The sequence below is a fragment of the Tachyglossus aculeatus genome, chromosome 5 (genome assembly GCF_015852505.1).
Source record: "Tachyglossus aculeatus isolate mTacAcu1 chromosome 5, mTacAcu1.pri, whole genome shotgun sequence".
Lineage (NCBI taxonomy): Eukaryota > Metazoa > Chordata > Mammalia > Monotremata > Tachyglossidae > Tachyglossus > Tachyglossus aculeatus.
Genome location: NC_052070.1, coordinates 48,773,783 through 49,350,498, shown reverse-complemented (window position 1 = coordinate 49,350,498; position 576,716 = coordinate 48,773,783). Strand labels below are relative to the sequence as shown.

Genomic DNA, 576,716 nt, shown 5'->3' with positions numbered 1-576,716 from the left:
TTTATTTTACTTGTACATATCTATTCAATTTATTTTATTTTGTTAGTATGTTTGGTTTTGTTCTCTGTCTCCCCCTTTTAGACTGTGAGCCCACTGTTGGGTAGGGACTGTCTCTATATGTTGCCAACTTGTACTTCCCAAGCGCTTAGTACAGTGCTCTGCACACAGTAAGCACTCAATAAATACGATTTATTGATTGATTGATTGATTGAGTGGGGGAGCGCAGAAAGTGGCCGGCTCCGGCCCAGACCTCTTCGGGTCATCGCCTTTAGGTTGAAGACCCCCGACCTCCGATCCACTAGCTGCAATGGGGTGGCAGGACCCTGGCGACCGGGCTCTGAGCCGGGGCTCGCCAGCTGTGCCAAAGCAGCAGCGTGGCTTAGTGGAAAGAGCTCGGGCTTGGGAGTCAGAGGACGTGGGTTCTAATCCCGCTCCACCACTTGCCTGCTGTGTGACCTTAGGCAAGCCACTTCACTTCTCTGGGCCTCAGTTACCTCATCTGTAAAATGGGGATTCATTCATTCAATCGTATTTATTGAGCGCTCACTGTGTGCAGAGCACTGTACCAAGCGCTTGGGAAGTCCAAGTTGGCAACATACAGAGATGGCCCCTACCCAACAGCAGGCTCACAATCTAGTAGGGGGAGACAGACAACAAAACAAAACATAGTAACAAAATAAAATAAATAGTAAATATGTACAAGTAAAATAGAGTAATAAATCTATACAAACATATATACAGGTGCTGTGGGGAGGGGAAGGGGGTAGGGCGGGGGGATGGGGAGGAGGAGAGGAAGGAGGGGGCTCAGTTTGGGAAGGCCTCCTGGAGGAGGTGAGCTCTCAGTAGGGATTTGAAGGGAGGAAGAGAAAAGCTTGGCGGATGTGCAGAGGGGATGAAGACTGTGAACTCCACGTGGGACAACCCGATTACCTTGTATCTACCCCAATGTTTAGAACAGTGCCTGGCACATAGTAAGCACTTAACAAGTACCATTATTATTATTATTGTTATTATCGGGGTGCGCTCAAACCAAACCCCCCACCCCCAACGCCCCTTTTCAGGTCGTTTCCGAACCAGGTAAACACGGCGCCGGTTGACTTTAAGGAGAACGAGCCTTATGTGCGTGTTTACTAGACACGCCCTTGCCCAACCGCCCGGAGATTCTTTTCTTCTAACTAAAAAGGAAAACGGGGGGAGAAAAAAAATGAGGAAATTCAGCGCAAGGGAAAAAAAAATGCCACAACAAAACAAAACTCCCTTTATGCCCAAATAACCGCTGGGAGGGTTGGGCGAGGGGCGAAGGCAGGGATGCCGGCCGGTGTTCGGGGCCTGCAGACCCGGGCACCCGCAAACACGCTAAATTCTCACGCTCCCACCTTGCATAAAATAATAATAATAACAATGGTATTTATTAAGCGTTTACAATGTGTAAAGCACTGTTCTAAGCGCTGGGGAGGTTACAAGGTGATGAGGTTGTCCCACCGGGGGTTTACAGTCCTAATCCCCATTTTCCAGATGAGGTAACCGAGGCCCAGTGAAGTGACTTGCCCAAAGTCACGCAGCGGACAAGTGGCGGAGTCGGGATTTGAACCCATGACCTCTGCCTCCAAAGTCCGGGCTCTTTCCACTGAGCCACGCTGCGTCTCCTAAACACACACGTGTCATGGGTTCTAATCCCGGCTCCGCCACTTGTCAGCTGCGTGACTTTGGGCAAGTCACTTCACTTCTCTGGGCCTCGGTGACCTCATCTGGAAAAAGAGGATGAAGACTGTTGGGTAGGGACCGTCTCTCTATGTTGCCAACTTGTACTTCCCAGGCGCTTAGTACAGTGCTCTGCACACAGTAAGCGCTCAATAAATATGATTGATTGATTGATTGTCTGTGAGCCCCACGTGGGACTACCTGATCATCTTGTATCCCCCCAGCGCTTAGAACAGTGCTTCGCACATAGTAAGCGCTTAACAAATATTATTATTATTATTTGTGTGTGTGTGTGTGTATGTGTTGTCATTCGCTCCCGGAGCGCACACTCGCCTCGGTTGGGATCTTTCTTCCTCTCTGTGTGTCTGGTGGACACACGCCCTCCGTCCCCTCGCCCCTCATTCATTCAGTCGTATTTATTGAGCGCTTACTGTGTGCAGAGCACTGTACTAAGCGCTTGGGAAGTACAAGTCGGCAACATCTAGAGACGGCCCCTACCCAACAGCGGGCTCACAGTCTAGAAGGGGGAGACAGACAACAAAACAAAACATATTAAGAAAATAAAATAAATAGAATAGTAAATATGTACAAGTAAAATGAATAAATATGTAAAAATATATATACAGGTGCTGTGGGGAGGGGAAGGAGGTAAGGCGGGGGGGTTGGGGAAGGGGAGGAGAGGAAGGGGCTCAGTGTGGGAAGGCCTCCTGGAGGAGGTGAGCTCTCAGTAGGGCTTTGAAGGGAGGAAGAGGGCTAGCTTGGCGGATTTGTGGAGGGAGGGCATTCCAGCCCACTGTTGGGTAGGGACTGTCTCTATATGTTGCCAATTTGTACTTCCCAAGCGCTTAGTACAGTGCTCTGCACATAGTAAGCGCTCAATAAATACGATTGATGATGATGATTCCAGGCCAGGGGGAGGACGAGGGCCGGGGGTCGACGACGGGACGGGAGAGAACGAGGCGCCCCTCCGGCCGACTCCTGTTGGGTAGGGACCGTCTCTATATGTTGCCAACTTGTACTTCCCAAGCGCTTAGCACAGTGCTCTGCACACAGTAAGCGCTCAATAAATACGATTGATTGATTGATTGACTCCTCCCGCCCCGGGCTGCGGGGGAAAAGTTTGCGGCCGCGCTCGGGGGCGGGACGGACGCGGGCCCGGGCCATGGCGACGACCCCCGCACTCGCCCGACAGCAGCCTGGCACGTCTCCCCCTTCTAGGCTGTGAGCTCGCTGTCGGGTAGGGACCGTCTCTAGATGTTGCCAACTTGGACTTCCCAAGCGCTTAGTACAGTGCTCTGCACACAGTAAGCGCTCAATAAATACGATTGAATGAATGACCCGCGCCCCGCGAGAGGGCCGGCCTCTGCCCCGTGCCCCCCGAGAGGACCTGCCCCTGCCACGTGCCCCCCAAGAGGGCCGGCCTCTGCTCCGTGCCCCCCGAGAAGCAGGCCTCTGTCCCGTGCCCCCCGAGAGGCCGGCCTCTGTCCCGTGCCCCCTGAGAGGACCTGCCCCTGCCCCGTGCTCCCCAAGAGGGCAGGCCTCTGTCCCGTGCCCCCCGAAAGGACCTGCCCATGCCCCGTGCCCTCCGACAGGGCCGATCCCTGTCCCTTGCCCCCCGAGAGGGCCGGCCCCTGCTCCGTGCCCCCCGAGAGGACCAGCCTCTGCCCCGTGCCCCCCGAGAGGCCGGCCTCTGTCCCGTGCCCCCCGAGAGGACCAGCCCCTGCCCCGTGCCCCCCGAGAGGGCCGGCCTCTGTCCCGTGCCCCCCGAGAGGACCTGCCCCCTGCCCCCCGACAGGGCGGGGCCCTGCTCCGTGCCCCCCGAGAGGACCAGCCTCTGCTCCGTGCCACCCGAGAGGGCCAGCCTCTGCCCCGTGCCCCCGAGAGGACCGGCCCCTGTCCCGTGCCACCCGAGAGGACCAGCCCCTGCCCCGTGCCCCCCGACAGGGCCAGCCTCTGCTCCGTGCCCCCCGAGAGGACCTGCCCCTGTCCCGTGCCCCCCGAGAGGACCAGCTTCTGCCCAGTGCCCCCCGAGAGGGCCAGCCCCTGCCCCGTGCCCCCCGAGAGGACCGGCCCCTGTCCCGTGCCCCCCGAGAGGGCCAGCCTCTGCCCCGTGCCCCCCGACAGGGCCGGCCTCTGCTCCGTGCCCCGGCGGACCCCCGCAGCCCGGGGCAGGGGAGGGGGCTCGTCCACACCGCGTCCACACCGCGTCCACACCCCACATACACACCCCTCCCGGCCCCCGGCCCTGGGGCGCAGCGCCAGCTGCGCGGGAGGCACGGACCAACTCCTCCGGTGCCACTGGGACCGCGTGGCACCGGAGCGGGATGGGGTGTGTGTGTGTTTGTGTGTGTTTGTGTGAGTGTGTGTCTAGATGGGTCCCGGAGAGGGGGGTTGGGGGGGCGATCGGCAGGCTGGGTTGGCACAGTGTCCGCGGAGAGTCACCGGGGAGCCCCCCTAAGGAACCGGGGGTCGGCGGTACAGTTGTGTCAGCGTGCGCTGGGCGGGTTTTCCTCCGCGCCCGCCCCTCCGCCCCCCGGCTCCTTTCTCCGCCCCTGCCCGCCCCCTCCGCGGCTAAGGGGCAACCAGTCTCCTCCCCCCTCCTCCCGGAGTCAAAGGTTTGGGGAATCACTGGGCCAATGGGGCCTGCCGCCGAGTGTGTGTGTGTGACTGTGTCTATGAGTGTGTGTGTGTGTACACACGCGGAGGAGGGGGCACGCAGGACCGGAGACCCCCCCTTTAGCTCCAGCATCGCGGTCGGAGGCGTCCAGCAGGCCTCTCCCCCGCCCCCCCTTACCTCATTCCCCTCCCCACAGCACCTGTATATACGTTTGTACGTATTTATTTATTTCATTTGTACATATTTATTCTATTTATTTTGTTTTGTTAATAGGTTTTGTCTTGCTGTCTGTCCCTTCTAGACTGTGAGCCCGCTGTTGGGTAATAATCAATCAATCAATCAATCGTATTTATTGAGCGCTTACTGTGTGCAGAGCGCTGTACTAAGCACTTGGGAAGTACAAGTTGGCAACATAATAGGTTTTGTCTTGTTGTCTGTCTCCCCCTTCTAGACTGTGAGCCCGCTGTTGGGCAGGGGCCGTCTCTAGATGTTGCCCACTTGGACTTCCCAAGCGCTTAGTCCAGTGCCCTGCACACGGTAAACACTCAATAAATACGATTGATTGAAATATGATTGAATGAATGAATGTCTCCCCCTTCTAGACTGTGAGCCCGCTGTTGGGCAGGGGCCGTCTCTAGATATTGCCCACTTGGACTTCCCAAGCGCTTAGTCCAGTGCCCTGCACACAGTAAACACTCAATAAATACGATTGATTGAAATATGATTGAATGAATGAATGTCTCCCCCTTCTAGACTGTGAGCCCGCTGTTGGGCAGGGACCGTCCCTAGATGTTGCCCACTTGGACTTCCCAAGCGCTTAGTCCAGTGCTCTGCACACAGTAAGCGCTCAATAAATACGACTGATTGAAATACGATTGAATGAATGAACGTCTCCCGCTTCTAGACTGTGAGCCCGCTGTTGGAGATGCTGCCCACTTGGACTTCCCAAGCGCTTAGGCCAGGGCCCTGCACCCAGTAAGCGCTCGATAAATACGATTGATTGATTGATCGATTGAAATACGATCGAGTGAATGAATGTCTCCCCCTTCTAGACTGCGGGGACCGTCCCTAGCTGTTGCCCACTTGGACTTCCCAAGCGCTTAGTCCAGGGCCCTGCACGCAGTAAGCGCTCAATAAATACGATTGATTGAATGAATGGATAAAGGAGAGAGGGGCGAAGCGCAGAAGGCCGCCGCACCCCATCTCCTCCTGATCTTTCTTCACCTGCCCCTCCGCCGGAGCCGGGCAAGGCCGGGACGAGGCGGTGCTAACGCCAACCCTGCCAATCACCTTTCCTCTTGGCAGCCCTCCCCCACCCCCCCAGGCCCGCCCCCTCCTCCTCCTCCTCCTCCTCCCCCTCCTCCTCCCCGGCTCCACTGCCTCCTGCCAAACTGTTACCCTGAGTGTTACCGTCAGGAGCAATGACATCAGGGTTTTAAAACAACTTGTTATTCGGGGAGTAATCAGTTGCAATTAGGCATTAATTAAGTATTATGAAAGTTGATTATTTAAGTGAATTCGGCTTTCGACTCTCCGACTATGGTGAGTAGAGGCAGTGGGGTCGTGGGGCGGTGGGGGGGGAGAGGGCGGACCGGAGCTATGCTTTGGGTTTGGTCCTTGGAGGTGATGCAGGCCGGGGGTGCGAGGGCCCCCGGTTTCCCGGTCCTGTCTGGGGGGCCCACTCGGCCCCCGAAAGAGCAAGATCCGTCTCTAAATAGTTTCCCTTTTAGTTTAATAAACTCGCAAGCACAGCTGAGCGGCTTCACGGTTTGCAGTGAGCCGGCCGGGAGAGTCGGGGAGGGAGCCAAGAAACTTTTCCCTTTCTTTGAGTCTCTCCTCCCGCACTCCCACTCCCCACGGTCCCCTCCCTCATCCCGGGGGGATTCGTGGAAAGGCGCGGTTAGGGGGTGGGGGATGCCGTGGGTCAGTGGGGGTTTGGAGGAGGAGACTGAATGTCATTTCTTTTTTCTTGTCTCTCCCGGGGTGTTCCTTGAAGAGTTTGGGGCCAAAGAGAGGAACATGGAACTTGGTACAGGTATTGTCCCTGATGGGGAAAGGGCGGTGGGGGGAGAAAGCGGAGGGGACGGGGGGGAGCAGGGAGGGGAAGGGGCTCTCTTTCACTTTTCTTTCGGTTCTTTTACGGAAGTTATTATTTTTAGCCCAATGAGGTGGCAGCTGAGAATGAGGAGGGGAGGGGGGGGGAAGGGTGGCGGGGACAGGGTCAGGTCGCTCTCTGTTTTCACACACTCGGCTTCTCTGGGTTACGAGGTCGAGGGGGGAAGCTTTTTTTTATTATTTCTTACCTGTTGGGTAAAGATGACTGATTCGACGCTCGTCACCGTGAAAGAACTGAGAGGAGAGGGAGCTGGGACAGTCAGCGATGGGAGCTCGGGGGTTTTCGTGGGGGTTTTTATTCTGTTGTGTGTGCACGTTGGGGTTTTTTTGGTTTTTTTTGTTGTTGTTGTTTTTTTTTTTTTGTCAAGACCCGTGGGTATGTCCGGTTGTGGAGTGTTCCTGTGTTTTGTTTTGTTTTTCCTTCAGAGGGGGTGGTTTGGTTTTTGAAAGCAGCGTCCTATTGGGAAAGGTGGTTAGTCTGGTTTCGGGGCGACTGTCTCAAGGAAAAGGAATTTAATTTATTTGGGACAAGGTTGTGTCGGATGATCAAGCTGCTTATTATGGCTAATGAGTATTCTTCACCTGCGAGTCTGTGGGACGAAGCTGTTGTTATCAGTTCAAAGTGAGGTGCCCGAGATTTGTTCCCCCCCCCCCCGCCAAAACACACACCCTCTGCTGCCTCGCGGCCCACCGGGAGCTGGGTCAGTGACCGTGTTTCAGGTTTCGCGGCCTTGGGATGGTGACAGGCTGCGACTTTGGGTCTTAGAGCCTGACGATGCTGGCTTGGGGCAGTTTGCTTTTGGATTTTGGGGGGGACTATTTTACATATTTAGTATTTCCTTATGGCTCCCATCCAGGGTCCCTAAGTTGTTCCGTTTTCCCTGTCCCTCTCCCCTGCTCTTGTTTTTGGCCAACCTTGGCCTCTTCTCCCAGTTCCTTGCCAACCCACCCCTTTCCCCACCTCCCCCTGCCTAGCTGTGTGTGTGTCTATCTATCTATCTATCTATCTATCTATCTATCTATCTATCTATCTGTAATATGCAGTAATAAACGGGTTGATTGTCAGTGGTGCCTGATCTTTGAACCTTGCCCTTTCATTTTCTAAGGGGCGAGGGTTTTTTCAAGGCCAGAAATGAGAGGAATGGCCGGGCCCAGGGTCTCTTGTCTGGAGAGGTGGACTCTCCAGAGGAGTTAAGGAGCGAAGTAGGTTGGGAGGCAGGGACTTGAAGTAGGAAAAGCGAAACGGCCATGGTGGTTGATTTGGGGAGAGGGTGCGGGAAGATGGGGGCTATTAGAGTCCACCCCCACCCTCCGCCTGTGGTCCTTTGGTCTTCCGGTATCGAGGTGCCCCAGGGCCCATGCTGTCACCCTGGATTTCCCAGGAAGGGGGGAGCACCCCCTGCTGGGCAGAGGGAGTGAGAGGGCGTCAAAAGCCCTGCCTATGGGGGAGACAGCCCACCCCCAGACTCTACAATCCGGTGCCCAATCTGTTGCCTCCTGTCCCCCCACCCCCTTTCTGCGGAACTAGGCCTCCTCCCAACCAAACTCCCTCCCCCTGCAACGGGCTGGGCTGGGCCGATCAGCCCCACCTCCTGCCTCTCACAGGCTCTCACACGCAGGCGGGCACGTGGGGACCTGGCCATTACTCACCGGCAAGGTAGGGCCTCCCTCCTCCTCCTCTTCCTCCTCCTCCGCATCGAGCTGGCGCTCCAGCCACCCGGTAGGCTAGTCCCTCGAAGTCAGTGTGTGTGTATGTGAGACTTTGGGGGGCGGGGCCGGGGGCAGGGGCATCTAGCAGGTGTGGAGGGGAGGGGCTCTGGAGCCAGATGATTCAGGCCTTCTGCTGCTCCCAGGCCGGGCTCCGGAAACTTTTCCTCGAAGTTAGAAGGGCCCCTGAGGTCAGCTGGCCCCTCCCTCAGTTGGAGCAGGGCCCTTCCGGCAGGGCCTGTCTCTTGGCCTTGGGCCACTCAGTTGGAGAAGACCACAGTGTCAAAGCTCTGAACGACTTCCACCCCATGCCCCTTCTACCCGATCTTCCTTGGGCTTGGAAGTCTCACTCCTCGGGAACTTTCAAAAGAGGAAGCAAACTTTCTTTCACACCAAGAGACGAAGGGAAGTTTGCGTCGTCAGAGTTCCGCCTGGGCCGGTCCCAGGTTCCCTCCGCTCTCCATCTCTGATCTTGGAGGAGCCTCCTCTCTCCCATCTCCGGCCATCGGAGACCCAGCCTCATCAGCTGCCAGGGATGATTGGGCCCTGGTTTTTGGCTTTTGCTCTGCACTAACCTGGAACTCCAGCTGCAGCTTCACTCACGTTCCCCGCCATCACAACCATCTTCCTTGAAAGTGTCACTGACGATGGGAGACCACCAGGCTGACATGGCGTTTGGGTGACCTCCAGGCCCACCCTGGACGTGCCTGCTGGGCGTGGCCAACCCAGACATCGGACCACCCTAGGGCAGGGAGCAGGGGCTGCCTAGGGGAGCAGGACAGGGACACCCACTCCCCCGGAACCCAGTGGACCCTCTCCCTCCATCATGGTTCAGCCAAGGGCTGGATCAATCTGGACGTCTTGAGCAATAAAAAATGCCGATGTCGTCCTAATTCACCAGGCCCCGAGATGACAGCAAATTTACATTTTTTAATTAAACTAGCAGCCAGTTTTTATGAGAGGGGGTTGGGTTATGCAAATCAAATGGTTGTGTACGGAAGATTAGGAGAGTTTGGGAATAAATTCCACAAATGCTAATAAAAAAAGGAGAGAGAGAAGAGAGAGAGAGAGAGAGGAAGAGAGGAGGACATGGTTCCATTAGGCCCTTTTAGAGTGATTTCCCTGGGGGAGGGAGCTGGGATGTTGGAGGAGGAAGCTTTCAGACACAGGTAGATCCATTGTGTAGACAGAGGGCTCCTTTGGATGTGCCCCCCCTCCCCTTTCCCTCCTCAGGCCCGTTTCCAGGCCCCAGGCCCCAGAACAGGAGGTCCACTGAGGCTAACAGAAGGAACTTAGTCATGTTACCGGTCAAAGCCTCAGTCGTCGTATTCCCCTGCTTTGGGAGTGGGGAGGCGGAAAGGCAAGAATTACCTGTGAGTTTGCCAGTGCAGGGATGGAGGAGAAATCCCAGAGTTATCTGGAGCTACTCGCTGGCCTGCATGGGCAAGGACTGGAGAGTGAGGGGGCGGGGAAGCGTAGGCCCAGGCGGGGGCAGGTTTGGGTGGCCCAGGGAAGGATGAGGAGAGAATGCAGTGCTAACGGGAAGTGTTGGGGGAAGAGGATGCAGGCTCGGGAAGGGAGGCTGACCCTGGAGGGTTGAAATAGGAATGACTAATCTCATGTCCCAGCTTCAGGGCCGTACACCGGGTCTCATGGGATACTGTGCTGGGGTCTCCTACTCCTGGTCCCCTTACTGGCCTGCCCTCCTAGGGGAGAGCTGTCTGAATATCAGGCATCCCTCGAGCCTGGAGTGATAGGAACAGAATTTGCTGAGCACCCACCGCCTTGCACTTAGAAGTTCCAAACAAGAAAGTGACCCTTTCCTTGCCCCTCCTCTTCCCGGCTCCAATGTACATGCAAGGGCCCACACACCCATGCTCCACAGATGTGCGCACACATCTAGATTCTAATCCCGGCTCTGCCACATGCCTTCTGTGTGACCTTGGGCAAGTCACTTAACTTCTCTGGCCTTCAGGTCCTTCATCTGCAAACTGGGGACTCAATGCCAGTTCTCCATCCTCCTTAGACTGAGAGTCCCTTGTGGCACCTGATTATCTTGTATCTACTGCAGCATTTAGTACAGTGCCTGACACACAGTAAGCACTTAACAAATATCATGTACACACACACACACACACACACACACACACACACACACACACACACACAGAGGCATGGGTAATCTCCCAACATGCATCTGGACATTGCCTCTGAGGATCAGGCCTGGTCCCTAAACTCAGAATTCCAAGGATCAGCCTGGTCCCTAAACTCAAAATTCCAATCAATCAAATTTATTGAGCGCTTACTGTGTGCAGAGCACTGTACTAAGCGCTTGGGAAGTACAATTCCACCCCCACCAAGCTTGCGGGCTGGGGCTCGGCTGGGTCCTGACCCTTCTCTCTCTCTAGTTTAGGCCAGGTGGGCCAGGAGAACCCCAGCTCCCCCAGTGCCTGGCTCATCTGCTGTCCCCCAATTCTCCTAGCAGCAGGATACATATCCAGGAGCCTGCACAGAGGCCGAGCTGGCAAGAGAAGCAGCATGGCTCAGTGGAAAGAGCCCGGGCTTTGGAGTCAGAGGTCATGGGTTCAAATCCCAGCTCCACCAATTGTCAGCTGTGTGACTTTGGGCAAGTGACTTAACGTCTCTGGGCCTCAGTTACCTCATCTGGAAAATAGGGATTAAGACTGTGAGCCCCACGTGGGACAACCTGATCACCTTGTAACCTCCCCAGCGCTTAGAACAGTGCTTTGTGCATAGTAAGTGCTTAATAAATGCCATTTTAAAAAAAAGCTTGGAAGGGGACCTGGGAGAGGCCCTGGAGGGCTTGGGGTGGATCTGGGGAGCAGGTAGGAGTCTTTTTCTTTTTTCCCCAAATGTCTCAGCTGGGGCTCTGCAGATTCATGTCCTCACTTGCCCCATGCCCATCCTCACCCACGCAGGCTCAGCTGGTGCCAGCCAGTGCCATAGCAGTCAGCCAGGCACCAGGGAGCCAGTCTGGGCCAGGGACTGGCACCCAGGGGTGCCTGGTGGTCTAGTGCCAAGAAGGTCCGAGGGTGAGCGTGGTGTCCTCGGGACACCTCTCCATTCTGTGTGTTTGGGCAACGCAGGGTGTTCCAGTAAAACCAGAATTCTTCTGCCCAGGCAAGGCAGGTGGGAGAGGCAGGGAGTGCCAAGGCCTAGGTTTGTGCCACTTCCTGGGACCACCCTGGGGGTCTGATGACAAACTGTGTCAACAGGTTGGTGGGGGGACAGGGAGTGGATGGGGAGGAGTCACTGCCCTCGTCCCCGACCTCTGGCCCAAGCCTGGGCTGGGTCAGGAACGAGGGCGAGTGAGGTGGTGGCTGTCATCCCTCCAACCCCTGCCTAGGTTCCAGCCTGCCCCTGGACTTACCCTCTCTCTCCACCTCCCAACCTGCTCCCTACCACTTCGAACCTTGAGTGCTAAGTCATGTCCGGCTATTCTCTGCTGCCCCAGGGTGATGTCTGGAGAGTCAGTTATTCCCCAGGTGACAATCTGTGATACGTTCAGGCCTGGGGAACAGAATCAGAAGCGCTGGGCAGGACGGGACCCTGGAAGGGCAGGAAGGCGTTGAGGGGGATGGAGAAAGCTGGTTCAGCAATTCTGAAGAAGGGGGTTTAGGTGCCTCTGGCTTTCTGGCAGAGAAGATCAGCATGGACTGGTGGAAAGAGCACAGGCCTGGGTTCAGAGGACCCAAGTGCTAATCCCAGCCCAGCCACTTCTCTGCTGAGTGACTTTGGGCACTTCTCTGTGCCTCTGTAAAATGGGGATTAAGACGGTGAGCCTCATGTGGGACATGGATTTTGTCTAACCTGATTAGCTTGTATCTACCCCAGCAGTTAGTACAGTACCTGGCACACAGTAAGCGCTTAACCAATAGCATTAAAAAATAAAAGCATGTTGGCGGGTGGCTCAGGGACGGGCCTTGAAGGGTCAAGGTAAGGAAGACCAGAGAATTCTTCCTCGGGGAGCGGCCTGAGCCCCCGAGAGAGCTCTGGGGGTGGGCAAGCCCACAGAGGGATTCAGAATTGAGTCCCTTCCCTCCAGCCAGCTCAGGTGAGATTGGCTTCAGGGCCGACAAGGGGAAATCTTTGAGTTGGCACTGCCCGAGAATCTGGCAGAGATCTGGGGCAGGACTTTTACGATGGAAAAATGAAATAAACTAAAGCACCTTTGGAGGGCTGAGTCATGGCCACAACATCGCCTAATTAGAGCGGCTGCCCCTGACTGAGGCGTCCTACCTGCTGGGAAGGTGGGGGCTTCCCCCCTCCCACTTTCCCTCCTCTCCCTTCTGCCCCTTTGGCCCCCGGCACAGCTGGTCATTCCGCCACCCTCCGACCATGGTTTCCCACACTCCCAAGAACGCCTGCCCACCAACTTCCCTGCTTGCCACTATCTGCAAAGGAGGGACCATTCCTCTGTGCTCCATTTTCTGCCCTCTCCCACCAGTTCAGGGTAATTGGGAGAGGGGGGGCGGTGGTGAGGCTGCTTGTTTGAAGCTCTCTGCCTGGAACTTGTTTCAAAGTGACGATGGACTCAGGAGGAAGAAAACATCTTGGGAATAATTAGCATTTGTGGGTCCTCGAGGTGAGCAGCAGCTGTCTGGGGTGGCGGGCTGGGGAGGAGAATCCAGGAGTCCTGGTCGACCCGGGGAGGGGTGGAGTGGGTGACAGTCCCTCGTTGGATTGATTTTTCAAAGGTGGCTTGTTTCCACCCACAGCTTGGCCAGGGTTCATCGTCTGCTTAGTGGAAAATGGGGACTGAGGGGTACCCCTTCCTGCTGTGAATGCTCCCCCCAACTCTTCCACCCTTCAGAGTCTCCACACTTTAATAATCTTCTCTTGTCCATTCAGCCCTCAACCACGAGGCTTCTCAAATTGTAGCCTTTTTTTGCCAAATTTGACTACCCCTTCCCTGGCCATTCCCCAGAACCAAGGGGGCAGGGAACAAGCACCCTGCTTCCCCTCACCCACCCACCCACCAGCTCCCACACCCCCAGAACCAAGGGGAGAAGGGACCCAGAAACCTCCCAGCCCTCACATCCCCTAGAACCAAGGAGGGCAGAGATTCAGCTCCCCCTTTCCCAGCTCTACAACCCTCAGAACTAATGGGGGCAAGAACAACCATCCCCAGCCCCCACAACCCCCAGAACCAAGTGATCCAGGGAATCCACCTTCCCCAAATCTCCACACACTCTAGAACCAAGGGGGGCAAGAACCAAACCCCCACCCCCAGCCCCCACAACCCCCAAAACTAAGGGATCAGGAAACCAACACTCCCTCAACCCCCTCACCACACAGAACCCAGGGGTCCAGTATACCAACCAACCCCCCGAACCAAGGTGGTGCAAGGATCCAGAACCTCTCCAGTCCCACACCTCCTTAAACCGAGGGGGCAGGGAACAAGGCCTCTGAGCCCCCACACTCCCTTCAGTAACCAAGGGGGCAGGGAGAGCTCAGCCAAAGCTTGGGGTAGGTCTCTGCTGCCCCAGAAATTATGTGTGTTTAGCTGAGGGTTTATTAAGATTTTGCACAAGTTTGAAGCCAAATACCAGAAAGAGAGGCAGACACACTTGTGCACACAACACACAAACACACACACACGCGCACACACACACACCCCTATTCAAAGGAGGAGAGCACTCTGTCTCCCCTGCTGTTCCTACTGTGAGCCACCCCCAGCTCGGGAGAAATCGAGGGTCTGGCTGGGCTGCCCCAAGATGGATCTCATCCAGGTGAGAAAGCGGTTGGAGCAGAGAGCAGGGACTCCAGGCTGGGGCTAGGAGTGGCCTTGTGGAAGGAGGGTGGGGAAAAGTGGGTAAGAGGAGGAGTTGCGGTCGAGGAGACGGGGCTGGGCCGGGTTCCCGGGTAAGGCTGCGGTTTGGGGCTGGTTGGTTCTGGGGTGCGCCGCAGGGCACAGGCAGTGATCAAGGCCATGGTGGGGTGTACGGCTCGTCCCCTCCCCTGACTGGGCTTCAGCCAGTTGTTGCTGGCCCCTTCTTGACCACCAGTCCCCATGATCCTGCCCTCTGTGTAAATGTGGGCCTATGCCCCTCCCGCCTCCCTCCCCCGGGTTGCCCGAATCGGGATAGGCAGGGCACTGAGCCATCTCCAGCCTGGAGGGTGGCCAGAGGCTGAGGTTAACACCCCTGCTCACAGGAACGGCCTCGACCACAAATCGTCCAAGTTTCCGCGTCCTGGCACCAATAGGGCCAGGTTCGAGCTTGGGATGGCTAGCCGGCCCAGGACCGCCACCACTGCACCGGCCTCTGGGGTTGGACCCAGTTTCATTCATTCATTCCATCGTATTTATTGAGCGCTTACTGTGTGCAGAGCATTGTACTAAGCACTTGGAAAGTACAAGTTGACATATTTCGAGCACCAATGCCCGCGGGCCTGAGGCCAGGGCTGCCCACTGCTTGCGAGACAAGATTAAGGCATTTGTGCTCTGACCCCTTCTGGGAAGGCAGGCTGTAGCTAACCTTAACCCTAGCCCGGAAAGTGGAGTGGGGGGATGGCAGTCACTTCAGTTCAAGAAGCAGCATGGCTTAGTGCATAGAGCAAGGCTCTGAGAGTCAGAAAGACCTAGGTTCTAGTCCCGGTTCCGCCACATGTCTGCTGTGTAACCTTGGGCAAGTCACTTCACTTCTCTGGGCCTCAGTTACCTCATCTGTAATATGGGGATTAAGACTGTGAGTCCCATGTGGGACAGGGACTGTGTCCAACCTGATTGGTTTGCCTTTACCCCCGCATTTAGAAGAGTGCTTGGCACATAGTAAGTGCTTAACAAATACCATAATTATTATAATTATTATTCACCCTGCTTTGGTGAACTGAGGGTGCTGGTAGTTCCCGGAGGGACGGCTCTCCATGTGTGTGATGGGACGGCGCAGGCGGAGGAGAATTAGGGCACGGGCACAGAGAGGAGCTAGTTTGGAATGTTCCCCAGTTCCCGCAGCAGCAGGAACGGGATCCGGCGGGGGGCCCTGCGGAGGGAGCAGCTCTCAGGCTTTGAGTGGCAGGTGCCTGTGAGGCTCTGGCTGGGCAACTGGGATTAATTGCAGTGCGATGCCAGTGACCCTGTGCACGCCGAGTTGCAGCGTCAGCCTTGGCCCCGGACCACTGCAGCCTCTTTCATCCCGCCTTGGTTGGTCACCCCTGACTCCGTCCCAGTTGAGTCCCTCCTGCCCATTCCCCTGTTCAGGCCTGCCTATCCCTTCTTGGTCCTAGCGGGTCGGGTGGGGCCGAGAAGTGGGGAGCGCCTCCCCAGAATTTTGAAGCTCCAGAAACCCCAGCGAGAGGAGTTACCCTGCCTCTGTCCTCTCCATCCACCCAGGCGGCTGCCCCCCTCGGGCTCTGGGTGGTGAGTTTGTTTGCCAGGGTGACCTGTTTAATCATCTCATTTTCTGGTGGCCGTTTATTCCTCGTTTCCACGGTTACGGCCCCATTAAGGGGAGAAGCAATAAGGCAGTGAGTCAAACAGGTAATAAAAACATTAAAGCCCATGTGCACAGAGGGAGGATGGGGCGGGAGGTGGGAGGGGGCGTTCGGTGAGGTGAGACGGGCCGGGGAGAGGAAGCTGAGACACGGGACAAGAGCCGGCCCGGGCTTCCCTTCGGCCTCCTGGAGGCCTCGGCCGGCCGGCGGCCACCAAAAGGGTAAGTGTAGGTGAGAGGAGGGAAGACCCTCTGGCCAAGATGCGCTGAGGGAGCAGTAACGGGCCGCAAGGTCGAGGTACGATGGAAAATCAGGTGAAAGCGGGAAAGAACCAAGGGAGTCCCATAGAACTCCCGTCCTCGCCTTCAACAAGAAATAAGGCACTAGAGAGTCAGGTAGAATCACCAGCAGCGCTCCCTCAGTTCTGACCTTTGACTCAAGACAAGGCAGTGGGGAGCTTCTGTCAACCACCCTGCACTGAGGGGCAGTGTCCATTAGCACGGGGAAAGACCCTCAGGGTCAGATCTCCTGAGGCAGCTAGGCAGGAGACTTGAACGGTGCAACTCCTGCGGTGGGCCAACCCCAGCCTAAGACCATCCCAGGCTGTCTTAGCTAGCTAGGTAGCTTGGCTGGCTATCCCCTGCACTTGGATTTCAATAATAATAATAATAATAATAATAATAATAATAATAATAATAATAGCATTTATTAAGCGCTTACTATGTGCAAAGCACTGTCTTAAGTGCTGGGGAAGTTACAAAGTGATCAGGTTGTCCCACGGGGGGCTCACAGTCTTAATCCCCATTTTACAGATGAGGTAACTGAGGCCCAGAGAAGTTAAGTGACTTGCCCAAAGTCACACAGCTGGCAATTGGCGGAGCCGGGATTTGAACCCATGACCTCCGACTCCAAAGCCCGGGCTCTTTCCACTGAGCCACACTGCTTCTCTACCCTTTAATCATTCCACCCTCAGTCCCACGGCACTTGAGTACATATCCGTGATTTATTTTAATGTCTGTCTGGAAGTTCCTTGTGGGCTGGGAACCTGTACACCAACTTTATTATAATTGTGGTATTTAAGTGCTTACTATATGCCAAGCACTGTATTAAACGCTGGGTTAGATACAAGATCATTAGGTCCCACATGGGGCTCACAGTCTAAGTAGGAAGGAGAACTAGTATCGAATCCCTAATTTGTAGATGAGGGAACTGAGGCACAGGGAAGTTTTTTGTTGTTGTTATTGGGGTTTTTTTTAATGGTTAAACACTTACTATGTGCCAGGCACTCTACTAAGTGCTGGGGTAGATACAAGCTAATCAGATTGGACACAGTCCATGTCCCATATGGGGCTCACAGTCTTAATCCCCATTTTACAGATGAGGTGACTGAGGAACAGAGAAGTTAAGTGACTTGTCCAAGGTCACACAGCAGATACATGGCAGAGATGGGATTGGAACTCGGGTGCTTTGACTCTCAGGCTCAGGTTCTTTCCACTAGGCCATGCTGCTTCTCCTAAGTACGTGTACTCTCCCAAGCAGTTAGTACAGTGCTCTGTACACACAGTAAGCACTCAATAAATGCCATTATTTGTTTGTCCACACTGCATTGGCAGAGACAGGAGCCTGAGGTCTCTTGAGGGAAAAGGCATGTCTGACACCCCCGACCTTTTTATATGCACAAACACACCTGGGTGAGGGAAATAGTAATAATAACAGTGGTATTTGTTAAGCACTTACTATGCACCAGGCATCAGCGTGGCTCAGTGGAAAGAGCCCGGGCTTTGGAGTCAGAGGTCATGGCTTCAAATCTCGGCTCTGCCAATTGCCAGCTGTGTGACTTTGAGCAAGTCACTTCACTTCTCTGTGCCTCAATTACCTCATCCGTAAAATGGGAATGAAGACTGTGAGCCCCCTGTGGGACAACCTGATCACCGTGTAACCTCCCCAGTGCTTAGAACAGTGCTTTGCACATAGTAAGCGCTTAATAAATGCTATTACTGTTATTATTATTATATTCTAAGTGCTGGGGTAGGTATAAGATAGGTTGGAAGCAATCCCAGTCCTACAGTCTTAAGAGGGAGGTAGAACTGGAAGCTCAGAGGCTCAGAGAGGTTAAGGACTTGCCCAAGGTCACACAGCAGGCATATGGAGACTCTGAGGCTAGGACTCGGGTCCCCTGAGTCCCAGGCTGTGCCTGGCTCTTTCCTTTAGGCCACATTTGCTATTTAGAGACTGGAAGGGGAGGCACTGGGCGCCAACCGGCTCAGTCCCCACAGTGGCAGCACAGGCAAGACACCATCCCACCTCGACCAGAGGACATACAGTATTGGAAAGGGGGACCACAGGAGGCTGGGGGCCAAGTGAGGAAGGGAATGAGAAACCTTCCTCTTTCAGAGTCAGTTCGTTGGCTCTTTTCTATTTTCCTACTATGTTACCCTCCCTCTCCACCTGGGTGACGGGGGGAAGGCAGGAGAGGTGGATTTCTGACATTGTTTTGGGCCCTGGAGTTTCTTTTCCACCAACTTTATCAGAAAGCATATTTGTGGTGAGTGCTGTGAAAAGGCCTGGCCTCGTGAGCAAATACTCACAGTGCGGACAGGCTCTGTGACCTTGAGGGAGCAGCAAAGCAGAGGGAGAGAAAGAGAGAGGGAGAGAAGAGATTGGAAGAGGAGGGTGACTGGATGTGGACGGGCAGGGGCCTCTTGGAGAGGGCTGGCTAGAGAGGGGGGTGAGGAGTGAGGGAAAACAGATTTAGGAGGGAGGATAACCAACCAGGAAGGAGTGTTGTTGGTTCCCAGAAGTTTTTCATGTCCCTCATGTGGTTCTTGTTGGGGTGAGAGAATGTGGCTAGGATGCTTATTGGTTAAGGGGTGAGGGTGGGATCAGGGCGGGATGGAGCAGGAGTGGGTGGGGAGAGCCAGTGAAGAGTGGTTCCCAAAAAGATCAGCTGGTTCAGGTGGCTGGTGGCACATCAGTGGCTTTTCTGGGCCCAGCATTGGTGTGTGAGGTGCTGAGTGCCTGGCCCCCTGCCCCTTTCTAGCCCACCCCAGAGAAGAGTCACAGGTGTCTTTCCCAGGCCTGTGGATAAGCAGGTGCAGAGGGGAGGTGCAAAGGGGAGCTGCAGGATCCCTACAGATCCAAATGGGGAATATTCCCGGGGAATAATCTGGCACACACTGGGGGTGCCTACCCCCTCGCAACTGCTGCCCATCCCCCTCGAGGTTGGTTTGAGCCCCCGGTGAAGTTGGTGGGCCAGCTGGAAGCTGGGCCGGAACTCCCTTCCAGCAGGGAGAGGGAGGAGTGTTTGACCTCTGAGGACTCAAGACCCAACTTCATGCCCATTTGGGATCCCAGGTTTGGCCCTGAAACCTCGAGGGCCTATCGGGCCGGGCAACCTGCAGGAGCCAGTGTGTGGGGCGGGGGACTCAGTTGGGCTCTAGTTTGCCTTCGGTTTCCCCGATCCCGCCAACCCTTCCATCTCCGAGGGTGGGTTTGACTCGCCGAGCCGATTTCCGATGCTGCCGAGAGAGGAAGAGCCGGGAAGTGGGGGGAACCCTCGGGCTGAAGCTTGCACCTTGGGAACAGGCCTAGATGAGTTAATATTCCGATCAAACAATTAAAAATAGACAAGGCTCCCGCAGCACAGCTGCCGCGGCTCCTCAGCAACTGTCACCGGCAGGCCTGCGGGGCAGGTGGCTCGGGAAAGGAGTTTTTCGACAAATGTCAAAGATCAAAAATCTCGACTCCCCCTCCCCTCCTCCTTCTCCTCTGCTGGGGGCACAGTGGGGGAGCCCAGTCCTCACCTGCGGTTTGGGGGGAGGGGGAAGCCCGCACAGAGCAGGAGCCTGGGGTGTCCCCCCTCCCCTCCCCGAGGCTGGGTCTTGGCGGGTGAAGTCACTGCCAGATGCCTCTGTAATTGCTTTAAGAATCTAACTTAGAATAAGATGAAAACGCATATTCCTGGGTGAGGAGTAATTTCCCATCTAATAGTAAATTAATGAAAGGATTATACTGAGGGGCCCGGCTGGCAGGCCGCACTCATCTGATAAATCGCGATGTCTCGGGAAAAGGGTTCTGAGCCAGGTCTGCCGGAGTCGCCCGACTGGTGGTCTCTCTCTATGTCCCCAGGCCACCCAACTGGGGGTTTCTCTCTCTCTCTCTCTCTCTCTCTCTCTCCCTCTCCCCCCCCCCCACCCCCACTGGTGTAGGGGGGTGGGTCTCTATCCCCGAGTGCCCACACCCCAACCCTCTTGAGTCCCAACACCAGGTCAGCCAATACCAGAGACCGTGCACAAGAACTAAGGAGGGGATGGAGGGATGGCGGAAACCCTGATTGCCGTACACCCAAACTGGGCCTCGCTCAGATTGATGGGATAAGGAGACATTGGCTAACTCTAACTTCCCTGGACAAAATACCAGCTTTGTTTGACCGTTTTTCCCTGAACTTCCCATGATTTGAACACACCCCAGTCAGATAGCCAGCTTTCTCCTGCAAATAGATGTAGATGAGGAGGAAAAGGTTAGGGGAAGGCAGGTGGATTTCTAGCCCTGCCGGGGAAATGACACCACTGAGGGCCATTTTCGAGGAATGAGGGAGGGTGGGAGTGAGTGACAGCAGGAAGGATATAGGACGGATCTGAGGAAAAACTTGCTACCCACTGGGGTGGTTCTATCAAGTGTGGAGGAAGGTGCTAGTCAACTCTGGGTCTAAGTGTTGCCTAGTGGGTGGAACACGGGCCTGGGAATTAGAAGGACCTGGGTTGTAATCCCAGCTCCGCCACTTTTCTGCTACGTGACCTTGGGCAAGGCAGTTAACTTCTTTGTGCCTCAATTACCTCATCTGTAAAATGGGGATGAAGACTAGGAGCCCTATGTGGGACAGGAACTATGTCCAACCTGATTAGCTTGCATCTACCCCAGTGCTTAGTACAGTGCCTGCCACATAGGAAGGGCTAAAAAAATACTTTAAAAAAATATCTAGGTGCTGTCCTGCTTGGAGGCAGGGGTGGTGACTAAATGACTTGCCAGGGCCCTTCCCGGCCCTGGGATTCCCAATTTGTGTATAAGGGGTAGCTCATTCTGAACAGGTATAACAGGTCATCCTTAAAGGGCTGCTCAGGACATAGGTACACAGCACATACATGAGCCTGACATCACTATGTAGATGGGAGTAAATGCTGCATCCATCGGGTTGTGGGGTTTGTAGATCTTCCAAATTGTACTGGTGCAGTGGTCCTGGAAGATTCAGGCTCAGCTCATTTAGTGCTTGAAAAAGTGAAACTTTTGAGTAATTGGGGAATGAATGTAGGGGACAATAATAAAGATGCCTTGAATTTATAGAATTTTTAGAATGTTGGTCCAACCAAGGGCTCAGAGAGAGCTCTTCCCCGGCAAGTCCATTCATTTTCATCACTTCCTTGGGAAGGAGGTAAGAGACAGGAACTGCCCTGGGGGTCATGTTCAGCGGAGATGTCTTGTGTAGAGAGCATGAGTGGACCTGGGAGACCAAAGTCTTGAGTTCTAATCCCAGTGCCGTCTTTAATTTGCTGAATGACCCTGGCTAAGTCACCGAACTGCTCTGGACTTTTGGGTCTTCCTCCGGGGCCGGCTGTGAGGATGAGATCTCTGAAGCAAAAGCACCTGTGGGCTTTCCAGGGGGATGGAGAAGAAATCCACTGTGACCTTAGTCCAGAAGGAAGAGGATAGTGAGAGATGGTCATCTAAGCACCTGGATTTGGTGTGCTTCTGCGGCTTGGAGACAAATGGAGTGAGGCTTTCGCAGGGAGGAGGCCTCAACAAATTGGTGTCCACAGAGACAGGGGATTGCTCTTCTGGAGCAGTGAGCAAGGAGTATTTGAAAGGAAGCTTAAAACACTCCTCCCGGTTGGCCCAGCTCTAGGAATGGGTCCTGCCATCCCCCAGATGACTGAGGGAGCTGGGGTTGTTTTGGAAGCAGTACGGGACAACTTGCTGCTTTGGGGACCACTGTCCATCGTGGCCTCTCCTAGCCAAGTCGCTTGGGAAGAGTACAGGACTGGAAGCCAAAAGAACTGGGTTCTGATGTTCTCACCCTGGCTCCACCACTTGCCTGCTGTGTGACCTTGGCCAAGTCACTTGGACTTCTCTATGCCTTCATTTCCTCATCTGTAAAATGGGGATTAAACACCTGTTCGTTCTCTCTCATAGACAGGTGGCCCTTTGAGGGACAGGGATTGTGTGTGATCTGATCATATCTATCCTTATCAAGTGCTTGGTAGAGTGCTGTGCACACAGTAAGGGCTCAGTAAATACCATTGATTACCCCAGCACTTAGCACAGTGCTTGGCACATAGGGCCTGAGGAATACCACAGTTACTATAATTATTACCTGGTCCAGTACTCTCCTTCTGGCAGTGGCCTCGGAGGACTGTTTCCTTAACTTAGAGAAGCAGCGTGGCTCAATGGAAAGAGCGCAGGCTTTGGAGTCAGAGGTCACGGGTTCAAATCCCGACCCTGCCATTTGTCAGCTGTGTGACTTTGGGCAAGTCACTTCACTTCTCTGGGCCTCAGTTACCTCATCTGTAAAATGGGGATTAAAAACTGTGAGCCCCACATGGGACAACCTGATCACCTTGTAACCTCCCCAGCGCTTAGAACAGTGCTTTGCACATAGTAAGCACTTAATAAATGCCATTATTATTACTATTATTATTATTAACACCAGGGCGTATTCTGAGGGTGGGTGGTAAGGGGAGGGACACAGCTCTCCCAGAGCTCCCGGTGGGGGATGGGGCAGAGTCGGAGCTGCTGGGGTAGGAGTGGGAAGTGGGATTTGGAAGGGTTTGGATGCCAGTTGGTAGCTGACAGTTGACGTTTGAGCAAATAGATGGGTGAATGCCAGGCCTGCGGGGGCCTTTTCTTTATCTTCTCTGGCCCCTGGGGGGAAACGGAGGGGGACAGGCTCCTGACAGGAGAGAGGCATGAATGTTTCCTAGGTCTTCCGCATCCCACTGCTCCTCCTCTTCCTCCTCCTCCTCCTGGGTTAGCACCAGCTCAGCTGCCCGAGAGGGCGTGTTCTGGGGCTGGGGACCTCAGTTCAGATGGTAGGAGAAGGGCCTGCCCCCATGCCCCCTCCCCTTCCACTCCCTTAGAAGCATGGCTCTCCCCTCTCCTGGGCATCCCAAGGTCTTTCCGGCCACCAGGCCCCCGACCGGGCACAGCGGGTAGCCAGGGGTAGCGGGTCTTTGGGAGAAGGTGGGCTGCTGTGCCCGGCTTCCTGGTCCCAGGGGCTGGCGAGGGGCAGGTTGAGACAAGCTCCTTGCAGGGAAGGTGTTAACAAACAGCAGATGATTAAACATGACAAGCGGTGACATTTCTGTGCGGGGTTCTCGGTCTCGGCAATGCCAAGAATGAAGCTATAAACCCTGACATTTTGTGTTATGCACTGAAAGGTTTTTAATAGACCTCTGTCTCTCCCTCTCCCCTCTGTTTCTCTTTCTCTCCTTCACCCAATTCCCTTCTTCTACCTCCCCCAACTGCTGCCTTTGCCTTCTCCTGTTTCCTGCCCATCTGGGTTCCTTCCTGTCTGCTACCAGCCCTCAGGCCTTCCCCGCTCTGCTCTCCTCCTCCTCTTCCTCCTCCTCTTTCTCCTATAACAACAATAATAATTGTGGTATTTAAGTGCTTACTATGTGCCAGGCACTTTTCTAAACACTGGGGTGGATACAAGCAAGTCGGGTTGGACACAGTCCCTGTCCCACATCGGGCTCACAGTCTTAACCCCCATTTTATAGATGAGGTAACTGAGGCACAGAGAACTGAAGTGACTTGCCCAAGGTCACAAAGGAGGCAAGTCCTTTGCTTCTTCTTTCTAGAGAAGCAGCGTGGCTCAGTGGAAAGAGCCCGGGCTTTGGAGTCAGAGGTCATGGGTTCAAATCCCAGCTCTGCCAATTGTCAGCTGTGTGACTTTGGGCAAGTCACTTAACTTCTCTGTGCCTCAGTTACCTCAGCTGTAAAATGGGAATTAAGACTGTGAGCCCCACGTGGGACAACCTGATCGCCCTGCATCCCCCCCAGCGCTTAGAACAGTGCTTTGCACATAGTAAGCGCTTAACAAATACCATCATCATCATCAAGTGGTGGAGACGGGATTAGAACCCAGGACCTTCTGACTCCCAGGGCCTTGTTCTATCCTCTAAAGCTACACTGCTTTTCCCTCCTCCCCCTCCTTTTCCTCCCCCTCCTCCCCAGTAGTCCATTGCAGCCTGTTCCCACTAGAATGTAAGACCCTGGAGGGCAGGGATTCATTCATTCAATCGTATTTATTGAGCGCTTACTGTGTGCAGAGCACTGTACTAAGCACTTGGGAAGTACAAGTTGGCAACATGTAGAGACGGTCCCTACCCAACAGCGGGCTCACAGTCTAGAAGGGATCACATCAACCCATTCTACCGTTCTCCCCCAAGCACTTAGTCCAGTGCTCTTGCATACAGAAGAAACTCAGTAAATATCCTTGATTAATTGATTATTCCCTTCAGCCTCCTCTGCTCCCCTCCTGCCCCCTGCCACTCTCCCGCCCTGTGGCTGGGCTGCCTCGCTTCCCCACTCCCTTTTCCGGACCCTGATGTCACACCCCGGCCCTCGGCCGACCGCAGCTGTGCCAGTTGTCTCTGGGGGAGCAGGTGCCGGCCCAGCGCCCTTTCTGCGGAATAACATCTTGGGGCGGCCCGAGAGCCGGGGGGCTGATGGAGTGGGAGGGCAGGGGACCAGGAGAGGGGGAAATATGGGTTTGGTGGGTTCGGGTTTTTTAAGGTTTTCTCTTTGCCTTTTCTCCTTTGGGGGTCAGAGCCGAGAGGCCAGTGGGGAAGCGATCCAGAGAGCCGCGCTTCATGGGGAACAGTTGCCGGGTTTATTCCGAAAGGGGCCGGTCGACAACAGTTGCTCCTCTCAACCAGAAATGTTGGAACAACTGGGGATTCTGGCCACCTCTAGACAGAGCCCCGGCAAGGGAGGGCATTTGGAGGTGACTCTGAGGAGAGGAGCTGCCCCACTCCTAAACCCAAGGGTGGGGAGGAGGCGGCGGGCCCCAGAGATGAAAGAGTTCCCTCGTGCACCCTCCCTCTGCAATCTGGGGGACTCCATATGGAGGGATGGGAGAGCTAATGGAGGGCTGGGTTGGGGGTGGCCCAACCTCCAAGCATGCTCACTTCAGATTTTAAGGCAGCAAAGCCCCAGCCCTGTGGGGTTGGAGAGTTACTTTTCCTCCTCTGAAGTGACTGTGAGCCCTCTGTTGGGTAGGGACCGCCTCTATATGTTGCCAACTTGTACTTCCCAAGCACTTAGTACAGTGCTCTGCACACAGTAAGTGCTCAATAAATACGATTGATTGAATGAATGAATGAATGGTGGTGTCGGCAGTGATTGAGGGGCCGCTGGGGCCACTGCACCTTCCTCGGCCCATGGGGAAGCCTATTGGACCCACCGGCATGATGGAGCTGGCGTTGTGACATCTCCAGCCTCCTTCCCTTCTCTTCTGGCCTCCCTCCGTGAGCTGCCTGGAGAGCCCCTGGGGAGCCCCGGGTGCCCGTTCTGCAGTAGTGGGGTGAAGGTGAGGGTCTGCACACCCCCATACTTATTGTTGGTGACACAACCAGGCTGGAGCCCCCACAGACTTTTGCTGGGCCAGTACTTGCCCAAGCAAGCCTTGGCCTGGGCCCCCTGATAAGCCCCTTTGCTGCAAAAGGAGAGGGAAGTGATCAAGAGGGTTGTTGCGGTGCAGAGTTGGTAGAAGGCTCAGGTAAGGTTCCCCAGGGTTGCAGAGGGTAGCGCTGGGGTGAGTGAAAGTTAACCCTTACGACATTATAGCTGGCCTTTCCAGCTGCACTGTCTGAGAGCCAAGCACCATTAGTGGGCAGTCAGTGGCCCGGAGGCCCTGAGGAGTCAGGGAGAAGTGAGGGCAGAGCCCACCCTGTTCCCCAGGGCTGAGTCCTGGTGGTGCCAGTTGCAGTCCAAGGCAGCAGGAGAGCTGACCGGAACAGCAAGCAGCTGGACACACAGGGGGTTTCTCTCTCCCCTGCTTCCAGGTCTCCCTACCCTAGTTTTAGCAGGTGCTGATGAGTGATTAGCCCAGAGAAGGGTGGCCAGCAACATTTAGAGGCTCTGCCCTGCCTTGCTCCTCCCTGCCCTCCTCCATCTTGCTCCCCATTGTGTCCCCTGCTCCTCCTACCCTCCCACCCATTCCATGGTTGGCCCGAAATGACCTCCTACCTGTCCCCCTTCCTCTACAGGGTTTCCTCCACCACCAATAGGCCTTCTTTATAGCCCAGCAGAACTCCTCCAAGAAAGGGAAGCCCCAGATACATCAAGGGTCTGACCCAAACCAAAGGCAGGAGACAGCGGCCCCAGCTGAGCTGGGCGGAGGGAGTTGGCCAGGGGGTCCCTGACCTCTCCCAGCCATGAAATAGATATGAATCGGGTCCACCTGAGATTCCCTGAAGAACTACAGGGTCTTGTTTCCCTCTTGTCCTCTCAGTCTGGAAGCCAGCGCCCAAAGACCCTTACCTACCTTTTTTCTGCACCTCAGTCACTTCCTGTCCGGGAGTGACTGCTGCCCACTCTTGCCAGACTGAGCCCTCCGCCAACCTCCACCCCAAGGTCCTGGCTGAGCCCCAACTGCCTCCGCACCGCCCCTTCACACCCACGCCTGGGGTGCCAGGCTGGACCCCCGAAGGGCCAAGGCCTGCCGCCCTCCGTTGGCAGACTGAGCTGAGGTTGGGGATGGGGGAGTGGGGGGGACAGCCCCAGAGCTCAGGCTTGGCCTGCTGCCCGGGCAGATTCGGAGCCAGGTTTTCCAGTAATCCCTACATCCTGTTGCAGATCCTTAATCAGCTGGAACCCAGGCTGAGCAGGACCTGGGCTTCAAACGTTGAGGCTGAGGACTGCAGGCAGAACCACCAGTGGAGCCCACCCTGCCCCACCCCACCAAACCCCCTGAGTGGTGGCCGGAGGAAGCCAGGGAAGGGTTGAGGGGTGGGGTCTGGCCCGACACCTAGGGAGCGGGTTGCCGAGGAGAAGCTACTCTGCTCCCTGGTGCCTGACTGAGGATAAGAAGTGGATTTAATAATAATAGTAATAATGATAATAAAAATAATGGTATTTGTTAAGCACTTACCATATGCCAGGCACTGTATTAAGTGCTGAGGCAGATACAGGCAAATCGGGTTGGACACAATCCCTGTCCCACACAGGGCTCACATTCCCGACCCCCATTTTGGAGATGAGGTAACCAAGACAGAGAGCAAGTGGCTTGGCCAAGGCCATGCAGCCGATGACTGGCGGGTCTGGGATTAGAACCCATGACCTGACTCCCATGTTGCTCCCCTGGGGCTGAGGCTTCTGGAGGTTGCCTGGAGCCAGGCCATCATACTTCAAGACCCACCTGAAGGGCTCCCCTCCTCTCGGGCCACAGGTCCCAGCCCAATATGGGGCCTGTGCCTTAGTGGTGTGTGTGTTTTTTGTTGGGGGGGGGACAAATCCAGCACAGCTGGGCAGTCTGGGGCTTCAGCCTCTGTTGTCTGGTTCCTTTAGACGAAGGGGAGGGGTCAGCATGCTGTGGCAAACCCCCTACATATGCACACACGCACACCCCAACCCCCACCCACCCACCCCACTCAGGGAGTGCTCAGCCTGCAGACTCCAGCCTCCTGTCTGTCAAGGAAGCCCTCTGGGGAAGGCCAGGGGCGAGGGAGGAGGAGGATACCAATAGCCGGGAGTGATGGAAGCTAAGCAGAATTGGGACATCCGGGAGCCGGGGATGCCTGGGATCAGCCTCGTTAAATCAGCCAGTCAGTCAGTCGATCATATTTAATAATAGTAATAATGATGATGGTGGCATTTGTTAAGCGCTTACTATGTTCTAAGCACTGGGGAGGATACAAGGTGATCAGGTTGTCCCATGTGGGGCTCACAGTCATAATCCCCATTTTGCAGATGAGGGAACTGAGGCTCAGAGAAGTTAAGTGACATGCCCAAGGTCACACAGCAGACGTGACGGAGCTGGGATTAGAACCCCTGACCTCCGACTCCCCAGCCTGTGCTCTTTCCACTGAGCCATGCTGCTCCTCAATATTTATTGAGCACTTACTGTATGCAGGGCACTGTAACCCTGTATCTACCCCAGTGCTTAGAACAGTGCTTGGCACATAGTAAGCACTTAACAAATACCATCATCATTATTATTACTGAGTGCTTGGGAGAGAACACTATCACAATATAACAGACACATTCCCTGCCCGCAACGAGTTTACAGTCTAGAGGAAGAGCTTACAGTCTAGAGAGAGAACGTCGCAGCCATGCGCTCTGTTTGTGGGCTGGGGACGGGGCAGGGGTGGACAGTTACTTTAATAATGAGGAGGGCGAGTCAGAGCCTCTCTGTGGACCTCAAACCTGGGCCAGTGCTCTCCCCTGGCCAACGAGGCCCACCTTGGTCCTGAGGGATCCCACCCCTCGGGCAGCACCCCCCTGTCTCCCAAAGTGGCCTCCCCTGAACCCCTGGTTCCAGGGGCTGGACACTGAGGGGACAGACCACCCCGGGGCTGGGGAAGCTGGCAGGGAATAAGGTGGCGGGGGTGGGCAGCGGGCGTCCGCCAGCCCTGGGCTGAGTGGGGCCAGGCCGGTCAGGCACACGGCCTCTTTTCTGTATGGAAATGAAAAATTTAGGCTAATGGAGCTCAACCATCTCTAATTTTGCGATGGCAGGAGGATTTTGATTGAAAGTAATTAAGCAAGCTAGCTGTAAAATTAATTAAAGCAAAAGGGGGGGATTTTTTATTGGATTGGATAGCGATATAGCGTCTGTCAGGCGGGGGACGGATGGGGGTGACCTGAATCCTCTGCCCTCCTCCCTCCTCCCTCCTCCCACCCGGGACGTTTATGTCACTTTAATCTCCTTACAGCGGCTGGTGTGCATTTGTTTGAAATAATCAAGGAAATATGGTCAGAAATTGTCAGCTTTCAGATCTAATTTACCTGACGGCCCCTGCGTGAGCCGGCGCAGCCCAGGCGAGCGGGGGCGAGCGGACGTGGAGATCTGGAGGGGACACGGCACTGCTGCCCACCAGGCTTCTGGTCACCGTGCTCCCCGACCCCTCGCCCCACCACCCCACCTCCCTATTACCCCATCCCACTGACCCCCACGGCCCTGCTTCCCCTGTCCCCCACCCAGGGCTGGCAGAGGCTCAACTCGAGAGTTTGGTGACCATCCCTTGTCGCCCCACACCCCTGCCCACCCCCCTTTCCCTCTCCCCCACCTGCTGCCTCATCCCTGCCCCATAACCAGCTTTAGGGTTTAGGGAATATAGGATTAGGTAGGTGACTGTAATTCCTCATTCCAGATGGCTGACAACTGCTTAGCCCTGCCACTGGCCCGAAGTTTTAAAAATACTTTAAAATTAGTCCCTTTGTTTCGCCGCTGCTGTCCCCCGGCTTGGGGCTTGATGATGATGGGTAGGGTGGTAGCGGCGGAGAAGAAAGGTGGGTAAGTGGGTGGGTGTGTCTCTGGTTCCTGCCCCTTTCTTCCATTGCACCTTTCCCAGCTTCAGGGTTCTTTTCCCAAGACACTGCTGCCACCTCCTCTTCCTCCTCCTCCAGACCCAGAGTCAGGAGGCCCCTTCCTCCCTTCAACTAATCGATGGGGAAGCCGAGGCAGAAGAGGAGAGGGAAGCTCTGAGTCCTAGTTCCCCTAAGGCAGCCTGGGCCTGTCCCCCTCTTGCTGCCAGGGCCCTGGGGCGGGAGGGTGGGTGAGTGGAGGGCAGATCATCATCATCAATCGTATTTATTGAGCACTTACTATGTGCAGAGCACTGTACTAAGCGCTTGGGAAGTACAAATTGACAACATATAGAGACAGTCCCTACCCAATAGTGGGCTCACAGTCTAAAAGGGGGAGACAGAGAACTAAACCAAACATACTAACAAAATAAAATAGACTAGATATGTGCAAGTAAAATAAATAAATATATATATAGAGTAATAAATATGTACAAATATGTGGGGAAGCCTCACAGTTTCTGAGCCCCTGAGATGGTTGAAGTTAGCAGTTAGTAACTCTAGCAACTGCTGGAAAGAGTTAAATGCAAAGGGATTCATAGCCTGGATTCCCTCTTCCTCTGGCCTAGTGGATAGAGCACGGGCCTAGGAGGAAGAAGGACCTGGCTTCTAATCCCAGCTCCGCCACACATCTGCTTTGTGACCTTGGGCCTTCTCTGGTCCTCAGTTACCTCATCTGTAAAATGGGGATTAAGTCTGTGAACCCCATGTGGGAGAGGGACTGTGTCCAACCTGATTAACTTGAATCTACCCCACTGTTTAGAGCAGTGCTTGGCACATAGTAAGTGCTTAAGTACCATTAATTATTAATTATTATTACCCACCCCTAATGCCCTTTCCACTCGCTTCTGAAACTGCCCCTTGCCCAGTGCTGGAAGGAAGGACTCTTGGGTTCTTGACAAGGGCCATTCCCCTGTCTGTTGGTAAATGAGACCGGCTCTGATCACCCTAAAGGGAGGGCCCCAAGGAAGTGGACAAACACTAGGAAAGAGGCCAGACCTCCTCGGCTGGAAGCGAAGGCCAACAGAGAAAAGAGCTCTTCCCATCCCCCATGCATCAACCTAGTCCCTCTCCTGCCTGGCCCGCTGCTAGAACTCAGCAGGCCTCGGGGGCAACCACCAGGGAATAAAACGGTGCTTACACTCAGCAGTACCCAGCAGATTCTGTGGGACCCCCCTGTCCAAAATGGGGGATTTAAGAGTGCTCGGAGGAGACCTGTCTCTGACCCATGAGCAAATTGAACTGAGCCCTGGCAGAATGTGGAATTTGGGTCCGGCTCGCCACTGCCTCGGTCCCTGGTGGCTAGGCCCAACCTGGCTAGGCCTACTTGACTTCCAGGGCAGGGGTGGGGCCACAGGGCAGGGAACGTGTCTACCAACTGTGTTACAGTATTCTCTCCCAAGTGCTTAGTTCAGTGCTCGGCACAAAGTAGGTGTTCAATAAATACCATTTTTCGATTGATTTGTGGGGGTTGGTGTGTGGGCAAGCGTGACTGACCCTGGGAGCTGCCTGGACTAGTGGACCCCAGTTTCCTCATGGGCATGACCCATTGAGTAACTCAGCCACTGAGCCATCTGGGGGCCGGGGAGCCCCCAGGCCTGGGCCTTTCTGTCAGGGTACTGAAACGGAGTGGCAGTTCGGATCACCCAGTCTCCCTTGCCTGACTTGCCACCGTGACTGCCAGGTCCTACGACTCTAGTAGTAGCCCGTGTCCTCCAAGGGCCTCCCAGCCGGGCCCCGGCCCACCTGGGCACCTTTCTCCTGACCCAAACTGATGCCCTTCCCAGGAGTAAAGGCTTTCCTTCATTCGATCAGTAGTATTTATTGAGCATTTACTCTGTGCAGACCACTATATTAGGATAGTAAGATAGAATAGGTGGACATGATCCCTGCCCTCAAGGAGCTGACAATCTAGCAGCATAAATAAATGACAGGTCAGGGAAGCAGCAACGTATAAGGATCTGTACATCAGTCATCTTGAGGGGAGTGGAAAGGGTGAGCACCTCTAAGTGTTCAAGGGCTAAGGTCGGACACTGCAGGTGGGACATTTGGAGAGTGCACTTCCTCTAGTACCTGCCTGTCCTCTCCCCTTTCATTCTCTTCCTCTAGAAAGTAGTCTTCTTGTGGGCAGGGAATGTGTTTACTAACTCTGTTCAAATTTACTCTCCCAAGTACTTCATACGTTCTCAACACACAGTAATCATTCAATAAATACCACTGACTGACTGATTTCTCTTCTCCCCTCCCTTCCCCTTCTGTCCCTTCCCGTTCCTTGCCTTCCCTTAACCTTTTCTGTCCTCCTCTTCCCCTCTAACTTTCCTTTTCTCCCTACCCATTATCTCCTTTCTTTTCCTTTTTTTTCTTTCCCTTTTCCTTTCCTTCCCCCTCTCTGCCCCCTCCTATCTTCCCCAGGCCTCAGAGAGAACCTAGCTTGGGGGCATCCTCCTTCCCAGCCCAGTTTCCTTGTCATCTGTTGTGTTTTCTCAAATGCTTTGTACGATGTTTTGCACCCAGTGGGCCCTCATTAAATACTGCTGCTACTAGGAACTACTACTATCCACCACTTCTCACCACATCATCATCACCTTCATCATAAGTGGTATTTATTGAGCGCTCACCATGTGCAGAGCACCATAATAAGTGCTTGGGAGAGTACAGTGCAACAGATTTGGTAGACACATTCCTGGCCCACAATGATCTTACAGTCTAGAGGGAGAGACAGACAGTGATATAATTAAATAATTTATAATATCCCAGGATTTGAATTTTTTCCTTATTTTTGAAACGGTACTAAGCGCTTACTAGGTGCCAGATACTGTACCAAGCACTGAGGTAGATAGAAGATAATCAGCCTGGGCACAGGCCCACTGGGTATAGTTTGCCTGTAGGAAAAGCCTACTTCTTTCTTAAAAGTCCCATCCACCTCTCTCCCTGCCTGCTTCCCAGGCCCGAACCTGGACACTTTGCCAGGAAGGTCCCAGCTGAACATCTTCCTTTGGACTCTGAAGTTCTCTCTTCCCTGCTCTCCCACCCAGGAGTGCCCCAGGAAGAGGCAGGGGACAGACCAGCTGCCCCAGGAGTCCCAGCTCTCAAGGCTCATGGCCCAATGCCAGAGCCAGCCGCCGGCCTCTGTTCCAGCACCCTCCCCACCCTCTTGAGTTTTTTTTTTGAATGGTATGTAAGTGCTTTCTCTGTTCCAGGCACTGTTCTAAGCTCTGTGGTAGATATATATGAATCAGGTTCGACACAGTCCGTGTCCCACAATGGCCTCCCGGTCTTAATCCCCATTTTACAGATGAGGCAACTGAGGCGCAGAGAAGTGAAGTGACTTGTTCATAGTCACACAGTAGATGTGGTGGTGCCGGGATTAGAACCCAGGTCCATCTGATTCCCAGGCCTGTGTTCTATCCACTCAGACATCGGGGTTGCCGAGGAGCAGGGCAAGCTAAAGGAGGGACAGGGGTTGCTATAGAAATAGGCCCCGGGGCAGGCCTGGGCAGAACAGCAGCTCTCTGGGCTTCACCAGGGACGGAGACTCCTCCTAGGGAAAAGATGTTTCCAACCCCACAGCAAATAGGGCAGACTGGGAGAAGTAGGTCCTCAGCTAGGGAATGCTTTGAGGCAGCCCCCAGCCCAGCCCACTCCTCCCTCCCCTTCTTCTCAGGAGGGCTGAGAGACTGGAGTGCGAGAAGCAGCGTTGGCTTGTGGTCAGAAGGACCTGAGTTCTAATCCCGGCTCTACCACTTGTCTCCTGTGTGACCTGGGGCAAGTCACTTCACGTCTCCGGGCCCACGATACGTCATCCGTAAAATGGGGATTAAGACCGAGGGCCCCGCGTGGGACATGGACTGTATCCAACCTGATTATCTTATAACTACCCTAGTGCTTAGCTCTGTGCCTGGCAGAAAGTAAGTGCTTAAGAAATATAAGTTTAAAAAACTGGAGTGTCCCCTAGAGTGGAGGCAAGGATCTGACTTCAGTGGGAGAAGATAATTATTTATTATTAGTATTATTAGTATTAGTATTGATAATTATTTCATTATTGTTGTTGATAATAATAACAGAAACAATGATAATGGTATTTGTTAAGGGGTTTCTCCGTGCCAAGCACTGGCACAGATACAGGTAATCAGGCCAGACACAATCACCGTTCCACATGAGGCTCACAGTCTAAGAAGGTTGGAGACGAGATATTTCATCCCTATTTTGCAGATGAGGAAACTGACTCACAGAAAAGTGAAGTGACTTGTCCAAGGTCACAGAGCCCCTCCTTGCCCATGCCAGCCTGCCCACCCATGCTTGCCATAACAACTCATCTGCTAATGCCAGCCTGACTAGCCCTGCCTTCCACCTTTGGGCAACAGACACTTCCTTCCCGGGGGCTCAGTCAGCCACTCAGCCCTTCCCTCCCTTAGCCCTAGTGTCCACCACACAGGGGCCACTCAGTCTTTCCCTCCCTGAGCCCCAGTGCCCACCATGTGGGGGCCGCTTGGCCACTCAGCCCCTGTACCCTCTGCGTGGGGGCCATTTGGCCACTCGGTCCTTCCCTCTCTAAACCCCAGTGCTCACCATGAGCCAGGATTTCCTGGCCTGGGAAGTGTCTGGACCTTGGGCAGGAGAATGAAGACAGGGTGGAGGTTAACCATTTCAACCCCAGGGGTTGGCGCTCAGGAATCTCCAGGTCATTTCGATCAGGCCCAGCTGGGCGTCCTTTGGGGACTTTACCTCTGCCTGAAATGCAGCTCTCTCTGGGAAGTAGTGGAAGGTCTACAGTGTTTCTCCATGGGATGCCAAAACACAAGCTGGGGATGCTGAGGGCTGGGTAGGTGTGCCAGACGGGGAGCCCTGCTGGCAGTTGTTTTGATTCCCCTGGCTACAGTCCCTCTGGGCTTTAGGAGTCATGAGGCACTTAGGTCTCAGCACTTCCTTCCTGGGCCCGGCCTGGGTAGGGGTGGCCCCAGATCTAGGCCAGGGAGAGATCGGCCAGTACCCTGGAGGTCCCTCCTCCCTTGCAGGAGGCCAGGAGGAGGCTGAGGCTACCCGGGGTTCCCCCTTCTCCCTCCAGTATCGCCTTCCAACCCCAGCCCCCACCTGCTAGGACTGCCCATTTGTCCCGCTGTGCCCAGTCCCCAGCAAAGGCCTCGAGGCAGAGGGCTAGCAGAGCTCGGTGTCCAGGAGGAGGTGGGGCCAGCGGCGGCATTTCGGTTGCCTGTCTTGGAGTTGGAAGTCCTGCACGGCCCGCTAATCATTAATGTGGGGTGGGTGCTCTCTATGGGTGCCTGGGTAGTTTGCCATCCCCTCCCCAAGCCAGGCTGGGCTGCCTAAAGAGGGGGGCACCAGGTTCCCCCAACTCTCCTGTCCTCTCTCCCCATCTGCCCCCCGCACCCCTCCCCAGCCTCTCCCCTCCCAGTCTTCTCCTCTCCCACCACTGCTCCTCTTGCCCCGGTCCGGTTTTCTCCATGTCCTGGCTGCCGGGCCTTGGCTCCCCGGTGATGGACCCTGGAGTCCTGGCCCCAGCATCCCTTTCCCCCACTCCTGCTCTGGCCAAACCGCCCCCACCCCGTCCCCCAAGTTCTCACAGCCTCATTTTGCTGCCAGCGCAGGGCACTGAAAAACTGCTGGCACTGCCAAAAACCCTGTGTGTGCTATGACTCCCCAAACATCCCTTTATTTTTATTGTTCTGTTAATTACTGTTTAAACTTTAATAAGTCACTTCGTCAGGAGGGGGGACCTGCCGTGAGCTTTTCTGTGCAAACACGGGTCCGGGAGTGACTGGGGTGTAATATAACCCTTTATGCAATGTGGGAATGTTTAGATTGTAACAGAAACTTGTTATTTTAATGACAGTTAGAGCGAAAAAAAATGCCGGGAGGAGGGAGAGCTGGGGGCATCTAGGATGGGGGAAAATGACTCGTCCCTCCCCAACCTCACTCTGGGCAGGCTGGGGTGCCCCCTCTTTCGAGGGCTCCGTCTGGCTGCAGGACTGTGGGCTGGGGCCTCCCTCCCTGGCCTCGTCTTCACCCTCCCCATCTGAGGTGGGGCCTGGGACAGCAGGAATCAGCTTTTCTTCAGAAGAGGGGGTGTTTGGGGGGGTCTCAAGTCAGGGAGCAGGATGGCTCCCTGGGAAAGTCAAACAGGTAGGAGTGGGGGCGGGCGATGGAGGAGAGGAGAGGTGGAGCAGAACGGGGTGGTCACCGGTTCCCTTACTAAGGAAAACTTAGTGGAAAGCTAGATTGTACACTCCCACTAGGCTCTAAACTCCTTGAGGACAGGGACAGTGCCTCCCAACTCTTATATTGTACTTTCACAAGCCTCGGATGGTGTACTGTGCATCTTAAGCATTCAGTAAATACCATCGATAGTTTGATCGAAAGCTGGAAAGGTAGCTACCCTCCCAACCCATTTCCCCCAGGACTAGCCCCAGCACCCACTGAAACCTGGAAGGCAGCAAGGCTTCAGTGCCCTTGTCTCTTGGCATCAGGCACAATGCCTACATGCACTTCATGCCCCAGAATCCCGCTTCCAGCATCCTGGGCTTCCCCAGGCCGGTTCAGCAGAGAGGAGCTGGCAAAGTAGAGTCTGCCTTGGAGCAGAGTGAGGGCAGGGGCCAGTGGCATCAGAGGATTGATGGGGTGGAGTATTCATTCATTCATTCACTCAGTTGCATTTATTGAGCACTTACTGTGTGCAGAGCACTGTACTAAGCGCTTGAGAGAGAACCATACAACAATCAACAGACACATTCTCTGCCCACAGTACACTTACAGTCTAGAGTAGGGGACACAGACATCAATACATTACAGACATGTACATAAGTGCTGTGGTGCTGGGAGCGGGGAAGAAGTATGGAATTGGCACTGGTACTCTGCCTCCCTGAGTTACTCCGGGCGTCTGTGTTCCCTTTCCTTCTGGCCCTCTCTGGTCCAGGGATCAGATCCCTCCCCAAAGATTGGGTGACAGAGGGGAGAGAGCAGCGGGGGAAGAGGCGGGGTCCCTGGGTATGTCTTCACTCCCGAGGGAAAGCAAGAAAAGGAGGCTGGATAATAATAATAATAATAATGGTATTTGTTAAGCACTTACTATGTGCAAAGCACTGTTCTAAGTGCTGGATAATTCCTCCCAGAAGGGAGGGATTGAGCCAAGGCTTCAATCAGTCTACCATGTGGGCAGAAAGGAGTGGACTGCTTGGCCGCCCGTGGGCCCACCTGCTTCAGGTAGATCCTGGAATCCCTGGATCCACCTGATGGAGGGAGGCTGAGAGGGAGCCAAGAACTACTCAGCCCTCCCAGGGCGGGTTGGCAGGATTAATGCTTGCAGTCTGCTTGAGTCTCAGTGCCCTGACCCCGGCCCCCAAAACTGGAGAGAAGAGGGCAGTTCCAGGCACATCCCTCTTTGATTCAAGAGCACCAGCAGAGGTGGAAGAGGAGGAGGGTCCCTTGGGACCTGGAGGGGGAAGGTTCTCAGCACTCACTGTTGGAGTCCCTGCCCTGATGCTCAATTGGCCTCATCCAAGAAAGGAAAGTCTTGCCCCCACGCTGGCCGGCCCCTGGCCACCCCCTCATTCTGCAGGGTCCATGGGCAAGTGAAAGAGAGGGTCAGGCCTCAATCAATCAGTGGTATTTATTGAGCACTTACTATGTGCAGAGCACTATGCTGAGCACTTGGAAGAGTACAGAGAACCCCCCAGATGGCAGCAAGCAGGGAATCGCTGAGGTTTTCCTTTTCCGAGCTGCGCGTTTCCCTAAATTGTCTTCGACTGCGTGCATGGGTAATGAAAGTTTATGCCCTTGTTAGAAGGACAGGCGGCCTGTTCCAGTCAGAACTGGGCTGATTCCCTGCCAGTTCCCCGCTCCCGCGCCAACAAACACACTCACTTACACACTCACATGCACACTTACTTCCCCACACTCACTCCTTCGTGCACACCCATTCCCTCGTGCACACTCACTCCCTTGTGCGCACTCACTCTCTGGTGGATAAGGGAAGATTCCGTTAAGGGAAGGGAAAGGAGAAGAGGGGAAGGAAAAAAAAAAAAAAGGGAAAAAAAATTTCCATATTTGTGTGAGTTGCTTTAAAAGCATTTTATCATGTCATAAAAAAAAAGGGAAAGTACTCTCAGAAATTGATCCTCTCCGCCAGCCCATTGGACAGAAGGACGTTGGGATGTTAATGGCCATTCTGCTCCAGGGTGGCTTATTAAAAAATTTATACATAAATGCTTAAAATTGCATAAATTATTAAAAAAAAACCAACAAAGTAAGCAATTTGAATTCCCTCTTTTCCTTCCCTTCCTTCATTCCCCTCTTCAGCATGCCCCCCTTTTCTAGCCACCTCTTTTTCATACCTTTCCCCTTCCTCCGTCTCTCTCCTCTCCTCTCTTCTTCTTTCTTTCCCTTTCTCTCCCTCGATCTCCTTATCTCTCTCCTGTCTCTTCCTCTGTCCTTCGTTCTTTCTCTCCCACTCTCTCCATCCCCCCCTTTTCCCCACCTCCGGGTTTTCCCTGCTGACCCCGAAATTAAAAAACAAAACACCCACATACAACTCCCTGGCTCCCCTCCCGTCACCCCTTTACCCAATACCCAAACTGATAAAAACACCACTAATAACACCACAAATGGAAAAATTAAATATTAAGGGGGAAACGAAGCAGGCGTGGAGAAGAGCCGCTGTCCAAGTTGGAATCTGATGAGTGTGTCTCTCACAGGCGTGGAATGTCACCCCCACATCCTGGAGATTGTAGTGGGGAGTTTTATGATGGTTTTTCATTGATTTGTTTCCCCAGCGCAGCTGCCGACCTCTATTGAGGGACAAACATAATCAGCACTGACGCAAATTAGATGGTTATTCGTTTTGAAAATTGACAGAAAAACAATAAAAAAGATGAAATGCTCCCAAATCAATAGATATAATGAAATTCAAATAATCCGAGAGATGAGGTCTCCATGGCAACTGATAATGTGGAAAAGAAAACAATTTAATAAAGGACAGACACACTTTGAAAACAGATTGGGCCCGGGGAGGGGGGTGGGCGGGCGGGCTCAGGGCTCGCTGGCTGGCTGGGCTGGCGAGAGCCTCGGCAGAGTGAAGGATCACTGTCCGTCCCAAGGACACCCTCCATAATTAAGCGAGGCTTTCGGCCCCAGAAAGTGCAGATTCAGGTTTTAATACACAAAATTATTTCAGGAGCAGTGAATCGGAAAGTCGTTTGTAATGACCTTCCTAAGAGGCCCGGGCATGGGGCATGCTGGAGGCTGAGGCAGCTGAGCCAGCTGAGTTATGGCATATTTGTGTTTTTATAGTGTGGAGGGAGGGGGGGGGCGCTGAGGATGGGAGGGGGGGAGAAGGTTAAACAGTATTTACAGCTCAGTTGTTTTCAGAGAGGAAAGAGAAATAGAGTTCACGGGGAGATTCAAGCCGGAGAGCACGGGAGAGACACTGGAGGAGAAAGGAGGGAGAGGAGAGAGAGAGAGAGACAACCATGCACAGAGAGGTGTTGGGGGGCTGGGCTGGGAACCCCCTGGGACCACAGGCCGGTACCAGTCCCCTGCCCCCCAAAACTGCTCGGTACCAGTTCAGTGCAGGTGGGCATGGGGCCAGGCGTGGGGTTCTGGTTGGACGATGGCTTCTGAAGCCCAGACAGGCTCAGGCTGCCCTTGGGCCAGTGGTGATCCTGGGGGAGGCCCCGGCTGCAGTAGCCCTGGGCACGAGCGGCCAGTCGTGCCCCGGCTTTGTCCGCAGCTGCCCGGGAGGGTACCTGTCTGACAGAATTGATTTCCCTCCCCTCCAATCTACCTTGAGAGCAGGCTGCCAGCCAGTCAGGCACCTTTGGGTGCCAGTCATTCTCCAGGCAGCCCTCGGTCAAGCTCCAATTTTAATAATTTTGGAATTTGTTAAGCACCTATTACCTGCCGGGCACTGTACTAAGTGCTAGGATGGATACAGGCACATCGGGTTGAACACAGTCTCTGTCCCATTTGGAGCTCACTATTTTGCCTGAGGCCTTAATAATAATAAAAATAATGATGATGATGATGATAATAATAATAATAGCAATTTTTCAAGTACTTAGTATGTGCCAGGCACTGATACAAGATAAGCAGGTCCGAAACAGTCCCTGTCCCACATGGGACTCACATTCCAAGGGGGAGGGAGAACAGGCATTGAATCCCCATTTTACAGTTGAGGAAACTGCGGCCCAGAGAAGTAACTCTCCCAAGGTCACTCAGCAGGTAAATGGTGGAGCTGAGATTAGAACCCAGTTCCTCTTACTCCCAGGCCCGAGCTGCCCCTCCCTCCTTGTCCTGCTTCTGGGGCGGGGCGGGCAGACCCTCCAGCCCCCTCACTCCCCAGCTCTCTCCACCCTGGGCAAGGAGCCTAACTGATTGTGGATGGACAACTGTGATTTGTGAAATCGTCCCTTGGCACCAAGAGGATCATAACCCCACGTGTGCAGTGTGCCCTGATGCTCCAGCTTCACCCCTGCCACCTCAGGAATCCCTTGGCGCCATGGTCTCCCGCTGCCTTCCCTGCTGGGAATTGGGGGTCTCTGGGCCCTTTCCTCCTTATCATCACCAACAGTGATTGAAGGGCCGTTGGGGCTCCTGACACCAAACAAGGCCCGAGTGGATAAAGCGTGGGCTTGGGGTCAGAAGGTGTTCTAGTCCCGGCTCTGCCACTTGTCAGCTGTGTGACCTTGGGCAAGTTGCTTAACTTCTCTGTGCCCCGGTTACCTCATTTGTAAAATGAGGATTACAGCTGTGAGCCCCATATGGGACACGGGCAGTGTCCAACCTGATTACCTCGTATCAACCCCAGCACTTAGAACAGTGCCTGGCACATAGTTTGTGCTTAACAAATACCATTTAGTGGGGGAAAAAAAACCCAGGCCCAGAAGCAGTGAAATAGAACCTAAACCTTCTTGTCCTTATACGTGATTTTGATTTTTTTAACTCGAAAGAGAAATACTCATGGCAAAAAATTGATGAAAACTAGACTGTAAACTCATTGTGGTTAGGGAACATGCCTACTAACTCTGTTTTATTGTACTCTCCCAGGCTCTTGTACTGTGCTCTGTGTGCAGTAAGAGCTCAATAAATACCACTGATTGAAGCAAGCCCTTCTGAGGCCCTGCCAATGGGGATGTTGGGGTCGGGGGAGCGGGGATCTCGGGGGCCTGTGGGATTGGCGTGGGGATCAGGCAGAGGAGATTGAGAATTGGGTGGGGGGGGTGTGTGTGTGTGCCCCTCCCTGAGTGGCTGGTGGGGGTCAGGGTTGCCCCCGGTGATTACAGCCCAGGATGGGGCTGACCTGGGCAGGTGGGTGGGAGAGCAGGAGACCTGAGTACCCCCTGTTCTAGCTGGTTTCCTCGTTCTCTCCCCCCACGCTGCACCCCAGCCCTACCCCCAGCCTGGTTCCAACAGTCCATCCCTGAGTAAGCTCCTAGTCGACAGGGAATGTGTTTGTTATATTGTTATATTGTATTCTCCCAAGCGCTTAGTACAGTGCTCTGCACACAGTAAGCACTCAATAAATACGATTGACTGACTGGCCGACTATTCCTGCCTGGGGGAGGGGAAGGAAAAGGAGATAGCCCTTCCATCAATCAATCAAACATATTTATTGAGCGCTTACTGTGTGCGGAGCACTATGCTATGTGCTTAGTATGTGCTTAGAGAAGCAGCGTGGCTCAGTGGAAAGAGCCCGGGCTTTGGAGTCAGAGGTCATGGGTTCGAATCCCGGATCCTCCACATGTCTGCTGTGTGACCCTGGACAAGTCACTTCACTTCTCTTAGCCTCAGTTACCTCATCTGTAAAATGGGGATGAAGACTGTGAGCCCTACGTGGGACAACCTGATCACTTTGTATCTCCCCCCGGTGCTTAGAACAGTGCTCTGCACATAGTAAGCGCTTAACAAATGCTATCATTATTATTATTATTATTATAGTATATATGTGCTTTGTGTGAGTTGTTTTAAAAGCATTTTATCACGTCATAAAAAAAGGGAAAGTACTCTGAGAAACTGATCCTCTCCACCGGCCCATTGGACAGAAGGACGTTGGGATGACACAACAATGTAACAGACATATTTCCTGCCCGCCACCTTGGACTGGTAGGGTGGGAAACTTAGTGGTCTTCTATTACTAAAGCCCCGGGATGCCCTAGACATACACAGATATCTGTGTGCACAGATTCATTCATTCATTCAATCATATTTACTGAGCGCTTACTGTGTGCAGAGCACCGTGGAATTATCAGGGCACACTGCACGTGCGGGGTTATGATCCTCTTGGTGCCAAGGGACAATTTCACAAATCACAGATGTCCATCCACAATCAGGCTCCTTGACCAGGGTGGAGAGAGCTGGGGAGTGAGGGGGCTGGAGGGTCTGCCCGCGCCGCCCCAAGGGCTACCTTGGAGTCAACCTAGGTAGTTGCTACCAGAGACAGCCCCTTCCTCCACTGCGTGCTGTGGCCGATCTCCTCCGCAGGTCGGGAACCCCTGCTCTTACACTGCTTCCAGAGCTTCACCCCAGAGAGACAGGGGAAAGAAGAAATGAGTGACTGAACGTGTATTTGTTCCTAGGACAATGCTGAATTTCCTTGTGACATTTCCACACTTTGGGTGCAAGAAGTCCTAACCCTTGTGGTTTTGTACCTGCGTGTATGCAGCCTGTGAGGAGTATATGTATGCATGTGCAGGGCACATACAGGTGTGCGTGGGTACAGTGTAACTATGCACAGGTGGTGTTAGCAGACCAGTGCAGACTGTGCCTGTGTGTGTCCATGGAAGCAGGTCTATGCATACAGGTGCCTGTTTGCCTTCTAGACTGTGAGCCCGTTGTTGTGTAGGGACCGTCTCTATGTGTTGTACTTCCCAGTGCTTAGTACAGTGCTCTGCACGCAGTAAGCGCTCAGTAAATATGATTGAATGAATGCGTGAATCTGTGCACACAGATATCTGTGTATACCTAGGCCATCCCAGGGCTGTAGTAATAGAAGACCAGTCAGTTCCCCACCCTACCAAAGGACACCCCCAGCCCCTTCTCGACTCCCCGTAAGAATGAATCTAATGGAACCGCAGAGAAAAGGCTCTGAGATATTAGCAGGTGGCTAGCTGAATGGGGGCAGATTGTCCTTGGTTGGGGTGTGGGGTGTAAGGGTGCGTAAGATATGACATTTGTGCTCAGCAAAATACACTTGTAGTGCTATGTACAATTGCAAGAAAGTGGGACTACCCATATGTTTTCATCGTCCTCTGGGAGGGCACAGTGCTATGGGTGTGCAGGGCTGCGTGTGTAAGCACTCACGGTGTTGAGTGTGTGTGTGTGTGTGTGTGTGTGTGTGTGTGTGTGTGTGTGTGTGTGTATGTGTGTGTGCATGCAATGTTTTAAATCTCCCCTGGGTGGTAACTCTTTTCCCCGCCTTCCTGTTCAGCTGTGACCTGGGGGGAGATTGATGGCTGGGCTGTGTGGTGGATGCTAACAGTTCCCCTGATTTATAGAGTTACTTACGCTAAGTGAGGCCACTTAGACTCGTCTGGATAGTAAACCTTTTAACTGGACAAAAAATCATAATAAATAAATAAACAAAAGGGGAAAGCATGTGGGGCCCCGCCCGCCCCCTTCCCTCCCTCTCCAGAAGGGTACCGGGGAGGGGGTCTGGGCCCAGGGCAGGGCTGCGGGTCCTGCGGCCCTCCCTTCCCCAGGGATGAAGTTGAGATCCGGGCAGGTGCAGGATACCCCCTGAATGATTTGCCCGGGACCCGAACAGGGCTTCCCCCATTCGAGGGGGGTTAATGGGGGGAGAGCAGAATTGGGGGGCCCAGGTTAAGCATGGTGGGACTCGGGGTCCCTGGTGGCCACAGTGGCAGGCAGGGCCCAGGAGAGATACAAGGGTTCCAGGAGGAGGCTATGGGGAGGCCAGGCCAGATGCAACAGAACTAAGCAGCCATTCCCCTGCCTCCGGGACCCAAACCTGGAGAGACCTTTCCCGGCCCCAAAGTGGCTTTGATTCCTGCCAGGGCATAAACCCGTCAGCACTGTGCAAACGAAACCCTCTCACCCCCGCCCCCCCCCACCCCCGGGCAGTAGCCCCCACCCTCCCAGCCTCCCTTCCTGCTGATATACGGCGGGAATTAGGCGGCGGAAGGGGGATACTGCATCCTTAAGAAGAAATATGTCCTCATTTTTCTTAAACACCGTTTCCACTGAGTGAAATGTTTAGAAGGGACGCACGGGGAGAACTTTATTTCCTACCAGGGAGTTCAGAGCCGGCGAGCAGAGCCCATAAAGCACAACCGCCCAGCCGGCTGACAGGCAGCCTGATCCCAAAAAGTCACATCACTCATTGTGGGGGGGCCTGACCAGGCTCGCCCGTCCCCCGCCCCACCTCCCAGGCCTCCCTATGCCCCCTGGCCCCTGCCACTCACCAGGCCCAGCACAGGGGAGAGCTGAGGCGAGGGATAGGGGAATCTCTAGGATCCAATGGAGGGGGGACGGGTGGCAGTGGCCTGGACCCTCCCACTGCCAACCCTGGGGAGAGGGCAGGGCTAGGGCAGCCTGGGCAGAGGTAGCTGGGGCTCCTAGAAGGCCGGAGGAGGGGAGGGCCTTGGCCTCCGGGAGCCTGCTCTCTGTCTTCCTGGGGTGGCAGTGAGGGCGAACGCGAGGGCGAGGGCCCCAGCTGCGAGGCTGCGGGAGTTGCTTGTGCCAGCAACCCGCCCAGGTGCTTGGCAGGGGGAGTGGCCCTCGGCTGAATTTGGAGAGAGTCACGGACGGAATTAATGCCTCCTTCCCTCCCCCAGCAGCCACCCCCCGACACCCCCCCCCCTTAATTCCTGAAGCCGACTGATTTGAATATTTATAAATATTAGTAAATTATTTAGTGTAGCAATCTGCTGTGCCATTTTACCCATCTTGGTTAACACTTTAGGGGATTCTGTGGCGTGGGTGCCCGGGAAGGGGGCTGGGTTCTGGAGGAGAGAGAAGGGGTGGAGGGGCAGAGACAGGCCTGGGGAGAAGCTGTGACTGGGGCTGTGTGCGAGTGCAGGGAGCATGCGGGCGGGCACAGGTGTATGCATGTGTGGTGTGTGCGTGCATGTGTGTGTGCACATGCTGGGAACACCTGCCCGCCCGGTGTCTGTTTCAGAGGGAGCGATGCAGGTGTGATGGGCCCGGTGCCACGCTGTGCTTCCTGGGCACTGTCCAACCCCATGCCAGCCCCCTGGCACCTGACCAGCGCTTCCTTTGTGATGATGATCTCCTTTTGCTGATTTCCCCTCCCCGTCTCGCCTGGGCCAGGACTAGGGATGGGCAGCCCCAGTTGGGACCAGAGGGTGGGGTGTCAGGGGCTGGGCAGCTAGCCTTCTTCCATACCCCCAACTCCTTCCTTCTCTGTTCCTCTGGGATCCCTGCCCACCTCCTCTCCTGTTCCTCATCCTCACACACTCTCTCTCTCTCACACACACACAGCCACACTCATACTCATGAACACATACATACAAATATGCCCACGCACGGCTGTGACTGCCAAGGAGACGGGGGAAGGCCATTCTACCCCTTGGAACAAAACTTCCGTCCAGGATTCAATTGTCCGTTTGCTCCTGCTCCCCTCACCTGCCCCGGGGTCAGGGGTGCAGAAGCCTGGCCCTGGAGTGATATGGGGACCAGAGCGCTGGGGGCCCGTGGGATCCAGAGAAGCAGCATGGCTCAGTGGAAAGAGCCTGGGCTTTGGAGTCAGAGGTCATGGGTTCAAATCCCAGCTCCGCCAACTGTCAGCTGTGTGACTTTGGGCAAGTCACTTAACTTCTAGATGCCTCAGTTCCCTCATCTGTAAAATGAGGATTAGCCCCATGTGGGACAACCTGATCACCTTGTAACCTCCCCAGCGCTTGGAACAGTGCTTTGCACATAGTAAGTGCTTAACAAATACCATTATTATTATTATTATTATCCACGCGGGCACTTGAAAGAGGAGACACAGGTGGGATCTAGGCCCCAGAGGCAGGTGCCATCCCTGCCCTTTCCCTGGTCAGCCAGTGGCCCCTCTATGCCATCTTCCTTTATCCTCCACCCCCCACACACATTGCTGCTCTGTCCAAGAATGGAAAGGAGGGAGGGACCCATCTGGCCCCCGCCCTCATGGGGCTGCCCCCTCAGCAGTATTGTTCCCAGAGGAAACCACCAGTGTAAACAGAGCGGCGGGCGAGCTGGCGGTGGGAAAGAGATGAAAGGGGCGGTGACAGGCTCCAGGGACGGATGGCTTCCGCCCATTGAGGCCAGGCTTCATCGTTTACCTTCGGGGAGGAAAGTCGGGGGGATGTTTACACGGGCCGGAGCCATGGGGCAGGGTAGGATCCGCTGGGGAGTGGTGGCCCACCCTCTGTTGAGGATGGGAATCTGGTTTGGATCCCAGAGCAGGCAGGCCTCGCTCTGTCCTTGGGCCCCCCGATGCCACCCCAGCAGCCGGGCCCCCCTTGGCCTGTGCCGGGAGTAGTTTGGAGGAGTGAGCCCACAATGGCTCCCACCTGTCTACCTGCCTTCCCTCCTTCCATCCTCCCAACGTGGTCCCTGGGTGGGGCAGAGGAAGGAGACAGGAGTGGAAGGAGCAGGGCAAGAGGGGCTGGGCCATGCCAGGCCAGGCGGTGGGGAAAAGCCGAGCAACATCTGGGCAGCAGGTGTTTGGGGAACGGATCAGCAGCTGAAGGACAGGTGTACCGGGGAAACAACCCCGAGAGGAACGGGGCAGAGAACTGGGACCCCATGCACTGGGAGCAAGTGGGGAGAGGAGAGCGGGGAGAGGAGAGGAGAGGGAGACCTTTGCCAGAGGGGCCCTGGGGCAACGACTGGATGGCAGCTGGAGGGGAAGAGCAGCGGGCTCCCAGATCAGTGCCTGATGGAACAACTTGGCTGGGAAGCAGGACTGGGAGACAGGGGAAGGGAGGTGAAGCCCCAGGATGGGTGGAGGCCGAAGGAGATGGGGTCCCACGAAGCAAGTGCAGGCCACCCCCACCCCACCCCTGGCAAGGGGCAGCTCTGTCCCACTTCCTACAGATAAATATTTATAGATTCATTTGCCGTCCATCTGCTGGGCTCACTTGGCCGCTCACCTCCTGATAAAAATAGTGCTGCTGCCACCTCCTTCTCCTCCTCCTCTTCTTCCTCTGTGCCCCCTCCTTCCCCTCTCAGAGAGGACCAGTTGGGGTGGGGAGGCCTGGGGTGTGGCTGGCCACCAGAGGAAGTGGGTCCCGGGGATGTGACTGCTTCAGGGAGGGAGGGGAGTCAGGGTCAGATGGGGCCAGACATTCCCTCTGCATCCCATCTGTCTCCTGGGATTCCCCGGACAGCCCTCGCAGGGCCTGGCTGGATGCCATCAATCTCCTGGGATTTCCTGGGCCGCCCTTGCAGGGCCTGGCCACCCCCAACTTCCAACCCACTTGACACCCAGTCTATGAGGCCCCGGGGTCCCCACCCAAGGGCAGGTGCACAGACACTGGAGGGAAGGAGGGATGGAAGTGGGGGTAACACTGCAAGGAGGCGAGCTGGTAGACGCATGGCTGGGAGAGTCAGGGGAGGTCTGAGATGAGGTCAGACTCAGACAAAGGATCATGGCCCAGAGGCAGGGGTGGGCGGGACAGAGGGCACAGGGTCAGTGTGGACAGGGCCATTGGAGACCCTTGTAAATGCCAGGAGAGACCATCAGAGGGGTGGGTGGATGGACTTCAAGGGTATGTGCCAGGTGGGAGCATGTGGCTACAATGCCCACAGCTGTGACCTGTAGTTGGGAGCCATACGTGTGTTCTGAGGGGAAAGGACAAGGGTTTGTGTGTGTGTGTGTGTGTGTGTGTGTCTATCTGTCTGTCTGTATGTATGTCTATGGTCATGAAAGTTCATTCTTGATCACATTGGGAAGACAAGGTGTAAGGCTGCCTGACTGTGCTGCCCAGAGTACTCTGGGAAGGAGATAACTATGGGTATGCATGAGGATATGTTTACAGGCATTTGCAGGTGTGTCTGTGGCCCTGGGGTGTGTGCCAGTGGATATGTGTGTGTGTGTGTGTGTGTGTGTGTGTGTGTGTGTGTGTGTGTGTGTGTGTGTGTACGTGCTTGTGCTTGTGTGTGTGTACAGCTGGGTGCCTGTTTGTGGGCATAGGCCCTTAGGTGTGTGCACTGAAGAATGTGAGAATGGGCGTAACTGCCCTCCCAGCTTGAAGGAGTGGCAGGGGCGGTCCTCGGGCAGGGGCAAGCTGCTCTCCTGGCTGCCAACCGGAGGCGGGAGGAAGCAGAGGGAGGCGGGAGCTGTGGGGGATTGGAGCGTGGGGCAGCAGGGTTGGCGCTTGGACAGTGCGGCTAGAGTTTCAGGCTGTTTGTGTCGGGCTGTCATGTTAGGGGATTAAGGGCTGTCACAGCAGCTCCTGGGTTGGTGGAGGGGTGTGCCGGGGGAGCTCAGTCTCCTGGTGGGGGCGGGGGCCGGGGAGGGGGCAGGACAGGCGGAGGAGGGGCCCTGGGGCCTGCTCCTTGTGGTGGTGGCTCCGTCCTCTCCCTTTTCCTTTTCCCCCTCCGGCTCCTCTTCGAGTGGAAAAGGGAAAGAGTGGATCTGAAGCGAGGAGGGGCAGGGCAGAGGAGGGCTACCCTACTCCACCCAGCAGGGCTGCATCTGAGCCTGGGGAACAGATGAGAGGGCAGGCGTGGAGAGGATGGGTGTGGAAAGATAGGTGGGGCCATAGGAAAGCGAATAATAAAAATAATATTTATTAAGCACTTGCTATGTACCCAGAACTGTATACTAAGCACTGGGGTAGATATAAGATAATTGGGCCAGATATAGTCCCTGCCCAGGATAGATTTTGCAGCCTAAGTGGGGAAGAGAACAAGTAGTTCACCCCCACTTTATGGATGAGGAAATCGAGGCATGTCACACAGCGGGCAGGTGGAGGAGCTGGGTCCTCTGATGCCCAGGCCTGGTCTCTTTCCCAAAGTTATCCTAGAGGGCAGAAGGTAACAGCAGAAAATGGGGGGCTAGGCTCCAAGAGTAAGCTCCTTAATCATTAATAATAATAACTAAGATATTTGTTAAGTCCTTACTGTGTGCCAGGCACCGAACTAAGCACTAGGGTGATACACCCAAATCGGGTTGGACACAGACCCTGTCCCATGTGGGGCTCACATTCTCCATCCCCATTTTACAGATGAGGTAACTGAGACACCGAGAAGTAAAGTGACTTGCCCAAGGTCACACAGCAGACAAGTGGCAGAGCCCGGATTAGAACCTTGTGTCGTTGTGTCTACCCATTCTGTTGTACTGGCCCCTCCCAAGCTCTCAGTGCAGCCTTCTGTACACATAGAAAATGTTCAGTGAATAGCAGTGACTGATTAATCGATCAAGAGGAGGGGTTTTGGGTGGCGGTGGTGGGCATTGCCGACTTGTGGGGCTGGAGTCTTAGACTGTGAGCCCACTGTTGGGTAGGGACTGTCTCTATATGTTGCCAATTTGTGCTTCCCAAGTGCTTAGTACAGTGCTCTGCACATAGTAAGCGCTCAATAAATACGATTGATTGATTGATTGATTGGAGCCAGACAGAGCCCGCGTGGGGAGGTGTGGCCCAAGAGGAGAGGTGCCCAGGGGCCTGGGAACCACGATCCAAGGTGAATCAGTGAATGAGGTGCGACGCTGGCACGGACCTGGCTCTTCCCGGGTAGCTGAGCTGCTTCTTGAGTGGCAGCCCCGAGAGAGGGCATGCTCAAGGCCGACGAGGCTGGGACCGCCACCAGAGCTTCAGGGACTGTCCCTTGCCCACCCTGGCTCTGGAGAATGGACTAGACTCTCCCCTGGTGCCTGACGTGGTCCGGCTGGTGGCCGCCTTGCGGAGCCCAACTGGGACCAGGCAGGACCCAGCAAGGAGGGAGAGAGCAAGGTGGGAAGACAGGGGGCAGGTGGAGAACGTCTGCGGGCTGGGCTCAATCCACCCTTTAGACTGTCCACTTGACCGCCGCCCATCTCCCCTCTTGCCCCGCAGCTGAAGGAGCTCTGTGCGCTGACCCGCCCTCAGGAAAACCCGCAATGGCTGCCAAGCGCAAAGGCGGCCTGAAGCTCAACGCCATCTGCGCCAAGCTGAGCCGTCAGGTGGTGGTGGAGCAGGGGGCAGAGCCGGGATCCCGGCCGGAGGCGGGACCCCGCAGCCCCGCGGCCCCCAGGGACAAGGATCGCAGTGGACCCGAGGCCGGGCCTGCGGGGGCGGCCCGGGCCCCCCGCACCGAGGAGGACAAACGGCGGGCGGTGATCGAGAAGTGGGTCAACGGGGAGTACGGCGAGGAGCCAGCAGCCCCCGTGGCCAGAGGTGTCCCCTTGGCCAGGGGCGCCCGGGAGGGCCCAGAATTGCCCCCGGAGGGCGTCTACATGGTGCAGCCTAAGGGCTGCAGTGACGAGGAGGACAACCCTGGGGAGGAGCCCCGGGGCCCCGCCACCTCTTCTCAGGCCAGCAGTTTCCTGGACGAACGGGACTCGGATGGGGCAGCCACCAAGGAAACCAGCGGACACGGCACCAAGCAGGCCTCAGGTAAGCCACCTGCCAGCCTGCCTGTCCCTCCTGTCCTCTGCCCTCCCTCCCTCCTGTCCTCTGTCCTCCCCCATCCCTTGAGCTCCCTCCGCTCTGTCCCCTGCCCTCCCCGGAACTGCCTGACTCGGCTCAGCTCGGCACACAGGACATTGGCCTCAGACTTGGAGGGCTCTGGGTCTCCTCCCTCAGCACGTGCTCATCTCCCAAGCTCCTGGCTGGGTTCACGCTTGCCAGCTCGGGCCTGCCAGGTTGCTTAGGAGAGGGCTGGAGGGGGTTGGGGGAGCCAGGGACTGGCTGGCATCCCTGGGAGGGGAGACTGTTACTCTCGGGCCCTGGCTCAGTTCCGATTGGTCAGGAGACCAATTGAGACTGGTGAAACGGGAAGAGCCTGGGGCGTGCAGGAGGGAGGATGGTGGAAGGGCACAACCTCTCTGAAGCCTGGGACCTGTTCCCAGCCAAGCCCCCTGCTGAGCACCTTGAGGCTAAGGGAGGCAAGGGTGGCCCAGAGGGCTAAGAAGGAGGGGAGGGTGGGGCTAAAGCCCAATCTGGCAGTGGCTGGAATGAAGGTGGAGCCTGGGGGAGGTAGGAGGCTTGGCTGTTCGGGAAGAAGAGGGTGGAATGAGGAACAGTTTGGAGGAGTGGAGAGGAGCCAGGGCCGGCGGGAGGGGAGGGTGCCTGCCTGGGACTACCCGTGGGGCGGAGGAGGGCATGCATGTGGGCGTGAGGGAGAGGGAGCGGCCGGGCCCCACTCGATCTGTTTGTCTGGGGTGGAGGGTCAGAGCTCGGGTGCCAACCCTGAACTCGGGCCAGGCCCGAGCGGGGCCCAGTAGCCGCACGCAGTCAGTCTGAGGAGCGCTGTGGCCTGCCGGGAGGTGAGGGGAGGGGAAGGATAGAAGACAGACTTGACTGGCATTAGGGCCTACCCACCGAACTGCTGCCCGCCGGACTGCTGCCTGCTCCTACGCAAGTGAGGCAGGGGGATGGTGCTTTCGAGGGTCACGCACACTCGGTAGGCCCAAGTCCAAAGAATGGCCCGATAACCCCTCAGTTTCTCTTTTAGTCTCCCTTCTAATTCCAGAGGCTCCAGCCCAGTTCAGAGAAATGGTAACCTTAGGGGCCCCAACTAAGCCTTTTGAACACGTAGTGGGAGGGGAAGGGGCGGGGGTGGGGGGCTTTGGGGAGGGAAGTGAGGCGGTCAGTGGCTGGCAGCCTTGGAAGACCTCAATTTAGGGGTTGTTTCAATCCCGCTCGGAAGTGCTCTGCACTTTCCAGCCCAGTTCGGAAACCGTCAGATCTTATTGGACCTCCAGGATGGACGAGGCTGGGAGTCGTTGAGGCTCAAAAAGCTGGAACAGCTGGAAACCTCTGGGAAGCCATAATCAACATTCTAATAATGGTGGCATCGGTTAAGCACTTCCTATGTGCCACGCTCTGTACTGAGTGCTGGGGTAGATACGAGTTCATAGGGACATAACAGTGATCTTGTTGGCCCAAGGGGTTAACAGGGAGAGGGTGTTGTGGGAGTGGGGGTGGGCTAGGGGAGTTTTCAGGGTGTGTGTTCAGTGTGTGTATGCTGTGAGGACCGTTCAGGGTCTGTGCCTGGGGTCTGTGTGTGTGCTGTGTGTGCATGTGTGTGCTGGAGGTATGTGCGTTCCGGTGAGGATGTATTCAGTGTGTGCATGCTGGGGATATGGCATGTGTGTGCCCAGGGAACACTAGTTTCGGTCCAAATCTGGGGTTGCATTTTTTTCTCCGTTGACTCTTGAAAGGACTCTAGCCAGGTTGGGCTGATCTCACCCCATGAGGAGAAGGTGAGGAGAGGCTGCTGGCCTTCCCTCCTTTCACCCCACTTCCCGTTGCTGGGGTCTCGACTGCCTTCTCCCTTGCCCGACAAATTCTCACCCGAGGCTCTTCCTCACACAGCCATCCTTCCTCCTCTTCCTCCTCCTCTCTTTAATGCTTCTCTCCCCTTTGCCCCTCCTTCCCCTCTGTGTGGAACTGGCAATCTCGGGGTTTCAGAACCTCTCCCAAACCCAAACCCCTCCAAGTCTCTGGCTTCATGTCGGCCTCGCTTCCCCCGACCCTAGGCGGAGAGGCCGCTAACTCTCTCCCCTCTCCCTCCTTCCCATCCCAGCGGGGGTGGAGGGGAGAGGCGGTGCAGCCAGTCCACCTGGTGAAGGCTCGGGCTTGAGGTCAGAAGTGCTAGAAACTGGGATCATCACCCTTAGGGTTTCAATTCCCCAGTCCTAGGCTCCTTCTTGGCAGCCCCTGGCATCCTCCTCCTCCTCCCGACCCCTGGGTGGCCTAGGCGGAGTGGGTCCAGGATGCCCACCCATCCCCCTCGGCCCCTCCTTCTTCCCCCCCTGCTGTGAGGGGAGCATCTCCTCCCCACCCGCCGGGGAGCCTAGCGCAGCCACATAATTATGCATATAAGATATAAACAGAGCTGTTTAATTATCCTTCGCCACATCAGTGACAGAGTAATTAACAAACATTGCAAGATCAATGAGGAAAAGTGTGACCTTCAGTTTCCTCTGATAGGGAAGCCCTTGCCGCTTCCAGACACAAGGTGATAGCTCCAGCATTTGGGACTTGGGGAGAGTCGGTGGGGAAGGGAGGGGAGGGGCACCTGCCCTCTCCCTCTAAGACACAGCTGGTACCCCAGTTCTGTGCCCGCTCTGCTCTTCTCTGGGGGACGGGGTTTGGGAACAGGGGGCAGAGCAGGAAGCCACAGTTGGGGCTCCAGGAGCAGGAGTTGGGAATGGTAGGGGGTGAAGCTCACTTTCTTGCCAAGCAGAACTGCCACACTGCCCAACTCCTCAGCCTAGCTAGCCGGGGTAAGGCAGGGGTCAGAGATGAGGTTCCCAGGGGCGCCCCCACCCCCCCCCCCAGTCACCCTGGTTCACCTTTAGTCCTGGGTAATGGTGCTCGTTGGTGGAGTCACTTCAAACTGTAGCCAGATCTAGCTACTAGCTGTGGCTCCTAGCCACTAGCTGAGAAGCAGCGTGGCTCAGTGGAAAGAGCACGGGCTTTGTAGTCAGAGCTCATGGGTTCGAATCCCGCCTCTGCCACATGTCTGCTGTGTGACCTTGGGCAAGTCACTTAACTTCTCGGAGCCTCAGTTACCTCATCTGTAAAATGGGGATGATGACTGTGAGCCCCACGTGGGACAACCTGATCACCTTGTATCCCCCCAGCGCTTAAAACGGTGCTTTGCACATAGTAAGCGCTTAACAAATGCCATCACCATTACATTACAAGCAGGAAGTGGCCAATTTGATCTTTGGAGAGACCCTTTCAGCTCTCTTCAGTTCAACTCCCAGGACCCCCTAGTACTACTGTCCAGATGACCCGCGCATCACCTCCCTTCCTCAGTCCAGCCTCGCACCCCAACCGCATCTCGTGGGGATCACCCCAGGCTGAAAGGGCTCCTGGGGGTCCCCAGCCCCCTCTCCCCCATCCCCCAATCTCTCCAAGTGCTGTGGGCAGCCTTAGTGTTGTCCTGCCATATATAGTCCTGCTTGGGTCTATTTATAGCCCTTCCCCCAGGCCCCGAGTGGTAGCTGGGCCAGGGGCTGGCAGGGAGAGCCCGCTCCTCCCCCTAGATGTGCCATCTCCTCCTGGCCTGCCTCCCTGCCTCTTACCGCGGCTCTGCTCGGCCTCCCAGGAGGACTGCCCAAAGCAAATCCACCCTCCATTTCTTCCCTGCCTGCCTCCTCCACTCTGGTCTCCTTAGGGCAGAGCCCTGCCCCTTGCTACTCTCCTTCCCTCCTTTCCTACCCCTCTCCCCTCCTCCATGCTGGGCCAAGCCCTCAGTGGGGGTCATGTGGGGAGCGGGAATTGGCTGCCGAGAGGTGGCAGGCAGCTAAAGGCTGGGCTCTGTGGGTGATGCTCAAGGGGGCTGATGAGCAGTGTTGGGAAACAGAGAGCAGCCAGAGAAACGTTCTGGACAGTGAGGGTTGGAGGAAACCGTTCCTCTAGAGAACTTGGGGAAAATCAACTCAATTTCCACCCACAAAACACACAGACACACTCTCTCTCTCTCTCTCTCTCTCTCTCTCTCTCTCTCTCTCTCTCTCTCTCTCCCTCCCTCCCTCCCTCCCCACCCTCTCTCTCTCTTTCCCCCTCCCTCTTCCTCTCCCTGACCCAGAGCCAAAGGCCTTCCAAGAAGCCTGGACAGCTGTCTTTCTCCTTCCCCAGCTCCTCCTCCTCCCCTCCCCACACTTTCCTGAGCTCTCCATGGTTCTTGATCTGAGTGGGTGCTCTGCTGGGCTCCTATCCCCTTTGAGGATCCCCTCTCCTGTGGCAGGGAATGAAGAGGCCTGGCCCTCTCCTCTGTGCCCCCTCCTCTTTTCTCCTTTACTCTGTACCCTCTCTCCTCTCCTCTGCACCCTTTTCTGTTCCCCACACTCTCTCTCCTCCATGCCCTCTCCTCTCCCGTGCACCCTCTCCTCTCCTCTGTGCTCTCTTCTCTTCTGTGTGCTCTCTCCTTTCCTCTGTGCCCTCTCCTCCACGCCTTCTCTTCACTTTTGTGCCCTCTCTTCTGTGCCCTCACCTCTCCTCCACACCTTCTCCTCCCCATCTTCTGTGCTCTCTCCCCTCCTCTGCACTGTGCTGCCCTGCACATGCTGGGGACAGGAGGTGACCCCAAGCTGCAGTCCTGCCCTTCTTGGGGACTCCCTATGCCTTCCTCTCGCCTTTCTCATTCCTCAGCCCCCAACACATCTGGCCAGAACCATTGGCCAGGGCCCAAGGGAGGCTTGGGGTGAGGACACATGTCTTGGAATTTCAGTATGTGAGGGCCTGAATGAGGAGGGTGAGGGTACAGCAGCAAGTGTAGCACCCAGCAGGCTTCTGGGTGGATGGAGGGTAGGACCTGGTGTGTTAATTTGAGACTGGTGACGGCTTTAGGTCTAAGTGCATGTTTGTGTAGTTTGGGATGGGAGGTGGGAGGGGAAAAGCTTTTGGGTCTGGGAGTACATCGTGTGGTCGTGCATGCTATGGATTGTGGTATGCCTGTGCGTGTGAATGTATGTGCATGCATGTCCTTTTTTATGGTATTTGTTTAGCACTTACTATGTGCCAGGCATTGTTCTAAGAGCTGGGGTAGATACAAGCTAGATTGGACACAACCCAGTCCCACATGGGGCTCACAGTCTTAATCCCCATTTTACAGATGAGGTGGAAACTGGGACACAGTGAAGTGAAGTGACTTTCCCAAGGTCACACAGCAGACAAGTGGCCGAGCTGGGATTAGAACCCAGGTCCTTCTGACTTCCAGGGCCGTGCTCTATCCACTAGACCATGCTGCGTTCCCAAGGCAGCCCAATGTCCACACCCACCAGATGCTACTTGCCTCTGTGGGGCATCCCCTTGAGGTCCCTCCCTCCTTCTCGGCTATCCCTCAAGCCAGCACCAACTATCCAGGATCGGGAAAGCCATCGGCTCCCGGAGCCCCTTCCCTGGCCCGGCTCTGCCTGCCCGCCCAGGAGCCCGGAAGCCCGGGAGCCCTGGAGTGAGTGTCTGGAAGAGATGATGAGGGCGGTTTGAAGGACTCCTGCAAGCAGTCAATCTTGGCTCGGTGGCGGAGGAGGCGAGGCCAGGCGCGAGAAGGGAGGGAGGAGGGACACCGTGTCAGATTGAAGCCTAAACGAATCTGAGCTGGCACGTCAGACCAATCTGTATTTCCTCCTCTGCTCCGTTATTGGGTGACCTCCAGCTCCCTTTGAAGGCACTGCTTCTCTCCCCGCCCTCCTCCTCTCTCCGCTGACCAGCAAATCGGCTTCTGGGAGGGCACTGGAGTGTGAGCCAGCTCTCCCCCACCCCTACCACACCACCCCCGACATGCCCTCCTGCCCCTCCACCTCCATGGGCTATGCCTTGGCAGAATGGTCTCAGGTGGGGGTCGTAGGAAAGCCCTCTTGGGGGGGGGGGAGAGAGAGAGAGAGAGAGAAAGAAAGAGAGAGAGAGAGACAGAGAGAGAGAGAGAGAGAGAGGAAAGAAGAGAGAAAGAAAGAAAGAAAGAGAAAGAAAGAAAGAAAGAAAGAAAGAAAGAAAGAAAGGAGAGAAAGAAAGAAAGGAGAGAGGAAAGAGAGAGAAGGAAAGAAAGGAAAGAAAAGAGAAAGGAAGAAAAGGTAGGTAGAAGGAAGAAAAGGTAGGAAGAAGGAAAGAAAGGAAAGAAGAGAGAAAGGAAGAAAGAAAGAAAGAAAGAAAGAAAGAAAGAAAGAAAGAAAGAAAGAAAGAAAAAGAAAGAAAGAAGAGAAAGAAAGGAGAAAAAGAAGGAAAGAAAGGAAGGAAGGAAAGAAGAAACGAAGGAAGGAAGGAAGAAAAAAGAGAAAGAAAGAAAAAGAAAGACAAAAAGAAAGAAAAAGGAAGGGAAAGGAAAAGAAATAAGAGAGGATGAGCCTGAAGAGGTCTGGGTTAGGCTGGCCAATTCTCCAGTCCCTGACCTCAGAGCCTTCTCGCTTGTCCCCATCCACCCCCCCCACCCCTTCTGCCCTCTCCCATGGTCCTTCCTGCACCCTCTCTCCCACCTTGTCCCCCTCACTCCTCCTGCTCCCTTCCCCGTCCCCACTCCCCACCCCACCCCTCCCCGGGAGGGGAGGGAGAAGGCCGGGGCAGCAGATTGGTGTCAGCCTCCTTTCCAGTAAAATGACTTTTCCCTCATATTAGGCCAAGGCGAGAGCGCGGAGACATTTATGAAACTTTGTTTAATGTACTGAAAAGCCATCGGCCAGAACATTTAGGAAATTGATTTTCCTGGCATTGATGAACTCGTTTTATTTTACCCCAGTATTAATTACTTTTTTTTTAAACAAATTAATTTAAGAGTCGTAAAACCTAACAAGTGAGCCAAATGTCCGTAGATCATGTCTCCCCCGCACCCCCGGCCCCGTGGGGGGAACGGGGGGGCATGAACGGGGAGAGGGAGGGGAGGAGGAAGGGGAGAGGCCCTTGACCGGCCCACCCTCCCTCTCCTCTCCCCTTTGCGTGACCACTTCCTCCTCCTCTTCCTCCTCTCCCACCACAGGGGAGGCCTCCTCGCTGCGTGACTATGCAGCCACCACCATGAACGAGTTCCTGGGCATGTTTGGCTACGATGACCAGAATATGCGGGACGAGCTGGCCCGCAAGATCAGCTTTGAGAAGCTCCGCGCCAGCCCGGCCCCTGAGACGGCCCCGGCCCCGGCTCCCACGGCGGCTGAGGATGCCCTGGGCAAGCGGGCCCGTTTCTCCAAGTACGAGGAGTACATCCGCAAGCTGAAGGCCGGAGAACACCTGTCCTGGCCCGCCCACGCCGCCAAAGCCGAGGACGTGGCGGCCAGGCTGGGCGCCGGCAAGGAGGCGGGTGCCCTGGCCGGGCTGAGGCTGCCCACCCCCAGCACTGCCCACCTGGAGACCAAGGCCACCATCCTACCCCTGCCTTCCGCCGGCACCTCCCATATGCAGGGCTTCATGGCCCGGGCCTCTAAGTATGACTTCTTCATCCAGAAGCTGAAGACTGGCGAGAGCCTGCGGCCCCAGAATGGCAATACCTACAAGAAGCCGTCCAAATACGACTTGGAGAATGTCAAATACCTGCACCTGTTCAAGCCCGGAGAGGGCAGCCCGGACATGGGGGGTGCCATCGCCTTCAAGACAGGAAAAGTGGGGCGGCCCTCCAAGTACGACGTCCGCAACATCCAGAAGCTGGCCCCGGTGAAGGTGCCCCCAGCCCCCAGCCTGGCCCCCGCCCCTCTGGCCAGTGCCCCCGGTGCCCCGGGACCCGGGCCTGACCCACCTGTCTCCCTACCCTTCAATACCCCCGAGTATCTCAAGTCCACCTTCTCCAAGACGGACTCCATCACCACGGGGACGGTCTCCACCGTCAAGTAAGTCCCCCTGCGGCCCCCTACCCAAATGCTGAAGTACGGCGGGGCGGGGGTTGGGTGCAGCCTGCCTGGGGTCCCATAGCGGGACGAGTTGGGGATGGGAAGACTGGGGTTGTGGGGGAGCTTGCCAGAGTTGGGGGAGAGGGGAAACTGAGCCAGGCCTCTCTGGGGCACCTGGGCCTATTCTCGGAGCCTTCCAGAGCTGAACCGGGCCGGATGGAGGGGACTCTGGAGCACTGGGGTGTCTGAGCCCAGTTTTGCCCCCCAACCAAGGTGCCCGGCCCGTGCCTGCCCTCCCTGCAGGGTGCTCAGCAGCTGGGCCTGGAGTTGTCAGAGCCCAGGAGTCCGAGCTGAGGGTCAGGGGTCAGAGACTACTTCTAAAGCCAAGGTGCCAGCATCCTCCATAGGAGCTGGCTGAAATAGGACCCTTGGGTCCTCCCCTCCCTGCTTCATCCTCCACGATTGGGTTGAATCTGGAGCGCCTGGAAATTCCCTCTCCTGTCCAGTCTCTGGCCCAAGCTGCTGCTTCAGTGTAGGCCTCAGGAACCAGCTCTAACAGGACTCCCATTGACTGGGAGTGACTGCGTCCTGGAGGCCGATTGGCCGAGGGCAGTAGAGGTGGCAGTGAGACCTGCACACTGTGTGGGCCTGGTTCCACACTGTGGCAGGGCAGGGCTAGTGGGGAGCAGCAGGTTTGCTCCCTTGTCCCCCCGACCCCACAGTGTGAGACCTTACATGGGTGCCAGAACTGAGCATAAACAGAAAGTTCCTCCATTCTCCTACCAGGCCTGGGGCTCCAAAGACGGCCAGTTGGGATGCCTAGATTCTCTCCCTGCCACTGTGTCCATCCTACTCGCTACTTCTGTCTGCCTCTGTGTCTCTCTGTTTCTGTGTCTCTCTCTTTCTCTCCCCCCACCCCCCTGGATCAGCAGAGGCCTGAGCCCTTGTCTGCTGTTGCAGCCGACTGGTGCCCCCTCAGGGCCAGGGCTCTGAGCTTCTGAGGGAGGTATTGGATTGTCACAAGGGGTCTGATCCCAGCTTCAGGGGGCCTCTCTACACATTTCTTCCTTCCCCTGTGTAATAGCCAAGGTGGTTGCAGCCTCTGCCCAGAGCCTCGCTACTGGCTCCTCTCACATGGGGCTCTCCTACCCCTCCTGCCCCCAGCTCTCACTGGATCAGCACAGCTCTCCCTCCTTCCTCTCTTGCTCGCTCACCCGCTCAGCTCCTTCCCTCACAGTCCCTGGGACCTGTCACCTGGCCCAGCTCCCCACACGCTTCCTGTACACACCGGTCCAAGTGAGCTGGGGCAGAGAGAGAGCCTGCAGGGTCATCCGTCCAGGCTCTAGATCTCATCAGGGATTCTGTGTTGGGCTGGACGAGGCCTGGGCTTCTCCACCCCCCTGGGCCGGCCCTCGGCCCTGGACCTAGACTCCGTGCTCTTCCCACTGGGCCACCTTCCTGCCACTTGCCAGAGTCCCCACTTCCAGGGCCCTCAGGAACAAGGGTACCAGCCCCATACCTGCCAGAAGCTCTCTCCCGGGTCCTACCTGAGCAGGTGTCATTAGCCTGCCTAATGGCCTCGGCCACCCCCGTGTCCCACAAGCCCAGCCTGGAGGCTACCTCATCCCCACTGGCCTCTGGGCCCTGGTGAGCCTTCAGCACTCCCCTCCCCAACTAGAGAGCAAGGGGAGGACAGAGATGGGGGCAGGAGGGGCGGGCGACTCAGAGCCAGAATCCCCCCCCAACACCGAACCTCCAGGGCGGGGAGCCGGGCCGTCCCCTTGCCCGCTAACCCGCTATGCCCTGTGTGTCTCTCACCAGGAACGGATTGCCCACAGACAAACCAGCTGTCACCGAAGATGTAAATATTTACCAGAAATATATTGCCAGGTAGGCTGCTCGGGGAGGGAAGGGGGTGGTGGGGAGAGGGTGCGGTCAGGGGGTCTCTCCATCTGTCTATCTGGGCAAAATGCACCCACCGGTCATTTGCACTGAGGCCTTCATTTCCCTCTGCCATCCACCCTGACTCCCGCTTCGGGAGGGGAAACATTGAGGACCCCCCTGCCCAGGACAACCCCGATCCCTGGTGCCCTGCCCAGCTTCAGAAGCCCCTCACGCAGGAGAGTCAGAGAAGACAGAGAACAACCTGGGCCCTGAACCCCTGACCCCCAAGGCAAGCCCAGCTGGGAGACCCTCCATGTGGCCGCTGCCCCAGGTTGAGGATTAGGGAGGTGGGAAGAGGCTGTCTGCGTTATCCAAAGGTCTTAGCAGGCTCCTGGTACAAGCAGGAGCCTGGGGCTCAACTCAATCAACCAATGCAATCTATTAATAATAATAATAATTGTAGTATTTGCCAGGCTCTGTACTAAGCACTGGAGTGGATACAAGCAAATTGGGTTGGACCCAGTTCCTGTCCCATTTGGGGCGCACAGTCTCAATCCCCGTTTTACAGATGAGGTAACTGAGGCCTAGAGAAGTGAAGTGACTTGCCCAAGGTCACAGCAGACAAGTGACGAAGCTGGGATTAGAACCTCTGACCTCTTGAGTTCCAGAACCACGATCTATCCGCTATGCCATGCGGTAATGCTTACTGTGGGCAACACTCTGAACTGACCGCTCAGTAGAGGACAGTACGATAGAGCTGGCAGATATGATCCCCACCATCAAGGACCTTGCAGTCTAGTGGACTCCTCGTCCTGCAGCCAGCCCCGGGAGAAGCTCCAGATGGGAGATCCTGCCTGAGTTGAGATTCCCAAATCCCTCGGGAGCCGGAAGGCGGCACCCAGGCCTGGGCGGGGGCCCTCAGTGGTCAGGGTAGCTTCTGTATCGGCTCAACTCCTGAAAGATGGGGATCCCCCCCAGTCCCCAGGGGCCAGACTGGAGGTGGTGCACCGTAAGGGACTCCATCCACTCCCTGCCCCCTGAGAACACTGCCCGCAGCCAGCCCTGCCCAGCGGGCTCCGGGGAGGCTTGAGCAGGAGCCCACCGGCCCTCCCTCTGCTCTGGCCCCAGCCCTGCCAGCCACTTCCCTCTTACTTGCCCGCGGTTTGCAGAACTTAAAGCGGAGCCCGAGGGGAGTGGGGGAAGCAGGGGGCGGGTGTCTGCCACACAATTAGCTTAATGAATTCACCAAAGCCACTGCCAAGGAGCCACAGGGGAGTCACTCTCACTGGCCAGCCCCTGGGCCGATGGGGAGGGGGCGGGGGCAGCGGGAGAGGAGGGTTCCTGTGGTCTCTGTCTCCAACTGCCTGCCTCTCTCATCTCTGCCTGCCTCTCTTTGTCCTTCTCAGTGTCTCTTTCTATCTTTGACCTCTCCCGCTCACCTTCTCAGGTCCTCCTTAGGTCTCCTTCTTTCTTTTCTTCTTCTTGTCTCTTTAACACTCTGTCTTGAATGTGGGTATGTATGTGTGTGTCTCTGTATCTCCTCAGTTTTCATCTCACCCCTTCTGACTTGCTCTTTTATTATTATTATTATTATTATCATCATTATTATTAGTGCTCCAGCAGATGGTACTTTTGGCAGCTCCAGCTTAAATATTTATTTGCGTGTGGGTTTCCCCCATATAATTGGGGCTTTCTCTCTCCCTCTCTCCTCTTCTCACACATCATCGTTAGAGGGAAACAAGTCTGTAAACACTGGCTGGGCTCACACTCTTAGTGATGTGTATGTGTGTATGTTTTAATCGTCACATGTATTAATTTATCGCTCTGTATTTATTTATTTACTGTCTGTGGGTTCATTGGAATTCCTGGGTAGTCTCCCATCGGGACTGTGGTGTTGAGGCAGGGTCCCTTGGGGAGCGGGACCTGGGGGGAGCTCAGGATGAGGAGGCCTGGGTGGGCTGGGGTGGGTGGGGCTGTGGGCTTGTGAGCCGGGTGACTGAGCTCCCCACGGCAGGAAGCCAAACAGATGCTGTGCTTTAAAAATTCATAACTCTGGACTGTTTCAAGTGTCAGAAAAAGCTCGGGATGCATCTAACCCTTTCGATTCCTGTCAGTAAAAGCTTTGCAGGATGGCTCTGTCCCTGGCCCCTCAGTCCCTGGCCCTCAGCCCCTCCCTAACACACATGCAGCTCCCCACCAGGGCAACAGGGAGGAAGGGCCTGGGCTGGGGCCTATAAGTTTGAAGGACCCTTCCAGGGGGCAGCTGGCCCTCAGGAGATGATCTTGGACCCATTTCTTCCTGAGACTCCGCCACACCCCGGCTCACATTTTCTCCCAAGAAACTAGCTGCCCATTCTTCGATCCCTGACCTGCTCCCCAGTTTGCTCCACCCAACCCCTCTCTGTCTAAGTGGCAGAGGCTCCATTCCACACCCTCCGGACTCTCATTTTCCCCAGGAGACCTTCTTCTCAGGTTCTCAGGTTTCTCGCCATTTCATTCCACCCCCGGGTCCCCCCAGGACTCTCCATCCCCTACCCAGGCTTGCTCCACCCCAAGTCCTCAGCATCCCTGACAGGGCCTCCGTCAGCCCTGTTCAGCTCCAGCTCTACGTCCAACCATCCATCTCCGATTCATTTTCTCCTCAATGCTGCCTATCGTTCCCTCCTTCCCTTCCTTCCTTTCTTCCTTCCTCCCCTCCCTTCCCTCTCCCCTTTTCTTTCTCTTCCCTCTTCCCCTCGCCCCACTCCCCTTCTCTCCCTCCCTCACCACCATCTTTCGCACTCTCTCCCCCTACCTCCTCTTTAATAATAACAATAATGATGGCATCTATTAAGCGCTCACTGTGTGCAAAGCACTGTTCTAAGCGCTGGGGAGGTTACAAGGTGATCAGGTTGTCCCACGGGGGGCTCACAGTCTTAATCCCCATTTTACAGATGAGGTAACTGAGGCACAGAGAAGTGAAGTGACTTGCCCAGAGTCACGCAGCTGGCAAGTGGCGGAGCCGGGATTTGAACCCACGACCTCTGACTCCAAAGCATGTGCTCTTTCCACTGAGCCACGCTGCTTCTCTTTCTGGATTGCCATTGCCTTCTGCCCCCTTACTTTACTCCTCCCAATCCTCTGCCAGTCTGTCTGAGCAGAGCAGCCAACACAGCTTCCAGAACCTTTGGTTGTGGCAGGGCAGGGCAGGGAAGAGAAGCAGCGTGGCTCAATGGAAAAGAGCAAGGGCTTTGGAGTCAGAGGTCATGGGTTCAAATCCTGGCTCCACCAATTGTCAGCTGTGTGACTTTGGGCAAGTCACTTAACTTCTCTGTGCCTCAGTTCCCTCATCTGTAAAATGGGGATTAAGACTGTGAGCCCCCCATGGGGAAACCTGATCACCTTGTAACCTTCCCAGTGCTTAGAACAGTGCTTTGCACATAGTAAGCGCTTAACAAATATCAACATTATTATTATTATTATTAGGGGTGTGGTGGTGAGGGAGGGCAGAGGGAGGTGATAAGGAGTAGCACCAGATGAATGGTAGTGAAAGGTTAAGTTGCCCACCCTGACGCCCTAGCCACGCCTGGGGAGAAGTGTGTGGGCCATTGGCCCACTGAAGCAGGTTGGCAGCCTTAGTGGCTGAGGGCAGACTGGAGACCCTACCCCTCTCCATCCCCAGCTGATGGGGGTTGCTGGAGCCACCATGGAGGGCAGTTGGGAGGGCAGAAAAGAGGAGGAAGAAGGTGGCCCTGCCTGGGAAGAAAAGGAACTTGGGGGTCGGATCACCCGGTCTCACCTGGCTCTCCCCTTTGGCCCCCGGCAGGTTCTCTGGCAGTCAGCACTGTGGCCACATCCACTGCGCGTATCAGTACCGCGAGCATTACCACTGCCTCGACCCGGAATGCAACTATCAGGTGAGCGGGGAGGGGGATCCCTGGGGAGAGGCTTGGCCCTCCCTGAGGTTCCCAGGCCGAAATCTCCAGGAGCTGGGGAGAAACCTTCCCTGCCGGTCCTCTCAGAGCGGTTCACGTCCCCCGTCCGTGTTTCTGCACAGAGATTCACCAGTAAACAGGATGTGATCCGGCACTACAACATGCACAAGAAGCGGGACAACTCCCTGCAGCACGGCTTCATGCGCTTCAGCCCTCTGGATGACTGCAGCGTCTACTACCATGGCTGCCACCTCAATGGGAAGAGCACACACTATCACTGCATGCAGGTGATTGGGAACATCTGAGCCTTCATCCCTCCCCTGACCCTGCCCACCGCTCCCCGCCTCCTCCTCCTCTCCTCCCCAGCTAGGCCTCCCGGACTCGGAGTGGACAGGAAAACGGAGCCATCCTGGACGAGGCAGGCCAGGCGAGGGCCGGTCCCTCTCTGGCTTCCTCTGCCCCCCTGCCCGGCCCTTGTTTGTTAGACAGGCGGCCGCCAGCTTTGTCCAAAGCCACTGACCTGCCTCCTACTCCCCCCTCAGCAGAAGTTCTCCCAGCGGGAAGCTTGCCCTTTACCATGGGCCTGAAGCCCTTTGTAGCCCAAAGCCGGGCCCATCTAATATTAATGAGCCTCGATTTAAGCCACGGGGTGCCTCCTAGCCTCACCATGGAGCTGGAGGGGGCCAAGGAGGGCTGGCCCAAGATTTCATGCTTGGTCTCTCCTGCCTGGAGTTGCCAGACCCCAAAGTGGGAAAGGCCTTGCCTTTCCCCTGGCTAGAGTGTGGCCCACCCCAGCCTGATAGGACTTCAGATGCCTCCCAGCCGCTCCCTCACAGATCTTCCCAGCAACTCCCAGACGTGTCCAGGGGATTCCAGGACACAGCCCCGGGCAGGCTCCCCGGCTGAAGGGAGCTCTTGGAGAGGGGGGACGTAGGTAAGGGAGGAACTTGTCAGTTGGGTCTGGGGTGGTGCATTGAGCCCTGGACCCCAGGAGCTGGCTGGAGACCAGAGCCCCTTAGATGCTTCCACCGGTTCAGAAAAGGAGTGCCCACAATGAATGGGAGGGGTGCCCCGCTGGGAGACCTGTAAACCCAAGGGGCCCAGGTTGAGCCCACTCACCCTAACTGGGGCCACGGAGAGAGCTGTGGGCTAGCTCACCCCCACCTCCCCTGGGGCCTGTAGCCCGTCTGGCTCATCTGCATGCCAATAATAATAATAATAATAATGATGATGTTGGTATTTGTTAAGCACTTACTATGTGCCAAACACTGTTCTAAACGCTGGGGTACATACAGGGTAATCAGGTTGTCCCACATGGGAATCTCAGTCTTAATCCCCATATTATAGATGAGGGAACTGAGGTACAGAGAAGTTAAAATGGGGATTAAGACTGTGAGCCCCACATGAGACAATCTGATAATCTTATATCCCCAGCGCTTAGAGCAGTGCTTTGCACATAGTAAGTGCTTAATAAATGCCATCATTATTATTATTACTATTATTAAGTTAAGTGACTTCCCCGAGGTCATAGAGCAGACAAGTGGCAGAGGTGGGATTAGAACCCATGACCTCTGACTCCCAAGCCAGGGCTCTTTCCACTAAGCCTCTACAATAGGGGAGTCTTTGACCTGGATGGATTGGACTGCATGTAGGGTAGAAATCCACCAGATAAATTGCTCCGTCATTTGGATCACCTGGGCTTGGCAATCAGCCCTGGTTGGCTTCAGCAGAGAACCTGCCACTTCTGAGGCCATCCCACCGGACCCTGGAGAGTCCTTTACCTGGTCTGGAAAGCTCAGAAATCTCCTAGCCCTTCCCTGCACAGACCTGGGGGGCTTTCCAGAACCCCAAGGTCGGGTTCCCCCCAAACACCTACCCCGTCTACAGAACTCTTGACCCTCAGCCTGAGCGAGAAATGAACTTTGTTTCTCAGTAAAAGGAGCAGATCTATCTCAGGTGAGGAGGAGCCCGGTTCTGCTGAGGGAGATTTATTTTGTTAATAAGGTGCATCTAGCTTTATTTTTATTTATTCTGATGACCTGACACCTGTCCACCTGTTTTGTTTTGTTGTCTCTCTCCCCCTTCTAGACTGTGAGCCCATTGTCGGGTAGGGACCGTCTCTATATGTTGCCAACTTGTACTTCCCAAGCGCTTAGTACAGTGCTCTGCACACAGTAAGCGCTCAATAAATACGATTGAATGAATGAATGAATGAATAGGAGGTGGAAGCAGGGGAAGAAGGCAGAGCCCTGGGGGTGATGGCAGTTGGGGTGGGGTCTCCTTGCTCTCTGACTTCAGAGAGCTGGGGTAGAGCAGCAGGTGGGGGCCCAGCCGGGCTCCGTTGTTCCCGTCGGGATCTGACCCATCCCGGTCTCGGTGGGGTTGTTCCCATGTCCATACTTGGTGCGGATGAAATCCAGTTAGCTGTTTATACAGATGGACATTTTTCAGGCTTTAGCACCAAGAGCCACATTGCGCATGATTCCTGAGGAGGTTTTTGTTTAATTCTTTGTTTTAATGCTGGGCAGAGTCTGGGCTTTTTCAAGGTGTCAGGTTTGGGGAGAGCTCGTTTCGGTTGTGAAGAGCAGCAGATTCTTTGTCCTTTTTTTTTTTTTTTCTTCTTCCAGTTTCTGGGTATTTGTCAGGGGGGTTGGTATGGCCTGTTTGAATCAACCTGGGCCATGGGGAGAGGGGGGCTTTGCCCTCTCAAACTCTGAGATGGTGCAGGCCCTGTCCCTCCTCCACCACCCCCCCAGCCACGATGATGATTTCAGATTCCACTAGTTTTTTACTCAATATGGCAACGTTGCCCACTTTGCCCAAGCCCTGGGTGGTGGTGTGGTATGGTGTGGGGGGGAGGGCGGTAGCACTGGGGAACGGACCCATCTGCCAACACGATTTCCCGCCCTGCAGCATGAGGGGAAAAGGTGAACAGCTGGTCCTGGGTGGTCTCATGGGGCCAGTGAACACACAGGAGACCACGGACCTAACCTACTGTATTCTCCCTCTGCCATGTTCCTTCAAGGACCTAGGGTGGGCGGGGGTACCTTGGGGGGGAGTAGTGGTGAGGGTGGGGATGGTGGGGGGAGTGGCACTTTCAGGGGTGATGGCAGCGTTGCTGGGTAATATTCATTCCTTGAGCTCCCACAGTATGTCAGGTGCTGCTCATAACAGGCCCACAGCCCAGCCCTGCCCTCTGGAAGCTTCCTTTTTATAAATAACTGACCTCCCGGTGGGGTGGTTTGCCTGCCCCACACAGACACTCCCTCCACCAGCACGAATGTGCCACACAGGTAGGGAAAGACCAGTCTTTAAGGGTAGTTTGAGGTCTTTGTGGGTTCTGTTTGGTGGTGTGCTCCGGGTCCCTTGGGGCAGGGCATTTGCTGGGTAGAGTTTGGAGGAGAAGAGACTGTCACCAGAGAGCCCAGCACATGCTGAAAATGGGCAGCCAGCCCCATCCTGCCCAGCCCCACCTGTGGCTTTGGCCTCTGGCCCGAAACAAATTTCCGGGGACTGCTGCCGGGCCTGCGTGGTGATCCTGTGCCTGTGCAGGAGTGGCCGGTGGGCTGCTGGGAAAGAATTAAATTCCCAAAAGAACCCAAAGTGGGGCCCAGGGAACATAGTGGTGGTGGACCAAACCCAGACTTCAGGAGCCCTCGGTGGGCTCCGAGTCACCTCCAGAAGGCCAAGAACAGAGCATCTGTTCACCACAGACCCCACCCTCTCAGCCTGTCACCGGCTGAACTCCCCCTGCCACTCGTGCGATTCAGTAGGGCCTCTGGGTGGATGGAAGCTGAGGGAGGTGGCTCCACACACTTTCAACCTGGCTCTGGGCTCAGTCTGGGTCAGGGAGGAGGGAAGCTGGTGGGACGACTGATTTCCACCCCAAACTGACAGCTGCCCCTTCTCCCCCGGGGCAGGTGGGCTGCAACAAGGTCTACACCAGCACGTCTGACGTGATGACCCACGAGAACTTCCACAAGAAGAACACCCAGCTTATCAACGATGGCTTCCAGCGCTTCCGGGCCACTGAGGACTGTGGCACGGTGGACTGCCAGTTCTATGGGCAGAAAACCACCCACTTCCATTGCAGGTGAGAAGACAGGAAAGAGGCTGGCAGGGCCCTGGGCACCAGCAGGAAAGCGAAGAGACATCGAGTGATGGTATTTATTGAGCACTGGACTAAGTGCTGGGGAGAACAATACAATAGAGTTGGTAAACTATGTTCCCCGCTCATAGGGAGCGTCCAATCTAGGGCATCAGAAAGCAGCGTGGCTCAGTGGCAAGAGCCCGGGCTTTGGAGTCAGAGGTCATGGGTTCAAATCCCAGCTCCGCCAATTGTCAGCTGTGTGACTTTGGGCAAGTCACTTAACTTTTCTGTGCCTCAGTTACCTCATCTGTAAAATGGGGTTTAAGACTGTGAGCCCCCTGTGGGACAACCTGATCATCTGGTAACCTCCCCAGTGCTTAGAACAGTGTTTTGCACATAGTAAGTGCTTAATAAATGCCATCATTATTATTATAAAATATTGTTATATTATAATTATAATAATTGCGGTATTTGTTAGACACTTACTCTGTGTCAAGCACTGTTCTAAGCACTTGGAAAGATAGAGATAATCAGTTCAGACAGTCCCTGTCCCACACAGTGTTCATTATCTAAATAGGAAGGGGAACCAGAATTGAATCCCCATTTTACAGATGTGAAAACTGAGGTGCAGAGAAGTTAGGTGACTTTCCCAATGTCACACAGCAGGCACGTAGTAGTCCAGGGTATAGAATCCAGGTCCTCTAACTCCCAGGCCCTTGCTCTTTCCACCTGGCCACACTGCTCCTCTAGGTCTTTCCAAGCCTCCAAGGACGCCTGGGTTGGGGGAAGGAGGAGGAGACAGCCCTTGGACCCCCCCAGAGCCTTGCTACTAAAAGGTTGAGGGAGGGAAGGGTGAGGAAGAGGAGTTTTTGACTCAGTTTCCTCCCCGCAGAGGGAGAAGGATCGTCCCCATCCAACCCCTGTTGGTAATTCTCCGTATGCCTCCCATGGCCCCAGTGGGTAGTAATAATAGTAATGATGGCATTTGTTAAGTGCTTACTACGTGCAAATCACCATTCTAAGCACTGGGGAGGATACAAGGTGATCGGGTTGTCCCACGTGGGGCTCACAATCTTAATCCTCGTTTTCCAGATGAGGTAACTGAGGCCCAGAGAAGTTAAGTGACTTGCCCAGAGTCACACAGCTGACAAGTGGCAGAGTCGGAATTTGAACCCATGACCTCTGAGTCCCAAACCCGTGCTCTTTCCACTGAGCCACGCTGCTTCTCAGTGGTGGGGGGGAGGAAGGAGAAGGAGGAGGAGGTGGGGGACCATCCTTGGGCCACCCCCTGATGCCTACCCCTCCGTGTCTGTCCCTCCCCCAGGCGCCCCGGGTGCACCTTCACCTTCAAGAACAAGTGTGATATCGAGAAGCACAAGAGCTACCACATTAAGGATGATGCCTACGCCAAGGACGGCTTCAAGAAGTTCTACAAGTATGAGGAATGCAAGTATGAGGGCTGCGTGTACAGCAAAGCCACCAACCACTTCCACTGCATCCGGGCCGGCTGCGGCTTCACCTTCACGTCCACCAGCCAGATGACCTCGCACAAGCGCAAGCACGAGCGGCGGCACATCCGCTCCTCGGGCCACGTGCTCGGCCTGCCCGCCTCCCTGCTGGGCGCCAAGGACCACGAGCAGGAAGAGTCGAGCAACGACGACCTCGTCGACTTCTCGGCCATGAGCAGCAAGAACTCCAGCCTCAGCGCGTCGCCCACCAGCCAGCAGTCTTCCGCCTCCCTCCTCGCGCCCGAGGCCGCCGCCGCCGCCTCCGCCCCGCCGGCCGCCGCCGCTGCCACCAAGCCAGCCAGCAGCAAGACCCCGGGCCTCCTGGCCCAGGCCCTGCCCAGCAACCTCCCGCTGGCTTTGGCCCTCTCCAACTCGGGCATCCCCACCTCGGGGCCCTTCTTCCCCATCCTCCCCGGCCGAGTCGGCGCAGCGCTGCCCGTGGGGGCCGCCCACCTCATGAGCGCCATGACGGCCGGTGCCGCCTCGGCCGGGGCTGCCGACGTGCCCCCCTCGGCGGGCCCCGGGACCGGTGAGGCGGCCCCCGTTCCCACCGCCGCTTCCGCCTTGGCCTCCCCGGTGCCCGCGGCCTCCATCATGGAGCGGATCTCTGCCAGCAAGGGCCTCATCTCCCCCATGATGGCTCGGTTGGCTGCCGCCGCGCTCAAACCCACGGCCGCCTTCGAAGCAGGTGAGCGCCCGCGGCCGGGCCAGAAATTGGGGCCTGGGGGTGGAATCAGGCAGGCCACCAGCTGGGGCCCAAATGGACTTGCCTCTGTGAGAAGGGTCAAGGAGAGGGGTCTTGGGAGCTCTTTGGCCTGAGGCCGACTGAGGGGATGAGAGTGCCGGGCAGGGAGGAGGACCCAGGAACCCCACTCCTGGCACTGATCTGTGAGGGGCAGGGATGGGACAGGGCTGGTGCCCCTTCCCCTGGGGCCCCTGGAGAAGGGTAGTGAGGCACATGGCTGCCTCCCTTCCTCTCCCCCTCTTTCCCTCCTTCCACTTTGTCAGCTTCTCTTCTCTCGGGTGGTTTTTGTTTTCCTGTTCTGCATCCCCCTCGAACATCAGAAGCACTTAGTGCTCTGCACACAGTAAGAGCTCAATAAATACGATTGAATGAGTGAATTTCCTCTCAAAATGCTCTCGAGATGCAGTGTTTGTCTCTTTTGCCCTTCCCAGCTCCTCTGCTGCCCCCCGGGAGATCAGACCGCTTCTCCCCGGGCCTCTGGACTCCCCACAGGGCTGGGATGCATTCATTGTGGAGTATTTATGAAGCACTTACTATGGGCCAAGTAGTGTACTGAGTACCAGAGTAGATTCAAGCTAATCAGGCTGGGATCCTGGCCCCCATAGAGCACCCAATCAGAAGGAGAGCCATTCTTTCAGCCAGATCAGAACAGGGTCCTCTGAGGCTTTGGAAGGGCTTGAATCTCCTTTGACTCCCTTAGGCTATAAGCCTCATTCTGGCCAAGAACTGGATCTGATCTGATTGCAGTACATCTACCCCCGTGCTTAGTACAGTGTTTGGCACAGAATAAGCCCCTGACAAATGCCACCCTCTGTATTCATTGTTATTATTGAACTGACAGAGCAACCCTAGGGAGAGTGGATGCGGGAGGTTGCTCAGAGCAAAACTGATGAAATCCTGAAATGGAGCAAAGTAGGAGACAGTGTGGGGAATGAAGCTGGTTCTTCAAGCCTGATTCCTCCCTCAGAAAAGTCGGGCTCTCCCTTCCTCCCGCTCCCCCCCGCCCCCAATCTCCTGCTGGGCTCTTCTCCTGAGTTCCTACAGCCCAGGGAACCCTGCCCTGGCTCCCCTGACCCCCAGAAACCCCAACTCTACTGCTGGATTCTGTTCCTCTCTGCTTGCTTCCCCTCACCCCTTCCTCCTCTCTCCCAATCAGTTAATCAATCAATTGTATTTATTGAGTGCTTGCTGTGTGCAGAACCCTGTACTAAGTGCTTGGGAGAGTTCACTATAACAGCATTGGTAGGCAACGCTGTCTTGCCTACCAAGCTTACTGTCTTTAGTCTTTACCTGCTTTCTTTACCCCTTGGGCAATCTTCACTTGCCCCTTTCCTTTCACTCTCTCTGACTCTCTTCAGGCCTGGGTTTCCTTCCATTCACATTCTGAAGCTTTCTTTGTCTGTCCTCTCAAGTCTTCTTCCTCTACATCTCCTTCATCGTCATCATCACCATTCTCCCCACCAGTGTTTATAGAACAACTAGAGAAGCAGTGTGGCCTAGTGGAAAGAGCACGGGCTCGAGAGTCAGAGGACCTGGGTTCTCATCCCGGTTTGACCAGTTGCTGCTGTGTGACCTAGGGAAAGTCAACTAACTTCTCTGGGCCTCAGTTTTCTCATCTGTAAAATGGGGATTCAATTCCTGTTCTCCTTCCTCCTTAGATTGGGAGCCCCATGTGGGACAGGAACAGTCCCCTGTCCCACATGGGAACTTTGTCTGACCCGATGAACTTGTGTCTTCCCCAGCATTTAGAACAGTGCTTGAAACATAGTAAGCTCCTAACAAATGCCACAATCAATCAATCGTGTTTATTGAGTGATTACTGTGTGCGGAGCACTGTATTAAGTGCTTGGGAGAGTACACTATAGCAGAGTTGACACACACATTTCCTGCCCGCAATGAATAGTGAACTACTTGGCTCTAGCATTGTACTTCGCCACCTCTGGAATTGGCCTCTCCTCTGTTCTTCCCTCCCTTCAGAGGTGAGCAAACCTTCCTACTGGCCATTTCACCCAGAAACCTCCAGTCCCTCACCTCTGGGGAGGGGGCCCGAGGTGCTCATGGGACCGTCTGAGCACACGTCCTAACATCCTTGGTCTGTTGAGGGGCTGAGCTGGGTCATGAAGCCGCAGTTGTCCTTGGAGGGTGTTGGTCTCTGGCTGCCATTCCCCCACTTCCTCCAGAAACTGCTCCCCACTCCCCTTCTCAGGACTTAAAGAAGTCCAGAATTGAGTCCTGGCTAAGGTCCAGAGATCTATGGACCATTGGGTGGTGGAGGTAGAAGGGGGAGGCGTAAGTCTTTGGGGGAGTGAAAGTCCTTGATGGTGCCTTTTCTAATTCAGTGTGTCATTTGCTTGGCGCAACTAAGTCTCTTGGCCATTCTGAGCCTCCCCTGGGCACCCACCCTTCTGGGACCTCTTTCTGACAGTTTCCCCTGCTCCCCAAATCAATCAGTAGTATTTATCGAGCACTTATTGTGTGCAGAACACTGTACTCCTTTCCCCTTGCCCCTCCTCAGAGTCAGTAGGGTCTAAGGAGACGGGAAGGCACAAAACATCTAACTCTGTACTCCAGGCCCCACCTGGCTACCATTCCCTAAGAACCTATAGCCCCATAGCCAGGGAGGGCCAGGCTCCCTTGCCAGTTGACAAGAAGAGCCCAAGAAGTAACCAAGATTGCCCGGAGGGCAACCGAGACTGGAACCAAATCCTTCCCTCCCTCACTGCCCTCCCCCTTCCCTGCCCACAGGTGGATGGGGGATGTGAGAGGAGACGGAGGTGGACAAAAACAACCATAAAGCCAAAACTTTCACTTACTTTTTTTTCTTTAAAAAAAAAAAAACTTTCCCCAAACAGAAAGGTCACAGAGGGAACCATTTTCCTTTATTTTTTAATAAAATGCCACTTGCTGTCTGTGAAACAGTTCGCCGTCAGCTGTAGTGCCTCGGGGTAAATTAATATTTTAGTCACTTGGGGATTGTGGAAAAAGGCTCAGTGGACATGTTCCTGTCAGCAACTTCTCTTTCCCGCTTTCCTCTTTATTCCCCCCTCTCCTCTTCTCCGCTCCATCCTTCCCACCCCACTCACACTCACACGCCGGCTCCCATCCATCCCCCCGGACCAAACCTGACTCCCGCCACGACCTGTCCCTCAAACCCCCTGTTCCCTGGGATGGTTTGATGGGAGAGGTCACGCAGTTTGAACCGATCTGATTGGCTGTCAGTTTCGATAGCCCTGACACAGCAGATGTTCCTCCCGGGCATGCTCAGTGGAACGCCGACCCGTCACCACAGCAACGGCGGGAACGGGGAAGGGGGCTTGACTACCAGTCTAGATCTGCCACTTTTCCTCAGCATTAACAGAGTCTTTAATAAACGCTTAAGCGGCAGCCCCGCAAATTAGTTATGACAGTTGGTGGAGAAAATGAAGTGGGGCCCCCCCACCCAGCCCCCGTCCCCCCTCCCTAGCCTCCCGCCCTTCTCCTCTATGAGGCCCAGAGCCCGGACAACTTTGACATAATTTTGCAATAATTATCACTTGAAGAATTGCCATGCAGGGGGGAGAGTCACAAGCAATCATGTCAATGGGGGAGAATCGCTGACCAGCAGCCAGGCCCGCTCTCTGCTGTCTCTCCCAACCCTCTTCCCTCCTTCTCCCCCTCAACCTCCACGGGGGGCTGGGGAACAGAAGGAGCCCGAAAGGCCTTCCCTCACTCTGTCATCCTCCTCTCTCCCCAGCCCTCGCCCACCCTTGGCATCCTCTCTCGTCTCCAGGTATTTGAGGCCTTGTTGAGACCATTCACAGCTCCCGCCTGCCATGCCCCCTTGTCCCTCGTCTTAACCGTGTCGTCCCACTCTCCACAGGCAATGGGCATCAGACCACCCCGGGGCGGTTCCCTCCGCCACAGGTAAAGCAGGAGTCGGGCGAGGGTGCTGTGGCAGCCGGCTCACAGGAGACCTTGCAGGAGCGCAGTCTGAACCTAAGTGTCAAGGAGCACAGGTGAGAAGTGCCGTTCCCGCTTGACGGGCCAGGGTCTGTCTGCTCGGGCCGGCCCAGCCCGACGCCGAGGCGGCCTTCCGAAGAGCACTCCAGGGCGCCAGATTCTTAGCTGAAGCCTTGCGAGGAGTCCAGAAAGGGGACAAGTTGGATTTGTCCTTTCAGGAAACGAGGCCCTTGAAATGGCTGAGTAGCAGACCTGGGCCAGGATGCAGCAGGAGAGCTCAGCACTTCTGGCTGGATTTCCCTGGCAATTTGCAGGGGCAGGGCGGCGGAGAAGAGGTGGAGGTGGGAGATTTACCAGTGGGTCAAGGGATCTGAGTGAGCCCAGCTTGAGAAGCAGCATGGCCTGCCAGTCAGAAGGACCGGGGTTCTAATCCCGGCTCCGCCACTTGTCTGCTGGGTGAATTTGCGCAAGTCACTTCACTTCTCTGTGTCTCAGTGACCTCATCTGTAAAATAGGGGTGAAGACTGTGAGTCCCTTGTGGAACAGTGACTGTGTCCAACCTGATTAGCTTGTATCTAAGTACAGTGCCTGGCACATAGGAAGCACTAAACAAAAACCATTAAGAAAACAAGGTCCCCGGGCTCGGACCCAGCAGGAAGCACTGGCCTGTTTGGAATCAATGTGGCTGGAGTGGGACTGTGATGGGTTTGAGTGTACTTTGGAGTGGAATGAGAGGGGTGAGGAAGCGAAAGGAGAGAGGAAAAGAGCAGGCTTGGGAGAGGCAGGGCCGGCCGGCCCTTGCATACCACCCCCCCGCCCCCGGGTTCAGGCAGAGAGCAGCGGGCCTCAGCCCGGAATCCCAGCCAGTGGAGTTGGGAATGAGGGTGGAGGATACAGAGGGGTCCCACCGCCTGCTAGAGAAAGCTGCCAGGGGGGCCCTGGGCCTGCACCCTGACTCCCAGGATCCCCTCCTCCTCCCGCTCTGTAGGGGATGGACAAGGGAGGGAGAGGATCCCAGGAGGGAATTCATCTCTGGGCTCCAACCTCCTGTACGCATCCTAACGAAAGCCCGTTGGTTTGTGTGTTCCAGTAATGAATCAAATGGCCACACAGTCGCGGCAAATTCATCTCTTTTATCCTCGCTTATGAATAAGGTAAGAGCCATCCATCACACGCCTTCCATTCCCCCCACCAAGAGAAATTAAAGCGACACTGGGAGGGTGGGGGGGGATGTGTTTGTTTTTTAATGTTTTGCCTCTAATAAGATGAGTTTGTACCATTTAAATTTTGAGGCCATTTTTCATCGGGTATAATTTCAGAGCCACTGCTTACAAATTAATTTAATGAACTGGCTGAAGAAATATATCCCAGCCTCTGACACCTTTTTTTTCCCTTCAGATGGAGGGTTCCGAAAGCTTTTTCTGAGTCCTCCAACTTCTTTCTCTCTTAGTTATTAATTTTATTTATTTATTTATTTACTATTTTTTGTTTGTTTGTTTAAAAAAAATAAAAAATGAAGGAGGAGGAGGGACAGAAGTGGGAGCAAAGCATCAATTTTCACTTTTCGGGGTGTGAGTAATGGTCTCGGACGCCTTTCGGATAGGGCGCTCCGGAATATTTATTTTAAATAATGCAGGGTCTTTTTAAATTATACATCATCTCAAATATATTTTTCCCCTTCACATGATAAATTTTACTCTAGCAGATTAATTTGGTTACTGTACACAACTGCATTAGTGAGCAGCCCAGCTCCTGGGCCTCATTTGATTCCCGAGTTTTGTTGATGGGCGGAGGGGCAGGTGGGTCTGCCCTCCGGGGCCCAGCGCAGCCCGGCTAGTCAGCCAGGCCCAAGCTTTCTGAGAGAGAGTCACATGCCTCCGAGTTTTCCTCCCCTCATCTCCCTTTGTGCTAAGGGGCTTTAGCGACTTGCCCTTTTACTCCCTTCCCTTTTCACCCTCTTTTGTTGCTTTTTCCTCTCTCTCTCTCTCTCTCTCTCTTTCTCTCTCTCTCTCTCTCTCTCTCTCTCTCTCTCTCTCTCTCTCTTTTCCTCTGCCAACAGTTTTCCTCTCTTCCCTGGGCAGTTGATCCTTCCACCCGATTTCTTTCTCACCCGCCTGGTTATGTGTGTACATCCTCATCCTCCCCATGGGACTCTCCCTCTTTGCTTTTATGTGCTTTCTCTTGTTTTTGAGGAGCCATAGGGGTCCCCCTCCCTGACCCTCCCACCGCCCTCCCGCCTCTCGAATGTCATTAGAAGGAAAATCTCTGACAGGAAAATAACTGGGGAGCCTCGGGTCTGGAGGAAAGACAGGCGGGATGGAAAGGCATTCCCCCTCTCCCGAAGCCCAACCTCAGGGTGGGATCTCCCGTTGGCTCAGCAGCATTGGCGGGATTTTGTTGAGGGAGCAGTCATAGAGCTTAGGCATAGCTATCCACCACGTGCTGCTACAGCGATGGAACATCACAATCCCTCCCTTGCCTGTGTGCGGGTGACGAAGGATCAGAGGAGGAACACTCTGAGCCTAACATCAAGCCTTGTTGAACAGGGCTCATCTTTGCTGGCCGTCCTCCTTTATGTGGGGATTAACTAGAAACTGAAGTCAGGGCCCTCTCCACCACCGTTTCCCCCCTGATGGCCTCCCACCCCTTCCCTAGGGAGAACTTGCCCCTCCAATCACACCTCTGCCCCTGTCCCCACCGCAGATGTCCCAGGCCAACCCCAACCTCGGCAGTCTGCTCAGCATCAAGGCGGAAGCGGATGGCAGTCAGCCCGCAGAGGCCGCGCCGTACCTGGGCAAGGCGGTGAAGGCCTTGGTGCAGGAGAAGCTGTCAGAGCCTTGGAAGGCCTACCTCCGCAAGTAAGGAGGGACGGATCGGGGATGTGCCGGTGGGAGGGAACAGGGGAGGAGCTTGGGGAGGTCAGGAAGGAGTCAGGATGGGACAGCAGGAGGCTGGGGAGGAGCAGGGGAGCCGTTCTGGCCAAAAGAGCGCTCCTCCCCCAGATGCAACTGTAACAGTGGTTTCCAAAGTAGCAGCGCGTGGGTTCAAGCCCACTTAGTTCCACTTGAACTTGGCCGCCCCGGCTGGTGGCTGAGGAGCCGTAACGAACAACAGGCTGGCTGGCGGTCAGTCAGAGAAGGACTGCTTTACCCGCAACAGCCCCAGCTCTGACAGGAGCCGTTGTTAGGGGCCAGTCAGTGGAGGGACTGGGAGGGGATGTGCCCACCACCCCTCATATACACATACACTGTCCCACATACACATACCGGACAGAATTTCCTTATAGAGGGAGACAAATGTGTTCACCCACCCTGAAGGGCAGGTTGGGCACCCAGCTCCTTCCTGCAAGGGAAATTCTCTCTGGTTTCTTCTCCCTGGGCTCCTGGATAGGAGTTGGGGGCCCTATTAAGCCACAGGGCTTTCTTGCCACCCCAGCCTCCTCGGGCTCTGAGCACCGTCACCATCTCGGGGATTTCACTGTTCCGCTAGGTTCGGCACCAAGGATTTCTGCGATGCCCACTGTGACTTCCTGCACAAGGCCCATTTCCACTGTGTGGTGGAGGAATGTGGGGCCCTCTTCAGCACTGTGGATGGGGCCATCAAACACGCCAAGTGAGTTGGGGACGCTGCGGGTCTGGGGGAGAGCTCAGGCCCCCGGGCAGGGGGAGAATGGGCTTCCGTGCCACCAACAAGTTCAGAGAGCATCACCAGGCTCCATGTGGTCTCCAGACCCGAGGCCAAGCCACCCCTTTGCCTTTGTCCCAGGGTTGTGGTCAGCAGCCCACCTTGGTGGTGCCTATGGAAGGGCTGGGGGAGTTAGCGGGGGCAAAGTGGTCCACACCAGGCCGATTGGGAAGTCGGGGACCTAAGGGACCGAACTGGGTACCTCTCCCAGTAGAACTCTGGCCACCTAGCTGCTGAAGCCTGAGGCCCTCTCTGCCTGGCCAGGGCTGGATGGAGTTCAAGAGCATATCAAGCTGCTCTCCCCGGGTCCTCGGCCAGGGCCCTCACACTCCCTGTCAGGTCCCTAGACCCTGCGCTGCTGGCCGGAGTCCAGGTCACGGGATCCCGGGGAGTAGAGGGAAGCCAGTGAGCCCCGGGCTGGCCACCGTCAACCTCTCAATCGGTCGGGGTGGACAGAGTTAAAAACTCACGTCAGGCTCTGACCTTTTATTTTTTTAAGGGTGTTTGTTAAACGCTTACCATGTGTCAGGCACTGAAATAAGCAGTGGGGTAGATACATGGAATCAGGGTGGACACAATCTCTGTCCCACAGGGGACTCACAGTCTTAATTCCCATTTTTTAGATGAGGTAACTGAGGCCCTGAGAAATGAGGTGACTTGCCCAAGGTCACACAGTAGACACGTGGCAGAGTTGGGATTAGAATCCAGGTCTTCTAACTCTCAGGCCCAAGTTCTCACCTCTAGGACACGCTGGGGAAGGTTTGTGGACAGATTGGGGTTCGGCCTCCCTTCCCAGCCGGGACCCTGAGGGAAGGAGCCGGCCAAGCCCATGGAGGGGGACCGCCCAAGCTGGCCCCAGATCCCACCACTGTGTTCAAATAGACCCTCCTGTGGGGATGGGGATGAATTGGTGCCTTCCCTGAGAGCTGCCCCCGATTCCAGCGTCTCTTCTGAGAAGGGGCTCAGAATGCCCACAGAGGCACCCGCAGGGCACGTGCATGGACACAGGGACCAAAGTAGGTACCTGGGCACTTACATGCAGTATGGGTACTTGTAGGCATACGTGGGCACATGAAGGCACACATGGGAGGGACACATAGGTACACGCAAGCACACGTGTGTGGGGCGGTTGAGCATTGCCCTACCTTCTGGTATCATTCCCGAGAGAGAGGCGACAGAGCTAGGTCAAGAGATGGCCATTCAGGCCCTGGACCCCCAGGGAGAGCCCAGAACAAGGACAACTGCTTCCATGGAAGCAGCTTCAACCCGGGACCCACCCACCTCCTCAGGGCTGGGCCCCGTGCTGTCACCTGGCTCAGCGGGAGCCAGGGAGCCCAGGGAGCCCAGGCCAAGCATACCTAGACTACCTTCTGAGCAAGACTAGGGCCCTCTCAGTCAGTTAGTCTGTCTATTGTATTTGTTGAGTGCTTACTTTGTGCAGAGCACTTTACTAAGCACTCGGGAGAGACAGTATAAAATATAACAGACACATATAACCGACACATCCCTCATCTTCCCAAGTCAGCGGAGGCGTCTGAGCCAAAGAGAGGAGCCAGGCCACCCTCACTTTCTCACCTGAGATCTTCCCACCTCCCACAGCTTCCACTTCCGCACAGAGGGAGGAGCCGTGAAAGGAAATGCCGCCGATTCTTCCTTCCCTCTCTCGGCCGCCACTGACACCAAGGCTTCCCTAGCCCCATCGTCGCCTCCTGCACCTTCAGCAGCTGTGACTTCCACCCTGGAGGGGCCCGCTCCCAGTCCGGCTCCGCTGCCCTCCGCCCCCACACTCCTCGCCTGGAAGCAGCTGGCTTCCACCATACCCCAGATGCCTCCACTTCCAGCATCAGTGCCTAGCCTGGCGGCTTCGCCTTTGGCAACGACGTCCCTAGAGAACGCCAAGCCCCAAGTCAAACCAGGATTCCTGCAGTTCCAGGAGAAGTGAGTTCCTCAGGCGAGCAGGACGGTAGCATGGTGCCGGTCCCTCTCCCCCCACCCCAAATCCTCTCATCCCCCTCCTGACCCGGGAGTACGGGCTTGAGGAGACGGCTTAGTGCAGCCTCTCCCCGCCTTCTCCCTTCTGAGTCAGCTCAGCCGAACCCGTCAGCTGTCCCAGCCACCTGATCAATCGTTATATTTATTGAGCATGTACTTTGTGCAAAGCACTGCACTTAGCGCTTGGGAAAATATGTCGATAGACACATTCCCTGCCCACAGTGAGTTTACAGTCTAGAGGGGAAGACAGACATTAACATGCATAAATAAATTACAGATCTGTACATAGGTGCTGATGGAAGGGTGAATAAAGGGTGGAAAATCCAAGTGCAAAGGTGAATGGCTAGTTCTCCTCCATTCTTCCTAGCTAGAGACATTGCTGCCATCATTCTCGCTTCCTAGATCGGGCATCAGAACTTGAGGATGAAATTCGTTAGTGAGAAAGTGGATTGCCATACACCATCCCCACTCTCTGCCCCCCCCCCCCGCCACTGGCTGGAGCCCCTGCCCAGAGGGGGTGTTGATGGGATCAGTGATGCAGGGGCGACCGAGCTCAAACAGAGACTGGGCTAAGAGATCCATTGCTGGGGCTGTGCATTCAGGAAGCTGCCCTAGTTCAGGTGTTTGTCATCTGCTGCCCTCCCATAGACAGGGAGAGGGAAGGTGCCCGCCTTGCGCCATCCTTCCATCCCTACCACCTCAGTAGTTCCCCCTGACCTGCAGGACGCCCATCCTCCCGGGGCAGCCGGAGGTCTGAGGACAGGCTGGGGTCTCTGAATCCTTGAGAGAGAGCATGAATAGGAGGGGCTGGTTCAGGATGGACTGAGACCTTCCCTTCTCAGCAGATGTCTGGGGGTTTGCTCTGGGTTCCAGGGTGTCGAGCAGTCCCCTCCCCATCTCCCCCTCCCCTGCCCTCCGGCTTCCCCTGGTAGGGGATGGTGACTTCTTGCGGCGGGAATGGTGACTCCGTACCTACTACAACTGTGCACCCTGACTTCCTGTTCTCAATAAAAGTAATACATTGGAAGAAAATATGCAGCAAATGAGTTAAAGGCGACCTCCCTCTGTGAGCAAGCCAAGGGAGTGGGGGGTGCTGCGGGTGGAGGGGGAATCAGTGATCAGAGTCACACCCTAGAAACAGTGAGCCTGCCTGCTCAATCATTCCACCCTGGGCCAAATGCCCAACAAGGGGAGCACCCCTTTCCCCTGGGGCTAGGCTAGGGCCTTGGTTTTTCATGGATTATCTGTGCCCTTCCTCTCTGTCTGTTGGTGAGGTCCCAAAGGGAGCATATCCCCACCCTCTCTCCCCTCCCCGCCGCCCCCAGTCTCAGGGGAGGACTGGGCTAGTCATGGGTGGGAACCTCCATCTGGGAAGACCAGGAAGGGTCTAAAACTGGGTGGAGATGATGGAGCATTTTGGGAAAAGGGCCCATCAGGGAAATGCCCGGCCTGTGCCAACCAGAGTCTCCTTGACGCCCTGCCAAGTTCTGGTGGTGCTCACCCTCATTTTCATATCCAAGAACTGATTGCAGCCGCTCTTATCTATCATGGCGGAGGTGCGGCCTAAATGACTACACGTCCCGGCATGCAGTGCTCTCGGCAACCCACGCAATGTGCGATATCCAAGCTGCGATAATGGCCCGATCAGATGTAATATGGCTTGCTGGGATTTGTAGTCTCTGCCAGCGGCACCTCCCTATCAAAGCCAAAGGTGGCTCAAGGCCTGCCCCAGTGGGTCATGCTAACTCTGGCTGTGGCGAAGGGTGGCCTGGAGGGAACTGACCCCTCTCTGAGGGGCGCGGAATGGGGGCGGGGCACGCCAGTTGACCCGTCGGGTTTGTGACTCTTCCAGCGACCCCTGCCTCGCGACCGACTGCAAGTACGCCAACAAGTTCCACTTCCACTGTCTCTTTGGGAACTGCAAGTACGTCTGCAAGACTTCGGGCAAGGCCGAGTCCCACTGTCTGGACCACATCAACCCCAACAACAACCTGGTGAACGTGCGAGACCAGTTTGCCTACTACTCCCTGCAGTGTCTCTGTCCCAACCAGGTGAGCCAGCCCGCTGCGGAGGGCGGGGGTGGTGGTGGGGCCTGAAACTTAGCAGACCTGCTGCCAGGACTCAGGGGAGGGGGCGGTGCCAAGGGGGTGCCAAGGGGGTGGGTGGGCAGGGGCGGTGCCGGGAGGCCAATCGGGCAGCAGAGGCTCAGGAGGATAAGACAGAGCTGGGAACGGTGGAGACGGAAGAGTCATCCACCCAGAGGCAGAGGGGAAGCTCCATTTCTTGCATCATCCCTTCAGTTGGACCATGCCAAGCCCGGAGTTGGTGCCAAAGGTCCCAGAGCCATCCACCCATACACTCTCGGGCTGGGCATAGGCCAGCTGGGCCTTTGGGGCTAGTCAGTGATGACTAGTGATTGGCAAGGTACTCAGGACCTGGGAAAGCCGCACTGAGCTTAACCAGTTCCTCCGGTCCGGGCTAAGATGGCCCCACTGAAGCACTGAGTGAAATAAGAACAGTAAAAGGGCGGTAAGAGGATGGATATTAGCCAGGCGACGACCGTAGGAAGCTGAGACTTGGTTTTTCGTCGGTTTAACCCAGCTGTTTTCCCCCTCTCTGCCCACCCCTTCACCCTCACCCGGCTTCGCCATATCCATCAGCACTGTGAGTTCCGGATGCGAGGGCATTACCACTGTCTCCGGCCTGGGTGTTATTTTGTGACCAACATCACCACCAAGTTGCCCTGGCACGTGAAGAAGCATGAGAAAGCTGAGCGGCGGGCAGCCAACGGATTCAAATACTTCACCAAGCGGGAGGAGTGCGGCAGGCTAGGTAAGTCACCCAATCCCGGGGTTGCTCTCTGCAGAGATCTTCAAGCCAGTCGGGTGGGATCTCTTCCAAGTGCTGAGTACAGTGCTGGGCACCTAGTAGGTGCTCATTAGATACTAATGAGTGATTGATTGGTCACGTGAGCATGGTTGAGCCGATGGGAGAGGTGGCAATAGTGACCGGTGCTGCCATCTTCATATGTAGCAGTAGAACTTCTTCCCATAGGGCCAGTGTCTGCCCTGGGCATCTTCTTCAAAGTGGAGGCGTTACTCCAGGTGCCACCTCTCACGTCAGGCACCCCCGGGAGCAAAACCTGATGAGCCCCTCTTCCTGCTAAGGTTTGAGCTCCTTCAGGCAGGCCAGAGAATCTGTTCAGCCTCTGGGGTCTATCACCTGGGTCTCCGTGCTGATGCTCGGGACAATTTAAGCAGCTCAGGCTCCAGGGCCTGGGGACCCTTAGTGGCCTATTCAAGTTCACGCTGCTGGGGCCGTGGCTTCAATCAGTCATTTTTATTGAGCACTCACTGTGTGCAGAGCACTGTAGCTAAGCACTTGGGAGAGCACACTATTACAGACTTGGTAGACGTGTCCTGTCCACAAGGAGTTTACAGTCTAGCCTTCAGCGGGATGTCCAAACAGCACTAACCTAGGAAGAAAGGGGTCTGAGTAAAACTCAGCAAGGGGCTCTGGGAGGACGCGACCTCAGAGAGCACCCGCGTGGCAAAGCCAGATTCCTCCATCCCAGGATTGGCTCAGAGGGTGGAAGGAATCTATCCAGAAGTCCAGGGGTGGGAGGCAGGCTTGGGAGGGCTTTTGTCTTCCACTGTCAATGTGGCAAAGGTTGCCCCGAAAGCTGGCACTTCCTCTCTGCCACTCCTAAGGTGACAATCCTCTAGCAGGGCCCCACAGTATAATCACCCCGTTTTGTCCCCAGAGCGTCTTTACTCCTGGTCTCAGGCCTCTCACCTCCCAGGAAGGGGAGAGCCACTGAAAAGTCAGCGCTGAAAGGTGGAAAAAGAAAAAGGAAGGGGATAAAAAAAAACTCCTTCAACGATTAATTCATAAAGAATTCATGCTGAGGATGAGGCCGCTTTAGTAACCATGGCAACTGATGTCAACACTCCGTGGCTGGGCCTGTACCTGGGCTCAGTTTACAAATGTCAGGATATTCAGCAGTTGCTGTTATTTACTCAACTTTCGGAGTTTCAGGTGATAGCAGGGGCAAGACAAAGCCGGGGGGATGAGACACGACCCCAGCTAGGCCCGCTGCCCCGGCAACGGGCAAGTCTTCACCTGCCCTCTGCCAATACAGTTTCAACGCCACCCGCTTTGTTTGCTCTGCAACCCAGAGACTGGCACAAGTGGATGGGGCGGGAGGGGCCGGAGCGTGGAGAGGGGTAGGCCGTGCCACCATCTAAACAAACTGCATCTCTGGGAACAGAGGCCAGATCTCCGCGCTTTCTCTGAGGGAAGTCTGGGAGCAGGTGGCCGGGAGAAGCAGCTTCGGCAGCAAGACGTGGTCCTGAGCGTGGACCCCCGGGCCCTCTGCGAGAGCTCTGGCTGGAATGGTGGCACAAAGGCCACCGGTGGAGACGTCTGGGGTGGCTGGGCACCTCGAGGGCACCTGGGCAACTGTCAGTGTTCTCTCATTGGCCTGGCGACCATTACTCTTCAAAGCCTTCAAAGCCTTATTGAAAACACATCTCCTCCAAAAGGCCTTTCCTAAGCCCTCATTTCTTCTCCCACTCCCTTCTACATCGCCCTTTCACTGGGATTTGCTCTCTTTATTCACCTCTCCCTTAGCCCCACAGCACCTATGTACATATCCGTAATGTATTTCTTTATATTAAAGTCTGTCTCCCCCTCTAGAATGAAAGATCGTCGTGGGCAGGGAGCATTTCTATTATATTGTATATTATATTCTCCTAAGCACTTAGTGCAGTGCTTGGCGTTCAGTAAACGTTCAATAAACACGGCCGACTGACTGACAAGTGTCAGGTAAAGTGACAAGGGAAAGAATCCTGCCAGCTCCATTATGGTGATGACGGGCTCTGAGCTCATAGTTACGACTGCTCCCTAGAAGTACTGGCCCAGTGCATGCTAAGGTCGCCCTAAGGGCCAGGGAGATCCTAGGCATCTACAGGACAGCTGCTGAAAACCAAACAAAAAAGCAAAGGTTTTCAAACTCCGTGGGCTCTGAGTGATTTCTGCCTGCACTTCTGGCCACTTTGTTTCCAAAAGTCAGAGTAAAGATAGTAAGATAATCAAAGCCCCTTGGTTTTTGTAAAGTGCACTTTGATCCCCAGAGTCCACTTTGATCTCCAGAGTGTGCTCATATTACTTATCTCATTTTTGCCCTCCCAACAACTCTGTGAAGTAGGTAGAAAGGCAGGTATCCTTGTCCCCATTTTTCAGATGAGGAGACTGAGGTACAGAGAGGTTAAATGACGGTCACAGTCACGCAGCAGACTGATGGCGGAGCTCATACTTGAGCCCCGGTCCTCTGGCCGGCATCCAGGCTGGCTCTCTTCCACTCAACCAATGAGTCAACTCTCTTGAGTACTTACCTTGTGCAGAGCACTGTACTAAGCACTTGGGAGACTACAGTACAATAGAGTTGGTGGACATGATCCCTGCGGTCAGTCCTTATTTCCCCTACTCCCTCTCCCTTCTGTGTCACCCTTGCACTTGAATCTGTTCCTTTTACTCACCCCACCCTCAGTTCCACAGCACTTATGTACAGATATATTAATCTATTTGTATTAATGTCTATCTCCCCCTTTAGACTATAAGCTCCTTTTGGGCAGGGAACATGTCTACCAACTCTGTTCTCTTGTACTCTCCCAAGTGCTTAGTACAGTGCTCTGCACACAGTAAGTGCTCGATAAATACGATTGATTTTTATGGGTTTGTTTAAGCACTTACTAAATGCTAGGCACTGAACTATGTGCTAGGGTAGGTATAAGCTAATCAGGTTGGACACAGTCCATGTCCCACATGGGGCTCACAGTCTTAATTTTCATCTCACAGATGAGGTAACTGAGGCACAGAGAAGTTAAAGCGACTTGCTCAAGGTAACAACAGCAGAAAAGTGACAGAGCTGGGATTAGAACCCAGATCCTTGACAGACATTAAAATAAATTACCAATAGGGCAAATGACAGGATAAAAGCATATGTACATAATTGCTAAGGGCTGAGGGTGGGTGAATATCAAGTGATTAAAGAGTGGAGATCTGAGTGCATAGTCGACACCGAAGGGAGAGGGAGTAGGAGAAGTGAGGGTTTAGACGGGGAAGGCCTCTTGGAGGTGATGTGCTTTTAATAAGGCTTTGAAAGCCGGGAGAGTGTTGGTCTGTCAGCAGTGAAGCGGGGGGAGGGAGGTCGTAGGGTCAGTGGCAAGACAGACAAGATCAAGTTGGGGTCGGAATGAGTTGAAGTGTGTGGGTTGGGTAGAAGAGATGATCAAGATAAGGTGGGGTGGGGGGGAGCTGACCAAATACCTTAAAACAGCCTTCTCACTGTACCTCCATCTAAGCTATCTCGCCTCTGACCTCTTGTTCACATCCTGCCTCTGGCCTGGTATGCCCTCCCTATTCCTATCCGACAGACAATTATTCTCCCCACTCTCATTCAAAGCCATATACGAAGGCACATCTCCTCCAAGAGGCCTTCCCTGACTAAACCTTCCTTTTCTTTCACACCCTTCTGCGTCACCCTGTCTTGCATCTGTTATTCATTCCCCCTCCCAGCCCCACAGCACTTACGTACATATGTGTAATTGTATTTATTTATATTCTTCTAGACTGTGGGGCCATTGTTGGGTAGGGACCGTCTTGACATGTTGCCGATTTGTACTTCCCAAGCGCTTAATACAGTGCTCTGCACACAGTAAGCGCTCAATAGATGCGATTGAATGAATGAATGAACCGAGGGTAAGGAATTTGTTTGATGTGGAGGTAGATGGGCAACCACTGGAGGTTCTTGAGCAGAGGGGAGATGTGAACCAAACCTTTTTTTAGGAAAACGAGCCAGGCAGCAGAGTGAAATATCCCTTGCCAAAGTAGACAGAGGAGCAACTGGCAATGAGTGGGGCAGTGGAGCAGCTTCTGTAGAAGTGTAGTCTGAAATGCTTCAGCCTCTTGATGAAAGCTGAGCGGGGAGCTGGGCAAGACTACAAAACCTAGAATAACCTGGAAAAGATGAATCCAGGATTGCTGTTCACCAAATCCCGTGACACGGAGACTTCTGGATGCTCATTCAGGGTCAGTGTCAAGATTGATCAGTGGTATTTATTGAGCTCTTACTGTGTGCAGAGTACTCTACTAAGCGCTATAACAGAGTTGTTAGACCCATTCCCTCCCCACAAGGAGGTGGGGTTGATTAGAAGGTGAAGATCAACAGTATTGACTGTGCACCTCCTACTCAACTCTTAGAACAGTGCTTCACACATAGTAAGCGCTTAACAAATACTATTATTATTATTATTGATAATCAATCAGTTAATCAATCAATTATTCTTGGACATAAAAAACTGTACTAAACACTTAGAAAACCAACCAAAGTAAAACCTGCACTTTCTGCCCTTGGGAAATTTTGAATCTAATAGGGGAGGGTGTAGGCTTGAATTCATTGGTGGCTGTTTCATGTTTGAGAGAAAGTGAGAGACGAATAATGGACACAATAAATAAAAAAAAAAAAACAAATAAGCAAATAAAGTCTTGAGTACCCAGTTGGATGATGGGATTGTAGAGCCAGTAAGATGGGAGGACCAACCTGACTTGAACCTTGAAGGTGCTGAGTTCCGAACAAATGAAGGAAGGATTTTTCCACCCAGCCGGTGGCTCACATGTGGAATTTGAGAGCACAAGAAATTGAGCACCCTGAAAATCTCAGTACAGTTTATTGTTGAGAGATCCAAGTAGGTTGTTAGAGCCGTTTGCTAGCACATTGGATGGCACATTAAACGGCACATCCCAAACCATAAGGACCGTATGCTCCTAATGCCCTTGGTCCTTTACCACCATGGTCAGAGACCCCATATTGGATGGACTGGACCGTTGGTCTCACCCTGTGGGATAGTTTTGATGTCCAAACAATTTTGATGTCCAAACTGGTCTAGGTGTTCAAAATGGGCATCAAACGCAAACACACATAGGGAATTTCCCTAAGTCTAGTGTATTTTTCAGGGGTTTGCCAAGGGAGGGAGGAAGAAAGAGAGAGAGAATGTGAGTGTGTGTGTGTCTGTGTCTATGGCGTTCTCCATCCCAGGAGTACCCAGGTACACCATCTGGGATTTCTTAACTTCACACCGGCGGGGATGAGAGGAGTGGGGAAAGAGACTCATGGCCCTGCCCCCAGGACATCCCTCCCTGGGGAAGCAGCCCCTCCTCACCCCCGAGTCTGGCCACCCCTGACGGTCCCCGGGCCTGCTGTGTCCACAGGCTGCAAGTACAACCAGGTCAACAGCCACTTTCACTGCATCCGCGAGGGCTGCCAGTTCTCCTTCCTCCTCAAGCACCAAATGACATCACATGCCCGGAAGCACATGCGGAGGATGCTGGGGAAGAACTTTGACCGTGTCCCCACTCAGGTGAGCCCCGGACCCAGGGCCCTTCCCCCCCACCCTCCCTCCCGACGGCAGTCCCGCTCGGACTGAGAGTCGGGTCCCACCTGGGACCCGGTGCGGGCAGGGTGGGTGGTGCCTTCTGAACCGGTCCCCTGCCCGTGGTCAGGGACAGGGGCGCAGGGCCCTGGCATGACCCCCATCCTGCTCTTGCTTCCAGGTGATCGGCCACGCTGCCAGGAATGAAAACCTCCCCCAGGCCGGTAGCCTGGCCCCCAGCCCCGCCTCATCCGGGACCCCCGCTTCCTTTCAGGGACCCCAGAGCCTCCTGGACCCGGAGACGGACGAGTACCTGGATTACACCGGCTGCAGCCCCGGGGCCGTCTCCTCCGAGTCCTCCACCATGGACCGCAGCTGCTCCAGCACCCCGGTGGGCAACGAGAGCACTTCGGCAGGTAGGTGCGGGTGGAGGAAGAGGCACGGAGCCAACCATCACCCTCAGCTGCCCTGAGACGCCCGAACCCCCTCCCTCCCCTCCAGCCCCTCCAGCCCCAGGCCACTTCTGAGCTTTCAACTCAGGCCCTCTGCCCTGCCCAGGGCTGGGGGAGGTGAGAGGGGGGATTGGCTGTGGGCCCAAGCCCCAGTTGTCCCATCTTCTGCAGAAGTTGGCTCTCAGCTGGGAGCTGAGCAGGCCGGATGGGACGGTAGAACCGGGACCGGGCAGGAGCCGCCGTCCTCCGACTCTTTGGTCCGTCTCCAGGCATGCGAACGGCTTCCCGGCCCCTCTCAGACATTCTCCCCCAGAGCTCCCGGCTCCCCCGCACACTCTGGCTTTGGCCCAGATGCCATCTGCCAGCGTTTTCTCTGGACACGGATCGAGGCATCAGTCTGTCAGCGTCCAAGACGCACATGGGGCTGCCCCCTTCCTCCCTCAGGCCCAGGCTGAAAGGCCAACTTTCTGGGTGCCGGAGGGAGGGCAGGGCTGGCTGGACCCTCAGCCGAGGGTGCCATCAGAGGTGTGCCAGAGACAGGGCCCAGACCGTTTCTCTCTCCTTTTTCCCACCCGAGGGAAGCCTAAGGCATCTCCTGCCCTCTCCATCCAGGCAGGGTGAGGGTTCAGGCTGCGGAGTCCGGGCTCCCAACAGTCCTTCTGTCCCTTCAAATGGGCACAGCGAATGGGCCTGGCTCACCTCCAGCCCCGCAGGAGATACACTGGCCAGGAAGTTGGGGGCTGGGAGACTCTGGGCCATTTCTGGACCCGCCTGCAGTGCCAGGGCTGGAGGCCAGCCCCCAGCCCCTAGTCCCCAGGCCCACCACAGGCAGGATCGGGAGGAGTCACAGCCAGTCAGGCACTGTTTCCTTTCTCAGTCATGGGCACTGACTCCAGCCACACCCAGTTTTTCCACCGTGACTCCCCCCTCTCCTGCTCTGCTCCTCCTCCCCCCTTCCGCCCCCCCCACCCCGTGTCACCGCCTTCCATCTCTTCTCTGTTCCAGTTTTGTTCCGTATCTCTGAATGTATTTCCATTTTCATCGTATTTGCTTCCGCTGTTGGGTTTCTCATTTCGGTTCTTTTTTTGTTTGTTTGTTCTTTGTTTTCTTTTTTTTTTTTTTTTTCTGCTTTTCTCCACCTTCTCCAGGCTGCCTGGCTGCTCCTCCTCCTCCTCCTCCTCCTCCTTCTGCTGCTGCGGCCGCTGCGGACGAGGCTGCCCCCGCCGCTGTGCAGCCTCCACTGCCTCCATCCTTCTCACCAGCCCTGCTCAGGCCGCCCCTCCCCTCCCTCCCATACCTCTTCTCTCCGTCTTGTCTCTCATACTCTCTGCTCAGTGCCACTCTGGGATCCAGCCGGGGCATTGTCATGCCCGCCACCAGCACACCTGGCTTCCCGCCCGTCATTGCCACTCCAACTCCAGTCCAAAGCGACGTCCCCCTAGTTCAGGACGCTGCAGGTAACTCCTCCGAACTGCCCAGCCAAGGCCCCTGCCAGGCTTCCGACCCCTCGCCGGCCCTCCAGCTCCCTCCTGAGAGGGAGGCCCACCTGTGGCCCTGAGCCTGGCACCCTTACTTGCCGCCTGGTGTACCTATGAGGCCTCTCCTCTGGCCCAAGCCTGGCATCAGTGACCTTCCTTCCTGTCCTCTGTCTCTGCCCAGAGAGCTTCCACCCCTCCCAATCCAGCCCTTTCCCCCACCGGCAAAGCCGAACCCCAAGGGCTTAAACGAAGGGAGGTCTGCTGCCCTTGCTGCAGAAGGAGGGCCCAGGGCAGGGAGGGAGCTGGGCTGTGGGCATCTGCAGGTGGCCACCCAGGGGTAGCACCAGGTGTAGGGACTGGCCCTCCTGGCCCACTGACTAAGCCCCACCGTAGGCCTGGGCCTGAGTACCACCACTAGCCCAGGGAGCGCGGGGCGTCCAGAGCCCTCTGCCCAGGTTTGGCATCAGCAGCACTGTAGCAGCGGGCTGGGGGCAGAGGTGAACCAAAGGGACAGCGTTGGCATGGGGGATTGGAGCCAGACAGTAGCCTCTGGCAGAGAGAAAGCAATCTGAAATAAATCCCCGATGGCCACACATTTCTGGTGGTGGACCAGATCAGAAGTCTGAGCTGTAGAGCCTCCCCAAGCAGGGGTTCCCAAGGGGGTCAGGGGGAAACGGGGGAACCCCTCTGCATCTTTCCAGGAAGGAAACTCCCTGAGATCTGAACCAGGCCCCAAGATTAGCTGCCAGGGCTCTCCTGGAACTGTGCTCAGGCTCTTTGTGCTGCCCTCCTTCCCCCCAGCCCTCCTGATCAGTGTGAAGATCCCTGTTGGAGGACAGTCTGGTGGCCTTCCAGCCTGTCAACCTCCAGGGCAGGTGGCCACACCTGGGTCCAACCTGCCAGGTTTCCTCGCTGCAGCACCCCCATCTCAGGATGCCCTCTTCCTTTGCTAGGGCCCGCCCAGCAGCGGCGACACTCTACCGGTTGCGCCTGAAGCTTTCCCAGGCCCAGCTGGCCCCGACTTGCTGTGGCACCAGCCCTTGCCGGGGCTCCTGACCTGGAAGCAATAGAGCAGAGGAAACCTGGATAGAGCAGGAAGCTCCTTGGACTGCATGGAGACAAAGGGCTATTGTAACCCTGGCCGTGGGGCCACAGGGTCTGGGGAGTTCTAGAAACGCCCGTTTGCGCATGGTTTCACCTGTATCTAAGGACAAGACGGATATTTTCATAGCCGTCACGGGGCTCATTGAATGCTCTGGATTTCCATAGGGCCCTTCCTCCTCTTGAGCCAGTTTTCCTTGGCCAGCAGAGCTGTCTTCCTGCTGTTCTGGGCTGAGCTGAGCATTTCTAGCCATGTCCTGGGGGGGCCATGACCCAGCCAATCCCTCCCCCACAACTAGCTCCCTGCCCTCATCCCCACCAGGACCCTGGGAGAAGCTTCTCCCATCAGGCTCTTCAAGGGATTCTGATAGCAGTTTCTGCCCAGCCCCAGGCCTCAGTCTCCCTCGCCTCCCCCTTCCCTGCCACCTGGTAGCTGAGTTCCCGGACTTCTGCCCAACATCCTGACCTCCTCCTTCTCCTCTTCCATCTCCCCCTCCTCCTACTCTTCCTCCTCCCCTTCTTCAGTAGCAACTCTGACGCCCTCCCTCTTGGGTTGCCTCTGTCCAGGACTGCCTCCCCCACTGCCCCAGCTCACCTTTCCTCTTCTCAGTCTCACCTGCAGCCCATTCCAAGGCTACATACTCCCCCCACCGGGGATGGTGTGCCGACCCCTAAGCTGCCCTCCCAGGAGGGTTGGGGCTCAGTGCCCATGAAAGCCCCCTCAGCGCTCTCCAGGCCCTGGCCTTCCCCGTCCCCTAGCTAGTCAACCCGCCTCGGACGCTTCAGGGTTAAACAGCCAGGCCTGGGTTTGAGGGAGAGACCTGGCCCGACTGGGAAAGTGGAGCGGAGCTGAGCCCGGGACATTGTGGGTGCTGCAGGGAAGATACGCCAATATAAAACGTTAAAAATTGGTCTGGAGAGCGGCGGTCTCTCCCGGCAGGCTGCACCTCCCGACCCGGGGAACCCAGGGGTTAATCGGGAGAGGGATCCGGTCCGTCCCTCATTAGCGGGAGCACATCATGGGGCCCTCCTGGCCGCAGTCCAACTTGGGTAATTACATTCCGTCGACCTAGATTCCCCCTTCAGCTCCAATTAGGTCCCCGAGGCTTCTTCACTCCCCCGTTCAAAGAGAGGGCCGCACCGACGGTCAGGAGCCAGCGTCCATCCAGTTGGGGGGCCATCTGCCGGGGGGTGGGCCCGGAGGGAGGCCGGACTCCCAGGTGTGGGGAGGTGGCCCCGGGCCGAGAGGGCGCCGGCCGGGGTGGGGAACGAGAGTATGCCACCGACGGCGACTCCCTGACTCCTCCTGGGGCCTCGTCGTCGTCACCCCCTACCCCGATGCTTGCGCCCGCTTCACTCCTCCAACCCCGTTTCTCTCTGTGCCCGCAGGGAACACCATCACCATGCCCACCGCCTCGGGAGCCAAAAAGCGCTTCTGGATCATCGAGGACATGTCGCCCTTCGGGAAGCGCCGCAAGACGGCCTCCTCGCGCAAGATGCTGGACGAAGGCATGATGCTAGAGGGCTTCCGGCGCTACGACCTCTACGAGGACTGCAAGGACGCCGGCTGCCAGTTCTCCCTCAAGGTGACCCATTACCACTGCACGCGGGAGAACTGCGGCTACAAGTTCTGCGGGCGGACCCACATGTACAAACACGCCCAGCACCACGACCGCGTCGACAACCTGGTCCTGGACGACTTCAAGCGCTTCAAGTCGTCGCTCAGCTGCCACTTCCCCGACTGCCAGTTCTCAGGCAACAGCACGCACTTCCACTGCCTGCGCTGCGGCTTCCGCTGCACCGACAGCACCAAGGTGACGGCCCACCGCAAGCACCACGGCAAGCAGGACGTCATCAGCGCCGCCGGCTTCTGCCAGTTCAGCTCCAGCGTGGACTGCGAGGTGCCGGACTGCAAGTACAAGCTCAAGTGCTCTCATTTCCACTGCACCTACCCCGGCTGCAAGCACACGGTGGTGGGCATGTCGCAGATGGATTCGCACAAGCGCAAGCACGAGAAGCAGGAACGCGGGGAGCTCCCGGCCATCTCCCCCGGCCCCGAGGGGCTCCCCGCCTCCGCCCTGGAGTTCGAACCCCAGGATTCGGCCGTCAACCTGGACGGCTCCCTCAACCTCAGCACTGACCACAGCGGCTCCCTCTTCTTCCTCCAGAACGCGGCCGGCCTTGGCCTCAATGACTCTCTGGACCTCAGCAAGAAGCCGCCGGAGACCCCCGGGCCGACCCCAGGCCCGGGGGATGCCCCCCAGGAGGGTCCCGCCCCCCCCAACCCCCTGAGTGCTCCCGCCGCCCTGGCTTCTAGCTCCAGAGGGGTGGGCGACTCCTCCCAGGAGGAGGAGGAGGAGGAGGAAGAGGAGGAGGAGGAGGAGGAGGACATGAATGAGGAGGCGGAGGATGAGGACGATGAGGAGGATGACGATGAAGAGGAGGACGAGGACGAGGACGAAGGGGAGGAGGACGAAGAGGAGGACGAGGAGGAGGACGAGGAGGAGGATCTGAACACGGATTCTGAAGAGTCCCTCCCAGACCCCTCAGGAGCCCAGGGCGCCGGGGAGAGAGAGGAGGCGTCTTCCGTAAACCACAGTGAAGCTTCCAGGCCGGCTGGAGAGCCGGCACCCCCCACTGCTGTCTCTCCGTAGCGTTCGGGACAAGATTTGTTTCCGGTTTTTAAATTTTGAAACAAAACTCCTAAAGGAAGGAAGACAGAGAGATACAGTAGAGGCCCCCGAGCCTCCGGCCAGGCCGGAATCCCCCGCTCCACCCCACCGCGGCGAGGGACTTGAATCCCCACCCGGGCGGGCGGCCACTCGGGGTGGTGGCCGGCCGGCTGGGGAGTGGGAGGGAGGGGGGAGGTGTGCGGGCCTTCGGGTGGGGAAGGGATGCGGGGGTGGGGGGAAGACACGTGCGGCCAGGCGATGTTTACAGAGTGACTGGAGTCTTGTCGTTTATTATGCAGGTGACATCGAACCAGGGAAACGGGGAGGGGCTGAGCTTCCCCACGTGGAGCAGCCCGCAGACCACTTTGGGGGGCCCAGAGGGGGAGGCCGAGGGAGGGATAAGGCCCGGGAGAGGCCGGGGTCGTACTGGCCGCCCTGGGTTTTCCCGATCACTGACTTCCGTGTGCTATTGCGTACCGACTTCGCCGCCGCCGCCGCCACCACTGCTCTGGGGAGCGGAGTGGGTGGCCAGAGAGAGGGAGGGGGAAACCGGGCGTCTGAAGCTCCTCTCTTTCCCACCCCAAAGTGCTCAGGCAGGATCCGATCCCTGGGGCAGACGGCTCTGGCCTGGGCCACTGGGCTGCGATCCTTGTCGCTCTCGGCCTCCCCGTCGGGCGCTTAGCGAGGGCCGGGGCGAGGCGGGGCTTCGGACAGCCATGGTGGGAAGAGGGGTATTTATTGTCAAACAGAAATAGCATTAATGAAAGAGTGTCAGTGGGGCTGGAGCACTCACTCCGTTCTTCCAGACCCTTGATCCAGGATCTTTCCTCTTTAATATTATTATTATATTATTATTATTATTATTCATTTTTAAAGAATATTTATATGTCCAGCTCCCTCTGCGCAGAGACGTTCGTTCGGCTTCCTGGTTTTGGCCGGGCCCCAGGGGCGGGAGGAGGACACGGTTGTGGGGGAGGGCGGGGGGGAGACCGGGCCCTGCTCTCCTTCTAGAGCGTGGGTTCCAGCCTTCCCCTCCACCGGTGCTGCTGGGGTTCTGGCCCCTCTCTGCTCTCCCCAGGCCAAGGGAGAGGCCCTCCGAGCCAGGGAGAGAGAGAGAGAGAGCCCCAAGCCCCCTCTCAGGATGGCTCTAAATTGCGATGTGAAAGGAAGGGGCCCCACCCCCCTCCCTCTGGGACTCCTGGTTCCTTCAACCTCCCCGGGGGCTTCCTCTTGCCCCTCCAGCACTCTGGTACTGGCCCCCGGGGACGGACTTGGCCGTTTTGGTTTGGTCGTCCAAGTGGAGGCGAAGGAGCAGGGAGAGCCGGCCCGGTCTGGCCCGGCCCCGTCCTGGAAGAACCAGGCTAGAGGAAACAGTTCTGTAGTTTATCGGAAGGTGGAAAGGCAGAAAGCTGTGGAGTGAACCTGTTCTAGCTGAGTTTCTGGGATCTTCTTCAGGGAAATAGACGGTGCTTTGGCCCCCGGCGCTGCCGTGGCTCCCGGGAGGCCCGGGGGTAGGGTTTCTGGGGACAGGACCATCCCCCCCCCGCCCCCCGGGGCAGCAGGGGCCTGACTCCGGGCCCTCCTGCTGTTCCGTGGAGCCACCCGTGCCAACGCGGGGCTATTTATTGCTCAGGACTTTGGCAGGCGGGTTCTGGCGGGCAACTGGGAACCCTTCGGCTGCATCTGCCGGCCCCGGGCAGGGCCATCCTCGACACCAGGTTGGGACGTTGCCCCGGAGGCCCGGGTTCTGAGTGGCAGCAGTGAGGTGGGATGGAGGGCGGGGGTTGGGGCTGGGGAGGGATTCAGGTGGGGAGGACAGTGGGTTGGGTATGGTTTCACGGGGACGGGCAGGCCCAGGCCACCACCATCATCACCACCACCAAACGATGCAACTATGACATCGGGCGGGCGGGCCGCCCGGCTCCGGGGGTCGCTCTCAATCTCCCCTCCCCACCGGCAGCCGCTGCCCACCCCCAGGATGGGAGGCGGGGAGCATCCTCAACACGTAACACTAAGGGAGTTGGCCTGGCTCTCCGGGAAATGTCCCAGGACGGACCGAAACGTGAAAACGGAGCCTCGTGCTCCGGCTCTGCAGCCCCAGAAAGACTTGGGCACTTAGTACGGGGCTCTCGACGTTCTATGCGGGGGTTTGAAATCTCTCTTTGGGTCTCCGGGATGCATCTGGAACGGTTTCCATCAGATTGGGGAAGGGGGCTGATGCATCTTGAGGCTGGGGCGGGCCCGGAGCCGGGGCTGGGAGCTCGGGGAGGGGGACGGATCAAAACTGCTCAGGTTGGCCCTGAGGGTGGCCGATGGTTGTTTGGGCTGAAAGAGGATAATTTGGACAAAAACAAGTAACCCAGCATTTTCTGGAAAGGCAACTCTTCCCCGTAGGACCGGAGCAGGCGCAGATGCCGAGACGGGAGGGCCGTGGTCGGCTCCCAGCCTCTGGTCCTCAACCAGCCCTCCCAGCCCGACCCACCCGTCCCAGCCCCTGCCCCTTTGTTTGAGAGCTCGTGTGCAATTTCTCTTGGGGTTTTTAGCATTTGTTTCCGGGGCCCGGCCGGGTTGAGCCTGTCCGCCTGTCTTCACTCTCGCACTGAGGGGAGCTGCGGGATTCCGACTTCGAACTTGAATTTTGTAGGGGCGAAACAAAAACACAGTTGTTAATACAGGTTTGTAGTTTAATTTAATATTGGGGATTTTCTCTCTGTTAATGGTGTGGCTTTCAGGGGGTTTTGGTGTGATTATTTTGGTTTGGCTGCTTCTGGCTAGCGTGGCCGGGGGCCAGTGTGCAGGTGGAGGAGCCCGCTGGGGTGTCTTTGAGGGGTGTCCAAGGGGCTCCAGAGCCCGTCTCCTCTCTGGCCTTGAGGAGGGGGAAGAGCCGGAGGGCATAAACCCCTGGGCTGCAGAAGTCTGGGAGCCAGGAGGGGTTGGGAAAAGGGGTGGGGGCCTCCCTGCAGCCCCCTCAGCCCAGCTGCTCCCAGATCCTTGGCCCCCATGGCTTCCAACCTGGGCCCGAGGGAGCAGACAGACCCAGGCGTGGACCGGGCACAGGAAGGGCCGGGCAGGAGCCGGGTTCTCTCCCGAGGCCTGTGCCCAACCTACATCTGGGCCGGGTGATTACCATTTAAAATGGAAAAACCAAGATGGGTCCAGTCCCTCCACCGGCCGGGAGGCTGTTGGACCGATCCTTTGCCGTCTTCTTTACCCCCACCCTACCAGCCCTCTCCAGCCCAGAGAGATGCGACGTTGGATAGAGGGACCGGGGTGGGGAAGAGATCAGACAGGAATAAATGACTCCAAACCAAAATAAGAACAGACCCCCCAAGACGAACCCTCCTGGTTTCTTCTACCACTACGACCACATCACCCACTGCTGCCCTCCAGCTCATCATCCCCCCCCACCCCCCATCCCCCAGGGCTCTTCCCCAGCTCCCCCCCCGACCCCCGCCGTGACCAGCCACACTAACTGGAGCGAGTCTGTGGAAGGAATTTTGTAAAGAAAAAAAAAATAAACATTTTTCAATGTAGCAAAAACAAACAAAAAAAAAAAACAGAAAAAAAGAAAGAAGACAACAAAGCGCAAAGTTTAGCCTTTTGTAATATTCATATTGCACACTAGGACTATAAGCCATTGCTAGCTCATTTTGAATTTTAATGTGTAATTTTTGTTTTATTTTCTTTCTGTGGGGAAAAATGCTTGATCCACCAATGCTCTTTTTAATGTTTTATAAATATGTATGTGTATATATATAAATATAAAAATAATATGTATGCACATATATATGTGTGTGTGTATATATCTATATGTATATACATATATATAGATATATAGATATATATATAGGTTTTGAGACAAAAAAATGCAGAAAGTGAAAACTGAACAGAACAGCACGTGCGCCGATTACTTGAATCTGGTCTCCTCGGCACCTGCGTTATTAAGAACTGAATATTTTTCCACTTGAATTTAGTGCTATTAGAAATTTAATATATGTGTTTTATTTATTTGATTTTTTTTTTTTTTGCATGACTGATGCAAGGTTTGACATTTTCACTCAATAAAAACTGGAAAAAAAAAGATGACCCCCCCTATTGTCCCTCCTCCTGTTTTGAATCGCCCCTCCTGTCCATCCCCACCCTGGGGTGGGGGATTCTGTGCCACCCTGCCCCTCACCTTGGGGTTAAGTGTCTGAGGGCAGAGGGAAGCCGGGGTGGAGGGGAAGGAGCCTTAGAGCAGCTTTAGAGGCCGCACACTAACCAAAGGGAGGCTCTGCCCAGGTTGGGAGGGAACCCAGTGGGGTGGGGCAAGCCTGGGTGATAGGAGGACGAGGGCAGGGGGGCAGTGAGCCCTTCACCTTAGCTTTGCCAACACCCCCATGGCACCCAGGCTCTAGCTCCTCCCAGCTGAGGCTCCCGGGGAGGGCACGGGAGGCTTCTGCGGGCAGGCAGGCCCTGCCTTGAAGGTGCCTTGTCCCCAGATGACCCGGGCCTGGCAGGGCCTCGGTCTTGCGTCCGCAATTCCCGTGGCTGCGGCCTGTTGCGCCCGTCTTTCCCGGCCCTGGCCACTGAGGCCCATGGAGACCCCCCCTGCCAGGGGCAGCGCCGATATGTCTTGCCTGGCAGGTTTCCCTCGCGGGCCATCATCTCCCCTGGCAGGTTTCCCTCGCGGCCCATCTCCCTGGCAGCACCTTCCCCTTCCTGCAGCAACCTGCCCGAGCGCGGGAACAGCGCGTACCCGGATCCGGATGTTGGCTCGGCTCCCGTCTGGGAACACGCGGTTGTATAACCGGGAGCCGGGCCCCTCCCAGGCGCCCCCGACCCTGCCACCCCTTCCCCCTGCCCTGCTGCTGAATCCAGCCGGGAGAGGCCCCAGCTAGCAGAGCACAGAAGTCGGGGGCCCGGAGGCCCGGGATCCCGGGGCAGGGTCTGCAGGGCCTCCACCGACAGACTGAGAGACTGAGCTGCCACACTGGAGGCCAGTGGGCCAAAGAGCCTCAAAACGCCCCGGCGGTGACCGGACCAGGGATTGAGGGTTGGGAGGTGGGCACTGGCTGCCCTGGGCTCTGGTCCCAGAACCCCCTTCCGCCTCTTTATCTCTTTCCTGTGGACATTCCCAGGGGGCTGACCTTGCCCCTGGGGGAGCCAGCAGGTGCTATCCCGAGCTGGGTGGGCGGCGATGTGTGCCATGGACGGAAGTCCGGGACCCCCTCGCTGCCCACTCACTGTCCTCTCGCCACCCCTTGTCCCCAGGGAGCCTCGGCAGAGCAGACAGTAATAGGCCACCCCTTCCCTTGCCCCCACCTTCGGGGCCGAGGCCCCTCCCCGATATCCCTCTAGGTCCCTACACACCTCCTCTCTGGGAACCCGGGAGCCAGGGAGTCCGGTGCCTGCCAACAGCTCCTGCCTTGGCAGCCGCTGGGGCCCTGTTGGCTCGGGGATTCCGGCTTCTTCCTTCCGAGAGCCCCCAACCTCTCCGCCGCCGCTCTGCCCGTCATCCCTGTTTCCATGTCGTTACCGGCCGTCAACTCCACCACCCCCTCCTGCTGCCCGCTGCTCCCCCTGGCCTCAGCACGGGGGGCTCGGCCCTCGCCTCCCCTCCAATCCGGCCCACTTTCTGTGTCCCAGGGCCGCAGGCTATTTACAGAACGATGTTTTTAAGACACACACCAAAGTACCCACTTTTTTCTGACCCATTAAAACGTTCAAGTTGGAACTTGCCTGTTGTTTGTGGATATCTTGATTCTGTTAAATAAAACAGTGACTAATTTATGGGATAAAACACAAGTTCAACAAATTAAACCCATTATTGCTCTTTCCCAGGCAGCTTCCCAGAGGCTCTCCTGAGAGGGCTGAAGGGCCCCTGCTGAGCCAGGGGCTCATGCCAAGAGGCACTGACAGGGGCGGTGGGCCTGGGGAGAGGGGTCTGCTGGGCTGGCAGTCTCTTGTGGGAAAAAGAGGGGTTTCCCCCAGGAGTTCCAGAGGGTCCTGTAGCCTCGGGTGGGTCATCGCGGTCTAAATCGGTTTGGGGAAATTAGCAGAGGCTGGTCAAACACCCTCGGCGGCGGCAGCCCTTTACTACTCAGAAGCCCCTTTGGCTAAGTAATGTCCCCAGGGTCCGCTGCTGACTCTCATTGCCCTCAGAGGATCATTCCAAGGGCAGTGACCTTGTGGGGACCCCAGGCTGCTGCCAAGGAACCCAGATCCCGATGACCAATCGGGAGGGCAGCTGCAAGACAAGCCCCCAGGCTCCGGGTGTCTCAGGCCCGGCCCAGGGCGGAACGGGGCAGAGGGGGTTTGCCTGGCATCCTTAGCTTGCTTTGGGAAGTAAGTCTGGGGTTCACTGACCCTCCACGTCAACAATCAATCGGTCGATGGCAATCATCAGGAGCTGAGGCAAGACCGTGGTCCTCGGGCCTGAGAGGTGGCATTTTCTGGGCAGCCCAGTTGCTCTTTTCCAGGAGAGAGGCAGCAGGAAAGGCTAAACCCAGGTGCCCACCCCAGCCGGCAGCACCTAGGGCCCTTGGCAGAGCCAGGCTCCACGGTACCCTGAGCATCAGCCTGGTGGCCTGCAGGGTCTTACCTCTGCCCCCTCCATGCTCCTGCCCTGGCCTGGTGCCAGTCTTATCTCCCAAACCCTCACAGCCTCCTGCCCCTGAGAGCCCCCTAGGCCCTCCCTCTCCAGCCCCTGCAGCCATGCTTCAAGCGGGCAGGGGAGGAGGGGCCGGTGAGGGGCGAGGAGCCGGAGCACGGGCCCAGGGACGCGCCCTGTGGCTTGTCGGGCTCAGTAGGAAACGCAGTAAAACATGTTTTCCTTCTGGGATTTAATTAGCTGTGGTGGCGTGGAGCCTCCTACACCCCGGCAAGTGGGGCAAATTTGAGCGTTTTGTAACTTCTTGGAAAGAGCCCGAACCAGCTTCACAGGCTGTGGGCTGAGCTCAGCGGCCCGCTCCCTCCCACGAGCCAGCCTGCAGCCAAGCCAGGGGGCTCTGAGCCGCGGCGAAGGGGGCCATTCCGCTCTTGGGCCTCGTTGCCCACCTTTCGAGATCCTCAGAAACCAGGCCCGGGTGCCTGAGAGGAAGAGGTTGGGGGAGAGTGGAGAAGAGGGGGTGAAGGGCAAGGTCCCTCCGCTGCTGCTTCCCAGTCCACCAGCGCGTCACTCGGCCACCGGCCAGGGGTTGGCACCGGGCTCTGGCAGAGGGTGTGGTTAGACCCCCGCCGGGGTTGGAACTGGAAAATGTCACCCACTGGCTCTGACCTCTGGCCTCTTCCTACTCCGGCAGACCCCGTGGCAGCCCCTCTGAGCGCCCACCAGTCCGGTGCTCTGGCCACAGAGGCTTCCACTCCCAATATTCGGCGGCAGCAGTAGCTCATGAAGCAGCTCAAGGTCCCCGATAGCTGCCCACCTCCCGGCCTCCACTGGGCTCACGGTAGCCAGGTAGCGCCCAAAGAGTCATCTCTCCTCCTCATGCCCAAGGAGCCAAGGCCACACCGAGAGCCCTCCTCCTCCTGTCCAGGAAGCAAACCCCCAGAGGTCCTCACCCAGAATCTCTCCATCATGGGGCCCCACCTCAAGGCTCCACCCTGGAATCTGGCTGCCACACCAGGGATTTTCAGGACACCTGAAAAAAACCCTCCTATCCCACACTGAGCGCGCCGGCAGCGGTGGGGTGAAGAGGGGGGATATGGGACAGGCCCTGCTGGGGTGGGGTGGGTAGTGAGCTCCAAAAGTAAAGTAGAAGCAGCGTGGCTTAGTGGTTAGAGTGTGGGCCTGGAGGTCGGGAGGTCATCATCATCATCATCAATCATATTTATTGAGCGCTTACTGTGTGCAGAGCACTGCACTAAGCGCTTGGGAAGTACAAGTTGGCAACATATAGAGACAGTCCCTACCCAACAGTGGGCTCACAGTCTAAAAGGGGGAGACAGAGAACAAAACCAAACATACTAACAAAATAAAATAAATAGAATAGATATGTACAAGTAAGATAAATAAATAAATAAATAGAGTAATAAATATGTACAAACATATATTCATATATACAGGTGCTGTGGGGAAGGGAAGGAGGTAAGATGGGGGGAGATGGAGAGAGGGACGAGGGGAAGAGGAAGGAAGGGGTTCAGGTCATGGGTTCTAATCCTGGCTCTGCCACTTGTTGCTGTGTGACCTCGGGCAAGTCACTTCACTTCTCTGGTCTTCAGTTACCTCATCTATAAAATGGGGATTGAGACTGCCCCATTTGGAAAAGGGACTATGTCCAAACCCATTTGCTTGTATCCACCCCAGTGCTTAGTATAGCACCTGGCACATAGTAAGCGCTTAACAAATACCATAATTATTATTATTAGAAAATGTGACCCTGGATCTTTAAGAAGGTGCTTGGAGGGCTTCTGGTAGAGCAAGGGCCCCTGGCATTCCCCTCAGGAGCAGCCAATAAAATCTCATCTCCTCTTCTAAGAGAACGGACTTTAAAGTGCTCCATGAAAGTAAGCTAATAGGGGTTGTCTGCCTTCCAAGCGAAAGTCACCCCACACTGGAGGTGATTTTAAATAGTTTCACATTAAATAGGAAGAAGGGAAGGGAGAAAGGAATGGAGGAGGGAAGGGTTGCAAGAAGGGAGGAGGGAGGAAGGAGGGAGGGAGGAAAAGAGGAAATGTGGGAGGGAGGAAGGAAGGAAATAAGAGGAGGAAATATGGGAGGGAGGAAGGAAATAGGAGGAAAGAAGGGAGGGTCTTTTCCAGCTATGGTTTGGATGGACATCCTCCCTCCTCCCTAGAGGTGCTGGTAGGACTGGAATTGGGATGTGGGGGTTAGGGTTTGTGTGTGTGTGGGGGTCCCATGATAAGGCCAAGGTGGGCTTTATGGGGCTGGGGGAGCCTGCAGCTGGGCCATTTGGGGAGGGAGGAGTAGATAGGCCAAAGGGGAGGTCAGATGGACATGATCCAAGAGCAAGGGTCTGCATCTGGGCATGTACCTGCCAGGCTGCCTATGTGCAAGCATGAGAAACTCTGTGTGTTTGTGTGTGTGTGTGCACAAGCGTGCATGTGAGCATGTGCTGGCATGTGTGTGGAGAGAGGTTGTGATGACACGTAAACAGCCCCTGGAAAGCCGCCACCGTGATTGCTCGCTCAGTATGGCGGGCCCTCGTTGCCAGGGAATGGCTGATGCCTAGGTGAGAACCTGCTTCTTCAGGGTTACGAGTTAGGACAGGGTGGGCAAAGGAGCTCCAGCTCCCTCAGGTATGAATAATGGCCTCCCCAACCCCCCTGCAGCTTTCCCCACATCCCTGGCCTCTCCCAAGCACACCAGCCTCCTCCACCTCTCTGATACCATCTGGTCTCCTCCTCCTCCTCCATACCCCCTTCCATTCTCCTCCTCCTCCTCCATACCCCCTTCCACTCTCCTCCTCCTCCTCCTCCATACCCCCTTCCAGCCTCCTCCTCTTCCTCCATACCCCCTTCCAGCCTCCCCTCCCTCCAAGGCCTCCCTCTCCTCCTCCCAGCCTTCCCCAATCCCCCAGGACTCAGCTGGTGTTGACCGGGCAGCTGGCACGGAAGATGGTAAAGCATCACCTGAGTGCATGCCCACTGGGGTCTCGCTCACTGAACCGGCTTCCTCTGGCCAGCCTGGGAGGACTGAAGCTGCTTTCCTCTTTCCCGCTTCTCTTGGCACGGAAAAGTTTAAACAAACAGATGGAGAAACACTGAGGATTTAAGTAAACTCCTGAAGATGAAGCTGACAAGCCAGTCAAAGACCATGTCCCCTCCCGCAGCCAACAGCCCTGGGCGTCCCGGCCGGTGTGGGGGCTGGGGGAAACCGGGGCGTCTTAGCCCAGGACCCAAGCCAGAAGGGCGAGCCCCCACTTCTCAGGGCTCAGGCCCAGACTCAAGTCCCCCTGCCGGGGTCGCTGGGACCATAGGGGTAGTAAGACCCTCGGGCCAGGGAAGAGCAGTGCTTACCCGGTTCTCCGGCAGTCCCATTTTGAAACGGGAAATGCCTCCCCTTTCTCCCCCCACAGTGCCCCCCATGAAGGTCCCACCCTCCATGAAATGAGGGGGCTGGGGGGCCCCAGGGGCGTCTGAGCCCCTCCACAGCCCCATGGCCTCCTGCACCCAGAGTCTGGACCAGTTATGGTCAAAAGAATTTGGGAAACAGAGTCTGAGGAGCCCAACCCTGGCTTCCAGCATCGTTTGTCATGAGACTGCCAGCGCTGGGGCTTAAGAGCTGCATTTCTGTGTGTCTGTGAGACTGACAGAGTGAGTGAGACAGACAGACAGGCAGACAGCCCAAGCAGAACCCTGTCCAGCAGGCAGAAGAGTCCGCCAATGATCCGCAGGGGAAAGACCCTCCCTCACCCACAAACGCGGGCGCATCAATAATACCTTGGGTTTGTAGAGCAATTTTACTTTCCAAATTGCTCTCGCGTCAATTATCTCATTTTCTTCTCACAGCATCTCTGTGATTTAGAGGAAGGCAGGTATTATTATGCCCACTTTGTAGATGAGGAAACTGAGGGACAGAATGGATCTTGAGTGATTTGCCCAAAGTCCCACAACAGGCTGAAAAGATGGGATTAATACCCGGGTCTCATGAGGCCCCGGACCTCCTTCCAATCCTCATCCACCAAGCCAACTCCCTTTCCACCACAAACCACCACATCCCAAACTGCAGTTACCCCCAGGTGCCCCCACCTCCCTAGTTGAATGGGTGGGGAACCTTGTTCTCCAAGGAGAGTTGCTTCTCTGGATAGTGAATATAAACAGCCCCGAGGCTGGCAGAGCATTTGGGGCTATTCTTCCCTGAAAGACACTTTACAAAAATAAATTGAAATAGAGTTTAATAATCTTCCCCTTTCCAGAAAGGGCCGAAAGCCACTGCCTGCCGCTCAGTTCTGCCCCATCCCAAATATTTTTACCTTATTTGGATGAAATGTATTATTTTTCTAATGAAAGGCTTTTTTTCCAAAGGACTGTTTTCCCCCTCCGTCCAGCTGCTGCCTTTATTAGGTAGTGCTCGATCCATTTTGGGGATGGGTTTGCTCTCCCTGAACAAGTGCCAGGAGCTCGCTCTCCTCCATAGCAGAATTCAGAGCTCCCAGCACTGGGGGCAGACCCCCCCCCCGCAACTCTCCACACACCCCCACCCCACTGCCCGCCCATTCCTGCTTTCCAGGTTCCATTCCCTCCTGGGAGGCCCGGGCCGACGGCCCCCGGGAAGGCCCTGGCACTGACTGGCGGACAGCGAGCAGCTCCTCGGAGCGGTTTCCTGCGGGGCGGGGAGGGAGAACGGGCATGGAGACCTCCGAGAGCTCCCGGCCGACGGGCTCGCGGTCCCCGGCCCCGGTCTCGAGCCGCCCCACACAAAGGGGCTTGGCAGGTGGAGGGGCCAGGCGGTCCCAGGGCCGCCCCGAACCAAATCACCGGTGGCCAGGGAGCTGAACCCAGCTAGCCAGCGGCCCAGAGGGCAAAGGAGCCCTGCTCAGCCCACCCAACAGGAGATGATGGCAGAACATGGGGAAAGACCATGCCAGAGGGGCTATGGTCTCTCTCTTTCTCATCCCCGGGCCCAGGCTCCCCAGGCGCACGCAGCCGGTGGGGAATGGGAAGGAGGCTTGGCTGGACCCTGGAAAGATTCCTTCTTTGGGAAAGCACAGCGCTCGCTGACAATTCATAGTGCTCAACGGTGGGCTCAGTAGGTCAGTCCCAGGGCACCTGACGTGGGAGCTCCTTGAGGTCAGAGGTCGAGCCTGTGTTCCCACTAAGAGCCCTGCGACTCTTTCAGCAATGTGCACCCCACATCCACGGGAAGGCTCGGAGCATGGGCCCGTCACGTCTCCCTCCACAAGGTCTTCCTCCCTACCCCAGCCGTCTCGTCTCCCCACAGCTGGCCAGGCTGGGGTCTGGGGAGGGGGAAGCAGGAGGCAAAGTGAAGACATCTCAGAGAGAGGGAAGGCCCTGTTTCTCCAGACCAAGGGCTGGATTTGAGGGGTGAGAACACCACTTTCAGAAGCAGGGGACGGGAGGTACCTTCCCCTCCTAGGATTCGGAGGAAAGGTTCTAAGAGACAAGTTTCCTTTGAAGGAGTCTACCCTCCCCCTGCATTTCCCCACCTCCCTACAGTCAGGACTCTGGCCTCTTGGTGTTCAGTGGGGTTTGTAAATTTATTTTTTAAATGGTACTTGTTGAGCACTTCCTGGGTGCCAAGCACTGTACTAAGCACTGGGGTAGATAAAAGATGAACAGTTTGGACACATTTCCTGTCACACATGGAGTTCACAGTCTATGCAGGAGGAGGTAGGATTTAATCCCCATTTTACAGCTGAGGTATCTGAGGCCCAGAGAAGTGAAGTGACTTGCCCACAGCCATACAGCAGACGAATGACAGAACCAGAATTAGAACTCAGGTCCTCTGGACTCCCGGCCCTTGCTCCTTCCACAAGTCCACACCGCTTCTGGCAAATGGTTTGGCTCCATCCTGCACATTCCTCTGCGGAGAAAACTCAACTTGTCTGCTGCGTGACCTAGGGCAAGTCACTTAACTTCTTTGGGCCTCAGTTCCCTCATCTGCAAAAGGGGATTAAGACTGTGAGCCCAAGATTAAGTCCAACCTGATTATCTTGTATCTACCCCAGTGCTTAGTACAGTGCCTGGTACGTAGAAAGCACTTAACATATACCATTAAAAAAAAAAACCCAAAAAACACTCATGTACATCAGCTTTCCCACTATTTTCATTCATTCAGTTGTATTTATTGAGCGCTTACAGTGTGCAGAGCAGCAGTGTGGCTCAGTGGAAAATGCACGGGCTTGGGAGTCAGAGGACATGGGTTCTAATTCCAGCTCCGCCACTTCGCTGTGTGACCTTGGGCGAGCCACTTCACTTCTCTGTGCCTCAGTTACCTCATCTGTAAAATGGGGAATAAGACTGTGAGCCCCACGTGGGACAATCTGACTACTTTGTATCTACCCCAGCGCTTAGAACAGTGCTTGGAACATAGTAAGCACTTAACAAATGCCATAATAATAACAATTATTATTCCCCATCTAACCAGCTACTATGAAGACCAAAACCCCTCCAAGACCCTAGCAGCATGTCACCACAGTCCCCATCCCGGGGTCCAGGAAAACGATCCAAGATGGTGGAGATCCCACGAAAGCAGATGCCACCACCTGGAGAGTGACCTGGGCAGTATTCAGGTCTCCAAGGCTTGGGTGACTGCAGAGACGGAGCCCTCTGAAGAAGGAAAAAGGCTGAGGAGTTTGCCTTCTCTTTGGCTCTGGGGAGAGGGAGGGAGGGGAGAGGAGTAGGGAGGAAGGAGGGGAGGAGAGGGGGAAAAGTGAGCGGGGAAGGAAAGAAGGGGGAAAGCAGGAGGTGAGAGTAAGGGGAGGAGAGAACAGAAAAAAGGTGGAGATGGGGAGATGGAGGTGGTGGTTAAGCAGTGGTTTTGGGCAAGCTTGCTCTGCTTGCCTTCACCACAGGCCCACTGGGCACCAGTCACTGTGGAAAGCATGCCTACTCTCAGGAGGGAAGCGGGTCTGGAAAACAGGGCATGACCCAGGATCTCCCACCAACAAGCCCCCTTGCATCCAATGTGCTAGATGATCTCCGGGGGCAGGAATTCATCCATCATTCCAGGAACACCAGTAGGTTTCCCCAATTCCCCTCGGGTAATGGGGAGGGGAAAGGCTTCCTGCAGGATCCGGCCTGTCTCCTGGCCTGTTGGGGGGGGGGAGAGGGGGAGAGAGAGAGAGAGAGAGAGAGAGTTTGAGTGTGTGTGTCTGTGTGTGTAGGAGTGTGGGTGAAGGGCTGCAAACGAAAGCCCCTGTTGAGGGAAGTTAGGAAGGGAATATTTGGGGGGAAGAAATAGTGGGGCCTCTCCCTCTCCTTTCCCCAAGGCCCAGGGATTTAAGGAGCAAAATAACCTCCCAGCCTTCCAGGAGGCCAGAGAGAAAGGGGGTTCCAAAAACGTCCCAGGTCCTGCTGGGGTGCAGGACCAACTCGCCGAAGAGAAGAAAAGGGCAGGGGAGGAAACCAGTCCGGGCCAAGGCTCATAAGTCACGCCAGGAGGGGTACATACCTCAGAAACATATTTTCCACATTTCCTGACGGCTGTTGTCCGAGTACTTTCTATTTTCAAAACCTACTATGTATATAAAACGTAAGCAGACGTTACAATACATTTCATCTCTGCGTTCAATCCCCTTTCCATTTCACAACCCTTTTCTGCTTGCTGGGGACGATAACGCCGTCCTGGCTTGGTGGGGGGGTGTCTCTCTGCTTCTAACACTCTCTTAATTTTTCTTTAGTTAAATGCTCCGTTAACGTTGTTGGGGGGGGGGGGGGTAGGGTAAGACACACACATACACAACACACACACATACACACACTCACTCACTCTTGGGGAGAATATTCATCCATTTAAGGAGTGAGAAATCATCACCCTCAACATCAGGTCTATATACAGTAACATCAAGTCCCTCTCCCTTTCTCTGATCAGGAAAATGTCACTATTCACCAGACACCAAACACCCGGAAATCAAGCAAATCCTCGCTTTAATGTCTGAGATCAACCCAGAGCATCCGCTGGAAAAGAAGCGGAGCCCAGGGCAGGTTGGGAATACCCATCACGGACCCCTGGAAGCTGGGCCGCCCTGACAGTGCCTCCAGCTGCCCCGTGCCACCCAAGTGTGCCAACAGTGCCCTCAAATCCCTCACCCGAGGCTCACCGGCCCTCGGACCGGGCACCTCCTCATCAATTTCCTGCCCGGTCCGAGGAGGTCACGGCAACGAGATGGAGCCACAGCTGGGTGTTAAATAGTGGTAACTCATATTTATTACAATTATATACAATCGTCTTTTATATTCTGAAATCTATACATGATCACACCGATGAGCACAGCACAGGTTCTTTGTGAGAGAGACAGACTCGCGTGTTACGGGGATTGCTCTAGCAGCAGGCTCCTCTGCACAGAGTGAGACTCCCCGTCCGGCTGGCCGAGAGATGACGGGAGCCCCAGGCTCCGGTCTCCTGGGAGGTCTCAGGAGGGGCGAGGAGGAGGAGGAGGAGGAGGAGGGGGGAGCAGGAGGGCCACTGGTGTTTGGGAAACGTCCTGGCTCCACGGGCTGCAGTCGAGCTGCCCTCTAACAGAGTATTTGGGGGACACCGTTTCCTGCTCGAATCTCCCGAGCCAAGTGGTGGCCTCGGAGCCTCCTCTTTTGGAAACTGACCCCGGCGAGGTGACCAGAGGCTCCCGAGGCTATCCAATTTGGGAGGGAGGGGGGTGGGACAAGGGGCAGGGGGCAGCGCAGCTCAGAGAAGGGGACTGGGCAGCCCTTCCCTGCAAGGGGGTCGGGGGGTGAAGCGTGTTTCAACAGCAGTTCACTCCCACCTGAGGAGCTAGCTGTTGTCATGCACATTACTACCCGGGCCATGCCTAACCCTGGTCCAAAGCAAGTTGCCACCAGGGGTGAGAGCTGGGGAGATGGTGCTCTTTGGATACCCACGGCCACTTTACGGCCTCCAGAGATCTCAGAGGCCAAGCTGGTTTGGGGATGAGATCGGTGTGGGGCCACTTGTGGGATGGGACACCCGCCGGGGCATCCGAGGGGGTCCAGAGAGGGAGGAGAGGAGCGGGATCCAGGCCGACACCGGGTGAGGGGAGGGCGCGTGACTCTGTGGCTGGGGCCGACGATGGGTCCGAGGGCCATTTTACAGACCTAGGGGAACAGCCGGCCGGGCCACGTCGGGGAGACGGGCCGGAAGCCACCGCGGGACCGGCGTCTTCCCGGCAACCCGCAGCGAGCCCTCCTCGGAGAAGGCGCTGGATTGAGAAGGGGTTTCCCCGCGCCGCGGCCAGGGAGACCCAGCGCGGGGGAGCGGACGGGCAGGGAGGGCTGCGGGGGCCGGGGGCCAGGAGAGGTGGTCGTCCCTAGTCTATCTCGTTCTCATTGCTGGCCCCCTCGGGTCTCCGGAGTTTCTCCACTTGCTCGTTGATCTGTCCGTCGCCCCCTCGCCGGTCTTCAGTCTGGACGTCCAGGCAGTCTTCCTCGTCCACGTGGCTCACGTCATCGTCCTCATCCTCTTCGTCCTCCTTGTCCTCCCTCTTCTCCTCCTCCCCCTGCACCTCCATCCGGACCTGGCCCTTCACGTCGATCACCACCTCCGCCTCCTCCTCCGGGCCCAGGAGGTGGCAGCTGACCTTTGACCCCTCGGGGCTGTGGTTCTCCTTCACCGGTGAGGAGGAGGCCGACTCGTTGCTGACGGGGGAGATGTCGCTGCTGCTGTTGTGGTTGGCCGTGGTGGGGTTGGAGGGGGAGGGCGCCTTCACGGGGATCTGCCACGAGGGGATCTTGGGGGCGGACGGCGAAGGGGGGAACTGCCTCCTGGAGGGTGGGGAAGGGAGTGGGGAAAAAGAGGAAGAGGATGTGGAGCAGCCGGTTAGGAAGGGACCGCAGGGAACCTCATCGAAACCTGCTGGGAAGAGGGTGAGGCTGGGTCCTTCATGGGCCATGCTCACACCATCTCTGCCGACTGTTCGTGGCCCTGCCTTGGCCTTTCGGTCAGGATTGGCGGGGGTGGCGGGGGCACCGGCTTGGGAGTCAGAGGTTGTGGGTTCTAATCCCAACTCCGCCACTTGTCAGCTGCGTGACTTCGAGAAAGTCACTTCACTTCTCGGTGCCTCCGTTACCTCATCTGTAAAATGGGGATGAAGACTGTCCCATATGGGACAACCTGATTACCCTGTGTCTATCCCAGCGCTTAGAACAGTGCTTGGCACATAGTAAGCGCTTAACAAATACCATAATTATCATTATTATTATTAAACCAAGAGCCCTGCTCTAACCTTCCTGCTTGTTGAACGGCCTGTGACGCGACTGCTTCCTCACTGTCGTGTGCGTACACACGTGTGCACACACACACAAGCACAGGTTTCCCATCCGGCTAAAATATCCACCAGGGAGATTAATAAGCTGTTTAATAATTACGGTATTTGTTAAGCACTCACTATGGGCCTGGAACCGTACTAAACACTGGGGTGTACACAAGCAAATCCCCATCCCACCGTGGGGCTCACAGTCTCAATCCCCATTTTACAGATGAGGTCACTGACGCACAGAGAAGTGAGGTGACTTGCCCAAGCTCACACAGCGGACAAGTGCCAGAGGCAGGATTGGAATCCATGACCTTCTGCCTCCCAAACCCGTGCTCTATCCACTAGGCCATGCTGCTTCTCATGACGTTTATTGAGCGCGCTGCCCCCCGGCCTGCCCCCACCACCTCTCCCCACAGTGTTCCCCCTCCCTTCCAGCACTAACACTCTCCTTGGCAGGATGAGAACGGCCTGGCCCAGAGCCGCTGATCTCAACATGGCCCTTAGCTGCCTGCGGATGCCCGTCTTTCAGGGAGAGGAGAGGAAAAAGGGAAAAGGAAGTTTGAGGGGGAACATTCCCTACGTGGGCACTTTCACCTGGTTGTTGGGAAGCGGGGAGGCTACGCGGCCAAACCCTGTGTGGTTTCCTTGTGAGCCGAAGGCAGTACAGGAGCTCCAGCTGGGCAAAATGAGGACAGTGACCGGGGCTGGCTGGGAGCGGGTACTACCCGGCAGGAGGGGGCTATACAAGTGAAAAGTGCTATTTGCTCTGGAGCGCTTTGGTAGCCAGAAAAATGATGAGCCAGAGGAGCTTCCAAGAGGAAAAAGAGTGCTCTGCCCCTCTCCAGAGAGAGCCAGACACACACTCACTCACACTGGCTGCCTCTTTCACTCTCTCCCACCCAAATGCCCTCCACCTCCCAAGTTTGTCCTCTGCTCCGGCAGGCAACCCAGCCTGAAGGGCACTCCCGGAAGAGACCTGAGGACCCCGGACTCCTGCTTGGCAACCAGTGTACTAGGCCCGGTCTGCTGCCTGAGCTAAATCAAACAACTCCAGCCTCTCCCGGCCTTCCTTCTCCTCCTCCTCCTCCGCCTCTTCCTCCTTTTCCTCCTCCCCTCGGCTGCCCTGGCCTCAGAAGAGCCTCTTCTGCCTCAGCCCCCGTCTCCGCGGAGTGCAAACAAGCTTGTGCCTGCATTATTCACCAGAATCATAAATGCTCTCAAGAAATTCAATTTGTAGAGTTTTCTTGGCTCCAATGTTACCCAACTGCCTGTGCTCTGCTGTTTTTTTAATTTTTATTTTCCAAAAGCACTTATCCCTCGGCTGCATAAAAACAATGAATTTCTCCTAATGACAGCCGCTCCCCGCGCCCGCCCTGGAGTTGCTCTCGCTCTCTGGTCCATGCTCTGCCATCGCGCAGGCAGCTGTCCTCGGAGCCCGATTTGGGGGTGCCGAATCCCAGAGACCGGGGCACTTGGGGGCTGGGGGGGGACTGTTCCGGGTTGGTAGTGGCCCTCCCTGAGACTACTCACACACCCAGACCCCAGGGGAACTGCCTGGGGCAGACTAGCTTCCTGGGACCATGAATGGTCCTTCCAACCTTAGGGGCCCCAGGACCGTTGGCTCCTGCCAGGCTCGGAGTCCGCCAGCCCCTGAAGCTCCGGCAAAAGACGGGCCTGGGGAAAAGATGGAATGAAGGGAACCCCCCACCTGGCTGGCCAGCCCCTCACACTCAGGGGAGGCACCTGCCTGGCTGCCTCATTCCCAGAGCAGACGAAGTTTGGACGACTAATCAGACTTGGGAGTTTGAGCATAGAGTTTTAGGAGGAAGAGCTTTGGGCAAAAGAGGACAGAAGTCAGTGAGTGCTTAGTACACTGCTCTGCAGACAGTAGGCGCTCAATAAGTATGACTGAATGAAAATACTATTGAATGAATTATCTGCCTTATCACAGGGTGGGCTCAGATTCCCCACGTCACCCACATGGGCAACTGCAGGAGTGAGACCTCTGCCCTAGATGTTCAAAGCCTCGGAATTCTCTCTTCTCCCCAGAGGCTCCAGAAGCCTTGGGATTTCCATCTCCTGAAAGTTCCCTCTCCATTACAGAATGAGCAGAGTCAGACGGGCTCAGACGAAAGGGGAGAAGCCAGAGGTTACTGCGTCCTCTCATCAGCACAGCAACTTTGTAGCATCCTCTCTCCTTAATGCCTTGTGCTCTTTTGCCCAGGCTGCCCTTGGCAAATTCAGGAGAGCAGCCTGTAACTCAGAACAGGCAAGCTTGGGAATTGAAACCACTATTAGAAATTCTTGGGGCTCAGTTTTTTTCGGAGGAAATGTATGGGACGGTATCCAACTGGGTTCTGATCCCGGCTCTGCCATTTTCCTGCTCTGTGATCTTGAGCAAGTGACTTAACTTCTCTGTGCTGCAGTTTCCTCATCTGTAAAATGAGGATTTGGTACCCATTCTCCCTGATTAGACTGTGAGTCCCAGTGTGACTGTGAGACACAACCTAATCTAATTATCTTGTATCTACCCCAGTGCTTAGAACAGTACTTAACACACAGTAAGCGCTTAACGAATGCCATCATCATCATCAATATCATCGCCATCACCATTATCATTATTAGGAAGGGAAAAGGAAAAAGCAGAGATGCTTTGGGTCAACGAGGAGGAAGCCAGTGACCAAGGCAGCCTACTCAGGGAGGGGACAGGAGGGGGATGCTCATCCAAGGTCATCAAGGAATCCATTCCACAGCAGTTAAGTGGTACCCAGATCACCAGGGATGCCCCTCCCCGCCCCCTCCCTCCTTCCCTTCTTCTCTCCCTCCCTTCCTCTCTCCCTCCGTCCCACTTTTACCGGTTTAGGAAAAGTCCTTTCAAGGAATAGATCTCAGACTTCAGCTCATTGATGTTCTGGGATTCCAGGATCCAGTTGGTGGAAGTGGTGGCCTGAAACACAGAACGGAGGAGGCCAGTGAAGAAAAGATCTCAATCCCCTCTCCGGCCAGCTGTTCCTCTCTCGCCAAGTCTCCCGGTCTCTCCCCTGAGCCTAGCAAAGGGGCTTCGCCTCACGGTGAGCTGGAGGGGCACAGGGACGGTCATGGCCAGCAAGCTCTTTCACCTGAATCTCTCTCTTTCTCTGAGGAATCACTGGGGATTCCTCTCCGGGTCAGGGGCATATTTCATGCCACCCAATTCAGGGACCACCCAACTTCTGCCACTTCAAATTCCCTGTGACCTGTTTTAATTCAGCACTCTGGCTCAGTAACTCTTCCATTCCCTCATCAACTCTCACACCCACAACCCCCTACTACGGAAGGCTAAAGGTTCGAAGTTGTTGAAGTCTCCATCCTCTCCCTACTTTCCTCCCTCCCTCCTTCCTGCTCACTTAGCCAACTACTGGGTTGGTCATTCAGTGAGTATTTACTGGATGTTTACTGTGTGCAGAACACTCAACCAAGTATTTGGAAAAGCACGATAGTTCACAGACACGATCCACGCCCTCCAAGAGCTTGCAACCTAGCGGGGAGACAGACACTAATATAATTTACAGATAGGAGGAAGAAGGAGAAATGGATATAAAGATGAGTGAGTGTTTAAGTGAGAGGGTTTGAAAGTTGATACGCACAGAAATGCTACAGCTGATTGTGAGGGCATAAATGCATGCTTGATGCAGAAGTGCTGAGGTGGTAGTTGGCTCTTGTGGAGAGAGGAAAAATTGATTGGGGAAGACCTCTTGGAGGAGATTAGATTTCAGATGGGTTTTGAATATGGGGGGAACTGGGGGTCTGGCAGATATGAAGGGGGAAGGAGTTCTAGATAGGAGGAAGGGCTTGAACCAGGGGTCTGGCTTGGGAAATGTGAGAGCAAGGGCCAGTGAGAGGATTAATCAGTGAGGAATGAAGAGTGTGAGCTGTGATGCAGTAGGAAAAGGCAGTGGCTAAGTAGGGGGGACAGAGCTGATTGTGTGCCTTACAGCAAATGGTCAGGAGTTTGCACTTGGCGTGGAGACCGATGGATGACCACTGAAGATTTCTGAGAATTGAGGAGACGTGTTGCAGAATGGCATTTGACGAAAATGATCAGGGGCAGCAGAGTGAAGTTTACACTGGAGAGGGGAGAGACTGGAGGTAAGGAGACCAGTGAGGAAGCTACTGCAATTGTCAAGCCGGGGTATGACAAGCGCCTGGGCCAGTGTGGTGGCCATTTGTATGGCGAGGGAGGGGACGATCCCAGGAATGTTGGGGAGAGGATTTGGCGACAGCCTGAATGTGGGAGTTGAAAGGGAGGGAGTGGTAAAGTAAGGCATAATGACCCAGTTGTGGGCTTCAGAGATGGGGAAGGTGGTGAGGCTATCAACTGTGATGGGAAGAGTAAATGGAGAAGAAGATTCCTGGAGGGAAGATGTGGAGTCGTTTTAGACAGAATGAGCTTAAGGTGTTGGTGGGACATCCACCTAGAGATGTGTTGGAGGCAAGAGAAAAATGAGAAATTGAAGTGGAGATGAGAGGCAGGACTAGCAAGGTAGATTGGAGAGCCATCCTCTTTGGAGAGGTCTATGTGGTCTGTTTTGGTGATAACAGTGCTTACCGTATGCAAATCACTGTACTAAGCGCTTGGGAGAATACAATAGAACAGAGTTGGTAAGTCTGCCAGTCTGTGAGGGAGATAGGAGTGGCTGATGGCCCCAAGAGCTCTTTGAGCTGGTCTCCCACCTCATTTGTCCAAAGTTTCTGACGAGACTCAAGAGTTTCCACATGGGGTTGAAAAGGCCTCAGATGGTGGAGTTCTGGTTTATAGGTTTTTTATAGTCTCTCCCCTTCCAGTTCTCATGCCCCTCTAACATCCCCACCCTCCTTTTACCCCCATGTCCAAAGGGAAAAGTTGACACCTCTGCCTAGGACTGGATGAACTCACCAAGGGAGTGAGAAGAAAAGAGGATGAAGCACAGAGCCCCGGGGACACCCCCAGTTAGGGGCTGAGAAATGGAGGAAGAGACAGTGAAAGGGATTGAGGAGCAGCCAGAGGGATGAGAAGAGAATCAAGAGCTTCAACAATCATCTCTATGCTGATGACACCCAAATCTACATCTCTGCCCCTGCTCTCTCTCCCTCCTTCCAGGCTCCTATCTCCTACCTTCAGGACATCTCCATCTGTATGTCTGCCCGCTATCTAGAACTCAATATGTCCAAGACTGAACGCCTTGTCTTCCCTCCCAAACCCTGCCCTCTCCCTGACTTTCCCGTCACTGTAGATGGCACTACCATCCTTCCCGTCTCACAAGCCCGCAACCTTGGTGTCATCCTCGACTCTGCTCTCTTGTTCACCCCACACATCCAATCTGTCACCAAAACCTGCCGGTCTCACCTCCACAACATCGCCAAGATCCGCCCTTTCCTCTTCATCCAAACCGCCACTCTGCTCGTTCAAGCTCTCATCCTATTCTGACTGGATTACTGCATCAGCCTCCTCTCTGATCTCCCATCCTCCTCTCTCTCCCCACTTCAGTCGATACTTCACTCTGCTGTCCGGATTATCTTTGTGCAGAAACACTGTGGGCATGTTGCTCCCCTCTTCAAAAATCTCCAGTGGCTACCTGTCAACCTACAAATCAAGCAAAAACTCCTCGCCCTCGGCTTCAAGGCTGTCCATCACCTTGCCCCCTCCAACCTCACCTCCCTTCTCTCCTTCTCCAGCCCAGCCCGCACCCTCCGCTCCTCTGCCGCTAACCTCCTCACCGTACCTCATTCTCGCCTGTCCCACCGTCAACCCCCAGCCCACATCCTTCCCTTGGAATGCCCTCCCTCCGCACATCCGCCAAACTAGCTCTCTTCCTCCCTTCAAAGCCCTACATAGAGCTCACCTCCTCTGGGAGGCCTTCCCAGATCGAGCCCCTTTCTTCCTCTTCTTCTCCCCATCCCTCCGGCCCTACCTCCTTCCCCTCCCCACAGCACTTGTATATATTTGTACAGATTTATTACTCTATTTATTTTACTTGTACATATTTACTATTCTATTTATTTTGTTAATGATGTGCTTATAGCTTTAATTCTGTTTATTCTGACGATTTTGACACCTGTCTACATGTTTTGTTTTGTTGTCTGCCTCCCCCTTCTAGACTGTGAGCCCGTTGCTGGGTAGGGACTGTCTCTATATGTTGCCGACCTGTACTTCCCAAGCACTTAGTACAGTGCTCTGCACACAGTAAGCTCTCAATAAATACAATTGAATGAACAAATGAATGAAAGAGAAAACCGTATTGGTAAAAACAGATGTGAAATTGTGTTTCCAGGAGAAGGGAGAGGTCCACAGTGTCTAAGGTAGGTGACAGGGTGAGCAGGATTATGTTGGAGTAGAAAGGGGGACATTGAGAAGCAGTGTGGCTTAGTGGAAAGAGCAGGGGCTTGGGAGTCAGAGGACATGAGTTCTAATTCTGACTCGGCCACTTGTCTGCTGTGTGACCTTGGGCAAGTCACTTAACTTCTCTGTGCCTCAGTGACCTCATCTGTAAAATGAGAATTATGACCGTGAGCCCCATGTGGGACAATCTGATTACCTTGTATCTACCTCAGCGCTTAGAACCATGCTTGGCATATAGTAAATGCTTAACAAATACCACAATTAATTAGGAGAGAGTGGTCTCAGTGGAGTCAAGTCGGCAGAAATAAGAATTTAGAGGGTCGGGAAGGGAGTTGGAGGAGAGGAAGTTGAGGCAGTATACAACTAATTTGAGGCAATTCAAAAGGAACAGGAGCAGGGAGATGGAAGATGGAAGGTACCAAAGTGTTTTGGGCTTTTTTTGGATGGGGAAATGTGAGCAGGTATGAAGGCCGATGGGTAAGAGCCAGAGCCAAAGATTGGTAAAATAGAAACTATTCATCTCCATCTCCTCCTCCGCCATCTACTACATCCTTCTCTTTCTCCACCTTCCCAGCTGTTACTTGTTAGGTCACTCACCTGTTCTCTAAATCTACACCCCAACCCTCCCGCCCTCTCATCTATTAAAATAACTTGCTCCTGTCTCCCCTCCCATCTTCAACACAGGCCTGGGAATCAGAGGGCCTGGGTTCCAAATCCAGTTCGTGGCTCAATGGAAAGAGCCCAGGCTTTGGAGTCAGAGGTCATGGGTTCAAATCCCGGCTTCACCAATTGTCAGCTGTGTGACTTTGGGCACGTCACTTCACTTCTCTGGGCCTCAGTTACCTCATCTGTAAAATGGGGGTTAAGACCGTGAGCCCCCCATCCAACAACCTGATCACTTTGTAACCTCCCCAGTGCTTAGAACAGTGCTTTGCACCTAGTAAGCGCTTAATAAATGCCATCTTTACTATTATTATTATTTGCCTGCTGTATCTGTGACCCTGCATCAGTCACTTAGCTTCTCTGTCTCAGTTTCCTCATCTGTAAAATGGGGATCCATTACCAGTCCTCCCTCCTATTTAAACTGTGAATCCTGTGTACGGAAGGAACTGGACCTGACTCAATTATCTTGTAGTTACCTCAGTGCTCAGTACACTGCTTGGCATATAAGCATTTAACGAATATCATAATTATTCAACCTCTCCTTCTCAGATGGTTCCTTCCCCTCTGCTGTCAAACATGCTCAAATCTCCCCCGTACTAAAAGAGTCTTCTCTGTTTCCCAAAGCCCTTTCCAGCTATTACCCCACCTCCCTCCTCCCTTTCCTTCAAACTCCTGGAGTGGGCTGAAAACCCCATCTTCATTTCTCCCCACCATCTATCTTCTTGACCCACTTCTACAATCAGACTTCACTGAACCCGCACTCAAGTCACAAGTGACTGTTCATAGCCAGTCCACTGGACTCTATTCGGTCCTATTCCCCCTTCAATCAGTCAATGGCATTTACTGACCCCCTTGACCTCTGGATGGCCTTTGACCCCTCCCGCCTCCTTGAAACACTTTCAGACCTTAGTTTTGCCCACCCAGTGCTTGGCCGGTTTTCTTCCTCTCACTGACCTCTCCTCCTTGGACTTCCTTCCCTGGCTCTTCCCTCACTTCCCACTCCCTAACTGAGCTGGGCTCTTTTGGGGTCTCCTACTCATTCATTCATTCATTCAATCGCATTTTTTGAGTGCTTACTGTGTGCAGAGCACTGTACTAAGCGCTTGGGAGAGTACAATACAACAATAAACAGACACATTCCTGCCCGCAGTCTCCTCTGGCTCTTCGGTTACTCCCTCGGGAATCCATTTGCTTAATGTGGCGTCAATGGGGATGAATTCCAAATCTATCTCTCCAACCCCAACTTCTCACCTGAATCTACCATCCAGGATCTCCTCTGGCCTCCAGGACATCCCCACTTGGACATCCCAATGACTGCAATTAATCAATCAAACAATGGTATTTATTGAGCGCTTAACAGGGCAGAGCACTGTACTAAGTACTTGGGAGAGTACAATACAGCAGAATTAGCGGACATGTTCCCTGCCCATAATGAGCATCCAGTCTAGAAGGGAACAGCAAAAACTCAACATGTCACCCCCACAGCCCAACCCACCTACTTTTCCTACTTTTCCCATCTCCATCGACCACACCCCCACCTTCCCTATCCCAGAAGCCTACCACAGGGTTGGGGGCATAATTTCTTTATATCAATGCCTGTCTTCCCCCTCTAGACTGTAAGCTCATTGAGGGCAGGGAACTGTTTGTCAACTTTGTTGTACTGCACTCTCCCAAGAGCTTAGTACAGTGCTCTGCATGTAGTAAGCCCTCAATAAATACCAATGATCGATTAATTGATTGATCCTCAACTCACTGCTGCTTTTCACCACTCAAGTTCATTTAACTGCTAACGCTTGCTGGGTCTTCCTCTACAACATGCTCTGCGGAAAGTAAGCGCTCAATAAATACGACTGAATGAATGAACATTTCACCGCTCCACCCCTTCCTCTCCCCACCACAAATGGCAGCCAACTTGATCCAAGCTCTTATCGTCTGAGCGTTCATACTACGGAATCAGCCTCCTCACTAGTCTCTTAGCCTCCAGCCTCTCCCCGCTCCAATCTAGACAACATTTTGCTGCGTGGTTCACTTTCTTGAAGCATCACTTGGCCCACATCTCTCCAGTCTGCTGAAATCTATCTCCTCTACACCAAAAATGAAGGCAGTGAGTAATCTCCTAGTGCTCTGTAAACACCCACTGTATATGAAGCTTGTGCACGTGCGTGCATTATTGAACATGGTGAATTCACTTTAATGTGGGGTTTCGCCACAACGTACCCCACCGTGCCCCCGATGTAATTTCATCTGTATCCTTTAATCAGTTAATCAATCAGTAGTATCTATTAAGCACTTACTGTGAGGAGAGCACTGTACTAAGTGCTTGGGAGAGTCCAATATAACAATAAACAGACACATTCCCTGCCCTGCAATGAGCTTACAGTCTGGAGGGGGAGAAGGACATTAAATAAATGAATTACAGATATGTACATAAGTGCTGTGGGGCTGGGAGGGGGAATGAATAAAAGGAGCCAGTCAGAGCAGTTCAGAATGGAGTGGAAGAGGAGGAAAGGGAAGCTTAGTTAGGGAAGGCCTCTTGCAGGAGATGTGCCTTCAATAAGGCTTTGAAGGGGGAGGAGAGTAATTATCCAACAGATTTGAGGAGGAAGGGTGTTCCAAGCCACAGGGAGGACGTGGACGAGGGGATCAGCGGCGAGATAGATGAGGTTGAGGTACAGTGAGAAGGTTAGCATTAGAGGAGTGAAGTGTGTGGCCTGGGTTGTAGTAGATGTTAGGTGAGATATGAGGGGGCAAGGTGATTGAAGGCTCTGAAGCCAAAGGTGAGGAGTTTTTGTTAAATGCCGAAGTGGATGGGCAACGACTTGAGTTTCTTGAGGACTGGGGAAACATGTCCTGAAAGTTTCTGTAGAAAAATGAACTGGATACGGACTGGGGTGGAGAAAGACAGGAGGCTGGGAGGTCAGCAAGGACAGGGATGGGAGAAGGTGGGAGAGGATAAGTGATTGTAATAACGTGGTAGCAGTTTGAATGGAGAGGAAAGGGCAGGTTTTAGCGATGTTGTGAAGGTGGAACCGACAGGATTTTGTGATGGCTTGAATGAGACATACTTCATGCTGCTGCCCGGATTATCTTTGTCCAGAAACGCTCTGGGCATATCACTCCCCTCCTCAAAAATCTCCAGTGGCTACCAATCAATCTGCGCATCAGGCAGAAACTCCTCACCCTGCGCTTCAAGGCTCTCCATCACCTCGCCCCCTCCTACCTCACCTCCCTTCTCTCCTTCTACAGCCCAGTCCGCACCCTCCGCTCCTCCACCGCTGATCTCCTCACCGTACCTCGCTCTCGCCTGTCCCGCCATCGACCCCTGGCCCACGTCATCCCCCGGGCCTGGAATGCCCTCCCTCTGCCCATCCGCCAAGCTAGCTCTCTTCCTCCCTTCAAGGCCCTGCTGAGAGCTCACCTCCTCCAGGAGGCCTTCCCAGACTGAGCCCCTTCCTTCCTCTCCCCCTCGTCCCCCTCTCCATCCCCCCCATCTTACCTCCTTCCCTTCCCCACAGCACCTGTATATATGTATATATGTTGTACATATTTTTTTACTCTATTTATTTATTTATTTATTTATTTATTTTGTGCATATCTATTCTATTTATTTTATTTTGTTAGTATGTTTGGTTTTGTTCTCTGTCTCCCCCTTTTAGACTGTGAGCCCACTGTTGGGTAGGGACTGTCTCTATATGTTGCCAATTTGTACTTCCCAAGTGCTTAGTACAGTGCTCTGCACATAGTAAGCGCTCAATAAATACGATTGATGATGATGATGATGATGATGAGAGAGGAATCAATGGTAACGCCGAGGTTATGGGCTTGTGAGACAGGAAGGCTGGTGGTGCTGTCTATAGTGGTGGGAAAGTGATGGGAAAGACAGTTCCCTGCCCACAATGAGCTTACAGTTAAGCACTTGATATTCAGCCCACCCTGAGCCCCACAGCACTTATGTACCTATCTGTAATTTATTTTAATGTCTGTCTCTCACTCTAGACTGTAAGCTCCTTGTGGACAGGAAATGTGCCTTCCGACTCTGTTGTATCCATTATGCTTTCTCAAGAGTTTGGTACAATGCCCTGCCCACAGTAAGCTTTATTGCTGAACTGTACTCTCCAAGCGCTTAGTACGGTGCTCTGCACACAGTAAGCACTCAAGAAATGTGATTGAATGAATGAATGAAGTAAGCACTCAATAACTACTGTTGATCGATTGATTGCTCCACATTACGGGAGAACTGGGTGCATGTTATTTATACTGACCATTGTCATTAGTGGTATTTATTGAGCACCAGCTGAGTGTTTTGGGGAGTAGGACAGAGACATGATACCTGATTACTGCCCTATAGTAGTTTACAATCTAATGGATGTTTCTGTTGAATTTACCCTGTTCTTCCTTCACTATATGTCTTGTTCTCTCTCCCGTCCCCCCTTTGATGGACTGTGAGCTCCCTGTCGGCCACGGTCTATGTCTGGGTCGACATAGAGTCTGAGTCTGAGTCGTACCTCTCTCCAGCACCGAGAACCGTGTTGGGCTTAGTAAATGCCATCACTATTATTATTATTACAGGCCTTCATTACCAACACTTCTCTCACTAAACAGTCATCTGGCAGGGGTGGCTTCAAATGTCCTCTGGACTGGAAGAGGCAAGTCTCGCTTTCTATTGCCCAGAGCCCTCTGCGCTCAACCCCACAGCTAGAGGCACAGAGAAAGCTTGGGTAGAAAGGGGGAAACAATCATCTCCTTCACCATCACATCCCTCCTGCACTCCTTTTGGGTGCTGCCTGCTGACGCGGATGGGGAGGCCAGGTTTGGGAGCTGGTGAATGAGACAGTGCGGCAGGCCTTGGGTCCATCTGCATAGCATTTGTACGTTCCTCCAGAGGCAGCTTTCTGTTTCCAAGTTAAAATGGTATTACTGACGTCCCGAGGGCTGGCCTCTCTTCATTTCCCCCCCGCCCCCCCGCTTCCTTCTCGCCCCCGTCTCCCTCTCTTTGACCCACATCCTTCCATCAGCGGGTGCAGCCGTCAGGGGAAGGCTTGTTTCGCCCACCAATGGCCTCTCAACCAGGTTGGGAGAAGGCCAACCCTGAAGCGTCCACTCCCCTGACAACAATGGGTTTGTAATGGGGAACTCGTGACCCCCACACCACTGAAGCTCAGCGGCTGGCTCACTGGCACCTTCCAGTAACTCTGACGGAAAGAGCTGGGCCTCCAAGCGCTGCCAGACACACTCACACACACCATCACACACAAACACACACGCGCAAACGCAAGCACGCTCTCCCTTGAGATTCACACTCCCGACCATCAGACAGCGAGAATCCAGGAGCCACTGTTCTGGCTCTCCAGGACCTTGAGAGCTCCAGCAGCACATTAACAAGGGAACAATTTCCACTCACTGGCCTGCAAAGGACTCAAATTTCCAAACGCATATGGTGCCAGATGCCTCGAATTTAGAAATAAAATCTGACATCTGGGGCTTTTTAGCCAGTCTCTTTAAAACACAGTTGTAGAAAACTCACAGCCTTGAGCTTTATGTAGGTTTTTTTAATTACTTAAAGCTCCTCTTTTTAATTTTTTACAGTGCAGCAGTAGGAGCTTGGAAAGCAGATATAAAAACTTACATTACAGCTGAGAAAACCCAGCTTTTACTCTTTGGTTTATGGGGTTACCAAAGTTTTCATACACATGGGGGCTTCAATACCCAAACAGAGCGCTGTACATTTCAGCACCAGAGAAAATGAAAGGAGGGGGGATAAAGGAAAATAAAGGGACAGAGAGAAACCCTTAAAGGCTGTTCTAAACCACCAGGCAGGATTCCCGTGCCCTTTCCCTCCTTAAAACACAACATGTGGTCTTAATCTTAACGCTTAAGACCTGAAAACAGTTTTCCAATTTCCGGAATGGCTTCGGGCCATGGGCAGGCCACGGCTCCAAAGGGTAACAGACGACAGCGGAGCTGTGACCAGAAATCGGCTTTCACGGTTACTTTACGGTTCGGCCGCGGTGTGATTCCTGCTGCGCGGGGGCGGTGCGGGGGGGGGGGGGGGGGGGGGGGGGGGGGTCCGTGGCTAAAGGTGGCCACTGGCTACAAGCCAATGAAGGAAGGAATCAGTGAAGCCCTCTGTGGGTGGGATGGGGCAAGGATGGGATGGAGGGTGGAAATCCTGCCCCTACTCCTTCTGGAACAGATTGGAGAGGCGGGTGGGGTTAGGGAGAGCTCCCCAGACGCCGCCGGGAGCCCCCTCGGATTTCATCAGCCGCCTCAATCCCGGGAGGGAACTGCCAGGTGCAGCGCATGCACGCACAATCCTTTGCGCGGATGAAGAAGCCTGCCTGCATATTCTGGGGCTCCGACTCCCCTGGCTCGGGTGAGCGAGGCATCGGGAAGAAACGCTCTCGCTCCCTCTCCTGCAGTCCGCTTGAGCCCAACCGATGGGAACCTCCGGCGTCAGCTGGCCTACGGGCTCCCATCGTGTTTGACTCGGGCCGGACCGGGCCCGGAACTCTGGCTTCCCAAACAACTCCAAGCTGTCGGGCATGCTGATCCAAGGACCAGGCCCAGGAACCACTGGGTCACCGCTGGGTGATCCACCCTGCCTGGCTGGCGGGGGTCGGACTCCTCTCTGCGGCCAGGCCCGTCTCCAGAACTTCCTTCACTCCCTCTCCCATTTACCACCATATAGGGACTGCCCGATATATTCCAACCCTATGGCGCTCCAGCCCGCCTGGGGAGACCTTACGACCCCCGTCCCCTCAGGCTGGGGCTTACTGTCTTCCTTCCCTTCCCCACAGCACCTGTATATATGTATATATGTCTGTACATATTTATTACTCTATTATTTATTTATTTATTTATTTTACTTGTACATATCTATTCTATTTATTTTATTTTGTTAGTATGTTTGGTTTTGTTCTCTGTCTCCCCCTTTTAGACTGTGAGCCCACTGTTGGGTAGGGACTGTCTCTATATGTTGCCAGTTTGTACTTCCCAAGCGCTTAGTACAGTGCTCTGCACACAGTAAGCGCTCAATAAATACGATTGATTGATTGATTGATTGATTGAGTTGTGGAGGGCACGTGAGGCCCCGGGTGAGGCCTTCTGATTTTGGTTCTGCCTTATCATCCTGCATCGGCCGAAGGGGTTCCCCAGACAGACAGTTTCCCTCCGGTTCCAGGGTTGGGGACGGGGATAGACTAAACCGCTCGTAATCCCGAATCCACTTGGGTTATTTTGCTGTTCCTCCATCTCTCCCTCGGAGAGAGGATAACCCCCTGGCGCCTGGCTGCACGCAGGAAGGTCGCCTGCCCTGGAGCGTCTGGGTGGACCTCGGCCTAGGGCAAGCCCACTCTCCCCAGGCAGAGCAGGAAGCTGGGCTCAGATGGTAAGCAGATGTACCGGGGAGGGCCCCTCGGAGGCGGGGGTGCCGGGCACGGACCGCGGTCGTGCAGTGAGGAGGCCTCGGAAAGGAGCTGGAGGGCCCAGGGAAGGGGACGGAGGAGTTACCTTACAGGTCGTCAGCTCCTGGGTGAGCTCCTGGATTTTCTGCTGCTGCTGAATCAGCAGTTCCTGGACGGAGGCTAAAGTCGTCTGTAATTGAGTCACTGTAGGGGGAAAAGCATTTGAACTGTTCAACTGATCCACATTCAGATTTCTCAACCTCCCTCTCTCTCCCGCGCGCGCGGACGCGCTCTCCGTCCACAGACCTGCGAGACGCCTCTCGTCCTGCTCGCTCTAATTTATTTACAGACGCTCCCTCTCCCTCTCTAATCCACATAATTTATCTGCACTATGGGTAATCTACCTGCACTGCATCTAACCTCCAGTATTTCTAGTTTATCTTTCCATTGTATAGTTGTCTATAGTCAACAGTATATCCGTCTAAAACCTCTCCCTTCTAATTATATCTATTTATGATTTGCTCTGCTCTCCCAACTCCTATAACGTTTGCATCATTCATCTAGCCAGGCCTCCCACGTGCCCTTGTGGAGCTTGGAGAGCATTTCTGATTCGGAGAGCGAAAGAGCTCGGGCTTCCTTCTGGCCCCCCGACAAGCTGGTGGCCCAGGAAAGATCAAAGTCAGGGCTACCTGCTTTAGGCTTCGCTCTCCCTCTCTCCTCTCCCGCTCCCCCATGCCCAGACGGGACCCACGGATGGCCATGGGTGCTCCTTCCCCTGGCTGGGGGCTGGCCTCGAGACCCTCCCGTGGAAATAAATACGTCCCAAATAACTTGGGAGAAACTCCGCCAAGGACCTCTCTGCACGGAACTAACTCCGGGCTTCGGTCTTTGTTAATCCGGCACTTCCAGCCAGTAAACAAGTTCATAAAGGAAAATAACACCCATTGGCGTGACAGGTACCGGCTAATCTGGGCCATCATCGGGGCACTGGGTAATGAACGCGAACCCCATGGAGTCAATAACGGAGAGGGTGACTGGGGTCACAGGAGCCTCAGTAATTACAGACTCTCTTGACCCCTCTTTGGATTCTTAGCGGGAAGGGGGGAAAAAATCACTGAAAAACCCCCCTCAAAACCTCATAGAAGCAGAAATTAAAAATGAACTTTACAGCCCTTAGAAAGGCTGTCATTTTATTCCCCTTATTAATATTCTGAGGTTGGGAGCCTTTCCGTAAAAACATAATTAATTGAGGCCGCGCCGACAGTAAACAAGCAATTTCAAATTAAACCGAAATGACGGCGGCTTCATTTGCAAATGTGAACAGATTCTCAGAGCAGATAAATGAAGTCACCACATAAAGTGGAGATGGGGTATGGGGGGGGTGGGGGGGATGCATGGATAAGGGCTTGGAGGGGTGAATTGATGGAGTCATTAATCTTTACCTGTCTGTGTCACGCTGCCACTCATCTGGGAAATATTCGACTCGATCCTCTGAAGTTGTTTCCTATCCTCTTTGCCGCCCATGATGAGCGGGAGCAGGTACTTCTGCAAGAAGCAGGATGGGGATCAGGAATGAGGTTGTGCCTCCGACGGCTTCTACCCGAAGCCTCAAGGGTCTCGCAAACTATCTCTCCCTCTGTCTCCTTCAACTCCATCCCTTGAAACTGAGTTTTAGGAGCTTTGAGCAAGTGAGCTATCAACACGGTTATATTGGTAGAAGCGGAATGGCGCACTGGATGGGGCATGGGACTGGGACTCAGGAGGTCATAATAATAATGATGGCATTTTTATTAAGCGCTTACTACGTGCAAAGCACTGTTCTAAGCGCTGGGGAGGTTACAAGGTGATCAGGGTGTCCCACGAGGGGCTCACCGTCTTAATCCCCATTTTACAGATGAGGCAACTGAGGCCCAGAGAAGTGACTTGCCCAAAGTCACACAGCTGACAATTGGCGGAGCCGGGATTTGAACCCATGACCTCTGACTCCAAAGCCCGGGCTCTTTCTACTGAGCCACGCTGCTTCTCATGGGTTCTAATCCCAGCTCCGCCGCTTGTCTGCCGCTTGTGTGACCTTGGGCAAGTCATTTCGCTTCCCTGGGCCTCAGTTACCTCATCTGTAAAATGGGGTTCGAGGCTGTGAGCCCCACATGGGACAGGGATTGTGTTCAACCCGATTTGCTTGTATCCAGCGCTTAGAACAGTGCTTTGCACATAGTAAGCGCTTAACAAATACCATCATCATTATCATCCACCCCAGTGCTTAGTACAGTGCCTGGCACATAGTAAGCGCTTAACAAATACCATAGCTATTATTATTACTCCCCAAGCGCTTAATACAGTGCTCTGCACACAATAAGCACTCAGTAAATATCACTGATTGATTGACTGACTGAATGTCTGTAGTTGGGCATTGGAAGATGGAAGAGAGCACCCAGATTGTGAGGACAGTCACTCTCTTTTCTTCCAGTGGGTGTGTAGGAGACACCCAAAAGAAGACTGTCATAGAGGCTCTCTGCCCCTCCAGCCAGGCCCTTGGGCTCTACAAATGATCTGCTCGCCTGCAATGAAACTCAAGAGCTTCCAGATCGATTGATTAATCAATCGATGGTATTTATTATGGGCTTATTGTGTGCAAATCAGGGACCCTCTCTACAAACTCCGCATTCAGGAAGCGCTCAGTAAATAGCATGGATCGACTGACTGATTTCAGAACACTGCACTAAATTCTTGGGAGAGTACAATACAATAGAGGTAGCAGACACATCCCTGGGCACAAGGAGCTTACAGTCTAGATGTGGAGATAGAAACTGAGGCACAAGAATTCCAGCAGCATGAAGTAGCGGCTGCCAGGGGGAAGATTAAGAGGAAAGGGAGATGGGGAAGCTGCAATCAATGTAAAAAATCTCACACTCGCACGCCTAGCAAAGGAACAGTGGACGAGGGATATTGGCCAAGAGGGTGAATTAGCAGAAATGCCAGCAGCAGGCCGAGAAGGTATTTGGAGAGCACAGACCTTCATGGAGGTACGGTCAGAAGTAAGAGCAAGGAGATGAAGCAGCGAACGAGAGGAACGGGAAACGTCACCCAGAAATACCCTGCCAATCCATTTGGGCCCTTAGGATCCAGGTCTTCAAAGACTGAACGAAGCTTCTGATTTGAACAGTGCTACTCCAGAGTGAGAACTTTCCACCTCCATCCAGTTTTCTAAACCCACTTCCACACTCATGGCATTTGGGTTCCAGACAGGGAAGAGAAGAAACCCTTCCACTGATGACCCTTCCACTGATGTTCTTGACATTGGGTGGGTGTGGATGAGGGGGTTGGTACAAGCAGTCCCGTTCATGGGAGAGCATACCGCAGGTCCAACTCTCAAGTGAAGATAATCACTTCGCATTTCTCGCAGCACTTTGCAAAATCTAAAGTGCTTCTCGATGGCTTCTATTAGTTATTATCCGCAAGACTGCCAAAACTAATCGAGGGCGACATTTACTTCCCGGCTGAGAACCCAAAAGCTCTGAAGGAGGGCAATTCCAAGATGAGGACCCAAGTATCCTGCCACCAGCTGGTTCAGGTGACATGCCTCTGGGGGCTGAGAGGGTGTACGGTTCTCGCAAAAGGAAAAAAAAAACTAGGGGACCATTACCTCCTTCCCTTGCCAGCCAAATTCTTGAATACATATTTGCAGTCCCTCCCACATCACTGATTATATTGAAAATGGGAACTTCCAGAAACAGATTTGGAAATTCTCCTGGTTTGGATCCCTTCTCCAATTTGTCTTTTCATTTTTTTCTTTCTCTTTTCCTTTTCTTTTTTAATCAATCAATCAATCGTATTTATTGAGCGCTTACTGTGTGCAGAGCACTGTACTAAGCTCTTGGGAAGTACAAGTTGGCAACATACAGAGACAGTCCCTACCCAACAGTGGGCTCACAGTCTAGAAGTTTTTAAGGGAAAGGGGAAACAGAATGGTGAGTTCCTGCCTTTCCCACCCATTTCAGTGGGAGTCTTGCTTTCTCTAATTCAGCGTGGTCCCTAGAATGCCAAGTGGGCAGTTGTTTGACTATTAGTTATTATTTATTATATGCGGGGCCTTTATTTGAGAACAATGTTTTAGTAGTTTACTCTTCCCTGTAATTTGATGCAGCTAGTGATTGGCTTGTAGTATCCCCCAGAGAGATTACAGTGTGAACATCTTTTAGAAGTGGGAGGGTTCTCAGATTTGGAGGACTTTTCTTTTAAAAATTCCAGGGTTTTAGACATTTATAATTCCAACAATCAATCAATCAATCAGTCGTACTTATTGAGCGCTTACTGTGTGCAGAGCACTGTACTAAGTGCTTGGGAAGTACAAGTTGGCAACATATAGGGACAGTCCCTACCCAACAGTGGGCTCACAGTCTAAAAGGGGGAGACAGAGAACAAAACCAAACATACTAACAAAATAAAATAAATAGAATAGATATCATCATCATCATCAATCATATTTATTGAGCGCTTACTATGTGCAGAGCACTGTACTAAGCGCTTGGGAAGTACAAATTGGCAACATAATATGTATATGTATAAGTAAAATAAATAAATAAATAAATAAATAAATAAATAAATAAATAAATAAATAGGGCACGGCACCTGCTTCTGTACACAAACAGGTATATCCTGCCAGATGTTCAACCAAGGGCCTTTGAAAGGAGCCTGAACCCAGTGTTTCCAATTTTAAATAAAAGTTTGAAGAAACTTTCCGGGGAGGCGGAAGGGGTAGGAACTTGCATCTGCCCGGCATGGCTAGCATCTGCAGCCCCCAGTAGCGATTGAATGGCCCACTGGGTATGTGTAACACCAATCAATCAACTGTATTTATTGAGCGCTTACTGTGTGCAGAGCACTGTACTAAGCGCTTGGGAAGTACAAGGTGGCAACACATAGAGACAGTCCCTACCCAACAGTGGGCTCACAGTCTAGAAGAGCTGCCTCCTTGCCAGAGGCTTGACAGGAGGCCCTCGGAGGTCCTAACTTGCCAGTTAGGGGCTCACGAGCCACTCAGCCCACCTCCCCTCCTTGTCCCCGAAACCAGAAGGGGGTCCACAAGACCGGCATAACTGGTGCACTCCATAGATCCAAAAGAGTTTGCCACTCACAGAACCGCGGCCCTGACTGCTCCAGGATTTCTGTAAATGCGAGGCTGCATTTAGAAGCAGTGTGGCCTACTGGAAGGAGCAAAGGCCCGGAAGACCGAAGACCCAGGTTCCAATCCTGCCTGCGCTGTGACCTTGGGCAAGTCCCTTCACTGCTCTGTGCCTCAGTTTCCTTATCTATAAAACGGAAATTAAATACCTGCTCTCCCTCCCCGCTAGACTGAGAGCCCCACGTGGGACAAGGGCTGTGTCTGACCGTGGCTCAATGGAAAGAACACGGGCTTTGGAGACAGAGGTCATGGGTTCAAATCTCGGCTCCGCCAAATGTCAGCTGTGTGACTTTGGGCAAGTCACTTAACTTCTCTGGGCCTCAGTTACCTCATCTGTAAAATGGGGATTAAGACTGTGAGCTCCATGTGGGACAACCTGATCACCTTGTAACCTCCCCAACGCTTAGAACAGTGCTTTGCACATAGTAAGTGCTTAATAAATGCCATTATTATTATTATCTTGTATCTAATCCAGGGTTTAGCACAGTGTTTGGCACATAGTAAGCACTTAACAATACCATAGTTATTCTTCTCAGGGATTTTCCCTGCAAAACCACTGCGCTGGGGGAAAATCTTAGGAGGGAACCTTTGACAAATGACTTTCCATTTCCCAGTCCGTTCCTCAGGTTCGCCACCTCTCCTGGCGTGGGTGAAGATCTGGCACAGCTCCCACCCTGGCCCGGGGGCGGGTAGAAGGACGGGTCAAAAGCGGACAATGAAGAGGACAATGAGTCACACAGCTGACACTTGGTGGAGCTGGGATTTAAACCCATGACCTCTGGCTCCAAAGCCCGTGCTCTTTCCACTGAGCCACGCTGCTTCCGTGTCAGAAGTCACAAAATCTGACATCGCCTGTCTACTTGCATTGCTGTCTGTCTTCCCCCCCGCCACACCTAGATTGTGGCTTCGTGGTGGGCAGGGATTGTCTCAATTGCTGTATTGTACTTTCCCCAGTGCTTAGTACAGTGCTCTGACTAGGCCTTCCCATTCATTCATTCATTCAATTGTATTTATTGAGTGTTTACTATGTGCAGAGCACTGTACTAAGCACAGACTAAGCCCCCTTTTTCCTCTGCTCCCCCTCCCCATGGCCCCAACTCCCTCCCTCTGCTCTATTCCCCCCAGCACTTGTGTATATATGTACATATTTATAATTCTATTTAATGATGTGTAGCTATAATTCTATGTATCTTCTAGACTGTGAGCCCGCTGTTGGGTAGGGACCGTCTCTATATGTTGCCAACTTGTACTTCCCAAGCGCTTAGTACAGTGCTCTGCACCTAGTAAGTGCTCAATAAATACGATTGAATGAATGAAGCTTCTGGAGGCTGTGTGCTCTACTGATCTTCTCACCAGGCCACTAGCAGCCAGGAGACCTAGGTCTTACTCGCAGCTCTGCGTCTGGCCTGCTGTAATCAATCAATCAATCAATCGTATTTATTGAGCGCTTACTATGTGCACAGCACTGTACTAAGCGCTTGGGAAGTACAAATTGGCAACATATAGAGACAGTCCCTACCCAACAGTGGGCTCACAGTCTAAAATGTAATGTCCTAATGACTTTGGTTGGGCAGCCATTTACCCTTTCCAGGCCTCGGCTTCCTCGCTTGTAAGCTGGGGAAAAGATCTCTGCTTTTTCTACCTCACAGATTGCAAACCCCCAGTTAATCCGTCCCTGGGTCCGATCTGGTTATCCTGTATACACTCCAGCCCTCGGCTTGGCACATAGCAAGCACTTAATACACACCGTAGCCAATAACCTCAGGAAAGCAGAGTAGCCTAGTAGCTAGAGCACGGGCATGGGAGTCAGAAGAGTTTGTACATATCTATTTATTTTATTTTGTTAGTATGTTTGGTTTTGTTCTCTGTCTCCCCCTTTTAGACTGTGAGCCCACTGGTGGGTAGGGACTGTATATGTTGCCAACTTGTACTTCCCAAGCACTTAGTACAGTGCTCTGCACACAGTAAACGCTCAATAAATACCATTGATGATGATGAGAAGGATCTGGCTTCTAATCTCGGCTCCGCCGCTTGTCCGCTGAGTGGCTTCACGCAAGTCACTTCACTTCTCTGTGCCTCAATTACCTCCTCTGTAATTTAGGGGATTAAGCCTGTGTGCCCTTCTGGGACAGGGACTGTGTCCAACCCGATTTGCTTGTATCCACCCCAGTGCTTAGTACAGTGCCTGATACACAGTCAGCGATTAACAAATACCACAATCATTACTAATCTAGCAAGGCAGAGAGGTGTTGTTTTCCGAGGGTCGACCACCTAAGGCTCGCTCTCCTGGCTTTCTTTCCTGCCTCTCTGGGTGATTCATCCTCTCCTCCCAACCTGTCTGGCCACCAAAGTGCCACAAGATTGGGAGCCCTTTCCCAGGAAGAACCCAGTTGGAACTACACACTGGCCACCTGTATGCCCCTTGTCGGGGTGGGAGCGGCTGGGGAGAGATTGAGAGTCAAGGTGGGTACAAGACTGTGCATCCCTAGGCTAGTTTTATGATTAACTGAAGGCTGATTGGGAGTGGGGAGGTTACGCAAAGGATTTTTCCAAAACCCAAGGCACTCATTCGGACTCCACCGTTTCAGCCGGAACCACCGTAACGTGCTGTACTCTATCTCCCCTTCCACCGCGGAAGTCCCTGCCCCTGAAGTTGGCTAACTTCACTGTGCAGAACCTCCAAATGGCAGTCACGAAAGAGGTCAGGGAAGGATTCTGGGGCCTCACTTACCTTGTACAGTTGGTGGAAGCCAAAGGCAATCCCCGCCATGATGACGGCCAGAGCCCCATAATCTCGCCATCTGGAGCCCGCAGGACCTGATGGGCAGAAAATAAGGAGAGAGGAGTGAGCAGGACTGGCCCAAAGTTTACTTGGTGACTTCAAGGGATCCTCGCAGAAGTCAATTGGGGGGTACAGGGACAGAGGGACGGGTGCAACTGTCGCAGTGTCCTGTGAAATGCAGAAGTCTAATAAATTAGTATGTGACGACAAAGCCCCATCATGCCTACCTCGGCAGCCTTAGCCAAACCCTGCAGACTGTAGACTCCTTAGACTGTAAGCTCCTGTTATACTGTCCCCTCCCAAGCACTTGGTACAGTGCTCTGCACACAGTAAGTGCTCGATAAATACCACTGATTGATTGATTGAAAGGTGTCAAGTGGGAACAGGGAAGATTAGGAGAGCTTTCTTTCCCATCCTGGGCTTCCTGGGTAATTGGTCTTGTCAAGAATAGGAGGAGTGTGAGGGAGAAGTAATCTCAGTGACAGAGGGGGGTCTCCTCAGCATCAAGGGAAATGATAACTGGTCCATTATAATAATAATAATAATAATATTGGTTTTTGTTAAGCACTTACTATGTGCCAAGCACCGTTCTAAGGGGTCAGGGAACAGTTGCTACTGTTCCGTTCGGTCCTCCGAGATGAGCGTTTTATTAGCAAGAGGCCAAGTGTGCTCAATGGCTTCCAGGCCAAAGTCCAGTCCAAAGCAGTCCAGTTTGACACCTTTCGGGTGGTCTGAAGTCCCCTTATTATCCTTCCTCCTCTCCCCCTCTGCACACAGCCACTCCTCCTCCCCACCCCCAGCTGCTCCGGCCCATCCCCGCAGGCTGAATTCAGCTGCTCCAGGGAGCTTGTGGACAAGTTCCTTACATAACTGCTGCAGGATCTCCCGGAGGCCCAAGGGCCAGACCTGACCACAAAGTCCCATGGCCAGGAATGAGAACTGACCCGGGGGGGGGAACAAATCGAACTCCATTCTCATCACCCTCTAGAGCCCCGAGGAAGTGGGGACAGGAAAGAGATTTGGGAGAGAGAAAGGGAGGTGAAGGAGAGGGAAAGAGCAATGGGATTCCTGACACACATTAAAGGAGCATCAGAACTCAATGGAGCAGAGCAGAGGTGCTAATCTCTCCTCTCCACCAAGGGGGATCGGGAGACACCTGTAGTTTGTCAGCTGTCCCCTTTCACCTCGCACACACTGCCGTAAAGCTCTTGGCGAGCCACTTGCAGGGCCCTGGGTTTTCATTAATAATGAACAGGCAGCAAAATGATCTTTACTAAAGTTCAGCAGCAGGATGTGGGCAGATACTGACGAGGGGGCTGCTGGCACACTGCCCTGATGCAGGCAAAGCTGAATCTCTCTCTCTCTCACATACACACAAACTCTCACACACAACATATTCACCACCCTCCGCCCCGACACACACCCACGAAGGAATGCTCATAGGAGGCATCCCCCTCCTGCTTGCCTGAAGGGGCTACCAAAGAGGAGATGGTTTCATCCATCGAGGTGACTGGAAATGTCTCTCCCTACCCACTGTTATCACTTGTTGCCTGTGGCCTTCTGACGGGCCCTGCCTTGTGAAATCTCAGTTTTGAAAGCCACAGGCAACAAGTGAGCACAGTGGGTAGGGAGAGACATTTCCAGTCACCTCGATGGATGAAACCATCTCCTCTTTGGTAAGCGCTTAACAAATACCACCATCATTATTATTATTATTATTATTATTATTATTATTATTATATATCCAAGAGGGGCATCAGGGGCAGCGGGCTGCTCCTATTTGTCAGGTTCTTGGGTTGGTGGGTAGACAGCCCCACTTGCACTAGGTCCTTGATGGCAGCAGGATGCTGACTTCCACATTAATTCAAACCAATGCTCGACGGTTGGTTCGGATCATCAAAAATTTGCTTAATGAGGTTGGATGGTCTTGGAGGGGGACGGACACAGATTTGCTTGGAAATCCAAGCTAAGTTTGATTTGGACAACCCCAAAGAGGAAATGGTCAATACATAATCCATTGGGTCTACTGAAGGCAGTACCTGGGCCTATGAGAAGCAGTGTGCCCTAATGGATAGAGCGCGGGCCTCGAAGTTAAAAGAAAAAGAAAAAAATAAATAAAATAAATAAAAAGAAAAAAATAAATAAAATAAATAAAAAGAAAATAAATGATGGCACTTTGTTAAGCACTTACTATGTGCAAGGCACTGTTCTATGTGCTGGTCATAAGGACCTGGGTTTTAATCCCGGCCCTACCACATGTCTAGACTGTAGACACTAGACTGTAAATTTATTGCGGGCAGGGAATGTGTCTGTTTATTGTTATACTGTACAGTCCCAAGTGCTTAGTACAGTGCTCTGCCAATAATAAGCACTCAATACGACTGAATGTATGAAGTGTCTGCTGGGTGACCTTGGGCAAGTTGCTTTACTTCTCTGAGCCTCAGTTCCCTCGTCGGTAAAATGGGGACGAAGACTCTGAGCCATCTTGGGATGGACTGTGTCCAACCTAATTAGCCTAGATCTATTCCAGCGCTTAGTACAGTGCCTGGCACATAGTAAGCGCTTGACAAGGTACAGTGCCAGGTTGAGAATTAGTCTTGAAGTTAGCTGAGTTTAGCTTCCTGACACCGGTCTAAGGATCCAGAACTGAGTCCTAGTAAACTTTCCTGGGGTTGCGGGGGAAAAGATGTTCCGGACTACGTAGGAATAAGTCCCTCCGAGCTGGGCAATGAGCTTTAAGCTGGCCAGGCCGGGAACCAGACTGGCCTGCGGTTGTTTCCGCCTTCTGAGCGCCCCGGTGTCTCCGCAGAACCGAGAGACACCTGTAGTTCCTTGTCGGATTCACCCTTCACCTCGCTCATCGCTCCCTCCGTTCCTGGAATGCTCGCGCTAAGAACATTTTATTGCCCCCTGGTTTTCATTATTAATGAAAAGGGACCAGAATGATCTTTCCTAAAGTTCAGAGAGTCTATAAAGACAAGAAGCTGAAATGCCATTTTACTCGTTTTGGAGATGTGTGATACAATTCTGTCTTGTGGCAAAAAATAAAAAAAAAGAAACAAAAAAAAAAAAGAAAAGAAAAAAAGAACAGGCCAAATGAAGGCAAGGAAACCTGGGAAGGACTCTTTGCCTCCTGAGCTGCTTTCAAGGGGATGCGGGGGGCCTCAGCCAGCCCACAGAGAGGGATTTCTGAAGGTGTTTTCACCTTCCTTCTCCCCCAACCCAAACCGCTTGGGACCCCCATGGCCAGGAATGCCTGCTCGGCTGGACTATTTTCTTTTTCTCTGCTCGCTGAGATGCAGCACTGGATCCATCCGGGGCCTAAGAAACCCAGGCTGAGGCCCAGTGGGAGCGTACGCTGCCCTGTCCCCTCGACTCCGGGCCGTTGGAGAAACACGCCAGGTCACAGTGGAGTCTCCTGGTCCGGACTCAAACAGTAGGAACGGAAAAGGAGCCGCCGAAAGCATTTAAGAGAATTCCCCGAACACCTAGTGAGGTTGTCACCCAAGTCCGCGGCGGCTGCCAACACACAACACACAAATGGGTGGAAGCTGAGAGGGGGAAATGACTTGCCAGGGGGCCTGGAACTGGAGAACCTCTTTCGCTCTGGAAGGGGAAGGAGGAGAGCAGCAGCCAAGATTCTCATGTCTTCTGGGCAGACTCTCTAAGCTGAACACCCAAACGACCCCACAGGCAGTTTTGCTTTTTCATTTCCCTGCCGAGACCACCCTCGCTGATCGCTGCAACCCGAGTGAAGAGCAGCAGTGGTGTTTCGAATGTCTATCGCAACTGATGCCCAGACTTTCCCAAGTCCCCCCCTCCCTTCCCCACAACTCTAATGAGCGTGAGCAGCCGCTAACCAAAGACTGCCTTCGGGCCTTAAAAAGCGTGTGGGGGGCCTGCCCCCTTATCCATAGCAGTAATGGAGAGTGTGAGAGAGAGACACAGAGAGACAGAGAGAGAAAGGGGGCGGGAGAAAGGGGAGGCAGAGAGGGAGGGAATCCTAGGAAGAGCCGGCAAGGATTTCCCCACTTTACAGATGAGCACTTTACAGCGCTTAGAACAGTGCTTTGCACATAGTGAGCGCTTAATTAATGCCATTATTATTATTATTATTATTATTGTGGGTTCTACTCCCGCCTCCGCCACTTGTCAGCTGTGTGACCTTGGGGAAGTCACTTAACTTCTCTAGGCCTAAATTACATCATCTTTAAAATGGGGCTGAAGACTGGGAGCCCCCCGTGGGACAACCTGATTACCTCAGAAGCAGCGTGGCTCAGTGGAAAGAGCCCGGGCTTGGGAGCCAGAGGTCGTGGGTTCAAATCCCGGCTCCGCCAGTTGTCAGCTGTGTGACTTTGGGCAAGTCACTTCACATCTCTGGGCCTCAGTTCCCTCATCTGGAAAATGGGGATTAAGACTGTGAGCCCCCCAGGGGACAATCTGATCGCCTTGTAATCTCCCCAGCGCTTAGAACAGTGCTCTGCACATAGTAAGCGCTTAATAAATGCCATTATTATTATTATTATTATTGTTATTATGAGGCTCTATGGAACTCCAGGGATCTGACGAGGTGCGACTGGATGAATAATAATGATGGCATTTGTTAAGTGCTTACTATGTGCAAAGCACTGTTCTAAGTGATGGAGCACTGTTCTAAGCGCTGGGATACATCACACAGATTCCTGGGGAGGCCAGGGCTGGTCGGAACGTGCCCAGCCCTTCCCAGGCGATCTACTGGCCCAGGACTTTGAGCAAGGAGGGAAGATGGCCCTCTTTGGATGGCTGCGAGGACTTTTCCTGCAAATGGCAGGGAAGCAGCACGGGCTAGTTGAAGGGAGTCCGAGGACCTGGGTGCTAATCCCAGCTCGGCCATTTGCCTGCTGGATGACCCTGGGCATGTCACTCGACTTCTCTGTGCCTTCATTTCCCCATCTGTAAAATGAGGATTCAACACCTGAACTTCCTCCTACTTAAACTGAGCCCCACAATGGACAGGGACTTTGTCCAGTGTAATTATCTTGTACCTATCTCAGTGCTTAGTACGGTGCTTGGCACATAATAAGCTCTTAAATGCCACAATTATCAGGGCAACCGAGGAAAGACACTTCCATCATTACTATCCTTAAGAAGGCAGCTGAGGATGACCATTGAATCATACGCTCCCAACTTCCCACTTCAGTGCTCTGCATCATCATCATCATCAATCGTATTTATTGAGCGCTTACTATGTGCAGAGCACTGTACTAAGCGCTTGGGAAGTACAAACTGGCAACATCTAGAGACAGTCCCTACCCAACAGTGGGCTCACAGTCTAAAAGAGTGGGCTAAGCGCTCAGGAATCAATCAATGGTATTTACTGAGCAGTTACTGTGTGCAGGGCACTAAACACTTGAGAGACTACAACAGAGTTGGCAAATACGCCCCCCCTACCCACAACGAGCTTACGGTCTAAATACCGTTGATTGAGCCATCAATCGAAGCATCTCTCCATTCCCTATTGCTGATCAGGTCCTGTCAGTTTGTTCAAAATATTATCACCTGGGAGCCTCTGGAATTGCGGTTTCTGGCCACAATATGGCACAGAAGCAGCGTGGCTCAGTGGAAAAGAGCCTGGGCTTTGGAGTCAGAGGTCATGGGTTCAAATCCCGGCTCTGCCAACTGTCAGCTGTGTGACTTTAGGGAAGTCACTTCGCCTCTCTGTGCCTCAGTTCCCTCATCTGTAAAATGGGGATTGACTGTGAGCCCCCCGTGGGACAACCTGATCACCTTGTATCCCCCCAGCACTTAGAACAGTGCTTTGCACATAGTAAGCGCTTAATAAATGCCATTATTGTTATTATTATTATTACAGAGACCGAGATCTTGGTCATTTCAATAAGGGTGGGGGAAACAGAAAACCTCATCCATCAATTAGTCAATGGTATTTATAGAGAGCTTCTTGAGTACAGAACGTTGTACTAAGCACTTGGGAGAGCACAATACAACAGACAGAGTTGATAGAGATGTTCCCCACCCATAAGGAGCTTATAGTCTAATGGGGCTGAGGGTGGGTAATGATCATGAGCTTTATAAAAGCACCCAGGACCATTAGTTGCCATGGATTGAGGCCCGAGCAGCTTCTCAAGAGAGAAGCAGTGTGGCTCAGTGGAAAGAACCCGAGAGTCAGAGGTCATGGGTTCTAATCCCGGCTCTGCCACTTGTCAGCTGTGTGACTTTGGGCAAGTCACTTCTCTGTGCCTCACTTACCTCATCTGTAAAATAGGGATTAAGACTGTGAGCCCCACGTGGGACAACCTAATTACCTTGTATCTACCCCAGCGCTTAGAACAGTGCTTAGCACACAGTAAGCACTTAACAAATACCAGCATTATTATTATTATTCTCACAAGCTCAGGGGCTCAGAAGAATTTCAGGATGGACAGTCACATCAAAGTTGTTCGAAACCTGTCCAATCCCGAACACCACTAGATTGTTGGAAACCTGTCCAATCCCGAACACCACTAGACGGTGGAGATGGGTTGCTTGGTTGATCAATAGATCAGTCCATCGTATTTACTGAGTGCTTTCTTTGTGCGGAGCACTGAACTAAGCGTTTGGCAAAGTACAGTCCAACAGAGTTGGTAGACATGCTCCCTGCCCACAAGGAGCTTACAGTCCAGGGTCTACATGCTCTGGCTTTACCTTACCTGGCGGATGCCACCAGGAGAGGAGATATTAATTATAACAATGATGGTATTTGTTAAGCACTTACTATGTGCCAAGCACTTTTCTAAGCACTGGGGTAGATACAAGGTAATCAGGGTGTCCCACGTGGGGCTCACAGCCTTAATTCCCATTTTAAAGATGAGGTAACTGAGGCACAGAGGAGTTGAGTGGCTTATTCATTCAATCGTATTTATTGAGTGCTTACTGTGTGCAGAGCACTGTACTAAGCACTTGGGAAGTACAAGTTGGCAACATATAGAGACGGTCCCTACCTAACAGCAGGCTCACAGTCTAGAAGGGGGAGACAAACAACAAAACAAAACATATTAACAAAATAAAATAAATAGAATAAATATGCACAAATAAAATAAATAGAGTAATAATACGTATAAACATATATACATATATACAGGTTTACCCAAGGTCACACGGCAGACAAGCGGCGGAGCCGGGATTAGAACCCACATCCTCTGATTCCCAAGCCTGTGCTCTTTCCACAATGCAACAGAGGACTTGGAAATCGATCAATCAATCGTATTTATTGAGCGCTTACTGTGTGCAGAGCACTGTACTAAGCACTTGGGAAGTACAAGTTGGCAACATATCAGTGTTAGACTAGAGTTCTGCTCCCCTGAGAGACTCTTTCCAACTTTACAGGCTATCGACATCATCTAAAACTCTTGCAATAATCACCCAGGAGTTGCCGAGGGCGGAGGACTGATTGTGCTCTGGGAGCGCATCCTCGAGAAGACTGTTAAGAGATTACGGACTGCTCTGCACAGTCAGCATGGGGCTGTGGACTGACGATAAGCCTAATGACCAAGATCACGTACCAGCCTGTCCCGGGGAAACCCTACACTCAGCCGAAGATGTTCATCACAAATCCCAGGCTGAGAGCTATGTCAGAATTCAGCTACCTGAGCCCACTGTTGGGTAAGGAAAGTCTCTATATGTTGCCAACTTGTACTTCCCAAGCGCTTAGTACAGTGCTCTGCACACAGTAATGACTCAATAAATACGATTGCTGATGATGACGATGATGATGAAGAGTACACCGAGCCAACAACCTGCTAAATGGCAGAGGGGCAAGAAATTACAACCAGGAAGCCGAAGGATCATCAACTCCCTGACCAGACGGGGAAAAGTGGGAATGCCCACCCTCCTGCCAGAAAGGGGACGTTCGGCTTTTTGAATAGGATAAAACATAAGTCATATTTAATGTCAAATTGCCGGTCACGATCGCCAGCATCGAGCTCCTGGAGCGCGGCTGATCTCCTCGTGCGGAATTGGTGCCCGCTGGGACGCGGCTCTGCTTGGCCAGTGATGGGCTACGGCAGAAGGATAGCGGGAATGCCACACAGTTACTATATCATCATCATCAATCGTATTTATTGAGCGCTTACTATGTGCAGAGCACTGTACTAAGCGCTTGGGAAGGACAAATTGGCAACATATAGAGACAGTCCCTACCCAACGGTGGGCTCACAGTCTAAAAGGGGGAGACAGAGAACAAAACCAAACATACTAACAAAATAAGATAAATAGAATAGATATGTACAAGTAAAATAAATAAATAAGGTAATAAATATGTACAAACATATATACATATATACAGGTGCTGTGGGGAAGGGAAGGAGGTAAGATGGGGGGATGGAGAGGGGGACGAGGGGGAGAGGAAGGAAGGGGCTCAGTCTGGGAAGGCCTTCTGGAGGAGGTGAGCTCTCAGCAGGGCCTTGAAGGGAGGAAGAGAGCTAGCTGGGCGGATGGGCAGAGGGAGGGCATTCCAGGCCCGGGGGATGACGTGGGCCGGGGGTCGATGGTGGGACAGGCAGGAACGAGGCCCGGTGAGGAGATTAGCGGCAGAGGAGCGGAGGGTGCGGGCTGGGCTGGAGAAGGAGAGAAGGGAGGTGAGGTAGGAGGGGGCGAGGTGATGGACAGCCTTGAAGCCCAGGGTGAGGAGTTTCTGCCTGATGCGCAGATTGATTGGTAGCCACTGGAGATTTTTAAGGAGGGGAATAATATGCCCAGAGTGTTTCTGGACAAAGATAATCCGGGCAGCAGCATGAAGTATGGATTGAAGTGGAGAGAGACACGAGGATGGAAGATCAGAGAGAAGGCTGATGCAGTAGTCCAGACGGGATAGGATGAGAGCTTGAATGAGCAGGGTAGCGGTATGGATGGAGATGTCAAGGGGAGTCACTGTAAACGGTGGACACCTTCCCACCAAGCCGCAGGACTACGGGCTGCTGGGAAACAACTGCACCAGACAGACCAGCCAGGCAGGCAGCTATCGGGGATGCCGCCCTTTGAAAAAGGCATTGGAAAGCCCACGTGGCAAGTCAATCCACCATATTGATTGAGCGCTTACTGTGCGCAGCGCACTGTACTAAGTGCTTGGAAGAGTACCATATAACAAGTAGCAGCATGGTGTAGTGGATAGAACATGGGCCTGGGATCAAGGGGTTATGGGTTCTAATCCCGGCTCCGCCACTTAGCCGCTGTGTGACCTTGGGCAGGTCACTTCACTTCTCTGGGCCTCAGTTACCACATCTGTAAAATCGGGATTGAGACTGCGAGCCCCTCATGGGACTGGGACTGCGTCCAACTCGATTTGCTTGTACCCACCCCAGCACTTGCTGTCATATAATAAGCGCTTAACAAATATCATTATTATTATTTACAAAGTTTGTAGACGCATTCCCTGCCCACAACAAGCTTACAGTCTAAAGAAAGAGTGGAAAGAGTATGGGCTTGGGAGTCAGAGGATGCGTGTTCTAATCCCAGCTCCGCCATTTACCTGCTCTGTGACCTTGGGAAAACCACTTCACTTTTCTGGGCCTCAGTTACCTCATCTATAAAATGGGGATTAAGACTGTGAGCCCCACGTGGGACAACACGATTACCCTGTATCTACTTCTGCGCTTACAACAGTGCTTGGCATATAGTAAGCGCTTAACAAATACCGTAATTATTATGAATGTACAGCCACGTACCAAAGGGCAATCTGAAACCTTTCTTAGTGTGGAAAGGGCTGCTGGTAGTACATTGCACAGACTGTTCAGATGCACAGACACAAATAATAATAATAATGGCATTTATTAAGCGCTTACTATGTGCAAAGCATTGTTCTAAGCGCTGGGGAGGTTACAAGGTGATCAGGTTGTCCCACGGGGGGCTCACAGTCTTCATCCCCATTTGACAGATGAGGGAACTGAGGCCCAGAGAAGCGAAGTGACTTACCCAAAGTCACGCAGCTGACAATTGGCGGAGCCGGGATTTGAGCCCATGACCTGTGACTCCAAAGCCCATGCTCTTTCCACTGAGCCATGCTGCTTCTCTGCTTCTCTAATACAAACACATGGGCTTCTGTTATACATATATAATGGGCATAAATGTACCTCTCACTTAAGAACATAAAAACCTAAGAAGGGCTATCTTGAGTCAGACCAATGGTCCATCCAACCCAATCACTGCTCCCTGAGAGTGACCCCAAAGGATGCTTGTGGAAAGGCTGACGACTGCACTCAACTCCCTCCTGCCTAATATCCCCAACTTGTCACTCTTTGTAACCCCTTCGGTCTCCCTCTCTTTCAGGAACTTATCCACACCCTCCTTGAATCTACCGACACGTGTTGCCAACACCAAAACCTCTTGTGGTAGCCAACTCCACAGACTGACGCCCCCCCGAATGAAAAACGGTTTTCCTTTTGTTTGCCTTGCATTTTCTGGCCTTCCAGCTTCCAGTTTGGCATTTACCGCCCACTCGTCCCAGGCGGGGGTTTCGACGAGCAACAATTCCACGTTCATCCCGTCCACCCGCTTCGCGCTTTTGTAAAATTCAATCACATCTCCCGGCCTTCGTCTTTCCAGGCAGATTCCTGTTTCGATCCTCAGACTGGAAGCCAAAGGGAAGAAGAGTTAAAGGCCTTCCCCATGGTGCTGAAGGAAACCGGCAGATAGGCTCTCTCGCCGTCCTACCTTTCTTTGAAGCCCTTTCTAAGGAACCAACCACCCTGCAATGCCTGGAGGACATCCTTCCTCCTGACCCTTTCAATAACTGGAAGGAACTACTGACCACGGACAGCTGAACTTTTCCATGGGACCCAGGAAAGAGGCTCAGAATCCTATTAGCAGCATGCACGCTACCAAAACCATCACCCCTAATGGTTCTAGTAATAATAACAATAATTACGGTATTTGTTAAGCGCTTATGATGTGTCAAGCACTGTTATACTGTACTCTCCCAAGAGCTTAGTACAGTGCTCTGCAAACAGTAAGTGCTGAATAAATACCACTGATTAATTGATTGAGTCTCCTGGGACTACTCTGGCTTTCCGCCTTTTACGCTGCCCAATATTCTTATCCACTCCACTTTTTAAGAGCATGAACCGGGAACCAGGAAGACCAGGATACCCTTGAGCTGTGTTTTTTTCCTTCCCCATATGCTTTCCTGGGACTTCTTGCCCTTATCCTCAAACAGGTTCGACTCTACCATTTCAGCCGACTGCTTCGGGCGCTATTTAGCTAGGCCGCCACTTTCCTCTTTCCCATTTCCACTTCTCACCTCATAATTCAACTGCTTGTTATGATTAGTAGAAGTGCTTGTTGTAATGAATAGTATGGTAATTGCAAAACACTTACTATGTGCCAAGCACTGTACCAAGCAGTGGGGTAGAAACCCGATAGATGATCCGGTTGGACACAAACCTTGACCCACAAGGGGCTCACAGTCTGCGTTGCGCCGCTATTTTTGTCCAATGCAACAAAATGCATTGAGCTGGCCCTATCCCCAAGGATGCATGCACTGAGCCAAGCATTATTCAGACAGGCATAGTCACTGCCCACTAGGAACTTACGATATAAAACGAACAGAAACAGAGACAGATGCTTTCAGGGACACACTCTCAGTGTGAACACCAATGATTAAAATACAGATTTTCATTCCGTAGACAACCAACACTGTTGCAGATCAATTTTTGCACAATACAAAAAGCAAACTGCATTTTGGATTGAGTATTCATTGGTAGAGAGTGCTAATTATTAAGCATTTACTCATTCACCTATTCTCTTTTTTGATGGTATTTGTTAAGCGCTTACTGTGAGTTATATACTATTCTGAGCACTGGGGAAGATTCGAGTTGATCAGGCCAGATACAAGCCATGTCCTACATGGAGCTCACAGGCTGAGTAGGAGTACTCTTCTATCAATCAATCAATTGCATTTATTGAGCACTTACTGTGTGCAGAGCACTGTACTAAGCACTTAGGAGAGTACAACATAACAATATAACCGAGTTGCTAGACACATTCCCTGCCCACAGTGAGTTTCCAGTCTGGAGGGGCAAACATACAGTAATACAAATAAATTTTAGATATGTACATATGTACAAAGAGGTAACATGGCTTAGTGGATAGAGCATGGGGCTGAGAGTCAGAAGGACCTGGGTTCTAATTCCATTCTGCCACATGTCTGCTATGTGACACTGGGCAAGTCACTCAATTTCTGGGCCTCAGTTTCCTCATCTGTAAAATGGGGCATTAAGAGTATGAGCCCCTGTGGGACAAGGACTGCATCCAATCGATTTGCTTGTATCTCCCCCAGCGCTTAGTACAGTGCTTGGCACACAGCAGTAGGAGAGCAGCGACTCTCTTCTTCCTCCTATTTGTAATTAATTTTATGTCTGTCTCCCTCATTAGATTGCAAGCTCCTTGAGAGTGGGGAGAGTGGACAGTGGCGCTTAGTACAGTGCTCTGTACACAGTAAACACTCAATAAATACCATTAAATGATTGATTGTCTGTTCCAACTTTATTTTAATAACAATCATTGTGGCATTTGTTAAGTGCTTCCTATGTACTAAGCACTTAACTGAGTGCTCGCCTTCCCACCCAGATCATGTCCTCCCCCTGCCTTTTCCCATCACTGTGAAGAGCCCCTCCATCCTCCCCGTCTCACAAGCCCATAATCTTGGCATTATCCTCAACTCATCTCTCTCGTTCAACCCACACATTCAATCCGTCACCAAATCCTGCGGGTTCAACCTTCACAAGATCGTTAAAATCCACCCTCCCGTCTCCGCTTGGATCACGCTAATCCAAGCACTTATCCTATCCGGCCCTGATCACTGCATCAGCCTCCTTGCTGACCTCCCTGCCTCTCCCTGCTCCACTCTGCTGCCCGGATCCTTTCTCTACAAAACCATTAAGGCCTTGCTTTCCCATTCCTCAAGAAGCTCCGGTGGTTGCCCATCCACCTCTGCATCCAACAGAAACCCCTTACCATTGGCTTTAAAGCACTAAATCACCTTGCCCCCTTCCTATCTTACCTCGCCTATTTCCTACTCCAACCCAACAAGCTCGCTTCATTCCTCTAATGCAAACGTACCTCGGTCTCCTCTATTTTGCCGCTCACTCCTCACCCACATCCTGCCACTGGCTTGGAACTCCCTCCCCCTTCATATCCGACAGACCATCACTCTCCCCACCTTCAAAGCCTCATTAAAATTACATCTCCAAGAGGCCTTCCCCGCTTAAACTCTCATTTCCTCTACTCCCTTCTCCCTTCTGCATCACCCTTGCACTTAGATTCGTACCCTGAGATTTCTAGACTGTGAGCCCGTTGTTGGGTAGGGACCGTCTCTATATGTTGCCGACTGGTACTTCCCAAGCGCTTAGTACAGTAAGCGCTCAATAAATACGATTGAATAAATGAAGTACCCTTTATTCACCCAACCCCACAACACTTACGTACATATCCATAATTGATTTATTTATATTAATTCTGTCTCCCCTTCTAGACTGCAAGCTCCTTGTGGGCAGGGAACACGTCTACCAACTCTGCTGTACTGTATTCTCCCAAGTGCTTAGAACAATGCTCTGCACACAGTAAGCACTCAATAAATACGAATGATTGATTGGGATAGATACAAGGAGTAGATAATTGGGTGAGAAACACTCCTTGCTCCACATGGAGCTCACAGTCTAAGTAGGAGGGAGAATAGGTATTACATCCCAACTTGATCTATGAGGAAACTAAGGCTCAGAGAAGTGAAATGACTTGCCCAAGGTCTCACAGCAGGCCTGTGGTAGAACTGGAATAGAAACCTGACTCCCAAGTCCATGCTCTTTCCACTAGGCCAAGCTGCTTCCAGGCCACGATACCTTGTGCTAAACACTTAGCACAGGACTTTACACACAGTAGGAGCCGAATAAATGCTACTGATAGACGGAGGAGTAATATTTATTGAACGACCGAAGCAGCTTGGTCTAGTGGACAGAGCACGGGCTTGAGAGTCAGAAGGGCCTGGGCTCTGGTCCGAGCTCCGCCACTGTGTGCTGTGTGACGTTGGGCAAGACACTTCACTTCTCTGTGCCTCAGTTATCTCATCTGAAAAATGACGATTAAGACTGTAAGCCCCATGTGGGATAGGGACTGTGTCTAACCTGATTAGCTTGTATCTACCCCGGCGCTTAGAACAGTGCCTGCCATACAGTAAGCGCTTAATAAGTACCATCATCATCATCATCCCTGTACTAGGTGCCTAGAAAGTACAGAACATAGAAGTGACTCGCTCCCTGCTCACTACCCTGCTGAACGCTCACCTCCTCCAGGAAGCCTTCCTGGACTAAGCCCCCTTTTCCTCTGTTCCCCCCCCATCACCCCAACTCGCTCCCTCTGCTCCATCCCCGTCCCCGCCCCACTTGTGTGCATATATGTACGTGTTTATAATTCCATTTATTTTTTATTAATGAGGTGCATATATCTATAATTCTATTTATTTATATTGATGCGATTGATGCACGTTTACTTGTTTTGATGTCTGTCTGTCCCACTGCTAAACTGAGCCCGCTGTGGGCAACGACTGTCCCTCTTTGTTGCTGAATTGTACTTTCCGAGCGGATAGTACAGTGCTCTGCACCCAGTAAGCGCCCGATAAATACGACTGAATAAATGAATGAACAGCAGGTTGAAAACGGTAGTGGGGGAGGAGAGGAGAGGAGCGAGTGTCTTTAGGAAGCGAGAGGGGATAGAGTCAGAGGCACTGGTAGAGAACCAGTGGAAAAACAGCAGAGAAACTGAAGGAGGAGGAAGCAGCAGTAGAGGGGATGATGGAGAGACTTTAAGCAGCACATGCCCGTGGGCTTCATCTGTCACTTGGCTTTCAGGGAAGGCTTCGTGAAGGGCGTGGGTCCTCCAGGAAGCTGCGATGGAAAGGGGGTGTTGACTTCTCCTTTGTAAGGATCACTGATCGCACAACTCAGAATGTCTTGCCAATGTCACTAACTCGTCTCCCTAACTCCCTTGAGTGAGTTATTAGATTCCCACTTCACAGACTGTCTCCTAGAAGACACGTAACGGCCCCAAGACCAGACTGCAAGAGGGCCCAAGTTAATCTGGCAAACGGGCTAAAAAAAAAAAATACTCACCGAGCTCCCCAAGTTCTCAAATCCTTCAAATCCACATTTCCCACTGTGACCCTCATGGGTCAGGATTCCTACCTCCTGTAACCAAGGAATCCCCTCCTTGTGACTCAGACAGTGTTTGGCCCATTACGGAAGCAGCACGGCGCAGCGGATAAAGCATGGGCTCGGGAGTCCGCAAGTCACGGGTTCTAATACCGGCTCCGCTACCTGTCTGCTACGTGACCTTGGGCAAGTCACTTCACTTCTCCGTGCCTCCGTTACCTCGTCTGGAAAATGGGGATTAAGACCGTGAGCCCCACCTGGGACCGGGACTGTTTCCAATCCGATTTGCTTGTATCTACCCCAGCACTTAGTACAGTGTCCGGCACGTCGTAAGCGATTAACCAATACCAAAATTACTATCATTATTACTACACCCTGATGATGCAGTCTCTCACTTGTCTGTTGCTCTTCCACTTCTCATCCGTTTCCTGTCCTCAAAAAGGCCAGAGGAGGGAAGACAAGGACCTCAGGGCATCTAGGTGGCAGGAACTGGGACCTGTCTTTCCCTAGATGGAAAACTGGCATGAACACACATGAATGAAGGCCGTAAATACCTCCTAGGGGACACAGACAATGCCTCAGTGATAAGCATGCAGATTGCACACCTAGTTCAGAAACTCCCCTGAGTTTGCTCGTAATTACGGGGGTTCGAAAGGTAAGAAAAAATATATAAACCCAATTAATCATTTAAATATTTAAAGTCAGATTTTTCCCTCACTCCAGGATTAGTATATTTCATAACGCCAGCAGCAGACAGCCCTGGTTTTTACTGGGGTTCATTTTAGAGCATGTTTAAACTAGTCAGATTGAGTGATGCTTCCAGCAACTAATCGCATGTCAAATAAAAGATATTTTATGTAATAAATTACCGCTACAAGTAATTCAAATGTCATTTATCAGTTTTATTATCAGTCAGGCAAAGTCTTGTTTCTCTATATTAATCAAAATCAAGCGGGTTTTTTTTTTTGGAGCAGTTTTGACACTCTTGGCAAAAGTACAGAAGTGGAGAGACAGAATCACCCCCATGAAGCTGAGAGGAGGAACGTAACGGTACAAGAGAAGCGAAACTAAACGGTGACGATGGAAATTTTAAGGCACTTAAAATTAATAGTACTATCATTTCTGCTCCAAAGCCAATCAGAGAAGGATTGTGACTTGGTGGAGATGCATTCTATTTTTAGGGCTGAGACGGTTAAAAAAAACGAAATAAAATTAAAAAAACAAACCCAAACAAACCATTATGTGAAAGTGCTCAGGCTTTTGCTCAAAGACATCTGGGCACGGGGAGATATTTAAGTGATTGGATTGAGTCTCCCCTCCCTCTTCTTTAGAGCGACTGCTGAGGAAAATTCTTCCAGTCTTTCGCACCTAAAAAGCTTTTACAGTTTGGGCCCAACTCTGGCAAAACAAGACAATGTGTTCTGAGCGGGGTGTGCCCACGGAGTTTTGGAGACCTGTTCTGTAGTAAGTCACGTAAGGAAACAGCTGGAAGCGAACAGATGTGCGGTGCTGAAGAATCCTACAACACAGCTGCCACTGTCTGTCCAGAACAAGTCCCGTTAAAGGGCCGGTGGGCTCCGCTGAGGGAGCAGAGGTCTTAGCCTTTGGGGAAAACACAACAACGAGAAGTAGGGCAGGCGGCCCCAAACCGACGCTGGGATTTGAACGGATGCCAGCTGAGAAAGAGGGAGAAACAGAGGGAGGGAGAGAGGCCCCGGGAAATGAATCACTACCGAACTACAGTTCTTGACCCTCCAACAGCCTTCATGAAGAGCTAGCCCAGTCTTAGCCCACTTCTTTTTGGCTGAGAGCTAGCACGTGTGGCTCTGTGGGATGGCGGTAGGGATGCTTTGCAAGGTAGACGAGCCCGGGATTCTCACCTCACCCTCGGAGAGGATCAATGAAAGCTTGGCAAGCAGAAAGGGAGTAAAATGGGGTCTGGCCCACACCCAGTGAGAGTCAGGGGCTGAGGGAGGCGGGTGGACCAGTTCCCTTCACGTGGTCCCTCCTGGGGGTGGAATCGGGAGCCGCTCAGTTTCTTCTCTGGGGCAGCTGAGAATAGAACGAGCACATCCGAAAACAGAGTTTCTCAAATGTTGCCATCCTCCGATCAACTGTGTTTCCCACAATCGACCCCACCAGATCCATGCCTTACACCAGTCCTTCTGCCAAGAGAAAAGTTTCTCTCCTCTTGGCATACCCACAGAAATCAATGGTGTCGGGGAAGGAGGAGAGAGGGCAGGAGATGTGCACAGGGTGTCGGGAGACAGGAATAGGAGGAGGAAGAAGGCACCTTGCCCCATTCATATAGTCCCAGCTTGCTGCCACCATGAGGCTCACATCTCTGTGATTCCTTCAGAATACCCCTTCGGTGCCCTCAGATGCTCTTGCTCCTCTGGTATCAGGGACAGAATGGGCATCCCACGCTCAGAACCAGGGAAGTCCGGGATGGGAGAGAGTTTCTCATCATTTCCGCCTGGCGATGTCCATACGGGCCACTGCTGTTTGGAAATGTTTCCTTCACAATCTGAGCTCTTAAGACTCTTCCAAATTTTTTTGTTTTCCAACAAAAACAGTCTAAATCCACAAAGCGGATGAAGACAATGCAGGACAGACATTCTAAAAGGAGTCAGTCGGCAGAGCTAAATTCTTGGAAAAACGTGTGCACTCTATCCCATATTCCCTAGGGACAGCCTCCTGCCCATATGAGAGTGGGCTATGAGCCCAAATTGGGAGGAGTACATAGATACACCTCCACCTGAGATAATCCAATAATCTAATTTCTAGAGCACCATCAATCACATCGCGTGATTACCTTCTCCACATAATTAAAAGCAGCGCTCAATGAAGAATGCCGCCCACTTCTGAAATCTCAAAACAAACTCCCCTGTACGAAGACCTGTGGCACGGTCGGCTCGAGAAGTATAAAGTCAAAATAAAGACCCCTAGATGATTCTACTGCTCTTTTAAGAGGGCTAAATGGATCTTTATAAAGATAGCACAGTGAGGGTTTTGGAAGAGAAGGAAAAACCCGCCAGGTCTACTAAGACCCTTGTTTCTCAAAAACATCAGTGAGGATCGGGGGAGACTCAGTCAAGGGATCATCTGGAAACGGGAGCAACAGGATGGGCAAGTGAAGGGGTCACTTCCTTCAACGGTTATTCAGTGTTAATGGAAAGCCCAGAATGAAGCCTGGTTTAACCCCAATCCGCCGCAACCTAGTTCCGCGTGCGTATGGAAGGAGGACGGCTGTGGCGTCTGCTGCTCAGGGTCGGCCATGGAGGGCTCCCACCTTCTCCCAAGTCCGCTCCGATCAGCCCATACCACGCGGGGTGAGGAGTTCTCGGAAGGGAGAAAGGAGGAGGGAAGAGGAGGAGAAAACCGCTCCTGGGCCACGGAGGCCAGGCGGGCCCAGGCCAGGGGCTGGGCCCGCGGGACTTACTGTACGACTGAGGCAGGAGGAGAGGGCCCGGCCCGGGCCCCATCTGAGAGGACGGGGCCGGGGACTCATCGGTGGCAGTGCCCGACTGCTGGAACGCCAGGTCAATCTCTTCATCTGTCAGTCCTGCGAGAACAGAGAAGAGAGTGGGTTAGCCCCTTTCCCCACACTGCTGGGCTCTAAGGAGATCTTTGGCGAGGCCAGATCCCTTCAGCCACCAAAGGCCTTCCGCGCCGACTCCGGGGACTTCGCCTCCCCGATTTCAGATTCTCTGGAACCTCTCGCGGCTGCAATTTAACCTTAAGCGACAGAATATTAGCCTCGACGCTGCTTCCAAATGTGGCTCATTCAATTTCCTTAATTTATCCTTGAGTTTATTGCTGCTTCTGAAGTCGCTCCGTACTGCAATTCTCCATTCTTCCCCCGAAAACAGATACCATCAACTGCAAATGTGGCTCATTTTAATCTGTAATGGTGTTAAAAAAAGAGGGGAAAAAACCAACAATAATGCATGAAAACAGACAGGGAAACAAAAAACTAATTATTGGGTGAGACGACTAATTAGTCTAGATCGTTTCCGAAGACGGGAATAATTTGCTTTATTTTATGACAAATGCAGAAATAAAAAGAAAAATCAGGACTGACTGTGATTAGTATGAATGGGATATAGAGTGTGAAGAAGAAAATAAAACAACAAAACAGATCAAAACAAGGCCAGGCCCAAACTTTGGGATGATTATTGCTCCAGCCTATCACAGACTGACTATATCGCCTTTGGCTAGACTCTATCTTCTTCTTCTTTTTCTTCTTCTTCTTCTTCTTTTTTTTTTTGATAACACCCCAGCCACCCTGCATATTGGGCGCTGGGAAATATCAGGGTGCCATCTGCAGTGGCTACAGCAAGTGGAGGGGATTTGCCGCCCATGAAAAATAAAAAGCAGCTGAACAACTTACGAAGACCAACATCTGGGATGGGCTGCAACGCAGCTGGAATCCGTTCCGCATGGGCCGAATGGCATGATTTAAGGAGGGGACCCGGAATAAGGCGAGGACGGGATGGACACGGCCGGCCCTTGAAAGCGGGGCTAGCACGGAGTTTTTTGCAGGAGGCAAGACAGAGCCGGAGAGTACTTTTGGGGGCACGAAAGTGCTTGGCCAGATCTCGGGGCAGTCACCGGCTGGAAATGCGGGCTGCGGGCCGGCCTGCGAGAGAGCCGGCCCCGGTCAGCCCACACCGTTCCCGGAATCCCCATATCCAGTCCGGCCGCGGCGTAGAGCTTTTAGACTGGAGCGGAGAGCTTTTCCACATCTGGTCTGCAGCTCTGCATTCTGGCTCCATTAGAGGCCCACAGCATGGTATATTTGCCCCTAGGGGTAGATGAAGTACACGGAGGTTCTGAGGATCAGCATCTTCAAAAGCATGGTGCCTCATACTCCGAGCCCAGGGGCTAATAGATGGAGCATATTAGTGCTTTAAAGCACTCCCCTGCCCGGCACCATATTGGCGGGGGCGGGGGCCGTGGACCAGGCCTCCAAACTTTCCGTGCCCGGCTGCCGTTGGTCAAGGGGGATTGCTTAGGCTAGGCGGAACGGCCCTGGGCCCCTTTCAGAGACCCTCCCCCTCTCCCCGTTCTCTCCAGAGAGATCCGGTTGCCCATCTGCGCTTAGTCCATGAGGGGTGCTGACCCTCATAATAATAATGACGATGGTATTTGCTAAGCGCTTACAATGTGCCAAGCACTGTTCTAAGCGCTGGGGTAGATACAAGGTAATCAGGTTGTCCCACGTGGGGTTCACGGTCTTCATCCCCGTTTTCCAGATGAGGGAACTGAGGCACCTGAAGTGTCCTCAGAACCCGATGGCTGTATCGGGGCATTTGAGGGCTTGACAGGCAAGGATTCTCAACCCCTTCCCTCCCTCCCACCCCAATCCTGCCACAGTGTGACCCCATTTCTCCCAGACAGGACCAAACCATCTCCGGCTGGGAACAGAAATAGGCAGATTGACATCCCAGTAAAGATGGGTGGACGGATCACCCTCCCCCGCTGTCACCAAAGCTGACCACATCTCTCGGGATCCGTTCTCCCAAAGGCAGGCTGGACCTTCAAAGGCCCGGCGAGAAAGAAACCGTTCTAACCGGGTCCCGATCGGTCATTAGAGGAACAGGCGACACTTGCAGACCTCAGCACAGGCTGCTGGTCACTGGCACACTGAGGAATTTTATAAACCTGGCGGTTCGTGTGCCTTGTCAGCCGCTGGCTGCAAATGAGGATAATTTTCCCAAAAGGAGCATTCAGTTGCATTCTCATTTTCCCTTTTGGCTCTTTCAAATATAAACAAGTATGATAATGTTAACGCTGGGGAAATATACAGTAAGTTACAGACGTGTGCGGGCCAGGAGAGCCAGAGCCCGTTAAAGGGACAGGACACGCTCTTCGTCGCTTTGCCCTCTGGCCTTGGCCTTCGCCTGAAAGATCGTTTAACTACTAAAGCGCATTCCTTGCATTGTTCCGGCGATCCTTGCGAGCGAGGTTGAGGCATAAAGGGCATCCGTCAGCAGTTCCTTACCCACTCCTGTATCTTAGGGACCTTACGGCTTGGTTTTCACTCATTCAATCGCATTTATTGAGTGCTTACTGTATGCAGCGCACTGTACTAAGCGCTTGGGAAGTACAAGTTGGCAACATATAGAGACGGTCCCTACCCAACAGCGGGCTCACAGTCTAGAAGGGGGAGACAGACAACAAAACAGAACATATTAACAAAATAAAATAAATAGAATAAATATGTACAAGTAAAATAGAGTAATAAATATGTACAAACATATATACATGTATACACTTTCATCTAATCTAAAGCTGCAAGAAATTTAGTCAGTTATCAGGAATCACAGTGCATGCTTCCAAAATTTCTGCCCAATAACTCTTTTGCTATCCTGAAATATGGGAGAAGGTGTAAACCCCATGAGTGACAGGGATAAATTGAGAGATAGTTGTGGAAAACAAGGAAGAAGATTCTAGACTGTAAGCTTCTTATGCACAGGGAACATGTCAACCAACTCTGTTGTACAGTACCCTCCCAAGCATTTAGTATCCCAATCTGTTCAGCTCCAAACACCCATCTCCCCTGGCTTGCCCACGGAGCCAGGAGTTCAATTTCGTTTGGGCTAAAATGAACACCAAGTTTTTCTCTTGAAAGCAAAATTTGCCCTTCTTGGACCTTTCTGTTACCAGAGAACAGGCAGCAAGGACACAGATTAACCCGTGAACGTTAAATCTTAACCGGACAGAGTGGAATCGCACAGGCCCATGTCAGGAGTGATTCGGCTTCCCTTTCTTCTGGAAATGCTTGGAGACCCCATCCAGGGCAAAGCTCAGGTGGGCTAGTTTGGGGCTCCCTAGAACCCACTCAGAGCCAGTGGTCTTGGCGGCCACAGAAACTGCTCAGAGGGAGACCGGGCAAGTAAAGAAAGGATGGCGTTGTCCAGACTCCGGGCTCTCTCCAGACCCGAAATCCAACTGGCCACTCCTTTCGGCTTGGTCTCCCCATTCCCTTTAATTTATTTTTTTTTAAATGGTATTGGTTAAGTGTTTACTATATTGCATGGACTGTTCTAAGCGCTGGGGTAGATACCAGTTAATCAGGTCGGACACGGTGCCTTGTCCCACATGGGGCTCAGGGTCTAAATAGTAGGGAGGCTGGGTATTGAATCTCCGCTTTACAGTTGAGGAAACTGAGGCCCAGAGAAGTGAAGTGACTTGCCCGAGGTCATACAGCAGGCAAGTGGTGGTGCTGGGATTAGAACCCAGGTCCTCTGAGTCCCAGGCCCGGGCACTTTCGGCACGTCCCTTCACTTCTCTATGTCTCAGTTCCCTCACCTGTAAAATGGGGACTGAGACTGTGGGCCCCACGTGGGACAGGGACCGTGTCCAAACCCAATTTGCTTATATCCACCCCAGCGCTCAGTACAGTGCCTGCCACGCAGTAAATGTTTAACAAATACCACACTTATCATTATTATTATTTTTATTAGTAGTAGTTCCACTGGGCCATGCTGCTTTCCTTGGCTTTCCTCTCTCCCTGAGCCCACTGGAAAACACACCAAGGCCTCCGAAATGTATCTCAACTGGATTGGTATCTCCTTCTGCTGATGGCAATGTCATAATGTGGGCGCTCGGTGCCTTGGATTTCCTGCCTTTGGGAACAGAACTGAGGAAGGGATGCAGCAACCGCTATCCAACACCAAAGTCCCCACTCCCCAAACCGCCTTCTGCCCTGACTGAAAGACCAACAGTGGAGATCTTCCGGAGACAGAGCGAGGTTAGGACCACGCTGAATCCAAAAGGTTAAAAGGAACAATAAAGGAAACTGCCAATTGTAAGTGAATTATATTTGGCTTTGAAAGCTGAGGCACGGCTATATTATAAAAGGCATCTCTGCGTTGTTTACCATCACCCTGACTAATGCAGACCTTTTTTTTTGTTTTAAATAATCTCATGCAAATTAGACACACACACTTCCTTCCAGTTGATTGCTATCTGCAAGGAATAATCTAACCGCAGAGGGGACTGAGCAAGGACTGAGCTGAATAGAGAGACGGGGGCAAACCAGCTTCATAATCCTAAAGCATGCTAACCTCCTCCTCCTCCTCCTCCACCACCCTTCCCTCCCCCAACTCCAATTCTTCTTGCTTTGGAAGAATTAGTCATAATTTTCATAAAGCCTAAAATGTTCTTTTAGGTTAGGGTGTCAATTTGCATTATATTACACCAACGGTGTTTTGCATTCAGATGCTCTTTCGGGAACTTCACTGCCGCCACTTGACAATTTCCAGGAGCCACCAGCCTCCAAAGGCTGTAACACTGATGATTAACACACAGAATCAATAGAAGTGAAAGCTGGAAAAGACCCACTGGCTTATCTTGCCCACTTTCCTCAAGGAGGGATGGAGGGAAGGAGCGGGGTGGAGAGAGTTAGGGCCGGGTTGAGAGTCAGGACCCCGGCGAACGGTTCCCGGCTCTGCTCCCCGACATGCGGTGACTTGGGGCAGGGCATTCCGCCGGCCCTGAACCTCAGTTTCCTCCCCTGTAAAATCAGAAGACTCCTGTTGGTTTGCAGAGGGCTCAGAAAGTGGAGCATGGACATCTCCATATGGGAAAAGTTGCCTTGGCCAAATCCCCTGGGATTCACTTTCCGCAAGTTTGCTTCGGGCCTCTGTCCCCTTCCCGCCCCCTCCAGGAGTGTCCTAAGGTTTAGACAATTTTATCCCGCCCACGCCTCCCCACCGACCCCGAGGAATAATAAAACAGGGAAAAGTTGAGCTGAATCGGTTTTCGGTTTCCAGCGCTGGCTTTATTGCTGCAGTGTCTGAAAGAATGGCCCCAGGGCTGTCACCACACCTGCGTTTTTTTGTGTTGTTTTTTTTACCCAAGATAAATAGTCTTGTTTTGTTTTTTCTACAGGTTTCTGTTAAAAAGCAAACAAAACTAAACTGGTTGACTTTGTGAGTTTCAACGGCCGGGCTGCCAGTGTGATGCCTTCAGGCTCTTTTCCCACGGGCGTGGGCAGAGCTGGGTCGGCTGCCCCGGACGGACCGCCTGCTCCCCGTGGCCCCGCTGGCCCGGAACATGGTCAGTTCCCTGCGACCCTGACCCCTGATGGGGAATCCCCGGGACCCCCGCCCCCGGCTCAAGCACCGCCAGCTGCCCCAGGGAAAGCGGTACCCCTAGGTCCCCGGGACCGATAGGCGAGGTGAAAAGCCCACAGTAGAAACTGGTCCATCTCCTTGGGCCAAGAAGCTACGGAGGAAAGGGTTAAGAATAAATGACTTGAAAAGCAGCCGAGTGGCGGGTTCCCTGCCCAGCCTGAGTTTATTATAAAAATGAAGAGTCTAAATGTGGGGGGAGGGCCGGGGCGCAAGGCCAATGTCAGAGAGTAACAGTTGGGAATTGAGGATGGAGAGTGGGAATGTTTCTCCTTCTCACCCTAGGTTCCTCAAGACCCAGGTGATCGACCCGGGCCTCGGGGAGACCCCGTTGGGGTCACCACTCCCAAGACCATTCCAACTTCACATACATACAAACACACACATACACCCCTACCTACCTACCTGTCTAGGAGAAAAAGCAACAATCTCCAGGACAAAAATACTCAAAAATATCAAAAGACAAATACACCCCACCAGGAGAGTTTGGTGGGGGGGAAGTTCAGGAGAGAAGAGGGGGGTGAAAGTAAATTTGATTTTATTTTATTATTAACATTTTGTTGGAACAGTGGAGTGCAATAAGGACTCTCAGAGCCTTTAAAAGTCGTCGGATGACCTGTAGACCCCTATTTCCCAGTGCCTTGTATAAAATTGAATTTTTTAAACATAAATTACACGTAATGACGACACTGTAAAAACTAACAGTAATGGAAAGCTGTGCTGTATTTCATTAGCCTGTATTATTCCGTGCCACCTGATCCAGCCGGGCCTTGTTTATGAGTTAGTGTGTTAGCAGATGCCGATGGAAGCATTTGCTTCGACCTTGCTCTTCTCATTGGGGCATGAAATTACGACGGCAGCACCTTGATATTACAGCCATAAATACAGTAAACTGCAAATTTAAGCCAACGGCTCCTATTGTCTCTGAACATAAAGCTGATCGGTATTTATTTAAAAGGAGAACCAAAAAAAATATTATATATCACCTTGTTTATGGGGCCTTCTCCCCCAACCCAGTCTCCCACCCCTTAACCTGCCTTACTCTCTTGGTGAAGATGCTAAACAAACAGGCCAAATTCTTCCTCTCTTCTGCTGATTAAATATTCTCAGGCTAAGTTTTTTTTGGTTTTGTTTTTTTGGGGGTGGAGGGGTCTATCCCAATGGAAATGGTATATTTGGTAGGGAAGAGGGTGTTTGGTGGGGGGTTTTTCTCAGGCTGAGAGAATCAAAGACAAAAGTCCCACATCGAGTCCATCGCCTTTCCCCTTCTCAAGAGAGGAGAGTCAGGGCCTCGGAAGAAAAAGTTGGCGACCTGGGAACAGGCTATGAAACCGGATGTCCTCCCGGTACCCTTCTCAAAAGACAATCAGGGAAACGTAATTTCAAACCCAACCACATACCACTGAGAGGTTAAAAAAAAAAAGGAAAAGAAAAATAGTTAACTCAGGGTATAATTCTCATCTCAAAACACAGAGTGCCGGGGGACTTCCCATTAAAACTTGTCCCGATCCCCTCCCGATCCCAGTGAACCAGAAAGACAATATATCCCTTAAATACATTGAATGTGGGAGAAAAATCAACACAAAGACAAAAGGACATTGGGACACTGCCCAGCCTAGTCTCCCGGCATAAATCACGGCGTTATAAGCCAGGGCAAAATGTATTTCACTTCCAGTTCCAAGACCGAGGCGCCTGAAAGGATTGTTACACCGGACGGCTAGTCAGAGGAGAGGTCACACCTAACTGCAGGGAGGGAGTTCTCCATTTGCAAGAAATTCTTTCTCTCCCGGAGAGGCAGAGCGAGGGGTGGATTGAGGGGCACAAAGAGGACACAAAGAATAAAACCCCAGCAAGCCCCATCACGGGTCCCGAGAAGATCTCCGCAGAGAGTTACAAGCTGGCTGGGGGCAGCTTCTGCTTCAAATCCGATCGGGCTGGGGTCAGAAGCCGCACTGCCCGGCAGTGCCCGAGTGACGGCCGAGTCGGCCAAGATCAAAAAAGCTCCTGTACGTTAGCTTGCGGCCCGGGGAACTAAACTTCATCCGAAAAAGCAGACCTATTCCCATGGAGCCCTAAATTATTTGGGCACACACACCAGTCACTGAGCTCAGCTCCTTCCGCACAAAGAGGAAACTTCCCTATAAAATTTATTGGGCCTCTCTGGGGAGTAGTATAACTGGTGAACAAGACAGAAGTGAGCTGCCCCCTCTGTGTAACACAAATTGAGACCTCTCATACGAGAGATTGGGAGGGTTTCCAATCAGCAGCTCCGACATCTATTTTTAGGTCTAGAGCTAAAGTCTTCTTTTTTCCCTTTACTAAATCAGAAACAAAGAGTCCTGTCTGGGATATTTGATCATTGACTCAATGGGGTGAATGACAGGACAAATAGTCTTATTGCCCCCTTCCCCCTGCCTCCAGCCCCCAAGAGCAGGCTTTGCCTGACCCAGGAAGGCCACAGCAACAGCCTGAGTGGGCAGCCTAGGGGCTCTGAAGAGGACTGGGAGATTCTGAGGTGGAAAACCAGGGGTTGGGTTAATCGGTGGAATCGGAGAGAGCCCAAGGAGAACGAGCCAACTGGAATAAACTATTCTGGAGAACATCGTCCTGGGCCTGTCTCCCTACTCCTTAAAAAACCTCTCCACGTCAAGCAAGCACTGCCGACCACGGACTTTGAGGCACTCGATGAGCTCTCTCCCTCCTACTTACCCTCTCCCGTCTCCCACTACACCCCGGTTTGCCCGCTTCCTTTTCCTACCGACTGAGCTTTGCTCTCATCTCTCTCGCCACCGACCACTCGCTCTCACCCGCATCCTGCCTGGAGCTCCGTCCCCGTTCACATCCGACACATTGCTCCCCTCCCATCTTCGAAGTGCTTCTGAAATCCACTGCCTCCAGGAGGCCTTCCATGATTCATCTCTCATTTCCCCACCTGCCATTTGAGCACTTCCGTGCCACCTAAACACTCTGGAACACACATCCCCAGCAGCACTTATGTACTTAACTTTATACTATATTTCTTCTTGCTACTCTGCACATTGCTTATGGATAAGGATCGCATCTCCTGATTCTGTTGTAGTCTCCCAAGTGCTTAGTACAGGGTGCTACACACAGTAGGGACTCGATGATTAGATGGAATGACTGTGACAAAAAGCAAATTTTTGAGACCCAAGAGCTGGGCTACTGTTGAAGGACCCTAATACCAATGTGCCACATTTCTACAGTACTTGATAGCCATAAAAGGACTTTACCCCTTTGGTAACCAAATCGTCTCAAGTATCAGAAACAGAAGGCCCGAAGATTTGCTGTGACTCAAATACGGCAACACAGTGAGTTGCTGAGCTCGATTAAGAATGCCACATACTATAGTTGAGTCCAAGCTACTCCACAGCTGCACCTAGGGCAGCAAAACACAAATACGCCTAAAAAAAAATTTTAAAACAAGCTCATTTATATCCTGTGCCATTTTAATACGTATATATGTGTGTGTGTGTGTATGTGTACTGAGAGATTCTTTCTACTCCAAGATACGTATGTGTATATAAGTTCTAAACATACACAAGCGTGCACACACACATTAATCAAACATGTATTGAGCTCTTACTGTATGCAGAGCACTGCACTAAGCGTTTGGGATAGTATAATGTAACAGAGACATTTCCTACCCATTCATTTATTCAATCGTATTTATTGAGCGATTACTGTGTGCAGAGCACTGTAGTAATCAATCAATCAATCAATTGTATTTATTGAGCACTTACTGTGTGCAGAGCACTGTACTAAGTGCTTGGGAAGTGGGAAGTACGAGTCGGCAACATAGAGAGACAGTCCCTACCCAACAACGGGCTCAGTCTAGAAGGGGGAGACAGACAACAAAACAAAACATGCAGACAGGTGTCAAAATCATTAGAACAAATAGAATTAAAGCTATAAGCACATAATTAACAAAATAAATAATAAATATGTCCAAGTAAAATAGAGTAATAAAGCTGTACAAACATATACACAGGTGCTGGCGGGGGGGGGTGGGGAGGAGGAGAGGAAAAAGGGGGCTCAGTCTGGGAAGGCCTCCTGGAGGAGGTGAGCTCTCAGTAGGGCTTTGAAGGGAGGAAGAGAGCTAGCTTGGCGGATGTGCGGAGGGAGGGCATTCCTGGCCAGGGGGAGGACGTGGGCCGGGGGTCGACAGCGGGAGAGGTGAGAATGAGGTACAGTGAGGAGGTGAGAGGAAGAGGAGCGGAGGGCGCGGGCTGGGCTGTAGGAGAGAAGGGAGGTGAGGTAGGAGGAGGCGAGGGGATGGACAGCCTTGAAGCCCAGAGTGAGGAGTTTTTGCTTGATACCCACAACGAGCTTAACGTCTAAAGGGGGAAGCAGACATTAATATAAATAAATGAAATTACAGCTATGTGCATAAGTGCAGTGGGGCTGGGAGGGGGGATAAATAAAGGGAGCAAGTCAGGGTGACTCAGGAGTGAGTGGGAGAAGAGGAAAGGAGGGCTTAGTCAGGGAAGGCCTCTTGGCAGAGATGTGCCTTTTATACGGCTTTGAACGTGGGGAGAGTTATTGTCTGTCGGATATGAAGAGGGAGGGCGTTCCAGGCCAGAGGCAGGACAAGGGTGAGAGGTTGGCGGCGAGATAGATGAGACTGAGGTACACTGAACTGAACAGGTTGGCATTTAGAAGGGCAAAGTGTGCAGGCTGGGTTGTTGTAGGAGAGTAGTGAGGTGAGGTAGGAGTGGACAAGGTGATTGAGAGCTTTAAAGTCGCTGGTGAGGAGTTTCTGTTTGATGCAGAGGTGGAGGAGGGGACTAAGGCTCCGCCAAAAGATATGTACCCTGATGTACCCCAAGGATTCTTTCTGTCCCACACATTAGCTCTGGGAAGGGAAACCCAACACTACAGCAAATCCAACATTTGCTTGAGGACCGCAAGGACGGCAAGGATTGTTTTACTAATCTTTCCCAAAGCCCACTTGGTCTTACAAATGAGTCCTTAGGATGGGAGCCGTGAATAAGCCCCAGAGTTGAGTGGTGTTCTTTCCCTGGGCCTTCTGTCTGGGGAGCCCACTGATTCATTCATTCTTTCATTCAATCGTATTTATTGAGCGCTTACTTGTACATACTGTTCTATTTATTTTAATGATGTGCATCCAGCTTTACTTCTTTTTATTCTGATGACATGACACCTGTCCACATGCATTCAATCGTATTTACTGAGCGCTTACTGTGTGCACAGCACGGTACTAAGCACTTGGGGAGTGCAAGGTGGCAACATATAGAGACGGTCCCTACCCAACAACGGGCTCACAGTCTAGAAGGGGAAGACAGACAACAAAACAAAACATGTGGCAAAACATTATGTTGCCAACTTGTACTTCCCAAGCACTTAGTACAGTGCTCTGCACCCAGTAAGCGCTCAATAAATACGATTGAATGCATGTGGACAGGTGTCGTGTCATCAGAATAAAAAGAAGTAAAGCTAGATGCACATCATTAACAAAATAAATAGAACAGTAAGTATGTACAAGTAAAATAGAGTAATAAATCTGTACAAACATATTCTAGACTGTGAGCCCACTTCTAGACTGTGAGCCCACTGTTGGGTAAGGACTGTCTCTATATGTTCAAGCGTGGCTCAGTGGAAAGAGCCCAGGCTTTGGAGTCAGAGGTCATGGGTTCGAATCCCAGCTCCTCCACATGTCTGCTGTGTGACCTTGGGTAAGTCACTTAACTTCTCTGAGCCTCAGTTACCTCATTTGCAAAATGGGGATTGACTGTGAGCCCCACGTGGGGCAACCTGATCGTCTGATATCCAGTGCTTAGAACAGTGCTTTGCACTTAGTAAGCGCTTAATAAATGCCATTATTATTATTATTATATGTTGCCAACTTGTACTTCCCAGGCGCTTAGTACAGTGCTATGCACACAGTAAGCGCTCAATAAATACGATTGAATGAATACACAAGTGCTGTGGGGAGGGGAAGGAGGTAGGGCGGGGGGGATGGGGAGGAGGAGAGGAAAAAGGGGATTCAGTCTAATATTAGTCCATCTGGACTCAACACTTGGTATAATTCACCCAAGATTTTAAACACTGCATCAGGGTTGGCTGACCAAATCTCAAGCAGCTTTTTTGTCTTAAGGCCCACGTTGTCATTAGTTAGCACCATCACCTATCCCTCCTAAATGGGGCTGGATGAACACTAGCCAGTTAGGCAGGGCGAATTTGGGGGCTGCCAGGTCTGCGCATCAGGCAGAAACTCCTCACCCTGGGCTTCCAGGCTGTCCATCCCCTCGCCCCCTCCTACCTCACCTCCCTTCTCTCCTTCTCCAGCCCAGCCCGCACCCTCCGCTCCTCCACCGCTGATCTCCTCACCGTACCTCGCTCTCGCCTGTCCCGCCATCGACCCCCGGCCCACGTCCTCCCCCGGGCCTGGAATGCCCTCCCTCTGCCCATCCGCCAAGCTCGCTCTCTTCCTCCCTTCAAGGCCCTACTGAGAGCTCACCTCCTCCAGGAGGCCTTCCCAGACTGAGCCCCTTCCTTCCTCTCCCCCTCGTCCCTCTCCATCCCCCCCATCTTACCTCCTTCCCTTCCCCACAGCACCTGTATATATGTTTGTACATATTTATTACTCTATTTATTTATTTATTTTATTTGTACATATCTATTCTATTTATTTTATTTTGTTAATATGCTTGGTTTTGTTCTCTGTCTCCCCCTTTTAGACTGTGAGCCCACTGGTGGGTAGGGACTGTCTCTATATGTTGCCAATTTGTACTTCCCAAGCGCTTAGTACAGTGCTCTGCACATAGTAAGTGCTCAATAAATACGATTGATTATGATGATGATGATGATGAGGCTGGGTGAGGCTTTGGGGGACTGGTGATGTCCTAAATGGAGTCAGGAGACGGCATTAAGGCCAGGTCAGAGGCGCTGGTGGTCTCCGGCTCCGGCACTGGCCAGGGGGCAAACGCTCTAATATCTTCGCAGGTGGTGCAACTTCAACGACAACATGAAACAGCACTGCCATGGCTTTACTGACGGTGGGCGGAGAATCGGGGCCCTAGTCCCAGGCTGCCATTACTTGTGGGCAAGTGGCTTAACCTCTTGGTGATCCCGTTTCTCCACCTGTGAAATGATGATGATGATGATGATGGCATTTATTAAGCGCTTACTATGTGCAAAGCACTGTTCTAAGCGCTGGGGATAATGGTGATCGGGTTGTCCCACGTGGGGCTCACAGTCTTCACCCCCATTTTAACAGACGAGGTAACTGAGGCTCGGAGAAGTTAAGTGACTTGCCCAAGGTCACGCAGCAGACATGTGGCGGAGCTGGGACTCGAACCCATGACCTTAGACTCCAAAGCCCGTGCTCTTTCCACTAGGCCACACTGCTTCTGTAAAATGGGAGAAGCAGCGTAGCCTAGTGGAAAGAGCACAGGCCTGGGAATCAGAGGGCCTGGATTCCAATCCTGGCTCTGCCGACTGCTTGTTGTGTGACCTTGGGCCAATCACTTCTCTGTGCCTCAGTTTCCTCAACTGTAAAATGGGGATTAGACTGTGAGCCCACTGCTGGGTAGGGACTGTCTCTATATGTTGCCAATTTGTACTTCCCAAGCGCTTAGTACAGTGCTCTGCACATAGTAAGCGCTCAATAAATACGATTGATGATGATGATGATGATTCAATTCCTGTTTTCCTTCTACTTAGAATGTGAACCCCAGGCGAGACAGGGACTGTGTCCGACCTAATTAACCTGTACCTACCCCAGCACTTAGAACAGTGTTTGACAAATAATAAGCGCTTAACAAACACCAAAAAACAAACAAAAACCCCCTGCCCCTCCCTGCCTCACTGGACTGTGTGGACAATCAATCAATCACATTTATTGAGCGCTTACTCTGTGCAGAGCCCTGTGCTACGTGTTTGGGACAGTACAATCTGATAATAATAATAATAATGATGGCATTTGTTAAGCACTTACTATGTGCAAAGCACTGTTCTAAGCGCAGGGGACGATACAAGGTGATCAGGTTGTCCCACTGGGGCTCACAGTCTTAATCGCCATTTTACAGATGAGTTAACGGAGGCACAGAGGAGTTAAGTGACTTGCCCCAAGTCACACAGCTGACAAGCGGCGGAGCCGGGATCTGAACCCATGACCTCTGACTCCCAAGCCCGGGATCTTTCCACTGAGCCACGCTGCATGTTGGTAGACACGTTCCCTGCCCACAGTGAGCTTCTCAGCCATCACACTTCCAGTTCCTTGGATGCAGAGTGCTCTGGAGGATTCCTATTACAGGGGAAACCTCAACCTCGTAATAGTGACCAAAAACAAGGGTGCCATCAACTGACTGCGCCAAGGAGAAGCGGCATGGCCTAGTGAAAAGAGCACAGTCCTGGAGTCGGGGGTCATGGGTTCTAATTCCAGCTCTGCCACAAGTCTGCTGTGTGACCTTAGGCAAGTCGCTTCACTCCTCGGTGCTCGTTGCCTCATTTGTACAATGGGGATCAAGACTGTGAGCCCCATGAGGGACATGGACTGTGTCCAACCTGATGACCTCCAATATACTCCAGCACTTAGAACGGTGCTTGGCACATAGTAAGCGCATAACAGACACCACAATTATTATCAGTATTATTATTACTGTTATTACTGCTTTACCAAGAATTGCCTCCAAACTGTCACCAGGTTTTTTTTGCAGTTTAGTGCTGGTCTTGAAAAACGGGGTTTACCATAAGCAATCCGGCTCTGATTAAACTAGACACACCCCAATCATCCCCCATCTCCCCCAGGATCCCAAAGGGTTCCTTTCTGCCAAGGTCTTTTAGACTGTGAGCCCACTGTTGGGTAGGGACTGTCTCTATATGTTGCCAACTTAGACTTCCCAAGCGCTTAGTACAGTGCTCTGCACACAGTAAGCGCTCAATAAATACGATTGATGATGAAGGTCGGGGGGTGATGGATTCCCTCAGTGGCCACCGCTCGCAAGCTGCCCCATTCCCCGCTGCTCCCAAGGACTTTGGAACATTCCACTGAATTCCCTGGGGGAAAAGGTGGGAAAACAGAGCTAAAGGGTAAATTCTCCCAAGTGATTCAGGTGGGGGACTTGGAATTCATTCATTCAATCGTATTCATTGGTGCACGGCACTGTACTAAGCGCTTGGATGTATTTGCCCAGTGAGTGTGTAGGCCCATTTTACTGGGGGAGGGTGGGGACTCTCACGCACGCCCTAATACAGGCGATGTTGAACGTGGCAAGTACTCACTATAAGAATAATATTTTAGACCTTTAAGAGTAAATTTGAAAATCACGGTCAAAGGGACTTCTTTCTTTATCTTTTAGAACAAACCCTTCTTCCCAGCAGCCGAGATATAAAGGGTAGAGTCGTTCAGGTGATGGAGTGAGACCTAAAGAAAAAGACACTTTCCCAACATTGCTAAGTATCAGGTCCAAGTTTCCGGATCTGTGGGCCAATGAGCCCAGTGCTGAATCCCGCAGACTGCATCACCTGAGAAGCAGTGTGGCCAAGTGGTTAGAGCATGGGGCTAAGAGTCAGAGGGCCTGGCTTCTAAAGCCAGCTCCACTACCTGTCTGCTGTGAGACCTTGGGCAAGTCATTTCACTTCTCTGTGCCTCTGTTCCCTCATTTGCCAAATGAGGGTATCTGCTCTCCCTTCAAATTGGACCAGTTATATTGTATCTACCCCAGAGCTTACTATAGTGCTTGAAACATAGTAAGCACTTAGATACCATTATTATTATTATTGTTGCTGTTAATAATAATAATTTTCATTATTTTTCATTACATCATAATGAAATGATTCATTTCATGATTCATTCATCATCATTACATCATAATAATTTTCATTATTATTATGATTATTTCCTCCCAAGGCTGGCTTTAAGGTTTACAACAACCCAGTGAGATATGTCAAACTCCAGAACACTGGAGAGATAAGCCAGTCTCACTTAGAACTTTTTTTAACCACAGAGTATCAATGCTGCCAGTTAACTGTGAAACCTGCTCTACAACACCTCTGCCACGGGTGCCATCCCTCTTGGGAATGACAACCCTCATTTTTGGAGAAGCCTACGGTGCCTAACTGCAGGAGAGGAATCCACGGGGCGTGAAGAAGAAGTTCTTGACTCTCCAGATGATAAGACCCTGAAGTAAACTTCCGAGGAAGGTGATGGGGGAGGTCTCCGTCGGTGATGAGCTTTAGGACAGGAATGGATGGCCGTCTATCCCGGATGACTGAGTGGATCGCTTGCCCGGGACACGGGACTGGGCTGGTGACTTCTTGGGCTCCCTTTCCATTTTGGAATTCTTTAATCCAGGCAGGGGCTGATGATTTCAATGGAGCGGATGATTTCCATGGACAAGCAGCACGGCCCAGTAGAGAAGCAGCAGGACCTAGTGGAGAAAGCATGGGCCTGGGAGACGGAAGGCCTGGCTCTGCCAATTGATTGCTGTGTGACCTTAGGCCAGTCACTTCACTTCTCTGTGCCTCACTTCTGTTCCCCCTCCTACTTTGACTGTGAGCCCCACGCGGGACAGGGACTGTGTCCAACCTAATTAACCTGTATCTAACCCAGAGCTTAGAACAGTATTTGAGACATAACAAGCGCATAACAAATGCCATTAAAAAAACCAATAAGAACCGCTAAATCTCCCAGGGATAAAAGCAACCTCTCCAGGCCTTTGCCCTCAGCAACGCAGGAACAGATCTCCAAATGACCTAAGGGTCCCAACGTCAGGCTGGGGTTGGGGGGCAGGACTCTGGAGTCGATTATAGCTCTGTCGCACATTCTCCCATGGGGATAAAAATCCTGCCCGATCCCTCCCAGGGAGCTAAGGAGAGTCATCGGCTAATGCCTGTGAGGCCCCCGGCTGTGTTAACCGATGAGATTCAAAATGGCCCATCCGCCGTCAACTGCTCCTGAAAGTTCTTAAACAAAACTAAAGACGTCTTGTGGAAATGCCCAAAAGACAGCAGAGCCTAATAATAATGAACAGGCAGCAGAAACACCCCAGCAACCTTCTCTCCCACGCCCCTATCCATGAGCAAACTCAGCCAGTCAGGCGGATCCGGGGTTTCATCACCGCTCCCCCGGGGTTGAAGTCAGAACACACTAACTTGCCACGGGTCCTCCAAGGGGACGATTATCTCGCTGTAACCTGCTTCCCCTGGGGTTCCTTATTAGTGTAATAGAAACCCTTTAGGCAGTCCGAGGGATGGATGGGGACTCCGAGAGCCTATATGGGGGGGGGGAGGGGGCACGTCCACCCGCAAATATGCCACGAGCCACGCGGGCTTGTCACTCGACACATGACGAGGGGACGAGGACCGCGGGGGAGCTCGGGCCCCCTCATCTGACGCGTCAGCTGGTCCCCCTCCCCACCTGTGGCTCTCGGGATCGGAAGACCCCCCCCCCCCGGCCCACCCCATTGAGAAATGGAGCATTTTACAGAGAGGCAGGAGGGGGCAAGGCGGGTACCAAGGAGGATCGGGAACTCCATCCAGCCGGGAAAACACGGAGATCGCCTATTTATTAATGGGACGGGCAAACTGAATGGCAGCACAACGGCTAAAGGAGCAGAGAGGACACGCTGCCTAACCCCCATCAGTCCACATAAATCCAGACACAGGCAAGGAGCCACCCCAACCCCAGTAAACCCTGTTGTGAGAAGAGTTTTGTGCTTTCTCCGGTGCCGGGCTCTTTAGACTCCCTTTAGCTCGGCTCCCTCGGGGACGACGTGGACTAGGCCATTCTCGAGTGCCGGTCCGACAACCAGAAAGGACGGCTACTCTTCACCGTCACTGCGGTGCACGGGGTTGTTCAGAATGGCTCCATTTACTTCTTGCCCCGAGTTTCTCTCTCCTCTCTCTCTCTCTCCCTCACTTTTTAAAAAAACAACAAAAAACCCCCGGCAAAACAAAAAACAAAATCCTATTCTCGGCCTTCCCGCGAGGCCAGCATGAAGCAAGTCAGCTCTGTCTTCATGATGCAATACCTGGCCACAGGTGAGGTTTCTGACTCTTCTGAAAACCTAATGAACGGGCAGCTTATATTCTTCTTGACAGCACACGGGTGCTGATAAATATCGACCTCCGGGGTATTCCTGGTAAACACATCCACCCCAGCCCCTCACTCTAAGAGTGCGCGTGCCCCCAAACGCACACACACTCACACCTTACCCGCCACGGCTCTCCCACCTCAAAAACAAATTATTTAACTGTTCTCTTCCCCAAGGAATAGAGCTATAATTTCAAACACACAGCTCCCTGCTTGTCTCTCACATATGCAGAACATTCTGATAGGTTAAATGCTGCCATTTAATTACAGTAATGAGAGCTGCTTTTTTTGGTTTCCCTAAACACTAATTTTTTTTCCTCTCTTGTTTTACACTTTAAGTCATCTATAACTTTCCTTTCCTGGGCATATTACTTCTCACTCCAGGGGAAGAACAGGGGGTAAGGGTTGTTCTGCTCCACAACTTGAGGCATTCCTGAAAGAGGCTGGACTCTGGGGCTCTGTTCAAGGGACCACAACAAAATGCAAAATCTGGGATAGGGCGTGGGAAGAGCGGCACAGCTAAAAGGGTTAAAGTGGGAAACTTCAATCGCTCCCATTGAGCCTGACTCTTAGACAACCAAGGAATAAGGCCGAGATTGGTGTAGGGTCTGAGCTTTGGGGCGGTCTCGATGTGCAGGCGGGGACTGGTCTAAATAGATGGGTGAGTTTGAAAGCTGTTCACTCATTCATTCATTCAATCAATCGCATTTATTGAGCGCTTACTGTGTGCAGAGCACTGTACTAAGCGCTTGGGAAGTACAAGTTGGCGACATATAGAGACGGTCCCTACCCAACAACGGGCTCACAGTCTAGAGGGACTGTGCTAGCTGTTGCTAGCAATGACCTAGAGCGGGCCTAGGTGGCTGGCAAGAAGCACCATGGCCTTGTGGAAAGGGCACGGGGCTGGGTGTCAATCAATCAAATCAGTTGATCATATTTATTGAGTGCATGCGGAGCACTGTACTAAGTGTTTGAAAATCATTATTCCGTTACTATTCTAGACTGTGAGCCCACTGTTGGGTGGGGACTGTCTCTATATGTTGCCAGCTTGTACTTCCCAAGCGCTTAGTACAGTGCTCTGCACACAGTAAGTGCTCAATAAATACGATTGATTGATTGATTACTATTACTATTCTATTTATTTATTTTGTTAATGGTGTGCGTTTAGCTTTAATTCTATTTGTTCTGACGACTTGACACCTGTCCACATGCTCTGTTTTGTTGCCTGTCTCCCCCTTCTAGCCTGTGAGCCCGTTGTTGGGCAGGGACCGTCTCTATATGTTGCCGACTTGCACTTCCCAAGTGCTTAGTACAGTGCTCTGCACACAGTAAGCGCTCAATAAATGATAGAATGAATGAATGAAAAGTACAATATAACAGAGTCGGTAGGCGTGTTCCCCGACAAACTGAGTTTTAATGCCCACTCCGCCACCTGCCTGCTGTGTGACCGTGGGCAAGTCACTTAACTTCTCTGGGCCTTCGTTGACTCATCTGTGAACTGCGGATTCAATTCCTGTTCTCCTTCCCACGGACACAGTGATCCCCACAGGGACTGTATCTGACCTGACCTGATTATCTTGTATCTACCTCAGTACTCACTTAGTATGATACTTAGCACGTAGTAATAATAATAATAATAATGATGGCATTTATTAAGCGCTTACTATGTGCAAAGCACTGTTCTAAGCGCTGGGGAAGTTACAAGGTGCTCAGGTTGTCCCACAGGGGGCTCGCAGTCTTCATCCCCATTCTACAGATGAGGGAACTGAGGCACAGAGAAGTGAAGTGACTTGCCCAAAGTCACACAGCTGACAATTAGCGGAGCTGGGATTTGAACCCATGACCTCTGACTCCAAAGGCCGGGCTCTTTTCCACTGAGCCAGTAAGCGCTTAACCACCACCCACTATTATCATTATTATTACTATACGGTGGAGAGCTTCTTAAGTCTTCCAAAAAAATACTTGAACATTTTCACATCTAAGACACCTGCTGTTTTCGTCAGCAGGATATAACCGGGTGTCCGGTTAGCACGGGTAAAGCAAGCCCACCTGTGAGGGCAGGTCCTGAATCATTTTTTTTGTTCAGTTTTTTGTTTTTATAGCAATAATAATAATGATGGCATTTGTTAAGCGCTTACTATGTGCAAAGCACTGTCCTAAGTGCTGCGGGGATACAAGGTGATCAGGTTGTCCCATGTGGGGTTCACAGTCTTCATCCCCATTTCACAGATGAGGGAACTGAGGCCCGGAGAAGTGAAGTGACTTGCCCAAAGCCACCCAGCTGACAATTGGCAGAGCTGGGATTTGAACCCATGACCTCTGACTCCAAAGCCCGGGCTCTTTCCACCGAGCCACGCTGCTTCTCTAAGCAGTAGGTTAAGTGCTTACTATGCGCCAGGCGCTCCACTCCACGCTGGGGTAGATGCGAGCTAATCAGGGTGGATACAGTCCCTGTCCCACAAGGGGCTCACAGTCTTAAACCCCATTTAACGGATGAGGGAACTGAGGCCCAGAGAAGTGAAGTCACTTGCCCAAGGTCACACAGCAAAGCGGCAGAACCGGGATTAGGAGCCAGGTCCTTCTGACTCCCAAGCGCTTGCTCTTTCCACTAGGCCACACTGCTTCTCATTTGTACACTGCGGACATGTAAACGGAAAGCCTGGATGTAGCTGAAGCGTGCCATCAAGTAATCTTTACGACAGAACAGGCTTAGCAAGGGAAGAGTGAAAAGTGCTCTTATCACGCTGCTCTCAAATAATAACTCTAATGATCATCACCAATCGCATTTATTGAGCGCTTACTGTGTGCAGAGCACTGTACTAAGCGCTTGGGAAGTACAAGTTGGCAACGTAGAGAGACGGTCCCTACCCAACAGTGGGCTCACAGTCTAAAAGAGATGGTATTTGTTCAGCACTTACTACGTGCCAAGCACTGTTCTAAGCGCTGGGCTAGAGACGAGGTAATCAGGTTTCCCCACGTGGGGCTCACAGTCTTAATCCCCATTTTACAGATGAGGGAACTGAGGCACAGAGAAGTTAAGTGACTGGCCCAAAGTCATACAGCTGATAGCTGATACAGGAGAGCTCACCTCCTCCAGGAGGCCTTCCCAGACTGAGCCCATTCCTTCCTCTCCCCCTCGTCCCCCCTCCATCCCCCCCATCTTACCTCCTTCCCTTCCCCACAGCACCTGTATATATGTATATATGTTTGTACATATTTATTACTCTATTTATTTATTTATTTATTTTACTTGTGCATATCTATTCTATTTATTTTATTTTGTTAGTATGTTTGGTTTTGTCTCCCCCTTTTAGACTGTGAGCCCACTGTTGGGTAGGGACTGTCTCTATATGTTGCCAATTTGTACTTCCCAAGCGCTTAGTACAGTGCTCTGCACACAGTAAGCACTCAATAAATACGATTGATGATGATGATGATAAGTGGAGAATCTGGGATTAGAACCCATGACCTCTGACTCCGAAGCCCGTGTTCTTAATAATAATAATAATAATGGCACTTATTAAGCGCTTACTATGTGCAAAGCACTGTTCTAAGTGTTGGGGATGTTACAAGGTGATCAGTTTGTCCCACGTGGGGCTCACAGTCTTAATCCCCATTTTACAGATGAGGTAACTGAGGCACAGAGAAGTTAAGTGACTCGCCCAAAGTCACACAGCTGACAACTGGTGGAGCCAGGGTTTGAACCCATGACCTCTGACTCCAAAGCCCGGGCTCTTTTCCACTGAGCCACGCAGCATCCCGATTGACTTTGGCCTTGCCCTGGTTGGTCCCATGACCCAAGCTGAGGGATGGTTAACGCACTGACTAATAGTAATGATTACGGTACTTGTTAAGCGCTTACTATGTGCCAAGCCCTGTTCTAAGCACTGGGGTAGATACAATCAATCAATCAATTGTATTTATTGAGTGCCTACTGTGTGCAGAGCATTGTACTAAGTGCTTGGGAAGTACAAGCCGGCAACATAGAGAGACGGCCCCTACCCAACAACAGGCTCACAGTCTAGATGGGGGAGACAGACAAAAAAAACAAACCATGGAGACAGGTGTCAAAATTTTCAGAACAAATAGAACTATAGCTATATGCACATCACTAACAAAATAAATGGAATAGTAAATATGTACAAGTAAAATAAATAGAGTAATAAATCTGTACAAATATATATACAAGTGCTGTGGGGAGGGGAAGGAGGTAGGGCGGAGGGGCGATGGGGAGGAGGAGAGGAAAAAGGGGGCTTAGTCTGGGAAGGCTTCTTGTAGGAGGTGAGCTCTCAGTAGGGCTTTGAAGGGAGGAAGAGAGCTAGCTTGGCGGATGTGTGGAGGGAGGGCATTCCAGGCCAGGGGAAGGACGTGGGCCGGGGGTCGACGGCGGGACAGGCGAGAGCGAGGGGCTCATGAGGCTCATGCTCTTAATCCCCATTTTACAGATGAGGCAACTGAGGCCCAGAGAAGCGAAGTGACTTGCACAAGGTCACACAGCAGACACGTGGTGGGGCCGGGATTAGAAACCAGGTCCTTCTGCCTCCCAAGTCCTTCTGAATCCCAGATCCATGCTCTATCACTAGGCTATGCTGCTTTTCTAAATCCCCGGTAGGTAGGGAGAGGCTAGGGTAGTCTTTGACAGCTAGAGTTGGGTGGCATTATAAAATACTTATTTATTCTTACAAATACCTGTCTCCCCCTCGGGACTGTAAGCTCGTTTTGGGCAGGGAACGTGTCGGCTAATTCGGTTGTATTGTCTTTCAAGCACTTAGTCTCTACATGTTGCCAACTTGTACTTCCCAAGCGGTTAGTACACTGCTCTGCACACAATAAGCGCTTAATAAATACAATTGAATGAATGAATGCTCTGCACATAATAAGCGCTCAGTAAATACGACTGATTGGTTGATTCTCTTAAGGAATCGATCCCCTTTACGCACAAAGTGAAATCCGGGCCGGAGCGCGGCAGATGTGCCAGCACGGATGTCAAACTGACACCCAAAGGCGGCTACTGTTTGGGAGGGGGAGGGAGCAGGAGTGTGAGGAACAAGCTGCCATCCTCTTGTGAGCCTCCTGAGAGGAAGGAGCTGGGGAACGGCAGAAAAAAAACAGTAATGACATTTATTGAAAGCTCAGCAGGGCGCAGGGCGGTACGATGCAATGTTTGGGAACGAGCAACAAATGTACAAGACATGTTTTCTATCAATCAATCAATCAATCGTATTTATTGAGCGCCTACTGTGTGCAGAGCACTGTACTAAGCGCTTGGGAAGTCCAAGTTGGCAACACGTAGAGACAGTCCCTACCCAACAGTGGGCTCACAGTCTAAAACGGGGAGACAGAGAACCAAACCAAACATGCTAACAAAATAAAATAAATAGAATAGATATGTACAAGTAAAATAAATAGAGTAATCAATCAATCAATCAATCGTATTTATTGAGCGCTTAGTGCGTGCAGAGCACTGGACTAAGCACCCAGGAAGTACAAGTTGGCAACACGTAGAGACAGTCCCTACCCAACAGTGGGCTCACAGTCAAAAAGGGGGAGACAGAGAACAAAACCAAACATACTAACAAAATAAAACAAATAGGATATGGACAAGTAAAATAAATAAAGTCATAAATATGTACAAACATACATACATATATACAGGTGCTGTGGGGAAGGGAAGGAGGTAAGATGGGGGGATGGAGGGGGAACGAGAGGGAGAGGAAGCAAGGGAAAGGGGCAGAGCTGGGGGGACGGATTTGGGGGGGTCTCACTTAGGGGAGGGGGGCTATCCACAAGGAGAGTACCCTCTAAGCTCTCTTCTACCTATACAGAGCTGTCCTTTGCATTCAAAGGAGACCCTGCCGATGGTGAGGTTCAAAGCAGCATGGCCTAGCGGACAGGGCACGGGCTTGCCAGTCAGAGGAGCTGGGTTCTAATCCCGGCTCCGACACGTGTCTGCTGTGTGACCTTGTACAAGTCACTTCTCTGGGCCTCAGTTCCCTCATCTGTAAAATGGGGATTCAGATTGTGAGCCTTACCTCTCAACTAGCTCTCTTCTTCCCTTCAAAGCCCTACTGAGAGCTCACCTCCTCCAGGAGGCCTTCCCAGACTGAGCTCCCTTTTTCCTCTCCTCCTCCCCATTCCCCCCCAGCCCTACCCACTTCCCCTCCCCACAGCACTTGTATATATCCGTACAGATTTATTACTCTATTTATTTTACTTATACATATTTACTACTCTATTTTGTTAATGACGTGCTTATAGCTGTAATTCTATTTATTCTGACGGTTTTGACACTTGTCTACATGTTTTGTTTTGTTGTCTGTCTCCTTCTAGACTGTGAGCCCGTTGCTGGGTAGGGACCATCTCCATATGTTGCCGACTTGTACTTCCCAAGTGCTTAGTCCAGTGCTCCGCACACAGTAAGCGCTCAATAAATATGAATGAATGACAGGGGCTGTATCTGACCCGATTATCTTCAATCTATCCCAGCGCCTAGTACAGTGCCTGGTACGTAGAAAATACATAACAAATACCACCACCTATAAATGCGTGGTGCGGCTGAATAGGCCAACATGGAATCTACACGTTAGCCACAAAAAAAGATTGTCCCTTGTGTTGCGGTACTTAAAGCTGTGGCACCTGGCGTTTCTTTCTCCTTTGCCTTCTTGTCCCTCCATATGAAGATTTTGCTCAGAGAGAGCTACTCCCTTCCTGACGGGACCGCGCCACGCGGGTCCGTCCTCCACAACTGACTCCCAGTTTTCTGCTGGGCATCCAGAGCTCCGTCTTACCGTGTCCTCAAAACGTTTCCTCTGCCCTCTTCGCTTTTGGTTTGGCCATTTGGGCTCCCCACAAAGCAGTCGTTTGGGTATCTCGCCGCCGCTCACTCTCCTCCCGTGTCCTGCCCGGAGCAGCTGTGCTAAGGTGGGAAAAGCCTCGCGGCAAGGAGCCCGACTGTATTCCAGAACTTCGCCGAGTGTGATAGTTTCTTGTCATATGAGGTTTTGAGTACGGCCCGTAAGTGACATCGGTGGTCCTGCTAGAGGGGCCGGACATGGTGGTCTGTGGAGTCCTGGTATCCCAGCCATAAATAAAGCTGGGCAGCGCCACATCTTTGAGGGCCAATCCCACGCTGCTTGCCTGAAAGGCTGACAGTCTCCCAAAGGACGTGCTGGCCTTCTTGATTCAGTTTACCATCCTTTTTATGTTACCTGTAAAGCGCTCACTATGTGCCAGGCATTGTACTAAGCACTGGGGCACTTAGAACAGTGCTTTGCACATAGTAAGCGCTTAATAAATGCCATCATTATCATTATTATCATGCAAACTAATCAGGTTGGACACACGGGGCTCACAGTCTTAATCCCCATTTTACAGAGGAGGGAACTGAGGCCCGGTGAAGTGAGGTGACTCGCCCAAGGCCACACAGAAGACGAACGGCGGAGCCGGGATTAGAAGCCGGGTCAGCCTGATTCCCAGGCCCATGCTCTCCAACACAACAACACAACAAGAGATGGACTTTTTTGTCTGGACGACGTGTCTGATACTGTATTTACGGCAGAAGCCGTTTTAGTCACACGTAGCACTCATCTGGCAATTTCGTCAGTGGTGTCATCTTCAAATATGAAGGACAGCTATACCTAGATCTACCCCGGTGCTTCGCACTGGTAAACGCTTAATACCATAATTGCTATTACCATTATCACCATTATTACTATTATCCTTGTTACACAAGGAAGTACATCTAATCCCAGCAAAGGGAGCCCCAAGAAAATTGGGGCTGGTGGAGAGCGTGCGTTGAAATATTCATTTTTTTAATGGCGTTTGCAGCGCTTAATACGTGTCAAACACTGTTCTGAGCGATGGGTTTCACATCAGTCAGTCAATTGTATTTATTAAGCATTTACTGTTTGCAGACTACTGTACTAAGTGCTTGGGAGAGTACACTATAACAATATAAAAGATAGATTCCCTGCGCACAGCGAGCTTACAGAACACTTGCATGAGAAAGCTCCTCGCCTCATAAATTTCTGAGGTTATTCCACTTTTCATTGCTCCTCTTCTCACCATACTCTGTACCCACCCCAGAAACACTACTTTGGCCTCTTTTTCATTGCTTTGCTCCCTGACGGTGCCTACCATTCCCCTGCCAAACGAATTTATTAACAGGTGGAAAGCTGATACTCATAGTTACCGCTCATGTATTTTGGAATTGACCCTCCTATCTGTTATTTCACACCCACATCCACACACACTGATTATGCTGAAGCTCTAGGTAAGTACTATACGTAAATACTACAGAATTACAAACAATAACAATAATAATAACCATAGTAATAATTGTGGTAATTGTTTAGTGCTTACTATAATTGTGGTAATTGTTTAGTGCTAACCATAATAATAATAATAACGTTGGTATTTGTAAAGCGCTTACTATGTGCCAAGCACTGTTCTGAGCGCTGGGGTAGATACAAGGCAATCAGGTTGTCCCATGTGGAGCTCACAGTCTTCATCCCCATTTTACAGATGAGGAAACTGAGGGCCGGAGAAGTTAAGTGGCTTGGCCAAGGTCACACGGCTGACAAGTGGCAGAGCCGGGATTAGAACCCGCGACCTCTGGCTCCCCAGCCCGTGTTCTTTCCACTGAGCCACGCTGCTTCTCCTTAGGGGTAGATACAAGATCATCAGGTTGGACACAGTCCACGTCGTTTGTGGGGTTCCCAATCTTAATCCCCATTTTGCAGATAAGGTAACTGAGGCCCAGAGAAGTGACTTGTCCGAGGTCACACACAGCAGAAGAGCGGTAGAGCCGGGATTAAACCCATGAACTTCTCACTCCGAGGCCCAGGCTCTATCACCTACACCATGCTGCTTTTCAGACTAACTCCCCCAAAACTTGAGCTTTCCCACCACTCCAGTCCTCCAAGCAATGACAAGCTCCCCGGGATTTAACCTTTAAGAAGGGATCTTAAAGGTGTGGCACGGCTGCACAGGAGAAGGCAGATTTAATTTGTTTTATCTCCATAAAAAGGGGGCATTTCCACCCCGGACGGCAAGGACATGTATATCGTGTGCGTTTGCGGGAGAAGTACAAACGCATTTTGGGCAAAATTCAATAAAGCTGATTCCATTGCATAAGGTCAGCAATTTACTTGAAAAAATGATATGATTGCAATTTTTAATATAACCCATGTATTTGCCGCAAGATGCTCCAGAAGACTGTGTAATGCAACCATCCGACCTCTCCGCAGGAGCAGAGATCACCCTGTTTACCCTTTATTGTCTCGCTAAAAGCATTACGCATTTGTACAGTACAAAAAAGTCATCGGCTCTGACTTAACAGGGCCTTTAAGATTCAGTCAAGTCCAGACACGGGCCCCCACGTTACTTCCCCGCCAAATGGGTGGACACTGAGTCTCTGCAGACGGCAGCAAGCAGTAGCTCAGGACTACGTGAACCCATGGCTAAACTTCTCTTCTGCTCCTGAGCACAATCCATGGAACTGGGTGAAAATTCTTGGATGAAATCAACGCACCCTGATGTCCGTCCAACCTTCCGGGCTTAAAAGGCTCTTCAAGGCCAGAACCACGGTTCTCTGTGAGGGAACGGGCTTTAGAGGCCTAGGAACCAGGTGTCCAGACAGATCATCATCATCATCATCATCAATCGTATTTATTGAGCGCTTACTATGTGCAGAGCACTGTACTAAGCGCTTGGGAAGGACAAATTGGCAACATATAGAGACAGTCCCTACCCAACAGTGGGCTCACAGTCTAAAAGGGGGAGACAGAGAACAAAACCAAACATACTAACAAAATAAAATAAATAGAATAGATATGTACAAATAAAATAAATAAATAAATAGAGTAATAAATATGTACAAACATATATACATATATACAGGTATATAGATCATTCCCTGTGGGTCCTTGCTAGCCAGAGACTGAGGTCACTGACCGAATGGGAGGTTCTGGGGTGAAAATCCAATTGAATGCCTATTCCCGGGGGCTTCCTTCCTCGGGAAAAGAAGGGCACCGAACTGGCAGCTAGTAAGGAGCTGAGCTCTTCCAGGAATAGGTGAGGCCTTTCCATGTTTCCCTTATTTGCGTCGCCTATACACTTGGATCTCTATCCCTTAGGCACTTGATATTTGCCCCGAGGTGTGTAAGCACATATCCCTATTTCCCATTTAATAATAATAATAATAATGATGATGGCATTTATTAAGCGCTTACTATGTGCAAAGCACTGTTCTACGTGCTGGGGAGGTTACAAGGTGATCAGGTTGTCCCACGGGGGGCTCACAGTCTTAATCCCCATTTTACAGATGAGGGAACTGAGGCCCAGAGAAGTGAAGTGACTTGCCATTTCTCTTATGTTATCTTATGTTATCTTACGTTGCCAACTTGTACTTCCCAAGAGCTTAGTACAGTGCTCTGCACACAGTAAGCACTCAATAAATACAATTGATTGATTGACTGATTAGCTGAATTTTTTTTTCACTGTCTGTCCCCCTCTCTAGACTGTAATCTCCATTTTCATTCATTCATTCACTTGTATTTATTGAGTGCTTACTGTGTGCACAGCACTGCACTAAGCGCTTGGGGGAATGCAATATAACCATAAACAGACACTTCCCTGCCCAAAACAGGCTCGCATGTGGGTGGGGATCGGATCAATCAATCAATCATATTTATTGAGCGCTTACTGTGTGCAGAGCACTGGACTAAGCGCTTGGGATGTACAAGCTGGCAACATATAGAGCCAGTCCCTACCCAACAGTGGGCTCACAGTCTAGAAGGGGGAGACAGAGAACAAAACCAAACATACTAACAAAATAAAATAAATAGAATAGATAGGTACAAGTAAAATAAATAGAGTAATAAATACGTACAAACATATATACATATATACATCTACCAACTCCATTGTACTGAACTCTCCCAAACTCAGCACAGTGTAATTTTCTAGATAAATACCACTGACTGACTCATAGAGCTTCATCTCTATCCTCACTTAGTCCCACTAGATTGTAAGCTGCTTGAGGGCAGGGATCTTGTCGACCCATTTTATTGTATTGAACGCTCTCTGCCGCTTAGTCCAGTGCTCTGCACACAGTGGGTGCTCAATAAATACCACTGATTGCTTGCTAAGATGGGCAGGATGAGAGCGTGGCCTAGGGAAAAGAGCCCCGGCCTGAGAGCCAGAGGACCCGGGTTCTAATCCTGGCTCCACCAAGTGTCTGCTGTGCGACCCTGGGAAAGTTATTTAACTTTTCTGTGCCTCAGTTACCTCATCTGTAAAATGGGGAGTCAATTCTACTCTCTCTGGCTTAGACTGTGAGTCTCACGTGGGACAGAGACTGTGCCCAACCTGATTACCCTGTATCTACCCCGCGCTTAGAACGGTGCATGGGACATAGTAAATGCTTTACTAGCATCATTATTATCATTGCCATTATTATTACATTTATTGAGCACTTACTAAGTGCAGAGCACTGTACTAGCTGCTCAAAAGAGTACAACACAACAGAGTGGGTGAGACATGCTCCCTGCCCACAAAGAGCTTGCGGTCTAGAGGGAGAGGCGGACGTTGAAATAAATTACCGATGGGGGGGACGGCAAGGAACATGGATAAATACGGAAGTGCTGGGAGGCTGAGGGTGGAATGACTATCAAGTGCTTAAAGAGAAGCAGCGTGGCTCAATAGAAAGAGCACAGGCTTGGCAGTCAGAGGTCGTGAGTTCAAATTCTGGCTCCACCCATTGCCAGCTGTGTGACCCTGGGCAAGTCACCTAACTTCTCTGTGCCTCAGTTACCTCATCTGTAAAATGGGGATTAAGACTGTGAGCCCCACGTGGGACAGCCTGATCACTTGGTATCCCCCTCCAGCGCTCAGAACAGTGCTTTGCACATAGTAAGCGCTTAACAAATGCCATCATTATCATTATTATTATTATAATAAAGGGCGCAGGGGCAAGGATCAGCAACTACCACGGAGCCCGAACCCCAGTCCCTAATCCCCCTCCTCTTCGGAGGGCTGCTTAAAAAAAAGTCCCGTCACTGAAAACGCGGTCACACATCATCATCATCATCAATCGTATTTATTGAGCGCTTACTGTGTGCAGAGCACTGTACTAAACTGACTCTAAAAGGGAACACTGCGGAGCTCCATATTTATTCCCTCTCGATTACATTCGGATGAAATTATCTCAGTTTGCGAGTCAAAAGGTGATTTTTTTCTAACTGCCTGCTCTTCAAGCTCACCCTGTGTTCCTTCTGCCAATACTAAAGATTCTGCAATCAGGGCGGTTTAATTGACAATTCTGTTTGTGGTTCACAGAGCCGAAGGAAATCCAACCCTGGGCTTCTCTAGCTACATCGGGTCGGCGGGGCTATCAGCTGTAAAATATTTCTCGTGTCAGTAAAAGGGAGCAGATTCAGCTTGAAGCCACACAGAAAACGAGAGGGAGCCCTATGCCTATGCACTTTGGTTTTCACTGAAAAGCTGACATTTACAGGGTTGTGATATTTAATTTATCACGGTGGGTCAGTATATTCATTTTTTTTTTCGATTTCTTCCCTGAGATACGATGCAAGGCAAACTTCAACTTTTTGAATAAAAGCCACCACAGTCGTTTACCCAGACTGACAGAATGAACATCTGTGTGTAAAGCGCAAGTCCAGCCCGCTGCTGAAGACATTCTAATCAGTACATCTAATTACAGAAAGATTAAGTTAAGGGTCTTAAACAAAAAAGAATAATTAAGAGCAAAAGAGGAGCAGCTCCTGTGGTGCTTGTCTGAGGCTACGGTATTAGGCAGTCTCCTACTTTCGGAAACGAAACAGTCTTAAAAGTCCCTGGGAGGGAGGTACTGCCAGGATAACTCAATGTGAAAGCCAATTTAAATACAATTCAGAGAAAGCCGCTGTGTCTGCCCAGCACCTACTTATGCTGTGTGGCCCTAGGAAAGCTGCTCAACCTCTCTGAGCCTTAAGCTTCCTCCCCTACAAAACGTCGGAAACAAATCTAATGACAGTGTCAAAAGGTTACAAAGAATACACTAATGCAAGATGTTGTGATACACTTCCGAAACAGAGTAAAATAACGAAGTACCTTAGTGAAAATGACCTGTCAAACTAGTCAACCTCCCTTCTTGGGGTGATAGGAGAGGGTTACAGGTCATTTAACCCCAATTTTTGAAAGCAGAGCACTTACTCTGGATGTTCCTATTTCCATGGTTTTCTAATCATCCTCATCAAAGGTATTTATTGAGTGCTTACTGTGTGCGGTATTAAGTAGTTGGACGAGTACAACACAACAGAAATAGCAGACATGTTCCCTGCCCGCAACGAGTTTATAGTCAAGAGGAGGCGGACATTAAGAGAAACGATTTGTAATATACTAATGGAGGAGGAAGACCTTGCACTCGATCAGAAACCCACTGTCCAAAAAGCAGGGGTGCTATATTCCTCAGCTACCAGGCTCCACCTAGCCAAGACCCCAAATTTAGGCACAAAAACAATAAAAGATGGTCCTAAAAGCCCTCTACCATCTCTGAGAGTTAGGTACACCTCTGTCTGTATATATATACATATATAAGGTCCTTTGCTGCCACCCATATGATAATTTATGCCACTCAGTCAAGAGTACCTGTTGGGTACTACTATGTGGATGGGGCACTATACTAGGCACTTGGGAGAGTACAACAGAACTTGAATCCCTGTCCTCAATCAGTTGACAATCTAATGGGGTAGACAGACATAACATCATTCCTCCAGGTAGGGGAAAAAGAAGGGCTTTTTGAAATCGACATGGTCAAAAGTGTTGAGGGTCTCCTAAGCAGCCAAAAATAAAGAATGGAGTCTAGATGATAAAGTGTCACACACACACACACACACTATTAAAATTTTCTCCGCTTTCAGGAGACCCTTCCAATCAATCAATGATATTCACAGAGTGCTTACTGTACTAAGCGCCTGGGGGAGTGCGAAGCAACCGAGGTGGTAGACGTATTCCCTGCCTAGTAGAGCCACTTCCTAAACCGAACAAGGCACTGTCAATCTTAGTCTGAGGAAATCTATAAGGAGCCGTCAGCTGACATGGGGACTGAAAGAACAGAAGCACTCCGGCAGCTGACGAATTTTCCGTTTACTGTTGATCACAACGATGGAGCCCCTTATCCTTGGGGCAGCCCCTCTAAATGGTTCAGAGACTCGCAGACCGGGCCTGGAGTACCAACAAGGCTCATGTGGTCTGTACCCTCTGTTATGGAACAAATAAATGCGCATTTAGAGAATGCCAGATGTGCGGACACCTCTCCCTCAATGGGTTCTTTCTCAGCAACATCATTAAAACATCAAACTGGGGCTTCCTTTGGACCCAGCGTCTCCGATACTCAAGGCAAAAAAGTCACAACAGTTTTCATCTTTTTGACAGGAAACTCCAGAGCACTTATCAAGTCCCGGAGGAAACAAGACTTGAAAAGGGCCCTTTTCTGTCGAGGTTGGAAGGTTCTAAAACCTGACCTATTATTCTGCCCCCGCCCCCTCTTATGGATTCATTCATTCATTCATTCAATTATATTTGTTAAGCGCTTACTGTGTGCAAAGCACTGCTCTAAACGCTGGGGGATACAAGGTGATCAAGTTGTCCCATGTGGGGCTCACAATCTTAATCCCCATTTTACAGATGAGGTAACTGAGGCACCGAGAAGTGAAGTGACTTGCCCCAAGTCACACAGCCAATAAGTGGCGGAGTCGGGATTAGAACCCATGACTTCTGACTCCCAAGTCCGTGCTCTTTCCACTGAGCCACGCTGCTTCTTATGAATGTATCCCGAGTCATGTTATTATTCTCTTCTAGACAAATGGACCAGGGCAGACTTTCCAATGAGAATATAATTCATTCATTCAATTCATTCAATCATATTTATTCAGCGTGCACTGTGTGCAGAGCACTGTACTAAGTGCTCGGGAGAGTACACTATCATCATCATCATCATCAATCGTATTTATTGAGCGCTTACTGTGTGCAGAGCACTGTACTAAGCACTTGGGAAGTACAAGTTGGCAACATACAGAAGCAGCGTGGCTCAGTGGAAACAGCACGGGCTTTGGAGTCAGAGGTCATGGGTTCAAATCCCGGCTCCGCCACATGTCTGCTGTGTGACCTTGGGCAAGTCACTTCACTTCTCTGAGCCTCAGTTACCTCATCTGTAAAATGGGGATTGACTGTGAGCCCCACGTGGGACAACCTGAGCATCTTGTATCCCCTCCAGCGCTTAGAACAGTGCTTTGCACATACTAAGTGCTTAACAAATGCCAACATTATATAGAGACAGTCCCTACCCAACAGTGGGCTCACAGTCTAAAAGGGGAACACTACAACAATAAACAGTGACATTCCCTGACCACAACAAGCTTACAATCTAGGGGTGGCGGGGGGGAGGGCGGAAACAAACATCAATCCAAATAAATAAAATTACATATATGTACGTAAGTGCTGGGTTCTGGGAGAGGGTTAGAGCAAAGGGAGCAAGTTAGGGAAATGGAGAAGGGAGGGGAAGATGAGGAAAAGTGGGGCTTAGTCTGGGAAGGCCTCTTGGAGGAGATGTGCCTTCAGTAAGGCTTCGAAGGGCGGCAGAGTCATTGTCTGTCAGGTTTGAGGAAGGCAGGTGTTTCGGGCCAGAGGCAGGACGTGGGTGAGGGATTGGGTGCGAGACAGGCAAGATAGAGGCAAAGGGAGAAGGTTAGCACTAGAGGAGTGAAGTGTGAGGGCTGGGTTGTAGAAGGAGAGGAGCGAAGTGAAGTAGGAGGGGGCAATGTGATGGAGTGCTTTAAAGCCAATGGTGAGAAGTTTTTGTTTGATACTGAGGTGGACAGCCAACCACTGGAGTTTTTTGAGGAGGGGCGGTGACATGTCCTGAACTTTTTTGTAGAAAAATGACCATGGCAGTGGAGTGAAGTATAGACTGGAGTGGGGAGAGACAGGAGGCTGGGAGGTCAACAAGGAGGCTGATGCAGAAACCCAGGTGGGATGAGTGATTGTATTACCATAATAATAATAATGATGGCATTTATTAAGCGCTTACTATGTGCAAAGCACTGTTCTAAGCGCTGGGGAGGTTACAAGGCGAACAGGTTGCCCCACAGGGGGCTCGCAGTCTCAATCCCCATTTTACAGATGAGGGAACTGAGGCACAGAGAAGTTAAGTGATTTGCCCAAAGTCACACAGCTGAATGTGGCAGCAGTTTGGAAGGAGAGGAAAGGGTGGATTTCAGCAATGCTGTGAAGGTGGGACTGACAGAATTTAGGGACAGATTTAATATGCGGGTTGAATTAGAGAGAGGATTTATGGATAACGCCAAATAATGGGCTTGTGAGACAGGAAGGATGGTGCTGCCGTCTACAGTGATGGGAAGGTCAGGGAGAGGCCAGGGTTTGAGTGGGAAGGTAAGGAGCTCTGTTTGGGACAAATTAAGTTTGAGGTGAAGGGAGGACATCCAGGTAGAGGTGTCTTGAAGGCAGACAACTTCTGTGCTAGTGGCCCAGGGCTCGTGGGCAACCCTACAATAATAAAAGGGCAACCAAGCAGAATACACTGGGGTTGGAGCCAGGATGGCGGCACTCGACTCCCGCATTCGAAAACGGGTTAAACACAGTATGAATTTGCACAGGTTCTGGATTGTTTTCGAGCTTTACCCCTGACTTAACTACGATGTTTTGTGAGCAATGCTTTGGCAGTGTCCCTCTGAGAGAAAAAGACTTGACAATGGTCAAGTCTCCATTCTCCCCCCAGTCGGAGGGGAGAGGTGCTCACGCGTATTTTGCGGAAGAGCCCCCCAACAAAGAAACTTAAGACGGCTTGGCCCTGGCCTGCAGAGAGAAGACGGCCCCCAGGCCCCAGTGGGGAGATGAGGGGAGGTGGCCACCTCTCTGGGGCAATCGGGCCCAGAGAACGTCTCTGCTGTGAACGAGCTGCTTCAGCGGGGGAAATGGTCAGAGGTAACACCCCTGCCTTTAGACTGTGAGCCCTAGTTGGGTCTGGAGCTGTGTCAATCAATCAATCAATCATATTTATTGAGCGCTTACTGTGTGCAGAGCACTGTACTAAGCACTTGGGAAGTACAAGTCGGCAACACACAGAGACAGTCCCTACCCAACAGTGCTAGAAGGGGGAGACAACTGTCCAACCTGATTATCTTGCATCTACCCCAGTGCTTAGTACAGTGCTTGACAAATGATAAGCACTTAACAATTACCATAAGAAAATAATTAAAAGGGGTAGTGGAGAACGGATGGGAACAGACTTATAGCTAGTAAGCTTCAAAACCTGCCAGAGATACTCGCAGATAATTGAGAGTCAACTGCATTAGAGAAGGGAGATTCCCACAGACTCAGGAGCTAAGAATGTCATAGAATCCAAACATGTTCATTGTGCAGCCTGATCATATACCCGACCACTCTTCCTGTAGCCAAACCCCTCCCTGCCAGTGGCTTTTGTGACCAAAGAGCCCCCATCGCTTTATTTCCTACCATAATAATGTTAAAGGGGAGGGCGGAATCAAATCCCTCTTATCGCTTTATTTCCTACCATCATAATGTTAAGGGGGAGGGTGGAATCAAATCCTCCCCCATCTCTTTATTTCCTATCATCATAATGCTAAGGGGGTAGGCGGAATCAAATCCCTCCATTCCAGCAAACTTAATCTGATGCGGGGTGTGGAGGAAAATAAAAAAAATTCTACCTCTCCTTACTGTTCAAAGTTCATCTCAGTGGGAGGGTTTGAGTCGAAAGCAGCAGCGGGACCATAACCCCTGGGCGGACAGACACGCCACGCTTCTATTCCCATAAAGGAGGCCCCGAAGTAACCCTTGGCCTTGCCTGGCTGAAAATTTTTCATGGAGAGGGACTTTTCTGGCCTGAAATATTGAGACGGTATGTTGCCGCCATTGCATTTCGGATGATATATCTGATTCCAGTTATGGACCCGGGGGCAAGTTCTAGCCTCGATTTTCCGGACAATGTGCCCGTGTACACTTTAGCCTGGAGCGACCACCACGCCTGAATTCCTTCTGTTTGCCAGGGAACCCTGGATCACTCCTTCAACTCTCAGGGGCAGGTGCTGGGACCTCACTGGATTCCCCATCGGTCTCTCAGCTGTCTTCCTTGGAAGTGCTGCGGTCGGAGAAACAGTTTAGACCCGACGGGGTGGGGGTGGGAGGGGGCAAGGAAATCTGGCCGGCACCTTCCTGTCGATTTCTGTTGCCTGACTGTAGAGCCGGTCACTCTGCAGAAGCTGAGAAAAATCTGGGGAGTTCAAGTTGAGTTCGGAAAACAAGGGGAACGGGAAAATTGATGGGGCAAAGAAAATCAGTCAGCGTGATGAATAGGCTGCTGCAGAACAGCAGGTGACAGATATGCAGATGCAAGACTGGCAGGAAAAGGAGACAGTCCACTTACAACAGATGGATGGAGATGTTCAATCATCCTCGTGAACAAACACGCTGCTAGGACACAAAGGCCCGGGCCCGCTCCCGTGGATGTCGGCATTACTATCACCGGGACCCCATCCACTTGCGGGGGGTAGGGCGGGCATGTCTGCGCTCCACCAAATGTTATCGGCCCTGGACAAACAGGGGTGCTGCCCCAAGGGTAACAACAGGAAAGAGGAGGAGGAGGAGGAGGTGAAAGTGTAGAATGACAAACTGATGTGCACCTCCGTTCACAGAAACCTCCATCCTCCCTTTTCTTCAAACCCCTTGCTGGATTGGAAAGCAGCACATCACAGTGGGAAGGCCAAAGGGGAAAGGATTTAAGTTCCTCCGACCCCCTCCCTTCTTCCTTCCCTTTCAACGTGACTCTTCGGCTCGAAGCTCTCACTTTCTCACTTCCTCATCTCCCACTCCCTTATGCATCGCCCTGACTTGCTCCTTTTATTCACCACCCTCTGCCCCTCAATTCCACAGCACTTATGTACACATCCAAAATTTATTTATATTAATACCTGTCTCCCCCTCCGGGCGGTAAGCTCACTACCACGTCTGCTGTGTGACCTTGGGCAAGTCACTTAACTTCTCTGAGCCTCAGTTCCCTCATCTGTAAAATGGGGATTAAGACTGTGAGCCCCACGTGGGACAACCTGATCACCATGTATCCCCCCCCAGCGCTTAGAACAGTGCTTTGCACATAGTAAGCACGTAACAAATGCCAACATTATTATTAGTATTGTGGCCAGGGAATGTGTCTACCAACTGTTACACTGTCTCCCAATCGCTTAGTGCAGTACTCTGCACACAGAAAGCGCTCAATAAATACCACTGATTGATTGATTCGGCTCCAGCGGCTGAGAATGCCTCTTCTCTCTGGTCACCCAGGACTTCCCAAGAGGGGTAGGGAGAGAGGGGAAATCACCTAGTTCGTCCCCTCTTTTCAAAAAGGAAGGCTCAGCACAATCACTCTTGTTTCCAACAAGAAGGGGGGCCTGATTTAAAACGGCCCCAACCACTGGAATGGGGTTCACTGGGGGGCATTTTTTCTCAGACCACCGAGTACGTGGATGAAAACCCTCCCATCTGCACCTCTCGATCCCAAGCTGACAACCCATCCTCTCTTCTCCGGCACTGCGACTCGGGGGTCTGCAGCCGACTTCCAGAAAAGGGGCCGCTCAGACCCCTGTAGAACCAACCCTTCTGTCCCAGCCTGAGTGTTGACCGGGGGATGAGGGAAGAGAAGCCCAGATGCGTAAGGTGGGGACCCGGCGGGTTACGGCATTGCCCACCTCTCCTCCCCTCAAAGATGGGACGCTGGAAGCCACCGGAAGCCCCTCTGCTCGCGGGAAAGGCTTCGTAAAGACTTCTGGCTTCACCAAGACACATTAAAGAATTAATTATAAAGTAAAGCTGAAGGAGAAAATTAATTTTAGAAACACAAGAGGTTACCGTTTTTTCCCCCCTTTCCTGAAGGCGGGGGAGGAACTGCAGTTATTTTCGTTTTCATCCTGGGGGCACAAGCTGGGAGCTGTCCAGTCGATAACCTGACCATCAGAACAAGGTTTGTAATTAAAAGGTCAGTGACCTGGAAAGCTAGGGCCTCACTCCCAGGGCTTCTCAGTAATGACGGAGCTATTAAATTAAGACTGTTATGAAATCAATGCTAAAAAAGCTTTCATGGTAACGAGATTCCATTCAAGGACATGCAAACTGCCTCGTGAAATGGACTTAAATTATAAAAAAGAAAAGTAATAAAAGAGAGTTAAATTGAAATCTGTGCAAGAACCTCCTCCCTTGGAAGTAGCCCTGGGAGAGGGCCCCCCGAGGGCAGCCACCACCAAGATGGAACCCAGTGGGTTTTCCACGAGAGCGTCGTTCCCAGCAAGGAGGCAGCTTTGCTGCGGGGGGTCTGCCTTCCAGGAACGGAGGAAACCCAAGATCTGGTTTCAGCTCCCAGGTTCAGGAAGTGGAGGTTTGCGAGCTCAGAGGAAGGAGGAGGAGAAATTCAATCACTTGCTCAAACCTTGGGTGGACAACTCAGAAGCCGGAGAGGGGCCGGGGGGAAGGCTGGGAGGGGGCCGCTGTCGGCATCTGGTCCGGTGGCGACATCTCCTCGCTGACTGTACTTCCTTCCGATGGCGCATTTCTGGTTTGCCATTTGACAACCTGCTTTCTGACCTTTCTCATGTCCTGCCCTGGTCAATCAATCAATCAATCAATCGTATTTACTGAGCGCTTACTATGTGCAGAGCACTGTACTAAGCGCTTGGGAAGTACAAATTGGCAACACATAGAGACAGTCCCTACCCAACAGTGGGCTCACAGTCTAGAAGGGGGAGACAGAGAACAGAACCAAACATACCAACAAAATAAAATAAATAGGATAGAAATGTACAAGTAAAATAAATAAATGAATAAATAGAGTAATAAATATGTACAACCATATATACATATATACAGGTGCTGTGGGGAAGGGAAGGAGGTAAGATGGGGGGGTGGAGAGGGGGACAAGGGGTCCCAGCAAGACCCAGAAGAGCTGCTTCTGCCCACAGCCTTACCAAAGGCCAGAGGGTCAACGCAGCTTAATCGTGTCCCCCCCGTCTCTTCAAAAGGCAGAGCCTCCACTACCTCCTCTTCCTCAGTTGACAGCACTTACGGAGGATTCTCTGAGGCACAGAACTGGATTAGATGCCCTGGGGAGTTTCAAAGGAAGGAGAAGCCCCAGACCCTGTTCTGAAGGAACTTATATTTGAATCGGGGAGACAACACACATGTACAAACCCAAATGTCAGAAATAAACCTAAGGCACCCGAGAGGAGACCAGATAGACGCACAAATGCGGAGTGATCTGAAGAGGGTGAATGCTGAATGACTGGCAGGCGGATGGACTCTTCCATCCTCCGGTTAGACAGAGCCCCAGCTCCGTCAAAGAAATCCACTCAGGACAATCACTAACCCTGTGGAGTTTCTGGGTCGACTTTTGACTCCTGCTTTTAAATTCATCTGGGTTCTTGGACTCCTGCCAGCTTACCGGCCCCACGTGTTCATTCATTCATTCACTCGTATTTATTGAGCGCTTACTGTGTGCAGAGCACTGTACTGAGCGCTTGGGAAGTACAAGTTGGCAACATATAGAGACGGTCCCTACCCAACAACGGGCTCAGTCTAGAAGGAGGAGACAGACAACAAAACAAGACATATTAACAAAATAAAACAGAATAGTAAATATGTACAAGTAAAATAGAGTAATAAATCTGTACAAACATATATACAGGTGCTGTGGGGAGGGGAAGGAGGTAGGGCGGGGGGGGAGGGGGAGGGGGAGAGAAAAAAGGGGGCTCAGCCTGGGAAGGCCTCCTAGAGGAGGTGAGCTCTCGGTAGGGCTTTGAAGGGAGGAAGAGGGCTAGCTTGGCGGATGTGCGGAGGGAGGGCAAAGTGAAAACGACCGCTAAACATGGGGAATTTCCAAATAATAATAATGATGGTATTTGTTAAGCGCTTACTATGTGCAAAGCACCGTTCTAAGCGCTGGGGTTGATACAAGGTAATCAGGTTGTCCCACGTGAGGCTCACAGTTTGAATCCCCATTTTTTGCAGATGAGGTAACTGAGGTACAGAGAAGTTGCCCAAAGTCACACAGCTGATAAGTGGCAGAGGCGGGATTAGAACCCACGACCGCTGACTCCCAAGCCCGGGCTCTTTCCACTAAGCCACGCTGGCTGTAAGCTCAAACAGAGCCCGACTGTCCTGATGTTGCGGTCGACGCTCTACCTTAGTGTGTCATCTGCGGAATCAACTGGTAGGAATGAAAACAAAAACATTTATCCTAATCCTCTGAAGGTGAACAGCTGTTTTTCCCTTCCATCCCAAGAAGTTCACCGTAAAACGGAGGAAATGTCGTAAATTACGCAAAATGGCAGTACAGGCTTCAAAGAAAGTGATAAATGATTCTAATAACTTCATGTTTCTCGTTAACGACTCAGTATTCGGATTCTAGAGCGTTTGGAGAAAAGGGGAGAATTCTCCACCAAATTTGGAAGAGCCGCCACGAGACCGCGAGCCCCCCGTCGCTCCCTCGGAAATCCGAGACCCTCGGCCCCTTAACCCGTCGGTAATAGGGGCAGCCTTCACCCCCTGCTCCCGCCTGCGGTTTCACAATAAAACAGACTCAGCTGATGCTCCTAAAGTAACCTTCGTTTCCCACTGAACTGACGTGCACTACAGGGACCTCAATTTCTATATTAAATATTAAATAATATTAAAAGAAAAACAAAATTGGATTTGCCTTTTCAGGAAAGAGATGTTTATTAAAAAAAAAAGGGAGAAGTCAAGATTATAATTCAAGTCAGCGCTCCACTGCAATTCCCCGAAGTGACATTTGCAAGGAAAAGCCAAGACTCCGGGAGCTGAGAGGTCTTCCAGAGCTGGTGTTCCAGCCCACTCGCTGCAACGACTCTGGCAGGGAGAGGCAAAGAGCCGAGATGCCAGCGGCAGCGGCAGCAGTAGCGGCAGCAGAGGCTCCTCTGCCTTCAATAAGACGCCTCTCTCCCCCTCGATAACCATTTTTTGGGGACAGAGGAGCCGAGAACTCCCTCGTGAAAGCCCTCTCCCCCTCCCGAAGAAGACGGCAACCCACTTCAAAACCTGGAATTTTCTCCCTCCCTCCCATTCTGTGAGCCGCAGTTGGCCAGTCAATCGTATTTATGAAGCGCTTGCTCTGTGCAGGGCACTGTACTGAACTCTTGGGAGAGTACACTAGAACAGTAAACAGACACACTTCCCGCCCACAGTGAGCTTACAGTCTAGAGGGGGAGAGAGACATTGACATAAATGAATGAATTACAGAGGATGGGTATGTGTCCAATTTGGCTCCGTTGTACCTACCCCACAGCTTAGCACAGTGCTCCTCTAGACTGTCAACTTGCTGTGGGCAGGGAATGTGTCTGTTTATTGTTACACTGTACTCTCCCAACCGCTTAGTACAGTGCTCTGCACACAGCGAGTGCTCAATAAATACAACTGCCCGACTGAGGCACATAGTATGCGCTTAAAAATAAATAACCCGTCACTGTTATTGCTGAACCAGGGAAACATGTGGAAACTAAATATCCAGAATGGCTATTGCTTCCCCGCTTGGGAGTTCTTTCCCCAGCCATCCTGCCAGAATCTCCCATGTTGGGCTCCGATGTGGAAATGGGCCAGGCCTGGCTGCCCCGCCATCTCCCAGCAAATGGATGTGGGAGCTGAACTCCAGGGGTCCCTAGCTCCGGGATCATGGGATCCTGCTTGGAGAACAGGAGGATGGATGACTCTCCAAATCCCTTCCAAGACTTGGAAGTCCGTCCTAAGAGTTAAGTTCAGAAAGGAACGTCCCCCTGGAAGGATTTTGGGGGAAACTGATGTACCCCGGGGGGTGCTTCTGGGTTTCCCGAGAGAAAAGCGGCGTGGCCCAAACCTTCTTGGGCAAGCCCTCTCGAATCGGACGCCGGCAACTGCTCATCAAGGAAGCGGGAGAGGCAACGGGAGGGAAGGAGGAGAGGGAACGGGAGGACCATCATAAAGAGGGAAGGAACAACAAATAACAATTTCACCACACAATTTCTCCTCTTCGGTAATTATTAGCCAAGTAACTCATAAGAAATATTATTTGGGCCACGGTTCTCTCTCTCTTTCTGTCTCTCTCTCCCCCCAACAAACCCCTCCCAGCCAGGGATTTATTAAAATTAAACAGATTAGATGGAGCTCCTGATACTAAAAACTGCTCAGCAAAGCCTGCGGTGGGGAAGTGCCGAGCAAACACCAGAGACATTTGTCTCTAAATTGCTCTAAATACCTTCTGCAAATGAAATTCTAACCCAGCTGCGTTTGAGAGAAAATGAGGAATAACTGGTCATTGTCGGTGGAGGAGAAGATCAGGCAGTTATAATATTGCACACAATATACTGGGGCTAAGGATCTCTCAGCAACAATAGATTTTGTATCAGGTTACCCCGGGTAATCAGCACAGCTTTTAGGCTCAGCTTTCCCCTGCTTCATTGCTTTGATGATAGAGCTGAAATCCCCAAGCTTTTATGATTAATTACTCCCCACAGGTCCACGTATTTCAAGGAAAAAACTCTTTTATGGCATGACGCTCGCAGAGCGGAGCGCCCGGCCAACGAGATTCCAAATTTCAATCCCGTCAACTCCCAGAGCCGCCGACTCCCGTTCCCGCATCGCCCTCGCCGGCCCCCGCCCGTCGGGACGGTCGCTGAAGGGAGGCCCGGCAAGGCGGAGGGGACGCTCACGGCCGGGGCCGCCGCTCGGACGGGCCCCAGGCGTCCCGAAACGGCCCGTCCCGCTCTCCGCCGGGAAGCCCGCGGACGGCACGGAAGCCGGGGGTCGGGAAGGGGGAAGGAGCGCCGGGCCACTTGAGTTACATGAAATGCGGTTTCGGGCCTGCCTAAAAACTATCCCCGTGTTATATCATTTGTTCCAACCCAAACAGAGAACTTGTCAACCGCAGATTTCAAAATTCCTTGTGGGTACCCGAAAAGGAAATGAATTGAGCCGTTCCCCCGGACCATTTTGGTTACATCTGCATTAGGGCCCGCCAATCATTTCCTAGCTCACTGGCTTCCGACTTCAAAGCGGCAAGGAAAAACCCAGTTTGCCCTGGGTCTGAAACGGAAGGAAAAAACACTGGTCATCGGGAGGGCCGCGGCAGATTCCACCTGCTTTGGGCAATATTGAATTTGTCAAGATCCATTCTGCCCCTGCTTAGGGAAATGCTATAGAGCCAGTAATTTACCATTTCAGCCTGTAAATCAGACTGACCCCAAGCTTGACCTTAACCTGACCTGGTTTAGCTGGGTTGTATCCCTCGCCCTCCAGTCCATTCTTTCTTCCTCTTTTCTGAGGCAACTGACCTTCTAACCCACAGCCGGTGAAACTGGTGTCATTCTGAGGAAGTAGAAGGGCCCCGAAAGCAGTCTCCCCTCAGCTGTCCTCCCACGGGAAGACCTCCTTCGTGACTGTACATATTTACTATTCTATTTATTTTATTTTGTTAATATGTTTTGTTTTGTTGTCTGTCTCCCCCTTTTAGACTGTGAGCCCGCTGTTGGGTAGGGACCGTCTCTATATGTTGCCACCTTGTACTTCCCAAGCACTCGGTACAGTGCTCTGCACACAGTAAGCGCTCAATAAATACGATTGAATGAATGAATGAATGATTAACCCCGAAGTTCCCAGAATACTTTTTGCACAGTATCCTCCTTGGCCACGTCTGGAGCCTGGGAGGCCTCGTCTAGAGGGAAGCAGCACGGTCTAATAATAATAATGACGGCATTTATTAAGTGCTTACTATGTGCAAAGCACTGTTCTAAGCACTGGGGAGGCTACAAGGTGATCAGGTTGTCCCACAGGGGGCTCACAGTCTTCATCCCCATTTTACAGATGAGGTAACTGAGGCATAGAGAAGTTAAGTGACTTGCCCAAAGTCACACAGCTGACACTTGGCAGAGCCAGGATTTGAACCCACGACCTCTGACTCCAAAGCCCCTGCTCTTTTCCACTGAACAACGCTGCTTCTCTAATGGAAAGGGCACGCGCCCGGGAGTCAGAGGATGTGAGTTCTAATCCCAGCTCTGCCACGTGCCTGCTGTGTGACCTTGGGCAAGTCACGTCACTTCTCTGGGCCTCGTTACTTCATCTGTAAATGAGAGCCCCGTGTGGGACAGGGACTGATTACCTTGTATCTACCCCAGCACTTAGAACAGGGATAACAGTAGTATTACCTAGTAAGTGTTTAACAGATACCACAATCTCTTATTTGTTTTTAATTGTTATTATTATTTTATAGCAAAAGAGCAAGTGGCGGGGGGGAGAGAGAGAGAGAGGGGTCTGCAGGGGCCAAAAGTCTCTGATCCAGCCCACCCACGGAGCAGGTTTGGATCAAGTCACAGTCTATTAAAGGGCTGGGAGCGGGTGGGGGTATCACCTTGAGCAGGTAGTTCCGTGCAGGGACTGGGCATTTGTGCCACGTACTGTGACCCCTTGGCTCTAAAGTCCCTGAAAGGGGTCGGATAGGAGGGAAAGAGCCAGATCAGAGTCACACCCCGGCCCCAGCCCCGCATGACATTTATTTAGTTTGGTCCAACTGGGATCCTGAGTGGACCATCCCTGCACCGGTGGGTCCACCCAATCAAACAATCAATGATAGTTACCGAGTGCCAACTGCGTGCAGAACCCTGTTCTGAGCCCTCTGGAAGCAAAGCACACATTCCCGCCCTCGAGGCACTTGCAGGCTAACATCCCCGGGCTCTGGCAGGGCTCCGGAGCGCACGGCTCCTCCTTTCAGCAGGGTAACGTCCACAGTCCTCCCCCCAGCTCAGAAGGCCGGAGATGAGCGCTTACCTTTTTTCTTAAGGAAGGCTCTTCTGGTTGCGATGGGGCTCTGACGTACCCGGGAGTTCTGCAGAAACTTCACAGCTGTGGCAATCTGTGTGGGGAGAAAAAAGAAACCCAGAAAAGTTCAAAAGAGGGGACAGGGGGCCTACCTGATAAAAAAGGAAGCATCTGAATTTTCAGGTTGACACACAGTGTCGTGAATTCTGGAACCTGGGAAGCAAAGGCCTCCATTCCAGTACCATTTTGGAGGATGAAATCTTACAAGACTTAACACTCCTTGTGGATCTTTAGCTGAGCTAAAAGTTTCCCCGGTCTCTCCTGACAGGCTCAAGGGCCCTAGAGCAATTCACGCTCAGTCATCCTTCTCACTCCCGACTGCCCCTGTTGAACGACTTCAATTCTGAGGCAGAATGTTTGCTCTGTGGCGGTTTGGATTTAAAATGGGTCCAGGAGGGAAAGGCTTGGGGTTTCACGCCTGATAGCTTAGAAATTATACCCCCCCCACCGCTGCTGGAATGAGCGATGTTTTAATGGGATCTTCATGCCTTCTTTCAATCTAAATTGAGCCGGGGATGGGGAAGAACCCTGCCTCCTCCCACTGACCCACGTCTGGTCGCTGGACATCCGTCTCAAAGTGGGGGGAAACCCCAGCTTGTCCAGGGAAGGAAAAGGGTTATTTGCTTGGTGTAATGATATTTCCGCAAAAATGCCAAAGAACAGAGTCTCAGATTTCCACTCGGTGGAGAAAAGGGGACTTGAGGAGACGAGTAGCTCCGTGGAAGGCCCGCTGACTGGATGGCAATTTAGGCCCCTTTGAGGGCCTTAAAACCTCGGGTGGTCTGTGTACTTAATAATAATAATAATGTTGGTACTTGTTAAGCATTTACTATGTGCAAAGCACTGTTCTAAGTACTAGGGTAGATACAAGGTAATCAGGTTGTCCCACGAGGGGCTCACAGTCTTCATCCCCATTTTACAGATGAAGGAACTGAGGCCCAGAGAAATGAAGTGACTTGCCCCAAGTCACACAGCTGACCAGTGGCGGAGCTAGGATTTGAACCCACGGCCTCTGACTCCAAAGCCCGGGCTCTTTCCACTGAGCCACGCTGCTTCCCACGCTACTTCTCCTCCGGGGGAAGACCTGGGAACTGAAGTATTGGCAGGTGAGAAGCAGCACGGCCTAGTGGCTACAGCACGGACCTCGGAGTCAGGAGGACCTGGGTTCGAATCCCACTCCGCCGCTGGTCTGCCATGTGACCTTGGGCAAGTCACTTTACTTCTCAGTGCCTCAGTTACCTCAACTGGAAAAGGGGGATAAAGACCGTGAGCCCCATGAGGGCTCACCTGTATATATGCTTGTACATACTTATCGCTCTATTTATTTATTTATTTTACTTGTACATATTTATTCTGTTTATTTTATTTGGTTTATACGTTTTGTTTTGTTGTCTGTCCCCCCCTTCGAGACTGTGAGCCTGCTGTTGGGGTAGGGACCGTCTCTATATGTTGCCAACTTGGACTTTCCAAGCACTTAGTACAGTGCTCTGCACACAGTAAGCGCTCAATAAATACGACTGAATGAATGACTGAATGACTGAATGAATGAGGGACATGGACTGTGTCCAACCTAATTAGCTTGTATCTATCCCAGGGCTTAGGACAGTGCCTGACACAGAGTAAGCGCTTACCGTTAAAAAAAAAATTCCTCCCTACAGGCTCCCAACTTCTCCCAACTTCTCTCTTGCAGGAATATGGGGTTGGAGCCAGGTCTCAGAATAATCCAGAAATGAGACAAGACAGGGGTAAAGGCCCTGCCCTCTCCCCTCCAGCTCCCAGCTGGGAAACCTCCAGCCCGACTCCCCTCCACGAGTGACTCAACCTCCCCGCGGGTCTGTGTCCCTTGAGACAGAACTTCCAGTGAGGCAGGCCCAAGCCTGGGATGGGGCTGTGGACCACCAACTCACGTCACAAAAGTGCCCCAAATTCATTCATTCATTTATTAGTATTTATTGAGCGCTTACTGCGTGCAGAGCACTGCACTGAGCGCTTGGGATGTACAAGTCGGCAACATCTAGAGACGGTCCCTACCCAATAACGGGCTCACAGTCTAGAAGGGGGGGACAGACAACAAAACACGTAGACAGGTGTCAAAATCGTCAGAACAAATAGAATTAAAGCTATATGCACATCATTAACGCAGAGAAGTAGCGTGGCTCAGTGGAAAGAGCACGGGCTTTGGAGTCAGAGGTCATGAGTTCGAATCTCGACTCCGCCACATGTCTGCTGTGTGATCTTGGGCAAGTCACTTAACTTCTCTGGGCCTCAGTTCCCTCATCTGTAAAATGGGGATTAAGGCTGTGAGCCCCACGTGGGACAACCTGATCACCCTGTATCCTCCCCAGTGCTTAGAACAGTGCTTTGCACATAGTAAGCGCTTAACAAATGCCAATTATTAGAGAAGCAGCGTGGCTCAGTGGAAAAGAGCACGGGCTTTGGAGTCAGAGGTCATGGGTTCAAATCCCGGCTTCCGCACTTGTCAGCTGTGTGACTTTGGGCAAGTCACTTCACTTCTCTGGGCCTCAGTTCCCTCATCTGTAAAATGGGGATGAAGACTGTGAGCCCCATGTGGGACAACCTCATGACCTTGTATCCCCCCAGCACTTAGAACAGTGCTTTACACCTAGTAAGCGCTTAATAAATGCCATCATAAATAAATGCCATCATAATTAACAAAATAAATAGAATAGTAAATATGTACAAGGGAAATAGAGTAATAAATCTGTACAAATATATATACAAGTGCTATGGGGAGGTGAAGGAGGTAGGGCCGGGGGGGATGGGGAGGGGGCTCAGTCTGGGAAGGCCTCCTGGAGGAGGTGAGCTCTCAGTAGGGCTTTGAAGGGAGGAAGAGAGTAGATGTGCGGAGGGAGGGCATTCCGGGCGGGAACGGGGTACAAATGCCACCCCTTGTTGATAAGCTTCAGGAACTAGCAAGCTGGGATAGACTCAAGTCCACAACAATCAATCAATCAATCGTATTTATTGAGCGCTTACTGTGTGCAGAGCACTGTACTAAGCGCTTGGGAAGTACAAGTTGGCAACATATAGAGACAGTCCCTACCCAACAGCGGGCTCACAGTTTAGAAGGGGGAGACAGAGAACAAAACCAAACATATTAACAAAATAAAATAAATAGAATAGATATGTACAAGTAAAATAAATAAATAAATAGAGTAATAAATATGTACAAACATATATACATATATACAGGTGCTGTGGGGAAGGGAAGGAGGTAAGATGGGGGGATGGAGAGGGGGACGAGGGGGAGAGGAAGGAAGGGGCTCAGTCTGGGATAAATAAATAAATTTATAAACAATAAAGAGGAGCCTAATGACGCCCTGGCTAGCCCTCCCCTGAACCAATAATAATAATAACTTTGGTATTTGTTAAGTGCTTACTTTGTGACAAACACTGTTCTAAGCGCTGGGGTTGATACAAGCAGAATTGAGTGATGGATAGAGCAAGGGTTTAGGAGTCAGAAGGTCATGGGTTCTAATCCCCACTCCACCACTTGTCTGCTGTGTGACCCTGGGCAAGTCGCTTCACTTCTCTGTGTCTCAATTACCTCATCTGTAAAATAAGCCTGAGACTGTGAGCCCCACGTGGGACAGAGACTGTGTCCAACCAAATTTGCTTTTATCCACCCCACACTTAGTACCGTGCCTGGCACATAGTAAGCGCTTAACAAATACCACAATAATAATAATTATTATTATTAATAATAATAATAATAATAATGGCATTTATTAAGTGCTTACTATGTGCAAAGCACTGTTCTAAGCGCTGGGGAGGTTACAAGGTGATCAGGTTATCCCACGGGGGGCTCACAGTCTTCATCCCCATTTTACAGATGAGGGAACTGAGGCACACAGAAGTGAAGTGACTTGCCCAAAGTCACACAGCTGACAACTGGCAGAGCTGGAATTTGAACCCATGACCTCTGGCTCCAAAGCCCGGGCTCTTTCCACTGAGCCACATTATTACAAGGTAATCAGGTTGGACACGGTCCTTGTCCCTCATGGGGCTCCCAATCTTGATCCCCACTGTACAGATGAGGTAACTGAGGCACAGAAGTTTAGTGACCTGCCCAAGGTCACACAGCAGACAGGTGGCAGAGCCGGGATTAGAACCCACGACCTCTGATTCCCAGGCCTGTGCTCTTTCCATCCCCCGGGCCTGGAATGCCCTCCCTCTGCTTATCCGCCAAGCTAGCTCTCTTCCTCCCTTCAAGGCCCTCCTGAGAGCTCACCTCCTCCAGGAGGCCTTCCCAGACTGAGCCCCTTCCTTCCTCTCCCCCTCGTCCCCCTCTCCATCCCCCCATCTTACCTCCTTCCCTTCCCCACAGCACCTGTATATATGTTTATACATATTTATTACTCTATTTATTTTACTTGTACATATCTATTCTATTTATTTTATTTTGTTAGTATGTTTGGTTTTGTTCTCCGTCTCCCCCTTTTAGACTGTGAGCCCACTGTTGGGTAGGGACCGTCTCTATATGTTGCCAACTTGTACTTCCCAAGCGCTTAGTCCAGTGCTCTGCACACAGTAAGCGCTCAATAAATACGACTGATTGATTGATTCCACTAAGCCGTGCTGCTTCTTACGAACGGGGTACCTGCTCTGGGTAGATGTGGAGGGTGCGGCCAGAGGAAATCTCTGGACTATCAATCAATCAATCAATCGTATTTATTGAGCGCTTACTGTGTGCAGAGCACTGGACTAAGCGCTTGGGACGGAGAAGTCGGCAACATATAGGACTAGGATGGATATCAATGGAAACAGGGGTCTGACCCCCGCCAAGCCGCGCCCTCAAAGGAAGCGCCTGTACTTCCCAAGCGCTTAGCACAGTGCTCTGCACACAGTAAGCGCTCAATAAATACGATTGATGATGATGATGATGATGATGATGAAAAAGAAGTTGTTTGGCTGGGGGAACCCTCCCGCGGCCCCATCCAACGAAGTGATAGAGGCTTCCGCTTCCCCAGAACGATGGCACTCGCATCCTGCCGCAGTCTCTACGCGCTACGATGTGCGCGGCCAAAGGAGTCAGAGGAAATATAGATTTAGAGGTCTTCGGCAGGGTGAGCTACAGGCTCCTATCGCTCTCGTCGAGAGCCCTGAGAGCCATAATCCCCTCTTCCAAAATTTTCCAGGGGAGGGAAAGAAGCACGCAAACTCCCGCAACGCCGAAATGGACACGTTTCACCTTGTTTTTACATCTAGCCCTTGGTATATGCATTTCTGGTCAGAGAGCAAAGTTCTGATGGGTTTAATGGTGCACTCAATGCAGGGCTTGGCGCATTCCATCAATTTTTTTTTTTTAAAAAATTGCATCTCTTATTTCTTTAAATACATTAATCAGGCTGGTGTAGGCAAAACGGATCCATCGGACAATGCAATAAACATGAATTATCATCTATCCAACACGCATAATGGCTTAAAAATACATAATAGCAGGTGTAGTTTAAATGATTAGTTATTACACCTGTGGTGGGTCTGATTCAATTGGGAAAAATCATCTTTAATAGGTTAAAAGGTTTAGATCACCATGCTTTTCTTAAAGTGGCTGTAGAGAGGGAGTGATGGAGTGCTCTGTCATTAGTAATTCATTTAAGAAAAACGTGGGGGATAGAGCAAAGAAGAGCATAAGCGAGCGAATCCAATTTAAACATCAGGTAAAGTAGAAAACACCTTTTAAAAAAGCAAGATAAATGAATTTGGAAGAGAGACGAAATTGACGTATTTATTTTAACGGGAATTTGACAAAGTCCCGGCACACTTCAAACTTGCAAAAAATATGAACAGTTTTTTTTAAAGTTTCCCTCGGCTAATTTCAAGTCATATAAAATAATACTGCTGAACACCAACATAAAGAATATTTGGGAGCTTGTTTATGCTCCTCTTGAGCTCGGGCTGAAAATGCAGGCGACAGGCAAATCACGTATTTAACAGCACCGATATCACTGCGCTGGATGCAAAAATAAAAAGCACCCAAACTAATAGCCTCCTTATAATGTGCTGAATAAGAAAGATGCCCAGATAAGCAGCCTCACAGAAGTGTGAACATAGGAAAACCTCTCTCCTCCTTTCACTAATTGTTTCTTTAGCTACTCTTTTGGTCTTCCTCCCTCCCCGCGAGGAACTGGTAACACAATAAACACAATGGGGGTCGGGGATGTGGAGGGGGGAGGAGGGAAGACCTTGTCAGACCTGGAATTTTACATGCCCCGGGAATCATAGTTGAATGCTAACAGATTTTGGCAAAAAAAAGGGGAAAAAAAAAAAGGAAATCTGTCATCGTAAATGCAGAGGTGTTAAGGGGCAAAGCTACTGAAAATGTTCCCAGGATGTTCTCTTGGTTTACTTCTGCCACTGGACATTTTTCATTAACTTCCCAAAGTCGTTCTTCTGCGAAGGAATGCCGTGCGCAGACACACACACGCGTGCGCACGCACACACAAACACACACACACACACGTGCGCTTTCGTTGGGGGGAGAGGGGGGCTTGCCTGAATCCCGTCCCTTGCAACCATCTGATTTTCTAATTAGAAGATGAATGTGACTATTCATGGGTTATATTTGTGCCCGACCAAATTACATAAATTCAGGCCAAATCTTCCGCCTCAATGTCAAAGATGTAAAAGGGGGCCGGGAACTTTATTGCGCATGTTGGGGGAGCGCAGCAAGCCGGGAAAATTCTAATGTAAAAGCACTCGAGGCTGTATCTACACTGAGTTGACGATAAATATAAAGAAATCGGTTTTCCTTTCCATTATACCTGCACTGACGGCGTTCTTAGGTAAGGAATGCAAGCTGCGTTACCAGCCCCTCGCCTAGGCAAAGTGAAAAGGTTTGCTCCAGAGAAGAAACAGAGGGGGTCAAGCTTCGCCGGTGCCCTCTCTCTCCTCACAAAAAACCACCCATAACCCCACAACTTTGAGAAATTCGGTCCCCGCAGTGTTTCCTCACTGAGAGAGAAAAAGGATAAATTCTACACTATTAGTTCTTGTAACACTGTTTTGTTAAAGTGACTGCCACCAACTCAAAGAATGGAACTTCACAATGGATCCAAGACGATCGCCCAGCTGGGGTGAGATTTGTGTCTCAAGGTGGGATTCGTATCTCTATAAATCAATGGGATATAGCATATGTGGACGGTAATCGGATACGAACCCCACTCCGTCCCATCGCATTGTGTAGGGTGCCTGATTCCCGCTGGGAAGTTTCTGGGCCCTTGACCGTCCATACACAACAGACAATTCTTGGGTTTTTAAGGTATGCACACCGTGATTTTCACAGTTTATCAGATTCGCAAGGACAAGAACAGAGCTTGCCTGAATTGAAACCTGTGGTTGGGGTTTGGTGGGTGGGGAACTGGGGTGGGGAGAGGAGGGGGAAGAGCCTCGGCACTTTGCATCTGACACATGAACCGCTGATCCATTGTCTCCGGTGACAGAGATCTGGAAAACCACCAACTCCGGCACTCCTGAGTACCGTACGCACATCTCTTAAAAGAGGGGAATTCATTAAGCATTTTTTTAAATGAAAAAAATGTAAATGAATGCTACCAGCAACCAAGGCCAAGTTCTCTTCCACCCACCGAGACGCCCAGACTAAAGAGAAAAGGGAAATGACCAACGCACCGGCCCGAACCAACACCCCTCCACTCCACGGCTGTGTATTCGCACGGCTCGGGAGATTAAATTGCCTGTGAAAGGTTCCTGTGCTCCTACTCGAAAGCAGATACCCAGAATCCTGTTAACAAGCGTCAGGCTAAAGCCAACTTGCGTTTTAACAAGGGCTGACTTAAAAGCCTGGCACTGCCGTGAGCGAGAGAGCCCCTTCCCACAGAAACGCTGCATTTTGGTAAGAAATCAGTACTCTGTCAGGAGTTCCTTGACAAATATGGTCATCGGTGGCACAAGGAAAGAGTTGCAAAGCAACTGTTAATCAGGAAACACATCGTAGAACGCTGATGCTAGCACTCAGGAAAAAATGCAAGGGGCTAATTATGAAGCCATATATCTCACTAAAGAGGCCCTGTTCCTTGAGATTCCGGGCAGCGCTCTCTTGGATTCAGGGTCCTGGGACACCCAATTCTCCTGGTTTAACCCCAGAGCTATTTCTACTCTGAGGTCCAAGAGCCTGGGCAGAACTCGGCACCTGCGGTTCCCAGCCAGCTTTCCCTCCCTTGGGGTCCAGGAGGCTGGCATTCCCAATTTTACTTCTAGCCCCCTTTTCTTAGGAATAAAATGGGGTGGGGACAGAGGACAGGGGAATCCCAACATTATCCAGAAGTATCCCTCTGCTCGCTGAAGATCGCGGGTCCTGGGGTTTGGAGAAGTGGGAAGGTAGGTGAGAGGTTCCGAAAACTCCCTCGCCAAATCTTAACAGTGTGAGGGGGAGGGCCTGGAAGAAAATGAGTGAATGGATTTTGAAGCAGGAGAGTTCCCCTTCGTTCCAAGAAGGAAGGAAAGAAAGGAAAGGGAAGGAGAAAAAGGAGAGCTCCCCTTCGTTCCAAGAAGGAAGGAAAGAAAGGAAAGAGAAGGAGAAAAAGGATAGCTCCCCTTCGTTCCAAGAAGGAAGGAAAGAAAGGAAAGGGAAGGAGAAAAAGGAGAGCTCCCCTTCATTCCAAGGAGGAAGGAAAGAAAGGAAAGGGAAGGAGAAAAAGGAGAGCTCCCCTTTGTTCCAAGAAGGAAGGAAAGAAAGGAAAGGGCAGGAGAAAAAGGAGAGCTCCCCTTCGTTCCAAGAAGGAAGGAAAGAAAGGAAAGGGCAAGAGAAAAAGGAGAGCTCCCCTTCGTTCCAAGAAGGAAGGAAAGAAAGGAAAGGGCAGGAGAAAAAGGAGAGCTCCCTTCGTTCCAAGTAGGAAGGAAAGAAAGGAAAGGGAAGGAGAAAAAGGAGAGCTCCCCTTCGTTCCAAGAAGGAAGGAAAGAAAGGAAAGGGAAGGAGAAAAAGGGAAGGGAAGGAAGAAACGGTAGGAGGGTACGGTGGAAATTGAAAATCAAGAGTGCCCAAATTCCCTCAGAGGGAGAAAAGGAGTAAGGGAGCGGGGCACCCGGCTGCTCTCGGTGCGCGAAATCCAGCCGCGGCCGCCCAAGTCCAGCCGGCCGGGTAAGGAGTGCGAACTGAATACGCAGGCGGAGCCCGGGAAGGCCGGCATTCGATCCGCTACTCTGAAGGACAGGGAGGAAGGAGGCTCCCCGAAACCAGGCTGGTGAGGGGGAGGAGGGGCTCCATTCAGTAAAATCCCTGGAATGGTACAAGGGGAATAACCTTGGGATGGCCAGAGCCCAAGCGCAGAGCCAGTCCGCCCCCTAGCTGAGTTCGGGGGCAGGAGCCGGGCCCGGGCCCGGGCCCACGCAGGACGCCCACTTCCCCTTCCCCAACCCAGGCCGGCCCAAATGAAGTGTTTTCACTCGGGGAAAATGAAATGTTTTGCAAGATGAAACAGAATGAAAATTGAGGTTTTAGGTAATTGCTAGTTGGCATTTACATATCACGGGCTGGTTCAACACCTATTCATTTTCCTCTTTTATTTTCAATTTTTTAAAATTGCTCATTAAAAATGAACAGATGACAGTGACAGGTTTTTTTTTTAAAAAAAAAAAGCTCTTCCCCCTTTCCTAAGGGCTACAAAATCAGTGCTGCTGTTAGTGCAATTTTCTACATTCCAATTATCCTTAAAAAGTACGTTTCACTTACGTTAAAGAAGGCATGAGAAGGAAATCAACAGGAGTCCCCAAATTCTAAGAGTGAAGAATCGGAGCACTGGGCTCAAAGAAGGAAGCGGGGGTCTGAGTGGGAAGTCGGACCCCATCCCGGGATTGCGCACCCACAGGAAGGACAAGCCATCCCAACTAGGAATTTCCTCATTTCGGCCACTGCATCCTTCTCTACTCCAGACTGTAAACCCCTCATAGACAGGGAACGGTCTGCCAACTCTGCAGCGTTTAGCACAGTGCTATACACGCAGTAAGCGTGAGATAAATTCGATTGATTGATTGATCTTTCTCAAAGCTGTTTTGGGTTGCCAGCTCTAAATTAATTAAGCTTTGCGGGTTTTAATTTCCTTTGCCTCACTCCCTTCCACACCCCAACTTCTCCTTTCTTTTTCACGTGGAGAAATAAAATGTCTCCAGCAGACTGTAGGAGTGATGACACGATGAACCATAATTTATTTTAGAGTGTATTGTGAAAATCTGTATTTAGGGAGTTCCTAAAGCATGCATTATTGACCTCTGCTGCTCTTAAAACACATTGCTATTTGGAGTAAAGGTCTCTCTGATAAGTAGCAACTTCGCAAACCCTAAAGCCACCTTTCAAATTGAAATATTTCTGTTATTTTCATTTTGGGGGCCCCATCTGCCCAAACGGCACTGAATTTTTGTTCTTTCAAATAAAGCTGACTTTCCAAAATACGGGGGTGAGGGGTGGCGGGGAGGGGGTAAGAAGGACCTTGGAAATAGTGTGGCCTAGTGGGAAGAGCCCAGGCCTGGGAATCAGAGAACCTGAGTTCTAATCCCGGCTCCACCACTTGTTTGCTGTGAGACCTTGGGCACGTCACTTCACTGCTCGGTGCCTCAGTTTCCTCATCTGTAAAATGGGGATTGAATCGTACCCCCTCCTACTTAGACTGTGAGCCCCGTGTGAGACAGGGCCTGGGTCCAACCTGATTCTCTTGTATCTACCTCAGTGCCTAGTACAGTGCTGGGCATATAGTAAGCGCTTGATAATTATTCAACAAAGACAACTATTATTATGATTGAAACCAAGACACATCCAACTTATCATCAGCCGATTGCGATTTGGGGGGAAGAAAAGTCCCCTTTGGAAAGAACAAGCTGCCTGGCTATGTCTCTGGGCACCAACTTTCAGCCCAAAGTCAATTTGTCTGATTGAGGGAAAACCTCAGAAAAATGGAGTTTCTTCAAGGAAATCACTGACAGTACTTTTAATTATAACTGTGCTACTAGATGCTACCAGAATAAGCAGACTCATGTAAGAAATGGAGACCCCCGTTCCTAGGATGAGCAGCTCAAAGTTTTGGTGGTGGTTTTGTGTGTGTGTGTGTGTGAGGGGCGTGGGGGGGGGTTCCTCTCTTTCTGAGAGTGGAAAAGCAAATTAAAATGCCCTTTGGCATCCCTATCCAGATTTAGCTAGCCTCCCACCTACAATTTTTGATGCCACCAACAAAGCAGACACCAAAACAGGGTGAGGAAAAAAAAAAAAGGATGACATTTGCCTTTTCCCCGGCTTTGAAATCCAACTGGCAGCAAATTGTTTGATGTCCTGTTTACAGAAGGAACTGTAATAACCTCCTTACTGAAAAGAGGAGGAAAATGCCATTATACCCGTATCGTGATAAGAGTGACATCAGCGGAGCAAGGGCCTGAAGTGGCTTGGCATTTGAGGTAAAGTCAACCTGCCAAGGATCGAGAAAAAAAAAATGGCCTGGGTGCCAGGGACTTAGGGGTAGGGGCTTGGGTGCCAGTTTCCAGGCGATGCCAAGATCCAACAAAGGGTTTCATTTCTCGGTTTAAAATCACCCCCTCCTTTCCAGCTCCCCTGCCAAACCCCCGCCTCCTCTCCCCCCGACCGGTTTGGCCATTTCTGGGGTTCTCTGATTTCCCGGTACTGTAAAGGAGGAAGCGGAGGGCACCAAGGCTCGGTGTTGGAAAATCAATGAAGGTGTCAGGCTGCCGAGCCGGGTCGCTCCAACGCAATGTAAGGACTCAGTGTCCACGCGGCTCCCTGGGAAAAGTGTGAGATCAGAGTGGCTCCGAAATGGAAGACATGTGGGGAACGACGTCCTTCGAACGGCCTGCTTTGGATCCCCCCCCAGGGAAGGTTGCTCTGCCCTGAATTCCCGCACCTTCGGCCGTTCCGAGGGTGAACGGCCTCGGCAGTTTCCATCTCGTCCTTTTAAGCTGAGCCCGGGCAGAGATTGGTGAAGCTCCGGTCATGCACTATTGAGCCGTACGATGATTAGGAAGGGGACGGGGGAAAGGTTGTGTCATGGATAATGACAAACTCAAGCATTAAGTCTTCGCTGGATGTTAGACACTGGATGGATCATCACCAAGAGAAATGCACAAGGGCAGGATCACTGTTCACAATGACTTAGCACCTTCCTACTCGCGGGATGAGGAGAAGCGCCGCTCAACTCCGAGACAGCTTAGTGTCGCACGGGATGATTCCGGCTGCAGCTGTCCCACATATGGCAAAAAAACCCCCAAAAAACAGACTTTTTTTTTTCTTTGGAGAATCAGGATCACATTTCTTGCCCTGCTTCTGAGCAGGAAAAAGAAGGAAAATTGCCACCGAGGGCCAAACCCAGTCAGGCTCCAGAAACGGCTAAAATGCAGAGGAGAGCGAGAAAGGCGGGTGAAATGAGACATGCCCTTAGGATCATCTAAGAACCAAGCGGGAAATGGAAAGAGGCAAACAATTAAGACTTGTTAAGGTCAGGGGCCTATCAAACCGTCCAAGTCCTGGCTCCTATTACCCAGCACATTAAGCGCTTCAGTGGGCTGACCAGAGAGAAAGCAGAACCCAAGCCCAGAAAAATCTGATTCATAAGAGGATGGCTGGTTCCTCCGGCTCAAAGCGGATCATTCAGGTTTTCGCCTCTCAGGGGATGGCACAGATTCCCCAACAGGTTGGGAAGAGGTGGGGCGTGTGAAAAACCGCTGCTACGTCCGGCACAAATGAAGTAGTGGTCACCGTCCGGTAATAATAATAATAATGATGATGGTATTTGTTAAGCGCTTACTATGTGCAAAGCACTGTTCTAAGCACTGGGGAGGCTACAAGGTGATCAGGTTGTCCCACGGGGGGCTCACACTTTTAATCCCCATTTTTACAGGTGAGGGAACTGAGGCCCAGAGAAGTGAAGTGACTTGCCCAAAGTCGCACAGCTGACAAGTGGCGGAGCCGGGATTTGAACCCACGACCTCTGACTCCAAAGCCCGGGCTCTTCCCACTGAGCCACGCTGCTTCTCAGCGCTATCTCCAGGACAAGTTGCCCCGGGCTGGAAGACTGACTCGAGAAAGCAGTGAGTGAACATGGAGAGTTAACTGTCCCTCCCCAAGTGTGCCGGCATCAATCGATCAGTCGTATTTATTGAGTGCTTACTATGTGCAGAGCGCCAAACTAAGCGCTTGGGGGGGGGGGGGGTACGACAGAGCAGAGTTGGTAGACACGTTTCCTGCCCACAGTGAGTTTAATAATAATAATTGTGATATTTGTTAAGCACTAACTATGAGCCAAAAACTGTACTAAGCATTGGGTTAGATATGAGATAATCATCATCAATCGTATTGAGCGCTTACTATGTGCAGAGCACTGTACTAAGCGCTAGGGAAGTACAAATTGGCAACATATAGAGACAGTCCCTACCCAACAGTGGGCTCACAGTCTAAAAAGGGGGAGACAGAGAACAAAACCAAACATACTAACAAAATAAAATAAATAGAATAGATATGTACAAGTAAAATAAATAAATAAATAACTAGGGTAATAAATATGTACAAACATATATACATATATACAGGTGCTGTGGGGAAGGGAAGGAGGTAAGATGGGGGGGATGGAGAGGGGGACGAGGCTGGGGGGAGATAATCAGGTCAGAAACCGTTCCTGTCCCATATAGGGCTCAAAGTCTTAATCCCCATTTCACAGATGAGGTCACTGAGGCACAGAGAAGTTAAGTGACTTGCCCAAGGTCACAAAGCAGACAAATGGCAGGGCCTCTGATTCCCAAGTCTGGGCTCTTTCCATTAGGCCATGCTGCTTTTCTTACAGTGTAGAGGATGCAGAGGCCTCCACTGAGTAGACTGGGGAGGTAGTACAGTGCTCTGCACAGTAAGCGCTCAATAAATACGATTGATTGATTGACTGGGGGGGAAATGATAGCCCACAAGACAGTCAGCCCAGCATCTTTCGTCAGAGCCCGAAACGAGGGGGGTTGTGACCGCGTCCCGGTCGCCCTCAATCGTGGAATCTCCCGGTGCTTCCCAACTCAGAGCCCGCACCCTAAGCAGGAGGCCAGGGCTCCCAAGGAGGACCTCCATTTCCCAGGCGGAGGGTTGTTTTCGCTCCTTTCCTCCGCAGAACCCGGATTTGAAAATCGCTAGCCTTAGCAGGGAAATCCGTTGCGTGAGCGAGAAGAAAATGGCAATCCTCGTGGTTTTGAACCTTTCAGCGGCGGCCATATCGCTATAAGCACTCCTTTTACTGACGACCACTGCTACTAATAAGCAATCATCCACTTTTAAAAAATAAATAATTAAACAAATGCCCCTGCAGGGCCCCAAACCAATGCTAAATGCCTGTCCACATTAGCTTCCTGCCATTTTCCCATATCCATAATGTGAAGATGGAAACTTGGGCCTCTGTACTCTGAAACGGGTACATTACCAACTTTCCTGATAATCCCAGCATAGAGGAGGGGAGGGGGGAGGAAAGAGGGTGAACATGTCCAGTGAAAGATTTCCAATTTCCTTAAAATTAACACACATTTTTTTTTAAATCCACACCATTAAGCAAATCAGTTCTACTCAGCATCCTCCTCTAAATCAATGATAACCCAATTCAAATGCCTGCAAGATCTGTCTGGGAAACAGTGGGAAAATCAACACTTTTTATCTGAAGGATTATGGATCGCCATCTTGCTGGAACACCTTCCTGATTCTTTCCGTTCCTCTCCACGTGGGAAACGTTACGTTAGAAAAACCCTTTCTTCTTTCCATTTTGCCAAAACTTCCTCCGGCTTCTTCCCCTCTTTCCCTGCTCATCCGCCCTCCCCCTCCGTTTAGACACACGGACTCAGAATTATTTACTTTTACAGTAAAACCAAATAAAATAACGTGGAAGTAAAAACGCAGTGATGTAAGGGCTGCAGCTAGCACCATTTATCTGTGGAAATCCGATTAGCGCTCAAGTGGCAGAGATACCTGGAAAAGTGCTCACAATCAAATCAAAAAATGATACCAAAACATTAACCTGATGGCTAAAAACTCCACATTCAAACATTTAAAGTAATAAAGGGGCTTTTATTGAGTATTTTTTAGATTTCATTATGCTGCAAATTGGCGAGGACTCCAGGATACATTTCCTAGACTTTTGGTTCCTCAAATCAAATGCTCTCATGGACTTAAAAAAAAAACCCTAAAAGGAAGCCGCATTTCTTGTAAATCTGAACAAAAGGACTAAGACTTTTCTTCTACAATATCAATATCATCTCTGAGTGCAAACACAGCAAACCCTGCTGCAAACATGAGGCTTTTTTGGTCTCTGCACAGTAATTTCTCATCTACCCCAATGCCAGCAGAGAATAATTCCGGATGACTTTCCTATTCAAAAGTAGCTGGATTTATGCATTTTCCTTGACTCTGTGCGAGGAAAAAAAAACAAACCAGAGGCTGAAAGATACGGCTCTCCCCTGACACCACTGACATCGTGAGTGGGGTTCCCACGAACGATAGAGAATGTTCCTTTTATTTTGGGGTTTGTTTGGGAATGGGATGTGAGACCAAAACAGGCTCCGACTTTGTGATGGAGCAACCAGCGAGGCCCTAAGCCAATGGTTCCAGTTAGTGAGTTTCTGGGAGGGGCCCACGCCTCTATCACTAAAAGAATTCCAGTTAACACAAAGGGACGGAAGGCCAAAGACTAAACTAGTATCAACAATTAATATTTCCCAAGCGCCCACTGGGTGCCCGGCACTGCAACAAAAGTTACAGGATGGAGCAATACAGGACGGGCATGGGAGGCTCAAATCCCCCTCTGAATTGAGAGACGGTACCCCCAAAACCCTCGTTAAGCAAATTAAGGGGGGGCAGGGGATGACCAGGCACGGGCTGGCACCTTTTAGGCCGCCCTGGTTCCAGTATGGGCAGCGGGGAAGCACTCGACTGAGAGCAGGGAAATCCTAGCCCTAGTATATTTGTCAACTTTCCTTTGAGAGAAAGGTAGAGACAGAGAGAGAGAAGGGAGAAGGAAGGGAGGGAGGGAGAGGAGGAGAGGGGGGGAAGAGAGAGAGAGAGGGTTGGGGGAGAGAAAGAAAACAATCTCCCTCCTTCTGAAACAATGCCGGGTGCGTAATGGACAGAATAGCTCAGATCCTGGAGATCTTGTCTTTGGCAGAGCCTCCCGGAGTTACTTTGCTTGGTAACCGAATTTGAACACTGGCTTCCACTGTCTATTAGCTCCCCGAATGTTGTCCTTAAGCCTGGGAAGGAGGCGGACTGCCCTCTCCTCTGAGGGAGAGTCAGAGCCACACCTGTAATGTCAGATTGCATTAGCAATAATAAAGGCCAAGGCAATGCAAGCGAACATCTCACACACACACGTCATTCCAGGATGGTTCAATTCAATCAAATATGGCAGCGCTTTCCTGCAGCGCTGGGCTCATCCAGGCTGGAGAATGTGACGTGGGCCAATTTACTGGAAATCTCTGGAACTTGAAAGCAAGAGCTCTCGGTTTTGAGAATGAGGAGGTAATGGACCGGCCTATAAATTGTTTGGCACCTCTCTCTTTTCCAAGAGTTACCGAGGAATTCACTTACGGTCAAGAGGATGAGAATGGCACTAATGTCACTTTGAGAAAAAAGAAAGGAGCGGGACGTTGTCTCCCCTTTCACCCGCTGATGTTTAGAAAATTACTGTGGAAGAAAAAGGGCCCATTCGAGTCACCTCACTACAGAGCTAAGAATTCTTGGGTGGTTCTCCTCAGGAGCCTTAGGCGAGTGGCTCAGTTTCCCCATCTGGAAAATGGGGCTCATGCTACGGAGTGACCTCAGCAAAGTGTTGTAAGGAATAATTAAGAAGCATTTATATAAGACTTTGCAACTTCAAAGTAACATTATAACTCTATAAAGTAGACTATATGCAGTTGGAAAAATCTTTTAAAAATCTGAACTAAAAACTACATGCAAACAGATTCAAGCAGCAAAATATGCTGACATCATCCAGTGGGAGCCAAACTCTTGTGCCAGTACGGGCATCCACCTGCCTAAGTTCTAATCTTTATTTGCATGTGGAGGCAAGGGGGTAAGAGAGTTTCACTGAATGTGGGGGTGGAGGGGAGGGAGGGAGGCGGCAGAGAGGGAAGGAGAAAAACCAAGAAAGCAAGAGAAGAGGTTATAAAAGGAAAAAATGAGCCCATGAATGAAAAACAGGAAAAGACGCCCAAAAAAAGATGAAAAACAAAAGAAAAAAGGGAAAACAAGGAGAAACAGAAAAGTGGAAAAAAAAACCCAAGAGAGGTAAAGAATTTGCGTGACAGTGAGGAGGGAGACTGAAAGGGGAAAAGAGGAAGGCAAAGGGGGGAAAATCAAAAGAGGGGGAGAGAGAGAGAATGGAGAAAAAGGAAAGAGAGACAGCTCTACTGGTGAAACATATAAAAAAAAAATTTTGTCTATTTGCCAAGGAGGGATGAATGAAAGAAAAGGAAAGAAAAGAACAGGGAAGATTCAGGGAAGGAAGACGGGATGAGGAAGAGAGAACATAAAGCTTTCAGGACTACGTCTGGAAACCAGAAAGCCGAAGGAGAAATCATTAGCAAGTCCACAGTGCGTCTACAGTGATACAGTGCGGATCAATTCATTTAACGCTGCCCTGTACATTTACAGAAAAGTACCTTTGATATAATAAAGGCTCATAAACACGCAGAAATTGGGTTAGACCCGTTTCGAATTCCTGCCAAACAATGGTTCAGAAAAATGAAGCTCTATTTTAATTAGCTGGATTCACGAGTGATTTGATAACAGCAGATGCTGTCTGGATGCTTTCAGCTTGATGGGCTCCACACACATGAACTTCGAGCGGCTTTGATGCAATTAGGTATTTCTCTCTGCTCCGACATGCCAGACCAGACCCGGGGACCACAGGCCGGGGAGCAGCCCCCCGCACGGTGCTGAGTTTACCCACTTGCGGATGTTTAAAACCGAGACGAGAAGAGGGGGAACTGACGGTTTCTGGAGGGCTAGAGGTGAGGCCCACCCTCACGCTGGTTTGGTGGGTCTGCTTTGGGGAGGGGAGCCCACCCAGGTGAGAGATGGCGGGGAAACATACTGAGACGCGGATGCCCTCCCTTCCGATCCGGTAAACCGAGCCCTGGCCCGCTCCATCGGACCCCCGGGTGCCCTCTGTGCAGGGGCTCGCCCGGCTGAAGGATCTGAGTAGCGCTGGAGCGGTTACTCCCAGCAGCGGGGACACAGCTAATAAGAGGCCCTGATCTGTTAATTATCTGTCAGTTTGTCACGCCTGGGCTGTGAGGGGGGGCGGTATGAGGGAGAGGATGGGGGGCAGCTCTCTCCTCAGCTCTGCCCTTGGCTTCCTTAAATTCTGAATTAGGCTTTCGCTCCCTTTCACTCCTGTGCTGGAGGGCAGCCGAGGTGAGGTGGAGGGGAATGTTCCTGGGATCCTGGAGAGCCCCTTCCCCACGTGCCCCCTGCTCCAAATCAAGCGAGCACGCACACACATGCAAGCACGCAGGCACACTCACACAGAGCCTCGTCTTTCTCCTCAGGAGGACAAAACGGACACGGTGACCTTCACACCATCTCCCCTTCGCCCAGCGCACGCATGGGACGCTAACAAGCGGAGCGCTGTAAATCAAGATGAAATCCCAGTGCCAGGAAAGTGAGCAAGAGACATTTATTTTGTAAAGAGCCCAAAAGATGGTGCCTGCTTCTGAATCAGCACTTCAGGGGAAGGGACGGGAAGTTCAGCCGGGGGGTGGCGGGGAGAGAGGGAGAGAGAGAACACGCGAAATGCGTACGTTTTATAGAGACAGCAGAGCCTTTTTCTAGAAAAGTCATGTTTCCCAAAACCACTCCGCCCTAAGCAGGGGTTTCCCTAACTGGAATTGCAATGCACATACTGTAGAAGCACAAACTCCAACATTCACAGCTCGGATTCTGTTTCACGGTTTCCAGGCTCATTAGCGGTGGTGCCTTCCCCTCCAAGGGCGCATACAGTAATAGTCTACAGGAGTGGTGTGGAAGGGGATTCCGGCACTTCTTACATCTCTGCCCCCTTGTAATCCCCTAAGCAGGGGGCAGAGGGTCCAGGCTGTGAAATGGGATAAACTAGGCAATAGCCCCTTGGAGACAAAGCCAGCAAAGCGGAAAGGAGGCTTGACACCGCATTAGGATTTGCTTGAAATGCAGGCGTCTCCTAAATCCAGCCCAGTGTGCCTGCTAAATCACGCGGGTCGGGTCAGCACAGGGCTCCCACTCGCCACTAGCCCACCTCCGTTTTCATCCCCTAGGGCTCATCCGATACTTGCTCCAAGCCACCGGCCGTTAAACAACCGGGAACCTAGGCGGGCGCTGGGGACCAGCACAAGGGAAAGAAAGGGGAGCAAAGACAAACGGAACCAACGAAATGAACGGAGGAGAAAGGCCGTGGCCCTGACGCCAAGCTGAGCGGATGGATGGGAAGGAAAAGGGACGGGTCAGAGCTCCCAGCTGGGATCCGGAATGTCTATTCCCCCTCCTTGGGCCCGCAGGGAAAACCGGTCTCCAACTGAGAGGCGGCACTCCCGTGGGAAGAGGAAGCGGACTAATGGACGTTGGGTCCCGGCGGAGTCCAGGCTAACAGAGGTCCGGGCAGAGCTCGGTAAATCGCAGGCTCCCCGCCGCCCCGATCCTGCTGTCGCCCTCCTCGCCCCAGACCCCAGTCGCGAGGGGGAACAGGGAACCTTGCTTCCCTAGAGGCCTCTAATGATGGCTCTGTCTCTCCTTCCCCAAACAGCTCAGCATCTTCTCTTTCACACCACCCCCTCTCTTCCCCTCCAGGCTCTGACAACACCAGCCACCCAGTCACAGGGTGTAACCTGCATCAAAAACACACATACACAGGTTCAGTTTCCCATAAAAAAAAAAAAATGAATAAATACGAATTTGAAGAGGAATTATGCCAAAAGCCAAACTTCCCAAATCTGGTTCGGCCACATTCTTGCCCACAGCCTGTGTTTCTTGGTGCCTCCCTACATTTTTCAAACTGCAGCTGCACAGCCCTCTTAAAATTCAGATTTCTAGCACCTATAATTACAGGCCGTTCGGTGCCAGGCTCCTTTAATTAACAAACGCGACTCCTCTCCCTTCAAAGAAAATCTGTGTGAGGGATATCACGGGCGAGGTGGGGGGGAGGGTTGAAGTGACCCCCAAATCAATGTCTGTTCACTCTCTTGTGATCGCTGGGGCAGAGGGAGGGGAACGGGATGGGACAACAATATAGGGGAGACTCAGCCTTGGCCCTCACTGCCCCCCATCCAACACACCCCATCCTCCAAGCAAGTCATGAAATCAAGGTTCTGGAAGCTTGGCTATTAAAGATCTCGAGAGCTTTGGAAAAGAGTAGGAAGGTTCCTTGGGGTGCTTGGAATCACCTTACCTGAGACGCTCCTGCAATTTTAAATGGATGGAATCATTTCCCTCCCTTTCCCAAGTTGGAGAGCTGGGCTCCCCTCCTGAAGCTGCTGGGTTTCGGATGCTGAGAGAGGGAACGCTCTTTGGAAATTAAATCCCGAAAGCAGTTAGGGAACAGGATCTGGGACCGAATCTTTCTTTTTAATCCCACAAATCTGGAGAGAGGAGAAGATCTTCTAGACTGTGAGCCCACTGTTGGGTAGGGACCGTGTCTATATGTTGCCAACTTGTACTTCCCAAGCGCTTAGTACAGTGCTCTGCACACAGTAAGCGCTCAATAAATACGACTGAATGAATGAATGAATAAGATACTAAGGTCCGAAACCAGTTTCAGGGGGTGGAAGGGTCTAGGGTGATACAAAAACCTGGAGGAAATTCTTGAGTCCATCCCCAAAGGTCACAAACTAACCTGGGGGCCTGTCCAGTTCAGATGAGGGTTTGGCCCACTCACGGAGTTTCTGTACTCCAAACCCCTGGCTCGAGAAGCCACCCAACTGCTCTGCCAGCACGGACAGGGAGTTTTTTGCGTTTGTTTTTATTGGACGATGTCCTCAAAGACCTCCCGTGCTGTTCCCAGCTAGACCCCAAGGCCTGTGGTCTTGGGAGAGGAGGAGAGATGATGGCAAGATTTCTGAACGAGTCTGTAGCCATTTGCAACCACGTTGACGGGGAAGGCTGACTATGTTAGGATGCGACTGGGTTCAGAAACGGTTTCCAATGAGGTTACGGACCCTCTGGTGTGGACGCGGCTTACGCGCTGGTCAAACCGAGAGGATCCTGGGTGGGGTTTCGGGAAGGAGTGTTGGGATTGGGATCCAGATAAACCCGCTTATTGGAACGAGCGATGGCAAGGGCGGGCTTTGTTCGACCTTCGCTCCCTGAAAATGGTTACTTCATGGCCCATGCTGGGATACCACCGATGTGGTCGGCCAAACACTCGGGTTGCCGGCCCCCTTGGATGGCTAGTGGCACGATGGCTCCGGAATCATCCGAAGAAAGCGGCGCCTAGATCCGAAACCCTGACGCATCCAGTGGAGCGCCTGATTGGGACCCGCCCAGCTCCCATCCGTCTTCCCGACTGCAGAGTAAGGCTAGGGTCCTTCTGAAGGACGGAGCTGGAGCACTCGAGCCAAGCGCAAAATGCCCTAAGCCCCAAGCGACAGTATATCCCTTTGCTCCTGCCCACCGTGCGCCACACGGAATACAAGATGTCATCAAATTAAATTTAATTGCCCATTATCCCCGAAGGAGAGGGGGCGGGGGGCGCAGACATTGGGGTTTCCGCCACTGCAAATGGGATCTCGGACGAGGATAAATCTGTCCGTATTTCCCGAAGAGAGAGCGGAGCGCTCCGCAGGCCGAAGGGGCCCGGTAGCCGAGGGTCGGCCAAACGGCGGCAGGCACTCGAATCCGAGCCGGCCACCACGGCCGACTCCCCAGACCCGTTTTTTTTGCTGCCCCCCGAGCCGCTCCACCGGAGGAGGACTCCATGCCCAGCCTGTCTCCGTCCCGGGGCCTGGGGTCTTGGGAAGGGTTTCGGGGTGTCCACCCTACCCCTACTCCCCGCACGTAGCAGAGCGGAGCTCGGATGACACCCTTCCTCTCAGCTGCTGGTCGCCGCCAACCGCCCGGTCCCCGAGCTCCGACGGGTCAGCCCAGACGAAAACGCAAACACATCTCGGTTCCCCAAACTGGCACAGACCCCCTCCTTCCGCCTCGCCAGACTGTTTTTAAGGCACTGCGCTTCCAGAGTCCCTTCGTCCCCCGACCCCATCCTCCTCCGTTTTCCAACGGACGGCAGAACCCCCGCAGATGGGAGAGAGTGTGCCGAAGTCAGGGCGTGGGGAAAAAGGCTGAAAGGTGGAAGAAGTCGGGAGTCCTCGGGCCGGGAGACCGCCCCAGCCCCGGCGAGCCGGGCCTCCTGGAGTTTTCTCAAGGGGAAAGCAGCCATCGATCCTGGGACACACAAGTTCCAGGACCGTTCCCTCTCTCACGGCAGCCTCTGCCGTGAATTCCTGCCTGCGCTTTAATGTTTAAATTATTAAATGCATTAATGTATTTACATTATTCAAGTCTTATGTGCATTTTTCTACGATAATTTATGTATAAGAGTTTGAATGTCCGTGACTGTTAATGTCTACAACCCTTCCTGTTCGTTATTGATTCTGGAAGGGGAAAAAAAAAAAGTCAGAGTTTTAATGCCTTATTTTTAATGTATTAAGAGTCTGAAGAAGTGCATTCTCTTTTTTCTTTTGTAATTTCATAATTTAAGTAGTGCATTTATTAAACTGACACGGTATGAATTGTGGCGAAGCCTGGCTCGGCTCCACGCGCAGCTGGACGGAGGTTCACACTCCTCTGCAAATCAAGTAGGAGCTTCTGCTCCGCTCCATCTTCCACCCTGGGTCCTCCACCCCACCTGAAGGAAGGGGGTGGGCGGGGGGAGAGGGGGTGGAAGTGGAAAACAAAGGCGGCTTTTGCCCGCAGGTTTCTCCCTCCTTTGCCCCCCCCCCCGGCCTCCTCCCCCTCGCTACACCCATTTTTATAGTTCCTCTCCGTCCTCTGATTTGTCTATCTGGGGAGGTGAAAGTTTTCAGAATGCGGTTTAGCCGCTTTTCTAATGACGAGCGGTTTTCGGTTCATTAAGACAGCTTTTGGGGATGCACCCAGGCGTACGTGCCCGTGCACATAGCTCCCTACCTCCGCACGCCTCTCCGAACGCGGGCCGGCGAAAAGCGGGGGATGCTTTGGGGGCCGGGGGCGGGAGGTGAGATTTGGGGCTACTTCAGAGAGAGGCCTGTCCGACCGTGGGCGCGTCTGACCGTCAGTCTCCCAAACTCGGACGGGCAAACTTCTTCCTTTCCAAGCCCGGCTTTCCGGCTGCTCCTTCAGCCCGGTCGGTGGAGTGCCAGTGACACCCGATGGCTCATCCGCCGTCGTATTCCCCACCCCGTGCGACATCCCCAGGGGAGGCGGCTGGGGCCCCGCGCTTGCCTATGGTAATACGGAAGCTCCAACGCAAATCAGATATCAGCGACTCATCAAGAAACTGAATTGCTAATGGATAAATTTCCTGTCAGTGCACCGAACATACACGCGGTATGCAATTACGCACGTGTGCCCGAACGGCATAGTATATCACACATAATTACGCCCCCCCCCCACCCCCCGCCTCCCGGTACGCTTGCCGGAGTACGCGGACATGCACGGATATACATAATACATGCACAGTACTGTTCGGTCGGACTGGAGAAACGCGAAAGGATGCCAAAAGTTGCTCGCTGCCGTTTTAAGAGCTGACTCGGCCATTTCTAAGGTTAAGTTTGTGTGCCTGTGTGTGTGTGTCTCTGTGTGTGTGTGTGTGTGTGTGTGTGTGTGTTTGCTACTCATTACCATTCTTTAACTGTTACAATTTATATCAGCATATAATGTTAAATAATTACAGGGAGCGGCGCTCACTCTAGTGAGGATATAAACGCGCTGTGGGAATCTACAGATTTAAACAAATAACACTCACGGCAGGGGGTGAGCAGATGAATTAGCATTAATATCCTGCCTGGGAGATCCCAGTACACGGCTCCTGCTTAAATACAGATCTTTTCTGTAACAGTCAATATGACAGCTCCCGGCAATAAGGCCCCTCTCCCGTTCCCAGTCAATATAGCGGCCAGGGAAAACAGGAACGTCCCTGTGGCGATCAATACAGCAGCCAGCTAAAATAGACCCTGCCCTTTTAAGGGCTATATTATCTCCGGCTAAATGGCAGATTTGGCACCCCTGCTCAATGGCTCAGCAGAGAAGCCAAGGAAGGAACGGACTCCGCTCCTCCCCGGGGCCCCGTCCCAGGACGAAGGGAGCAGCGTGGCTTAGCGGCTACAGCACAGTCCTGGGAATCCGAAGGACCTGGGTTCTAATTCCGACTCCACCGCTTATCTGCCCTCAGTTACCTCATCTGCAAAATGGGGATTAAGACTTTGAGCCCCCCGTGGGCCAACCTAATTGCCTTGTTAGTACGACGGTGCCTGGCACACAGTACGCATGCAAAGAATACCACAGATCTATATGATATAGAAGATATACGAGACAAAGAGAAGCAGCGTGGCTCAGTGGAAAGAGCCCGGGCTTTGGAGTCAGGGGTCGTGGGTTCGAATCCCGGCTCTGCCAGTTGTCAGCTGTGTGACTTTGGGCGAGTCACTTCACTTCTCTGTGCCTCAGTTCCCTCATCTGGAAAATGGGGATTAAGACTGTGAGCCCCCCGTGGGACAACCTGATCTCCTTGTAACCTCCCCAGCGCTTAGAACAGTGCTTTGCACATAGTAAGCGCTTAATAAATGCCATCATCATTATTATTATTATTATATATGGAGAGCACGCTTATGGATGGGGAGGAGAGGAGACTCTGGCTGGGTCACCGAGCGACTCGCACCTGCTTGCTTCCTGGGCAATGAACCTCCCTTCCCAAACAAGTGGTGGGACCCCTCTCTCCGGAACTTAATTAAAAATGCCGGTCTTTCAGAAGCGGTTGATAAAGGCGTTGGCTGTAGCCCGGCTCCTTCTATCTCCAGAGCGGCCGCCCCACCTCTCCTACGGGGAAGAGTCTTAAAGAAAGTGAACAGCTGGTCATTTGCCGCGGGGCTGGCCGTAGGGTCGGGATCGGACACCGGCCCGGGGTGAGAGGGCTGAGAAGTGGAATGGTGGAACGTGGCCATTCGGCCCGGCATGATCGTTCCAGGACGTCCCAGCCTGGGCGGACGATGCGACGCTCCTCCTGCCACCCCAGGAAAAACGGGGGATGGAGTGCTGCTGCGATGGAGCTCACGGACAGCCGGACTCAGAGGGAAAAGGAGGCGGATGTGGATATTCCCCGGGCAGCCCTGGGATCCGCCGGGGATGTTATGACTTGAACCTGCTCTCCCTCCTACCCATTTTAACCGGTTCCTTCGCAATAATAATAATAACAGATGCGGCGGCACAGCCAACTGCCCGCCCCCGCCCGCACCGGGAAGCCGGTTTGCCCTCAGCGGGCCGGACACTGATGCTCCAATTCTACTCTGCTCCAAAGCAGAACAATGACGGAACCTCTATTACTCATTAAAGTCCCCCTCTCCGTCTGCCCTCCTTTGGGGAACTCCACATTTCATCCACTCATTCGATCGTATTTATTGAGCAGTTACTTAGTACTAAGCGCTTAGGCGAGTACAATATAACGGCAAACAGACACATTCCCTGCCCACAGCGAGCTTTCAGGCGAGAGGGGGAGACTGACATAAATACAAATAAATAGATTACAAATATGTACGTAAGCGCTGTAGGGCTGAGTAAAGGGAGCAAGTCAGGGCGACGTAGAAAGGAGGGGGAGAAGAGGAAAGGGGACTTAGTCAGGGAAGGCCTCTTGGAGGAGACGTGATTGCAATGAGGCGTTGAAGGCGTCAATAAATACGATTGATGATGATGATGATGAAGGAGGGGAGAGTAATTGTCGGATTTGAGAAGTTGTTCCATTCATGCATTCAATCGTATTTATTAAGTGCTTACTCTGTGCAAAGCACCGTGCTAAGCACTTGGGAGAGTACAACAGCAAACAGATCCATTCCCTGCCCACAACAAGCTCACAGTCTAGAGGAGGAGACAGATATTAATATACCTAAAATAAACTACAGATACATACAGATATTCCAGGCCTCACTCGGCGAGGGGTCGGCAGCGAGATAGAGGAGGTGGAGGCCCGGTGAGAAGATCAGCAGTAGAGGAGCAAAGTGTGAGGGCTGGGTTGTAGCAGGAGAGTAGTAAGGTGAGGCAGGAGCGGGCAAGGGGACTGAGTGTTATCGAGCCAATGGTGAGGAGTTTTTGTTGGACGCGAAGGTAATCCCTCTTGTCCCAAATGGGTGTTTTCTCCGCCCAGGATGCTCAAGGCAAAAATCGGGGGACTGGAAGCAGGAAACATGGAGCCCACAGAGGTTAATATCTTGGTTTGGGCAGAGAAAGTCTCTAAATCATTCAGGTCTCAAGCGCATGTAGGGTGGTGCCTGGCCTCTGTTCCTTCTAGGCTTTCTTGGCTCTGGGAAACCTGGAAAGGAAAGGAAGAGCTTGGGAATGGAAAGAGCTCTCCTGGGGACTGATCCGGTAGACCGTAAGCTAGCTGAGGGAAGGGATCGGATTCTTTTTTTTTTTTATGATATTCGTTAAGCGCTTACTATGCGCCAGGCACTGTTCTAATACAAGCTAATCAGGTTGGACAACAGTCCCTGTTCCAGATGGGGCTCACAGTCTTCATCGCCATTTTACAGATGAGTGAGCTGAGGCGCAGAGAAGGGAAGTGACTTACCCAAGGTCACACGGCTGACAAGTGGCTGAGCCAGGATTAGAACCTGGGTCCTTCTGACTCTCAGCTCTGTGCTCTACCCACTAGGCCACACTGCTTTTCTTCCTCCTTCTGAATGCTCCCTAAGCTCCTGCTACAGTGTTGGGCGGAGGCTGGCAACCACAGGGGACTCAGTGAATACAGAGAAGCAGCGTGGCTCAGTGGAAAGAGCACAGGCTCTGGAGTCCGAGGTCATGGGTTCGAATCCCAGTTCTGCCAAATAGCTGGGTGACTTTGGGCAAGTCACTTCACTTCTCTGTGCCTCAGTTCCCTCATCTGTAAAATGGGGATGAAGACTGTGAGGCCCCCATGGGACAACCTGATCACCTTGTAACCTCCCCAGCGCTTAGAACAGTGCTTGGCACATGGTAAGCGCTTAATAAATGCCATTATTATTATAATTAGTGATGATGGTGATCCCCAAAGATCCTGATGACTCTTGATAATGAACCCCAGAAATCTGGCTTAGTAGAAAGAGCACACGCCTAAGAGTCAGAGGACCTGGGTCCTGATCCCGGCTCTGCCACTTAATAATAATAGTAATAGCATTTATTAATCGCTTACTATGTGCAAAGCACTGTTCTAAGTGCTGGGGAGGTTACAAGACGACAAGGTTGTCCCACGGGGGGCTCACAGTCTTCATCCCGATTTTACAGATGAGGGAACTGAGGCCCAGAGAAGTGAAGTGACTTTCCCAAAGTCACACAGCTGACAAGTGGTGGAGCCGGGATTTGAACCCATGACCTCTGACTCCAAAGCCCGGGCTCTTTCCACTGAGCCACGCTGCTTCTCTGGCCTGCTGTGTGACCATGGGCAAGTCACTTAGCTTCTCTGGGCCTCATCTTCCTCAACCTTAAAATGGGGATTCAAAACCTGTTCTCCCTCCTACTGAGACTGTGAGCCCTGTATGAGACAGGAACTGTGTCCGTCCTATTAATCTGTGTGTGCCCCAGGGCTTAGAACAGGGCTTGACCGGTAGTAAGCGCTTAATAAATAAATAAATGAATGAATAACCCTATCCTGGGCCATTAAATTGTACTCTCCCAAGCCCTTAGTACAGTGCTCTGCCCATGGCAAGTGCTCAATAAATACAATTGATTGTCTACGGTCAATCTTGGGATTCAGAAGAGAGGGTGACCTAGGGAAGCTCTCAGTTCTCTCCTAGTGTGCAGGAGCCTGCCTCGATGCTTCGATGATATATTTTTCAGTTTTGGAACAGCACTTAGCCAGTGGCACTGTGTCCAATAGGCATTTAAAAATGCTGACGCGCATTTCCATTTCCAAACCACACACTGAAATTCGAGGGTGGGCTCTTTGGCTCTGCGCATCCTTGATAACAGGGCATTTACACTTGCGGGAGCTCCCGCGAGCCGAACAACGTCACCTACTGATACCATTAAAGTCGCAAAAGAGGGAAGAAAGAGAGGAGGCGGGTGAAGAGAGAAGGGAAAACTGCAGAGAGAAAGGGAGGAAGGGGCTGGGAGAGAATACAAGAGTGGAGGCACAGGGGAGACAGAATCTGGGGGAAAGAGAACAGAGAACAGAGAGAAAGAGTCAAGAAAGATGACAAACCTGAAACTCACCGCTTAGAGCTCTCAGGGTATTTTATGAAATGAGAGTTGCAATAAAACAAACATTACAGTGAGTCATCCAGTTCACTTGAGCAGAAAGGAGCAGGTTCTCGACAACCTGAAACCCAGCTCTGCCCGCCCGCGTGTTTGACGAGGCCGACGGCTCCTTTGCCGTACTAGAAAAAGAGGGCGAAGAACAGAGGAGAGGGGGGACGGGGTGGGGGGGATCTCTCTCTTCAACTGGTCCCAACGTCGCTAAAAACAAAGACAGTGTCAGATTCAAACCGTAATAACGGAAGGGCTGAAAAGGTCCCAGTTCTAATGTTTCCTCTGGTCTTCCCTTGCCTAAAACACGCTCTTTACGCCATGTGTTGGGCAGTCATAGCCTTGGTGCTCTTGTGGCGAGCTCCGGAGGGAGAGGAGCAGCCAGAACTCCAGGCAGGAAGCCGGGCAGAGCCTGGCCAATTCCCATTCCCAGCTCGTCAGCATCCGCTTCAACCCTCCCGCCTCCCTCTCTCTCTCGGACCCGGAATCCCCGGGAAACCGAAAACCCAACCTGCTCGGCTGAGAACTACTGTCCCGCCCAGCGGCGCCGTCACCGAGGTTCCTTTTAGGCGCATGGGCACATCTCCCAACCCTCCGCTCTCCCTCAGCTACCGCGGGGGTCTGTAGTAAAAGGTGGACCCCTTCACCTTGGGGCCAGCCGGCATCTGGGAGCCCTCCGAAAGAGGATCACCCCCCACTTTGGTTCGACAGAGTCGGTAAACTGCCGCTTTCAGCCCACGGGCAGACTGAAACAGAAGGTTCCCTGGTTCACACTGTTGAAATAATGGATGCTTAAAAGGCACTACATACAGCAGCCGGTGTGTAACCATTCAGAAAACAGACACAGAGAGAGAGAGAGAGAATGAATAAGAGTGAGAAACTCAATTTTCCTCTCTCTCTTCCTCCCAGAGCCACACTTAGGATAAAATGAGGTTTGAGCAGGTTAATCCTTATGAGGTAGGAAAAAATGATTAAATACATTAAAAAAAAAAATCAATTGTACATTAAACTGAATCCGGGAACTGCCAAAACAAACACTGCAGCTTTCAACTAGGACGTATTAGCTCGGCAAGCATGGGCCAGTAGAGGATCCCCCCGCATCCCCGCCCGCCACCTGAGGGGAACGGCTCAGGAGAGAGGGGCCCAGCAGAAACGGAGGATTAAAACTGAGGGGAGGGACCGGGGGGTAGGGAGGGGTGCAGAGAGAGAGAAGCGGGGTAGAGGAGGGGGAAAAACTAAGCAAGCGTTGCTAGAATTGACGTTCTAGATGCTAAAGCACAAGAGAGATAACGTCGACTGGAAACGGGACCCAGGAGACCAATGTAGGTTCCTGAAAAATCCAATACGGATGATGATAATAACGATGCCATTGATAAGTAAGAGTTATCCCATGCTGTGCCACTGGACGATTTTCCCGTGTTGCTACTGACTCGTGACCCGATCTGTTAACGCCGCGTCTTTCCGAGCGGAGAAGCTCCGCTGCAGAGCCGGGGTGCGGGGAGGGGGTGGCGTGCAATCAATCATATTTATTGTGCGCTTACTGTGTGCACAGCACTGTATTGAGTGCTCGGGAGAGGACACTATAACAATATAACAGTTGGTGGACACATTCCCTGCCCACAACGACCTTAGAGTTTAGAGGGAGCGTCCGCGCTTGAGGCCAGAGAACCGCATCCCGCACTGTGCCTCCATTTCACCTGTCTCACCGCCGACCTCTGGCTCGCATCCCTCCTCCGGCCTGGAACGCCGTCCCTCCTCAAATCCGTCAATCCCTGTCCCCGGCTTCAAAGCCCTACTGAAGGCGCACATCCTCCAGGAGGCCTTCCCAGACTAAGCCCCACTTTTCCGCAGCTCCCTCTCCCTCCCGGATCACCCCGACCCACTCTGTTTGCTCTTCCCTCCTCTCCCCGCCCCACAGCACTTATGTATATCTCTATATATCTATAATTCTATTTATATCGATGCCTGGTTACTTGTATTGACTTGTATTGCCTAGACTGTGAGCCCATTGCGGACAGGGACCATCTTTACTGGCCGCACTGTACTCTGCAAGCACTTAAGTACAGTGCTCTGCACACAGAAAGCACTCAATAAATACAACTGAATGACTTGAACGAATGAAAGATCAGACCTCGGATCGCTTTTTTCCAGTGCTTGAAAGACCTCGGATGAAAGGACTTTGGGAACGCAAAGCCCGTAGCCCATAATAATGATAATAATGATGGCATTTGTGCGCTTACTATGTGCAAAGCACTGTTCTAAGCACTGGCCCATGTGTACCTCTCCTCCGCCGTGGCGGAGCACTGGGGCCATTCACTTCCGATGGCTGTTGTCGGGATTTGAGAATTCCCAGCCAATCCTAGAGAAAGTCCACATGGTTGAAATATCATGGCTCATCTGATTCCCCGTGTGAGCGGCACCCCTTCTGTTCCACCTGCACCCACCCTTCTCCCTGTTGCTATTTGATTGTCTTGGGACCGAAATGGCACAGTGGGAAGAAACTGACGGGAGTGGGGCCCAAGGGCCGGGAGGTGGGAACTCGGTTGAGTTGGTTCCGCTGTCTCCGGCAGATGCAGAGGCCAGACTTTCAGACCTGGGATCCGGTGCCCAGTGGTGCTTCCGTCCAGCGTCCTTGCATCCCGTGAGTCTTTTGGCCCAGGGGCACGACGAAAGATCGCGGAAGGCCTGATCTATCCCCGCCCCTTCCCGGTGAATCTCGGAGACGGGATGTGAGACCGCTGGCCGAGTTGGATGGGGCCGAGTTCTCTCCCCGGCCCCCCGATGTGGAGGAGAGGATACGGAAGCTACTGGGAACGGGGCGCGAGGCAAGGGAGACTTCTCCCTCTTCCATCAGAGCTGGAGAAATTAATTTTCCTCATGGATTCGACCGAAGGCCTGCGACATCTTGGTCGAATGCCCCAGATCGCCCAATTGAGAGTCGGACAGAGAGAAAGAGAGAGAGAAAAAGTGGGTGGGTGTGTACGTATCAGTGAGAAAGAAGGTCACTGGGACTGGCGGAGGCGAAGACTATTTTGGCACTCTGACTATCTAGTTAATTGGGGTCAGATCAGTCTCTTCGACCCTGTTCGGCACTGTGGGGACGGGAAGAGCCTGAGGAAACCTGTGGGAGCCCCCTGCGGGGCATGGACCGTGTCCGAGCTGACTGGCGCTGAGTCCAGGGCCGGGAACGGAGTAAGTGCTGAACAAGAAGGGAAAAGAAACCTTGAAGCGCTCGCGGGGTGGGTTGAAAATGGAATGACAGTAGCTGCTGCCCTCTCCAGGCTTTGCCCTGCACCCTGCCACCCTCCTCCGGGAAGATGAAAAGATCCTATTATCTTCCCCCGATCCCACAACCTGTCATTAGGGAAGTACACGGAGCGCAGACGCCTCCTCGCCGCGCACCGTCACCTGGGAGAAGTTAATGGGTGCCCTTTTCAACAGACAGGATGCACACAAAGGGCTCCCACCTGCCCCGGGACGGCTCACCGAGGGGGCCGGGCCGCCGAGAAGCGCCGAATTACCAGCTGGCGGCAAGGCGCGGACCCCCGGGCAGAGAGATGGGGAGAAGGGGGCAGAAAGAGAGAAAAGAGCGGGCGCGGGTGGGAGGCGCAACGTGGCCGTTTCCAAGGAGGCCCCTTCCCCTGCCATGGGCTGAAGGCGGGTGTCTGAGCACCTAATAATAATAATAATGGCATTTATTAAGTGCTTACTATGTGCCAAGCGCTGTTCTAAGCGCTGTGGAGGTTACAAGGTGATCAGGTTGTCCCACGGGGGGCTCCCAGTCTTCATCCCCATTTGACAGATGAGGGAACTGAGGCCCAAAGTCACACAGCTGACACTTGGCGGAGCCGGGATTTGAACCCATGACCTCTGACTCCAAAGCCCGCGACCTTTCCACTGAGCCACGCTGCTTCTCTGACCCAGTGTGGAGGACTCAGGGAAACCCTGAATGCGTAGCTGATGAGAAATGCAGCCACTTGCTTGGATCATCAACCTGTTTGTTTTACGCCACCTGTAACCGCCCCCCCTCGGCTGGCAAAGCCAGATGGGGGCGTGGGGGGCAGGGTACTGGAGAAGCCTCTCGCTAATAATAATAATAATAATAATAAAATAATAATAATAATAATAATAATGGTATTTGTTAAGCGCTTACTATTGCAAAACACTGTTCTAAGCACTGGGGAGGTTACAGGGAGATCAGATTGTCCCACAGGGGGCTCACAGTTTTAATCCCCATTTTACAGATGAGGTAACTGAGGCACGGAGAAATTAAGTGAGTTGCCCAAAGTCACACGGCTGACATTCTTTCATTCATTCATTCAATCGTATTTATTGAGCGCTTACTGTGTGCAGAGCACCGTACTAAGCGCTCGGGAAATACAAGCTGGCAACATATAGAGACGGTCCCTACCCAACAGTGGGCTCACAGTCTAGAAGGGGGACAGTTGGTGGAGCCGGGATTTGAACCCATGACCTCTGACTCCAAAGCCCGGGCTCTTTCCACGCTGCTTCTCGCTAGCCCGGTCACATCCCTCTCCATCACCTTGTATCCCCCCAGTGCTTAGAACAGTGCTTTGCACACAGTAAGCGCTTAACAAATACCATCAGTATTGTCATTATTATCCTTTTCCATGGGCACCAGCAGGAAAGTCCCACCCGGGGAAGCTGGCTTGAGGGTGGACAACAGGAGGGATCTGCCGGAGGGCAAGGCAGAGTAACCAACAGGGCCCACCGCCCCCTCCGAGAGAATCATCGGTCCAGAGCAGCAAACAAGATGCTCGTGCCAGGGAGTGGGTCTCTCCACGGCTCAGCCAAGATTTATTTGCCAATCAAATCAAATGCCAAGATTTATTTGGCGAACCACCTCTGTCACCTGTATCGATGAACTATTCAGACCAGATCAGTCCGTTTATTGTCGTACTGTACTCTGCTAAATAATCATAAATAATAAAGATGGCATTTGTTAAGTGCTTACTATGTGCGAAGCACCATTCTAAGCGCTGGGGCGGGGTGGGGGGGATACAAGGTGATCAGGTTGCCCCAAGTGGAGCTCACAGTCTTAATCCCCATTTTACAGATGAGGGAACTGAGGCTCAGAGAAGTTAAGTGACTTTTGTCTTCCCTCCCAAACCCTGCCCTCTGCCTGACTTTCCCATCACTGTTGACGGCACTACCATCCTTCCCGTCTCACAAGCCCGCAACCTTGGTGTCATCCTCGACTCCGCGCTCTCGTTCACCCCTCACATCCAAGCCGTCACCAAAACCTGCCGGTCTCAGCTCCGCAACACTGCCAAGATCCGCCCTTTCCTCTCCATCCAAACCGCTACCCTGCTCATTCAAGCTCTCATCCTATCCCGTCTGGACTACTGCATCAGCCTTCTCTCTGATCTCCCATCCTCGTGTCTCTCCCCACTTCAATCCATACTTCATGCTGCTGCCCGGATTGTCTTTGTCCAGAAACGCTGTGGGCATGTTACTCCCCTCCTCAAAAATCTCCAGTGGCTACCAATCAATCTGCGCATCCGGCAGAAACTCCTCACCCTGGGCTTCCAGGATGTCCATCCCCTCGCCCCCTCCTACCTCACCTCCCTTCTCTCCTTCTACAGCCCACCCCGCACCCTCCGCTCCTCTACCGCTAATCTCCTCACCGTTAGGCCTCTTTCTCGCCTGTCCCGCCGTCGACCCCTGGCCCACGTCCTCCCCCTGGCCTGGAATGCCCTCCCTCTGCCCACCCACCAAGCTAGCTCTCTTCCTCCCTTCAAGGCCCTACTGAGAGCTCACCTCCTCCAGGAGGCCTTCCCAGACTGAGCCCCTTCCTTCCTCTCCCCCTCGTCCCCCTCTCCATCCCCCCCATCTTATCTCCTTCCCTTCCCCACAGCACCTGTATATATGTATATATGTTTGTACATATCTATTACTCCATTTATTTATTTATTTTACTTGTACATATCTATTCTATTTTATTTTGTTAATATGTTTGGTTTTGTTCTCTGTCTCCCCCTTCTAGACTGTGAGCCCGCTGTTGGGAAGGGACTGTCTCTATATGTTGCCACTTCCCAAGCGCTTAGTACAGTGCTCTGCACACAGTAAGCGCTCAATAAATACGATTGATTGATTGATTGATTGACTTGCCCAAAGTCCCACAGCTGACAAGTGGCGGTGCCAGGATTCGAACCCATGACCGCTGGCTCCCAAGCCCGGGCTCTTTCCACTGAGCCACGCTGCTTCTCTGCTGCTGCTCTGCACAGAATAAGCACTCAATAAACATGACTGAATGAATGAACCAACTGACGAGAGCGGTGGCAGGTTTGAGAAGCAACAAGCATAAACTGGGGTTTTAACAGCAAACCATGAAGAAGAGTCGAGCCGGGGGGAGGCGGGAGGAAAATGGGGAATGTACACCTCCCTTCCCTCCGCAACTCCCATACACACTGCCCGACTTCCGCATCTCCCTGCAGGTGTACTCTTCCAAGCGCTTAGTACAGTGCTCTGTACACAGTAAGCGCTCAATAAATAGGTCTGACTGACCTCCCACCGCCTGGGAGCCGGGTGCGACAACAGCTATGCAACTCTCAGGCTGAGGTGCCCGGGCTGAGGCTTGGCTGGGGCCCTTCCACTCCCAAACATCAACAGGACCCGAGTGTTGGTCAATCAATCAATCAATCAATCGTATTTATTGAGCGCTTACTGTGTGCAGAGCACTGGACTAAGCGCTTGGGAAGTCCAAGTTGGCAACATATAGAGACAGTCCCTACCCACCAGTGGGCTCACAGTCTAAAAGGGGGAGACAGAGAACAAAACCAAACATACTAACAAAATAAAATAAATAGAATAGATATGTACAAGTAAAATAAATAAATACAGTAATAAATATGTACAAACATATACATAAATACAGGTCCACCCGGAAGCTCACTTCCAGGGAAGGGAGATCATCATCAGCACCATCAATCGTATTTATTGAGCGCTTCCTGTGTGCACAGCACTGTACTAAGCACTTGGGAAGTCCAAGTTGGCAACATACAGAGACAGTCCCTACCCAATAGTGGGCTCACGGTCTAAAAGGGGGAGACGAAGAACAAAACCAAATATACTAACAAAATAAAATAAATAGAGTAGATAGGTACAAGTAAAATAAATAAATAAATAGAGTAATAAATATGTACAAACATATACATATATACAGGTCTACCCGGAAGCTCACTTCCAGAGAAGCAGCGTGGCTCAGTGGAAAGAGCCCGGGCTTTGGAGTCAGAGGTCATGGGTTCGAATTCCGGCTCTGCTGTGTGACCTTGGGCGAGTCACTTAACTTCTCTGAGCCTCAGTTACCTCATCTGTAAAATGGGGATTAAGACTGTGAGCCCCACGTGGGACAACCTGATCACTTTGTATCCCCCCAAGCGCTTAGAACAGTGCTTTGCACATAGTAAGCGCTTAACAAATGCCAACATTATTATTATTATTATTATTATTATTCCAGTGAAGGGAGATGCTCGGAAGAGCAAGTTTGGGAGTTTTCAAAGCTCCCTCGGATCTCTCTGAGTGAGAACTGTCTCGAGCTTCACCCTCCTGGATGCTTGGCCAAGGGAAGTGATCAGAAATGCCGAGGAAACGGAGTCAGGGGAGGAAGACGGAGGGAAGAAGGACAAGGGGCCTCGGTTCGTCTCCTCTCCGGGATAAGGAGGACCTAATGACAAGGGCAGGGAACTGCAAGAGAGAGAGGACTCCACTTTGCATTCCCAGAACCACTGCCCGCAGGGTTTCGAGTAAATCACACAACCTCCCCGAGCCTCGGTTTCCCCATCCCCCAAAGACAAGTGTTGCTTATTTACACAGCAGCCGGGGGCCCTGATGAAAGGGGTAGTAGTAACAATGCCACAGGATTACCGGGAACCTGTAGTTCAAACCAAGGCCACCCTTTCACATGCCATTTCTTTAATTATTACTCCTCAGATTTTTGATTCATCTTAATAACTATTCGTTCAGGGGCACCCTGTATCTCTGGAAACTAACTTCATCCCTTCACTGAGCCTGTCACAGGAACCAAATTGAAAGGCAGCTCCTGGAGAATTAGACAAAAAACCCCCGTGAGCCGGTAAAGAGGGAGAAAGGATGAGGAAAGAGCCGTAGCTTTTGGGGGACGTCCGGGAGAGCCCCGAGACGAAACGGAAACCTCTGGGGGCCGTCAACCCCAGACAGCCAAATCGGGAGAGAAGGGGAATGTTCTGGCCTCCACCGGCTCGATATTTACCTTTAATAGTTTCATTTCCCATCTGTACGGGTCTGATGGGATCCAAGAGGGTTAAAAAAGAAGACGAAGGGACTCTGCTCAGGGAGAGGTGTGAGATCTGAGCCAAGATTTCTTCTCCCCCTTCTTTTTCCTAAAAGGGACCAGAGCCCCGATCCCAGAGTCCTGGAGAGATCCAGGGAACGGCAGGACTGCCTGCTTTGCCTACCCTCCCGCTTCTGGGATCATTGAAGGGGGTGGGGGAAATCCACCATTGGATACTTTTTTATTATTGCTATTATTATATTTGTTTCTACTCTTGACCTCTAGCCTGAGATTACCAATCTAATTATCCCAGGGCTTATTACAGTGCCCGGCACATAATAGGCGCTTAGCAAATACCATAAAAAAACCAAACCTTATCCAAAGCCTGTCTACCCCAATAGTTAAAGCCACTAAGAAGTTGTCAGAGGACGATGGCCTTGGGGTGTGACCCCGTGACCTACTATATTACTCTATTTATTTATTTATTTTACTTGTACCTATCTATTACTCTATTTATTTATTTATTTATTTTGCTTGTACCTATCTATTTTATTTATTTTATTTTGTTAGTATGTTTGGTTTTGTTCTCTGTCTCCCCCTTCTAGACTGTGAGCCCACTGTTGGGTAGGGACTGTCTCTATATGTTGCCAGCTTGTACATCCCAAGCGCTTAGTACAGTGCTCTGCACACAGTAAGCAGCGTAAGCACAGTAAGCAGTAGAGAAGCAGCGTGGCTCAATGGAAAGAGCACGGACTTTGGAGTCAGAGGGCATGGGTTCAAATCCCGGCTCCGCCACATGTCAGCTGTGTGACTTTGGGCAAGTCACTTAACTTCTCTGGGCCTCAGTTCCCTCATCTGTAAAATGGGGATCAAGACTGTGAGCCCCCTTGGGACAACCTAATCACCTTGTAACCTCCTCAGCGCTTAGAACAGTGCTTTGCACATAGTAAGCGCTTAATAAATGCCATTATTATTATTATTAGTAGTAGTAGTAGTAAGCGCTCAATAAATACAATTGATTGATTGATTGATTGATTGTTTACAAATTCGGCCTTCCTATGTGGGAGGCAATTATGGAATCTAAGAGACTCCTCTTCAGCACTGTCGTCCCAGCCCCAGATGAAAGGGGAACCAGCTAATTCCACACCCAAGATGGCAGCCCTAAGGGGAAAGTGCTAGCCTCACGGAGCTAGAAGTCATCAATAGTATTTATTGAGCGCTTATTGTGTGCAGAGCACTGTACTAAGCGCTTAAATACTAAATTAAATACTACTAAATTAAATTCAATTAAATACTACTTCCGGCTACTGAATGAATGTCTTTTCCAGTCAAGGCTCACCCACGCTACCCCGGGGAAATTCAGAAATGGGAACTGTTGTCCCCAATTTACTGATGGAGAAAATGGGAGGAGGCGAGGGAGTGCTCCACCAGATTTGAGATCCAAGGCCAGCACCGTAACATACATTCATTCATTCCTCCGGTCGTATTTATTGAGTGCTTACTGTGTGCAGAGCACCCCAAATCAGTGTGGCTCAGTGGAAAGAGCCCGGGCTTTGGAGTCAGAGGTCATGGGTTCAAATCCAGGCTCCGCCGCTTGTCAGTTGTGTGACTTTGGGCAAGTCACTTCACTGGGCCTCAGTTCCCTCATCTGTAAAATGGGGATGAAGACTGTGCGCCCCCCCGGGACAACCTCATCACCTTGTAACCTCCCCAGCACTTAGAACAGTGTTTTGCACATAGTAAGCACTTAATAGTGCTTAATACAGTGCTCTGCACACAGTAAGTGCTCAATAAATACGAATGATTGATTGATTGATTAATAAACGCTATCATTAAATACAACAATAAACAGTGACATTCCCTAGCCACAGTGAGCTTCCAGTCTGGGGGCTGGGGGAGGGGACAGACGTCAATACAAATAAATAAAAATTACAGATATGTACGTAAGTGCTGTGGGGCTGGGCGGGGGAGAAGATCAATCAATCAATCAATCGTATTTATTGAGCGCATACTATGTGCAGAGCACTGTACTAAGCGCTTGGGAAGTACAAATTGGCAACACATAGAGACAGTCCCTACCCAACAGTGGGCTCACAGTCTAAAAGGGGGAGACAGAGAACAGAACCAAACATACCAACAAAATAAAATAAATAGGATAGAAATGTACAAGTAAAATAAATAAATAAATAGAGTAATAAATATGTACAACCATATATACATATATACAGAGGCCACCATATGTATATATGCATACATATATACAGAGGAAGAGCAAAGAGAGCAAGTCAGGGAGATGCAGAAGGGAGTGGGAGATGAAGAAAAGTGGGGCTTAGTCTGGGAAGACCTCTTGGAGGAGATGTGCCTTCAATAAGGCTTTCAAGATGGGGAGAGCAATCACCTGTCGGATTTGAGGAAGGAAGGCAAGTCAGATCAGAGGCAGGACGTGAGCTAAGGGTCGGCGGTAAAACAAGCGAGATCCAGGCTTAGTGAGAAGGTTAGCATTAGAGAAGCAAAATGTGTGGGCTGGGTTGTAGAAGGAGAGAAGTGAGGTGAGGTTGAAGGGGGCAAGGTAATGGAGTGGCTTAAAGCCAATGGTGAGGAGCTTTTGTTTGATACCGAGGTGGATGGGCAACCACTGGAGTTTTTCGAGGAGGAGGGTGACATGTCCTGAACACTCTGGCGGAAAAACGACCCAGGCAGCAGAGTGAAGCATGAACTGGAGTGGGGAGAGGCAGGAGGCTGGGAGGTCGGCAAGGAGCTGACGCAGTAATCCAGGCGGGATCGGATGAATGACTGTATTACTGCGGTAACCGTCTGAATGGAAAGGAAAGGGTGGCTTTTAGTGACGTTGCCAAGTTGGGACCGAAAGGATTTTCTAGACTAGACTGTGAGCCCACTGTTGGGTAGGGACCGTCTCTATATGTTGCCAACTTGTACTTCCCAAGCGCTTAGTACAGTGCTCTGCACACAGTAAGCGCTCAAAAAATATGATTGATTGAATGAATGAATGAATGATTTAGTCGTGGATGACAGAGAAGAGTCGAGGATGACGCCAAGGTTGCGGGATTGTGAGACAAGAACCTGTACTTCCCAAGCGCTTTGTACAGTGCTCTGCACACAGTAAGCGCTCAATAAATACGATTGAATGAGTAAATGAATGAATGGTGATGCTGTCTACGGTGATGGGAAAGTCAAGGGGAGGACAGGGAACGGGAAAGAGAAAACCCAAAATAATTCTGTCCCATGAGGCGGAAGGAAAATCATCACCCGGGAGGACTAAGAATGTGATGCTCACAGAAACCAAACAGGTCATGGATGGCAGACCCTTAATTCCTACTTCAACAAAATCAATCCATCAATAGTATTCATCGAATGCTTACTGCGTACAGAGCACTATATTATGTACTTGGAAGAGAACACTAAAGAGTTGGAAGACATGTTCCCTAACCACAAAGAGCTTACGGTCTAGAGGTCTGTACGGTCTTGTACGCATTATATTTATTTTATTTTGTTAATATGTGTTGTTTTGTTCTCTGTCTCCCCCGTCTAGGCTGTGAGCCCGCTGTTGGGTAGGGACCGTCTCTCTCTGTTGCCAACTTGTACTTCCTAAGGGCTTAGTACAGTGCTCGGCACCCAGTAAGTGCTCAATAAATACGATTGAATGAATGAATGGAGGGAAACCACAGAATCCTTAAGCTGGGAAGATCCTCAAGAGGTCATCCAGCCCGGCCCTTTGCGTCCGTGGAGTCCCGCGTCAACGCCGGTTTCCAGGCGGATGGAGGTCTACCCTCCTCTTGAAGATTTTAGGGGAGCTGCTCCCACTGGGGCTGGACAGTAAGCTGGAGAAGGGACGCCTGGGTCCCACGCGTGTGCTCGAGTGTACGCGCTGAAAGAAGGCCACACACCCCCGCCCGCGGCCGATTGCTTGCAGCAGACTTTGACCTGGCAACCCTCAATGCGCTGGAGGGCCGTTGGAAACCCTCCTCTCGAGGAGGCAGAGCGCGGTGGAGCGGCTATAAAGGGAGAGGACGATCAGCTGTTCTAACTTTAGCAGAGAGGGTTCTGCCCTTGGCAATTACGGGGGTTTCGACAGCCCAGCACTTCACTCCGAGAGTTTAGAGGCCTTGCAAAGCCGGGCCTATCGAGGGACCTCCTCCACTGCCGGGGCGGGGGGCGGTTACAGGCGTCTGCCACACTCACAAAAGTCGAAGGCGTTGGGAGGGAAAGGAGGCTGACCAGTCGGAGAAGGCACTGAGGCTGGGGTTCTAATCCCAGTTCCGCCACTTACCTGCTGTGTGCCCTTAACTTCTCCGTGCCTCAGTTACCTCATCTGTAAAACGGGCATTAAGACTGGGAGCCCCAGGTGGGACAGGGACTGTGTCCAACCTAAGTTGTTCTACGCGCTGGGGTAGAACAGTGTTGGACACGTTGTAAGCGCGTAACAAATTTTTAAGGCCCAAGGAGGCTCAGCTAAACCCGAGGAGGGCAGCCCATGCAGGAGTGACAAATGTGGCTTCGGCCAGTCCGAGGCGGAGAGGGATGCTGACCCGTATAGACTGCAAGCTCGCTGCGGGCAGGGAATGCGTCTGTGAGCCCGCTGGTGGGTAGGGACCGTCTCTATATGTTGCCAACTTGTACTTCCCAAGCGCTTAGTACAGTGCTCTGCACACAGTAAGCGCTCAATAAATACGACTGGTTGATTGATTGTCATAGTGTGCTCTCCCAAGTACTTAGTACAGTGCTCTGCACACAGTAAGCGCTCAATAAATACGACTGATTGATTGATCGTCATAGTGTGCTCTCCCAAGTACTTAGTACAGTGCTCTGCATATAGTAAGCACTCAATAAACATGATTGACCGACTGAACCCAAGCAAGCACCGCAACACATCGCCTGCCACGGAGCGGTGGCAAGGCAAGTTTTTATGCCCCCAAGCATGACGGCAAGGAAACCAATCCCTGCTGGTCTTCCAGGCAAGCAGGACGGGCTGGTGGCATCCACTGCCAAGCCCCATTCAATCGTATTTATTGAGCGCTTACTGTGTGCAGAGCACTGTACTAAACGCTTGGGAAGTACAAGTTGGTAACATATAGAGATATCCAATGGCAACTCTCTCTCCCTCTGAAAGCTGCCCCCAAGCCCCCACCTGGCCCCCTCTGCCCAGCCTCACTGTGCACCCAGATTTTTATTAATAATAATAATAGTAATAATAATAATGTTGGCATTTGTTAAGCGCTAAGTGCAAAGCACTGTTCTAAGCACTGGGGGGGATACATGGTGATCAGGTTGTCCCACGTGGGGCTCCCAGTCTTCATCCCCATTTTACAGATGAGGTAACTTCAGTGACTTGCCCAAGGTCACAAAGCAGACATGCGGCGGAGCCGGGATTCGAACCCACGACCTCCGACTCCAAAGCCCGTGCTCTTTCCACAGAGCCACGATTTCTCTCCTCAGCCCCTCTGGATTTGAGGTGCTAGATGAGATGCCCCAGTCCCAAGGGCTCAGTTGGTTCTGGGAGCGGGGAATGAGACCAGACTGCCAAACTTTCGCTTCTCTGTCGGGCTGCGGCCCGAGCCCGGGATACAGGGAAGGGTTCCGAACGAGGAGAGCCCCAGCCCTCCCAACGGGAAGGTCGTCCGTCCACGTCAGGATGAGAACCTGAAGAAGGCCGGAGGAGCGGAGACAGCGGGCATGTAAGAGTCTTGAAGAATCACAAAGACCCCACCGAGTCACCCGTTCCAGCCCCTTACCTCCAGACAGGGAAACGCGTCTATCGGCCCGTCCAAACCCACGCAGGATGGTTGGGTCACCTGTCTTCGAAGCTCTCCAAGTAGCAGGATCACTCTGAATAAACTCTCAGGGGAGTCTACCGTGACCCCTCCAGCACAGAAAACCAATCAGGGTTTTTTATTGAGAGCTTACTGTGTGCGCCACACTGTAATAAGCACTTGGGAGAGTTACACTACAACAAGCTAGGCAGACACAATTCCAGGCCAGAGAAGGTCGGCGGCAAGAAAGATGAGATTGAGACCCAGTTGCCTGGAGCTCGAGAAGCAAAGTGACGCCTGGGCTGTAGTAGGACATCAGCAAGGTTCTGTGATGATGATGATATTTATTAAGCGCTTACGATGTGTCAAGCCCTGTACTCCCCCCCTTTTAGACTGTGAGCCCACTGTTGGGTAGGGACTGTCTCTATATGTTGCCAATTTGTACTTCCCAAGCGCTTAGTACAGTGCTCTGCACATAGTAAGCACTCAATAAATACGATTGATGATGATGAGTAGATACACACAAGGGAAATAGCTGATCCAGTGTCTTAAGGCTGACCTGTCCGGCATTTCGGTTAGACGAGAAGCAGCGTGGCCTAAACGGAAAGCGCCCGGGCTTGGGGGTCAGGCCCTGGGTTCTAATCCCCGCTCCACCACTTGTCTGCTGTGTGACCTTGGGCAACTCACTTCACTGCTCTGAGCCTGTTACCTCAGTTGCAAAATGGGGATTACACCTGTGAGCCCTGTGTGGGACAGGGACTGTGTCCAACCCGATTGACTTCTATCTACCCCAGCGTTTAACACAGTGCCTGGAACAGAGTAAGCGCTTAACGAATAACTTTAAGAAAAACAAATGGAGATGGACGGGCAACGCTGCAGTACCCGGGGAAGGAGTTGCAACAACCTTCCCGGCACAGAGTCCCACCCAACCACAAACCCAGCAGCTCCTCTCCGCTCCCTCTTCTAACGGTCCTGGTTCTCTTCAACGGCACCCTGCCTCCGGTCAGCCCAACACGGCAGCTTTCATTCATTCGATCGTATTTACTGAGCGCTTACTTTCCCCAGCCCCCGTCCCCTCTCAGCCTGCCCCCCTCTCCGCTCCTCCCAGGCGGGCATCTCCGGGCTTCGCCCGGTACCGGACACCAACGCTGGTGGCCTGGTTTAATCAGACTTCCGCGAGTGCTCGACTAAAAGCAATAAGGCCTTGACTGAGAGACCGTGGGAGTTTAATATAAAAAATGCAATAAAAAAAAAAAAGAAAGGAGAAGGGGTCCACCTTTTAATAGAGCCCTAATTACCCAACTCACAGGATCAGCCGCAATGAGATGGGAGTTTATTTCAGGTTTTTTTTTAATCATTGCTTTTTTTTTATATATATATAAATTGCCGCTGTGTGTTTTCTTTCCTCTGAGCAATTATGCAGCAAGTACGTAAAGAGGGGGGAAGGATTCTTAATTAAATATCCAGTAATTGTGGAGTTGGCCTGGACTCCGGACGATCGCAGGCCGTCTGGGTACGCGGGCTGCCCGGGGCCTCCCGGAAAAGGAAAGCACCCAACGGGGGAAGCGCGCGGCGACAAAACCGCCGCCCCACGAAACGCGAGCGCAGCAGAGCGGGCGGGAGCTCGAGGAGGCCGCCCGCCTCCCGGGGCTCTCCGCCGGGACACGGCGCTGGCACGGAGACCGTCCGAGGAAGGTCGTTGTCCTTGCTCTCAGCCCCCGCGGACCACCAGCCAACTCCACCCGGGAAAAAATAACTCGGGGGGGCCGGGCAGGGTCGGCCCCAGGCGGGGCGTGGAGATTAAGAGTTGCAAAGGGCTGCTGCGAGAGATGGGGCTCGAGTCGGATGCTGGTAGGAAAGTCGTGAGGGTGTATCTAAGAATTGGACACGGGGGAGGACCTAATAGGCCTCAGCTCTCCTAGGAGGTCTCACCGTCCAGCGTGACTGGAGCTGGGGCATCTGCGCTTCCATTCCCAACGGAGAGCTAAGGTGAGGCCGCAGCCGGAGTCGGGATACCGCCGGGAACGACGAGAGAGGCGAGCTGCTCCCCCCCGGCCCCACCAGATCAGGAGGAGACAGCGCCAAAAGAGCCAACTGGGAGACGGACCACGTTCCTTCCTCCTGCTCCAGTGCACCCTTTTTTTTTTTTTATGGTATTTGTTAAGTGCTTATTACGTGCCAGGCACTGTGCTAAGCACTGGGGTCGATAGAAGCTAATCCAGTTGGACACAGTCCCTGTCCCACATAAGGCTCCCGCTCTTAATGATAGTACGTGTTAGGCGCTTACTATGTGCCAGGCCCTGTTCTAAGCACTGGGGTCGATAGAAGCTAATCCAGTTGGACACAGTCCCTGTCCCACATAAAGCTCACGCTCTTAATGATAGTACGTGTTAGGCATTTACTATGTGCCAGGCCCTGTTCTAAGCACTGGGGTCGATAGAAGCTAATCCAGTTGGACACAGTCCCTGTCCCACATAAAGCTCACGCTCTTAAGGATAGTATGTATTAGGCGCTTACTATGTGCCCAGCACTGTTCTAAGCACTGGGGTCGATAGAAGCCAATCCAGTTGGACAAAGTCCCTGTCCCACATAAGGCTCACACTCTTAATGATGGTACGTGTTAGGTGCTTACTATGTGCCAGGCACTGTTCTAAGCACTGGGGAAGATAGAAGCTAATCCAGTTGGACACAGTCCCTGTCCCACATAAGGCTCACACTCTTAATCGATCAATCAATCGCATTTATTGAGAGCTTACTGTGTGCAGATCACTGTACTAAGCGCTTGGGAAGTACAAGTTGGCAACATATAGAGACAGTCCCTACCCAACAGTGGGCTCACAGTCTAAAAATGATAGTATGTGTTAGGCGCTTACTATGCGCCAGGCACTGTTCTAAGCACTGGGGTCGATAGAAGCTAATCCAGTTGGACACAGTCCCTGTCCCACATAAAGCTCACGCTCTTAATGATAGTATGTGTTAAGCGCTTACTATGTGCCCGGCACTGTTCTAAGCACTGGGGTAGATATGAGGTAATCAGGTTGGACACAGTCCCTGGCCCACATAAGGCTCACGCTCTTAATGATAGTACGTGTTAGGCGCTTACTATGTGCCAGGCACTGTTCTAAGCACTGGGGCAGATAGAAGCTAATCCAGTTGGACACAGTCCCTGTCCCACATAAGGCTCCCGCTCTTAATGATAGTATGTGTTAGGCGCTTACTATATACCAAGCACTGTTCTAAGCACTGGGGTCGATAGAAGCTAATCCAGTTGGACACAGTCCCTGTCCCACATAAAGCTCACGCTCTTAATGAAAGTATGTGTTAAGTGCTTACTATGTGCCAGGCCCTGTTCTAAGCACTGGGGTAGATAGAAGCTAATCCAGTTGGACACAGTCCCTGTTCCACATAAGGCTCATGCTCTTAATGATAGTATGTATTAGGCGCTTACTATGTGCCAGGCACTGTTCTAAGCACTGGGGTACATATGAGGTAATCAGGTTGGACACAGTCCCTGTCCCACATAAGGCTCATGCTCTTAATGGTAGTATGTATTAGGCGCTTACTATGTGCCCGGCACTGTTCTAAGCACTGGGGTAGATAGAAGCTAATCTAGTTGGACACAGTGCCTGTCCCACATAAAGTTCACGCTCTTAATGATAGTATGTGTTAAGCGCTTACTATTTGCCAGGCACTGTTCTAAGCACTGGGGTAGATAGAAGCTAATCCAGTTGGACACAGTCCCTGTCCCACATAAGGCTCACGCTCTTAATCAATCAATCAATCGTATTTAATGAGCGCTTACTGTGTGCACAGCACTGTACTAAGCGCTTGGGAAGTACAAGTTGGCAACATATAGAGACAGGCCCTACCCAACAGTGGGCTCACAGTCTAAAAATGATAGTATGTGTTAGGCGCTTACTATGTGCCAGGCCCTGTTCTAAGCACTGGGGTCGATAGAAGCCAATCCAGTTGGACACAGTCCCTGTCCCAAATAAGGCTCCCGCTCTTAATGATAGTATGTGTTAGGCGCTTACTACGTGCCAGGCACTGTTCTAAGCACTGGGGTAGATAGAAGCTAATCCAGTTGGACACAGTCCCTGTTCCACATAAAGCTCACGCTCTTAATGATAGTATGTGTTAGGCGCTTACTATGTGCCCAGCACTGTTCTAAGCACTGGGGCAGATAGAAGCTAATCCAGTTGGACACAGTCCCTGCCCCACATAAAGCTCACGCTCTTAATGATAGTATGTGTTAGGCGCTTACTATGTGCCCGGCACTGTTCTAAGCACTGGGGTAGATACGGGGTAATCAGGTTGGACACAGTCCTTGTCCCACACGGGGCTCACAGTCTCAATCCCCATTTTACAGATGAGGGAACTGAGGCCCAGAGAAGGGAAGTGGCCTGCCCAAGGTCGCCAGCAGGCAAGTGGCAGAGCCGGGGCTAGAACCCAGGACCTTCTGACTCAAAGGCCCGTGCTCTAGCCACGACGCCACGCTGCTTCTCTAGTTACAGAGGAGGTAACCGAGGCACAGAAAAGTGATTCGCCCAAGGTCACGCGGCAGAAAACTGGGGGAGGTGGGATTAGAACCCAGGACCCATAGACTCCCGGGCTCTATCCACTAGGCCGGGTGCCTGGATCCCCATTCTGGTTCGAGGAAAAACCCACCGCCTAGAAGGACCCTGAAGGAAGGGCTACATCCACGGCTGCTAACCAAAGCTCTCCGACCAAATCAACGGAATAAATAGCAATAATCGCGGTCTTTGTTCCCGTATTTGAGTCGAGCACTGTTCCAAGCACAGGGAGACGCAAAATAATCAATCCCTGCCCCACGTGGGGCTCACAGTCTCAGGAGGAGGAAGAGCAGGTATTGAACCCCCATTTGACAGATGAGGAAACCGAGGCCCGGAGATGAAGTGATCAAATACGATTGATGATGATGATGACGATGATGAAGTGGCTTTCCCAAGGCCGGCAGCAAATGGCAACGGGGGATTGGAACCCAGATCCTCTGTCTCCCAGGCTCTTCCTGAGCCACGCTGACTCTCTGGCCGGTGTGGGACTTACCCTTGGGTATGACAGGTAACTTGGAATGCCATCTAAACATATCTACTTGTACCTATCTATTCTATTTATTTTATTTTGTTAGTATGTTTGGTTTTGTTCTCTGTCTCCGCCTTTTAGACTGTGAGCCCACTGCTGGGTAGGGACTGTCCCTATATGTTGCCAACTTGTACTTCCCAAGCGCTTAGTACAGTGCTCTGCACACAGTAAGCGCTCAATAAATATGATTGATGATGACGATGATCTAAAGCAAGGCGCCTTGGGAGAGCAAAGAGCCCTTTTGCCTTCTGGCTGACCCCCCCCAGGACCATCTAGACTGTGAGCCCACTGTTGGGTAGGGACTGTCTCTCTATGCTGCCAACTTGTCCTTCCCAAGCGCTTAGTACAGTGCTCTGCACACAGTAAGCGCTCAATAAATACGATTGATTGATTGACTGATTGATTGACCATCAGAAGACAGTGCCGCCTACGGACATCATAGGCCGTAGACGCTACGGCCTTTTCCTCATCAGTCTTTAAAACCACATTTGGGGGGGAAAATCAATCAATCAATCAATCAATCAATCGTATTTATTGAGCGCTTACTGTGTGCAGGGCACTGGACTAAGCGCTTGGGAAGTACAAGTTGGCAAGCTGGCGCTTGGGAAGTACAAGTTGGATATCTTGAAAAAATCCAAGATATCAATAATAATAATAATGATGGCATTTATTAAGCACTTACTATGTGCAAAGCACCATTCTAAGCACTGGGGAGGTTACAAGGTGATCGGGTTCACAGTCTTAATCCCCATTTTATAGATGAGGTAACTGAGGCACAGGGAAGTTAAGTTTCCTCTCCCCCTCCTCCCCCTCTCCATCTCCCCCGCCTTACCTCCTTCCCTTCCCCACAGCACCTGCATATATGTTTGTACGTATTTATTACTCTATTTATGTATTTATTTTACTTGTACATATCTATTCTATTTATTTGATTTTGTTAATATGTTTGGTTCTGTTCTCTGTCTCCCCCTTCCAGACTGCGAGCCCACTGTTGTGTAGGGACTGTCTCTAGATGTTGCCAACTTGGACTTCCCAAGCGCTTAGTCCAGTGCTCTGCACGCAGTCAGCGCTCCATAAATATGACTGATTGATTGATTGATTGATTAAGTGACTTGCCCAAAATCACCCAGCTGCCAAGTGGCGGAGCTGGGATTTGAACCCATGACCTCTGACTCCAAAGCCCGGGCTCTTTCCACTGAGCCACGCTGCTTCATATATTGAATAATTTGCCACTGGCAACCTTTAGATGTGCCTGATGGAGAAAATCCGGGCAGCTGCACGAAACCACCAAGTAACCGCTTTGCTAGCCAGAAAGCCCCAGGATCCTGGTTTCAGCAGTTTTAGCTTCCTCGCTAATCGAATTCTGATCAATCAATCAAGCAATCAATCGTATTTATTCCCCATAGCACCTGTATATATGTATATATGTTTGTACATATTTATTACTCTATTTATTTTACCTGTACATATCTATTCTATTTGTTTTATTTTGTTAATATGTTTGGTTTTGTTCTCTGTCTCCCCCTTCCAGACTGCGAGCCCGCTGTTGGGTAGGGACTGTCTCTAGATGTTGCTAACTTGGACTTCCCAAGCGCTTAGTACAGTGCTCTGCACACAGTAAGCGCTCAATAAATACGATTGATGATGATGATGATTTATTGAGCGCTTACTGTGTGCAGAGCACTGTACTAAGCACTTGGGAAGTACAATCAATCAATCAATCAATCAATCAATCGTATTTATTGAGCGCTTACTATGTGCAGAGCACTGTACTAAGCGCTTGGGAAGTACAAATTGGCAACATATAGAGACAGTCCCTACCCAACAGTGGGCTCACAGTCTAAAAGGGAGGGGACAGAGAACAAAACCAAACATACTAACAAAATAAAATAAATAGGATAGATATGTACAAGTAAAATAGAGTAATAAGTATGTACAAACATATATACATCCCCCTCTCCATCCCCCCATCTTACCTCCTTCCCTTCCCCACAGCACCTGTATATATGTATATATGGTTGTACATATTTATTACTCTATTTATTTATTTATTTATTTATTTTACTTGTACATTTCTATCCTGTTTATTTTATTTTGTTGGTATGTTTGGTTCTGTTCTCTGTCTCCCCCTTTTAGACTGTGAGCCCACTGTTGGGTAGGGACTGTCTCTATGTGTTGCCAATTTGTACTTCCCAAGCGCTTAGTACAGTGTTCTGCACATAGTAAGCGCTCAATAAATACGATTGATTGATTGATTGAATATATACATATATACAGGAACAAGTACAAGAACAAGTATTGATCAGCAGTGGGATAATCACATGCTGCACTCCCTGCTAGAGGGACTCTTCTTAATAATAATGGCATTTATTAAGCACTTACTATGTGCCAAGCACTGTTCTAAGCGCTGTTAATGCAGTCAAGAGTGTTCGTTGAGCGCTTACCGTGTAAAGAGCACCGGACTAAACCCCGAACGGTGTCTCATCCCCACTGTAGGGAAGTCATTAGAAATCAGAAATCAGACTTCTGATTAGAAAAAAATTAGAAATCAGAGGGGGCAGACGACACCCTCTCTTTTCCGGTTCAACTTCTGCTTCAGAAAGGACACAAATGGCTGCCAAACTAGGGGATAACACGACTGCTAGAAGCAGCGTGGCTCCGTGGAAAGAGCCCGGGCTTTGGAGTCAGAGGTCACGGGTTCAAATCCCGGCTCCACCATTCATTCATTCAGTCGTATTGACTGAGCGCTTACTGTGTGCCGAGCACTGGACTAAGCGCATGGGAAGTACAATTTCCCAACTTCACCATTCGTCAGCTGTGTGACTTTGGGCAAGTCACCCCTCTGGGCCTCAGTTCCCCCATCTGGAAAATGGGGGTGAAGACTTGGAGCCCCCCGGGGGACAACCGGATCACCCTGGAACCTCCCCAGCGCTTAGAATGGCGCTTTGCACATAGTAAGCGCTTAATAAATGCCATCAAAAAAAAAAGGGACAACCTGATCACCTTGTAACCTCCTCAGTGCTTAGAACGGTGCTTTGAACCTAGTAAGCGCTTAATAAATGCCATCAAAAAAAGGGACAACCTGGCCCACTGTTGGGTAGGGACTGTCTCTATATGTTGCCAACTTGTATTTCCCAAGCGCTTAGTACAGTGCTCTGCACACAGTAAGCGCTCAATAAATACGATTGATGATGATCACCTTGTAACCTCCCCAGCGCTTAGAACAGCGCTTCGCACGTAGTAAGCGCTTAATAAATGCCATCAAAAAAAAAAAAGGGACAACCTGATCACCTTGTAACCTCCCCAGTGCTTAGAACGGTGCTTTGCACGTAGTAAGCGCTTAATAAATCCATCCAAAAAAAAAGGGACAACCTGATCACCTTGTAACCTCCCCAGCGCTTAGAACGGCGCTTTGCACATAGTAAGCGCTTAATAAATGCCATCAAAAAAAAAGGGACAACCTGATCACCTTGTAACCTCCCCAGCGCTTAGAACGGCGCTTTGCACGTAGTAAGTGCTTAATAAATGCCATCAAAAATAAAAGGGACAACCTGATCACCTTGTAACCTCCCCAGCGCTTACAACGGTGCTTTCCATGTAGTAAGCGCTTAATAAATGCCATCAAAAAAAAAGGGACAACCTGATCACCTTGTAACCTCCCCAGCGCTTAGAACGGTAAGCGCTTAATAAACGCCATCTAAAAAAAAGGGACAACCTGATCACCTTGTAACCTCCCCAGCGCTTAGAACGGCGCTTTGCACATAGTAAGCGCTTAATAAATGCCATCCAAAAAAAGGGACAACCTGATCACCTTGTAACCTCCCCAGCGCTTAGAACGGCGCTTTGCACATAGTAAGCGCTTAATAAATGCCATCCAAAAAAAAGGGACAACCTGATCACCTTGTAACCTCCCCAGCGCTTAGAACGGTGCTTTGCACATAGTAAGCGCTTAATAAACGCCATCTAAAAAAAAGGGACAACCTGATCACCTTGTAACCTCCCCAGCGCTTAGAACGGTGCTTTGCACGTAGTAAGTGCTTAATAAATGCCGTCAAAAAAAAAGGAACAACCTGATCACCTTGTAACCTCCCCAGCGCTTAGAACGGTGCTTTGCACATAGTAAGCGCTTAATAAATGCCATCAAAAAAAGGGACAACCTGGCCCACTGTTGGGTAGGGACTGTCTCTCTATGTTGCCAACTTGTACTTCCCAAGCGCTTAGTACAGTGCTCTGCACACAGTAAGCGCTCAATAAATACAATTGATGATGATCACCTTGTAACCTCTCCAGCGCTTAGAACGGTGCTTCGCACATAGTAAGCGCTTAATAAATGCCATCCAAAAAAAAGGGACAACCTGATCACCTTGTAACCTCCCCAGCGCTTAGAACGGTGCTTCGCACATAGTAAGCGCTTAATAAATGCCATCCAAAAAAAAGGGACAACCTGATCACCTTGTAACCTCCCCAGCGCTTAGAACGGCGCTTTGCACGTAGTAAGTGCTTAATAAATGCCATCAAAAATAAAAGGGACAACCTGATCACCTTGTAACCTCCCCAGCGCTTAGAACGGTGCTTTGCACATAGTAAGCGCTTAATAAATGCCATCCAAAAAAAAGGGACAACCTGATCACCTTGTAACCTCCCGAGCGCTTAGAACGGTGCTTTGCACATAGTAAGCGCTTAATAAATGCCATCAAAAAAAAAAGGGACAACCTGATCACCTTGTAACCTCCCCAGCACTTAGAACAGTGCTTCGCACATAGTAAGCACTTAGTAAATGCTGTCAAAAAAAAGGGACAACCTGATCACCTTGTAACCTCCCCAGCGCTTAGAACAGTGCTTCGCACATAGTAAGCGCTTAATAAATGCCATCAAAATAAAAGGGACAACCTGATCACCTTGTAACCTCCCCAGCGCTTAGAACGGTGCTTTGCACATAGTAAGCGCTTAATAAATGCCATCAAAAAAAAAAAGGGACAACCTCATCACTTTGTAACCTCCCCAGCGCTTAGAACGGTGCTTTGCACCTAGTAAGCGCTTAATAAATGCCATCAAAAAAAAAAGGGACAACCTGATCACCTTGTAACCTCCCCAGTGCTTATGAACAGTGCTTTGCACATAGTAAGCGCTTAATAAACGCCGTCAAAAAAAAACAACAAACGAACTGGACAACAGGCTGCTGAAACATTTGCGTTATTGGCAGGGAAATCATACCCCAAATGTCCCAAACTTACCAGAGGCTCTCGGGGCACCACGTTTTCATTCCCTGGAATCGGGCCGGGCTGCGAAGGAAGAAAACACAACTGAGGTCACAGTGCCACCAACTGGGAACCCCACACCAAGCATCTCTGCCCAAAATACAGTATTTATTATTATATTTATGTATTTATTTTACTTGGACGCATTCATTCTATTTATTTTATTCGGTTAATATGTTTCGTTTTGTTGTCTGGCTCCCCCTTCCAGGCCGCGAGCCCGCTGTTGGGTAGGGACCGGCTCCCGACGTTGCCATCCAGCGCTTCGTCCAGTGCTCGGCACACAGTGGGCGCTCAATAAATACGACTGAATGAATGGAAACCATCGCACGTGCGGGCAATCAATCAATCAATCAATCGTATTTATTGAGCGCTTACTATGTGCAGAGCACTGTACTAAGCGCTTGGGAAGTACAAATTGGCAACACATAGAGACAGTCCCTACCCAACAGCGGGCTCACAGTCTAAAAGTCTAAAGTTCGTATGTAAAGCACAGGTTTACATACGAACACGCGGGCACGGGTTGACATACGAACACGCAGGCACACGCCCGCGGCCTGGGCACCGCTGTAAGTCCCCACCTCCCTCTGGCACCTGAATGGTGGTTCTGCCGTCGTGGCCGGCGGGAGGGGGGAAAGTCCTGTGGGAATTTCAATCAGCAGATTCTTTGGATATTTCAATGGGGAAGGGTCCGCCAAGCTAGCTCTCTTCCTCCCTTCAAAGCCCTCCTGAGAGCTCACCTCCTCCAGGAGGCCTTCCCAGACTGAGCCCTCTCCTTCCTCTCCCCCTTCTCCCCCCACCATACCTCCTTCCCCTCCCCACAGCACCTGTATATATGTATATGTGTTTGTACGTATTGATTACTCTATTTTATTTGTACATATTTATTCTACTTATTTTATTTCGTTAATACGTTTTGTTGTCTGTCTCCCCCTTCTAGACTGTGAGCCCGCTGTTGGGCAGGGACCGTCTCTAGATGTTGCCAACTTGGACTTCCCGAGCGCTTAGTCCAGCGCTCTGCACACAGTAAGCGCTCAGTAAATACGACTGAATGAATGAATTGATCCACAAAACCACTCATCTGGTGCCAACCTACTCACTGTACCGCCATCTCGTATATCTTGTCGCCGACCTCTCGCCCTCGGTCTGCCTCTGGCCCGGAACGCCCTCCCTCTTCATAACCGAGACAACTGCTTGCTCTCCCTGCCTTCTGAAGCCTTAAGCAGCGTGGCTCAGTGGAAAGAGCCCGGGCTTGGGACTCAGAGGTCATGGGTTCAAATCCCGGCTCCGCCGCTTGTCAGCTGTGTGGCTCTGGGCAAGTCACTTCGCTTCTCTGTGCCTCAGTGACCTCCCCACTGCACCTGTATATATGTATATATGTTTGTACATATGTGTTACTCTATTTATTTATTTATTTTACTTGTACATATGTCAGCTGTGTGGCTCTGGGCAAGTCACTTCACTTCTCTGTGCCTCAGTGACCTCCCCACTGCACCTGTATATATGCTTGTACATATGTGTTACTCTATTTATTTATTTATTTTACTTGTACATATGTCAGCTGTGTGGCTCTGGGCAAGTCACTTCACTTCTCTGTGCCTCAGTGACCTCCCCACTGCACCTGTATATATGTATATATGTTTGTACATATGTGTTACTCTATTTATTTATTTTACTTGTACATATCTATTCTATTTATTTTATTTTGTTAGTATGTTTGGCTTTGTTCTCTGTCTCCCCCTTTTAGACTGTGAGCCCACTGTTGGGTAGGGACCGTCTCTATATGTTGCCAACTTGTACTTCCCAAGCACTTAGTACAGTGCTCTGCACACAGCAAGCGCTCAATAAATACGGTTGATGATGATGATGATGATCTGGAAAATGGGGATTAAGACTGTGAGCCCCACGCGGGACAACCTGATCACCTCTTTGGGCAAGTCACTTCACTTCTCTGTGCCTCAGTGACCTCATCTGGAAAATGGGGATTAAGACCGTGAGCCCCACGTAGGACAGCCTGATCACCTCTTTGGGCAAGTCACTTCACTTCTCTGTGCCTCAGTGACCTCATCTGTCAAATGGGGATTAAAACTGTGAGCCCACCGTGGGACAACCTGATCACCTTGTAACCTCCCCAGCGCTTAGAACTGGGCTTTGCACATAGTAAGCACTTAATAAATGCCATTATTATTATTATTATTATTGTATCCTCCCTGGCGCTTAGAACAGTGCTTTGCACATAGTAAGCGCTTAACAAATGCCATCATCATTATTATACAGAAAACACATCTCCTGCAAGAGGCCTTCCCTGACTAACCCTCATTTCCTTCTCCCACTCCCTTCTGCGTCGCCCTGATCATCATCAATCGTATTTATTGAGCGCTTACTATGTGCACAGCACTGTACTAAGCTCTCTTTATTCACAGCCCAGCCCCTGAGTACTTACATACCTATCCGTCGTGTATTTATTTATATTAATGTCTGTCTCCCTCTCTAGACTGTGAGCTCCCTGTGGGCCGGGAATGCGCCCACGGTTATACTTTACTCTCCCAAGTGCTTAGTACAGTGCTCGGCACTCAATAAGTACAACTGATCGACTGAAGAATGTAAGAATGTTTTCCCAGGGAAACCAGAAACACCTGCTAATGTTTTTTTCAAAGGTGGGTAGAAACCTCTGAGGTCCCAGGGAGAGTGCAGGACACCTCTGCTTTTCGTCATTCATTCAGTTTATTCGGTCATATTTATTGAGCGCTTACTGTGTCCAAGGCACTAAGTGCTTGGGGAGAAGCAGAATGGCCTCATGGAAAGAGCACGGGCCTGGGCCTCAGTTACCTCATCTGCAAAATGGGGATTAAGACTGTGAGCTCCGCGCGGGACAGGGACTGTGTCCCACTCAATTACTGTGCATCTACCCCGGTGCTTAGAACAGTGCCTGGCACATAGGAGCACTTAACAGATAGTCAATCAATCAATCAATCGTATTTATTGAGCGCTTACTGTGTGCAGAGCACTGGACTAAGTGCTTGGGAAGTACAAGTTGGCAACATATAGAGACGGTCCCTACCCAACAGTGGGCTCACAGTCTAAAAGGGGGAGACGGAGAACAAAACCAAACATACTAACAAAATAAAATAAATAGAATAGATATGTACAAGTAAAATAAATAAATAGAGGAGTAATAAATATGTACAAACATATATACATATATACAGGTGCTGTGGGGAGGGGAAGGGGGTAAGATGGGGGGGATGGAGAGGGGGATGAGGGGGAGAGGAAGGAAGGGGCTCAGTCTTTTTGAGTCCCCCTTCTAGACTGTGAGCCCGTTGTTGGGTGGGGACCGTCTCTCGATGTTGCCAACTTGTACTTCCCAAGCGCTTAGCCCAGTGCTCTGCACACAGTAAGCGCTCAATAAATACGACTGAAGGAATGTGAGAAGTTGGAGTCGGAATTGAAAAGCCCAATCTCCAGAAAAGGGCACAGACCTTCTTACCCTCTTCTACATCCCCATATCCGTACGTCCCCGGCGCTTAGACCAGTGCTTTGCACATAGTAAGCGCTTAATACATGCTATTATTATTATTATTATTGTTATTATTTCAGGCTCAACTTCCCGCAGCACTTCCGAAGCCTCTGGCCACCGCAGCCAGAGGGAGACTAGCCAAGAGAGGGACATGCTCTGGCCACAAGAGGGCGCCGGCTGCCCACATTGATTGCAGGCAATCAATCAATCAATCAATCGATCAATCAATCCATTCATTCATTCAATCGTACTTATTGAGCACTTACTGTGTGCAGAGCCCTGTACTAGGCGCTTGGGAAGTACAAGTCGGGAACATCTAGAGACGGTCCCTACCCACCAACGGGCTCACAGTCTAGTAAGCGCTTAATCGATCAATCAGTCAATCAATCTTATTTATTGAGCACTTACTGTGTGCAGAGCACTGGACTAGGCGCTTGGGAAGTACAAGTCGGCAACATCTAGAGACGGTCCCTACCCACCAACGGGCTCACAGTCTAGTAAGCGCTTAATATATCAATCAATCAATCGTATTTATTGAGCGCTTAGTGTGTGCAGAGCACTGGACTAGGCGCTTGGGAAGGACAAGTCGGCAACATCTAGAGACGGTCCCTACCCACCAACGGGCTCACAGTCTCGTAAGCACTTAATCAATCAATCATATTTATTGAGCGCTTACTGTGTGCAGAGCACCGGACTAGGCACTTGGGAAGTACAAGTTGGCAACATCTAGAGACGGTCCCTACCCACCAACGGGCTCACAGTCTAGTAAACACTTAATATATCAATCAATCAATCGTATTTATTGAGCGCTTACTGTGTGCAGAGCCCTGTACTAGGCGCTTGGGAAGTACAAGTTGGCAACACATAGAGACAGTCCCTACCCAACAGTGGGCTCACAGTCTAAAAGGGGGAGACAGGGAATCAATTAATCAATCAATCGTATTTATTGAGCGCTTACTGTGTGCCGAGCACTGTACTAAGCACTTGGGAACTACAAGTCGGCAACATCTAGAGATGGTCCCTACCCACCAACGGGCTCACAGTCTAGAAAGCGCTTAATAGATCAATCAGTCAATCAATCGTATTTATTGAGCGCTTACTGTGTGCAGAGCACTATACTAAGCGCTTGGGAAGTACAATCAATCAATCAATCAATCGTATTTATTGAGCGCTTACTGTGTGCAGAGCCCTGTACTAAGCGCTTGGGAAGTACAAGTTGGCAACACACAGAGACGGTCCCTACCCAACAGTGGGCTCACAGTCTAGCAGGGGGAGACAGAGAACAAAACAAAACATATGAACAAAATAAAATAAATAGAATAGATATGTACAAGTAATGCCATTATTATTATTATTAGAAAGGGGAGACAGACAACAAAACAAAACATGGAGACAGGTGTCAAGTCGTCAGAACGAATAGAATTAAAGCTAAATGCACATCATTAACAAAATAAATAAAATAGTATCATACAGCTCCTAATCCACGCCGGACCAACTGCCCGAAGGTTGTTTGCCACTTGGATCGGGAATCGGTTCGCTGTGCTCCCTAGTTGCCGCTTGTCCTCTGGTGGCCCACCTCGCTCCTGATTCACGCCAGGGCCGTAATAATAATAATAATAATAATAATAATAATAATAATAACGGTATTTATTACAGGCTTACTATGCTCCAGGCCTTGTTCCAAGTGCTGGGGTAGATACAAGATAACTGGGTTGGACACAGTCCCTGTCCCACACGGGGCTCACAATCTTCATCCCCATTTCCCAGATGAGGGAACGGAGGCCCAGAGAAGTGAAGTGACTGGCCCAAGGTCACACGGCAGACAAGTGGTGGAGTGGGGATTAGAAGCCGTGACCTTCTGATTCCCCGGCCCGTGCTCTATCCACTACACCCAGCAGAAACCGCTGTGGCCTGTGAGAAGCAGCGTGGCTCGGCGGAAAGAGCCCGGGCTTTGGAGTCGGAGGTCCTGGGTTCAAATCCCGGCTCCGCCACTTGTCAGTTGTGGGACTTTGGGCAAGTCTTTTAGACTGTGAGCCCACTGTTGGGTAGGGACTGTCTCTATATGTTGCCAACTTGTACTTCCCAAGCGCTTAGTACAGGGTTCCGCACACAGTAAGCGCTCAATAAATACGATTGATGATGAAGTCACTTCTCTGGGCCTCAGTGACCTCATCTGGAAAATGGGGATGAAGACCGTGAGCCCTCCGTGGGACAACCTGATCACCTTGGAACCATCCCAGCGCTTAGAACAGTGCTTTGCACATAGTGAGCGCTTAATAAATGCCATTATTATTATTATTATTATATCCCTCTATTTCTGCAAGCCCCTGGGGACACCCCAAGCCCTTCCCTCCCCTTGATTTTCCCTTGTCCGCAGAAATGACTTTTACCCTTGGCCCATCTGCATTTCTGGGCAAAAGTTGATGAACTTCCATTGTCTCTTGGAGAACCTGAAGCTTAACGCCTGGAGCGGCAGAGCAGGGGCCTAGGAATCACAGGATTCCCCAGCTCCACCCCTTTTTTTCTTTTTAATGGCATTTATTAAGCGCTTACTATGTGCAAGGCTGCTGTGTGTCCTTGGCTAAGTCACTTCACCTCGGCTTTCCTCATATACGAAAACGCAGATTAATGCATTTGCAAAATGCAAACCCTCCTCCGCGCCGTCCAAACTGTGAGCCCTATGTGGGACAGGGACTGTGTCCAAGCTGATGCTCTTGTATCTGTTACTTATTCATATTTATACTCTATATAATTAGATATATTATCTAATTATCTCCCCCTTTTAGACTGTGAGCCCACTGTTGGGTAGGGGCTATGTTGCCAATTTGTACTTCCCAAGCACTTAGTACAGTGCTCTGCACACAGTAAGCGCTCAATAAATACGATTGAGAGTGATATACTGAGAAGCAGCGTGGCTCGGCGGAAAGAGCCCGGACTTTGGAGTCAGAGGTCGTGGGTTCAAATCCCGGCTTCCGCCACTTGCCAGCTGGGTGACTTTGGGCAAGTCACGTCACTTCTCTGGGCCCCAGTTCCTCATCTGGAAAATGGGGATGAAGACTGTGAGCCCCATGTGGGACAACCTGATCACCTTGTATCCCCCAGTGCTTAAAACAGTGCTTTGCACATAGGAAGCACCTAACAAATACCATTATTATTATTATTATTATATATTTATTTATTTTACTTGTACATATTTATTCTATTTATTTTATTTTGTTAATATGTTTTGTTGTCTGTCTCCCTCTTCTAGACTGTGAGCCCGCTGCTGGGTAGGGACCGTCTCTCTATGTTGCCAACTTGTACTTCCCAAGCGCTTAGTACAGAGCTCTGCACATAGTAAGCGCTCAGTAAATACGACTAACTGAATGAATGAACGAATATTAATGCCTGTCTCCCCCCTCTAGGCTGTAAACTCACCGTGGGCAGGGAATGTGTCTGTTTAATTGTTATGCTGTACTCTCCCAAGCGCTTGGCACAGTGCACCCAGTAAGTGCTCAATAGATACAACTGATCGATCAATCAATCAATCACTGGAGATTTTTGAGGAGGGGAGTAACATGCCCAGAGCGTTTCTGGACAAAGACAATCCGGGCAGCGGCGTGAAGTACGGATTGAAGTGGGGAGAGACGGGAGGATGGGAGATCAGAGAGGAGGATGGTGCAGTAGTCCAGATGGGATAGGATTGATTGATCTACCCCACCACTCAGAACAGTGCTTGACATAATAATAATGGTATTTGTTAAACGTGTACTACGTGCCAAGCACAAGCACTGATAGTAAGCACTTACCAAACACCATAAAAAAAAATCTAAAACAGAACACTGACTGTGCACTTTGCTCCCCTAACGCTAACCTTCTCCCTGTTCCTCAATCTCCTCTTTCTCGCCGCTGACCTCTCGCCCACAGCCCGGCTCTGGCCTGCAACCTGCTCCCTCTTCATATCTAAGTGCTTAGTACAGTGCTCTGCACACAGTAAGCGCTCAATAAATACAATTGATTGATTGATTGATATCTGACAATGACTCTCCCCTCCTTCAAAGCCTCACTGAAGGCACCTCTCCTCCAAGAGGCCTTCCCTGACTAAGCCCTCCTTTCCCCTTCTCCCACTCCCTTCTGCGTTGCCCTGACTTGTTCCCTTTATTCATCCCCCTCCTAGCTCCCAGCACTTCTGTCCGTATGCGCAATTTATTTATATTAACGCCTATCTCTCCCTCTAGACTGTACGCTTAGTTGTGCGCAGGGAATACGTCTGTTGGTTCATTCATTCATTCATATTTATTGAGCGCTTAAGCACTTCCAGCACTTAGAACAGTGCTGTGCACATAGTAAGCGCTTAACAAATGCCATCATTATTATTACTATTATTCTGGCCGTATGTGTAATTTATTTATATTAACGCCTATCTCTCCCTCTAGACTGTATGCTTAATTGTGCACAGGGAATACGTCTGTTGGTTCATTCATTCATTCAATCGCATTTATTGAGCGCTTAAGCACTTCCAGCGCTTAAAACAGTGCTTTGCACATAGTAAGCGCTTAACAAATGCCATCATTATTATTATTATTCTGGCCGTATGTGTAATTTATTTATATTAACGTCTATCTCTCCCTCTAGACTGTACACTTAGTTGTGCGCAGGGAATGTGTCTGGTGGTTCATTCATTCATTCATTCAATCGTATTTATTGAGCGCTTAAGCATTTCCAGCGCTTAGAACAGTGCTGTGCACATAGTAAGCGCTTAACAAGTGCCATCATTATAATTACTATTATTCTGTCCGTATGTGTAATTTATTTATATTAACGCATATCTCTCCCTCTAGACTGTACGCTTGTTGTGCGCAGGGAATGTGTCTGTTTATTCATTCATTCATTTAATCGTATTTATTGAGCACTTAAGCACTTCCAGCGCTTAGAACAGTGCTTTGCACATAGTAAGCGCTTAACAAATGCCATCATTATTATTACTATTCTGTCCACATGTGTAATTTATTTATATTAACATCTACCTCTCCCTCTTGACTGTACGCTTGTTGTGCGCAGGGAATGCGTCTCTTGGTTCATTCATTCAATTGTATTTATTGAGCGTTTAAGCACTTCCAGCACTTAGAACAGTGCTGTGCACCTAGTAAGCGCTTAACAAATGCCATTATTATTACTATTATTCTGTCCGTATGTGTAATTTATTTATATTAACGTCTATCTCTCCCTCTAGACTGTACGCTTAGTTGTGCGCAGGGAATGCATCTGTTGATTCATTCATTCAGTCGTATTTATTGAGCGCTTAAGCACTTCCAGCACTTAGAACAGTGCTTTGCACATAGTAAGCGCTTAACAAATGCCATTATTATTATTATTATTCTGTCCGTATGTGTAATTTATTTATATTAACGTCTATCTCTCCCTCTAGACTGTACACTTGTTGTGCGCAGGGAATGCGTCTGTTGGTTCATTCATTCATTCATTCAATCGTATTTATTGAGCGCTTAAGCGCTTCCAGCGCTTAGAACAGTGCTTTGCACATAGTAAGCACTTAACAAATGCCATCATTATTATTACTATTATTCTGTTCGTATGTGTAATTTATTTATATTAACGTCTATCTCTCCCTCTAGACTGTACGCTTGTTGTGCGCAGGGAATGCGTCTGTTGGTTCATTCATTCAATCGTATTTATTGAGCGCTTAAGCACTTCCAGCGCTTAGAACAGTGCTTTGCACATAGTAAGCGCTTAACAAATGCCATCATTATTATTACTATTATTCTGTCCATATGTGTGATTTATTTATATTAACGTCTATCTCTCCCTCTAGACTGTACGCTTGTTGTGTGCAGGGAATGCGTCTGTTGGTTCATTCATTCATTCATTCGTATTTATTAAGCGCTTATTGAGCACTGTACTAAGCGCTTGGGAAGTCCAAGTTGGCAACATCTAGAGACAGTCCCTACCCAACAGCGGGCTCACAGTCTAGAAGGGGGAGATGGACAACAAAACAAAACATATTAACAAAATAGAATAAATAGAATAAATACGGACAAGTAAAATAGAGTAATAAATACGTACAAACATTCATTCATTCATATTTATTGAGTGCTTACTGAGCACTGTACTAAGCGCTTGGGAAGTCCAAGTTGGCAACATCTAGAGACGGTCCCTACCCAACAGTGGGCTCACAGTCTAGAAGGGGGAGACGGACAACAGAACAAAACATATTAACAAAATAGAATAAATAGAATAAATATGGACAAGTAAAATAGAGTAATAAAAACGTACAAACATATTCATTCATTCAATCATATTTATTGAGCGCTTACTGAGCACTGTACTAAGCGCTTGGGAAGTCCAAGTTGGCAACATCTAGAGACGGTCCCTACCCAACAGCGGGCTCACACTCAAGAAGGGGGAGACGGACAACAGAACAAAACATATTAACAAAATAGAATAAATATGGACAAGTAAAATAGAGTAATAAATACGTACAAACATATTCATTCATTCATTCATTCAATTGTATTTATTGAACGCTTATTGAGCACTGTACTAAGTGCTTGGGAAGTCCAAGTTGGCAACATCTAGAGACGGTCCCTACGCAACAGCGGGCTCACAGTCTAGAAGGGGGAGACGGGCAACAAAACAAAACATATTAACAAAATAGAAAGAATAAATATGGACAAGTAAAATAGAGTAATAAATATGTACAAGCATATTCATTCATTCATTCCTGTATATACTTGTATATATGTATATGTTTGTACATATTTATTGCTCTATTTATTTATTTCACTTGTACATATCTATTCTATTTATTTTATTTTGTTAGTATGTTTGGTTTTGTTCTCTGTCTCCCCCTTTTAGACTGTGAGCTGTCTCTATATGTTGCCAACTTGTACTTCCCAAGCACTTAGTCCAGTGCTCTGCACACAGTAAGCGCTCAATAAACACGATTGATTGATTCATTCATTCAATCGTATTTACTGAGCGCTTACTGTACTCGCCCAAGCGCTTAGTGTACTGCTCTGCAGACAGTAAGTGCTCAATGAATACAACTGACCCGTTGCCAATTTGTACTTCCCAAGCGCTTAGTACAGTGCTCTGCACACAGTAAGCGCTCAATAAATACGACTGATGATGATGACCTGCTGACTGATTACGTCGCGGTTCGAAGGCAAAGGGCTGAGAAGTTAGAAGCCCGTGAAGAACACTTAGATGGGCTAAATATTATTACTGCTCCTAAGGTTTACTAAGCGGCATCACGAGTAGACTTGGCCCCTGCCCAAAAACCTTACTCGCTGAAAAGCACAAGGCAAAACAGGAATCCCTCGGGAAGCGGATTTATTCGGGATGCGGAGAACAGATGGTTCGCAGACTTCAAGCTGCCGCCCAATCCCCCTTTCTCTCCCCGGGGCCCGGTCGATCACGGCGGATCAAAGAACTTGGCCAAGTCGGAGCAGGCGGCGACTGGAGCGGTCCACCCCCTTTGGCTGCCAACTTGTACTTCCCAAGCGCTTAGTCCAGTGCTCTGCACACGGTAAGCGCTCAATAAATACGACTGATTGATTGATTGATTTGGCTATATCGGACGCCAGGCCGACTCCGACCTGGGACCCCCGCCAAACACACAAGGGACCTCTGACCGACCTTGAGGGTTGCTCAACGGGCCCGGACACCGGGTGACCCTCTCGGGAAAGTCTCTGGCTCCTCTCATCATCATCATCATCAATCGGATTTATTGAGCGCTTACTGTGTGCAGGGCACTGTACTCGAGCCTCAGGGCCCCCCGTGGAAAGCCCAGACCCACTCGGACCGAGACCTTACATTTAAACTGATCTAGAGGACAGGGGCGGGGGGTGCCGAGACCTCCAAACTCCACATGTGCCTGCCCCCAAATCCCACAGACTCCCAGGAGTCGGGAGGGGGAGCGGAAGGAAAAGTGCTCACGTGCAGCTTGGGTGTCCAATGTGTCACCGAACGGAAAACGCTGCGATCCCTGGCCTCTCCCAGGCCCAGACTCAGGGCACCAAGACACACCTTTTAGACTGTGAGCCCACTGTTGGGTAGGGACTGTCTCTATATGTTGCCAACTTGGACTTCCCAAGCGCTTAATACAGTGCTCTGCACACAGCAAGCGCTTAATAAATACGATTGACTGATTGATTGATACCTGCTCTCCCTCCCTCGCAGGTTGTGAACTCAATATGGGACAACCAGAGGGCCTAATCTGAACCCCCTGTGCTTAGAATTGTGCTTGGTACTAAGGAAGTGCTTACTAAATTCATTCATTCGTTCAATCGTATTTATTGAGCGCTTACTGTGGGCAGGGCACTGGACTAAGCGCTTGGAAAGTACAAGTTGGCAACATCTAGAGGCGGTCCCTACCCAACAGCGGGCTCACAGTCTAGAAGGGGGAGACAACAAAGCAAACCATGTTAACAAAATAAAATAAATAGAATCAATATGTACAAGTAAAATCGAGTAATAAATATGTACAAACATATACACATATATACAGGTGCGGTGGGGAGGGGAAGGAGGTAAGGCTGGGGGGAGGATGGATGGATTCATTCATTCATTCATTCAATCGTATTTATTGAGCGCTTACTGTGTGCAGAGCACTGGACTAAATGCCACTATTATTAGGGCACTGTGCATGTGGAAGGAGACTCCACATGCCGAGGCCTGCCAGCTGCTACCACTGACCCAGGATTCAATCGTATTTATCGTGACCAAAACCTGCTGGTCTCAGCTCCGCAACATTGCCAAGATCCGCCCTTTCCTCTCCATCCCAACCGCTACCCTGCTCATTCAAGCTCTCATCCTATCCCGTCTGGACTACTGCATCAGCCTTCTCTCTGATCTCCCATCCTCGTGTCTCTCTCCACTTCAATCCATACCTCATGCTGCTGCCCGGATTATCTTTGTCCAGAAACGCTCTGGACATATTACTCCCCTCCTCAAAAACCTACAATGGCTACCGATCAATCTGCGCATCAGGCAGAAACTCCTCACCCTGGGCTTCAAGGCTGTCCATCCCCTCGCCCCCTCCTACCTCACACCTCCCTTCTCTCCTTCTCCAGCCCAGCCTGCGCCCTCCGCTCCTCCACCGCTGATCTCCTCACCGTACCTCGCTCTCGCCTGTCCCGCCATCGACCCCCGGCCCACGTCCTCCCCCGGGCCTGGAATGCCCTCCCTCTGCCCATCCGCCAAGCTAGCTCTCTTCCTCCCTTCAAGGCCCTGCTGAGAGCTCACCTCCTCCAGGAGGCCTTCCCAGACTGAGCCCCTTCCTTCCTCTCCCCCTCGTCCCCCTCTCCATCCCCCCCATCTTACCTCCTTCCCTTCCCCACAGCACCTGTATATATGTATATATGTTTGTACATATTTTTTACTCTATTTATTTATTTATTTTACTTGTGCATATCTATTCTATTTATTTTATTTTGTTAGTATGTTTGGTTTTGTTCTCTGTCTCCCCCTTTTAGACTGTGAGCCCACTGTTGGGTAGGGACTGTCTCTAGATGTTGCCAATTTGTACTTCCCAAGCGCTTAGTACAGTGCTCTGCACATAGTAAGCGCTCAATAAATACGATTGATGATGATGATGATTTATTTATTGAGCGCTTACTGTGTGCGGAGCACTGGACTACGCGCTTGGGAAGTACAGATCGGCAACACAGAGAGAAAGTCCCTACCCAGCAACGGGCTCACGGTCTAGTTGTCGTCTAGGATTCACTCGTTCATTCAATTGCATTTACTGAGCGCTTACTGTGTGCAGAGCACTGTACTAAGCGCTTGGGAAGTACAAGTTGGCAACATAGAGAGACGGTCCCTACCCAACGGTGGGATGTCGGAGAACGGCCAACCCCTGATTCCAACCTGGCCAGGGAGGAGTCTACCCCCAACCCCCTGAGTTCCCCCAAAATGGCTCCAAAAAACAGGGGCTCTGCTTCTATGTCTTGGCAACCAAGTTAAGAATTGCCAAATTGTGGGAGCTAGAAGGGGCGGCCAGAACAAGAAAGATAGCTGAACAACTTGGACTGCTGATTCATCAAGAAAAAAATCAAACACTGAGCTGAAGATCACACAGAGGGAGCCTGTTCCTTCCCCTCTAGGCCGCAAAACTCATTATGGGCAGGGAATGTGCCTGCCAATTCTGTCGGATTGCACTCTCCCGACTGCTTAGCACAGTGCTCCGCACATAATAAGCGCTCAGTAAATCTCACTGATCGACGGATTGAGTCACTAAAGACCCCGGAGGACTGTTTGGAAGGTGATCCCAGACCCTCACTGGACCTGAGAGAGGTCCGACTTAAACTCTCGTTCCTTTCTGCAACAGCTAAGGGGAGGGAGTTTTTCCTTGAAATGAAGGAGCCCGGTCACTGCTTCAAGTTCCCTCACCGAGACCGGACACGGGAACGTGAGACTGACAAGTTTAGGGAAGGGAAAGTTTCTCTTCCAAGAGAGGCTCTTGTCTTATGCCACGGAGTTGCTTCCGACTCCTCACGGACACAGCTCTCCCTGAATGCCCCGCTCTCCATCCGCAATCGTTCTGATAGTGGATCCATAGTTTTCTTGATAAAAACGCCGAAGCGCTTTACCACTGCCTCCTTCCACGCAGGAAACTTGGGTCTCTGTGAGCCTCGACTCTCTCCCACGCCGCTTGCTGCCCAGCACAGGCGAGTTTCAGCGCTACTCAATCAGTCGATTGTACTTATTGAGCGCTTTCTGTGTGCAGAGGTCTGTACTGAGCGCTTGGGAGAGGGCTAAGACGTGGTAGAGATGCTCCCTCCCCACAACGAGCTTCTAGTCTAGAGGGAAGGAAGGAACTTGGTTGGGGGGAAAGACCTGGGGAAGGATGTGCCGACGGATCGCAAAGCCGCCAGCTTGGCGGTAGGATACGGCAGTCCCAGGGTAACGCCTCGCAACCCTTAATTTATTTCGGCAATATCGATTGGCCCTTTCTCCTAAAGAGGCAAGGGAAAAGACAAGAGCTGGAATTTAATTTCCCTAGTGGACTCCCACCGTTTCCCCGACTCTGCTTTGTCAGTCTAAAATTCACAGGATCCCAGGGAAGCCCACACGCACAGCCCAGCGCACCCAATCTACGGCTAAGGTCTCTAACAGCTGCCTCCAAAAAGGTGAAATCACCCAACTGCATGCTGACAATGAATCTTTTTAGACGCAGCGACGGGAGGGAGGAGGAAAGAGACGGGGTAGCATTCCTCGCCCCCCACCCCTCCCGAAGGATTATGTAAGAAAAGATGGAATTCTGCTCAGGCTCCACCGGGCTTCCTAACTAAACTTTTAAGATCCCTGGAAAATTCAGATTTTTGGCAAATTCTTTTGCCTGGCATCCCGACAACCGCCCCGATCCTCCATTTCGCAAGACCTGGTCACTCAGTGGGGCACAAACGGGGGCTTGGATGAGCGAGGAGAAAAATCTCTACCGGTCTTTCAAATCTTCCCGGGGTCCGAAAGACACCGGCTCTCTGGCCAAGTCTCCAAGTGTGGGCAGATCGGATGAACCGGCTCCTAACGGGATTCCGGCAATTAAGGAAGGAGGGGAAGGAGGGTCTCCGGCTGCGGGAGGGGGGCAGGTTTGGGGTGAGCTACTCAAATTTGGGGCCCTCCTCTTATACCCAGTGCCTTAGGGGCCCACACAAGACTGAAGCAGTGAAAGCAGGTTTTTCCTCCATCTGCGGCTAGGATAATCTGATGCCATCCCAACCCCAGCACCTGTGGAAAGGAAGGCAAAGGACACTTCAGGACTCGACGACTTAAAAAATGCTCCTCCACATATTTCCACAACAGTTAAGAGGAGAGGAGGGAGGAAAGTCAAAGCTGAAGAAGCCGCAGTTTAGTACGATGGCTCCGAGACTCTCGAGGCGCGTCCAGGACACTGTTCATTCGTTCAATCGTATTGATTGAGCGCTTACTGTGTGCAGGGCACTGTACTAAGCGCTTGGGAAGTACAAGTTGGCAAACTATCTGGCCGCACGGGCAAATTCCACCCCGTCTCCGACCGTTGCCCGGCTTGGGTGCATTCCAGGCCCAGAGAGGAATGAAGGGCAGGAATGTCAGCACCTCAGGGAATGCCCGAGGAAGGGATGAGATCCACAGGCCCCTCAGCCTCCATGCACTACTGTAGAGCAGTGGGAGTTTAGGGAGAGCCACGGCAGAGTGATTTCCCCCCACACACTACGGACACTCCGACAGTTTCCTCCCCCTCTCGACAGTCTTGGAGCAAGTATGAGCTGGTGTTATTCCAAAATAATAATAATATTGGTATTTAAGTGCTTACTATGTGCTAAGCACTGGCAGGGGGTGAGATACAATAATAATAATAATAATGGCATTTATTAAGCGCTTACTATGTGCGAAGCACTGTTCTATGCGCTGGGGGAGGTTACAAGGTGATCAGGTTGTCCCACGTGGGGCTCACAGTCTTCATCCCCATTTTACAGTTGAGGGAACTGAGGCCCAGAGAAGTGAAGTGACTTGCCCAAAGTCACACAGCTGACAAGTGGCGGAGTCGGGATTAGAAGCCACGACCTCTGACTCCCAAGCCTGGGCTTTTCCCAGACACTTCCATTCCAGCTCATATTCCTCTTGGGCAGGAATGTGTCTACCAAGTCTGTTATACTGCACTCTCCCATTCATTCATTCATTCAATCGTATTTATTGAGCGCTTACTGTGTGCAGAGCACTGTACTAAGCGCTTGGGAAGTGCAAGTTGGCAACATCTAGAGACGGGGCTCACAGTCTAGAAGGACTTGGGTTCTTGGTTGGGACAGGGGTACGACAAGCAAGATAGGGTACTTGGTTGGAATCACCTTCCACTCATTTTGCTCTATCAGTCAATCAATCAATCGTATTTATTGAGCGCTGTGTGCAGAGCACTGTACTAAGCGCTTGGGAAGTACAAGCTGGCAACAACTTGTTGTTGGCAACACTATCCCTCGCTATATTGCTAAGTCATTCCTTTTTTTGGAGGTTAAAGGACAACGCTTAGTACAGAGCGCTGCACATAGCAAGTGCTCAATAAATACATTGACTGATTGTGCCCACCCGTGTTTTGGGTCAGGGATGAAATAGGCCGGAAGGGGTTCATTCATTCATTCAATCATATTTATTGAGGCTTATTGTGTGCAGTGCACTGTACTAAGCGCTTGGGAAGGACAAGTTGGCAACATATAAGGACGGTCCCTACCCAACAACGGGCTCACAGCCAAGAAGGACTTGGGTTTTGGGTTGGGTCAGGGATACGACACTAGGCAATAATATGTCATTATTATTATTTATACGACACGCAAGACAGGGTTCTTGGTTGGAATCGCCTTCCACTCATTTTGCTCTAGCCCTTGCTATATTGCAAAGTCATTCCTTTTTTTGGAGGCTAAAGGACGACTGTCACCCGTCACAATCTGAGTGTTGAAACACTTTGCTTTCTCCTGTTTGTTTAGCTTTGTCAAACACGACGCACTGCATTTGAACATAAGTTCCTTGGGGGCAAGGTCCAGGGCTTCGCTCCATTCAGGAAAACATAACGTGTAAAACGGGGATTAAAACTTGTGAGCCCCACATGGGACAGGGACTGTATCCACCCCAATGCTTAGTAATAATAATAATAATAATGGCATTTATTAAGTGCTTACTATGTGCAAAGCACTGTTCTAAGCACTGGGGAGGTTACAAGGTGATCAGGTTGTCCCACGGGGGGCTCACAGACTTAATCCCTATTTTACAGATGAGGCCCAGAGAAGTTAAGTGACTTGCCCAAAGTCACACAGCTGACAATTGGCGGAGCTGAGATTTGAACGCATGAACTCTGACTCCAAAGCCCGGGCTCTTTCCATTGAGCCACGCTGCTTCTTTGCTGCTTAGTACAGTGCCTGGCACATAGGCGCTTAACAAATACCACTATTATTACTATTATTACTATTATTACTATTACTGTTATTATTATTATTATTATTATTATTATTATTATTATTACAAGTGCTCAGAGACTATTCTGCAGAAAGGAACAGGCAGAGAACACTCCAGCCCCAGTCACCTGCCATCTGGACTCTCTGGATCTAACCAAAGCAGGTGGTTCTGGATGGAAGGGATGGAGATTGGCCCTCCAACTTGGACTTAACAAATACCACTATTATTATTATTATTATCATTATTATTATTATTACAAGTGCTCAAAGACTATTCTGCAGAAAGGAACGGGCAGAGAACACTCCAGCCCCAGTCACCCGCCATCCGGACTCTCTGAATCTGACCAAAGCAGGTGGCTCTGGATGGAAGGGATGGAGATTGGCCCTCCAACTTGGACTTAACAAATACCACTACTATTATTATTATTATTATCATCATTATTATTACAAGTGCTCAAAGACTATTCTGCAGAAAGGAACAGGCAGAGGACACTCCAGCCCCAGTCACCCGCCATCCGGACTCTCCAGATCGGACCAAAGCAGGTGGCTCTGGATAGAAGGGATGGAGACTGGCCCTCCAACTTGGACTTAACAAATACCACTATTATTATTATCATTATTATTATTATTACAAGTGCTCAAAGACTATTCTGCAGAAAGGAACAGGCAGAGAACACTCCAGCCCCAGTCACCTGCCATCTGGACTCTCTGGATCAGACCAAAGCAGGTGGCTCTGGATGGAAGGGATGGAGATTGGCCCTCCAACTTGGACTTAATACCACTATTATTATTATTATTATCATTATTATTATTATTACGAGTGCTCAAAGACTATTCTGCAGAAAGGAACAGGCAGAGAACACTCCAGCCCCAGTCACCCGCCATCCGGACTCTCTGGATCTGACCAAAGCAGGTGGCTCTGGATGGAAGGGATGGAGATTGGCCCTCCAACTTGGACTTAACAAATACCACTATTATTATTATCATTATTATTATTATTACGAGTGCTCAGAGACTATTCTGCAGAAAGGAACATGCAGAGAACACTCCAACCCCAGTCACCTGCCACCCGGACTCTCTGGATCGGACGAAAGCAGGTGGCTCTGGATGGAAGGGATGGAGATTGGCCCTCCAACATGGATAATCCAAAGTTGGATCCTCAGCTACTTGACACCTCCAATGGGTCTCATCATCAATCGTATTTATTGAGCGCTTACTGTGTGCAGAGCACTGTACTAAGCGCTTGGGAAGTACAAATTGGCAACATACAGAGACAGTCCCTACCCAACAGTGGGCTCACAGTCTAAAAGGGGGCGACAAAACCAAACATACTAACAAAATAAAATAAATAGAATAGATAAGTACAAGTAAAATAAATAAAAAAATAAATAGAGTAATAAATATGTACAAACATATATACATATATACAGGTGCTGTGGGGAAGGGAAGGAGGTAAGATGGGGGGGATGGAGAGGGGAACGAGGGGGAGAGGAAGGAAGGGGCTCAGTCTGGGAAGGCCTCCTGGAGGAGGTGAGCTCTCAGTAGGGCCTTGAAGGGTCTCCCCCGCTCCAGGCTTCCCTCCCTGGATCGGCAGATGCGAGCCTTCCCCCGCTACTTGTGTGGGGTAGGGGGGTTGCCCTGAATAATAATAATAATTTTGGTATTTGTTAAATGCTTATTATGTGCTTTCGATGCACTGTTCTACGCTTCAAAAGCGTTCTATGCTTAAAAAATACAGTTCTACACCCTGTTCTCCACACAGTGGAAAATACAATCAATCAATCAATCATATTTATTGAGCGCTTACTGTGTGCAGAGCACTGTACTAAGCGCTTGGGAAGTCCAAGTTGGCAACATTTAGAGACAGTCCCTACCCAACAGCGGGCTCACAGTCTAGAAGGGGGAGACGGAGAACCAAACCAAACATATTAACAAAGTAAAATAATTAGAATATGTACAAATAAAATAGAGTAATAAATACGTACAATCAATCAATCAATCATATTTATTGAGCGCTTACTGTGTGCAGAGCACTGGACTAAGCGCTTGGGAAGTCCAAGTTGGCAACAACTAGAGACAATCCCTACCCAAGGTAATCAGGTTGTCCCATGTGAGGCTCACAGGCTTCATCCCCATTTTTACAGAGGAGGCAACTGAGGCCCAGAGAAGTTAAGCGATTTGCCTAAGGTCACACAGCCGACATGTGGCGTGGCTCGGTGGAAAGAGCCCGGGCTTGGGAGTCAGAGGACGTGGGTTCTGATCCAGCCCCCGCCACGTGTCTACTCTATGACCTTGGACAAGTCACTTAACTTCTCTGGATCTCAGTTACCTCATCTGTAAAATGGGGATGGAGGCTGTGAGTCCCATGTGGGACAACCTGAGCACCTTGTATCTACCCCAGCGCTTAGAATAGTGTTTGGCACAGAGTAAGCACTTAACAAATACCGTCATTATTATTATATTATCTGTAAAATCTGGATTGAGACTGTGAGTCCCACGTGGGACAACCTGAGTACCTTATATTTACCGCAGCGGCTACAACGGTGCTTTTCATTCATTCAATCATATTTATTGATTATTGTGTGCTCTGCACACAGTAAGCGCTCAATAAATACGATCGATTGATTGATTGATGGCAGAGCACTGTACTAAGCGCTTGGAAAGTCCAAGTTGGCAACATCTAGAGCCGGTCCCTACCCAACAGTGGGCTCACAGTCTAGAAGGGGGAAATGGACAACAAAACAAGACATATTAACTGAATAAAATAAATAGAATAGTGAGTATGATTAAGTAAAATAGAGTAATAAATCTGTACAAACATATATACAGGTGCTGTGGGGAGGGGAAGGAGGTAAGGCGGGGGAGAGGAAGGAGGGGGCTCAGTCTGAGTGCTTGACACATAGTAAGCACTTAATACCATCATTATTAATTATTCACCTGTCTACTTGTTTTGTTTGATTGTCTCACCTGTCTACCTGTTTTGCTTTATTTGGTTGCCTGTCTCCCCCTTCTAGACTGTGAGCCCGTTGTTGGGTAGGGACCGTTTCTATATGTTGCCGATCTGTACTTCCCAACCGCTTAATACAGTGCTCTGCACACAGTAAGCGCTCAATAAATACGATTGAATGAATGACTGTCTCTATATGTTGCCGATTTGTATTTCCCAAGCGGTTAGTACCGTGCTCTGCACACAGTAAGCGCTCAATAAATACGATTGAACGAATGAAAGTTATTATTATTATTACTATTAATAGAACCCAGGTCCTCGGCCTCCCACTAAGCCCCGCTGCTTCCAGCGCTTAGAACGGTTCTTGGCACATAGTAAACGCTTAATAAATACCATTATTATTATTATTATTATTATTATTATTATTATCCGGAAGTCCGGCCAAACGGCGCAGACCCTTAGGGGGCCCGGGGGCAGAGACGGCCCCTCCCCGGCGGGGACCCAGGAGGTCCCAGGGCATGAGCTGGGCCCCTGCATTCATTCATTCAATCGTATTTATTGAGCGCTTACTGTGTGCAGAGCACTGGACTAAGCGCCTGGGAAGTACAGGTCGGCAACATAGAGAGGCGGTCCCTACCCAACAACGGGCTCACAGTCTAGAAGGGGGAGACAGACAACAAAGCAAAACATAGAGAAAGGTGTCAAAATGGTCAGAATAAATAGAATTATAGCTATATGCACAGCATTAACAAAATAGAGTAGCAAGTATGTACAAGTAAAATAAATAGAGTAATAAATCTGTACAAATATATACAAGTGCTGTGGGGAGGGAAAGGAGGTAGGGCAGAGGAGCGGGATGGGGAGGAGGAGAGGAAAAGGGGGGCTCAGTCTGGGAAGGCCTCCTGGAGGAGGTGGGCTCTCAGTAGGGCTTTGAAGGGAGGAAGAGAGCTAGTTTGGCGGATAATAATAATAATAATGATGGCATTTATTAAGCGCTTACTATGTGCAAAGCACTGTTCTAAGCGCTGGGGAGGTTACAAGGTGATCAGGTTGTCCCACGGGGGGCTCACAGTCTTAATCCCCATTTTCCAGAGGAGGTCACTGAGGCCCAGAGAAGTGAAGTGACTTGCCCAAAGTCACCCAGCTGACAAGTGGCGGAGCCGGGATTTGAACCCATGGCCTCTGACTCCAAAGCCCGGGCTCTTTCCACTGAGCCACGCTGCTTCTCAGCGTGTGGATGGGTGGAGGGAGGGCGTTCCAGGACAATTGCTGCCGACTTGTACTTCCCAAGCGCTTAGTCCAGTTCTCTGCACACAGTCAGCGCTCAATCAGCGTGGCTCAGTGGTAAGAGCCCAAACTCGGGAGTCAGAGGTCATGGGTTCTAATCCCGGCTCTGCCACCTGTCTACTGCGTGACTTTGGGCAAGTCACTTCACTTCTCTGAGCCTCAGTGACCTCTTCTGTAAAATGGGGATGAAGACTGTGAGTCCCATGTGGGACAACCTGATCACCTTCTATCTACCCCAGTGCTTAGAACAGTGCTTTGCACATAAAAAGCGCTTAACAAGTACCATCATTATTATTATTATTGGGAGTCAGAGGTCATGGGTTCCAATCCCGGCTCCGCCACCTGTCCGCTGGGTGACTTTGGGCAAGTCACTTCTCTAGGCCTCAGTTCCCTCATCTGTATAATGGGGATGAAGACTGTGAGCCCCACGTGGGACAACCTCATCACCTTGTATCCCCTCCAGCGCTTAGAACAGTGCTTTGCACAGTAAGCGCTTAACAAGTACCATCATTATTATTATTATTATTGGGAGTCAGAGGTCATGGGGTCCAATCCCCGCTCTGCCACCTGTCTGCTGGGTGACTCTGGGCAAGTCACTTCACTTCTCTGGGCCTCCCTCATCTGTAAAATGGGGATGACGACTGTGAGCCTCACGGGGGACAACCTGATCACCCTGTCCCCTCCCAGCGCTTAGAGCAGTGCTTCGCCCATAGTAAGCGCTTAACAAATGCCATCAATCAATCAATCGCATTTATTGAGCGCTTACTACTGTGTGCAGAGCACTGTACTAAGCGCTTGGGAAGTCCAAGTCGGAAACATATAGGGACGGACCCTACCCAACAGCGGGCTCACAGTCTAGAAGGGAGAGACAGAGAACAAAACCAAACATACTAACAAAATAAAATAAATAGAATAGATAATGTACAAGTAAAATAAATAGAGTAATAAATATGTACAAACATATATAAATATTTACAGGTGCTGTGGGGAAGGGAAGGAGGTAAGACGGGGGGATGGAGAAGGGGACAGCAATGTTCTAGAGTAATAAATCTGTACAAGCATATATACAGGTGCTGTGGGGCAGGGAAGGAGATAAGACGGGGGGAGGGAGAGGGGGATGAAGGGGAATCAATCAATCGTATTTATTGAGCGCTTATTGTGTGCAGTGATTGAGTGAATGAATATATGTTACCACCTTGGGCTTCCCAAGCGCTTAGCCCAGTGCTCCGCACACAGTAAGCGCTCAACAAATACGACTGAATGAATATATGTTGCCAACTTGTCCTTCCCAAGCGCTTAGTCCAGTGCTCTGCGCACAGTAGGCGCTCAATAAATACGATTGAGTGAATGAATATATGTTGCCAACTTGGACTTCCCAAGTGCTTAGTCCAGTGCTCTGCACACAGTAGGCGCTCAATAAATACGACTGAATGAATATCTGTTGCCAACTTATCCTTCCCAAGCGCTTAGTCCAGTGCTCTGCACACAGTAGGTGCTCAATAAATACGACTGAGTGAATGAATATACTTTGCCAACTTGGACTTCCCAAGTGCTTAGCCCAGTGCTCTGTGCACAGTAGGCGCTCAATAAATACGACTGAGTGAATGAATATCTGTTGGCACCTTGGGCTTCCCAAGCGCTTAGTCCAGTGCTCTGCGCACAGTAGGTGCTCAATAAATATGACTGAGTGAATGAATATCTGTTGCCACCTAGGGCTTCCCAAGCGCTTAGCCCAGTGCTCTGCACACAGTAGGCGCTCAATAAATACAATTGAGTGAATGAATATATGTTGCCAACTTGTACTTCATCATCATCATCATCACCATCAATCGTATTTATTGAGCGCTTACTGTGTGCAGAGCACTGTACTAAGTGCTTGGGAAGTACAAATTGGCAACATATAGAGACAGTCCCCACCCAACAGTGGGCCCACACTCTAAAAGGGGGAGACAAAACCAAACATACTAACAAAATAAAATAAATCATCATTAATCGTATTTATTGAGCGCTTACTATGTGCAGAGCACTGTACTAAACGCTTGGGAAGTACAAACTGGCAACATATAGAGACAGTCCCTACCCAACAGTGGGCTCACAGTCTAGAAGGGGGAGACAGAGAAAAAAACCAAACATACTAACAAAGTAAAATAAATAGAATAGATATGTACAAGTAAAATGAATAAATAAATAGAGTAATAAATATGTACAAACATATATGCAGGTGCTGTGGGGAAGGGAAGGAGGTAAGATGGGGGGGTGGAGAGGGGGACGAGGGGGAGAGGAAGGAAGGGGCTCAGTGTGGGAAGGCCTCCTGGAGAAGGTGAGCTCTCAGTAGGGCCTTGAAGGGAGGAAGAGAGCTAGCTTGGCGGAGGGGCAGAGGGAGGGCATTCCATCATCATCATCATCAATCGTATTTATTGAGCGCTTACTGTGTGCAGAGCACTGCACTAAGCGCTTGGGAAGTACAAATTGGCAACATATAGAGACAGTCCCTACCCAACAGTGGGCTCACAGTCTAAAAGGGGGAGACAGAGAACAAAACCAAACATACTAACAAAATAAAATAAATAGAATAGATATGTACAAGTAAAATAGAGTATAAATATGTACAAACGTATATACAGGTGCTGTGGGGAAGGGAAGGAGGTAAGATGGGGGGATGGAGAGGGGGACGAGGGGGAGAGGAAGGAAGGGGCTCAGTGTGGGAAGGCCTCCTGGAGGAGGTGAGCTCTCAGTAGGGCCTTGAAGGGAGGAAGAGAGCTAGCTTGGCGGACGGGCAGAGGGAGGGCATTCCATCATCATCATCAATCGTATTTATTGAGCGTTTACTGTGTGCAGAGCACTGTACTAAGCGCTTGGGAAGTCCAAGTTGGCAACATATAGAGACAGTCCCTACCCAACAGTGGGCTCACAGTCTAAAAGGGGGAGACAGAGAACAAAACCAAACATACTGACAAAATAAAATAAATAAAATAGATATGTACAAGTAAAATACATAAATAAATAGAGTAATAAATATGTCCAAACACATATACATATATACAGGTGCTGTGGGGAAGGGAAGGAGGTAAGATGGGGGGGATGGAGAGGGGGACGAGGGGGAGAGGAAGGAAGGGGTTCAGTGTGGGAAGGCCTCCTGGAGGAGGTGAGCTCTCAGCAGGGCCTTGAAGGGAGGAAGAGAGCTAGCTTGGCGGAGGGGCAGAGGGAGGGCATTCCATCATCATCATCAATCGTATTTATTGAGCGCTTACTGTGTGCAGAGCACTGCACTAAGCGCTTGGGAAGTACAAATTGGCAACATATAGAGACAGTCCCTACCCAACAGTGGGCTCACAGTCTAAAAGGGGGAGACAGAGAACAAAACCAAACATACTGACAAAGTAAAATAAATAGAATAGATAGGTACAAGTAAATTAGAGTATAAATATGTACAAACGTATATACAGGTGCTGTGGGGAAGGGAAGGAGGTAAGATGCGGGGGATGGAGAGGGGGACGAGGGGGAGAGGAAGGAAGGGGCTCAGTGTGGGAAGGCCTCCTGGAGGAGGTGAGCTCTCGGCAGGGCCTTGAAGGGAGGAAGAGAGCGAGCTGGGCGGAGGGGCAGAGGGACCGAGAACGAGGCCTAACGGGGAGGAGGTGAGCGGCGGAGGAGCGCTTAGTCCAGTGCCCTGCGCACAGTAGGCGCTCAATAAATACGGTTGAGTGAATGAGTGAATAGGGCGGAGTGGGGGAGTGAGGGGGGGGTCCGTGTCCGAGGCTCGCGGGCCGGTTCTGGTTCCGGTTCCGGTCCCATTCCCGGTGCCGGGCGTTGGGGGGGGGCGGGGGGGGGGGGCGGCCGTCCCTTACCTGGCCGGGCTGCTCGGCCTGCTCCGAGGACGCCATCTTGCCCAGGCCTCACCAATCGACCGCCGCTCGCACGGGGAGGGGGGGGGGGCTCCGCCGAAAGACACGCCCCGCCCCCCGCGCAGCAGGCCCGGCGAGACGACGGCCGAGACATCGATCGGGGCCCGCCCCCCCCCCGCCTGCCACTCACTCAGCCAGCCAGCCAATCGATCGGTCGTATTGATTGAGCGCTTACTGTGGGCAGAGCACTGTACTAAGCGCTTGGGAAGTACAAGTTGGCAACATAGAGAGACGGTCCCTGCCCAACAGCGGGCTCCCGGTCTAGAAGGGGGAGACGGACAACAAAACCAAACATACTAACAAAATAAAATAAATAGAATAGATAATGTACAAGTAAAATAAATAGAGTAATAAATATGTGCAAACATATATAATCAATCGTATTTATTGAGCGCTTACTATGTGCAGAGCACTGGACTAAGCGCTTGGGAAGTACAAATTGGCAACACATAGAGACGGTCCCTGCCCAACGGTGGGCTCCCAGTCTAGAAGGGGGAGACGGACAACAAAACCAAACATACTAACAAAATAAAATAAATAGAATAGATAATGTACAAGTAAAATAAATAGAGTAATAAATATGTGCAAACATATATAATCAATCGTATTTATTGAGCGCTTACTATGTGCAGAGCACTGGACTAAGCGCTTGGGAAGTACAAATTGGCAACACATAGAGACAGTCCCTGCCCAACGGTGGGCTCACAGTCTAAGAGGGGAAGACGGAGAACAAAACCAAACATACCAACAAAATAAAATAAATAGAATAGATCGGCACAAGTAAAATAAATAAATAAATAAGAGTAATAAATATGTACAAGCATATATACAGGTGCATGTATACCCAACAGTGGGCTCACAGTCTAAAAGGGAGAGACAGAGAATCCTGCCCAACAGCGGGCTCACAGTCTAGAAGGGGGAGACAGAGAACAAAACCAAACATACTGACAAAATAAAGTAAATTGAATAGATAGGTACAAGTAAAATAAATAAATAAATGAATAAATGAGTACTAAATATGTACAATCAATCATTCAATCGTATTTATTGAACGCTTACTGTGTGCAGAGCACTGGACTGAGCGCTTGGGAAGCCCAAGTTGGCAACATCTAGAGACGGCCCCTGCCCACCAGCGGGCTCACAGTCTAGAAGGGGGAGACGGACAACAAAACCAAAACACACTAACAAAATAAATAGAACAGATAGGTACAAGTAAAATAAATAAACGAATAAATGGAGTAATAAATATGTACAAACATATATACATCAACCAATCAATCAATCAATCGTATTTATTGAGCGCTCACTGTGTGCAGAGCACTGGACTAAGCGCTTGGGAAGCCCAAGTTGGCAACATCTAGAGACGGCCCCTGCCCACCAGCGGGCTCACAGTCTAGAAGGGGGAGACAGGCAACAAAACCAAAACATACTAACAAAATAAAATAGAATAGATAGGTACAAGTAAAATAAATAAACGAATAAATAGAGTAATAAATATGTACAAACATATATACATCAACCAATCAATCAATCAATCGTATTTATTGAGAGCTTACTGTGTGCAGAGCACCGGACTGAGCGCTTGGGAAGGGCAAGTTGGCAACATGGAGAGATGGTCCCTACCCAACAGCGGGCTCACAGTCTAGAAGGGGGAGACGGACAACAAAACCAAACATACTAACAAAATAAAGTAAATGTAACAGATATGTACAAGTAAAATAAATAAATAAATAAATGAGTACTAAATATGTACAATCAATCAATTGTATTTATTGAGCGCTTACTGTGTGCAGAGCACCGGACTGAGCGCTTCGGAAGGGCAAGTTGGCAACATCCAGAGACGGTCCCTACCCAACAGCGGGCTCACAGTCTAGAAGGGGGAAACAGAGAACAAAACAAAACATATTAACAAAATAAAATAAATAGAATGGATATGTACAAGTAAAATAAATAGAGTAATAAATATGGACAAACATATATACATATATACAGGTGCTGTGGGGAAGGGAAGGAGGTAAGGCGGGGGGGTGGAGAGGGGGAGGAGGGGCAGAGGATATGTATATATGTTTGTTGCCAATTTATACTTCCCGAGCGCTTAGTACAGTGCTCTGCACACAGTAAGCGCTCAATAAATACGATTAATTGATTGATTGATCATTAACAAATTAAATAGAATAGAAGATATGTACAAGGGAAGTAAATAGAGTAATAAATGTGTACAAACAGCTGTGGGGAGGGGAAGGAGGTAGGGCGGGGGATTGAGAAGCAGCGTGGCTCAGCGGAAAGAGCCCGGGATTGGGAGTCAGAGGTCATGGGTTCTAATCCCGACTCCCCCACATTCATTCATTCAATCGTATTTATTGAGCACTTACTGTGTGCAGAACACTGGGCTAAGCGCTTGGGAAGTACAAGTTGGCATCATAGAGAGATGGATCCTACCCAACAGCGGGCTCACAGTCTAGAAGGGGGAGACAGAGAACAAAACAAAACATATTAACAAAATAAAATAAATAGAATAGATAGGTACAAGTAAAATAAATCAATAGAGTAATAAATACGTACAAACATATATACATATATACAGGTGCATGTATACCCAACAGTGGGCTCACAGTCTAAAAGGGGAGACAGAGAATCAATCAATCAATCGTATTTATTGAGCGCTTACTGTGTGCAGAGCACTGTACTAAGCGCTCGGGAAGTACAAGTTGGCAACATAGAGAGACGGTCCCTACCCAACAGTGGGCTCACAGTCTAAAAGGGGGAGACAGAGAGAATTAATCAATCAATCAATCGTATTTATTGAGCGCTTACTGTGTGCAGAGCACTGGACTAAGCACTTGGGAAGTACAAGTTGCCAACATATTGAGATGGTCCCTACCCAACAACGGGCTCACAGTCTGGAAGGGGCAGACAGACAACAAAAAAAATATGTAGACAGATGTCAAAATCGTCAGAACAAATAGAATTATAGCTATATGCACATCACCAACAAAATAAATAGAATAGTAAATATGTACAAGTACAATAGAGTAATAAATCATCATCATCATCAATCGTATTTATTGAGCGCTTACTGTGTGCAGAGCACTGTACTAAGCGCTTGGGAAGTATCTGTACAGATATATACAAGTGCTGTGGGGAGGGGAAGGAGGTAGGGCGGGGGGCGATGGGGAGGAGGAGAAGAATAAGGGGGCTCAGTCTGGGAAGGCTTCTTGTAGGAGGTGAGCTCTCAGTAGGGCTTTGAAGGGAGGAAGAGAGCTAGCTTGGTGGATGTTCATTCATTCATTCATTCATGTGTATTTATTGAGCGCTTACTGTGTGCAGAGCACTGTACTAAGCGCTTGGGAAGTACAAGTCGGCTGCAGACTCTACCCCGAAGCCCTGGTATCTTTCTCAGGGCCTGGGTGGACAACCACCTCTCCACAGAGTCCACTCACTTCCAGGCAACGGGACCGACTGGCGTTCCCATTAAAGGGTGTTTTGTTTGTTTGTTTTTACCTTCAGCATATTCTGGAGTCAAAATATCAGGGCCCATATTTAGGTTTCTTAAATATTTTTCTGGCCTATGTCCTTTTTTCTTTCTGATTGCCTAAATAATAATAATAATAATAATAATAATGGCATTTATTAAGCGCTTACTATGTGCAAAGCACTGTTCTAAGCGCTGGGTGGGGGGATACAGGGTGATCAAGTTGTCCCACGTGGGGCTCACAGTCTTAATCCCCATTTTACAGATGAGGGAACTGAGGCTCAGATAAGTTAAGTGACTTGCCCAAGGTCACACAGCAGACGTGGATTTGAACCCATGACCTCTGACTCCAAAGCCCGTGCTCTTTCCACTGAGCCACGCTGCTTCTAAATCATATTCCAATTAACAACAACGGTATTTGTTAAGCACTTATTATGTGTCAAGCACTGTTCTAAGCGCAGGGTAGATACAAGGTAATCAGGTTGTCCCACGGGGGGCTCACTGTCTTCATCCCCATTTTACAGATGAGTTTACTGAGGCATAGAAAAGTTAAGCGACTGATGGATTTAATTTTATTAATGAAGTAGGAGGCCAGATAGTTGGGGGTGACTGGCCCAAAGGCACACAGCTGATAAATGTGACTGAAGGCAGGATTAGAACCCATGACCTCAGACTCCCAAGCCCGGGCTCTTTCCACTAAGCCACGCTGCTTCTCTGGAATACCAATTCCAGATTTCCGGCCCCCACCAGCACACACACACACCACCTCCAGTATATCAGACAAATACATGAAATCTTTGAAAGCTTTCAGTAGGTGTGTCTGTGGGGGTGGTGGTTAGAAACCTTTTTAGGGGATTTTTTTTTCTTTGTGCATACTTCAGTGGAGCATTGAAAAGTATTCTCATTTTTTTTTATTTACTTAACCTCCTTCATCCTGGAGAAATTTAAATCAGCCATGAGCCCTGAGGTATGAATATCTGCAGACCTTTCAAGTTGAAAATGAAGGACCTGGAAAAGAAACTTATTGAATTCGCTGTTTTTGTCCCTTTGGAAAATGTAATTGCCTATTTCATTTCGATGTTTAAATAACTGGCTTATTTATGTGTGAGCTGGTAGGAATAGTTTTACAATAATAAAGTTACCTTAATGTTCGTCTCCTGCATAGACATAAATAAATAGATTTAATAATTAGAAGCAGAGTAATTAAGCAAACATGCAATACAGACTGAAAATTTCAGGCTGGCTCAGCAAGGGGGTGCGGGGCTGATAATAATAACGATGGCATTTGTTAAGCGCTATGTCCTTTTTTCTTTCTGATTGCCTAAATCATATTCCAATTAATAGTAATGGTATTTGTTAAGCACTTACTATGTGTCAAGCACTGTTCTAAGCGCTGAGGGAGATACAGGGTAATCAGGTTGTCCCACGTGGGGCTCACAGTCTCAATCCCCATTTTACAGATGAGGTAACTGAGGCTAAGAGAAGCAAAGTGACTCGCCCAAGGTCACACAGCAGACACGCTGATATGGTTTATCTCTTTAAATGGGCCTGATAGGATTTGTCAGGAGAAGCAGCGTGGCTCAGTGAAAAGAGCCCGGGCTTGGGAGGCAGAGGTCATGGGTTCTAATCCCGATTCCGCCACTGGTCAGCTGTGTGACTTTGGGCGAGTCACTTCACTTCTCTGGGCCTCAGTTACCTCATCTGTCAAATGGGGATGAAGACTGTGAGTCCCACGGGGGACAACCTGACTACCTTGTATGTACCCCTTAGAACAGGGCTTGGCACATAGTAAGCTTTGGGCAAATACTGTTATTATTATTATTATTATTATTATTATTATTATTATTATTCTTTGTCAGCCCACCTACCCTAGGTAAGACTGCACACCTCGGCCAGCGTCTGAGGGAGGAAGCCCCCAAGGGCCCGAAAAACATAGTAAGCACTTGGCAAATACTATTATTATTATTATTATTATTATTATTATTATTATTATTATTATTATTTGTCGTCCCACCCGCCCTAGGTAAGACTGCACAACTCGGCCAGCGCCTAAGGGAGGAAGCCCCCAAGGGCCCGAAAAACATAGTAAGCGCTTGGCAAAGACCATTATTATTAGTATTATTAATTATTAATAACAATAACAAATTAGTATTATTAATTATTATTATTATTATTATTTGTCGGCCCACCCGCCCTAGGTAAGACTGCACAACTCGGCCAGCGCCTGCGGGAGGAAGCCCCCAAGGGCCCGAAAAACATAGTAATGGTAAATACGATTAATTATTATTATTATTATTATTATTATTATTATTATTATTATTATTATTTGTCGGCCCACCCGCCCTAAGTAAGACTGCACAACTCGGCCAGCGCCTGAGGGAGGAAGCCCCCAAGGGCTCGAAAAACTACGTTTCCCGGCAGGCAGCGCGGTGCCGCCCTGTGCGCATGCGCAATAGGCGCCCTGCGCGCGCGCGCGCGCGCTCTCATTCTCTCTCTTCTCTCTCTCTTCTCCCTCCCCTCCCCCCCCGCCCGGGAGGAAGCGGCGGCGGTCTGAAAAACTACACTTCCCGGCAGGCAGCGCGTGCGCGGCCCTGCGCGCATGCGCGGGAAGCGCTCTTCACCTGCCTCGTCTCTCTCTGGGCGCTTCATTCATTCATTCATTCATTCATTCAATCAATCGTATTTATGGAGCGCTTACTGTGCGCACAGCACTGTACTAATGGCTTGGGAAGCCCAAGTTGGCAACATAGAGAGACGGTCCCTACCCAACAGTGGGCTCACAGTCTAGAAGGGGGAGACAGGCAACAAGACAGAACATATGAACAAAATAAAATAAATAGAATAAATATGTACAAGTAAAATAAATAAATAAATATAGTAATAAATACGTAGAAACATATAGACAGGTGCTGTGGGGAGGGGAAGGAGGTAAGGCGGGGGGATGGATAGGGGAGGAGGGGGAGAGGAAGGAGGGGGCTCAGTCTGGGAAGGCCTCCTGGAGGAGGTGAGCTCTCAGTAGGGCTTTGAAGGGAAGTGTAAGGGCAGTGCAGAAGGAAGTGGGAGAAGAGGAAATGAGGACTTAGGGTTGGAGGAGATGTGCCTTCAATAAGGCCCTGAAGGTGGGGAGCGTGTTGGATTTGGAGAGGGCCTTCAAGGCCCTACTGAGAGCTCACCTCCTCCAGGAGGCCTTCCCAGACTGAGCCCCCTCCTTCCTCTCCCCCTCCTTCCCCTCCCCACAGCACCTGTATATATGTACATATGTTTGTATGTATTTATTACTCTATTTATTTATTTTATTCGTACGTGCTTACCCTATTTTATTTTGTTAATATGTTTTGCTGTATATATGGTTGTACATATTTATTACTCTATTTATTTATTTATTTATTTATTTATTTTACTTGTACATTTCTATCCTATTTATTTTATTTTGTTGGTATGTTTGGTTCTGTTCTCTGTCTCCCCCTTTTAGACTGTGAGCCCACTGTTGGGTAGGGACTGTCTCTATGTGTTGCCAATTTGTACTTCCCAAGCGCTTAGTACAGTGCTCTGCACATAGTAAGCGCTCAATAAATACGATTGATTGATTGATTGATTGCTGTGTTCTCTGTCTCCCCCTTCTAGACTGTGAGCCCGCTGTTGGGTAGGGACCGTCTCTCTATGTTGCCAACTTGTACTTCCCAAGCGCTTAGTCCAGTGCTCTGCACACAGTAAGCGCTCAATAAATAGTGATTGATTGATTGATTGTTCGGCCCGGGACGGGGCGAGGAAGGGGCGGCGGGGTCGAAAGACTGCATTTCCCAGCGGGCGGCGCGCGCCTGCGCATGCGCGGGAAGCGCCCTTCGCCGGCCGCGACGGGGCGATGGGGGGGTCGAAAGACTACATTTCCCGGCAGGCAGCGCGTTCTTGCGCAAGCGCGGGAGCCGCCTTTGGCCTCGAGGAAGGGGCGGTGGGGTCGAAAGACTACACTTCCCGGCAGGCAGCGCGTGCGTGCGCATGCGCGGGGGGCGCCCTCTGGCTGCAGCGACGGGGCGGTGCGCTCAGTGGGCAGAGATGGAGGCCCCGGGCGGAGAGTTGGTGGCCACCAAGGCCTGTATTGTGCGCAGGACTGGTAGCCGGGAGCAGCACGGGGTGGCCGCCTCCGGCCTCAAGCAACTGAGGCACAAAGGTGCGTGGGGGAATTCATTCCTTTGGGCAATCGTCATTTCTACACTGTGAGCCCACTGTTGGGTAGGGACTGTCTCTATATGTTGCCAATTTGTACTTCCCAAGCGCTTAGTCCAGTGCTCTGCACATAGTAAGCGTTCAATAAATACGATTGATTGATTGACCGTCTCTAGATGTCGCCAACTTGGACTTCCCAAGCGCTCAGCACACGGTAAGCGCTCAATAAACTGTGAGCCCACTGTTGGGCAATAATAATGTTGGCATTTGTTAAGCGCTTGCTGTGTGCAAAGCACTGTTCTAAGCGCTGGGGGGGATGCAGAGTGATCAGGTTGTCCCATGTGGGGTTCACAGTCCTAATGCCCATTCAATCAATCAATCAATCAATCGTATTGAGCGCTTACTGTGTGCAGAGCACTGGACTAAGCGCTTGGGAAGTCCAAGTTGGCAACATAGAGAGACGGTCCCTACCCAACAGCGGGCTCACAGTCCCCATCCCCCCCGCCTTACCTCCTTCCCCTCCCCACAGCACCTATATATATATGTGTATGTTTGTACAGATTTATTACTCTATTTATTTTACTTGTACATTTTTACTATCTTTTTTATTGTGTTAATATGTGTTGTTTTGTTGTCCGTCTCCCCCCCCTTCTAGACTGTGAGCCCGCTGTTGAGTAGGGACCGTCTCTAGATGTTGCCAACTTGTACTTCCCAAGCGCTTAGCACAGGGCTCTGCACACAGTAAGCGCTCAATAAGTACGAATGAATGAATGAATGAATGAATGAATGAATGCAGGGCGGGAGGGATGCAGGGGGGGCATTCATTAGATTTCCCTCCCTCCTCTCCCCTCCCCTTCCATCCCCCTCCCCGACCTACCTCCTTCCCCTCCCCACAGCACCTGTATATATGTTTGTACTGATTTATTACTCTATTTATTTTACTTGTACGTATTTTCTATTCTATTTATTTTATTTTGTTAATACGTTTGGTGGTGGTGTCTGCCTCCCCCTTCTAGACTGTGAGCCCGCTGTTGGGTAGGGCCCGTCTCTAGATGTTGCCAACTTGGACTTCCCAAGCGCTTAGTACAGTGCTCTGCACACAGTAAGCGCTCAATAAATACGGTTGAATGAATGAATGGGCAGATGCCATGATGATGATTATTACCCCATTCATTCATTCAATTGTATTTATTGAGCGCTTACTGTGTGCGGAGCACTGGACTAAGTGCTTGGTGGGGGCAGTGGGAGGGACGCGGAAAAGGCTGTGGGGCCGTTGTTGGGTAGGGACTGTCTCTCTCTATTGCCGAATTGTAATAGTAATAATAGTATTTATTAAGCGCTTACTAGGTGCCAAGCATTGTTCCAAGCGCTGGGGGGGGGATACAAGGTAATCAGGTTGGCCCACATGGGGCTCACAGTCTTCATCCCCATTTTACAGATGAGGGAACTGAGGCCCAGAGAATGATGGCATTTGTTAAGCGCTTACTATGTGCAAAGCACTGTTCTAAGCGCTGGGGGGATACAAGGTAATCAGGTTGTCCCACGTGGGGCTCACGGTCTTCATCCCCATTTTACAGATGAGGGGACTGAGTCCCAGAGAATGATGGCATTTGTTAAGCGCTTACTAGGTGCCAAGCACTGTTCCAAGCGCTGGAGGGGGAATACAAGGTAATCAGGTTGTCCCACATGGGGCTCACAGTCTTCGTCCCCATTTTACAGATGAGGGAACTGAGGCCCAGAGAATGATGGCATTTGTTAAGCGCTTACTATATGCAAAGCACTGTTCTAAGCGCTGAGGGGGGATACAAGGTCATCAGGTTGTCCTACATGAGGCTCACTGTCTTAATCCCCATTTTACAGATGAGGGAACTGAGGCCCAGAGAATGATAATGATGGCATTTATTAAGGGCTTACTATGTGCAAAGCACCGTTCTAAGCGCTGGGGAGGTTACAAGGTGATCAGGTTGTCCCACGGCGGTGGGGGTTCACAGTCTTAATCCCCATTTTACAGATGAGGGAACTGAGGCCCAGAGAATGATAATGATGGCATTTATTAAGGGCTTACTATGTGCAAAGCACTGTTCTAAGCGCTGAGGAGGTTACAAGGTGATCAGGTTGTCCCACGGCAGGGGGGCTCACAGTCTTCATCCCCATTTTACAGATGAGGGAACTGAGGCCCAGAGCAGTGAAGTGACTTGCCCAAAGTCTCACAGCCGACAAGTGGCGGAGCCGGGATTAGAACCCATGACCTCCGACTCCAAAGCCTGTGCTCTTTCCACTGAGCCACGCTGCTTCTCTTGTACTTCCCAAGCGCTTAGTCCAGTGCTCTGGACACAGTAAGCGCTCAATAAATACGATTGAATGAAATGCTCTGCACACGATCAGTGAAGCAGCATGGCTCAGTGGAAAGAGCCCGGGCTTTGGAGTCAGAGGTCATGGGTTCAAATTCCGGCTCCGCCACTTGCCAGCTGTGTGACTTTGGGCAAGTCACTTCACTTCTCTGGGCCTCAGTTCCCTCATCTGGAAAATGGGGATGAAGACTGTGAGCCCCCCGTGGGACAACCTGATCACCTTGTAACCTCCCCAGCGCTTAGAACAGTGCTTTGCACATAGTAAGCGCCTAATAAATGCATTTGCAGATGATGGGGTCGGAGAGGGAGGGAATAGAGGGCTTGTGGTCCCTGGGGGTGGGGAGGGAAGATAGGAGGGTTGGGAATGGGGTGGCAGGAAAGACAGGGTATTCCCGAGAAGGGCTGGAGGGAAAGGGGAGTGTACTGGTTGAGAGTTTGGGGAAGCAGCGAGGCACGGGGGACCCAGGAGTCCCGGAGAGGAGCTGGAAGCCGGGCCGGGTCAATCAATCAATCAATGAATCAATCAATCAATCTCATTTATTGAGCACTTACTGTGTGCAGAGCACTGGACTAAGCGCTTGGGATGTACAAGTTGGCAACATACAGAGACGGCCCCTACCCTACTTGTACATCATTAACAAAATAAATAGAATAGTAAATAGACTTTTAGACTTTTAGACTGTGAGCCCACTGTTGGGTAGGGACTGTCTCTATGTGTTGCCAATTTGTACTTCCCAAGCGCTTAGTACAGTGCTCTGCACATAGTAAGCGCTCAATAAATATGATTGATTGATTGATTGATTGATAAATACATACAAGTAAAATAAATAGAATGATAAATCTGTACAAATATATCCACAGGGGCTGTGGGGAGGGGAAGGAGGTAGGGCGGGGGGGATGGGGAGGAGGAGAGGAAAAAAGGGGCTCAGTCTGGGAATCAATCAATCAATCAATCAATCGTATTTATTGAGCGCTCACTGTGTGCAGAGCACCCTGTGTGAACACCCCCTGGCCCGTGGTTTCCCAGGCCTGGCTCCCGACCTGGCCCTTTGGGACTTTCCAGCGTGAGGGGGAATTGGCTTTGTAGCCATTCATTCATTCAGTCATATTTATTGAGCGCTGACTGTGTGCAGAGCACTGGACTGAGCGCTTGGGAAGTCCAAGTTGGCAACGTAGAGAGACGGTCCCTACCCAACAGCGGGCTCGCAGTCTCGAAGGGGGAGACAGAGTACAAAACAAAACATATTTAACAAAATAAAATAAATAGAATATGTACAAGTAAAATCAGTCAATCAGTCGTATTTATTGAGCGCTGACTGTGTGCAGAGCACTGGACTAAGCGCTTGGGAAGTACAAGTTGGCAACACATAGAGACAGGCCCTACCCAACAGTGGGCTCACAGTCTACAGTCTAGAGTAATAAATCCGTACAAACATATATACGGTATAGCCAGAACGAGAAAGAAGGCCAGTTATAGTGGGAGCCGCCCTCAGACCTGTTCTGATCACCCCACCACCCCTCCTTGTTGGCCTTCCTTCCTTCCTTCCTTCCTTCCTTCCTTCCTTCCTTCCTTCCTTCCTTCCTTCCTTCCTTCCTTCCTTCCTTCCTTCCTTCCTTCCTTCCTTCCTTCCTTCCTTCCTTCCTTCCTTCCTTCCTTCCTTCCTTCCTTCCTTCCTTCCTTCCTTCCTTCCTTCCTTCCTTCCTTCCTTCCTTCCTTCCTTCCTTCCTTCCTTCCTTCCTTCCTTCCTTCCTTCCTTCCTTCCTTCCTTCCTTCCTTCCTTCCTTCCTTCCTTCCTTCCTTCCTTCCTTCCTTCCTTCCTTCCTTCCTTCCTTCCTTCCTTCCTTCCTTCCTTCCTTCCTTCCTTCCTTCCTTCCTTCCTTCCTTCCTTCCTTCCTTCCTTCCTTCCTTCCTTCCTTCCTTCCTTCCTTCCTTCCTTCCTTCCTTCCTTCCTTCCTTCCTTCCTTCCTTCCTTCCTTCCTTCCTTCCTTCCTTCCTTCCTTCCTTCCTTCCTTCCTTCCTTCCTTCCTTCCTTCCTTCCTTCCTTCCCCCCTCGTCCCCCTCTCCATCCCCCCCATCTTATCTCCTTCCCTTCCCCACAGCACCTGTATATATGTGTGTACATATTTGTTACCCTATTTATTTATTTATTTTACTTGTACATGTCTATTCTATTTATTTTATTTTATTAATATGTTTGGTTTTGTTCTCTGTCTCCCCCTTTTAGACTGTGAGCCCACTGTTGGGTAGGGACTGTCTCTATATGTTGCCAACTTGTACTTCCCAAGCGCTTAGTACAGTGCTCTGCACACAGTAAGCGCTCAATAAATACGATTGATTGATTGATTAGTGGAATGTGGACTAGAGGGTAGTTGCCAGGGCATTTCTTCGGTGAGGATGGGGGAACAATTCCCCTTGTCTCACTCAGTTCCCCTCTCCATCCCCCCCCACCCCCCGTCTTACCTCCTTCCCTTCCCCACAGCACCTGTATATACGTATATATGTTTGTACATATTTATTACTCTATTTATTTATCTTACTTGTACATATCTATTCTATTTATTTTATTTTGTTAGTATGTTTGGTTTTGTTCTCTGTCTCCCCCCTTTTAGACTGTGAGCCCACTGTTGGGTAGGGACTGTCTCTATATGTTGCCAACTTGTACTTCCCAAGCGCTTAGTACAGTGCACACAGTGTACTCTGCACACAGTAAGCGCTCAATAAATACGATTGATTCATTGATTAGTGGAATCTGGACTACAGGGTAGTTGCCAGGGCATTTCTTCGGCAAGGCTGGGTAAACAATTCCCCTTGCCTCAGTTCCCCTCTCCATCCCCCCGTCTTACCTCCTTCCCTTCCCCACAGCACCTGTATATATGTATATATGTTTGTACATATTTATTACTCTATTTATTTATCTTACTTGTACATATCTATTCTATTTATTTTATTTTGTTAGTACGTTTGGTTTTGTTCTCTGTCTCCCCCTTTTAGACTGTGAGCCCACTGTTGGGTAGGGACCGTCTCTATATGTTGCCAACTTGTACTTCCCAAGCGCTTAGTCCAGTGCTCTGCACACAGTAAGCGCTCAATAAATACGATTGATTGATTGATTAGTGGAATGTGGACTAGAGGGTAGTTGCCAGGGCATTTCTTCGGTGAGGATGGGGGAACAATTCCCCTTGTCTCACTCAGTTCCCCTCTCCATCCCCCCCACCCCCCGTCTTACCTCCTTCCCTTCCCCACAGCACCTGTATATATGTTTGTACATATTTATTACTCTATTTATTTTACTTGTACATATCTATTCTATTTATTTTATTAATATGTTTGGTTTTGTTCTCTGTCTCCCCCTTCTAGACTGTGAGCCCACTGTTGGGTAGGGACCATCTCTATATGTTGCCAACTTGTACTTCCCAAGTGCTTAGTACAGTGCTCTGCACACAGTAACCGCTCAATAAATACGATTGATTGATTGATTGATTGAATCTCTTTCAGCTTGTGATATTCTGGCCATTGACAAATCCATGGAACCCATCACCCTAGTCCTGGCCGAAGATGGCACCATAGTAGATGATGAAGATTACTTCCTGTGCTTACCGTCCAACACCAAGTTTGTGGTGCTGGCTAGGAATGAGAAATGGGAATACAGCAATACGGGTAGGTGGGCTGAATCTACGCGGGAATCCGTGAATCGGATGTGTCTGGAATAGTTAAGCCCGACCACCAGCTCTGCGGGGGAACCAGACTTGAGTCAGGAACTCCTGGGATGACAGGAGAGTGAAATTATATTAGGCTGTGGCCCGTAGAAGAAGTGTGTAGCACCAGGAACACAGGGGATTTGCGTAGCAGCTTTCCTCAGAGAGGAACCGAGCCCTTCTATATGTTCTGTATGCCCTTAATTTTCTTCTTTTCCCCCTGAAGTCGGAAACCTGGATCCTGGAGAAAAGGACAATTAGTGTCCTTGAGGAGAATGGCTTTCCCTTGAAAGCGAAAGGGTAGGGATGCCAATTCAAAACGCTACTTCCTGTAACACGTAAAATCCCAAAAGGAGAAGTTATGGGAAGCAGCTTGGCGTAGGGGAAAGAGCACAGGCTTGGGAGGCCGAGGACCTGGATTCTAACCCTGGCTCTGCCACTTAATAATAATAATAATGGTGATGGCATTTGTTAAGCGCTTACTATGTGCAGAGCACTGTTCTAAGCGCTGGGGGGGAATACAAGGTGATCGAGTTGTCCCACGTGGGGCTCACAGTCTTAATCCCCATTGTCCAGATGAGGTAACTGAGGCTCAGAGAAGTGAATTGGCTTGCCCAAGGTCACACAGCAGACATGTGGCGGAGCGGGATTCAAACCCGTGACCTCTGACTCCAAAGCCCGGGCTGTTTCCACTGAGCCACCCTGCTTCTCCAAGCACGCTGGAGCACGCCGCTTGCGTGCTGTGTGACCGTGGACAAGTCACTTAACTTCCCTGGTCCTCGGTTTCCTCCTCTGTAAAATGGGGATTACACCCTACTCCTAGTTAGACATCGAGCCTCAGGTGGGACAGGGGCTCCGTCCAACCTGAGTAGTACAGAGTTTGGCATTTAGTAAAATGCTTAACAAGTGCCATAGTTATTATTGTTCTCACGCAGACTGGGGCCTTGGGTTGGGCCACTGCAAGTTTTGGGTACGGAGATTGGGATTTGGCGTGCGGTGAATGTGGTTTGGGCTTTGGAAATTGGGGGTTTGGGTGTGGAGTGCAGAGTTCGAGGCCCCAAGGATGGGAGCATACCCAACCGGGCACAAGGAAAGTTTCGACCTGAAGCAGTCTGGTGGGGACGGAGCCGGCAGCCGAGCCCGCCGGGAATTTCCCCAGATGGCTTCCAGGTTTGGTCTCTGACCGGTTTGAGATCCGACGTCATCAGGCAGTCGGCTCGGCGCGTCTCTGGGTAGCATCAAGGGTGGGGTGAGGGGGCACGAAGCGGGGCTGTCCCTGGCTTATTCTCACTGGTGCCCGGCATTCCCTCCTGGGTGGCAGATGGTGGCACCGCCTGGCTCTGTCAGGAATCCGTCGACGAAGATGAAACAGATGGCAGGGCCGGGCTGAAGTGGAAGAATGTGGCCAGGCAGCTGAGGGAGGATCTGTCCAACATCATTCTGATGTCAGAGGAAGACCTCCAAGTAAGTCCTCTCCTCCGGCCCAGGTCGCCTCCCAGGGCCCTCGCTGTCTCTGCCTGTGGGCTCACTAATTCCCAAATCCTTTGATTCCCCAAAAACCAACCAAGCCTCCTCACTCGCTGCAGAGTTCTCTCTCTGGGAACCTTGGCTCTACTTCCCGGATTTCCCAGGGAGCTCTTCCTAGCCCAAACGGCTCCGTTTTCTCCTCCCCGAGCTGTGATTTCACTAAGAGGATTACTCTTGCTTTCATGTTCGCAGTGTACTTTGTAATCATTTTTATTGGCCCTCCTCCCTACCATACCGGGAAAAGCGTTAGTGTTATTAACCTCCTTTACGGGAAAGGAAAATTTAACCCAGGGAAGTTAAGCGCCTGTCTCAGTCACCCCGCAACGCCTCATTAGACTCCAAACCGTCGGACTCTGCCTTTTAAGTAACAGCACTCCCGCCAAGTGCGGGAGAGTGGTCCCCGGGGAGGATTCGGGCAGGATCTATTTATTATGTGGGACGGCCCAAGATAACGTGTCCCCACTTGGATTTTCACTGCCCAGTTTCCAGTTGTTTGAAATAGCGTCATTCCTTCCTGCGTGGCCCGTATCACGAGTGAATGCTGCACCCGCGATGATCGGACTGTCTTGACGTGTTCAAACTGGCTAAACGGCTCGCCGCTTCGGCGAACTGACTAAGCCTCTTTATCTCGAGTTACCGTATTCGTAATTAGCAGTCATTTGTTCCCTTTGCGTTTGCCAGGTGCTCATTGATGCCCCGTGTTCAGATTTGGCCCTGGAGCTGGCCCAGAGCCACGTGAAAACCCAGGGGCTCCAGAACACCCTCCAGCAGGTCCTGGACAAGCGGGAGGAAGCGCGTCAGTCCAGGCAACTCCTGGAGCTCTACCTGCAGGCACTGGACAAGGAGGGAAGCCTCCTGAACAAGCAGGCAGGTAGGGATCGCCGCGGAGAGCGGAGACGGGGCCGGCCATCTCGGGGAGGAGACGGGAAGGGACGGAAAGTTAATGGGGAAGAGACGGGCGACCCGGCCCCGGCGCGATGACCCGGCCGTCGCTTATCCGAGCTGCCCGCTATGCTCGGTGTTTTTTTGCGTGGCAGTAGCGTCAGGTGGCGTGTTCATTACAAGTCTCATTGCTGCCTTGCAGAGCCAGAAGCCGGTTTCTTCCCCGAAGAGATGGATGAGGTGGATACGGGCGGCGGCAGCCCCGAGGGAGCCCCCAAAATCGCACTCGGCAACCAGATCCTGTCGGCGCTGAAGAAGCCCTCCCCAGAACTGAGCTTGTCCAGCCAAGATTTAGAGGTGGGTGGGAGCCAGGGGCCCCATCCCTAGAGAGCTCCTCGGCACGGGGCGAGGCAGGGGAAAAGGGCGCTTATCTCTTCCGCCCGGAGACCCTGAACGTAGCTGCCCAGGCCCCCACTTCCTCACATCCCCACCCCTGAGCATGCGCTTTTTCCACACTCCAGCCAGAGGCTGGGAAAACCTGATGCTGCTGCAGAGCAGGGAGGGCAGACGGGACCAAATCTAATCCGGAGGGAAAGAAAATCCACCGGGTCGATCCTCTGAGACTTCTCCCAGCTCCCTAAATAGATTGTTTTGCGTCTGCCACCCTGGGCCCCCAAAGGAAAAACCTTCAGCTTTGCTCCCGCTCTGTTTATTCCTGAACCTCCGGGTTCCCCTGGTCCTCTGCTGTGCCTGTCGTATGTGAAAGGGGAGGAAACACTGTTGACTTCAGAACTGGGCCGGGCAGTTTCTTTGAATTCGGTATGTAAACAAGGCTTGTTTTAACCCTCTTCTGGGCTTGCGAGAGTCGCCTGCGGTGGAGGATGGAGGTGAGCAGCGAATAGACGCCACCCCCGAATTGAGGCCGATTCTTCCGTTCTGCCACCTCGAGAGCGGGGTCCGCCGAAGAAATGATGGGAGAGCTTAGGGGGTGCGGGGAGAGGAGATGGAAGGAGAGCGGGGCGGTGACTCTCGTTCTTGCTGCAGCTGGTTACCCAGGAAGACCCGAGCGCCCTGGCCTCGGCCTTGAGCTGGGACAAGGAGAGAGCGGGCGCCGTCCACCGGGCCTGCGGCCTGGAGCTTGCCCGCCGCCACCAGCAGCTCCAGAGCCTCCGATCCCTCAGGAACGTGTCCGCCCGGAAGAACCCGGTGCCCTCGGAAGACCAGTCGAGCTCCAAGCGGGCCAAGTGAAATCCTGGGGGCCCGCCCGTGACCGGCGGCGGGGAAACCACAGTGCCAGCTGGGCATCTGGGCTTCCAAAGGAGCAGCCTGCTCGTCCCTAAGCACCTCGACTGCCTGCGAGGATTTCCGAGCGCACCCTTCCCTCCTGTAGAGACGGTGACCCCTGAGGCCGGTTCCCTCGGACGGAGGGGTTGACTGGAGGGCTGACAGAGACGGCGCGGGAAACCTTGGCCTGGCCCAGACCCGCGACTTTCTTGACCCCGGATGCCAGAACGTGAATATTCGAGGAACCCAAGCACACGCGCTAGTCTGGGTGAAAGTCCCTCGAGAGAGCGATGTGAAGGGAACGTGTTTTCTTGGCGCCAGTCGTTGTCCGCGGGGGCTGTGGCCAGGTGCTGGGGCCTGCCCGGCGGAGGAGGTGGGGAAAGCTGGGTTCCCCCGTTTCTTTCGAGACGTTTTGTCAATTCGCAGGTGGCAGGGCCAGCTCGGTCTCTTATTCTTAATGTGATCGCAGTCGGTAGCGGGAAATGATTCACGAATGCTCTGGAAAGCTTACGGCCTCGTGCGTTTGAACGTTTTATCTCTGGGAAACTTAAACGGTTATTAAATCGCTTTCCGCTCGGCATCTGCCAAGCAAAATCTCACGGTCTGCGTGTTTCTGGACAGACTTGAATCTGTTTGTTTACGGTGTCTGCCCGAGGGGTGGGGAGGCTTCCTTCGTGTTTCTGAAACATGCTTGGAGGGAGAAGGAATGCCTCAGCTCAGGGAAACACGGAGACGCCACAACAGCCAAACTGCTCCTCTGAGAGGCGGAGGCCGTGGGGAAGGGATTGCTTTAATTATTACTCTTGGAGAAGTGAAGGAGGAGAAGACTTTAGGCGGCAGACCCTGTGGCGTGTCTAATCGGGAGTCTCTGACTCAACCCAGGACTCCAGCCTCTTGGCCTTTCCTGGGAGGCCTCGACAGGAAATGTCCCAGTCATCAGCACTGCTGGCGGGAGTACGTAGCTTGGTCCTAAGTGTTTGGGAGAGTGCAACAGAGTTAGAAGACGTGGTCCGAGCCCACGCGGCTCGGCTCACCCCGGCACTCTGACCTGAGACCTAAGAGTTTCCAGTCAAGGCCGAAAAGGCCCGAATTAGCGGCTTTTTGGCCGGTTTGCTTCCTCAGCCCGCTCAGCCCTCGTCACCTCCCTTAAAAAATCCCGCCCCATTTTGACTTCCACACTCAAAGGACCCCAAAGAAATTACAGAGGGGAGGAAGAACTCCAGCCGGCAGGGCTTGTTGCCTCCCAAATGGGGCTGACTTAAATGCTCTAACCGCCTGGAGAGAGTGAAGGCCGTCGGTCCCCCCGCCCCGCAACAGTTAGCGGGATTTGGGAGAGGGGGGTCTTTACCCTCCGCACAGCAGCCGCGGGAATCATCTCATCGCAAAGCGTGGTTGCGCCGGTACGGCGGTAACTTGGACCTGAAGACGTGAGATAGGGCTGACGAGGGAGTGAGTTCCCAATCTCCGGACGGGAGGGGGAAAGGAAAAGGAAATTCCACATGGCTTCCTCGCCCTTGGAGTGAAGGTAACGGGCGGCTTTCCAGGACCGATGAACTTTACATTAGCACGTGCCGCGCTTTCAGCCCGGGTCAGCCCCATTAGACAGCTGGCTCTGACGGGAGCTAATCACCACTTACCAGCCTTTAATTTCTGGATAAAAGCAAAAGGAAAAACTAATGGCTTTTTCATTTTCCAGGGAGCGGGGAATAGAATGAATAGTGACGTGAATCACCCAATATTAGCCGTGAGCATTACTGATGCACCTTTACTGTCCCAAGAGGGTAACCGTTTAATTTTCTAACGATTCCCATTTTTCTGTTTTATCTGTGAGGTTTTAAAATTATTATTAATAATACATTACAATTTTAAAGCCTGGGAGATGATTATTAATAGATTTGGTGCCTGGCAAAACGTAAACGCGTTGGGTTTTAAAGTACCTTAGCGGTTCCTTGGGAATTCATGGCGTGCACTGCAGCTGCAGCAGAAGCCCAACCTGTACAGAGTTTTGGGTGCTAATTGTTAAACTCATTGTTTAAGGTCTAAATTATCGTTAAAGCTGTTTTGCAGACAGCCTCCTACCTGCTCTATCTGGGCCAAGTCAGAATTTAGAAAACATTTCTTTTTACTCCCTTATTACCTCTAGGGAGTTGGGGGCAGGTTGATTTGAAGAAGCGTGGGCCAGCCGTGTCTTATGATACTCTCAACTGCCTGCACTGAGGGATGAGAGAAATCGGCCCGGCTATTTTAAAGTAAGAAAGGCGGCTTCGGTCTCGGAGCGGCAAAAGAGGTGGCTGCTGAATTGCCTGGGAGACAGGGAGTTTTGGGATCGGGAAGAGTTGGCTCCGTTGCAAGATGGGGTTTCTGCCGCAAGTCCCAGAAAGAAGGCCGGCCCGTGGGACTGGAGGCCTAGAAATCTTCCACAAAGTGGATAATCCAGGATCACCTGTACTGCCCAGCTTCAGGATTATCTAAAGAGTTGTCCGGGTTGCTTCCATCAATCAATCAATCGTATTTATTGAGCGCTTACTGTGTGCAGAGCACTGTACTAAGCGCTTGGGAAGTACAAATCGGCAACATATAGGGACAGTCCCTACCCAACAGTGGGCTCATCAGCCAATCTTCTTTGGACAACTCACGGCGACAACCTCGGAACGGAGTTTTGGGCAGATGAGAGGGTAAGTTGAGGCATGATATCCTCTCTCAGCTCCTAGTGTTATAATGTGGGACTATCAGAAAGTTAGAGGGCAGGGTAAGGGGGAGTTTGATCTCTAAGAAGTCTTCCTGTGCCAAAATGTGCCAAAATGGCTCTCCCTTTCTCCCCCCTTTCCCCAGAATGGGTTAGAACCGTTCGTTCTCATATGCTGAGCTGCTTTAGCCTTGCCCAGGGAGACTGAGAGCCCGGATCCAGGACCAGAAGGGCTTTCACTGACCCCCTACACGCCGCAGAGTAAATGATGTGTGGTGAAAGATCTCCAGAAGCGGCGGCAGTGCTTGGACGCTAACCGTGAGCCCTCTCCCCTCGCACGCTGACCCAATTCTTAGTTAACCGTGCCTCAGACAGAAATGTGGGTGGAGGTAATTGTCTCGCAGACCTTGCACCTCTTTACTGAGTTACGTACGGTGTAATTAGGGCAAGCAGTGGACCAGACCGGTCAGCGCAGGCCGAGACAGTGGGTGAGCTCACTCCCCCATTATCCCAGGATGGAGAGAGATACAGTGCTCTGTGTCTTACCCAGTTTTTCCATATTAAAACCTCCCCGCTCAGCTATTAGGGAAAAATCACTCAGGGCTAAAATTTGGCATCTCAGACTGACGACTGAAATTCCCATTGAGTATGTTTGATGCAAGTAGGAGGCATTAAATCAAGGGTTCCTGATCTGATGGAAAAGGAACACGATGGGGTGAGGATTTGGGTTTTAGAGGTCCGACCTACTAGAGTTATCGAGTAGGTTGGGGTTTGGCCTTGGCCAAAGGCCGGCTTCCTTCGGCCACGTGAAAAGGTGGGCAAAAAGTGTCAAGGCTCGTGGCGGCACAGACCGAGGGGCAATGGTCATAACATGCAGGCGTTCTCCCCCCGGACCCTCCCAAAATAGTCTCCCCTTCCCTTTCGGCTCCCGGCCGACAGGGTCGGATAGTAGGTGCGGCGTGCCTGTTTTTTTCAATAGGAAAATGGTCTTTTTTTTTCCTCCATGCATGGTGGGGACATTAGACATGGGGCCCAGAAGAGATTACTGCTTCATTCTCACTTTTATTAAGACCGAAGAATCTGAAACAGGCCCAGCCCGAGGACGGAGGATGAGGATGAGGTTCGGCTAGCAGGAGGAGAAGGTCTTCCAGAAGAAGTTCTTGCAGGGCCCTCTCTCCCGGAGCGGGGACTGATTAAGCAGGGCCCTCTCCTGCCGGTCGGTCAGCGCTACGGCCTCGTCCCTGAGCGGGGGCATTTCCTTCCCGGGAGCGGTCCAGTCGTACAGGGCGGAGAGGAGAGTCAGGAGGCTGTTTGTCTTCACTTCCGCGACTTCCTGCAGGTGCTTGGAGAAAGGAAGCGGCGGCAATCACTCCGCATTGTAAGGAAGAAAAGCGGCAATCTGGTTGGGCCGCTGGTGGAGGAACCCAGATGGCTCCTTGGAACACCCCCAGCGAGTGAATTGGATGTAAATTAGTTGGGATCACCTGCTGGGAAGCATCAGTGTCATCACTGTTTTTTACCTAGATGCTTTTGGATGTATGTATCGATCAATCAATGGTATTTCTTGAGCGCCTACTGTGTGCACAGCACTGTACTAGGCGCTTGGGACAGTACAGTATAACGAAGCTGGTAGACATGTTCCCTAACCACAATAAACTTACAGCCTAGGCATTAATTATAAGTGTGCAGCCTGTCATCAACTGTTTGATACAGGTTTCACTTTTAGGAGAAAGTGCTCCACTTTAAAGCAGCGGTTTACTTGGATGTTTTTCAGAAGAGGTTTGAAACTCATAATAGCAGCACCTTGGATTTCTGTAGCGTTTTTGGTTTCCAAAGGGCTTTCCCATAAAGCTATCTCATTTTACGCTCACAATCTCTCTGAGCTAGGTCTTGTTATTCCCGTTTTGCGGTTGAGGAAACTGAGGTACACAGATGGTAAAAGACTTGCTCAAGGTCGCCCAGCAGGCTGGTGGCCCACCTGGGACTGAAACCCAGGTGATTTGGGTTCAAATCCCAGCTCCACCAACTGTCAGCTGTGTGACTTTGGGCAAGTCACTTAACTTCTCTGTGCCCCAGTTACCTGTAAAATGGGGATTAAGACTGTGAGCTCCCCGTGGGACAACCTGATCAACCTTGTAACCTCCCCAGCACCTAGTAAGCACTTAATAAGTGCCATTATTATTATTATTAGGCTTTTTTATTTGCCAGAACAAATTGATGCTCGTTGATATCATTAGGAAGTGAATTACTGCATCCCCAATTCATTTGATTATTCGTGAATATTTGGAGAATATCTTGGTCATAACAACTCACTAAAACCAAGAGGCACATAAATTAGTTTTTAAGACTAGTCCATGAATTTGGGAAATTTTTTTCTAACAGAAACAAGAATAATTTTTTTAATAAAGCCAGTCCATGCTTTTCAAATTCAGTTTCAATTGTGAATGCAGACTGTGTGCCTATCCAAAACCAAATATTGTTGTAACCAGGTCAACAAGGGAAATGCTATTCAGACCCCCTTTCTGTTTATCTTCCAGTTTGTGAATAAACAGAAAGTCAGTCCTTCCTGCCTTTTTAGTTCCCAAGTGATTTCCCAGTTTAGCGGATGAACAACTGGAGATCCCGAGCGGGCGAAGAGCCGACACTCAAACTTTCCCCCAAGTGACTGCGCAGATGTTCTGCTCGTGATGTTTCTCTTGTTTCTGCTGATTCTCCCTCCTTCCATGTATCCAGTAGCTCCTTGCCTGCTTCTGCCCCGCTTCCAACAGTTCCCCCTGCTCATTTCATTTGGCAACTTTGCCCTTGGAAGGAAGGATGTGACCCTGTGCTCTCAAACTTGCAGGGATAAAACACCAGGTGGGGAGGTAATTAAGTCTCTAGTCCCTCCCTGTATTGGCAAGGACAAGTTCTCTCTGGAGACCCAGGTGTGCAGGTTGAGATCTGAACTAAACAGAGACGGGGGCTTTCTGGGATCTTCCACCACGAGCACCAATCAATCAATCGTATTTATTGAGCGCTTACCGTGTGCAGAGCACTGTACTAAGCGCTTGGGAAGTACAAGTTGGCAACATAGAGAGACAGTCCCTACCCAACAGTGGGCTCACAGTCTAAAAGACTGTGTCCCCATGGACCTCTCACCCATCTGAAGTGGCCCCTGCTAGCATTTGTCCCTTGTGATCTAGTTACAGAACTGTACAAAGCTTTCATGAGTGCTCTCAAATCAATCAATCAATCAATCAATCGTATTTATTGAGTGCTTACTATGTGCAGAGCACTGTACTAAGCGCTTGGGAAGTACAAATTGGCAACACATGAGACAGTCCCTACCCAACAGTGGGCTCACAGTCTAAAAGGGGGAGACAGAGAACAGAACCAAACATACCAACAAAATAAAATAAATAGGATAGAAATGTACAAGTAAAATAAATAAATAGAGTAATAAATATGTACAACCATATATACATATATACAGGTGCTGTGGGGAAGGGAAGGAGGTAAGACGGGGGGATGGAGAGGGGGACGAGGGGGAGAGGAAAGAAGGGGCTCAGTCTGGGAAGGCCTCCTGGAGGAGGTGAGCTCTCAGCAGGGCCTTGAAGATAATAAAATAAAATTAATTAATAAAATTAATTAAAAGTTACCTGAGTCAATTTGCATGCTTAAACAAGTCTAAAAAAAAAAAGAAAAGCTACCTCTGTGTAGCTCTGTTTTTAATCAACAGTATTTATTGAGCATCTGTGTGCAGAAGCTGTACTAAGCGCTTAGGAAAACCCCACTTTTCACTCTTTTTAATCTGTTTTTTAACGCCGTTTTCAGGTCAGCCCCCTGGAATCCGGCAAGGTCATCATGTAAACAGACTGCTCCGGTTGAGCGATTCTGCCTGCTGAGGAAAGCCGTTTCCTTCGAGCTGCCTAAGCCGAATCCATTTGGGAAAAGTTTTCCCTCGCCCTCTCAACCTCCAATCTGTCTTCCTCGATGAAAACCCAAAGCAGCCGATAGCCGGACCTACATTCGTTTACTTTGGTTGTTCCCAGGTGTGTTAGTGGCCAGTGTGTTAGTGTTCACTCATTTAAGTCTCCTAACCGTTTCATTCTTCGCTGCTCAGCTTCTCTGCCTGCTGACAAAAGGCAGCGGCGAACTGATGAAAAACGGCCAGCCTGAAGTTCATCCTATAATTTTAGTGAAAGATCCTTTTTTAATGGTCAAGTTTATGTACTGGTTCTTGGAAATTTTTCAAAAGGAAAAAGAGTGGAGTAAATCACAGCCGAGTTTGAAAATCCCTATCGCGGTCAATTTAATGATGTCAGTTAATTTTCACCAGTGAGGACATTGACTCTATAAATTCGCATTTTAGAAATGTGGGTGATGAATGAATACGCGCTTTGGCAGCTGAGTGATTATGTTGGAAGAGGCTGTTTTACAATCCCGGGGCATTTCCGAGGCTAACGGATGGATGGGGATGGTTGGCAGAGGTGCGTTGCTCGGATTTCAGAGGTGGCTAACCGAACTCGTCTCCTGCTCCCTCCTGGAGCAGTTGGTTAGGGTTTTGTTAAGCACTTCCCAAGGGGCAAGCACTGTGCTAAGCGCTGAGTTATTGACAGAACGGACACAGTCCCTGCCTCCATAGGGCTCACGTTATTATTTGAAAAGTGCTTATAATGTACCAGTGCACTGGTCAGATTGGACGCAGAACTAGTCCCATAGGGGACTCGCAATAAGTAGAGAGGGGAAAACGTATTTAATCTCCATTTTTCAGTTGAGGAAACTGAGGTGCCGAAAAGTGAAGTGAGTTGCCCAAGGTCACACAGCAAGCAATTAAAGAAACAGCATGGCACCGCGGACAGAGCATGGGCCGGGAGTCAGGTCGTGGATTCTAGCCCCGGCTCGGCCGCTTGTCTGTTGTGTGGGTTTGGGCAAGTTGCTTCATTTCTCTGGGCTTCAGTTGCCTCATCTGTGAAATGGGGATTGACACTGTGAGGCCCACGTGGGACGGGGACTATGTCCGATCCCATTTGCTTGTATCCCCAGTGCTTAGTACAGTGCCTGGCACATAGTAAGGGCTTAACAAATACCACAATTATTATTAATAAGTGTCAGGCCCAGGGTTAGAACTCAGGTCCTCTGACTCCCAGACTTGTACTCCTTTCACTAGGCCATGCCGCTCCGCACATTTTAGGGACAGCAGGTATCTTAGCCCCATTTTAAGGGTGAGGAAACTGCGGCCTAGAGCACTTAGCTTGCCCAGCAGAGCAGAGATTAGACCCCTGCATCTCAACTCCTGGTCCCAAGATCCTTCCTCTAACTCAGTCCTTTGGATGAAAACGCAGGTGGAACCGAAAACCACAGCGGTAGGAGGAGGAAAAAGGAGGGAAGAACGAGAAGGGAGAAGTCATCTCCTCTTCCCACCGGATGTGGAAGTACTGGTGAACACACCGGTAGGGCCAAAAGGGGCGGGAGAAGAAGTTAACGGTAGCGGTGTGAGTACGAACGGGCGTTCGATGTGTCCGTCCTTCCTTACCTTGCTCTCTTTGGAGGTGAGGCTGTCCTCGAGGGGCAGGGCGGTAGCGGTGGCCACGGCCCAGGAGACCAGAAGCAGGAGGGAAAGGGCGAGCGGCGGCTGTACGCTGAACGTGGTCTGGTACATCTTTCCCGCTCTCCCGACCGCTCCGTTGCCGGCTCTGAAACGAGCAACCCGCGCCTTTTTTTTATCGTCTGGGGCAGAAACTCAACCCCTAGCTGAAATGTTTTTATACGCCAACAGCCCCCTCCCACCCTTCCCTCATGCTCAAGCAGTGACGCACACGATAGGGAGTAATTAGCTCCCCAAAATGTGGAATTGCTTTAGTTTTAACCCCTTAATTAGCGAGCCTGCCCTTCCCCGATGAGTGCGTTCGCCGATCGTTTCATCGCGGGTGCATTCACTTCGGGGGGAAAAAAAAAATATCCCCACTTCCTCATCATTATCCCCGTAACAAGCAGGAAGCTGTGAGCACAAAAGAGGGTGATTTAACAGAAAATTGCCTTTGCACGTGGGGAAGAGTTGCCACCAGGAATGTTACTGATGGAAAAGGAACTGAGATGTTCTATTCAGAAGATGTGAAGTTTGGATCCTGGTAACATCTGAAATCAATTTTCAGTATTTTTAGAGCCCCTTCTGTATACAGAGCACTGTACTTAGGGGGTTGGGAGAGATCAGGAGGTAGAAGCCCACAGAGTCCTCTGTACACAGTGCCACTGATTGATCTGATTGCCAGTGGCTCAGGGAATAGATTATAAAACATGAATTGGTAGGCTGACTTTTGCTGAGGTGAACCGTGTTAAAATATCCGGTGCTCCTTTTCAGATCCGCAGCGTGGCTCGGTGGGAAAGAGCCCGGGCTTTGGAGTCAGAGGTCCTGGGTTCAAATCCCGGCTCCGCCCACTGTCAGCTGGGTGACTTGGGGCAGGTCACTTCACTTCTCTGGGCCTCAGTTCCCTCGTCTGTAAAATGGGGATGAAGACTGTGAGCCCCCGCCGTGGGACAACATGATCACCTTGTAATCTCCCCAGCGCTTAGAACAGTGCTTTGCACATAGTAAGCGCTTAATAAATGCCATCATCATATGTTGCCAACTTGCACTTCCCAAGCGCTTAGTACACTGCTCTGCACAGTAAGTGCTCAATAAATACGATTGATTGATTGATCGATCATCTGGAAACTTGCTGGAGTGCTTCTCTGCCAATTTCATTTGATGGTCAGGAGCCCCCCTCCTTTTGGAATTATGTCCAAGGTGTCGCCCTCAAATTATTTCCCCCAGCCCCTTTTCCTTGTCACCTACATTTCCCTAGCATTTCCTAGGAGCCAGTGAACTTTAGAACCACTCACAGTGAAATCTTATCTCCCAGACTATCTGTCCATTCTTAATATGGCATGCAGTAACCAATTAATGGTATTTTCAAATATTTTCTATTTAAAAAATATAAAAAAATTAAAATATTTAATATTACTTAATACTTTTAATATTATTACTACTAATTTTTGTTAGGTGCTTACTGTGTGCCGTGCACTGTTCTGCTGATTGATTGAAGCAGCGTGGCTCAGTGGAAAGAGGCCGGGCTTTGGAGTCAGAGGTCATGGGTTCCAATCCCAGCTATACCAACTGTCAGCTGTGTGACTTTGGGCAGATCACTTAACTTCTCTGGGCCTCAGTTCCCCATCTGTAAAATGGGGATGAAGACTATGGGCCCCGCCGTGGGACAACCTGATCACCTTGTAACCTCCCCAGCGCTTAGAACAGTGCTTTGCACATAGTAAGCGCTTAATAAATGCCATTATTATTATTATTATTCCAAGCACTGGGGTGGATGGAAGCAAATCGGGTTGGACACAGTCCCTGTCCCATGTGGGGCTCACAGTCTCAATCCCCATTTTAGAGATGAGGTAACAGGCATAGAGAAGTGAAGCGGCTTGCCCAAGGTTACCAAGCACAAAGGTGGTGGAGTGGAGCTGGGATTAGAACCCATGACCTTCTTACTCGTAGGCCGGTGCTCTAGCCACTACACCATGCTGCTATTTATTGAGCACTATATGCAGAGCACTGAATGAAGCACTTCAGAGGACAGTACAGTCGATAGACATGATCCCTGCCCTCAAGGACTTTAACTGGGTTGTTAACCACTTACTACGGACTTTACAGTCTAGCAAGACTAATAATAATTGTGGTATTCGTTAACTACTTACTATGGACTGCAATAAGAACGAGGTTGGATACGAGACAATCAGACTGTAGGCCCTATCCCACAATGGGCTCAAAATCTGAGGAGGGAGACCAGGTATTGAATCCCCATTTTATAGCTGAGGAAACTGAGGCACAGAGCAATCCGCCTCCGCCAATTTGGAGGCGAGTCACTTGACTTTTAGACTGTGAGCCCACTGTTGGGTAGGGACTGTCTCTATATGTTGCCAACTTGTACTTCCCAAGCGCTTAGTACAGTGCTCTGCACACAGTAAGCGCTCAATAAATCCGATTGATTGATCGATTGATTCACTTCTCTGGGCCTCAGTTACCTCATCTGTAAAATGGTATTCGTTAACTACTTACTATGGACTGCAATAAGAACGAGGTTGGATACAAGACAATCAGACTGTAGGCCCTATCCCACAATGGGCTCAAAATCTGAGGAGGGAGACCAGGTATTGAATCCCCATTTTATAGCTGAGGAAACTGAGGCACAGAGCAATCCGCCTCCGCCAATTTGGAGGCGAGTCACTTGACTTTTAGACTGTGAGCCCACTGTTGGGTAGGGACTGTCTCTATATGTTGCCAACTTGTACTTCCCAAGCGCTTAGTACAGTGCTCTGCACACAGTAAGCGCTCAATAAATCCGATTGATTGATTGATTGATTGACTTCTCTGGGCCTCAGTTACCTCATCTGTAAAATGGGGATTAAGACTGTGAGCCCCATGTGGGACAACCTGATCACCTTGTATCCCCCCCAGCGCTTAGGACAGTGCTTGGCACAAAGTAAGCGCCTAATAAATGCCATCATCATTATTATTATCATAGAGCAGTGAAGTGACTTACCCAAGATCACCCAGCCGGCAAGTGGCAGAGCCAGGATTAGAACCCAGGTCTTCTGACTCCCATTCCGCTAAACCGCAAAATGGCAGGAACCAAGAAATGAAAGCAGCATCATTTATTTAAAACTTTCTGGGGAACTGAGGTAATTAGGACTATCTGAGCCGTATTTAAGTGCTTATTTATTATTTTGGTAGATCACACGTAAGTAGGCCAGCTTGATTTTAGAGGCATCGAGACTGTGCGTTAATCACCTGAAGACAGTGCTGAGCCAGGGTGGGGCCTGGGGTTGGAGGTCAATCAATCAATCAATCGTATTTATTGAGCGCTTACTGTGTGCAGAGCACTGGACTAAGCGCTTGGGAAGTACAAGTGGGCAATGCATAGAGACGGTCCCTACCCAACAGCGGGCTCACAGTCTAGAAGGGGGAGACAGAGAATAAAACCAAACATATTAACAAAATAAAATAGAATAGATTTATTCTATTCTAGGTCAAGATGGCCTCTAGTGTCCCGGGAAATCATCGAGGAAGCAGTAGTTGTTGCGGAGCGGGTGGGGCGATGGACTAAGGGCAACCCGGAGAGAGATACCTCAGACACCTCATCCCGGGAAGGTAGAACCTGAAGCCAGAGGGAATGCGTGAGGAGTGGGAGCTGGAAGGAAAAGTCAGGGCTGAAATCAATGTCGACGTTTAAACTTTATCAGAAACGGATCTTTTCTCCCAACCAAAAGGACATCGGGGATTGAGCGGCAGGGGAGAGGACACAGAACAAATGAAGCAGCTCACTGATCTAAGCCCCGTTTCATTCAGTAGGAAATCATTTCACGGTCTCCAGTGAAACCTTCACAGCAATAGGTCCTTTTTTAATGCTTTAGTTCTGGTTTCAGAGCCTGGTGATCTGCACCGCAATTTTCATTTCCAATTAAAATGCTTAGGTTCCCCGTCCTCCCAAAGGTTTGAGCATCTCAGAGTTGCAAAGAGACAGTGGGTGCTCATTTAGTGGCCCATTTCAACATTTAATGAATTCAACAGGTATAAAAACAGTAACTGGCAAAAGAGTTGCCCAAACAAGATCCCTGGTCTACCTACCAAGTGCGAAATATTTGTTCCAGCTCGGCTGTGCTGCGTTACCACTGCCAGAGGAGGTTAGGGATGGTAATCACGAGCGGGAGTGGAAAATTAGGAATTCAGTAAGGACCCCCCTGAAGCGATACCACAGGACCAGAGATTGTTGGGGAGTGGTAACAATAATAAATAAATAATAATGGCATTTATTAAGCGCTTACTATGTGCAAAGCAGGATGTGCGGCTACTGGGTAACAACTGCCAGAGGGATGTGCGGCTACTGGGACCCAGCAGGGAATCAGTGGGCGGACTGGTTTCGGCCCCTTGCCGGGGATTCGATTCCACCTTTTCTCCACGTGGAAAGGACTGCAATTTGTCCTTCCAATTTGGCAATTTGTACTTCCCAAGCGCTTAGTACAGTGCTCTGCACATAGTAAGCGCTCAATAAATACGATTGATGATGATGAAGTCATCTCCGTCTTCAGTTACAGCCAGTCATAGTGTCGGCAGATATCCTGAAAATCAGGGCTGAGAGGGGGATCCTTTGGCCAATGGTCCAGGCTCCTTGCTTCTAGGCAGGTAACGACTACACCGTTTTCCAACATAATGGACAAAGCCTATTTTGTAAATAATTTCTATGAAAGCGCAATACATGACAAATCCTGCTAAGTGGTTAAAAAGCACCAAAGGGGCTATTTCCTCGGAAAAGATTCTCTGTTGGCCCGGAGCTGATAAAGCTATTACGTTGCCAAGGTTGAGATGGGTCATATTTAAAAGAGAGAGGTCTTTACTAATTTATTCCTCCCATTCCCGTTTAAATTATTTATAATCCCAAGGCAGCGTGGCCTAAAAGGGGACATGGGGCTGGGAGGCAGGAGAGCTGGGTTCTAGTCCCATTTTGGCCACTGGCCTGGGTGAAGTTGTTGCCAACTTGTACTTCCCAAGCGCTTAGTACAGTGCTCTGCACACAGTAAGTGCTCAATAAATACGATTGATTGAAGTCCCAACCTCCCTGGGCCATGGTTTTCTCCTCTGTAAAATAGAGAGGTGTAAAATTGTGAGCCCTTTGTGGTACAAGGACTGTTTCTGATCTAACATATCCACCCCAGCCCTTACCACACAATAAGAAATTAATAATGCCAGAATTATAAGACAGTAGCTAACTCTGACAAAGAAACCGTAACCTTTGAATCTAATCTCTTAGATTTTTTTTTTCTTAAAGAAATATATTCGATGGCACTAATATCTTAGGGCCGTCGGCAGCGTGGCCTAGTGGGGAGCACAAGGCCCGGGAGAGGACGTGGGTTCTAATCCTGGCTCCACCACTTGTCTGCTCTGTGACCTTGGAAAAGTCATTTAACTTCACTCAGTTACCTCATCTGTAAAATGGGATTCAGACTGTGAACACTATGTGGGACAGGGAATGTGTCCAACCTGATTAGCTTGTTTCTACCTACCCCGGGGCTTAATACAGTGCCTGGCACATAGTAAGTGCCATCCAGATACCACCTGAATTGCCTTTAACCAAACCTAGTTCAGCCACAAGAAGACTCTACCATCATACCAAAAGGGGAAAAGGATCAGGAGAGGAAAGAAGATAATTAGTAGTTTCAATAATCACGCTGGATTGATTAGGAGAAAACACTCTGCAGCTCATTTCAGCAGAACATTTGAACGGGTCTACAATGAAAGGTGTTGAGTTGGTTTTTCATGTAGGAAAAAGTAATTTCACATTTGCCCATTGAGACTGTGGTCCTCCCATGTGGGACACTTGAGCTGCACAAGAAGTGGGCATTTAACAGAAGAAAGGAAAAGGGCTCTCACTCTGTTCTCCCTCCACTTAAGACCGTTAGCATCATGTGGGACAGGGCCCACATATGATCAACATGTATGCACCCCGGTGCTTACAATGGTGTTTGACACATAATAAGCACTTAACAAATACAGTAACAGTAATAATAATAGTACTTCATCCAGCATCTCAACCCCTACCCTGTCAAGGAAGACGGCACTCGTTTAAGGGCGAGGTGCCAAACCAGAATGTTAATCTCATCATGAGCATCTGCTTGTGTCATCAAACTGGAGGAAAAGAAAAGTTTCACAATTACAGAACAACGGATATATCAGGTCTGAAAAGGTTAGGATATTTAGTGAATACATTTTATTAATTCTAAAAGTAGCTGCAAGCATGACGTTCACGAATCTCACCCTGTAAGTGGTATATATGGCGAAAGTCACGGGAGCGTTTCCGGCCCTCCTTTAGAATTAGCATCTGAAGATGTATTCCGTTAATGTAGGGCTAGGGTGGTGTAAAAATAATATTGGCAGTTGTGGTCTCTTCCATGAGCCCCGTGAAGTTCTCTTTACCAGTGTTAGCGTTACAGATGACACCATCCGCTGCCCTCCCTTTTCCCGACTGATTGGTATCTGATCCTCAGGCCGCAGGGGGAGAGACTCCAAATTTGTAAATCATTTTTCTCTGTGAGAGAACTCCTTCATCTCCTTGTTGCTTTAATCCACACTCTCTTCCATGGCCTCTGATGGCCCCCCTGAAGTTTTCCTCCCTTTCCCAGGCTTCTTTTTCTTCTTCTCCTTCTGCTCCAAGTTATTCAAGGCAAGTTCTTCACTTTTCTTTGTGATATAGTTTAGCTAAAAAAATAAAAAATAAAAAATGAAGAAATGGCTTTCATACTGAGGTCTACTGTTAGACTACCAAAAATAAGGATTTTACATTAAGCATCCAAAAGACCCATGGGTTTTTCCAGGCTACATTCCCATTTCCTTTGGTCCCTTTATTCACCTCACCCTCAGCCCCAAAGGACTTATGAATGTATCTGTAATTTACTTTAAGGTCTCTCTCCTCCTCTAGACAGTGAGCTTGTTGTGGGCAGGGAATGTGTCTACCAATTCTTTTATATTGAATAATAATAACGATAGCATTTGTTAGCGCTTAACTATGTGCACAGCACTGTTCTAAGCGCTGGGGGGATACAAGGTGATCAGGTTGTCCCACGTGGGGCTCACAGTCTTAATCCCCATTTTACAGATGAGGGAACTGAGGCTCAGAGAAGTTAATTGACTTGCCCAAGGTCACACAGTAGACACGTGACCTTGTGCACTGTACTAAGCACTTAGGAGAGTTCAGAGAAGCTCAGTGGAAAAGAGCCTGGGCTTTGGAGTCAGAGGTCATGGGTTCAAATCCCGGCTCTGCCAACTGTCAGCTGTGTGACTTTGGGCAAGTCATTTAACTTCTCTGGGCCTCAGTTCCCTCATCTGTAAAATGGGGATGAAGACTGTGAGCCCCCCATGGGACAACCTGATCACCTTGTAACCCCCTAGCGCTTAGAACAGTGCTTTGCACATAGTAAGCACTTAATAAATGCTATTATTATTATTATTATTATTATTATTATTATTATTATTTTATGTGGCAGATCCGGGATTCGAAACCATGACCTCCGACTCCAAAGCCCGTGCTCTTTCCACTGAGCCACGCTGCTTCTCTGAACTCTCCTAAGTGCTTAGTACAGTGCTCTGCACAGAGTAAGCGCTCAAAATGACTGATGGGTCGATTTCCTTACTGCTCAATTGGACGAGTTGCATTCTAGGGAAAGAATGCATTGGTATAAGAAGAGGGAACTTCACCACAAGGATCTCCTTTTTATATAAACACTGTTAACAAGCAGACCTTCTTAACCGAAGGCTAAAAGTTTAATAGGATCTTTGGAAAAGGCAAAATGAGGGATGTCTGAGGTGTACGGGTCGACTGGATGGGCTTTGGAATAGAGTACAACTCACCTTCACTGCTCAAAAGAAGCGGCCCGGCCTAGCGGATACAGCACAGGCCAGGGAGACAGAAGACCTGAGTTCTAATCCTGCCTCCACCACTTGTGTGACCTTAGGCAAGTCTTTTCACTTCTCTGGGCCTCAGTTACCTCATCTGTAAAGTGGGGGTCCCTGTCCCACGTAAGGCTCGTACTCTTAACCCTCACCTGATTAGCTTGAATCCACTGCAGTGCTTAGCGTGGTGCCTGGCACTTAGTGTGTCTTAATAAAGACCACAAAAAAAAATCCGCCAAAATTTAGACCCTGCCAAAAACACAACCGCGGACCGTCAAAGCCCACTCCAAGTCCTGGTTGATATCCCGGGGTCCAGAATTTAGCTGAAATCTGCAAGTTGTGTGGTGATACAATTCAAAAATACAAGTGGGCCCCTTCCTGGGACTGCCACTTCAGTTTACTGCAATCCTTCAACTGGTGAAGTACGCTAGATACCAGCTCGGAAAACTTAACTCTGAGTAGCTTTCACGAAGAAATCTCTGGACTGATGCTCCCAAACTAACCTTCCATCGGCACTGTTCATAACCCTCATCTAAAAACTTGGAAAGATGGAGGGTGGGAGGCAGCAAAACGAAGAGGATTTACTTTGTCATTGCACGTAGGATAACCTCTTTATTTAAACAGTATTTATTGAGCGCTTACTGTGTGCAGAGCACTGGACTAAGCGCTTGGGAAGTACAAGTTGGCAACTTATAGAGAGGGTCCCTTCCCAATCAATCAATCAATCGTATTTATTGAGCGCTTACTGTGTGCAGAGCACTGTACTAAGCGCTTGGGAAGTACAAGTTGGCAACATATAGAGACAGCCCCTACCCTTCCCAACAACAGGCTCAAAGTCTAGAAGGGGGAGACAAAATCATTCTGTGCTGGAGTAGATATGAGCTAATCAGATTAAACTCAGTCCATTTCCCACATGAGGTAACTGAGGCACAGAAAAGTTAAGTGACTTGCCCAAGGTCAAACAGCAGACAAGTGCCGGAGTCGGGATTAGAACTCCAATCCTCTAACTCCCAGCACTTGCTCGTTCCACCGGTATGTAGATGATTCCCAAATCTACATTTCCAGTCCTGATCTTCTGATGACTTGACACCTGTCCACATGTTTTGTTTTGTTGCCTGTCTCCCCCTTCTAGACTGTGAGCCCACTGTTGGGTAGGGACCGTCTCTATATGTTGCCAACTTGTACTTCCCAAGCGCTTAGTACAGTGCTCTGCACACAGTAAGCGCTCAATAAATACGATTGAATGAATGAATGATCTCTCTCTCTCCAGACTCACAATTTCCTCCTGACTTCAAGACACCTCTACTTGGATGGCCCGCTGACATGTTAAACTTAACATGTCCAAAACAGAGCTCCTTATTTTTCCACACAAACCCTCTCCTCCCCACAATTTTCCAGTCACCATAGACCGCAGCACCATCATCCTTTCTGTCTCACAAGCCCATTACCTTGGCGTTATCCCTGACTCCTCTCTCTCATTCAACCCACATATTTAATGTCACTAAATCCTGTCGGTCCCTCCTTCACAACATCACTTAAAATTCGTCCTTTCCTCTCCGTCCAAACTGCTACCGCATTAATCCAGTCCCTCCTTCGCAACATCACTAAAATTCGTCCTTTCCTCTCCATCCAAACTGTTACCGCATTAATCCAAGCATTCATCCTATCCCGCCTTGATTACTGAATCAGCCTCCTGTCTCCCCCTACTCCAGTCCATACTTCACTCTGCTCCCTGGATTATTTTTCTACAAAAGTCAATCGTATTTATTGAGCGCTTACTGTGCGCAGAGCACTGGACTAAGCGCTTGGGAAGTACGAGTTGGCAACTTACAGAGAGGGCCCCTACCCAACAACGGGCTCACAGTCTAGAAGGGGGAGACAAAATCATTCAGGCCATGTTTTCCCACTTCTCAAGAACCTCCAGTGGTTGTCCATTCACCTCTGCATTCATCCATTCACTCAATCGTATTAATTGAGCACTTACTGTGTGCAAAGCACTGTACTAAGCTCTCGGGAGAGTACAGTACAACAGTAAATCAAACAGAAACTCCTTACCATCGGCTTTAAAACACTAAATCACCTTGCCCCCTCTTACCTCACCTCACTACTCTCCTACTAGAATCCAGCCCGCACAATTCACTCCTCTAATGCCAAACTACTCACTGTACCTCCATCTCATCTATCTCGCAGCCAACCATTCAGCTCAAGCCCTCCCTATTCATATTCGACAATTACCCTCTTCACCTTCAAAGCCTTACTGAAGGCACATCTCCTCCAAGAGGCCTTCCATCACTAAGCCCTCATTCCCTCTTCTCCCACTCCCTTCTGTGTCACCCTTGTACTTGCTCCTTTTATTCACCCCTCCCTCAGCCCCACAGCACTAGCATACGTATCTGTAATTTATTTATTTCTATTAATGACTGTCTTCCCCTCTAGTCTGTAAGCCTGTTATGAGCAAGGAATGTGTGTACCAACTCTGTTATACTGTACTCTCCCAAGAACTTAGTACAGTGCTCTGTGCTCGGAAAGCACCTAATAAATATGACTGATTGATTCCACTAGGCCATATTCATTCATTCATTCATATTTATTGAGCGCTTACTGTGTGCAGAGCACTGTACTAAGCGCTTGGGAAGTACAAGTTGGCAACAAATAGAGACGGTCCATACCCAACAACAGGCTCACAGTCTAGAAGGGGGAGACAGACAACAGAACATGTGGACAGGTGTCATGTCATCAGAATAAAAGCCACACTGCTTCCACCATGGATGGACAATTCTGAATACCAGGCCCACCAATCTTATTCTGAACCTGGAGCCCCGGTAAATTTTCTGTTCCTCAACACTGACAGGATATAACAGCGTTTGTGCATTAAAGGAAATACTTGGACCTTCTGCTCAAGAAAGACTCACAGAAAATAGCAGATGACTGAGCCCATGGAAGCTGATTAGGAAACTGGTAATACTGGGCTGGCAAGATCCATCATGAGCAAACAAAGGACATACATTACAGGTTTGAATGGCTCAACTACCTCCGGATTTTAAATGCAAGGTGCCCTGGGGAATAACTTCAGAGCACAGGTGATTTATTGGGAATAATGTATTCCAATGGGAAAGGAGAGGAAGGAAGGAAATTCATCTCTCACCAGTGAGTTACTCCTTCTGGCTAAGAGCTTCACATCTTCAGTGTTAACGGTGCTTCTTTTCGCATGTCTGAGGAAAGGGCAGAAACAAGTCACAATGTATTTGCTGAAATATAAAGTTTCTCATGCACCAAAAGACTGTGAGCCCACTGTTGGGTAGGGACTGTCTCTATATGTTGCCAATTTGTACTTCCCAAGTGCTTAGTACAGTGCTCTGCACATAGTAAGCGCTCAATAAATATGATTGATGATGATTGATGACTGATGATGAATGCCAGATTCCAAAATGCAGTGCTTAATTATTTTAAAATAAGAGGCTGGGAAGAAAAACTGTGAAAATTCAAAGCAACAACTCCCTAGCCAACACACACCACTAGACCCTAAAGCTAGCCAATGGTCGACTCTTGAAGACACCTCCTGATTTTCACCTCTCTACAGTTAGCCATCAGCAGGCCTCATAACTGGAAAAACTCACACTTCCTGCTTCTACTCCTCAATTTACACTGTGACCTGACAAACAGAAATGTAGCAGATGTGATGTTGTAAAATGTTCCATCTTTTTACTAAAAAAAAATAGAAAAAAATCAGTTCCTCCAGGAAGCCTTCCTTGACTAACTCTCATCTCCCCACCCCGTCCTAACCCCCTTCTGTGTTATTTCTGACTAAACTTTCATCTCCCCACCTTATTCGCTCTCCCTCCTGTGTCACCTAGGCACTTTCAATAATCACCACCTCCTACAGCTCTTATGTACATATCCTTAGACTTTTTTATGGTATTTATTAAACAGTTACCACATGCCGGGCACTGTACTAAGTGCTGGAATAGATACAAGCTAATCAGGTAAGCCCCATGTCCCACATAGGGCTCACAATCTTAATCCCCATTTTACAGAAGAGCTAACTGGAGCACAGATAAATTAAGTGACTTGCCCGAGATCACACAGCAGACAAGTGGCAAAGCCAGGATTAGAATCCAAGTCCTTCTGACTCTCAGGCCTGTTCTCTTTCCATTAGACCACGCTGCTTCTCACTGTTCTTACCCTGTTGAGGCCCCCACCTATAATATATTTTAAAATCTGTCTCCCCTACTAGACTGTAAACTCTTCGCGTCAGGGATCATGTCAACCAACTTTATGGTACTCTCCCAAACTCTAAGTAGTGTTCCGAAAATGGTAAGCACTCAATAAATACCATTGGTAACTAGAAGGTGAGGTGGGGTCAAGAGACGGCCCTATTTGACCAGATAAAACACCCACGTACCACTGAACATCCACTGTGAATGGCACATGAGTCATCCTGTCTTGATCATTTAGATAAAACATCTGCCTCTCATTTGAAAACGCCAATTGAAATCATCATTTCTACGGAGTGACCTAAGATGCAGACGCTGAGACGGAGGAAAAGCAGAAGGGTGGACACAATAGCAAATTTGGTGGTAACTTGGGGCAGACTGATCTAGCTGGAGAATGCTGTTTTTACAGCAAGCCGCTCCTAATTTCACCTTGTTCATAAGCACTGTATTAAGCTGTCTAAGTCTGCTTATATCTAAAGCCACCTCTGGTGTGCTCATTTGGTAAAATCTTTCTCAAAGAAAGGCTCAACTGGAAAGCGGGGTTAATGCTACCAATCGTACTTACTGAGTGCTTATTGTGTGCTAGGCACTTGGGAGGATTTAACTTAACAGAGTTGGAAGACATGCTCCCCCCGGCACAAGGCGCTTAGAGTCTAGAAGAGGAGACAGGATCAAGGTATCAGGGATAGATATTCTTTTTTCCTAAAAGAGATAGCACGGGCTGTTTAAAGAAAGTTGTCTGCTAAAACCCGATAAATTAACGAGACCTCAAAGTGTTTTTTTAGAAAAAGAAAAGCTGCTTATACTCCCCACTGATCCTGGCAATGCTCTAGCCTAATCCTAGGGATTCACACCTCGAGACTGCATTACAGGTCAAACCACATTATAATGACATCAATCAATCAATGAATTGTATTTACTGAGAAGCAGCATGGCCTAGTGAAATGAACTTGGGAGTCAGACGACAAGGGTTCTAATCCCAGCTCTGCCACTTGCCTGCTGTGTGATCCTGGGCAAGTCACTTAATTTCTCTATGCCTCAATTCCCTCATCTGCAAAACGGGGATGCAGTACCTTTCATTCATTCAATCGTATTTATTGAGCGCTTACTGTGTGCAGAGCACTGTACTAAGCACTTGGGAAGTACAACTCTGCAACATATAGAGACGGTCCCTACCCGACAACGGGCTTGCAGTCTAGAAGGGGGAGACAGACAACAAAACAAAACATGCAGACAGTGTTAAAACCATCAGAAAACCTGTTCTCCTACTTAGACTGTTAGCCCCATATGGGACCTGATGATCTTATCTATCTACCCCAGTGCTTAGTACAGTAGCACTTAAATGCCACAATTATTATTATTGTTGAGCTTTACTCTAAGTGGAGCACTGTACTAAGCACAATAAAATAGAGCTGGTTGACCAATGCCTGCCCATGAGGAATTTGCAATATAGACATTAAAATGAATTAGAGATAGGGGAATGGAGGACTATTGGGACATGTACATAAGTTTTGGGGATGGGGTGAGTTTCCAAGTCCTTCAGGGTTACACACCCAAATGCAAAGGTGACACAGATGGCTAGGTGTTAGGGTGGGGAAATGACAGATAACTCAGGGAAGACCTTTTTTAGAGAAGATGTGTTTCTCGGAGGGCCCTGCGCATGGGGAGAGTGGTGGTCTATCAGGCCAGGGGGAAGATATGGGAGAGGAGTAAGCAGCAAGACAGATAAACCACTGACTGACTGATTGACCTCTTCAATAGCACAAATTTTAGTGAAAATTTTGGTGTCCAATATGCGTATGTACTGTGGTACGTTACACATTATAACAAAACTGCATTATAGCAGCCCCAATGGTGGGGATTACATTTTTGATGACGTCCATGTTTAGACAACCTTGGTATGATTCCCACATCATATCCCACACCACCTACACTACCCTTTCTTCCAGCTCTGTTTCCAGAAAGATGCGTGTTGTCAAGAGAAGGTTCCCTAATTCAGCCACCACATTATAAAGAAGAGAAGCAGAGTGGCCTAATGGGTAGAGCACAGGCCCAGGAGTAAGACAGACCAGGGTTCTAACCCCTGCTCCACCATTCGTCTGCTGTGTGACCTCGGGCACACTTCACTTCTCTGTGCCTCAGTTACCTCATCTGGAAAATGGGGATTAAGACCGTGAGCCCCATGTGGAATATGGAGCATGCCCACGCTTAGAACAGTGCTTTGCACATAGTAAGCACTTAATAAATGCCATTATTATTACTATTATTATTAGCCTGTGTTAAGTAGCTTGTAGTAACCCCAATGCTTGGGAAGTACAAGTCTGCAACATGTAGAGACGGTCCCTACTCAACAACGGGCTCACAGTCTAGAAGGGGGAGACAGACAACAAAACATGTAGGCATACCGCTTAACAAATACCAAATGCCATTAGAAAAATTGTGGTGAAAACAAATCTTCTAATATCTAGAATCCTCATATTAAATGCCCAATCTGTTCAAAACCTCTTGCACTAAATACTTTGACATGAGTTCTGCCTTCAAAGAACTCTGCCTAGTCAGGGCAGAAAGTGAAGGAAAAGTATCCGAAATTATCGTTCGTTTTTCCCTTGCCCCTTGTGGCTCTTTTATCACCCTTTTATTTCTATTTCTTCCTTACTTCTTACTCCTTTCTTCTATTTCTTCCTTACCTTTTTCTGCGCAGGGACCCTAACCTAGGAATAAGACACATTTGGTGGCAGGCTACGTTTCGGGTCCCCAGCCTTCCTTTTGGCAAAGTTAAAGATGCTGAGCAGTCTTCTGTCCCCCCCGCATCCATAGGCCCAGGAACAAGATTTATAACCTGCCCTTTGGGAACTCAGGGTTTTAATTCATTCAAATTCTTCATCTGGAGAAACAGTGAGGTATGGGAGGTGGGGGCCAGGGATTGGCACAAAATCTGGAGTGGTGGCAAATTTTTGGAAGCTTCAGTCCTTTCAGGCTTGAGTCATTCAAAGCGCTTCATTAAAGCAATTCATGGCAATTGTTTTCAATTACCTATGGTGCTAATTGAAGAGTCGAGCATAAATCACCTTTAAAAGCTGGGGCTTTGCAAGCTGAAAGCAAGCCACCTACTTTTTCCACTTTTCAAGAAGCGATTTTTACACTTAACAAACCCGGCAAATGAAAGCTTCTGCCTGCAGATATTGTACCATTATTATCCACACACCTGCAGGCAATTACATTAAACAGAACACAATTTCATCAAAGACTACACACAGGACGTGGGCTATATGCAAGAGCTTTTTCATACGGTGAATAATTTTCTTTTGTGTGTCTCTTTTCCCCCTCCTATAAGGCTCCAAGGTGATCCTGAGATCACCCTGCATAAAATGCTTATCCACACCCCACACATACCCACAGTCCTTGAGACATTATTCATATTCAATAAATCTGCCGCTAAATAACTTCTATTCTTAAACACTTGGAAAACTTCAGAAAAATGCCAAAGCGGACTTCGATTGATACTATTAGAGCCGACCGAATATTCAGTTTGCAACACAAACAGCTCTCCCCCCACCAAACAAGAAAAAAGCTGAATAGCTGAGGTCTGTTGGAAACACAGCCTTTCATCCACAGTTGGAACACAGCAACAGAGCGTGTGAGAAAAGACATCTTCGTATGAATATGCCCTTGTACCCACCTTGCAAACATTTCAAGGTCTTTGGCAAAAATTTCTGAAAGAAAAAGTAACACGTTTCAACTCCCATTACGTTCGATCTCATGTCCGAAGGATGAAAAGTCAAATTTTAATTTCTAGAGTAAGTACGATGACTAATACAAGAAACCATTTTAAAGGTGAGGTGAGGCACTTTGGGCTTTTATAATAGCGGCTTATCATTGCTATTAATCACATCTTTCCCTTCCCTTCCTGGACCCTCCATACTTTACCACAAGTCTTCCACTTAAAGCGGTACCCTTGGGTTACGGATGTTGGAAGGAAGCTATTTTTAAACTCGAAAATTTACTCTACGGTAGGGCGATGTCGGATCCAAATTGGAACATAAATTTCCCGGTTTCAAGCAAGGGTAAGTAATTAGTCACGCTATAATTCCCAGCTCCATATTCCTTCCCAGTGCTTGGTACAGTGCCCTGCACACGGTGTTACTACTATTCCTACTCAGGTTCGTCCAGCTGTCCAGAAAATTTTGAAAGGAGCAATTTTCCACGGCCCTATAAAACCCAAACAACCTGAAAGGTTCCAGACAGCGGGGCCAAATGTTTAAACCAGAAGCCCAAATAAAAGAGAGGGGAAGACCACATATCATCTCACCTCTTAGACATTAAATCGTTAGTTCAGGGTCGGATCACGATCGAGAAAACGAGACGTTTCTTATATTCTTTAACAGCAATTAGGAACGCATTCTACCCCCTGGATTTATTGCCCGAAATGACCCATCTCCCAAAATCTATTTCCCCCGGCACTGAAATTCCAGCATTTCAGCCGGGATTTGCCTACAGAGGAGAGGTAACTACACACCACACTGTCGGAAAGTGATCTCCGAAATCGCGGCAACGGCTTGTTTGCTGAAGTGCATCCCCTTGTCTTCAGCAACTTCTTGGCACAGACAACCTACGGTGTAGTGAACTGCAGCCTTTAATCTCTGAAATAATCCAAAAGACAACTCATGGAGAAAAACGTGCCTTTCACATGTATTAAGAAGCCGTACAATATGGTAAAGGCGGACTTTTTGCTTTGGAGCCTTATCCTGGTAGTGTAATACAAATTTTATAACAGGAGAAAAGAGAAATAGAGAGTTGGAACGATTCAGAGTGCCAATTTTTTTTTTCGGCTGGCTAGCCATTAATCGGGGAATTTTTAATTATCTTACAGTAATAACTGTTATGACTGTGAGCTCATTGTGGGTAGGAAATTTATCTGCTAATTTGTTGTCTTGCACTCTCCCAAGCGCTTAGTAAAGGGCTTGGCACATAGAAGTATGCGCTCAATAGATACCACTGATTGATTATTAAAGGGTAGGTTAAGAGTACAGGCATTGAATCACCATTTCGCAGATTAGAAAACTGAGGCCCAGAGATGCTTAATGACTTTCGCAAGGTCCCCTACAAGTGTCAGGGCCGGGATCAGACTCCATCTGGGCCTCCCCACTCCAACTTTTGGAACAGGGCCTGGAACATACTAAGCGTTGAGGCACAGAGAAGTGACTTCATTCATTCATTCATTCCATCGTATTTATTGAGCGCTTACTGCGTGCAGACCACTGTACTAAGCGCCTGGGAAGTGTGTTGAGGCACAGAGAAGTGACTTCATTCATTCATTCCATCGTATTGATTGAGCGCTTACTGTGTGCAGAGCACTGTACTAAGCGCCTGGGAAGTGTGCTGAGGCACAGAGAAGTGACTTCATTCATTCATTCCATCGTATTTATTGAGCGCTTACTGCGTGCAGACCACTGTACTAAGTGCCTGGGAAGTGTGTTGAGGCACAGAGAAGTGACTTCATTCATTCATTCCATCGTATTTATTGAGCGCTTACTGCGTGCAGACCACTGTACTAAGTGCCTGGGAAGTGTGTTGAGGCACAGAGAAGTGACTTCATTCATTCATTCCATCGTATTTATTGAGCGCTTATTGTGTGCAGAGCACTGTACTAAGCACCCGGGAAGTGTGTTGAGGCACAGAGAAGTGACTTCATTCATTCATTCCATCGTATTTATTGAGCGCTTACTGTGTGCAGAGCACTGTACTAAGCGCCTGAGAAGTGTGTTGAGGCACAGAGAAGTGACTTCATTCATTCATTCATTCATTCCATCGTATTTATTGAGGGCTTACGGTGTGCAGAGCACTGTACTAAGCGCCTGGGAAGTACAAGTCGGCAACAATCAGACTCCCCCTTAGACTGTAAACCCCATGTGGGGCTGCTGGCTGTGTTAATGCCGATTTCTGGACAGAACTAGCTCTTTTCTGCTACATTTTGGAGCCAGGCACCAGCGGCACGGCGAGGCGCAAAGGGCGATAGGCATGGGGCAGGCTTCCCCGAAGGGAAGGCCACCGCCCCTGTTTATTTATAATATATTTTATATTATATAATATATTATATTTTATTTATAATATTTATAATAATTATAACATTTGTTAATAATAATAATGGTACTTGTTAAGCGCTTAGTACGTGCCAGACACTGTTCTAAGAGCTGGGCTGGGGAGGCCCAGAGAAATAAAGTGACTTGCCCACAATCACTCACCAGACAATAATAATAATAATAATGGCATTTATTAAGCGCTTACTACGTGCAAAGCACTGTTCTAAGCGCTGGGGAGGTTACAAGGGGATCAGGTTGTCCCATGGTGGGGGGCTCACAGTCTTCATCCCCATTTTACAGGTGAGGTAAAAGTGGTGGTGGTGGAATTAGAACCCATGACCTTCTTACTCCCAGGCCTGTGGTCTATCTACTACGCCATAGTGCTCACTAGATGCCAAGGCACTGTACTAAGCGCTAGGGTGGACCCAAGCAAATCATTCATTCAATTGTATTTATTGAGCGCTTACTGTGTGCAGAGCGCTGTACTAAGCTGTAACATCTGTAACATCTAGAGACGGTCCCTACCCGACAGCGGGCTCACAGTCTAGAAGGGGGAGACAGACAACAAAACATATTAACAAAATAGAATAAATATGTACAAATAAAATAAATACGTACAAATATACATATAAATCGGGTTGCACCCAGTCCCCGTCCCAAATGGGGCTCACAGGCTCAATCCCCATTTAACAGACGAGGTAATTGAGGCACAGGGAATAATAATAATAATAATAACGGCATTTATTAAGCGCTTACTATGTGCAAAGCACTGTTCTAAGCGCTGGGGAGGTTACAAGGTGATCAGGTTGTCCCGGCGGGAGGCTCACTGTGTTCATCCCCATTTTCCAGATGAGGGAACCGAGGCCCAGAGAATAATAATAGTAATAATGATGGCATTGATTAAGCGCTTACAATGTGCCAAGCACTGTTCTAAGCACCGGGGAGGTTACAAGGCGATCAGGTTGTCCCAGCGGGGGGCTCACAGTTTTCATCCCCATTTTCCAGATGAGGGAACCGAGGCCCAGAGCAGCGAAGTGAAGGGAAGTGAAGTGACTTACCCAAGGTCACACAGCAGACAAGCGGTGGAGCCGGGACTGGAGCCCAGGTCCTTCTGCCTCGCAGGCCCGCGCTCGAAGCAGCGTGGCTTTGTGGAAAGAGCCCGGGTTTGGGAGTCAGAGGTCGTGGGTTCTAATCCCGCTCCGCCACTTGTCAGCTGGGTGACTTTGGGCAGGTCACTTCACTTCTCTGGGCCTCAGTTCCCTCTTCTGGAAAATGGGGATGAAGACTGTGAGCCCCACGTGGGTCAGCCTGATTACCTTGCCTCTTCCCCGGTGCTTGGAACAGTGCTTGGCACATATTAAGCGCTTAACAAATATCATCATCATTGTACATATTTACTATTCCATTTATTTTATTTTGTTAATACGCTTTGTTGTCTGTCTCCCCCTTCTAGACTGTGAGTCCGCTGTTGGGTTGGGACCGTCTCTAGATGTTGCCGACTTGTACCTCCCAAGCGCTTAGTACAGTGCTCTGCACACAGTAAGCGCTCAATAAATACGATTGAATGAATGAATGAATGATCCAGTAGGCCACGCTGCTTCCCATGGTACGCTATGTGCTGAGCACCAAGCGCTTAGTCCAGTGCTCTGCACACAGTAAGCGCTCAATAAATACGAATGAATGAATGATCCACTAGGCCACGCTGCCTCCCATGGTATGCTATGTGCTGAGCACCGTCAAGCGCTTAGTCCTGCGCTCTGCACATAGTAAGCGCTCAATAAATACGATTGAATGAATGAATGTACTAAGCGCTTGGAAGAGGGTTAAGGGGGAGAAAGGCCGCTTCCCAAAGGCGGAATGCGTGGTCCCAACTTGTACTTCCCAAGCGCTTAGTCCAGTGCTCTGCACACAGTAAGTGCTCAATAAATACGACTGAATGAATGAATGGTCGGCGCGGGGCCCCCGAGGACGGCCTTGGGGAGAGAGGTGATGATGATAATAATAACAATTTATTACGCGTAATGATATTAATAATAACAATGTTTTTTATTAAGCGCTTACTACATGCCAAACACTGTTCTAAGCGCCGGGACAGATCCAAGGTGATCAGGTTGTCCCCCGTGGAGCTCACAGTCTTCATCCCCATTTTAAACAATGTTTTTTATTAAGAGCTTACTACGTGCCAAACACTGTTCTAAGCACTGGGACAGATCCAAGGTGATCAGGTTGTCCCCCGTGGGGCTCACAGTCTTCATTCCCATTTTAATTGGCAGCGTGGCTCAGTGGAAAGAGCCCGGGCTTTGGAGTCAGAAGTCATGGGTTCAAATCCTGGCTCTGCCAATTGTCAGCTGGGTGACTTTGGGCAAGTCACTTCACTTCTCTGTGCCTCAGTTACCTCATCTGTAAAATGGGGATTAAGAGTGTGAGCCCCCCCGTGGGGTAACCTGAGTAAGCGCTTAATAAATGCCCATCATCTTTTAGACTGTGAGCCCACTGTTGGGTAGGGACTGTCTTTATATGTTGCCAACTTGTACTTCCCAAGCGCTTAGTACAGTGCTTTGCACACAGTAAGCGCTCAATAAATACGATTGATTGATTGATTGATTGATTAAACAGTGTTTTTTATTAAGCGCTTACTACGTGCCAAACACTGTTCTAAGCGCCGGGATAGATACGAGGTGATCAGGTTGTCCTCTGTGGGGCTCACAGTCTTCATCCCCATTTTAAACAGTGTTTTTTATTAAGCGCTTACTACGTGCCAAACACTGTTCTAAGCGCCGGGACAGATCCAAGGTGATCAGGTTGTCCCCCGTGGGGCTCAATGTCTTCATCCCCATTTTACAGGCGAGGGAACTGAGGAACGGGGGAGGAACTGTACTAAGCGCTTGGGAAGTACAAGTTGGCAACATATAGAGACAGTCCCGACCCAACAGTCCAGTGCTCTGCACACAGTAAGCGCTCAATAAATACGATTGATTGATTGATTGACTTCATTCGTTGAGAAGCAGCGTGGCTCAGTGGAAAGAGCCCGGGCTTTGGAGTCGGAGGTCATGGGTTCAAATCCCGGCTCCGCCACATGTCTGCTGCGCGACCTCGGGCAAGTCACTTCACTTCTCTGGGCCTCAGTTCTCTCATCTGTAAAATGGGGATGAAGACCGTGAGCCCCACGTGGGACAACCTGATTACCTTCTATCTACCCCAAAGCTTAGAACAGTGCTTGGCACATAGTAACAGAAGAAGAAGATGGAGAAGCAGCGTGGCTCAGTGGAAAGAGCCCGGGCTTTGGAGTCAGAGGTCATGGGTTCAAATCCCGGCTCCGCCACATGTCTGCTGTGCGACCTCGGGCAAGTCACTTCACTTCTCTGGGCCTCAGTTATCTCATCTGTCAAATGGGGATGAAGACTGTGAGCCCCCCGTGGGACAACCTGATTCACCTTGTAACCTCCCCGGCGCTTAGAACAGTGCTTTGCACATAGTAAGTGCTTAACAAATGTGAGAAGCAGCGTGGCTCAGTGGAAAGAGCCCGGGCTTTGGAGTCAGAGGTCAAGGGTTCAAATCCCAGCTCTGCCACATGTCTACTGTGTGACCTCGGGCAAGTCACTTCACTGCTCTGGGCCTCAGTTCTCTCATCTGTAAAATGGGGATGAAGACCGTGAGCCCCACGTGGGACAACCTGATTACCTTCTATCTACCCCAAAGCTTAGAACAGTGCTTGTCACATAGTAACAGAAGAAGAAGATGGAGAAGCGGCGTGGCTCAGTGGAAAGAGCCCGGGCTTTGGAGTCAGAGGTCATGGGTTCAAATCCCGGCTCCGCCACATGTCTGCTGTGCGACCTCGGGCAAGTCACTTCACTTCTCTGGGCCTCAGTTATCTCATCTGTAAAATGGGGATGAAGACTGTGAGCCCCCGTGGGACAACCTGATCACCTTGTAACCTCCCCGGCGCTTAGAACAGTGCTTTGCACATAGTAAGCGCTTAATAAATGTGAGAAGCAGCGTGGCTCAGTGGAAAGCGCGCAGGCTTTGGAGTCGGAGGTCATGGGTTCAAATCCCGGCTCTGCCACATGTCTACTGTGTGACCTCGGGCAAGTCACTTCACTGCTCTGGGCCTCAGTTATCTCATCTGTAAAATGGGGATGAAGACTGTGAGCCCCCCGTGGGACAAGCTGATCACCTTGTATCCTCCCCGGCGCTTAGAACGGTGCTTTGCACATAGTAAGCGCTTAACAAATGTGAGAAGCAGCGTGGCTCAGTGGAAAGCGCGCAGGCTTTGGAGTCGGAGGTCATGGGTTCAAATCCCGGCTCCGCCACATGTCTGCTGTGCGACCTCGGGCAAGTCACTTCACTTCTCTGGGCCTCAGTTATCTCATCCGTTAAATGGGGATGAAGACTGTGAGGCCCCCGTGGGACAACTTGATCGCCTTGTAACCTCCCCAGCGCTTAGGACAGTGCTTTGCACATAGTAAGCGCTTAATAAATGCCATCATCATTATTATTATTATTCATTCCTTCATTCCATCGTATTTATTGAGCGGTTCCTTTGTGCAGAGCGCTGGACTGAGGGCTTGGGAAGGACAAATCGGCCCGTCCCGACCACCGGGCTCGCGGTTGGGTTGGAAGGGGGAGGCAGGGAACGGCGCAAAACACGTAGGCGGGAGCGGGATTAGAACCCACGACCCGCGGCCCCCCCCCGCCCCGCCCCGCGTACCTGCGACTGACTGAAGCGCCGCTCGGCCTCCGCCCCGCAGCCCTCCATGGCGGCGCCTCGGGGGACGGCGGAGGGCGGGGGAAACTGAGGCGGGCGGGCGCGCGCGCGGGGGGCGCTGAGGGGGGCGCGAGCGCGCGGAAGGGAGGAGAGCTGAGGGGGCGCGCGCGCGGGGGGGAGGGGAGCTGAGGGGGGCGCGCGTGCGCGGGGGAGGGGAGCTGAGGGGGACGCGCGCGCGCGGGGGAGGGGAGCTGAGGGGGCGCGCGTGCGCGGGGGAGGGGAGCTGAGGGGGCGCGCGTGCGCGGGGGAGGGGAGCTGAGGGGCACCCGCGCGGGGAGAGGGGAGAAGAGCTAAGCGGGGCGCGCGCGCGGGGAGAGGGAAGAAGAGCTGAGGGGGACGCGCGCGCGGGGGGGTGGGGAAGAGAGCTGAGGGGGACGCGCGCGCGCGGAGAGAAGGGAGGACAGCTGAGGGGGACGCGCGCGCGCGGGGAGAGGGGAGGAGAGCTGAGGGGGGGCGCGCGCGCGGGGGAGTGGGGAGGACAGCTGAGGGGGGCGCGCGTGCGGGGGGTGGGGAGGAGAGCTGGGGGGGGCCGCGCGCGCGCGCGCGGGGAGAGAGGGGAGGACAGCCGAGGGGGGCGCGCGCGCGCGCTTGGGGGGAGAGGGGAGGAGAGCTGAGGGGGGCACGCGGGGGGGGGGGAGGACAGTTGAGGGGGGTCCCGCGCGCGCGGGGGAGGAGAGCTGAGGGGGGCGCGCGCGGTGGGGGGGGAGGGGAGGAGAGCGGAGGGGGTCCCGCGCCCCCGGGGGGGATGATGGGGGTCGCGCGCGGGGGGGGGGAGGAGAGCTGAGGGGGACGCGCGCGCGGGGGGTGGGGAGGACAGCTGAGGGGGTCCCGCGCGCGCGGGGGAGGAGAGCTGAGGGGGGCGCGCGCGCGGGGGCGAGGGGAGCTGAAGGGGCCCCAAGCGCGGAGGGGAGGGGAGCTGAAGGGGCCGCGGGGTGGGGGGGGGAGGAGAGCTGAGGGGGCCGCGCGTGCGTAGGGGGGAAGGGGGCTGAGGCGGCCGCGCGCGCGGGGGGGGAAGGGGGCTGAGGCGGCCGCGCGCGGGGGGGGAGGACGGCTGAGGGGGCTGACGCCAGCCCCTTCACTCATTCATTCAATCGAATTTATTGAGCGATTCCTGTGTGCAGAGCACTGGGCTAAGCGCTTGGGAATCAATCATCAATCGTATTTATTGAGCGCTTCCTGTGTGCAGAGCACTGGGCTAAGCGCTTGGGAGTCAATCATCAATCGTATTTATTGAGCGCTTCCTGTGTGCAGAGCACTGGGCTAAGCGCTTGGGAATCAATCATCAATCGTATTTATTGAGCGCTTACTGTGTGCAGAGCACTGGACTAAGCGCTTGGGAGTCAATCATCAATCGTATTTATTGAGCGCTTACTGTGTGCAGAGCACTGGACTAAGCGCTTGGGAGTCAATCATCAATCGTATTTATTGAGCGCTTACTGTGTGCAGAGCACTGGACTAAGCGCTTGGGAAGGACAAGTCGGCAACATACAGAGACGGTCCCTACCCAACTGCGGGCTCACAGTCTCTCCATCCCCCCCTTCTTACCTCCTTCCCTTCCCCACAGCACCTGTATATATGTATGTATGTTTGTGCATATTAATTACTCCATTTATTTTACTGGTACATATTTATTCTATTTATTTTATTTTGTTAACATGTTTTGTTTTGTTGTCTGTCTCCCCCTTCTTGACTGTGAGCCCGCTGTTGGGTAGGGACCGTCTATGTTGCCAATTTGTACTTCCCAAGCGCTTAGTACAGCGCTCTGCACATAGTAAGCGCTCAATAAATACGACTGATGATGATGGGACAGACAACAAAACCAAACATATTAATAAAATAAATAGAATATGTACAAATAAAATAAACAGACTAATAAATACGTACAAACATATATTCCTGAGCGCTTACCCTGTGTAGAGCACTGTACCAAGCGCTTGGGGAGGGGCCGTCTCTATCGGTTACCGACTTGTACTTCCCAAGCGCTTAGTACAGTGCTCTGCGCCCAGGAAGCGCTCAATAGATACGAGTGAATGAATGAATGAATCATCATCATCATCAATCGTATTTATTGAGCGGTTACTGTGTGCAGAGCACTGTACTAAGCGCTTGGGAAGTGCAAATTGGCAACATACAGAGACAGTCCCTACCCAACAGTGGGCTCACAGTCTAAAAGGGGGGAGACGGAGAACAAAACCAAACATACTAACAAATAAAATAAATAGAATAGATAGGTACAAATAAAATAGAGTAAAAAATATGTACAAACATATATACAGGTGCTGAATGAATGAATGAGGCGCGCGCGGGGGGAAGGGCGCGCGCGGGGGGAAGGGCGCGCGCGGGGGGAAGGGCGCGCGCCCAACCCGGCGTTTTCCCGCCGTGGGCCGCCCGACGGGTCGCGCGCGGGGACAAACCGCGAAGCAGCCCCGCCGCGCCCCCTCCCGGCCCAGCCGGGGAAGGCGCCGGCGCCGACCCCCTCCACTGCGCTCCTTCATTCATTCATTCATTCATTCATTCATTCATTCATCCAATCGCATTTATTGAGCGTTTACTGTGTCCCGGCGTTTTCCCGCCGTGGGCCGCCTGACGGGTCGCGCACGGGGACAAACCGCGAAGCAGCCCCGCCGCGCCCCCTCCTGGCCCAGCCGGGGAAGGCGCCGGCGCCGACCCCCTCCACTGCGCTCCTTCATTCATTCATTCATTCATTCATTCATTCATTCATTCATTCATTCATTCATCCAATCGTATTTATTGAGCGCTTACTGTGTGCAGAGCACTGTACTAAGCGCTTGGGAAGTACAAGTTGGCAACATATAGAGAAGCAGCGTGGCTCAGTGGAAAGAGCACGGGCTTTGGAGTCAGAGGTCATGGGTTCGAATCCTGGCTCCACCACATGTCTGCTGTGTGACCTGTATCCCCACAGCACCTGTATATATGTATATATGGTTGTACATATTTATTACTCTATTTATTTATTTGTTTTACTTGTACATTTCTATCCTACTTATTTTATTTTGTTGGTATGTTTGGTTCTGTTCTCTGTCTCCCCCTTTTAGACTGTGAGCCCACTGTTGGGTAGGGACTGTCTCTATGTGATGCCAATTTGTACTTCCCAAGCGCTTAGTACAGTGCTCTGCACATAGTAAGCGCTCAATAAATACGATTGATTGATTGATTGATTGATTGATTGACCTTGGGCAAGTCACAACTTCTCTGAGCCTCAGTTACCTCATCTGTAAAATGGGGATTAAGACTGTGAGCCCCACGTGGGACAACCTGATCACTTTGTATCCCCCCAGCGCTTAGAACAGTGCTTGGCACATAGTAAGCGCTTAACAAATGCCAACATTATTATTATTATTATTATTATTATTATTATTATTATATAGAGACGGTCCCTGCCCAACAGCGGGCTCACAGTCTAGAAGGGGGAGACAGACAACAAAACCAAACCTTTTAACAAAATAAAATAAATAGACTAAATATGTACAAGTGAAAGCTCCCGCCTCAGAGGCCCCACACCACCGACCTGATGAGATTTGGGTTTTTTTTCTGGTATTTAATAATAACAGAGAAGCAGCGTGGCTCTGTGGAAAAGAGCCCGGGCTTTGGAGTCAGGGGTCATGGGTTCTAATCCCGCTCTGCCACTTGTCAGCTGGGTGACTTTGGGCAAGTCACTTCGCTTCTCTGGGCCTCAGTTCTCTCATCTGTAAAATGGGGATTCATTCATTCAATCGTATTTATCGAGCGCTTACCGTGTGCAGAGCACTGGACTAAGCGCTTGGGAAGTACAAGTTGGCAACATAGAGAGACGGTCCCTACCCAACAGCGGGCCCACAGTCTAGAAGGGGGAGACAGACAACAAAACAAGACATATTAACAAAATGAAGTAAATAGAATAAATGTGTACAAATAAAATAGAGTAATAAATACGTACAAACATATATACAGGTGCTGTGGGGAGGGGAAGGAGGTAAGGGGGGGGATGGGGAGGGGGAAGAGGGGGAGAGGAAAGAGAGGGCTCAGTCTGGGAAGGCCTCCTGGAGGTGGTGAGCTCTGCCGCCTGTCATTCATTCATTCATTCAATCGTATTTATTGAGCGCTTACTGTGTGCAGAGCACTGGACTAAGCGCTTGGGAAGTCCAAGTTGGCAACGTAGAGAGACGGCCCCTACCCAACAGCGGGCTCACAGTCTAGAAGGGGGAGACAGACAACAAAACAAAACATATTAACAAAATAAAATAAATAGAATAAATATGTACAAATAAAATAAATAAATAAATAGAATAATAAATACGTACAAACATATATGCATATATACAGGTGATGTGGAGAGGGGAAGGAGGTAAGGCGGGGGGAGCGGGAGGAGGGGAGAGGAAGAAGGGGGCTCAATCTGGGAAGGCCTCCTGGAGGAGGTGAGCTCCGCCGCCTGTGATTCATTCATTCATTCATTCAATAGTATTTATTGAGTGCTTACTGGGTGCAGAGCACTGGACTAAGCACTTGGGAAGTCCAAGTTGGCAACATATAGAGATGGTCCCTACCCAACAGTGGGCTCACAGTCTAGAAACAAGACATATTAACAAAATAAAATAAATAGAATAAATACGTTCAAATTAAATAAATAGAGTAATGAATACGTACAAACATATATACATATATACAGGTGCTGTGGGGAGAGGAAGGAGGTTAGACGGGGGAATGGGGAGGGGGAGGAGGGGGAGAGGAAGGAGGGGGATTAAGACTGTGAGCCCCCAGTGGGACAACCTGATCACCTTGTAACCTCCTCAGCACTTAGAACAGTGCTTTGCACATAGTAAGCGCTTAATATATGCCATTATTATTATTGTTATTATCATTATTTATTAATCGCTTACAGTGTGCAAAGCACTAGTGCTTTCTGCGGGTCAGGCGCTGTTCTAAGCGCTGGGACTGTGAGCCCGTTGTGGGCCGGATTCTCTCTAGTTGTTGCTGAATTGGACTTTCCTGACGTGTACTACTACTACTACTAATAATAATGTTGGCATTTATTAAGCGCTTACTATGTGCAAAGCACTGTTCTAAGCGCTGGGGCGGTTACAAGATAATCAGGTTGTCCCACGGGGGGCTCAGTCTTCATCTCCATTTTACAGATGAGGTAACTGAGGCCCAGAGAAATTGAGTGACTTGCCCAAAGTCACACAGCTGACAGTTGGCGGAGCCGGGTTTTGAACCCATGACCTCTGACTCCAAAGCCTATGTTCTTTCCACTGAGCCATGCTGCTTCTCTTCTGCACACAGTAAAGCGCTCAATAAATACCATGGGGAATTATTCATTCATTCCATCGTATTTATTGAGCGCTTACTGTGTGCAGAGCACTGTACTAAGCGCTTGGGAAATACAAGTCGGTAACTTATAGAGACAGTCCCTACCCAACAACAGGCCCACAGTGTAGAAAAATAATGATGATGATGATGATGGCGTTTGTTAAGCGCTATGTGCCAAGCACTGTTCTAAGCGCTGGGGTAGATACAAGGTAATCAGGTTGCCCCACGTGGGGCTCACAGTCTTCATCCCCATTTTACAGATGAGGATACTGAGGCCCAGAGGGGAGGTTACAAAGTGAGCAGGTTGTCCCACAGGGGGCTCACAGATTTAATCCCATTTTACAGATGAGGTAACTGAGGCCCATCATCATCATCAATCGTATTTATCGAGCGCTTTACTGTGTGCAGAGCACTGTACTAAGCGCTTGGGAAGTACAAGTTGGCAACATGAGCCTAAGTAGGAGGGAGAACAGGTATTGAATCCAAATTTTGCAGTGGAAGGAACCGAGACACACATAATATTCATAATGATAGCGATCGTGACATTTGTTAAATGCTTACTGTGTACCAGGCACTGTTCTAAGCACTGGGGTGGATCAGGTTAATGAGGTTAGACGCAATCCCTACCCCACGTGGGGCTCCCAGTCTCAATCCCCATTTTACCGAGAGAAGTTAAGTGACTTGCCCTGAAAGAAAGAAAGAAAGAAAGAAAGAAAGAGAGAGAGAGAGAGAGAGAGAGAGAGAGAGAGAAAGAAAGAAAGGAAGGAAGGAAGGAAGGAAGGAAGGAAGGAAGGAAGGAAGGAAGGAAGGAAGGAAGGAAGGAAGGAAGGAAGGAAGGAAGGAAGGAAGGAAGGAAGGAAGAAGAAAGAAAGAAAGAAAGAAAGAAAGAAAGAAAGAAAGAAAGAAAGAAAGGAAGAAAGAAAGAAAAAATCTTTCTCTCTTTCCCGCTGTCGATCTTTCTTCTTTCCCTTTTGCCCGCATTTTTTCTCTTTCTCATGTGTTCCTTTCTCGTGCTATAGCCCTCTTTCCCACATTCCTTTGGCCCATCCACCTCTTCCCCAACCTCTACACCTTTATGATTGAACCTGTCCTGTCTCATTTTGATATTCCCCCCTTTCAGTCACCTCCTCCCCTTCGCCCAGAAACCTTTCTCCTCGTCTTCCTCCTCCCTCCTTTTCCTTCTGACTCCCGGCCTCACGCTCTATCCATCAAGTCGCCCTGCTCCTAAATGATGGCTAACCACCCCTCCAAATCACAGCTGCATCTCATCAGTCATTAACTTATTTTTACCCTCCGCAACACTCATTTTTCTATGCGTGCTTCCGGAGGTGTAGATCGACCACTGACCTTTTCAGTCACACTCACTCACAGGTGAACTTCGCTGTCACCGGTGTCTTTTTTTTTAATACAAAGCCAACCATCTATAACTCAGGCCTTTATTTTTAAAAAGATTGGGAGTCACAAGGGCCTGGATTCTAGTCCTGGCTCTGCCACTTGTCTGCTGTGTGACCCTGGGCAAGTCACTTCACTTCTCTGAAACCTCATCTGTAAAATGGGGATTGAGACTGTGAGCCTCATGTGGGACAGGTGTCCAGCCCGATTACCTTGTATCTACTTACCCCAGTGCTTACAAAAGTGCCTGGCATATAGTAGCGCTTAACAAATATCATTTTTAAAAGCCTAGTTGTGAGTAGATTTCTGTTTGCCTTCCCTATTGGAGTGTTAGCTTCCTGTGGGCAAGAATTGGGCCACTTATTGTGAATTTCCTAATTGCTTAATACAGAATCAAGCTCCCAGTGGGACTCTTGCTTCTACTACTATTGAGCAACGGTGAGGATGCTCTGCTTAATTTAAGGTATTAGACTACAGGGTCAATCCAAAATTTAATGACATCCAAATTCTGGTTTTGAAATGAAGGCTCCAGACTGGGGCAAAACAAACAAGGATGCACCCACAAATGATCAGCACAAACTGATCACGGGTTACCCAAGGAAACTCCGGATTCTTTACAAAGTGGGGAGAAAGGAAATCCCTTCCCCGACAAAAAGTATTTGTCACGTGTCTTAAAAATATCAAACCTTTCAGAGAGTACATTCCAAAATACGCGGTTTCCGTGATGATAGCGGAGATGTTGAAAAGACATCACTGAGGTATCCTAAACCGATTTGTCAACCCGAGGAATTTTAATCAATCCCTCATATTTATTGAATGCTTACTGTGTGCAGAACATTGTACTAAGTGCTTGGGAGAATACAACAGAGTTGATAGAAAAGTTTCCTAAGTTAGAGGGGGAGACAGACACTAATATAAATAATGTAATAATAATAATTGTGGTATTTGTTAAGCACTTACAGTGTGCAGAACATTGTGCTAAGTGCTTGGGAGAAAACAACAGAGTTGATAGAAAAGTTCCCTAAGTTTCCAGTCTAGAGGGGGAGACAGACACTAATATAAATAATGTAATAATAATAATTGTGGTATTTGTTAAGCACTTACAGTGCTCCCCTTCTAGACTGTGAGCCCGTTGTTGGGTAGGGATTTTCTGTATCTGTTGCCGAATTGTACCTTCCAAGCGCTTAGTACAGTACTCAGCACACAGTAAGCGCTCAATAAGTACGAATGAATGAATGAAACTTACTATGTGCCAAGCACTGTTCTAAGCACTGGGGTAGATACAAAGGTAATCAAGTTGGACACAGTCCCTGTACCACATGGGGCTCCCAGTCCCATTTTACAGATAATAATAATAATAATTGGCATTTGTTAAGCGCTTACTATGTGCAAAGCACTGTTCTAAGTGCTGGGGAGGATACAGGGTGATCAGGTTGTCCCACGTGGGGCTCACAGTCTTAATCCCCATTTCGCAGATGAGGTAACAGGCCCAGAGAAGTTAAGTGACCTGCCCAAAATCACACAGCAGACATGCGGCGGAGTCGGGATTCGAACTCATGACCTCTGACTCCAAAGCCCGGGCTCTTTCCACTGAGCCACGCTGCTTCTCAGCTGTAACTGAGGCACAGAGAAGTTAAGTGACTTGCTGTAGGTCCCACAGCAGACAAGTGCTTAGAACAGTGCTTGGCACCTAATAAGCGCTTAACAAATACCATTATTATTATTATTATTACAAGTGGAGCAGGGGGATTAGAACCCACAACCTCTGACTGCCGTGGGGGCGGAAGGGAGGTGCATAAAGGATGAAATCAAGGCTGCAGACTTTGAAACTGAATTTACTTTGATTTTTTTTGGCAGCGGAAATGTTAAGGCAGAGTAAATTAAGTATTTGGCCGTCGGAATTGGATTAAAAATGAAAAATCCGCCCCTTAACTTGAAGAAGCGGGGGGGATGGATGCTCAGCACGGCGGAATTTGAGAGGCGGCCGCTAGGTGTCGCCGTTGCTCCGCGCAGCAATGGAACCGCCCCACCGAGGGCCCACGGCCGAGATTATTATTATTATTAATTATTATTATTATTATTATTATTATTATTATTCCCAGATTTTATTATTATTATCATTATCATTATTATCATTATTATCATCATTATTGTACTTCCCAGATTATATTATTATTATCATTATCATTATTATCATTATTATCATCATTATTGTACTTCCCAGATTATATTATTATTATTATTATCATTATCATTATTATCATTATTATCATCATTTTCATTATTATCATCATTATTGTACTTCCCAGATTATATTATTATTATTATTATTATTATTATTATTATTATTATCATTATCATTATTATTGTACTTCCCAGATTTTATTATTATTATCATTATCATTATTATCATCATTATTGTACTTCCCAGATTATATTATTATTATCATTATCATTATTATCATTATTATCATCATTATTGTACTTCCCAGATTATATTGTTATTATTATTATCATTATCATTATTATCATCATTTTCATTATTATCATCATTATTGTACTTCCCAGATTATATTATTATTATCATTATCATTATTATCATTATTATCATTATTATCATCATTATTGTACTTCCCAGATTATATTATCATTATTATCATTATTATCATTATCATCATTATTGTAATTCTCAGATTATACTATTATTATTATCATTATCATTATTATCATCATTATTATCATTATTATCATTATCATCATTATTGTACTTCCCAGATTATATTATTATCATTACTATCATTATCATCATTATTGTACTTCCCAGATTATATTATTATTATCATTATTATCATCATTATTGTACTTTCCAAGCGCTTAGTACAGTGCTCTGCACACAGTAAGCGCTCAATAAATATGATTGATTGATTGATTATCATCATTATTATTATTGATGATAATCATGGCATTTATTAAGCGCTTACTATGTGCAAAACACTGTTCTAAGCGCTGGGGAGGTTACAAGGTGATCAGGTTGTCCCACGGGGGGCTCACAGTCTTCATCCCCATTTTACAGATGAGGGAACTGAGGCCCAGGGAAGTGAAGCGACTTGCCCAAAGTCACACAGCTGACAATTACTCTGTTTATTTATTTATTTTACTTGTCAAAGTCACACAGCTGACAATTACTCCGTTTATTTATTTATTTTACCTGTACCTAGCTATTCTATTTATTTTATTTTGTTAATATGTTTGGTTTTGTTCTCTGTCTCCCCCTTCTAGACTGTGAGCGCTTGGGAAGTACAAGTTGGCAACATATAGAGACAGTCCCTACCCAACAGTGGGCTCACAGTCACTTCACGGGGAAGCCCAGAGAAGTGAAGTGACTTGCCCAGGGTCACACAGCTGACAACTGGCGGAGCTGGGATTTGAACCCGTGACCTCTGATTGACAAGCCCGTGCTCTTCGCATTGAGCCACGCTGCGGCGATGAAACGTCTATTTCACCTAGTCATGGTGAATCGGTAGGAATTCCAAGCGAGCTTTCAATCGATCAATCAATCAGTCGTATTTATTGAGCGCTTACTGTGTGCAGAGTACTGGACTAAGCGCTTGGGGTCAAACGGACCCCAGGAAATCCCAACACCCCATTGTCCTGAATGACAAGACTGGGGACCAGCGGGGAGAAAGGAAATCTTGCAGGCCACCCCCAAATCTCAGCTATCATATTCGTGTGGGCTTCTAGATTTACCAGAAGCCACACCTAAAGTAGTGCGCCCTTTCATTCATTCATTCAATCGTATTTATTGAGCGCTTACTGTGTGCAGAGCACTGTACTGAGCGCTTGGGAAGTACAAGTTGGCAACATATAGAGACGGTCCCTACCCAACAGTGGGCTCACAGTCTAGAAGGGGGAGACAGAGAACAAAACATATTAACAAAATAAAATAAAAAGAATAAATATGTACAAATAAAATAAATAGAGTAATAAATACGTACAAACGTATATACATATATTCAGGGCCGTGGGGAGGGGGAGAGGAAGGAGAGGGCTCAGTCTGGGAAGGCCTCCTGGAGGAGGTGAGCTCTCAGGAGGGCCTTGAAGGGAGGAAGAGAGCGAGCTTGGCGGATGTGAAGCAGCGTGGCTCAGTGGGAGTCAGAGGTCATGGGTTCAAATCCCGGCTCCGCCAATTGTCAGCCGTGTGACTTCGGGCAAGTCACTTAACATCTCTGGGCCTCAGTTCCCTCATCTGTAAAATGAGGATTAAGACTGTGAGCCCCCCGTAGGACCACCTGATCACCTTGTAACCTCCCCGGCGCTTAGAACAGTGCTTTGCACATAGTGAGCGCTTTATAAACGCCATCATTATTATTATTATGTGCGGAGGGAGGGCATTCCGGGCCAGGGGGAGGACGTGGGCCGGGGATTGATGGCGGGACAGGCGAGAACGAGGCACGGTGAGGAAGTTAGCGGCAGAGGAGCGGAGGGTGCGGGCTGGGCTGCAGAAGGAGAGAAGGGAGGGGAGGTAGGAGGGGGTGAGGTGATGGACAGCCTTGAAGCCCAGGGTGAGGAGGTTCTGCCTGATGAGTGGGTTGATTGGTAGCCACTGGAGATTTTTGAGGAGGGGAGTAACATGCCCAGAGCGTTTCTGGACAAAGACAATCTGGGCAGCGGCATGAAGTATGGACTGAAGTGGGGAGAGACACGAGGATGGGAGATGAGAGAGAAGGCTGATACAGTAATCCAGATGGGATAGGATGAGAGCTTGAATGAACAGGGTAGCGGTTTGGATGGAGAGGAAAGGGCGGATCTTGGCAATGCTGCGGAGGTGAGACCGGCATCCTTCAGACCTGTTGCCCCCTCTGAAACCCAATCCGCCACCACCAAGGGGAAGCGTGCTGAATGGAGACCCTCCCCAAAATGCACTTACTGATTCCCTGCTCGTTGGTTTGAAAATAAGACTGGACCAGCAAAAGCTGTGAAGGGACTTTTCCGTGGCTGCTCAGCTTTTATTTTGTTCCATCCCACCTCCCTGTTGTTGGCCTGTTACAGGATAATCCACTCTTCCCTCCCAGACGGACCTGAGCTTTCCCTGAGGGAGGGCCGTGGCCAAATGGAAATACCAACATTATTATTCACCAGGCAACACTCTTGTATGTTAGAGAGAGAAGCAGAGAGGCTCAATGGAAAGAGCCCGGGCTTTGGAGTCAGAGGTCATGGGTTCAAACCCCAGCTCCATCAATTCATTCACTCATTCATTCAATCGTATTTATTGAGCGCTTACTATGTGCAGAGCACTGTACTAAGCGCTTGGGAAGTACAAATCGTCAACATATAGAGACGGTCCCTACGCAATGATGGGCTCACTGTCTAGAAATTTGTCAGCTGTGTGACTTTGGGCAAGTCAACTTCTCTGGGCCTCAGTTACTTCATCTGTAAAATGCGGATTAAGACTGTTTGCCCCCCCATGGGACAACCTGATCACCTTGTAACCTCCCCAGCGCTTAGAACAGTGATTTGCACGTAGTAAGCGCTTAATAAATGCCATCATTAATTAATTAAACTGATTTTTGATTTGAGCCCACTGTTGGGTAGGGACTGTCCCTATATGTTGCCAACTTGTACTTCCCAAGCGCTTAGTACAGTGCTCTGCACACAGTAAGCGCTCAATAAATACGATTGATTGATTGATTTGATTCAAGGCCACAAAAGGGTGGGGGTGTTAGGTGGGGGTGTTAATCAGTGCATTTCTGAGTGACAGGGGATGTATGTTCTTCTTTTGCAAATGCTTGAGCAGCAATGCCAAAGGTTGACAGGCAAAAAAAAAAAAAAATCATACTGGCCCCTCTCTATCAACAGAGTTCTTGCTGCTGCTAAATCAATCAATTGTATTTATTAAGCTGTACGAAGCGATTGGAAGAGTACAATATAACCGAGTTGGTAGACTTGTCCCTGCTCACCACGAGCTTACAGTCTAGAGGGGAAGATGGACATTAGTATAAATATATTTTGGATATGTACATAATCCATTAATGGTATTTATCAAGTGATAAGTGCTGTGGGGCTGAGGGAGGGGTGAATAAAGGGAGTAAAATGAGGGCAGTGCAGAAGACAGTGGGAGAAAAGGAAATGAGGGTTTAGTCAGGGAAGGCCTCTTGGAGGAGATGTGCTTTCAGTAAGGTTTTGGAGGTGGGGAGATGAGCGTCTGTCGGCTATGAAGAGGGAGGGTGCTCCGGGCCAGAGGCATTAACAGGCTCCCCTCCTCCCCATTTCTGTAGAATTGGGTGCGGAGGAATTGGAGTTTCCTCCCACTTCAGGTCACTGTCCCCCCGCCGCTCCTATGGCCCCCCAGGACTGCAGGCTTGTTGTGTGGTGCAGCTTTTGGGACAGGTTTCAACGTGTGAGCGGCCCGTGCTTGACAGCAAATGGCATAGAGGGAAGACTAGGACTGGCACAGTCCGCAGTCCTGGGATTTTCTCGCTGAAGCCGTAGGCTCTATTTTGCCGCAAGGGAAAGGGGAGTAACCATGAATAATAGTTCAGGGCGCCCCACTCCCCTACCATTTTAAACCCTGAGGAGCTTTCTGAAGGAAGAAAAAAAAAAGGAATCAGCCAAGCCAGCTGCTGGCTATGGGATGAGATAATCAGCACCTGTACATGTTTGCACATATTTATTACTCTATTTTACTTGTACATATTTACTAGTCTATTAATTTTGTTAATAATAATAATAATAATGTTGGTATTTGTTAAGCGCTTACTATGTGCAAAGCACTGTTCTAAGCGCTGGGGTAGGTACAAGGTAATCAGGTTGTCCCATGAGGGGCTCACAGTCTTCATCCCCATTTTACAGATGAGGGAACTGAGGCCCAGAGAAGTGAAGTGATTTGCCCAACGTCACACAGCTGACAAGTGGCGGAGCCCGGATTTAAACCCACGACCTCTGACTTCAAAGCCCGTGCTCTTTCCACTGAGCCAGCCACCCTGTTTTCAATGTTAGTAGAATTAACAAATGTTAATTCCCTTTGTTCTGACGATTTTGACGCCTGCCTACATGTTTTGTTTTCTGTCTCCCCCTTCTAGATTGTGAGCCCATTGTCTTTTAGACTGTGAGCCCACTGTTGGGTAGGGACTGTATATGTTGCCAATTTGTACTTCCCAAGCACTTAGTACAGTGCTCTGCACATACTAAGCGCTCAATAAATACGATTGATGATGATGATGTTGGGTAGGGACCGTCTCTATATGTTGCCGACTTGTACTTCCCAAGCGCTTAGTCCAGCGCTCTGCACACAGTAAGCGCTCAGTAAATACGACTGAATTGAACGAATGAATGAGATGGTAGAATTTAAAAGGCTGGGGCCAAACTATAAATATAATTGAGTTTATTGAGAGAAAGCCCTGAGATGAACTGCACAAGACATACACAGGGTCCCCGTTTGGTTGGATTCCACCAATCTCCTCCCCAGTCGCGGAACGGGCTCGGTCACCTCTGGCCAAACTCACCCTGCCTCTCGCTGATCTGCCCCTGACATTGGGGGATCTGCTTCTTCGGTGAGGAAAGGAGAAACAATTAAGGCACCCCACCTTTCAGGGGGTCACCACCCCCACCAATCCGTACCTTATCCACCTTGAGAGGCAACGGCAGGAAGGACACCAGCCCAGAACCACTTTACCCATTGGCTTCTCCAGAAAAGGACTGCTTGTCAACTACACATATGCACGCGCTTACATACAAACACACACACCCACACACCAGATGTGGCACGAGGCAGCAGGACAGAGCACAGCATCAGGGGGAGTCTGCAGCTACTGGAATGGCTCAGTGCTATGGGGTCGTAGTAGCTGGGCAGAGACGGTCCGGCTAGGCATTGTAAGAGGAGGAGGACACATTCCCACCGTGGCCCGTCCAGTTGGTGTGGATAAACTGCCCCGGTTTGGATAACAGTTCGTAGGTGTGGGCCCCAAAGTAGTCCCTCTGGGCCTAGGAAACAAAAATCACGCTTTTGGAATAACGCATTCTCCCAGCCGCCCCGTCTCCTCCGAGGCCTCCCAGATGGAGTCCCCCACCCAGAAGACCCGCCAGGCGCTCACCTGAATCAGATTGGCGGGCAGCAGCTCATGTCTGTACCCATCATAGAAGGAAAGGGCGGTGGTGAAGCAGGGCATGGGGATGCCCGTTTGTACCCCGGTGCTGATCACCCGGCGCCAGGCAACCTGGGGACAGCAGAGGAAGCCAGCTGTTGGTCAGGGCTCTGCTGGGAAAGACACCCGGGGGGCGGTCCAGGGTGCAGCCGGGGCGGTGCCTAGATACCGTGCCAGCCACGGGGCCCTCCTGTAGGCAATTGAGGGTGCTTTTCTCAGCTCTGGGGGAAGGATGGACAGCTGACCAGTGGCCTAGGCCCCTTCCTCCCAAAGGGGCACCCTCTCCCTAAAGAAGCCATTTTTGTTGGCACTGCCCGGATGCTCTCATCCCAAGGGGTATCTGCATCCCCCTCTCCCTGAGAGTGGGTTCATTTCCACCCCCCGAGCCCATCCTCCACCCAGTTAGTCCACACTTCTGGCTCTGACTGCGATGCCCATGAGCCAGCACACTGGCACACAACAGGCCTCCTTGCTGACCTCCCCATCTCCAGTCTCTCACAACTCCAGTCTATACTTCAACTCTGCTGTTGGGATCATTTTTCTACGAAAAATATTCAGTCCTCGTCACCCCGTTCCTCAAGAACCTCCAGGGGTTGCCCATCCACTTCTGCATCAAATAGAAAGTCCTTGCCACCGGCTTTAAAGCACTCAAACAGCTCTCCCCCTCCTACCTTACTTCACTGATTTCCTAAGATCCTGCCCCCACATCTGTTCCTCTAATGCCAACTGACTCACTGTGCCTTGATTTTGTCTACTTCGCCGCTGACCTCTTGCCCAGGTTCTCCCTCTGGCCTGGAACTCGCTCCCCTTTCATAGCCAACAGACAATCACTTTCCCCATTTCCAAAGCCTTGTTAAAATCACGTCTCCTCCAAGAGCCCTGCCCTGACTAAGCCCTCATTCCCCCACCCGCTCCTTTCTGCATCGTCTATGCATGCGCTTGGATCTATCCCTCTTAGACACTTGATATTCATCCCAATCTCATTCCCACCATTTATCTTCATGTCTGTCTCCCACTCTAGACTGTAAGCTCCTTGTAGGCAGGGAATACATCTACCAACTCTCTTCTATTGGACTCTCCCATTCGTCTAGTACAGTGCTGTGCACACAGTAAGCGCTCAATTAATACCATTGGACAACTGACCGCTACCCCAACAGGAATGGGACACTCACCTGGCAGTTTTCCACAGCGCCCTTAAAAAACTCATCTAGCAGCAAGTTCTGAAGTTTGGGATTTCGGTCAAATGCATCTTTGATCTTTCCCAGGAACACACTGGAAGAATGAGGAAACCTCTCAGTCTCTTCATAGGGATTTCGCCAAATCCCCGGGGCAGAGGGCTGGGACCCAAAAGACACCTTGGGAAGCATCAAGTTCCATTTCTCATCGGTGGAGAGTTCGGGCAAACGTAACTTGCCTGCATGGATACACGGGAGGCCAGAGATCAAAGGGTACCACCCAAAGGGCAAAAACGGGAAACCTAAGCTCTAAATCCAGTCTTGGCTTTACTTCAGGGTCACAGAGGTGATTGTGAGGGAGGGTTTACTGCCCAGCAGCGAGCACCACAATCGTTAGAGGAGGAAAACCGTTCACAAGAGTAGTCTAAAGGCAATTTCGGACATCATATTTACCTCCGAATGATGCAGCCGCCCCTCCACATGAGGGCAATTCCACCATAGTTGAGCGTCCAGCCGAACTCCACAGCTGCTTGTCTGAGCAGCATAAAGCCTTGGGTGTACGAAATGATCTTGGAGGCGTAGAGGGCCTGAGAAAAGACACAGAGACTAAGGACTTTTCTACAAAAACGTTCAGGCCATGTTTCTCCACTCAAGAAACTCCCATGGTTGCCCATCCACCTCCGCATCAAACAAACTCCTCACCATTGGGTTTAAAGCCTGAATTGCCTTGCCCTCTCCTACCTCCTCTCCTACTACAATCCAGTGTGCCCACTTTGCTCCTCTAATGCCAACCTTCTCACTGTATCTCGAGCTCATCTATCTCACTGCCAACCTCTCGCCCACATCCTGTCTCTGGCCTGGGACACTCTCCCTCCTCATATCCCCCACTTCAAAGCATTATTTTAGGCGCATATCCTCCAAGAGGCCTTCCCTAAGTCCCCCTTTCCTCTTTTCCCACTCCCTTCTGCGTCGCCCTGACTTGCTCCCTTTATTCTTCCCCCCTCCAAGCCTCACAACACTTACGTACTTTATTTATTTACTTTATATTAATGTCTGTCTCCCACTCTAGACTGTAAGTTTGTTGTTGGCGTGGAATGTATCATCTGTTTATTGTTCTACTGTATCCTCCAAAGTGCTTAGAACAGTGCTGGGCACACAGTAAGCGCTCAATAAATACAATTGTTGCCAATTTGTACTTCCCAAGCGCTTAGTACAGTGCTCTGCACATAGCAAGCGCTCAATAAATACGATTGATGATGAATTGACTAAGGACAGAAGTCCTAATGGTGTTGGGCACTGGGGCACACTGCTAAGCAGAGCATACAGGTGCACCAACTTCAATCTCACTGCCGACGATCAAGGTGGGGAAGCAGCACGGCCTATTGGAAAGAGCCCGTGCTGGGGAGTCAGAGGACCGGGGTTCTAATCCTGGCTCTGTCACTTGTCCGCTGCGTGACCCTGGGCATATCACTTAACTTCTCTGTGCTTCAATTACCTCGTCTGCAAAACGGGGATGAAGGCTGTGAGCCCCATGTGGGACACGGACTGCGTCCAACATAATTACCCGCTATCTACCTCAGTGCTTAGTACAGTGCCGGCATATAATATAGTCAGCGCTTCAATACCATTAAGAAAAGGAAAAAAGATGGCTACGGAGTGAGGAGGGCAGAAGCAGTGGGGAAACAGGCCCATTGGTTCCAGGCTGAAAGAAGGACTGGAGAAGTAGAAATGAAGGAGGAGCCCAGACACACCAGGGTAGAATGTGCACATCCAGAATAGAGGACTACTGCACATCTGGCACCAAGAGCTGAACACATCGACTCCCCCCCAACCCACCCCCTATCAATCCCCTGGCTTCCTCGCCTCAATCAATGGTGTATATCAAGTGCTCACTGTGTGTGGAGCACTGTATTAAGTGCTTGGGAGAATACAATGTTGGAGCAGCAGAGTGCTCCCATTAGGCTGACCCACCTGGCGAATATCCTCCAGAAATGCTTTCTTATCACCCTCAAATTTGGACTTCTGGGGGCCAGTCAACTTTTTGCTGGCCTGGATCCTCTCATCCTTCAGGGAAGATAAACAACGGGCAAAGACCGCTTCTCCTAAATACAGAATGGGTGGAAAAAGAAAAAGTTGAGTAACCAAATCTCCAAGCCCTGGGGAAAAAGGAAAGATTATGCTTAGTCAGAGGATGAGGGCAGGTAGGGGCAGAGCGAGAGTTCTTGAGGTAGGAAACCCAAACCAGAGAGGGACACGGAGGGATCTGTAGAAAGAGCCAACAACGGCTTGCCCATGATGGCAGTTCTAGCTAAAATGCATGAATTTCAAATGGAAGGTTCCTGGATAATAATAATAATAATAATAATAATGGCATTTATTAAGCGCTTACTATGTGCAAAGCACTGTTCTAAGCGCTGGATGGTGACAAAAGGGTAATTTCACGGGGGGAAGAAGGGGCGGTTGAGTGGTTTTCAAACATGCTTGCCCAGCTTGGTGAAGAGTTCCATCCATGAGCTCAACACTTTGTAATACTTCGCAGGGCTAGCACTGCCCTTCAACCTTGCGGAAGAAATTTCCTCTTGCACTGCACCCACACGATGACTTGGCATTAGCTAGGGGCAGGGCGCGCAGATTTGTAAAACAATGAGTCAAGTGGAGCAAACGCCTGTGGAACTTGCCCAAGAATCAGCGGTGGCCACTTCCCTTTCAACCTCAGCCAAAAAACAAAAAAAAAGCAGCAACTGATCAGAGATTAAAGGGCTCCTGACCTATGAAACCCTTTGGAATTGAGAAAAGCTAGAGAGTGGCAATGCTGGAGACCTGACTGGGCCTCCCTTTGTCTTTCAGGGTTAAGATCTGAGGATTGTTTCTGAGTGATAGAAAGTTCCTGAAGAAAACAACAATGGAAAGAGACTTGCTAACTAATCCGGCCCCTCCTTCCCCTATCTCTGAGTTCTTGCTAAAAGGCAGACAGTTTCCTCCTTGGCGATCCCAATAGATATTTCCGCAAACTGGGTGGGGAGAGATTAAGCAAGATAATTGAGAAGGAGGGGTGTGGGGATGGAAAAAACAGAATTTACATGTGGGCCAGTAAACAGAAAGGGCTTTGAGAGTTAAGGAGAAAGCCATTCCCCAGACAAAGGGCACATTTCGGCCTTGGGCTAAATCGGCCACAGGAAACCCCTGCCCTTCACCCCGCTACCAAAGTCAATTGGCATCATCCTATCCCTGCCTGAAGCCCCTTGGGAGAGAATGGAGTTTTTCTTTGGGGGGAAGAAGCGTGAGGGAGAAATCTTCTAATCCTAAAAAACAACAAGCAGGACAAATTTTGTTGTGCTGTCAAGGGCACGGAGCAGAAGCTTTCTCAACCTCTCTCCTGCTTTAACCGTCTCCTTGCCATTCTACCAGCGTGGCTCAACGGAAAGAGCCCGGGCTTTGGAGTCAGAGGTCGTGGGTTCAAATCCCGGCTCTGCCCAACTGTCGGCTGTGTGACTTTGGGCAAGTCGCTTCACTTCTCTGTGCCTCAGTTCCCTCATCTGTAAAATGGGGATTGAGACTGTGAGCCCCCCGTGGGACAACCTGATCACCTTGTAACCTCCCCAGTGCTTAGAACAGTGCTTTGCACATAGTAGTCAGAGGTCGTGGGTTCGAATCCCGGCTCCTCCACGAGTCTGCTGTGTGACCTTGGGCAAGTCACTTCACTTCTCTGAGCCTCAGTTCCCTCATCTGTAAAAATGGGGATTAAGACTGTGAGCCCCACGTGGGACAACTTGATCACACTGTATCCCCCCAGCGCTTAGAACAGTGCTTTGCACATAGTAAGTGCATAACAAATGCCATAATTATTATTATTATAATAAATACGATTGAATGAATGAACACCATCATTATTATTATTATTATTATTACCAACTTAGCAGACCTTAATAGTGACAGCATATATGAAGCCCTTACTGTCTGGAGAGCACTTTACTAAGTGCTGGGAAAGAGTACACAAGTGAGAATCGGACACTGACCCTGTCCCCGGAGGGGCTACAATCTACAGAACACAACTCTCCTCTACACTGTAAGCTCACTGTGGGCAGGAAATGTCTCCCACCTTGGGTTATATTACCCAAGTGCTTAGTACAGTGCTCTGAACACTGAAAATGCTCAATAAATACGACTGATTGTCCAAACGGTGTTGACAAAATTTGCCAAGAGAAGCCCTAGAATGTAGCCGTCACCCAGGGAAATCACCTGTAAACACCACCCCTGGAATGGGGTGTGTGTGTGTTTGGTGGGGGGGAGGGCTGGGGACTGAGGAGTAGAGGGTAAATGAGAGAAAAGGAAGGAAGGTGATTGAGTGCTAGATGGTGGCTTCCCCCGGAGGGCTCATCATTACCGATGAGGGTGACAGGAACTCCATATTCCAGTGCTGAGATGGCGGTCCACTTCCCCGTGCCTTTTTGCCCAGCGCTGTCCCTGATCTTCGGGAGGAGGTGTTTGCCATCGGCGTCGTGGAACTTGAGGATATTGGCTGTGATTTCTATCAGGAAGGAGTCCAACTCTGTCTTATTCCATTCCTCAAATGCCTGGATGTGTCATAAGGAAGAAACGGGACGAAGGGTGAAGGCAGGGTGAGTTCAGCAGTGAGTCTGACACAAACGCCCAGTTGTTTCCTTCTTCAAATTTTTACCACTTTTTGCTGCTTGGTTCATTGGGCTTCATCAGTTAGCATTGCTAAAGAAAGGTCTTACCTGGTTTCCATCAGCGGTTCCCGCTCTGTCTTAGCCCCCTACGTATCCCTTCTGCTGAAAACTAGCCTACTTGCCATCCAACCACCAGCCATTGCTCACGCTAACGTTCCCTCCCAGAATGCTATCCCACCTCCACATTTTCCAAGGATGCTCTCCCCACTTCACGACTTTGCTTAAAGAGGCTCTTGCTTTCTTTCCAGATGTACAATCCCCTGACAAAGCAGGGCTATCATTTCAGCAACTCCCCGCCCCTGTTTATACGTATTTATCTGTATACAGAAACAAAGCCTGGGGATAACCAAAATGATTGCAGATATATTTGTGCATTTCTGCATAGCCTCTGCTCTTTACTCTATGACTTTGCATATTATGTTAATCTTATCTTCATGCCCAAACTACTTACTGAGGGGAGCGGGAGTTGCTTTCACCTTTGTACTTTCCCACAGTGCTCCATATGGGGCTCTCTACTGAACAGGGACTCGAATTCTGTTGAACTGAAGTGAAGAGCAGGGATTTATCCTCGTTAGTCAAATTCCCCGCCCTTCACCCTTCCTAGCAGGGGAATCCGCCGGCGCCAAATGCAGAAGGGCCGGAGTCCAGCTCGCCACTCACCTTGGCCATCTCATCGTGATCCATGCCCAGCACGTCTTTCATCAGGTGGTAGGCCTCACAGATCAGCTGCATGTCTCCATACTCTATCCCATTGTGCACCATCTTCACAAAGTGACCCGCCCCCTCTTCTCCTACCTGCCGTCAGAGAGACACACAAAAAAACACCAGTTTTCAGGGACAGAGAAGTCCGCACTATCCTCCAGAGCGCCAAGAGAAAGGTTGACGGGGCGAGGGGAGATCCAGATACAAAAGCCACTGAGGGGGACCCCAATCGCAAAGAACAAAACAAGAAACAATGACAGCTGAAAGTTCATGGAGATCATTCAGAGAATGCCTCTCTGTGGCACCAAACCCAACGCCGTTTCGTCGGGATGCTAGTTACTCCGAAATGCCCAACTTTTCAGAGAACAAGTTAGTTTAGTAATTCTCATTGCCCGGAAATTTCTCCTGGACTCTGGTTAAAATCTTCTGGTGCCGTCCTTCACTGTTTCAACTATGATCCTGGATCCCGGGCCCAATCTTATTGCCTGTGGGATTTCCATCTTCCCCACGTGGAGGTTGCCTGCTGAAGCTCCTCAAAGTCAACCGCCGAACTCATCATTTCACCTCAAACACCATTCAAAATGGTTAGAAAGCAACTATCCTCCCCTCATTCTCTTGGCTCCTAGGAAGATGAACTCAGAACGCCCATGCAAGCTGATAACCATCTCGCCCTTTCTTCCCCACTCCCTAAAGGGTGAACCACTTGAGACTAACCCTGAAGGCTGTGGGGATCCAAAACCTGATTTAATGAAGACCTGAAAGAGGAAGTGGGGGTTGCTCTGGGCGAGGGCTCAGAGAAATTGCTGCCTCTACACTAACATCGGAGAGGCCTGGTATCATGACACAAAGGTCCTTCGGGACCCTTCCTGCTGGCAGGTAGTGTGACTCAGTCTTTTCCAGGGAACCAGTCCCTTCCTCGCCCAGATGCACGTTTTGTTCCACCCACTGGTTATGTTTGGGTTAAATCGGAAAAGGGTTTGAATCCGACAGAAACTGAGTGACTTAAGGAAGTCAGGATCAGCCAGGTTTTCTCCAGTGCTCCTTGTCAGGGTGTTTGCAGCTCCAGATTAGGAATTTCCCTGGACAAAGGTCACCATCCTTGCCAGGGTGCGACTTGGGCAGCAGAAAAGTCCTCGTACCTCTGCCTATTTCCCCAGGCGGGAGGCCATAGAGATGGCTAAATCAGGCCCCCTTTTTCCTGGTAAGAAGACCAACAAGGTAGATGATCCATACCCCAAAATTGGCATCACTACTGCAGCGGCTTTGCAGCACGGAGGGTCACAGCCTACACAAGACGCTAGCTTGAAGGGAGGCTTATTGAGCCCAGGGAATGGCCACAAGAAAAGGCCTGCAGTGTCTGAGTTCAATCCATACTTCATGCTGCTGCCCGGATTATCTTTGTCCAGAAACGCTCTGGACATATTACTCCCCTCCTCAAAAACCTCCAATGGCTACCGATCAATCTGCGCATCAAGCAGAAACTCCTCACCCTGGGCTTCAAGGCTCTCCATCACCTCGCCCCCTCCTACCTCACCTCCCTTCTCTCCTTCTACTGCCCAGCCCGCACCCTCCGCTCCTCCACCACTAATCTCCTCACTGTACCTCGCTCTCGCCTGTCCCGCCATCGACCCCCGGCCCACGTCATCCCCCGGGCCTGGAATGCCCTCCCTCTGCCCATCCGCCAAGCTAGCCCTCTTCCTCCCTTCAAGGCCCTGCTGAGAGCTCACCTCCTCCAGGAGGCCTTCCCAGACTGAGCCCCTTCTTTCCTCTCCCCTCGTCCCCCTCTCCATCCCCCTGTCTTACCTCCTTCCCTTCCCCACAGCACCTGTATATATGTATATATGGTTGTACATATTTATTACTCTATTTATTTATTTATTTATTTATTTTACTTGTACATTTCTATCCTACTTATTTTATTTTGTTGGTATGTTTGGTTCTGTTCTCTGTCTCCCCCTTTTAGACTGTGAGCCCACTGTTGGGTAGGGACTGTCTCTATGTGATGCCAATTTGTACTTCCCAAGCGCTTAGTACAGTGCTCTGCACATAGTAAGCGCTCAATAAATACGATTGATTGATTGATTGATTGATCTGAGTTCCGTCCCCTCTGCTCCACCCCTTCCCTGAATACCGTCACCCAGTACTCGCCCAGTCGCAGCAAGGCTCTCCAGTCCCCACTTTGGCAGCAATGCCTTGGAAGATCGTCTTGATGTGTGGCCTGTGGAGAGGAACACTGAAGTTAGCAGCCAGCAAGAGAGGGGCTAGCAACCATTTCCCAAATGGGAGTGTTTTCTTTCCCCCAGGCATCCCGGGCACAGGGAGCCCTCAGTGCCGACTTAATCCCACCACACCAGCATCCCCCGGGGCCAGTCAACGGGAGGTCAGAACCAGAATGGCAAAACCACTTGCTCTGGGGAGCTCCTTTAGAGTTCAAAGACCCGGACAACCATTCACCAGAACCAGTTTCATCTGATCAAAGGAGCCAGCTGTGACTAATTTTTAACAGGACTCAAAGAGCTCTTAGGAGGTCTGCTACCTGGTCAGTCTCCTCTGGCTTTAGGGAAAGCACAATTCCAAGCTTTTAAGACATGAATAACCTAAAGCTAAGATGGTATCTGTGAAAACCAAAAGTCAAAAGGTACAGCATTCCTCTGGATACATGGGACAAGGGTAAAGCTAGCCACAACAGGACAGTAACCCCAAGGGCTATACAGATTAGTTTTCATTCAATTCTAGGGCTACTAAAGGCCCTGAAAGATCAGCCGGTACAGCTCCCAGAAGCAGACAGGTGAAAGACCAGTGGTTGCCCTTCTTCCCTTAAAGATCTCCAGGGATGAAGACTATATATCCTCGCTCTCAAAAGAGCACATGGCTACCTGCTATTAGCCCCACTTCATCTGATGCAGGCCTCACTGGAGCTGTAGACTAGCTTGCTGGTCAATGTCCTCAGTAGTAGCTCGATCACCGGTTCCTCTTTTCTCACTGCCTTTAGTCTTTCCTCACAAGATCTGTTTTCTAACCCATTAATCCTGATTGTTGTGCTTTTCTGGATCCTGTCCAGCTTTTCTACATTCACTCTAGAGCACAATGGCCAAAGCTGGATACACTAGTCTAACCAGGGTCTGACCACTGCAAGAGTCTAGAAGGAGATTACTACCTGGCTTTTTTACTAGCAGCTCTACTTTGCTGATTCACTCTGGCAACTGAGCTTTTTCTGCTAGTCTTGGGCCTAGTCAAGTCTTCCCCCATCCTGCAATTTCCTCCTTTGCGGTTCAGCTCTAAGTGCTCTACCTTATTGAACTTTCTCTTGTTCCAAAAGGCCCATTTTCCCTGTCTGCCTTAAATTCTATCGGCGTCTTTTGAAGTTGGCGTGAACTTCAAATGGACGTGCGTGTTCGATTCTCTTATCCAGGTCACCAATAAGCATGCTGAATAGCACTGACCCTAGGATCAGTCCACGGGGTGCCACTCAATACTCGACGTGACATTTCTGGGTACCACTGACCCAACTCTGTAGCCCCCACCGGAAGATGGAGGCCGTAATCCCCCATTTTATCAATGAGCATGGTTTGTGGGATGGGATCTAAAACCTAGCTGAAACGGAGTGAGGCAAGGTTTTGAGAAGCAAGGTTTGTGATCTATATAGACTGCCACCGTCACAGAAAAGGGATTATATTTGTCTGTAACAATCTGTTCTTCACAAAGCCAGTAGCATCTCTTAGTCTTCTAGATGGCTGCAAATCGATGGTTCAGTCGTTTGTTCTAGCGCTTTCCTAGGCACTACGAAGCAGCGTGGCTTAGCGGAAATAGCAAGGTCCTGGGAGTCATAGGACCTGGTTTCTAATCCCAGCTTTGCCCGTTATCTGCTGCGTGACCTTGGGCAAGTCACGTAACTTCTCTGGGCCTCAGTTACTTCATCTGTGGAATGGGAATTCAGTGCCTAATGTGAGCCCCACGTGGGACAAGGACTGTATCTACCCCAGCGCTTAGAACAGTGCTAGGCACATAGGAAGTGCTAAACAAATACCGTAACAACAATCAACGTTACGGCGACTGCTCTTTAAGTCAGTTGGTTATCCCTTGGGTATTTCGGAAAAGGAAAGCCGTTGGGGAGCTAGGGAGACTTCTTCTGGCAATGTGCATCTGGACGGGACACGATGCAGTGTCAGGTGAAACAGCTGTCCTCACGCATTGAGTGAAGTCAGGGACGCTATGGTATTTCAAGAATGTAATCCCTGTGCGTTAGGGGAACTGAGTGTGTTCAAGTGGCCAGAGCCAACCATGATCTTCCCATACCTGGGGCACCCTCACATGAAAGGGACTCTACAGATCCAATGCCAGGCCGAGAGGTCAGGCAGAGCTGCGCAAGTTGGAAAGGGTCACACGTCCAAGTCCCCAGTGCCTCTAGCTCCTGCTGTCCTTAGGAACGGGGCCTGAGACCGTCAGAGTGCAGCGTTGACTTGGGGATGGACGGAAGCAAAGTAGCAGATGGCCCCTGGTGACGGCCCGGCAGGTGAGAAGCCTCACGGCACCTGGGAAGCTCCGTAGCAGACGTACGGCTCATGAAGGGGTTTGGAATCAGGAGGCCAGCCCTGGGGCTGTGATGAACGTGCCTCTTCATTCGAAAGCTACATTCATCTCTGCCTGTTCCGACTGCTAATCCCTCCAATTCTGCAGCCTCATGTTGAGACAAGTCTGGGAGGCCAGAGAGAAGTTCCAGGATGGAATATCCCTGCAGTTGCTTTGGTTCGACATGCCCAAATGGGTCCTTTAGGAATAAGCATCCTCACTGCTAGACCAGAGCTAAACTCGCCAGAAGCTAATCAATATATAAGCCGTAGCTGCTCCACCTTTCGGGCTGAAGAAAGAGAGGGCTGGCATCACTCCCCCGACCACAGTGACCCACTTTATCCTCCAACAACGAGGTAGCAAACCGTCTAGAGAATGAGGTTACCTTTGATGTCTCCCTCATGAGACATCATGTCTTCCTTTGCTATCTCTTCCTCCTCTGCTCCATCTCTCTCGGTTTTCCTCTACCTGGCTGTCCTTCCTGCAGATTCAGTGGCAGTGTTTCTCCTCAGACTATTCTGTGGGACAACCACAACCTGAAATTGCTAGTTTGGACTACCTGGTTTCTTCCTTCCTATCTCTAATGCGTAGGTTTCTCCCCGACTTGGACGTAGTCTCCAGTTAGCAAAGCGAAGGGCATAAAACCTCTTTTGCCCACGTCCTGCCTCTGTCCTGAAACGCCTTCCCTCTCCAAATCCATCACTCTCCCCACCTTCAGGGCCTTATTGAAGGCACGTCTCCTCCATCCCTCAGTCCTCATTTCCTCTTCTCCCACTTCCTTCTGCACTGCCCTTACAATTCCCTTCAAAGCCCTACTGAGAGCACACCTCCTCCAGAAGGCCTTCCCAGACTGAGCCCCCTCTTTCCTCTCCCCCTCCGCATCACCTCCTTCCCCTCCCCACAGCACTGTATATATGTATATATGTTTGTATGTATTTATTACACTATTTTTAAATTTATTTTACTGGTACATATTTATTCTCTTTATTTTATTTTGTTAATAGGTTTTGTTTCGTTCTCTGTCTCCCCCTTCTAGACTGTGAACCCACTGTTGGGTAAGGACCGTCTCTATATGTTGCCAACTTGTACTTCCCAAGCGCTTAGTACAGTGCCCTGCATACAGTAAGCGCTTAATAAATACGACTGAATGAATGAATGAACTTGGATTTGCACCTTTTATTCACTCCTCACTTAGCCCCAAAGCACTTATGTACCTATCCATAATTTATTTACTTATATTAATGTCTGTCTCCCCATCCAGATTGTAAGCTTGTTATGGGCAGGGAACATGTCTACCAACTCTGATATATTGTGTGCTCCCAAGTGCTTAGGACAGTACTCTGCACATAGTAAGAGCTCAATAAATATGACCAATTGATAATAATAATAATGATGGCATTTATTAAGTGCTTACTAGGGGCAAAGCACTGTTCTAAGCGCTGGGGTAGATACAAAGTAATCAAGTTGTCCCACATGGGGTTCACAGACTTAATCCCTATTTTCCAGATGAGGTAACTGAGGCACAGAGAAGTTAAGTGACTTTCCCAAAGTCACACAGCTGACAATTGGCGGAGCCGGGGTTTGAACCCATGACCTCTGCCTCCAAAGCCCGGGCTCTTTCCACTGAGTCACGCTGCTTCTCATGATTGATTGATTACAGGGGTCCATCCCCACCCAGGGACCTAAAGCCTGCACAAAGGACATGGTGCTTCTTCAACAGAGGTATCCCCGATGGGAATGGATCAATCAATCAATCAATCGTATTTATTGAGCGCTTACTATGTGCAGAGCACTGTACTAAGCGCTTGGGAAGTACAAATTGGCAACACATAGAGATAGTCCCTACCCAACAGTAGGCTCACAGTCTAAAAGGGGGAGACAGAGAACAAAACCAAACATACCAACAAAATAAAATAAATAGGATAGAAATGTACAAGTAAAATAAATAAATAAATAAATAAATACAGTAATAAATATGTACAACCATATATACATATATACAGGTGGTATATACAGAATGGATCTGCTAGGACCTGTGTTTCTGGCTAAGGTCAGACAGACAGAGGGCTTAGTACAGTGCTTTGCACCCAGTAAGTGCTCAATAAATACAACTGAATGAATTAAGAGGGCAGCCGGGCTGCCCCCAAATCCCCCCCGGCACTTCAGGGTTGCCAAAGTAAAGCCAACCACATGAACTGAAGAGAAAAAGCTCCAACATTCACGACTCCCACTCACACCAGAAGCTAAAGTTTCTTCTAATCCCGGCTCCACCGCTTATCTACTGTGTGACCTTGGGCCAGTCCATTAACTCTTCTGTGCCTCAGTTCCTTCATCCGTAAAATGGGGACAGCCCCACACGGGACAGGGACTGTGTCCAACCCGATTTGCTTGCATCCACCCCAGCGCTTCGTACAGTGCCTGGCACAGAGTAAACACTTAGATGCTAAAATTATTATTATTATTATTTTTAGACTGTGAGCCACTGTTGGGTAGGGACTGTCTCTATGTGTTGCCAATTTGTACTTCCCAAGCGCTTAGTACAGTGCTCTGCACATAGCGCTCAATAAATACGATTGATTGATTGATTGTTGTTATTAAGTTGAGTTATGGTTGACACCGCTTACCATGCTTCTTTGTTTCCTCCTGGCATCAGGGATGGACCGTACCGGGCTCCGTCCTCTCCACCACTCACGCCACTTCCCACAAACAAGATCCCCTTGGCCTTGAGGTCCCTACAGCGCCTCTGAAGAAGATAAGAAAGGCACTCTGTTACTCTTCCAAAGAAACTCTCCTAAAAATGGGCTGGGGGCCAAGCTCGAGGGAAGCCGCATGGCCTAGGGGATACGGCACAGGCCTGGGAATCGGAAGGATCTGGGTTCTGATACTGGCTCCGCTACTTGTTTGCTGTGTGACTCTGGGCAAGTCGCTGCACTTCTCTGTGCCTCAGGTACCTCACTTGTGAAATGTGGATTAAGACTTTGAGTCCTATATGGGACAGGGACTGTGTCCAACCTGATTAGCTTTTATCTACCCCAGCACTTAGTAATAATAAATAACGATGGCATTTATTAAGCGCTGACTATGCGCAAAGCACTGGGGAGGTTACAAGGTGATCAGATTGTCCCACGGGGGGCTCACAGGCTTCACCCCCATTTTACAGATGAGGGAACTGAGGCACAGAGAAGTTGTGACTTGCCCAAGGTCACACAGCAGACATGTGGGGGAGCCGGGATTTGAACCCACAACCCCTGACTCCAAAGCCCGTGCTCTTTCCACTGAGCCATGCTGCTTAGTACAGTGCCTGCCACATAGTAAGTGCTTAACAAATGAATAAATAAATAGAAGCTCAAGGGTCCCTCACTGAACACACACGGAGTCCCAAGAATCAGGGAGCAACCTGAGAAAACAGGGAGAGGGAGAAGAGCATCTACTGAGTGCAAAGCCCTGAACTGGGAGCTTGGGAAAGTACAAGAGACGCAAAGCATGCATTCCCTGCCTTCAAGGAACTTCCCATCTAACTGGGGAGATTAGATGGTTTACAAAGAACGGGAGTGGTGCGAAGAACAAGGATCAGACGGGTAGCAAGGCAAACGCCAGGGAGAAGCGTCAGAATTGAACGTGAATCCATGCACAGCCCCACTTGTTCCCACATGATGATGATGGCATTTGTTAAGCGCTTACTATGTGCAAAGCACCGTTCTAAGCGCTGGGGAGGATACAAGGTGATTAAATTGTCCCATGTGGGGCTCACAGTCAATCCCCATTTTACAGATGAGGTAACTGATGCTCAGATAAGTTAAGTGACTTGCCCAAGGTCACGCAGCAGACATGTGGCAGAGCCGGGATTCGAACCCCTCACCTCTGACTCCAAAGCCCGGGCTCTTTCCACTGAGCCAAGCTGCTTCTCTACTGGAGGGTGGGGCACAGCGGGGAGAGTCACCTGACTGGTCACCCCACCTGGTGCAGGTCTGCGGCGTTCCCGTCCCAAGGAATCTGTGAAACCGGATCTCCCCTCCAGCTACATTACGGAAGACCTGTTCCACTGGATTCTTCATTGGGGGTCTCCAGTCGGAAATGACTGTCCCAAGTCCCCCAAGTGGGGCTCACTCTCATTCATTCATTCATTCAATCGTATTTATTGAGCGCTCACCGTGTGCCGAGCACTGTACTAAGCGCCAGATGGGGTCACTGAGGCACAGAGAAGTGGAGTGACTTGCCCAAAGTCACACAGCTAAGTGGCCCCTCCCCTTCCCCCCGCCTTGCCTCCTTCCCCTCCCCACAGCACCTGTGTATGTGTATATATGTTCGTACAGATTTATTACTTATTTAATTATTTTTAATTATTTTATTTTTAATTTTTTATTATTTATTATTTATTTTATTTGTACATATTTATTCTATTTATTTTATTTTGTTACTATGTTTTGTTCTCTGTCTCCCCCTTCTAAACTGTAAGCCCACTGTTGGGTAGGGGCCTTCTCTATATGTTGCCAACTTGGACTTCCCAAGCGCTTAGTCCAGTGCTCTGCACACAGTAAGCGCTCAATAAATACGACTGAATGAATGAATGAATGAATGAATGACTGACGAGTCTCAACCCAAGACTTCAGGAGTGAGGACCTGCGCAGACAAACTGCTCCTACGGCTGGAGGTCGGCGTGATGGCACTGGCGCTCTCTTCTCCCAGCCAGGCTTTTTTTCCTGCTGGACCAGGAAATGCGACCAGCAAGGAGCCGGCTACAGGTGGAATGGGAATAGGGCCACGGGGCCAACAGCAGAGCTACCAGGTAGGGAGGCCAACTTTTACTTCTGAGCCTGGGGGTGGAAAGGGGGTGGGGATTTTAGGAGGGGCTGAGGGCTGGGAAAGAATGGTCTTCAGACAGCTAACAGGCCAGGAAGCCAACATTTGGGGTCTTTCCCACCCAAAGGGAGACTTGCAGATCTGGTCAGAAACCTCAAGTGGGAAGTCTGAAGAAGGTGAGGCCGAGAGAGGGTAAATGATTTGCCCAAGATCACCCATCAGGCAAGGGACAGAGCCGGGATAAGAGACCAGCTAAAAAATTGAGGGGGTCATCACCCCGCATCACACCCTTGGAAGTAGCTTCCATCTAATGAACGGAAGCTCTGGTTTGATGCAAGAGGGCATTCAGTTACCTTTCAAAACCTCTGAGGACATTATGGATTTCTCCACAAATGCCTCCAGCCCTTAGGCTACAGGCCCAAGTGCCCAAGAAGAAGCATCCCTAGGCCCCAAATGGCACATTCCCTTTATGTTTGGACCACTAATTCAGTCATCTCTTGGCTACTGAGAAGAGACAGTCTTCTCCACTGGTATCCAAAGTCACAACCCCTGCTTGAATGTCCTCGGCCCACTCGCTCTAACAATGTGGAGGTGAGGGAGAGAGCAGAAAGGGACAGAAGGAAAGGCTCTCACCGTGGTGTCCCTGTATTCGGAATTCCCCCCATCGATGATGATGTCACCAGCTTCCAACAACGGCACCTGCAACCGACGCAAGCACGGAAAAGAAAGAATGAGGAGGCAGATAATACAAACAAAATCATGTCGACCCGGAGAGAGCTGCAGAGTTACCCCAGATGGCTGGGGTTTGGCTACAGATTCGACCTTAAATCCAGGCTCAGCAGACAAAATCATTTAAGTGGGAAAATCCCAGTGGACAACGTTGGACAAGAAAGTTGGGAAGCAGCGTGGCCTGCTGGAAAGAGCCCGGGCGTCAGAGGACCTGGTTCTAATCCCGGCTCTGCCACTTCTCTGCTGTGTGATCCTGGAACAGTCACTTCCCTTTTTTGTGTCGGTTACATCATCTGTCAAACGGGGATTAAGACTGTGAGCCCCAAATGGGACAAGGACTGTGTCCAATCTGATTATCTAGTTAGTGCTTAGTACAGTGCCTGGCACACAGTAAGTGCTTAACAAACACCACTAAAAACCGAACCAAACACCAAACAAAACCTCAGGACCAGTCCTAAAGACCAAAGCAAAAAGAATCAGTATGGATCTAAGCTTCGGGCAAAAATACATGGACGAGATTTCAGTATCCCCCAAATGATTATTTTTAGGAATAAAAAATCTGGCTCAGCCTGCCATTACACTTGGTAAAAACTACTAAACTGCGCAAAATTAATCAACTGATTATAAAATCTTTCTTGAAAGAAAAAGCAGGAAATAGAAGAAGCCCCAGATGAGGGAGTGGGGTGGCTGATAAAATGTTACTTTCGAAGAGTAGCTAGAAACTTGTGGGGGAGGGAATTAGAGGGCTCTATGGGATAAAGTGCCCTCTGGCAGCTGGCCAAACCGGCTTCTTTGTAGCTCCCGTAGCTCCTCAGCCAAAGAGGAAAGAACAGAGGGCTAGATACACTTCTCAGGATGACAACGGGGATAGAATGAATCCATCTAATCTGCCAAAATGACCCTAACAGGGATAGACCACAATTCCTCAGATTCCTGCCCCAGCTTTCCTCCCAAGGACTCCAAAAAGCTTTCACACTTATCCATTTATTCTCATAATATCTCTGGGAGGTTCAGAGGGGCAGGCATTATTATTCCCATTCTACTGCTGGAGAACACGAGGGACAGAGGGTCAGTAATTTGCTCCTGGTCCTCCGGCAAATTGGGAGTGGAGCCAGTGCTAGGCCTCAGGGGTGGTACAAGTCCCGGCCTAGTTTTCTTAATCACTAGATGCCACACGAGCGAAAGAGTCTTGATCCCAGAGGCCAGCAAGAGAAGTGAGGCAAGAGCACCCTGGTAAACTCTACCTGAGAGATAGGAACGATGTCAAATTCCCACCTTTGTAATAATAATAATTATTATTATGGTACTTGTTAAGCGCTTACTATGGGTCACGCTCTAAGCGTAAACTCTCTCCCAGCGCTTAGTACAGTGCTCTGCACACAGTAAGCCCTTAATAAATACTATCACTCCTCCTCCACCTATCTATCAATGAATCAATCGTATTTACTGAGCGCTTACTGTGTGCAGAGCACTGTACTAAGCGCTTGGGAAGTACAATCAAGCTTTTATAGTTCTAAATCTTCTCAATCCCCTCAAACTGCGCTTGATCAGTGCTATTCAAAGGGCCCTCAGGACTTTTAAGATGAGGACCTCCACAGGCAGGCTGACCCCAACCAAGATCTGAACCCCCTTAAAGCACTTTGATATTCACCCACCTACAACCCCCTAGCCTCGGTGTACATCGCCTTATATTCTGCCATTTCATTGATTCAATCGTATTTATTGAGCGCTTACTGTGTGCAGAGCACTGTACTAAGCGCTTGGGAAGTACAACATATGCAGATGGTCCCTACCTAACAACGGGCTCACACCCTGTTAATTTATTTTAATGTCTGTCTCCCCCTTTAGACTATAAGCTCCTTGTGTCTAGCAGCTCTTCTGTACTGTAAGCAGCAGCATGGCTTAGTGGAAAGAAGAGTACCGGCCTAGGAATCAGAGGACCTTCTGAACCCAGATCTGTTTCAGGGACTCTGGGCAAAACAGGATTTTTTCAGTAATAGTTTGTGGTTTGAAGGGAAGGGGAGAAAAGCAAGGGAGAAACTCTCATTACTCATTTGTGGATTCACTGCTCATGGAATTACTGTAGGGTCTGAGAGCTACCTTCGTGTTTTGATATTCCAGCATGTAAGGAGAGGTGTGCAGCGATACAGGTCTATAAATAAAGAACACCATTATCTCCAAATCTCTGGAGCATCCCAGCGATAAGGCCCCCCAACAGCTACCGTTATTGTTACACAAAATGCATCTTAGTGTCATTTCCACTGCTTAGCGAGGGAACAAGCCTACCTCCCAGGGGGGTGGCAAAACCTAATTAGTGTTAACCAGGTATCTAGAGACAACCCAGAGATGGCTGACCTCCCTACCAGCATGGAACAGCTTGCTCTACCTGCTGCAGGCTACCGACCGTGTTATTTTCTTTTTTATGGTACCTGTTAGGCACTTCCTATGTGCCAAACACTGTACTAAGCACTGGGGTAAGTATACATTAATCAGGTTGGACACAGGCCCTGTCCCACAAGGGGTTCACAGTCTTAATACCCATTTTAATGCCCTCCCTCTGCACATCCGCCAAGCTAGCTCTCTTCCTCCCTTCAAGGCCCTGCTGAGAGCTCACCTCCTCCAGGAGGCCTTCCCAGACTGAGCCCCTTCCTTCCTCTCCCCCTCGTCCCCCTCTCCATCCCCCCATCTTACCTCCCTCCCTTCCCCACAGCACCTGTATATATGTATATATGTTCGTTACATATTTTTTTACTCTATTTATTTATTTATTTAATTTATTTGTACATACCTATTCTATTTATTTTATTTTGTTAGTATGTTTGGTTTTGTTCTCTGTCTCCCCCTTTTAGACTGTGAGCCCACTGTTGGGTAGGGACTGTCTCTATAGGTTGCCAATTTGTACTTCCCAAGCGCTTAGTACAGTGCTCTGCACATAGTGAGCGCTCAATAAATACGATTGATGATGATGATTTTACAGACGAGGGAACTTAGCAAAGTTTGAAGTGGAAACCGAGAGCCGTCGGGAAGGGTGGATTAACACCATCCCAGAGGCAGGCGGGAATTGTGGACCTCACCAGTTTCACAATGAAATCGTCGACAGCCTGGCCGGCCTTCACCAGCAGGATGATGCGACGGGGCTTTTTCAGCTTAGAGACCATCTCCTCCAACGAGTGGGCGCCCACCACCTTGGTTCCCTTGGCCTCTTTGGCAAGGAAGTCATCCACCTTGGACACGGTCCTATTAAACGCACACACCTGGAAAGGCAAGAGAACAGATTAGAAGCTTTGCAACCCACCTCCGCCCTTGAATTCTGGGACCAAAACTGCCTGAAATCCTTCATCGGAGAAGACAAGACCTTTTGAAATGGGTCTTCTCTAGTCCCACCTCTGAACCATGCATATTGGAGCCTATCTATCCCCTTTTTTCCTCTAATAATAACGACTTGTTAAGCACTTACTATGGGCCAAGCACTGTTCTAAGCACTAGGATAGACAAAAGTTAATCAGTTTGGACAGAGTCATTCATTCAATTGTATTTATTGAGCGCTTACTGTGTGCAGAGCACTGGACTAAGCGCTTGGGAAGTACAAGTTGGCAACATATAGAGACAGTCCCTACCCAACAGCGGGCTCACAGTCTAGAGCCCCAGTCCCACATGAGGCTCACAGTCTAAACAGCAGAGAGTAGGAATGAATCCCCTTTTTACAGATGAGGTAACTGAGGCACAAAGAAATGAAGTCACTTGCCCATGGTCACACAGCAGACATATGGCAGAGCTGGGATTAGAACCCACGTCCTTTAACTCCCAGGCCCATTCTATTTCCACTAGGCCAAGCCGCTTCTCATTATAATAATAATAATGTTGGCATTTGTTAAGCGCTTACTATGTGCAAAGCACTGTTCTAAGCGCTGGGGGGGATACACAGTGATCAGGTTGTCCCATGTGGGGCTCACAGTCTTAATCCCCATTTTACAGATGAGGTAACTGAGACTCAGAGAAGCTAAGTGACTTGCCCAAGGCCACACAGCAGACATGTGGCAGAGTCAGGATTCAAACCCATGACCTCTGACTCCAAAGCCCGGGCTCTTTCCGCTGAGCCACGCTGCTTCATTACTACTTTAAGCAGCGTGGCTCAGTGGGAAGAGCAGGGGCTTTGGAGTCAGGGGTTTGAATCCCGGCTCTGCCAATTGTCAGCTGTGTGACTTTGGGCAAGTCACTTAACTTCTCTGGGCCTCAGTTCCCTCATCTGCAGAACGGGGATGAAAACCGTGAGCCCCCCGTGGGACAACCTGATCTCCTCGTAACCTCCCCAGCGCTGAGAACAGTGCGTTGCACATAGTAAGTGCTTAATAAATGCCATCATCATTATTATTATTATTATTATCATTATTTATTATTATTATTATTATCATTATCAAGAGTCCCACTGGCTTACGCCGTCCTGCAGTACTCCAGGTAAAGAAAGTTAAAAGAAAGGGCATAGACCTTGGCTTTACATTACTATCGGGTAGAATCTACGCCAGAGGGAGTTGGAAGGGCAGGAGAATCAATCAATCGTATTTATTGAGCGCTTACTGTGTGTAGAATGAATGTAAAGGGAGGCAGTTTCCCATGGGGGTCCTGGAGAAAGCCAGTGTGCAGGGGCCAAACCAGTTTTCCACTCTACACTGTAAACTCCTTGTGGGCAGGAAATGTGTCTACCAACTCTGCTGAACTGTACTCTTCTAAGTGCTTAGTACAGTGCTTTGCATGCAATAAGCGCTCAATAAATACCACGGCTTGATCGAAAGCCTTCCGAAGGGGCTTAGAATCTAATTTAGAAGCGCAAATGGAGCCTTGGGTTGTCAAGCAACCCAAACTGTAATCTGTGAAGGACTAATGAATGCTCAAACTCACTCTTGAGAAGCAGCGGGCCTAGTGGAAAGAGCACGGGCCCGGGAGACGGAAGGACCTGGGTTCTAATCTGCTGCGTGACCTTGGGCAAGTCACTTCCTCTGTGCTCCAGTTACCTCATCTGGAAAATGGGGATTAAGACTGTTAGCCCCATGTTCATTCATTCAATCGTATTTATGGAGCGCTTACTGTGTGCAGAGCACTGTACTAAGCGCTTGGGAAGTACAAGTTGGCAACATCTAGAGACGGTCCCTACCCAACAGCGGGCTCACAGTCTCGAAGGGGGAGACGGACGACAGAACAAAACATATTAACATGATAAAATAAATAGACTAGTAAATATGTGGGACTCTGCCCAACCTGATTGGCTTGTACCTATCCCAGCATTTAATATAGGGCTTGGTACATAGTAAGCGCTTTAACAAATACCGTAAAAAATACTCAACAACAAACTCTTCCTCATATGAGAAGAGCTGCCCAGTCTACAGTGCTGAGTACTTCCCCTTTACGAAACGCCCCTAAAGAAATACACAGGGCAGAGCATAGGAAGGGATGATGATGGTATTTGTTAAGCGCTTACTATGTGCAAAGCACTGTTCTAAGCGCTGGGGGGATACAAGGGGGTGAAGCTGTGCTGTTGCCTTCAAAGGCAGCAGCGGAGATCCCCCTGCTCTATGGCCCTGGGGGGGCCTCAAGTAATATTTGTTAATTGTTAATTTAATATGTTTGGTTTTGTTCTCCGTCTCCCCCTTCTAGACTGTGAGCCCACCGTTGGGTAGGGACTGTCTCTATATGTTGCCAACTTGGGCTTCCCAAGCGCTTAGTCCAGTGCTCTGCACACAGTAAGCGCTCAATAAATACGATTGATTGATTAATTGAAGTAACAGCTGTGTTAGTAGCAGACCAGTCCCTTGACTTACCACAAAACCATGGTCATTCATGTTCAAGACCAGATTCTGGCCCATGACGGCCAGTCCAATCAGTGCGATATCAGCTCTGGAAAAAGGGAAAAGCCACAGGTTAGAAGAAAAAATCGTCACTCGAGCACCAACTCTGTTGCGCTGTCTCTTCCCAAGCGCTCCGTACAGTGCCCTCCACACAGGGAGCGCTTAATAAATTAGACTGATCGTCAATCCCCATCTCGCACGGCCTGGTGGCAAGAGCTCGGATTGGGACTCAGAGGGAGTGGGTTCTAATCCCACCTCCGCCACTTGTCTGCTGTGTGACCTTGGGCAAGTCACTTAATGTCTCTGTGCCTCGGTTACCTCATCTGTAAAAAGGGGATCAAGACTATGAGCCCACGTGGGACAATCTGATCATATCTACCCCAATGCTTAGAACAGTGCTTGGCACATTGTAAGCGCTTAATAAATACCATCATTATTATTATAATTATTATTGTGGGCGAGGAACTTGTTTACCAACTCAGACTGTACTCTTCCCAAGCGCTCAGTACAGTACTCTCCACACAGGGACTGCTTAATAAATTAGATTGATTGTCAATCTCCCACCTTCTTCTAGGTGCAGAACTTGTCTACCAAATCGGAGTGTACTCTTCCCAAGCGCTCAGTACAGTGCTCTCCACACAGGGAGTGCTTAATAAATTAGATTGTCAATCCCCCACCTTCTTCTAGGTGCAGAACTTGTCTACCAAATCGGAGTGTACTCTTCCCAAGCGCTCAGTACAGTACTGTCCACACAGGGACTGCTTAATAAATTAGATTGATTGTCAATCTCCCACCTTCTTCTAGGTGCAGAACTTGTCTACCAACTCTGAGAGTACTCTTCCCAAGCGTTCAGTACAGTGCTCTCCAAACAGGGAGTGCTTAATAAACTAGACTAATTGTCAATCCCCCCCGCCCTCCTTAAGAGCAGGGAACTTGTCTGCTAACTCTGTTCGACTGCACTCTTCCCAAGCGCTCAGTACATTCACTCATTCAATCGTATTTATTGAGCGCTTACTGTGTGCAGAGCACTGTACTAAGCGCTTGGGAAGTACAAGTCGGCAACATATAGAGACAGTCCCTACCCAACAACGGGCTCAGAAGACAAAACATGTAGACAGCTGTCAAAATCGTCAGAACAAATAGAATTAAAACTATATGCACATCATTAACAAAATAAATAGAATACTAAATATGTACAAATAAAATAGAGTAATAAATCTATACAGTTCTGTGGGGAGGGGAAGGAGGTAGGACAGGGGGGTTAGAGAAGCAGCGTGGCTCGGTGGAAAGAGCATGGGCTCGGGAGTCAGAGGTCATGGGTTCTAATTCCGGCTCCCCCACATGTCTGCTGTGTGACCTTGGGCAAGTCACTTAACTTCTCTGAGCCTCAGTTACCTCATCTGTAAAGTGGGGATTAAGACTGCGAGCCCCGCGTGGGACAACGTGATCACCTTCTACCCTCCCCAGCGCTTAAAACAGTGCTTCGCACATAGTAAGCGCTTAACTAATGCCATCATTTATTATTATTATGGGGAGGAGGAGAGGAAAAAGGGGGCTCAGTCTGGGAAGGCCTCTGGAGGAGGTGAGCTCTCAGTAGGGCTTTGAAAGGAGGAAGAGAGTAGTAGTACAGTGCTCTCCACATAGGAAGCGCTTAATAAACTGGATTATCAACCTCCCCCTCCTTGTGGGAGGGGAACGTGTCTTCCACCTCTAAGACTGTACTCTCCTTGGCGCTCGGTAATAGTAATAACAATAATGATGGAATTTGTTAAGCGCTTACTATCATCATCATCATCATCAATCGTATTTATTGAGCGCTTACTATGTGCAGAGCACTGTACTAAGCGCTTGGGAAGTACAAATTGGCAACACACAGAGACAGTCCCTACCCAACAGTGGGCTCATAGTCTAAAAGGGGGAGACAGAGAACAAAACCAAACATATCAACAAAATAAAATAGAATAGATATGCACAAGCAAAATAAATAAAGTAATAGAGTAATAAATAAATAGAGTAATACTATGTGCCAAGCGCTGGGGAGGACACAGGTTGATCGGGTTCAGCTCCACGTGGAGCTCCCAGTCTTCATCCCCATTCGACAGATGAGGGAACTGAGGCCCAGAGAAGTGACTTGCCCAAAGTCACACAGCTGACAAGCGGCGGAGCCGGGATTTGAACCACACAGTATGTGCTCAATCGATACGACTGACAGAAAAGCGGCGTGGCTCAGTGGAATGAACCCGGGCTTTGGAGTCAGAGGTCATGGGTTCGAATCCCGGGTCCACTAATTGTCAGCTCTGTGACCTTGGGCAAGTCACTTAACTTCTCGGTGCCTCAGTTCCCTCATCTGTAAAATGAGGATTAAGACGGTGAGCCCCCCGTGGGGCAACCTGATCACCTTGTAACCTCCCCAGTGCTTAGAACAGTGCTTTGTGCATAGTAAGCGCTTAATAAATGCCATCATTATTATTATTTGGAGCCAGAGGTCATGGGTTCGAAGGCTTCACTTCTAGGCTGAGCCAACTATTGGGTACGGACCATCTCTATATGTAAGCAGCGTGGCTTAGAGAAGCAGTGTGGCTCCGTGGAAAGAGCACGGGAATTTGGAGTCAGAGGCCATGGGTTCAAATCCCGGCTCCGCCAATTGTCAGCTGTGTGACTTAGGGCAACTCAATTTCTCTGTGCCTCAGTTAGCTCATCTGTAAAATGAGGATTAAGACTGTGAGCCTCCCGTGGGGCAACCTGATCACCTTGTGACCTCCCCAGCGCTTAGAACAGTGCTTTGCACATAGTAGGTGCTTAATAAATGCCATCACTATTATTATTTGGAGTCAGAGGTCATGGGTTCGAATCGCAGCTCCGCCACTTGTCAGCTGTGTGACTTTGGGCAAGTCACTTCACTGGGCTTCACTTCTAGACTGTGAACCCGCTGTTGGGTAGGGACCGCCTCTATATGTTGCCAGCTTGGACTTCCCAAGTGCTTAGTCCAGTGCTCTGCACACAGTAAGCACTCAATAAACACGATTGAATGAATGAATGACCCTCAATTCCCTCATCTGTCAAATGGGGATGAAGACTGGGAGCCCCCAGTGGGACAGCCTGATCACCTTGTAAGCTCCTCAGGGCTTAAGACGATTGAATAAATGAATGTATGGGCCTCAGTTCTCTCATCTGTCAAATGGGGATGAAGACTGGGAGCTCCCAGTGGGACAGCCTGATCACCCTGTAAGCTCCCCAGGGCTTAGTACGACTGAATGAATAGACCTCAGTTCCCTCATCTGTCAAATGGGGATGAAGACTGGGTGCCCCCAGTGGGACAGCCTGATCACCTTGTAAGCTCCCCAGCGCTTAATATGATTGAATGAATGAATGAATGGGCCTCAGTTCCCTCATCTGTCAAATGGGGATGAAGACTGGGAGCTCCCAGTGGGACTGCCTGATCACCTTGTAAGCTCCCCGGGGCTTAAGACGACTGAATGAATGAATGAATGGGCCTCAGTTCCCTCATCTGTCAAATGGGGATGAAGACTAGGTGCCCCCAGTGGGACTGCCTGATTACCTTGTAAGCTCCCCAGCGCTTAATAGGACAGAATGAATGAATGAATGGGCCTCAGTTCCCTCATCTGTCAAATGGGGATGAAGACTGGGAGCCCCCAGTGGGACAGTCTGATCACCTTTTAAGCTCCCCAGCGCTTTATACGATTGAATGAATGAATGAATGAACGGGACTCAGTTTCCTCATCTGTCAAATGGGGATGAAAACTGGGATCCCCCAGTGGGACAGCCTGATCAATCTTGTAAGTTCCCCAGGGCTTAATACGACTGAATGAATGGGCCTCAGTTCCCTCATCTGTCAAATGGGGATGAAGACTGGGAGCCCCCAGTGGGACAGCCGGAACACCTTGTAAGCTCCCCAGGGCTTAATACGATTGAATGAATGAATGAATGAATAGGCCTCAGTTCCCTCATTTGTCAAATGGGGATGAAGACTGGGAGCCCCCAGTGGGACAACCCGATCACCTTGTAAGCTCCCCAGGGCTTAATACGACTGAATGAATGGGCCTCAGTTCCCTCATCTGTCAAATGGGGATGAAGACTGGGAGCCCCCAGTGGGACAGCCTGAACACCTTGTAAGCTCCCCAGGGCTTAATACGATTGAATGAATGAATGAATGAATAGGCCTCAGTTACCTCATTTGTCAAATGGGGATAAAGACTGGGAGCCCCCAGTGGGACGGCCTGATCACTCTGTAAGCTCCCCAGGGCTTAATACGACTGAATGAATGGGCCTCAGTTCCCTTATCTGTCAAATGGGGATGAAGACTGTGAGCCCCCAGTGAGACAGCCTGATCACCCTGTAACCTCCCCAGCGCTTAATACGATTGAATGAATGGATGAATGAATGGGCCTCAGTTCCCTCATCTGTCAAATGGGGATGAAGACTGGAAGCCCCCAGTGGGACGGCCTGATCACCCTGCAACCTCCCCAGCGCTTAATACGATTTAATGAATGAATGAATGAATGGGCCTCAGTTCCCTCATCTGTCAAATGGGGATGAAGACTGGGCGCCCCCAGTGGGACAGCCTGATCACCTTGTAAGCTCCCCAGCGCCTGGAACAGTGCTTTGCACATAGTAGGCGCTTAATAAATGCTATTATTATTATTATTATCAGGGACAATTAAACCTCTTTAACCCCACTTGGTGCCCCCCCCCCCCCGCCCACCCCAGCACCCCAGCGGGGCCCCACCGGAAGCCCAAAGCGGTGTTTCCCGTGATGCTCCGGGGCGGCCCGGACACTCACTGAGCCATGGCGGCGGCTGGTCCAACGACGACGACTGGAAGCCCGCTGTGGGGTAGGGACCGTCTCTATACGTTGCCACCCGGTACCTCCCAAGCGCTTAGTCCAGTGCTGTGCACACGGTAGGCGCTCAATAAATACGATGGGGTGAATGAATGAACGACGCCGCGCTCGGCCACGCGTCGCTGCAGGCAATGGGCGTCGCGCCTCCTCAGGCTCCCTCAAAAGGCCGCCGCCGCCATGACACACCTCCTCCCCGCCGACCAATCAGCGGGCAGAGGGCGGGGAACCCCGCAGCCCCATTGGCTGCCCCGGCTGCCAGTTGGCCCGCCCGAGAGGCAGGCCCCACCTCCAGGCAGTGGGCGTCGCGCCTCCTCAGGCTCCCTCAAGAGGCGGCCGCCGCCATGACACGCCTCCTCCCCGCCCACCCACCCCCGCCGACCAATCAGCGGGCAGAGGGCGGGGAACCCCGCAGCCCCATTGGCTGTCCCGGCTGCCAGTTGGCCCGCCGGAGAGGCAGGCCCCGCCTCCGCTCCCGGGCCTGACCAGTCGAACGCCGATGCCGTCGTTCTTTAAAGGCGCAGGCATTCAGTCAGTCAGTCAATGGTACTTATTGAGCGCTTACTGTGTGCAGAGCACTGTACTAAGCGCTTGATGTTTGTCCAGATTTATTACTCCATTCATTCCATCGTATTTATTGAGCGCTTACTGTGTGCAGAGCACCCTCCCCCCGCCCTACCTCCTTCCCTTCCCCACAGCACCTGTATACATTCATTCATTCATTCAGTTCTATTTATTGAGCGCTTACTGTGTGCAGAGCACTGTACTAAGCGCTCGATGTTTGTACAGATTTATTACTCCATTCTATCGTATTTATTGAGCGCTTACTGTGTGCAGAGCACTGTACTAAGCGCTTGATGTTTGTACAGATTTATTACTCCATTCTATCGTACTTATTGAGCACTTACTGAGTGCAGAACACTGTACTAAGCGCCTTGATGTTTGTACAGATTTATTACTCCATTCATTCATTCCATCGTATTTATTGAGCGCTTACTGTGTGCAGAGCACTGTACTAAGCGCTTGATGTTTGTACAGATTTATTACTCCATTCATTCCATCATATTTATTGAGCGCTTACTGTGTGCAGAGCACTGTGCTAAGCGCTTGATGTACAGATTTATTACTCCATTCATTCATTCCATCGTATTTATTGAGCGCTTACTGTGTGCAGAGCACTGTACTAAGCGCTTGATGTTTGTACAGATTTATTACTCTATGCATTCATTCATCCCATCGTATTTATTGAGCGCTTACTGTGTGCGGAGCACTGCACTAAGCGCTTGATGTTTGTACAGATTTATTACTCCATTCATTCCATCATATTTATTGAGCGCTTACTGTGTGCAGAGTACTGTACTAAGCGCTTGATGTTTGTACAGATTTATTACTCCATTCTATCGCATTTACTGAGCGCTTACTGTGTGCAGAGCACTGTACTAAGCGCTTGGTGTTTGTACAGATTTATTACTCCATTCACTCCATCGTATTTATTGAGCGCTTACTGTGTGCAGAGCACTGTACTAAGCGCTTGATATTTGTACAGATTTATTACTCCATTATATTGCATTTATTGAGCGCTTACTGTGTGCAGAGCACTGTACTAAGCGCTTGATGTTTGTACAGATTTATTACTCCATTCTATCGTATTTATTGAGCGCTTACTGTGTGCAGAACACTGTACTACGCCCTTGATGTTTGTACAGATTTATTACTCCGTTCATTCAGTCGTATTTATTGAGCGCTTATTGTGAGCAGAGCACTGTACTAGGCGCTTGATGTTTGTGCAGATTTATTACTCCATTCATTCTATCGTACTTACTGAGCGCTTACTGTGTGCAGAACACTGTACTAAGCGCTTGATGTTTGTGCGGATTTATTACTCCATTCTATCATATTTATTGAGCGCTTACTATGTGCAGAGCACTGTACTAAGCGCTTGATGTTTGTACAGATTTATTACTCCATTCATTCATTCCATCGTATTTATTGAGCGCTTACTGTGTGCAGAGCACTGTACTAAGCGCTTGATGTTTGTACAGATTTATTACTCCATTCATTCATTCCATCGTATTTATTGAGCGCTTACTGTGTCCAGAGCACTGTACTAAGCGCTTGATGTTTGTACAGATTTATTACTCCATTCATTCCATCGTATTTATTGAGCGCTTACTGTGTGCACAGCACCCTCCCCCCCGCCCTACCTCCTTCCCTTCCCCACAGCACCTGTATATATTCATTCATTCAGTCGTATTTATTGAGCGCTTACTGTGTGCAGAGCACTGTACTAAGCGCTTGATGTTTGTACAGGTTTATTACTCCATTCATTCCATCGTATTTATTGAGCGCTTACTGTGTGCAGAGCACTGTACTAAGTGCCTGATGTTTGTACAGGTTTATTACTCCATTCTATCGTATTTATTGAGCGCTTACTGTGTGCAGAGCACTGTGCTAAGCGCTTGATGTTGTACAGATGTATTACTCCATTCATTCATTCCATCGTATTTATTGAGCGCTGACTGTGTGCAGAGCGCTGTACTAGGCGCTTGATGTTTGTACAGATTAATTACTCCATTCATTCATCCCATCGTATTTATTGAGCGCTTACTGTGTGCAGAGCACTCTCCCCCTCCCTCGCGCCCTCCCTCCTTCCCCTCCCCACAGCACCTGTACATATTCATTCATTCATTCAGTCGTCTTTATTGAGCGCTTACTGTGTGCAGAGCACTGGACTAAGCGCTTGATGTTTGTCCAGATTACTCTGTTCACTCATTCATTCCATCGTATTTATTGAGCGCTTACTGTGTGCAGAGCGCTGGACTAAGCGCTTGATGTTTGTGCAGATTTATTACTCTATGCATTCATTCATCCCATCGTATTTATTGAGCGCTTACTGTGTGCAGAGCACCCTCCCCCCCCCGCCCTACCTCTTTCCCTTCCCCACAGCACCTGTATATATTCATTCATTCAGTCGTATTTATTGAGCGCTTACTGTGTGCAGAGCACTGGACTAAGCGCTTGATGTTTGTACAGGTTTATTACTCCATTCATTCGATCGTATTTATTGAGCGCTTACTGTGTGCAGAGCACTGTACTAAGCGCTTGATGTTTGTACAGATTTATTACTCTGTTCACTCATTCATTCCATCGTATTTATTGAGTGCTTACTGTGTGCAGAGCACTGTACTAAGCGCTTGATGTTTGTACAGATTTATTACTCCATTCTATCGTATTTATTGAGCGCTTACTGTGTGCAGAGCACTGTACTAAGCGCTTGATGTTTGTACAGATTTATTACTCCATTCATTCATTCCATCGTATTTATTGAGCGCTTACTGTGTGCCGAGCATCCTCCCCCTCCCTCGCGCCCTCCCTCCTTCCCCTCCCCACAGCACCTGCACATATTCATTCATTCAGCTGTATTTATTGAGCGCTTACGGTGTGCAGAGCACTGTACTAAGCGCTTGGGAAGTACAAGTCGGCAACATAAAGAGATGCTTCCTACCCAACAAGGCTTCGAAGGTTTAACCAGACTCATACTTGCCGTGGAAAGTACGTTCCGTATTAGCCGCGTTCTAGCAAAAACGTAATGCAAATCATCATCATCATCAATCGTATTTATTGAGCGCTTACTGTGTGCAGAGCACTGTACTAAGCGCTTGGGAAGTACAAGTTGGCAACATAGAGAGACAGTCCCTGCCCAACAGTGGGCTCACGGTCTAAAAGGGGGAGACAGAGAACAAAACCAAACATACTAACAAAATAAAACAGATAGAACAGATATGCCCAAGTAAAATAAATAATAGAGTAATAAATATGTACAAGCATATATACATATGAATCATCATCATCAATCGTATTTATTGAGCGCTTACTGTGTGCAGAGCACTGGACTAAGCGCTTGGGAAGTACAAATTGGCAACATAGAGAGACAGTCCCTCCCCAACGGTGGGCTCACATTCTAAAAGGGGGAGACAGAGAACAGAACCAAACATACCAACAAAATAAAATAAATAGGATAGATAGGTACAAGTAAAATAAATAAATAGAGTAATAAATACGGACAACCATATATCCATATATACAGGTGCTGTGGGGAAGGGAAGGAGGTAAGATGGGGGGATGGAGAGGGGGAGGAGGGGGAGAGGAAGGAAGGGGCTCAGTCTGGGAAGGCCTCCAGCACCACGAGCAGGAATTAAAGCCCAGATTTTTCATTAATATGCTCCTAAGAGGGCTGGGCCGACGGTGTTGGGGTTCCTTTATTTAAAATTAAATAAGTTTTTGAAGCCAACATTTCGGTTTTAGAGAACAAGTAGCAGGTGCGTAACTTTCCAGCCTCCCTGCAGGGCCGTCACTCTCTCCGGCGGATCTGTGGCAATAGGTATTTCGTGTCACTTCCTTATTCCGCCCTTCTTGCTTCTGGAGATTATCAAAGACTGTGAGCCCACTGTTGGGTAGGGACCGTCTCTATATGTTGCCAATTTGTACTTCCCAAGCGCTTAGTCCAGTGCTCTGCACATAGTAAGCGCTCAATAAATACAATTGATGATGATGATGATGATCAAAGGACCCGGGCAAGAAGATAGCTCTAGTCTGACGTTGGGAAAGACAACTGTGCCAAGTCAATGTGACTGTACAGGGAATTCCAAAAGTTGGGATGCCCACTCCATCTGCAGGGGACAGGCGGTGGTTTGACCCCATCCTTCCCTTCCCCACCGCACCTGTATATATGTTTGTACATATTTATTACACTATTTATTTATTTTACTTGTACATATCTATTCTATTTATTTGATTTTGTTAGTATGTTTGGTTTTGTTCTCTGTCTCCCCCCCTTTTAGACTGTGAGCCCACTGTTGGGTAGGGACCGTCTCTCTATGTTGCCAATTTGTACTTCCCAAGCACTTAGTCCAGTGCTCTGCACATAGTAAGCGCTCAATAAATATGATTGATGATGATGATGATCAAAGGACCCACGGCAAGAAGATTACTCTAGTCTGAGGTTGGGAAAGACAACTGTGCCGAGTCGATGTGACTGTACAGGGAATTCCAAAAGTTGGGATGCCCACTCCATCTGCAGGGGACAGGCGGTGGTTTGACCCCATCCTTCCCTTCCCCACCGCACCTGTATATATGTTTGTACATATTTATTACACTATTTATTTATTTTACTTGTACATATCTATTCTATTTATTTGATTTTGTTAGTATGTTTGGTTTTGTTCTCTGTCTCCCCCCCTTTTAGACTGTGAGCCCACTGTTGGGTAGGGACCGTCTCTCTATGTTGCCAATTTGTACTTCCCAAGCACTTAGTCCAGTGCTCTGCACATAGTAAGCGCTCAATAAATATGATTGATGATGATGATGATCAAAGGACCCACGGCAAGAAGATTACTCTAGTCTGAGGTTGGGAAAGACAACTGTGCCGAGTCGATGTGACTGTACAGGGAATTCCAAAAGTTGGGATGCCCACTCCATCTGCAGGGGACAGGCGGTGGTTTGACCCCATCCTTCCCTTCCCCACAGCACCTGTATATATGTTTGGACATATTTATTACACTATTTATTTATTTTACTTGTACATATCTATTCTATTTATTTGATTTTGTTAGCATGTTTGGTTTTGTTCTCTGTCTCCCCTCCTTTTAGACTGTGAGCCCACTGTTGGGGAGGGACTGTCTCTCTATGTTGCCAGCTTGTACTTCCCAAGCGCTTAGTACAGTGCTCTGCACATAGTAAGCACTCAATAAATATGATTGATTGATTGTCTCCCCCCTTTTAGACTGTGAGCCCCCTGTTGGGTAGGGAGTCTCTATATGTTACCAATTTGTACTTCCCAAGTGCTTAGTACAGTGCTCTGCACACAGTAAGCGCTCAATAAATACGATTGATGATGATGATGATGATGACAGGGAGAGTAATACCCATTAGCTGCTCAATGAATAACATTGTTACTACTAGTACTATGAAAATTGAGGCATCAGAAATCAATCAATCAATCATATTTATTGAGCGCTTACTATGTGCAGAGCACTGTATGCCCATCTGTATGCAGAGAAATGCCCATCTTGGGCTGTATCACAGCCAACACCTTTTCTTCTAAGGTTTTGGAACTGTTCATTTGAGATGCCAGCACTTCTACCTCATCTTAGCACTTGGGTAGTCACACCTCACGATCCCCCTCCTCCCCCTTCCAGTCCCCCCCAACAGCACCTGTAAATATGTTTGTACATATTTATTACTCTATTTTATTTGTACAGATTTATGCTATTTACTTTATTTTGTTAATATGTTTTGTCGTCTGTCCCCCACTTCTAGACTGTGAGCCCACTGTTGGGTAGGGACTGTATATGTTGCCAACTTCTACTTCCCAAGCACTTAGTCCAGTGCTCTGCACACAGTAAGCACTCAATAAATATGATTGAATGAATGAATGAATCCCAAGACCTGAGAGACTTTGGATTTTGCGTCCGAAAGCTCCCGACTCCCAGAGTCTCTGGCCACAAGCAAGGGTTTCTCTGGTCCGCTGGCGCCAAAGCCATCTCGCTGCAGTCTTTTAGACTGTGAGCCCACTGTTGGGTAGGGACTGTCTCTATATGTTGCCAATTTGTACTTCCCAAGCGCTTAGTACAGTGCTCTGCACATAGTAAGCGCTCAATAAATACGATTGATGATGATGGGTTGCCAACTTGTACTTCCCAAGCGCTTAGTACAGTGCTCTGCACACAGTAAGCGCTCAATAAATACGAGTGATGATGATGATCCAGTGACTTGCCTTTAAGGCTGGAGAAACCCAATGCCCACTGTGGCCAAAGAAACAATTCATTCATTCATTCAATCGTATTTATTGAGCGCTTACTGTGTGCAGAGCACTAAGCCCTTGGGAAGAACAGTGCTAAGCACATAGTAAGAAATGCCATTATTATTATTATTGTTAGACTGTGAGCCCACTGTTGGGTAGGGACTGTCTCTATGTGATGCCAATTTGTACTTCCCAAGCGCTTAGTACAGTGCTCTGCACATAGTAAGCGCTCAATAAATACGATTGATTGATTGATTGATTGTTAGTACGAACAATGTGGCCTAGTGGACAGAGCGCGGCCCTGGGAGTCAGAAGGACCCGGGTTCTAATCCTGGCTTCGCTGCTCGTCAGCTGGGCGACCTTAGGCAAGTCACTTCACTTCTCTGGGCCTGCCCCCTCATCTGGAAAATGGGGACGGAGTCGGTGAGCCCCATGTGGTGCATGGACTGTGTCCAACCTGATTAGTTTGTATCTATTCCGGTGTTTAGTAAAGTGCCTGGCACATAGAAAGCGCTTATCGAATACCATTAAAAAAAAAAGGACAAGTAAAATCCCTCCCAACCCAAACTCAGTCGTGTTCAGAAGCAGCGGCAAACCAATCCCCGCAAGGGCCTGAATCAATCAATCGTATTTATTGAGCGCTTACTGTGTGCAGAGCACTGTACTAAGCGCCTGAAGCCTCTCAGGGTTGGCTAAGGGGAGTTGACCAGAGAGGATGCAGCGGTATTGCAGCGTGGCTCAATGGGAAGAGCCCGGGCTTGGGAGTCAGAGGTCATGGGTTCAAATCCCGGCTCTGCCGACTGTCCGCTGTGTGACTTTGGGAAAGTCAGTTCACTTCTCTGTGCCTCGGCTACCTCATCTGTAGAATGGGGGGTGAAGACTGTGAGCCCCACATGGGACAATCTGGTCAACTTATACCCTCCTCAGTGCTTAGAACAGTGCTTTGCACATAGTAAGTGCTTAACTATGACTATTATTGCCAATTTTGTCACTCTCGTTACGTGACCCTCAAGCGGAGGTTATATCGTCTGGATCCTTGGCAGATGGGGAGGGGTTTGAGAAGAGGCTGTCCCATGGATGCGGGGAAGATGGGGCTGAAATGAAATACATGCCATCGGCCAATGTATTGAGCACTGACTGTGTGATGAGCCCTTTACTTAGGGTTTAGGAGAGTCCAGTACAGTGAGATGCCTAGGGAAAAGGAACACATCTGCCCAACTGGCAGGACGGGACCGATGGGATCACTACGATACAGATAAATCAGTATTTACTGAGCGCGTACTGCACGCAGAGCACTTGGGAGAATACAACAGAGTCGGTGAGCCACATTCCCGGCCCACAGCCGGTTTAGAGACTCGAGGGGGAGACAGACATTAATCATCATCATCATCATCAATCGTATTTATTGAGCGCTTACTGTGTGCAGAGCACTGTACTAAGCGCTTGGGAAGGACAAACTGGCAACATACAGAGACAGTCCCTGCCCAATTGTGGGCTCACGGTCTAAAAGGGGGAGACAGAGAACAAAACCAGACATACTAACAAAATAAAATTAATACAAATAAAGGACGGATGTAGACATAAACGGGATAAACCGGAGGAAAGCCCATGGCGGGGGAGTGCGGGAGGGGGTGGGAAAGCAGGCTTGATCTGTCGGCCCGGCTGTTCTAGAGATGTAGGACTCCTGGCTAGAGCTGCCAGCCCTAGGTTTTGGTTTGCATTATCATCATCATCATCATCAATCGTGTTTATTGAGCGCTTACTACGTGCAGAGCACTGTACTAAGCGCTTGGGAAGTACAAATTGGCAACATATAGAGACAGTCCCTACCCAACAGTGGGCTCACAGTCTTAAAGTCTAAATGAATAATAAATTATTCATTTGTTAAGTAAAAACCTCTGTTCAGAGAGGCAGGAGCTAAACAAATATTGTCCGTCCTGGGGGGATTTTCTGTGAGGGGCGGTCCCCCGGCTGCCCACCTTCCTTCCAGGTCTCCTGTGGGGGTGGGGGGCAAATGACCCGCTAGCCTGTGAGCTTGTTGTGGGCAGGAATGTGTCTGTTATTATGCTATACTCTCCCAGGGCTTTGCACACAGTAAGTGCTCAATAAATATGATTGAAGGAACGAATGAATGAATCCATCCTCCAGTCGACTCATTTCCAGAGTTGGCACCGGTGTCTAACAAACCACCTTCCTCATCCCTTCTGGTTATGCCAAGTCGAGAGACCCCGGGAGGAGCCCAGATGGGTGGAACGGGAAAACCTGCTGGGAAAGGAGCGGCCTTAGAAGGAAAGACCGGCGGATACCGTCTGGGCAGGGAGCGGCCGGGAGTGGCGCGGAAGGAGCCCGGGGACTGCACTGGTTGTACCTTTATTGTTTTACCTCGTTCACTAACAGTTCCGTGGTGCAAGGTTACCATACACAGAGTTAGATAATGTCTGCATCGCACAACTAAGGCTATACAGCAAATGGATCGGAATTAGTACAAATACATGAACTGTATTTACATTCTGTATACTCAGGCTCCGGACATCAGATATATTTACAAAATAAAACGGGAAAACGAAAATCTGAACTTAATAATGTACAGTATTGACGATGTGCTCAACTCTTTTTCCCTGGGGGAGACGGTTCGCCTAGCTACCGGTTCAAGGAGGCCATTTGGGCATTTTGACTTGCATTGTGTGGCGGGGCTTGCGGCGAACGGGAGCCTTGGCTGGAAAAACCAGAGCCCTTTAGTGTCCAGGTCGATCGTTCCCAGCCTATTTATACAGGGTGAAAACTTAGCTTTGCAGACCAGCACACACCCCAGCTTTCCTCTGTGGATGTGAAGATGAACTTGTGACCTAAAAGGCGTATTTTTTCAAAGGAATGAGAAGTGACTTGCCAAAATTCCCTACGGGACCGAGCTCCAAATTTCCTACGCGGCCCTCCTGAATGAAAATCGCGGTTCCAAACGGTGGATGTTTCAGCTGAATGAGGAAGCACACAATGAATTCAATTCCTGCTACGTACGGTAATGGATCGGACCGTGTCCTTGGGCGATTAGAGGCCGGAGCGGACGGTCGCAATGCATACGAGTTAGAATCCCATTTACGGTGAGATGACCGGGCAGCAGGCCAAATGCGGCCTTTTTAAAAGAGAAGAGACCCCCCCAAAAAAATCAGAGAACCACAGGGACGTAAAACCAGTGCTGTACAGGAGAACCAGAGTGGTGTGTAGGCAGTTCTAGTTGAATGTGGAGTACCGACGGGTGCGGGAGTCTAGATAATCCTCTCCCTTCCTGTCTCATGTGCAATTAATTACAGATGTATAAATATACAATACATTACATAAAGACATTAAATATCCCTGTAAATTAGGTAATAAGCAGCAGGCAGAAAAGTCTTTGCTTTGAAACGTGTCTGGAAAAGTCCTTTCGCTCTTTCGGTCAGGGAGAGGCGTGCCACCACTATTTCCGATTTTGCCTGTTTCCGTACTGGGAGCGAACCGAACGAGAAGGTCGGGTGTCAGGGGTGTCGTAGGGGCTGCCTGAAGGGAATCGGGACCGCAGCCCGCCGAGCCAGAATGGGAGGGTTTCTGTGGTCTTCCTAGGCACCCAATGAGTGGAAGCAACTTCCAAGCCTCCAAACCAAGGGGAGGTGCCTGGTTGCCCCGGCTTTTCCCCCTGAATGCCCCTCTCTGGGCCTGGTGGCCGTGCTCAGCAGGTTGGATGGCCTCTGGCACGGCCCCTGCCCGGAGAGCTGGTCGACCCCCGAGCAGGCTGCCCACAGTCACGCCGTCCGCCCCGGCCTTTGTGGTTGGAGAGAAAAGGACCCCGACCGTAACCACTTACACTCCCCTCTGGTTCCTGCATAGTCTGCGAAAAGAACGGGTGGCTAGACCGAGCGGTAGGTTTGACAGATGCATCTTAAATCACCTTTTGGCAAGAAATGCCTTTTTTTTCCCCAACTTGGTGGCTGGACCCGGATTTGACCATCGGGAGGACTATCCTGCTAGTGAGCCTGGCATGAAAGTCGTTCCCCTGGGAGCGGAACAGGGCACGACGGGAAGTGAAGCCTAGGTCAGCTCCTAACTGGGGGTTCAAAGAATTGCTCCAACAGGAAATGGGCTCCCTGTGGAAAGAGGGCCGCTTCCCTGGCGCTGTTCCTATCCCAAGCCCTCTTGTCCCCTCCCCAAATGGGGCTACCTCCTGACCCCTCCCGCTTTAATAGCAAGCACCCTTAATTACTTAGCTCTGCAAAGTGCGGTTTTGCAGGCCGGCTCGACTCGCTCTAACGTGTGATTTATTCAAAGCAAAGACTTTCTGAACTAGTTTTGTTCTAGGAAAATACGGAAAAAAAAAATCCCAAACCAAAAGGGTGTCCCATGATCCCCTGCCAAGCCTTCTCCTCTATCAGCCACCATCCACACACACACACACACACACACACACAAAATCTCTCTCTTTCTCTCTGTCTCTCTCTGAGCCCTTAGGCCTCTCAATGGCAGGAGCATCAGGGATTTTTAATGCTTGAAATGACCTTCTAATTGCATCTTCGGTTCACCTGGAAATCAGCTGGATTTTCCAGCCCAGGAAGCCATCCCCCAGCATTACCAGGTCCTGGGTTTGTGTCTGCGCTCCAGAAGTGCCTATTACATGGTTACATGACGAAGGAGCATTAATGTGTTAAGAACCACAATCGACGAAGAAAACAAGACTACAGTTACCAAGGAAAAGTCTGTTCTCAGGCCCTCAAGAGCCTGGGGTTTAAGGAAGCGAGAGGAGAGGAGATGGGGAAAGAGAGCCACCATGCAGGGGGAGGGAGTCTGCCCTAAGAGCTCTGAAAAAGGAAGAATATCGCTTCCTGCTCCTTTTACACTGGGCTCTCAGCCTTGAGGCTACTGGGATGGAGGAAGCTCACAAGGATGAGACAGACTGAGTCCCCAGCCTCCTGGACATGCCCACGAGCAGAATGGACTGAGGTCCCCAGCCCACTGAGCATGGCCACAAGTGGACGGGCCAAGGTTCCCCGGGCCCTTGGGCACCAGCACGAGCGGACAGACTGAGGCACCCCAGGCCCTTGGGCATCACCGCAAGCAGACGACTGAGGTTCCCCAGCCCCCTGAGCACAGTCACAACTGGACAGACTGAGGTTTCTCAGGCCCTTGGGCACGGCCATCGGCGGATGACTGAGGTCCCCAGCCCCCTGAGCGCAGCCATGAGCGGACAGACTGAGGTTCCCCGGCCCCCTGAGCGTGACCATGAGCAGATGGACTGACTGGGGATGCAGGACAACTTCTCTACACGGGGGCAATGCTCCCACCCCCTCTCTGGAAGAGAAAGGATCATCTCACACCATGCCCCACCTCCTCCGTCTAACGCTACTTTCCCGGCTGCCTAAGGGAGGAAAATTGGGGAGGGGAGGATGTTTAGAGATGGGGAGATGAGCAGGAGGAGGTGGATGCCAAAACAACCCCCTAGAAATGAAGTACAGAAACTTAGATCACCCAGAGAGGTCGGCTTTCCCGTCGACGCAGTGGAACGCCTTTGGGAGAGGAAAGGGGAGAGCTGGGAGATGTTTCAGCAAAGTACGAAAATCAACTCCGGGGATCACCCATCAGCAGCAACAGGGCCAAACTGGAGATTCCCGCCAGCAGGAGAAAAGGGACAACTTCACTCCTGCCCCTCTAGCAAGACTCCCTACCTGGCCACGTAATGTAGGCGGCCAAGGGAAGGAGGAGAGGAGACAAATGGAGAGGCGGCTTTTCTCTACTAAGAAATTAAGCTGCTTTTGACTCAGGGGTCTTGGCCTCAAGCATGCAGCTGTCCTCCCCCTGATCTTTCAGCCTCCTCTCCCATCTGCCTGCACTCGCTGTCATCCTTCCTTGGCTGGGTGCCATTCGGAACAGCTCTTGGGGGCTGTGCAGAGAGGGCCGGGGGGAGAAACCAAGGATAAAGGAGGGACCTAACGACATTTCTGGCCACACTCTGAAGCCCTTCGCCCCAAGGGAGCTCCGGCTCCAGGCACCGCTGGGGCAGCACGGGAAAGGAAAATGCCTCCCTCCTGGAGGCTCACCTCCACAGGGCACACCACATCCGACTCCAAACGGCAACTTCATCGTTGGGAAGGAAGGCTGAGGGGAAAACTGATGGTTGAACGCCAACGAGTTGAAACTTCTGCCTCGGGAGGAGCCCTGAGCTTTCAACCCAGTGATCCCACCCAAGCAGGCTCTGCTCCCCAAAGTCCAACTTGGCCTCCTCCCTTCTCACAGAGGTGATGGCAGCCGTTGTTCCGCCTTTCCTCAACCTATTCCAAACCAACCCACTGGACTGAAAATCCAGAACCGGGTCCAACGTGAGTCCCAACTCCAAGACAAACAGGCCAAACTACCCCACTCCTCAGCTCATTCCCAACTGCCTCACGAGAGCTTAATCAGAGCCAGAAAAGGCAGCTGGCCCCTGAAATTTTGGCTAGGCAAGGCCAGAAAAAGAACCGAAAGGGCCAGAATCCTCCTCCTTCAGATCTCAGGCCTTCAGGGGGTGACTGCAGGGACCTCACAGTCACAGAGGACAAGCGGAGGAGGAGGAGAGGAAGAGACACCTCCAACGGCTTGGAAAGTCAGACGATATCAAAGGACAGCAGTCCGGTCACCAGAGTTCGTCAGACTGGGAAAACAATTATCCAACAGAAAACAAAGAAAAGAGTAAAATTTAAAAAGAGAATTGTGGGAGTCATCTGGATTACTCCCCATCCCACCCCCCCCTTTTTTTTTTCCTTTTTTCCTTTTGTTTGGCCACATGCTACTAATAAAATCCTCAGCACAGGAGAAAAGAAAAGACGTGGCGGAGGAGAAGGGAGGCAGGAGAGCTCGAAAAAGTGTTGGGGGATGGAGAGGAGAAGTTAAGCCACAGGATTACATACAAGAGAAACGGTCAAGAATCACAGAGAGAAATGGGAGGTAACACTTGATCTAGATCTGAAGGCGAGAGAGGGTGCCCCTCTGGGGCTCAGAATTTCAGTTGGCCGGTGCGAATGCGGGAGAGTTTCGACCTGTGGGAGAGAAAGACGGAACCATTAGTGAGTTGGCTTGGGGCTGCTCTCATTCACTCATTCAATCGTATTTACTGAGCGCTTACGGTGTGCAGAGCACTGGACTAAGCTCTTGGGAAGTACAACATCTACAGACGGTCCCTACCCAACAGCGGGCTCACAGTCTAGAAGGGGGAGACGGACAACCAAACAGAACATATTAGCAAAATAAAATAAATAGAATAAATATGTACAAGTGAAATAAATAGAGTAATCTCTCCGTGCTGGCTCCCTGGCTTGCCCTGGTCTCTACCACATCTCAGCTCTGGGTCTCTGGGCCTTGAAAGCTGGAGGGAGGGCGGTACCTGGCTGCTTCCTCTGAGGAGGCCAGTGATTTGAGATCCCCGCTCCCGCATGGCTTTGGCTGCACCTTGAGTTGACAAATCTATAGTAGCTCACTAAATCCCTAGCCAGCTCTCCCTTCCCAGCCGGAAGTCTAAAGGGAGGGGATGGAAGGGGTTTCAAGATTTGTGGACTAGTGCAGGGCCAAAGGCAAGGACTTCAGACTCAGATTCCCACCCCTGATTATTATTATTATTAATAATAATATTTGTTAAGTGCACACTATGTGCCAGAGACTATACTAAGCACTGGGGAGATACAAAATAATCACGTCCAACACAGTCCCGTCCCACACGGGGCTCCCCGTCTAAGCAGGAGGGAGAATAGGTACGGCATCCTCATTTTATAGATGAGGAAACAGAGGCACAGAGAAATTAAGTGACTTGCCCAAGGTCGCACAGGACGTAAGTGGCGGAGCAGGGGTTAGAAGTCAGATCTGCTGACTTCGAGGTCCGTGCTCTTTCCACTGGGCCGCTCTGCTTCTCGCTTGGGCCCAAGATGCCGGTGCTGGATTCCTGCTTTATCCATTTTTACCCCAGGAAGCAGAGCCACGGCCTTCCCACGGAGCCCCCTATCACAGGGACTCAGGGCCAGCCCCGGCAGGTGCCCCAAAGCCCCATTTCTTACCGGATTGTGCCTGCGAGGAGTGGGTTAAAGGCGTATAACCAGTCATTCATGTCCTTATCATTGATGGCCTGCAGCAGGACTCCACGGTGTTTTGTGCACACGGCAAAGGTGTTGGGAGTCTGGAATAACCACAGAGGAGACACGGAAGTCACCGCAGAGCCCAACGGCCTTAAGTCGACTAAGCCTCAGCCACAGTCCCGGGGCCTGGGCGGGACTGACCTTCACCATGGCCTGCTGGTCTTCACTGAACTCCACCTGGGCCGTGGACAGGTTGATGATGCCCCGCTCCACGGGGTCCTTGTCGCTGTTGTAGATGAAAACGTACGGGCGACGGACCACCACGAAGTGCTTGGCCCAGTGGCTGGAGTGCGGTTCCTTGAAATGGAGATACCCCTTCTTGGAGACCACGGAGCTGAGGAACCAAAAATGGGAGAGTGAAGAAGTCAGTCGGGTCTGCGGTGGGTGGGTGACGATGGAAGGTCCCCAGATGTGGCCAAGCGGCGGCAAGCGTCACGGAGTCCGCCGACCAGAACGGGGTCACGGGTTATGCTGGCTGAAATCTCATCATCATCAATCGTATTGATTGAGCGCTTACTGTGTGCAGAGCACTGTACTAAGCGCTTGGGAAGTACAAATTGGCAACATATAGAGACAGTCCCTACCCAACAGGGGGCTCACAGTCTAAAAGGGGGAGACAGAGAACAAAACCAAACATACTACCAAAATAAAATAAATAGGATAGAAATGTACAAGTAAAATAAATAAATAGAGTAATAAATATGTACAAACATATACATATATACAGGCACTAATGCACGTGCTCGTCTCTTTGGTCTCTCTCCTCCTACGTGTAAATGATTTGATAGTCTCATCTCATGAGATGAGATGACATCTCATCTCCCCAAACTGCTGGACAAAGCAGAGTTAGAGGCCACTGCACATCTAACACGCTCTGTTTGGGAGATGGCTCTCAGCTGGTAGCATCCTCTCAACGCAAGAGAGGAAGCCCGGCGTCGGCCCGCCGTTTCCCCTCCCGCTCCAAAAGTCGCCGACAGGAAATCCTCGCTGGTGTATTCTACAAATCGGGCTCCCTAGGCCAACGGCGGACTCCCCAAGCGCTTAGTACAGCGCTCTGCACACAGCAAGCGCTCAATAAATACGAACGATTGACTGATTGATTGACTCACCCAGGTCTAATCTCTTCGATGTCAGGCACAAGGTTGAGGAACTCGTTCTTTCCGGCACGGGCCAAGAAGGGAGTTTCCACCGCGGGGATCAGCTGGAACTGTTCGAACTCCGGGCAGCAGGGACTGGAGGCCCGAGAGTTGGCTTCAGGGGTCCTAGACGGAGGGGTTGGAATTAGACGGGCGGCAGGGAGGCTTGGCAGCACAGCACGGGATGACAGGCGGGTCCCTGGATTTGCGGAGAGGCCGGGCACGCCGCTCCACTGCCCGAGACATGACCACTCACCCTGTGGGGCGGAGCTAAAGCCCAGCTGTCACCAGAAAGCAAGGCCCAAGTCCTATTACAGGTTCTTCTGCTTCACTGTCTGTGTTCTTTTTGGCATCAACCTCAAAAGGCCTTCAGGAAGTGGTGGGGACTTGGTTCCATACCCCACTTGTAGTAGCTTCCTACAGCTGCCCTATTAATTATCATCATCATCATCATCAATCGTATTTACTGAGTGCTTACTGTGTGCAGAGCACTGTACTTAGCGCTTGGGAAGTACAAGTTGGCAACATATAGAGACAGTCCCTACCCAACAGTGGGCTCACAGTCTAGAAGGGGGAGACAGAGAACAAAACCAAACATATTAACAAAATGAAACAGAATAGATATTTACAAGTAAAATAAATAAATAGAGTAATAAACATGTACAAACATATATACAGGCACTAACGCACGTGCTCGTCTCTTTGGTCTCTCTCCTCCTACGTGTAAATGATTTGATAGTCATGGTGCTCTCGCTTTTTTGGGTTTTTTTTCCTAATGAGATCTGTTTCTAGACTGAGAGCCCACTGTTGGGTAGGGACCATCTCTGTATGTTGCCAACTTGTACTTCCCAAGCGCTTAGTACAGTGCTCTGCACACAGTAAGCGCTCAATAAATGCGATTGATTGATGGATTGGTTGATTAAGTGCTTACTATGGGCCAGGCGCTGTATACTAAGCACTGGGATAGATACAAGCTAGTCAGGTTGGACACAGTCCATGTCCCACATGGGGCTCACGGTCTTAATCTCCATTTTATGGATAACATAACTGAGGTACAGGGAAGTTAAGTGACCCAGCGGACAAGTGGCGGAGCCGGGATTGGAACCCAGGTCCTTCCCATTCTTAGGTCCAGGCTCTATCCACTAGGCCATGCTGTTATTACTACTACTTCTCGCCAAGCCCCATGCTAGGCCCTGGAGAAGATACGAGATGATCTGATCGGGCACAATCCCTGCGTCACACAGGGCTCCTTCTCCCTGGGCAGAACGTCAGGTCCTCACGGGCTGGGAACAAGTCTACTAACTCTCTTGAACTGTCCCGAGGGCTTATTCCAGTGATTTGCCCAGGGAATGCACTTTTCATTCATTCATTCAATCGTATTTATTGAGCGCTTCCTGTGTGCAGAGCACTGGACTAAGCGCTTGGGAAGTACAAGTCGGCAACATCTAGAGACAGTCCCTACCCAACAGCGGGCTCACAGTCTAGAAGGGGGAGACAGACAACAAAACAAAACATGTGGACGGGTGTCATCAGAATAAATAGAAATAAAGCTAGATGCACACCATTAACAAAATAAATAGTAAATATGTACAAGTAAAACAGAGTAATAAAGCTGTACAAACATATATACACTTAAGTAGTTTTGATCGATTGTATAAAATGCAAAAAATAGGAAGGATCTAGTTGTCCAAGGCCGTCACTGACTATCTTTCCATTTACTTGGGCCCTGTGATGAAGACTTGTCCTTCCCAAGCGCTTAGTCCAGTGCTCTGCACACAGTAAGCGCTCAATAAATACGACTGATTGAATGAATGAATGAATGAAGAGTTATGAATACCAAATCCCTGTTCCTTCCATCGCAGGTTTATGGGAGCAGGGAGTTGGACCATTTTTAAAGGGGTTTCCCCCAGATTCACCGAGGGACAGAAGATAGTCGTGGCAGCTTCTCAAAGTGTTGGGTGAAGAGGTGTCCTCTTTTTATCCAAGGAGATCTCTGGAGTCTACTTACAAACTGCTCCCTCTGGCAAGTCTGGGATTAAAGATCACCGGGAAGTGATCTTTCCATCTCCACTGGGAATTAGTCTGTGTGAGGCCAGACAGGGAGACTGGGGTGTTGCCCAGATTGCTATTCATTCATTCATTCATTCATTCACTCAATCGTATTTATTGAGCGCTTACTGTGTGCGGAGCACTGTACTAAGTGCTTGGGAAATACAAGTTAATTTATTGTAATTTGTTGCCGTTAATTTATTCACTTAAAAAAAATGAACTCTTTGCACGGATTGCCTTGGATGCATTCATTCAATCGTATTTATTGAGCGCTTACTGTGTGCAGAGCACTGTACTAAGCGCTTGGGAAGTACAAGTTAATTTATTGTAATTTGTTGCCGTTAATTTATTCACTTAAAAAAAATGAACTCTTTGCACAGATTGCCTTGGATGAGAGAGATCAGCCAGCTCCTCTTAAACGTTTCTGAACTGCTCCGGCTCACATTTCTTCTGGAGCTACGCTAATTGTATTGGTTAGGTGTTTATTATGTACCAAGCACTGTACTAAACGCTGGGATAGAGAGCAGATAATCAAATTGGACACAGTCCCTGTCCCACCAGAGGATCACGGTCTAAGTGGGAGGGAAAACAGCTACATTCTTTCTCTGCTCTTTTAGAAGTCTGGTTCCCTGCATGTGAAGTTACATTTACACAATGTAATTACTTTATTTTGCCTGTCTCCCCTATTAGATCGTACGCTCCTTCAAGGCCGGGTGCATGGGTCTTGCTTCTGTTATACTTTTCTGAGCAGCCGGTACGCTGCTGTGTACTTAGCAGGCACTCAATAAATACCACCGATAGATTGACTGTTATGAAAAGGGGGAAAATGAGATTGCCAGAGGGGAATGGAAGAGTGAGAGGTGGATTGGTTGAGGGGAAAGACTTGCACAATAAGCTGAAGGAGCACTTATGTATCAGTAATTTATTTATTTCTATTAACAAGTCTGTCTGTCCCTCTAGACTGTAAGTTTGTTGTGGGCAGGGAACATGTCTTTTAGACTGTGAGCCCACTGTTGGGTAGGGACTGTCTCTATATGTTGCCAACTTGCACTTCCCAAGCGCTTAGTACAGTGCTGTGCACACAGTAAGCGCTCAATAAATACGATTGATGATGTTGATGATGTTGATGATGATGATGATGTCTACCAAACTTTCACTGTACTCTTCCAAGCGCTTAGTAATAATCATGATGGTATTTGTTAAGCGCTTACTATGTGCAAAGCGCTGTTCTAAGCGCCGGGGAGGATACAAGGTGATCAGGTTGTCCCACGTCTTAAGTAATAATAACGATGGTATTTATTAAGCGCTTACTATGTGCAAAGCACTGTTCTAAGCGCCGGGGAGGATACAAGGTGATCAGGTTGTCCCACGTCTTAATCCCCATTTTACAGATGAGGGAACTGAGGCCCAGAGAAGTGAAGCGACTCGCCCCAAGTCACACAGCTGGCAATTGACGGAGCCGGGATTTGAACCCATGACCTCTGACTCCAAAGCCTGTGCTGTTTCCACTGAGCCACGCTGCTTCTCCTATAGTATAGTGTTCTGCACATAGTTAGCACCCAAAAAATATGACTGATTGACAGACTGGTCCAGGAGGGCGGCATTCAGGGGGAGCGCTCCTTTCAAGGGGGGCAGGGTACCTACTTTTGATCCACTGAGTTGCACCTGGAGTCGGTCAGAGAGGGGCAGGTGGATGAAGGGGTGAGAGTGGAACTGCTGAAACTGGACACTGAGGGATCCCGCCCAATTGGTGAGATATCAGACAGCTGGAAGCACAAAAAACAAAGCAATCCGGTGAGATTCCAAAGGGGAGAGAGGCAGCGAAAACTGAGATGTGAAGAGACCACCAAACAGCACGTCATTCATTCGTTCATTCATTCATTCAATCGTATTTACTGAGCGCTTACTGTGTGCGGAGCACGCGCTTAGGAAGTACAAGTCGGCAACATAGAGAGACGATCCCTACCCAACAACGGGCTCGCGGTTTAGAAGGGGGAGACAGACAACAAAGCAAAACATGTAGACAGGCGTCAAAGTCATCAGAACAAATAGAATTAAAGCTCCATGCACATCATTAACAAGATAAATAGAATAGTAAATATGTACAAGAAAAACAGAGTGATAAATCTGTGCAAGCGTGGCTCGGTGGAAAGGGCACGGGCTTTGGAGTCAGAGTTCAGGGGTTCGAATCCCAGCTCTGCCAATTGCCAGCTGTGTGACTTTGGAAGTCACTTCACTTCTCTGGGCCTCAGTTCCCTCAACTGTAAAATGGGGATGAAGATTGTGAGCCCCCTGTGGGACAACCTGATCACCTTGTATCCTCCCCAGTGCTTAGAACAGTGCTTTGCACATAGTAAGCGCTTAATAAATGCCATCATCATTATCATTATTATTATTACAAATAAATACAAGTGCTGTGGGGAGGGGAAGGAGGTAGGGCTGGAGGGATGGGAAGGAGGAGAGGAAGGAGGGGGCTCAGTCTGGGAAGGCCTCCTGGAGGAGGTGAGCTCTCAGTAGGGCTTTGAAGGGAGGAAGAGAGCTAGCTTGGCGGAGGGCATTCCAGGCCAGGGGAAGACGCGGGCCGGGGGTCGACGGCGGGACAGGTGAGAATGAGGTACAGTGAGGAGGTTAGCGGCTGAGGAGCGGAGGGTGTGGGCTGGACTGGAGAAGGAGAGAAGGGAGGTGAGGGAGGAGGGGGAGAGGTGATGGACAGCCTTGAAGCCGAGAGTGAGGAGTTTTCCCTCCCTCTTTGTCTTTAACTTAATTCCCCTTCAACAATCAAATATTACGCTCACTTGGATATAGACTCCCTCCACTGCCCTATGCAAGTCAGACCTTGCCTGGCCCAGCAAGTGAGTTGGGAGCCAGAACTATATTGTAAGCTCACTGTGGGCAGGGAATGTGCTACTGTTGTACTGTATGTTGTACTTTCCCAAACGCTTAGTATCGTGCTCCGCACACAGTGAGCTTTCAATAAATACGATTAAATGAATGAGCCAGAAGACCATCAAGCCCCCCCTGGGAGGCCCAGGGTGGCCTGTTCGTCCCTGCTGTTTCCTTAGGCCTGTGATGGTCAGAGCTTCGGGTTCTTTACTAGAAGCAACGAGTCTCCACCACCACCACCCATCAGAAAATACCTTTCCCTCTAACTTCCAACCACTCCATCGGATACACCAGAGTGCAAGAATTCCCCTTCCCAACCCATCCCCTAGGCCCAGGGAACTTTCAGTCTGTTCCCAAGAACCTCCTGTGTGTTCACGAGTCACGGGATTGGGTCAAGAGGAGAGGCAGTGGGCAAGGAAGCCCTTAAACCCCTGCATGTTAAAACATTGCCAACCTTAGTTACCCAGAGATGGGGAGGGACGATCCTGAACAAGGGAAAGTAGGCTGGGGAAAACAGCTGCTATCTACCTCCACGTCAAACAGAAACTCCTGACGTTGGCTTTAAGGAATTCAAATGGCTCGCCTCCTTCTGCCTTCCCTTGTTAATCTCCTACAACATGGCATGCTCACTTTGCTCCTCCAGCATCAGGCTACTCACTGTATCTTGACCTCAACTGACTCACCCTGGACCTCTTACCCCCGTCCTCCTGCCCAGGTCCTCCTCCTGGCCTGGAACTCCCACCCCTTCATATCTGACAGGCCACTTCTCTCCCCACCTTCAAAGCCCTCATTTCTTCTATTAGCCCTCCCGTCTGTGTGACCTTGGCACTTTCATCTGTAATAATAATAATCACGATGGCGTTTGTTAAGCACTTACTACGTGCCAAGCACTGTTCTAAGTGCTGGGGGCGTACAAGGTAATCAGGCTGTCCCAGGTGGGGCTCTCACTTTTAATCCCCATTTTACAAATGAGGTAACCAAGGCCCGGAGAAGATAGGTGACTGCCCTAAGTCACACAGTTGACAAGTGGCAGAGCCAGGATTAGAACCCATGACCTCTGATTCCCAAGCCCATGCTCTTTCCACTGAGCCACGCCGGACCCCTTAAGCATTTGATATTTACCCCACCCCCAGCACTTAAGAACATTACCCATTTTCCTCATCTGTAATTTATTTGAATGCCTGTCTCCCCCTCTAGAAACAGGGATCATGTCTACCGATTCTTTTGTATCACTGTCCCAAGACGCTTGGCACACACAATCAGTGCTCAACAAACCCCACTGACGGGCTGCTGGCTAACTGCTAAGGCATCACACTCACCTTACAGTCGCTGATGCTGTTGTACACTTGGTTGAATTCTCGGTTGAAGGTGTGAGTGAGCAGCTGCAGGCACTGGAGGGGAAAAGCAGAAACAAAGGTGTTGCATGACAGCCAGTTAGCGAGTGAGCGCCCGGAAGCGCGGTAGACAAAGAAGAGCAGGTTTCAAACACCGCCACTCAAGAGTGGATCTCATGAGCACAGTCAACCTCTGCTTTTGAAGAAGACACCGGTGACAGTGAAGTTCACCTCTGAGTTCATGAGTTCAGAGAAGCAGCGTGGCTCGGTGGGAAAAGCACGGGCTTTGGAGTCAGGGGTCATGGGTTCGAATCCCGGCTCCACCACAAGTCTGCTGTGTGACCTTGGGCAAGTCACTTAACTTCTCTGAGCCTCAGTTACCTCTTCTGTAAAAAGGGGGATTAAGACTGTGAGCCCCACATGGGACAACTTGATCACATTGTATCCCCCTCAGGGCTTAGAACAGTGCTTTGCATACAGTAAGCGCTTAACAAATGCCATCATCATCATCATCATCATGAGTGGCTGAAAGGGTCACTGTGGGACCAACATCTCCAGCCACAACGGGCACACAAAAGCTATTTTCTTCTTTTCTCTTCCTTTTTGTGGCATCATTCATTCATTCATTCAATCATATTTATTGAGCGCTTACTGTGTGCAGAGCACTAAGCGCTTGGGAAGTACATGTTGGCAACATAGAGAGACGGTCCCTACCCAACAGTGGGCTCACAGTCTAGAAGGGGGAGACAGAGAACAAAGCATATTAACAAAATAAAATAAATAGAATAAATATGTACAAATAAAATAGAGTAATAAATACTTACAAACATATATATATACATATATATATATATATGTATATATATATGTTTGTAAGTATTTATTACAAACATTATATATATATATATCTGCTATATATCTGCTATATATATGTGTGTGTATATATATATATATACATATATATATCTGCTAAGCATTTAATATGGCCGGGCACTGTATAAGTGTTGGGGTAGATGCAAGCTAATCAGGTTGGACACAGTCTATGTCCGATGGGGGGGCTCATAGTCTTAATCCCCACTTTACAGATGAGGTAATAGGTACAGAGAAGCTATGTAACTTACCCAAGGTCACACAGCAGACAAATGGCACAGCTGTGACTAGAACCCAGGTCTTCTGACTCCCAAGCCCCTGCTTTTTCCACTAGGCCCCGCTGCTTCTCTTCTGCCCCCCTGTCACTCTTTCCATGAGAATGTTTTGCTCCGGAGAGCCACTCCCTGCCGATGTCTAGCGCTTAGAACAGCGCTTTGCACATACTAAGCGCTTAATAAATGCCATCGTTATTATTATGGCCGTGCACTACACGCAGGTCGCTCCTCAGCAGCTGATTCCCCGTTTTCGGCTGGCGGGAGGGGGGTAGTATTGTCTGAGGTTTTGTTTTCCCTGGCTGAAACTCTGTTTCTCATTTTAGAATGTGACACGCTCATGAGTAACCACCGTTCTGCGCTGGAGCCCGGACGCACGGATCCAACTATATAACTCCTTGAATCGGATCTTTTTGCCATCGGCATGAAAAGCTGGGAGTGTTGAGAGGTGCAATAGGAAGAGAAAGCTCAAAGTGCCCATGGACGGTTCAGAACTGCCCGAGTGCTGCCTACCTTGGCTCCCAATAGCTAAAGAAATTAGAGACCCTAATCCGGAGAACACCAGGAGGAGGGGGCACCTACAAAGCCACCTGGTTTTGGCTAACGGCAAAGCCACGCTGACAGGCACTTTTTTCTTTAATGGTATTTGTTAAGCGCTTTCCATGCGTCAAACCCTGTTCTAAGAGCTGGGGTAGATAAACGTTTAGCGGGTTGGACGGAGTACGATTTCATCCTCGGTTCACAGGCAGAGAAGTAAAGTGACTTGCCCAAGGTCACACAGCGGGTAAACGGCGGAGAGAGGATTAGAACCCAGATCCTGACCTCCAAGCCTGTGCTCTGTCCACTAGGCCAGGCTGCTTCAAGGTGGGCTCTTTTTTTTAAAAAAAAACGGCACTGCTTAGTACAGTGCGCTGCACGCAGTAAGACTCAATAAATACGACTGAATGAATGAATTTAAGTGCTTACAACAGTTTGGCAAGCACTGTTCTAAGTGCTTGTGCATCTAGCTTTACTTCTATTTATTCTGATGACTTGACACCTGTCCACATGTTTTGTTTTGCTGTCTGTCTCCCCCTTCTAGACTGTGAGCCCGCTGTTGGGTAGGGACCGTCTCTATATGTCGCCAACTTGGACTTCCCAAGCGCTTAGGACAGTGCTCTGCACACAGTAAGCGCTCAATAAATATGACTGACTGAATGAATGAAAGTGCTTGGCAGGTTCAAGTTAATCAGGCCGGACAGAGTCCCTGGCCCTCGTGGAGCTCGTAGTAGGAGAGAGAACAGGTACTGAATCCCCATTTTGCAGTTGAGGCTCAGAGAAGAGAAATGACTGGCCCAAGGTCACGGAGCAGGCAAGGAGGGCTAGAACCCAGGTCCGGGTTTCGTCCGCTGGGCCCTGCCGCATTTCCCCCCGCTCCGCCGAGAGAGGTAGGTGCCGAAAGCGGCGGGCCCGGCCCCGCACCTTGGTGGCCAGCTCCTTCTCGCGATCCACCAGGCTCTCGATGTCGGCCGAGTCGTAGCCGCTGCTCTCGCTGGGGGTGACGGCGCTCTCGAAGGTGGTGGTGGAGATCTGAGAGGAGATGCTGGTGGAGGTGCTCAGGGTCCCGCTGCTGGCGCTGGGGGACAGCGACTCACTCAGGGATTTGGGGAGGCTGTCGCTGAGCTTCTCCCGCAGGAGCAGGAAGTGCCGGGTCTTCTCCACCTGGAAAAGGCGGAGCCGGCAGCCTCAGCGCCGGGGGTCGCCACCGGCTGCTCGGCACGCCGGGAGAGGAGCGACTAAAACGGTCCCAAAACTTCGTGACGTGGAAAAGGTGAGAGTGAAATAATAACCACGGCATTTGCTAAGCACTTACTAGGCGCAAAGCACTGTTCTAAGCGCTGGGGCGGTTACAAGGCGATCAGGTTGTCCCACGGGGGGCTCACAGTCTTAATCCCCATTTTCCAGACGAGGGAACTGAGGCCAAGAGAAGTTACGTGACTTGCCCAAAGTCACACAGCTGACAACTGGCAGAGCCGGGATTTGAACCCATGACTTCTGACTCCAAAGCCCATGCTCTTTCCACTGAGCCACGCTGCTTCTAAGAGGTGATCTAAGAGGTGGGAGAATGAGATGCCATAGTGGACTCTCCCAAGTGCTTAGTGCAGCGCTCTGCCCACAGTAAGCGCTACATAAATACCACTGATGATTGACTGGGTTGGAGTTTCACTTGAAGCAGCGTTGCTCAGTGGAAAGAGCCCGGGCTCTGGAGTCAGAGGTCACGGGTTCAAACCACGGCTCTGCCAACTGTGTGACTCCGGGCAAGTCACTCAACTTCTCTGGGCCTCAGTTCCCTCATCTGTAAAATGGGGATTAAAAACTGTGAGCCCCGCGTGGGGCAAGCTGATCTCCTTGTAACCTCCCCGGCGTTTAGAACAGTGCTTTGCACATAGCTAGCGCTTCATAAACGCCAACATCACTTGAAATGACCCGCTCCACCTCTCGGGAGGCAGCCCGGACCCGCGACCCCATCGACCCCTGCCGGGAAGCTCTCCCGTGATTAGGGAAAGCTGGATAGGACAGAGGGCCCCACGGGGCCCCGGCAGCTTTCCCAACCTTCCCGTACCTCATGCAGCAGCTCCAGTTTCTCCAGTTCCCACTGATGCTCGAGAATCAGGCTGTCTCCTCGGGGCCGCCAGCCGGCCAGGTTCTCCTCACCCCGGACGTATGCCACCGAGGTGTCCAGCACTTTCCTCCTCCTCCTCTGCATGCCTGAGACCAAGGTGATGGGAAAGCAAAGAAGGCAGAGCTAAGAACTCATCTCTGCCCCCGATAAATGCCCGGATTATCTTTGTCCAGAAACGCTCTGGGCATATCACTCCCCTCCTCAAAAATCTCCAGTGGCTACCAATCAATCTGCGCACCAGGCAGAAACTCCTCACCCTGGGCTTCAAGGCTGTCCATCACCTCGTCCTCTCCTACCTCACCTCCCTTCTCTCCTTCTCCAGCCCAGCCCGCACCCTCCGCTCCTCCACCGCTGATCTCCTCACCGTACCTCGCTCTCGCCTGTCCCGCCATCGACCCCCGGCCCACATCATCCCCCGGGCCTGGAATGCCCCCAATCCCTCTGCCCATCCGCCCAGCTAGCTCTCTTCCTCCCTTCAAGGCCCTGCTGAGAGCTCACCTCCTCCAGGAGGCCTTCCCAGACTGAGCCCCTTCCTTCCTCTCCCCCTCGCCCCCCTCTCCATCCCCCCATCTTACCTCCCTCCCTTCCCCACAGCACCTGTATATATGTATATGTTTGTACATATTTTTTGACTCTATTTATTTATTTATTTATTTAATTTATTTGTACATATCTATTCTATTTATTTTATTTTGTTAGTATGTTTGGTCTCTGTCTCCCCCTTTTAGACTGTGAGCCCACTGTTGGGTAGGGACTGTCTCTATATGTTGCCAATTTGTACTTCCCAAGCGCTTAGTACAGTGCTCTGCACATAGTAAGCGCTCAATAAATACGATTGGTGATGATAAATGACTCCAGTCAACCGCTTCAACTTGCGATTTCATTTATTTTTCTCGTGCATTTGGGCTGTATTCTCCAAGGGGCCATTTGGAAGCCCTCGGGGAAGCGGCAGACACTCGAGCCCACCCGCAGGTCACATCCTTTCACCCTGCAACCTGCATGGATGAACAAGACCTTCCCCCATTCACGAGTCACTATGATGTTGCCTATGTCCCTGGTCTCTTTCAGCTGTTGAAAGTCTTGCTTATCTACGTCCCCCAGTTTTCCTCCGGGCTCCAAATATTCATTCATTCATTCAATTGTATTTATTAAGCGCTTTCTGTGTGCAGAGCACTGTACTAAGCGCTTGGGAAGTACAAATCGGCATCATATAAAGATGGTCCCTACCCAACAACTGGCTCACAGTTTAGAAGGGCCAAACAATACAAGCACTAGTACTTACGAACATATTTTTGCCCTACTTAGCACTCAAGTATCTGTGTCTGCTTGCTTTATTTTGACTATTCTTCCTGTACGTATCTTTCTCTTTGTCTTTTCCACTACAGCATAAGCTCTTTACGGGCAGGGAACACGTCATTACATTAATCTGTACTTGTTAAGAGCTTAATAATAATAATGGCATTTATTAAGCGCTTACTATGTGCAAAGCACTGTTCTAAGCGCTGCGGAGGTTACAAGGTGCTCAGGTTGTCCCACGAGGGGCTCACAGTCTTAATCCCCATTTTACAGAGGAGGGAACTGAGGCCCAGAGAAGTTAAGTGACTTGCCCAAAGTCACACAGCTGACAAGTGGCAGAGGTGGGATTTGAACCCATGACCTCTGACTCCAAAGCCCACGCTCTTTTCCACTGAGCCACGCTGCTTCTCTGATGTAGTGCACCACTATCCATCACTGGCATTTACTGAGCACTTATTGTTTGCAGAGCACTGCGGTAAGTGCTTGTGAGACTACAATACAGTGGGTAGACACAATTCTGCCCTCAAGGAGTTTACAGTCTAGCGGAATTCTATTAAACAGAAGAAAGGGGTTGAGACGTTTCCACCTGTGGTAGGGCAATGATCGAGGCAAAAGCGTGCTCCTAGAGAGACTGAAATGGACAAAGAGACGCAACGAGGCAGAACTGAGCTTATCTTCCTTTAAGGCTGCATTTTCCTCCTCTCCCTTCCCTGCTCTCCATCCCCCACAGTACCGTCTCATAAGAAAACTCAAAGAATGAAAGATTGGTTTGATTTTGACACCTGCCAAGTGGACAATCTCCAACGCGCTACCACGACGCACCCGCAAACACGCGTGCAATCCAAACCGTCGCGGCTCACCTGGGCTGCCTGTGTCTGCCATTTTGCACAAGCTGAGTTCGTAGATTCCGGTGACCCGGTTACTGTGTAGGAGGAAGCGCCACAGGACACCCATTACTGATTAAAATATACAAATTAAGATGCAGTATCCCTCTCTCCACACTCAGCTAGCATCCCTTCTGCAAAGACGACCTCTCCTCCCCTTCGACAACCGATGGGACTTTCTCGTTCGTTCTGTTGCCCAGCAGGAGCGAGGCCCGGCAGGGAAGGGAAGGTGAGTGGACCTTCACGGACGAGGCTCGTCCGTTTCTCCAAATGGGAGCCTCCAGCCTTATTACCATCCACCTTGTTCACAACTGCTCCTTTTCCACTCTCAACCCAATTTCGTGCCCTCGCTCAGCGGGCAGCTGTAATCAAATCACCCTCCTGACCTGTAACTCCATGCTCGCAGAAAACTAAAGAAGCAGTGTGGTAGAGAAGAAGCGGTGTGACCTAGTGGAGAAAGCACGAGCCTGGAAGACAGAAGGACCTGGGTTCCAATCCCGGCTCTGCCGACCGCTTGCTGTGTGACTTTGGGCGGGTCACTTCACTTGTCTCGGTTTCCGCAACTGTAAAACGGGGATTCCGTATCTGTTCTCCCTCCTACTTAAGAGCGTGAGATCCCTTATGGACCGTGAGACCCAAAAGGGACTGTGTCTGACCTAATTAACTCTTACCTACCCCGGCGCTTAGAACCGTGTTTGACACACACTAAGCACTTAAATATCCTAAAAAAAAAGAAAGAATAAAAATGTGGGACAAAGCATTAAGTAAATCTCACGCGTCTGGGGACTTGGAGTAGCCACTGCCAAAGAGGTTACGCAGAGAGCGAGGGGGCGAGATCTTGGCGTCGCGGGAATAGAAGACCATACACACATCTTTGGTGATCACAGCTGGCTGGATGCAGTGGTCGAGCTGAAAGAAGGTGGAGACACATTTCAAACCCAGTTTGCGAAACAGAGAAACGAGAAAGGAATTCACAGTAGCTCTTTAGAGGAGACGCGGTAGTTTTTTTTAAGGACAGAGGTTAGCATTCTGGAGTGACAGTCTCCTTAAAGATTAGAAGGGCAATTCTCCTATGGGAGATTAGCAACAAACTTTGGATGGCCCCAGGACTAAATCTTTGTCAATCCGTCAGTCTAGCCTCAACCAGAGGGGGAAATCAGAGTAAAAGCTGTAATAGTGGCCACGTAATTAATTGGTTGACAAGAGGCGGCCACCAGGATCCACTGTAATCGGAGAAAAGGGCCAATTAAAAACAAAAAAAAAAACCTTTGGTTATAGCGGGGAAGGACTCACACAAATCAATAGTAAACGGTTCTTTAAATATTCTTACTGCAGTGGTGCAGAGGAGTCAGATTTCGGGAAACTAGGAGGTGTCCTCTATGCATTAACTGCTGGCTGCTTCCCACCCATCCAGGCCCTACTGCAAAACCCCCCTCACCTCCAGGTACGCGGACAGGGTCATGAAGATCTTCTCCCCGTATGGTGTCACTCTGTTCAGCAGGAGGGAATTATGCAGGGAACTATCCCAAACTGCCTCAAAACGATAGAAAGTCCTGCAGCAAGGACAAAAAGGTGGTATAATCGAAGGGAACACGACAGCCACCTCCGCCCCAAGGGTGGCACCCCTTTCATTACCCTTGTTATTGTAGCTTTCAAACACTTAGTGAGCAACTTATAATACGGTTCTGTGCTATCCGCTACGGCTTTGCCACCACACTGCAAGTTCCCTCAACACACTGAGTTCAGCAAGTACCGAGAGAGAATTCACATCTTCCGGGATGTCGGAGGAGACCAGTATAGTTCTTTTTCAACTTAAGCTTGTGTTAAACCTCCCATAGTCTGCTTCAAGAAAAACAAAGGTGAGATCGCCCAGGGAGATGGAAGTGAAGAGGAGGTGTGGGTGGGGATCGACCCTTGAAAGGAAGAAGGAGATAGAGTGAGCATCCAGTTAAGTAAGAATGGGGGCAGGAAACACAGTCTCACAACCAGCAGTTTATAAACTTGATCTCAGAATCCTACAGGACCCGATTAGCCTACCGCCCAGGTTTCCGGGATCTGAGAAGAGCCAAAGGAAGGTTTTCTGTTAAATCAGTGGTTCCTATCAGAAATGTGCACCGGGGAATTGGCAGGGGGAAGGAGTTGGGAAGGTAAGGATTGAAAGCTCAGATCGGCAAAAGAGCTGAAATCGGTCTCTAAAATCAGAGACCCTTGTTCCTGCGGAAGAGAAAGATTTCTGTTTAGGCCTGGGGGACCCAATCCAGCCTGATGAGAGCCTGGGGAGCACGTGTTGGGAAGGGGCACGTCCACACCCCCACCAAGCCCTACTTATTCTCCTGACTGGCCCAAGGGGCTTCAGAGAGGAGAAGGGGTATGTAGGCCTGAGAGCTGCACAGGGTGGGAATGGTGGGCCCTGTGCTTGGCTGCATTTGTAGTCCCAGACAGCGCAACTGGGCTCCCATGCGAGCAGCATGGAACTTCCTCTAGGACAGCACAGTAGCATCAAAGAGAAGCAGCGTGGCTCAGTGGAAAGAGCAAGGGCTTTGGAGTCGGAGGTCATGGGTTCAAATCCCGACTCTGCCATACGTCTGCTGTGTGATCTTGGGCAAGTCACTTAACTTCTCTGGGCCTCAGTTACCTCATCTGTAAAATGGGGATTAAGACTGTGAGCCCCACGTGGGACAACCTAATCACCCTGTATCCTCCCCAGTGCTTAGAACAGTGCTTTGCACATAGTAAGCGCTTAACAAATGCCAATTATTATTATTATTATCAAAGCTGCCACTTCCTGGGGGCTGTGGTCCTCCCTGTCGTAAGGAGGTCTGACACAGGATAGGTAGAATCAATCAATCAATCGTATTTATTGAGCGCTTACTGTGTGCAGAGCACTGTACTAAGCGCTTGGGAAGTACAAGTTGGCAACATATAGAGACAGTCCCTACCCAACAGTGGGCTCACAGTCTAAAAGGGGGAGACAGAAGGAACCTCCTCCCCTCCCCGCTGCCCCAACCCCAACTCTGACCCGAGTCCAGCCTGCTTTTCCTCCGTCCATCCTAGGCCGCAAACCGGGTCTCGGCCCAAGCGGGCTCCGGAGAGCCACACCCCGCAATCGGGTGTTAATTCTCCAAGGGACTATTTCTGCATTTTCAATACAGTGACTGCGTTTAATTCCGTACGAATGGCAAAGACCGGATCTCCTTTATACTGTTCTCCTGCCGGCTTCCCTGTGCCTTAGGTGAAATTCTGCAGAAAGCCTGACAGATAAATCACGGGGCTCCATCCCCGACACGGTTCAGCGGGCAGGGCGAACGGAGACTTTCCAGATGGAGGGGTGGAGAGGGAAAGTAGTTGGTGTTGAGCTCGTCTGCAGCACCCCAGGGTCAGCGCCCTGAAGCATCCTGCTTGACTTCCTTCTCTTCCCTTTCTCAAGCCCACAAAGAAGGCCCCATAGGGGCCTCTGGCTCGGCTCCCCAGGAAAGCCATCTCTCTGCAGGCACTGTAGTCCTTGCTTCTTCCCATTAGGAGAATCTCATCATCAATCGTATTTATTTATTTATTGGGAAGGACAAGTTGCCCCAGCCTTGTTGTCCTTATCAAGTTTCCTGCTTCACGTAGAGCACGCCCCACCCTCCTTTCCAACACTCCCAGGCTCTCTTCCAAACAACTCCTGCAGAGAACGGGGTCTCGACACGTCCCGCTTCACTCTGAAGCTGCTTCTCCATTTTAAGTGCTTCTGGGGAAGCGTGCCAAGACTCCACGGGCTAGTGGAGGGAAAGATGCGGCAGTGAGCGTGAGGGGAGAAAAAACACGGCAAAGAAACCAAGGACGCCAACACCGATGGAACTGCTAAAACCAAGACAGACAAGACAATAGAAAGGAGACACAACGGAGCTGCCCCTAACATGGCTAATTATAATGCCCTGTTCAACCCCTGGGAACTTGGAGAGAAGCGGCGTGGCTTAGTGGAAAGAGCACAGACTTGGGAGTCAGAGGTCATGGGTTCAAATCCCGACTCCGCCAATTGCCAGCTGTGTGACTTTGGGCAAGTCACTTAACTTCTCCGGGCCTCAGTTCCCTCATCTGTAAAATGGGGATTAAGAGTGTGAGCCCCCCGTGGGACAACCTGATCACCTTGTAACCTCCCCAGTGCTTAGAACAGTGCTTTGCACATAGTAAGCACTTAATAAACGCTATCATTATTATTATTTCTAGACTGTGAGCCCACTGTTGGGTAGGGACTGTCTCATGTTGCCAACTTGTACTTCCCAAGCGCTTAGTACAGTGCTCTGCACACAGTAAGTGCTCAATAAATACGATTGATTGATTGATTAAATGTATCTCCCCCAGTGCTTAGAACAGTGCTTGGCACATAGTAAGCGCTTAAAAAATACCAACATTAGTATTATTATTGGGGAGTCTCCAAAGCTTTGAAGGAACACTAGCATCTGGGCTACCAATCAACCAGTACTACCACTCAGAACTGCATGTATCCACCCCAGCACTTAGTAGTAGAGTGCCGGGCTCAAAGTAAGTGCTTAACAGATGCCACAATTATTGTTATTATTAACTGGTCCATGCTGGTTTCATTCTCCTTGCAAATTCTCCTTTCCATTTGACTCGAGATTGACCGGGTGAAAATCATGAGTACCAACAAATCCCTCCTCCTGACTTCTACAAGCGCTTAGAACAGTGCTCTGCACATAGTAAGCGCTTAACAAATACAATCATTATGATCTCGGGTTGGGGCTGCTGGCATGTTTCTACTAACCTGAGACTAGAACCAAAGGCCCTCTTGTTGCCTTGTTTATTTTGCTGTTTACAAAGTTTACAAAGTTCCAGAGGTTCCCTTCACCCACACGAATGCTTCCTAGCTGTGCAAACATTTGGTAGCCAATGGAAGTCTCAGTTGAAGCAAGAATTTCCACTATCCTCCAGAAGGTCCGCTCACATTTCTTTTTTCCCGTTTGTGTCCCAACAGACAAAAAACAGGATCTAGACAAGGGCCGCGGGCATTTTTGACACCAGTTAACATTATTAATAATGATAATTATGGCATTTGTTAAGTGCGTGCTATGTGCTGAGCACTACTCTAAGTGCTGGGGTACATATAAGGTAATCAGGTTGACCCATGTGGGGCTCACAGTCTTAATCCCCATTTTACAGGTGAGGTAACTGAGGCCCAGGTAAGTGAAGTGGCTTGCCCAATACAGGCTGTCCACTCCTTGTGGGCAGAGGAATGTGTCTGCTTATTGTTCTACCATCCACTCCCAAGCACTTAGTACAGTGCTCTCTGCACACAGTGAGCACTGAATACACAACTGAATGATTGAATGAAACCTGCCGCTTCTCTGGCCATATTTATTACTCTATTTATTTTACTTGTACATATCTATTCTATTTATTTTATTTTGTTAATATGTTTGGTTTTGTTCTCTGTCTCCCCCTTCTAGGCTGTGAGCCCACTGTTGGGTAGGGACCATCTCTATATGTTGCCAACTTGTACTTCCCAAGAGCTTAGTACAGTGCTCTGCACACAGTAAGCACTCAATAAATAAGATTGATTGATTGATTGATTGGCCAGGGCAGGCAAAAACTACCCTGTTCAAAGAGTTTCAGGCTGTTTACGAGTGGGAACACCCTTTAAAGAGCCCCTAAGATGTGTGTGGGATTGGGTGATTGACAAAGACCCTCAGCTGCATCATACTGCTGATCAAGACAGAAACTCTGCAGCTGCATGTAGATATAAGTTTGCCACCTGTTGCAGTTTACCAAACTGAATAAACTTCTAACTATGAGTTCCTCTGGGCTTCCCCTCTAGTCTCGATGTAAAGAAGAGATGGGAAAAGACATTTCACTCCGATAACTGGGATTCTGAGGAGTTCACTGGGTAGACTGAGAAGCAGTGTGGCTCAGTGGAAAGAGCATGTGCTTGGTATGGGTTCAAATCCTGGCTCTGCCACTTGTCAGCTGTGTGACTTTGGGCAAGTCACTTAACTTCTCTGGGCCTCAGTTCCCTCATCTGTAAAATGGGGATTAAGACTGTGAGCCCCACGTGGGACAACCTGATCACCTTGTATCCTCCCCAAACGCTTAGAACACTGCTTTGCACAGAGTAAGTGCTCAATAAATGCCATCATTATTATTGTTAGATGAGGCAGAGCAGCCCGGAGAGCCAATGAGAAAAGTGTCATCGAAATCACACAAGCAGCCTCTGCTCTGCCCTCATCTCCAGTCAAAAAACACCCCTCCCCGCCCTGCTCTGCCCTGGCTCAGTCCAGGACCAGATGAAAGCAATGAAAGCAGATCGCGATTCAGGGCAATGGGCCTCTCTAGTTTTCAGCACAGAACGCAGCAAAAAAGCAGAAGGGAAGGGAGTGTTGCGGGAAGACCAAAGCTCTGGGGTGAGGAACAACAAGGGTTTCAGGGTACACAGGTGAGAGCACAGTAAGCGCTCAATAAATACGATTAAATGAAAGCTGCCTTGGGGACCCAGAAAGGGATCCTTAAGGAAGTCCAAGATGAGACAGCTCAGTCAGTAAGTCAATCGTATTTCCTGAGCGCTTACTGTGCACAGAGCACTGTCTTAAGTGCTTGGGAGAGTACAATATAACAGACACATTCCCTGCCCACAAGAAGCTTACAGTCTGGGGGGAGCTTACAGATATGTATGTAAGTGCTGTGAGGCTGGGAAGGGTGATGGGGGATGAATAAAGGGAGCACAGCAGGGGGACGTAGAAGGGAGTGGAAGAAAAAGAAAGGAGGGCTTAGTCAGGGAAGGCCTCTTGGAGGAAATACGCCCTCAAGAAGGTTTTAAAGCCGGGGGAGAGTAATTTTCTAATATGAAGAGGGAAGGTGTTCCAGGCCAGAGGCAGGACGTGGGCGACAGGTTGGCAGTGAGATAGATGATATTGATGGACAGTGAGAAGGTTAGCATTAGAGCTTGGCACATAGTAAGCGCTTAACAAATACCATAATTATTAATTATTATTATTAGAGGAGAGAAGTGTGGGGGCTGGGTTGCAGCAGCAAAAGAGTGAGGTGAAGTAGGAGGGGGCAAGGTGATTGAGTGTTTTAAAGCCAATAGTGTGGAGTTTTTACCTGATGTGGAGGTGGATGGGCAATCACTGGAGGTTCTTGAGGAGTGGGACAACATGGCCTGATAGGTAAGTTTGGTCCCAGGAATGAGAGAGATTTATTCTAAAGATCTCACATGCTGACCTGGGCATGGATTCCACGGTCCCTTGGGACCACGGAGCGAACGTCTAATGGCAGTGAAAATGAGGGTGCGCAAGGCCCTGGAACAGCGGAGAGGCTTGTACGGGAGAGGTTTGGACGGGAAGCTAAAAAAAGGCAATTGCAGCAACACAAGGGAAACATAAAGCACTCTGCTCAACAAGAACTATTATGAGCAAAAGAAGCAAATGGAAAATACCTAGGCATATCCTTATCAAGAAAGAGCCTGTAAAAACATAAAAGAGTTGTTGTTAGTGCAGCCATAAGCCAGAGAGGAGGACAGCAGAGGAGCAAGGGCAGAAAAACCAAACAGGGAGAAAAGACAACACAATCAGAAAACAATTGTACGGACAGCACACACAACACACACAAAACTCCCCAAATGCACAGAAATGATGGTGGCAGGAGTTCTACTCCAGAGACCTTGTTAAGACACACAAAGGAAGGCCCTGCTCTCTGAGGTATGAACTAAAACCTCTGTCCTTCCTCAGACCTTTTCCCTGGTGGCCTCCGCCTCGGTTTCAGGCAGCAAGGGAGTTGGTGCAGGTAGTGAGAGAGCCAGGTAGAATTCCCAAAATAGGACCCACGGAAAAGCTGGGCTGAGATTCTCACAATCCTGTTCCAGCCCTGGGACAGGAGGAAACCCCCTCCCAGTGTAGATTACACAGCCAGACTAATCTGTGGTTTTGTGGAGCAGCTCTCTCCTCTCCGGATTCAATTGCAACCAGATGACAAGTCGGCTGAATTTCACCAGGTTATCGCACCAAATCCCTGCCTGACCTGTTGTAGGTGGTGCTTCGCCGGGCACTCCCCAGAGTGCCTGGCTTCCGGGAAGGTCAGTGCTAGCGGCATTCCAAGCAGGCACAGCCCTTCCCTCTAACGTTCTGCTCGGCTCCCCGGGGAAATCGAGGCAGTGATTCGGTGGAAAATCCCTGCCGAACCACCGCCGCTGATGTCTGCCAGCAGACGGCGGCCGACGTTCAGCAAACACGGGCTTCCCCAGAAAAGGCCCCCCTGAATAGTTTCCACATTGCAAGGGCTGGAACTGCTGGACCAGAAACCCATCTGTTCCTCCTCCTCCTCGCCCTTGCTTCGTCTAGTCACGCATTCTCAAGGAGGCCGTTCCCCCTTTCGAAGCCCTGCCCCTGATTTCTGAGGGAGGTGCAAGACGGGATGCTGATGGCATCGGTAAGGGAGGACACGGCCAGTCGGCACGAAGGAGATCTATTAAAAGCAGCGCGGTGCTGGGAAGGCTGACAGCCGGAAAGGGGAAGCACTGGCCCCAGTTGCTGGCCACGACCGGAGGGATGATCTGAAAATAGATCTCCTGAGTGCAACCCAATTCTATCTGCTCATCGTTAAAGAGCCCCAATCTCTCTCCAGTGGAGAAACCGTTCCTGCAATCTTCCTGACACTTGTTTTCTTCTTGACACCCACCTAGACTGAGAGTTGGCCCAGTTGGGGGACGGGGAGGGTCAGGGGGAGAAGAGAGAGAAAAAGAGAGAGAGAAAGGGAGAGGGAGAAAGAGAGAGGGAGAAAGAGGAAGAAAGAGAAACAGTGAGAGACATAGTGCTTCAGTCCATATTAAAACACTGACCCTCCTATTTCCAGCTTCTGCAACATGATAAAGTACTTCTCCAGAAGCCTCCCTCTCTCATTGTCCCCACTGGAGAGATGATTTTTTTTCCCCCCTCAGGGACAGACACAAACCTCGGCCCCAGCAAATCCCTCTGAATCATTTGCAGGCAGTCACTGGGGCAATCGTTCTCTCCTAGCCACATTACTGAAGAAAGAGCTTAACAAAGTTCCATTTGCCGGTTACTTCTGTTCTACTGAACTCTGCCAAGTGCTTAGGTTACTGCTCTGCACATAGTAAGTGCTCAATAAATACCACTGATTGATTGATTGATTAAAATAAGAAAAACAGAAATGAGCTCTTAAAAGTAGTCCGATTGGGTCAGAAAGCTGTACAAAAGCTCTTCGCCTTCCTCATTAATCAAAAGCAGAGCTAAAAGGCAAACAACAAGAGGAACTGAGTTCATCCACGCAGCAGTAACGCCTACCCACAAGAGGCTTCATTAGACCTCAGAAGGCATATTTCCTCTATAATGTACAGGTGCACATTTCTCCCTGGGAACTTCATACGGCAACATGAGGTCCTAACAACACTGCAGCTGCACTTTAAATCTCCTGGATGACAAGATGAAGTGTCTTTCTCCCTTCCCTCTCCACCCTCTCACAGTTTATTCCAATCCAGTCTCCAATGCATCGACGGAGAAAAACAGGATTTTATTTTCCTGGCTCCCAGAGTGGACCACCAGAGGATGGCCAAGCAGGCCTAGGGACCTTGGCAATGGGAGTCTGGACTCTAAAATCCCCCCAGCCCACCACAGCTTGGGCTGAGCTCCCTAAGGCACCCCACCTGCTAGAATTATGCGAAGACTTGAGGTACTTGGCAGAGATGATGTTCAGGGACAAGATGGCATCCACCGCAGCTTCATCCACCTCCGCTTTGTTCCGGATGCGGCCTGAGAAAGGGACGAAGGCATCAAAGTCTGGGCGTATTTCTTAAAACCAAAGGTCAATTACTGGAACAAAAACATTTCTAACCCCCTTGCAAAATTTCTTATTCCATTCCAGACAGCTCAGATGACTAGATGGGAAAGGGAGGTCAAGATGAGAACCAAAGAACAATGGCAGTTTTGGAGCTGGGGTCAGAGAGAGAGAGAGAGAAAGGAAAGAGAAAGAAAAAGAAGAAGAGAGGGAGAAGAGACAAGAAAGAGAAAATATACTCACCCACCACCAGCTCCCGCACATCTTTCCAATGTAGCTCACTGCCCTTCTCGTGGATAATGGTCATTGTGATCCGACGCTGGATCCCCTTGGGGGAAATGGGACAAAATCACTTGATTTGGCTGATCTTTTTGTTGATTTGTTTTTAGAAACCTCGATCACTGCACTCGGTGTGTACAAATAAGGCAAGGACCCTCATATGAGGTGGCTGAGTTGAGGGGGGGGGGGGGAAACAGACCCCACCCTGGTGGTTCTCCAAGGAAGCAAGTGAAGACCCACTGCACAGAAGTGTGTCAACGGGATGATTTTCAAGTTTAAACCAGGCTCTTCAAAGCGTTATTTATGTAAGCAAAATGGAAGGAAGCACTGAAAAGGCAGCCTTCTGGAGAAAGCTGAGTCAGCTCCTCTTTTGAAATCTACAAGCACCACAAAGAAGGGCATAGAGAAATATTGGCCCTAATAAGGGGAGAGAGAGATGGACCCCACAGGACATGGCAACTGAAAATTCTTATACCCAACACTCCTCCCTGTTCCCCCTGGGGTTTCCTTCAGCCCTATGTGTACCTGGTGAAGCAGGTAGGTCCCCTGGCATGGCAGGCCTGCGGTATGGTCCACGACAGCGGGGATGTACCTATATAAACGGTGACAATGAAGGGGGAAGTTAGAGGCAGGGACTGATGAACAATTGCCAGTTGAAATGTCTGCACAGACATTCCAAGCATCCCCGGCCCCCGAGGTCCCCCAAATCCCTGCCACAGGATTCTTGGTCGCCACTCGATATTCATTACTGCATGTTCAAAGGTTGGTTATTCTCTGCACTTTTTTGCACTGCCTGCTGGTATTCCATTCTAATCTCTAATCATTCTAATCCACCTTAATCATGAAACCCACTGCGATTCTGTGCCTAAGTCCCACCATTTGGCGGGCTCGGACAGATGATTCACTTAAATATTCATTCATTCATTCAATCGTATTGATTGAGTGCTTACTGTGTGCACAGCAATGTACTAAGCGCTTGGAAAATACAATTCAGCAACAGAGACAATCCCTGCCCACAACGGGCTCACAGTCTAGAAGGGGGGAGATAGACATCAAAACAAGTAAACAGGCATCAACAGTGCTTCTGGCACCTATTATCAATCATTCAATCATATTTATTGAGAGCTTAATCTGTACAGAGCACTGTTCTATGCGCTTGGGAGAGTACCATGCAACAAAATTAGCAGACACATTCCCTGCCCATAACAGGCTTACAATCTTAGAGGGGCTTACAGTCTAGACTTACAGTCTATTAAGCAAAAAACTATCAGCCAAAGCACTGAGCTAAGTGCTAACATTATCATATTAGACCTAATCCTTGTTCCTTATGGGACTCTCAGTCTGAGAGATGGGGAGAGCAGGGATCTAATCTGCATTTTACAAATAAGGAAACTCAGGCTCAGAGAACTTGAGTGACTTGTCCAAGGCCACCCAGCAAGGCAGTGGTAAAGCTGGATTAGAACCCGGTTCTCCTGACACCCAATCCCATGCTCTTCCCACTAGGCCATTGTACTTCCCTATATCCCTCTATAAATTGGCAATCTGGCCTATGCAGCTCAAAAAAGAGCCTGCCCTGTCAGAAAACACAGTGCTTAGCTGCATTCTTGGCTGAATAAAATACTCTCTACATTTAGAAAGGTTTGCTCTGATGAAGCTTAATGGACATGACCAGCCAACTTTCTTGCCATCATCTCATGGTGAGCAGGGAATGTGTCTACTAACTTTGTTATACTGCACTCTCCCCAACACTTAGTACAGTGCTCTGCACATAGTAAGCGCTCAGTAAACACCACTGACTGTTGGATGAGAATGCCCACAATGAAGCAAACAGTGGCAAAAGCAGACCCGCTCTGTGATGTGGATGTCTGTTTCGCCAACTGCACGGACAGCAGTAGATCCAGGTAATCGCAGACATGACCTTGTTATGAAATGGCGATTTGCAATCTGGGCTGGGCTCGAGCCCCTAATCCAAAAGAGAGAGAGATTCCACCACTCCCTTCCAATTCTTCAGGCCCTGTTCGTTATTTAGAAACTTAGAAAGTTGCACTTACTCTCCTGTGGGCTCCAGCTCGCTGATTTCAAACCAAACAAGGAGGTCATACTTGCTCATGCTCTGGCCCAAGCTTGTGTTGCTCATGGTGTTTAATTTTGTAGCTGGCACTTGAATAAAAATGATTTTAGATGGCATCAAAACACTGCTTAAATTCAGTCATTGAAAGGAAATATTTTGGTTCCAAAAGTCAACTTTCCAGGAACCCCACCACTGGTCTCATTTCCGGGGTGGAGGATCAAATCCAGGTAAGTGATTTGAGCCCTACGGTTTGGAAGCTGGGACCCAGAAGCTCCTTTCAGGGCAGAAAATGGATGGCTGCTGGGTCCCCAAAGCCCACTGAGTATAGACAATACTCCCCCCACCACCCCAAGACAGATGACACAACCTGATGCAGCTTGGCGATATTTTATATCATACAAAGAGATGCGTCAACACACTAAGCCATCGCACTCCACAGAAGCACGTCGTGCTTTCAAAAATAATCAGCCCTCCTCTAAAATGTTGGCCCTTTGCCGTTTTATCTGAATTCATGAGAAAGAAGAAATGGTCTACAGGAGATAAGGATAGCATATAAACCACATATGGAAGCTCTAACGAAGGACTCTGGGAGATGATTCATTCATTCTGTACACTGGGTCAGACATGATTACATACTCTAAAGATCAGTGGATTTCTTTAGCCAAAAAATAAATAAAAAACCAGCCTCACACCCAACTCTTGTTTTTCGTCATTTCAATTCTAGCAGGGTGAAAATTCACAAGCATTAGCTTATTAATAACCTGGAATCAGAGCTCTCAACGTTTCTGGACCCTTCAGACCACTCGTCTATTTGAACAATGTACAGAGGAGGGCCCTTTAAAGTTCCTAATCTTTATGGCACCATTTTAGTTGAACTGTGAGTTGGTGATCTCACCAGGAAGGAAAAAAATCAGGGCATCTCCGTAAGAGTCAGAAAAATTCAGCCGGATTACAGGGAGGAACTGCACAGTGAAAAGTGCTACTGGGCAGGCCATTTTAGGGACGAAGAAGAGAAAAATAAAGAGCACTTCCCTTTCTGGCCTGGTCTCGTGAAAGGAAATGGGCCAGAATCACGACGATCGCTTTTGGTTTTTTTTATGGCATTTGTTAAGCGCTTACTGTGTGTCAAGCACAAGATAAGCAGGTTGGATACAGTCCCTGTCCCACATGGGGCTCACAGTCTTAATCCCCATTTTACAGCTAAGGAAACTGAGGCACAGCAGTTAAGTGACTTGCTCAAGGTCACACAGCAAACAAGTGGCAGAGCTGGGATTAGAACCCAGGTCCAATCAAAGATCGGGTCCAAACCGGTGCCAATGCACAAAACACGACTCACCCCTCAGGGTCAAATACCACGTGTGGCTTCTGGACAAGGGTCAGGGCGTGGCTCTACATCTACTGCACAACAGATCTGGCTACTAACCATCGTGTTTGGGCACCTTCTCGGCCTGGCAGCCGGGGACAGGCAGAAAAAGAAAAGGTGGCAACTGATCAGCCCCATCCTGGAAGGCAGCAATGGCGGAGGATGCAAGCACGTTGGCCTGCTCCGAAAACGTGTCCAGCACATGCCCGTTCACATAGCCAGACATGAGATATCGAATCAGCTCGATCTTTCTCTTATGGTCTGGAGGGCAGGATGAGGAGCCAGAGCAACGGGAATGAAGAATGACAACGAGGAGGGGAAGATGGGGCAAGTGGACGGAGGGGCGAGAGAAAGGAAATCAGGAGGGGAAGAAACGAGATCATTGAACATGCAGAATTATATAAACAAGCAGAGAAAAACTCAAGCTTTACTTTGGTGAAACTGAAAATATGCAGGACGTTAATGGGAAAGACAGTTACAGAGCAGAGAGGTTTGGGGAGAGATGGGTCACTAGGCCCGGCCAAGGACTGAGGAAGAACTTAAGAGTGGCCCAGCCCATCAGTTGTATTGCAACGTGCCCAGGGATATCATCCACCACTCCTACCGAGCGTCAGGATGAGGATGAGGACTCGGGGGAGGAAGCTGGAAGCTTTCCCATCTGTAAAATGGGGATTGAGACTGAGCCCCACCTGGGGCAGGGACTGTGTCCAACCAGATCTGCTTGTATCCACCCCAGTGCTTAGTACAGTGCCTGGCACATGGTAAGTGCTTAACGAATACAAGAATCAGTATTATTATTATTTTTATTTTGCCTGGGACATTTGACCTCTGATGCTGGAAAGGTGGACCAACAGGCCGTAACTTGGATGCCCACCACATGCCCCGGATTGCCTTAAGCACTTGGAAGTGAGGGACGTGCCTTGCACCTGTAAATATATTTACTCGGTGGGCATTCAAATGAACACGCAGGAAGTGGGCGGCTAATTCTCACCTGGTTTGGAGAGTGGCATTGGTGGTGGGAAGAATCGCCGGGAGGGCTGGGGAGGGCTGCGAAGAGAGGAAGGTGCAATCAGGTTCCCGGGACTGAAAGTGAGGATGGTGCTTAGCCCCTTATCATAATCATTTCCCTTTAGTAATTAGTGCTTCCTGTTTCATCTCTAGCATCCGACCAAATATTAGCGGAGCATTCATTCTTGGGAAGCTTGGGCTGGGCGCTTTCTGGCAACAGCTTCCCCAATTCTTCTTTTATTGGGAAGCGGGGAAATGCTTCCTGAATGCACTTGAATTGGTACCTTAGTAGAGTGCCTGGCACATAGTTAAAGCACTTAACAATTACTATCACTATTATTATTATTATTGCCTTTGCCAATCTTATTCCTCCTCCCCATGTTCTCACCTTCTGCCCTATAAGGCAAACCTGGTAAGATCCCTCTTGACTCTCCGGTAAAATTCTTCCTGGTTAAAGGGGAAACACAGTGAGCTTGGGATTTATGCTTCCCAAAACCTGTAGAAAAACTGAATGTTTCAGGAAGGAGCTTGGAGCTTGGGCTTTTCAAAGACTGGATTCCTGCAGCCAGTTATATGAAGTTTCCCCTACTGTGCTCTCCTAAGTGCTCAGTACAGTGCTCTGCACACAATAAGCACTTGATACATACGCTCGATTGATTCCTGTGTCTCTGCTCTTCCCAGACTGCAGTCAGACCCCTCTCTCTAGGCACAACAGAGAGAACCTGAGGCCCGGGAGGGCTCACTAGAGTCTACATGACCTAGATGAAGATCATTTAGAGAGTCCTAGGAGGTTTTGTTGAGAGAAATGAAGAAAAAGCGGGGCCTCATGCTTGAGTTGGGTTCCAAGGAAGGAATTCTTTCTTTCCTGAGAAGAGTGATTCAGGAAAGCCCTTGTTCATTGGGTCCCAACCTGTTAAGCTCCTGTCCTTGCAAATGAAGAGGGTGATGCTGATAGTGGCCAAACACTTCAAAGACAATAGGCTTGCTTTTGATGTACTCCACAAAGGACTCAGTCACTTCCACTGCAATCTGGCAAGGAACGAAATCAATGAAGATCAGTGAATGAGGACACACTGGCCAAAAAGCAAACAAACAAAAGTTTTTCTGGCCTCAATCAGAATTTAAGATAGATAAACCACCACAGTGAAAAATACCCATTCTCTGCACAGGTTAAGTCAGATGACGGAGCTCTCCCATCCTTCTCCCTCTGGGACCAGGTACGGTTTTATCTCCTCCTGCCAGTTCTCTCACTCGCACATATCAATCTCATTTCTCTTTCTCTCTTGCTTGCTCCTTCCAAAACACACACACTCTCTCTCTCCTCCTCTCCTTGTCTTCTGTGGGGAGGCCCACAGGAGTTTCTGACTACCGAATCCTTAGCTCTATTTTGGCCAGGCCCCCCCCACCTAGTTTTGGGCTGGGCTTGGGTATGCCTTGACACCCTCCTTTTATAAGGTCCCTTACGGCTGGGTGATTTGGTGCTCTGTGTTCCCCTTTAAGCTTCCACAATGGGTTCCCAGAACCCCTAGATATTCAAACCCACCACCCATCTTCAGCGCTTGTACTCATTCTGAGCAATTCTGTATATATATATATAATTCAATTCTTTACTTACTTCCCTCTTAGATGGTCAGCTCCCTTTGGGCAGGTGAATATCATTTCTCTGTTTTGTATTCCTGAGCTCTTAGTGTAGTACACTGCATACAGTAGGCCCTTAAAAAATCACTATTAAGCTCAGTTCTTCTAATTGGCTCTTGGAATTACAAGTGCCATATCCCCGCTGCAGCAATCATGTTTGAATGAGCTAACCCACAGGCTTGAAAATTCCCTTCCCTTCATAAAAGAGATGTCCGGACCCACTTCTGTGCCCAATGACGAGAGTCCTGTTTAGGTCTGATTTCAGATGACCAACCCCACACCCTGACGCTCTCCAACCCCACTGAACAGCAACCTGGCTGGCTCTGAAACTTCAGGCCTGGACTGCCTGAATGCTGCAATTTTAGAAGACTGGTCAGCCTAGCAGTAAAGAGAGGGCAACCAGCTCCTTCCAATAGCTGCTTCTGGCTGTAATTCTGGTGACAGCAATACTCAGGGGAGGCGAGTAAGGTTTACATTTTCAGCAGAAGGTCCTCAGCCCTCTTTTCCCTCCTCCCCCAGGTTACTTAGCTGTGCAGTGAGAAGATAAAAGCATCTATGAACTAAAGCCCTACGTAGCACTCATGTATATAATAAATACCATTGATTGACTGATGCCTGCTCAATTCATTTTTGACTGCCCTAGTTGTAAAGATTTTTATGTCTGCCTCCCCCACTAGTGTGTAATCTCCTTGTGGGCAGGAACATATCTCTTCTTTATTAGGTACATTCCAAGTGCCTAGTACAGTCCACGGCACCAAGTGGGTGCTCAATAAATGCTGCTGCTACTAGTGCCACTACTGCCGGGAGAGGAAGACCGTCCAAATCTACTAGGTTTGGCCCTGTGCCAGGCTGAAAGAGCTTCAAAGACTTGGGTCCTTTGGCAACTACTGACTGACTGGGCTGTTCTGTTTGCCCCCAGGGACCGTGATCTGAGGGCATGAGAGGGCTCCTTCCTTCTACCCACCCTGAGTCTTTCTTCTTCCCTGCCTGAGCCACTCTCTCATTCCACCTGAACAGCAGCTCTGCCTCGGAAACCTCCAGGGCCCTGCTCTCATGTCTCCCATATTCTCACTCCCTCCTTCTTTCCTTCCTTTTGGATGGCAAAGCCTTACCATACAAAGGCGGGGCAGAAATCGGTCCAGGTTGCCGAGAAGAGTGAGCTGGAGCTGGGAGCCACAGAAGCGAGGAGCACCAGGGCCCCGTGTCTGCCCTCACACTGTATCTCAATCTGTAAGATCTTCCAACTGTCAGTACTCATTGTAGCCCACCCTCAGCGTGAAGCCGAGGAAAAGGTAAAATTAATGATAGGGTACAAGGGCCCTAGGCACTCCCTCGCCCCACAGATAAGCACACCTTCTTTGGAAACAAAAACTCCTCACTATTGGCTTTAAAGCTCTCCATCACCTTGCCCCTTCTTACCTCACCTCCCTTCTCTCCTTCTACATCCCAGCCCGCATACACTGCTCGTCTGGTGCTAACCTTCTAACTGTGCCTCGATATCACCTGTCTCGCCACCGAACCCCGGCCCACGTCCTACCTCTAGCCTGGAACGCCCTCCCTCTTTAAATCCGCCAATCACTCTTCCCCCCTTCAAAATCCTACTGAAGGCTCACCTCCTCCAAGAAGCCTTCCCTGACTAAGCCCCCTTTCTTCAGCTCCACCCCCTTCAGTGTCACCTCAACTCGCTCCCTTAGCTCTTCTCCTCCTCCCTGCCCCACAGCATTTATACACATATATATATGAGTATATCTATAATTCTATTTCTTTATATCGATACCTGTTAACTTGTTTTGATGCCTGTCTCCCTAACTCTAGACTCTAAGCCCGTTGTGAGCAGGGATTGTTTCTCTTTACTGCTTTATTGTACTTTCCGAGCGCTTAGTACAGTGCTCTGCACACAGTAAGCACTCAATAAATATGATTGAATGAATGAATGAATTAATTAATTAATGAAACAAGATCCAGAATCCATGCTGGGAGTGACATGTTTTAGGGGCTCTTCAGAAATGCCAATTTGGGCCCTTGGTCTCACCTCCAACTCCCCATCCTCCCAGGCCCTCCCTCACTCTCAATCCCTCTTTCAGTGGTTGGAGTTGCTTCTTTTATTGTGAGGGCTTCAGTTTCTTTTTTCCTTTCTGTTGGTTAGATACGATGATGTAGCAGCCTTGGAAAGAGCTGATTAAAGACAGACACACGTTTGGCAGCTGCTCTCACTCTTCTTTGAGGTCTAAAGGGCTCAGCTTTAGATGATGGAGACTACAGGCAGATTTGGATTATATAAATTATGCATATATTATGCTATCTGTAAACTAATTACATTATCAATTATTGCAGAGAAAATGGGACCGTGAACCCTACGCAGCAGTAAAAGGTGCTACGGATTCAGACCGACTGTTATCTTCCAGGAGCGTAAATATGAACTATATAAATGCAAACTGAATTTCACACTTCATGATTTAAAAAGCAAAAAAAAGGTATTCAAAACACTATTTTCTTAGAAATCCTCTACTTCACACGTTATGGGGTGGGTGGGAGTAACATAGAAACTGGAAACAATGAACCGAGTCCAAGTTGAAGGAGAATTTCACTAGCCTGGGCTCACTGTAATTCACACAGGAATTACAATGAGGATTACATCACCACTTTGGGCACTCCCTCTATTGTCTATTCTACTGGAAACCTCCCCTCCCCCTCATCCCTGCGATCATCTTCCTCCAGCTCCTCTTGGCTGGGAAATATGAATGGAGCCCAAACCCAGCAGCTGTGCCTCTCTAGCCCAACCCCCATGCCTCCAGATCAAGTAGAAACAGGTCACTTACATTCTGGACGTGATAAAAGCCCAGGGGACTGCCCCTGCCATTGTTTTTAAGGGGTTCCGTGGAGAAAGCTTCATCATGGCGATGTAAAAAGCTAAATCAAGAGAATAAACGTAGTATGCATTCAGTGTTCACCCCAGATACACATCTTAGAATTTAGCTCCCACAAAGAACGCAGAAATCTAAAGACTGCTTACCCATATCCTCATTATAAACTTGCATATCGTTTTTTTTGTACTTACCGCCGGCAAAAATTTTTGTTGAACCTCTCTTCCCCCAAGATAGGCAGTTTATTTCAGACAGACAGCGAGAGTGACATTTTTTACTACAACTGGGGGCACTCCAGTTCATCTCCCTTGTGTCTTTACAGCCCAGCTCACACTCTGCATTCCTCTCCAGCTAACCTATTCACTATGCCTCACTCTCAACATTGCTGCCTTGGGCCCCTTGCTCACACTGTCTCCCCCTGCCTGGAACTCCCTTTCAAATAATCAATACTCTGTTGAGCACTTTGTGCAGGGCATTAGACTAAGTTTTGGGACAGTTCAATAAACAAACTCTCAAACATGCTCATGTATACCCTATTGTAAAAAAACCCCTCCTTTGACCCCATGGCTCCCTCCGGTTATCAGCCCATCTTACTCCTACAATTCTTGTACAAATTCCATGAGTGAGTTGTCTACACCTGCTGCCTCCACTTCCTCTCTTCCAATTCTCTCTTTGACCCCCTCCAATCTGGCTTCTGTCCCCTTTGCACCAAGGAAACAGCCTTCTCTATCAATGACCTCCTTCTTGCCAAATCCAACGGCCTCGACTCCATCCAGATCCGCCTCGACTCCTCCGCCGCATTCAACACTGTGGGCCACCCCCTTCTCACTGAAACATTATCTAACCCTGGCTTCACCAACCCAGTCTTCTCCTGGTCCCTCCTGCTCCATCTTCTTCGCAAGCTCCTCCTTTCCTCTCTCCCTCTAACTGTGCAGAGGGAAGCAGCAATGCCTATTGGAAAGATTATGGACCTGGATTCTGATGCTGACTCCATCACCGGTCCGCTGTGACCTTGGGCTTAAAGTCCCTGTGCCTCAGTTACCTCATCTATAAAATGGGGATTAAGACTCTGAGGCCCATGTGGGATAAGGACTGTCTCCAACCTATCTTGTATCTACCCTAGTGTTTAGTACAGTGCCTGGAACACATTAAGTGCTTAACAAATACCATTAAATAAACCCCCAAACCCAGGAAAAACCGTGGGAATCCCTCAAGGCTCAGTTCTGGACCCCCTTATATTGTCTATATACACTTTCTCCCTTGACGAACTCATTCACCCCAACGGCTTCAACTACCATCTCTATGCTGACGATTCTCAAAACTACGTCTCCGGCCCTAACTTTTCTCCTTCTCTGCAATCTCGCATCTCCCCCTTCCTTCAGAACATCTCTACTTGGACGTCCCAGGGACAGCTCAAATTTGACATGTGCGAAACAGAACTTCTCATCTTCCCACCAAAACTCTGCTCTCCCCTTGTGTTTCCCATCACTGTAGACAGCACCACTAACCTCCGTGTTTCACATGCCTGTAACCTTGGCATTAACCTCAACTCATCTCTCTCATTCAACCATCTATTCAATGTCACCAAATTCTGTGGTTCTACCTTCACATTACTAAAATCTGCCCTTTCCTCGCCATCAAACTGCTACTATGCCGATCCAAGTAACTATCCTATCTTAACTTACTCCTACAGCCTCCTGACCTCCCTCTCTCCTTTCTCTCCTCACTCCAGTCCACACTTCACTCTTCTGCCAGTTCATTTCTAGAAAAAACATTCAGTCTCCATCTCCCCACTCCTCAAGAACCTCCTGTTGTTGTACATCCTCCTCCACATCCAACAGGAACTCTGTACCATTGGCTTTAAAACACTTAAATCAGCTCTCCCATGTTTTACCTCACTGACTCCTACAACAACCCAGCCCACACTTTGCTCCCCTAGCACCAACCTACTTACTATACTACATTCTTTTAGACTGTGAGCCCACTGTTGGGTAGGGACTGTCTCTATATATTGCCAACCTGTACTTCCCAAGTGCTTAGTACAGTGCTCTGCACACAGTAAGCGCTCAATAAATACGATTGATTGATTGATTGATTGATTCTCATCTTACTAACCACTTACCTGTGCCCACATCCTCCCTCCAGCCTGGAACTCCCTCCCCCTTCATATCCAATAAACCATCACTTCTCCTGCCTTAAAAGTCTTATTAAAAGCACATCTCTTCCAAGAGGCCTTTCCTGATAACCCTCATTTCTCTGACTTGCTCACTTCTGTGTTGCCTATACACTTGGATCTATACCGTTTAAGCACCTGATATTTTCACCACAGTACTTATGTACATACCCATATTTATATTAATGTCTGTCTCCCCTCTAGGCTGTAAGGTCCTGTGAGCAAGGAATGTGTCTACCAACTCTCCTGCATTGCAATTTCCCAAGCACTTAGTACAGTGCTCTGCACACAGTAAGCATTCAATAAAAATAAATACCACTGACTGATGAACTGATTCAAACAGAGTTAGAAGACAATCTCTGCCCTCAAGGAGCTTACGATCTAGCAGGGAGACAGACCCAAAAATAAAGTTACAGGTAGGAGGAATCCTGCTTCAAAACCACCAGACCAGAGCTCTCTCTGTGGCTCAATGGAAAGATCCTGGGCTTTGGAGTCAGAGACCGTGGGTTCAAACCCCGGCTCTGCCAAATGTCAGCTGTGTGAGTTTGGGCAAGTCACTTAACTTCTCTGGGCCTCAGTTACCTCATCTGTAAAATGGGGATGAAAACTGTGAGCCCTCTGTGTGACAACCTGATCACCTTGTAACCTCCCCAGTGCTTAGAACAGTGCTTGGCACATAGTAAGCAATTAACAAATGCCATCATAATTATTATTACTATTCAAAGCCCTCTAACATCTCATCTCCTCCAACAGGCTTTCACTGACTAATTTTTCTTCTTCTGAAAAATTATCTTCGTCTTATCTTCCCAGTGACCACCTCATCACTTTTAGGCTACCTCTGTACTGGCTGACCCTGCTCTGAACTCTCCAAAGAGATGACAAGAATTTGGCCTGGGGATCAAACTGTGGCAAATGTAGGAAGAGTGGAGAGCAGCAGCCTGCCTGGGGATTATGGCAGGCGGAGGCTGCAATTGCTATTAAGGGGACACAGAAAAGCAAAATGGCTTAAGGACAGCTGGGGTGGGGGTGGGGGAAATAGAGGGAGGATGACATTTTAAATCCATTCGCATTCAATCTGGAAAATGGTTTTACTGTCCTATATTGCCTATGCACAAAATGAATGCTGCCAAAAGAATTCACCGAGCTCTCAAGGCTCAGCATTTGAACTACTCTCCTGCTCAGACAGAAATGATGGCAACTATTTGCTGTGGTTAGCTGGACGTCAGACAGCCCTCTGCCTCACCCCCTTACCACCTTATGCTCCTCTTCCCACAAGAGGTGGGACATATCGACAGCTCAATTCAACCTTTACATAACCGCCAAGTCTTACTTTTCAACAATGAAGGAGACCCTCCTCCAGCCCAGCTCTCCAGCTGGTTGAGTGCTCATAAGGCAGAAGAACAGCTTACTTGAACTGGCAGAAGATATCCGCGTACTCAGGGAGGATGCCGCTGGCCTGCAGTACGGTCACTCGGAACGTGAACACGTTGCCCAGCTTCAGGTGGTCACCAGCCTCCTCAGAGAACCCTTCCATCACCATCTTGCCATCCAGCAAAGTGCCTGACTTCAAGTCTGAAATGCCTGATAGGGGCGGGGGGGGAAAAGATTCAGTGTGACTCTCTGCTCCATGTATAATGACCAGATCCACCTATCCAAGCTGCAGCAGTGTGTGTCCCCCCAGCACCCCATCAAGCCACAGACCAATGCCACCAGGAAGCCCCGCCATCCTCAACCATGCCATCCTGGGACCTCACTCCTGACCATGAGGGGGTCAGCAGGGTCTTGAGGAACCCCAGCTGTGGCAGTGGCACACTTCTACTAAATCTGCCACACTGGGAAAGCTCTGGTGGTGAATGGACTCTGGATGACTTGTGAGGTCCCTGGGGAGCCCCATTACCTACGACCACCCAACTTGTTGGACTCTGATCCTTGTTTTTCATGTTGCTTTTCTTATTTCGTTCTAAGTGCCCATCACCAAACCCCTCCCAATACTCCCAAAGAGAAGCAGTGTTGCCTAGTGGGTAGAGTACAGGTTTGGGAGTCAGAAGGACCTGCCAATTAACTGTACTGTGACCTTTGGCAAATCACTTCGCTTCGCTGTGTCTCGGTATCTCAACAGTAAAATGGGGATTAAGACTGTGAGCCCCATGTGGAACATGGACCGTGCCCAATCTGATTAGCGTCTATCTACCACAGTGCTTAGTCTGGTGCTCGGCACACAGTAAGTGCTTAACAAATACCATAAAAAAACTACAATCTTAGATTGGGAGCCCCTTGAGGGGCAGGAAAGGGTCCAATTCTCAACCATTTTTTTCCCAGCGTTGAGTACAGTGCCTTATTAAGCAACCCTAACAACTCTAACCCTATACAGTAGATGCTTAATAGATCACTACTATTACTACTACTATCCCCTCTCTCCTCCGTGAATCAGGACTGCCACTTCCCCTCGACAGCCTGCTTACTCGGTGCTTTCTGTGCACTCACCCAGTTCATTCATTCGATTTATCTCTTCTGGAGGACTGATGACCTCGGTACTCTGCCCCTGTCCTTCCACAATCCTCAGTTCCTCCAACGACAGCCCAGAGCGAGTCATCGCCACAGAAGAAAAGTCACTCTGAAAACAAAACCGGGAAAAGCCCAAGAAAGAGCTTTTTGGGCCGAGTTCCCGTCCACCTCTCCCACTCTTCCATAAGCAGTATATGCCCACACAGCTACACAGATTTAAAACAGGCAAAGAGGAACAATAAACAGCCATCTCTGGCTGGGCTGGGAGTGTGGAAGAAGCCATCAAAGGAGGCCAATCTCAGATCCAATCATATTTCATACAATGCCCTGTTCATTTGATTTGTGTGTGACATTACATTACAGTGGGAGAGGCCTACCACACCCCCACAGCCACTAATTCCTAATGTTAGCCTGCAATAAAGGTGAGGGGTTTATCACTAGCTTCAACTACTCACTCTGTTGATACTGCAACCCCCAAATCGCCACACTTCTTATCGGTTTCCTTACCTTATTAAAATACTCATTATCAAAAGAAATTTTAGCTGTTCCAGACTGCCGAATGCCAGATCCGTAATCAGGGGCTTCTTCATCAGCTAAATGGCAGCAAAAAGAGAAAAATGGTAAATGCGTATGTTTGTGCGGTGGGCGGGAGAACAGAAAAAAGCCAGCTGAGACTAAACACCAGGGTGGGGAAATCAGTTGAGGCTCGTTAAGGCTGAAGAGTTGTTAGACTAGGAAGATGTGGAAACTACACTACCTGTGACCTTTAAATTGAGCGGAGCCCTGGAGAACAATAGCCCGGGAGGCAGAGTTTTAGTGTAAGAGTTTGAGGATCTAGGGATCACAACTGAACAGGTTGGTTCCCATCACTCATCATTTAAACTCCTTTTTAGGCCCAAGAAGGTGAGTAACAGATGAGGTGCCAAAGAGGCATCTATAATAATAATAACAATAATTATTATGGTACATGTTAAGCACTATGTGCCAAACTGTTCTAAGCACTGGGGTAGATACAAGTAGTCAGGTTGTTCCCCCTGGGGCTCATAGTCTTAATCCCCATTTTCCAGATGAGGTTACTGAGGCCCAGAGAAGTGAAATGACTTGCCCAAGGTCAACTAGAGGAGCCGGGATTAGAACCCATGACCTTCTGACTCCGAGGCCCGTGCTCTATCCATTACGCCATAAAGGGAGAGTCCTTTGAGCCGGAATCGAACCAACGACCAACCGATTAGACTTCTGACGGTTTACAACAGACTTGTTTCTGACTTCTTCCTCCGATTTGCATTTCTCAGTGAAAAATACATTGATACGGAACCACTTGGCAGATCTTCTAATGGCTTTAGGCTGGGCACTTTAGGGCACAGCTGATGGACCCAATCTGACAGACCAGTGAAAACAGCTTTAGTATTTTCTCTCAGAGCTTCCTGAAATGGGCACTGTTGGCTTTGCCTCAGAGTCTCAGAAACAACAGACATTTTACTGGAAAGTTGATTAGGAGAATGGGTTCAGTACTTACGCAAACGCCTTGTATGATCTCCTGGGACAAGCACTCCCGATGCCACAGCTGAGGCAACACAGACTTCCCCTATGCTAATGAAGCCAGACTTGGTCCACTTCATCATCATCATCATCAATCGTATTTATTGAGCGCTTAGTATGTGCAGAGCACTGTACTAAGCGCTTGGGAAGTACAAATTGGCAACGTATAGAGACAGTCCCTACCCAACAGTGGGCTCACAGTCTAAAAGGGGGAGACAGAGAACAAAACCAAACATACTAACAAAATAAAATAAATAGAATAGGTATGTACAAATAAAATAAATAAATAAATTGGGGGCTGGGGGTGGCGGGGTGCAATGCTCTAGCTAAGAGGATAGTTTGGTTTTCATAATTGATTCAGATTTGTTCCCTTTGCAAAATCTGCCAACTAAGAAACAACCTGTGCTAATGAACTGCTCATATGCAGACCTGCCCTCCCTTTTAAAACAAATACCTGGACATGAGAAGAACAGAGCCATTTTAAACTCAATCCAGGACTCAAACGGAGGATCAAAAGAGGATCACAAAGAATTCACTCTCGTCCTCAGAACTTGCACAATGAATAAAACTCCAGGACCTCACTACATGAGTCCAGGAGTTTACTAGAACCTGCCATTTGTAGAGAACACGTAATTCCATTTAATTCCAATTACCCCTGCTGAGTAAAATCCTGGAGCGTCAGTGTTTTCCTTCTCCAGGACCAAGAATTGCACACCCAGACAAATACCAATTAGATCAGCCACTTCCAATGGGCTGAAAAGCCAATAACAGTTTGGCTGACCTAGGAGCAAAAAATGAGGGAAGAAGCAAGGCTAAAATTTTCTTCACTTTCTGTAAAACCACCACTCTTCCTGTCTCACAAGCCCACAAACTTGGCATTAATCCTTGATTCATCATTCTCCTTCAACCCATGGCTTCAGTTAGTCACTACATCCAGTCAATTTTTTCTCCACCACATCTCCAGAACTCATTTCTTTGCCTCCATCCAAACTGTTACCACAATCATTCACGCACTTGCCCTGTCCCGTCTTGGCTATTGAATTGGCTGAATTGGGCTCCTTGCTGCCACTCCTGCCTCCGGCCTCTCAAATCCATATTTCAAATTTTGCTGCCGAGATCATTTTTCCAAAAAATTGTTCTTTACCCATCTCCCTTGTCCCCAGATGCCTCCAAGGGTTACCCATCCCATCTCCCTACCAAGCAGAAACTCCTCACTATTGGATTCAAGGCATTCACTTCCAGTTACTTATCCTCACTCCTCTCCCACTACAATCACTCTGCTTTGCTCCTCTAATACAACCTACTCACTGTCTCTTGCTTTCTCCCACGAACTCTTGCTCACATCCTCCCTGCTACCTGGAACTCCCTCCCCCTATGCATCTGACAGAACATCACTATCCCCATCTTCAAAACCCTACTGAAATCATATCTCCTCCAGGAAGCCTTCCCTAACTAAGCTCTCATTCCCCCATCCTATTTTCTCTCTTACTGCCTCACCCATGGTCTTAGAACACCCCCTGAGCACTTAGGTACTCCCTCCATCCCCACACCCACAGCACTTATTTACATAGCCTGAGCTATGATTGAGCACTTACTATATGCAGAGCATTGTACTAAGCACTGCGCTTGGGAGAGTACCATATAACAATAAACAGACACATTCCCTGACTACAACGAGTTTACAATCTAGAGGACAGGTTGCTTCCCTTACTTGTCATTTATTTTCATTTCTCTTCTTAGACTTTACACTCCTTAAGGGCAGGGATTGTGTCTACCGACTGAATTGCATTCTCTCAAGCACTTAATACAGTGCTTGGCACAAATTCAGCACTCAATAAATACCACTGATTGATTGCTGTTTTCGCAATGGAAAGTACTCCCAACTGACCAGTACCCCAGGAAATGGTTCTTCTTTTTGGCCCTTGGCATCCAGACACTCCAGGCTAGGAACGGGTCAGCTGGGTGGGATTAATTAGCGGCTGGGCAACGGAATAGTTTCTTTCCTTAAAAAGCAGTATGGCTTCGTAGAAACAGCACGGGCCTGGGAATCAGAGGATCTGGGTTCTAATCCAGGCTCCGCCACTTGCCCACTGTATGACCATGAGCAACTCCCTTAAACTTCTTGATGCCTCAGTTACCTCATCTGTAAAATGGGGATTAAGACCAGGAGCCCTGTGAGGGACAAGGCCTGTGTCCAACCCGATTATCTTGTATCTAGCTATCCTATCTATCTCGTATCCTACTCTATCCCAATCCTCCTCGACCTCTCAGCTGCCTTCGACACTGTGGACCACTCCCTTCTCCTCAACACGCTAACCAACCTTGGCTTCACAGACTCCGTCCACTCCTGGTTCTCCTCTTATCTATCCGGCCGTTCATTTTTGGTCTCATTCATTCATTCATTCATTCATTCAATCGTATTTATTGAGCACTTACTGCGTGCAGAGCACTGTACTAAGCACTTGGGAAGTACAAGTCAACAACATATAGAGATGGTCCCTACCCAACAATGGGCTCACAGTCTAGAAGAGGGAGACAGACAATAAAACAAAACATGTGGACAGGTGTCAAGTCATCAGAATAAATAGAAATAAAGCTAGATGCATATCATTAACAAAATAAATAGAATAGTAAATATGTACAAGTAAAATAAATAGAGTAATAAATCTGTACACACATATATACAGGTGCTGTGGGGAGGGGAAAGAGGTAGGGCGGGGGGATGGGGAGGAGGAGAGGAAAAAGGGGGCTCAGTCTGGGAAGGCCTCCTGGAGGAGGTGAGCTCTCTGTAGGGCTTTGAAGGGAGGAAGAGAGCTAGCTTGGCAGATAGGCGGAGGAAGGGCATTCCAGGCCAGGGGGAGGACGTGGGCCGGGGGTCGATGGCGGGACAGGCGAGAACGAGGTACAGTGAGGAGGTTAGCAGCAGAGGAGCGGAGGGTGTTGGCTGGGCTGGAGAAGGAGAGAAGGGAGGTGAGGTAGGAGGGGCGAGGTGATGGACAGCCTTGAAGCCGAGAGTGAGGAATTTTTGCTTGATGTGTACGTTGACTGGCAGCCCCTGGAGATTTTTGAGGAGGGCAGTGACATGCCCAGAGTGTTTCTGCACAAAGATGATCCGGGCAGCAGCGTGAAGTATAGACTGAAGTGGGGGGAGACAGGAGGATGGGAAACGAGAGGAGGCTGATACAAGCAATCCAGTCAGGATAGGATGAGAAAATACAATGAAGTATTCACTCATCTATAAACACGAGAGAATACAAGACTTCTGAACTTTTATCTTCACTAACAAACACATGGCACACACATCTTACTTGCACACATGGGCACTATTTCTCAACATTGTTTTCTTGATTTGTCAACTGAAGAAGCACTCAGGAACACTGAGTACTTTTCTGAGAATCCAGATTTGGGCTTTAGCTGCTAAGGAGAAGCAGAGAATTGTGTTGCATGTTAGTTGAGCTCTACCGGCTTTCCGCTGGTACAAACAATGTGACCTTAGTGAAAAGAGCTCAGGGCTGGGAGTCAGAAGACCTGGGTTCTAATGCCAACTCCACCACTTGCCTGTTGTATGTCCTCTGGCCAAGTTGCTTATTAATAATAATAATAATAATAATTGTGGTATTTGTTAAGCACTTAATAGCTTAGTTGATAGAGCACGGGCCGGAGTCAGAAGGACCTAGGTTCTAATCCCGGCTCGACCACCTATGTGCTGTGTGACCTTGGGCAAGACACTTCACTTCTCTGGGCCTCCTTTGGGGGTTCCTCCTCCCCCTCCCATCCCCTTACTGTAGGGGTTCCTCAAGGGTCAGTTCTTGGTCCCCTTCTGTTCTCTATCTATACTCACTCTCTTGGTGAACTCATTCGCTCCCACAGCTTCAACTATCATCTCTACGCTGATGACACCCAAACCTACATCTCCACCCCGTTCTCTCTCCCTCCCTCCCGGCTCGTATCTCCTCTTGCCTTCAGGACAAATCCAACTGGATGTCTGCCCGCCATCTAAAACTCAACATATCCAAGACTGAGCTCCTTATCTTCCCTCCCAAACCCTGTCCTCTCCCTGACTTTCCCGTCACTGTAGACGGCACTACCATCCTTCCCGTCTCACAAGCCCGCAACCTTGGTGTCATCCTCGACTCCGCTCTCTCGTTCACCCCACACATCTGATCCAACACCAAAACCTGCCGGTCTCACCTCCGCAACATCGCCAAGATCTGCCCTTTCCTCTTCATCCAAACTGTTACCTTGCTGGTTCACTCTCTCATCCTATCCCGACTGGATTACTGCTTCAGCCTCCTTTCTGAGCTCCCATCCTCATGTCTCTCCCCGCTTCAGTCTATACTTCACTCTGCTGCCCGGATTATCTTTGTACAGAAACGCTCTGGGCATGTCACTCCCCTCCTCAAAAATCTCCAGTGGTTGCCTGTCAACCTTCAAATCAAGCAAAAACTCCTCACTCTCGGCTTCAAGGCTGTCCATCACCTCGCCCCCTCCTACCTCACCTCCCTTCTCTCCTTCTACAGCCCAGCCCATACACTCCACTCCTCTGCCGCTCATCTCCTTACTGTGCCTCGTTCTCGCCTGTCCCGCCGTCGACCCCGGCCCATGCCCTTCCTCTGGCCTGGAATGCCTTCCCTCCACACATCTGCCAAGCTAGCTCTCTTCCTCCCTTTAAAGCGCTACCGAGAGCTCACCTCCTCCAGGAGGCCTTCCCTAAGTCTCCCCTTTTTTCCTCTCCCCCTCCCCCTCATCCCCCGGCCCTACCTCCTTCCCCTCCCCACAGCATTTGTATATATTTGTGCCTATTTATTAATCTATTTACTTTCTTTGTACATATTTACTATATTTATTTTATGAATGATGTGAGCAGCATGGCTCAGTGGAAAGAGCCCGGGCTTTGGAGTCAGAGGTCATGGGTTCAAACCCCAGCTCTGCCAATTGTCAGTTGTGTGACTTTGGGCAAGTTACTTAACTTCTCTGTGCCTCAGTTCTCTCATCTGTAAAATGAGGATTAAGACTGTGAGCCCCATGGAACAACCTGATCACCTTGTAACCTCCCCAGCGCTTAGAACAGTGCTTTGCACATAGTAAGTGCTTAATAAATGCCATTATTATTATTATTATTATTTATAGCTATAATTCTATTTATTCTGATGGTACTGACACCTATCTACTTGTTTTGTTTTTTTGTCTGTCTCCCCGTTTCTAGATTGTGAGCCCATTGTTGGGTAGGGACCGTCTCTATATATTGCCGATTTGTACTTCCCAAGTGTTTAGTACAGTACTCTGCACACAGTAAGTGCTCAATAAATACGATTGATTGAATGAATAATAATAATAATAACAATAATAATAATGATGGCATTTGTTAAGCACTTACTATGTGCGAAGCACTGTTCTAAGCACTGGGGGGGGGATACAAGGTGATCAGGTTGTCCCTCATGGGGCTCACAGTTTTAATCCCCATTTTACAGATTAGGTAACTGAGGCCCAGAGAAGTTAAGTGACTTGCCCAAAGTCACAAAGCTGACAAGTGGCAGAGCCAGGATTAGAACCCATGACCTCTGGCTCCCAAGCCCTTGCTCTTTCCACTGCGCCAGGCTGCTTCTTTAGTCTCAATCCCCATTTCACAGATGAGGTAACTGAGGCACAGAGAAATTAAGTGACTTACCCAAGGTCACACAATATTCATTCATTCAATCGTATTTATTGAGCGCTTACTGTGTGCACAGCACTGTACTAAGCGCTTGGGAAGTACAAGTTGGAAAGATATAGAGACGGTCCCTACCCAACAATGGGCTCACAGTCTAGAAGGGGGAGACAGACAACAAAACAAAACATGTAGACATTTGTCATATGCCACAAATTCTTCCCCTTTGCCTGTTCCGGCCAGAAGGAACTTTTATCTGAAGAACAGCCCATGTGCCCCTAAATAATAATAATGATGATGATGGTATTTGTTAAGAGCTTACTATGTGCAAAGCACTGTTCTAAGCACTGGGGGAAACAAAGTGATCAGGTTGTCCCACGTGGGGCTCACAATCTCAAACCCCATTTTAAGGATGTAGTAACTAAGGCACAGGGAAGTTAAGTGACTTGCCCAAAGTGATAAGTGATGGAGGCGGCATTAGAACCCATGACCTCTGACTCCCAAGCCCAGAATGCAGCCCAGCGCTTAGTACAGAGTCTGGCACTTAACTAATACCAACCTCCTTCCCCCCAAACCCCCAAATTTAAAGAAGGAGCATTTATACCCCAGATTTAGGATTACAATTAGTCCATCAGATGGGGTCCAGAAGTAATAAATGAATCCCTACTATATCTCTGGGCACGAGCATGAGAAGAATCTGCAAACTGCTACTTCAGAGAATGGAAGGAAGGGAGCTGAATGGTAATAGTTACCTACCTGCGATAGCTTGCACTGCCACGCGTAGAAATCCCCGCACTTCCCCTTTCTCACTGACAACAGCCACTCGGTGAATTAGGGGCACAGGATACAGCAGATTGCTCAGGTAGACAAACGCCCTGGTGATGGGAATAGGGAGAAGAAGTCAGACTAATATTGGGGTGAGAACCTTGCATTCTGACTCATGGAGGCAGGCCCCTTATAATCTTGTTCCAAGTTGATGTATTCTCTGCATTGTTACGTGGTCCCGCAGAATCAACCACAATTTGTACTTCCCAAGCGCTTAGTACAGTGCTCTGCACACAGTAAGCGCTCAGTAACTACGATTGAATGAATGAATGAATGAACCAGACCACAGAACACCAACGTCTGCCTGTCTCCTTGGATTGTAGGCTCCTTGAGGGCAAGAAACTTATCTTTTGCTAATGATGTACTCTCCCGGGAGCTCAGTACCGAGCTCTGCACACCAATGCTCAATACATTTCACTGATTGACAGTAGCCGACCAGATGGCTGTTCTCCATACCACAAACCCTGTGGCACACGGAGAAGTGATAATGGGGACTGATTTTCTGAAGATTGCAAGAAAAACTAAGCACTTGATGAATTTAGTGGGCTTTTACAACCAGGAACACTGAGAAGACATCCTACTTAACATCCTACTTAGACAGTGAGCTCAGTGAGGGATAGGGACTGTACCTGTCCTGTCTACCTTCGATCTTACCAGCGCTTAGTACAGTGCCCTTAATGCCACAATTATTATCTCTTAAAGATTTCGACAGAGTTCAGAGGCACACTGGACAAAAAAAAAAAAAAGAATCAAGTGAATGCCTTTTAAAAGGGGCTTTAAAACACAATTTTATTGCACCTTTTCAGAAATCTGATTTTTGACCCAATGTAGGTCAGTCTCTCACTTCTATATGAAAAGGTGAAAGAGATAGATGGGGAGAATCTGCATCTGGGTGCAGATTCTATGCACCCAGAATCTTGGCATTGAATGCATCATGTGACGAGGAGGGCAGCAGGGAAAGGTGACGGAGGGAGAGAGGCAAGAGGAGGAGAGAGGAGTGGAAAGGAGAGAAAATTATTTCCAAAGATTAGTACTTTCCGGTTTTGTCCTCAGACTCTCTAAACTACTGGAATTGAGATCTAGTCTGGGTTGAAGAGTTTAATAAAGAGAGAGAGAGAGAGAGAGAGAAGCAGTACGGCCTAGTGGAAAGAGCACAGGGGCCTGGGAAGCAGAGAACCTGGGTTCTATTCCCAGCTCTGCCACTTGCCTGCTTTGTGACCTAGGACAAGTCTCTTCACTTCTCTGGGCCTCAGTTCCTTCACCTGTAAAATGGGGATTAAGACTGTGAGCCCCACAGGGGACAAGGACTGTCCAACCAATTTGCTTGGACCCACCCTGGCATTTAGCACAGTGCCTGGCACATAGTAAGTGCTACACAAATGCTATTATTATTATTATATATAACCTACTTAATGCCAAGTGCTCTCTCTCTATATACATACACACACATATATGTATATATATATATATGTACATATATATACACACACATATACGTCTATATATAGCCCTTGATTAACTAGGAACTACTGAAGCTCCTTTGCACTTGAAGTTGTATTTTACTTTTCCCACTGATTTAGTAGAAACTCTTAATTCTGGAAACAGCTTTGTTTAGTGATTACAGAGCCTACAGGGCCATTGACATTAGAAGAGGGGGAATTTATACAGGAGACTCTACTGTCTCCACACATACTTCAGGGTCTCCTGGTAGTATATATGCTCCTGTTGGATGCAACAGACGATACAAAGTAAATCACTGTATACTGTACGCCTATATACTATCAAGAAGTCAACCAGTTATTCAAAGCAGAACATGCTTCTCCTCTCCCCATCCCCAAATAATCCACGCTTTCAAGAAGAGAAGGGTGAAGAAATGCCAAAGAGGTGAGGGAAGCTGCCAACTACAAATGAACGAAACAAGAAAATTATCATTCTAACAAAACAAAATGCAATAGAGAATAAGAATGGGTTAATAAAGCTTTAACGGCACGAATGAAATATGAATGTAAATATACAACACATCACAAATCAACATCAAAGTAGATAAAATGAAGTCTACTTCCTTTTCAGTCTGCTCCAAAGTGAGGACCAAGCTAAGAATAGGGAGGTTTAAAGCTTTGGGAGATTACAAAAAGGCTGGAGGACAAGTAAGCTGAAAGACTCAATCTCCCTGGTGATAATCACTGAATATAAAAGACAAACCGCACCTCGCCAAACCAAAAAAAAAAAGGGTTTGGATCACTGGCTCTTAATGAAGATCAGAAATCAATTACTAACAAAATAATTACTAACAAAAAAAAAATCCAATTAGAAATCCAGTTAGATTTCCAGTTAGAAATCCAATTAGAAATCCAGTTAGAAATCCAATGCAAGAATTTGCTTTGTATCCACACAGTTAATAACACACACAAATGAGTATGTAACATGCGCTGGATCTCTAACTAGAGATTAATGACTACCCAGAGACCAACATGTGGAGAACAATGTTTCTCAGAAAATTAAAAAATCATGATGCACGGCTGATTTTCAAAATTCACAGCTCAGGATGGGTAGTAGTAAGAGCTTAAACTCAGAGCCCAAGATGATTAGCGGCACTTTATACTTCGTCTTGAAAAAATAAGCCACGAGGACCTTTTCCTCTTCAGCAAGTTCAACAGCTGAAGGGCACGGAAACAGCATGCGAACCCCAACACACCAAGTGCTTGTGTGCATGTGCACATATGGACACACACACACATACACATCCTTCTCCACAGTACGACACTGGCCCTCTATCGCACTCTTTATTCATCGTGTCCTCCTACATTATGCCCAATAGTGTGGGATTGGGCTCTAAGTGAACTAACATGCAGAAGTTCCCTTTTCAATGAAAGAATTCTGGGTCTCCATGGTGGCGGCCTACCAGCACACTTGACGTTGGTTGCCATGACAGCCCACCGACACCACTTGACAGGGCTCGGCCACGGCTTCCTGCTTCCCTCTCGGTTACCAGGAGAGCAACGACAGTAGAGAATGAGCATTTATTCAAGAGTCCCTTCAAAATCCCTTTTCAAGGAGGAACGTTCCCATCCCCGGCTCAGGGGCCCCTTCCACCTTGGCCCAGCAGACTGAAAGAGGGGGTGCTGTATTAGCAGAAAGACTGGTGAGGTAGAATGGCATCGTCACAACAAAACTGGAAATGAAATTTAGCGAACGGAAATTTTTACCAACGTAACAAAAAAAGAAAACGCAGTATGATCATGGCAATCTTTTCGGAAACACAGGACATCAATTCAGAAGTTAGGAAAAGCTGCAATTCAATCAATTTCCCCTCCATATTACCAAAACGGATAATACGTTTAATGCCTACAAAGAGTGTTCAACAAATCCCAGCATTTCATAGGAGATGGCTAAAGGGACAAGCTCTTTTCATTTTAATACCTCAACCTGAGAGAAGATGGCCAATGCCCAAGGTCACATACCTCAGTCAGAATTCTTCCAGGGTCTGGAATTTTACAAATTTTCCCAATCCAGTGTAGACATTTTACTGTGAATCTGGACATAAACCCATCAGAGCAGTGCAGAAAGGAATTCACTGCTCTCACATATCCTCTCTAAGCAATGCCCAGTTTGTCAGGAAAAAATAACAGGGTGGGTTTGCTTTGAATTTTTCCTAAAGCACTTGACTATTGTTGGGGATGAGATTCAAAGGCGAGAGAGATGAAAGGTCTAACGTTAAGCTAACGAATTCAAAGGCGGAAAGCCCTGGATAAATGCGCTGTGACCTTTCTCCCTTTCAGCTGAGCTGAATGACTTCTAGCCTTTCGCTGTCTTCACGCTCTTCTGGAAACTGAGGCAAAGGGCTTCCCTAACACCAGGCCCAGGACCCCTGACAAGCCAGGAGGGTGGCAATTGAGCGGTGATCTCCATAAAGCATTCGTCGACTGTTCTCCCCGGCTATTATGGCCAGATACGGTGAAACCAGCTGCCCACCTCAGAAAGCTGGAACTGCAATTTTCCACTGGCAACAGGCCGCCTGACACCTGCTCTGCATACAAACGAGGGTCCAAGTACTTCTAAATGGGTGAAGCAGCATGGCCTAGTGGAAAGAGCAGCCAGAGGACCTGGGTTCTAATCTCGGTTCTGCCACGTACCAGCTGGGTGACCTTGGGCAAGTCACCGACCTTTTCTTGGGGCCTCAGCTGACTCACCTGCAAAATGGGGACTCAGTGCCCGTTCTCATACTTAGCCTGAGAACCCCGTGTGGGATCTGATTATATCTACTCCAGTTCTTAGTACAGCACGGCCTGTTGGATACAGCAGGACAGGCCTGGGTGTCAGAAGGATCTGGCTCCTAATCCCGGCTCTGCTACTTGTCTGCTGTGTGACCTTGGGCAAGTCACTTCATTTCCTGTGCCTCAGTTACCCCATCTGTAAAACGGGGATTAAGACTGTGAGCCCCAAATGGGACAGGCGCTAACGGAAGATGGATGTACTGGCATTTTCTGTTTGCTGTGAGGCCCAGTTGAAAGGCCTCACATCTGCCCTACCTTCTTCCCCTCCCCACAGCACCTCTATATATATTTGTACAGATTTATCACTCTATTTTACTTGTACATATGTATTATTCTATTTATTTTGTTAATGATGTGCATCTAGCTTTAATTCTATTTGTTCTGACGATTTTGACACCCGTCTCCATGTTTTGTTTTGTTGTCCGTCTCCCCCTTCTAGACTGTGAGCCCGCTGCTGGGTAGGGACCGTCTCTATATGTTGCCGACTTGGACTTCCCAAGCGCTTAGTACAGTGCTCTGCACACAGTAAGCGCTCAATAAATACGATTGAATGAATGAATGAAAACGAATTGGCTTGTATCTTCCCCACAGCTTAGAACAGTGCTTAACACATAGTAAGCGCTTAACAAATACCATCATTACTATTATTATTACAGTGCTTGACATAGTAAGCACGTAACAAATACTACAATTATCGTTAGTATCATCATTAATAATAGTATTGTTATTATTAGCGAGGCCCTTCCCTGTCCCCACTGAGAACGCCAGGCATGAGGGATGGGAATTGAAGGTGACCCCTCTCCCCGCCACATATTCTCAGTTATGCACAACAACAGGTTATCTGCTATGGGACCAGGGTGGCCAGCATCCTATCATCATCATCATCATCATCGATCGTATTTACTGAGCGCTTACTATGTGCAGAGCACTGTACTAAGCGCTTGGGAAGTACAAATTGGTAACAAATAGAGACAGTTGGTAACAAATATCAACAGCTTCTGCCTGGATCCTGTCATGCTGGGACAGGCTGGAAATCCGTCCTGGCCCCTGAACTTTCATTCAGACGCAAATAATGACGTGAATGAACTTCCTAATAAGCTCTGCTATTTTCTATGTGAAGCAAAGTGCGCTTCTCATTTCCTTTCATTCAGGAAGCAAATTAGCTTCTCTGAAATTGTGGAACATTTGTTCCCGGGCCTGGAGTGGGTGAGAAAACAAAAATTAGCAGCTGGCTTTGCCTGTGGCCTAGTACATAGAACATGGGCCTGGGCTTTCTTTAAGCGCTTAGTACAGTACTCTGCACACAGTAAGCGCTCAATAAATACGACTGAATGAATGATCAGGGTTCTAATCCCTGCTGTGCCATTTGTCCGCTGTGTGATCTTGGGTGAGTCACTTCACTTCTCTGGGCCTCTATTTCCCCATTTGCAATGTGACGAACCAATACCTGTTCTCTCTCCTACTTAGACTGTGAGCCCCACTGGGACCTGATTACCTAATATCTACACCAGCACTTAGTACAGTGCTTGGCACATACTAAGTGCTTAATCAGTACCACAATCATTATTATTCTCATGCCCTGTAAGTATAATCACAATGGAGGTAAATCCTAAATGCCCCCCTGCACAAACTGGTCATTCCCAGTACAATTTTAGTCCCAGTTTTATTGCATAGGCAATTGTTAGGAGGAGTCCTCCTGCCGTTCACTTAACAACAAAAGCACCCAGCCCTGCTGTCAGCATTTAATACTAAAATTTAAGCGGCAGCATAAAAGGGATTTCCTTCCGACATGATCCAATGTTTTTACTGGGTCCCCACTGAGTGCACGGCACTCTCTTAGGAACTGTCAAGAGCTAGAATAGGATTAAAAGCTTAAAGACATTTCTTCGTCCCTCTTAGGTGATTTTTCCATCTTACAGCATTTCTTCACTAAGAAACCTTGCAAATATTTGTGGGGTAGGTACAATTTCAGTTGCCTCTTTTCTCTGTCGGGAAGTCTGCACTTCTCTTTTCTGCCGCTTTTCCCCTTCCTGTTCTCTGCCTTCTCATTCCTTTGGAGACTTCTTCCCTCCGGCATCCCAGCCCTTCTACAGTATTAGACTTCTAAGAAGAGATTCAAGGCTATGTGGACGAAAGGCCTGCTCTCCACTAGCAAATTCTAGGATACCATGAAAAGACTGAAAGCACTGGACAGAAAACATTTCCACCCTCTCCTCAGTGGGCTGAATGACTTCTCTTGGCTTCTTGCTTTCCTCAAGCTTTAACTGAAGCCAAGGTCCTGTTTGGTTCTAGGTTCTCAATTCGGGCCTTATGTGCTCTGTTCAGATTCACGCCCTCCGGTCTGCGCCTGCAGAGAGGGTGACCGAAGAGTCCTTTTAGGAGCCAAAGACAACGTGACTCCAATGCAACTACTTGGTCTGTTTAATCCCCTGAATGCCTGGGAATGTTTCTGACCTACTTGTTTTCTGGTGACCATGTACTTGTGAATGTTAGAAAAACAATTCTGGCCCTGAAAGGTTGGAGGCAAAAGGCTGCAAAAGGATCGGAGGCAAGTTCATGAAAAGCCTACAAATGGGAAATGGAGGCAGAACTTGGGAGCAGTCAACAATCTTACGGTGCCCCACACCACCTCTGCGATATGGAAACGTAAAGCTCTGAACAAACACCCAGAGCAACGTCTCTGTCAATGAGATTCTCTGTATTAGGAGGTTCTCTAAAGTACAGGGACAATTTTCCCAAGAGAGAGAGGTCTCCCACCCGACTGGTGCCACACCGAATTCAGCCAAAGAGATGAAGAATTCGTTTTAATAACTAATGGGGAAAAGAATACCTATGAGGGCTTTCCAGGATTAGAAAAACATTATTATATAGTCAGAGTAATTCCATTTTGACATTTGATTCGCTTCCTTCTCCTTACAGTTTGAATCCTGTACATGCCCTCGCCTCTCCACTTAGCATTCTCTTCCTCCCATTCTTGCCCATGCTCTTCTCCCATGCTGCCGAGGCACTGGAAATCTTTTTCCCCACTCTTCGCCTCGCCAGCCTGGCCTCTTTCAAACTGCATGGCCTAGTAGATAGGGCACGGACCTGGGTTCTAATGCCTGCTCCGCCACTTGTCTGTTGTGTGACTTTGGGCAAGTCGCTTCACTTCTCTGTGCCTCAGGGACCTCATCTGTGAAATGGGGATTCAGACTGTAAGCCCCATGCAGGACAGGGACTGTGTCCAACCTGACAAATTTATATCCACCCCAGCGCTTAGTACAGTGCCTGGGACATAGCAGTCACTTAACAAATACCACAATTATTATCAATTATCATTGTTTTACTATTGTTATTAAAATGGGGATTAAGACTGTGAACTCTATGTGGGACAGGGACTGTGTCCAACCTGATCTGCTTGTATCTCTCCCAGTGTTTAGTACAGTGTCTGGCACATAGTATGTGCTTAACAGATATCGCAGTTGTTATTATTATATTATTGTTATTATTATTGTCTTTTCCTCTTAAAGATTATTTAGACTAAACATTTGAGGAAATTTGCCCTCCCATTAACCACAGTCTCTAGTCTGTGGTTTCTTTTGCAAGCAGGCAAAGCTTCAGTGCCCGGTAAGTGGCACTGGGAAGTCTACCAGGAACAAGGAAATGCATGTGCGCGCACACACATACACACACAAAACACATCTTTCTCTCTCTCCTTCCATCTCTCTAACCAAAGACTTGTCTGCTGTGTGACCTTGGGCATATCGCTTCACTTCTCTGTGCCTCAGTTACCTATCTGTAAAACGGGGATTAAGAATGTGAGTCCCATGTGGGACAAGGACTGTGTCCAACCTGATTAACTTGTATCTACCTCACTGTTTAGCACAGTGCCTGGCACATAGTAAGCACTTAATGAACACCGTTTTTTTTAAAAAAAGCCTTACGACTGCCATCTCTGACCTGAACTTAATCAGCCTAGAACACCCGAGTTCTCGAAGTGGGCATCCACAAATTGGTAATGTGGCCGAGAGAAACCTTTGCAGTAAGAGCTGGTCCCTTTTTGCCCCTCTGGTCGTAACCTCACCAACCTTCCCACTAAAATGAACCAAGGGGATCGGTCGTAAAATGGGTCGTGCCCATCACTGAAGAGATCCGATCCCTCCTCTGTCCCTGCATCAGAGCCGGCGTCATCCACGAATGCCTCGTCGTCAAAGTCCTCCATCTCGTCCTGCTGCTCGTCGGCCAGCTCGGTGACGTCGGAATCGGCCGTGGAAAAAGTGGGGGAGGGCGTGCGGTCAGCAAGGCGCTCATTCACACAGCCGTGGAAAATAGGGGAGCTAGACACCGGGGAACAGTGCGCACCGATGAACACGGCCAGGGAAAGAGGAAGAGTCGGTTAGCAGAAAGCCACGGGCGCGACCAGCAGAAAACCCAGGGAAATCAATGCGATAAACAGCAAATTGAAAAGCAAACGCATAAAACAAGCTTTAAACCACCCCAGGTCAGGTGAGGTGGGCCAACAGAGGGCTGAGTGGGTTCAGACCCAAAGAGGTCCTTAGAGTGAGGTGGAGGAAGCAAAGGAAATACAAGCCAGGCTAAGGGAAGGGCAATTTACCAAAGCTGTAAAGAACACTTTGCATAATCCAGTTGGACTCGGGCATAATCCCACTGACAGTGTAAGGAGAAAGGTCCTGCTTGGAGAAAACTAAAGGATTGTAGATTTCTCTGCAATTTCCATATCACTCCATGACCTGATGCAAAATGGATAGCTGGGCATTGCTGATGAAGTACAGTTGGTTTTCCTATACTGAGGGGGTTACAAGCCTGATGAATTCCAAGCTAAGGTTCGTGTCACGTTTCCCGCAGCCCAACGCCACATCGGTGCCCACACGCGATTTCTTCTGACGTGGTACTACCTTATAGCTAGGCAGTCACACGTCATCAAAAGACTGTCCCCCACTTCCCTTAAAATGCACATTAAAACGCACATTTTGGGAGAATGGACTTTACTCTGGCCAGGGGAGAGCATCCTGGTCATTACTCTTGGTCTGGGAGTGGGAAACAGTGCTTCTCTCCGAGGGGCTGTCACATCTTCAAGTCCCTTCTTCCCTTCCCTTAATCCCTTTAACATTTTTTTCAGAGTATGATTTGGACTTAACATTCCCCCATTTTTTTTTTTAATTTATTTTTTTTAGAAAAATACTCCTCAAATTCTGAGGGCGGTGGGGGGGTGAAAGCAAATCAGATACAAATGGCAAAGAAACTAAATGCTCCAGAGCACTGCTCGAGAAGCAGCGTGGCCTCGAGGATGGAACACGGGCCCGGACTCTAATCCTAGCTCCGCCACTTGTCTGCTGTGATCTTGGGGAAGTCACTTCACCTCTATGTGCCCCAGTTACCTCATCTGTAAAACGGGGATTATGACTGTGAGCCCGATGAGGGATGGGGACTTTCTCTAACCCAATTTGCTTGTTATCCCCCCAGCATTTAGTGCAATGCCTAGCACATACTAAATCTTTAAATACCACAATTATTATTATTACATGGGACATGTACCGTGTCCAACCTGATTGGCTTGCATCTACCCCAGCTTCGTTCAGCTCCCGGCACATAGCAAGCACTTGCCAAATCCCATTAAAATAAAAAGCTCAAAGAACTCGGTAGCATGCTTCCTTATTTCTCTCTAAAATTTAGGGAGAAGATTTTGTGCTTCTCTCAGTAAGGCTCCCCAAAGTAAGTTTCTTTCCGCTATACACTCACGGTAGCCATGACACATTCAACTACAAGTCAGTCCTTCCCCTGGAGCTCCCAAGGGGTAGAACCCAGCCAGGCAATGGCCCAGGAGGGGCAAGAAGCAGGAGGGGCAAGATCATTCACCACTTACCTGCCGACCAGCTTAAACCAATGGAACCGATCATAAAATGGATCACTGCCGGTCAACGAAGTCTCGCCTTCCTCCTGGGCACTGGAGGCCATTTCCCCTGCCCGGTCATACATTTCCCGCATCAGCTCCAGCCTCTGCCTGCACAGCAAACATATCTCATTACATTCATGTCCGCCTCAAGGTAGCCATTGAAAGTTTAACTTTCATAGCTTTTTCCAGTGCAGGTCTGCTGCTGGGGCACTGATCAAACAGCTTGTGTTAACGGCACAGCAAAAGAAAAAGATGGTTCCTGTAGTTCCAAATACCAACAGTCTTCAAAATGATTAAAGGTTAAGTATGGAGGCCTGTTCATGCCCAGGCTCAACAATCTAGAAGACAGTCCATGGTGCGATGAAGAGCAATGTAGGAATCCTCATTTGTTTCAAAATAGGAATTTTCCCCTCCAAACCAGGATCGGGGATGGAAAGAAGCAGGTTGCTTTCCTTGAATTCTCTCTCACCTCTTTCCTCAGGAACCTGACATGGAGGGAAGGGTTGGCAAAAGATGGGGCTGGAAACAATGAGAGAAGGGGGAAGATACAAAGTCCCGAGAGTAGCCTACGTACATTTTCAAGATAGTTTTCTAAGCAGTGAGTGAATGGGCTGGGCAGTCAGGCATATGGAAAAACACAGGAAAAACATGGCCTAGTGGAATGAGCATAATAATAATTATAATGATGGTGGTATTTGTTATGCACTTATTCTGTACCAAGCAACGAATTAAGTTCTGGGGTAGATATAAGACAATCCTACATGGGGCTCACAGTTCAAAGGGGAGGGAAAACAGGTATTTTATACTCATTTATATGATGAGGAAACAGGCACTGCCAAGTTAAGTGACCTGTCCAAGTTCAAACAGCAGGCAGATGAGAAGCAGCATGGTGTAATGGAAAAAGCATGGGCCTGGGAATCAGGTGGCCATGGGTTCTAATCCCTGCTCCACCACATGTCTGCTATGTGACCTTGGACAAGTCCTTTCACTTCTTTGTGCCTCAGTTATCTCATCTGTAAAATGGGGATTGAGACTGTGAGCCCCACGTGGGACAGGGATTGTGCCCGACCCGATTTGCTTGCATCCACCCCAGTGGTTAGACCAGTGCCTGGCACATAGTAAGCATTTAACAAATATTATTACTATTATTATTATTATCATTGTTATGGAGCTGGGATGAGAACCCAGGTCCTCTGATTCCCAGGCCTGTGTTCTTTCCACTAGGCACACTGCCTCCCAATCCAGTTTTAATACTGGTTCTATCACTTGTCTGTTGTGTGACCATGGGCAAGTCACTGAACTTTCCATCCCTTGTTTCCATTAGCGTAAACTGGGGATTTAATACCTGTTCTTTCTCTCCCTTAAACTGCGATTCTCATGTGGGACAGAGACTGTCTGACCTGATTATCTTATATCTACCCGAGCGCTAAGTAAAGTGGCTAGCAAGTAGTAACCTCACTCCAAGCCCCCACAGCATTTATGTCCACGGCCCTATACTCTGTTGCTCCCCCATCTCCAATTTATTTAAATGCCTGTCTCCCCTACCAGACCTCAAACTTCTTTAATTAATCATTCATATTTACTGAGCACTTTTATGTGCAGAGCACTGTACTAAGCACTTGGGAGAGTACAACACAACAGAATTAGCAGACACGTTCCCTGCCCACAACAAGTTTGCTGTCTAGAGGCAAGCTCCCTGGATCACGTCTATCAACTCAATTCTACTGTATTCTCCCAAGTGCTTAGTTCGGTGCTTTTCACACAGTACACATTCAATAAATATATCACTGATTGAAAAATACCACTATTATTTTTATTACTGCAAAGATGAACTGTGGTTGGTGATGGAAGAAATGGCTAGATGAAGAGGGAGGGCCCTATGACACAGGTAGTAAGAGTTCAAACCGTACAGCATTTCCAAGCTCTTTTTTTCCCCAAGAACAGCAAGGTCTGATGCTGATAGGGTGCCCAGAAATGTCCTATGCCATGGCTACATATTTATACCTATTTCTTAACCAACCACCTCCTAATATGGACTGTTGGCTTCAAGGGAATTGGGCAAGGGAGGGTGGATTACTCAGTGAAACTCATTACCGCTTCTGAAAAACAACTTGATCGCCTATCCTGCTGACCGTATGATACCTCATTCCTTAAAACAAAACCAAGGGACTAGTCTGTGTTGTGTGGTCAGAACTGAGAGTTCCACATTGGCCTCTTTTGACACACAAGCACCCAAAGGTGAATTCTCCCATCAGTGGCACCTTCTCCGAGCCCAAAGGACCACTCTCTGCGTGTGTTCTCTGAATAAAGCTAATGACTTTCAGAAAGCACAATCTCTTGATAACATTTACATACCTGAGTTTCTCCAGGGACCAGTAATGTGTTGCTCCATTCTTCAGATCCTGAACTTCCACAGCCACCACTGTCCGAGGAAAGGGCCTGTCATCCTGGGTTTTTTCTATCTCCGGGGGCAGTAACTCAGGGGGCAGGGGGGAGTACAGTGTATCAGTGAGCAGGACGAACTGAAACTGCACCTAAAATGGGGTCAAGAAATGCAAATTTATAATTACCGTTGCTACTGACTTTTTGACAGTTTGTGAGAAGCAGCATGGCCCAGTGGATAGAGCACGGGCCTAGAACTCAGAAGGACCTGGGTTCTAATCCCAGCTCCGCCACACGTCTACTGTGTGATTTTGGTTAAGTCACTTAGCTTCCGTGAGCCTCAGTTACCTCATCTGTAAAATGGGGATTAAGACTGTGAGCCTCATGTGGGACATGGACTGATCAAGCTGTATCTACCCCAGCGTTTAGTACGGTGCCTGGCACATAGTAATAATAGCAATAATAATAATGATAATAATGGTATTTGTTAAGCGCTTACTATGTGCCAAGCACTGTTCTAAATGCTGGGGAGGTTACAAGGTGATCAGGTTGTCCCACGGGGGGCTCACAGTCTAAGTCCCCATTTTTACAGATGAGGGAACCGGGGCACAGAGAAGTCAAGTGGCTTGCCCAAAGTCACACAGCTGAGAAGTGGCAGAGCTGCGATTAGAACCCAGGACTTCTGACTCCCAAACCCAGGCTCTTTCCACTAAGCCACGCTGCTTCTCAACCAATCCCATATCATAGTAAGCACTTAAAAAATACCATTTTTTTTTAAAAAAGAAAGAGCGAGGGATGAAAAGGTGACTCACATGGAAAGAGAACTCTTGGTCTGGGACAGGAAATGGGATTTTCTAGATTTCAAGATGTATTGTTGATGAGGTTCCTCTTTCAAGGCATTATGATGGAGCCTTGAATCAGGGGCACCAGACAGTCCTCTACTCATGGTATTCACTCCACCCTCAGCCCCACACTATTTATGTACATATCTGTAATTATATTAATGCCTGCTTCCCCCTCTAGACTACAAATTCCTGGTGGTCAGGGAATGTATCTGACTCTGCTGTACTGTACTCTTCCAAGTATTTAGTACAGTGCACTGTCCCCAGAAAGCGTTCAGTAAGGTCCATAATTGACTGATACTTTTAGACTAGCAAGGATAGGCTACCTTGTAACCCCCCAGCGCTTAGAACAGTGCTTCATTCATTCATTCATTCCGTCGTATTTATGGAGCGCTTACTGTGGGCAGAGCACTGTACTAAGCGCTTGGGAAGTTGGGAAGCAGCGTGGCTCAGTGGAAAGAGCCTGGGCTTTGAAGTCAGAGGTCATCGGTTCAAATCCCGGCTCTGCCACTTGTCAGCTGTGTGACTTTGGGCAAGTCATTTACTTCTCTGGGCCTCAGTTACCTCCTCTGTAAAATGGGGATTAAGACGGTGAGCCCCACGTGGGACAACCTGGTCACCTTGTAAATTCCCCAGCACTTAGAACAGTGCTTTGCACATAGTAAGCACTTAATAAATGCCATTATTATTATTATTATTATTATTATTATTATTATAGGCCTGCAGCCACAACAGCAAATGCAAGCCTCCACCCAAGTAAGGGGGAAGGAGAAGTTGGTCAGCCTTTCTTCTAAATCTTAGAAAAAGCCAGGTGGACTTGTAGGCTTGAGGAAGCCCTAAGAAACCTTCCCTTCCTCTCCTCCCTCCCAGCTAACACACACATACCTTTTTCTTCAGCTCCACACTGATGGCGTTGGCTTCCTTCAGGTAAACTGCATTCCCCCACAGCAGGTCCCGCAGTGAGGTGAACTGGTGAAATTTCCATTTCCGGAAAGCCCACTGTGCCAGCTCAAACTCATGTTGGGTCCAGGGAACTGGAAGGGTTAGAGTTACGATATTCAAAGGTAAGGTCGAAACTAAGTAGCGATTTCACTTCCTCAGCTCGGTCCCAGGGTATATAAAGTGTTCGCTAGCTACTCTCCATTCTTTTCAAGTTGCTTGGTACAGTGCTCTGTACACAGTAAGTGTTCAATAAATACAACTGAATAAATGAATGAATAAAAATGAGTAGGTCTGCTTAAAACAATGAGGCTTTGTGGGCAGGGATCATGTCTACCCACTCTACTGAACTGTCCCAACTGCTGAGTGAGCACTCAATAAATCCTATTAATTGATGGAAAAATTACATATGAACTGAAAAGAATGCTCATCCAAAACTTAAACAACCCCCAAAAGCAAGCAAGGCAGAAAGTATAATTGAGCCAAGCCACCTCTGATTTACTTTTCAAAAATACTGTGTTTGAATATGGAAACAAAACACGTAGGCTAATACAGAAGATAAGACTTCAACACTAAACTTTACAATACCATTACACAATGCTGTATGTGTCACACTAAGCACATGAAGCAGTATGGCCTAGTGGAAAGAGCACAGGTGAGGGAAGCAAAGGAGCTGGGTTCTAATCCCAGCTCGGCCAGTTGCCTGCTGGGTGACCGAAGACAAGTCACAACTTCTCTGTGCTTCAGTCCTCTCATCTGTAAAATGGGGATTCATTTTCTGTTCTCCCTCCTACTCAGACTGTGATCCCCATAGGGAGCAGGGCGTGTGCCTGACCTCATTACCTTATATGCACCCTAGTACTTAGTACAGGTGCTTGGCACACAGTAAGTGCTTGACAAATATCACAATTATTATCACTGCTTATGGGATTCAATTTCTGTCAGAGAATGAACTACTATAACAAGAAAGAAACCATTAAATCACACTACAACTAGAAGAAGCTACCAAAGGGATTTGTGGGGCCTCATCTTTGAATATCTTTAAAGCAAGAACAAGCAGCCATCTGGTCTGGATGATTTAGGGGCATAAACGGATAATCTCTCAAAGTCCTTTCCAGTTACATAATCCTAGGATTTCCCTCCTCATATAGCCCGGCCTTGAGATCAGTGACGGTGCTGATTTTAGGAGGATCTAGCTTACAGAAACTGAGGAGCAGTTTCCACTAGAGCTTTTCGAAAATGTGGTTTTAGCTGACAGAAGTGGCCTTTACATTACTACAAGGGTCAGAGCTACAGAAACTAAGGGACCGATCATTGGCAGGGCCACTGTAGTTCATAGTTACCAACTTTCAGTTTGTGTCATTTTGAGTATGGGAGGAAAAATGGGATATGATTTTTTTTTTCTAATGGGAGAGGTGGGGAGGGTGATGCTGGAAAAAGGCAGGCTTCAAAGAAGCACTGTTACTTAGTGGATAGAGAATGGGTCTGGGGGTCGGAAGGATCTGGATTCTAATCCCGGCTCTGCTACCTATCTGCTGTGTGACTTTGGGCAAGTCACTCCACTTCTGTGTGCCTCAGTTACCGCATCTGTAAAATGGGGATTAAGACTGTGAGGCCCACCTGGGATTTGGACTGTATCCAACCTGATTAGCTTGTATCTGCCCCAGCGCTTAATACATTGCCTGGCACATAGTGAACGCTTAACAAATACCATTAAAAAAAAAAGTAGCTGACAGCCCAGAAAGTCTCCATCTTGGGTCCCTCCAATCCTGTCTGAACACTCTTAGGTCTTGTCAAAGACCTGGGACGGATGAAATTGGGTGTCCAGCTCAGACAGCTGGGAATTTAACTGCCCCCATGACCTCCACAGAGTTGGCCCTTCTGCTTAGGACCTATTCTGCAGCCAGGAAGAAATGAATTGGTCACGTAAAAGTTGACCTTTCAGCAGAGTTTCCCAACCTTCATGGCTCTGAGGCACTCCAGAAGCCTGGTGATTTCTTCTAACCCTACCCAGGAAGCCCAGGAAGGGTGCTCATGTCTTCAATATAGCTCAGAATAGAAAAAAAAAAGATTCCGCGCTCACATGGCGCCTGTGTGAACATGCTTGCCTTGCCCCCAAATCTATGCCAAAAATATCAAGCGATGTAGTAGTCCGGATTGCCAGGGTCACTTGGGAACCAACAAGTTACAGGACAAGTGTTCTCATGGAATGTGGTCATTATAATAATAATAATGATGGTATGTCTTAAGCACTTACTATGTGCAAAGCACTGTTCTGATTATTACCCTAAACTATTGCCCCCCTAAAACCGCATCCGACTAAGAAGTTTCTATTATGCCCTTTTCTAAAGCAAATTCCATTTAGAGCAAGGTTGAGGTGAATGAGAATTGCAAGGGAGAACCTCTTCTTTACTGCCGGTCCCAGGAACCCGATTGTTGAAAGTCTCAAACCTTTCAACTCTGGTTAATCCCCCGAAGCACTTCCATTTCCCCCTGAGCAGGCAAAGCCTCCAGAGCAGAGGTTCAGGAGTGGGGCCACCCTATCAATGGAATGCGCTTACCAATAAAGTAATCAAGTGAATACTCTTCTTTAAAAATTCGCTTTTCAGATATTTTGCTTTGATTTGCCTAAATACTTTCAACTTAAAACTGTTCATCATTTCTGGTCTGATTTTTTTTCAAAAGTTCAGTCACAAAAATGTTGCGGTGGTCACTGTGGCAGTCACAGTAGAAGAGCCTTTGCGAATTACTTGTTGGGACTATGACTCTCTCCCCAATGTAGCCTCTGCATTACAGAGCTACAGGCTTGTAGACTCCTACTCACCTTCCTCTTCCTCCTCCTCCTCCTCCTCAGTAGTTTCAGCAGCCAGGGAACGGGTTTCAACCTGCTTCTGCAAGGCCTGCAATTTACTTTCATAATCCTGATGGGAGAGAGATGAGATACCATGTAGGAGAAAGAGAATGGGAAGAAAAAGAGAGAGCAGGGGAAAGTTCAGGGATCTCAGACACATAAAGAAATGCTTCAGAAAGACAGTCACGGACAGCCGGCTATGTGGAACATTGTCATCTCTGTTAATTCTGAAGAGACCAAATTCCCAGCCTCAAAATCAGATTTGGGAACACTGCCTTATTACTATTATTTTTTTAAAAGAGGATGCCAATGAGGAGAAAATGGGTAGTCTTAAATTGTTAAAAATACATCAGAGTACAAGAATAGCAGGGAAAACTGGCACTGGGAAGAGGAGGAGCACAGGTCCCATTCTGTATCTTGAAATGTCACAAATATTCCTCAGTGCTTAATCCTAGCGATGAAGAAAATGATGCTTTCTTTACAAAAAGAAACACGATCATCTCTATAGCTGCAGCTTATAACACAAGAAGAGCTGGAGACGTACATCAAAGGTATATATCAGGATGGTGTGGGAATCCATTGAAATCATGGGGACTAAGTGCAAGATTTGGGTGGATTTGAAAATCCCCTAAGGCAATAGGCTTTCTTTAATTGAGAAGGGTTAAAGACATGAAGGGATTGCAATAGAAGTACTAGAAATTAAGGAATTGTTTTAGGAGGAGGAGCATCAAAGGATAGAAGGTAGAGAGGAGCAGTATGGCCTAATGGAAAAAGCACGGGGCCTGGGAATCAGAGGACCCGAGTTCTAATTCCGGTTCTGCTACATGGCTGCTGCGTGACCTGGAGCAAGTCACTTAACATCTCTGGGTCTCAGTTTTTTCATCTTTAAAATGGGGATTCAATACCTCTTCTACCTCCTGCTTAGGCTGACAGCCTTGAGTGGGGCAGGGACTGTGTCTGACCTGATTAATTTGTATCTACCCCAGTGTTTAGAACAGTGCTTGACACACAGTAAACGTTTAACAATACTATTATTATTGTTGCTAGACTCCATGAGTTTCCGGCAAAAATCTCTAATAATAAGAATAAGAGCAATAATAATAACTGTGGCATTTGTTACGCACTTACTATATGCCAGGCACTGTACTATTTTGTTAATGATGTGCAACTAGCTTTACTTCTACTTATTCTGATGACTTGACACCTGTCCACATGTTTTGTTTTGTCATCTAGACTGTAAGCCCGTTGTTGGGTAAGGACCGTCTCTATATATTGCCAACTTGCACTTCCCAAGTGCTTAGTACAGTGCTCTGCACACAGTAAGCGCTCAATAAATACGACTGACTGAATGAATGAATGTACTAAGCATTGGGTTGGATACAAGCAAATCTGGTTGGACACAGTCTCTGTCCCACATAGGGCTCACAGTCTTAATCCCCATTTTACAGCTGAGGTAACTGAGGCACAGAAGTTAGGTGACTTGCTCAAGGTTACACAATGGACAAGCTGCACAGTCAGGAGTAGAACACAGGTCCTTCTGCTCCCAGGCTCATGCTCTATCCACTAGGCAGTTCTCAGAGGGGACAGGTCATTTATCAAAGTAGGCAAAAAAATGCACATATGACCCAAATGTTTGGATTCAACCATTCATATTTCTATTCAAATATGTGAATTTCTCCTGTTACAGAATCTCTTTGCTAAAGCACAGCGGAACAATTGTGTCTAGAGTGCACCACAATTAATACGTTTGAAGGCTGAAAATGATCTAGTTGGAGAGCCTGAGAAGCAATTTATTCAAGTTGGTTAGGCATTATTTGCAGGGTCAATAATTGAACAAATTAACAATTGATCATTCCTGCTTGAGAAAAAGCAGCAACATAGGCTGAAAAGTCACCTGCAGTCAATTATCTGCTGAGCTTTTTTAAAACATGAAAAAAGCGAACACCAGACACACATCACTAATTTACAGGATGTAGCCTACAGTTCACTATGAATACTGGCTGCTGCCCAGGGGGATATCCTTCTTTTTGGCTTCTCCATCCCAGCACTTAGTACAATGCTCCGCACACACTAAGTGCTCAACAAATGATATTGATTGATTTAATTTCAGGTGGCTTGCTGCTCAAGGTTCTCACATGGCAGAGAAGTTTAAGGGAAGAGGGCATGGAAGGAAGGAACTGTCTCCTGAATATTTAATATACCATATTTATTATGTAGAACTTATCCAAGAGACTCATAATACTCCATTTTCTCTCAGGCTCCAGTGGGCTACAGGCAACACCGTGGTGCTGAGGGCAAAATGGGTGCCCACAATCAATTTCAGCACTCTCAGATGCTACTGTATCTTTTACCACTCCCTATGACAAAGGACAGTTTATTTCATACAACTGAGGTCATCAAAAAGCCAAGTATGGAACTTTGTCTCTTCTGAAACAAAAATTTGGCTTGTGAAACTTGGTGGTCACATGAGATCCCCCAGTTATGGATGGGGAACCATTTTTAGAGAACATTTTAGAGAAGCAGCATGGGTTAGTGGATAGAGCACAGATCTTTGAGTCAGAAGGACCTGGGTTTTAATCCTGGCTCCACCACATGTCTGCTGTGTGACCCTGACAAGTCACTTAAATTCTCTGTGCCTCAGTAAAATGGAGATTAAGTGTGCAAGCCCCACGTGGGAGACAGGGCCCGTGTCCAACCTGATTATCTTGTATCTTCCATAGAATTTAGAACAGTACTTGGCGCACAGTAAGCGTTTAATAAGTACCATAATTTATTGTTTATCTTCACATTTTTCTTTACCCACCCTTCATGTATCCTGGAAGGTGTCCCCAGGATGCTGCTTACACAGGAATCGCTATTCCTTGGCAGCTCTGCTATAGCGAAGGTCTCAAAGGTTCTGGGATAATTTTGCTTAGTTTGGCAATAGAGTCCTATATTACTGAGACTGGGCCCCATGTGGGAGAGGGACTGTGTCCAACCTCATTATCTTGTGTCTACCCCAAGGCTTAGTACAGTGCTTGGCGCATAGTAAGCCCTTAACAAATACCACCGCTATGACCTAAATGGGCTTAAAATCTTCAGGAAATACCCATTTCAGTATGAGCAGTTCCCTAAATTTGGTTTGTTAGGTTAGATTTCTTTTACCTCAACGTTATACATGTCTCAAAACAAACCCTGTGCTCCTTCCCTGAATGAAAAACTTGTACATCAGCAGGATTAAACTTTAGTTCTGTTTTTATTTTCCTTAAAGTACTGGAAAAGCCCAACTGAGGAAATCCAAAGACCGTTGTTCCGGCCGGCCCATGGATAAGAGTTACAGCAATCATTATAGAGAGGCCACTTGAGCCAACGGTTTTATTTTCACAGAAAAGGCCCTAATCACCTTCTTCCTGCTAGTTTAGTCAGCTGTCAAACCGACTTCAGACGTAATCTCGCTCTTTACAGAGAATCGTGGGAGGGCAGCAAATGGGGAGAGTTAAGCTTAGACCCGAATGGCCTGTAAGGTCTGAACCCATGAAACCACCAGAAGTTTATGTGTTTCAATTTTTCACAAGTTAACATGGTCATTAACCCTCTTTTTAGAAAGGATGCACAGAATTATTAGAAAACTAAGAACTGATTCTACAATGAACAGATGCCATGTGCCTCTGAATCCTGCAAAGAAATAGGTATTTTCCACCTCTCAAATGAAAAGGGACACGGTTCCCAACAAATGAGAAAAGTTCCTAATTGGCAAGACTTGGTTACTGAGCAACTTGGTTTCTTGTTTTTTTTTAACAGAGGATATATGGAACTGATATTGTATGGAAGCACAGTCTGCATGTGTTTGGCTGCTGCTGAGTTTTAAATTGGGGAGGGAGGATCGTATTTGTACTAATTCTTAAATGGGATTGTGATGGCAAAGGGAGTTAAACTAGTATGGCATATTTTTAATGGTTATTTTGTCAGTGGAATGTGGTATTTAGCCCCAAAAATGGCAGAATGGGACTCTCCTCAAAGTAGAAAAATTATGTCATAAATTGGAAAAATTATACATGAAGAGCAAATTAGTAAAACCACATGATAAAAACTGAGTCAGGTGATAGGTACAGCAGATTTATTTTAACTCTAAAATGTTCTTTTTCTGCACCTCAAGGCTGTGAGGTGCAAATTTTTTATTTTTTTTTTGGCCTTGAGAGAGAAAGAAACCACATTTCTGCAATTACCCAAGGGGCTTTGGACCATAATGGGAAGCTAAGTTGCTCTTCATTTCATTCTGCTCTAATAAATGCCTTCCCTTACAATAACTCAAGAGGAGAGAACAGGAGAGAGGAAGGAACATCAAGGTGAGTCCAGGTTGGCATCCTCGAGATCAAGGAGGAAAGAAACGGTTGCACTTTCCCTGCCCTGAGAATTCTCTCCACTCAAATATCAATCAATGGTATTTACTGAGTGCTTACTCTGTGCAAAGCACTGTATAAGCACTTGGGAAAGTACAGTTTAACAGAGTTGGTAAATGTGATCCTCGCCTACAAGGAACTTAAAGTCTACAGTAGGGAGGCAGACAGTAAAATAGATTAGGGATAAGGGAAATTAGAGTATAAGAATATGTATGTAAGTATTGTGGGGCTGGCATAACAAAATGCTTGAGGGGCACATAGCCAAGCGTACACATCAAGATGCATCACTAATCAGTACACATTGGCAAATTTCTATGGAAGGAATTCCTTAGAGTGAAATTTTCCTGGATAAAGAAAAGGGAAAAGAAGACCAGAGCCAAAGAGAGGAGCCACTTTTAGACACCAGTTTTGAATCAAACTATCTTGACAAGAGTTGCTACTACAGCCACTAGATGGTAAGATCCTTGAGGGCAGGAATCACGTCCACCGAATCTACTGTACTGTACCCTCCCAAGCGCTTCGTACTGTGCTCTGCATGGAGGAAGCTCTCAATAAGTACCGTTAATTAATTACGGTCCTTCAGGGATGAAAGTATCACACCAATTAGAACAATTCACTCTCCCCTCCTCCCACACCGGTGAGAAGTCACACACAAGGATATTTGAGAGTTTATTGAATGAGGACTTTTGTAACAATACAAACTAGCTCTGCTTTCCAGGAGGCAGGCTCTTGCACTCAAGACAATCTTCAAACACGTCTTCAAGAAAATGAAAAACAAAAAACAAAAAAAAACAGTCCAGGGTTCTTTTACTGGAAAGAGGTTCATCACCTCCTCTTACAAAAATAATAAGGGAAAACACACATCTCACATCTGGCAGCTCAAACAGTGGTTCAGAGGCAAGTGAGTATCTGGTGCAGGTTTTCTGAACTGCAGAAGACACTGATTACACCTTCAATACTGCTTATTTAAAAAAAAAAAAAACGTTGTCCTAATCTTAGATTTCTTAGTTTGCATTGTTCTTATGAAAATCTTTTCAGAAGATCCGGAGGTAAGCAGTTTTCCCCATGCACTGGTCTTTTGTAGGAGTAAGGCACGTTAATAAATGACCATTAAGAAGGCTGAACCAGACAAAAGCCAGACCGGCCTTTCACCAGACTAGATTTGTCGGCTTCAGTGCTCTTTTTCAGCATTCTCATTTGTATCTGAAATAGGAGAACTATGGTCACCTCATGCCACTTCAATGTAATTTACAAACTCCCCTCTCAGTCCCTAGGCGAAGGAAAAAGAGTTTGCAGGGTTGACAACAGTTAAAACAAGGAAAGCTAAACTTCAAAGTTTTCTTCAAATTATTTTCCTCTTCATTCAATCATGTTTACTGAGCGCTTACTGTGTGAACAGCACTGTACTAAGCGCTTGAACTCTCAACTCTGCCCGCGTGGGATGCAATATGGCTTGGTTTGGGAGACGGCAATAGCCGACTGAACCATCCCATGTTCCCATTAGAGTACTATAGGTAGTAAACAGCCCCAAGAAATGGGTCAAATCCATGTGTCATGTTGAAAGTTTTCAATACTGGTTATCCATGATAAAAAAAAAAAATTTGAATCAAACATACCACACAGCTGCCTTAACACTAGATAAAATAAAACGTCAAATGCTCTGAAACTTAGAAATCGAAGCCTCAAAAGCCTCCTTTCCCGAACTCCACCATCCCGGCCTAGAGAAAGTCCGGCCCAAGCAGCTCCTAGGCCCCTACGTGCGTTCCTGCCCGCACTCATACCCACCCACTCCCAGAGTGCTTCCTGCTTCCACGCCAAAGAGACTACCTGCCAAATGGTTTCTTTTTTTATGGTATTTGTTAAGCGCTTACTATGTGCCTGGCACCGTACTAAGCGCTGGGATAGAAACAAGCCAATCAGATGGGACACAGTCCTGCTCCACATGGGGCTCAAAGGCCTAATTCCCTTTCACGGATGAGGTAACTGAGGCGCATAGAAGTGAAGTGACTTGCCTAAGGTCACACAGCAGACAAGTGGCGGAGCAGGGATTAGAACCCAGGTCCTTCTGACTCACAGTCCCGTGCTCTGTCCATTAGGGGTTACCTCCCTCCTCTGCTCCCTGGCAGGTAGATCAGGTCAGGGCTCCCTGCTGACTGCGCGCACTCTCTTCCCTGGATGCCCCCCCCCTCGGCACTTCTTTACATTCGGATATTCAATTAATCAATTCAGCTATCACAATCTTCGCATCCGTAATATCTGTTGGAAGCTTATTTTCCCTTTTGCTTCCACTACTTGTAAACACTTTTTTTGCTCTCTGCCATGTACCCCAGTAGACTGTACAGTTCCTTGAGGGCAGGGAATGCGTGTCTCGCGTCTTTTGTTGTCGCTCCACCTCTTAGTACAGTGTCTTGCGCTCCGTAGGTGCTCAATAAATAGCATGAATTGGTTGATTGACTGGGAGCTACCAAGTTGAGGGGCTGTTCGGGCCACAAAGATCACTGGCTGCAGAGGGTGTCCTCGCCACCAGCCCTAGCTGCTGCATACCTGATCCAACTCCCCAACTGCCCCGACTCAACCTCGGGCCCTCTCCCCCTCAAAAAACCACAATAAAAAACAGGGGATGCTGTCAGAACACACAATCGTGCACTTCCTCCCTTGCATACAAAATAAGAAGTATGCTAGAGTGGAGTTCAAGAATGGAAGTAGGTATTTGATGTACTCAGTCACTCAGAGGAATTTACTGAGTGCTTAATCAATCAATCAGTGGTAATTATTGAGTGCTATGTGCTGAGCACTGTACTTAGCACTTGGGAGGGTACCATGTAACAGAGTAGGTAGACACCTCCCTGCCCACAGTGATCCTACGGTCTAGGGGGAGACGGCCATCAAAATGAATTTGGGATTAATTTTGATTGATAAATGCTCGCCTGCTCCAGGGACAGAACAATGAGTAAACCGTGTGGCAGTCTGGAACCAAAAAAACAACCCTGAACCGATATCACCTGCTGCTTAACCACTCTAGTGCTGCCAGCTTCACTGTCATCCTGACAGAAGAAGGATTAGCAACCGGTGCTTTGGGGGCAGTTCATCACAATTCCCCTGGAGAAGATCGGGTTGAGTTCTCGAAGGCAATGACGATAATCCAAGGCACAGCCTTCTTGAGGGCATCTCCTAAAAGGCCCCGGAGTAGGAACAGTTGACTGCAGACATCCAGGGATGCGGCTAGCCCTGCCCTTATCCCAATCTCATGAACATTCCCCCTGGACTTGCTCTGTGACCTCCCAGGTTGGCACTGGAATGGGCAGAACGAGGAGAACGTGGAAAAGTCCGAGACCTTAAGCCAAGTTGACAGGCTAACTCCAGTGATCTGGGGTGTGGTGGGGCAGGGGAGGGTCCGGTGTCAGGATTACCCACTGTTGGGTAGGGACTGTCTCTATATGTTGCCAACTTGTACTTACCAAGCACTTAGTACAGTGCTCTGCACACAGTAGGCGCTCAATAAATACGATTGATTGATTGATTGATTGATTGATTGGTGGTGGTGCCTTTCCTGGCATTTGTTACATCTACCTGAACCAATCAATGGGTACATTGCTTGGGTGTTATATGTCTGGCTGGAGCGGTAGCTAAAATGAAACCTTTTACTGAAAAACTAAGGAAAAAAAAATCTCCAGGCGTAGGCATAACCTTAGATTTCACTTGGGCAGGGAGCGAGGAGGTGTTTTTTGTTTTGTTTACATGGTCTTCGTTAAGCACTTACTATGTGCCAGGCACTGTACTAAGTGCTGGGGTACATACAGGATAATCAAGTTGGACACAGTCCCTGTCCCACACAGGGCTCACAGACTCAATCCTCATTTTACAGATGAGGTACCTGAGGCATAGCACAGTGAATTGACTTGCCCGAAGTCACTCAGCAGACAGGTGGCAGAGCCAGAATTAGAACCCAAGTCTTCTGGCTCCAAGGCCCATGCTCTTTCCACTAGGCCACGCTGCCTCTAATGGGAGAACACCATAGTCTTCATATTACAACTTTACTTTAGGTTGAAATTCAACCCCAAGCAAATGATAGCACCACTTTTAAAGGGATGGATGAATTGAGGTTATCTGTCCAGTAATGAATGTCAATGAAAATGGTTTAGTCACCCTAGTCTCTTCCTCAAATTACACTTCTCATCTGAAATGAGTTCCCAGAACACATAAATGGCAAACACTCCCCAAACACCATATGCACACTCATTTTCCTGGATTTTCTAGGCAATAAAGGGCCCCTTTGCCCCATAAGAAGACCTCTGAAGAAGATGACACTCAAAGCAGTGTCTTTATTGCCAGAGGAGGCACACACACATATATTAGTTCCTTGGAAAACTACTGAAATCATTGCCCTTACTAAAACTAAAGGCTCTATTTGAAAACAAAGGTAAAACTTCCCATTCCAAGCACATCACCTGCCCACTCGGTAGGAAAGTTCTGATGACACTTCTTTTATTGCTTATGGAAGAGGAATCACCAGAGGAAGGCACCAGGGCAAACACTAAATCATCATCCCTAAAGCCCAAACAAACGAGTGAATACCAGATGGAAGTTAGTTTCTCCCAGTTTGGGGAAAAGCAATCCCCAGAAAAACTTCTTTATATATTGTGAAACCTGAGTAATTGATAGCATGTTAACAAATATGTGGGGTGTTTTTTTTCAGTGGGGGGATCAGGGGAGAAGGGAAAAGGCTGGAGGAGGGACAGGAAAGGGAGAGAAAGACTAGGCCAGGGAAGATGTTTTAAACTCATTTAAAGAGACGAATGAGATGGCATGATTAGTACTTACACAAAATGCATTGAAGTGACCTGAGGTAGCCTACCGAGTACATTCACTGCAACAGTGCAGTATGGGAGATTGTCATTTTAACGGAATGAACACACTGTAAAACAGAACTCCCTCTCCTCCAATAAACCACAGGCCTAAGAAGAGCACTTTGAAGACAAATGTGTCTCCCCAAATTTTGGATCTCTGTGTAAAAGAGCCCAAAGCTACAAAGTTAATTAAAAGTACAAGAAATGTCCTTAAGCACATTAAGAAAGCAACTTTTCGGAAGCAAAGAAACCAAACCTATGATTAAAAAGTAGTGTTCTCCGAAATAGCTAAGCACAAAAAAAAATCCCCCCCGGCCACAAACCTAAGGCTTTCTCAACTCAAATGTCAACAGTTCTACTGGTCACAATTTTTCCCATATTTTGCTAAGATGTGAAGTCGGGTTGCTGCCGCTGGGCGTTTAACAACACTGATAAATTCAGGCAATCTAAGCACCTCTGAGTCTTCACATTCAACTATCTATTGCTTCTTAAATTGGCCTATAGAAAGAGGGGATGGGAGAGGGAAGCAGAAAGGAAAATGCGCCAGAAATCCTACTACAATAACTGTTTTTTCCCACTGGATTGCTGAGAAGTAGGGCAGCCTGAAACAAGAAGGTACTAAAATGAAGTACTGACTTTTTGAATGCAGGTTTTATCTGGCCCTCTCTCCCCTCTTTAAGGCCTCTAAAGATTAGCTTTTAGCTTTTCCCAATTGCTAACCACAAGAACAAAAGGCTGAACCTGTCTACTTGTTTTGTTTCTGCTTGTTTTGCTTTTTTGTTTGTCTCCCCCTTCTAGACTGTGAGCACCATTGTTGGGAAGGGACCATCTCTATATGTTGCCGATTTGTACTTCCCAAGAGCTTAGTACAGTGCTCTGCACACAGTAAGTGCTCAATAAATATGATTGAATGATTGAATGAACTTTCTTCTACACATCAAGCTCACCATGGGCATGCTAGTTTCTTGGCTGGGTCATGAAGACTAGGTAAAGGCAGACTACTGTCCACTGTCTTGGGTTCACTTACATACATTACCCAAAGCCTCCATGTTTCTATTCTTTTTTTTTTTTTTTTGAGCAAGGAAAGGCCCATTCTACACCTTGGGATGGAGAAACACGTTGCAAGCCATACCTAGAGCCCGAATTACAGAGCTTTCAGAGGCCGATTTCTAACTCACTGTAAACTCCACACGTGCACTGCTCCTAACAAAATCAGAAAGGAAAGCATAAAACACTGTTCACTCATTCTATCGGAGGGAAAAAATCAAGTATGCTCTACGCTGCAATACTGAGAGACAAGTGCAGTTCTATGGAAGATGCAAAACTGGAACATCAGCCAACACCATTTTGGTTTGTGGAGAGTTCAAATCCCATCTGGGGAGGGAAAATGCAAGTTCAACAAGGAGTCAATGTTGTGACTGCATGATCTTGGGCCAGCTCCTCAGTTTCTAACAAAACTGTGAAAAAAATGACATTCAACACTGAAAACAAATGATTCGCCCTCTTGATTGTTGACATTAGTTAGGGAAAGGCCACTTTCTGGACATCAGAGAATCCTTTTTGGCAGTTCAAAAACAGCCCCAGACCAAGGGGAACGGGTTTGACCGAATAAGTCCAATATCTCAGCCCTCTCAAAACACATAAAAATCTCAGAACAAGCAGGGAGTCCCAATGTATGTCCAAAAATTCAGAAATTGCCCCATCGCTGGTATATGAGCCAAAAGGCTGTGTTGAAATGCCAGGGTTCTGTGCTTTCCACTGGACAAAAGCCAGTTAACTTTTGCTGGCGCACAGCTTATGTAAATTCTTAGAAGCCAACGGGACCCACCACCAAGGTCAGACTCAATCCCAACTGCTTTTCCATGCTCAAGAGCCCACACTCCCCCTTCCCCGCAGCAAGACCTCAAAGCCTGTCCAGGGATTTTACACAGCAGTCTCTCTGCCAGATTTGAGATTGGGCGCAGAGAACTGTCGCCTCATGCGCGGAGGCGTCACGAATTGGTGGTGATGGCTGGGCCGGCTGTTCTGCTTCGGGTAAAGACCGGCTGCTTCGCCATCCGCCGGGCCTCCAGTGTTGTGCTTACAGTAGGGCTGCCGGTGCTGGTGAATGTGGCGCTTCTGCTGGAAAGTCTGCAGATCCGGGTTCTGGTGCCCGTTGGAGGACTGTAATGATTCGGACGAGCCAGAAGTCGGACGATGCAGACTTTTCTGCTGACCGCTGTTGAGGGAATTGCTTCTCCAGCGTAACTGCGGGGGCGGCTGCTGGGGCTGATTGCTAAGGGGCTGCTTGTTCACCTGGATGTGGTCTTGACTTCTCTGTCTCACGGGGGGGGCCCACGTTCGCTGAGGGTCCTCGGGAGCTGCTCGCCCTCCTTTTTCTTGGCTTCCCTCTTTGCTTCCTCGCCTCTCTTCTTCCTCTTTTGGAATTTTGACTTCGATGACCTCGTCTTCCGTTATGATGATATGCGTCCCGGGACTCCAGGAGTTTCTATGCTTGGGGTTGCTCTTGAAAGGGAAGCGGGGTTTGCGATTCTCAGGAGGGATGAAGCGATGGGGCACGTTCTGCCGGCGGAGTTGCTTCGTGATCTCTTGCTGCTGCAGGTTCTTGAACCGGATCTGCTCTTGCCTCATCCAGCGCAGCCGTCCCCGCCTAAAGGCCGGGTCCCCATCCATTAGCTGGGAAACCCGCTCGTCCTTCCCTTGTTCCTCACTCTCTTCTTTGCTTCCATCATTCTCGGCCCGGGAACCGTCCCGTCCCCAGTTCGGGCTTTGACTCTTACTGTGCCCTTGGGCCTTCTGCTCTTGAGCGCTGATCAGTGGCAAAACCTTCTCCATTTTCAGCATCTTGTTCCTCAAGACTTTGATTTCTTCATCCTTCATATTATTTTGCTTTTTCACTTCTTGTAGAATGTCCTCCAGCTTGTCTATGTGCACCTTGAGGTCGTCCATGTCAGTCACTCCTTTCCCGTTGCCCATCACGTCCTCGATCCGCTCGTCTCCGACACCGACCGTGTCCCAGACATCCCTGGCCACCGCCCGCCACGAGTCCCGCTCATTGGGGTCCTTTTTCCCATACATGGCGCAAAGCTCCTTCATCTTCACAATGGCCAGGGCTTCAATCTCCTGCCTGCTGTGCCTGAAATCATTGAGGGCCACTTCATAGCAGATCTCCTTCACGGCCTGGATCTTCAGGTCGGAGATGGTGACCCATTTGGAGTCCTTGCTCAGGCGCCTGCGCTGGGGGATTTGATACATTTTAATTGGCTCTCGTTTCTTTCCACTGCTGGGGAGGCCACACTTTTTAACAATGGTTTGCAACTTGCTGGGGGGCAGCTTCTCTCTCAGGGAAGTAATCAGCCTCCAGCTCTCCTCACACGACCGCTTGTCTGAATCGTCCCCGCTATCAGAATCCGCATCCTTTGGAAAAACAAAACCAAAAAATGGCCCCCAAACAACCAAAATTAAAATGGAAAAAGTGGAAAATCAAACTGAAGGGAAAAAAAAAGCAAGCAAAAAAACTTAACCAAAAAAAAAAACCCCAAAAAAACCAAACCCCAAACAAACTGATGTGGAAGTCTCTTATTAAATAAAACTGGGTGTTTAAAATGATAAAGGGAACTGACCTGCAATTCCATATTTTTGCTCAGATGATGAGTGAGTGAAACAATCCCTTCATAGGACTACACTAACAAAAACATTCCGGAGGTCTTGCCCATTCTAGATACCCCAAATGAACAGAATGATGTGATAGATGACCCTCAGACCCCAAGAAGGGAGATAAGAAGACATGCTTCAAAAACATGCAATCGCACCCCTACATTTGCCTTGGTTATTGCTGTTGCTTCGTCCAGAAACTTTTTCCCATGAGAAGCATAGTTGTCATACAGAGACGTAATGAGCAGCCGGAGTAAGTCAGATTAACACTGGTTAGTGGTGCTGTATGATGCCAAGATGCTTTGGTTTAGACTCTGATTTGCTAAAAAGAGAGCAGCCCTAAAAACAAGTTAGAGGATGAGGAACTAGAAACAAGCAGTCAATGGAAGGTGAGGTTAAACGTGTTCAAAAGGTCACTATAGCAGACTTGCGAGGGGCTTATCCACAGAGGATGATTTAGTCCAGTATAAGGGGAAGGTTCCAAATCACTCTTCCCAAGAGCATTGTTTTGGTATGTGTGTTTTCAAATAAAATGTAACAGGCCTCACAGGCCAGGGAGTGAGGAGAGGGGAACACAGATCACTCACTTTTTAGGCATATTTAAACGAAGAAAAGCTCTTTAGATATGTAAGGTCTTACCTCCTCTCACACTCTAGGAGGTATCTAACATGAGCTGCTAAAAACTCTGACTTCTCAAGCTAATTCTTCACCTGCATTTTTAATGAAGTGACTGACTGACTAGGTTATCGTACCCAAGAAACCCTGGAACATCTTGTGGCTCCTGAGCTGTCTCTTTAGCTCTTTTGGCCAGAAATTGGAACTTGCCTATTTAAAGAGGGTCGCTTTAGAACTGTTTACACATTACTAGATTCTCTTTCTCAAAAGTAACACTTACAAGACCTAAAATAATAGTTTGACTCTTGGATAAAGCCCCTGAAAGACTTGGAGAAAAGTGTACAGCTTTCAAATAAGGGAGAATCCAGAACAAGAGGAAATTAGGCTTAAGAAACTATAGTTATTTTTGGAGACCATTATTACAGTTTGAAATAAGAGAAGCCTAAGCACACACTGAGGTCAGGAGATTAAGGAAGGTCTGTTCCTGTCGTTATGATTTCATTGGTGAAATCATTATGATTTCACTTGGCATTTGGGAAGGACGATCAATAAAAAGCTTTAAGAGGATTTGGCCCACTTTATTTAGATCTGTAACAGTTTGATCATGAACTGTTTTAGAAATTGTAAAGTATTTCCACCAAATGTTCGATGTTTCCAACCATAAGTGACCCCAAGTTAACAACCATTTTATTTACCCTGACTACGGAGTGAACGTTCTAGAGCACAATGGGTCAGGGCACAAAAACTAGGGCTGGAATGGACCAGTCCAATTCCCATTCCGGATTCAAAGATAAGCGCATAGGAGACCACAAATCAGGGAACCTAGGGTACCTCTAAGTTCATTTTTAATAGAAAATATTTCTTACAACACCTAAGGACATTTCAAATGAGGCCACCCTACTTCCCTGGCTATCTGAAAAGACATTATCGTCTAGTATCGAACAGCTGGAAGAGTTCCACTGACACCACTTACATTGACTTCACTCCCTCTTTTGGTTTTTAATGAATTTAAAAAAATAAACAGAACTGCTTTTGGCTGACCTACAATAAGAAGGAAATTTGCACGATTTCCAGAATGCAGTTTTCTTGAAAATACCTATGAGTAAGGGTATGAAGATATAAGCAGGGTACAGTTTAGGACACAACGGGTCCTGCTAGAACATGCTCTGCAATGGGGAAAACTGGTATATTTGGGTCAAACACTACTTCACAGATTCCCCAAACTCCAGCTCAGGGCGACTCGAGGAAATAGACCTGGACTTCCCTATAGCAGAGGCCAGTGGATTTCTCCGAGATGGTAGCTAATTATGGTTTTTTTCGGTAGCTCCTACTACTCTTCTCCACAGGTCTCCCCTCCTCCAAAAGTCCTTTGGGATGATATGGTGAAATGCTAATGAGTGCAAATTTAGAATGGGGGAAAGTATACAAACCAGTAGTGCAATTTAAAGTAGGTCAAATTTGGGGATGAAGACACTGTCCTTTTCAAATACTGCCCGGATCAATGGAAATATTCCGAGTACATTCAAAAGAGAGACTTGTCACCCCAGGTTTAATAGAGACCACCCGCTGAAATTTAGAGCCCAAGTTTCAGTCATACATTCTTACTGTTTTCTTTAGCATGTAGTTAAAAGCACTTCCCAAACCTTGCCATTCATGGTTGGTTAATGAAAGGCCAAGATTGAAATCACTGCTCGATACTCCTCTTCCCACATCCTCTTTAAGAAGGACACCTGTTCCCTAAACTCAAGGTTCCTGGTTAAAATACCAAGCAGCTCTCCCTCAGATGCATGGGAGGCTGGCCCGTTGTTGGGTATGGACCGTCTCTATATGCTGTCGATTTGTACTTCCCAAGCGCTTAGTACGGAGCTCTGCACACAGTAAGCGCTCAGTAAATATGACTGAATGAATGGATGAATGAACTAGAAACAGGAAATCCTAAACTACCTTGAGCTGCCTTTATTCCTTGCAGGCTGGAGGGGAAGGTGAAGCATTAAGGCAAACCAAGCACAGTAGGCCATCCCATACCAGAGGCGTAAGAAAGCAACAGCGGCATTTTAGCAGCAAGTATGAGTGACAGAATCGTCTACATTGCCCTGCCCATGACCAGCCTGAGGATATAACAAAAAAGTGTGCTTAAATTTAATGTTTTGTATCACTGTACGACTTTTACATATGTTAAATGCTAATGACAGCAGATCCAACATTTTCAGAGAAAAGTTCTCCAAAGGAAGGTCATTTACTTAACCACTAGTCTGGAACTGCACTACAGTAAATAAATTAGGTACTTTGACTCTCCTTCTAAAACAGGGAGGATGGCTACTCTTGGGGGCAAGAGATGTGAGGGAAAGGAGGGAAAGCATCTTCTGAAGCGTTAGGGTAGCTGCTTTGGGAATCTTGGTGTGGTGAGAGACAGTAATAATTAAGGCTGATAAAAACCTCTCTATTCACAATCTAAATAAGGCGATGAAAAGCTAAATGGGGGTTAGAAAAATGCACTCTTCGGTCAGTGCTGGGAAGGAGTCCTACTCCATGGCCTTATTCACATCTACTCTTTTTTAATTTATGACAGGGTGTTACAGAAGTTGCTAGACAATATTATTTAGAGAGAAGACTCAACTCAGCTACCTACAAGAACCCTTCATTTTTAGCATTAAAGCAGTAGTGTTGATTCCATCATATTGTCAGGGGCTTTCAATTACCTTTTCCAGGCTAAAAGTACTTTATTTGGAATTCTGTCACTGTCTTGCCCTAAAACACTGCTTCTCCAGATCCCCCTCTATAACTTAACTGCACTGACATGATAGTACATAAACTGATTTTAACCCTATGCCAAGATAGGTTCCTGAGCCACATGGAAAGCTGCTTTGGCTCAACATTTGGGGCTTCTCCCTCTCATCTGTGAACAGCCCCCTTTCCTGAAGGCAAAGCTCAGAGGATGGCCGACAGTTGGTCCACCCAGTGCTTCACAAATTGGAAACAACCCTCCGTTTCATGTGATAAATGTTAGTCAGTGAAGAAAGAATGCAGCCAGAACTCTGCTCTCTCCTTCCATGCTCCCTCTCCGCCCCAGAAGGAAATCATTATTTTTTAAATGCATAAATTCCTCAGAAAAATACTGGCCTCCAAAGCCTGCTGTGGGGTCCTACCTAGACTACAAGTTGTAGAAGTTTCTTTCCACTTGGGCATAAAGGTTGGTAGGAAAAAATAAAAGGGTAGGGAAGGGAACATGCCTACCAACTCTGTTATATTGTAATCATCCAATAATAATAATAATAATAATAATAATAATAATAATAATATTTGCTAAGCGCTTACTATGTGCCAAGCACTGTTCTAAGCATGCTTAGTACAGTGCTCTGCATATAGTAAGTGATCAATAAATATGACTGATTGATTGGGGTTGTCCAGAGCTACTAATCATGTCCAGCTAGTGACCACCATGAAGAACTGACTAGCTCGATCTCTAAAAATTCAAAGCAGGGTGACCTAGTGGAAGGAGCACGGTCCTGGGAGTCAGAGGAACTGGGTTCTAATCCTGGCTCTGCCATTTGTCTGCTGGGTGACCTTGGGCAAGTCACTTAACCTTTCTGTGCTTCAGTTCTCACTCTTACTTAGACAGTGAGCCCCATACTGGACCTGATGATCTTGTATCTACCCCAGCACTTAGCACAGTGCTTGGCACATAGTAAGCGCTTAACAAATACCACATAATCATCATCATCATCAACATTATTATTATAACATACAAAAAGTTGTCACTGTCGCCCAAGGAAATATACTGGACTTTACAGATGGACAGTCAAATCTTTCAATTCCACAGACTGGGAGTTATTAGATTTTTGCTCAGACCTGAATTGAGAGTACAGTTCCAACCCACTTTCCCCCACAATCACCACGTGTGTCACTGAAATCCCGACAGACTCCATGCAGGGGTGGGGGAAAGAGTTAAAACATGCAACTGTGCAGCAACATTTCAGACACAGTTTGTAAAAAAAAGAAAAAAAAATACCAGCACATTTGCAATCATTGAGTTGGGTCTGAGAACACAGAATTAGTACTTTCAGGTGATCAGAGACAAAACCAAGGCAAACATTCACCAGATTCAAAAATTCACAGAAATAACCAGTGAGCCCACTGAGGAAGTTCAAAGACAAGAACCACCAGGATACAAGGCGAGGAATGGTCTACTAACACTCCTAAAAGGGGTCAATGCTGACAAGGAAGAAACAACCCTTTAACCCATACAAGATCAGCCTGGCAATTTTCTACAGGAGCCAGATTTGTAGGTTGCAACAAGAAAGGTGAATTAGTTTTCCAGGAAGAAAATGGAAGAATGGAGTGGGGGTTGCGGCTAGCCCAGGTAAATATTCCTGCACATCTGGGATACAGGACCAGAGGTACGAATCTAACTTTTGCTCTCCTCTTGGTGGATCAGACGAATAGTCACCTACCAGTCTCTGTTGTTCCAGCAAAAGGTCGGCTTCCTCTTTCTCTTTCTTGTACAGGATCTCCATTTCCTGGAGTCTGGAGGAAGAGGGAGGGAAAAGGAATCACGCTAGATGCTGAAACCACCGAGCAGTTTGATGGGTGTTGATGTTTGAATAGCAAAAGGACCATTCACCTATCTGACCAAATCTGTACAAGTTATCTGCTCTTCCAGCCCCGCTGTCAGACCACGGGAAACAGGACCAAGTGGCTCTGGGAATCAGAAGACCTGAATTCTAACATTGGTCTAGCCTAACCATGGTATTTTCTTATTACCAAGCACTGTGAGCCCGTTGTTGGGTAGGGACTGTCTCTATATGTCATCAACTTGTACTTCCCAAACACTTAGTACAGTGCTCTGCACACAGTAAGCGCTCAATAAGTACGATTGAATGAATGAATGAATGTACTAAGTGCTGGGGTAGGTACAAGATAATCAAGTCAGACGCAGTCCCTGGCCCACATGGGGCTCACAGCCTAAGAAGGAAGGAGAGCAGGTTTTCAATCCCCAGTTGACAGATGAGAAAATTGAGGCACGGGGAAGTTAAGTGATTTGCCCAAAGTCACACAACAGACAAGTGGTAGAGACAGGATTAAAACCCCGGTTTTCAGTCAATCAAGCTACTGCTCTTTCCACTAGGCCATTTTGCTACACCATCAATCGGGAAGGCTTCTGTCTCAAGAAGCACCTAGGGTATTGTACAGTGTGGACAGGTGTAGCAGAAAGTCTGAAAAGTAGCTAACATAGGAGGCAGACCCCGCAGTGGCTACCAGGGCAACCACCCGCCAGGTTAGGTCTCTAAGGCACACATCAACATCCCTTTGGCCGTAAGCGGGCCGCGCAAATAAAAAACTTGTGGGGGGCACTTTGCAACGGGCACTGCCCCTGAATCTGCTACTCACCCACTGTACTCCATGCCCCCTTAGGAACGTGACTGGCAGTGATGAGTACGCTCCCAAGCGCTTAGTACAGTGCTCTGCACACACTGAGCGCTCAATAAATATGATTGAATGAATGAATGAATGAGAGTGCAAGTGGCGCTGCACAAACCACCATCACTGTAATCAATTCTTCCGTCGTCAGCCTCAGGGCTGTTGCTCCTGATGGGAGACTCCATTATTACCACCACCACCACCATCATCATTTTGTTTTTGTTACCTTTTCTCCATCTCCTGCTTCATATCAATGCCCTGCTTCTCTAGCAACTCCCTCTGGGCAAAGGTCCAGTCCACTGGCTCAGAAGGGGTCTCGGCAGATGGTGTCTTCTCCCGCTCAGCCCTCGCTTGCTCCGGATGGTTGAAACGGAAAACATGATTTTTACCCATGATGATGCGGTTTCCTAGTGATACGATGAAAAGAAAAGAAATTCAAAATCTAAAAAACTCGCTGAAGGTTCAGCATTTCACTCCTAAGGCAAGCAGATACTTGGTGAGTAGACAGGGCAAGCCCCACTTCCGTCTGTTCTCCGCTGGAAAGCAAATCTGATTTTACAGCTCTCTTGTGCCACTTGGATCCCAGGTTTTCCCTAAACTCCACTGTCTCCGGGGTTGCTTACCTGAGCGCAGTTGCACATGCTGAACAACCCTCTTGCCGTTGACGTAGGTTTCTGAACGCTCACAGGGTTCCAAGGTCACAAGGACTAGGGGAAATATAAAACGGCATTATGATCAAAAACGCTTGGGGTCAGATGATGAGAGACCTAAAAAATCCAAATGAACTCCAAACCCACAGAAGAGATCTTCCCACCCATCTCCTACTAACCTTTCACACAGCCCAGTCTCTTGGTCATCCCCACTGGAATTTGAAATTGGCAGACCAAGTTTCCTCAATCAGTCCTCTAGTTTTTGTGACTTCAGCCAAGAAGGGAAGCCATTTCAGTTGCTTAGGCTGGTGAGAACCTTTATTAAGTTCTTACTATGTGTCAAGCAAGCACTGTACCTAATCAGGTCCCACATGGGGCTCACAGTCTAAGCAGGAGAGAGAAAAGGAGGATTCTGTTATAGGAACAGAATGTGAAGAAGTTGGAAAGTTGTGATTTCCACAGTGGCCGCCTCTTGGCAACAGCCAGAATGGACATAGAAATGCTGCTTTCATGGAATCTGAAGAAAGCATTTTTAAGAAAACAGAAAACTTTCCTGAAGTTGTAGCTTTGGACAAAGGATCCAGTGCAGATGTAGAGCCAGGGGGTTTTTACCCAGAGAGACAACACTAAAATAAAATTCCAAAACCATCTTTTCCCAGATGTTCACACTCCAGGCCAAGCTGGGATTAGATCCTTCCTTCTTTTCGTGAAATGGAAATTAATTATACAGAGCTGAGGCAGAACCTACAGCAAGTCACCTATCACTTGGAAGTGTTGTTCCCTCCCCGCTTTTATTTTTACATAATTAACATTCAGGGCCACAACCAGTGGCCTGTACAAGGCTTAGTTCTTGGCAGAATAAGAGAGCTTCACTGTGTCCAGTGCCATTTTCATGTAAAAAGCTACCTTAGCTCCTGCATTTCAAAGTACCCTTCATTCCTCCACAATCAGTGATACACAGAACCCGGAGGCCTGCCTAACTGAAGGTGCTGGGAAAAACTCTCCCATGGATCTACTTAGAACAAAAACACTTATGGACAGGATGGAGGAAAATTTGATGGCCAGGTGACTTACCTTCCCCATTGTGATTCCTCTCACTGCGGAAGACACAGTGCTCCTCTTTGATGTGGGCCCCACTCAGCACAATGTCTTGACGCCTCTCAGCATCTGCCTGGCCAACCCTTGGGTCAAGACAAAATATTTCACAGTGATTTTCATAACCCTATGATACTTGGCAGACTGGACTTCATAATTCTCACCAAATAATAATTTGGACTAAAAAAATGATCTCTTCTGGTAATTCATATGGCAGCAGATCATAAACATCACTAAAAAGTAAAGGATGCTTCAGTGCATAGTGGAAGCAAGCACCCTGTTGAAGTAGGAAATTGAAGGGCAACATTCTACCACTGCTCTAAATCCTCAAGTGGGAAAAGCAGTCCAGGGATCTCTACAAATTCCAGATGGCCAAAGGGAAATTCCTTGCCAAAGCCTTATGGGGCAAACAGTCTGTAGATCTGCAGGAGTCACTACAGGGCAATGACACTATCAGGCAAGGCTTCCTGGTTACTGCAACCAGGAAAGTGAAAAATGTCAGACACACCACCTCAGAAAGGAAAAACAACCCAACTTTAGGAAATAACTTGATTATGTGAGCAGCTCCCTTTAATAAATGTCACCCAGTAAATGTCCGTAATAAAATACACCCACCTTGTGATGCCATCTTTGATGTAGTACAGCAGGCACTCTGACATGAGGGGATCTTCATTGAGGTTAACAAGATGTGGTGTCTGGGAAAAAAGTCACAAATTGTCAGTTCAGGCCCGAGCATTCCTACTGGAGGTTGTCATCTCTGCGCTGGTTCTAGCTGACAGGAACCTAGGGAAGACCAACAATTTCTCTCTCCCTCCTACCTAACCTCACTCCTCTCACACTACACCACAGCCCGTGCATTTCACCCTTCTAACATCACCTAGTTACTGCGTCTCAATCTTGTCTCTCATCACTGAACCCTAACTCCCATCCTCCCTCAATAAATAAATTAAATCAATGATACTTATTAAGCACATACGTGTACAGAGCATTATACTAACTGCTTGGGAAAGTACCCTGCAAGAGCGTTGGTAGACATAATCCCTGCTCACAAGGAACTTAGAGTCTAGAAGGAGAGACAGACATTAAAATAAATTACAGATGTGGAAAATGGCACACATAAATGCTGTGGGGCCGAAAGTGGAGAGGATATCAAGTGCTTAGAGGGTACGGATTTAAGTGCTTAGGTGACAAAGGAGGGAGAGCATGTAGGAGAAATGAGACTTTACCAAGGGAAGGCATCTTGGAGGAAATGTGATTTTAGGGTGGCTTTGAAGGTGGGGAGAGGAGTCTGTTGGATACAAAGGGGGAAGGAGTTCCAGGCCAGGGGGAGGACATGGGCAAGGGGTTGGCGGTGACACAGACGAGAGTGAGGTACAGTGAGTAAGTTGCTGTTAAAGCAGCAGAGTGTGTGGCCAGTGTAGGAGATCAGCGAGATTAAGGAAGGAAGGGGAAAGGTGACTGATTGCTTTAAATTTCATGGTAAGGACTTTCTGTTTGATGCAGAGGTGGACAGGCAATCATTGGAGATTTCTGAGGAATGGAGAGGCATGAATGAGACTTTTTTTAGAAAAATGATCCAGGCAGCAGACTGAAGCGTAGACTGGAGAGGTAAGAGACATGAGGCAGAGAGGACAGAGAGGAGGCTGATGCAGTAGTCACGGCAGGATATGATATGTGATTGGATCAGTGTGGTAGCAATTTGGTAGCAGACAACAGGGCAGATTCCAGAGATGTTGTGAAGGAAGAAAAGATTTGGTGACAGATTAACTCTGTGGGTTGAATGAGAAAGATAAATTGAGGATAATGCCACAGTTATGGGCTTGAGAGGCAGGGAAGGTGGTGGGGGTATCTGCAGCGATGGAAAAGTCTCAGGGAGGAAGATGAGTTCAGTTTTGGACACGTTAAACTTGAGGAGTCAGTAGGACCTCCAAGTAGAGATATCCTGAAGGCAGGATGAAATGCAGGGCTGGAGAAGTAGATTTGGGAAGCATTAGCATAGAGAGGGTAGTAGAAGTTATGGGGGAGTATGTAGATAGAGAATAAAAGAGGGCTCAGAACCAAGCCTTGACGGGCTCCCTCAGTTAAGAAGGTGGGAAGCAGAGGAGAGGCCACAGAGGGAGGAGGAGAACCACGAAAGGACAGTGGCAGTGAAACCAAGGGTCAAGATGTTTCCAGGAGAAAGGGGAGGTCCACAGGGCTGCAGGGAGAGAGGTGAAGGAGGATTAGGATGGAGTAGAGATCACTGGATTTGGCAAAAAGGAGGTTGTTGGTGATCTCAGAGAGGTCTTCTATGGAGTGAAGGAAGCAAGACAGACTTCCATTCTCCCCATCTTCAAAGCCCTACTAAAATCATATCTCCTGCAGGAAGCCTTCCCTGACTAATATCTCATCTCTCCAGCCTATTCTCCCTCTTTTCAGTGACACCCCTATAACCTCTAAGCTCTCTGATGCAATCTCCTCCCCAACAGCACTTACGTACATATCCTCATTCTCTGTTGCTTTCTCCCATACTTTATTTATTGTAATGTCTGCCCCCCACAACTAGATTTTAAGCTCCTTGAAGGCAGGTATTGGTCTACCTACTCTATTGTACTTCCCCAAGCAGTGCTCAGTACAGTGCTCGGCAGAGTAAGCACTCAATAAATGATTGATGAATTGATTTTTGTCTGATTCCCCGCAGACAGGAAAGACATCCTGGACTATAAGGAGCAATTTCACAAAGTGGAAACTCCACTTCTTTTAGTCTTTCTCCCCCAAATTATTCCACATTTTGGGACACATTCTAAGCGTATTTTTTTAGATGCACAATTCTATGTCATAGGCCACATATATGGAAGCCCCCAAAAGGATGTGTGACTCCCGACTGATTTTCTGGATCACAACATGACAGTGCTTGTAAAATCTAAGAGGATAGATATTTCAAAAAATAGTATGTTTTTCATTAAGTGCATGAAATATACCCACCGTTTTCCCTCTACTTTTTCCTTCTCTCCATCTCTCATGTCATATCTGATGGAGAAATCTAAACTAATGACACATAAACTTCAGAATGAACCCCCATCTCATCTACCTCTAAAATCTCTTTAAAACCAACCTTCTTTGGTGAAAATACCCCACTCGAATCAGCAAGCAAGTCACATGGTCTTGGGGTGAAAATCTAACCAATGAGCAGCAGGTGTATAAAGAATGAAAGAAAAGTCAGAAGGAAAAAAGGATGGGAGAGTCCAAAAAATAATCAGGAAAAAAGTGGAAAAACAATGCAATAACCCAAACTATCTCTAAGGATCAACAGACAGACCCAAGAAGCCAAGACTTCTTAGTCTCAACATGTACTTGTCCAGGATTGGATTCTCATCAATAATTTAATGAGGTACTTTCACACTTGCTAAACTAAATGAAGAGTACAACAATAAAAAGATATATTAAACTTCCTGCCAACAAGCAAATATTTTTGAATATCAAAGAGCTATGAGGCCACAAGTCCTGTCCTTGGCTAGGTGAAGGGGAGTCATTTACTCAAGAAACAAAAGGTTTATGGGTCAGCATTAAAATCAGTTTACTGATGTCAGAATTGGATCCTTTCCCTCTCCTCAAATTTGAGTTCCCAAAGCAAAAATACATTTTGTATAAGTGAAGGAGGAAGAACTGGGGAATTGGTTGTTAAATTCAATCCCATTTATTCCTTTCTTCTTCTGATTGGTCAGAGCCACTAAGAAGGGTGAAAGAAATGCTACTATAAACACACTCACACACACATACATATATATGATCCCATACACATAGGGAAAGTCTCTTATCATTCATTCATTTAGTCATTCGATCAAATTTACTGTGTGCAGAGCACTGTACTAAGCGCTTGGAAAGTACAATTCAGCAATAGAGACAGACAATGCTTGCCCACACCGGGTTTATAATCTAGAAGTGGGGGAGACAGACATCAAAACAAATAAACAGGCATCAATATAAGTAAATAGAATTATAGATATATACATATTCTAATTGAGAAATATTTCAAGCTATGAGGCATTCTAGAAAAATGCAGGACACAAGCCAAATTTGTTAGGGGGTAGCTACTGGATACTTAATGTACATCTGGGACAATCACTCTCTTTGGGCCTTACCTTCATCATATGTAAAATGGCAATCCATGCTGTCCCTACTTACTAAATGGTTACAGAGGGAAGATAAACTGAGATAATGTGTAAGATCTTCGAGCTCTCAGGAGGAATTTACTCTCTAAGTCCAAAAGATTTATTATTATTCAAATGTCAGATGCCATCAAAACTTCATATATCTATATCTATATCTATCTATCTATATATACATCCACACAGAAATAAGTGCTTCAATGTGCAAAACCATTTGTTGCAAACATTTAAGCAATACAAAATTCGAAAGCAATAATTGAATGACTGTGCTAGAGGTCTGCATCCCAAACAGCGTGTGCTGACAATCAGTGCTAGGGCAATGTTTTTTTCTCATTTTAAAATACATCTTCAAACCATTACACTTTTTTCAGAGCTCCCCACCCTAAAGATTCCCAGAAAACGGTTACAAGACAAATGGGAGCTAGCTATAGTACTACTTAATCTAGAGGAGCTAAAATCGCTTAACCAACCTGTTCTGGTGAAAACACTCCATCGAAATCACCAAATAAATCACATGACCCAGGGGCCAGGTTCTAACTAAACGATTCGCAGCAGGCAAAAAACACAATCTTAAAGGTCTATCCTTGGCTATTCAACCAGTACTGACACACAGGCTCTGCCCCTTTAGGAATCACAGAGCTGCAAGTGAACTCATTACATCCTTCCACTGCTTCTGGGGGAGTTCTAGATTTCCGAGGAGCCGATTTTATAGGTGCCTTTTTATTTTTAATCCGTTGTACACCGAGAACTAAACTACCACCATCTTTAAATAATAATAATAATGATGGTATTATGTTAAGCGCTTACGACGCGCAAAGCTCTGTTCTAAGCGCTGGGGGAATCCAAGGTGATCAGGTTGTCCCACGTGGGGCTCACAATCTTAATCCCCATTTCACAGATGAGGTAACTGAGGCACAGAGGAGCTAAGTGTCTAGCCCAAAGTCACACAGCTGACACGTGGTGGAGTCGGGATTAGAACCCACGACCTCTGACTCCCAATCCCGGGCTCTGGCCACTGAGCCACACTGCTTCTCAACAGACACATAAACGGACACATAAACACCAAATAACCACTAGATAGCAACTTTCAATTATAACCCCCACACCACCTAGTAATATAAGGCGCTTCACTCTAGTTTACTAAAACTAAAGGTATGACAACTACCAGAACTGCTCACAAAGAAGCAGGGATAAGGAACAGAGGTGGTTAACGGGAAATCAATGAGAATTTTACTTAATATAAGGACGGTTTCAGATGCACCTTGCAGACAAAACTTGCTAGCTTCTATCTAGGCAACTACTTATCTAAGAGTGCTTTTCTGCACAAACCTCGTCAGTTGAAAATGCTTCCAAAGAGTCATCAAACAGGGTTGATGGCCTCTGGGGGAAAATCTACACAGAGAGAGGAGCCACAACTGAAGTAAGATTGGTTAAAAAGAAAAAAAAACCCTCAAAAGGAAAGCAGCAGTTTAAGTGAGTAAGGCTAGTGACGTGCAAGCAAAAATTCAACAGGAGAATTACAAATAAATTTCATACTGATAAACATGTTGTTCAGAGATGCTGGAGATAAACAGTGCACTTACGGTGAAGGAATATCTAAAAATAAAATCAACAGCTCTGCAAATTTAAATCATTGCCAAGCTGAGAAAGGACAGGATTAGAAGACTTGGGCCTCTTCCATGTTGAAAGCAGAAAAAAAAACCACCCCAAAACAAAAAATAAAAAAATCCAAAAACAAAAACCCAGAAAAATAGATTCACGGTAGATTTCCTTGTTATGAAGAGAGGATTAATTGATGGTACTGCTGCTTCCTACCTTTTTTGGTGAGAAGACCCCCAGGGTTCCTCCATCTTCCCGGATGGCAACTCCCATCTCAGCAAGCAAGGCCTCCCTAGAAAGTGACACAGAAGCAGATCAGTACCCACATTGACTAAGAGTTGGAACAACTGCAATCTGAATTGATAAAAACCTAATCCCTCTGGATTGGGAGCTCCCTGTGGACAGAGAATGTGTCTACTCTGTCTCCTATGCTGTATTCTCCCTAGTGCTTAGTACAGTGCTCTCTACATAGTAAGTGCTCAGTAAATACTATTGATTGATTAATCCGCACTGCCAAGGCTGAGCAAACAGATGGGAACTGAGGATTAGCCTGTCACATTCCTGCAAACTGGGAATAAATTTCTCAGCAAAACTCAAAACTAACTGAACATTCTCTCCAGCAACATGAAAATCTCCCATACTTCAGCCCAAACCAGTATTTTAAATCACATTAAAAAAATTTTAACAACAACCTGCCTATCTCGTGGCTCAGTGGAAAGAGCAAGGGCTTTGGAGTCAGCAGTCATGGGTTCAAATTCCGCCTCCGCCAATTGTCAGCTGTGTGACTTTGGGCAAGTCACTTAACTTCTCTGTGCCTCAGTTACCTCATCTGTAAATGGGGACTAAGACTGTGAGCCCCAGTGGGACAACCTGATCACCTTGTATCCTCCCCAGTGCTTAGAACAGTGCTTGGCACATAGTAAGCACTTAACAAATGCCATCATTATTATTATTATTATCCTTCCCTCTTCCCAGGGAGCCAGAATTAGCTTCAGTGGAATGATATGATTCAGGATTTCAGAGATTTTTGGAACAAGAGAGAAACTCTACAAACGTCATTCTCCAAATGATGAACTCTTAACCATCATCATCATTTCAGTTTGGTTAGCCTCCTTCCAATTCTCTCTCTTCTTTATGGCATTTGTTAAGTGTTTACTATGAGCCAGGCACTGTATTAAATGCTGATACCCGCTAGTCAGGTTGGATACAGGTCATGTCCCACACGGGTCTCACAGCCTTGATTCCCATTTTACTGATGAGGTAACTGAAGCCCAGAGAAGTGAAAAGACTTGCCCAAGGTCATACAGCAGACAAGTGGCAGGGCTAGGATTGGAACCCAGGTCCTTCTGACTCCAAAGCCATGTGTTCTAGCCAGTAGGCCAAGCTGCTTCTCTCCTGTATTAAATACTAAGATCCTATAAGCAAACAAATTTGCTAAATCAATCCCTCAATAAACTGATTTACTTCATAACCCTCCGACTGGATCTCACTTTAAAAAAAAAAAAATCTTCCAACCACAAGTTTTCTAAATAGAGAAGAGAAGCAGCGTGGCTCAGTGGAAAGAGCCTGGGCTTTGGAGTCAGAGGTCATGGGTTCAAAGCCCGGCTCCACCAACTGTCAGCTGTGTGACTTTGGGCAAGTCACAACTTCTCTGGGCCTCAGTTCCCTCATCTGTAAAATGGGGACGAAGACTGTGAGCCCCCCCGTGGGACAACCTGATCACTTTGTAACCTCCCCAGCGCTTAGAACAGTGCTTGGCACATAGTAAGCGCTTAATAAATGCCATTATTATTATTATTATTATTATTAAATATCAACTTCTTTCTATATCGAAAACCTGCCTTTGTCTTCCCCTTCCCACCAATGGGACAGAAAAACTGAAGGCAGAAATGAAAATAAATGGTCCAAAATACGTTTTCCTTCATCAGTGAGCTATCTCATGTCTTTCTCTACTAGTTTCATTCGGACGTGACCACGGAGTTTGGCGAGGTATAACTACTGCTTCCCTAGCAGCACAAAACAGCACGCTATCAATTTAACTGTTGTTTGCCTGGTGATCCAGCTAATGAATGCACCGCAAACACCAGGTATGCCAGCCTGCTTACAACATTGGCCACTTGCTGGGGTCCATGTTCCTGCCTGGGCATCTATCTCTGTCCATTTAAGGGCCGTCCTCACCCTAAGTTTGCTCAGGCAGCATAATGGACACTGAGGTAGAGAAGAACCATGCAGGAAGTCGGTTGTGGAGACACAGAGCCCAGGGAGAGCAGACACTGCCTCAATTTCAAATGCAAAAAGCATCCCCATCTCAAGCTGGGACATTAATCTAAACACACTGCCAACTCAGGCTTTTAAGCCTATTGATCACCCGCATCAGCACTTAGTCTTCTGAGCCCTTGAGCTGACCTCTCCATCCTGATGGCCTCCGTCTTGCGCAGTTTCTCTTCCCAGGTCTCATTCAGCTCAGCAATGATCTTCTCCGATTCCTGTGGAAATAACAGACCAGAGATGAAAGAGTACATCCCTGTGTGTGTGGCAGGTGGTCTTCCTTCCCAAAGCATCCAGGACTGATACTCCCAATTTTGCCAGATCTGGGCTAGGGAGAAAAATATGCTGAATGATTAATTATAGCTGAGGACCTGTGCTAAACTCTTGCTTCAGACTGCCACTCCATAAACTCAGGTCTTAAGCCAAATCAATCCCGCACGAATTGTACCCATTTCCTTTAAGCCCAAATGAAAATAAATTGCCTATGAGGTTGACAAACACTCTGTACCAGACAACCTTACTTCTCACACCTTCTCACACTTCGAAAGATCATCATCAATCGTATTTATTGAGCGCTTACTATGTGCAGAGCACTGTACCTCCCCCCAAAAAGTGGGGGTTGCTCTAGAGGTAGTTAGAAGTGAAGTTAACAGTAAATGAAGGCACCAAGAATCAGCTAACTCACATATTCAGCCCTTAAGGTTGCAGTTTTAGTGCCCGGGAGTAACTTTAAATCTCTAGGGTGGTGGATCTCAAAGGAGGAAGCAAGGCACCCCTGCCTGCCCTTAAGGTTTTAGGGGTATCACAACCTCAATCCCAGTTCTTCCTTCCCATCCATCTCTTTAAGCAGTAGCATTCCAAGTGATTATTCAAAATAGCAGCTGCTGCCACCACCCTGTGGTATGTCTGCCCATGGTGGCACACACATTTAAAGGCGCAATACCCACAGTGAGTGCCCCTTTGGAAAACTGCCTCTTAAAATAGTGCTGCTGGGCAGTCATGCATATGAGGCGGCACTTGGGTCTCCTGGGTCCATGGCAGCTCTTGAGGACCTCTACTATGACAACTTCTGCTCCTTGGAAGAGACATACAATGAGCTAGAGAAGGAAGCACTCACTAAATAGGACTGAATGAATGAATGGACATGCCCAGGCACACACCTTCCTGGTCAAGCTAACCCTTCAGCCACCAAAGCTCTCAAAAAACCAACAGATAATACCTGCCCTTTCACTAGGGCTAATATCTATATTTTCTCTCTCTCAACTACCGTATGTTCATCAGTTCTCTTTTTTATGGTACTTGTTAAGGGCTTATGATGTGGCGAGCACTGTACTACTACTGGTGAAGTCCCTGTCCCACAAGGGGCTCAGAGTCTAAGTAGGAAGGAGAGGATTTAATTCACATTTTTCAGATGAGGTAACTGAGGCACAAAGAAGTGAAGTGACTTGCCCAAGGTCATCCAGCAGGCAAGTGGTAGAGACAGGATTAGAACCCAGGTCCTCTGACTGCTAGGCCCATGCTCTTCTCACTAGACCGAACTGCGGTCTTCTTTCACTAGATTATCAACTCCAAGGGCAGGAAGCCCATCTTTTACTTCTTTTCTTGTTCCCAAGGGCCCAGTACAGTGCTTTGCACATAGAAGGCACTCAAAAGATACTATTGTTGATACTGACACTGAATTTCATCGTGCAAAAAACTTGAGAACTATTGTTCTAGGGGACTGTGCAGCAAAGACATGAGCACTAATAGCTATGATTGAAATCTGGCTATTTTAACAAAATCGGGACAGAATCAACCAACTGCAGATGGAAGAATCTGGGCCCACTGTTGGTGATGAGATGGGAGGATCATTGGGGAAAGAGTGAAATATATGCAGAATGTTCCATAACACCCTGAGTTTTTTATTTGCCTGTAAAGACGTTCATACTTGCCTGTTTCTATAGTGAATGAGAGTTGCTGGGTACCGCCGCAATGCCTAAGCAGAAGCAGCGTGGCTCAGTGGAAAGAGCCTGGGCTTTGGAGTCAGAGGTCATGGGTTCAAACCCCGGCTCCGCCAATTGTCAGCTGTGTGACTTTGGGCAAGTCACTTAACTTCTCTGGGCCTCAGTTCCCTCATCCGTCAAATGGGGATTAAGACTGTGAGCCCCCCGTGGGACAACCTGATCACCTTGTAACCTCCCCAGCACTTAGAACAGTGCTTTGCACATAGTAAGTGCTTAGCAAATGCCATTATTAATTACCAACAGACAGGGGTATATTCAAAGTAACAGTAAAAAAACCAAACCAGGAGCCACAAGAACAGCTACGTTCAGATCAGTACTAGTGTGGGTCCATGCCCACAGGGGGTGATTAAATGGGATGATAGGATTAAAATAGTTGTTGATGCTGAGGGAGGGCAACACACACACACACACACTCACTCACTCACTCACTGACGCTCAGAAACATCATCTCCTAGGAATGCAGCTCCTTCACTCACAATGTTGGAAGACCGCAGTTACTAGGCATTCTCAAACAATTTTGCCTGACGGCCTCTGCACAGGAGAAGCAAAACGTTATCTAACCAGGGCTTTACAAACCAAGAAAGAGCATGCCTATGCCAAAAGCATTCTCGCCATTCATAAAGTAAAAAAAAAAAAACAAAAGACCCTGTTAAGAAGCTTATGCTTCAGTGGCTTCCAGGGCTGCATTAAGGACACTGCACTGAATACAAAGCCATACAGAGACTCTTTCTCTCTTGAATAAAGCTGGGTATAATGGAAGAATTTCAGGGTTTTTTTAGCCAAAGGTGGATTAAAAAGGAGAAAATGGTTTCAGGATTCAATCTATCCAGATTATTTAAGTAGTGATGATGGTGGGGGCTGGGGTTGCTACCCTAATATAGGGGATGAGTTGCATTTACTTTAAAAGCTCAAGAAATAGCAGGGCTTGTATGACTGGAGCAATCCCTTGGCTTCCTAATCACCAAAGTCTATTATGAGTATTATAATCGACCCACTGCAGAGCTCGACAAAGGAGGCAGAACTGCCAAAGGTCACATTTCCCTTGGTCTTCCTTCCCCTTCCAAGGCAGTTCAAGAAGATCTCCGAGAGCTTCCCCGAGGAGGATGAAGGGCCGCACCTCAAGAACTCTGGAGTTGTCTTGTGCTTTCTAGTAATGTGTGGGTCTTAACCGGCAGTAAGAAGCCCTGGTGCTCCATGCCAACCTAAGAGCCATGAGTTGCTGTGGTCTCTCAATCAATCGTATTTATTGAGCGCTTACTGTGTGCACAGCACTGTACTAAGCGCCTGGGAAGTACAAGTTGGCAACCTACAGAGACAGTCCCTACCCAACAGTGGGCTCACAGTCTAAAAATCACCCCACAGAGTTTAAGAACATTGGCTAAAATTCCAAACTGCAAAAAGACACAATCTGACTGTTTATCCAAGGAGGAGACAAAACGGCGATCGCACACACGTGTGCATATCTCCCCCCACCCCCTATGCCCATCCGCCAAGCCAGCTCTCTTCCTCCCTTCAAGGCCCTACTGAGAGCTCACCTCCTCCAGGAGGCCTTCCCAGACTGAGCCCCTTCCTTCCTCTCCCCCTCGTCCATCCCCCCCATCTTACCTCCTTCCATTCCCCACAGCACCTGTATATGTTTGTACATATTTATTACTCTATTTATTTTACTTGTACATATCTATTCTATTTATTTTATTTTGTTAGTATGCTTGGTTTTGTTCTCTGTCTCCCCCTTTTAGACTGTGAGCCCACTGTTGGGTAGGGACTGTCTCTATATGTTGCCAACTTGTACTTCCCAAGTGCTTAGTACAGTGCTCTGCACACAGTAAGCGCTCAATAAATACGATTGATGATGATACCCTTTTTAATAAATAGGCAGGAGTTTGACTAATTCATTCCATGATGGGTGTGAGGGCCAGAGAAGGTGATGGGGTGGCCCATCCGTCCAAGGAGGCCACAGGAAGACCCACAAAACTTTCATTATAGTACTGAAGACAAATCTCCCCAAGGGCCTCGTTACCTAAGCATATTGCCAGGAAAGGGTCAAGAACATGCGAGTGTCTTTCGTAAATTCCTTTTCTGCTTAGTACAGTGCTCTGCACACAGTAAGCGCTCAATAAATACGATTGATGATGATGATGGGTCAGACCCATGGTCCATCCAGGCCAGTATTCTGACTGCTTCCCTCGATCTTTCCTCCCCTTATAACCTATCACAGACCCAAGGCCCACGAGCCCTTTAAACGCCTCTCGAATTTCAGCAACAAGTGCCTCATGAATCCAAGAACAGCAGCTTCCTTCCCTCTCGGTTTCGTTGAAGAGACCTTTTGTGTAACCTACGTCTATTCCTGTTGATTGGCTTTTCGACAGGCAAAAGCTGCCCCCTCTCTTACCCACTGCGGCCTGCTGAGAGCATGGCTCTCACATCCCTCCCCCCCGACACCCACTTTTCCCCAGTGTGTTGTGAAGGGAGAAACAAGATGGCTATTTTTCTCTCCTCTGAAGCAACTCATTGTAGGGTGAGCGAAATACCAAATAAGGTGCCTGGCTGAAGGGGGATGGGGGAGGAGTGTGAGGAGTGGGGAAAGAGAGAGTGAGGGGAAGAGGCCGGGAGGAATGAAGAGGAAGGAGTAAAACCCAAACAAACCGGGCTTTCTTTTAAAAAGAAAAAAGCAAGCCGGAGTCCATTCTGCAGACAATACCTTTTTCTTGAAAGGCTAAGTTTGTTCCGACCCCACCTGAAAACTAAAATAACTGGCATGGCAAGTTCAATGCTCAAGCTTAATTTGCTTGAAGTTGTGAAAAGCCTCAGTCCTTTGAATCATTAAGTTGTCAAAATGCACTGCATTTCCCAACTGTGTCAATGAGGAGCAGTCATCTTGAATACCGACTGCAACAGGAAAAGGGGTCTCCCGACCAGCTTCCAGCATCAATCAGGAATTTACTGAGCTACCTTATAGTGCCGCTTGCCTTTTTCGTTTTGCTCATTAAATCTTCTGGCTTACAGATGTCATTTTAGTGACTGGGCGTCAGGGGACTGCGGAGACGGCACCAGCGTCTCCATGGCAACAGCAGGTTTTTAACGGAAGGAGGATGTGCAGTGCTGCAATCCAGTCAGATGCCCCTGACTGTGCCTCTTGAAAAGAAAGGCAAAACGCATGGCTCAGAACTCCCCTCCGGGAGGGCCTCCCAGGCGGGACGAGAAGCGAGGAATAATCTTTGCTCTAAAGAACAGCTGACAACTCTACCAACAAATGAGGAACCCACAGCCTGGCTTGGCTGTGGCCCGCAGAAGGTCATTTCTGGACTATTCTCGGTTTAGTCTGCAGGGAAGGGGAAGAGCTGGCGGACCTTCCCTGAACAACAGGGCTGTCCTGCTCTTCCCTCTCACGCTCACAAAGACAAGAGGATGGTGCTGGCTGAGTTATGCTATGCTGCAGTCAGGCACCCTAACCACGATCAAACCGCATAATTTCTGTTTCAGATTGTTGGTGGTATTACTCGAGGACCAGGAGAACCTTCGACAGCTGAACTGGTGTTAAGATTCACAGACTCTTTGTTAGCCTCTGAAAGCCTACACTCGCGCGCATTTGATTGGGCTTGAAAGTGGATCCAGTAAAACACAGTGCATGTTCAAAACCATTCCCTCAATTAGTATGTTTTACAGTATTCTTTAAATCTTCCCCCAGACTACCTTCAAGAAATTCCCATCTTCACCTGCCTGCCAACAATTACTAAGTTAGAGAGCTACCAGGAAATATTTCACCGTGGCTCCGCAGTTGGCAAAAGGGGGGACTGGCAACATTATAGTCCACATGCACAGTTCTCAGCCTTAGTGCATTGCTCTCTCACATCTCCTACAACTCACCTAACCAAATGGTTCCTAAAAATTACACCCTAGGTAGAAAAGTAAATTGGAACCAATTTTCTCATAGGAACAATGTTATAAATGGAGGGTTGGCTTCTGAACAAAATTCAGATACCCTATTTTTACCAAAATTACTCCGAATTGTCTACTCAACCAATTATGGATGAATAATACAGCTACATTAATGCACTGACATCGATTCAGGGAAGCCTCCCAATAGAGTAGCTGACTAACCTCACTGGCAGTAAAATGGATGTGTCAGCCTACCGTGGTGTTCAGGTAAGCCCGCCCCCACCCCCCGGCCTTTCCCACTCCATCCCCTCAGCCCTCCTTTCTCTCACCTCAATGCAGCTTTAAAAATTGTTTCCCCATTTCCCCTCGGCCCTCTCCCCCACATCGCTGGAGCTAAGGAGGCTAATGTTGTAACACCAAAATCGATGTACTGTAAAGCTGAGTTGGGGGGTAAATTTAGAGACGCTGCAAGTATCGCTCATCTACGGTTGAGACATCGTCAGTCAAGGACTTCCTGTATATCCCTTTCCTATTCAGACTCCAAGAGTACATCCCGCTCGCTAGGTCTGCGTCGGTACCTACCTTTAGACGTTCGATGGCCTCCTCTCCTCCAGGGGTAGACATGATCCTCTCCTGAATACTGGTCACTGACGTTAGGCCCACCTGACTACTGAGTGAGCAGGAAGATGGAGATGCAGTAAGGGACCCCATGGATGCTGTGGAAAAATTGCCAGGTCGTTGGTTCTCAGAGGCTAGCAAGTACCTATGCTTATTGTTCTGAAAATCTTTCAGATCTGAGAGACAGACAGAAAGAAGAGAAGGCAGAGGAGTGGGAAAGGAGGAGGAAAGCAGAAGAGGAAGGAAAAAAAAGACAGGAAGGAAACACCAGTGTAAGAGAGGGTAGCATTAAAGCGCCAACACAAAGAGACAAGTTTAATAGTTCTAGATGGCAGTTCTGAAACGTGTCTGCTTAGGGTTGGTACTCCGAAGGTATGAAATTCCATTTGACTGGAGATTGAAACCTGAGGCTTCCAGTTTGGCCGACATCACCAGCAAAACGGATCGACTAGGAGCCGGAACCTCCCATACTCTGGGCAACAACGCTACACTGTTTCCCTCATGTCTGGGTCTAGGATACTGCCAGCTACAAGCCTCGTATTGCCCAGGTCCTCACCATTGAGCAATACGCAGCCAGAAACCCAGACTGAGGTAGCGGCCCTAAGATCTGGACTAGGATCTAGGGTAGAGAAAACACACCCTGGATCATGCAACTTCCTGTAAGCCAGGAAAACCTTTTAAAAGTCAGGGGCGGCGGGCAGAAACTTTCGAGAGGCTTAAAACTATCCGAACATCTGGAAGCCTCACAGGATCCCTCTTTGCAAGAGCCAGCGCTTTACCCAAAATGGAGATGACACTGCTGAGACCAAATGGGAGGTCAATCTCATTTCTGCTGACTGGGATCCTTCATAACATTCGGTCAAGGCTAGGTGGGTGGTACGCCAAATCAGTCTACGTTCTTCCATGAATTTGTGAGGAAGGTAGAAGAGTTTTGAAAAGTTCCCAAACTCGGGAATCTGGCGGGGGGGGGGGGGAGGGGAGAGAACACCACAAATACCACAAATAACCTCAAGATACAAGTCAGCATTTCTATGCCACCACCAATACTCTCCTGGACTTTCAAATAAGAGTTTAACTGACGTTTCCAGCACTTGGGGCATACGCAGAAGAGAGTAAAAACAAAAACACAGGGGTGAGGATCAAACAGAATCAAATCAGTGACTGGTTGCTCAAGGGCAGGGGAATGAAATGGCTCCAGACCTCTCAGGGGCCTCGGTGGAAGCCACCTAGTCAACCTAGCCCTGGCCTTGAAACCCAACCAACCAGTGGTTGCTCCAAGTCAGTTTGAAAACCGCCATCTGCAAATAGAGGAAGCAGAAAAAGGACAAGCGAACGGTGATTACAATCGGGGCGCGGAAGAGGGGTGTGAGGAGAGGTAGGGGGGAAAAGAGGGAAGAAAAAACAGCCACCTGGAGATAGCTGGCAGGTGGTAGAAGAGCGAGAGCGGTGGGGTTCTGAAAAGCCGACAGGCATGCATGCCCGGCAGAGGGTCCAGAGGCAGGCCAAAATGAAACCCTTACAATCAGTTGGGGCTGTTTTCGGGGGTCAAAAAGTCGGCATGCACAGCCCTCCCCGAGACACTGCAACTGCTCAGAAAACGGAGTCAGGCAGCAAGCTGGTGGCAGCAATAGCGTCTTAAGCACAGAAGCAAGGACTGGATTGAGGCTTTTCCACACCAGTATCATTCAGGCTAGGAAATCTCAGACAGAGCTGTTCCAGCCAAAGGGAGTTTAATCTTAGAAATCAGGACCCTAACTGGCTTTACCTCCCTACCTCCACTCTTTAAGACAAAAAAAATAAAAACCCACAGGAATCCCCACCTGCAGAAAGCCTGGACCATTTTCTTTTTCTCTCCCTCTCCTATCACAGAAACAGGCCCCTGTGGAAAATGCAAAGTAGGTGCTCAAAAAAGGCCAATAATTTTACAGTAGGAAGGCAATTGAAGCAGCAGTGGCCTATTGGATACAGCATGGTCCTGGCAGTCAGAAGGATCTGGGTTCTAATCCTGGCTCTGCCACTTGTCTGCTGTGTGACTTTGGACTAGTCACTAAACTTCTCTGTGCCTCAGTTACCTCATTTGTAAAATGGGGATTAAGACGATGAGCCCCATGGGGGACATCTAAGCGCTTAGTACAGTGCTCTGCACATAGTAAGCGCTCAATAAATACGATTGATGATGATGATGACAGGGACTATTTCCAGCCCAATTTGCTTGTAACCACTCAATAAATACGATTGATGATGATGATGACAGGGACTATTTCCAGCCCAATTTGCTTGTAACCACTCCAGCACTTAGTACAGTGCCTGGCACAGAGTAAATGCTTATAAAATACCACAGTTGTTATTATATATTATAGTAATTAAATAATAATAATAATAATAAAACCTAGGTAGGAAAGAATAAGTAAAAGGAGGAGGATTTGGTTTGGGGGTTTTTTCCGCACCATCCTGCCCCACATCTTTTGAAAGCTCCCCAGTAGTTGCATAAGTAGTCAGTGATAATGACTTTTATTAAGCACTGAAAATGGGCAGAAAGTAATGGTGGGGGTTGGGAGAAGGGTCATACAAAGTTCCCTACCAGCACTATTGAGAGATCTTTCCCTTCACTCTCCCACTTCATGGATAGGCTTGGATCCAAGCATCCAACATTCTCAGGATCTTTTTTGGTTAGGGAAGACAACGGACACAGACAACCCATTCAGAATTGGCGGAAAAACATTCCCCTTTCTGAATTACAAAGGAAAGGAATGGGCTACTGCTTCATTAAGTGTTCCTTCTTTGTCTCTGAAACTTACTGCCCAGACTTCTTGCCAGCCTTGTCGCAACTTTCCTCTTTTAGAGGAAAAATACAAAGCTGTTGGCTAACAGATAGATGGAGACCCAGGGGATGAAGTGCCCAAATGGCAAGGCATGGCTAGAGGCCCAAACAGGTTCCAAATAAATATGGAGACACTTAACTAGGACTATCCTGGTAGTTTCCATGGGGAGTTATTTCTACTCACATTTTCATCCCAGACAATTGGGTATTAAACTTTAAAGGATTTTCACTTTAGGTAACCAAGCAACTGAGGTTAGTTGCTCAAAGCTAGAAATAGAAAAAAAGAATTCTCAATTGAGCTGATTCCCACAGAGTAGAAGGAATTGGAGCACAGAATAGAGATATCATAACTTGTTTTAAAACTTTCCCCATGCCACAAACTGATCTTTACCAAAAACTTGATTGACATAAACTAAAGAGTTGAAGGGTCATTTCAACTCCAATGGAAAATGTAATCCTACGGTAATAGCTCTGTCTGGAATTTCCCTTTTAGGATTGCTGGCATGCATGGCCCAGTTTAAAGCTGTCTCAGCCGAGGCAGGTTAGCAAGTCAGAGCACCAGAAAGAACCAAAGCATATAATACACACATTTGCTTCCACTTCCAGAGAAATCATCGTTCAATGGATCAACTGAAGGGAAGCAGGAGGGAAAATATGAAAAGGGTCAAAGTTTAGGCTCAACAGTGACAGGAAGGGAAAAGAGGGATATCTAGTATTTGGAAAGAACCACTAAAAAAACCACAAACCACACAAAACTTACTTTATATTATCATCATTTTCCACATAAGCCTTGAATCTAGACCACTGAAAGAACTGAACCCAAAGGATAAAGGACCTGTGACACCTGCTTTAATTTTAAGATCACATGGTCCTAATTTATCTTCCTAGAAATAAATACTGAAATAATCTCATTACACTTAGTAATTAAAAATGAAATTCTCCAGTGGATATAATTGCCAAATCCTGTGATTCCACTGACTCACTTAACAGAAATTTCTATAGCAAGAAACCCGGGTAGTTTAGATATCATTAGGCTCCTAAAAAGTCCTGTTCACTTAGCGGTTAGCTGGTTAGCTTTGTAGATTTTCCTTTATACTTGAGGGGAGGGGTAAAATAAAGCTAGGTGAACAGCAACCTCAGCACGTTTTCCTTTGGGCATTTGAAAGTACTGAACAGAGATTATTCTGATTCTTGGAAAAGCAGCAGAGCTCAAGCAAACCTAGTCCCAGGAAATCTGCCGTTCTGCCCCTTATTCCAGCCCTGGGTCAGGGGAGGGCAATGAGTTAAAAAGGCAAAACCTCTGTGGCCATCAGGTGATACGGCCAGTTTTTCAACACAGCCTTCAACGATTTTGGTGGTGTTAAAGCAGGACTGACCCTCAGGCCAATAATGTCCCAGCCATATTGTAAAATCCTCCCTAAAAACCTTATAATGGGGGTGGGGGGTGGCAATTGCTAGACACACTCCCATCTCCCACTCCATTGTATTCCATCATCTTACTGACAAGGATCCTGCAAACGACACACCAAATTTTCTTTAAACCCCACAAGCCAAGTTCTGTAAACTGCCCTGCGTTGCCATTCGGCAAACCGACCAATTCCTCGCAAGCAGAGGGACGCTGTCTCCATCACCACCCCCTGGATTTTGTGGAATGGTATTCTGATGATATCTGTGACAATCTCACGAGGGGAAGTCGTTTTGGGTTTTTTTTTTTTTTCAAGACATTTTGAGTGTCAGACTGGACTTCAATTTTCATCACTAAACATGTCTTCCACGAAGACCTAACTTTCTCAGATACCCAGGGCTGGAGAGGAGTTGTTTCCCTCAGCCAACATCAGTCCTGTTAAGGGAGAAAGATGGGACTGAGATGGCTGCTTCATAAACTTACTGTCGATAATATCTCCCAACCCTTGAGCGCGCAGGAGATCCTTCAGTCTTGTCACTTCCTCCTTCAATTCACGCACCAGTTTGGCATTGGGATCCTCATTAATAACAGCATTACATTTAATTTGCTTTGCCCGGTCTGCATATCTGCGGTCACACAACACAAAATTCTCAACTTGCTTTGGCCTGAGAGACAATAAACCAATCCGCTTCTTTTCAGGTGCATTTCCCTTTCGTTTCTAACTCAAACATCCTGATGTTCAGTCGTATCTTTTATCGGACCGGTTAATGTGAAAAGGGATGACGGATGAGGGAGCGTTTGATGAAATAATTTACATGGGAATTAACTGAGAAACAATGATAACATTCCACTTTCAGTTAGTTCTTTCTTACAATAAAATTTTCTAGATACACATTTATCAAAATGAGAGCAATATATTTTTGGTTTATATATGTGTATATATATATTTTTCTACTAATTATTTTAGTGTCATTTTACTGTGGGTATAAGCATGTTCTGCAAAAGCAGAACAGTATTTTCCTTCCATGTTGACACCATCAGCTGCTGAAAGCTAAAGATACAAGAGCTCAAAGGAACACACACATACTTGAGTCCACACATGCTACAATTTGGGGACTCCCACGGTTATAGGCTTTTCTCAAGGAACCCACAACTAATGCAGCAGACACAATATGGCAACAGGGCTGTGAGCAAGCCTTGAAATAAAGAAGCAAGTAGTCACTGTGCGCAACAGGTGGGGCAAAGGATGAGTCAAAATTTACCCCATTCAGCTCAGAGCAAAGGCTGCAGAGGATAAAAGGGACTCTTAGATCCCATTTCTGATTCTGTGGTGGAGTCTGGAGGGTCCAAATGGGCCCCACTCCGGAGTCTGAAACTGGGATCCAACTCTCCCCTGTCATTCCCAAGTCCCAGGCCTCTGAGACGAAGGCAAGCCAAGCATCTCCTTCTAGCTCAGAAGTCGGGACTCGAAGAACTCTAATACTCTATTAATTAATTAATTTATTTATTTTACTTGTACATATCTATTCTATTTATTTTATTTTGTTAGTATGTTTGGTTTTGTTCTCTGTCTCCCCCTTTTAGACTGTGAGCCCACTATTGGGTAGGGACTGTCTCTATATGTTGCCAACTTGTATTTACCAAGCGCTTAGTACAGTGCTCTGCACACAGTAAGAGCTCAATAAATACGATTGATGATGATGATGAAGAGAAAGACAGGAGACCTGGGTCTAATTCCTGAGCCACGGGTAGGCCAGACACAGGCTTTAGGTATCTCCTCACTCCTTGCAGCATTTCAGCATAACAGCAAGGCTAACCTCTAATTCTGGTATAGGCTACTGAATACTACTGTGGGGTCTCATCACCGATCGATCTAGAATGACAAGAACATTTCCCTGTCCTGAATAGTTTAATCATTTTCCTGCCTCGATCAGAAGCTAGATTTACATGATCTCTGGAGGTACCTTCCAACTATACGATCCTGTGATTCTTAGATCCACCTTCACTTTCGTCCCTCAACATTTCCACCACAACCATCTACACATGAGGGCTTCAGGAATGAGAGCCCTAGAAATATAACATTTCTAGTTCCACACAAGTTTGCCTAACCTCCACTAAAACTCTTACTGCAACTCCAGAAAACAAAATCCTGACAAGGATACCTGAGCTGGGAAACAATAACTCTTTAGGTTAGATCAGATTAAAGTACCTTAAAGTGCTCAAAGTTTCATCATAGTTGATATCAGCTGGACTCAGAGCAGCTACCATTGCAGTCCTAGAGTTCCCACCTGAAAAGATCAACCAATATTTAGTAGAACTCACTGACAACAGACTATTTAACCTAATGAACCACCTGGGTAATCTAGCACATTTTTATGGCCAAGGGATTGTCCCCTGGGATTCAAAGCACGAATACTGAATTAATTCTGCTAGTGTAATCCAAATAAAAACGTAATATGTAGGTGATATTACAAGTCAAAAAGGAAAATTCTAAAATGTACACCTCACCCACAAAATACCAGATGCTATAGTTAATAAATGGTATTTATTGGGCGCTTACTCTGTGCAGAGCATGATACAAGCACTCATTCATTCATTCAGTCATATTTATTGAGTTCTTACTGTGTGCAAAGCACTATACTAAGTGATTGGGAGAGTACAATACTACCATAAACATTGACATTCCCTGCCCACAACGAGCTTATAGCTTAGAGTGGGGGAGACAGACATCAATATCAATAAATAAAATTACATATATTCATTCATTCATATTTACTGGGCGCTGACTGTGCAAAGCACCGTACTAAGCGCGTGGGAGAGTACAATATAACAACAGATACATTCCTGCCCACAGTGAGCTCAAAGTCTAGAGGAGACAGACATTAATATGTACATAAGCGCTTAGTACAGTGCTCTGCACATAGTAAGTGCTCAATAAATACGATTGATGATGATGTAAGTGTATATATGTAATACGTACATAGGCTATGTACTTAAGTGCTGTGGGAAAGATAGTATGCAGAGCATAATACAATAGAGCTGGAAGACATATTCGCTTCCCACATGGAGCTTATGTACAGTGAGGGAGATTGACATTAATATAAAATTAAAAATTACAGATCAATCCATCATATTCACTGAGCACTTATTGTGAGCAGAAAAATGTATTAAGAGCTTGGGAGAGTGCAGTACAACAGAGTTGGTAGGCATATTTCCTGCCCAAAGTGAGCTCACAGTGTAGACAAGGACACAGACATTAAAGGTCTGGGGCTGTGAGTGGGGTGAATATCAAAAGCGTAAGGGGTAAATTAACTGAAAGAGATCATTGCCAAATTACTTATTTAGGTTAAACCCAAAGAAGTTTCTCCCAGCTACCAGAACTGGGGTCAGAACTGCCTTACCTAGGTTTTCCCGTAGAAGCCAAGTGAGCACAGAATCCCTGTATGGAATAAAATCTGTTTTCTTCTTCTTTTTACTCTGGGGAAAAAAAAAAAACCAAAAACCTAGTATAAATGCATATAGGAGTAAGGGCTTAATCAAAAAGCAGGTAAGGCAGAAATCCCCAACAAACAGAATGAAGTTCTCTCCCAAAATTTTCTCTCCCATGGAGCTAAAATGTGACAAATGCAAAGTTAGTATGGAAAAGGACAGAGCAATGACAGGGAACAAGCAGAATGCTTTATTGAAATGAAAGGTCATAAAGCTTCAAAGGAGTTGTTTAAGGAAAGGACTGAAGGGAAGGATTCTTGGCAATGGAAGCTTTTCGATCCACTAGAAAGCTACAGCCTTGTGTCCTCTAGCCCAGTTTCAAAAACAAAACTCCTTGGTTCCCAACAGAAATTTCAGAAGAGGGAGGAAAATCTGAAAGCGGCAGTGGATTGCTGAAAATGCTATGTCTTTTGGGAGGAATTGTGGGAGAAGCAGTGTTTCTCAGAAAAATCAGACTTGAAAGTGTTTTGTGCTAAACTGTCTGCAACTGACATTACATGAATTCAATCTATATGTGCCTTACTTGAAGGTCTTGTTTAGTTATTATGCTAAACAGAATATGCGAGAGCAGTTCAAAGACTGTACCAAAATGGAATTACAATGTGTTTTTTAATCCAAAGAGATATCAACTCTAACAATGCTTTCTTCGTTATCCTTAGAATCCATTTCTCATCCCCTTCCTTACAGCCACAAACCTTCTTCAGACGTTAAATGCAAGTATCATTGATGAACTGGATGTAAAGTGTTTACTATTTAAGCCCCCTGGAGACACACTCCCACCTATTAGTGCCTATAAAATCCATAATCAAGAACCTTTGGTCTTCATCCCAGAGGGAATGATCTATGCAGTATAACACAGATGTGACCTTGGTAGATTTGAAAATACAAAAGACATTTGCTTTTGAATTTATTTTAGATCACAAAAAGTCATGGCATTTGGAAAAAACATACAGGCTTGGCCATACACAGGAAAACTGCATCCTGGAAAATCATTTTTCAAAAGTTTTTCCAAAAAGATAGAAATATTATTTTGAGATGCCACGAGAAGCAGCGTGGCTCAGTGGAAAGAGCAGGTGCTTTGGAGTCAGAGGTCACGGGTTCAAATCCCGGCTCCGCCAATTGTCAGCTGTGTGACTTTGGGCAAGTCACTTAACTTCTCTGGGCCTCAGTGACCTCATCTGCAAAATGGGGATGAAGACTGTGAGCCCCTTGTGGGACAACCTGATCACCTTGTAACCTCCCCAGCGCTGAGAACAGTGCTTTGCACATAGTAAGCACTTAATAAATGCCATAATAATAATAATAACAAATACCTTAATTAAATTAATATGAGCCTGTTAGACTGTAATATTAGACTGTAAGCCCACTGATGGGTAGGGACTGTCTCTATATGTTGTCAACTTGTACTTCCCAAGTGCTTAGTAGAGTGCTCTGCACACAGTAAGCGCTCAATAAATACGATTGATGATTGATGATGATGAGCCAGGATGATCACTAGAGAATATGTGTCTCTATTAGACTGAAAGATCATCGGGGTAGGGATTTTGTTTTATATTTCTCTAGTAATACCTCTCAGTAACTTGTTCCCAACTCTGAATCAATCAATCAATCAATCAATCACATTTACTGAGTGTTTACTGTGTGTAGAGCACTGTGTTAAGCACTGGAGAGACAACAAAACAGTAACAGATACATTCCCTGCCCATAGTGAGCTTACAATCTAGAGGGGAGCTTACAGTCTACTGCCTAGTCTGAACAAAATAAGTGACTCAAAATATAGTGTTGGTGTTGATGAGGAAGAGGAGGAAGAAGATGATGAACCAGAAATAATGTACATTTACAAACAACCTAGTTCTAAAGTACAAAGAAGAGCAGTTTGACAAGTATTCACTCATGAGAACAAATTCAGGAAACTGACAAGCTTCTCATTTGACTTTCTCTTTTAAACGGACATATGGTGGGTATAAAATATTACCTTCATGGAAATTAATTTTTAATGGAGACTACAAAAATTCTAAGGATGGAAGAGGGGGTGCAGAGGAATGGAGCTAGATCTACAGATCTAAGAATCTGATGAGATGTGGGCTGGGATCACATCTTCCAACTCTGTTGTACTTTCCCAAGTGCTTAGTACAGTGCTCTGCACACAGTACCCACTCAATAAGTACCACTGATTGCTTGACTGATGGCAGATTTTCAGTATAAACCTTTGGCCCATATCTCCATGCTTCTTCTGATGTGAGAAAGACCATCAAGGATAATTAGAAAGAGACTTCTGCAAGAACTTGTGTAGAAAAGAATGAGGATCAGCAGACATTTTCATAATTTAAAATTCTGCCCCCAAATAAGTTTTAATTATGCCAAATTTGGTAACCGACACTGTTCTTTATTGTTCCAAACTTGGACAAATAGCCAATTTTAAAAATCAAGTCAAAGGCAGTCTCTCCTACCCTTTTAGAGAAAATCGGTGTAAGGCTGTGAAAAATAACACGAGAACAGAGGAGTGGATAAAAATTCAAAGAAGGATTGTGATGTCCTCTAGGAAGACAAAATTAGAGAAATGACTTCCTTCTTTCTCTCCAATGTATCACGGAAGAGTTCTTCAGAAAAAGTTTCACAGATTACCCAGAGGTGTATTCCCACAATATTGCAGTCTTATAGCTCCCCTGGATGTCTGCTTGCTGTCCGAATCACTCCTGCAAAGTAGATTCAATCCATGTTGGAAAGTTTGATTTCTACTTTGCAAGCCTCAACAACGAGATCCTGATGCCAAAGTACTGAAGAAAATAGCCATTGACCTAAAAGATTTGGGTAGCTCTTCCCTGCCTGTCCCTTCTTACAACCTATTGATCATCTGGAGTCACAACAGTTAATTTTACCCATGGTCTATTCACTACTAAGCCCCCGCCATACCTTGCTGGTGCAGTTATCCTAAAGTTGAAAGCATTCGAAGGAGAGAGAAAGAACACAGGGTGAGCTTCAGGGCCATCACTGACAACACAATTTAAATGATAGTGCCTCGTGAACATTTACATTCAATTTGGGTTCTCTGGAGATGAACACAATTGAAATTATAACTAGATACACAAACGTCCCCTTCCATTTCTAACTCTGAGTACCCACGAACAAAGAAACTGCTTAGCTCCGCTGTTTCACTGCTTGCACACTAGAAGCGGGAGGGATAAGAGAGATATTTCAAAACATTTTAATTTCCCTTTGGCCCCAATAATACCCGTGTTCACAACCTATCTCAAGGTCAAACTGCTCCCTAGTTTTCTCCTACATAAATCATATAGATTCAACAGCCCCAACAGGCAGACAATTTAATTTCAAATGCTTCTCCTCTGTGAAATGAAAAAATAAACACCGTGAACAAGCTTCAGTTCCTGCCATTCTTTGGGGCTTTGTCACTAGCCTCTTACAGATGGCTTCAAATTTCTCACTGCACTTTCCTTCTTGTGCACCTGCAAAGCTCAGGGTCAGACTCAGGGTTGAACCGTACTTCAGTGGCATTTTGTATTCAAAGAGCTGGGCAAAGAAAGGGAAGCCAGGTAGACAGAGGTCCCAACAGGATCTTACTGCCTATTATTACCCCAGAATCTACAGTATTCTTCATGGTGCATAATTAGAGTACAGCACAGAATAAAACTTACAACTTCTGCTAAAGCTGAAATGACTTTTCCCAGAGTTGTGAGAGATTTGTTGATATTTGCTCCTTCCTGGAGGAAAGAAACACAAAACCAGAATTAGACATGACTGTGAATTTCAATTATTCTCACGTGAAAGCTGCCTCCATTAAAAGGTTCTGGTGGGTAAAGCAAGGCCCCCGGAGATTTGACCAGAACTTTCAAAATGATAATTTGGGTGTTTCTGATCATCTTATGAGGAAAATGGTCCTCGTCATTTTATTAGAGAAGCAGCGTGGCTCAGTGGAAAGAGCACGGGCTTTGGAGTCAGAGGTCATGGGCTCGAATCCCGCTTCGCCACATGTCTGCTGTGTGATCTTGGGCAAGTCACTTAACTCCTTTGGGCCTCAGTTACATCATCTGTAAAATAAGGATTAAGACTGTGAGCCCCACGTGGCACAACTTGATCCCACTGTATCCCCCCAGCGCTTAGAACAGTGCTTTGCACATAGGAAGTGCTTAACAAATGCCATTATTATTATTATTATTATTATTATTGTTTGTCCCTGATGTCAGAGACTGGGCTAGATATTATCCACTGATCTACTCCAGTGCAATCCTTTAAATCCATGTCCCAAAATTCTCGGATTTTGACTGACGCTGAAGTGGTCTGTTGATGTTCTAGAGTATTTTTCATCATTAGACAAAACTTGAGGGAGTGGGAAACGAGATATTTATTCAACGAAGAGTATCACTTCATATATCATTATTCCATATTTTAACTGGAATAATGAAGGTAAAGTGTTGCTTCCGCTTGGGACCTAAAGGTTAAGGCATTTGGTCGAGTGCTGAAGCACTTCTATGGGCTGGGGTAGATCCAAGATGAACAAATCAGGCACAGTCCCTATCCCAAAGGGACTCACACTCTAGGTCAGTAATTTTTCCTCAGCCTTCTCTTGTTGACTCTCTGGGTTCTCTTCCTATCCCTCTGGCTGCTTCTCCGCAGCCTCCCAAACCCCTTAACTGTGGGTTTCTACAAAACTCTGTCCTATGCCCTCTGGGAAGAGTTTTTCTGTTGGAAGATGGCACTGCCAGTGATGAGACTGCATCTCCTCTAGACTGTACACTCCTTGTGAGCAAGGAACGTGGCTACCAACTCTGTAGTACTGTACTCTCCCAGATGCTTGCTACAATATTCTAAATGCTCAATAACACCATGCTTGACTGATCCATGACTAAGTATCTTTGCATCCTTGCATACTTCATCCATAAAAATGCAATGGTGCATCTTCTCAGGCTCCTTTCCATCGGTCATTAAGAGGGCAAAGTACTACTGCCAGTTCTACCTAGACTCTGACATCAGCCCAGAACCAAACATTTCAGCCTGGGAAATCCAGACTGGAAGAGTGAAATCCACCTCCTCTTCCTGAGCAGCCTTGATGTAAACTCAGAGCCTGCTGCTCACTCAGCCTTTGACTTTGGTGCTGAACCACTCACATCGCTCCAAACCTTCTCTACCTTTAGAAAGTTGGAAAGCCAAAGTGACTCAAGCCCAGGGACTGGAAGCTGTGGGTCACTCAGGTTCGGGAACTTCATCATGATTTTCCCCACCGCACCCTGGCCCACTAGGCCTCGCTGCTCCTCCCTCTTCAGTCTGGCCAACAAATAGCTGCCTGAATCTTCTTCTTAAAATGCCCATTCAAAAACATTACTCTCCTCAAAAAATTCTAATGGCTTCCCATATTTCTCCACTTGAAACAAAAACCAACAGATTTAAGGTTTGCCACCAGCTTACCTGTCCGCTCTCTTTTCCCACTATACCCCAACTCTCACTCTTTCCATGCTAACTTTCTCACTGAACCTCCTTCCTAGCTCTCCCATCTCTAATCCATTGCTTGCATCATTCCCACTGCATCAAATTCTCCCCTCCACCTCAACTCCACAAAATCAAGTCCTCCTCTACCTTCTAAGCCCTGGCTAAAAAGCCACGGCATTCCTCGATTAATCTTCCTTTTCTGTTCACGTCATCCCATCAGCCAACCTTGGCATTCTCAAGCTTATCAGCCTAATTCCTTCTTTCATTTGTATCACTGATAACAATGGTCTTACTCTTTTGCCAATTCCATGTCTACACTTTGTGTCTGCTTGTCTTGCCCATTAGACTGGAAACTCCTGGAGGTAGGGGGCCATGTATTTCACTTCTATTGTTTGTTCCAAAGCGCCCAGTACAGTCCTCTGCACTCAGTGAATACAGATGATGACAGTGTTGACTTTGAAAAGAGGCTCCCTAGATTGACCTGTCCAGTAAAGGGAAAGCTCCTTTTGGCCACATACCAAGAACACCATAGTGCTCCAGCGCTCAGAACAGTGCTTTGCACATAGTAAGCGCTTAACAAATGCCATTATTATTACACCAACATCCCCCACCAATATCAAAAGGTTCAATCTCTTACCTTTAACCGAGTCCCTTTGGCCCCAGTTGAATCAGCTCTCTCACTCCCAGCCAGATCCACCAGGCTAATCTTACTGACCTGATGAGTGAGGGAAGCACAAACAGCATTATCCAAAGTGGCATGGGTTCGACTAGTAGTAAATAACTTGTGATGGGGGTTCCTTAGAAATGTGATTTTGGGTGGGGGAAGGCGAAAGGGAATGACGTTCAGGAACCAACGAAATGTGTCAGAACTGATGAAGCTAACCGCACAGGTGATGTGTTGGAAAAAAGTGCCAGTGTCGCTTAATCGGAATCTATTATTATGGACTCAGCTCAATTATTAAATAGGCTTAGTTTGTGATATAACAGATCTTTAGTGACTGCCAATGCCTTAAATTCCACTGAGATTTGGAAAAAGTCAGTTGAGTGTTTCCTGATTTAATTAGAAAATGAGGCAGAAAACAATCCATCTTGGGGGTGTTATTGTTGTAGTTCTTCTGGATAAGAATGGTCTCAGATCAGGTGAGTCAGCTAATTGTAGGGAAGATGTTAAAAAATTGAGCTGCAACAGCAAAGTCATCGGCTGTATAGTGATCTCCTGGCTACCACAAAGGCTTCATAGACATATTCAAAAACCGTACCAGGTGCTGTAGAAAGTAAATATGACAGCACCGCAAAGGCAACCGCTTATGCAAACACAGTGCGGAAGGGACTGTCAATCAGGCATTGCTCTTTTTGGCCACCCACACACTCGGATAATAACAACCATCAGTAGCATCCTCTTCCAACACCAAAAGACGGCTCAGCCCAATAAAAGCCCAGGAAGAGCTACACTGGAAGAAGTTTCCCTCTTTAATATGCAAATTTAATCATGGTTTTGAACTAGAAGCATCATCACACCCCAAATAAAACAGATTTGTGCCACAGAGCTGAGTTAATGAGGGAGTATTATGTAGTCCCCGGCCAAGCAGAAACACTGATTTTTTTTTCAGGGAGAGGGGATGATCTGTATCATTCAAAACCATGTTTCCTCCTGCTAGGAACCTTTGGGGCTCAAACCCTTGAATTGTTTCCTTATAACTTTATTTTCTCCTAACTACATCACTGAACCACTGTCCCTAAATAAGGATGACGCGGGTAGCTTCACCAGGGCTGATGAATCTGAGCTATAAATACTCTCCATTCTCCCTGAAGGTGATCAGAATCAGAAGAGCACACCCTTTGCTCCTCCCCAAAATACATTAATGGGAGAAGGCCTTTCCATCACCTGCTACCCTCAAAACCTAGTCCCTGCAGTGCCTTTACCTTATAATAATCAATTTACCTTCTCAGTGGAAAGGTCCGTTTCAGAATCATGTTTCTTCTGGGTAAAAACAATGGTAAACACAGCGTGGGAACGACTACTGGTCTCGTTCATGTTGGTAGCTGCCACAGTCCTAAAATGGGACGGGAAGTTGCACCCATGACAAGGGAATTTTTAGGGGGACAGCTACAATGGACAACAGAATCCACAGGACAAACTTGACAATCCAAAGCAAAAGATGTAATCAAGAGCATGCAGACTACGCCAGAATCACTCTTCATTCCCCTTATTCATGGAAGCTATCAAAGACGCGCTCCACCCTCAAAGCCAACCAGCCCGAGACCCTTTTCTTTACCACAGAGGGCCTTTCGAAGTCCCCTGGCACATTCACCCTTTTCTTCTTTAGTAAGTCCTCACATGCATTTTGCTACATTTCTATTCATATGCCATGACAGCTTTACCAGCCATGCTGTCCAAAGAGGATGACTTGCATTTACTGTGACCGGACAGCCAAAACCTTTCCAAGATTAAAACACGCCACGGCTCAAATACATCACAGTTGTGACCGGTTTTGATAGGAAGGAAACGCATTTAACATAAATAGGCTTCATTCCTCCAGCAGAACTAATGTCTTTTGGGACTTCACAAGCAAAGCCAATTCCAAAGCTGAGACTATAGTTTCCTGCCCTTAACAAAGAGTAAGAGGACTCCCATTGGGCCTGCAGAGACCATCACTAATCTTCTTTCTGCCCCTACCTGGCTTTGTTCCCAGCATCCATGAGGTCTGCAATGTCTGTGTAAGAAGTAACTGCCAGCTTGGAGAGGTCTTCTACGTAAGGCCCAAGAAGAGGGTGTTCTCGGACCCGTAAATTACCCTTGTTCTTCGGATTCAGCAAGTCCCGGACTCTCTCGCAGTAAATTTCCATGTAACTCACCTGGCAACAGAAGTGAATGGCGATTAAATGACTTCCGAAGAAGAGAAGAAGACAACAAAACCGTCAGGATTGCCATTCCTGAGGCAGACTGACGGTCTATCCAGTCTGGTACTCCTTGTGGGCAGGGATCACATCAACAACTCTGTTGTACTCTCCCGAGGGCTTGGTATAGTGCCCTGCACACAGTAAGTGCTCAATAAACATCAATGATTGACGGTGAGCACTGTGTCCCCTCAGTGGTTCCACAGGCAGCTTGGAAGACCCAGGTGATGGCTGTCATCCTTGACATCCTCCTTCAGGGCTATAGATGTGCCAGTTAACATCCTTAAGTCTACTGTCTCACAACTCTTCATGGACCTATCAGTTCTTTATCTATTTAACCTTTCTCAAGTCTTGTGAAAATTCCACCTTTTTCCTTCACATTACTCTCAGGTTCCCTTAAAAATTAACTAGTTTTGTGTCTAAAAGTCAGAGGAAGGAAGATAATGGTCCCTTGGAAGACTCAAATTTACACCCAGTGCTTCAGCTGGTCCCTACAACCTAGGGTGACATTTGAACTTAGCTACTAGGCATAAAACCCTATCTGTCCTAAGACCAATTAATTATCCACCTTCCTCTCACTGAGATATGAAACTTGCACCAGCATTACATACCTAACCTGGCACAGAATCATATTGCCCCAAAGATGTTCAGAACTTAGATTCAGATAAGAGTAACTGTCTAGTTCAGACCAAAACTGCATTTTTTATTACATCCCAAGGACACATACCCTACACATTATCTTGTAAAATATCATTTTAGTATGGGGAAGAGCTTTAGAATACTTAAAGAATCTTCCTTTTGATCCAACAGGAAAACCTTTAGGAAAAAACTTTAAGAAGAATATGATTTGCTAATTTTGCATCTTACTTTAAAGTCTGTAATGGTATATCAACCAGGAAAAGATAAAAAAAGGAAAAAATCTCCCAAACAGCTCTTCATAACAGGAATTGCATCAATCAGCTTATCCCTAACACAATGAAGAGTTAGAGTTACGTTGTTTTGTAAAACAGTTGCCTCATTTTTCATTTGTAAATTTCTTGGGTCACTGGGCCTACTCAGAATCAACAAGTTCTTAATAACTTCAAGAACCAAAACAAGAGAATGGGACTGAAGAAATCAGGATCAATACTAGGTTAGTGAAAAATTGGAGATGGGAAAGGATTTTCATCCCACTTTTCCTTTTCCAATGATTCGTTCTAAAATCTACGGCTAGTAAAATAAAGGAGATGAGAAAAGATATTTGAACCCCAATTTTTTTCCTCCAAGTTTCTCCTACTCCTCACCAGTTCACATTCACTGCTCCTCCTCAGCTCACCATCTAGCTGTATCCCACAACCAACTTTCCCACCCCGGACCCCTTGCTCACACTGTTCTCATGGCTAAACCTGCCAAACTTTGGCCTTCAAAGCCTTATTGAAGGCACATCTCCTCCAAGAGGCCTTCTCTGACTAGGCCCTCATTTCTTCTTTTCCCACTCCAGCCGGTATCACCCTTGCACTTGGATTTGCTCCCTTTTTTCACACCTCCCTCACTCCCACAGCCCTTATACACACAGCCTTAATTTGTTTGTTTCTACTAATTTCTGTCTCCCCTTCCAGACCGTAAGCTCAATGTGGGCAGGGAAGGTGTCTTCCAACTGTTAAATTATACCCTCCCAAGTACAGTACTCTGCACCCAGTAAGTGCTCAATAAATATGACTCATTGATTCTCCATCTTCAAAGCCTTCCAAAGTCCAACCTCCCCAAAAAGTCCTCTCCAATTCCCACACCATAAATTTATCAATCCAACAGCCATGCTGAACACCTGGGGATATATACTCATCCTCAGCACTTAAATACACACACACACAATCAATAGTTCTGGCATATTCACTCCACTATCTGTCTTGTCCAGTTCTTCCTACTGCTCTCATTGTATATAAATACTGTTGTTGGTCTGCTTTCCCCCTCATCAAATTGTAAACTCCTTCCTTCTGTTATACCTTCCACAAGTTCACGACGGGATATGCCACTCAGAAGGCACTCAATAAATACCACTAAGTGAAGCGACAGACTCAGAGGCCATACTTCGACAGTCAAAAGACACGTGAGGCCTCAATCTACAGAAAGACAGTGCTTCTTTGGCTTCAGCCAGAAGGAAGACATTATCCTAGACTTTGGTCTGGCAATATTACCTGGGTGGAGCCGTGCTGAAGGTGTGGTATATGTCACCACCTCCACAGTCTAGATTCCAAGGGAGACTACGTGTTGTACAAGTTGAGGCATGACGGGGGCATTGGTGGCTTTCGAATTATGTGGTGAAGTCTGATGGAGCCCTATTGAAAGCATTATTAAAACAATGACCAACTTCAACCCCAGCTAAGGACTGGCCGATAGGTTGGGGGCTTACTATAAGCTGGTCTGAAGTGCTTTTGACTCCCTCCTTCCTTCCATCTCCTCCATTCCCTCTTCTCAATAGTTTACCACCCCCCACCTCACCCCAGGAGATGGGGCCAAAGCAGGAAATGAGAGCCAACGGAGTACGGAAAAAAGCAAATAGAGAAGTGCTACAGAATCCAGTCCTGTCACAAGCTTGTGAGTACCCGATATGGATTTTTGCCCAGGTGCTCAGTACATTGCTTCTGTGCTACTCCCAAGATATGGCAGTCAGGGGACAATTAGAACTACTAACATAACCTGAATATCCACTCTTCAGCCAAACAAGATTGGCTGAAGAAGCCAAACAGTGACTCCCACAGTGAAAGCAGTTAAAGGTTTAAGCTCTGCACTGTAGTATTAATAACATTAATATTAATTTGGTATTTGTTAAGTGCTTACTATGTGCCAAGCATTCATTCAATCATATTTATTGAGTGCTTACTATGTGCCAAGCATTCATTCAATCATATTTATTGAGTGCTTACTGTGTGCATTCATTCATTCATTCATTCAATCGTATTTATTGAGCGCTCACTGTGTGCAGAGCACTTTACTAAGCACTTGGGAAGTACAAGTTTGCAAGCACTGTTCTGTGCACCGGGGGAGATACAAGGTAATCAGGTTGTCCCACATGGGGCTCACAGCCTTCTTCACCATTTTCCAGGTGAGGTAACTGAGGCACAGAGAAGTGAAGGGACAGTAGACTAAAATTTCTCTGTTTACTGAAAAGCCTACAGAGTTCTGCTCTTTTACTTTCAGATGGTTTGTGTGGTTGATATTTTGTCAGCATCTAGGATTTTGACTTGGTACTTCCCTTTTTTGGCAACATTGCTGGATGCTGGAGACAAGATGTGCACCCCATGTGGGACAGGGACTGAGTCCAACCTGATTAGCTTGTCTCTACCTCAGAGCTTACTAAAGTGCCTGGCACATAGTAAGTGCTAACAAAGACCATAAACACCTCTTGGATTCTCAACAAGACCATCTACCCTGGGACATGCTAGTCCAGAGACGGGGGTGACTTCTGAATTTCATCTTCCTCTTCATTTAGGAGCTGGGTGAATAGTTATAATAGGGGCTTTTGTTTTAACAGGCCCAGTGAAAGGTGAGAAGCAGGAGAATGGAGAAAAGGGCTATGTGCAATGAATGCCAAAAAAAAGATATTTGTTAAGCACTTACTATGTACCTGGCATTGTACTAAGTGCTGGGGTAGATACAGGGAGATTTTTTTTTAAGTATATTTGTTAAGCACTTACTCTGTGCCTGCCACTGTACTAAGTGCTGGGTAGTTCAGATTCAACACGGTCCCTGTTCCACATATGGCTCACAGTCTTACTCCCCACTTTCCAGATGAGGTAACTGAGGCCCAGAGCAGTTAAGTAACTTGCCCAAGGTCACACAGCAGACAAGAGGCAGAGCTGGGATTAGAACCCAGGTCCTCTGACTCGCAGGTCTGTGCTCTTTCTACTAGGCCAAGCTGCTTTTCAGTTTGAAATGGAAGCTTGGGTAGGACACGAGTCTAAACTCCAGATTTTCCACGGCAATCTTCCGCCTGGTCTGGTGCTACGGCTGAACTCACCTCCACGGAGTAGGACATCTCCTCATTATTATTGTCGTTGATTTTCTCAAACAGCTCCTCACATAACTGCAAAAACAGAGAGAGCAAGTGTGAATCAAAGGCACCATTCACCCATGGACATTGACAGGATTATTGTGACCCGGATCGCTCCCGCACTTTCCCTCCCCAAACACCAATGACATCACCACTTAGCTGCGAACAAAGCCCTGGAAGAAACAAAGGAAAAGAAGCCTCATGCTTTCTGAGCAGGTCTGTTTGCTTCCCTCATTTAGTGCTCAGAATTTTGCTCAGTGACTGACTGGGGCCATGTGTGGAAAGTTAAGAGTTTTAATATGCTGCAGGGGGAGAGAGATGAGGGGGGAATGGGAGTCAGAGGTCGTGGGTTCTAATCCCAGCTCTGCCATTTAACAGTTGTGTGACTTGGGGGCAAATCGCTTAACTTCTCTGGGCCTCAGTTTACTTCATCTGTAAAACGGGGATTAAAGCTGTGAGCCCCACGTGACACAACCTGATTACCTTGTATCAGCCCCGGCGCTTAGAACAACGTTTGGCATATAGTAAGTGCTTAATAAATCCCATCATTGCTATTATTATTATTCAATCTAGAACAGTGAAAAAAGGGGAAAACAAAGTATCCCATTTCCCAGAAAATGATTACAAAGGTTTAATTTTTTTCCCTCATTCCCTATTAAATAGTCGCTGATTTGTAGGAAAAGAATAGAGCTTATCGGCCATTAGTATACTTAAGGATCGCGGTTTTTTTTTTTAATTTTAACGAAAATATTAGTTTCTACTGTTTAAAGCATGTCCTTGAGGATTATCCAAACCTATGGTAGGAAAGCTGAATCTGGGGAAGCTGAAAGGGATTATGAGGTCTTAATGAAGGAGAAATAGTCTTAAAGAAGGATAAGCAGCACCACAAGGATATTAAGAAAAGTCATAATACACAGGAACTCCAAAGACATACACGGGAATAATACAGAGGAACTCCACACGGAAGGAAATGCAAAAGGTATAGAATCATCAAATGAAATTGGGAAATGCTAAATTTCTTGTTGCATCCAATGACGGTAATTCTAGGACACCCTTGGGTGAGGGAGTGGAACAGAAACGGATTACAACCTAAATTCATCTTTTCTGGTTTTTAAATTAAATTTAAACTATCTTTTCAGAAAGTTCAGAATAAAGACTATCACTAATAATTTATAGCTAGAGTTTGTCAAATCCATTTCAGACATTTTGCCAACCAAATGTTAAATTCATGGAAAGCAAGCAGTGCAAATGATGATTAATACTCTTCATTAATAAGGCTCACACTAGAATGAGCAAATTCTTCCAAAAATTTCACTGGCTTCAAACTCAAGCCCCTACAGCACCTATTTCTCAACTTGATTTCAGATCCATTGGAAATTCCGGATGAAAATCCCGATCCAGAAATATGCTATTTGCCGCCTAGTTTCCCGAACTCTCTCAACAGCAAGGCCGGAATCCCCAACTGGTTTTACAACACAGGAATACCTAAAAATCGTCCTGCAAATCTGCATATTGAACCTGAAACCCATTACAACAAAAAAGGGAAAGTATCATCTAAGCACGTGCACACAGAACCCCACCTGCTCAAAATAATAATAATGGTATTTTTAAGCGCTTACTACACAGGAATACCTAAAAATCGTCCTGCTAATCTGCACATTGAACCTGAAACCCATTACAACAAAAAAGGGAAAGTATCATCTAAGCACGTGCACACAGAACCCCACCTGCTCAAAATAATAATAATAATAATGGTATTTTTAAGCGCTTACTACGTGCCAGTCACTGTACTAAGCGCTGCTCAATCCTCGCCCTCCCAGGATCGAGAAGCTTCTACCAATGCTGACTGCTCCTGTGATGAACGTTGACAAAGTGTACAGATTCCTGGCTCCCACGGTGAAAAGCTATTAGTCCTTTGAGAGACAATCCTCCATTTCAGGAGGATTTAATAACCTCCCCCCCCACAAAAAACAGTATTTGTTAAGCACTTTCTATGTGCCAAACACTGTTCTAAGTGCTGGGGTAGATACAAGTTAACTAGTTTGGACCCAGTCCCTGCCCTGCATAGGGCTCACCATCTAATAAGAGGGAGAACAGGCATTTAATCCCCATTTTACAGTTGAGGAAACTGAGATACAGAGAAGTTTAGTGATTTGCCTAAGGTCCCACAGCAGGAAATTGGCAGAGCTGGGATTAGAGCTCAGATCCTCTGACTTTCAAGCCTCTACCCTTTCCACTAGGCCATGCTGCTTCTCAACGCTGCTTTAATCCTGCTAGCTTTTCTCTAGTGGAAAGGAAAAACTGGCCCAGATGATTTTCTCCTCCAGCTGCTTCATACAGCATTTTCAAATGGCACTGTCCTCGGCATCGTAACTGACATTTTTTTGAAGGGCACAAAGATCAACAGGGTAACTGGGCAGACTTGTTTCTGTCAAGGACGCCTTCTTTTTTAGCCCTGCTAAATACGATCAGCACAAATGCCAGAAAGCAGCTCAGAGAGACTACAGCCTTCCTTTAGCTAAATGGCACTGACTGTAGTGACAATTATTTCAGGCATTATTTTTCACTGATGTCCTTATAACTCTGAGTCTTATTTTGAAATAGGTCTTGAAAACAACATTGAGGAAATATTGAATTTGTCAGTTGATTGAGAAAGAAAAGATATCTGGGATCTTAAAAGGTTTACTACCGGTAGCCATCCCTTCATCCTGGAAAACAACATTGAGTAGCTGCAGTGAGCTAGCACTGATTCTGGTTTCTACGCTTGTCCAGAAATCTAACACACTGAGTGGTTGTTTCAATATACACAAAAGTACTCTGACAATCCCCACTCCCCAAAATTAGAATTAAAATGCTTCTGAGAAGCATCTTGGTCTAGGGGAACCTCCAGTAGATGCCCACCCCACCTTTGCATCAGAAAGAAACTCTTCACCATTGGCTTTAAAGCACCTTGCCCCTCTCCTACTTTACCTGGCTTTACTTTACCTCCTACAACCCAACTGTGCTACTCTAATGCAATCCTGTTCACTGTACCTCCTTCTCCATCTTGTCTATTTTGCTGCCACCCTCTCACCCACATCCTGGCTATGGCCTGAAATGCCCTCCCTCCTCATGTCCGACAGACAATTACTCTCCCCCCACTTCAAAACCTTATCGAAGGCACATCTCCTCCGAGAAGCCTTCCCTAACTAAGCCCACCTTTCCTCTTCTCTCAATCCCTTCTGTGTTGCCCTGATTCGCTCTCTTTATTCATCCCCCCCCAGCCTGCAGCACTTACGTACATATCCGTAATTTATTATTTATATTAATGTCTGTCTCCCCCTTTAGATGGTAAGCTCGTTGTGGACAGGGAATGTGTCTTTTATATTTTACTCTCCCAAGCGCTTGGTACAATGCTCTGCACATGGTAAATGCTCAATAAATATGATCGATTCATTGTAGATTCAGCAAAGGCCTGGGAGTTAGAAAGCCTGGGTTCTAATCCCGGCTCTGCCACTTGTCTGCTGTGTGACCTTAAGTATACAAATACTTAACTTCTCCGGGCTTCGGGTATCGTATTTGTAAAACAGGGATTAAAACTGTGACTCTGATGTGGAACAGGGACTGCATCCAATCTGCTTATCTTGTATATACCCCTGCACTTAGTTCAGTCCCTGGCCTACAATAAGCACTTAACAAATACTATTTTAAAAAGTGGGGTCAAATATAGTGACCTAGAAAAGCCACAGTATGGCACCTCCATACACTTCCATTCCTAGGCTCTGCGGCAGCGAGGAAAAGGGTGCCCGGTGCTGATACGTAAGGGGGAGCTGGGTGGAACTTCACTCTGGAATAATGGAATAAGAAAAAACAGAATAGGCAGCAGTATATTGCTGCTATGGGCTCCTCACCTCGCCACTCCTCACCCTACTGCAATCTTACCAACTATCTAAAAGTTGGTGAGGAGAATTTTCCATCCACCCCGCTCAAGCTATGGTGGGCTTTCACCCCATTAACTGGTGGGTGGGGGAGGGAGCTATCCCAGTTTTCTGGTGCCTCACCATGATCTCCGGCACCCCAATAATAATAATAATGATAATAATAATAATAATAGTAATAATGGCATTTATTAAGCGCTTACTATGTGCAAAGCACTGTTCTAAGCGCTGAGAATTTTACAATAGCAACGAGCTCCAGGCTGCGTGGCCACACAGCTCCTGCCCACCTCATCTGAGGAGCAGTGGGGCTTCACCATGGAGGCCAAGATTCGATTTGTTGGATCTTTTTGGCCACTAAAATGTAAAAAGTAAACTTTCAAACTCTCTCACAACCAACTCTGACTTACTGTTATTTTCAAGATCTACGGCTGCACAACCCAACCCTGACCATCCTGCTACGCAAAAAGATCCTCACCAATATTAACACTCTGGAATTGTAAAGGGAGGTCCTATGGATGCCTATTTTATATCTATCTTCAGAAAGCAACTCTAAAACAGAACAAATAACAATAACTAATCCTAATAATTATGGTATTTAAGTGCTGATTATGTGCCAAGCACTGTTCTAAGTACTAGGGTAAATACCAGATAATCAGGCTAGACAAAAGGGAAGTACTGTGGCCTGTGATTTAGTTACTAGGACACATTTGTCTGCTGTGTGATCTTAGGCAAGTCATTTCACTTCTCTGTTCCTCAGTTTCCTCATCTGTAAAATGGGGACTAAATCCTACTCCCTCCTACTTAGACTGTGATCCCTATTTAGGACAAGGGCTGTGTCTGACCTCATTATTTTGAATCTACCCCAGCACTAAATACAGTGATTGGCACGTAGAAAGTTCGTATCAGGAACCACTAAACCCATTATATAACAAAAAAGGCTGGAATACAAATATAGGCCAGTGCACTTGGTGCTGATGGCTCAAGATGATTGAGGTACGGGGCAGCCGCTCCTATGGGACGCCAGTAGACAGGTCTGGCTTTGCACACAGCTCTTCACCGTTTGTAACGTTTTTATCGTGCAGAATCTACTTTTCTTGTGCTTTCTAAGTACTTTCAGGGCTTTTTTTTCCAAGGCATTTTATAAGGCGGAACCACACACGAACTAATTAGCACAGCTGTGTCCAAAGCTTTCTTGGGCCTCTCCAACAGGCCTACTCAAAAACAAGGCCACACTGTGGAATCTTGAAAACAGCATTTTGTAAAAATTCAAGTTTTACATTAATTTAGACTTCCATTTTGACAGTTTTTCCTCAGGGACCATGTGTACCATAAGGGGCTAATTGCCTTTAGAAAAGAATTTGAGCCCCTCAAAAGGAATGTGGTAAAATGGCAAAAGAATCCACCCCAGGAAAATGTCTGCTATAAGCGTTTTTATTTGTTTTATTCGTTTTTTTTACCTGTGGGATAATGCCCGCCTGACTTTCTTCCTGCTTGCCCATCATCGTGTAGGATTTCCCGGCACCTGTCTGTCCGTAGGCAAAGATGCAGACATTGTAGCCCTCAAAGGCATGCAAAAGCATTTCTTTGCCAATGTCATTGTACACCCGGTTCTGGGATGCGAAGCAAGGATCTTCAGGCTGTGAAGACGAGAAAGGTTTAATGAATGACACTGTACTGTACTTTATTCATTTCTCTTATTTCTTTGTCAATGTCAAACCAAAATAGAATCCAGACGTAGAAAGGCAACCCGAAAGAAGAAATACATTCATGGTGAAGAATGAAAATTACCAACGAATCGTTAACTCTCTGAGAAGCAATACTGCTGGCCACAGGACTGCCCGACACTCAATTTAACACTTTTTAAGTGTCTGTGATATGATCTGAGGTGGTTAAATTCTGTTCCCTGAAGCTTCACAGTCTTCACTACCTCAAAACGCGAGAAAGCTTCAAATGGAAATTCCTACCATTTCTGACCCTTCATGAATGGGAAAGGTAAACACAAAATTGACAGCTCAAAAACACACAAAATGAATCTTTGAACTCTAAAACTAAAATGTCAGGGTGTGGCTGTCCTTAAACCAAAATAGCTAGCAGTGAGAAAGAATTGCCAACATCGCTTCCCTTCCCCCACATTATCAGTTTTGAACTGCAGAAAGAACTAAATGCCTCACCCCAAAATACAACACACACACACACACACACACACACACACAAAAAAAAAAAAAAAAAAAACCCCAAGTAGAAAAACATCCAGATCTAGCTGAAGAACAATTCCAGGAAGCCAGAAAGGTTTGCAGATGGGGAGGGGGCAGGGGGGTGGAATGGACCAAGGGGCCTTCTAAGAGTCTGTTCCTTTTGTGGAGATGGAAGCCAGGGACTGCTACCTTTCCCTTTTCTAACAGCTGGCTGAATCCAAACCTCATGTTCCTCAGGGGGCTGAGGGCTTCTTTTTAAATGTAAAAACCTTACAGTTCCTCTAGAGCTGAAAACAGAAAAATGATTTCACAGTTGACATTCCATTCTAGCTGTCCTCAATCCCTCCTCCTACTGGTGCTCCTCAATTCCCCAGAGTTTAACTTTTCATACTGAGAAATGCAAACCTTTCTGACCACTTCATTTTTAACTGCTGTCAGTACAGACACATTAGGGCAGTCCATTTCTGGATAAGGGGAAGGAGGAAGGGAAGAAGAACACTAGGAAGGGTGTGGGAGGGGGCAGGGGGAAGGTGGATGAGGGAGCAATCCAGTACATGAGTCAGGAGAGTACTCACCGAAGTGTGAGACCAGTAAGAGTAGTCAAAACTGAAGGACTTTGGCGCTTCTTTGGGGTTCTTTGGGTTGACAATACCTGGAAAGAGAAAATACATTTTTTCAAACGGCCAAAGTTAATCAGGGAGGGAAGCCACAGACCCAAGTTCTTGGGTTGGGTTTCGATGCAGCCCACCCAGAAGGCTGCACCTCTGAACCCAACAATCCACCCGTTACCAATGACAAATACAAAGGGATTTCTATAATGCCTCCAAAAAAGCAAGACAAGGGGACTAGACACCAACCGAAGATACTACAAAATCAGAGAGAACAGCCTTTTTGGTCCTCCTGTCCATCCCACACAGACCTGTGGCAGAACGCAGGAAACGGGCCTTGTTGCAGTTTCGAGGAATATCCTGAACGAACAAAAGACTGATGCCTTTAAGCAGATCAGAAATGAGTCCCCCAAATTCTCCTGCATATTTCGTGGCAAAATATTTTAACAGATCCTCCCAACTACTGTGAAGTATTTCGCCATTTTTTCCTTAATTGGAAAAAGGCCTTGACGGTGGCCAGATCAGACCCTGCTGCCTCCTGAAGCCCACAGTAACCATTATCTTGTGTATCTTGAAACCTCCCTTAAAGGAAGATAGAAGCACCTTAACTGTGTGCAACTATCCATGACATGCTGAAATCGGAGAAGAAAATTCTTCCTTTTGGACTCACTTAATCATCTTGCGCCCCAAAGCGTGAAGTGAGATTGCTTGCATTCAGAGAAATTTCTCATGTAATTAATCGAGTCATACTATACTTCAGGGATTGGATGAGAATGTTGGGGGCTTAACTGCTCTTCCTTTCTCACTGGTATAAAACCTATATTCCACAAGGAGCAGAATCCTTTGAAACACGGACATGGAATCCCCTAGGATGATCTGATCTCTCTACCAGATGTCATTTCGAAGGCTGGGTCACAATCCAAGCCTACAACAGAGACAAGAAGGAAAAAAAAAATGTGTGTGTGTGTATATATATATATATATATATATATATATATATATATACCCCTGAAGGCTGCTCGGACCACAAATAGCAACAGTTGCCACTGGATTTTTCCTCCTTGATTCCACTGTGCTCACTATTAGCCTAAACTGACATTCCAACTTCAAATGCTGACAGACACACAGCAGAGGATTAATTTGGCTCTCGTTGAACATCAGTCACGCGGCCAAATTGTAAGATACGTGGTTTTGGATAGCAACCCACTCCACCCCCCACCACCCCACACATGTAACCTAAGCAATGAAATGTGGCTACAACGTGAAATGCATACCAAGTCTTCTGTGCACTGCCTAAAATACTGATAATTTATGTAAGCAATGCACAGAGTACATCTGAAGTCCCCGTTTTACCCTACTTCCTGAAAAAATAACGCCTTGAATTATTCTAGTATTTCCATTTTTTCCAAAGCGTTTTCATATGTCAGTGATCTCATTTTACCCTCCCAACCTCTCTGTGAGGAAGAGAGGTCCATATACCCTTCCCATCTTGGTAGATGGAGGACAATGAGGCCCAGAAAGGTTCCAGGATTTCCCTGAAGTCTCACAGCAGGTAGACGGAAGAGCTGGGACTAAATCCCAGGCCTCCTGTCCCCTAAACCTGTGCTCTTGACACTGGACTACCCTGACTCTTATTTTTAGGTCCATATTCTGATGCTGCCTTCACCAATCATTTACAACCAGTCTGTTCAGAAGGGGTGTAAAGATGCAGTCCCTTCCAAGAAATCAGAGGGGGCACATCACAAAGAAGTCTGAAAAGAAACTGGAAACCAGTTCCTGACCAGGCACATTCTCTTGCTTCAGCTCCAGAAGGCAGCCAGGGCTAAGTTTAATAACTGCAGATATTGAAGACAGGACAAAGGAGGAAAAAGTCTGCTGGAAAAAAAAAGCTACATGTACAGTCCTCTTTCAAAAACCAGTTAATTGTATTCCATTTAACTAGTCCAGGGACAAGTATCCCATGGCTAATATTCTAGCTAACACCCTTCTAGTACCATGGCCTAGAATAAAGAGCAAGGACCTGAGAGACGATAAATCAACCAATCATATTTATTGAGCACATACTATGTACAGAGCACTGTATTAAGTATTCATTCATTCATTCAATTGTACTTATTGTGTTTATTTACTGAGTGCAGAGCACTGTCCTAAGAGTTGGAAGACACGTTTTCCGCCCACAACGAGCTTACAGTTTAGAGGGGGAGATCAAGGATCTATTCATGACTCTGCCTCTTGCCTGCTGTGTGACTTAGGGCATGTCACAACTTCTCTGTGCCTCATTTTCCTCATCTGTAAAATGGGGATTCAATTCCTAGTCTCACTTTTATTATGACTGTGAGCCCCATGTGGGAAAGGGACTGTATCTGACCTGTTTAACTGGAATTATCCCAGTACTTAGTACAGCGCTTGCCACATAATAAGCAATTACTATTATGATTACCCCTCACATAAATCACCTATGGACTCTTCCTCAATTTTCTAGGAGAGAATGCAAAGTAGGAAAACTTTTCTAGTGCAAACAACTATTCACTCTGTTCTTCATTTCAAAATATCCCCTTGAAAAATCCTTTTGGAGACCATTCATTCATTCATTCAATCGTATTTATTGAGCGCTTACTGTGTGCAGAGCACTGTATTAAGCGCTTGGGAAGTACAAGTTGGCAACATATAGAGACAGTCCCTACACAACAGTGGGCTCACAGTCTAGAAGGGGGAGACAGAGAACAAAACAAAACATAGTAACAAAATAAAATAAATAGAATAAATATGTACAAATAAAATAAATAGATACAGTAATAAATACACACAAACATACATACATATATACAGGTGCTGTGGGGAGGGGAAGGAGGTAAGGCGGGGGGGGATAGAGAGGGGGAGGCGGGGAAGAGGAAGGAGGGGGCTCAGTCTGGGAAGGCCTCCTGGAGGAGGTGAGTTCTCAGTAGAGCCTTGAAGGGAGGAAGAGAGCTAGCTGGGCGGATGTGCGGAGGGAGGGCATTCCAGGCCAGGGGGAGGACGTGGGCCGGGGGTCGACGGCGGGACAGGCGAGAACGAGGCCTAACGGTGAGGAGGTTAGCAGCAGAGGAGCGGAGGGTGCGGGCTGGGCTGGAGAAGGAGAGAAGGGAGGTGAGGTAGGAGGGGGCGAGGTGATGGACAGCCTTGAAGCCGAGGGTGAGGGGTTTCTGCCTGATGCATAGGTTGAGTGGTAGTCACTGGAGATTTTTGAGGAGGGGAGTAACATGCCCAGAGTGTTTCTGAACAAAGACAATCTGGGCAGCAGTGTGAAGTATGGATTGAAGAGGGAAGAGACAGGAGGATGGGAGATCGGAGAGGAGGCTGATACAGTAATCTAGACGGGATAGGATGAGAGTTTGAGCGAGCAGGGTAGCGGTTTGCATGGAGAGGAAAGGGCGGATCTTGGCAACGTTGCGGAGGTCAGACCGGCAGGTTTTGGTGACGGATTGGTTGTGAGGGGTGAACGAGAGAGAGGAGTCAAGGATGACACCAAGGTTGCGGGTCTGTGAGACGGGAAGGATGGCAGTGCCATCAACAGTGATGGGAAAGTCAGGGAGAGGGCAGAGTTTGGGAGGGAAGACAAGGAGTTCAGTCCTGGACACGTTGAGTTTTAGGTGGCGGGCAGACATCCAGATGGAGATGTCCTGAAGGCAGGAGGAGATGCGAACCTGGAGGGAGGGAGGGAGGGAGAGAGAGCGGGGCAGAGATGTAGATTTGGGTGTCTTCAACGTAGAGATGATAGTTGAAGCCGTGGGAGTGAATGAGGTCACCAAGGGAGTGAGTGACCAGCCACTGTGGTGTTAACACTCTAATGCTAAAATGTCTAAAACACCAGTGCAGTAAGTACAGAAAACGACAAACATCTGAACTTTGCCTTACTTGTCCAATTACACAAAACTTCGTCACAGAAATTTCAGTAGGGCAACTACCTTGGTTCTTTAAAAATCTTCACATCCACCCACAGCAATGCACACCCTGCATTAGATAAGGAAAATGGCCAAATTAGGAAGGCCCCAGGTGTTCAGTGCCTTCTCAACCCAGTGAAGGTTTGTGGAGGAAACAGAGCTCAGTGAGAAAAACATAAAAATCACCAATTTAATGAACCACAACCTGGGGGTGGGGGGGGGGAAGGCAACCAATGATTCACCTAAAAGTTGATCTTTCTTCTTAAAAGATTAGGTTCTCTAATGACACATTTGACCAAACAAATTAGCTTTCTCTAAAAAGAGCCCAGAACTATTTTTGCAGGTCACAGACCCCCTCTACGTGGTACAACACTGTGCCCAACCTGAGTATCTGGTATCTACCCTAGCATTTAGTTTGGTATTATCAGTCAGTCAGTCCATCGTATTTATTGAACGCTTACTGTGTGCAAAGCACTTGGAAAGTACAATATAATGGACACATTCCTTGGCCATCACAAGCTTACGGTCCACTGAGCATTTAGTAAGCTCTTAACAAATATCACAAGTATTATTTAATTCAAACACCAAATCATAACATGCAAGATATGAGGAAGAAAAAAAATGGACTTCAGAATACCCACTCTTAGTACAAAGGGTTTTGTTTCCAAATGTTAAAAAACAAAAAGGAGCCCAAGACACAAGCATGTAGCTTCTTGTTAGGCTCTCTGAACATGAACTCCTCCAGGGTATCTTTCATTACGCGGGGTAGTAAAATTTATACAACTTTTAAGAATTCACACTTTTAACTGATCATGATTGTGGCCTGTAAGGGAACAGCTCTCATCCTTCCACTCATCTGTAAGCACATTACATTTTAAAACAGAAAGTGGCTGGAGAATGGGGATTTGGGTTTGCATTCCATTTTAACTGTAATTCTAAATGGTTATGATAAACACCTGCTGTGCTAATAGCTTAGGCAAAAAGCAGTTAGACTACACCAGATGATTCAGGAAAAGTACAAGCCTTGACTAAAATTACAAGAGCTCAGAAGCAATATTGTTAATTCTTTACTATCAGTGCGTACCAACAAAAACCATCCTATGGTATTTATTGGGTGCTTACTATGTGTGTGGCTCTGTATTAAGCACTTGGGGGCATACAATCCAGTGGGCAGACACGATCCCTGTTCTCAAGATCACTGATGCCCATGTATAACAGGCTCCAGATCCAAACAGCACAATTCTGCCGGTGGTAAAGCAAAACAACTTGTCTAGGGGCACATTAAATCCAATCAATCAATCAATGGTATTTATTGAGCACTACGTGTAGAGCACTGTACACAGAGCAGGGTGTCAATGGCAGTAGCAAAACAAGTATACTATGCACATGTCACAGTCCCTCTGACATGTTCCCTACACATAGCAAGCTTAGTTTCGAGGGGGAGACAGACATTAATATGGATAAGTAATTTATAATATATGATTGACAGATAAGAACATAAGTGCAGTGCGATTGGGGGTGGGGTGAATATCAAATGTCCAAAGGTCACAGATCCAAGTGCATAGATGATACAGTAGGGACAGAACACCAGGGAAAAGAGGACTTAATTGAGGAAGATCTTTTGGAGAAGATGGAAGCCATGATCCTTTAAGTTCGCCAGCTTCATCCTTTATTTAATGACTTTGGGGCCCTCAGCATCTCTCAGAGGAGGAAGCCAAGGAAGTATTGACTGGGGATGGTGGAGGAGAGGCCAGTTCTGGTGGGATCAAAGACAGGATAATCGAAGAACCCTGCTGGTTCCCTGGCCTACAGGTGTAAATCAGGAATACCCATCAATATGGTTCGGTGGAACAGAGTCACAGAAAACAATATACAGACACCAAATCCTACTGTAAGCAAATTTATTCCTTCGGGAGGATCAACTTCCAGGCTGAGTAACGTAGCCCAATCTGTCTCCTTCTCTCAAGCCTTGTTCATTCACCCATCCATGGGAGGCCCTGCTACTGCTGGATTAGCACCAGAAATGTCAGTGTCTGCCGGGTCTTCCCCTTTTCATTTGCCTAATATTACCCTTCATGTGTCTCCTGCTTTATAACAAGTCATACTCCCAACCTGGCAAATTACATGGTGCCTTCTAGTGCCTCCACGTCTGTGAATAACCCTGTCTGGCAAGCCCCATCTCCTGGCCAGGTGATTTAGAAGGAAACGGTCGGTGGAACGCCGTACTTCCACACTGATACAACTCCGACACCTGTCACTGGAATGGTGCGTGAATTCTGGGATGGACTGTTGGTCACAGGGCCATTTTGCCTGTGCCTGGGAGAGTTCCCTTCCTTCTCCTCTCAAAAACAAAAAACAAAATCAAAACAAAACCAAAAAACCACCACAGTCCACTCCTTGCATCCTTTATTTTTATTTTGGGGGTACTTGGATGGACGTTGATGTGAAACCATCCAAGTTAATAAAAATTTATTTCTGCTCCATGAATCCTTTTGAAAAGTAAGTTTCCCATTCACTTGGGACAAAAAAAGGCACTATTCATTTTTCCAAGTCTTTAGGAAATGGTACTTTCCTTCCCTCCTTTTGGAATTCCTTAACCTTCTAGGCCCTTCCATTTTTCATTGCCACACTTTCTTGAATGTTGGATCATGACTGATGAACACTCAATCCTAGTCTAGAATTTCACCTTTCCTATTTTTCCCAATACTTCTAGTTCTCCTATAACGCGGGGATTGCATTTTTGCAGAACTCCATGCTATGGAAACTCGCCGTCTAATACTCGCCATATCTGACACCACGGTGCCCAGACAGGCTCACATTGTCAATTTTTGACAGCACTCACATACATATCCTCTGTTCTGCTGCTTCCGAAGGTGTAACTGATTTTAATGTCTGCTTCTCCCATTAGACTGTAAGCTTTAGACTGTAAGGTTCTTGAGGGTAGGGATCACGTCCACCACTTCTACTGCATTGTAATCTCCCAAGCACTTCGTGCAGTGCTCTGCAAACAGCGCTCCATGGATAGTTGATGGATTAAAATGTGACCTTAATAATGCTTTGAAGGTGGAGAGAGTGGTGGTCTGGTGTATATGGAGGGGGAGGGAGTTCCAGGCTAGGAAGGATCAATCAATTGTATTTATTGAGCGCTTACTGTGTGCAGAACACTGTACTAAGGATGTGAGAAAGGCGTCGGCAGTGAGATAGACGAGAACGGGGCTCATGAGTAAACTGGAGCTAGAGGAGTGGAGTGCGTGGACTAGACTGTAGTAGGAGATTAGTACGGTGAGGTAGGGAGGGGCAAGCTGATTGAGTGCTTTAAGCTAATGGTAAGCAATTACTGTCTGATGTGGAGGTGGATGGGCAGCCACTGGAGGTTCTTGAGGAGTGGGGAGACACAGACCGAATGTTTTTGTTGATAAATGATCTGCACAGCGGAGTGAAGTATGGATTGGAGTGAGGAGAGACAGGAGGCCGGGAGGTCAGCGAGGAGGCGGGATAGGATGAGTGCTTGGACCTGCATGGTAACCGGGAGCAGGCAGCAAATCCACCCCACCAAGGCAGAACAACTTAATGGTGGGCCCCTGATGGGGTCTCTCTGTTGGGAGCTTGGCACCCTCGGCTAACGGAGGGCACAGAGAGAGCAGGGTGTCAATGGAAGTAATAACAATAATAATGATGGTATTTGTTAAGCGCTTACTATGTGCAAAGCACCCTTCTAAGCGCTGGGGGTATACAAGGTGATCAGGTTGTCCCACGTGGGGCTCACAGTCTTAATCCCCATTTCACAGATGAGGTAACAGGCATAGAGAAGTTAAGTGATTTGCCCAAAGTCACACAGCTGATAAGTGGCGGAGCTGGTATTAGAACCCATGACCTCCGGCTCCCAAGCCTGTGCTCTTTCCACTGAGCCACGCTGCTAGTAGCAGAACAAGTATACTATGCACAAGGGTCACAGTCCCTCTCCTGTTCTTCCCTCTACTCTCTCTCCACAGTTTTCCCTAGGTTTGTCTGAGCTGGGAGGCAGAATGATAAAATTACCTCTGGGAGGCATGTGCGCAGGCCACAGATGGATGGGGCCCCCAAACTCTGTCAGTGCTAACAATTCTGCTGTCCTAGCCCGGTGGAAGGGAACAGGGCACTTACATTATGGAAACATTCACGTTCAGAAAACGACACTCCCTATATAACTTAGTTACCAGGGTCTGAAAATGATTGCCATTTAAAATGAGGAGGCTGGGGGCACAGGGAGGGCAGAAAGGATGAGAGAATGGGGCAGGGCCCCTGCCAGTTGCCCAGGAAGTCAGGCAGCACCAGCAGTGGGCTGGCACCCCCAGAACTCAAGCCCATGCTGTCCTTGCTCCTTTTGCTTAGCACTTCTGGACATGGGACTTCCTCAGTTCAGGGAAAATTCCCCCTCCACTGCCCTCTACCCCATTTTTTCCCATATGGGAGTACACATTACTCTTGGGGACATTAGTGCCTAGGTAGAAAAACACCAAAATGTACGCATCCCTCGAAGCCTCTAGCTCCATCATGAAATTTACAGTAAGGTGATTCGAAATCCTGACTTGGGTGGGACGGTTCCCAAATTTGGAGAGTTGCCATCCTGCCAGCCCTAGGTTCTTTGGACCGCATCAGCCTCCTCTCTGATCGCCCATCCTCCTGTCTCTCCCCACTTCAGTCTATACTTCACGTTGCTGCCCGGATCATCTCTGTGCAGAAACGCTCTGGGCATGTCACTCCCCTCCTCAAAAATCTCCAGTGGCTGCCAGTCAACCTACGCATCAAGCAAAAACTCCTCACTCGGCTTCAAGGCTGTCCATCACCTCGCCCCCTCCTACCTCACCTCCCTTCTCTCCTTCTCCAGCCCAGCCTGCACCCTCCGCTCCTCCGCCGCTAATCTCCTCACCGTTAGGCCTCGTTCTCGCCTGTCCCGCCGTCGACCCCCGGCCCACGTCCTCTCCTTGGCCTGGAATGCCCTCCCTCTTCTGCACATCCGCCAAGCTAGCTCTCTTCCTCCGTTCAAAGCCCTACTGAGAGCTCACCTCCTCCAAGAGGCCTTTTTCCTCTCTCCTTCCCCTCCTCACAGCACTTGTACATATTTGTACAGATTTACTACTCTATTTTACTTGCACATATTTACTATTCTATTTATTTTGTTAATGATGTGCATCTAACTTTAATTCTATTTGTTCTGATGACTTGACACCTGTCCACGCATTTTGTTTTGCTGTCTGTCTCCCCCTTCTAGACTGTGAGCCCGTTGTTGGGTAGGGACCGTCTTTATACGTTGCCAACTTGTACTTCCCAAGCGCTTAGTACAGTGCTCTGCACACAGTAAGCACTCAATAAATATGACTGAATGAATGAATGGACTCTTCTATGTCCAACCTCCCTGCCCGGCCACCACCCCGCAAAAAAAAAACCCCTCCAACAGTCCAGCTGAGAACTATTTCAGTCAATGGGAAGGGTCTCCTCCCACCCGCTACCAGGACCACCACAGCCACTGGGCCTGGGCTGGCCCAGACCAGCTGGATTGGTCACAAAGCATCACCCTCTCTGTCCCGCATCTGCCCCCGCCACCATTCAACCAAAGGTCACAGAGGACAGGTCAGGCTGAGGCACGCTAGGGAAGGAAAAAATCCCACCCTGTCTGGCCCCTCTGGCTGGGGCAGCTCGGGGCACGAGAAGCTGCTGCAGCTGAGGAAGGAGCCGGTCAGGCCATGAATCAAGTGAAGTCACTAAAAGAAACAGTTTCATAAAATGACCAGGCCGCATAAAGTGGGATTGTGCGTTTTAGATCATTTGAGGCAAATTGTACATGCCAAACAGTATTATATTTCTTTATATGGTAATATTAACTTTTAATGCAATTTTTATGTCCATGTGACTGCTACTTAGAATATAAATTCATTACAGTAGTTACACCTCTACTTTATCCTACTCTTTTTTGGCCTCTCAGCTGTAGGCCAACTCCCTTCTTCTAGAAGTGCTATTAAATGATCTGACAGTTACTCTCCCCCTTGCAAATCCTTACTGAAGGCACATCTCCTCCAAGAGGGCTCCCATAACTAATGCCTCCTTTCCTCTTCTCCCACTCCCTCTGCATCACCCTGACTTGCTCCCTTTATTCATCTCCCCCCTCAGTCCCACAACACTCAAGTCCACATCTGTAATTTATTTATTTATATTAATGTCTCTCCCTCTAGACTGTAAGCTCGTCATGGGAAGGGAAGGTGTCCGTTCTTCGTTACACTGTACTCTCCCACGCATTTAGTACTGTGCTGTGCACACAGTATGCACTCAAATACGTTTGAATGAATTTTGATTTTTCTGACAACTCGCTCCTGGCTCTCTCAACCTCCCCTGATTAATTTCTCATTTTCCCATATTATTTTTCCCCTATTGCTACTTCAGCACTTCATTGTCACCTAAATGCTGCTGCCTTCCTTAGGCACATATTAACTTACCTGTTATGTTAATGCCTGCCCCATGCCCTTGTTATATTAAAAAATCCTTGAGGGCAGTGATCATGTGTACTAACAATCCCCCCCTCCCACCCCTGGCTCCCACCAAAGGACTATGCATATAATAAGCATTCAAGAAATATTATTGCTTGATTGATTACCTCTTTAATCATTCCTTCCCAGCCTCTTTCCCTGACTCTTCCCCTCTGCTTTCCATCCCCTAACTGTGTGTGTCTCAAGGTTCGGGTCCTCGGTTCCCTTCTCCTCTCACTTTACACATTCGTTTCCTTTCATCTGTCACTTCTATAACGATGACTCCCGAATCTTCCTTGCTAGCTCTGATCTATCACCCTTCTGCAATCTCACATTTCCTCTTGTCTCCAGGACATCCCTACATGCATGTCCCAAAGGCACCTACAAATCAATACGTCTAACTTTGAACTCATCTTCCCGCCCAAATGGCCTCCTCCACCTACACTTCCCATCATAACCTCCCTATCTCTGAAGCCCACAGCCTTGACATTATCCTTGACTCCAGGCCCATATTGCTAAATCCTGTCAGCTTTTTCACTATATTTCCAGGATCTGCCCTTCCCTCTTCATCCAAACGGCCATCATGCTAGTCTAGACATTTTTCAAACTCCAGCTTGACTATGGCAACATTCTCTACTACTCCAGTCCCTGCTTCACTCTGCTGCCCAGATGATCTTTCTAGAGTTTAAGTCTGCACACATCTCTCCTCAAAAGTCTCAAGTGGTTACCAATTCCTCTCATCAAGCGGCCCCTCCTGTCCAGGTACTCGATCAACTCTCCCTCCTACTACACCCATACACTCTCCACTTCTTTTAAGCTAACCTACTCACCATCCCTTGTTCTCTCATCTCTTCCACTTCTGGCTCACACCTTTCCCCTAGCTTCCTCCCAATTTAAAAATCCACCAGATGACAGCTCTATTTTCCACACCCTCCTGAAATCACCTCTCTTTCAAGATCCTTTCCCCAATTAATACCTCTTCCCTCAACTACCACTGAAGCACTTCTGCATTAACTACGCACTTCTGTCCTCACAACCACTCCTATCATTATCATCAATGGTATTTATTGAGCACTTACTGGGAGCGGAGCACTGTTTTGTTTTGTTGTCTTTCTCCCCCTTCTAGACTGTGAGCCCATTGCTGGGTAGGGACTGTCTCTATATGTTGCCAATTTGTACTTCCCAAGTGCTTAGTACAGTGTTCTGCACACAGTAAGTGCTCAACAGAGACAACTGAATGAATGAATGAATACTAAATGCTTGGGAGAGTGTAACACAACAGAGTTGTTAGACCTCCATACCACAGTGAGGTTACATTCTAGAAGGAGAGACAGACATTAATAATATAAACCATTTATGGTATATAATTTATAGCTATGTTCATAGCACTTCTCTACTTAGTAATAACGACGGTATTTGTTAAGTGCTTACTAAGTGTGAGGCACTGTAACTATGCCTTGGGGTGAATACAAGCAAATCAAGTTGGACCAAGTTCCTGTCCTATGTGGAGCTCAGTCTCAATCCCTATTTTATAGATGAGGTAACTGAGGCACAAAGAAGTGAAGTGACTTGCCCAAGGTCACACAGCAGACAACTTGCTTTCCCTATTTAAGAACTAATTCATGTACATACCTCTTCTTCCTCCTTAAGAGTAAATTATTTCAGGATCCATCTTCCAAGTTCTTGAGGGAAGGGTGATAAAAATACGACTCTAGTGCATTCTGCCAAGTGGTTAATGTAGTACTCGGCACACAGTAGCACTCAAATTGTATTTATTGATAATATTCATTTATAATTGATCGAGTACAAAATTTCAGATCATAAAATGATCATAAAACTAGGTATCCGACCTCAGTACAGAAACCAACCCCACATTTATAGCATTGTTTCTAAGAGAACACCGGTTCCTAGTTAACATTTTGACTTGAAATCCACTTTTTGGAACAACTATGTCAAGAGTTGCCTGTACTGTATACTGCCCAAATTGTTTGAGGAATAGAAACTATTAAAAAGCAAACCGCCACGCCAAACCAAAAATAACAGAAGCAATAACATTACTTAATCTGTTCCTAATGCAGTCATCTGTGGCAAACATCTGACTCATCCATGCTAATTGAAGATTCGACAATTTTCACTATTACAGGCTAGTCCCGAAGCTGGTGGGAGAGATTTTTTTGTTCTGCTCAAAACAGCAAAATCTCAAGACAGTTAAAGCGAGCAAACAGGTCAATATATAGTAGGTGTAGAGTCACTTTTCTCAGCTTTTAATAACAGGCCATGTGAGCTAAAACCCTATGTCATTCCTAATGCATCTGCGGCACGCCGATTCCACTTTCAGAAGTCTTCTTGGAGAGCTGGGAGGGCTAAGGGAGGTGCGGTAGCAGAAGTAGGCTCCAGCAGTACACAGTAACAAACAAAGACCTACCCTTTTATGAGAATTATATGGTGCTCAATCAACCAGGAATGGAGGATTTGGGAATTTTTCTGGTCTGGGAGGGCAATGGATAGTTTAATGAAATCTACTTGTAGCCACCTCAAAACTACCACAGACACTGAAATGGCACAGTAGCCCAAATCCTGATGACCAAAAAAGGATTTATCACTTACCTGGTAAATAATCTACTACAATAACTCTCATTTTGAGACTAAAGTTTACATCTGTAAATGTTTAACATTTCGAACAGTCGGTTATCTAAATAAGAACCCCTTGGTCCTTATGTGCACATACATTTCACTTTCAACTTATCTCTAGCCCAAGTCTGGCAGCTTTGGCCCATTCTCACTCAGATCCTTACTGCACAGTCAATTATGGATTAGGTCAGAGGCAGATGGCAGCTAGTTTTTGGAACAGACAGACACAAAAGGGGCCTGGCTCTCTTGGGAATAGGAAGATGAAACAAAGTGAGGAAACAGGTCATATATACATCAGGAGGGGAGCTCTCAGGAGCAAGAGACCGTGGGATATTTGGCCAGCACAGGACTGGGGCTGAAAGGACGTTTGAGAGGTCAACTGGGCCATCCCCACCTCTCACACAGCCGGCTTCTTCCTCACACCCTCCCCCATGCCTTGAACTTACTCCACCTTCATATCTGACAGACCACCGTTCTCCCCATCTTCAGAAATCCCATCTTCTTCAGGAGGTCTTCCCTGATTAATTTCTAATGGCCCACCTTTTATTGCCCATTGCCCACTTAAGCACTTCCACACCACCTAAACACTTGAGAACTAATAACCCCCAAGGTTTTTATGCATCCTACATTATATTCTTTAATGTCTTTCCCTCCCACCCCAGAAAGTAAAACCCTTGGGGGCAAGGATCATGCCTACTAATCCTACAGTACTCTCCCAGGCACTTCGCAACAGTTATTCGATAAACACCACCGCACCATCGATTCAACCAGGACACCTAAACCATCTAATGAGACTCCATCTAACTTTTAGGCCAGCAAAGAGGAAATTCCACAATGTCAACTGAGACCTCTTCCCAGTATTTAATAATCCTCACGGTCAGGAGTTCTCTCTGGGACTAACCTACAACTCTCATTTTGCCCCTTACACCCATTTCCTTATGTTCTGTTCCCAGCAGTATTGGAGGAATGCCTGTCACCATGATCTGTATCAGTGTCAGTCAATTCATGAACAATATCATCCCAACTACAGTTTCACCCAAACTCTTTTTCAAAGGCAAAAATAAATGATTCAAGAAGGCCCAATGGAAAGAGCATAGGACCAAGATCCAGGAGACCCAAGTTCCAGTTCTCGCTTGGTCTGTGCCTTGCTGGGTGACCCTGGGCAAGTCGCTTGACCTCTCTGGGCCTCAGTATCCTCATCTAAAGAGTGGGGATAAGATACCTACTCCTACTCTGTCCTAATCCTCCTCGACCTCTCAGCTGCCTTTGACACTGTAGACCACCCCCTTCTTCTCAACACGCTATCTGACCTTGGCTTCACAGACTCCATCCTCTCCTGGTTCTCCTCTTACCTCTCCGGTCATTCTTTCTCAGTCTCTTTTGCAGGCTCCTCCTCCCCCTCCCATCCTCTCACTGTGGGGGTTCCCCAAGGTTCAGTGCTTGGTCCCCTTCTGTTCTCGATCTACACGCACTCCCTTGGTGACCTCATTCGCTCCCACGGCTTCAACTATCATCTCTACGCTGATGATACCCAGATCTACATCTCTGCCCCTGCTCTCTCCCCCTCTCTCCAGGCTCGCATCTCCTCCTGCCTTCAGGACATCTCCATTTGAATGTCTGCCCGCCACCTAAAGCTCAACATGTCGAAGACTGAACTGCTTGTCTTCCCTCCCAAACCTTGCCCTCTCCCTGACTTTCCCATCTCTGTTGACGGCACTACCATCCTTCCCGTCTCACAAGCCCGCAACCTTGTGGTCATCCTCGACTCCGCTCTCTCATTCACCCCTCACATCCAAGCCGTCACCAAAACCTGCCGGTCTCAGCTCCACAACATTGCCAAGATCCGTCCTTTCCTCTCCATCCCAACCACTACCCTGCTCATTCAAGCTCTCATCCTATCCCGTCTGGACTACTGCATCAGCCTTCTCTCTGATCTCCCATCCTCGTGTCTCTCTCCACTTCAATCCATACTTCATGCTGCTGCCCGGATTATCTTTGTCCAGAAACGCTCTGGGCATATCACTCGCCTCCTCAAAAATCTCCAGTGGCTACCAATCAATCTGAGCATCAGGCAGAAACTCCTCACCCTGGGCTTCAAGGCTGTCCATCACCTCGCCCCCTCCTACCTCACCTCCCTTCTCTCCTTCTACAGCCCAGTCCGCACCCGCCGCTCCTCCACCGCTGATCTCCTCACCGTACCTCGCTCTCGCCTGTCCCACCACCGATCCCCGGCCCACGTCATCCCCCGGGCCTGGAATGCCCTCCCTCTGCCCATCTGCCAAGCTAGCTCTCTTCCTCCCTTCAAGGCCCTGCTGAGAGCTCACCTCCTCCAGGAGGCCTTCCCAGACTGAGCCCCTTCCTTCCTCTCCCCCTCGTCCCCCTCTCCATCCCCCCATCTTACCTCCTTCCCTTCCCCACAGCACCTGTATATATGTATATATGTTTGTACATATTTATTACTCTATTTTTTTATTTATTTTATTTGTACATATCTATTCTATTTATTTTATTTTGTTAGTATGTTTGGTTTTGTTTTCTGTCTCCCCCTTTTAGACTGTGAGCCCACTGCTGGGTAGGGACTGTCTCTATATGTTGCCAATTTGTACTTCCCAAGAGCTTAGTACAGTGCTCTGCACATAGTAAGCGCTCAATAAATACGATTGATGATGATGATGATGATGATGATACCTGCTATTTCTGACCTGGCTATTCTGTACCTGCCTCTGTGACTAGCACACTGCTTGGTACATTGGAAACACTCAATAAAAACATGACTAGGGTTTTCCCCTCACCCCGTATCCTCCTAAATCCCTGTCTCAAATTGTACTGTTACCACTCCCTGGTAACAGTAGCCATGTTACACATACATGCAAAGACTCAGTACAGAAGGAAAGCGAAGCACATTAGGAAGACAAGTGGGAAATTTTAAAAACCTCTCTCTTTGCCCACGCCCTCCACCTCTGCTACTTTGCTACTGAATCAGACATAAAAGGGATAATGTTTTAATTACTGAGCCCTGGAAAATGAGGCGGACAACCTCATCGGCACTTGCATTAAAGGCCTTTTTATTTTACAGGATATACTGTTTATCTTATATTTCCAAGTCCCAAAATAGCAATTAAAGTCTTGTTGGCAAACACTGAATTGACTGTGAGTAGCTATAATTAGTGCTATCTATGTGGCACTGCTGTAACTTTAGATTAAATTTTTTTGCATACAATGTTTTTAGCTTTTATTATGAAGCTCAAAATTAGCATAGTCAGCTGGTAATCCACTTCCACCAGGTCCGTCAATGAGAGCTCTTTATGTACATAGGATCAAAGAGCATGTGTGACTCTCCTACAGGATATATAGCAATTTAAAGGGGTACTGTTAGGATAAAATAGAATTGAGCCTTGGTACTATTTACAAAACTCGGTGCCCGCCTACCCTTTTTGGTAAAAGGACCCTGGAGAAAACCTGGATTACCTCAGTCCATACTTTAACTGCTCTGTGGACTTCAGCCTTCAAGATCTTCAAAAAACCCAGCCCCAAAGCAAGCACCAAACACATTTGAAAAACAGCAAAATAACACTGCAACTCTAGATCTCTTTCCAGGAAGGCACAAGTGGTGCTTTGCATTACATGATTTCCACAGACATTACCTTTTTAAGTAAATATCTACATAAACGAAAGTCCTGAGGGTTGTTCCATATGGCAAGATGGAAGGGACACATATTGTTTTAAAAAGATAAAAGAGATTAAGTTCCAAAGGTAGGGGTGCTCCTATCTTCAAGAAGAGGAACTTAATTTTCCTCAAATAAATATACATTTACATAAAGCTTGGGACCAGCCACCCAGGGTTGAATTAATTTCTGGAAACGCTGAAAAACACCACAAGCTTCTGAAAATGTAAGGGTTACTGTTTTCAGGCTAAGTTTTCAAATAATATTTAAGTGACCACAGAAGCGGAAAACCGGGGGCTGGAAATGGCTTAAAAGCAATGCACAGACCACTACCTAAGAAATGCAAGGCAGAGAATAAAATGGTATCCAAGCTTATATAACAAAATGACAATAGAACAACTGATTTCTTCTCTCCTCCCAGGTAGGGACTGAGGGAATCAGCTAACAATGCCATACTGACACAACAGTGTTTTCTCTGGGCCATTTCTTCACTTTGAGGTAGAGCTGAAATGTGTGGATAAATATAGAAGGCAACCCTATCTTCAGAGGCACAGATGGTGCGCCGAGCAGTTTCATTTTACAGAGTGATGAAAACCTCCACAAAAATTGGCAGCACAATCGTCAGCCTCTGCGTAAGAGATCTGGGACTAGAAGAGTGGAGGATGCTGCTGCCAATAAGCTTCAGGGGGGTACAGCAGTAAAGTAATACATAGGTTCACAAATAAAACAATATACATAGTGCCACTCTCCTTGGCTACGGATGAGATTGCTCCCGACAGCCCGTCCAATGGCAGTTGGGATCACCAAAAAACCAACAAGACACTCCGTCAACCAAACATTTCGCCTCAAACTACCCGATCAGGTAGGGGTTATCTCCGTTTCCAAAGAAAACAGCACATAGGATAAACAAAAGTCTGTTTTTAATCCCACTGCCTCTGTGAATGTTTGGTCTTGTTTTAATTTTAAATTCCTCAAAGGCCCGAATTCAGCCTTTCGACATTATCAGTGTTGGGAAAAGGGGGGCCAAGTTAAACACAGGGGCATAGAGATGGTCTCACAAAATCTGACTTTCTTAGTTTGTGGAAGTACCTGCCAATCCATCAATCAATGGTATTTAATCAAACGTGTTTATTGAGCACTTACTGTGTGCACAGCATTGTACTAAGCTCTTGGGAGAGAACACTATAATAATAATAATAATTGTGGTATTTGTTAAGCGCTTGCTACTTGCCAAGTACTGTTCTAAGCGCTGGGGTAGATACAAGGCAATCAGGTTGTCCCACCTGAGACTCACAGTCTTAATCCCCATTTTACAGACGAAGTAACTGAGGCACAGAGAAGCGAAGTGGCTTGCCCAAGGTCACACAGCAGACAAGTGGCAGAGCCAGGATTAGAACCCATGACCTCTGACTCCCAAACCCGTGCCCTTTCCACTAAGCCATGCTGCTTGGTAGACATGTTCTCTGCCCACAACAAGCTTACAGTCCGGAGGGGGAGACAGATAATTATATAAACAAATAGATTACGGACATTTACTTATTGAGAGCTTATTACGTTCAGAGCACTGTACTAAACACTTGGGAGAGTACAACAGAATTAGCGGCCATATTCCCTGCCCGTAATGAGCTTACAATCTAGAGCCACTAAAAAGGCCACGGCTGAGAGCTAGGTGGGAGCTACTCTGCACACAGTAAGCGCTCAATAAATACGACTGATTGATTAAGAAGCTAAATTGGTGGCTGGAGTTTCTAGTCTTCCCAGTTCCTGATGCTCTGCATCTTGCTGCGGTCCCCATGGAGGATGACGGCAACAGTAGCTGTAGTTTTTTCCTCCACCTTTCTTCTCCCATGAGATGATACACTCGGAGAAGTGTATAATCAGGGAGGGAATGTGTGTCTTATTTCTGTCGTACTCCTCCAAGCTCTTGGTTCATTCATTCATTCATTCCATCGTATTTATTGAGCGCTTACTGTGTGCAGAGCACTGTACCAAGCGCTTGGGTAGTACAAGTTGGCAACATAGAGACGGTCCCTACCCAACAGCGGGCTCACAGTCTAGAAGGGGGAGGCAGACAACAAAACAGATTAACAAAATAAAATAAATAGAATAAACATGTACAAGTGAAATAAATAGGGTAATAGATACGTACAATTCATTCATTCATTCAATCGTATTTATTGAGCGCTTACTGTGTGCAGAGCACTGTACCAAGCGCTTCGGTAGTACAAGTTGGCAACATAGAGAGATGGTCCCTACCCAACAGCGGGCTCACAGTCTAGAAGGGGGAGACGGACAACAAAACACGTTAACAAAATAAAATAAATAGAATAAATATGTACAAGTAAAATAGAGTACTAAATACGTACAAGTCAATTGTATTTATTGAGCGCTTACTGTGTGCAGAGCACTGTACTAAGCGCTTAGGTAGTACAAGTTGGCAACACAGAGAGGCGATCCCTACCCAACAGCGGGCTCAAGTCTAGAAGGGGGAGGCGGACAACAAAACAAAACATATTAACAAAATAAAATAAATAGAATAAATATGCAAATAAAATAGAGTAATAAATACGTACAATTCATTCATTCATATTTATTGGACAGAGTCCCTGACCCACATAGGGGTCACAGTCTTAATCCCCATTTTCCAGATGAGGTAACTGAGGCACAGAGAAGTGAAGCAACTTGTCCAAGGTCACACCGCAGACAAGTGGCAGAGCCAGGTTTAGAACACAGATCCTTCTGACGCTCAGGCCCACGCTCTATCCACTAGGCCAACTTGCCTACTGTTGCCAACTGTTGCCTATATGTTGCCAGCTTGTACTTCCCAAGTGCTTAGTACAGTGCTCTGCACACAGTAAGTGCTCAATAAATACGATTGAATGAATGAATAGGCCATGCCTGGTAGTCAGGAGACCTGGGTTCTAATAATAATAATAATAATAATAATGGCATTTATTAAGCGCTTACTATGTGCAAAGGCACTGTTCTAAGCATTGGGGAGGTTACTCATTCATTCAATCGTATTTATTGAGCACTTACTGTGTGCAGAGCACTGTATTAAGTGCTTGGTTCTAATCCCAACTCTCCCACTTGCCTGCGGTGTGACCTTGGGCAAGTCGCTTCACCTCTCTGCGCTCAGTGGACCCTCGGGAAATACCTTTGATTTCACTGCTTGGCTTCTTGTTGAGCTTCCCAAAGTTCTCACCTCTGCCAGAAGCCCAACATGAAGCAGAGGAGCAGGAGCAGGTCAGACTCAGTCAATCAATCGTATTTATTGAGCGCTTACTGTGTGCAGAGCACTGTACTAAGCGCTAAGCAGACTCGAAACAGTCGCTGCCAGAGCAGCCATCCCCACCACTGTTGCTGCCCATTCTGGCCCCCACGGTCTGAGGCCTCTTCCCAGAGTTTGGAAAAGAACACAGGTTTGCACAGTGCTTATTCCCTGATGCCAGTTTGCCCCGGTAGGTCGGCTTTGTGCCCTGGGGTGGACCAGGAAGCGGACCCTGTTTCATTTTCGTATTTATAGAAGTCTAATGCTTTTTGGAAGCTTAATGGAAGTACTCGACATTCGGCCAACTAGTGAACCATTTTGCAACTCGATTGTAGCTTTTCAAATTTAGGCAAAAACAGAATTTTAAAAAATCGCATTCTCAATCCCCTTATCTAGCCATCAAGTCCTAAAATGGCATTCTACCTGCCCAAGGAATGACCCAAACTGGTCATCTGAGGCTCCCAAAGCCAAATCTCTATCGACAAACTATTAAAAACAAACAGCGTCTTACATCATTCTTAGCAATAACTCTGCTGCAGTGATAACTTCTCCAGGTTTGTGATAATGAAAAAGAAACCTGGGTGATCTGAGATATGATCTTGGTGACTCTTTTTCCCTACTTGATTTCCCTTCACAAAGTCTCTCAAGATTCAAAGGTCTGTGGCCCTGAGACATCAACTGGAGCCAGCAATTGTCTGAGCAAACATGGGAAGATCTCACGGCCTTGATTTACCGGAATGCTGTTAAGGGATACGATAATGAACAGATTCTTTCTGAGTGTCTGGAGGCAGGACAGGGAAGCACGTACTTCATTTAAATGGGAAAACCATTAATCATCCAGGGTCCCCAGGGAGCAGAAGGTCACACACCATCGCCATGTTCCCGTGAACAAAGAATTAGCTAACCCCAGTTTTGCCCTTCAGGTAAATCGGATGGATTTAAATAGGATTCATCCTGGATTAGTGTGACATAATATGTACTAGCAAAAGGGGAACATGAACAAATTGGAAAATCAAAACCCAGTAGGCCCTCCATCATATTCAGTCAGTCAACTGTCAATCATATTTATTGAGCCCTTACTGCGTGCAGAGCACTGTACTAAGCACTTGGGAGAGTACAATATAACAGTAAACAGATACAAGAGCCCGGGCTGTGGAGTCAGAGGTCATGGGTTCGAATCCTGAATCCGCCAATTGTCTGCTGTGTGACCTTGAGCAAGTCACTTAACTTCTCTGAGCCTCAGTTACCTCATCTGTAAAACTGGGGATTAAGAGTGTGAGCCCCACGTGGGACAAATTGATCACATTGTATCCCCCCAGCGCTTAGAATAGTGCTTTGCACATAGTAAGTGCTTAACAAATGCCATTATTATTATTATTATACATTCCCGGCCCACAACGAGCTTACAGTCTACAGTCATAACCATTCTGGATTAGTGTACTATAATGGATACTGGCAAAAAGGGAGCAGGAACAAATTGAAAAAATCAAAACCCAGCAGACCCTCCCTCAAAGTAAATGCTCTGCACACGGTAAGTGCTCGTTATATAAGACTGACTGATTGATATTTGCATTTTCCTCAGTTAATGGGTGGTGGGGGAAGGAGGGGAGATGAGGAGCATTCTGTAAGAGAAGCTCTAGTTTTGATGTCATTCCCACAGCCTTTCCTCACCACCAGGTTCCTCCCAATTCCCTTTGGGAACAACAGACACTATTCAAGACTAAGCATCTGAGGTCACTGTAGCACTGCAGGAGCTTCTGTGCTCAACTGTGCTGAACTAATTCAGGCTCTTTACATGCGTAAACAAAACCTCAGGAAGAATTTTGAGGTCTCTCTTCCCATTTACCCATTTACAAACTGCGCTAATATTGGCTCTTTTTATATGTTCTAAATTAACCTTTAACATCTCGGGGAAGAAGAGAGAAGAAAGGATCCCCAGAATCTCAATATTCTCGAAGTCAGCCTTTCCCAGAAACATACTAGTACGTCACCTCCAAAGAGCATTTACAAATGCTGGTAAAATCAAAGTTAAAGACCCACTATGCAGAGCTGTAATGCCATCTGTCACTAAGAAAAAGATTATTTTCTTAACGCTTTGTGCTACTGCTTAGACTTTAGAAAGCTAGGCTTGGCGCTTCGACATTAGATCACATGCTCACCCGTGTCAGCTAAAAATCAGCTAAGTCCCCATGAATATGCCACGATTCCCAAGTGAGTTATTTCGACAGTAATTAAATAAACCTATGAAGCATTTGGAAAATGGAGGGAAAAAGAGTAGGTCTCCCCAGTGTTCCAGGAATAGAAAACCCAAAATGTCAATGAACTAAATGGCCCAAGCTGGAATTCATGCTAATTCCTTCCTTTGGAAAGGAATTTCAGCACTGTGCTTGGGCAAGGGGATAAGGATGAATAGAGAAGGGGGAGAAAACAGGGTTATACAATGGCATCCAAGTCAAAAGAATGCTAGCTTGCCGCTCCCAGAAGCCTGTAGAAAGCGTAGCGTGCCCAGCTGCTCTCCCAGATCCCATTGCTATTAATAGAGCCTCCACAGCTGGTGGCTCTGGGAGGACCGCATACCAGTGGGCTTTGCCTAAGAGGAACCTGTCAGCTGAAAATCATACTTCCTCCAGGCTCGCCCAATCTCCGTCCTCTCGCTCGACCCAATCCTGGTCTAAGAATGGAAACTGGATGCAGACCTCACTTCTGGAAACAAACTCAAAAGGGAGACGGAGAAAAAAGTCCAGCCTAATAACCTACCTATCATCCACTAATAACGATGGTACTTTTTACAGCGCTTGCTATGTGCCAAGTAGATACAAAACAATCAGGTTGGACACAGTTCCTATCCCACATGGGGCTCCCAGTCTAAGTGGGAGGGACAACAGGTTTTGAATCCCCGTTTTGCAGACGAAGAAACTGAGGCACAGAGAAGCTAAGTGACTTGCCCAACGTCCACACAGCAGACAAGTGGCAGAGCTGGGATTAGAACCCAGGTCCTCTGATGCCTAGGTCCGTGCTCTTTCCACTAGGCCAAGCTACTTTCTACGTTTAGTGTTTTCTACTAAGATGTTTCAGCAGCGATGGAAATTTTACTTCTCTCATTAAACTCCAAGCCATTGCGAATGTTGAAGGATCAAGTGCAATTAAAAATAGAGACACTAAAAAGAAATGAACATAAAACAGTTTAATTTTTTTTTGTCGAGCTACGGAGATGTAGGGGGAAAAAGCGTGGGAGAGTGATGCCGCATGTGGTATTTTGGTATTTTTGAAATGCTGGATTTACCCTTTTTTCTTCAAATTCTGGTGCAGATCCCTGAATAGCCTCCTTGCCCTTTAGACTGTGAGTCCCTTCAACCGGAGACTGTCTTAATCATCAGAAACTCTTGAAGCCCTTAGTTCAGTGTTTCACGTAGCATAAATGCTTAATAAATGCTGGCAGTAATGAATGTCCGTGATGACAAATAAGCAGCAGGACAGTTATGAGGTTATTTTAAAACTTTGATGGTATTTATTAAGAGCTTACTATGTTCTGGGCACTGTTCTAAGTGTTGGGGTAGACAAATGGCCATCAGATTGGATACAATCCATGTCCCACGTGGGGATCATCAACCCTGTTTTACAGATGAGGTAACTGAGGCACAGGAACTTGACCAAAGCCCCCTAGTAGCCAAGTGACGGGGCTGGGATTAGAACCCAGGTCGTTCTGAATCCCAAGCCCATGTTCTACCCACTAAGCCACGCTACTTCTCAGGTTGAGACCGACAGCTTAGAAGACTCCCTAGCAGTGTTTTGTGGCCCACCAATGTGATTTGAACCTCTTCCCGTTGGGCCCGGGAGAGCCTGAGGTGACCGTTCTTTGATTCAGTTGCTCACGTGTAGGAGTACTTCCACTCTCAGAGGGCAACTGGATATGCACGGTCCAATAAGAATTGGTGGCTCACTGAGATGGGGACCCACCACCTTCACGGATGAGCCATGTGTGAACACTCCACTCTCTCAGGCTACTTGCACGGGAGAGGAGAAAGTGCTTAAAACTGTTCCTTGGATGGTGGTGGTGGTGGTGGGAGGACACCCCCAACCCAAAGAGGTCAAGACCATTTGACTTCGGGCGAGCATGATATATAGGAAGGGTCTCTTAAGACTCACGCCCCTGAGGGAGGCATTCATCTTCTGAAGGGAGAGGCCCCCTTTGCTCTAGCCCCTTCTTTGAACATGCAGGCTCTGCTGGGGCCTTGCAGTGCTTTTTTTAGAACGGGGTTGCTAACACCTGTTCCTGTGCTCAAAATGGCATTCTCGAGACAGCGGCTCGGAGCCGGCATGATAAGCTGTTCCTCTTTTCCCCGCTTCACTCAAGAGGAGAAAGTTTGAGGCCTACTGGTCTAAAACAACCAAGTGAGGTACACTATCCGCAAAGGAAAAAGCTAAAACTAATTTTGTTTTGTTTTTTTTTTTCAAATTGAATGGGCCTGGTCCTAAGAACAACTCTTTTAAAAAGCATTTAACAACCTTTCTGAAAATAATAATAATAATAATGGCATTTATTAAGCGCTTACTATGTGCAAAGCACTGTTCTAAGCGCTGGGGAGTTTACAAGGTGATCAGGTTGTCCCACGGGGGGCTCACAGTGTTAATCCCCATTTTACAGATAAGGGAACTGAGGCCCAGAGAAGTGAAGTGACTTGCCCAAAGTCACACAGCTGACAACTGGCGGAGCCGGGATTTGAACCCATGAACTCTGACTCCAAAGCCCGGGCTCTTTCCACTGAGCCACAATACCACCAGCTGCATTCCATCACCCTGAGAAATCTAATGAACATCTTCATTACAACTGACTTTAACTGAAAAATGGGAGAGTAAAATCTAAACATATAGGCAAAAAGAAGCATTAAACACAATCACCCCAAATGCAAATAAGTCTCATTTCGTCTTCCCACAAGGGTCACGAAATTAACTAACTGGACTAGTTTCACTGAGTGAAAAGTTAAGGTTAAGGAGCCACGAAGGGCCAAAAATTCACAAATACTTTCCAAAAGCTCCCTGTGGGCAGGGGACGTGTCTGCTTATTCTGCTGTATTGTGCTCTCTCAAGCACTAAGTACAACGCTCTCCACATAGTAAGTGCTCAGTAAATACAACCGACTGATTGCATCTTATCCTCTTGGATGTAGCACTAGTAATAATAATAATGATGATGATGATGATATTTGTTAGCACTAGTAATAATAATGATGATGATGATATTTGTTAAGCACTTACTATGTGCCAAGCACTGTTCTAACTGCTGGGGTAGACACAAGGTAATCAGATTGTCCCAAGTGGGGCTCACGGTCTTAATCCCCATTTTACAGATGAGGTAATCAGATGACCTAGATTCTAATCCTGGCTCCGTCACTTGCCTGTGGTTTGATCTTGAGCCAGTCATTTGTCTTTTCTGGGTCTCAGTTTCCTCATCTGTAAAACGGGGAGTCAAAACCTGGTCTCCCTACTTGTTTGACCATGAGGCCCAGGGGGGACAGGGACGATGTCCACCTTGACTGCCTTTTAGTAAGCGCTTAAAAAATACCATAATTATTACCATCATCAGTAATAGTAGCAGTAACAGTATTTGTTAAGAGCTTACAGTGTGCAGAGCACTGTGCTGAGCATTGGGAGAGAGTACACAGATGGGAATCAGACATGCTCACTGTCTGGACGTCCTCTTCACATCCCGGGAACTTAATGTTTTCCCCTCACGTGCACTTGCCCAGCAGTTGAGTGAAGAGCAAGTAAGTCTGATTAACATTCAGCTGAAACCTTTTTGTTCGGTGACACATGCATTCCTTGGCTGGAGTGGAACTGGAGCCTCTTTCTGAGTCTGCATCTCACCCTACCAGAGACCTTTCCCTGCTTCTCTAGTTTCCTTCCCTCCTCCCTCGTCCTTCCCCTATGGGTTGCTCCTAGTGGCTCGGCCCCTCCCGTTCTCATCGGAAAAACCAAATCCTTTCCTGTTCGATGGCAAAACTGGGGCTGCCTCGGCACTCGCTTTCCCGTTCCCTTGCACTGGTGGTTTGTTCCAGAAAGGCAGAAAAGAAAATTATCTTGTCAATCCGCAGTTAGTCAAGACTAGGAAAAAACAAAGAACATCACGCACTGTAACCGAGAAAGAGGGCAAAATTCACAGGAACAGGACTTGGGCTGCCTAACTAGGAATGAGGGCCCCATTTTGATTTTTGTCACCTCTTCAAGCTCCAGTTGAAGAGCTGCCTCTGCTCTCAAGTTGTCTACAATCAATAAAAATAGACACTTAAAAAGACTGCATGTGTGCCAAACAAATGACAAGTGTTATTTCTGCTTAAATTCTGAACTAAGCCAGTAACTGCTTAGCCCTGGATCATAATCAATGATATTTACTGAATGCTTACTGTGTGCAGAGCACCGTACTGCACTGTACTAAGTGCTTAGACACTGGTAGTGACCAACTTGCCAAATGACTCAAAAGCAGTGGCAGGAGGAATGACATCTACTCATCGGTCAGTGGTATTTATTGGGCGCTAATTGTGTGCAGAGCACTGTACTAAGCAACTACACTGAAGGTGGTAGGCATGTTCCCTGCCCGCAAGAAGCTGTTTATTAATTGTGAGGCTCACACTAAGCTACTGAAAAAGTACAGAAGACACAAAAGACAGTTCCCTGCCCATAAAGAGCTTACAAGCTAACTGGGAAATATATAAAATAGCCTGGAGCAGTATCTCTAGTCTGGAAGGTGGGTATCCAGGAGGGCAACCAGAAACTGGGTCCCGGAGCCCCTGAAGGAGACAGAGTCCTGGGCTGGATGGGCGAAGGGACTGATTCAGCAATGGCATTTCTTAGTAAAATGATCAAAAACACAGTGGCCTCTCTGGCGGGGATCTCATTCCCCAGCTTCCGGACTGAAGGAGGGCCGAGCCTTGGAAGGGCAACAGAATTGGAAGAGGGTCACTCAAACTGAATCAATCAATCGTATTTATTGAGCTCTTACTGTGTGCAGAGCACTGTACTAAGCGCTTGGGAAGTACAAGTCGGCAACACATAGAGACAGTCCCTACCCAACAGTGGGCTCACAGTCTAGAAGGGGAAGACAGAGAACAAAACCAAACATACTAACAAAATAAAATAGAATAGATATGCACAAGTAAGATAAATAGAGTAATAAATATGTACAAACATATATACATATATACAGGTGCTGTGGGGAAGGGAAGGAGGTAAGATGGGGGGATGGAGAGGGGGACGAGGGGGAGAGGAAGGAAAGGGCTCAGTCTGGGAAGGCATCCTGGAGGAGGTGAGCTCTCAGTAGGGCTTTGAAGGGAGGAAGAGAGCTAGCTTGGCGGATGGGCAGAGGGAGGGCATTCCAGGCCCGGGGGAGGACGTGGCCTGGGGGTCGATGGCGGGACAGGCGAGAACGAGGCCCGGTGAGGAGATTAGCGGTGGAGGAGCGGAGGGTGCGGGCTGGGCTGGAGAAGGAGAGAAGGGAGGGGAGGTAGGAGGGGGCGAGGGGATGGACAGCCTTGAAGCCCAGGGTGAGGAGTTTCTGCCTGACGTGGAGGTTGATTGGTAGCCATTGGAGATTTTTGAGGAGGGGAGTAACATGCCCAGAGCGTTTCTGGACAAAGACAATCCGGGCAGCGGCGTGAAGTATGGATTGAAGTGGGGAGAGACAAGAGGATGGGAGATCAGAGAGAAGGCTGATGCAGTAGTCCAGACGGGATAGGATGAGAGCTTGAACGAACAGGGGAGCCGTTTAGATGGAGAGGAAAGGGCGGATCTTGGCAATGTTGCGGAGGTGAGACCGGCAGGTTTTGGTGACGGCTTGGATGTAAGGGGTGAACGAGAGAGCGGAGTCGAGGATGACACCAAGGTTGCAGGCTTGTGAGACGGGAAGGATGGTAGTGCCGTCAACAGAGATGGGAAAGTCAGGGAGAGGGCAGGGTTTGGGAGGGAAGACAAGGAGTTCAGTCTTGGAATGGATATGGAATGACAAGTATCCATCTGAAAGAAGCTCCTGGGGCTGACCTATGGATAAGGTTCTAATTCCAAGTTCAAGGGCCTGTCTCCAAACTGTCCTCCTCCAGGCCCCAGAGAGGAAGAGGACAGGACGGCCCCCACTCCCGCCACCCCAACTTTTCATTATCTTAATAATAATAATGATGGCATTTATTAAGCGCTTACTATGTGCAAAGCACTGTTCTAAGCGCTGGGGAGGTTACAAAGTGATCAGGTTATCCCAGGTAGGGCTCACAGTCTTTATCCCCATTTTACAGATGAGGTAACTGAGGCACAGAGAAGTTAAATGACTTGCCCAAAGTCACACAGCTGACAATTGGCGGAGCCGGGATTATCTTCCTCCTAGGACCCACAAATCTTTAACCTGGAAGAGAAGGAAGGAGCCTTTGAGGGAAAGAGAGAGGGGTAGGGGGCAGAGACCCAGGAATTCTGGAAGACAGCAGGTGCTAATGCCACTCCATCAGGAGTAAGCAGCGTGACTCAGTGGAAAGAGCACGGGCTTGGGAGTCAGAGGTAATGGGTTCAAATCCCGGCTCCGCCACTTGTCAGCTGTGTGACTTTGGGCAAGTCACAACTTCTCAGTGCCTCTGTTCTCTCATCTGTAAAATGGGGATTAAGACTGTGAGCCCCATGTGGGACAACCTGGTTACCTTATAATAATAATAATGTTGGTATTTGTTAAGCGCTTACTATGTGCAAAGGACTGTTCTAAGCGCTGGGGTAGATACAGGGTAACTGAGGAACTGAGGCCCAGAGAAGTGAAGTGACTTGCCCAAAGTCGCACAGCTGACAAGTGGCAGAGCCGGGGTTTGAACCCACGACCTCTGACTCCAAAACCCGGGCTCTTTCCACTGAGCCACCTTGTATCCCCCCACAGTGCTTAGAACAGTGCTTGGCACATAGTAAGCACTTAACACCATCATCATAATCATTATTATTATTATTATGGCCTAGTGGAAAGAGCACAGACCTGGGAGTGGGATTAGCCTGGGTTCTAATCACAGCTCTCTACCACCAGCCTGTTGGGTGACCTGGGCAAAGTCATTTCACTTCTCTGGGTCTCAGTTTCCTCATCTGTAAAATGGGGATTCAATACATGCTGTACCTCCTACTTAACCTGTGAGCTCCATGTGGGACAGCAACTGCGTCTACATGATTATCTTGTATCTACCCTAGAGCTTAGAACAGTGCCTGGTCCACAGTAAGTGCTTAACAAATACCATAATAATCATGATAATAATAAAGCAAGGATCAGTCAGGGAGTATGACAAATGTGCTAGGATAAAATATCACTTAATCAACGATAACTACTGAGTGCTTACCATGTGCAGGGCATTATATTAAGCACTTGAGAGAGTACAAGACACCAGAATTGGTAGACACATTCCCTGCCTAAATAAGAGCTTATAGTCTAGAGGGGGAGACAGACATTAATATAAATTAGATCTAAGTGCTATGGTGGCAAATCGGAATAAATAACTGAATATCCAGTTGAAGAGACACATAAATGCTAAGGATGGACGCAAGTATGTAGGTACTGAGGTTAGTATGACTTGGGGTGCTGGGAGTTAAGCTGAGAAGGCTTGCTGGAAGGGGTGGGAATTTAAAAGGGTCCCAAACTTACTGAAGTAAAAGGTTTTACTTTACTTTACTTTTACTTTTAAAAGGTTTTACCTTCAGTAAAAGGTCTTTTACTGAAGTAAAAGATTTTTACAGGGTAAAAATCACAACACAGTAATCTCGAGTGAGTCTCAACAGTCCAATCAACCGTAACTGGCAGTTTTTATTTCACACTGTCACCAGGAGTCAGACCCATCCTGTTTTATGGATCCTAGAGTTTAGCTGCCTGCTAACCATATATTCATTCAATCGTACTGAATGAGCGCTTACTGTGCGCAGACCACTGTAACTTGTTTAGTCTTAGACTTCACTCCAGGTTGCTTCTAACTTTAATCTGATGATAGGCATGTCTTCCTGGGAGGGAGAAACCTGAGGCCCAATGGGTTAAACAAAGCTACTTTCGTTCCGTTTGGTCCTTAAATGTCAAGTCACTATCATTCAGCCCAGAACCAAGCCCTCCCATGGAAAATATTCCCCTTGAGACTACCAAGTGCCTAAGTGAAACTTTGCAGGTTCTCAGCTTTCAGAAGCTTGGCACCGGCTCCCTCCGCCGTGCCCCCCCACAAACCTCCCTCAAGGGCTCTTCACCCTCTTCTCCTTTTTCACGAGAGACCTTATGGCGAGAACATTCAGCTGCATTCCATCTGCAATCAGCTAGGATGGTCCCGAGCCACCTGGGCTGTCTGCCAACATGCTCCGCTTCTTAATGCAGTCAGCCCATGTGACTAAAGCTGGACTGCAGATTTTCCATTTTTGCAATATTTCGGGGATCAAAACAAATAGTGCATCCTCCCAATTCCCCTGAGCACTCAGGGCATTAATAATAGACTCAGACCTTTCACATCAATTTTTCACCCAGTGATATCCACGCATTTAATCATAATACTGCTGAATTACAGGTTGGCCAAATAAACTCTGAACCAATCTGGAACGCGCTATAACAATAATAATTATGGTGCCTGTTAGGCACTTACTATGTGCCAAGCACTGTTTTGGGCACTGGGGTAGATTCAAGTTAATTAGATTGGACATAGTCCCTGTCCCTCATGGGGCTCATAGTCTTAATCCCCATTATACAGATGAGGTAACTGAGGCACAGAGAAGTTATGTGACTTGCCCAAGGTCTCAGAGCAGACACACGGCCAGGGCAGGATTAGAACCCACGATCCTCTGATTCCCAGGCCTATGCTCTTCCCACTACGTCACAATGTCTCAAGTCTCTATGGGTGTAAAGGTGATGAAAGACTGTGAGCCCGTCTTCTAGACTGTGAGCCTGTTGTTGGGTACGGACCGTCTCTATATGTTGCCAAGCACTTAGTACAGTGCTCTGCACACCGTAAGCGCTCAATAAATATGACTGAATGAATGAATGAATGAATGAAAGGGAATGAGTAGCTCCCAAGAGTCCTAAAATAAAGGCACTGCCTACATGACTAGAGAATTATCTTTCCCCAAAACGCACACTTCAGGAGGGAGCACGTCAGTAGCCCTGACGGTCGTTATAAACAAAGTTAGTATTAGACTAGGACTGGACACTCAGTTTTCTAAATTCTATTATGTCTAGCCAAGCCTATTATTCAGGTGAACTTGCAAAACACGGCTTACTTGCCAGGAGCCTGGATTCTCCAAATATGCACTTTTCTGCTGTATGAAACATAAGGATCTTTCATTTCACCCCCTGGTGCTCCGAATAACATTCAGATGGGGCCGCTCTGCTCTAAGGGCTTTCTGGACCTTCCCCAGCGGGAGTCTTTATCTAAAGTGGCCATCTTTCCACTGCTTGGTTCCATGTCTCTCGTTGGAGAAGAAACTGTTCTCAGTGGTCCATCACACGTATCCATCCAGGAAAATCCACTTGGAGACTTTTCGGTTCCTCCCCTGATCCGGTGCATTATTTCTTAATTTCTCTATTGAAAAATACAAGCGCCTTTGCAGGCAATATTTATATTTAAGTCACTCATCCATCCTTCTTTCCATTAGACTGTAGGCAGTAGCTGATGAGCTTCAGGGCCAGTGACCCCAAGGAAAGCTAAAGAGAGGGGAGAGCCATGCTGTGCCGGTACCTTCTCCTCTGCTAAATTCATGTCCACAGAAACCAGACATGCGGAAAAGGAGCCCATCTGCTGCTATATAATCTCCCCCTCTTGTAAGCTAGTCTTGGAGTTCATTATATAAATTCCGTCCCCAGCAGGGGTAGAACCTTTGACCTGAAGGATGGAGTGACCAGTGAAAGACTGTCCCTGCTTGGTTCTAACTGGAAAAATATGAATGCCAAGAAAATCCAAATCATAAATCTTCTTTTCTGGAATTAAAAATGGCAAAAGTATTCAAAATACATTTAAAGTAGCAAGCACCATACTTTGGGGCAACTAATTTTTACCCAGCACTGAAAACACGACAACGAGTTTGAAGCCCAGAAACTGTAAAAAGTTGAATAGCGGAGAAGCAGTGTGGTCTAGTGGAGAGAGCCCGGACCCGGCAGTCAGAAGTACCTCGATTCTAATTCTGGCTCTGCCCCTTGTCTGCTGTGTGACCCTGGGCAAGTCACTTCACTTCCCTAGGCCTCAGTTACCTCACCTGTAAAACGGGAATTAAGACCGTGAGTCTCGTATGGGACATGAACTGTGTTTAATCCGATTACCTTGTACCTACCCCAGGGCTTAATACCGCGTTATAAAATATCATTAAAAAAATTAAGCCTTTAGTCCCACTTGCGCTGCTTCCAAGATGCTAGAATTTATCTTAGTGAAATGAGACTGGTTCAAGGAGCATAACTGCTAGTCTTTCCTTCAGTACAGGAGCTGTGTTCTCAAAGCAGCTTGTGTTCAGGAAAGCAAGCATCTGAGTTCTGACAACATAGCACGCTGTGTCCAGACGGACATGTGTCGTCCGAGGAATGCTCTTTGATTCTGCTGTCACCTATCCAAATTCAAGGTGAAAACAACCACTGTGGCAGAACTGATTGAACTTTTATTACCCTGGTGAATGTATGCTAAATGCTGAATGAAGTTCAAAGTTTTCTTTGGGTGAAGCCTTTAGATATTATTAAAATACTGCCATTGAACAGGGAATTTTATAAGACTTCGTGAGACCTTTAATTGTGGTAACCTTTTACTATATATTTTAGAACGTTTTTCCTATGCTCTACTTCACAGGAACCAGGATACGGGTAAATCTTGTCTTCTGTGGCCGCAAATTCACCAGTAAACGTCCCCAAATGATTTACCCGGCCAAACTCAAGTTGACATTGGAGCCGCAACCCTGCTATTACCAAGAGGGACTTGAAAACATTCAACCTAGTTGCCAGGGTTGGGATCTAATGTCCAAATGGATCTTGCGTCCCACCCTGAGGGATGCGGAGAAGGAGGGCAGTCTAAGGGTGGACTACACAGATCGACTCAGTTTCCCCACAGTCTTGAACTCCAAATGGGAGAAGAGTTATTAGCCTTTTTCCCATCCAGAACTGGAAGCTTAAGGGTCTCTGGGTTCTCAATGGAGCCCTTCTGAGGGTGGGTTTTGGGTTTTGAGACCCTACAGACTACCGTCCTAAGGCTGACGTATGATTCAGGGGAGTCTGTGTTAATAGGGGTCTCCTGTTCCACCCTAATGAAACTGTATCTTCTGAATCACTAAGTCAATGAAGACAAAAGGCTAGTTAGACACTTGAGTCCCATCTCCCACCTGGATGCTGGGAACCTAACTTTCCATTTCCCATTGATTCAAAGATTCCAAAGCCCTGGGATTGTCCATGAATCTCACTTCCATGCTATGAGGGGTGGTTGCCTCAGTTTCCTGCTGGACAAAAGAAACGCCCCAGAGGGCACCAGTTGCTGCCTGGTATCCTACAGATTTCATCTTCACATATGAAAAGACAGGCCCAGCAATGAACAGCACTGAGAAAGGCAAATCAGCTCCTATGAGGTTTAACCTCCACACCCTTTTTCCTTCATCAAATCCAATGCCTTGTCTATCAGTCAAGGACTTGAGAGACTAATTATAAGCAATCTACTTTTAATCATCTGTACCGACTGGCTTGTATTTGGGACTTATGAAAGCACGTTTATCTTGCACCGTAGCATAATGAGAGCTAGTCTTCTCTTTAGTGCCTCCACCTCCCTGACTCAAAGAGGTCAACTCCCAGATGAAGGCTTGGCATTTTACAGATTAAGGTTCGTGTCTTTCTAGCCATTGCATCTCACTGAGGTGGCTTGAGTTCCCACCAGAAGAAAAAATAAAATTAAGAAACTCCCAAGATCTTAAAGGTTGCCAAATCCAATTCGATCCTGTCACACATTCAGCCTTTATTCTTGCCACCTCCTGAAAATTTATTAATTCTTGATTGCATAGATAACTGGAGTCTGCTTTGTGGTTTGTTAGGGCAGGGAAACACTGGGCTGAGCAGCATTCAGAGCAATGCAAAACTGAAAATGAATATTTAATCTCTGACAGATCCTCCCTCTAGAGAGCATGCAAAATAATACTACTGGACACTAGACAGAACATTTAACCAGGCAAATAAGGTTACGGCCTTTGCAGCTCCAGAGGCAGTACGGGCCAGAAAAAAGCATGGTGCTGCAATTTCTAATTTGGAGGTAATAGGATTCAGGGAGAAAACAGCCAGGGTATTAGGCAGATTCTTTAGTCAGAAGGAAAGAGTTAGGATTTAAAACCATAAAAGCCACTTAAAAATAATGATCAATATGACTTTGGGGGCAATTTGTCCACTTTATTAAAGCTGGGATGTCAAGAAGCTTCCCAAAGACAAATACGCATATCAGGGCAAAGAGGAAGCTACTAAGAGGAAGCCCCGAAATCCCGTTGGCTACACCCTACTCTATCAATAGATTGTATTTACTGAAAGCTTATTGTGTGCCGAGTACTGTACTAAGCAACTGGGACGAAACAATATAATGAGAATATTATGAAGATGTGTTCCCTGCCCACAAGGAGTTCACAGTCTAGAGGAGGAGCTCACAGTCTAGCTCCTTAACACAGTCAACAACAAAAAGATAACTAGGAGGAAGAATTTAAAGTTCAAAGTCTGCCTTTTTCTGAACTAAGAATTTTGCAATCTTTCAAAGTGTAAATGTGTTCTACCCATCCCTTATTTTGTAGTTAGACTGTGAGCCTCCTGTGGGACAGAGACTTTCTTTGAACTGATTATCTTGTTTCTAAACCCAGTGCTTAGGAAATTGCTTGACTCCCAGTAAGCACTTAAATACCACACTTATCATCACTATTATTATCATTCAATGGCATTTACTCAGCACTCCACTAAGGGCTTGGGAGCGTGCAATACAACAGCGTTTGTAGATGCCTTGCCTGCCCACTACGAGTTCACAGACTAGAGGAAGCTGGGGTGTCTGCTCTGTTCATTTAATAATAACAATGGCCTTTATTAAGCACTTACTATGTGAAAAGCACTGTTCTAAGCGCTGGGGAGGTTACAAGGTGATCAGGTTGTCCCACGTGGGGCTCACAGTCTTAATCCCCATTTTACAGACGAGGTCACTGAGGCCACAGAGAAGTTAAGTGATTTGCCCGAAGTCACACAGCTGACAAGTGGCGGAGCTGGAATTTGAACCCATGACCTCTGCCTCCAAAGCCCGTGCTCTTTCCACTGAGCCATGCTGCTTCTCTGATTTGATGAGGGTTCATGTGATGAGGGAGCCCACTTTCTGTAGCTCAAGAGGCATCATTCCTCACTACGATGTGACGGAGCAATAGACACCCTCCTAAAAAAGTGTATTCACTCTGATGGCAGGAAGCTCAGAGTCACTGCATTTAAATTAAGATTCCACTTTCCCAGTCATTAACGCTGGTAACTCAAACCTCGTCTATCTGCCACCTCAGCCAACTTGCGCATGGGCCCTGACAGCCCAACCCCGAAAGCTGTCAATCAGCTGCAGGCCCAGAGAGCCAAATGAAGAGAAAGAGTAGCACGGAAGCTCCAGGTTTAACTAGGAAATCACTGACCTTTGAATTCTGACTCCATCCCTCCCGTTTTTCAGAGCCCAGGGTTGAGCAACCGCAACCACAAGCTCTGAGTTCAGCCCTCTGCGCTAATCACCTGAATCCATCAGTCAGATTTCTAGAAATGAAGTGATAGTCTTCTCAGTGGCCTACATGTTAACCACATTGGCACTGATCTCGAAGCTAAGGAAATTTAAGTCCGCTGCCAAACCACCAGAGAGAAAGTCTTCTTAACTTTAGAAGCAAGCAGCACTGCTGTTAACGTACGCTCGCTTTCATTTCTTTTCTAAACACTGCCTAGAGAAGCTTTACAGGTGGGTCATTTACAGTTCTGCCAGTCTGAAACTTGGCATCTAAACTCAGTTCTGAACCTTTGCCATCTGGAGAACGAATCAAGTTGCTATACAGAGGACAGCAAATCCATCAGAGCGTAGTTTTCAAACTACACCCAAAGGGACATTTTTGTTGCTTCAAGGGCTGGGAAAAATGAGTAAACCTCTATTTGACAAGATTTAGATCCTGCATGCGTAGCCTACCAAATTTACTAGTTGTTTACACAGCAAGGATAGACAAGGGATTGCTCTTGGACAGTAAGTTTTAATTTCTGGTGGATGGTTTCTGAGCATGGTCATTTCAAAAGAAACAAGCAGGATGAAAAATAGCCTACAGTTTCCTGCAGGTTCATGGACAAGCTTTGTAGTTGGATGAAGGAAGCATCGGCTTCAAATAGCTTCTGAGTTGGTGAGGCAACAGAAAACACTGAAACAATGGATTTTTCACTCATTTTCCGCTAATACATTTGGGCCAGTTAAAACTTCTCAATGAACAAGTTGAAAAAAATGATGACTTCTGCTAAGAGATTAGTAAAGCATGTGTTTGGACAGGTTGTTAAAAATCGTAAAACTATCTGCTTAATCAGGAAGACTGAGAGTTGGTTTTGAGGGTTGGCATTTTGAAAGTTGATCAAATGCGGTAGGAAAATAATATAGGGGTCTGTAAATAATCATACATTTGGAGGCACAACAATCCTTATTATACGCACCGGAACAGGCCTCAGCCTTGCCCAGGTCTTCTCAGGCCACAATCTTTTAAAAGCCTTCCTCTGAGGAGCAGTGTGGCCTAGTGGATAGAGCATGGGCCTGGGTGCCAGAAGGACCTGGCTTCTAATCCTGGCTCTGCCACTTTTTGGGGTATCTTGTGCAAGTCACTTCACTTTTCCATGCCTCAGTTACCTCATCTATAAAACGAGGACTGTAACAGTGAGGTCCCTTTGGGACATGGATTGTTTCCAACCTGGTTAGCTTCTATCTACCCCAGTGCTTATTATGGTGCTTGGCACATGTTAATTGCTCAATAACTATGATTAATTGATTGATTTTTTTTTTTTAAAAAAGGCTTCACAGTCCCCAGACAGCCATGGCTAGCCCATCTGGGAGGAGGTCTAGGTCCACAGCCTCTGGCTCTGGCCCAGGCCACCTCCAATTCAAAATGGACTACAGGGCAGGGCCAGCTGCATCCCGGGACTCACTCCAGATGGAACTACCACACTTATCCATCAATCAAGCAATGGTATTAATTGAGTGCTTACACTGTGCAGAGAACTGTACTAAGCGCTCGGGAGAGGACAAAACAGCTAGAGTTGGGAGACACGTTCCCTGCCCAGAACGAGCTTACGGTCTATAGGGGGAGAGGGGCATTAATAAAAATAAATCAATCATGCATATGTACCTAAGGGCTGTGGGGCTGAGGGTGAATATCAAGTATTAAAGGGTAACACTGTCTGCCTGCAGTTGTTTTCACATATCTAGGGCTATCCCAGTGAGGACAAAATCCACACTGGATGTCAGCAGCCCTGCCGTCTTAGCCCCCTCACTCCCCACGGCCTCCCCGCAGTCCCCTACCCCGAGACCCTAAGAGAGAGATGTGTATGGGTCAAAACGAATCCTGGCCTGGCCTAAGCCCAGCTTGTCTGCCCCAGTTCAGTGGGTTCAGAACTCGAGTAACTACCAGTCAGCACCCCAGACCCACCCCTCTCAAATTAGCACTCATCAGAAACTGCCAGCGCTCATAGCTGCAGCCAGTACAGCTAGATGAATTCATACATGAAGTTCTTCTCGAACTGAATTTCACATTCAAATCTAATCCAGTCATTATCTAAACATATCAGAGAGACTCTCCCAAGGGAAAGGACGTTCCTCAAATGGATGCTTTAAAGTGGCTACTTCGAAGTGATGTCACGCAAGCGCTAATCAATTTCACCAGATCACAGGAAAAGAGGGGAGACAAGAGTCAGGGGAGAGAAGAGATGCAGCGGACTCCACTAGAATGGGAGGACACACTTACTGGTTGAGTTGCCTTGCATCTGGATGATGCACTTGGATTCTTTGCTGGTCTCGCGGGAATTGAAGGGCCTGACCCGAACGGCCACCTTCACCGAGGCCCCAGACATCCTGATGGCCTGTTCTGGTTATAGTCCAGAAATTAAGAGAGTGACGGGTCTTCTTCTACAGTGAAGTTCAAGTTTCCTTTAAGAAAAAGAACCAGAGAAGTTATTAGAATTCAGGAAATAAGAAGGATCCTGGCCAAGGCAGATGAATTGCAGCCCTTGTTCAGCTACTTCAAACTTCACCCCTTCTTCTGTCTCACCCTCCTGACAGCCACTCATTATCAAGAGTTCACAATACTGTATTTTCTCTAGTTACCTCCACCCAGACCTGCAGTAAGTTCAGCTTCTCAAGCATTCGAAAATCTGTCCTAGGGGACCAGGAAGCTTAATCCTCAGTAGTTTTTGTTCAACACCCGCGAACATGGCAAGGAAAAAAATAAGTCTTCTCTTAATGGAAAGATCTCTTTGACAAAGTAAATAAAATTTGGTGTCTGGTAGTACAAGCAATGACCCTTACGGTAGGGGCCCCCCTGCAGAAACGCCACAGGCGTCTTTTGTTCAAATCTATTCATGCTGCAAAATTCCTATCAGAGCAGCTCCTATTATGGGTTTGTAAGTGCTTGGTTACATCATACTAGTGGAGCACTTTGCCAGAGATGAGCTCCAACCATATCAGAATGGCAGTGGATAGACAGTGCTGGTCTAGGGGTCTAAGCCACATTCCGTTCATCCAAGTGAGTCAAAACCCTGCTGGACTTTGGTTTCTACAATCATAAAAAGGAACTACGTCTTAAACTCCACCTACTTCATAGGATTCAGTTATTAAAAGCAACATCTTTTTGTTCCATTAAAGTAACACTTTTTCAAAAGGGAGCCTAAATCAGGGCAATTTGAAACATCTTTCCCCAAGTTTTTATAATGGCATTTATTATGCACTTACTATGAGCCAAGTACTGTAGTAAACATTGGGGTAAATGTAAGATAATCAGCTTGGCTACAGTCCCTGCCTCACATTGGGCTCACGGCTTAAGTAGGAGGGAGACTAGGTATTGAATCCCCATTTTAATAATAATAATGATGGCATTTGTTAAGCGCTTACTATGTGCAAAGCACCGTTCTAAGCGCTGGGGAGGATACAAGGTGATCAGGTTGTCCCACGTGGGACTCACAGTCTTAATCCCCATTTTACAGATGAGGTAACAAACAGGCACAGCGAAGTTAAGTGACTTGCCCCAAGTCACACAGCTGACAAGCGGCGGAGCCAGGATTAGAATCCATGACCTCTGATGCCCAAGCCCGTGTTCTTTCCACTGAGCCATGCAGATGAGGCAACTGAGGGACAGAGAAGTGAAGTGACTTCCCAAGGTCACACAGCAGACAAGTGGTGGAGCTGGGAGTAGAACTCAGGTCCTCTGACTCCCAGGCAAAGGCAGTCTTCACTAGGCCATGCTGCATCCACACTGAATGAGATCTGTGGCTGATCTGATTAACACTAAGTGCTTGGCTTAGTGTTTTGGGATCTGGAAGTGGTTAATACCATAATCATAATTATGGTATGGTATGGTATGGAAGCTATGGTATGGTATGGAAGCCCCTCCTTCCTCTCCCCCTCCTCCCCATCCCCCCGCCTTACCTCCTTCCCCTCCCCACAGCACCTGTATATATGTTTGTACGTATTTATTACTCTATTATATTTGTACATATTTATTCTATTTATTTTATTTGGTTAATATGTTTTGTTTGGTTGTCTGTCTCCCCCTTCTAGACTGTGAGCCCGCTGTTGGGGAGGGACCGTCTCTCTATGTTGCCAACTTGGACTTCCCAAGCGCTTAGTCCATTGCTCTGCACACAGTAAGCGCTCAATAAATATGAATGAATGAATGAATGAATGATTAATATTCCTTAAGGAAAATGGCAAGCTCCTCGAAGGACCGGAAAATGAAGGGAAAAGTCGAGTGAAAAACAGACCAGTTGGTCAAATACCAAGCAAGTCTTATTAAATCTAATATTTGCCACACTTTTACTTGACAGAAGTTACAACACCCTCCACTAATGAAAGAAAGAGATCGCATTACACTGTGATAGAGGTACATGAGTAACATAACTAGAAACAAAGTGGTGAACAGTTACAACAGAGCAAAGCCAGTCACCTATGGACACTTACTTTACCTCTCTAGCCGTGACCTCTCTCTCTTGTGCAGTCTCACATTTCCTCTTGCCTTCAGGTCATCTGACCTGAAGAAAACTCCTTATCTTCCCACCTAAACCCTATCTTCCCCATCACTGCAGACAACCCCACTATCCTCCCTATCACACAGGCCCATAACCTTGGCATTATTCTCTACTCATCTCTCCCATTCAACCCACAGTCAGCCTGTCACCAAAATCTGTCAGTTCTGCCTTCAAAACAGTGTTAAAATCCACCCTTTCCTCTGCAACTAAACTGCTACTAAGCTGATCTAGGCACTCATCCTATCCTGTCCTGACTAATCAATCACATTTATTGAGCGCTTACTGTGTGCAGAGCACTGTACTAAGCGCTTGGAAAGTACAAGTTGGCAACATATAGAGATGGTCCCTACCCGACAGTGGGCTCACAGTCTAGAAGGGGGAGACAGAGAACAAAACAAAACATATTAACAAAATAAAATAAATAGAATAGATATGTATTGATGTATGAATAGATGTATGAATAGATATGATGACTACTGTATCAGCCTCCTCTCTGACCCCCCTGCCTCCAGTCTCTCTCCAATCCAGACTTCAATCTGCTGCCTGGATCATTTTTCTTTAGAAAAAAAAAATCAGTCCCCAATTCCCTAAGAGCCTGCAGTAGTTCATTCATTCATTCAATCGTATTTATTGAGTGCTTACCGTATGCAGAACACTGTACTAAGCGCTTGGGAAGTGCAAGTTGGCAACATATAGAGACGGCCCCTACCCAACAACGGGCTCACAGTCTAGAAGTGGGAGACAGTTGCCAATCCACCTCCACATCAAACAGAAACTGCGTAATCATCAGCTTTGAAGCACTTAATCAGCTCACCCCCTCCTACCTTATCTCACTAATTTCAATTCATTCATTCATTCATATTTATTGAGCACTTACTGTGTGCAGAGCACTTGTACATATCTATTCTATTTATTTTATTTTGTTAGCATGTTTGGTTTTGTTCTCCGTCTCCCCCTTTTAGACTGTGAGCCCACTGTTGGGTAGGGACTGTATATGTTGCCAACTTGTACTTCCCAAGCGCTTAGTACAGTGCTCTGCACACAGCAAGCGCTCAATAAATACGATTGATTGATTGACTAAGCGCTTGGGAAGTACAAGTTGGCAACATATAGAGATGGTCCCTACCCACCAATGGGCTCACAGTCTAGAAGGGGGAGACAGACACAAAACAAAACCTGTGGACAGGTGTCAAGTCATCAGAATAAACAGAAGTAAAGCTAGAAGCACATCATTAACAAAATAAATAGAATAGTAAAAATGTACAAGTAAAATAGAGTAATAAATGGTGCAGTAGTTCCTACTACAGCCCAGCCCACATACTTCACTCCTCTTGCCAGCATGTTTACCTGTATATATGGTTGTACATATTTATTACTCTATTTATTTATTTATTTTACTTGTACATTTCTATCCTATTTATTTTATTTTGTTGGTATGTTTGGTTCTGTTCTCTGTCTCCCCCTTTTAGACTGTGAGCCCACTGTTGGGTAGGGACTGTCTCTATGTGTTGCCAATTTGTACTTCCCAAGCGCTTAGTACAGTGCTCTGCACATAGTAAGCGCTCAATAAATACGATTGATTGATTGATTGATTGATTGATCTTCTATCCTGTCTACCTCCCCACTGATCCCTTTCCCAAGCCAAATACACCACACCACCACTCTCCCTTTCCCATTTCCTCCAAGTGGCCTTCCCCAATAAAGCCCTTGTTCATTCGTTCAATCGTATTTATTGAGCGCTTACTGTGTGCAGAGCACTGTACTAAGCGCTTGGGATGTACAAGTTGGCAACATATAGAGGCGGTCCCTACCCAACAGTGGGCTCACAGTCTAGAAGGGGGAGACAGAGAACAAACCAAAACATATTAACAAAATAAAATAGAATAAATATGTACCAATAAAATAGAGTAATAAATATGTACAAACAGCTCCCTCCCAGTTCTGTGTCACCGATGCACTTAGATATGTACCCTCTAAGGCACTTGATATTCAGCCACACAGCACTTATGTACATATTCTCAATGCTTAGTACAGTGCCTGGCACCCAGTAAGCACTTAAATACGACACTTATCATTATATCTATAATTTACTCATTTATATTAATGACTCTCTCCCCCACTAGACTGTAAGGTCTTTGTGGGGAGGGAATGTGTCGAACAACTCTGTTGTTTTGTACTCTCCCAAGTCCTTAGTACAGTGCTTTGCATCCAGTAAGCTCTCAATAAATACCATTGATTGGTTACTATCAAAACTAGACTTGAAATGGTTGGATAACTGCCCTTTTCCCCCTCCTCCATCACCCAATTTTACGCTACCTAAAACAAGCCCACCAAAGGTTAAAGACGTATTTTACGTAATAATCTGGGTACTGATGTTCAGGTTTAAAAAAAATATATCTTTCAGAAGTAATTCTTAGGTTCTGTTTTTTATTTAGCTATAGAGAGATGTAGATTTGTAAATAGGCTTATATTTGCTTATATTTTTAGATACAACATCATCTAGGATCAGCTCTAGCTTCTGGCTTCCTGGGTGACCTTGGGGAAATCATTTAGCCGTTCTGGACCTCAGTTTCCTCAACTGCAGTAGTAGATGTATTAGTAGTGTTGACTGAGCACCCGCAAGCGCTTAGTACAGTGCTCTGCACACAGTAAGCACCCAATAAATATGATTGAATGAATGAATGAATAAATACGATTGATTGATTGATTCTAGCACTTAGAACAGTGCTTTGCACATAGTAAGTGCTTAATAAATGCCATCATTATTACTGAGGCAATGCTTTGAGCTATGCTCTTGGAAAACACAAAGAGAAGTGACATGTTCCCTGTCCACAAAGAGTTAGCACTCAACTGGGGAGGCAGACACAAAAAAATTTACAAATTGAGTAACCAGGATCATTAAATGTACATTGAATCAACACAGAAACAAAAGCACCGAGTATGGCTATAAATAAGTTCATATGAGCTACAGATGGCTGATGGGTTTATATGGTTATCATATTTATTGGGGGCTTACTGTGTGCAGGGCACTGTACTAAGCGCTTGGAAGAGTACAATATAACAGAGTTGATGAACCCGTTCCCTTCCCACAACGAGCTTAATCAGGGAAAGTTGGCTGGAGGGGGTGAGACTTTAGGAGGGTTCTGAATTTGGGGAAACCTATGGCTTGCTGGATTTGGGGAGGGAGGGAGTTCCAAACCAAAGAAACTAGGAGTGAGGAGGTGGAGGCAGGAAAGTCAAGAGTTAGATCATCATCATCATCAATCGTATTTATTGAGCGCTTACTATGTGCAGAGCACTGTACTAAGCACTTGGGAAGTACAAACTGGCAACATATAGAGACAGTCCCTACCCAACAGTGGGCTCACGGTCTAAAAGGGGGAGACAGAGAACAAAACCAAACATACTAACAAAATAAAATAGAATAGATACCTACAAGTAAAATAAATAAATAAATATTTAATATTTCAGGGTGGGGGCGGGGGAAGGTGGTGCATGTGTTAGAGAAGTAGTGTGGCTCGGTAGGAAAGAGCCCGGGCTTTGGAGTCAGAGGTCATGGGTTCAAATCCTGGCCCTGCCAATTGTCAGCTGTGTGACTTTGGGCAAGTCACTTAACTTCTCTTTGCCTCAGTTTCCTCATCTGTAAAATGGGGATTAAGACTGTGAGCCCCACGAGGGACAACCTGATCACCTTGTAACCTCCTCAGCGCTTAGAACGGTGCTTTGCACAGAGTAAGCACTTAATAAATGCCACTATAATAATAATGGTGTGTAAATAAAGCAGTATGGCCTAGCAGACAGAGTATTTGGTGGTGTGGGGGGAACAAAGAGAGTGAGCTGGGGAACAGAGGACAGACAGGTAAGGTGGGGTGAGTCAGGGGACAACCCTGAAGCCAAATTTGAGCAGCTTGATACGGAGAGATAGAAAAAGCTAGTGAAGGTTTCTGAAGAGAGAAGAGGTGTGAGTCGACAGATGTCCCTGCTGAGAGCTCAAGGCCCTGCTGAGAGCTCACCTCCTCCAGGAGGCCTTCCCAGACTGAGCCCCTTCCTTCCTCTCCCCCTCGTCCCCCGCTCCATCCCCCCATCTTACCTCCTTCCCTTCCCCACAGCACCTGTATATATGTATATATGGTTGTACATATTTATTACTCTATTTATTTATTTAACTTGAACATATCTATCCTATTTATTTTATTTTGTTGGTATGTTTGGTTTTGTTCTCTGTCTCCCCCTTTTAGACTGTGAGCCCACTGTTGGGTAGGGACTGTCTCTATGTGTTGCCAATTTGTACTCCCCAAGCGCTTAGTACAGTGCTCTGCACATAGTAAGCGCTCAATAAATACGATTGATGCTGATGATGTTGATGATGATGTTTTAAGATGGTGATCTGTGTGCAGCAGAGCGTAGAACAGACTGGAGTGGAGAGAAGCTGGAGACAGGGAGATCAATTAATCAATCATATTCACTGAGCACTTGGTGGGCAGAGCACTGTACTAAGTGCTTGGGCGAGTACAATATAACAGAGTTGGTAGACATGTTCCCTGCCCACAATGAGCTTACAGTCTAGAGGGAGAGATGGACATTAACAGACATTAAAGAGGGAAATAGCTGAGCCACAGTATGACCTGAATTCCTACCACGGTGGTAGCTGTTTGGTTGGAGAGGACAGGGCATCCGCGGGAGATGTTGTGTAGGAAGAACTGGAAGGTTGTGGCAGTAGATTGAATGTGACGGTTGAAAGGAAGTGAGGTATCAACGATGACTGTGAGCCCACTGTTGGGTAGGGACTGTCTCTATATGTTGCCAACTTGTACTTCCCAAGCGCTTAGTACAGTGCTCTGCACTCAGTCGACGCTCAGTAAATACGATTGATTGACTGATTGATTGACACAGTCTGTAGGGACAAGAAGGATGGTGGCATTATCAACAGAAGAGGAAATTAAGAGGTGTGGGAAGCAGTGTGGCTTAGGGGATAAAGCACACACCTGGGAGCCACAGAGCCTAGAATTCTAATCCCGGCTTTTTTTTTTTTATGGCATTTATTGAGCGCTTACTATGTGCAAAGCACTGTTCTAAGTGCTGGGGAGGTTACAAGATGATCAGGTTGTCCCACCAGGGGCTGACAGTCTTCATCCCCATTTTACAGGTGAGGTAACTGAGGCCCAGAGAAGTGAAGTGACTTGCCCAAAGTCACACACCTGACAACTGGCAGAGCCGGGATTTGAACCCATGACCTCTGACTCTAAAACCCGTGCTCTTTCCACTGAGCCACGCCACTTCTCCACTTGCCTGCTGGGTGACCTTAGGCAAGTCACTTAACTTGTCTGTGCCTCAGTTTCCTCAACTGAAAAATGGCGATAATACCTGTTCTCCCTCCTACTTGGACCGTGATGCCTGTGTGGGAGAGGGACTATATCTGGCTTGATTCACTCTGTATCTACCCCAGCTCTTAGAACAGTGCTCAACGATATCACACACACAGAAAAAATAATAAGACTGGGTTTGGGAAAAAAAAGGATGAACAGTGAATTAGTGGAAATGACATGGAGGAAAGAGGAGTTGCAGGATTGAGCAGCGGTCCGGGTTAGGGAGATAAATTTAGGAGTCTTCCGCCTAGAGATAGTCGCTAAAGTCATGCGAGCAGATGAGCTCTCAGACAATCAATCGATCAATCGTATTTATTGAGCGCTTACTATGTGCAGAGACAAGCATGAGGGCAGACTGAATACAGAAGAGGACCCAGAACGGAGTCTTGCAGGACACCCATAAGAAAAGGATAGGACAGAGGAGGAACCAGGGAATGAAATGGAGAACGAGAGGTCATAGAAGAAAGAGGAGATGCAGACTTGTGCTCTAGACTGTAATCTCGTTGCGGGCAGGGAACGTGTCTACCGACTCTTTTGCACTATACTCTTCCCAAGCACTTAGTATAGTGCTCTGCACATATTACAAGCTCAAAGAATACGACTGATTGACTGTCAGCAAAACTAAGTCAGAGAGTGTTTTGAGGAGGAGGGGGCATGGTCGACAGTGCCCAAGGCAGTTTATCCTGATTCTCCTCAACTTTTAAAGCATAGCCTTTTGGACTTGCTGATAATAAATATGAGCTCCTCCCGACTTTAGAGGGATGTTCTGAGAATAAATTGGGATCATTGGTATGAAAGAATTATGGAAAATAAAAAAACCTCCCTAAATGTTCAAGTGATTATTATTAGCTGTGGAGATTATTATTCCTATCTGGCATTTGTAGATGGCTAAATAAAAGGCTGCTATCACAGCTCTGCGTTGGCATACATCAGACTGCCAAGGCTGCCCACTTCAAGCCAAAATTCAGCAATCTCCAAATGCTGGCTTTGAGGTGAGGGCTTTATTCTGGAATGAGAGGAATGGCAACATTCGCACAAGAGCGAAGCAAAAATGTACCAATTTAGATGCTTTACCAAATGGGAAGAAGAGAAATCCCCAAGAAAAAAGATATTTTTGATCATTTTAACCTACCATCTATGTTTTGTATTCCAGGATGCAATATTGACTGTATTGGTGACAATGCATTAAATTGACATATTTACACGGATTCTGCTACAGTTTAATTAAATCTATTTTGGCAATTAAAAGGTTAAGAAATATTTAATTTGGGTGTTTTTTCCCCAATATTTGGGTACAGAACATCATCTGCTGTGAAGTAACACAGGGAATACCAAACTCTTGGCTATGACTCTAAAAGGAAAGCAACTGCCTTGATATTATTTTGTAACACCAGTAAAGTCTTATGAATGTTCTTCCCGGTTTATCAGCCTGCTTTTCCTACAGATGTTCTGCATAACCTCAGAGGACATGAAATTTACAGTACATGTGAGGGAGAGAAGACTGAACCCAAGTAAGGAAACACCAAATGAATTTCAGAATTCACGACAACATCTTGGATGTAAACTCCTTTTGGGCAGGGAATGTGTCTACCAACTCTGTTTTCTTGTACTCTCCCAAGTGCTTAGTTCAGGGCTCTGCACGCAGAAAGGGTTCAATAAATACCACTGATTGATCCAAAAAGAAAGACGGAGGAGGAGATCAGCCTGAGAGATCAATAACAGACCTCGGGTGTAAGCGGGACGGGGAGGGAGAAGTTCCATAGCCCCGGGAACACCTCACCAACCACCGTCGTGTCCTAGGGTCCCATCGGCAAAGAAAAGGACAGAGGGTTCCAGAGAAATGCCTGCTTTAATTAATCAATCATATTTATTGTTAATAATACTACTACTAACAATGGTATTTGTTAAATGCTTACTATGTGCCAAGCACTGTTCTAAGTGCTGGGGTAGATATGAGGTACTCACAGTCTTAATCCCCACTTTATAGATGACGTAACTGAGGCACAGAGAAGTTAAGTGACTTGCCCAAGGTCACTCAGCAGACAAGTGGATTCATTGAAGAATCTAGAATCTAGATTCATTGAAGAATCTAGAATAAAAAAGAATTCTAGAATTCTTTTAGACTGTGAGCCCCTTTTAGACTGTGAGCCCACTGTTGGGTAGGGACTGTCTCTATATGTTGCCAATTTGTACTTCCCAAGCGCTTAGTACAGTGCTCTGCACATAGTAAGCGCTCAATAAATACGATTGATGATGATGAAGTGGATTAGAATCCACGACCTCTGACTCCCGCCTATGCTCTTTCCACTACGCCACGCTGTTTCACAGTACTTACTATATGCAGAACACTGGACTAAGTGCTTGGGAGAATACAATATAACAGAGTTGATACGACACGTTCACTGCCCACAAGGAGCTTACAGTCTACAGGGGAGGCAGGCGTTAATATAAATAAAATACAGTTATGTACCTAAGTGCTGTGGAGCTGAGGGAGGGGTGAATAAAAGGGACAATTCCAAGTGCAACGGTGACACAGAAGGGAGAAGAAGGGGAAATGAAGGCTTGGTCAGGAAACGCCTCTTGTGAGAGAGGGGATTTTTACCCATAGTTTGAAAGTTGGAAGACCGTGGCTGTTTGGAGTATGGTGAACCCTTCCTAAAGCAGCAAGGGGCTCTCACTGATGTTGCTACTGTGAATCAATCAATGGTATTTGGTAAGTGCTTACTGTGTCCAGAGTCACGTACTACGTTCTTGGGAGAGTACACTACAAAGGAGTCAGCAGACACGTTCCCAGCCCTTTCCTTAAATGTATCCTATTTTCCCCTGAATTTCTGCCCACTCTCCTTCCCTTCTTCTTGCCACACACCTACAGTGGGCCAGGGATTATCTCTGACTCTATGGCCCTTGCATTTCTTCTCGGCGATCAGTGCGGTGTCCAGCATATTGCAAGCACTTCATAAATGTCTCTACTGCTATTGCAATCGAATTGGAATGTCACGCGTCCACTATTTACAAATAGCCCGGTGACTTCTGAAACACGGTATCTTCTTCTGTAAGGTGTTACCGAAACTGAGGGCTACCCTTTCCACAAGGGCATCTGATGATTAATCCACTGCTTGGGATTAAGATTCTTGGGGGAAAGGTGTTATGTACTATTAATACAGTACAATGCAAGGAACCAGCAGAGCTCATGGGTATCTGGAATGCCCTCCCTCTGCCCATCCGCCAAGCTAGCTCTCTTCCTCCCTTCAAGGCCCTACTGAGAGCTCACCTCCTCCAGGAGGCCTTCCCAGACTGAGCCCCTTCCTTCCTCTCCCCCTCGTCCCCCTCTCCATCCCCCCCCATCTCACCTCCTTCCCTTCCCCACAGCACATGTATATATGTTTGTACATATTTATACTCTATTTATTTTACTTGTACATATCTATTCTATTTATTTTATTTTGTTAGTATGTTTGGTTTTGTTCTCTGTCTCCCCCTTTTAGACTGTGAGCCCACTCTTGGGTAGGGACAGTCTCTATATGTTGCCAACTTGTACTTCCCAAGCGCTTAGTACAGTGCTCTGCACACAGTAAACGCTCAATACGATTGATTGATTGATTGCAGAGTTATGAACCATTCGTCAGTGAAAAAAGTAGGCGCATGAAATCATCATCAATCGTATTTATTGAGCGCTTACTATGTGCAGAGCACTGTACTAAGCGCTTGGGAAGTACAAATTGGCAACATACAGAGACAGTCCCTACCCAACAGTGGGCTCACAGTCTAAAATCAAATCAAATCAAATGAGGACTTTGGTACCTATCACATTTTACTCCTCTTCACTTTGGTTCACCAATCAAGTACTGGGTTACCAATCAATGGTATTTATTGAGCGGTTACTTCGTACCGTACTAAGCACTTGGGAGAGTACCATGAACATCAGAGTTGGTAGACACGTTCCCTGCCCACAATAGGGTTATGTTCGCAAAGGCCCAGCAGCCAAGTTGCGGGATTGCTTTGACTTTTCTAGAAATCGTAGTGATAAAACCCAGAGAAACTCGGGCCTGGTTGGTGGTGGGGGGCTACAAATGGACACTGAGCTGCTTCTCAGGGACGCTGGTCACCCGGCACTTTCCACCTCAACGGGCTACTGGCCCACGTTGCCCTCAGGAGACTACTTGGAGGCTACCCCTTCCTCTTGGGCCAGCATCACGGAGGGATGTGTCGGGAAAAGCCTGCACTGTGGCCCCAGGGAAAGAACAGGGGACTGGGAGGCGGGAGACCTGTGTTCTAATCCCAGCCCTGCCACCTGCCTGCTCTGTGACTTCAATAATAATAATAACTATGGTATTTGTTAAGCGCTTACTATGTGCCAGGCAGCGTCCTAAGCGCTGCGGCAGATACAAGCATATCGGGTTGGATGCGGTTCCTGTCTCATGTGGGGCTCACAGTCTCAATCCCCATTTTACAGATGAGGTAACTGAGGCACAGGGACGTGAAATGACTTGCTCAAGGCCACACAGGTTTCTGGACAGGCTCAAAGAGAGACTAGTGCTCCGGCCTCGCCGCTTAGGCTAGGCTTGCTTCCTGGACGACTCTGGAAGGAACGGGACGGTTGACTGAAAATGTATCTCCCCATAATAGACTTGCTTCTTGGTGCAGGTAAAGCCTAAATTTTAATTGGGTTTCATATTACTGGAGAAAAACTATTCCCTTTATTAGGAATGTATTATAATAATAATAATAATAATAATAATAATGGCATTTATTAAGCGCTTACTATGTGCAAAGCACTGTTCTAAGCGCTGGGGAGGTTACAAGGTAATCAGGTTGTCCCACAGGGTGCTCACAGTCTTCATCCCCATTTTACAGATGAGGTAACTGAGGCACAGAGAAGTTAAGTGACTTGCCCAAAGTCACACAGCTGGCAATTGGCAGAGCTGGGATTTGAACCCATGACCTCTGACTCCAAAGCCCATGCTCTTTCTCACTGAGCCACGCTGCTTCTCTCTTCTTCTCTATTATTGTCTTAACTGTTTTTAAATCAACTGACCCCTTAATTTAAAGGTTACATCATGTTAAAATCACAGCTCTGAATGGAAGACAAATAGGTTCTAGACCTCTAGACTGTGAGCCCGCTGCTGGGTAGGGGCCGTCTCTATATGTTGCCGACTTGTACTTCCCAAGCACTTAGTCCAGTGCTCTGCACACAGTAAGCGCTCACTAAATACGATTGATTGAATGAATGAATGAATTATCTTGTAGTTCCCCAATTTTGTAAGAGAGAAGCGCTGTGGCCCCAGGGAAAAAACAGGGGACTGGGAGGCGGAAGACCTGTGTTCTAATCCCAGCCCTGCCACCTGCCTGCTCTGTGACTTCAATAATAATAATAATTGTGGTATTTATTAAGCGCTTACTATGTGCCAGGCACCGTTCTAAGCGCTGCGGCAGATACAAGCAGATTGGGTTGGATACGGTTCCTGTCTCATGTGGGGCTCACAGTCTCAATCCCCATTTTACAGATGAGGTAACTGAGGCACAGAGAAGTGAAATGACTTGCTCAAGGCCACACAGCAGACGAGCGGTGGAGCTGGAATTAGAACCCATGGCCTTCTGACTCCCAAGTTGGTGGTCCATCCACTACACCAAACAGCTTCCCCCAAAGTGACTTTGGGCGAGTGACTTAACTTTTCTGTGCCTCAATTACCTCGTTGGTAAAATGGAAATTTAATATCTGTTCTCCCTTCTTCTTGGACTGTGAGCCCCATGTGGGATAGGGACTGTGCACAACCTGATTATCTTGTATCTACCCCAGCAGTCAGTTTAGTGCTTGGCATACAATAAATGCTTAGCAAATACCGCAAATACCACAATCAATCAATCATATTTATTGAGCTCTTAACGTGTGCAGAGCACCGTACTAAGCTCTTGGGAGAGTGAAATACAACAGAATTGATAGACACGTTCCCAGCCCACAAGAAGCTTACAGTCTATTATCACTACTATTATCTCTGCTGGGTATTACACATCCTAAACCATTAAAATTAAATTGGAAAACAGAAATAGCATGGCCGACTAGAAAGGGCATCGGCCTGGGAGTAAGAGGATCTGGGTTCTAATCCTGGCTCGGCCAATTATTTGCTGTGTGACCTTGGGCAATTCACTTAACTTCTATGTGCCTCAGTTTCCTCAACTGTAAAAAGGGGAATAAACCCTACGTCCTCCTACTTATTTATATTAATGCCTGCCTCCCCTCTAGACTGTAAATAACTTGTACCTACCCCAGCATCCTCCTCTCCTCATTGCCCCAACTCCCTCCCTCTGCTTTACCCCCCTCCCTGACTCACAGCACTTGTGTATATATGCACATATTTATTATTCTACTTATTTCATTAATGATGTGCATATATCTATACTGTCTATATTGGTGCTACTGATGCCTACTTGTTTTCTCTTTTTTTGTCATCTCCCCACCTCTTGACTGTGAGCCTGCTGTGGGGTAGAGATTGTCTCTATTTGTAGCCGAATTGTCCTTTCCAAGCGCTTAGTACGGTGCTCTGCACACAACGAGCGCTCAATAAATACAACTGAATGAATGAATAAACAGTGTTGCCACATAGAAAGCATTTAACACAACAACGAGAATAATAACAGTAACAATAAGAAGAAGAAATCGCTCGAAAAGAAAATCAAAATAATTTTAGCTGGCAGTTAGCTAAAAGAAAAAGGGTGGGGAGAACACTCCTCTGCAGAGCAAAACCTACCAATGTTCAGTTCTATTCAATCAATTGTATTTATCGAGCGCTTACTATTCTCTGCTTCCTAGGCCAGTTTACCTCCCCAAATGGACTGGAACAAGGATTTATGAGGCCTCCAGAGATGGATAAAGGTGAAAGTAGGAGAAGGATAATTAAAGCTAATTCCTTTAATTCTTTTCTGCCCCGTGATTTTGAACTTGTGGTATTTCTTCCCAGAAATTACCCAAGTCTCATCAGGAGTTGAGAGTCCAAGTATCTAATTAAAATAATTGATCAGACATGAGGACTTGGCAGTATAATCTACTGTATTCTAGTTTTTAGATGCTCTTTTTTCCACAGAAGTTAATCGTCGGGCTCAACTTTTTTCTAAATTTATGTAAAATCACACTCCTTTTGACAAATCTCTTTAACAAAAAAACAGTATTTTTTCTTTCCCCAAACACCACCACCAAACCAAGTAGGAAATAACTCCAGAATTTCTTCTGGAGAGGGTCTTTCATATTCAGTCCTATTCAATCCCCATTCAACTCTCAAACTCTAGTTGGCAGCGGTATTGTTGAAGACAATAGAATCAACAGAAAACTAAAACAGTTGGAAACAAACGTTGGAAGCAAGATCCAAGTACTGAAAAATTAAAAATAATGCTGCAGTGATACTCGATATCAAGGGATTTCTGGGGTTACCCATGTCCTACCCGATTTGCTTTTATCCATCCCACTGCTTAGTACAGAGCCTGGCACACAGTAAGCGCTGAACAAATACCATTATTGCTATTATTATCACCAAGAAGAAAACTGATGGATCATTTTGGTTTTAAAAGAGATTGTCAAGGAATTTCATGCTTTCAGGATGAAAACTACATTTTTTTTTTTGCCTCAGCCATAGTTTCCTACTTGATCCAACTAGCCAACTGCAAAAAGTCTCTAAAGTCTATGTGGATTCCAGAAATATGCAAGCATCGCAATCCCATTAGACAGAGAATCAGTTCTTCCTGAAAATGAAGTATTCCAATTTACAAGATCAGAGGGCTGTGCCTTCTTTAGGAAAATCCTGCTGGGGTTAGCAACCTTGGGAAAGGCGCTTCCACTATAGAATAGAGAGGCCCAGGCCTGCCCTTTGTTTTTTTGTATAGGACGAGACTTCAGCCGGGGAACAAATCCAGAATGAATCACTTTCCCAAAGCCTTGGAAAGAGTTCGCTGGCAGTCTATTCTTAGGGATTTATTCACTGCAAGGCCTCAAAGAGGAAAACTGCAATTCATATCTAGTCTTGAAAGAAAAAAAGCAACGAGTTCTAAAACTTTAAAACTGCAATTATATAAAATGATTTTTAAAAACAGGTCAGAGGGTTCCAAACCTGTTTAGCAATTCTGTTAACTGCTTCTCAGTTAAAGGCAAGGGGTTACAATACATTGAATTATATTTCCTCTCATCTTTGTATCTGAAAGAATGCTTTCTAGAAACGAGTTTTCTTCTTTAGGAGAAAAGATAATTTAATCGCAATGCAGAAATTTTCTGTGAAAGTTAAAAGAAATTTAAACCCAAGTTATTGCGATTAAAGAGGAAGCTAGATGGTAGTTACAAATTTTAACCAAAATAAAATGAATGGCACTACACCTGAGTATTATCACCATGGGAGAATTAACTGAGGGGATGAGCACTCAGATCTCAAACACTGATAATCTGTTCATTTCAAGTGAATTTACAAATTAAAGCAAAACTGGTATAAAACGTGATTTCGAGGCACGCTTAGTACAGTGCTCTGCACACAGTAAGCGCTCAATAAATACGATTGATTGATTGATTCGAGGGAGATGAGGGGGAGGTCAAAGTCAAGACAAATTCAAGGGAGGGTTAAACTGAAATAATCTAAAAGGTCACTTTCAATTATATTGGTATGGGATTCTGTCAACATAAATACATAAGGAGGAGCAAATTAACGTCACCTTTAAAAAGGAAACGTCACGACACAATGCACTTCAGACTTGAAACTGTGTGTATGGCTAATGTATCCACAGAACTGAACAAAAAGGAAGAGTCAAATCCCCATGCCGGCGTATCCCTTTAAAGCCTTGAGTGAATCCCGGCATTCCCACTAAGGAGATAATGCCGTTCCAAAGGCCCAGGGTGGCACAAAGCGCCATGTGCGCAGTTTGCACAACAGCTGCACAAATAGGATGCTCGAGGAGAAAAATGGACTCATTTCAGCCTTCACCAGATCGCCCCCAGATTTGACAGCCAAGGCGATATTCGCTGAAGACCTACGATGCATTTCATTGTTTGGGCGTGCACGGTGACTGCCTGCTTATAAGACATTAAAAAAAAATAACCAACCCAACCCAAAAAAGCAGCGACTGCCCACCGTCTCCCGAATACTACTGTTCTTAACTCGGCACACTGGACGATAAGCTGGGGCAGGGCCGCGTTGCAGCGCTTAGAACAGGGCTCGGCACGTAGTAAGCGCTTAGCAAATACCATCATCATTATTACTATTATTATTCTGGTCTCCCAAGCGCTTAGCGGAGTGTCCCGTCCGCGGTGGGCGGTCTGTAAACGGCTGGGAGGGAGGGATGGATGGATTCATTCATTCATTCAATTGTGTTTATTGAGCGCTTACTGTGTGCAGAGCACTGTACTAAGCGCTTGGGAAGTCCAAGTTGGCAACATAGAGAGACGGTCCCTACCCAACAGCGGGCTCCCAGTCCAGAAGGGGGAGACAGACAACAAAACAAATTAACAAAATAAAATAAATAGAATAAATATGTACAAGTAAAATAGAGTAATAAATATGTACAAACATATATACATATATACAGGTGCGGTGGGGAGGGGAAGGAGGTAAGGTGGGGGGAGGGGAGCAGGGGGAGAGGATGGATTCATTCATTCAATCATATTTATTGAGCGCTTACTGTGTGCAGAGCACTGTACTAAGCGCTTGGGAAGTACAAGTTTGCAACATAGAGAGACGGTCCCTACCCAACAGCAGGCTCACAGTCTAGAAGGGGGAGACAGACAACAAAACATATTAATAAAATAAGTAGAATAAATATGTACAAGTAAAATAGAGTAATAAATATGTACAAACCTACATACATATATATAGGTGCAGTGGGGAGGGGAAGGAGGTGAGGTGGGGGGAGGGGGAGGAGGGGGAGAGGATGGATTCATTCAATCGTATTTATTGAGCGCTTACTGTGTGCAGAGCACTGGACTAAGCACTTGGGAAGTCCAAGTTGGCAACAGAGACGGTCCCTACCCAACAGTGGGCTCACAGTCTAGAAGGGGGAGATAGACAACAAAACATATTTACAAAATAAAATAAACAGAATCCATATGTACAAGTAAAATAGAGTAATAAATATGTACAAACATATACATATATACAGGTGGGGAGGGGAAGGAGGTAAGGCATGGGGGGGAGGATGGATTCATTCATTCATTCATTCATTCGTATTTATTGAGCGCTTACTGTGTGCAGAGCACTGGACTAAGCGCTTGGGAAGTACAAGTTGGCAACATAGAGAGACGGTCCCTACCCAACAGCGGGCTCACAGACTAGAAGGGGGAGACAGACAACAAAACAGAACGTTATTAACCAAATAAAATAAATAGAATCAATATGTACAAGTAAAAAATTCATAAATATGCACAAACATATATACGGGTGCTGTGGGGAGGGGAAGGAGGGAAGGGGAAGGAGGGGGGGATGGATGGATGGATGGAGTTGGCTGCGTGGGTGGCCGCGGCCCTGATTCCCGGAGCTTTTCCCACCGAGTCCCGCATTCCACCACGCCCCAAGGAGACGGGAAGAGGAATCTCCGGGGCCGCTTTTAATTCCAGGAGCTTCTGCCATTCCCGGGGAGGAAGCTCCATTTCGAAGGTCAACTGGGCGCTTCCCCAAAACGGAGGCCCCCCTACCATTCCTCCCTTCCTTCAATCGTATTTACGGAGGAATGTATTAATATTAATATAAATAATCAATCATAATTATTGAGCGCTTACTGGGTGGAGGGCACTGGATTGGGAGCTTGGGAAGTACAAACTGGCAACATATAGAGACAGTCCCTCCCCAACAGTGGGCTCACAGTCTAAAAGGGGGAGACAGAGAACAAAACCAAACGTACTAACAAAATAAAATAAATAGAATAGATATGTACAAGCAAAATAAACAAAGAGTAATAAATCTGTACAAACATATATACAGGTTCAGTCCTTCCTTCCAATCGTATTTATTGAGCGCTTACCGTGTGCGGAGCACTGTACTAAGCGCGAGCAGGCCCCTCCTCCCAACATGCCCCACCAATCAATCAATCAATCGTATTTATTGAGCGCTTCCTGTGTGCAGAGCACTGTACTAAGCGCTTGGGGAGTCCAAGTTGGCAACATATAGAGCCAGTCCCTCCCCAACAGAGGGCTCACAGTCTAAAAGGGGGGAGACAGACAACAAAACCAAACACACTAACAAAATAAAATAAACAGAATAGACATGTACAAGCAAAATAAATAGAGTAATAAATCTGTACAAACATATATACAGGTGCAGTCCTTCCTTCCAATCGTATTTATTGAGCGCTTACCTTGGGCGGGGCACTGTACTAAGCGCTCGGGATGTCCAAACCGGCGACATAGAGAGCCGGTCCTTTACCCGGCTACGGGCTCACGGTCGGAGCAGGCCCCTCCTCCCAATATGCCTCACCAATCAATCAATCAATCAATTAATCGTATTTATTAAGCGCTTACTGTGTGCAGAGCACTGTACTAAGCGCTTGGGAAGTCCAAGCTGGCAACATATAGAGACAGTCCCTCCCCAACAGCGGGCTCACAGTCTAAAAGGGGGGAGACAGGGAACAAAACCAAACACACTAACAAGATCAAATAAATAGAATAGATATGTACCAGTAAAATAAATAGAGTAATAAATCTGTACAAACATATATACTGGTGCAGTCCTTCCTTCCAATCGCATTTATTGAGCGCTTACCGTGGGCGGGGCACTGTACTAAGCGCTCGGGATGTCCAAACCGGCGACATAGAGAGCCGGTCCTTACCCGGCGATGGGCTCACAGTCGGAGCAGGCCCCTCCTCCCAATATACCTCACCAATCAATCAATTGTATTTATTGGGCGCTTACTGTGTGCAGGGCACTGTACTAAGCGCTTGGGAAGTCCAAGTTGGCAACATACAGAGACAGTCCCTACCCAACAGTGGGCTCACAGTCTAAACGGGGGGAGACAGACAACAAAACCAAACATACGAACAAAATCAAATAGAATAGAAATGTACCAGTAAAATAAATAAATAAATGGAGTAATAAATCTGTACAAACATACATACAGGTGCAGTCCTTCCTTCCAATCGTATTTATTGAGCCCTTACCGTGGGCGGGGCACTGTACTAAGCGCTCGGGATGTCCAAACCGGCGACATAGAGAGCCGGTCCTTAAGCCGGCGACGGGCTCACAGTCGGAGCAGGCCCCTCCTCCCAATATACCTCACCAATCAATCAATCGTATTTATTGGGCGCTTACTGTGTGCAGGGCACTGTACTAAGCGCTCGGGAAGTCCAAGTTGGCAACATATAGAGACAGTCCCTCCCCAACAGTGGGCTCACAGTCTAAAAGGGGGGAGACAGGGAACAAAACCAAACACACTAACAAGATCAAATAAATAGAATAGACATGTACCAGTAAAATAAATAGAGTAATAAATCTGTACAAACATATATACAGGTGCAGTCCTTCCTTCCAATCGTATTGATTGAGCGCTTACCGTGGGCGGGGCACTGTACTAAGCGCTCGGGATGTCCAAACCGGCGACATAGAGAGCCGGTCCTTACCCGGCGACGGGCTCACGGTCGGAGCAGGCCCCTCCTCCCAACATGTCCCACCAATCAATCAATCAATCAATCGTATTGATTGGGCGCTTACTGCGTGCGGGGCACTGTACTAAGCGCTCGGGATGTCCAAACCGGCGACATGGAGAGCCGGTCCTTTACCCGGCGACGGGCTCGCGGTCGGAGCAGGCCCCTCCTCCCAACATGCCCCACCAATCAATCAATCAATCAATCGTATTGATTGGGCGCTTACTGCGTGCGGGGCACTGTACTAAGCGCTCGGGATGTCCAAACCGGCGACACGGAGAGCCGGTCCTTTACCCGGCGACGGGCTCGCGGTCGGAGCAGGCCCCTCCTCCCAACATGTCCCACCAATCAATTAATCAATCAATCGTATTGATTGAGCGCTTACCGTGGGCGGGGCACTGTACTAAGCGCTCGGGATGTCCAAACCGGCGACATAGAGAGCCGGTCCTTTACCCGGCGACGGGCTCACGGTCGGAGCAGGCCCCTCCTCCCAACATGCCCCACCAATCAATCAATCAATCAATCGTATTGATTGGGCGCTTACCGTGGGCGGGGCACTGTACTAAGCGCTCGGGATGTCCAAACCGGCGACATAGAGAGCCGGTCCTTTACCCGGCGACGGGCTCACGGTCGGAGCAGGCCCCTCCTCCCAACATGTCCCACCAATCAATCAATCAATCGTATTGATTGAGCGCTTACCGTGGGCGGGGCACTGTACTAAGCGCTCGGGATGTCCAAACCGGCGACGGGCTCACAGTCGGAGCAGGCCCCTCCTCCCAACGTGCCCCCCCACCAGTCCTTCCTTCCTCCCAATCGTATTGATTGGGCGCTTACTGTGTGCAGGGCACTGTACTAAGCGCTCGGGATGTCCAAACCGTTGAGGGGCTGAGAGCGGGGGCAGGCCCCTCCTGCCAACATGGCTGCCGGGGCCACAACGCTCCGCTCAGCGCTGCAGCCGGGCGGGGCTCCTGCTCCTGCCCAGCCCCGGCATTTACTGAGCGCTTACTGGGCGCGGGGCACACTGCGCTGAGCGCCCCGCCCAGCCCGGCTCCGCCCTGCGCCTCCGCTCGGACAACCAGGAGGCCGGGGAAGGGCTGGGCCACCAGGGCCGCCCCCCGGGCAACAAGCCAGGCCGGGGCCCCTCCTCGCCCAAGCGCTTAGTACAGCGCTCTGCACACGATACGATGGACTGACGCACATCCAAGCTAGCTCTCTTCCAGAGCTCACCTCCTCCAGGAGGCCTTCCCACACTGAGCCCCCTCCTTCCTCTCCCCCTCCTCCCCATAGCACCTGTATATATGTATAAATATTTGTACGTATTGCTCTCTTAATTTGCACATATTTATTTTGCTCACCTCCTCCAGGAGGCCTTCCCACACTGAGCCCCCTCCTCCCCATAGCACCTGTATATATGTATATATATTTGTACGTATTGCTCTCAATTTGCACATATTTATTGCGCTCACCTCCTCCAGGAGGCCTTCCCACACTGAGCCCCCCCTTCCTCTCCCCCTCCTCCCCATAGCACCTGTATATATGTACATATGTTTGTACGTATTGCTCTCTTAATTTGTACATATTTATTGCGCTCACCTCCTCCAGGAGGCCTTCCCACACTGAGCCCCCTCCTTCTCCTTCTCCCCCTCCCCGTAGCACCTGTATATATGTTTGTACATATTACTCTCTTAATCTGCACATATTTATTGCGCTCACCTCCTCCAGGAGGCCTTCCCACACTGAGCCCCTTCCTTCTCCTTCTCCCCCTCCCCGTAGCACCTGTATCTATGTTTGTACGTATTACTCTCTTAATTTGCACATATTTATTGCGCTCACCTCCTCCAGGAGGCCTTCCCACACTGAGCCCCCTCCTTCCTCTCCCCCTCCTCCCCATAGCACCTGTATATATGTATATATGTTTGTACGTATTGCTCTCTTAATTTGTACCTATTTATTGCACTCACCTCCTCCAGGAGGCCTTCCCACACTGAGCCCCCTCCTTCCTCTCCCCCTCCTCCTCATAGCACCTGTATATATGTATATGTTTGTACGTATTGCTCTCTTAATTAGTACATATTTATTGCGCTCACCTCCTCCAGGAGGCCTTCCCACATTGAGCCCCCTCCTTCCTCTCCCCCTCCTTCCTCTCCCCCTCCTCCTCATAGCACCTGTATATACGTATATGTTTGTACATATTACTCTATTTGTACATATTTATTGCACTCACCTCCTCCAGGAAGCCTTCCCACACTGAGCCCCCTCTTCCCCCTCCTCACAGCACCTGTATATATGTATATATGTTTGCACAGATTTATTACTCTAATTTGTACATATTTATTCTATTTATTTTATCTTGTTCATATGTTTTGTTCTCTGTCTCCCCCTTCTTGACTGTGAGCCCGCTGTTGGGTGGGGACCGTCTCTAGATGTTGCCAACTTGTCCTTCCCAAGTGCTTAGTACAGTGCTCTGCACACAGTAAGCGCTCAATAAATACGATTGAATGAACGAATGAATGGAATGCCCTCCCTCCGCACATCCGCCAAGCTAGCTCTCTTCCTCCCTTCAAAGCCCTACAGAGAGCTCACCTCCTCCAGGAGGCCTTCCCACACAGAGCCCCCTCCTCCCCCTCCCCACAGCACCTGTATATATGTTTGTACAGATTTATTACTCTATTTATTTAATTTGTACATATCTATTCTATTTATTTTATCTTGTTCATATGTTTTGCTGTCTGTCTCCCCCTTCTAGACTGTGAGCCCGCTGTTGGGTGGGGACCGTCTCTAGATGTTGCCAACTTGTCCTTCCCAAGCGCTTAGTACAGTGCTCTGCACACAGTAAGCGCTCAATAAATGCGATTGAATGAATGAATGGAATGCCCTCCCTCCGCACATCCACCAAGCTAGCTCTCTTCCTCCCTTCAAAGCCCTACAGAGAGCTCACCTCCTCCAGGAGGCCTTCCCACAGAGCCCCCTCCTTCCTCTCCCTCCCCACAGCACCTCTATATACATATATATGTTTACACATATTACTCTCTTTATTTGTACATGTTTATTCTATTTATTTTATCTTGTTAATATGTTTTGTTGTCTGTCTCCCCGTTCTAGACTGTGAGCCCACTGTTGGGTAGGAACCGTCTCTCTATGTTGCCAACTTGTGCTAAGCAAGCGCTTAGTCCAGTGCTCTGCATACAGTAAGCGCTCAGTAAATACGATTGAATGAATGGGGGTGGGAACCGGAGGCCCAGGGCTCCCTCCGTCCTTCGCAGAAACATCCGCCAAACTAGCCCTCTTCCAACTGAGAGCTCACCTCCTCCAGCCTTCCCAGGCTGAGCCCCCTTTTTCCTCTCCCCCCCATCCCCTCCGCCCTACCTCCTTCCCCCCCACAACACTTCTATATGTTGCCAACTTATAATAATAATGGCATTTATTAAGTGCTTACTATGTGCCAAGCACTGTTCTAAGCGCTGGGGAGGTTGTCCCACGGGGGGGGCTCACAGTCAATCCCCATTTTACAGATGAGGTAACTGAGGCACAGAGAAGTGACTTCCCGAAGTCACACAGCTGACAAGTGGCGATCGGCATTTGAACCCATGACCTCTGACTTCTCGTCCCCTCGTCCCCCCCCATCCCCCCATCTTACCTCCTTCCCTTCCCCACAGCACCTGTATATATGTATATATGTTTGTACATATTTATTACTCTATTTATTTATTTTACTTGTACATATCTATTCTATTTATTTTATTTTGTTAGTATGTTTGGCTTTGTTTTCTGTCTCCCCCTTTTAGACTGTGAGCCCACTGTTGGTTGGGACTCTCTCTCTATGTTGCCAACTTGTAATTCCCAAGCGCTTAGTCCAGTGCTCGGCACACAGTAAGCGCTCAATAAATATGATTGATTGATTGATTGACTCCAAAGCCCATGCTCTTTCCACTGAGCCACACTGAGCCACAGTCCCCCTTCCCCTCCCGACAGCACTTGTGTATATTTGTACATATTTATTACTCTATTCATTTTATTAATGTCATTTTTTTATTCATTTTATTCATATTCATTTTATTAATGAGCCTTCTAGACTGTGAGCCCGTTGTTGGTTAGGGACCATCTCTATATGTTGCCAACTTGTACTTCCAAAGCGCTTAGGACAGTGCTCTGCACACAGTAAGCGCTCAATAAATGCGATTGAATGAATGAATGAATCCGTACAGATTTATTACTCTATTTTACTTGTACATATTTACTACTCTATTTTGTAAATGATGTGCTTCTAGCTTTACTTCTATTTATTCTGATGACTTGACACCTGTCTACATGTTTTGTTTTGTTGTCTGTCTCCATCTTCTAGACTGTGAGCCCGTTGTTGGGTAGGGACTGTCTCTATCTGTTGCCAACTTGTACTTCCCAAGCGCTCAGTCCAGTGCTCTGCACACAGTAAGCGCTCAATAAATACAACTGAATGAATGAATCTATAATGCTAATATTTATATTGATGGTATTGTCGCCTGTCTACATGTTTTGTTGTCTGTCTCCATCTTCTAGACTGTGAGCCCGATGTTGGGTAGGGACCGTCTCTATCTGTTGCCGACTTGTACTTCCCAAGCGCTCAGTCCAGTGCTCTGCACACAGTAAGCGCTCAATAAATACAATTGGATGGATGAATGAACTCTGACAACCCCAAAAGGGCCGGGGGCGGGGAGCTGCTCCGGGCAGCACCCGCCATCGCAACATCCCCACCCCCCTCGTCTGTCAAATGGGGATGAAGACCTTTGGAACCTCCCCAGCGCTCACTGCAGTGCTCGACACATAGTAAGCGCTGAACAAATCCCGTCATTATCATTACGTCATACCGTCATTATTAATATTGCGAAGCGGCGTGGCTCCGTAGAAAGAGCCCGGGCTTGGGAGCCAGAGGTCGCCACATGTCTGCTGTGTGACCTTGGGCAAGTCACTGCTCTGAGCCTCACTTACCTCATCTGTCAAATGGGGATGAAACCTGTGAGCCCCCATGGGACAACCTAATCCCCTTATATCCCCCCCCAGGGCTTAGAATAGTGCTTGGCACGTAGTAAGCGCTTAACAAATGCCATCATCATCATTAGTAGTAGTGGTATTAATATTAATAAATGCCATCATTATTATTATTATCCCCATTTTACAGATGAGGTACTGAGGCCCAGAGAAGCGAAGTGACTTGACCAGAGTCACACAGCTGATAAGCGGCGGAGCCGGGATTAGAACCCATGACCTTACCTCCTTCCCTTCCCTACAGCACCTGTATATATGTATATATGTTTGTATGTATTTATTACTCTTTATTTTACTTGTACGTATTCTATTTATTTTATTTTGTTAATATGTTTGGTTTTGTTCTCTGTCTCCCCCTTCTAGACTGTGAGCCCACTGTTGGGTAGGGACCGTCTCTATATGTTGCCGACCTGTACTTCCCAAGCACTTAGTACAGTGCTCTGCACACAGTAAGCACTCAATAAATATGAATGAATGAATGAATGAATATTATCCATCAGCTGACAGCTGGGGGGAATTATGATTATTAGTAGTAGTAGTATCCATCAGCTGACAGCTGGGGGGGAATTATTATGATTATTATTAGTAGTATTATCCATCAGCTGACAGCTGGGGGGAATTAGTAATAGTAGTAGTAGCATCCATTAGATGACAGTTGGGGGGAATTATGATTATTATTAATAGAAGTATCCATCAGCTGACAGCTGGGGGGTAATTATTATTAGTAGTAGTAGTAGTATCAATCAGCTGACAATTGGGGGGAATTATTATTATTATTAATAGTAGTATCCATCAGCTGACAGCTGGGGGGAATTAGTAGTAGTAGTAGTAGTAGTATTCATCGGTTGACAGTTGGGGGGAATTATTATTAATATTAGTATCCATCAGCTGACAGTTGGGGGAATTATGATTATTATTATTAATAGTAGTATCCATCAGCTGACAGATGGGGAAATTATTATTATTATTAGTAGTAGTATCCATCAGCTGACAGTTGGGGGAATTATTATTAATATTAGTATCCATCAGCTGACAGCTTGGGGATTATGATTATCATTATTAATAGTAATATCCATCAGCTGACAGCTGGGGGAATTAGTAGTAGTAGTAGTAGTAGTAGTATCCATCAGCTGACAGTTGGGGGAAATTATTATTATTAATAGTAGTAACCATCAGATGACAGTTGGGGGATTATGGTTATCATTATTAATAGTAGTAACCATCAGATGACAGTTGGGGGATTATGGTTATCATTATTAATAGTAGTATCCATCAGCTGACAGTTGGGGGGAATTATGACTATCATTACTAATAGTAGTATCCATCAGCTGACAATTGGGGGGGAATTGTGATTATTATTATTAATAGTAGTATCCATCAGCTGACAGCTGGGGGGGGGATTGTGATTATCATTATTAATAGTAGTATCCATCAGCTGACAGCTGGGGGGAAATTATTAGTAGTAGTAGTAGTAGTATCCATCAGCTGACAGTTGGGGGGAATTATGATTATCATTACTAATAGTAGTATCCATCAGCTGACGGGGGGGAATTGTGATTATCATTATTAATAGTAGTATCCATCAGCTGACAGTTGGGGGGGAATTATGACTATCATTATTAATAGTAGTATCCATCAGCTGACAGCTGGGGGGAAATTATTATTATTAGTAGTAGTAGTATCCATCAGCTGACAGTTGGGGGGAATTATGATTATCATTATTAATAGTAGTATCCATCAGCTGACAGTTGGGGGGGAATTGTGATTATCATTATTAATAGTAGTATCCATCAGCTGACAGTTGGGGGGGGAATTATGACTATCATTATTAATAGTAGTATCCATCAGCTGACAACTGGGGGGAATTATTAGTAGTAGTAGTATCCAACAGCTGACAGTTGGGGGGAATTATGATTATCATTATTAATAGTAGTATCCACCAGCTGACAACTGGGGGGAATTACTAGTAGTAGTAGTAGTAGTAGTAGTATCCATCAGCTGACAGTTGGGGGGAATTATGATTATCATTATTAATAGTAGTATCCATCAGCTGACAGTTGGGGGGATTATGATTATCATTATTAATAGCAGTATCCATCAGCTGACAGTTGGGGGGGATTATGATTACCATCATTAATAGCAGTATCCACCAGCTGACAACTGGGGGGAGTTATGATTATTATTATTAATAGTAGTACCCATCAGCTGACAATTGGGGGGGGAATTGTGATTATCATTATTAATAGTAGTATCCATCAGCTGACAGTTGGGGGGAATTATGATTATCATTATTAAGAGTAGTATCCATCAGCTGACAACTGGGGGGAATTACTAGTAGTAGTAGTAGTAGTAGTATCCATCAGCTGACAGTTGGGGGGAATTATGATTATCATTATTAATAGTAGTATCCATCAGCTGACAGTTGGGGGGATTATGATTATCATTATTAATAGCAGTATCCATCAGCTGACAGTTGGGGGGGATTATGATTACCATCATTAATAGTAGTATCCATCAGCTGACAACTGGGGGGAATTATGATTATTATTATTAATAGTAGTATCCATCAGCTGACAATTGGGGGGGAATTGTGATTATCATTATTAATAGTAGTATCCATCAGCTGACAACTGGGGGGAATTATTATTAGTAGTAGTATCCATCAGCTGACAGCTGGGGGAAATTATGATTATCATTATTAATAGTAGTATCCATCAGCTGACAACTAGGGGAATTAGTAGTAGTAGTAGTATCCATCAGATGACAGTTGGGGGGAATTATGATTATCATTATTAATAGTATCCATCAGCTGACAGTTGGGGGATTATGATTATCATTATTAATAGCAGTATCCATCAGCTGACAGTTGGGGGGGATTATGATTACCATCATTAATAGTAGTATGCATGAGCTGACAACTGGGGGGAATTAGTAGTAGTAGTAGCAGTAGTATCCACCAGCTGACAGTTGGGGGGAATTATGGTTATCATTATTAATAGTGGTATCCATCAGCTGACAACTGGGGGGAATTAGTAGTAGTAGTAGTAGTAGCATCCATCAGCTGACAGTTGGGGGGAATTATGATTATCATTATTAATAGTAGTATCCATCAGCTGACAGTTGGGGGGAATTATGATTATCATTATTAAGAGTAGTATCCATCAGCTGACAACTGGGGGGAATTATTATTAGTAGTAGTAGTAGTATCCATCAGCTGACAGTTGGGGGGGAATTGTGATTATTATTATTAATAGTAGTATCCATCAGCTGACAACTGGGGGGGAATTAGTAGTAGTAGTATCCATCAGCTGACAACTGGGGGGAATTAGTAGTAGTAGTAGTAGCATCCATCAGCTGACAGTTGGGGGGGAATTATGATTATCATTATTAAGAGTAGTATCCATCAGCTGACAACTGGGGGGAATTATTAGTAGTAGTAGTAGTAGTATCCATCAGCTGACAGTTGGGGGGGAATTGTGATTATTATTATTAATAGTAGTATCCATCAGCTGACAACTGGGGGGGAATTAGTAGTAGTAGTATCCATCAGCTGACAACTGGGGGGAATTAGTAGTAGTAGTAGTAGTAGTAGCATCCATCAGCTGACAGTTGGGGGGGAATTATGATTATCATTATTAAGAGTAGTATCCATCAGCTGACAACTGGGGGGAATTATTATTATTAGTAGTAGTAGTATCCATCAGCTGACAGTTGGGGGGGAATTGTGATTATTATTATTAATAGTAGTATCCATCAGCTGACAACTGGGGGGGAATTAGTAGTAGTAGTATCCATCAGCTGACAACTGGGGGGAATTAGTAGTAGTAGTAGTAGTAGCATCCATCAGCTGACAGTTGGGGGGGAATTATGATTATCATTATTAAGAGTAGTATCCATCAGCTGACAACTGGGGGGAATTATTAGTAGTAGTAGTAGTAGTATCCATCAGCTGACAGTTGGGGGGGAATTGTGATTATTATTATTAATAGTAGTATCCATCAGCTGACAACTGGGGGGGAATTAGTAGTAGTAGTATCCATCAGCTGACAGTTGGGGGGAATTATGATTATCATTATTAATAGTAGTATCCATCAGCTGACAGTTGGGGGGGGAATTGTGATTATCATTATTAATAGTAGTATCCATCAGCTGACAATTGGGGGGGGAATTGTGATAATCATTATTAAGAGTAGTATCCATCAGCTGACAGCTGGGGGGGGGGGGGAATTAGTAGTAGTAGCAGTAGTAGTAGGGGGGAATTATGATTATCATTATTAATAGTAGTATCCATCAGTTGACAGCTGGGGGGTAATTATTATTATTAGTAGTAGTAGTTGTATTATCCATCAGCTAACATCCTGGGGGGAAGGGGAGGGCAGAGGGCCCCGACACACAAACACACACGGACACACAAACACACACACTTTGGGGCTCACCTGGGGCCCGCTCCGCAGGCCGGGAGAGGGAAGGCGGCAGAGTCAGCAGGAGCCGGGGCGGAGCGGGGCCGGCTGGGGCTCGGGACCGAGAGGAAAAGGAGCAGGAAAAGAAGGAAAAGGAGCAGGAAAAGAAGGAAAAGGAGCAGGAAAAGAAGGAGGAGCCGCCCTGGACGGGCTGGGGGCCGCAGCGCTGCCCATCACCGAGCAGGGCCGGGAGCAAGGCGGCGGCGGCGGCGGCGGCGGCGGCCGGCGAGCGTCGCCCCCGGCAACCCTGCCCCGGCCCCGCCCCCGCCCGAGCGCCAGCCAATCGGAGGCCGCCCCGGCGCGCCAAGGAGCCAATCACCGGCCGGCACGGGGAAGGGGGCGGGAAAGCCGCAGGAGGGCGGACGATGACGCGGCGGGAATCTGCGGGCCGCCGGCCGCGCCCCCTGCTGGGGGCACGCGGAAAAGAGGGCGGGCCCCGCTCTCCTTCAGAACAATTAATAAGCCTTTATAATAACAGTTATTAATGAGAATAATAATAACGGCATTTATGAAGCGCTTACTATGTGCAAAGCGCTGCTCTAACCCCGGGGGAGCTCACAACAGGTGAGAAGCAGCGTGGCTCGGTGGAAAGATCCTGGGCCTCAGCCTGGGCGGGCCCCGCTCCTTCAGAACAATGAATAATGCTTAATAATAACAGTTATTAATGATGATAATAATAATAATAACGGCATTTATGAAGCGCTTACTATGTGCAAAGCGCTGCTCTAACCCCGGGGGAGCTCACAACAGGTGAGAAGCAGCGTGGCTCGGTGGAAAGATCCTGGGCCTCAGCCTGGGCGGGCCCCGCTCCTTCAGAACAATGAATAATGCTTAATAATAACAGTTATTAATGATGATAATAATAATAATAACGGCATTTATGAAGCGCTTACTATGTGCAAAGCGCTGCTCTAACCCCGGGGGAGCTTACCACAGGTGAGAAGCAGCGTGGCTCGGTGGAAAGATCCTGGGCCTCAGCCTGGGCGGGCCCTGCTCCTTCAGAACAATTAATAATGCTTAATAATAACAGTTATTAATGATGATAATAATAATAATAACGGCATTTATGAAGCGCTTACTGTGTGCAAAGCGCTGCTCTAACCCCGGGGGAGCTCACAACAGGTGAGAAGCAGCGTGGCTTGGTGGAAAGATCCTGGGCCTCAGCCTGGGCAGGCCCTGCTCCTTCAGAACAATTAATAATACTTAATGATAACAGTTATTAATGATAATAATAATAATAACGGCATTTATGAAGCGCTTACTATGTGCAAAGCGCTGCTCTAACCCCGGGGGAGCTCACAACAGATGAGAAGCAGCGTGGCTCGGTGGAAAGATCCTGGGCCTCAGCCTGGGCAGGCCCTGCTCCTTCAGAACAATTAATAATACTTAATGATAACAGTTATTAATGATAATAATAATAATAATGGCATTAATGAAGCGCTTACTATATTCAAAGCGCTGCTCTAACCCCGGGGGAGCTTACAACAGGTGAGAAGCAGCGTGGCTCGGTGGAAAGATCCTGGGCCTCAGCCTGGGCGGGCCCCGCTCCTTCATAACAATTAATAATTCTTTATAATAACAATTATTAATGATGATAATAATAATAACGGCATTTATGAAGCGCTTACTATGTGCAAAGCGCTGCTCTAACCCCGGGGGAGCTTACCACAGGTGAGAAGCAGCGTGGCTCGGTGGAAAGATCCTGGGCCTCAGCCTGGGCAGGCCCTGCTCCTTCAGAACAATTAATAATGCTTAATAATAACAGTTATTAATGATAATAATAATAATAATAACGGCATTTATGAAGCGCTTACTATGTGCAAAGCGCTGCTCTAACCCCCGGGGAGCTCACAACAGATGAGAAGCAGCGTGGCTCGGTGGAAAGATCCTGGGCCTCAGCCTGGGCGGGCCCCGCTCCTTCAGAACAATTAATAATACTTAATGATAACAGTTATTAATGATAATAATAATAATAATGGCATTAATGAAGCGCTTACTATATTCAAAGCGCTGCTCTAACCCCGGGGGAGCTTACAACAGGTGAGAAGCAGCGTGGCTCGGTGGAAAGATCCTGGGCCTCAGCCTGGGCGGGCCCCGCTCCTTCATAACAATTAATAATTCTTTATAATAACAATTATTAATGATGATAATAATAATAACGGCATTTATGAAGCGCTTACTATGTGCAAAGCGCTGCTCTAACCCCGGGGGAGCTTACCACAGGTGAGAAGCAGCGTGGCTCGGTGGAAAGATCCTGGGCCTCAGCCTGGGCAGGCCCTGCTCCTTCAGAACAATTAATAATGCTTAATAATAACAGTTATTAATGATAATAATAATAATAATAACGGCATTTATGAAGCGCTTACTATGTGCAAAGCGCTGCTCTAACCCCCGGGGAGCTCACAACAGATGAGAAGCAGCGTGGCTCGGTGGAAAGATCCTGGGCCTCAGCCTGGGCGGGCCCCGCTCCTTCAGAACAATTAATAATACTTAATGATAACAGTTATTAATGATAATAATAATAATAATGGCATTAATGAAGCGCTTACTATATTCAAAGCGCTGCTCTAACCCCGGGGGAGCTTACAACAGGTGAGAAGCAGCGTGGCTCGGTGGAAAGATCCTGGGCCTCAGCCTGGGCGGGCCCCGCTCCTTCATAACAATTAATAATTCTTTATAATAACAATTATTAATGATGATAATAATAATAACGGCATTTATGAAGCGCTTACTATGTGCAAAGCGCTGCTCTAACCCCGGGGGAGCTTACCACAGGTGAGAAGCAGCGTGGCTCGGTGGAAAGATCCTGGGCCTCAGCCTGGGCAGGCCCTGCTCCTTCAGAACAATTAATAATGCTTAATAATAACAGTTATTAATGATAATAATAATAATAATAACGGCATTTATGAAGCGCTTACTATGTGCAAAGCGCTGCTCTAACCCCCGGGGAGCTCACAACAGATGAGAAGCAGCGTGGCTCGGTGGAAAGATCCTGGGCCTCAGCCTGGGCGGGCCCCGCTCCTTCAGAACAATTAATAATACTTAATGATAACAGTTATTAATGATAATAATAATAATAATGGCATTAATGAAGCGCTTACTATATTCAAAGCGCTGCTCTAACCCCGGGGGAGCTTACAACAGGTGAGAAGCAGCGTGGCTCGGTGGAAAGATCCTGGGCCTCAGCCTGGGCGGGCCCCGCTCCTTCATAACAATTAATAATTCTTTATAATAACAATTATTAATGATGATAATAATAATAACGGCATTTATGAAGCGCTTACTATGTGCAAAGCGCTGCTCTAACCCCGGGGGAGCTTACCACAGGTGAGAAGCAGCGTGGCTCGGTGGAAAGATCCTGGGCCTCAGCCTGGGCAGGCCCTGCTCCTTCAGAACAATTAATAATGCTTAATAATAACAGTTATTAATGATAATAATAATAATAATAACGGCATTTATGAAGCGCTTACTATGTGCAAAGCGCTGCTCTAACCCCCGGGGAGCTCACAACAGATGAGAAGCAGCGTGGCTCGGTGGAAAGATCCTGGGCCTCAGCCTGGGCGGGCCCCGCTCCTTCAGAACAATTAATAATACTTAATGATAACAGTTATTAATGATAATAATAATAACGTCATTTATGAAGCGCTTACTGTATGCAAAGCGCCGCTTTAACCCCAGGGGAGCTTACAACAGATGAGAAGCAGCGTGGCTCGGTGGAAAGATCATGGGCCTCAGCCTGGGCGGGCCCCGCTCCTTCATAACAATTAATACTTCGTAATGATAACAATTATTAATGATAATAATAATAGTAATGGCATTTATGAAGCGCTTACTATGTGCAAAGCGCTGCTCTAACCCCGGGGAAGCTTACAACAGGTGAGAAGCAGCGTGGCTCGGTGGAAAGATCCTGGGCCTCAGCCTGGGCGGGCCCTGCTCCTTCAGAACAATTAATAATACTTAATAATAACAGTTATTAATGATAATAATAATAATAACGGCATTTATGAAGCGCTTACTATGTGCAAAGCGCTGCTCTAACCCCGGGGGAGCTCACAACAGATGAGAAGCAGCGTGGCTCGGTGGAAAGGTCCTGGGCCTCAGCCTGGGCGGGCCCTGCTCCTTCAGAACAATTAATAATACTTAATGATAACAGTTATTAATGATAATAATAATAATAACGGCATTTATGAAGCGCTTACTATGTGCAAAGCACTGCTCTAACCCCGGGGGAGCTCACAACAGATGAGAAGCAGCGTGGCTCGGTGGAAAGATCCTGGGCCTCAGCCTGGGCGGGCCCCGCTCCTTCAGAACAATTAATAATACTTAATGATAACAGTTATTAATGATAATAATAATAATAACGGCATTTATGAAGCGCTTACTATGTGCAAAGCGCTGCTCTAACCCCGGGGGAGCTCACAACAGATGAGAAGCAGCGTGGCTCGGTGGAAAGATCCTGGGCCTCAGCCTGGGCGGGCCCCGCTCCTTCATAACAATTAATAATTCTTTATAATAACAATTATTAATGATGATAATAATAATAACGGCATTTATGAAGCGCTTACTATGTGCAAGGCGCTGCTCTAACCCCGGGGGAGCTTACAACAGATGAGAAGCAGCGTGGC

At 48.8% G+C, this 576,716-nt stretch overlaps 7 protein-coding genes across 15 annotated transcripts; 2 read left to right on the top strand and 5 right to left on the bottom strand.

Moving 5' to 3' along the window:
• The first annotated feature begins 5,776 nt into the window (after nt 1-5,776).
• Nucleotides 5,777-93,602, top strand: CASZ1 (castor zinc finger 1). Its single transcript, XM_038746624.1, has 19 exons — nt 5,777-5,860; nt 6,315-6,353; nt 49,192-49,731; nt 56,762-57,602; nt 59,424-59,492; nt 63,292-63,382; nt 63,523-63,687; nt 67,321-67,493; nt 68,815-69,686; nt 73,603-73,738; nt 74,773-74,836; nt 76,386-76,540; nt 77,172-77,294; nt 78,966-79,304; nt 81,211-81,409; nt 82,019-82,190; nt 87,630-87,778; nt 88,065-88,206; nt 92,211-93,602. Exons 1-19 carry the CDS (start codon nt 5,812-5,814, stop codon nt 93,473-93,475), a joined length of 5,583 nt encoding a protein of 1,860 aa, XP_038602552.1. The 5' UTR covers nt 5,777-5,811; the 3' UTR covers nt 93,476-93,602.
• A 15,700-nt stretch (nt 93,603-109,302) lies between these two features.
• Nucleotides 109,303-274,491, bottom strand: PEX14 (peroxisomal biogenesis factor 14). The gene is made up of 9 exons (XM_038746621.1): nt 274,421-274,491; nt 248,885-248,932; nt 196,034-196,118; nt 151,368-151,490; nt 132,705-132,790; nt 126,234-126,336; nt 124,898-124,995; nt 113,223-113,314; nt 109,303-109,876 (listed from the first exon to the last, which is right to left on the bottom strand). The coding sequence occupies exons 1-9, from the start codon at nt 274,454-274,456 to the stop codon at nt 109,423-109,425; spliced, it is 1,125 nt and encodes a 374-aa protein (XP_038602549.1). The 5' UTR covers nt 274,457-274,491; the 3' UTR covers nt 109,303-109,422.
• A 7,487-nt stretch (nt 274,492-281,978) lies between these two features.
• DFFA (DNA fragmentation factor subunit alpha) lies at nt 281,979-292,452 on the top strand. The gene is made up of 6 exons (XM_038746541.1): nt 281,979-282,117; nt 287,961-288,122; nt 289,482-289,624; nt 290,369-290,558; nt 290,772-290,926; nt 291,614-292,452. Exons 1-6 carry the CDS (start codon nt 282,003-282,005, stop codon nt 291,815-291,817), a joined length of 969 nt encoding a protein of 322 aa, XP_038602469.1. The 5' UTR covers nt 281,979-282,002; the 3' UTR covers nt 291,818-292,452.
• Nucleotides 292,453-295,581: 3,129 nt separating this feature from the next.
• Nucleotides 295,582-300,245, bottom strand: LOC119928358 (cortistatin-like). Its single transcript, XM_038746543.1, has 2 exons — nt 300,055-300,245; nt 295,582-295,881 (listed from the first exon to the last, which is right to left on the bottom strand). Exons 1-2 carry the CDS (start codon nt 300,178-300,180, stop codon nt 295,666-295,668), a joined length of 342 nt encoding a protein of 113 aa, XP_038602471.1. The 5' UTR covers nt 300,181-300,245; the 3' UTR covers nt 295,582-295,665.
• Nucleotides 300,246-306,307: 6,062 nt separating this feature from the next.
• Nucleotides 306,308-323,081, bottom strand: LOC119928357 (centromere protein S-like). Its single transcript, XM_038746542.1, has 5 exons — nt 323,004-323,081; nt 316,732-316,855; nt 315,895-315,928; nt 311,147-311,213; nt 306,308-306,810 (listed from the first exon to the last, which is right to left on the bottom strand). Exons 1-5 carry the CDS (start codon nt 323,049-323,051, stop codon nt 306,673-306,675), a joined length of 411 nt encoding a protein of 136 aa, XP_038602470.1. The 5' UTR covers nt 323,052-323,081; the 3' UTR covers nt 306,308-306,672.
• A 14,042-nt stretch (nt 323,082-337,123) lies between these two features.
• Nucleotides 337,124-365,421, bottom strand: PGD (phosphogluconate dehydrogenase). Its single transcript, XM_038746540.1, has 13 exons — nt 365,208-365,421; nt 360,380-360,455; nt 357,641-357,820; nt 354,471-354,536; nt 351,662-351,780; nt 346,617-346,686; nt 344,427-344,561; nt 343,460-343,649; nt 341,047-341,177; nt 339,529-339,662; nt 339,073-339,172; nt 337,850-337,972; nt 337,124-337,739 (listed from the first exon to the last, which is right to left on the bottom strand). Exons 1-13 carry the CDS (start codon nt 365,213-365,215, stop codon nt 337,620-337,622), a joined length of 1,452 nt encoding a protein of 483 aa, XP_038602468.1. The 5' UTR covers nt 365,216-365,421; the 3' UTR covers nt 337,124-337,619.
• A 13,453-nt stretch (nt 365,422-378,874) lies between these two features.
• Nucleotides 378,875-572,284, bottom strand: KIF1B (kinesin family member 1B). 9 transcript variants are annotated; one of them, XM_038746530.1, is made up of 49 exons: nt 572,068-572,281; nt 542,371-542,552; nt 504,394-504,470; nt 503,081-503,260; nt 497,674-497,739; nt 493,456-493,634; nt 492,721-492,832; nt 491,416-491,493; nt 488,990-489,055; nt 488,250-488,267; nt 485,249-485,324; nt 484,057-484,135; nt 482,331-482,473; nt 481,031-481,072; nt 477,586-477,797; nt 471,260-471,339; nt 469,070-469,145; nt 463,722-463,801; nt 463,086-463,192; nt 461,985-462,068; nt 461,588-461,768; nt 460,395-460,467; nt 442,422-442,518; nt 439,544-439,692; nt 437,790-437,968; nt 435,405-435,542; nt 433,609-433,857; nt 425,199-425,317; nt 417,764-417,849; nt 417,236-417,365; nt 416,161-416,332; nt 412,534-412,624; nt 408,987-409,105; nt 408,060-408,115; nt 405,686-405,794; nt 404,160-404,226; nt 403,599-403,683; nt 403,225-403,330; nt 395,011-395,125; nt 394,348-394,481; nt 393,549-393,610; nt 391,333-391,478; nt 390,192-390,431; nt 387,574-387,645; nt 385,016-385,137; nt 381,296-381,448; nt 380,328-380,520; nt 380,109-380,227; nt 378,875-379,100 (listed from the first exon to the last, which is right to left on the bottom strand). In XM_038746530.1, exons 2-49 carry the CDS (start codon nt 542,474-542,476, stop codon nt 379,058-379,060), a joined length of 5,466 nt encoding a protein of 1,821 aa, XP_038602458.1. In that variant the 5' UTR covers nt 542,477-542,552; nt 572,068-572,281; the 3' UTR covers nt 378,875-379,057. The 9 variants fall into 9 exon arrangements, with proteins under 9 accessions (XP_038602458.1, XP_038602461.1, XP_038602459.1 ...); XM_038746533.1 differs by having other exon boundaries at nt 477,586-477,719; XM_038746531.1 differs by lacking the exon at nt 572,068-572,281 and adding an exon at nt 563,309-563,326.
• Nucleotides 572,285-576,716: the final 4,432 nt, after the last annotated feature.

Coding starts and splice junctions, on each gene's coding strand:
- KIF1B (XM_038746530.1), bottom strand. CDS start 542,476: ATGTCTGGGGCCTCGGTGAAGGTGGCCGTTCGGGTCAGGCCCTTCAAT. Junction 416,333..417,235: donor AAATCGAATGAATGAACTGG/GTGAGTGCACAG, acceptor CGCCCCTATCAG/GCATTTCAGACTTGAAGTCA. Junction 387,646..390,191: donor AGAAGGAGCTGGCCACCAAG/GTGCGGGGCCGG, acceptor TTTCCCCTCCAG/TGCCTGCAGCTGCTCACTCA.
- PGD (XM_038746540.1), bottom strand. Junction 346,687..351,661: donor GGAGGAAACAAAGAAGCATG/GTAAGCGGTGTC, acceptor TCCTCTCCACAG/GCCACACATCAAGACGATCT. Junction 337,973..339,072: donor GCGCTGTGGAAAACTGCCAG/GTGAGTGTCCCA, acceptor TGCTGTCCCCAG/GTTGCCTGGCGCCGGGTGAT.
- LOC119928358 (XM_038746543.1), bottom strand. CDS start 300,180: ATGTACCAGACCACGTTCAGCGTACAGCCGCCGCTCGCCCTTTCCCTC. Junction 295,882..300,054: donor TCACCTCCAAAGAGAGCAAG/GTAAGGAAGGAC, acceptor CCTTTCTCCAAG/CACCTGCAGGAAGTCGCGGA.
- CASZ1 (XM_038746624.1), top strand. CDS start 5,812: ATGAAAGTTGATTATTTAAGTGAATTCGGCTTTCGACTCTCCGACTAT. Junction 63,688..67,320: donor CACACTATCACTGCATGCAG/GTGATTGGGAAC, acceptor CCCCCGGGGCAG/GTGGGCTGCAACAAGGTCTA. Junction 81,410..82,018: donor AGTGTCTCTGTCCCAACCAG/GTGAGCCAGCCC, acceptor CATATCCATCAG/CACTGTGAGTTCCGGATGCG.
- DFFA (XM_038746541.1), top strand. CDS start 282,003: ATGGAGGCCCCGGGCGGAGAGTTGGTGGCCACCAAGGCCTGTATTGTG. Junction 289,625..290,368: donor TGTCAGAGGAAGACCTCCAA/GTAAGTCCTCTC, acceptor TGCGTTTGCCAG/GTGCTCATTGATGCCCCGTG. Junction 290,559..290,771: donor CCTCCTGAACAAGCAGGCAG/GTAGGGATCGCC, acceptor GCTGCCTTGCAG/AGCCAGAAGCCGGTTTCTTC.
- LOC119928357 (XM_038746542.1), bottom strand. CDS start 323,051: ATGGAGGGCTGCGGGGCGGAGGCCGAGCGGCGCTTCAGTCAGTCGCAG. Junction 311,214..315,894: donor GACCTTGAAATGTTTGCAAG/GTGGGTACAAGG, acceptor CCCTTTCCTCAG/ACATGCGAAAAGAAGCACCG. Junction 306,811..311,146: donor CCAGAAGGAGTAACTCACTG/GTGAGAGATGAA, acceptor TTATTTTTTTAG/CTAAACTATATCACAAAGAA.
- PEX14 (XM_038746621.1), bottom strand. CDS start 274,456: ATGGCGTCCTCGGAGCAGGCCGAGCAGCCCGGCCAG. Junction 196,119..248,884: donor TGGTGCCCCGAGAGCCTCTG/GTAAGTTTGGGA, acceptor CTCCCCACACAG/ATTGCCACAGCTGTGAAGTT. Junction 109,877..113,222: donor AAAGGACTTTTCCTAAACCG/GTAAAAGTGGGA, acceptor CCCACCCTCCAG/GAGGCAGTTCCCCCCTTCGC.